This window comes from Antennarius striatus, chromosome 15 (assembly GCF_040054535.1).
Source record: "Antennarius striatus isolate MH-2024 chromosome 15, ASM4005453v1, whole genome shotgun sequence".
In the NCBI taxonomy this organism is placed as follows: Eukaryota; Metazoa; Chordata; class Actinopteri; order Lophiiformes; family Antennariidae; genus Antennarius; species Antennarius striatus.
This window is the reverse complement of record NC_090790.1, coordinates 4,871,874-5,368,878: the sequence shown is the minus strand read 5'-3', so window position 1 is coordinate 5,368,878 and position 497,005 is coordinate 4,871,874. Positions and strand designations below refer to the sequence as shown.

Below are 497,005 nucleotides of genomic sequence, written 5' to 3'. Positions count from 1 at the left end.
ATCAATAACTACATGTACTACTACAGAGAAACAGGAAATTACAATCTCACACTGCAATGTCATTATTTTCAGAAATAAATACCAGCCCACATGTTATTAACTTTATGTGACTTGTAGTCACATAAAGTTAATAACATGTAAACTACTAAAAACTATTAAAACCGTGACTTTAAAAGCTGTCCAATAAAAGCCACCACTGATCACAACAGAAACACGAGTCGTCTACAGAGACCCTGTTTGTTTGCGTGGAATGCTCAGTAATGCTGGACAATGTGATATCAACCAATAAAAACCTCTCCATTTGAATATATCGTTTCATTGTCTTCATGCTGTTCATTTATGATCTAACGTGTTCATATGTAACAACTGTATTATTTTAGGATATTTGTTTTGGTCACAATGACTGAGGCACTATGGGTAGTCGCCAAAAAAAGCTCGTCAGCTGAAGGAGAATGGGCTGATCAAAACCACACAGATGAACAACTGCAAGATCTCCATCAAAACAAAGGGGCTTTATCCGGAGAAGTGTGTTGTGTTGATTTGCTTTTGTTTGTTATGTTTTTCATGCATATGCCTGGTGTATGTGTGTCCAAATGTGCAATATTTAGTCGTGATCAAATAGTTCTGATACCCACCATGACTCTTAACTGCATATCTTACCTGTGCCTGGATGGGATTGTCTTCTGAGATGACGGATGTTTCCCCCACCAACAAACTGTCATTCTCCAGACTGGACAGAATGTCTTCCCCCAGCACCTGCAGCAGATAACTCTCCACACCTTGAGGGTGTTTCATCTGGACAGGGGATACATAGAAAAGTAAATCCAAAAATAAAAATTCTACAATTATTATTATTTTATTATTATTATTTTCTAATTATTTCTTTAACTAAACATCTACACAACAAGAGTCTGGTTACAGACTAACAAATTTATCATCATTTTATAATTTATAACTTATAATTTTATACTGTTTATATTTTTTTAATTTTTATACTGTTTTATATTTTAATTTAATTATATACTGTTTATATTTTAATTTTATACTGTTATATTTTTTAAATTTTATACTGTTTATTTTTATTTTATTTTATAGTGTTTATATTTTAGTTATAGTTTAATATATAAGTCCTGTTAGTGCTGCATGTGTCTGTTAGTGTAGTGTATGTCTTGTGGTATGTCCTGTGATGTCAGTGTTTCTTTTTCTCCTGGTGTTTATCCAGTATTATTCGTTATGTAATGCCTGAGCAGTGGATATATACAATTTCCTCCAGGATTAATAAAGTATCCATCTATCCATCTATTTTTTAAGACACATATTCACGTTAAAACCACACCACAGCTCGTAAGGTCCTGAACCTGTTTCAGCTGGACGTCAGACAGTGTTTAGTGAAGGCTGTTGATGCAGGGACTCTTTGGAGTCAGATTTAAAGACATATATTCACCCAAACAAGTATTTTTGTCATCATTTGATTGACGAAAACAATGGGTTACTTTTTATATCACTTATTAGTAGTTTCTACACAAACATATGACCTCCACTTCATTTCTGGTTATTATTAATTCCATTTCAGATTTTGAGTGCATTTTGAAATAAAAAGGAAAACATGTTTGTGTTTCTATCTTTACTTGTACACAAAGTCCATGCGCCGATCATTAATTTATCACTCATTTTCCAGTTTGAACGAGTCTAAAATACTTTACTCAATAAATACATAGTGACACTGTGACATTATTTGACTAAACTATTATTACATCTACCTCAATAAAACTGTAAACACTTCTTCAGTTTATAATTTAGCAATGAGAGAAGTAATATAAGAGTTTTTAAAGTCGGGTGCATTTAAATTAGCATATTTATCAAATAACTGCCCTGTTAAATACACTAGTCAAATTATTTAAAAGTTATTACTGTTACCTTCTGTTGTCCAATAAAGATGTCAAGTGATGGAGATTGAGGCACCGTTCGATGTAGCTCTTGAACTTTTCTTGCTTTAGACGATGAAAGTTGTTGTGAATTTTTGCAGGTCAAAAACGATGTTTTCTCTCTGAAATCTGCTTCAGAAATGAGCTTCAGGAGTTAAAGGAGTTAAAACGTCTCCTCAGGTGTTTCTAACGGTGGTGCCGGTTTAGAGAGAATCCTGGAAAATCATTGGTTGAATGCCACGTTATGGGCGTGACCAGATTTTCTTTATGACGTCTCCACTTCCGGCTAGCTAGAGCTGTGGTGAAGTTAAAAAGAGTTCAAAATAACAAAAGACAGACGTCATTTTTGAAGCTGGTGATCGTGCTTGGAATTTGTCACCAGTTTAGGCAGATAAATAAAAATCCTTTAAAAAAAAAATCCCTTCGGTGCTCACAGCACTTCCGGTATTGATGGCGGAGTGGAGGTAAACAAACCAGCCGGACTTCCGGTAACATTCGTTGAGGTTCGGGCCTGGTGCGGGGTTGACAGCTAGACATACAAATTTATGGAAACCCAGTTCTGTTAATACATTCCAATTTAAAATTACCAAAAGGCACACGAGTTATTTTAGTTTAACATTATCAGAATAAAATATTTCTAAAAACATTTTCTTATTTAGCCTTAGTTGTAATCTCCAGTATAGAACTACAAATAATGTTCTTTACCTGCAGTTTATTTTGTCTTTGTTAGTTTAATTTTTGTTCATTTATGAGTCAATTGTAATGACGCATAAATTTGGCACCAAGACATAATTGGTAGCTCCGGTCTACCGTGAAGATGATGGAGGATAAGTTGTACTATTTATTATTCATGTTTAGGAGTGGGGGTACAGAAGGAGGAATTAAGGAGACTAAATTAATATCGTCTCCTATTTTAATGCTTGTCTAGACATACAGGGGGTAACAAATTCAAGTATTTCATCTCTCAATTCATTAACAAAATTATACAAAATATCTTTGCAAGTGGGGTTGTTGGACACTGATTATGGGTTTACTATACAAAAGCACTCAGAGGAGAGAGGAGAATCAATGACGGAATCTTTAATGTTAAATTTGTATTATTATTAAATGAGCTGGACTACATGTATTCACTGGTAGAGATCATTTTTGGAACATATTCAAGGAGACTGAAGATTTAAAAAAAAAGAAAAACCCCAGATGAAGACCAATGTATAAGACAAAAAATTTAAAAGCAAGACGATTCTTGGTTCGATTCCACGTGGGGCCTTTCTGCGTGGAAGTGGAAGCCTCCAAAGACATGCAGCTTATGTGAATCACTTTAAATTGTCTGTAGGTGTGATTGGGTGTGTGTTTCTGTGAGACTTGTCCAGGGTGTACCCCACCTCTCACCCACATCAGTTGGGATACACTCCAGTGTAAACCACAGTGACCTGGACATAGATAAGTGAATGTAAGTGTCTCGTCTTCAGAAGATGAATGAATGAACGACGGACTCTAGAGTGTTTTTCTCTCAGGACCAAATGATCCCACTGTCTGTTTCTTTCTGTAAAGCAGCTGAACTCAGATCTCACACCAGTATATAATTTAATCTATTGGATCTGGATAATTATCTTGACCCACACCTCACTATTCTGATTGACACAGAAATATAAAAGTATTTACGTGATTTTAATATTTACGAAAGTTATAAATAAAACAGATGCATCTCTCTGAATTGCCCCAGAGTCAAATGCATTCTCTGCTCACCCGCAGCCCTTAACACCCACATTTTGTGGAAAATTGGTGTAATTCTGCCAGGAAACCAACCACCACCACCAAGGGTTGTAATAATATGACATAATAACTAAATCTCCTACAATCTCATTGTCTTTGTGGGGAAAAAAATATGTCAGTTTGTGTAACGCTTTCCTTTGGTCTCCAGGGGTCTTCAAAGTTACATAGTTTTCACCAGCAGCAGTTTGACAGCAGTCATGCTTCTGATACAGAGCTCTAAAGAAGTTTGTACCTTAACGGTCATCCTGTAAGAGAATAGTTAAATTGTGTTTTAGTCCTACATAAATTTTAATTTGACAAAACATGTACTTAATATTTTGGTGGAATTCTTTGTAGCATTAATTTTCTGTTAAATCCAACCCGTCTACTCTGTTGGTGTTGAGAAGAAAAATATTTTTAAGCATATTGAGCACCGAACTATGCCAGAAAATGTGGAAGCAATTAATTAATTAAAAAATAACTGAATAGGTAATTCAGGAACAGAAGCTGTTTCAGGTTGTTCTTCTGTAAATGAGATTTTTGTTGTTGTTGTAGTGAATTACACCTAAGCACAGAATTTTGTTACAAACTGAAAATAATTTAAACACACATTTTGAACTATGAACCCCAGGATTAGAGTCAAAGTGATGTAATCTCACCAAAACGTCTTTAAGAACCACGAGGAGAACAGTTCTAATCTCTAGGTGGTCAACCTTCACCTCCGAAAACACGAGACTGCTTCTTGGAATCCTGAGGGGAAGGCGTGTTTATAACAGCATGTGCTGCTCATGCTGATGAATGAGTCCTCTTTACACGTGTGTGTGAGTGTGTGTGTAAACAGTTCTCGTGGGGGTACAGGACAACGGGTGTCTTAACGTGAGCAGAGTCCATGCTCGCTGCAGCAGATCCTGTTTCCCCTGCAGACGTGAGTCACATGGTATCGCAGAACTATGGCAGATTAACTGCCGGCAGCTCGAGTCTCTGCTGGAACTGATCTGAACCGCCGTTAGAACCGGAGTCACACCACGTTTCACAATGTTTGTACGTTTTCACAAACTGATCAAGAAGGCATGTTGAAATGTGATTTATCTCACGTGTATTGACGGTGGAAATGTCAGAAAGAAGGGACATACATTTTAATATTACATTTGTGAACATAATTTATTCACGTCATACAATTTTTTATTAATGGAGGGTTATGCACACTGCAGTATATAAATAAAGATGTACAAACTTGCATAACTAAAGGGTAAAAAAAAAACAAAAATGGATTAAGCAGCCGAAACACAAACTGATCTGAATTATCAATAACCTGTGAACCACAGATCTCATCATGTCACACAACCACTTGGCCTCAGACGACGCCCACACACACCCAGCCATCCACATCTACGACGACAAGAGCACAAGGTTGGGTTTCATACACAGGATGCAAACATCTGACACTCTCAATGATCAGAGTTTGTCAGCTCACAGTACAAATGGAGGAAAACATTCCATAATGACATAAAAGACAAGAGTATTAGTGGATCTACACATTTCCAAAGGTAGAAATTAATACAGATTTAGGCTACTTTTCTTACAACACACTGGTTTTCTGGAAAACAAGAAAAAAAAAGGGAAACGATGTAAATGTGACTTTAGTGGATCGGTTTTAGGACCTAAAAAGCAGAATCCACACCTGCCAGTCAGGTCCCAGTAGAGTGGATCACAGCATTCAGCCAAGGTAAACAGGGGGGAAAACAAGTCAACAATCCGACTACATTGTGCTTCTACAGCCATACACACAGTTGGATGGGAAAAAAGCATCAGCTAGAAACAAAATCATTTCTTCAAAGTCTGTTTGCATTGTTTCTGAGTAGCTGTGTGTCAACGGGGGCCCGGAGAGGACGAGATTCCAGAAGCATTTCACATTGATAAAAACTTAAGAGGACTGATGTTTGAGGAAAAAAAGTGAGGGTTAAACTCTGACCAAAAAAAAAAAAAAGGTTCCGTTTTGCTACTCAAGCCAGCAGAGAGCAAGCATAGTTGACATGGCACCATCAGCCAACAGCAGTAACAGTCGGAGTCCAAAACCCGAGTGTCCCAACTCTTTCCCGGCAAAGTTCAAGGGATCTCAGGGACACACAACACAGACCAGCGGTCATCGAAAGCAGTTTCTCAAACAGCAAATCCTTCCCCGTATCCTTCCCGGTCACCGATGGACTCACACCCCCCCCCATCCCTGCATTCACACTCAAACAGCCAAACATTTTAAACACACATAAAGGAGACTGAAAAGCTGAAAATATACGTGAACTTTCATGCACTGAGAGAAAATCTCAACTGTGTAACAAACAATGGCAGAAGGGGGGAAAAAAAAGGTCCTTCAGGAAGAACCCTGGGCTTAAGTCCATTTCTAAAACCATCACTCCAAGTATTCAAGGTCAGGCTGACGGTCCTTTTCATATTCTCTGGATCTTGTCCGCCACAACCACGGGGTTCTCTTTACGGATCTTGTTGGCAGCTTCAGCTTTGTAGTCATACGGACAATTATGCTTATCGGAGTAACGGTGAAGTCCACAGAACAGATTCCCACAGCGGCAGTCAAAACCTGAAACGCCACCGAAGAAGGGAGTCGAATCAGCAACACACGTACAGAACATCCTGACCTGTACTCGTCCTACACTGCGGTGTAGGAAATGTGCTGAAGCACAGATTTCTAACAGTGGAGTCATTTTTAAATCACTAGTAGAGGAATTAGAGCAATATTTTGAAATAATGTTGGGGAATATGCCTTTTCTGTTGAATATTTTAGAAAATAAAAAAGTCTTTAACACCCTGAATAAGTAATGTCAGTCATCCGTGGGCCTAGTTTCAGCCGGAGCTGATAAATACAGTATTTTCTGCACTATAAGGCGCGCGCATATATACATACATATATATATATATATATATATATATATATATATATATATATATATATATATATATATATATATGTACATATATATATACATATATATATATATATATATATATGTACATATATATATGTATATGTATATACACACATACACACACATATTATATATAAATAAAAATATCCAGCACACTGGATAATAAGGCGCACCTTCAATGAATGGCCTATTTTAAAAATGTTTTCATAAATAAGGCACACTGGATTATAAGGCAAATTGTCGGTTTGAGAAAATTAAAAGCTTTTAGGTGCGCCTTAGAGTGCGGAAAATACTGTTCTTGTACCTCCTGTAGTTACCTTCATCAGCGGTAGTGAAGACAAATTCTTTTTTCAGTGTGACGGGGTTTTTGCAACCGTAACTTTTCCTCCAGTTGGAACACACCCCACTTCCCACACACACACAGTTCTAGCCGGGTAGTTTCTTACCTGTGAGGCCAACCTTTTTGCGGCACATGAAGCAACGATTCTTCTTTGGTTTTGGGGGCTCTGGGGCTTTGTAGTCTTCACTGCCAGCAGTGGAGGGATGGGAGGCTGAAGATGTGGGCTGACTCAATACTGGAGACACAAAACAAAACATTCAGTACAACTCAGTAAGGCAGATCTCGTGCTAACGTCTGCAGGTGAAACACTGTCACGGCCTGTCTGGCAGTGATTTACAACTTGGTCAGATACCAAAGAGGAATTAAAAGACAACACAATGATTATCATAGGGTAGCAGCAGCTGCAAGGACACAATCCTGACAGAAATCACAGGAAAAATCAGTTACGGAAACCATCACAGCTGACTGGACCTGTGAAAGGCTAAAAGGGAATTGAGGAGGGTTGGAACCGCTGATCTTTAAACTGTGGATTTAATTTGTTTACGACATCAATTGATCCAATGTTTGTTCAGTCTCATCTTGGACTTGGTCGAAGAATGAATTAAACTGACCAACAATTCAGGCTTCCAACAATGTTCAATTCTTTGAGACGGTATTAAAAACTAATCCTCTATTTTGAAGCTGCTCTCTCACATTTCTGCTAAGAAGGTGAACATGTGAGGATAGAACACCGCCAGAAAAAAATCCTGATAATGCTGTTAAAAAAAATCTAATCTGACTAAGGGAAACATAAATACAACCAGGGATACCATCCTTTAATAAATATGCTTCTGAAATACAATAAAAGCTGTACAATTATTTTTCTCACGTCAGACTGCATCATATGTTCTGCACTTTGGTAAACTGGCTGTTTTTAATAATACAGTAATCCCTCATTACTCGCGGTTAATGCGTTCCAGGACCAGCGGCAAAAAACGAAATTCCGCGATATAACGACAAACTTTAATTATTTACGATAAATTTAAACGTTTATGAACTCTCCGCATACTGATATTAAACCACCTTATATCTCTAAATCCCACAGTCTTATAGATTGTTTAAAGCGCTTTAAAGTGTTTCTTTAACACACGGAAGTGCACTGCATTCCGGGACTCACGGAACGTACTTCCGGATGCCGTCAGCCAATAGAATGCATGTACGGTATCACGTGACTACCTATTAAAAATCTGTGATGTAGTGAAGCTGTGCCTCTTGAAGCGCGAATACGCGAGGGATTACTGTAGACCCTTGTTGTTAGGTACCCACCCGGCTCAGTTAGCTCTACTTTGCTCCCTGTGGCTCCTTTCTCCTCACAGAGGAGACTCAGCTCAGTCATCTGTTGTGTTACAGAAATGGCTGCTGGAACCCCACTGGAAAAAAAAAATCCAAAAAATAAGTTCTAGTATTGTGACGATGACGTATGGTGATGAGAAGTTAAATATTATGGACTCCATATCAAGCACAAAGAAATAAATGAAGTGCTAGTGGATCCCATCACCTGAGCGCCTCGCTGGTCTCAGTTGTAGCGGCGGCCTCTGCTGCCTCCTCTGCAGCAGCTGCGGCGGCGGCTGCGGCATTATTTAAAGTGGCCTCTAACCTCTGGATGGCAGAAGCCTCAGCTGTAGAACTACTGCTGCTGCCTGAGGAAGGGGAAAAAAAATCACCATGTCACAGTCAGACAGTGAGGCTGGAAGCTGAGATCACCTTGCACATTGGGGGAAAACCTGCAGCAAGACTTACCCACAGAAGTCAAAGAACTGACCCCTCCATTGTTCTGCCTTGACAGGTGCTCCTTATGGCATACAGAGCACATACCATTAGTCCTTGGGTTGCCATAGAAACCACAGCCAGTGGGACATAGCATGGGAACTGGGCTCTGATTGGTCTCCTGGGCCATAGTGATGCCTGCCACCTGTGAGCTGACCTGGAGACACAAACAAAAGACACAAGCTGTGAGTGATCACCGCGCAAGTAAACCACAGCACAGTGGAGAAATGGACCTACACACAGTGGCTAGACAAATGCTACACAGGTAGAAAGGAAATTTAAAAAAGCTGTGTGTCATATGTGACATACCATTCTAATGAGATTAGTATGGTATGGTAAACAAACATTCAGTCATCCAGTCTGAACTTGTACAGCTGGATCAGATGAGGATAGCCATGCATTAGAAAATACTTCAAATATATTTTGGAGATTAGACATCATCTGGAATTTGAGGTATTGTTATTTGATTGAAGTTAGCTCCAACAGAACCAACCTAAGCCTGGAGCACAAACACTAAGCTGCTGAGTCAAGAGACGTTTGTCAAACAATTAAAAACAACAGTGGCTTCCATATCTTTTGCATCACTTGCACAACGAGACAATCTGTGATTTAATTATTGACAGGGTTGGTCATCGGGAAGATAGTTGCAAACAAACCCATCTGTAACGCCAGGTTCTCACAAGAACAGCTTAAATGATTTCCATGAAATTTCCCTGAAGGATGGTTCTTGGGACAGAACAAGCTCACTTAAGTCATGGTATGGATCACAAAAAGGGACAGATTCTGAATTCTTCTCTTTGCGTGCTCTTTGACACTGTGGATTTCATCTTAATTTGTTTAATACAATTGACACTAACGCATGGATCCTGATTGAGAAAGTCCAGTAGAGGATGGTATCTACATTAGTGTGTTTGACAGGGACACTCCAGCAGATCCAGACGTCTGGCTGGGATAAACTATGGTGTAAATGTTACGAGGCAAATCTTGGGAACGATTTAATTTAATTAACAGAGACTGCTGTGCATCTATGTTTGTTAATATTTACTATAAGGGAAAAATATATAAAAAGACTTGGGGGGGGGTGGGGTGTTTACAGTCCTGACAAAACAAGACCTTCAAGTTGACTGTGTGCCCCAGGCTCACATGGATCTGTGTGTGGTGGCGTCTGTATGTCAGGAGTGCAATGTGACACTGATATCTCACACACACACACACACACACACACACACACACACACACACACACACACACACACACACACACACACACACACCTCGACACAGTACGGCTATGAACACAGCTATTTATAAAACCACCTCGACAGGAACGCAAACAGCAAACAAAGCTTGACTGGTGTCGTTGTGACGCTTTCAGTGTAGATGTTAGATGTTTAGGGCATAAATAATAATTTTCAATAGATGAGTGTTAAGTTGCTCCCTGATGAACACACTGGGCCACAGCGGTGTCACTGCTACAAATCCACCGAGTCATGCTAGCAAGCTAATAGCTGCTGCTAACGCCTGACTTTAAAAGGCTTTGCTACGCTGTTAGCATGGACACAATCCACTCCGAATTACACATTATTCTAGTTAAAACTGACAAATAAATCACAGTCCTGTGTTGTTCTTTATACAGATTGATGTAATGTGTGATATTTATTCACAAACGTGTGTAGATTCTCGCCATCTCGTTAGCGTTAGCATGCTAGTAGCTAGCCTAAAAAGAACTACTAGCATTGTTGCCTTCATTGTCTGCTCTTTGTTTTTTGTCACCAGCAGACTCGACATGATTACAGCATGTTAACAGTAATTTATAAGGAATATTCAAATGTGAGTTTTAACAGACAATTACAGTAACAGACTATAAGAGTAAAATCCTTAGAAGTCATTGTAAAAGCTAAATATAACCAACGAGATAACTAAGCCCAAGTCTTAATGCTGGGGGTGCTGCGAGGAGAATTCAGTCACGTTCCGGGTTATTTAGAGACAAAGATCAACAAGGAAACCAAACAAGAACATCACAGTGAGTTTATGGACTAGCTGTTATTTCACACAAGTTTTAATAAATCGACAATATCCCACTACAAGTTTACACGAACACGTGCTAAGCAGAGAAAGCATTTTAAATCCCCACTAGTTCAGTAATTCTCATATTCGAGCGAGCTGGGGGGAGGAAAAAAGGTAACTTGGATAAATGTTAATGCTAATGGTAGATAGACTCCACTTCAGACAACTCCCAAAACAACACCAAACACTACCTGGCGACGATTTCACAAGTTAACTTACCTTCCTTGTGTGACAAACGTTGAATTTTTTTGTTGTTAAATTTCTTTTCAGGATACTTTTTTTTTTTACGCTCTGTGGAATAAGGTGAAGTAGGTGTATCTTACTAAATCTAACTAGGGCCGTCTAGATCTGTGGTTGTTAAAGCCGTTCTTCTCATCAGACGGACTCCAGGTCCTGCTCTGTCTCCTTGCTGACGTCCTCTGTCGCTGATTAGTGCAGGAATCTGTTTTGCTTTTACGTGAGGCGTTCGCGTTCCTCTTTTTCCGGTCGACGTCACGGAAATTGTGATTGGAGGGTGAGCGTTGTTGGAGGAAAGCCAGAAAAGATTTCGACATTAAATGTGATGCCTCAGCCAGACAGACAGACAGATCATATCCTTGGACTTGTTATTGCTTAGTTAAACATGTTGACGTAAACAGTAAGGATAAACACCTACGTGTTGTTGGTCAATTCAAGACAAGTTTTCAGATGTTGTGTTGCCTTCAAAGACTACCGTAAAATACGGAACCGTCAGGAAAATTCTGTCTATGTACACGAAGAACTCTTAGAGTGTACAGTACTGTAGTTCCATGACTGACATGTATGTTTCGATGTTTGCTGGTCGTGAACTCGGTGTTCCAGGGATGTCCTTCTTGTTTTTTCTGATAATTTAATCATCACTGGCCTCGTGCTGATAAAGCTACTTTTACATGTTTAGATATGATATAATATGACATAGGCAAAAGTGCCACACATCACAGCATGTACAACACAAGATTATTTATAACATACGCCCCTACACAAACCTTCATAAAAGTAGATTTCCATAGTAATTAAAAAGAGAAACTCAGAGCAATAACATGTTTAGTCAATGATTAATCAGTTCTTTGAGTTACATGATTTGCTTTAGGTGATTTTGATTCCTTTATGTTCTGTGATAGTTTGGTAGATTTAAGCATTATTTTAAGGAAGAACTTGGCTTTCCTCTTTCTTGGGTGTTTTTTTCCCCTTATCACTGCTGATTGGTAAGGATCCATTCATCCCTACTACAAACCAGAGGATGAACACCCATGAATGCGTAACCTGAAACATTATCTGTTTCAGTTGACTCAAAGAGTGAACAGTTGTGAAACTTTATGGGGAAAGATGCTCTGAGTCTGGGTGAGAGGTGGTGGAGTATAGACCCCAACCAGCCTTAGGAGATAATGATCGTAATCTGATATAGGTGACGTTTTAACAGTAGAACTCCCAAGGCAGTCACTTTGACTGCTTTCAAAATTTGAAATGTCATAACTTGGTTTAAAAAAAACCCATGTACCGATAGGACCCTGACTTTTCCTAAATGTGTGTATATTTTGTTATGACATTGTTTGATCTTTAAAATTTCAAAACACAAAAGAGATCTGATCCAAAGCTGTTTAAGTCAATCCAATGGACGTTAAGAAAGTTCTTGAAGACGTTTCATCCAAGAGATTTCTTCAGTTCTTCCTTGTCCCAAGATCTGAACATCGGTATCCTGACACTGACATTCAGATCTTGGACAGGGAAGATAAATGGTTTGAGAAATCAGGGAAAGAAGCCATCCACGTCAGAGTGGAGAAGAAGCCAGTGGAGAAGCCATCTCTGAACATGGTGGGTGGTCTTCGACATCACCTTTCTTCCATTACAATCATGTCCTTTCTAAACTCCCTAAAAGACTGTCTCAGCAGATTAACCCAGGTGATGTGTCTCATGCTAATAACACTCATTAGCATACAAAGGTCAAACTCGCTTTTCAATGACCCCACTTTGACACCCATATCAACAATCGTTGAGGGGCCAGACGGGTGTTGTTGGAATGTGAATAGCACTGACCACACCCCTTTTTCTTCTTTTCTTTCGGCTTTTCCCTTCAGGGGTCGCCACAGCGAATCAATTTCCTCCATCTAGCCCTGTCCTTTGAATCCTCTTCTCTCACACCAACTACCTTCATGTCTTCCCTCATTACATCCATAAACCTCCTCTTTGGTGTTCCTCTAGGCCTCCTGCCTGGCAGTTCAAAACTCAGCATCCTTCTACCAATATATTCACTATCTCTCCTCTGGACATGTCCAAACCATCTCAGTCTGGCCTCTCTGACTTTATCTCCAAAACCTCTAACACGTGCTGTCCCTCTGATGTACTCATTCCTGATCCTATCCTTCCTGGTCACTCCCAGAGAGAACCTCAGCATCTTCATCTCTGCTACCTCCAGCTCTGTCTCCTGTCTTTTCCTCAGTGACACTGTCTCTAGACCAAACAACATCGCTGGTCTCACCACAGTTTTGTACACCTTTCCTTTCATTTTAGCTGAAACTCTTCTATCACACATCACACCTGACACTTTCCTCCACCCGTTCCATCCTGCCTGGACAGGATGGAACGGGTGGGTCCACACTCTCCATTGCTCTGGACTGTTGACTCTAAGTACTTAAAATCCTCCACCTTCTTGATCTCTTCTCCCTGTAACCTCACTCTTCTACTTGGGTCACTCTCATTCACACACATGTACTCTGTCTTATTGTGGCTAACCTTCATTCCTCTCCTTTCCAGGACAAACCTCCACCTCTCTAGCTTCTCCTCCACCTGTTCCCTGCCCTCACTACAGATCACAATGTCATCTGCAAACATCATAGTCCATGGAGATTCCTGTCTAACCTCGTCTGTCAGCCTGTCCATCACCACTGCGAACAAGAAGGGGCTCAGAGCTGATCCCTGATGCAGTCCCACCTCCACCTTGAACTCCTCTGTCACACCTACAGCACACCTCACCACTGTCTTACAGTCCTCATACATGTCCTGCACTTCTCTAACATACTTCTCTGTAGACTTCCTCATACAATACCACAGTTCCTCTCTGGGCACCCTGTCATAAGCTTTCTCCAGATCTACAAAAACACAATGCAGCTCCCTCTGGCCTTCTCTGTACTTCTCTATCAACATCCTCAAAGCAAATACTGTACCTGTAGTACTCTTTTTTGGCATGAAACCATACTGCTGCCCACAAATGCTCACTTCTGCCCTTAGTCTAGCTTCCACTACTCTTTCCCATAACTTCATTGTATGGCTCATCAGCTTTGTTCCTCTGTAGTTGCCAGAACTCTGCACATCTTCCTTGTTCTTAAGCACTGACCACACCCCACAGGGTTAATAAGCTGGGGCATGACCAGCCACCTTCAGAACTGAGGAAGTCTCTTGGATGACTTAAACAGCTTTGGATAACCATGACCTGGATAACTGAGAACCTACACAGAAAAAAGAGATCTGTTTATTACTGCCTAGAACAACCATAGCCAGTCATTTTGACTGCTCGGACATTATGTGTGTATAATTTGGATTATCATTAAAATATCTAAGAATAAATTGGTGGAATAGGTAAAAACACATCAAGACACTAAATTAAAACCGAAATGATTGAATGTTTTATTTATATAATTGACACAACGTAGCTTCTCTGCAATAACACATCCAAATTTGAACTTTGAAATTAAAAACAAATTTATCTCTGTGGGAAAAAGAACAAATGTATCCTGCGGTTGGTCTCATCATTACACCTGAACAATGAAAATGACTGACTATTATGGACTTTCAATAATGCTGTGGTGGCTGCCAGCCAGCTGGAGACACTGCTGTTAAGATGCCAAGATGGTTTGCTTATGGCTCCCAATCGCTCACAGACAACACAGTTAACCTGTACCTTCCTTTTGCAGCTCCAACTACCTTATGACATTTGACACAATTATCCTTTGCTTTATTTTTCTTATACATTTGCTTTAATTTTCTTACACATTCTTCACTTGGCACTGCTTTCTCCTCTCCATATTCTGCTGTTCCAACCGGGGCTCTCGCACCCACCATCATTTTGCTTTCAGTTGTCCTGAGCAAAGTTCCTTTGCTAGTCGCATTATGAGGTTACTCTGTGATATCATCTTATTGGTGCATTTCTCCAACAGGATCAAAGCATTTATGGCAGCCAGGTCAAGAGTATTATGATAGATAGATAGATAGATAGATAGATAGATAGATAGATAGATAGATAGATAGATAGATAGATAGATAGATAGATAGATAGATAGATAGATAGATAGATAGATAGATAGATAGATAGATAGATAGATAGATAGATAGATAGATAGATAGAAACACCACCAATGGCCATAATCATGTAGGAGCTTACACTGAGTATTTCCTCCCTATTTGATCAAGCACATCCATCTACTCCAATCTCGGTTATGTTGTAGAAAGTAACAGTCTCCAGGTTAGCCTCATGGCCACTTGTGATGTTGACAGCTGCGTGGATTGTGATTAGAATGGCGACATTTTTCCTTGGTTAGCACTGATAGACTGTTAGGGTTGCACTGTCACATTTCAGAACCTCTTTAGTGTGCAGGGCCCTTTTCTCCTCTACAGATGGAGGAAGCTCTCATCTATTCTTATTTACTGGGCCTTTAGTGCCTTTGTAAGTTAAAGAGATGTAAAGTTATTACTGGTGATATTTCGGCCCTCGACACAGGTTACCTGTGTTGACTGAGGGTTTGTGAGCCATAAGCAAACCATCTTGGCATCTTAACATCAGTGTCTCCAGCTGGCTGGCAGCCATCACATTACTGAATGTTAATAATAGTTAATGATTTTCATTGGTAAGGTCTAATGATGACACCAACCTATTTTGAAGCAGGATACATCTGTTGTTGTTGTTGTTGTTTTTTACAGTTAAATTTGTTTTTATTTTCCAGTTCCAATTTGGATGTGTGATTGCAGAGAAGCTTTGTTGTGTCAATTAAATAAATAAGACACTCAAACGTTATAGTTTTAATTTAGTGTCCTGGTGTGGTTTTACTTATTCCACCATTTTTTTCTTAAATATTTTTAATGATAATCCAAATTATATACAAATAATGTCCAAGCAGTGAAAATGACTGCCTATGGTACTTCTTGTAGTTGCAGAATCCTGGTACACTGAGTGTTAAATCCTTGCACAAACCATCTGTCTTCTCTGTCTACAGATTAAACTTTGTCATCTTCAGATGACTCCGCTGTGTCCTCTAGATGTAGCTGGTCTGCTGTCCTGATCTGACGAGCAGACTAAAGCTAAAGGCCTCTTCCACTCCTTACTGCCTCAAACACATTTCCAATTTAAAATAAAAATGGCTGTTAAAGTGTGTGTCTCTGTGCATCTACATTGATTTATTGACTGACTGATTGGTTGGTTGATTGATTGTCAGAGTAATCACATTCAGTGATTTCACAGTGCAATGGGCTCCTTTATTTAAAAAAAGTTAATAAAGTTAATAAAATACACAAGCTTCAGACATGCCCCTTCCTGTATAGTTACTAAACAAGACTTCTAGTCTAGTCTAACAAACTATTGTTAGTTGCCTACTCATAACTACAGAACACATCATGAAAACAAAGAAAATCTCTATGTTATGAGTTTCAATACATCAGTGGGTAAATTTACTCATCTGAAACTGGCTCTTTGTCATAGAATTCATTCCCACATCAAATAAAAACCAGACCAGCTCCAAATATTTTAGGAACTCCTCCTTTAGTTACTTGCAGAAATCCATTTTATTTATAGTTTTGCATATTTAATGTATGCGTATGTAGGTGTGTGATTTAAATGTACATTTTAAAAAAATATCCCAAAGGATATTAAAAAAAATAACAATAAATGAATAGCTCAGCGTTGAATAGTACGAAAAACAGGAAAAGGAAACGCGTAGTGAGTCACGTGACGCTGGACGCTCAAGGAACGGCTTTAAACCAGATGCGCTGGACCAATCAGATACTCGACAGCTTCAGGGACCAGCCAATCATCTCAAGGCGTGCGAGGATTTAAACCAGGACGCTAACGCTGGTAACTACGGCGCATCGGCATCCATTGCGATTCTTCATCTTTTTGTGAGAGCAAGACAAACATCAAAATGGCTCTTCGAGTGACCAGAGTAAGATTTTTAAACTTTTATTTCAATTACTTAGTTTCGTATGTCGTAAAAAAATGTTTCTAAACAAATATATTGAATGTTAACTGTTTTAATACCTGCGACATTCAAGTTCTTGGTTCACTGGTGGGTGGGTTGCTGGCATCGATCGTATAACCGCAGTAACAAAACGTATTAATCCCTAACAGGAATGCTGAGAAACAAACACGCCGTTTAAAACTAAGAACATATATTTTCAGAACTGTTAATTATTTCAATATTCCTGCAGAACCGCGTGGCTTCGACCAGGTCTGAGCTCGGAGGGAAGGCCTGCTCCGTGACTGGGCCTACTCTGAAGCCCCGAGCTGCTCTCGGGGAAATAGGAAACATTGCAGGAAATAAGGAAACTCAGAAAAAGGTACGATGTCAGTCTATTCAGTAACTAAACTACTGCAAAGCCTCAATGGGCTCAGGTCTGTCTAATGGGGAACGAACGATGTCTCTTTGGGTTTGCATTTAAAAAAAAAAAAAATCCAATCACATGACTATTTTGATGATCAATTAAACCAGTGGTGTAGCTGTCACTTGATGATGATGCTTCTGAATAATCGTGTATTTTTGGTATCTAATGGAATTATTTAAAAAAATAAAATAAAATAAAAAATATATATATATGCTGGTTTGATCCCCGATGGGGAAATTAGGAAATTCATATTTTGTGCTAGTTTTCTAGCATCTATTTAACAACTATAAGTCCATATGTTAACACAATTAAGAAAATTTAAACCAGAAAATGGTAACCGTTGGCTAAAGACAATATGCACAGTGTATACAGTCAAATGAAGATTAACTTGTTTGCGTTGATTTTAGAATTTGAAGACTGAGGCCACAAAGAAAACCAAAGTCACCAGAAAAGTTGAAAAAGCAGTAGTTGAACAACCGATAGATGTTGTTCCTGTTAAACCTGAGGTGCAGGTGAGTGTTTGGCCCCTAAAGACAGAAAGGTGAATGTGATGGTATTTGATGATCATGTTGTGGGTCATACTATTCCAGGTTCCCCCTGAACCAGCATCCCCCACTCAAATGGAGACCTCAGGCTGTGAACCTGCTGATCTTTGCCAAGCATTTTCAGATGTCTTGCTTGACAACGCTGTCCGTGATGTTGATGCAGATGATTACGAGAATCCGATGCTCTGCAGTGAATACGTGAAGGAAATCTACAAGTACCTCCAACAGCTTGAGGTAAGCACAGTAACGTCTTGTGTTAAAGGTGCCCGCTTTTCTGGTTGTCACGGTTTCCTGTCGTTGTCGTCTCAGGCTGAACAGAACGTCAGACCTGCGTATCTGCAGGGTCAGGAGGTGACTGGAAACATGCGGGGTATTCTACTCGACTGGCTGGTGCAAGTGAACCTAAAGTTCCGTCTGCTGCAGGAGACTATGTACATGACCGTGGGAATCATTGATCGCTTTCTTCAGGTGGGTGGCGTTACTTTGGAATTGACTCAAAATGAGTTTAATCCATGTATCTCGTGAATTTTATTTGGCGACATGTCACCTCCACCAGGACCATCCAGTCCCCAAGAAGCAGTTGCAGCTGGTTGGTGTGACTGCAATGTTTCTTGCTTCCAAATACGAGGAGATGTATCCGCCTGAGATCTCAGACTTTGCCTACGTGACGGACCGGGCGTACACCACAGCCCAAATCCGAGACATGGAGATGACCATACTCCGTGTCCTCAAGTTCCAGATAGGACGCCCTCTTCCCCTGCAGTTTCTCAGAAGGGCCTCAAAGATTTGTGAGGTTTGTCATGTGTTATCAGTCAATAATGATTTGGCTAGAAAATCTCAACTTCTTCTCCTGACAGGTTTTGTAGTTCATGTCTGAATCTCATCACAATAGTTTGCAATTTTCTTGAATGAATAGGTAGTTGGTTGTAGTTCTCATCTGCCCCATGTATCCTCAGGTTACAGCTGAGCAACACACCCTGGCCAAATACCTGCTGGAGCTCACCATGGTCGACTACGAGATGGTTCACTTCCCACCTTCAATGGTGGCCAGTGCTGCTTTGGCACTTACCCTCAAGGTCTTAGATGCTGGTGAATGGGTGAGTCTGACTTCTGGGTACCAACAGCTTCATTAAAGAATAGTTGTATGAGAACTTAAAGATGTTTCTGTCTCCAGGATGTGACACTGCAGCACTACATGAACTATACAGCAGAGAGTTTGATTCCTGTAATGGCACATATTGCCAAGAATGTTGTTAAAGTGAATGATGGTCTGACCAAACACATGGTAAGTGAAGTAAGAGTTTCATCATCATTTGTTCCTTAAACACGTCTGAGCTACAAAGATCTTTCGGCTTTTCCCTTCAGGGGTTTCCACAGCCAATCAGTTTCCTCCATCTAACCCTGTCTTCTGCATCCTCTTCTCTCACACCAACTACCTTCATGTCCTCTTTCACTACATCCATAAACCTCCTCTTTGGTCTTCCTCTAGGCCTCCTGCCTGGCAGTTCAAAACTCTGCATCCTTCTACCAATATGTTCACTATCTCTCCTCTGGACATGTCCAAACCATCTCAGTCTGGCTTCTCTGACTTTATCTCCAGAACCTCTAACATGTGCTGAGCTACAAAGATGATCATTGCATATCTGGAGGTTGGGTCTGGCTTTTTACATCCCGCTTCAAAGCGGTGATGTATTGTAATTGTCAGTGTCCGTCCGTCCGTTAGTCCACCAAATATCTTTGCAACCATTGCAGATGGAAAGATGAAACAAAAAGCACATTACTCGTGCAGCAAAGGGGATGAAAATGAGATGACCTTGAGAAAATTGGGTTAAGGTTAAATTTAAACTTTTGTACACTCGGGAACGGATAAGATGGAAAGACGAGGGAGAAGGCCAGTGTAAGACCGTAGATGAAGCTAGTGCTTTGATCTACCTATGCACTAGCTTTGACCATAGATCAAAGCGAGTGCATGGCTTTGAACTACCCTGAAGCTTTGACCCTGACCTACCCTTATCGTAGCTCTGTGTAAGTTGCGGAATGTTGCAGTCGGACTGCTTTTTCATTTGTTTTCTTTCTTGCAGGCAGTTAAAGGCAAATACTCGACTTCAAAGCAGATGAGGATCGCCACCATCCCACAGCTCAAATCTTCACTTGTGAAAGATTTTGCAAAAAAAGTCACCCAGTGAGTTGACACTGTCAACTGGGTGACATTTTGTACAGTTAACTTAAGCTTTTAACCAGATGGAAGGATAGTGTGCTGTGGACAACATAAGCGGTTTGCATGTTTAACCACCCCTCAATTAGTCCTGACAAGTGTACCACAGGTCAATTGACCTTTTTCTACCCATGAAATGTTAACTTGTGGTGTGCTTTTTAAAATGGTCAGCATATTAGAGGGTTGCTGGAGCGACATGTCCCCGCTGTCTTTTTAAAATAGGGTTTTCTTAACGTGTGGATGGATATGTAAAGTACTATTAAGTGATTTTGCATTTTTATATTGTGTAAAGGCTTCTATTAAATTACTCAAAGGCATTTCCATTTCTTGTCGTTAATTCTAACCGCCACTAGAGGGCGCTCTAGGACCAAGGTTTTATTGGTTTGCGCCCTGAGTTGGCAGCTTTGACCAGTTGAAGTAGACCAGCAGTAGAAGACGTTCATGTGGCTCATTGATAAATTACCTTAGGATTTGGGGAAGGTGATGTGAGCAGTACGTGAATTAGTCATTTCAACACAAACTCTGTACCCTGAACTCATCTGTAATCTTTGCTTCAGGTTATTCTCAGTTGCAATAAACTATTTCAAATGTTCAGATGTCTTGACAATATTCTGCTATGGATTTATTCATCGTTTTAGTTTGTTCATTTTGTGTAATGGGGTGCAACTTTCCCCTGCAAATGTAAATCCTTGTATTAATGTCTGAGAAATTATCTGTTGTGTACCACCAATGGTTCAGAGGCTGAAATCTTCACACTAATTTCAATCAAATGTCATTTAAGAGTTTAACATTGTTAAACCAAGCCTGACCTTGATGCTTTGTTTTAACTGTAATGTTCTAGTTTGGTTATCATGCTCAAGCATTTCTAGCATTTCAAATAATGGAAAATATGTCAGTTGTCTTCTGTCTCGGCAACGTGATCTTGTTCTCAAGATGTGAGAGAACAGAGCATGCTGGTTGGAAATGTGACCACATTCTGTGGGAGATGCTGATATATTGCATTTGGCACTCTTTAGATATTAATTTTCTGGTGCACTAAATGTATTGGGGAGCATGCTTCTCAGTAATTCTCTACTACAATAAAAATCATTTACAAGTTGTCAATATTTCCGGATTGGAACGACTTCTAAAAGTTCTTGAATTACTTAATGTTGTGTGAACACATGTAAATATAGCACAGTATTGTTACATTGGCAGTCTTTATTCTATTTCCCCTCCCCCAAGGGGGTAACTAACATTCTTACAGCTCGGTTCAAGTTGTGACAGTGATCCAGCATGAGCAACAACATGGTTCTCTAGAAGTGAAATGGAATTCAGACATGTCAGTTCTGACACGATCTGTTAGATACTGCTGAGCTATCATTGCTAACATGCAGATGTCAGAATATCTGTAATGTATGAGCGACCCCTTCTAGTCATAAAATCCACGAGAGCCTCCGCTTCTGACATAAGATCTACACGTCGTACAACTTCAATTACATCAAGCGGCAAGTATTTAAAGCTAATGGACAGAGCAGAGTGGGTGCTATTATCACTTCAACCCGTTGGCAGCTGAGACCCTGGAGGAACCATCCATCCTCCCACCCCAGAGGCACCAGGAGAGGCTTCCTGCCATCTGCGTGATGTGACTCAGTCATTTGTATGATGAGGCTATGACTCCCAAAGGCCTGCTGGATAACAGCCTGGTTACATCTGTTGCCGTATAGGTCGAGACCTGACATCATCTGCTTTGTTTGTGTTCAAAATTCAGATGCGCATTTACTATTTCTGGAGGTAGAAATAGTCAAGTCTACCTTAAGTAGATGTAAAATTGTTCAAGGCAGTCCTGATGTACAGTCGGTAATACTGACACCTTAACAGGATGTCCTTTTTACTAAACTACCCAAATACTAATTGTTGTAAAAATGGATTGATGGATATTCTGCAAAGCCGGGCTTTTAAAACCACAGATCATACTGTGGATTCATACTTGGAGGCTGAGGTCATGACTGGGCAGCCGTATCGGTTTACAAGACAGATTCCTCCTGAGTGGTTCTCCAAACTATACACTTGCAGCTGCTTCAAACACTATTTGTCAGTGACATTTCCTACATTGGCATTTTTGAAACGCAGTGGTTTTGACAAGTCGGCTCAACTCGGTTAATCCGAATGGCAAAAACATATTTCATCACTCATCCTATTGATTCAAATAGTTTGGATTTGATATACAGTAATGAGAAAAGCATTACTTTGTGGTAGTCATAACTTTTAACAAATAAGAGCACCAGTCAGAGTGCATTCCTCTGTCAAGCCTGGACAATCCCACAAATGTTTATTTGTCTTGCTCGGTTAATTTCCTAGCCCTACAAAAAGCGTTGTAGAAATTATATTCTTTTTTTTTGTTTTTTTACATAATTAGGAAAAAGCCTTCCAATTTTAAAAAAGTGAAGGAAATATAGTAAGTGGAAAAAAATATTCTTGGATTTTCAGGATCCACACCAAATGTCCTTCATCCTTCTTGGCGTGTACCCCATCCTTCCACCGAGCTTAGTGGAATTCCTTCCAGTGGCTTTTGGAGTAATCCTGTTAACATAAGAGCCAAACTAACAGAAAAATAGACAATACAACCTTCTTGGTGGGGGTAATCATGCCAGGAAAACTGCATATGAGTGTGTCTTTTCATTTTCAAAGATGTGTCACCAAATAATGAACAACTGGATGAAAGAGAAGCAATAAAAGTAAAGGTTAAATTTACCCTCACTTCATGCATCACGTCTGCTTCAGCAAAAACTTTTCCTCTGTGATGAGAGCGACACCAAATAATCAGACTAGATGTGAAGTCCTACTTGATCAACTCCAGTGTTGGACAAGTGGACACAAAAATAACACTACAGGTTTTGTTTTTTGTTTTTTATCTGGCAGAAGCAGCAGGATGAGATCTGTGGTGGAGACAAATACCTCGTCAAAAGGACTGATCAGCGTGTAATATTACGTAGACGTCATTGTTCCCAGATAACACATCTTTCATGATCTGGTCCCCTGATGGTGCCCTGACATTTTTATTAGTGGCACCATGATTCACTTCTTTGTTGGCAATTTAATGGAGTCTGTATCAATAAACCCTTTTCACTTCAAACAGGTTAGTCTTATAATGATCTCAGGTAAAACATTGGTTTTATGACTTTAAACATGCGTCATATTTGCTCATGAGAGGGACGTTGTTAGAATTCTAATGTTAACAATTTGTCGGGTTAATGTAAAGCTTCACACAACACTTTGCTGACATTAATCATGACTCATCAGATCAATTATAATATTGATGAGTGGCCGTTCATACCTATTTATGCTTGTGAAGGAAACAGACTTCGGCTCAGTTGTAGTTTGTGTTTCTATGACTTATACTAGTAGTATATACACTAAATTTGTATTACCACTTTCAAGAGCTGTTGCACTGTTATCTGTGCGTTACATATCGAATCTAAATTAGAGAAGAAAACGATACCGATCACCCATGCATCAGAATTTTAAAAAGAAAAAAAAGGAGTTAATTTTGAAAACTCACAATTTCCCAGTTCTCACTCGTCATGTTTTAATTCATCCTAAACTCCAGATTTGTTCCGCCACGGTTTGAGGCTCGTCAAAAGTCATTATGCTCAATTCTCAGAAAGACCAGTCCACACAAGCCCTCAGCATGACGTTAGTAGCACAACTGACTTAGCAAAATATGTTTTTCATTTGGGCTTTCATGGTCTTTTTATTGAGGATTTAATGGGGGTGTACATGTGTGTCATCAGTGCTCTTATCAATGGTTCGAGGAGTCTCCCATCTGCTCGGTGACAGTCATGACTCAGTTCAGTTTAGTTTGGACATGCAGCATTTTGCATGATAGACCACAGCTACATGCGAGAATAATTCGAGAACTTTCACGAGCATTTCAGTGCCTTTAAAGCCCAGAGGCTCCTCCATATTTATACAAGCTCTATCTATTAGATCGATTTCCAAGTCAGCATAAAAGTCCAGAAAGAATGCAAAGCATGACTTCAGACCTGTCAGACGTTCAGCTGTGGAGACCTTACCCTCAATCTTATTGTCCCAGACCAGACTCCTGGAACCCGTCCCCAGTCTAAACACCATTCAAGATGTCCAGAGACTTAACAAGCTCACCCTCTGAAATAAATCCAGGCCTCTTCTGGCCTCTTGTTCACCAAGTCTGCACGTCTTAGTTCAAAATGACAAAGTCAAACAAACATCCAGCCTGTGGCAGCGCTGTTAGGGTTTCTGTGGGGGTGCTAATAGGTTGGCAGCTGGCAGGCAGAATGAGGTCTGGGGACTTGAGAGCGGAATGAAGAACAAATAAACACAGGGGCATTCATTTTCACAATTTATAGATTTTTAAATAAAAATCATATGCTTCCTGAACTTTGCTGACTTCTGATGATCCATGTCGCATGGAGGAAAGAAAGGCTCCCATTGTGGCCTGACCTGGGGGGGGAGTTGTTTCTGCCAGCTGTGAAAAGGATTTTCTCCAAACCACCTTAACCTCATCGTGTTGGGTTCACATGGTGAACAGGAAGTCATCTTCTTCTTGTGATTAAGGTTATGCTTTGTTGTTGTCACCGACAGGAGAGCAGCGTGTTTTCTCCTCAGAGGCGTGGTATTGTAATAGCATGCTGACAGGGAGAGCTTGTTGAACTACCGTATGTCCATACAAGGATGCAAAGTTCTCAGAAGCCCAAAGATGAAAATAATTGTTCATTTTAAGGCCTATGATGCATCAAATACTGATGTTCATTACAATGAAGTGTGACATCTTTTGTTGTGTTGTGAATAGTTCACCACACAAATTCAACATGGAGGAAAAAAAGGTGCCATAACAACCATTTATTCATTATATCATAAACAACAGCTTGAGTACAAAAAGACAGACGGTAAGTGAAGTTTAAAGAAAAATATTATGTGCATTTTCTGGCTAAAGATATTTGTTTTTGGAGACAAAAAGAAAATAATTTATTAGCTCGTTTCGGGTGTCAGAGGTTGTTTTTGGCTGCCAAGCAGGTCCACCGGATCGGGTCAGAATACTGGAGGGTTGTTGGGACCCAGGGACTGTTGGTTATTCACTTCCCCAGCAGAGACTTTTCCACCAGCCCTCATTATACAGGATCTGAAGATTTATAAGTTACAGGTAATCAATTTTAGGATGGCAGCGGACTTTCTCACTGAAGTGCTGCACATTTAAAGACAGGAGTAGACAGGAGATTGGTTCTGGTTTGCAGGCTGCCAGATAGGTGATTTTGCGTTTTGTATTTGGGATAAATAAAAGTTTATTGATTGATCGATTTATATTTATTTTTTCAATATATACCTATTTTCTTATGGTTTGCATTGGGCATTGCATAAAGTGTACCTTATTTAGTTGTAATGTACCTGTCTTAATATTTATATTTGTTTTTTTGTATTTATTTCTATATGTTGTAACATGAATGGATGGAGGTTACTTGTGGGTGAGTTGTGGGGGTTTTTTTTGTTGTTCTTTAATTATTTTTGTTTTTTCCCTTTTATTTTTTTTTTTCACTTTTACTGGATTGCACAACATAGTTCATGTTTTACACTGTGAATGATTTGTATAATTGTGCAATTCCTGAAGAAAACCTGATTAACAAAGTTAAAAAAAAATAAAAATAAATAAATAAATAAATAAATAAATATATATATATATATATATATATATATATATATATATATATATATATATATATATATATATATATATATATATATATATATATATATATATATATATATATATATATATATATATATATATATATATATATGGTGAGCAGTGACGACCACAAAGACGTTTCCCACGTTGTCTTAGATCCTGTTCAAACCTGGTATTATCTCCCTGAGTGGTGACGTCAGAAGCGCGCAGCTGTATGTTGGTTACTTCACATCTAGCATTGTAATCAGCCATCGCACACCTCTTGTGAACACTTGTGATCAGTCCTCACTTCCTCCACCTGTACGCAAAAAAAATAAATAAAAGGTATTAAGTGCTGGGACAAACGGGACAAAAGACTTTCGTACATATAGTACAGCAGTGGAATCATTAGAGACGGTGTGTTAAATGTCAGTCTCAACTCAGGCGGGGAGCAGGCAGGTCTGGTTCAGCGCTGCTTGTGAACATCCGGCTCTTTCTACAAGGGTAGGAAAAAACCAAAAGTGTTACATCTAATGACAAATTTATAAGAGAGTAGGAGACGTGAATGAACCCACCAGAGCAAACTGGCAACACGTTCCTCTCAGATGATTAATTTAAGAATAAAACAAGTTTCATCTTACCTTAAACATTATTCTCCTTCTTGTTTAGTCTCTCTCTCTCTCTCTCTCTCTCTCTCACACACACACACACACACACACACACACACACACACACACACACACACACACACACACACACACACACACACACACACACACACACACACACACACACACACACACACACACACACACACACACACACACACGTTTACATAACATCATATATTGACTGTAGCACTAATAATTTACATTTAAACCTCAGACTAACATTAGTGTTCAACATTAAGGGTCATTAAGTAAATGTTTTTAGCCAGCCTAGCCACCAGAGATTACATCACAGCGTTGCTTTGAAGGAAATGGACCACTGTGTTTTGATTTTGATTATAATTATGATTAAAGTAGACCATTAACGTAACATTTGGTGGGTGATTGGAGGTTTGCAGTTGACATATCCTATATAAGCTGCTTCATGAGCCCACTAGAATAGAACTTCAACAAAAATGGAAAAGAACCATTTTCACTTCATTTACATAGAGAAACAACAGCAGCCAGAGTGGCCTTGATGGATGGATTGATTGATTGTTCAATGGCTTTTCTTTTCACCACATGAAGTGTCGGTAGCACCATGTTTTTCTGTCATTTTGAAGCAATAAGCAGCCAGAATGTCCGTTTGCTGGCATCTCCAGTCTGCTGTAACCTGACCTGCAATGAGTCAGGCTGTCTGACAGACGTCACCTTTGAGCTGTGTTTGGAGGAGGGGACGGGATGCGCTATGCTCCTGCTGACACACCGTAAATCAACCTCTGGGGCCACTTCCTCATCTTCCCCTCCAATGGACTGACAGAGTCCATCCACCGCTGGACCGCAGCTCCTCCGCTGCTTCCTATGCAAACCTATCAGGTCTGAACAGATGGGTGCACATTGAAACTTTTGTATGCCAAAATCATTTTATATATTGTTTAATTTGCTCATAGAATTGAACCATTTGATTACTGAGGCTGAGATTATGTATCTGTCTGCAGCCTCTTCTATCCTGGCTTAAAAAAAATCAGTATAGAAGATGAATGGAATTATATCACAACCAATAGAAAAGTCCTCATTTGCCAATGCGTGCTACAAAGATGCAAAGATCTCATTAGAATTTAGTAGGTGTCAGCATTAGGTCATGTTCGTGTCTGGACATATTCACTGGGGAAGTCAGTGATCAAAAGTGAGACCATAACAAGAACCAGTCAGTATGTCAGGGTCAGCATTCGGTCCCTGTGGAGGGCCCAGGAGGGCCTGAAGAGCACATCACATGAAAACAGCGGGAATCAGAGGAGAAACTGGAAAAGAGGTAGCATTAAATATCATGAATATTAAATGTCCAATGTCCAACTACAGGTGCTTCTAAACCATATTAATGTTAACGTTTGTTTAATTCAAGTATTTACTTTGTGTAAGGAGATACTGTTTATGTTGGGTTATTTTTTGCTCATCTGTTTGTTTGTTTTTACAACTTTGAACATTTTACATTTCTTTTGAATCAAAGTAACCGAAATATAATAAAGTAATTTAAGTAAATGCAGTGGACCCAGTTTTTTTTTTAAATTACTCTGCAGCACACCAACTTCAGTTTGTCAAGTACAATAAAATTCTGATCATTAAAGTGTAATTCAGACTAGCTTAACATTAAACAGCACAGAAGGGTAAAGAACACTTTGATATGAAATAAACAACGAAAATACAACGTAAGGTCTCTGAATGATCAAGTGTTCAATAATCAATAGCATTGGCAGTGGGGCGTGTCTCCATCGACTGTGTTTATGGCAGCACTCAGTCATGGGCCGTTCAGGCGTCACCTAAACGGACGTCTCAACACTCAACACTCATTCTTTGCGTTGCTTATTGTGAACGGTGTTAGCAACAGCTGGCTCTCTGTGCAAAACGCTGATTCCGCACTTTGGCAAATTAAATTTGAGCCTTTTTTTTTTTCTTCTGTCAGCTTTCACCTCATGAAGGTGAGCTCCGCCTCTGAATGCACATCACCAGGACTCTCATCTGAGCAGAGAAGCTTCGTATAATCACGCCATTTGTCACTCCCCTCTCGTCTCTACGGTGACACTGAATTTACTTGATCATAGAACTTGTTCTTGGTGAAATCAGTAGTCTCACGTTAATATTACCAATTTGCGAAATTGAGATTGGGGTCCTTAATTTTCATTTCATCGCCCTGCCCTGGGGATATTATGTCTCTGAGACTTAGTATTAGAGATGCATCATCACTTAGTATTTCCAAAAAGAATCACTGAATGAATAAAATTGCTCCAATTATTCAGAAAAATAACATCTGCTCCTCTTTTCCCAGGGAATCAGGGACAAGCCAGTTTTTACAACTGTAATTATGTAAGGTTACTTTTTTTTTTGTTGCTTGTCCTGAGAGTTTTTCTGGTAGTTTGGTTCCTCATCATCATCATCATCATCATCACACACACACACACACACACACACACACACACACACATACACACACACACACACATAGAAACCTCCAGGGGCTCAACAACAAACAGAAGCACAGTTATTGATTATGTTAGTCAATAAAGCCCAGTTTCCTCCCTGACTATTATACTAATGCATTCAGGGTGAATGTCCCACCATGCTTTTGCAAGCCAGGTTATAAAGTGCATCTGAGCTCCTAAATTATTCACAGACCAACCTCACCAGCTCTGGCCTCCATTACAGCAAAGGAAGCTTAGAGGGGCGGGTGTGACGATGATGTCACGTGGCCCCATGGGGCCAAAGCAAGTCCGCCTCGGACTGAATGATGGAGACGACTGAGGAAGAGGTTTTCGAAACCGGTTTTGACACCTGCTGTAATGCACAGCTTTGCTGATGGTCTGGTTCTGGTGGAACCACCTGTGACGTCTGCATTGACAGATACTTCATCTGGTGTCCCAGTCGGAACATCTCGTACCCTACCAGGTGTCGTGTTGTGGAGCCCCTGCCTTGCATGCTTTAGATGTTTTCTCCTAAAACTCACTTGATTCAAATAATCCGTTCATCATCGAGCTCTAAAGTAGAATAACGGACTTTTTATTCCAACCAGGTGGGTTGGAGCAGGGCAAGCTCTCACATATGTAGGCCACAGCTCTCCAAGAGAATGGCAGAGACACTCGACTGGAGACACATAAAAACTTTTTTGAAAAGGGATTATTTTTAAAATATTCTGTGGGCTATCGCTGACAGGTCCTCATGTGTTCGTCGTGAAACATGTGCGACGCCACCTCATTATTCCAGGCGGCTCAAAGCGCTGCCCCATCGAGGTCAACGAGAGCGTGGTGTTTTCATCGATGGCAAAGCCTGTGAATATCTGTCTTCTCTCCTCTTCTTCCTCTTCAATGTGTCCAGTCTCCATTCAGTGATCCACAACAGCTAAAATCTGCTTTTTTGATTATGGTGTAGCAGAGTGCCGCCTTCCATCTACACCTCCATATGTGTAGCAACAAAAGGAGCCTCAAAATCTGGTTGTGGGTCTGTAAATATAATAGACGGGGAAAAATTGGCAGATCATGTTTCATTTCCTTGAGCAGATGGTGTCTAAGCACTCTACCATTAGACTGACTCCCATCATGGACTGGGAGGAGATAATCCCAGTTGTTGTATGAAGAAAGCTCAGATTAGATAAGCCTACACTGAAATCCAAAATAAACTCTTACTGTACTTGTCTATTTGATTGGCTGTGCTCCTTAAACCAGTCCGTCTATCATCTTCACATCCAGTAGTGTTTTTTTTTTCAGTCTGGTATTATGAGACTGCCTGATAGTCTAATACAAATCCATGTTCATCAACACAACCATTAATTACATGTCACAGTTCCTGCCAGGCTTCTGCATGTCAACACCAATTACTAACATCTGACTCAGTATGAATTTGAGGAAAGACCGATTTAACAACCTCGATCAAGTGTTCATTTGTCAGACACAAGCAACAAGACCATTATCTAGTCTCTCCAGATAGAGTTAAAGCATCGCTGCTTCTCAGCAACCCCAATATATATATATATATATATATATATATATATATATATATATATATACCGTTTGACTTTCACATGTATTTTCTCTATATGACCCTTGTTGAAAATCCTTCTTATGAAAATAAAAGCAAAAAGAACGTCAATTTAACTTGGCAAAAATGTCAAAGTATAGACAATATCCTGGTGCTAAAATGAAATGTAAAAGCACACGAAAGAGGCCATATGCTTGTTTTCAGCGTAGTGTGAGGTATTTTCACTCTCCTGAGGGTCTGCTTCTGTCTCATTTCTGGGAAGAGTAACTCGGAGGATAACGGAGAAAAAAAACACTGAAACACAGTGGAAAATCAACACAGTCAGCATCAAAGTCAAGAAAGCCAAGAGTTATATTTCCTTGTCTCTCTGTAGCTTTGCGTCTGTAACTCACCGGGCGAAAGGATTCATGAGAGCCTGGAAATGTCATCAAATTGTTGGCACCAACTATCATCTGGAGTGTCATTGCTCTGATATCTGTGGGATATTGAAAAAAGGCTTGGAATATGGACGGAGTCCAGGACCAGCGCAACCAAAGTCCAAGGGCTTCTGGCTCTGGATGAGAAAAGGCAGCTCCTGGTCCTTGAAGAGTGGCGATCCTATGATGTCATGTCATGCCAGGCAAAGAAGTCGGTGTTCTTCAAGATTTACGCACGTCTTTTTGAGCCCTCCAGACTTTATTGTCCCTATCATTTCCTGTTTCTGAGAAAATAAATTTGTAAAGGTTGTAAATCTCCTTCGGCTTTAAGATCTTTGGACCAGCAAAAGAAAAACCATCTGACTGAAGTTGTTACCTGGTGTTTCTTCTCTGTGGTCATTTACTGTATACAGAAATAAACTGTATACATTGTGCTTAGTATGAAGGAAACGTCAGGAGTAATATTGAATCTTTCTTTATGGTAGCATTCTAGTATTTACTCGTAGTTGTTCAGTACAGCTAAGGCTGATGGGAATGCCTAATTGCCCCCAGGAGGTCATGTGTTCTGTCTTGTTGGTTGGCTTGTCAACAGGATTATGTTAAATCTTCAGAGTGGATTTCCATGAAACATGGTGGGAGGATGGTTTTAGACCAGAAGACACCCAATTAAATTAAATTTTATGTGATCTTGACACCAAAAAAAATCTTGCATGTTTAGTAGAATTTGGTGCACGAGAATGTGTGACTTAATGCAGATACACCAGATTTAAATGGTCTCAAATCCATTAAAATTATATATTGATAATTGATCTCAATTAAAGAGGATGCTCTGCACAAAAATCACAAAACTAAACTCATTGGACTCATTTCTCTGGGCATCATGAATATATATATAAAATATGTCATGTCAGCCAGACCTCTAGCTTTAACGTGTTTTAAACATGTTCGCTGTTACTAAATAAAAGGACTGTACTACGTTCTTGAACTTAACATCTTGAATGATGAACCTCATAAAATACAGTGGACATTCAGCCACAACAAACTTATTTTATTAAGATGCAATAATAGAAGTGCAAGACATTAAAGATTATAATGGTGTTCCATGGAATGTCATCAACGGATCGATGTTAGGATTAGTAGACAGCATGTTTAAAGTGTTGATACTGAACGAGGATCATTCTGGTGTATTTGATCTACTGTTATATGACTCATGGTCACTTTAGCTCCTAATTTTTTCAGCGAAATCCGTGTCATTGTTCGACAGTAAAGTAACGAGTCATGGTTTATAAAGTTGGGACGTTGTGATCCTGAAGATAAACAGCTGAAATGTTTGATGCCGATCAACTAGTCCGACGCTAACATCTAGAGCCGATGCAGGGAAGATTTTAAGTGACTGAGAGGAATTTAATTAACAGGGGACATCGGAGAGCCCTTTGGCGCCAGATGTCATGTAACTGATTGACCGAAGTATTAGACTGATCTTATTAGGGAACAAAGAATTGAAATGGAGCAAATTAGATTTCAATATCAGGTTTCATTCACAAAAAGCCGGTTAGTGTTTGCTGCACTTAATGTAATGAATGTGAGATTAAATACGAGGTGCAGGACTCCAGACAGATGGTGGAGCAGATGTTCACCTTATCAATAGTAGAGAATTATTAATGCTTCAATCTCATATTAACACAAACGCTCTATGAACACGTTTTTATTCTTATCTGTATTAAATAGGTGTATAAATAAATGATTGCAAAAGCAAAGATGGATTTTTAAACTGAATGTAGCATGACCTGTGAGGTAGTTCAGGCCATTCCAGTCTCATTCATTATTAAACATCATGATTTGCCTAATTGTATAAATATATCACAAAGACCTGATAGCCTTGATCCTTTGACGCTTCCTTAATTCGACATGAACCTGCCCCAAACACTTTTTAGAAATGGAGATTTTGATGAATTAAAAAAAATAAATTTTTGTTATTAATATCAGAAAGGAACAAAAAATGTACATTTTATTTACAGTACAGTATTTCCTCCTCAAGGATCAATAAAGTGTGGCAGAGGAAAACATCACCATCAGCACAGATTCCCTTCGTGGAGCTGCTGCGTTTTTCAAAGTCTAAAACACCTGACCGAGACACATTTAGAGCTTTGATACATTCAATTCCCAATTAATCTAGAAAATGAACCTAAAGTACATTGAACTTGAGTTCTCTTTTCACAGTTGTGGACCTACGCATACGGACTGGGATGCCTATGTCACCGTCTCTGGATGCATCAGCAGGACGTCCCATTGGTTCCCAAGAGAGTGCGTTCATTAAGGCTTATAGCACCCAGACCTTCACTGTTCTTGTCTGTCTCCTAGCCATTCACCTCCACTATCTTAATAATAAGAAATAATTCTTCTGATAATTCTTGCAGGGGGAGGCACAGTGCCGCAGTGGGTAACGCTGTCTGCAGTAGAGACTGCCCCCCTCTCCCTGGTATATCCATGGTCCGGTATGTTTTAAGTGGTGTTTGACTAAATTTAACAATTTAGCCAGACCAAAAAAGCCACACAAAAAAAACCCCCCCATACCCAAAACCCACAAATCCCCATAATAGAAAGCGTGTTTTATTTGCCTAAACAGTGCCCTGATTTTCATTGTGACAGCACAGACGGAATAATCACTTCCACCAAAAAACTGTTTCCAGATGTTCTGCTATTCCCAGACTGAGGGTGAAAGTCATTTGCTGCACAAAACTGAGTCATAGAGCAAACAAAACGGTGCAGAAAACATTCACAGATGACTTTTCCTGCTATAATTAGCTTCTAAGCGTTCGCCCCTCAGTCACTGCGTCAAATGTTTGTCATCTCAGAAATTCACAGAGTTTGAGAAGTTCCTGCATCAGCAATGCTAACATGCTAAAACCAACCCTGCTCTCATCTTTTACAGTATAAATCCACAAATAATTCCGCTTTGTGCATCAGCATGCCACATGAGCAAATAAAGATTTAAAATATGCAGCAGCCATCCTTAACTATCTACTTCCAAAAATCTAAGCTACATTTTTGACTAGTTAGTATTCACTCTTAAAACAACCATTTAACATTTGTTTTATGTTTTATACGGAACTAATGAAAGATTCTTCATTTATTCCTAATTATCATGTGCATGGGTTATGGATGCATTTACAAAGAATAGTGGGGTTAGCAATACAGAGAAAAATGCACGCCAAACAAACAATTACAGTATTTTCTGCAATATAAAACGCTCTGGATTATAAAACACTGGATTATAAAACACTGGATTATAAAACACTGGATTATAAAACCAATCTGGGAACAGATCTTCAATGAATATTCCATTTTAAAACTTTTTTCACATTGGATTATAAGAAATTGAGAAAATTAAAGGCTTTTAGATGAACCTTGTAGTGCGGAAAATACTGTGCTTGTACTTTTTGTAAATAAACTGATAATAAAAGAAATTTAAAGATGTACTCACACGCAGCATGACCACAATGAATATAAAGTTTGGAGCAAACGATAATGCTATACCTATTTGCATATGCAAATACTATATGTTTTATTTACAAGCATCTCTTGCGTTTGCAGGACGTCTCTTGAAACGAATGAAAGGCTAAATGTGGAAACTGCCTCGCAGACGCTGAGATGCTCGCGGTTAATGGCGAGGGTAAAATGTTCAGGGTTTGATTCCTGTCTGTGGTCGAGTTTAGGCAACCAAACACTTGAGTGAAGGTCAGGAATACATATTTTCAGTTCATCAAACAGTTATGAAATGTAATCTATCAGGCCTACTTTGGTTAGTTTGAAGGAACGATCATCGCCTTTGGAAATGTGTAAAAGAAATCAGTCAAACACTGATGACATTTAATCTTGTTGTCAGGCTCATAGACATGAATTTCTCATTTTTAACTTGAGCCGAGCGTCTTGAAAAAAAAAAAAAGTGCCAATGAAGCCTTTTTATAACATTTCATCGCTGTCTGATAATCTGCAGTTATACAGTAAGCCGTGGAAAATGTTCTGGCTCCATCACGTCAACACTTGAAGTGATTTTCAGTGCAGCGCGACAGTAATATTGATCATAAAAGTTGATTTTATCCTTTGAAATAAATACTGCATTAATTTGACATTGCTGTAACCATGTTGAAATGACTCATTAATGAGTCACTCGTGTTTTAATAAATGTGAGAGTCATAACGATGGGTCGCTATGCATTTATAGGAGATGTTTTCATCGGTGCGACGACACCAGGTCGAAGCGAGGCTGCTCAGTTCTCTGACTCAATGTCTTTGTAACTTTATTGTCGTACAAAACTCTAATCTTTCATTTAAAAACATTCAAGATTGATCACATTCATTAAATCCACATTCATTAAGCTTAACTGTCCAGAGGCAACAAGAGTCTTATCATTTTCAATGGAACGAGACCACAGGAACAGAGAGAGAGTGGGGAGAAGGATTCAGACACCTTTTGATAATTCAGTCCAAAAACAGTTCCAATGGGTAGCTACCCCCCCCCCCCATGCTCCTTTGCTATTAACAGAGATATTCTACCAAAAGAAATGACAGGCAAGGCAAGCAGGATTAAAGTGCCTCCCTGCAGATGACACGAATGCTTTTAAACATCCCTTGATTAACTCTACCACTGCTAAGATGAGCTTTTATTAATGCAAAATTAATCAAAAAAATAAAAATGAGCAGGTTTAATGTGATGTTCAAAAAAAAATAATTTAGTTTAAATAGTTTTGTTATCAGATGCTTCACATCCACCTGCTTCACTAATTCACTACCTTGTTAAATCAAATACCCCCCCCCTACATTGTCCTGGGTTCTTGCATCTAATATTACGATAACGGTTCTGTCTCAATATGAGTTCTTCATCTCCATGGGAACCACAGGTTCTGATGTAGCTTCTAACAAGCTGTGAGTGCATTCAGAGTCTCAGCCCAGAACTCCTGCCACACTCCTGACTCCAATGGTTCTCAGTCGATCCGGTTTCATCTCTCTCCTCAACACCTAATCAATCCAGCAGAAAAGATCCCTCATCCTGTCGCCAAACACATTTCATTATCGTGGTCCTTCACTTTTTGGGAGACCCACAACTTTGGAACAGTGAAACCTGGGAACCTACTATTATACCAAGTTCAGCTGCAAAGTGGTGTGTAATGTGTTTTATAAAGAACCTCGTTTATTCACTTTTCAATGATTGTAATCTGGTATTATGACGACTGTGAATTATATGTGTCGTGAACTAAAGGACTGCTGGGAAACAAAAGGAAGTAGTGTAAAGTTTTCCTCATGACTTAAATCTAAAACCATGTTAAAGCAGCATTTTATTTTTTTAAAAAAAAAAAGTGGCATGACATCTTGTTTAACAGTTTCCAGATGTGACTCCTGGCAGTAATCCGTAAGAGAAAAACACCTTCCCATAAAACATTTATCTGAATTGTGAACAATTATGAGGCCTTTAAATGCCAAATGGCTTTCCTCGTAATCTTACATAATCCTAAAGGGCAAATCTTTTGTATATGAAGCCAAAGTAACCTGATGCATTATGGTAAAGTGGATGTCGAACAGGAAAACATATTTGCGTATTTATTTATTACAGGATGACTCATTAATTTTTCAGTATTATTAAGTTCACATACTAAAACCATTAATCATCACTAAGACAAGAGTCCCCATCCATCCTCCCATTTCTGCGAGGCTGTTGAGCTGAGGATGCTGAATTAGAACTTTGACCCAGCTTATTCAGTTTAATAAATATCTGTTGGACCAAAAAGAAAAATCCAGAGGACGTTATGACACAACCTGTCAGAATAAAATTCCTTGACATCTGGACACTCAAGATAAATGATCAAAATCAAAAGTGTTGCTCAGTGTGTTGAGGGAGTGGATTATGGTATTTTATTTGATGTAACCGCATCTCTCTATTGATTCCAACAGTACTGTCATTCTTATCTGTTGTCATATTGTATTATATCAACTTACAGATGTAAAATCAGTTATTCATTGACTTCTTTATTCAAAACAACATTAAGATAGTTTAATTTATGTACACTTTGTTTAACTTGAAGAAATGAATTCCCTCCTTTAGAAAAAGGAAAAGAAATGAATAAAATTCTATTTTTTTACCTGCTCATGTTGATGAAGTCAACACGGTTCATTCCTGCAAACAGAATCATCTGTCCATCCATTTTCTTGTCTTGTGGGTAGGGTGTGTGTTGGAGCCTACCCCAGCCGGCTAAATGCAAAGACGGGGTACACACCGGATGACGTGCCAGCTCATTGTGGGGGGCCGCAATGAGCTGGAAAACAGACATACATACACACTCAAACCTACGGACAATTTGTGTGACCAATTCACCCAAGCTGCATGTCTTTGGAGGTGGGAGGAAGCCGGAGAACCCGGAGAGAACCCACGCAGACACGGGGAGAACACGCAAACTCCGCTCAGAGCGGAAGCAAAACCAGAACCTTCTTACTGTGAGGCAACAGTACTGCCTGCTCCGAACAGAATCAGTGAAATAAGAATAAGAATAAGAATAAGAATAAGAATAAGAATAAGAATAAGAATAAGAATAAGAATAACAATCAGAATAAGAATAAGAATGCTACATTCTAAAGTACAACTTTTAACATTACGGTACTGTAATACTTGATTTCTAATATTAACCAACTTAGCAATAGGTGTAATTATTTTACAGAAGCAACAATAAAAACCTTTTGTTGAAGACCTTTTTTCCGTGACTGAGATATCTCAGGCACTATTAAACGTTTAACTGTGATTACTTGAATTCTTCTTGCATTATATAAAAAAAATAGACTAAAATCTATCTCACAATAGTAAAAGCTTTACAAACTTATCTTGTTTGTCCACAATAAAGGAACAGATTCCGAGTTTCGGTCTCGTTACGATGTGGTCGCCTAAGAAGATTAAGGATTTTCCCTTTCAATGTGGGTGCTGCCCAGACCACAGACACAAAAAGTCTAGACTAAAATTCTCAGAATTTGTTTCGACCAAAATAAGAATTAAAGGCTAAAGTTTTAGTTAACTAAAATATGATTAAAAAACAGGAAAACATAAAAATAAGATGAAAACTTAAAAGAGGTCCAAAGATCCAAGACTAAGACTAAATTACAAAATACTTGATTACTTAATTGTCTCGTGATGAGACGGTGTCTTATCCAGGGTGTACCCCAGCTTTCCCCTGTAGTCAGCAGACCGATGACCCGCAAGGTGGAAAAGTGGCTGCAGACGAGAAGACTACGATCGTCTTGTCTACAAGAATATGGATGGATGAATGGATGGATGGATGGATGGATGGATGGATGGATGGATGGATGAATGATTATTTGATTATCACAACTTATGGCATCACTTCGATCTGAAAGATTAGCTACAATCTTCAACATCTTCGTGAGACAGATACCAAACATGCACAGGATGTGATTCAGAAATCATGATTTTATTTCTCACATCTGCAGTAAATTAAATATAGACACACAGATTTTTGGATTTTTTTGTCACAGCTCGGTGTAATGCGAGAGGTCTGCTGATCTGGATCCTGGATGAAGTGTTCTAGACTTCCCAGCATGGGCGGTACACCCGTCCCACCATGCACCTCATTGTGTCCCTCCTCAGGATGGGGATGTTCAGGTCCTGGCCACCATGCTCGATGGTCTTGCTGTTATCATCAGCCCTCCGTTTGAGGAAGGACAGTCCGTTGTGCAGCGCCCGCAGGTCCCTCCAGAGGCTGAGGTCGCCAACGACGATGACCTTCTTCCCGCTGGCTTTGCCTACAGCGGACAGGTCTGCGTTGCTGAGGATGTTATCCGTCAGCTCGTCGCCCATGACAGCATCCTGCTCCAATGAGAGGTCTTCGGTGCTTCCAGTGGTAAATGATGCTGAGAGTCCGTAGCACTCAAACAGGAGCGCTGCGGCGAAGATGACGGGCATGAGGGACTGTCTCATGGCGAAGATGTTCCAGGGGGGAGCAAAGCGCTAGCTGCGTGGATGAGAATCTTCTTTCCAGAGCTCTTTACTTCGTTCTTCTGGCTTTTAAAGTGCGAAGCATCCAGTTTTATACCATTTCATCGTGGATTAGCCAACTATTCAACAATTTTTTTTCTTTTCTTTATCACAACATCTCCTGTTGCGTTCAGGAAATTAGCTGCAAGTATTAATAAGTTGTTGGGTAGGACCCTTGCAGAGATAAAGAGAGTTGTTTGTTGAAAAGTTAATTAAAATCATCTCCAATATGGTGGCTGATAATGGATTCTTGACAATTACACTGCGGGAATGGGATTAATCCAAAATAACTTCCATTTAAAACAACAAGGATGGATTACCCACCTGTGTGACTCATTGACGTGTCAGATCCTCAAGTGATAAATCTGTCTGCTCATGGCATTGTTGGAAAGATGCCTCAATCAAGGATTATCCCTTGGATTAGAGCAAAAATAAATAAATTAAAAAAAGCAAACAAGTAATTCCTGGAGTGTTTGTGTGATCGTGGCAGCAGCTTCCTTGTCGTCGTGTCAGAGATAAAGTGAATTTAGCAAATGTTTCATTAAGGAGAATATTCTTTGGATCCCATCTGAAGGTGATGGAGTCTTGCTGGATTGAATAATTACAATCCTGATTAAAAATGCCAGATGGATGCAGCAGGAGCCGTGCACACCTGCGTACATATGTAATATCCATACATAATTAGTTGCCTTAATTTATGCAGGTGGCATTTGCGTCGAATCAAACATTAAGACTTATACACTTTAAAAACGTACCACATAATTGAAAACAACAGATTGACAGAAAATGGAATTAAGACATTATTACTGACATCATTTGCAGCATTAAAACTCTGATGGTTACATAAATAATTCACTGTAATTAAATTGTCGGGATTCTTGTTTTCTTTTTTTCTGTTCAGATGAGAAGTAGTACGGACGATTTCTTCTTCAAAACCATGTCGGTGGTTTTTGGAATCAGTCATCACCCTGTGTTTTTTGTGATTTTTTGGGTTTTTTTACTGCCTGAAAGGCCTCGTGTGGTTTTTTTCTGGAGACAGACAATTTGGTTTAAATCTTATCTGTCATTCCGAGATGTCAGGTTGTCATGCGTGCTGTTGAAGGGGCGGACAGAGCTCTTCTCATAAAGATGGTGTTAATGGCACAATCGCTGATAGCTGATGGAAACCATGTGGATCTGAAAAATAGAGCTGTGAGGAAAATAATACTAGTTATATTCCTACGGATGTTTTAAATCCAAATGGTCAGCCTGGACGTAGCTCCACTTATCAAAAAGATCAGATAACCCCTCTGTTATAACAGCTTGAATTGTTTCTATCTTGTTCAATTTCATGTTAACTACATTTACTTGTTTACAATGTTTACTCCATTGAGGTCTTAACTTTTTTTTTCTTGTTGTGTTCAGGGAAAGGTAGTGCAGTAAGGTTGGGCTAAAATTATGGTTGATTAATAATCCATCCGCCCATCCATCTTCTTGTAGATAAGACAATCCCAATAATCAGTCTATAAGAAGATGGAAGGATGAATAGCAATAAATTATGTAATAATCTAGTGACTGTCAGGGATTAAATCGACTGGTCTAAGTCTGGTTAACAGCACACTGACACACTGAAGGAAGCCCATTTTAGTTGCCTGAAAGAGAAGAATCCTGTTTCCTGCCGTATCTTTCCCATAATGACAAAACAGAAACCAATTAATAGAATCATTGTGATTCCAAATGATCAATGATCAATCGATCGTTGCAAATCAATGGCAAAGTCGCACAACTTTGATGCAAATTGAGCTCCAGACATTACATCTTCACATCACAAATTTTCAGCGATATAAAACATTTAATGGACAGAAGAGAAAAGAATGACAATGATAAAATCAGTCAAAGCATCGGCTATTTGTTTACTTATTTATGTGATTATCGGATTATTGGAAAAGTTATCCAATATTTTTCATTTCAGTTCTGCTTTGAAAAACTTTCAGGAGAGGCAATAAAATAATGATCATTACGGTATTTTCCTGCAAAAAGAAAGAAAGAAGTGAATTATAAAAAACAACTTCCTGTTTTTGTCGAAGATCAGAATAAAACGTCTTGCAGCAGGAGGACAAGATGTTCTGACCAGCTGACTGAATTGATGGGTGCCAACCAAAACACAGCTCCTCAGCTCAGGAGTCTAGGGGGGGGGGGGCAGGCGACCCAACCTTTTACAAGGGAAACACACACATACATAACACCGAGCCATCAGCACAGCGGTGCTCTGCTTTATTACGATGCTGAGCGGTGAACCACGCTGTGTGAGCTCAAGTATTATTCCAGCTAGGTAAATACGGGACACACATTTGACAGCACTGAATATATTAATAGGCACAAATTGAATTATTCTGATGCAGATCCAACATGAAGTGTCCTGCCAGCTCATTCTGAGGTCTGGCAGAATGAAATCTCAATTGTCGTTCCTTCACCCACAAGTTAAGGGTTTCAGTACCACAACACGCGCGGAGGGCCTCCATTTGCAGGATCAGGAAGTCTGGTTGAAATTCACACGATTTTATTCTCAAACAAGCAACTCCACAGTCTGGATTTTTCCACAAGGCAGAAATGGAAACTACTTTATTACTTTTTCTTTACTCCTGCAGTGTATTTAAATAATTCTACTGAACATTTTTATTTTTTGTATATCACCTTTATTTGCTTGTTAAAATGGCTTTACTTGACAGAAATCACCATTTTCTATGTTTCTGGTATAGGTATAGAAAAAAATAAACTTTCCATATCTTAAGATCTCAATGCCTAAATTAATTATATGATATTTTATATTTTTTATTATGACTTTTTTCGGGTTTTTATACATTTTACTTGTCCCTGAGGATGGATGCAACGGTACACGGTGACAAATTCCATCTAGCAGCTGCTGAAACAACAGGTTTATTGTAAATTTAATAATTATTATCATCAGACTTTCACTCCATTCAAATCGCACAAAAACAATTTGATTACTGTTATTGTAAAAATAGCTAGAAACTGATTTTTATAGTTCCTATCTTTCTACATGATGAGAAACAGCCCTGCTGTTTCTTGTTCAGTATTTTTCTCGAATCAGTTCAAGATGTCCAGAGATGAACATGTGAGCTAAAATTGGAATCCCATCAAACCCCTGAGGATTTATGACCAGCATCAATCTAGATGCACCTTGAAGAAAGATGAAAGCCAAATATTGGTTTTAGCTACTCACGATGTAGCCACAGGGTTGGCCTGTGGGTCAGGATGTGACTCCAAGGGAAAAGGAGAGGAAAGAGGTAGAAGCGGATGTTGGATCTGTTGTCATGCTATGATTGGGCTAAAACACTGATCATACAATCCATACAAAGAAGACGTGTTCAAAACGGGCTGTGAGATACAAAATCAGGGTTTCTATTGGAAAAGAAATGGAAGAGTACCCTTTCAACACGTTCAATACCTCAAACACATCTGTAGAGATGATGGTTGTCATGGAGACAGTCGGCAAACATGTAATCACAATGTGATACAAAAATAGCTAAAGCAACAGACTCGGTATGTCGGTAAGGCAGAGAGTCATCTGAAGACGTTCTCACAGCGACATTTGTTTTGTGTGTTTTTTGGGGGGTTTTTTATGTGGGGGGGATGGAATAATGAGCTGCATGGACGGAATTTGGAAAATTGGATCCCCATCCAGCTCCCACTCGCCTCAGTGACCACACATAAGCCCCGATTCTTACGCCGTCTGGAGGAAAGTTGCTTCACGTTTCAGGAGTTTTAGAGCTTTAGAGGTTCTTTATTCTGGCAAGCTCCTTAGAGGAACCACTGTCTGAAGCCAGACTAGCAGTGATTTACAGAAGTATGTGAGGATATCACAAACCGACTTCCTTCATAAGCTACATTAAGTGATGGGATCCCTCCTGAACAGTGAACACTTTTTTTTTTTCTCTTTTGGAGGTGGAATATTTCTGGGAAAAGATGGTTGACATATCGGCTGAAATTAAACTTGAAAAATAAAAATTTTGCCTCATTATTCACAAATATCCATGTCTTTTAAAGTAACATTTGAATTTGATTTCTACTTTAAAGTCTGTTTTAACCTTTGGACCTTTTCTCTCTCTTCTGTCATGATATATGTGTTTCAATCAAGTTTACATCAAGCTCTGAACACTGAATTTGCAAATGTTTCATAGTACACTATGTTATCTAGTATAGCCTTTCAAGATTTCCCTCCATGCATGCCAATATATCAAGTTTCATTGTGTAGAAACTAACTTTCTGAGCCACTTCCTTACTTTTTAGCAGTACAGGACAGCAGAAACCAGGTTTAAATCCAGATTCTGGTCTGCGATTAGATTAGATTTAGGTAACAAGACCACTATGATTGAGATTAGTTACATATTTCTTAAATGTTCTCAACCTGCAACATATATCATTTGAATAACACAATTTTCTTAATACGTTTCACTGCTCTGTACTGCCTGTTTGTAGTGATATTATTTCAAGGAGACAGGATGTTCTTGTCATGTGAGACTGAGATTTTAAATATTTACTGGAATTCCTCTCTAAGTGTAAGAATGGATGACATGTGGCACACACTGTATATTCATGAACCCCTCAGGAAAAATAGTAATAAAGGCACAGCACAGAGGTGCACTGCAGTATTGACACGAAGACACACACACACACACACTCACTCACACACACATGTCACGGCCTGTTCTCCATGAGCACACCCTCCTAATTTGGTGGCCTATTTAGGCTGCAACAGTTTCCCGTCTCTCCTTCTGCCTGTCGCTGCCACTGCTGCTCCTTCAGCCCCACCGCCAAAGCATCCACCTATATACCCCAGTTAGATCACACACCCCAATATATCTATGGCATCATACCTGCACAGAATGTAGAAATAAGGGTCATAATAATAAACACATACTGTAACTAAAGCCACAGTGTGCGTTTCACTTCGGGTCATCCTCGGACTCCATCAGCCTCAGCTCAGCTGTGGTTAGTGCTGGTTAGTAACGCTGACATCCTAAACTCATCTGTTAAACAATACATCATTGTTACTGAGCATCATAGCACGCGGGCGTCTACATCACCACTTTAATGTGCTTCAGGACTGCCTCCCTGGGTGACAGTATGTTCCTGCCGGCTGCTCTGGCAGCATAATGAACTGCTGTACTGTTTAGCTGGATGGTTTACACAGGATTACACAAAAGCTGCTGGAAGGATTTTCAGTATGTTTGATAAGAGGATCGGTTTGGGCCAGAATGGAATATAAAATTTTATACATGTATAAAAAAAAAAAAATGGGGTGGATAAAATTAGGTTGTTTTGTTTGTGTTTTAACGCATTTTCTACATTTTTCTTAATTTCTAAGGGATGAATGGATTTTGAAAAGGAAGAAATAATGTCCTGACTTCCACGACGGTACACACTGACTGTGTACCTCACCCCGCCAGTGACAACACCAACATAACTCTGAGCTTTTTCTGCAACAAGCACTTCAGTGGTATTTACAGCCAACATTAACAAACCAGGTCCTTATAAAATCATGGACGTCTATTGGTTTGTGTGGCCTGACAAGTCACAGTTTGACAGTCCATAAAATATCAGCGTTATTCATTTTCTGACTGTGCTTCAAGTTGGTAGACTGCTCCTAACACCCTGGCTGTCTGACAGCAAGAACTCCTCTGCTGTTTCTCAGCAACAGACTCTTTTTTTTTTTCTTTTTTCTGCTTCTCACAACCACGGTAACAAGTTTTAACTATTAAATTTAGCGCAGTTCGCATTGATGTGAATAAATGCCATGTGGTATTCAGTGTAGATGTGATTCAACAAGGTTACCGATCAAATAAATGAATCCTCAAATGGAGTGTTTTTTTTTTTTCTCTCAAATGATGATGGTTTGGCTTCATTTGGCAGCAAACTCAATTCACCTTCAGGATAACAAGTGAGCTGCAACAGTGAAGATGTTCTCTGAGGCTCCTGACAGATATTTCAGATTGTTTAAGTGAAAAGACAATACTAGAAGTATTAAGGTCTCATCACTGTAAGTGTGGACTGAGTGCACATCTCATAAAGGTTTTATTTATTGATATTAAATAAACTTTGCAGCTAATAGGGGGGGGGGAAATGCAAGATTATTCTGCAAAGCCATCAAAACAGTTAACATACAAATGCAGGTAAATGTAAACACTATTCTTTCTGCAATCAACCTGTGAGCAGGTTGATTACGTTAAATAATCCAGTACATTTCAAAGATTTCAACTGAATTCTGACCACCTTCTAGTGTGAATGAAGTGTATTACACCTTATTTAATGTAATTCTGGGGTGGGGAATGAAGGCAAGAAATGAAATAAATGAAATAAGATCCTGTAGTACTGTAATGTAACTTTATCATCTCTACCTCTGCTGAATGACTTTCATCCTCAGGGGTGTAGAGGCTAAGCCCAGTGAGGTATCCAACCACACTTATGTGAATGATGCGCTGATGCACTTCCTGGTCATCAAAAGTCAGACATGACACTTTGTTTGATTATTAAGTTTCTCCATATTTCATTTTATATGTGTTTTTTGTTGTTTGGCTTTAGAGGCTTTTCACTTATCATCAATCTCTGCCTTTCATCGTGGATGAACAAGAGAAGGCAAAAAACATCTGATTGCACTGGTCCTTCAGCTGCCACCACAACCCTGGATCACTAAAGAGGTTTCAACAATAGGTGATGATTGAACGGGTTAATCAGTGGATGGATGTGGACCATGTGAACAAATGAAAAGAGCTTCATTTATGTTCAATTTAATTGCACCACAGGGAACAATGATTTACCCACAGCTGTCTCCTGGAGAACAGAAGATGTGGTTCCTTGCTCTCATGAAAGAATGTGAGGACGGTATTCTGGGACCTCTCCAGCAGAAGAAACCTTTTACCTCTTTTATTGTGTTATTTAAAACATTAGTTAGACTGTTACTGAAATATTCTAAACAGGACACAACCTGTCCTGGAAAGACCAGCTAGAATCTGCATTTGTGAATCATTTTGAGTATATTAAGATTGGGTCATGAAGTGAAAAGGCAGCTTAATTATTTTTTTCTTAGACGATTTATTGGAAAAGAAAGATAAAGGAAAAACAACAGAAGAAACAGCATTGAGTAAATGAATTAAAGGATATTCATGTAGGAGACTAGCAGAATGCTAACATGACATTTCTCTTTAAGTCATTCATTTGTAGGAGGAAATTAACAGTTTTATTGTTTCTCCACATTTGATTTCTTCTCAGCTACTCACTGGGTCTGTTTCATTCTTGCTATGTTTTTTTTTTTAATTTTTTCTAATACTTACTCTGATTCTATTTCATCTGAAAGCCATGCAAACTTTTCACCAGAGCCAAGTGACTTTTCTTTTTTTTTTAAACTTTATATTATTTAAATTTAAAATGGTGTCATTCAGTTATTTATACACACATTGAAAGTATACACAAAACAAGAAAATTCACATCAGAATTTTCAATTAGGCATTGCTGGGTTTTTAAAAAAAATTAAATCAAAAATAGTACATCTGTTTGGAGATTTCTGAAGAGGAGTCATTAAAGCGCATCAGAATGATTATAAGAAAATGGAAAACTTCTATTTGTTTTTTATGTTCATTGTTTTTTTTGCTACTTAATATAAGTAAATTTACTATCAGAAAGTGAGGGGTTCTTTAAGAAAGATGACTCGTTCTTCAATGCTTTCCGTTGCTATGGAGACACTTCCGTCAACAGACCTCTGTTACTACAGGCACGGGATAGTTTCAGGTACCGCCCGGATCGTTGTAACCCGGTTCAGCTGGTACCGGTGCTGCCATGGCCCGGCAGACCGCCTCTGTGGGGAGGGACGGGGGGACATGTATGTCAGACAGCTGGGTGGAAAAGGTGAGGCCTGTGTGTGTGTGTGTGTGTGTGTGTGTGTGTGTGTGTGTGTGTGTGTGTGTTTTCCTCTCTTATCTCTGATAACTCATAAGCATGTTTATGTGTGTATGTTTTATTTATGCTTATTCTAATACTCTAAATACAGCAGTACTATTCCCTAAGACTTACCAGAAACATAAAAAACAGCACATAAGTGAAGTAAAACACAGGTATACCCTGGCTTAAGTTGTCTCAAGTTCTCGATTATACGTCGATTTTCAAATAAGAAAACAAAAAACTTTTGCTCCTTATAATGTAATCTTTGAGGAGAAGAAGAAAACACCTCAAGAGACTCTCCGCCAGTGTTCCCTCTAAACTTGCGCGCATGCGCAATGGCGCACTGCTCGCACATTCTCAACGCACAAGAAAAATTATGAAGCGCACAAAATAAAATTTGATATGTATTTAGTAATATCTAATATTAGATCTAATTTAATTAATTAGACCAATAATATTGTTTTCTGTACTATTCTGCGTTGTAAATCAGTGAGTGACAGGTGTCCAGCCGATGATGCGATAAGGTTCACTGACGCTACGCAGCCAATCAGAGCGTTGACGGTGCTGAACGTTTTCCCTGCTGTACAGAGGTGAGTAAGTTAATGACTGGAAAGTGGAAATAAACGGGCAAGGACACATCCACTCACCAAGCCAAAGTAAAAAAAAACAAACCCCAAAACGGTTCTTTTGAGGTGGAAATAGAAGAACAAGCGGTGAAAGTGGGTGAGATTTTTTTTCTTGTTGAGAAAGTTCAAAGCAATAAACAGACAAAAATTTAAGTCAGATTTGTGCATATTCGAATGACATTAGGATTTTTTTTTTATTCATGGATATTAATCATTAAATGCTGTTACTCCTAAATAATTTATGGGTCGTAGAAATGCTAATAAAAAATTTGTAATTAGATATTTTACAGACCAAGAGTTACAGGTATTTACACTGTATCACAAGCAACAGCAAAATGTGAATGTTTTAATGTGACAAACTGATGTCTGAAAGGTGTACAGTGCTGCCCTCAGTATGCAGTCACGTGATACCGTACGCGCATTCTATTGGCTGACGGCATCCGGAAGTGCGCTCGGTTCCGTGAGTCTGGACTTTCGTGAGACACAAAAGTGCTTTAAACAGTCTATCAGAGTGTTTTAAAGGTAATACAGATAGAAGGTGGTTCATAAATGTTTAAATTACCGTAAATAATAAGATAAATAGATCTCGATCACGGATTCTTCCAGAACAGGACCCTAAATGACTGAGGGTCGAAGCAGGACCCTCACATATAACATACTACACATGTCAGGAAGAACACAATTTTTGTCTTTTTCTTTTCAAGTGGGCCAAATTACTTATATTAAAAATAAACAAATGAAAATTGCTGCAGTAATCTGATTCTTTTAATAAGCCATGTAAGTTGCTATGATCCAAGGTTTTGAACAAGTGTGATACTGGTGTACCAATATTTGTAAGTGGGATGTTCGTATCTTGAGGACTAGCTGTATTTGTGTTCATATTTTGTTGACCAAACTATCTGTTCATTTACCCAGAGGGCCGTAGCAGCTCTAGGATCAGAGGAGGAGAGGGCACAGATCCAGAGACATGGACACCGGGGGATCATCACGATGGACCAGGAGTCTAAGATGGAGACTGTCACTACATTCAGGGCCGCTTTCCCCCCTCCCAAGAGTTCAGGGGTGAGGACACAGGGTACGTGTGGCTCCATGCTGTTAAAGGGTATAGAGACTAGTCGTAGCTCAAAGGAGCTGAACCCATTTTATTTAGATGGAAGTGTCCTCACTCTCGTGAGAAATCTTTGACCTTTTTTGAATGTTTTTTTTTTTTTTTTTTTTTAAATTTTATAGTCCATTAAGACTTATTTTCAGATGATTCCATATTCATTCATTTCATCCATTTTTCAGGTACCAGAAGTGAGCTCTTGGAAAAACGTCTCACCCAGATGATAAGGTGAAAAAAAATGGGAGTAAAACAAATTAATGTTGGACTTATTTTGTTTCTAGAAATGAAGAATGTCATTTAGAGAGTAAGCAGAAAAGGGGCATTGTCAGAGGAAGGTGTTGCAATTCTTACATGTCTTTGTTTTAGTATTCAATCACAGCTGTAATCCCCTTTAAATCAGACTTCATGGTGTTACTTTACACGGAGCTTTGTCACCCTGATGGAAATAATTCATTCTGTCCACACAGATATGTTTTATTAATATCCTGCACATTTGTTGTCTTTGGAGATGACAACTTGTCCAGCAGCAGAGTGTCTCATCGCTCAGTTTTGAGTCATACTCTAAATGTCCAAACCTTTACGGTACAAACCAACACTGTTTCACTCAAGCTGGTTCCCGTCCAGCCAAGAGAGAAGAAGACTTTTCTAGCGCTGGTGGTCAGATCCCTCTAGGGTTAGGGTTAGAGATAAGAGAGATGAGAGGTTTTAACAACTCTCTTTATTTACAGCACTTGAGAAATGCGTATGTAATGTCCATTGATTGACATTAAATACTATGTGCAACCTCAGTGTTTCAAAAAGGATGGCTCATCCCCTCATCAGAAACACATACTTTTCCTCTTACCTGTGGAGCCACGTGGAGATGGGGACATGGATACAATTCATTTTTAAATACAGCATGTCTGCACATATTGGCATATGGGGACGTTTTCAGAGCAGCCTGACTGTTAGAAAACATTTCAAAGCCAGTTTTCTGATAGTCAGAGCCCAAACCTTCAGCAGGATGGTTTCGTGTGTCTTTGCTGCAGCTGAAAAGTTCTTTACTTATCAGGAATTATAATTAAAAGTCAAATACATCCTTAATATATACCCATATAACCCTGGTTTAGTCCATGAAAATATATTTAAATCTTTTTGAACTAACTGATCCAGTTTACAGAATGTTTCCAGCCTCCTACCTGTCCTTTCTTGAAATGTTAAAGAAAAACGTGAATAAATCCAGAATCCACCCCTCAATCTTGATCAGCATTAATTTTATATATGGAAATCTGTTGAGCTCTTTTTAGATATTCCTACAAACCAAACACAAGTTGGAAACTGGTGAGAACATAACTTCCTGTCTGGTTGTAATTAGAACACCCCAATATACTTTATTTTCAAATAGGCCACTGCAAAATTAGTCATTTCAAATGTGTCCTTCAGGTAACTTCTGATGTGAGTATATACATGTATGTAGATGGGACAATCCCACACTCTCATCTTTTATCTTGTATTGAAGTTAAAGAACATCCTCCTGCGCTGCCAAATAGTGAGATGCATATCTGATGGTTTCCACAGTGAGAAGATTCAGTCCGAACGGAAGCAACCGACTCCTTCAACAGACTTCTGCTCCACAACTCAGAGGGATTTTTGTGTGAAGGGTTTTGTGTCTTCTGCTCCTGAAACAACACCAGTAAGTCTGCATGTATGATGTCTGCTGAGTTCCAGAGGGGCCATGAGATCAGATCTCTTGTATTTACCTTAATCAAATGCAGTTGAGTGATTGTTGTTATGCGGTAGGCGTGTAATGTACTAATGACATAAGAGCATAGATGCTCATTTGCATCACCTGGAAACCTGCTTGTCATTCAAAGAAAGAAACTGAGCTCGGATACTTGTTGTTATTTATTCTGTGTAGCTGCAGATGTTTACTTTTATCTCTGTTGGACAGCACATCCTTTGACCAAATTCATAACAGTTTTACTTATTTTTCTCCTCATGACGTCCTTGAAATGGCCACACATTAACTGTAGAACATAGTTTGTTTCTCAAAGTGCTGCCAACAGGATGAGGGCAGCTCTCAGCAACATTTTTTCAAACGTGGATTCTGGCATAAAATGGTTGAATTTTATTTTATTCATCGGAAGTTTATTTAAACATTTCCACATCTTACATTTAATGAAACGTTGGGCAAACTGTATCAAACGGCACACCCCGATCCAATGAACATTGGACCAGTTAGGAATATGAACTTGTTGCATGGCAACTATGTTACTTTGAGAGATAAAAAGATTCAACTCATCTGCAGAGAGGTGCATTTGCTGTTCAAGGACTTTCACATCAAATGGCGTTATGAGATCATTCTAAAATCCTACGGTGAGTTCATGGGGTTCCTGCGCAGCTCTGTCAAATGATGGATAAATTCATCATCAAAATTTAGAGGTGTACAATCAAAAAAATTCCATCAGCACCAACCATTGCACCATTGCACCAACTTTATATGAAAAATATGAGTCATGATTCTGTTTCTTTTTCACGAGGCCTGAAAATTCTTGATGATCACAACATGTATGGAAATCTTCCTGCAGGGTGTCCTATGCTAGTTTTTGCTGAGTGAAAAACGTGTTAATCCTGCAGGAAATAATTGCCCATGAAATTTAAAACTTTTTATCAAATGAAAATACCAAAGCAGTGATCCAAATATTTATGAATTTTTATTGTACACAACCATTAATCAAAATTCAGGAATATTAACCAGCAAATCAGGGAATCCATACACTTTATGCAAATTATGATAATAAAATATTAGAAAGTAAGACAGGTTTTTAAAACAGAATCGTGTCTGACTCACGGTGACATTTGTTTGACTATGTGGTTTCTTCTCATTTCCAGGTTCATGATTATAAAACTGACCAGGCCATCACATTCTGGAGTGAGAAGTACCAGCAGATACAGGTTTGTCATCACCGTTTGTTCGTAGCTTAGCTTGTAGTCCTGGGACATGAAGGCCGTTTGTCTGTATTGATCAGTCAGCAGCAATATCTTTGTTCAGGATCCTGTCTTTGATATTCTGGGCTGCTTGGGTCTTCATGGTCTCTAATGTTGACCAACTGAATGAGCTTGAGGTGACCGTTATGGAAGGCCGCCCCCCTTACTTTCTGTCAGTCTGAAGGTCCATGAAGGTTACCAGACCTGGGACTCCCCCTTACCACAACTGGAGTGTCTCACTTGAGATAATGATCCAACTCCACCTCACTTTGCACCACCTAATCAAGAATTTACACTAATTTAGATCTGAACAATTAAATTATCTCCTCCATTAAATGTTCATAATGATAACATTAAATTTGGTTAAAGTCACTTTTAGGAGAATTTATAGGATGCACTCACAGACAGGAGCACGGCTGATAACAGCGAAGAAAACGTAATGCTGGAGCAACAAACAGGGTCAGGGTCTCAGCGGGGAGAAACCCTTCTTTGAAAAGGACCTCGGCTGATGGCGCCGTATAATGTTGGCGCGACTCACCATGTTAGCTCGGTAAGGCTCCAGCTTCTCCTGTGACTCTGCACAGGATAGACAGTCACAGAAATTAAAGGGTGTTTTCTAATTTCCTTCTATTATATTTAGTTATTTTCTTGTTTCTGTCCTTGAAGCACAAGTTGAAATACAGTAAGACTGAGGGATTAATTAATTATAATTTAGCATCTTACTGGTGTTTTCTGTCACAGGGTGTGACGGGTGTACGGACCTTGAAAGCGCCATTCAGGAAGTCAGCCACGTTCAGCACACCCATCAGAGAGCAACTGGATGAAATCAGCATCTGATCAATCAGACTGAGATTCCACACATCACTTCATCACCGGACAATGTTAAAGAGTGAACATATTTTATAACATTAATAACATTTTTGTTATCAGGGACGGTGACTCTGTTGATCCTCAGACAAAGTGAGGTCAATGAAAAGGCAGAATTTAACCTATAAAATTATACTCACTGCTAAATGTTAAGATTTCATTAATCTTATCCACACCTACAGTTATCTGGGGCTGCTGCCCAATGCATCATTTCCCCCATGTGCCCTGAGCTAATCCGGCTACAGATTAACAGTCATATGTTTAATGTTTGTTAAAAGTAAGACACTAAATTACATCAATAAGCTCCAAATATATTTTTCTTCCACATAAGAACTTGTGATCATAAGATGAGATGAGGTGAGCTGAGGTAAGATCTCCACATTCTTTGTCGTAAAAGCGACTGCATGTACTACATGCACACTTTGTCTACCATGCATGTAGTTGACACTCTCCTGCTGAGTAAATTATCGTGTCTACAGGTGGGATCAGGGAGGAAAGGGTTAAAGAGATGGATTACTACTAAACTGCAGACACCAATCTGCAGTGGTACTGGTTGAACAATGCAGCATACTGACATAATAAAGCTGCCAAACAAACGTGTGTAAACTTAAGGGATTCTATTATGAAAATCTATTTTTTTCCAGGTCTCTACATACAGATTATGGTCCTCCCTACCCCTCCAGCTCCTACAATCTGGTAAACAAACACTTCCTGCATTAATAAATATTTGGAGTTTAAGGAATTCATGGCCCTGACCCAATCAAAATGATCGGATTTTGCTAGAGCGCAATTTGTGATGTCACAAAGTGCACTCTTTGATTGGACAGAGTGATTGACGATATTGATTGGTTGACATGCCCAAGGGCGTGGTTAACCCCGAGGGGGGAGTTCATTCAGGCTACAGTAGCGTTGTGCGGTAATGTCGTAGCTCAGAGCTACACACTGAAAGTTCCTCACAAACTGTTGAAGTCAGCTGGCATTTGGCTAACTAGTTAGCCCCGCTCCGGTCAGGTGTGTGTGTATGTGTGTGTATGTGTGTGTGTGTGTGTGGGGGGGGGGGGTCGTGGAAGTGACTTTATCAATATTCAATCAAAGGTATTGAGGACCACGGATCACTTTGGGGCAAGACATTTCAAATACAGTGTAGTTGGACATCTGGCAGATGAATGACATGAATTAAAAAAAAAGCATAATATGGGACCGTTAATAAAACACACTGACAGATTTCTGCTGTATGGATCTGGTAAAGAACATTTCCTGCCGCGTTTGGCTTTGTGAAAGTAATTATTTCCTCTGTCAGGCGTGTATGGAACTCCAGTCGATACTCACCCAGAGCGATACTGGTGACGCACTGCGGCCTGTAACCAACAAGTAAAAGAATGAAGATGCTGAGATCGTTACTCATTCTTCTTCTTGTTGCTTCTCTCTGAGCCTTTTTTTTTTTTTCCCGTTCCTATGTGTTCTGTTAAAATTTCTCTTAAGTGCAACATGTCATTTATCTGGTGGGCCAAACCACCATTTCGCTGCTGCTTCTTTATGAACCATTCGTTTACATCCAGTGTCTCAGTGAACTCAAATAGAGGTACAGTGCATCAGCATCAGCTGCTGGTTGCATCAAGTGTCATTCAGCTATATGTATAAATGGGAAATATTAACATCGATGACATAAAACAGATACAAAAACAGTGCAGTTAGTTTGGTGTGAGTCAAAGTACCTACAAATGGAAATCCTTTTTAAATGATGGTGTTATCTGCTGTTTCCTTCGATCTATGATGACCGTCAGGAATGATAACCCAAATGAAGAGCTCTTATAAATCTCACAGAAACTCTAAGAATGATGAAAAACTGTGAAATGGGGTTTTGTTCCGTTATATAGCACAAACAAAGAAGTCATGCAGACACTTTTTTTGTGTTCTCCAGAATCCACAACTTACTTCAATGAAACGCCTAATATCAGTATTTCTCAAAATATTATTCTATTCAATTAATATTTGCTTGTATAGCACCGGATCATTAAAAAAGTTATTTCAAGTTACTTTCGAGGTAGAGTAGGGTTCTGATGGAATTCAACTTGTCTTACATATTTCACAACATGTAGAGGAAGCTGCTGATGAAGCTACTGATTAGAGAGCTGCGTTACATGAAATAAGGAAACTACAGATGCTAATACCAGCAGTGATGATAATTGATTATGATTATATGCAGCAGAGAGCAACAGTCACATGTCCAGGTTCTGCAGGTCCATGACAGAAAAACCTGCAGCCTGGAAGTAGCCAAGGCATTAACTACCTTTTTTTTGCATCTTGTTGCATTAATATGTGCGTGATTTTTTTTTTTAAATATTGTGAAGGGAGAACAATGCAGTCCCTGAAAATTCATTTTATGTGGGGATCAAAAGACAGGTCCCGATCAAAGATAATCCCAGGTTCTAGACAGTGGTGCCGTGGGTAAGGTGACGCCATCTAGATTGACTACTAGAATGAATATTTCTGAGATGTTTTCGACCGAGGACCGTTACTTCAGTTATATTATATCGATAAAATAGTTCCTTTGGTTCAGTAATTCTATAATGTCACAGAAGCATAATTATATAAAATATTATTCATCTCCTTCAAATGTATAACTTAATTTTTTTTTTCATAAATAAATTATAAATTATGTTGCTTCTTTTATTTTAATTGATAAAAATATCAATTAGTCTGGAGTTGAGGCGCTGCCATGTGTTGACATCATTTTCTCCATTAACACCTGAACATGTGTAGGTTTACATGGCTCCAAATATAAAGACAGTGTATTGTAGATAATTGTCCATAGGGTAGAAAATATCAAAGACTGTTCCTTCTCTGAACCAAGTTTAATGTGCAAGTTGGTATGATGATATAGTAAGATTTAAAGAGAGCAATCTTTCAGAATTTCCAAACCTTTTGCTCAACAGACTGTCTAACTGGTTTGTAGTAAACTGCTTTGGGGACCTTTGTTTGTGTCAGGCACAATTCAACCTTTTTTTCTTCTTTGTTGCCTTTTGAAACCTGCAACTGTAGTTGAATGGTGCCGAGGAACAAAGATCCACACTGTCTTCCCACACAAAGCCAACATCTTGCCTTTGTCCTTGAAAAAAACCTATTAGGCTGCCTGAAAGCCATGCAGACAGCCTCTATCCACACCTTGACAAAGATGCTTACAAGCCTACAGCTCACTGATGCAGTGTGGAATCACACATTTCACGCCATAGCATCACATCTGTGCTGTCGATCAGAGGACGACTCCCAGAGCTGCTGATCCTTCCAAAGCTTTCTGTAGACAGGGTAGCTATGGTGACAGGTAATTTAATTTCATGTTTATGCAGCATTTCTCTCTAAATAGTTCATTATCTGATGGGCTGATACAGGAAAACCAGTTTGTTTCTCATTTGGAGCAAGTTTATTTTTTTAAATTTTAGATGAAAAGAGGGTCATTTTCATTTTCTACAATATTTTTTATGTCTTTGCTAGTTAGTTAGAGGGTTAAAATGTCAATACCTTTAAAACGGCAGCAATGAATTCTTGATTTTGACATTACTTTATCCTTCAAAAAAACATAAAGTCTGTGATTTGAATGGGAAATACTAAATACTGAACGCTCGTTTGTCACACTGTTGATGGATGCAAATGTTATACCAGTGATTAAATAACAAATATAATACAGTAATAGGCATGTCACTTAGATGTTTAAAAAGAAAAACCCATCTAACATAGGACGCACAATCATCAGACATGCATCCCTGGGACACAAGCTTTAAAAAGAAATTTAAAAAATTTATGCTACATTTTTCCACGATATAATGTTGGGAAAAATGCCCTATCTTTGTTGGATAGTTGCACTTTATAACCAAGCTTACTTTATCTTTAATGCAGTAACTGGTGGTTAATGTAATAAAACTTTTGCGTACCTGGCTTTAGATATCTAGCAGCATTTCCTGTTTTATTGGATTTTTTTCGGTTACTTTCGACCTGTCAGCATTGATGTGAAGACATATAATTTAAATACTACTTTGGGCTACATGGTTGGTTGGCCCTTTAAGCCAACCATTTTACAGATCTGGTTGGGATTCCCATCTTTATATCTGAGTTCGGTCACATATCGAGGCCTCAGGCTGGGAGACCAGTCATATATTTAAATCAGATTTGCTAATTATTGCTGATACTCGACTGTTGTGCTTCCTTAAAATCAGTTTGCTTTCGCCTACCTAACAGAGAGACATGGGTCGAGACATCACCTCAGCAAACAAATGGAAATTGTTACAGCGTCGACTTGAGACACCTCATCAACAAGCAAATTCAAATGTTCACATTAAAAGTTACACTTGTTTGACTTGTGCACGTTGTTGTTCGGCAGCATACCTGGAACCGTTGCACTTTAACAGGTTGAAAAAGCGGAGAGGACAAAAAAGGCAGCAGCCTGATTGGTTGTGAGGAGTCAGCAGGTCAGCGTGGATTCACAGACACCGGTAGTGTGTCGCCACGAGAAAGTAGGCGGCAATTACAGCCATGCAGGACGGGAAGATGTTCTCCTGCAGAGATGAAAAGCACGGACACACACACACACACACAAACACACACACACTGCCCATGCCTCTGCTCCACAACTGCTAATGAGCATCTAATGAGCGCTGATGTCATTACAACCAACAACCAGCTGCCTGCTGCCAGCGCTCCTCTCACTGTTTCAACCCTTATCTGTCCACAGTTAATTAGACTTCACATGCTTAATGCTCTGTTATGGCACACTTCTTACGTTTGAAACTGTTATTACAGGCCTGCAGCCTCGTGAAATGTAAAACAGCGAGACTAATATTTGTTGTATGAACACTGCTGTCTCCACAGTGGATGGGAAGGTAATAGAAGCTAACAATAAAAATAAAATTAAAAAAAAAAAAAAAAAAGCCTCTCTAAGGAAGGGTCTAATTTCAACGGATCGATCCTAAAGGTGACACCGGGTAGACCGGCCCTCTGCAGCAGCAGCTCCGGCCCTCAGTGAGCACTTTAAATGTGTTATTCTAACGGGACTATTTTGGGGACACTGCAGAAAGTCATTAATATATTCTTTCTAGGTTAAACTTGACGAAAGCATTTTGTGAGTATTGTCAGTAGGACATGGCCCAGATATATTAACGTGAGCAGTGCGATGGTGAACTGAAGGTTGAACCACGTCACTGACTTCTTGTCTGACGTTACATCCTTTGTGAAAGCAAACATCGATAACTGAGAACAAAACAAAAAGCACAACATAAAACAGCATCTGTGTCCATAAGTGGGGAAAAAAAGCCTGTTTTACTCAGTTTATTGAACAAAATATCTTACAGTATCTTGGATATACATATATACACATTATTTTGTACGGTGTAACATGATAAACCCCAGCAGTGACATCAGCTGTAAAGCTCTGCCTCCCAACTTCAACGGACGCTTCAAGGAAACAATACATCATTGACTTCCAAACACACTATATAAATCTTAATATAGAAAGCACAAAAAATAAGAATTTATCAGTGAAAAGTACTCACTCTCAGGACAGAAAGCTTCTTCATACAAAAACAACTTTTACAATGTTTTTTTTTTTTTATTCAGTTACAGTATGCAGGTAATAAATATACCTGGAATTCCCTCTCTTGTCACATGGTGTCTTTCTCCTTTCCTCTGCACGGAAATCACCAATAAGGACTTATTCTAGAACAAATAAAGTGGTGGCTCGGCCAGCGGAGCTCTGCTGTCGTCTCTGCTGCTGCTGCCACATTATCAGAGAGCCTCTCAGATTACATACACATCAGTCTTCTCCCCAAGAAGCCAATACGTTCTCATTTTGCCTTTGCCCTGGAAAAAAAACAACACAAAAAATCAATAGGTTCATCAATGGAGATAAGATGGGTGTGGGGGGGGAGGATGGTATTCTCTGCCCTTCCTTTAAGGGTGACCCTGATGGTAACTGCATCAAGATCAGGATCATCATTATCCACAACATCAGGAATCCAGCTTTCACCACGTTTAGTTTTAACGTCTGTACCAAAGGCAAACGCTGATGACACAAAGGTTTCTTCAGCTGAGATGCCACTGGACTTTATACATAAAATAATAAACTAAATAAAATGTAAAGATTGCATGTCTATTATTGATTAAAAAAACTTATTTATATTTTAAAGGGTTTGGGATTTTTTTTTACAAGGATGGAAAAGCTTAAAATGATTTTATTTTGAATTGTGGAACTTTTGTTTGACTCACAAGCTCAGTCACGGAATTAATTAAACTCTTATTTTGAAGTACAGTAGTACTGTACTTTCTTGTGTGTTTATTTTATTTCCAGTGGTGGTTTTTTTTTTTTTTTTTTTTGCAGTGAACCTGTTTAGCCTTCCTTTACTTCCTTTTGCTTTTTAAAAACACAGTCAGGCTTCTTACCTTCATTTCTACATCTCCTCGTAGCTGGAGGTCAAAGTATCCAAACTCGTCCAGCACTTCTTTGGTGGCCGAGGATACGTGAATCTTTAGGGCTGCAAAACAAATCAAAAGCACAATGGATCAGACTGAGCATTTTCACACAGTAGACTATTTGTGACTATTTGCACTATGAGGCTTTTCGTGGCGTCAGGAGACAGAGCACATCCCCTCAAGTGTAGACGACATTGTTTTGTCCACACAGGGCAGAGATCTGAGACCTGATTCCTGCTCAGGCTGCACAGTTAATCGCTGGCTAAGGGCTCTTAGCACCATCAATTATTTAGCAGTGGAGGCACAACACAGGAAGTGGCTCAGTAGTTAATCAATACATATGAAGATTGGCTCAAGAAATATCCTAACACAGTTTTCATAAGTCTGGTTGCTGTCACTGCAGACAGATCAAGACTCAGCAGGTCAATATCGTGTGGTATTTTTAGCATTAAATGGTATGAGTGAATATTATGTTCAGCTATGAAATCATATACTACCAATGGTTCTTTGGAATATCAGAACAAGACATAACAATTATACTAACAACTAGTCCCCCTGTAGTAAAAAAAGTGACAAATTAGTATTAACCAGAAGCAGAAAATAGTCCCCACCAAATACACTATTTAGTCCTGACTGTGGGAGTTGACTGACCAGTTGTTTCAGTAATTTTTTATGATTGAGTTTCAGGGTTGAGAGTCACAGTGTTGCAGGAACACGGAAAGGTAGAGGCATGATTTAACTCTTTAGAGGCTTTAGGTTGAAATCCTGGAGAACACCTGGATGAGACTGACTCATGCAGCAGAAGTTAACCTGAATGAGAGCAGCAGCAGAGGGGATCCCTGTCCCAGGACACACAGTTTACTGGAAGTCCTTGTAAACCATAAGACATGAATGTGAGCAGTAAAGACATTATCACCAGTAAATGTGCACTGATCAGGGTGAAATGTGTGTGAGTGTAACGCTCACCCTCTCCATTGGACTCCATTCGCGAGGCTGTGTTAACAGTGTCCCCAAACAAACAGTATCTGGGCATTTTCAAACCCACAACTCCGGCACAGACCGGACCTGAAAAACACAACATCATAACGGTCACGTTTAACAATGGAAATAACACACCTGACGTGCTATCAAACACCCACGGAAGTGGATGTGTTTTATGTACGACCACAAGGGTGTAGGTGAAATACAGTTGTACTACTGATGATTTATTCACTCTGACAACACCAAGCACCAGCCTGCAGGCTCCGGCCCCATTTCTGCTTCATGTCAAGTGTGTGAACATGAACATGAACATGAACATGAGCATGAGCGGTGCCGACATGAGCTGGTCCAGACTAAATACTGTGTCACAAGCCTCTTGTGTGTGATGACAGACTGAAAGCTGCAGATAGATCAAGATAATACATCCAGAGTGTTTATGTCCAGTCAGAGTTTTGGCATCCACAAAGTTAACACAGATTAATACAGCAGAGCTGGAATAATCCTGTTTCAAGAGGACTGCAGTGATCAGGTTCTGCCTCTACAGAAGGGGTATCTGAACTTTACGGAGGTTTAACAGGTCACTGCTTTCACATAAACTGGCATTTCTTTGTAATAATTTGTCTGTTACCCCACAATTAAATCCCATGTAGCATCCCTGACACAGCATGGATGTTTCTAGTCCTGATAAAGAGGTTATTGGGAGAAACATGAAGAAGACGTATTGACCAATTTTTTAAAAAGTGGGATTGTAAGATTTTAATGGGAATTATGAAAAATGTGAAGCTGAAGATTATTTTAAAAAAAATCTTAAAAATTTATTCTATCAATAAACTACATTTGTAAATACATATAATTAATTTATGGGATTAACTCCCGCAAATTCGAGATGCTGCACTGAACATTTTGTCCAGAGAGCACGGACTTAGTGAACTTCACTTCCTCATGATGTAGCTATAACTCATTTTGTTCTCATAATGACAATATCCAAGTGCCCTGGATCAGACCTCTGAAGCACTGCCAGCATCTTGGGATTATTCCACACTTCAGACAGGTCCGGTGTTTTGCTCATTACCGGCTATTTTCCAATCAGAACTCAATCAACCGCTGATAGGAACAAGTCTGAATGACAAATTGGAAGGTCATTCTGCTTTGCCAGAGTGAGAAAAATAATTAAACCAATAGAAAAATTGCAAAAGAACAATGACCTTAAGAGTGGGGGCAAGCTTGGTTATGAGTAATGCAGTTATAATGTCGGTGTCACAACAGCAATTACAACCAGGGAGGTCTGGGGGTTTGGACTCCAGAGGACAATATTTTCAGATCAAATGGATCATTTTAATTTAAAAAGAAAACTTTGTTGGTTTAACCACACATTGTATACACATAAATACCAGTTCTATAGAAAGTGAACCAATAACCCCCCAGAGAAAAACTGCATTTTAACAGGCACAGCCCTCGAGTTGATCCCATGCTCGAGGCGGGCGGCCCTCCGCTCTGACCAGTCCAGGTCAAATTGGAATTTGTATTATGAATAAGAAGCAATACATTAACAACAGTGATGATGATAATTTGACTTCCCCAGAATCAAAGGTTTATTAAAAAAAAAAAAAAAAAGTCAAAACAGAAATTCCTAACATCGTAATCCGATCCTCACTGACAGCACTGGGCTGTCATTTTCTCCTTCTCCACAACGTCACCTCACAAACTTTGCTAGTTGGACAGCTAGCCCCCCACGCGAAAAACAAGCTGCTAGCAATCACAGCTAATCTGCAAATAATTAAAAAAATATTTGAACAAAATAATCGCAAAGGGAGCATTACATAAATCTCCATCAACCTGTGTTCACTCATAGGGAGTGTAGGTGTGATTCAGGAAAGTCAGGCTTGGGGAAAGAGAGAGGGTTAGGATTAGGGTTTGAATTAGGGTTAAAGTTAGAGTTAGGGTTAGGATTAGAGTTAGAATTAGGGTTAAGGTTAGAGTTAGGGTTAGGGTTAGGATTAGGGTTAGAGTTAGGGTTAGAATTAGGGTTAAGGTTAGAGTTAGGATTAGCGTTAGAGTTAGAGTCAGAGTTAGAGTTAGGGTTAGGGTTAGGATTATGGTTAGGGTTAGAGTTAGGATTAGCGTTAGAGTTAGAGTCAGAGTTAGAGTTAGGGTTAGGATGAAAGTGTAATCTGTTGTAATAACATGTCTGGAAAGAAGAAAATAAACTGAATAAATAGGATTAGGGTTAGAGTTCGGGTTGGAATTAGGGTTAGGGTTAAAGTTAGGGTTAGGATTAGGGTTAGAATTAGGGTGAGAATTAGGGTTAAGGTTAGAGTCAGGATTAGCATAAGAGTTCGAGTTAGTCAGAGTTAGAATTAGGGTTAGATTTAGGGTTAGGGATAGGGTTAGAGTTAACCCTAACCCTAACTCTAAATTAGGGTTAGGATTAGGGTTAGAGTTAGGGATTAGGGTTAGAGTTAGGGTTAGGATTAGTTAATGACTTTTAACTTGCTCTCTCTCATTTGTAAGGCTGCACTGGAGTCTGTTTTAGTAAGGTTTGATAAATAAACTGTAATCCTTCTGGATTTAAGTTACTTGTGGTCAGAGTTGGTCAGTTTGACTGTTCCTTAATGTTAGCTACGGTGCTGTTACTGAAAGATCCCAATCAGTTTGGCAGCAAACAGCTTCAATGCCACACTGTACTGTACTGCCCCAGAGCTTGACGCCTAATTAATAGGCTGTCACTGAATGACACAGAGTAGCTGTCATCCAGTTATTACACATGAGCAGTGCTGACAGGCTGATGTTGATATGAACTGATGACAGAGAAGTACAATCCCATACTGTGACTTTAAATACAGTTTTTTCCCACTGGAAAAATATAAGCCAGCTACTATTGAGACACATTGAGATGGAAATTTCCTGCATCTACCAGAAAAGAAATGACGGTGTTGATGCACTGATTTGGTGAAGAACAGCTCAGCATTACAACGTCCATTATGACAAGGTGGATCTAGAACCTTGTGGTTCCAGATCATGCTAGTGCAGCATCCCACAGTTGTGCATCAGGCTGAGGGTTGACCCACCTGTGTGTATACCTATCCTGAGTCTCAGCTGGTCATTGGGTCTGTGTCGGATCTTGAACGTTTTGACCTCTTCTAACAAGGCCAGAGACATCCCAGCGATCTCTCTGGCGTGTAGTTTTCCGTTCCGGACTGGGAGTCCTGACACCACCATGTAGGCGTCGCCAATGGTCTCCACCTGCAGGACGAATCACAAGAGTGAAAAGTCGTCTTCCCAGGATTCCTCCAACAGTCTAGAATATATCAATGTGTAGATCACATAGAACATACTGTATATACGCAAACATTTGTGTTAAAATATACAAATTCTTGCATTTTAAGTTCATGAATGATTATTATTCACACCAATAATCCTGGATTACCTTGTATACATCAAAGTTATCAATGATGGCATCAAAACAGGTGTACAGGTCATTGAGCAATGTGACAACCTGCAGAGACAAACAGCCATGTTTTATTTGTATGACTTCCACAAAGCAACAACACAACACCTGGGAATGGAGTTCTGAAACTAGTTTAAATAGAAAATTGGAAACTCTATGTTTGATGTGGATATCCAATAAGTGCTGAAGGTAGGGATTAATAGTAGGTGATTGAGAGGAAGAACCATGGCTGTATCACCTTAGATTACTGTAAAAATCTGCCATTTTCCCCCTTTACTTACAAACTAGATAGATTTATGCAGAAATGGCTTCCCAAAATGCAACAGATGATTTGTGTACCATTCACCGAGCACCCTGTCAGCGAAAACGGTATGCACGTCAAAACACATCTGAAAGCAGCTGAATAATAGCAAATAATGAGGGTAGTAGGTCGAAGTCAGTCATGTATTTTTCATGATGCTTTTTATGAGTTGTAAATGTCCATTATCCAGACAGCCTGTGACTAAAATAATGACCAATTTTTTTTTTAAATGGGTGTTTACGTTAGATTTTAACATTGTACTTGTGTTTCTGGATGGTTGCCCATTGGGGCCCACTGACAAAACACATTTAAAGGCTCATAAATCAAACCCACAGGTGGGAAATGCAAACTTTTATTGACATATTTGATGTTTTGTCAGGTTTCTTTCGTTACAATTGATCAATAGAAATGTATAGAAAGACAAACAGCATTCATATGGTTTGAAGGTCTTTAATTAGCTCTCATTACCAAGAAACTAAACCCACTGAATCCTACTGATAGGGAATGGCATGTTCACAGCTACCTTATTTGACCGGTTAACAGTAATGGATTACCTTTTTATTTTATCGATCTGGAAACATGTTTTTGGTATTCAAGTGAGAAAGAGCTCTGTGGTGACATAATGTGACTCAGCTCTGCGTCAGCAAACTCTTCCATCTAACGAGTGAACTATTGGAGTTGCAGCTCATGTGTGGGAACACTGAAAGCTGTGAGACACGCTGTAGGTAGAGCCGTGAATAATTTTAAGTATGAATACAGAAAACATGGTTTGCAGAGTCAACAGGATTCCCTTTGTGATTCAACGGGATGCTGATGTGTACCTGAAGCGGTGTGCTCTCTGCAGACATGGAGGTGAAACCCACTATGTCGCTGAAGTAAATGGTAACGCTGTCGAAGGCTTCCGCCTGCACCGTCTCACCTCGCTTCAGCTGTTCAGCCACCGAACTGCGTGCAGAGACAAAAGGGAGACGCATCAGGACAAAATGCACACTAATCAACGAGAGGCTAAGAGGAAGCTGACGATCGGATGCTTTGTTTCTGCACTGACTCCTGCGACGGTGCAACTAGTCAGCTCTTGTTTGGGGATGTTTTTCTGCCCCAGCGGTGACAGAAAATGATCGACTGGTTGTTCAGCTAAAGGCAAATGAGAAGACGAGAGGCAGAAGTGAGGAAACTATGTGAATTACTGCAGTGAATCAGGCACACGCACACACACACACACACACACACACACACACACACACACACACACACGCACACACACACACACAGAAGGATCTCCTTATCTTTCGCCAGTCATTCTGATGATTCACAAATATTTTCACAACTACACGGCCATGGAGCGCAGAAACTTAAAACAAGTGATGAGTAAGGGCAGTGTGAAAAAGCTACGCCATGCAGTGTTGTCATAACAACGGCTTGTGTGTCTGTAGTCCTCCTGGTCTCCCTTTTGCAGAGCAGAACAAAGAATGCCGACACTTTCCTGGTGAGGATAGTGATGTGTTTTCTTTCCAGTACAGAGTAAATGTTGTACCTGGTTGTCAGCTGTTATCTTTGTGGTGTGTTCACGTGCAGTGGGTTTTGTTTTGACCCCGTCACCTTTGACCTGAGGCAACGGAACAGTCACTTTTTGTTGCCGCTTTATTTTCTCCGATTAGTTTGGCGTGTCTGGAGCTCAGGAGGCAACGGCAGGGAGATGTTTGCTCTTTATAAAGTTCAACTAGATGTCCTGAAAGATTTGAGGCCCAGTTTCTGCACTCATATGGCAACGCTTCCAAACATGTCCCCAACAAATACGTTTGAATACACTGCATGTATGCATGCTGGGCCTGGAGTTAGCAGTATAGGAGTCAATACCACGTAATAGAGCCAGACAAGGATTTGGAAGCTCAGTAAATCTACATGAACAGAATTAAGATCCTCAAACGACAGAAAAAGAGACCAGACTGTCTGATTTTATTCTGTGTTGACTCTTCATTTCTGCACATCCAGTTGACTTTATTCCAACACACAGATCTAACGTGACCATGACCTGGATGACGCTGAATCTCCAGACGCTCCTGTCTACAGATTTCAGTCAGTGTCAGTGTGTGGAAATGGCCTCAAAAAGCTCATCCACACAAACCCCCTCGCATGATCGGTAACCTTTATATCTTTGCTGATTCTGCTCGCATTAATTGCCTCCTCTCCGATCAAATTACATCAGAGGCAGTAACGGCGTGGAAAAAAGATGGGGATGTTATCTGTCCTTCGTCTCTGCTGGCCAGGAGGACTTTGAAGAAGGTTCTTCAAAGGAAAGATGATAAATAGTTGAGAAAGATGGGAAATCCCAACGCCTCAGCTCACTATCAGGTCCGTTTGTCTGACTGTGTGGTTTTTTTTGTTTAACTTACTGTGGTAAAATTTGATAGAGAAGGTTTTCAGCTTTCCTTTTCTCCTCTAGATAGGCTTGTGTTCGCTCCTCCACCAGATTCTCCAGGTTATTGGCGTACTGCTCCATCCTAGACAGCAGGTTGTTCAGAATACTGGTGCTGCCCTCCCTGTGGAAGTTAACAGTCAAAAGTCAAGTCAGTTTCGTTGAAACTGCAAAAAATCACAACATGCTTTATCAGAGATCCGACACTCCCTCATGAGGAAGATCATTGAGACTGTGGAGAAGAAAAAGGGCCTTTTTGGCTCCTCCATATTTACAATTTTCAGCTCAAGTTTTATCTATCCTTCTGATCTGGAATAGTGACGCTGTAGTCCAGCAAATTACTGAGACGTAGGAATGCAGCAACTTTAAATGGGCAGGAAAAAAATAACCCGTCCACCCCGGGTTAGCCAAACTTGTTCACAGGAGAGAATGAATGTTATCGTACAAAGCGCAATTTGAGACGCATTCATTCATGTCACAAATATTTTCTTCGCATTTATCTAACATCACATCTTATTGTTCGTCTGACATCCTTTTTCTAGTTGATTCATGCTGCTGTTCTAAACATTGATCACCACCAAGTGTTATAATCAGCAATTTCATTGTCATCCGCCACCACCACCACCTTGATGGATTTATCCTGCTGCTCAAATACAATTATCCTATAGTCTAAGCACCAAACTCTCTGACCAACTTATTATCACAACACATGTGCAATAAGAATATCTTTACTTTACATTCACTTCTGGAATCATTCTTTAGAAAAGTGCTGGAAAAAACTCTGCATCCCAAGATCCAAAAAAACAGCTGTTTTTTGTTCAAACTTCCTGCTAAATTCCCAGTTTTCAACAGAGCGTTCTGCTGAAATATTTTGAGTCAGCGAGGTGACACCATCAGGGTTATTTTCTCAGAAGAAACCTCCTCCAGACCCACAGAAGGCTTCACCACAGACGTTCTCACAGGTGAAGCAATACCTGACCGTGAGAAGTGAACAGAACTTTATGTGTGTTGCTTATCGGGGGAGTAGTTGGTTCCACTTTGAGGAATACAGGCCCAGCTTTCTCTGTTTAATAGTTTATGAGTAATAATTACTGCATCGACTCCACAGGTTAAATGGCAGCGTAAAAATGTAATCATTCAAAATGTGACTGCTGTAGCATTCTGTCTATAATTATACTTTACACTAGTAAAACACTGTGGGTTCTCCGGATTCCTCCCACCTCTGAAAACATGCGCTTCAGGTTAACTGGCCGTTCCAAAATGACCGTAGGAACGAGTGTGTGTGTGTGTGCGTGTGTTTGTCTGTGTCTCTTTGTGGCTCTGCGGGAGTTTCCCCCCCGCCTCACGCCCTCAGTCAGCTGGGATAGGCTCCGGCTCCCCGTGACCCGCCACAGCGGACGCAGCGGTTCGAGAAAATTAATGAAATGAAGGAAATTCATGTGAAGGCAATGGGACTCTTATGGTTTATTACCTTTGTTAACGGGGGGCACGTTTCAACCGGCCTTCTGATTGGTCGGTTTATCTGTTTGCATCACCGAAAAACGTTTTGGTCAGGCTGGCTAAACTTCTGTAGCGTCGTACGGCCTCGGCAGGGAGATCAGACTCTACTCAGTGCTAGTTTAATGTTGTATATTATTGTTTGTATAAAGGATCCATCATGTACACAGATCAGATGTTGTTTCCTTTAAACATAAAGACACAAACAGTCTCCAGTCATACTGTTAAAGGTCTCTGTTTATGTGTGCACTGCTGTGATTGGAGAATTACACATGGATTTTGTAATTATATAATACATGTGTTGTATAATGTGTGTGTCCCTGGAGGTTCCTACATTCATATGCTTGCGCACACACACACACACACACACACACACACACACACACACACACACACACACACACACACACACACACACACACACTCATACATGTACAGGCATCGACTCCATCGGAGCAAGACGATGAGTCATTTACACCACCGTAGCGACTGAAAGCATCAGTGTTTGGGGATCCTGACATGTTTCTCCAGGGTCAAGGATCCTACACACACACACACACACACACACACACACACACACACACACACACACACACACACACACACACACACACACACACACACACACACACACACACACACACACACACATGTGTTTAAAGACCAAAAAAAAAACCATCACAAGAACACATGAAAAACATTTACGGCACTGACAATCACACTCGTCCATATTTTTCCATCATTCTAATAGTAACGGTGAAAAGGGATCTGGTCTCCATGGTGACAGTGACGCTTAACACACGAGATAGAATAGATCATTTTCATTAGCGATGTCATTCTGAATGTTACATTTCAGTGTCAACATCAACCCATGAATAAAGCTCTTTACATCTGAGCTCTCTGACCATAAAGGCGCGTTTGGAATCGTGACCAGTCGCCAGCTATAAAACGGGGGGTCAGTGGGATGGAGAGAGGGGGCAGTGACTGCATGTCAGCTTACCATTAACACTTTAGTTCCAGTAAAAGGACTGGAAAGGTTGATGGAATCTGGCACAGTTTAAGGAAAATTAAAATGGTTTTCAGTTGGTAAACTTCCAGCCAATTAATTTGAAGTATTTTCTAGCTCAACAAAGATTGTCCAATTTTAGCCGTAGGTTCACAGACAAGCATACGATCCAAAAAAGTTTCCAGTTTTACATGATTATTTATTTTGGTGTTGAAATGATTGCTGAAGGATATCTCTCTTGACAATCCACAAAGAATCAAAGTACAAGGCCAATGACCTGTGTCACGTGAAGTCTAGGTGATCCAGAAAATTTGGGAGACGGACCCGAGATCAACTTGATGGGTCTGAATCCGTTAAAACAACTTCGCTGTCATAAGTCGTTTTGAGCAAACCCAGACAATCTGGGACTTACATACTTTCAGGAAATCATGGCCGCCATTAGCCAGTCAGCGTGTTTATCTGGCTTTTCTGTTTCCCGATGCCAATCTGGATCCAGACACACACTGGAATATAAACATTATCGACTATTTAAAACACAAATGAGGACGGGTTGTGTAGCCTTGGCTGAGGTATGTGCTCCCTGAGTGCTTTCTTGTTTATAAAGGGCCTAAGCATGCTTGAGGAAGTTACATTCTCCGCAAATCCACGACTGATTTGCCGGTCGGTTTAGAAAAAAAAACAACAAAAAAACAACACAGTTAAGAATAAAATGAAACCACCTTCACACGTAAAACAACATTTCAAAGCTGGAATCTGTGATGTGATTGTCTGCTCCCTGCGACTGCTGCACTGAAAACATTTCAATCTGAACCCTCTTGTCATCGTGTCCTTGAAGCTCACACACACAGACACACACACACACACACAACATAACACCTCATCCGTCACGTCATATCAACAACATGCATTTACCTAATGAAAATAACCGGCCAAACATGCATTAACGTATGGGCCTTGGTGCAGAAACGCGATGAGGCGCTTTGCATGCAGCTGTCAAGAACCTCCTTGAGTGCGTCTGAGGGTGTCAATCATAGGGAGCTCTCCACTCCAAGACGCAGCAAATGGAAAGCTATACATCAACGGGCTCATCGGCACCCACGGTGGCGAGGTCGGACAAAAGAAACAAGACACACCAGACACAGATCTGTTTATAGAATCCTCCAAACCACCTGCTTCCAGTTTACTACACCACCACGCGCGTTTGTGCAGCTGTCCTGCTGAGATAAATCATGTCAACCGAGACAGGCAACCACTTAATGCATAACGTGTCACATCAGCATCCTTTGTGTGTATATTGACTTTCCTAAAAGGTTCTAGGGTCAGTCATCACTGCACACGGCAGATCTGAAGCTTTGGATCTCACAATAAAGTGGTCCATGAATGAAAGAGTTGTTATAATACCGAATCAGAGGTCCCGGCTAGAAAAAGATCAACAATAGTTGTATGATGCAGGACTAGCCTGAGATGGGTATGGATGGATAGGGAAAAGCTAAGAGGCTACATATATAGCTAATATGTGCCACCTGATCAGTAAAGACGGAGGTCACGTGGAGACACCAGCAGGTCAGGCTGCTTGTGGTTCCTCCTTCTTGCTTCCTCTGCCAGTGCAAATAGTTGATAATGAGCACAACATGACGGTGAGGTCAGTCGGCGTTTCTCTCTTTTTTAGCGATAACACACATCAATCCAAGCATGCCTCCCGCTCAGTGTGTGAGCGCCGCACTCCGTTCCAGTAATGAAAGAATGTCAACAAGATTACTCTTGACTATTGATCGCAAAGGAGGCGGTACCCAATCAGCAGAGAGAGGAAGTAAACCTCCCGTTTACTGCTACAGCATCACACAGAGAACACAATAACACAAAAGCAAACGGTGAGGTGTTCAAGTAAAGTATGATAATGTGGGACGTCTTTCAAGTAAGCAACAAAAAGGTAAAAATCACTATCTGACCCTAAAATTTCCTTATTCTAATGGGAAAATACTGTGTTTTCAAAAAAAATTAAAGAGTTATTATCGACACACAGGGGTCTGTTGATCAGGATCATTTGTCTTCAATGAAACATTTACAAATTTCATTTTTACGGATTTGCAGAAAATTTTACGTTTTCTGATGAGGTTGGTACACGTCTGCTTGTTCCAAATTTTTTTTTTTACAGGGTTTTAGCAACAGCTCCACATTTAGACATTTCTACATATGTATTTCTTTTTTTTTTTAGCAATCTTTGATATCTTTAAATAAAAATTTAACCCTCAAACAAATGAGTTATTTTACTCTAGTGACTAAAATAATCAAAATTGTATGTGGAATATTTGTTTTAATGTCACACCTATGATGTTCATTGTCCGTTTCTATCACGTCAGTCGTTTTCATTGTCACTTTTGGCATTAACTACCAGCCTAAAGGCTTTTGCAGCAGTAATTCTTGTTACTCTGAGTCTGTTAGCATGGCTCACTGCACAGCACAACAACGTAATGGTTAGAAGTGGAAAACTGCAATAAAATAAAAACCTATGATGTAAATAACATCTATATCCTTCCAGGTTCATAACTTGCCATTAGGCTTGCCAATTCCTGTAAAAACTATGGAAAGTTGTAGGCGTCGATTGACAAATTCATAGTAGGAAACATTTTTCCAATTTGACAACATCCCAACGGCTCATATAAATATACAGCCGTGGTCATAAATGACCCGAATCCGTCACTTGGAGGTTACCAACCACCTTCTTTCTATGAGTGCTAAGGTCCTATGTGAACACTGTACCTTCTGCCAAAAAAAAGTTCTTTCTGTTCGTTGTTTTTTCTCTGGTTAAAAGTGGGTGGAGCTCAGCTGAAAAAGTCCAGTGTGGACCTAAAACCATTTGAATCAGAATCTCATGACAGTCAGTCAGCAGAATTATTCGACATTCTGTTAATTAAAAAAAAATTTTTTTAAATTTTTTTGGCTAATTTTGTCATCAGAAAGGAAAGACAGCTGGTGGTTTTGTCACACAAACCCATATTTGTCATGAGCGATGTTACGACCTCTCATCATCATAACAAGCACAAATTATGAAACATCATATCCAAATTATAACGTTAAGATATATTTGTAGGCACTCGGCCTGAGTGCCTCTTTCATCGTGGGAGGCGATGATGCTGTAAAAGCATGAGTGAGTGTCTCTCCATCCTCCCTGCGTCCTTTGGGCAGCCTGGACATTAAAATATTTCTAAGACTATAAATTGACATTGTAGTAACTTGTTGGTTTGTATTTACACGTTCATGTATTCAGACACGCTGACCCCTCATTAGTGATTGAGGTGCAAAGTGCTAAAGAGCAATATCCATTTGCCACAGATCACAGATCAGTGCATATTTAACTCTTCATTGAAATATAAAATGCATACACACACACACACACAAACACACACACACACACACATATATATATATATATATGTGTGTGAGAGAGAGAGAGACTAAGCAAGAAGGAACCACTTAAACGAAGCATCAGGCTAATGGAAAGAATAATTAATTAACCCTTTGTAGCACACAAAATTAAAATGAGTGATGCACATCCTCCAAACGGCGACATCCCCCGCTCTCTGTCCGACTATCTGTTCTGTATATTCTGTATAATATATTCTATGCTATTGTTGTATTTTGTGTAGATGTGGATCTTTAGCAGATCCATGTACAGACCCAGGTATAGATCCCAGGATAGAACCAGGAATAGATTCAGGAATAGATTCACGTATAGATTCATGTATAGATTCACGTATTGATCCACGTAACATAAGCTGATTCTTGATCACTCTTGAACTTTATGCAGCAACAGAAGATGGAAACTTGTCAAAACGTTTCAATGTTTTGAAAAATCACAAAAAAATTACACGGTAATGACGAAGCATCTTGGCAGCCAGTAATGTAAATCAGTGTGTACAGTTGAATCCAGATTGAAGGCATAATCCTGATGTACTGTAGAGTTACAGTTGCTAAAACCTCCTCACAGTCACAGTTCAGGGTTTTTCTGTTTTTGTATATCTTTTCGGTGTTGTTTTTTCTCACTTTTCCAACCACATTTCATAAAAAGTGTGTTATGTCTGAACCGAGTGGATACAGGCCATCAAACCCCGCTTGTGGTTTTCTATACTTTCTGAAACAGACCCAACCAGCCACCGGTTCAAATAAGAATCGTACCTCTAAGTGTGTGTGTGTGTGTGTGTGTGTGTGTGTGTTTGTGGCTCTGTGTGTGCTGTGGTGACCCTCAGTATCAGCAGTGATATTTTATACAGTCTACTTTCTGAGGAGCCACCCTGCTGTAGAGAAAACACACACTCAAAAAACCGAGCACCAAAATATATATTTGAATGATTCATGAGATCATAAACACGATACGAGAACACACACACACACACACACACACACACACAGGAAGGGAGCGGCAACACTTCCTGTCTAGAGCTGCTTATTAACAATTATGAACAACCTTTCATTTAAAATGATGTTCCTGATTTCCAGAACTTGTTTCATTTTCTCGTCTGCCTTTTTCTTTCAAAGCTCTTAGGAGAAAGCAACAACGATACTGAGAAATGTAAAAGAGAAAAAGTTGTTGGGGTCTCACTTGTTCAGTTTGGCTACGTAGATTTTGATGTGTCCGAAGTCGGGCCTCTCCGCCGGGTCCTCGGACCAGCAGCCCTCCATCAGGATGGTCAGCTCCTCCGAGTGGCACCTGTTGTCCGTGGTCGGACGAAAGTAAGGCTTCTGGCCGTTCCTCACCTTCTGAACGATCTCTGCAGCGGACACAGACGACTCCAGTGGTTTTATCTTATGTTTTTTGCGTTTGAATTAACTACCATGTGCCTGAGCTTCCCAGATTTTCTTTTTTTAATATCCTAAATGGTGTATTCAAAAACTGCAAATTGAAAGAACCAAACCTGAGTTTAAATAAATTCAGCACTGCTAATCAACACTGAATCATCAATCATACAAATTTAAAACTTATGACAGGCATCCTTCCCCAAAATGATTGCTACACATTCCCTCCTCTGTTATTAGCATCATCACAAAAGACCCATCAGAGTAATTACTACAGTATCCTGATATCCACACACTGAACGTCTGCAGGCCTTCACTGCTCTCACAGGATGTTAATGGATGAGTCTGAGGCGTTCACACAACCAGCATTGAATCTTCTTCTTTTCCTTTCGGCTTTTCCCTTCAGGGGTTTCCACAGCGAATCAGTGTCCTCCATCTAACCCTGTCTTCTGCATCCTGTTCTCTCACACCAACTACCTTCATGTCCTCTTTCACTACATCCATAAACCTCCTCTTTGGTCTTCCTCTAGGCCTCCTGCCTGGCAGTTCAAAACTCAGCATCCTTCTACCAATATATTCACTATCTCTCCTCTGGACATGTCCAAACCATCTCAGTCTGGCCTCTCTGACTTTATCTCCAAAACCTCTAACATGTGCTGTCCCTCTGATGTACTCATTCCTGATCCTATCCTTCCTGGTCACTCCCAGAGAGAACCTCAGCATCTTCATCTCTGCTACCTCCAGCTCTGTCTCCTGTCTTTTCCTCAGTGACACTGTCTCTAGACCAAACAACATCGCTGGTCTCACCACAGTTTTGTACACCTTTCCTTTCATTTTAGCTGAAACTCTTCTATCACACATCACACCTGACACTTTCCTCCACCTGTTCCATCCTGCCTGGACACGCTTCTTCACCTCTTTTCCACACTCTCCATTGATCTGGACTGTTGACAGATCACAATGTCATCTGCAAACATCATAGTCCATGGAGATTCCTATCTAACCTCGTCTGTCAGCCTGTCCATCACCATAGCAACAAGAAGGGGCTCAGAGCTGATCCCTGATGCAGTCCCACCTCCACCTTGAACTCCTCTGTCACACCTACAGCACACCTCACCACTGTCTTACAGTCCTCACACATGTCCTTCTCCGCTCTAACATACTTCTCTGCCACTCCAGACTTCCTCATACAATACCACAGTTCCTCTCTGGGGACCCTGTCATAAGCTTTCTCCAGTTCTACAAAAACACAATGCAGCTCCCTCTGGCCTTCTCTGTACTTCTCTATCAACATCCTCAAAGTAAATACTGCATCGGTAGTACTCTTTTTTGGCATGAAACCATACTGCTGCTCACAAATGTTCACTTCTGCCCTTAGTCTAGCTTCCACTACTCTCTCCCATAACTTCATTGTATGGCTCATCAGCTTTATTCCTCTGTAGTTGCCACAACTCTGCACATCTCCCTTGTTCTTAAAAATGGGCACCAGCACACTTCTCCTCCATTCCTCAGGCATCTTCTCACTATCTAAGATCCTGTTGAACAACCCAGTCAGAAACTCTACTGCCACCTCTCCTAGACACTTCCATACCTCTACAGGTATATATCATCAGGACCGACTGCCTTTCCACTCTTCATCCTCTTCAGTGCCCTCCTCACTTCATCCTGACTAATCTTTGCTACTTCCTGGTCTACAACCGTCAACAACCAGCATTGAATATGACTGTGAATTATGAGCTAATGAAAGTCATCATGGATGGTTTTGGACCTCCACCATGGAAAGTGAACTCCTGATCTTGGACGGTTTGGGAGGTTTGTTTTCCCTTCTATCACTAAAAGAAGGAGCCGTGGGGGTGAAAGTCTAAGCAGGGAAAAAAAAAACCCCGTCCTACCGTAACATTGGTGTCGTCAGCAATTAATAAAAATTTTGTCCAAATTCTATGACATAAGAAAACAATGTGGAATGTGTTTTCCAGTGTTTTCTGTGAAGATCACATCTGTGGAGAATTATGAGTTATTTATGGTGAATTTTAATCCGTTCATCATGCATCATATTTAACGTTCACCACATCGACAGACATTAAGGATGTGACTTCAAATGAAATGTAAGTTCCAGCGTATTATTGATGCTTTCGACTTGTTACAGAGTGAAGGTCAACCGATGGAGCTCATGATTCATCATGACTCACCTCATCATAAGCTGCAGTGAAGACTCCAGTATGTTATAACAGTCCATACAAGGACATAATAATCACTTAGCAGCCGCACAGATTCTTTCAAACGGGCTCCGATCAAACAGAGATGCATTTGTCCACGCCTCAGTGAAGGCGTGTGGGGTAAAGGAGAGCAGAGCACCTGTGGAGCACGAGCAACCAGGGAATCCAATGTAATGGTTGGAAAAATCAGCGTGACCGACACCAATGCCTTGAACTGTAAAGACAGGAATACTCCAACTTCCATTTCTAAAAGCCAATAGAAAATTGAAGACTGACTAGAGTCTGGTCATAATAAGTCTCTACGGCCTTTGAACTTCTAATTTCTTTAGGTGACAGACGTCAAATAGTTGCTGATGAATGTATGCTGTTGGGTTTTTTTTACATTTTGGTCCATTTTCTTTCTCTGCGCTGTGAATTTTTCAGGAAAGTGTCTTTACACTAATAAGGAACTTCACTCTGTGTATGAAACGGAAATATTGTCAATTCATAGTCCATTTTGTAGTAATAAATTATTTCAAATAAAGAAAAAAAAATTGGTATTCTGTACAGAATTATATGCAAAACTGTGTGTAACGTAGTTTCTTTTCTCAGGCACGATCAACCTTTTTCTGCCCCAGACATGTGATGTGTTGGGGTTGTTGTTTTTTTTTGTGGCTCCACCTTGCGTTTGACATCTGGCCAACATGTGTTCTTTGTTTGTGTGCTTAGCAGCAGGGCCACCATCTAGTAGTCTGACCTCACAGAGGTCCACTTTGAAATGTCAGTGAATGAATGAAGTTCCTGTCATGTCAGTGTCGGTCTCCTCTGTCCTCGCTGAAGGAAGCAGAGATGTTAGGAGATGTGCTTCTGTTTATGATCAAAAGTCGATCGATTTGAATTACTTTTTTTTTTTTTTTTTGCGTTTTCCACATCAGTTTGCAGCACATTTACTGATTTAAAGGATGCCAGAAGTATTCGGAAGAAGCCAATATAAGACTCGGTATTTACCCTTGGGGCTGAGGTCCATGCCTTCCACATAGAAGGGCCCATTCCTCAGAGCTATTTCCTGCAGTATGATCCCAAAACTGTACACATCACCCTTCGGGGTCCCCTGAGGAGGATGACGGTCGTAAATGAGCAACTCGGGAGCCGTCCAAAGCTTCTCTAAAAAAAAAAAACAACAATAGTGGTCAGACGCTCATAAAATGCTTTAAATTAAACAGGAGCAGATGTTTTAAGCAAACGATAAGACGTGTATATAACTGGACTTACTCGCGTAGAGTGCGTGCGAATCATCGTTTTCGCAGGAAGAGCGAAAACTGGCCAAACCATAATCTGTGATTTTCAAAACAAATCGACTGTCCACCACACAATTAGATGACTTCAGATTTCCATGGCAGCCGATGTAGCTGTTGTGGAGATAGTTCATTCCCTGGTGGAGAGGAGCGTGAAGTCAAGCATTAAAGGGGTGGTGGGGGTGTGTGTGTGTGTGTGGGGGGGGTGTTCTCTCTTCTCTTTCTCCTCCACAGCAAGTCATTCATGAAAACACACAAATCCAGACATATGGAAATAATAGTCTTTGACAGGAAAAGCATTCGCTGAAAAGTTTTTTGAAAAGAGGCCCGTGTTTCAATGGCGGTACAGTCTCGGTGGAATTTCAAGGGAAATTATCTTTAATTCCCCCCTGGGAAGGGACGACGGTTACTGAATGCGCTCGTGTTCAATATTCTGTGGAAACGATGAGTCAAACATCCCTCAAAAACTTCGCCGGCACCTCTTCTGTGCAGAGCGCTGCTTATCTGTGAGGAGAAATTTGGAGCCGGAGCGTTTTTCGTTATGCATGAAGTTCTACCAAAAAAAAAAAAAAAAAAAAGAATCCATGAGACGGACAAAAAGCCTCTCTGTTAGGATAGATAAAAAATAATCTTCTGAAGTAAGTCCGTGATTAGTTTGGATTAAGCTGGAAAGAAAATTAAGCAAAGTTCACGATCATGTCTCCTTCCTACGTTACTCTATATAACAGAAACTGTAGTTTCATCCTCTGCCCGGCGACAGAAATCGTTTGCACATGTTTCTACATGTTGCTTTCTGCTCTCTCTCTTTTTTTTTTCTGCCTCCATCACTCTGCAACCCTCCGTGTGAAACCATGGCAACTGAGACATTTTTTTTTTTTCCTGTTGCCTCCACGGCACACAAAGCATCCAATAGAAGGTTTAAAAGTGACCTTTATTATCTGTCTTTTAAAAAAAAATGCTGTAAAAACATAGAGGTGACAAAAAAAAAAAAAAAAAAGAATAAAATGACTTTTCTCGCCAACGTTTACATGAAAGCGACGCATTCACTCCCCCCCATCCCACTTTGTCTGCTCCCTACCTTCACTATGTCGTTGATGAGCGAGTAGCGGAACATCCAGTCCAAGTTGATGCTCTCATTCTCCAAAATGTCCTGAAAAAAAAAAAAAAAACAAGTCAGAATGGGGGAATAAAACTTCTACAAGGTCAAAAAAACACAAAAAAACAAAACAAAACACAAAAAAACCAGGGTTTCTGCGCTATCTTCAAAACTTCTTCAGCAGCCAAAGTTTATCTTGGGACTAAATATAGAGAAATCCACAGTCCAGATAAAATACTTTTTCAAATCTTTTTCATCCTCTGAGTCAAAACTTTATCCTTGCAAGAGGTTAACGGATAACCGTAAAGCCTGCCAGTTACTGGAATCTGTGTCCAGGCTTGACATCCAGCCACATCGCATCAGTCGCAGCGATCTGTCTTCTCCTCTACCAGCGTGACTGATGAAGATCATCCTCGTTTCATAACGTTTTGCAAAGGCAAGAGGTCGGAAATTCAGAAGGTGCTGGCACGTTGAGAAGTTTATTTATCCTCGGGATCAAAGAAAAGACAAATCACAAGACTAAAGATAAAAAAAATTTTGTCAGTAGTGATCCAACCACAGACTGTAAGCTCACTGTAGAGTAAATAAAGTGATTCATGGTGTCCCGCGGAGCTCAATGGGCGAAGCTCCGTGCCAGCACTGCCAGGAATAGCAGTTTGACGGAGCTGTTTCCTCTCACGCTCCTGAAGCCAGAGACGGGTCACGGTTTCATCCAGGAATTCATCTGGCCCCGCTTTGTGTATTTAACATATTCAGCTATTAATCATTAGTAAAAACATCTCAACCTGACAGGTTCTTTAACGATTGGGGTAAAGGTTAAAGATAATGAATTTATTCTCAATAGAATTTAAAATAATCTGTAAATGAGGCAACATTTTCTGTCTGAATTATTCATGTTTCTGTCTACATTTTCAGGTATCTGTGAAAGCATTTTCTGTATAACTATATTCTTTATTCTTTCTATATTCTATATTTAAGTGTCACTCTTGTTTGAATATAAAAGTGCATGTAAAGGTATCCGTTTCTCAATTTTACCACTTAATATAATGACGATTGTGAGTAGGAGTAACGTGTTAAAGCGCGGGAGCGGTAAACGTTACCTGCAGGCTGCCTCGAGGACAGTACTCCGTTACGATGCAGATGTTGGGAGGGTCGATGCAGGCCCCGATGAACCTGGTCAGATGGTTGAACTGAACGTCTCTCATCTGAAAATAACCACACAAACACGCCGGGTAAGTCTTTCCAAACATCACATTCCCAAACCCCCATGGAAACAAGAGGACTGACGGTCCATTTATACACAAGGTTTAGAGAATAACGCTGCCAGCAGTTCGTCAAAATAGTCTATTTGTAGTCGTCTTGCTTGGCACCGTGTCTTTTTTCTACGTGTTGAGACGCATTCCTGCTCAGGGCACCCGGTTAAAACGTGCATAAATTCGCCTTGAAGGTCATGAATGAGCCTGTGTTCTAAAGGATGATGAAAAAAAAATAATTTTTTTTTAAAATGGAGGTGTTGAGAGGATGTACGAACAGCAACATCAGAGCGGAGCAGGCAGAACATGTAAAACCGCTCCACACGGAAAAGAAGCGCTCGAAAGGTTTGGCCGTACGACGCGTCCTAAAACACCAACCGTTCGTAACCGAAGCGGAGACGTTTTACGGTCGAGTGATTGAGAGGGAATTTGGGGAAAGTTTTTTTTTTCCTGAAGGTGAGGAAGTGTGACAAAGCCACAGTATTTTACTGAAACAAGCTACATCCTCCATCTTTGAAAAGCGTGAGTGACAGCTACCCTCGCACCAAAACCAGGGAATGAGTCGCTCCCGTTTCACGACTCCAGTGATGTTAGCCTACCCTTTGGCCTACATAATTTCCCCTGGAGGAGGGGGTTGGAGAATCACTGGGGGTGGTGGAGGAGGAGAAGGAGTGCCGGAGGACAAGTGGTTAAGTTTCCACTGGCAGGGTTCTTCCCCTCCATCTGGTTGGCTTTTTTCACGAGCTGAGGTTTGAGAGGTTTGACAGCCGATCACACCCCCCCGCCCCCCGCTCCGGGAAGCTGCCATCTCAGACAGCAAACTCTCCCCCCATGAGTGCCTGCTGATTGACCAACAGGCCCCATCCTCAAACATCCTCAAAAAGACCAACAAAATAGAGAAGAGACGAAGAAAATGTACGAAAATGTTCCTCATGAGCTTCCATCCATGTCCATGATGCAGTTGTCAGAGTTAATGTGTTCCCCTGTTCCATTTTCGTGTTTCCACAATCAAACTAAATAAACGTGTGTGGATTTTATTATTATTTTTTTTAATCCTTTGGCTTCCTTATCACTTGCTCGTAAATACTTTTTCATCAACAGCTGCCGTCAGCGATGCTGAAGAGACGGTTTAATGACGTTAGCTCTTTAACAAGCAACATCCTGCAGTGGCATCGCTTGAAACAGGCTAATAAAAAAAAAAAAAAGGGCCCCCCACTTCCTGCAAACAAAATAAAACAGCCAAACAGTTGAAGAAAAGACAACCTTTACAGTCTTGCCGCTATGGCCAGAAAGTTCCTCTCCCAAGGGAACGCGTTTTGTAAAGCAGGTGAGTGATTGAGAGGGATGGTTTTTCAAAATAAGGTCTATTCATGATTGTTTTATTTTGGTGAATGAATGAAATATTTGTTGAACTCAAGTTCCTTTTTTTAAATTTTTTTTTACAAATTCTCCCTCAAGGTCTCCGTGATCGTCTCTCTCTCCCGTGGCTCCGAGGCCACCGTGAGCTCTCAGTAACAAGCCGGCGGTCTCTTAGATGGCTTTCATGGCCGAACACAAGGATGTGCTTCCAGAGGAAGACAAAAGGATCATGTGTAAGCAGCGCATAGGCTGCATCGCTACGCCTTCTGATATACAAAAGCGTTGGAGGCAACGTTTCTAATAAAACGCTGGAATGGAGGTAAAAACAGAGCCGTCAGAGGAAAGTTCCTGAGGTTCATCTATTGGGGAGAGGAGAGTAGATGTAGTGATATTCTTCACGATAAACACTAATATCTGCTTTTTTTAGTGCTGAAATTAAACTTTTGGCTCAGAAAAAGGCTAAAAAACCTCACAAATCAAACCTCTGGGGAACAAAAATCCAACATGTTTGATATTCTTTCTTGTGAACTGACATCTTGACCTGACAAAACTAACAACATGTTCCTTGAATCTACCTCAAACTGGCAGCAGCAGAAACAAGAGCCCAGGTACACATCCAACAAACATAGCAGTGTTAGTCTCCATTTGGTCTGAGCCACAGGCCTGAGCTTCGTTTTGCTCTTTACTGCTCCTCCAAACTCCTGATCACACACTTAAACCTTGTCAACTAGATGCTGATGTCGTCTAAGTGAGGTTTTGGATGAAGAGCTGGTCTTCATGACAACTACCGTCTCTGTGAGAGAGGAAAAACTAATCCAGAAGAGTTAAGTTGTGAAGACTAATGAAATAAAAATATTGCAAAGTTAAGGAAATGCTTTTATAAAAGTACAGACAGGAGAAACGCGCTATCCTTTATCATCAAATACAATAAACTCCTATTCTGTATTCTGTGAAGACAAAAATGGCTCCATCTCCACTGAGGAGCTGTGAGCCTCAAACGTTTTGCTGACACCATCCTCCACCTTTCCACAGCTTGTGTTTGGTAGGTGTGAAATAAAGCATGGAGACAATCCATTTAATCCCCTATGGAGAACCTACACCAATATTCCCTAAGTACTGTAATTGAAAACGAGCCAGGGGAGAATAAAATTGGGGTTATTTTCTCTTAGTTCCAATTAGAAAAACCTTCCAGCAGCATTTTGGACCTGTTGTAGATAATTTGGTGCCTTTTTTTTTTTAAAAATTTTTTAAACGCTCTTGATATATTAGATGAAAAAAAAACCTGATGTGAAACACAGGTGGTACTCATTACGTTTATAACTACAGATAAACTGTAGAGAAATGATCATTATTGGTCCTTATTTTCTCTTTTTATGACAAATATGTGACTTTTGACTGCATAGAGTAAAAAAAAAAAAAAAGCATTTGAAAAAAACAGCAAGTAGTAAAGTTTAAATAAAAAAAAGTCTACCAGACATCCAAACTTTAATGCTTACATGTTTGAGTTCCAGTAAAACCTGTCTGGTGAGCTCTATCCTCTTCTTGTTGACATGTTTGATGGCCACCAGGTTCCCCTGTGAAGAGCAATAAATCCAGCATGAATGACATGATGCTATTTATGCAGAGTCATAAAAGAGCATAATGAGCAAGGTGGATATCTCAGAGTTTCACCTATAATGACGATCAGTAAAGGAGCTGCAGGATGGTTTAAAACACACACACCAGAGGTTATTTTCCAGTGCTGAGGTCAGCCAGTGGAAAAACAGAGGCTGGTTCATTATTCAGACGGCTCTTAATGCCACATTTCCTCACACCTCTCCCATCTTAAACTGGTAAATTAACCAACAACTTGATGGTTGTGTCCAGACTGTGAGTTAGGAGGGCAGAAACTATATATATATATATATATATATATATATATATATATATATATATATATATATATATATATATATATATATATATATATATATATATATATATATATATATATATATATATATATATATATATATATATATATATATATATATATATATATATATATATATATATATATAAATACAATCAGCACAATCTGTAGCTCACATTAAGACCAACTACCTAAACGCACCCACGTTCGTTCTCCCTTTCTCTCTCTCCTCTCCGGCTTTCTCCTGCTAGTGTGCACATGTGTGGGCGAGAAAAAGGAGAGAGCGCAGGAGTCGAAAATGTCAGAGCTCACTAAAGCCTTACCTTAAAATAGCCTGTTTTTGCAAATAGTTGATATTTTCCATGGGCAGTTATCAAGGAGCCGTAGCTGGAGCCTCTCTGAGAAGGTGGGAACGGAGCAGTGAGAGGACAAAGGTCAGTCAGGTGTGTAGGAATTAGGACAACCAGGACTAAAAATGTTGGTTATTTCAGACAGCATCCAGTTCACGAGAGTTCAACCTTTGACACTGTGATCCAAAAATACATTTCACTGAAAAACACTAAATGGAATTTCTCTTGCATCTAACAATTTTATTTCCAGTATTTATAAGACCGACTTGAGTCCTTGGGCAAATATCTGCAGCGCACAGAGTGAATAAAAATCAGGTGGGCGCTGCATACAACCAGCACATTTGTATAGAATGCAAATACTGGCAACACATGGCATACTGGAAAATACATCGGTCTGGAAAATTGCTGTGTTCCACACACACATTATCCCAGCAATTGGAGCGAAAGCCTGTAATGAAAAAGGTGTGTGCATGTGCTTTTCATGAACGCTTTGCACGTGTGGGACGAAACTCAACCCGAAGGAAGGAGACAAAATTCTCCTTCAGAAATCGTACCTGGAGCTGGAGGAGCAACGACAAGGTATGATGTGCGTGAGGGCCGAGGCCAGATGGAGGATTGTTTCAACAATCGCTCGACATTCGTCTGCCACCGCAAAACCGTCTTAAACAAAAAACCGACGGGAACGCTTTCAGGAATGCGTAAACCAACAAAAGGAGTTGGATTCTCGCAGGGCTGCATATTTGCTTCTCAAACTACGTTTTGATATGTTTTACACGATGTGTTAACAGGATGGGGCTACGTGTTCAAATGCTTGACTCCCAGGGGTCCGGTTTTACGTCTAATAATAATAATCAGTCACATTTGACTGAGAACTTTGAGTCTTTGGAACATAAGGTGACATCAAGTGTATGAATGTGAAGACAAGTTCAGGCTGCCAGCGTTAAGATGAAATCACACGTGTGTAACTTTTAGTTTTTTAACCCTTATGAAGCGTTACGGCGTCATTCGGCCATCTACCTGTGAGAGCGTGAGCCGACTGCCGGCCCGTTTGTGGTATTTATTGGGGCTCTCAAACTGAAGGTCCTCCCACCGAATCCTCCACAACATTCCAGCCAGCTCTTTCTCCAGCTTCAGTTTCCTGCAGGAAGGACAACAAAACAGGTGGTGAAGACAACAAACCTGCAGATGAACTGCTGGTCAGGAAGACGTCACTCAACCAACGAAAAATGTATTCTGGTTTTAGACATTTGATAGATTAAATGGATGTTTTAATCAATGATAATCTCTAGGTGAGAAAAAAATGTTATTTTTTTATCAAATAATAAGGAGGTTAAGTTTTCATTCATCTCCATTTGACAGAACCATCACAGAAAAACTACTGTAGTTATTTTCATGAAAATTGGTGCAGGCCTGTAGCGTTGGCCGAGAAAGAACCCATTTAATTCTGGACCAGATTTAAATCACGGGGCGGATAAACAAATAATTTTTTTATTTATTTTTTTGCTTTCAATGAGTTGGATTCATTTGGAGGTTGGGCGCCTTCTCCTCGGCTCAGGCCAGCGGCTGTGAAGGCTGATCACCGAAACAAAATCTTATTCTTATCATTGATTTATTACAACTGTGTATGAAACCCGGACAAATGTGCGCACAACCATCGTGTTGACCTCACATCACAACGTCACACTGTTTATTGGCTGGTGACCCCAAGTGTGACGCCCAGTGTGAGTTCTCTCCAGACGCCCCTCTAGTGACAGTGTGATGCGTTGGGTCATGACTGGTCACGTGACAAAATGTTATAGGAATGGTTTGGTAGCAATTTGTAGCTAAAAATCTATGTAAAAGTTAGACGTTTAGGTCATTATGCTGTGTTATTTTGTTTATTTACTTTACAAACCCCTAAAACATTTTAATTATTCAGGTTGTTTTCATGGCTGTTATGTTATTTCTGAGCATCAGTCTGCTGGCAAACACTGAGCGCCACAGAGAGTGAGAGGCCTTCCAGTGAATCAACACATCTGTGGCGAGTCTCAGAGGAGCTGCTGTTTCTCCACACGTAATGATTTACAGCCAAAACACGTTCAAAAATAAAACTATTAGTTCAGAGCTAAAAAAAAAAACCAAAAAAAAAACAGAGGTTTTGTTGTTGTTTGGGACAGAAGAGGAAATTGATTATTCACTTTGAAACACAGGAACAAAAAAAAAAAAAAAAATGAGGAGAGGCAATGCATTCCAAATCTAAAAGGTGTTAAACACTTCCAGATGGCTGCAGGAAATTATTGCAGCGTTTGCACATCCCTCTGTTCTTGAACCATCCCAGTTGGCCTCAAAAGCTTCTCCTTTTTTTTTTGGTTCCCCTTTTTTTTTTTTTCCTAACAGGGTAAACTGTGTAATCGGACAGTCCAGAGCCTTTAAGGGGATTCTTGTGCTTGTTTGCGTCCAATTATACAGACTGTGTCTGTAGAAGCATATTGAGGACAGGAAACACCTTTAAACCACTGCTGCCCTGCAGCTAAATCCACTATCAGCAATTTTTTTCTATTTGAGGAGCCTCATTTACGGAGCGCTGGCAGTCTGGAGGGGTAAGGTGTTGGGCTCCACACTGGGCCTATTGTTTTCACCAGTCCCACATGTGAATACTTCTGCTGGACCAACCTCTCCATTAAAAACAACAGAGCGCTGCTGCTCTGCTTTACATCTCCTCACACTGCTGCCGCGCACCCGACTCCAAGATCAACTGTGAGCGGCCAGCCACCTGGTCAGAAAACGCCGAGTTCCACAGCACGATATTCAACAGTCACTCCCGTGAAAAGTAAAAATAAGTGAACCTTATTTCGTTTGGATTTGCACCTGTACACTGCAAAAACATTTCTGTCATAACAAGTCTGGTTTTTAAGTCTTAAAATACTGGATAACCCACATTTTCGTCAAACAGTGCAGCTCCCTCAGTCTGTCAGCGTATTAAGGTCACAACATCATTGAAACAAGACTTTCTTTACATTTTCTTGTGGGAAATTTTAGACATAGTCTGAATATCAGACTAAATATTAAGGCACTGACATGTTAGGTTGATTTGTTGCCAAAGCAAAGCAAAGAAACGGACAAATTAGTAGTTTAAATATGCAAGTTTCCATTTTATTAAATTACATATTCACCAAATGCGACTATTGTGTACATTTTACACAGACAATAGTTGTGTGTTATATCCAACCAACCACCTAATTCTTATGAAAAATACACATTTCAGTTACCACTACTTTGCCTCCTCAATTTATTTGTAGCATTTCCGGCCCCGCAAACTAGATTTGAAATCAAAAGATTTCCATTACCCAAGTAACTATTCATTTATTTACTTATACAAAATCTGTTTGTTAAGTATTAAAACATATAAACAGCATTTATGTATTAAAAGTAGAAAATTGATCATATAGTTTCTATTTAATTTTTCCCATTAAAAATATATAAAATAAATATTAATACACAAGTCTATAAATTGCAAGTCTCTATGCATATGAAGCAACCCCGAGGTTCAGCACTAGGTTACCGATGAACTGATCTGAGAATAATAACAGTGACTAAACTCCAGAGTCTGAAACATTTTAGTGGTGTTTATTGGGTCAAGTGCTGAACATGGAGGCCTCTCAGCAGCTGCGTGATCCGAACGGCGGCTGTAAACAGCTCCAGTCAGCTCCCTGTCCGTCAGCATAGCTCCACTGGTGTCTACAGAAAAAAAACAGGAAACCATTTGTTAGCTTTTTGCTCAAACAGCCGTCACACAAAAACATCAAGTGGCTACCAATGAGGGGTTTGTGCTTTTTTAGTCCGGACGCATATCTTGATTGAAAATCTAATAAAAGAGGTCTTGTGCAGGTCAAAACGGCTGCCTGCGTACAAAGATGAATCTAAAGCTGGTCGACCAGGAGCGGACGGCAAAACTGAGGCTCATGACCAAAAATGTTTCCCATTACTGAAACTTATACGGTATTATCCGCACTATAAGGCGTACCCAGAAGACTTTAATTTTCTCAAAAACTGACAGCGAGTTTTATAATCCAGTGCGCTTTATAATCCAGTGCGCCTTATACATGAAAAGTTTTGGGATAAACTACTAATTGAGAGTGTGCTTTATAATCCAGTGCGTTTTATAATCCAGTGCACTTTATAATCCAATGCGTTTTTTAATCCAGTGCGCTTTATAATCCAGTGCGCTTTATAATCCAGTGCGCTTTATATACGAAAAGTTTTGCGATAAACTATTAATTGAAGGTGCGCCTTATAATCCAGTGCGCTTTATAATCCAGTGGGTTTTATATCTGAATGTTTTTTGGAATGTGCCATTCATTGAATGTGCACTTTATAATCCAGTGCACTTTGTAATCCAATGCGTTTTTTAATCCAGTGCGCTTTATAATCCAGTGCGCCTTATATACGAAAAGTTTTGCGATAAACTATTAATTGAAGGTGCGCCTTATAATCCAGTGCGCCTTATAGTGCAGAAACTACTGTACTTCCATCCACAAATGAATGAATAGATGTTAAAATTAATAAATTAATATGAAGAAAGAATAACATTGATTTAAAACTTACTGGCCAAGAAGTCCAGGTTAACTAGCTAGCTAGTTAGGAAATCCACTGGAAAGCTGGAGCTGGGGAAAAAGAGAGGAGAAGATGTAAATTACGTAACGAGAGCGCGCAAAAACTCTGTGTCTGATTATCTGCTACTTATTTGATCATCTCAGATTCAGGTTCAGTGGATTTACCTCGAGTGGTTGGCTGCTCCTCCGTCTTTCTTCCACCATTCCTCTGATTAAAATCCATTCTGACAGGCTGGTGATTAACACTTGTTTGTGTTAGTCGGTATTAGAAAAGGTTGATCAGATTACCAAGTGTGATTGTTAGTCGACATATAAACCAGCTCCTTTCTACGTAACAAAACGTTGCGTTGACGAGCCGTGAACACGATTAATCGTCTATCCAGAGACATCCTTTGAAGACGAGATGAAAACGGGGGAAAATAGAAAACATTCATTTTCTGTGATTACATGCAGATTTTTTTTTTTTTACCGTGACGCAACCCAGAATGTAGGAATCCTTCCAATGACTTAATTGCTGCGGGGGCATGCATGATTAACTTGTTATGTAATTAAATGAGGCTCAATCTTTAATACTTGGAGTGATTTTCATAAGCATGTAGTTTGTGCCTCTTGGGACACACCGTAAAAAATTTCATTTGAATTTGTTTTTACAGCTGAGCGCCCAGGCAATTATTTCCTCACAAAGACACACAACTGAGCAGACAGCCATTACCACTTATTTAAACATGTAATTACATAAAATCAATTCCATTTGCTGTAAACTAAACAGCATGTCCGGCACGCAGCCTGTCTGAGATGTTAGTGTCATGTTGGAAACTCTTCATGTGACGTGAATTCAATAGAAGAATAAGATATTTTGGAACACACTTCAACACAACTCTTATTTATAATCGCTTTTATGACTTATCATACCACTTATATGTATTATTATGATCTCACAAAGTTATTTCTGTCTGGTTTGACCCCAAAAAATGTTTTTTTTTCCTTAAAATGAGGAGGTAAAAAAAACACACAAAAAAACAGATACTTTTTTTTTGAATGTAACTCCATGTGTTTCCATAACTCACTGCCAAATGCCTCCGGCGTGACCCACCCCCACAGTAAAATGTCTGAGTTCACACAACCAAAACTCAACAAAGGAATTTTCTTTCACAAAATATTGATTGTTTTAACTGTTCGTGAGGCTTCAGGTGAATTTTGATCTCCTCAGATGGAAAATACACACAGAATATAAACATGATGTAAAAAACTTCACAGGAACAAATGACAAAAATGACAATTGGCCTCAGAGGGATTGACAATCTTTAGAGCATATGGCCGCCTCTACAACCCTAGAGCCTTGGTTTGGTTGAGGACACAAACACTTTTGAGTGGGAGAGAGGGAATAAAGCTCTTCCTGTTACAGAATATCTGGAAATGAGACCGTCTGGACCGATCAGGTAACAACTGGATGGGACTACTTTATCCCGAGCACACTCTTCTAAGATCCTCTCAGGCCAAGGACTCGGCTGCAGGCAAGAAATGCTCTGCGTGTGAGGTTGAGATTTTGGAAAACATAAAAGTTTGTTCAAACACATTTTTCAGTGGAAATAAAAAAAAAAACAAAAAAAAATAAAGCCAGAAATCTTTGTGCTCCTGTAATAGGATTTAAAAAGCTAAAAGAATTATCGCAGACTATAAACAAGAACGTAATCCTTTGAGAGAAGAGAAGCAAAAGAAAAACAACCAAAAACTGACATCAGCGGCGTGTGAATTATTGAAATAGGTGGCATTTAGCTTTAATCCGGCTCAGAGAAAACAAACTTAATGAACACACTAATGATCATTAAGTAACCAGCTATAAAGCCTGTTAGGGGCCACTATATGAGCTCATTTGGCAGCTTAAGCACACTTCACCGCTGCTTTAGCACCGTCACCTGCTGAGCTGTTGCCTTGGCAACAATTGTGTAAATACCACAGTGGCACCTAAAGCAGCCAGACTCATAAATCTTGTCTCAAACATCATTCTTTCTTTTGGGGGGGGGGATAGAAACGTGGTCTACAGCAGCACCGGAGCTGAAAGCAGCAGAGACAAGAAGCATCAGCGCGTCGACTTCAGACTCACCTGTAAATGAGGAAACTGGAGATACCGAAGATGATGAGCGCCAAGCCGGATCCCACAGCGACGATACCAAGAACTGGCAGATGACCTGGAAACAGACGGAGGGTTCAGCGTTCAGTTATGTTCAACAGACGTGCCCCCCCCCCCCCCAACTTCACATCTTTGAAAAGAAAAGAACACAGCTGGGACTTCCTGTTACAGCCGGGACATTTGTGGTGAATCTTCTGGTGAATTTTGTAAAATGAAACTAAAATAAGGTGAAAATCATCATCAGGGAAGTGAAATCTGTGAAATCACAACCAGACTTTTTTCATTCTCGGGGAATCAAAATATAATGGAGACTGTTTGCATTCAGGTGTTTTGATAGAATAGGAAAAGACATCTACCTTGTTACCCTTCTGGGCTCGCTAGTTGTAAATGCTAACATGTTGTTCTGCTGTAATGTTTAGTGTGTTCATGTAAATTTTCTGTGATAAAGGCAAGCATTTGGTAATATATTTGGTCATAAACAAAAATGTTAAATGAAGTTTAATTCAAATTCAAGGACAGTTTGATCCAAGGTTTCAGCTTGAATGTGTGTTTTTCCAACTCAGTTGCTCATGAAGACTTCAAGGCAGCAAAATAACACTGGGAGAAAAACAATGTACAAACATACAATAGAATGATCTGTCCATGACCATTCCTCCTATCCCCTATTGCATGTTATTAAAAGTGTCAGACTTGTTTATCTCTGACTGGAGTAATTACACCTTTGAGCTGCTCTGCATATGCTTCTTTATTTTTGAAATTGCAGGGTTTGCTATTAATTGCGGTTCTCCAATGCATAGAATTTCCCTGATGTCATCGTCTTTAAGAGAATGTTGCAGATCTAGATGTTTAGCGGGGGCCATCTGCCAAGCTGATGAGATGCTTTTTTTTTTTTTTTTTTGCTGGGCTTTGATATATTTCATGACATTCCTGAACGATTATTGTCTTTGGTGCTGAAAGTGACACCGGAGAGGGCGACAGCCAAGCCTCTCAACTTTATAAATTATTTGCAGATGGCTCCAGATTCAAAGACAAGTCCCATTTATATGCTGATTATCCTTCCTTCGCACTGAAACACGCCGTTTAATTGCAGCAGTTTTTCTCATCTGTGACATTTCCCTCTTGAACCGTCACTCAGTTCACATAACAAAGCCTGTTTTTTTTTTTCTTTTTTCAGCGCTTAGCTTTTACACTGTTAGTTTGTCAAGTAAATGTTTTGGAATGATGAGGCTCCTTAGAGGTAAATGTAATGAATGGGTGCACTGTAATATCTCCCAATCCTATTCTAAAATCAAGAGGGAATAAAGTATCTCTTGTGAACAGAGGGACAATTTCACTTGACGTCAGCTCCGTCCATGAACTTCAGAATCCTTTTTCAAGCAGTCTTCTGTCAATCAAGTTTGTTTTGGGGTTTTTTTTTTGGGGGGTGGGGGTTTGCTGGAGAAAATACTTCACAAGTAAAAGAATCATTACAAAAACATCAGGCAAGTTTTTTTGTACCGTCGTTGCAGGAGGGGTCGTCTGAGGAAAACACACAGGGGGGGTTGTCCAATGGCGGCTCCCCCTTGGGCCAGTGGATCTTCTCCGTCTGGGACCAAAGGATCTCCTTGGTGGTTCCGTTGTAGTACGCAACAATCTGCAAACACAAGAGAGAGAACGCTGATGTGAACAGATGGAAATACGACTAAACCCTGATTTGCTCCCAGGCTTAAGATGTCTCCTTTGGGAGGGGCCTCATGCAGAAAAAGAATGCCCCCCAAAAAGGACAATAAAAAATAAAATGAAAATAAAATACATAAATAAAATAAAAACAGTAATCTTATTGTGCACAGGGAAACTCGGTACGCTCTCCTCCTCGGTCAATTGTACTTGTTGCGATAGAATATATATATAAATATATATATTAATATATCTTAAACTCATCAGATCCTAAACTGTAAAACTTCACTTCCCAACATCTGGAGGAAAAAGTAAAATGGAAAGACTTGAATTAAGCCATAAAACAACCAAGCGCCATCGTCTACGAATGAGAAACTCTTGTCCGCTAGACCAGCTTGTAAAATATGATCATGTGAATAAAATGACTTTTTAATATTTCCCCTTATAAATCAAATTGATCCCCAAATGTGTCTGAAATGTTGTTAATGAAATGTTTTGATGGGTGTCTGCTGTCTAGAGTATCTAACATATAGGTCTTAGAGACCTTTGTTACGTCCACCAATGGGGTCACATGATTGGTTAGGTCGGTTCGTCTGTTTGTGAGCAGGATTAGACAAAAGATAATAGATGGAAAGGTTGACTCCATCCTAGAGGTGATTCAAGTTTGAATTATATTGCAATATTAAAAATAGGAAAGCAGTAAAGCATCCAAGCTAACTGAAACGTAAAATTCACACACCCTCCGCCATCCGCCCACTTCTACACACAGTTTGTCAAACGTCCTGAGCGGCCTGTGTGTTTACGCCGTTTGCGATGGCAGCATCTGTCGTCCCGCTTTGAAACATGACTCCTGTGTTTCTACCCGGCCGGACGAGCTTTTAACTTCTCCACCCGATGCTCCCGGTGTGTTGTGTCTTCCCCGCTGACACCTTTCAGGTCATCGCCCTTGCAGAGGGTCATCAAAACAATGCAGGACGTGACGGGCGAAGGGTCAGAAAGCAGCACCGTCTGAAATAGATGCGGTATCTCTAAGGCATCCTGCACCGCAAAACCATCTCCTGCGACAGTTCCCTTCACCTTTCAGTCATTTGTTCATGATTTCCAGAGCAGCTAGATAACAGGATGGCAAATACAGCGAGAGACTGGCTTCTACATGTTTGACAATAGGATAGCTATAGATAGCATCAAATCCCACTTCTGTACAATTCATAAATGTACGTATAAGAAAAATGTCAGTCAGCGGAGAGAACCAAGCAGGCCAAGCAGTCCTACGCGTGTTTGTTCACCTCTCATAATAGGAAAATAACAGGAAAAAGGAAGCAGCTTGATAACATGAATGATTTGTCGTAAACCACAGAGAGTCGTAAATGGAAATGATGGAAAATGTTTTTAAAGTAATGTATTTTGCTCTGAGGTACACACACTATTTGTTAAATTACAGACATAAATACGTTAGATTAACACAAATGTTTTAGATGCAATATATCTGGATTATGACACCTTGAAAATCATCCCTCCTGAGACAATAATCTCACAATACAATACAATAATCCAGAATATTCAAACATAGAGGATGACAAACAAGATCACTACACAGTTCTAACGAGGATTACTAGTTGTAACTAGTGCTAACTAGTTTTTGTAACACTTATAATAAATAATAGTTGTTTTATCTGTAATTTTGACAAAAACAAGCTGTTTAGTCATTTTAACATTACATTGAATATAAAGTTCTTTATTACGTTCAGCAGCCTGACAGCAGCCTGAAAGCTGAAACCGACCTGAGATGTTTCCATAAAGGCCTCTGGCGACTCCGGTCCATCGCCATATGAATCGACCAATTAAAAGCCGAGGATTAACGACATCAGGAAATGGCATTGACAGCCTCTGAGGACTGCTATGAAATTCTTACTGAAGTTAAATCTAGCTAACCCAATTCATGCAGCCTCAGAGAAGAAACACACACATTGGAGAGTTCACCGCAGGGTTTGCAGAGCACAACGTGAACCAGTATTTTCATCGGCTTGTGAGGACAAGCTGAGGTTTTATGCATCTTATCATTAGAGGAGTCAAGACCTCCGAATATCTCCCAGATAGCAATATTCTTTATATTCATGGGATAAAAGTCCAGACACAAGCACAGGCTGAGGTTTTAAGCAGGATTATGTTACAGACGCATGAGGTGCACAAGCACAGCCATGTTTTCATGTAAATTAATGTCATGATTTTGTATTAAAAGCTTTACATGGCAAGATTGGAAAATCATGTTACAGCTCAGTCCAGAGTGGACGACAAAAGATTGTTTTGTCGATTTAAAAATATGATTACTTTAATTCAAATTAAATATCCCAGGAGAAAGGTGCAGTAAAATATCACAGATTTGATCACATATGAAGAGCTTTGAGAAAAACAACGTAAGAAAAAGAAAACAGAAAAACAATTATTCCTCATTTCCTCATCAGCCCTGCTCATTTGGTGAAAATGATTTTGTAAATGAGTTAATAATCAAATGAGAGGCTAACAAAAGCAGGTCCTCCACCAAACATCATTATAATGATGATGAATATAATGTCGCTCGGCCATCCGTTAAGGCTGGACCTCCATTCAAGCGGGTTATGACTGTTTACGCTCATATGATGTTTAAAATGAGGCAATTCTGACTTTTGCTGAATGAAAAAAGGGCGTTTTTATTCTGTGTGTTGTTAATTTGGGCCATAATTATTGTTCTAATTATTTTTAATCATATAGCCGGCAGGAGGAAGATGAGAAGAAATGATGTAGAAACATAAAAGTGGAACAGCAGGCAGCAGCATTTAATATTAATTCTCTGTGGTTCATCACGTTCCCTTTGATACAAAAAAAAAAAAAAACAGATCAAAAATATATGATCATTTATCTGAGAAACCAAGAGTGAAAGTGAAATGTAAGCACCTCTGCTGTAACACAAATATAGAAGATCTAGCAGGATTAAAAAGAACGTGGCGTGAGAACTAAAGGTCGCCCGAGTCGCTTTGTTTTATATTCAATGTTTAAACTAATAAAGTGTAATATTTAATGTCAAACTCATTCTGAATTTGATACCTCTGTCGGTATCGCTTAAATCTCACCCAGATTATCTTAATCCTGTATATATTCAAAAACTATTTATCCTCATGAAGTATTTAACTTACTTATTTCTTGCTATACTACAGAATATCACAACACCATGAGTCAAATTTGTATTTTTCAGCGTTTATAAACTGCAGCATTGATGGCATTAAATTCAGAATAAGAACACGCCGACAGAAGCCGGTGAAGGTGAAATAATTAAATATATTGTCTTCGTGCTGCTTTCAACAAGCAAAATCATAAGAATCACAGAGCAACTAAAAACCACCACTTACCCCGTACTCTCCCGTCTCCTGGTTGGTCATCGCCCACAGGTTCACGTCTATATTCCTGGCATTTTTGTGGTCTGTGGTGACAAGTCCCGTCACTCCTGAGAAGACATGAAAGCACTGATCCAGACGGTTTCACGTCATAATAATAAGAACCTTATTAAGAACTCGTGATTGCTCTTTATGTCCCTTTTGCGTTCAATTTTGTTGTTTTCAATTATTTGCATCATAAACTTGTAGTTTATGATGTGTAGTTTGTGTTTTATTCTTTTTTTTTTTTATGCTGAGAAATGTTACGGCATCTAAAATTTTGAAGCTTTATAAATTATTTTGCTGAAAGGGTGTCGTCCCCCCTCCCACACACACACACACATTTTTAGATCAACTGTGTTTTCCAGTAACAGCCAGCTGGATCAGTGACGTGGTCCTGATGCGAGTTGGTGGAAGAGCGCTTGAGAAGGTGGGGACTCACATGTATTTCTGTAAAATTTATTCGGATCGATGAAGATGATCGGATCGACACAAATCACTCACCCCAGAATCTTTGGTTCTGCGTCTTCATCGTGATGCTGATGCCATCGTTTTGGGCTCCGCCCTCCGCCAACGTCTCCTCCAAAGCTTTGGCGTAAAGCACAAAACCATCATAGAAGCTGCCAGCGATGTAATCCATCTGCAGCAGGAGCAAAAAAAACAAACAAATAAAAAATATTACAAGAATTAGTGCAACAAGTTTGTGGCTCAGAACCTTCATGATGGGATAAAAACAGAAGAAAACTTATTAATCGCAAGTATCACCGTCAACATCATTCATCATTAACCGCTGGTAATAACACCACGCTGTGGGGATGCTTCTGCACAGAATATCCTATAAATCTTTAAAGGGGCTGTTACGCTGCTGAGGTTTTCACCGGCCGCAGCTCACCAATGATGGCTCCAAATCCACACCAAAGTCCCTCTGAGCTTTAGCGTGGAGTCTCCTCTGGAAGTCTATGTACTCTGGATTGTCAGGAGGCCGGTACGTTATGATGAAAACAGACTGGAGGGAAACACAGACAGGGAAAAAATGCATATAAGGAATGTCAAAAAGCAAAAAAAAAAAAAAAAAAAGTCAAGTGGATATAGTTTAGGTTAGTTTAAGATATTTTAATGAGGTTTGACACTAAAATAACTTTAAATCCAGCAAAACAAAACAAAACAGGAAAACAATCCTAGTTTTGTGGATGTTTCAACTGTAGTTTAAGTTTTGTCCAAGTTTGACATGAATTGCTAGAATGATTTTAGTATTAGGCCAGATTTATATTCTGTGAAGCGCTGCCCTTCCAAACTTTGTGAACACTGACAAAAGAAAATTGCAGAAAAGCAGTGTGACATTTAAGGAGATAAATTAGCCTGGTAACGCTTCTATATTCGCTTTCTTGTGTGTCGGAGCACTAATTTGTGTGGCTAAATGGCTTCCTGTGAAAACACGTCTCTTCATGCATTAATGTCATGCAAACATTTGTCTCCCTTAAGTGTTAGAACGGGTTTAGGGGGGGTTCTGGGCCAGAAACTGGCAAAAAATGCTGCATCACACCCCTCTATAAGCTTCTCTTCTACATGTCATTATTATAAAAGCTTCTTCTGACTCCGGTTTGCTTTTAGAGACAACACAGAGCAGTGATTTTTAATCGGAAACAGTTCATCCTTAAAGAAAAATGTCACTTTTCCTTAATATTCACTCTATATACAGTACATAAACTAAATCATTCATGTTAAATGTTGCATCCACCTCTTCTTCCCTGACTCCAAATCCTAAATGGTTGAAATTGGAATTCTTTTCTCAGTAGTGGTCCAAACACAGCGCTACACACTCCATCTGCGTTCACTGCACCTTAAAGACGGCGATAGGATCGGCCCAGTCTGCGTCTGCGTTCTCCCACGGCTTGTGATCCGTCAAACTTTCGGCGTACACGTCCAGGTAGAAGATGGCGTAGTTTTCGGGGTCCTGGATCTCACTTTGGAACAGTTTCATGATGTTCAGGAAAGTCTCGAGGGGCCCACAGATATAGACGACTGCAGACAAAGAAGAAAAAAAAGTTTTGCTTGCATCACACTTCTGTTTCGAATATCATTTTTCTTTTTGCAAAAGTCTCCGGGTTCAGGCTTCTCCTGAAAAACTTATTTTGTTTTCTGAAACTGAGTCCTCTGAGAAAAATCACCAAGTTGGAACACGTTGGTCAGTATTTCTTTCTCAGAGTATTAGACAAAAAGTTTAATGGATGGAGTTTTTTTTTTTTCTTTTGTATTGAAACTGCTGGAAACACAACCGGAGGTCATATTGACACCACAGGACTGCAATGCACAGATTTTTTTTTTGTGTGATTTTTTTTGCCTGCATCAGTTGTTTTTAGGGGTGGAGGTGGAGGACGAAGCTGATTGGGTGAAATTTTCCAGCCTCTTTGCTGTTTTTTTTTTTTTTTTTTTTTGCAAACCACCATCAGAAACCAGAGAGGCACCTTCAGTGGCAACGACCATGATGAAAAGTTACCTGTAAGCCAGGAGAGACACTGTGAGGAATTTACACTTGGAATATCTTATATCCATTTAAATATTCCTCATCAGAGCTTTTCTAGCACTAGATCTGAGCATTAAACCCATCACACAGCACACTACACAAGCAGTGGATGCTGCGCTTCGGTAACTGGAACATATTTCTGCTTTTATACTCCCCGTGTCCAACTCAAATCAGGGTCAATGTTTGACATGGGTCTTCTTCAGCGTACACAAAAATGAAGCATCCATCAGAAGCAGCAAAAAAGTGGCCAAAAGTGAGAGGCGATTTGTTCAAAGATAAAGGTCAACGTTGGATACGGAGGACGTCAAATCTGATTGAAGTGATGCCCTTATGGTGATGCAGAAGCGGGGGGCGCCGGGGCAGATACCCGGTGCCGTAAGTTTCCTGTGTTGTTTTAGTGGGCATGAACATCAATTACCTCCACCAAGAATGTTTATTTCACCATGTTTTGTAATTTTTGGTTGTTGTTTGTTGGTTAGAGGGTAGTGGATACTGATAAAGGGGTTTGGGTTTGGAGGGGAAGGCATGAGCCAGCTGAACTCAAGAGATAACTGGAACACGGTTCTGTCTTTGGGGGAGGTATGAGCTCCCACCCATTTTAGGTTTTTTGTTATCATGACCATAAGGAGTTAAACAACACAAAGACTTTAGTCTAATAGTAAAATTGTGAGATTTTGGACCTTTTTTTGGTGCTTGATATTTTTTGGATGTAGTTCACTTGTTCATAGAATGCAATAGAGACTGGAGACCTCGGCCTTTCACCCCTCGACCTTCACCCCTCGACCTTCACCCCTCGACCTACACCCTGCTGCTGCTGAGCCAACACGTCACATTATTTCCATTCCTATGTCAGACTGACAGCTGCCAGCTTGAGGCAGTCGTCCCAGTGAGCAGACGTTGCCTCATCTGCCCGACTGAAGTCTCCTGCCGCTCAGATCCCAGCATGCCAAGCAGTCCTGCTCTGTGCTGGACCACACCCAAAATAAATGAGCCATCCAGCCGAGACAAAAATGTCTTCCCGTGTAGTGGACGTACAGTACCTGGACCTGCTGAGGCTTTACTTTATACAAAAGCAAAATTAATTGTTTAGAACAAGATGTTCCAGCTTACAGTTTCCAGCTAATCGGACCTCCTGCGAAAAAATCTCTGCACTGCAGAAAAGCTCCTTCTTTTATAACTCATCCTACTGCAGGTCATAAAGTCCAACCTTCATTTGTTTGAATTATTTTATAAACCGAAGTCTCATCTTTGTGTTTTTGATTTATCACAATAAACACAAATTTCTATGGGGAGACAAAGAACATCAAGGAGCACAAAGTCAATTTTTTAAACGGAAATTTGAGATTGTCTCAAACGGTGATTGTTTTAACGCTGAGTCTGATCTGAATGTAAATTCAAACTCAGAAACTTTTTGTTTTTTTAATCATTACATTACACATAAAATAAGATAGCTATTGACGAACTCTACGCTTTATTCTCGATAACAATACAGCGGACATGTTTCAGACTAAACCAAACGAACCGCACCACGGATTTAATCTAAACTCCAGAGAATAATATCCTGTGATCCAAACACAGATCATGATTTTTCCAGGGTTCATCCACAATATAGAGTTTATCTTGTGAAAAACATCACTGTGTTGTGAGCTGGATATTGAATCCTGGCTTACAATTTGCAATGTATTCTCCAGCCCTGTATTATACGATATACAATATACAAATATATTAATGCTGAATCTTGAGAATATTACATTTTTACAAGAATCTTTTTTTTCTGATTGACAGAGAGGTAGTTTTCACGTTGTTGTTTTTCTTAGTCGATTGGATGATTGGGGTTGTTTTCAGTTGTCGCCCATATTTATGTGTGTAATAACCTGCCATACTTTTCACTGTGCTGAGGGTCCTTCATTCCCACACAGAATTCAGATTATTTGTTTTTGCAGTAATTTCCTCCGATACTCATATCAGTAAATACTTTTTACTGTTCACCCTCTGTCAGCTGTGCCAGGGCTGGAAATATTTGTTACTGCTGTTGCCTCCACATTACAAGCATCCAACCGATGAAACACCAGAAGGCCTTTATTGTGATGTTCCCACAGGTGATGGGATGTATCTGTTAGTGATTATGGCGTCCCAGAGACTGTTCACAGTCGTTACGTTGGGGTTTTTGGTTGGTTGGTTGGTTGGTTGGTTGGTTGGTTGGTTGGTTGCAGCGTATCTAACACTCTGCTTTGACTTGAAGGCACCCAGCAGTTCTGTCTGGGCTTCATTGTGAAGAGATGCTCTCTCCATTCACTGGATGATACAAAGCACTGATGTATGCACTTTTTAAAAGAGAAATAAATAATAAAAAAACCCCACATAATAGATGCATTCTCCACACACAGCTGAAATATTATATAACGGACTGAAAAGCATCAATGCTGGAGTGTTACAAGGTAGTCAAATAAAACATATTCATCTCTCATCTCACACAATACCCGGAGCTGGAGGAGGGACTCCACAACGGTACTTTGCGGGTCAGAGAGAGGGTCTGGTTCAGTCTGTCTGAGCTTTCAGATCCCCATTTGAGAGATGTTTGCCACCACCCCAATAAAACACAGGTGACTGTAATTTCACTTGTGTAGCTATCAGAATAGAAAGCAGGCACGCAAAGCTGAGCAGACGTGTAGGAGGGATTCTAGTATGCTTTTTATTTTTTATTTTTTTTAAAATCACTCAGGGGAGTGATTTTTCCACTTTTTATTGTGTTACTTTATTGAACTTTTTAAATACATTTTTGAGATCACCAACTTTTTTTCTATTAAATTACTAAAAAAAAAAAACCCCCATAAGAACAACCAATCACATGATGAGGACGGCTGTCACAGGTTCTCAGGACATATTTAAAGTCTGTATTTTTGTACACAGACTGAACTTATGAAGAGTAAAGTCAATGCTTTCCTACCTGACACTTCAACTTTCGGTTGATAAAAATGAACACGACAATACTAACTTAGACTGAAAGCGTGGACATGTGGCCGGGATTTACTAAAAGCGTGTTGGACTGCTTTCACATGTGGGTAAATTCATAGACAGAGCCTCACACATCAAGTGAAGGGCTTCTGGTGCAATTACAATTAATAAAACTATTAAAAAGACAGAGACCAGTGAGTCTGGGGATTAGAGCTGCAGAGGGTTCAGCAAAGGGCAGTACTACCATTTGTCAGTGGATTCACAAATTAAAAAAAATACTCATTAAAGCAAGCAGAACCAAAGGCACCTGATTGTGTGCTACATCTCATCATTTTCCATTAAAAAAATGAAGGATTCTGGGAATTGGAGCTGGTGGTGGTGGAAGTGTCGTATAACCCTAAAAGCCCACAATCATTGGGTCAGCTGTCAAAGCTCTGATGATGTGTGGCTTTGTGTTAAAAGCCGCTATTTTCATTCCTGTCTTGGCTCGGCCACTTGGGAGTTTGAACCGGTTCGGGCGACATTTTGTACCCGGGGGTCACCTTCTGGGAAAGAGTGGAGCTGGAGGCTGATCCGGGACAGGCCCTGACAAAACCATTAGCTCCCCCTGACCCCAGCTGACTGCGACAGCTCCATAATTCATCTGGACAAGGGGGCTATGTTTGGCAGATTGCACTTTTCACCTTTGTTTCTCCTGCAACGCCCTTTAATTATCTTTAAACCCTGTTTATTCCATTGTTTGTTGAAATGGTTACCATAACAATGGATTAAAAGATAGCTTCACTGTGCCAAAATCAGTAGTACAGTAATAATAAAGTTTACTGTTTGGACGCAGACTTAGTTCTGAGATTCGGAGCACGTTCCAAAAGCTATTCCCTTCGAAAGTTCCCAAGACTATTCAGAGATAAATATTTTACAACACGCTCATGAACCTCAGCTGTACGTCAGGATCAGACGTCTGACTGCTCCTTCCAAGGAACACAAACATGGGAAAGAAGCATGCTGACGTCATCCATCCATCTTCTACAAGACGAGATGATCATAATCGTCTAGCCTAGCATAAAGAGGCTGAGTAGGAAAACAGTCCAGCCCAAGATATTGTTGTTTACACATTTAAGATCATTATAAATCAACGTGTCAACAAAGTTTCCACACTTTTTATGCTGTCAGCCTTCATCTAATCATGTGGAAACCCCAGTAAATGATTTCTTTAACATAAATCTCCAGAGTAACCATGAAGGGATCCTGCATTGTTTTGTTTCTGTCACTTTTTATCAGTAACTCAACTTGTTGAAGTCCATTCATCAGATTTATTCCTCAGATTTAATGCTGACTTTGCTCCACCCACACAAACACGTGCAGCTGTGCGCGCGCACGCAAACACACACACACACACACACACACACACACACACACACACACACACACACACACACCAATCCGAATCCTCAAGCTCTGAGTCACACAATTAAGTTTTCACAACACTAATCATTAAGTCAGCCTCACCATGTGCCCAGTTCATTAAACTTTAGGAGAGCAGTGACCACGCATCTAATCACCACCCTGGTGTGTGTTTGACACTGACAAAAAGCCCCCACTTCAATTATTTACCTTTTTTATTTTTACTATCTAAAGTAAATTGAACCATTTAGATTCCGATTACATCTTTTGATTAGTAGTTCTACACTGCTGCCATCAGTCTGAAAAACATTTCTATGATCCATATTTATAGATCCGTCCATCAGGGAGAAAAATTCCCTCCTGAGCATTTTTTTTTTTAAATTCAAAATTAACATGTTGGATATTTTTCCAGTTGTTGGCACCTTGACTGATATACAGAGTTAAAGGTTACAAATAAAAACAGTGGGATGAACGAGCTAGGGCTTCACTGCATGAGTCTTTTTTCATTGCACTAACGATTTGATGACCAGCAGCAACAACAGTGAAACACACACACACACACCAAACACACACACACAAACACACACACGCAGGCGGTGGTCCTCTGCAGGCAGCAGCAAACTGCCCACAGCCTTGACATTCCTCTGCAATGACTTTGGAATGAAGATTCTTTTCCCTGCACCTATTCTAATCCACCTCTGCAGGGAGAACACTTCACTTTGACCTCTTTGAATAATTACAAGAAGTCTCCACAACTCCTTACAATACCCCCACCACCCCCCCCCCATCAAAAATTCCTTGAGGCACATTTCTGCTGATGCCCTCCCTCTTTTTAATAAGAGGAGATAAACGTGTTTCTACTGCGCACCAATTGAACTCAATTGTTAAACATCCAGCTAGAGGAAATTTCCCTCTCCTTCCAGTGACTTTATCTTTATAATAACTAGCTGGTGATCTGCCCCCATTCTAGATGAGGTAATTAACGTATCATGTGGGGAACGACAGTATTTTCCGCACAATCAGCCTTTTAATTTTCTCAAAAACCAACAGTGCGCCTTATACTCCAGTGCGTCTAATTTGTGAAAACAGTTTTCTAATAGGCCATTCATTGAAGGTGCTCCTTATAATCAGATGCACCTTATAATCCAGTGCGCCTTATGTATGAAAAGGGTTTAAAATGGGTCATTCATTGAATGTGTGCCTTATATTCCGGTGCGCCTTATAGTGCGGAAAATACTGTAACTGATTTCTTTGTGCTCACTTTGAGGTGTTTTTGATGTATTTGTGATATTCTTATCTGACCACCACAGGCCTGAATGTGGCCCTGAATAAAAGTGGCAGATGCGCGTCTCCCCAGAACGTGAAAGCACTCACTTCTGCCCCGCTCCTTCATGAAGGTGATCAGCTCTCGGTAGTACTTGTAGTCGTCCTCGTACGGCTGGGCCTCCACCGTGATGTTCATCTCATCCTTCAGTTTCAGGTAGATCCCCTCCGAGAGAAAGTAGTGCGGCCGGTCGTCCTGTCGCAGGTCGTGGAATATGACCACGGCCCGGGACGTCCAGTTGAAGTGTGTGTGCAGGAGGTTGGTGAAGTCCCCCAGTTTGGTGGTGGACGGTCCGCTGCGCACGATCGTCCGGTATTCCTCTCGCTTGTCGAAGCCGTACGCCGGTCCTCCGGCGGTGATCAGCGGGAGTTTCCAGTGGGACGCAAAACGCCCCACGGACGCCAGCGGGTACACGCACCCGGGACCGAAGAACGCGTCCGGGCGGATGTAAAGCTTCGCGTCCACGGCCACCACTTGCGCACGGCTCTCGGCGCAGGAACCCGCCGCTGGATCCTCGGTGCTGTAGTTCAGGATGTTGATGGAGCGGCCGAGCAGCAGCCCGTGTTTCCCGTGGAGGTCCTCATGCGCCATGAGGATGGCGGGGAAGACGCGCGGTAGAGCCCACGGGTACTTGTGGTGGTTGTCCGGGAGCATCACCGCCACGGTGATGTTACCTGTGCAGCCTCCGGGGAGGAGGCAGCAGGACAGAGCCGCCAGCAGGCAGCATCCCAGCGCGCTTCTGCATCCCATGTCGCGTCCCGGACGCGCGTAATTCCCGACGAGGCGAGTGTGGGCGCGGAGAGCGCACCGCTTGGATAGGAGAGACACGGACGGCTGTGGCACCCTGACACCAAACCATAAGTATCCGTCCTCACTCTCTGTCTTCCCTTCACTCTCAAAAGTCACACAAAGTCAGTGAAGGCATCATCCCGTCGTGCCCGCCCGGCTGTTCCATGAGTCCATGCGTCCCTGCTGCCTAAATCCACGTTAAATGAAGTTCTTCTACTCCCCAAAGCGGCTTTCCAGCGCAACGTGGTCCTCAGACTGATCGTCTCTCTGAGTGATCGCATCCATCCGGATGACTCCAACTCAGCTGAACCAGAGGAGCCCTCTGCTCGGCCCCCACACGTCACACACTACAAGAAAAGTCCAGCTCCATTAATCGACTGACCACTGACGTTTAAATTGTTATTATTGTACTTCATTTGTTTGATTTACACTTAACTTCCCATCTAACATATTATTGTGTACATTTTAGCTCTAATTACCTTCTATTTTGAATGACAGTATTAGTTTAGTCAATCTAATAAAACGCCGATGCGTTCAGGGTCCCTCCTGACGGTCATCCTCTTCTCACTATAAACAGACTTAAAGCCAGGCTGCATGATGACAGATGAAGGCCACACGGGGAACAACTTGTTCATATTTGACAGAAGAACCCATTCTGAGAGCAAAGTGCGACAAGTGTTAAAATATTTCAACGTCCCATTTTTTGCAGCGCTTGAATAAACTTCTCAAAGCGGACGTTTGCTGCCCCCTACTGGACACTGTAGAGAATGCAGAATGGCCCCCTGGCGTGTGCAAATACAGTATGTCAGCTGAGACCAGGGACATTATTCTCATTGATTATATACTCTTTTAGTTTTTGTTTCTTTTGACAGAAATCATCACTTAGTTAATTCAACAGGCTTTATTTAGTATTTATTTATTTTATTATTATATATTTATTTATATATTATACAGTTTAAAGAATATTTAAAGAATATTTATCTATATTTATTATTTATATTATATATATACACTGTATATATATATTTCTATATTATATATTTATTCATATTTATTACTTTTTATTCTATTTTGTACTGTTTATACTTAGTTTAGTATATGTCCTGTTAGTGCTGCATGTGTCTGTTAGTGTAGTCTATGTCTTGTGGTATGTCCTGTGGTGTCAGTGTATCTTTTTCTCCTGGTGTTTATCCAGTATTTATTCATTATGTAATGCCTGAGCAGTGGATATGTGCAATTTCCTCCGGGATCAATCAAATATATATATATATATATATATATATATATATATATTTTTTTCATGGATTCATAACAGGAGTTTTGAATTGACTGCATGGACAATTTGAGGAGGAGTCTCTCCCAGGTGGATACAGACAAAAATTCCCATTCACACCCATACACAATTTAGCGTAGGCCAGTTCACCCACGTTACATGTTTTTGGTAAAGGGAGAAAGCCAGAGAACCCAGAGAGAGCCCATACAGACACTGGAAGAACATGCAAAGCCCCTCAATACCTTCTTGCTGTCATAGTTCAAGTTTCATTTAATGTTTTTCACTGATTCATTTTTTCGAATCCATTTATTCAATCTTTTCCTCCACTTTCGTGGTTGACGGGGGTTGCTGGAGCCTAACATGCAGGTTAGACAAGAACACCTCCCAGAAACACGTGCAGTTTTACGTTACTGCCTTGAAGATTATTATAGCTGACCCGCCCCAGATATATATTCAGTTTTAAAGCAAGTTGAATTAAAATTTTATCAGCTAAAATGTGCTGTCCAGTTATCTAAAAATGAGACTGCACTGATACTAGAATCTGTCAATATAAAGCACAAATCCTTCCAGAGAAACGACGTGTGAACAAATGCTTCCTCGCTCTTTTTAAAAGTTGTTAGTTATCATTGAAGTTTTCACAATTAAAGGAACAAATGGAATCGAGCTTCTTAAAAAATATTAAGAAAATAGAAGCTTTAATTTTATTTTTTTTGCATATTTTCCTTTATTTGCTTTGAATTTCAAAAAATATTGTCTGGTCAGGTGCTTTTGTGCGAAATTTGCATTTAAGTGTCAAAATGGTTGTGTTTAGTTTCAGATTTCATAGTTATTTAGAGTGAATGACCACACCTGTGAGTTAAACACTTTCAATGTGTGTGTGTGTGTGTGTGTGAGACTAATTGTGCCTTGATCATAAGATGGTAACAGCATTAATGCTGCTGAGTAACAGACTTGTTAGTGGAGTTTAGAGCTTCTGTCTGGGTCTATTATCAGGAATCACAGCTGTTTGGACTTTGGTTTTTATTTAAACTGATTCCTAGCAGATTTTTCTTAGAACAAAAATTCCTTCTAGAATTTCTGGCAGTAACAGCTTAAACATTTCCTCCGACGCTCTGGTGTTTAAACACACACATACTAAAATGGTTTTAACAAGCTACAGTAATGTGCCATCTAAATAAGATAAAGAGGAATGCAGAGGCTCACTGCTCCACATGCATCAACTTTCATGTACACACCCACACAAATGTATTTCTATAGGAATGATTTATTTATTCTGACCAATAAGAATATGATGAACCAGCCTGTTCATCCAAACACACATTCTGCAATCACATTATTTCATTCTAATCCCAACAACACGTAGAAACAAAATCCAGTCGGAAAACACGACAAAGTCAGGTGTTACATTCTCAGTGTCAAAAGCTTCAACAGAAAAACATAGAAAAAGGAGTTTCTTGAAGAGCAATTACAGCTGAAGATAAATTAGAATTAAAAACTCTTTACTATATATTTGACTGCCTTTAGTTTTGTTTCTTAGCGGGATGATTTGTGTTTGGTTGTGCGGCTCTCCTCCCATCCACCCATCCATCCATCCTCCGGTTCTTCACTCCTTCAGCCAGCTGAGCAGCTGAGGCGTGTAGTAGGTGATGATGATGTCAGCACCTGCATCCCAGAACACAGGAGACTGTCAGCTGTTCACCACATCACAACTAGAGCTGGATTTATGCAGACTTAGAATAACAGACATACTTGATGTATTTAAATATAAGCAATGGAAAAATAGTTCAAATCATTTCCAGCTCACTGAGCCTTTAAGCCAGTGTGTGTCGAAATAATCTCTGTTCTCCAACGTTTCCGTTTTCCCGTCTCACCTGCCCTGCGGAAGGCCGTCATGGCCTCCATCACCGCCGCCTTCAAGTCAAAGGCTCCGGCCTGCGCTCCGTGCCACATCATGGCGAATTCCCCCGACACGTTGTACACGGCCAGGGGGTGAGTGGGGAACTGAAGAGACGAGAGTCGAATCACAACATGGAAATGACATTTATCGAGCCCCGCCTCCGGAATCCCGTCAACGACTGACCTTGTCTTTAACCTCTCTCACGATGTCGAGATACGGCAGACCCGGTTTCACCATCAGCATGTCGGCTCCTTCTCTCACGTCTCGCTCCTGCGCCACAGAACGACAGTGAGATCTCACAGCAACCCAAACCCTAAAATCCACACGCAGGAAGTAACTCACCACAGCTCGGATGGCGAGGCCCCTGGCTCCGGGAGGCAGCTGGTAGCAGCGTCTGTCACCAAACGCAGGTTTGGACTGAGCGGCGTCTCTGTATGCACACACAGAACGTACTGAACAACAGGATGTACATTCATGTCACATATCAGCTGTTGTGGACTTCAGTCAGAGCAGCAACATTAAACTGTGATCACTGTTTGAGGTGTGTTTAACACTGACATTAGTCACTGAATACTGCATCCACTAACCTGAAAGGACCATAATAACAAGACGCAAACTTTGCGCTGTAGCTCAGCACCGTTGCCTGGAGAGGGAAAGAGATTCAATCTTAACATGCTTCACTTTTTAACTGTTAGCTGTCTGAAAAATAAATAAATAAAAACAACAATCAATGTGTGTCAGCTTAATCTCACACACACACTATTCTATTCTAAATATTACAACCACAATTATTAATTTGTCAACAATAAATCCACGGCCTACAGCTATTTACGAAAAGGTGCAGCAAACGGCCGCTTTTTGAGATTCACCTGCCGGTTTTTAAATGACGTTACATGTTTTCCTGTTCAGCAGGAACCAATGAGAGGATCTGATGATTACAAAACTAAAGTGAAGCAAGTATTTTGTAGACACTGATCATTCTCTCTTATGTTTATTCAAACTGCAGACGGTTTTGTGCTTCACCTTGTTTCCCAAACCGTTTGATATCAGGGCTTGTTTTATGGCTCGGACTCGTCCGTCCATCATATCGGAGGGAGCGATGATGTGACAGCCTGCAACAACAACACATGACCAACTCCACTGCATTAGGGATGGAGCGCTTTGGTATCAGTGTTCATAGAATCCACTACAGAATGTCAGAAATGCTTATTTTCCCACACTGATGTCTACCCCCCCTCTCCCACTTCGATCATAAACAATAAACGTGTTACCGGCTCGGACGTAGGCCAGCGCCACCTCTGCCAAGCGAAGACAGCTGGCGTCGTTGTTCAGAGTGCCGTCCTCATTCAGGATACCTAGAGCGAAAATATCAGAATACGTATTTAAAAAAAATAAAATATGCGTTTTGTCATTTTAACGTTGTTCTGGTGAAACGGAACTGACCACAGTGTCCGTGTGATGTGTAGGGACACAAGCAGACGTCACACGCCACCAGCAGGTCTGGGAACAAGGATCGGATCGTCTTCACCGCCAGGACAGCCGGGGTGTCGTCTGTGTCGGCACCCGAACCCCTGTCGTCCTGACAACACCAAAGTCCACATACTTTAGTGAATGACAAAGCTGCTTTTTAACAATCGATCAAAAATATTTTACACATGGAAAGACTAGATATACACATATATGCATTACTACAAGCAAACACAGGATGACAGGCTCACTATCTGCTCCGTTAGTTTTTCACAGCAGTTGACATGTCCTTGTCCATGCTGGAGCTTTTATCTACCTTTTCAATTTTTGCAGGGACGCCAAATATCAGCACACATTTCAAACCGTTCTCAACAAGCGGCCTCAACATGCCCTCCAGCTTGTTCACCCCGTATCTATTGAATGGAACACACAGAACAGGAGATTCACACAAAACTGCCATTCAGAAAAGTGAAGGACAGACTATATATATAAATATATATATAATGATAAATAGACTTATTTGAAACTTCAAGGCTTCAAACGTTGAGAGCAGATCACTCCCAGGATTCTGTAATTCAGATGTTTTCATTTCAAATATTTGTAGCGTGATGAATACGAGTCTAACTGATTCTCTTCTTATCTGCGTCCGGGTCCAGTGTTTGGCTCTGGGTCCACCCTGTCTGACCGCTGCTATCTGAAGGCAACACCCACAGCGGGTTCACCGTGGATGGAAGGGGTGCACAACCCAGTACAATTACAGCACTTTTTTTTTATCACGTCCTGAGTTTACTCTGATGACTTGATGATCATCAATCATGGTGAAACGGTATTTGGACTTATTGATCTTAATGCGGGAAAAGGTTTTTTAAATACAAACTTAAACTCTTTTCAGCTGATGAGAAATGTGTTATCACAGCAATGAATTCCATTCATTACTCACAAGACCTGTGCTTCATTATTCGCTCTTGTCAGTGTGCCGTTTATAGGATGACGATGAATCAGTATTGTGGTTCCTACCTGGCTTGACCCGGCAGGCTGCCGATAGGCTCCACCGCATCTGCGCTGTCTCTGCAGGACAGGAACAAGAAGGCAGACCAGGTGGATTTGAGCTTCACATCAAAAAATAAACGTCCTATATTCCATTTCTCTTGGTGCATGCATTAACCCGAGACCCACTGTGATATCATCAAACCTCCTGAACACGTTGTTCTTCTCCTGTCCTTTCATCTGACTGTTATTTGACACATTGAAAAAGAAGTACAGTATTTACGTGATGAAGATCGGGTAGATGAGATTGTCAGGTCTCACGACAGCAGCGCATGTCTGCCAGTGTCGGAGAGTCGGGTGGAAATAGCCACTGTGGAGAATGGACTCTGCTGGTGTCTGCATCTTTCCCCTGAGACAGAGATGAAGTCAGTGATGAAACACGGGAGTCGCGCTCAGATATTCATCCGAGTTCAGTCCACCGTTAAAACTGACTAAGCATGCGTGAAGCCGCTTCTACAAACAGCAGCATAACTCTACCTCACAGACATTTGTCCTGCATGTTTTCAAAGAATAACAAACATATTTTTTTCTTAAATATGACGCATTTTCATAAAAGACTATTAAGACGGGACACATTTCATTAACATTTAATCATATACAAATAAATCCGATATCATAGCGGTCATGTGGTACGTTTTTATAAATGTTATGGATTCCAAAATACCAATTGATTGGTTCATGTGGTTGTAAGCTGCTCTACCACAGATGAACAGATCAGAATCAGGAACAAGAATGGAGAACTTGGAGGATGAAGACCAGCAAATTGAAGAGCAAGAGATGAAGGTTATGATGATAACATGATCCAGACTTACCTTTGCTGATGCATTTAGAGATGTATTATTTCAATCAACAAACACTGTAGTATATTGCCAATGCTTTTTGCTCACTCATCCAATAAATGAGAATTTGCTGTTCCAATCCCTTCCATGGCAACAGATGTATTAAATCAAACACATATATTGCATGAAGATCGTTTTTTACAAACATTCATAAAGAGCCGGAACCTCGTCTCATTGAACCCAATGGATGACATTCATGAGTCAATGCAGGTGAGAGAAGGCTTTTGGAAATCTCTAAAGCGTTTGCTGCTAACTGGACGACCAATGTTCAAAAAGAGAGATAAAAAGAGGGAGAGGGATTCAAAAGAGAGAATATAATCAAATGTTAGTATGAAGTAACTCAGATCCGTAAACTTACCCGTACCCAACTAATCGTGTGACTCGATCAGGCGGGATGTCCCCTCAAGCAGAGCTGAAGTTTAATGTCTTCCTCGACTTTGACTGACAGCTCAGAGGCGTGGTGACGTGGCGTTACCGCCCCCTGGTGGTGGGAGTTTTCATCGGCTAAAAGATTGCCGTAGCCTGTTATTTTAATGTCAATGGTGGACTGCGTTTCTTAAATGTTGGAATACATTTAAGAAACGCAGTTTCTTCAACACAATTTCTTAAATACATAAAAATTAATTGAATGCTATATGTAAATTATAAAGAGCTGTGTCTTGCTCACAGCAGCTCTCGTCGGCCACCGTACGACCCGCCGGCTCTTCTCGCGATGCTTTAGAGAAAGGAAGCGGAAAAAAGACGGAATCTAAGCGACGGCTCTAGAGCTTTATCCTCCTTCTGTCCTCACATTCTGTCGTCCAGTTCCAAGGAAATGGAAACGGCGTGTGGTTGTTAAGGTAAAGTAGTATGTGGGGACAGCAACACCAGTGTTACATGGCGGTACGACCATGATGTGATGTGTCACGTCTCTGGTCAGCTGACTGAAGGTTCTGTAGTGTCTATTGTAATATTGGATCTACATTAATATTGTGGGTCAGTTTTTCAGCATCAGTAGGGATGTACCTCGGGCTGCCGACCCTAATCCGGACTGACAATCCAATAGAAGTTGTTGTTAGATGGAAATCACTATCATTACCAGCTCCCAAATGAGCTGATTTCAGGGGCCCGTTCCCACAGGGTTGGATGCATGTTAAATTGTGCTTCTGTGCTGACAGGTATCACACAATGCATGATTTCTTTTTGTAACGGGGTATTTTCTTTGTCATTCACATACAAGGCTTTCCAGAGGGGCTGAGATCTCTTGAGATTGGGATCACTTTGTGCAGTCACCTCTCCAGACCATCCTCCTCCTCCTCCTCCTCCTCCTCCTCCTCAAAGTGGATTGAAGATGTAGCCCAGAATGAAGCGGTCTCTGTAACACCTCATTCTCCAGTCCTGCCCCCTCTGACCTCATTGTCTTACTGCGTTGAGTTGTGTTCCCCCTGATCAGGGTTGCCCAGCACGTGACCTGACCATCACTGTCAGTCCATCCCTGGTTGAAGACCCTGGTCTCCTCCGCTATGCTGTTCTCCCTGAGGGAACTCGTCCAATGGCTTGGCTTCGCCACCTTTGAACTCTTCCTCCACCTGCTAGCTCTGCTGATCTTCAGTATGCTGGTCGCTCTGCGAGCTGACATGTTCACCCCAACGCTGAACTGGTGGCTGGTGTTCGTCCCACTTTTTGCTGCTGACGGACTTAGCACTTACTTCACAGCCATCGTGTCCATCCGTCTCTACCAAGAGAATGAGAAGCGTCTCGCGGTGCTGCGACTCCTCTGGGTGCTGACCGTGCTCAGTCTGAAGCTGGTGTGTGAGGTGCTGCTGTGCCAGAAGCTGGCTGAGCAGGAACAAGCCAGAGACCTGTGGTTTGGCCTCATCGTCTCACCGCTGTTCATCCTACTGCAGCTGCTGATGATACGGGCTTGTCGAGTCAACTGAGAAGGGGTTACAGATTGGTCTTGAACATCACTTACAGCCAGAGAAAAGAATGATTTCCATCAGCCAATCGAGATTTAAAACATAACAATGGTGTAATTTTGCTTTTTTTGGCTCATCATCACCTTTGGTGTGGACAGCAGTTGTTTTTCATGCACATGTTCAATGTCTCACAAGAATCCAGTGTCTATCATGTGTTTTCTTATTATAAGTGTAAAATAAACAGACATTTAAAGACTCACTTAAGTAAGAAATCACACAAACAGGACTCTGTGTATTCCTTAGTTCAAAAAGTCACTTAAAGGCATTTCTGGACACACCTGTCGATGTACATTTGCCTTTGTTTCATTTTGGGCTACATGACGTATACGTGTATGTCAGATGTGTCTTTGAAAAAACATTTAAATGTTCCTGAAGTACACAGTATTACTCTTAAGGACTTGTTTAAGGGACACCTTTTTCCTGTTTCAGCACAACCATGTCTCCAGTGCCTAAACTGGTTAGAGAAAATGTTTGTTTTACAGTTTAGGGTTCCTTTTCAGATGTAAATATATTCAATAGGACCTGTTGCTGGATTCTGAAGGCTGAATAGATTGTAACTGAACAGTTATTCGTCCCAGCTCCATTTCCCCCAAACGCTATTACGTTTTTTTATTTGAGTTATTTTAATAGACTATTAAATGTGTAGTTGGGACGAGGTATGCCCTATGCATTGGGCAATAAAGCGTATAGAATGAGCCACAAGGAAATTGTATGCTAGATTCTGTTTTAATGCACATGTGAACACAAATTACAGAGGAAGACATCGCTTGCCAAAACCCTTTTATAAGGTTTTATTATTTTGTGTCTCATGTTGTTGCTTGTTGCAGGAAATGTCCACACATCAGCCCTCATTCCAACATTCACACTGCTCCACCAGTCAGACTAGTGAGGAAGGTGTTGTGATTTCACATCAGTGTACATGTTTTGCTGTTTATTTATACGAGAAGTAATGTATTAAATCACTGTTTTATCAAACCATCTGTGTGGACTGCATCTATGTTTGAATGTGGAGTAATTCCTGATAAATTGTAATATTTTGATTTTGGAAATCATTTGTGGATCATGTTATTTACTTCGAATGTCCTCCACCTGTGAACAATATTCCAGATGGTGGAATGGCTGATGTCAAATTATTTTGAGATCTTTTTTAAATCCCTTACCAGACTCATAAAGAGCCATAGTTGTTTTTTTATTTTATTATTATTTTTAGTCTTTCTAGGTGTTGGTCCTACTCTCTGTGTGCTTTTTCTGTGTGCTTTTGTGTGGTCGCTCTGCTGTGTAGAGTAAGACAGAGAAGTTAAATTCCATGACGGAACCTTCTTCAGGGATCAATAAAGTTCCCATCTACTCTTTCTGCTCTCTCTCTTGTGCAAGTGATATTAACATAATCTGACCCTCCGTCAATACATGGCGTTGGTGGTATAGTGGTGAGCATAGCTGCCTTCCAAGCAGTTGACCCGGGTTCGATTCCCGGCCAACGCAAATGTTTTTCGCCCGACCGTGCGTTCAGTGGCCACAGGGGGGCACCACAATCCAATATTCTCGGGAAAATTGCGTAGGATTCGTACATACTGTAGTCTGGTGGTTATGTTTTTACTTTAATTCTTTTCATTTTAAGTGCAGACTTTAAGTAGGTTTTGATCTGTTTCTTTACCTGTATTGATAAATGTATAATGGCTGTGTACTTTGCAGTTCCTGATTGTGATGAGGTGGTAAATGGGGTGCAGTAATGTCTTGAGGTGGACCTGAATATGCGTTCGGCTGCTTCTCCCATCATGTGTTTACTTCAGCCGGATTATCGACAGGTGGCACCAGGAAATGCTGAATGAAGTCATCAGCCTCCAGCTGGCGTTGGACAGCCCGTTCCCCTCAACCCAGCGATATTACCACACGAAACATTAGACAGTGGGAGTGTTTGGGAAGAAAAATTACGAAAATATCAAAAAGTGACATATGATAAATTATAACATTTTAGTGTTATACATAGCAAAGTAAAAAAAAAAACAGCAACAAGGACGACACTACTTAGACGTCTACATAGATACAATACAGTTAAATTCATATTTAGGTTGATAAACCTAAGTCAAAAAAAGACTAATTTAGACTGTAATCAAAAAAGCATTGCCCCACTAAAAATAAAGTCAGATAAGCAGTAATCTGTATTTATTCATTCAATCACAGATGACTCATTTGGCCGCGTTAAATCGCATTAATGAGAGGGGGCTGAAGTGGACCCTGAACGCAACCATTTTAATTGACAAGCTCACCTTCCGATTCAACGTTACAAACGTTAATGTAGACGTTGAGGGGGCGTATCCCTAGCATGTATCGACCAATCACAGAGCAGAACGGACTGCCAGGGGCTGTGGTTGCGCTGCGTAGAGGCGGACCCGCATTCAGGGGCCAGTGGGGAAGGAGATACCCAGAGGAGAGAGAGGCAGCAGTGGGAGAGGAGAGGGGAAAAACACGGTAGGGATGTGTGTGAGTGTGTGGTGATCGGTGCTGCGGGTGAAGTCGGAGCCGGATATAAGATATTACAGCCGGACCGAGGCACAGCCGCCTCGGAGCCTGCCTCTCTCCTCTTCATCACTTCGAAACAATTCTCCGCAATGTCTAGCGGAGGAGAGGTACGCGTCCTCTGCCAAGAGGCCGGGCAAGAGAGCCCGAGGATGCCGGCCTGGAAGCGAGAGATCCTGGAGAGGAGGAAAGCGAAGGGCGGCGGGTCTGGAGTAGCCGGTGCGGCGGAGACAAGTCCCGGGGGTGTGGGCCCGCAGCGGGCCAACGGGGAGGCGACGGGGAGCCTGAACGGCGGCGGCGGCGGACCGAAGAGTGACGGCGGGGCGAGCGGTGGGTCCGGGCGGAACTACACCATCACCACAGCCTGCTCCTACTTCACGAACAAAGAGCCGCGACCGATGGCCGCAGGGAGGACGGGTTCCAAGGAGGACAGCAGACAGGAGAGTCTGGTGCTCCAGGACAGCCTGGGGCCGCTGGAGGAGAACCCATTCATCAAATTAGAGAAGGAGCGGAGGAGGCGACAGGACCGGGAGAACGCCGCCCGGCCGGTCCAGCACATCCTGGAGCTGTACGGCAGCGTACCCGGAATACGGACTATACGCGCAGAGAATATAATCATAATCGAATCGGATCCGGATTATTTTCCAGAAGGACAAAAAAGCGGATCCAAGTGGCAGCAAAACGGTGTGAGCAGTTACAGCTCCCTGAACGACCTCCTGGACCGGAGGGGCAGTGCTGTCACTGAGATAAGAGCAAAGGAAGTGGTCATTTATGACACCACGTTAAGCAAGAGTGAGGAGAACTTGAGTACCTTGGGTCGCCCGGGTCATGTGTCCTCATATGAGACCAGTGAGGGTCTGGGGAGGGTCAGCCGGATGTTGCAGAAATTTGACAGCAATTACGGGAAGCTGCAGAAGAAGTCCCACAGCACAGAGAACCTGCTGGACCTTGATTGTAGTGCCAGCAGCAGGCCAAGACTCTGGCCCAAGCCACAGCCAGATCTGGTGCCAAAGCCCAGGCCAGGCCCGTCGGTCAGCAGCCAGCCATTATCGCCCGTCTTCCAGAGCCCCTGGTCTTCCAAACCAAAGCTACAGCCTGCCGTCTCAGAGGAGAACAGCCCTCAGCAGCCCGCCGCGCCCCCTCAGCCTGTGTCTTCTTTCCGTCATAGGTTTGAGGAGAACGGAGGACGCGGTGCGGCTGTCGTCCCCAGAGATGAAGTGGACACGGGGCAAAACACTCCCACCAGAGAGAGAAACTGGGAGGGTGCAGAGGTGCCACCCAAACCCAAGGTGCCATGCTCTCCGGAGAACCTCCGTGCACGTCTAGAGTCCCCTTCAAGCCTCGCATCACCTAAGGTGTCATGCTCCTCTCCTGACTTTGAGATCCGCCCGTCCCCAAAGCCAGATCTTGCCCAAATTCCTGACGGCGACTCCCAGGCGCTGGCTCTTGCAAACCTTCGCCTGCAGTCCCGAAACTCTTTCACGGTGATCCCGAAGCGTCGTTTTGCTTCAGCAACCGCAACAGGTAGCCAAACCCCTTCTAGTCTTGACAAGTCTTCCCCCTCCCGCAGGGTGGCAGAGGTCCCCACACCAGGAGTGCCAACCTCCCACACCCCTGTGCTCACTTCGCTTACCTCAAAGAAGAATGAGGAGAAACTGCAGGAGGAGACAGAAGTCAAGACACCAGCAAAGCTGTCCAAGCCTGAAGCTTCTTCTTCTGTTGGTGCTGCACCACCATCACCTCCAGAACCTCTGTCTCCACCTCCTGCTATAACAGCAGCTTCCTCTTCTCCACCTGCCGTTTCTTCACCCCCGACTTCACCGGCCATCCCATCTTCGCCTCCCGTCTCTCCGGTTCCCACACATTCTCCTGCCCCATCTCCCCTCCCGTCTGCTCCCTCCCCAGCCCTAGAACAACCTTCTGTGGATCATCTACCAGTAACTAACATCGATGACATCGATATGGAGCCTCCTCAGCGTGTACCTGCATCCAGCCCCATGGTGCAGAGGAGAAAGGGGACCACCTTCACTGTGGTGCCTAAACGTAGAGCGGAGCTTTCAGCCCAGCCAGGTTCACCTGAGCCTCAGCAGGAACTTTCAGGTACGGCTCCAGCGGGGTCCACGCCGCCGCAGGCCCCGTACGCTCAGCTGGGCTCCCTGCTGAAGAAACGCTACCCAGCTGTGGAGGAGATCGAGGTCATTGGTGGGTACTTCTCCCTCGCAAAGTCCTGCCTCTCCAAGACCGGCTCCACGGGGAAAAAGGTGAGAACAAGGCCGAACTTACCTTTGTGAGTTGACTGACTGGTATTTATACATTATTGTTTCCTAATTTATGAAGCAAAATTGGCAACAAAGAACAAAAAAAAAATTATCTAAATATTTCCAACTAACCGGCAAAAGACGCCACATGAAGACATTTGTAAAGAGCGTTTCGTAATATTTTCTGAAAACTGAAGAATCGAGCAATCAAAAATGCACAAGGCGGATTCACCAGTAATAAAAATAACTGGTTATTTGTAGCCACATTTGCTTTATTACAGCCCTTCAATGAAAACAAACAAGCAGTAAGTAGAGATGTTGATGTGTTTCCAACTTTGTGCGTAACGTGTGCCAAATCCTTCCAGAGGGATCATTAAAGTTTCCTCTGATCTAAATTTAGTCATCGCGTCGGGAGGGCTTTTGTTTTCTTTTTTACGTCTGTGCATCTGTCGTTCCATTGTTCCCCCACGTCACTACAACACAGTCACCTGTCCCAGCTGACCTTTCCCCCCTCAGGTTAATCCGTCAATTATTTCCCTGTACTGTGGGGTGAGTGAATAAGTCCGCTAAATCACATCCCATCGCTTGACCCCCCGGATTAAAAGCATGTGTTTACACAACCACCTGGAATGAAACGCCGTGCTCCATCCTGCAGAACGTAGCCCCCGCAAAGGCATGTTATTTGTCGCAGAGCGCATTATTGGGTTAGGTGGCTGTCCAAGCCTATCGACGGAACAATCTCATCAAGGCTGTATTCAGTTCTCAGGATTTGACCGGGGGATTAGGGCCAGCTCTGTCCTGCTCCAGACTCTAGAAGCACATTTGAAGGTTCTCTTATAGTCGGATTCATCAGGTTCAATATCATTGTGAAATAAGTCTAAATGTTTGCATTTTGAGAGTTATCTTTTACTCATCAGATATCTGGATCTTGCATACTCATGTATCATCTCTATTAGGATTAATTAAATATCACACAGTGTTTCTAGTTAATTGTGCAAGCTGCTGCAGGCGGCTTCCAGATTCTGCTTCAGATCGGCCCAAAGCATTCAGCACGATTTTGTTTAACAATGTAAAAACGCTCCATGGCCAAAAGATTTACCTGCAACTTGAAATTTTACCTACTGTAAACATATCATTTGGAGTGTTGTGATGATGCAGATGCTCAGGGTGTGGAGACATGTGATCACATCCTCTTGAGTTTCATTACAATTAATACACGTCATACATTGACCTTCATCTTCATGTCAATAGTTTTAGGAAGTTTTCAGTTACAAAACAGCTCCAACCTCTGCGATCTAGTACAGTAACTGCCACTGCCACATCGTCCCCAATGCTGAATATTGGGAGTCTTTTGGCACCTACTTAAATCCAGGCCAGCTTCTCAGACGTTGGCCCGCAGTCCTGTTTCCTTGAAATGCCCCGCTGTAATCCTGGACTCTCCAGTTAAACCCAACCACCTCGTTCAATCGGGGCAACATGCCTGGGCTGCTTATGATTTGTCAAGTGGAAACAGTGAATGGAAAAGGCACAGACTTTTCAATCACTTTGCTGAGCTCTATCCCATCTGCACCAATGCTTCATGGCAGTTTGGTCATTTTTCCTTATTTTATCTACATTATCTTTCTTAAGGAAAGAAGGTGAAATGGGTCCATCCATGGCAAAGTGGGGGTATCAAAGAAGTACCAGCTGTCAAATTGACAGATAATTTCAAACAACATCAAGCCTCAATACATAAAACTCAAAGCCAGATTGAACAAAATTGGACACTGAACTATTAGTTTAAATGAAGATTTGTTGAGTTGGAGCATTTTCTCCACACGTCATTTTATTTTAGAATCATTTTTTTGGGGATGTTGACTCAAATTTAAAATAAAATCCTGTGGGTTTGAGCAATGCCCGCCTGGAGATCCTGGCTTTATAATAACCGATCTAGGTTGCTGACTGGGGCAACCAGGCTGCGGTGAATTCATTTGCATGGTGTGTACATCCCCATGTTGACCGCCAGTTACCATGGCCATTAAACATGAACGCGTTCTGTCCTTTGTGTTTGTGGATCACAAGCCAAATGGTCTCTCCTTTTGTTGTCGCTCTGCTGCTCTTCGTCATCATCATCAAGGTCTTTTTTTTTTGTCTGGGCAGGGCAGCGCTGGTAATTACCAAAGCATCAAGGCTTGGCCTGGCCTGTATAATTTGTGTGGAATTTTTGTTCAGAGCCTCTTCTGTGTGAACGCATCCTCTGAGAACGGCCTCAACTTTTTTCCAACAAACCAACTTTTATGAGTTACTTGGCTGAAAAAGAATGTTCCCTTTGCACGGCAGGACTTCAGAACTCAAACTAAGTTGACCATCAATTGTTCCTCTTGGGTTTCCAGTGATATTTAACCGTGTCTACGCATTTTTCGCAGCATGTTCTGATATTTTGAACATGCTGCTCCTCTTAAGGCCAGCATGAGTGATGCCTGCTAGACCTCAACCACCACAATCTTTCCTGTGCTGCTATCGTTATCACTCCACAGGCACCACAGCTCTTTTTCCCTCTACCCACATACGCTACTTTATTCCTGTGTGGTGATAGTTAAATAGGCTTGTCCCCTTGCCTCCAGCTTCCTGTGATCTCCTCTTCTATTAGGGGAGGAATTGTGGAAGAGCTATGTAGGTCAAGTGCAGCTTCTTGTACCGCATCATGGCAGAAATTTGCATAAAATCGACTTCTTCTAACAGTCATTTCTGTCGAATGACTGGACTGGGATCTCACGACTAAACTGACAGACTGTTTTATTTTGTTGTTGGTGATGATGCTCTTTGTTGGGTAAAGGGTTGAAACCTGTATGTCTGTACGCACGACACCCAGAGAAGATTTTTACAATCTTAACCACGTTTTTCCCAGAGCATCCACACAGAGGAGCCACTCCAATAATTAAATTGCTGCAGCAAATTCATATTCATGTGTAATTATGATTAGGTTTGTTCAAGAGCGTTGTGTGTTTTTACTCCAAGTCATGAATATCAAGATGCATGACTGAACATCTAATGAAGCTTGAGATTTGGGTGGATGTCAATCAGTTAAATGCATTTCATCTGGAATCAGTGTGTGGCTTTGCTCACTGATATAAAGATACTTCCACACCCAACCTTTTTGGTGCACATCAAACAAACTGGCTCTGTTCTTACATGATTGTTGGTCAATCTCGGAGGTCAACTGAGGCAGTCTGTCTCAGTGTGGTCCTCGGTTTTCCTTGATGATCATTTGTGGCATGAAAAAAAAATGGGTGAAACCAACCTAAATTTGGATGTACAATATTATAATGCAAAGTAATATGCAGTAGCAGCCCTCATTACAGTATTATAGCAGAGAAAGTTACAGTCCAGCTGCTCCTCAGGGAATAAAATGGTGCTTTATTAAAACGTCTGGCCTCAGTCTCTCTACAGCCGTCATAATAAAGTCATGTTTTTGCAGCAAGGAGTGCTGAATTATCGACGTCGGTGTTTAGAGTACACTCCTGTGCTGGGCATGATTAAAGGCCATGCATGCAGCAAGTTAAAAATACCCACACCTAAATGCTTAAAGGCTCTCAGTATCACAGGAAGGCCAATGAAAGGGCACACTCCTACATTTACATTGTGCTCCTGGGCTACAGGTGTGAAAGTCCATTGTGTTTAATTATTTACCACCCAGCAGACATTCCCCACCTCTCCTCCCTTACGCTTCCTGAGAACCCCCTCGGCTTTATAAAAAGAACCTGAGTGGTTTTTCACTTCATTAACATGCAGCAGTGCGTAAGACCCCGTCCACAGGATGACGGATATTTTAAAAACGCAACTTTTTTGTTGCCTTTACGCCTTCCGTCCACACGACAACACAGATATCCGGAACGAAAACGCAACTTTTTAAAAACGCTGGCTGTGGCGGATTTTTAAAAACGCTGGGTCTGTGTTGAAGTGTGGACGGCCTATCCGCGACTTTTTAAAAACGCTGACGTCTTGCGATAAAAACCTCTGTGACGTCATAATTATGGGCCAATGTGTTTTGACAACAAAACACGGAGGACTCCTATTGGATAAAATTTGACTCAATACTGCCACCACATGGTTTGGCATGCTTATAGCCATCTTCGAAAACGCACTGGTGCGTTTACTTGTGGACGGAGATTTTTTTTAAAACGCTGTCTTGTGGACGCGAATCGTTTTCGATACGTTTTTAAAAAGTTGCATTTTAAAACAAGTCTGTCATCGTGTGGACGGGGCCTAAGCCTAAATCATGATGATGACACCCCAAACTTTTTTAATGTCCTAAAATATATGCACTCTATAACGCTATCCACTGATTCCAGTCCCAGTCTGTTAATAATGATCCATTTTCCACATCCAGTGGTGCAGCCCAGTGGGCAGAAACTGAACATGAAGGATCCTTCATGTTGCTTTAAATTTCTTCAAAGAGACCAATACTGTAGGCTGAAAAGCTCTTGTTTAAGTCAGCTGGTTGTGTTCAAGCTAAACCAGCCAATATTTAACACTGCACCTGTTTTTTTTTATGATTTCTGAAATTAGAAGTTGCCTTTGGCTTATCTGTCTGGAGGCGGCTTCATATTTACATCTTCAGAACTAAGATTATTTTGTGTTTTTGGCTTCCCGATAGATAAAAACCCACTTTGTTCATCAGCTAATCAACAGCTTTGTCCATCAGACGTCTGGTGCTGGACAGAGTCTTTATTGCTTTTATCAAAGTTCTTTTATTGGCAGAAAACAGAGTTGCTAAAAGGTGCTAAAATGAGCTCTTTTACAAACAGCAACCTTTTTTTTTAACAGGGAAAGAAACCATTTTAATGCATTTAATATGATGCTGAAGCAACATCAGCTGTCTTCTATAGCTTTTAAAGCTTCTCAGCTGTCAAACCCGAAACATTTTCGTCATCCTGGGGTTACTGGATCACAGAGGACGTCAGTTCAATCATAATGTCGTCACATATATATGCTGCTAACAATGGAAGCTGTTAATTTGCATTGGATGTCCCAAATGAAAATCAGATGGTGTGTTTAGTCTGGATGAGAGCCTGCTTTGCTTTTTCATTGTGGCTGCGTCTTATCGCTCAGAGGTCGTCAGGTGACGAGACGGTCCTTCAACACGGGCGAGGACACATTCCCAAACCAGAGATTGGAACGTAACCTGGATCAGCCAAAAGATTTATGTTCGCTCCAGGTGTTAACGGGACCCTTGACTCACAATCTCACCAACGACTCAATAAACACACCTCGTGTCTCACCGACTGTCACACGAGGGAGTCGCATGTTCTCTTTATTATACTGATATCACAGGCTGTGCAGACAGACTTAAGAAGCGTGTCACTTCTTCTGAGGCTTCTATGACTGCAGGATATGGAAACACACACACACACACACACACACACACACACACACACACACACACACACACACACACACAAACAACAATTTCTGCTTAATATACACCCACCTCCACAAACACGTGCACGAGGTTTCCCACACAGCCCTCAGGCTCATATGCTACCCTGTAAAGTCAGTGTAATTAGAATTCAGGCAGCAAAGCCCCACTGTGATAGTCATGTTTAATTCAGTGTGTGTGTGTGTGTGTGTGTGTGTGTGTGTGTGTGTGTGTGTGTGTGTGTGTGTGTGTGTGTGTGTGTCTGAGATGGAGATAGAGGGAGAGGGAGAGTGTCTTTAGAGTGCATGAGAAGATGAAAAGGCTGAACAGAAGATGTTAAAAGAAGGGGAAGTTTTTAAAAAGACAAGAGTCGAAAAATGAAAGGAGAAAGTCAAAGCCTCCAACTCTTGTCGTTTTTCGTGGATCAATTTTTTTGTATTGTTTTGATAAAGGAAAGGTGAAATCTTCTTTAAGTATCCTTGAGGAGAATGGAGAACTAGAGAATGTGTCCGCTTACCTCTCCTGACTTGAAGGTAACAAACATCGCTGGGAATCTGGAGTGTTATATACGTGTCATTTTGCGTGTGATGTAAATTTCAGCGATGTCGTCTGTGAATCATTGATTACGTGATCAAAAGCTGTTCGCCTCTACTTCCATGTTTGTCGTTCTCTTCTCTCTCTCTCTCTCTCTCTCTTACTTGCTTGTCTCCTCCTCCACTCTCTCATTTCCCCCTGTCACATATCCATGGCGCCTGTCGCCGGGGCAACATGGGCCGTGGCCATGCTATCCTGTCATTTGGATTTCTGAGTAAGGACTACCTTTCTGTCCGTCGTGTGACACACACACACACACACACACACACACACACACACACACACACACACACACACACACACACACACACACACACACACACACACACACTGTTTCATCTGTGTGGATGTTGCGTCTGTTGTAATTGGTGGATGTGTAATTGTCATGACGGTCATTTCGATGTTTCAAATAATAATGTGTGAATGGTTGTAATCCCCACACCTCAAAGTGTGAGTGTGTGTGTGTGTGTGTGTGTGTGTGTGTGTGTGCGTGCGTGCGTGCGTGCGTGCGTGCGTGCGTGCGTGCGTGTGTGTGCAGGTGGGGACCCAACGAGCTCAGCATCTGATATTTGAGACGACTGGTGTGTTTCCTCAATAAACACTTTGAAGTTATTTTCACTACCACATTGAAAAAGTCTCCAAACATGATTCTATTTTCTTAAATTCACTCGACTGTCTATTCAAGCTCTCGTCGGCCAGAAAAAATAGTTTTGTCTGGAAAAAAGGTTGGGGAAACGAATCAAAATGAATAAACCAAATATTTTTTAGCATCCTTTAAATATGTTCAAATATTTTTACAAATTCCTTCTATTTCTCATCTTTGTGCTAAACTAAAGTTAAACAGATCTGGATTCCTCTCTGTGTGGTCTCAGCCTATTCGTGTTGGAAAGTTCTTCGATTTGTTTTGTCATGATTTACTGCTATATAAATACAACTGACTTGACTTAACCTGAATGCACAGTAATAAAAACAAAAAAAGACATTCAATACCAGAGGAGAAGATGCATGCATTTCACAAAATATCAGTTCATCATTTAAGTTTACAAAAGTTTGATTTAAGTTATCTTTGTCTTTGTTCATCGCTTCATTGTGTTTATCTTTGAATGTGTTGGAAAGTGTGAGAGCGTAACTGTGGCAAATAAATCTGTGGTTGCATTACTTATAAGGATGTATAGTTTATTAACTATTTAGACCAGTCAGGAGGAAATTTGGATAATATTTTATGATTCCTTAAGGTTTATGTTTTATTTGGAGCCTTTTATTCAGTCACTTATTTCCCCGTGTATGTAGTTCTCTACGCGGTAATCAGGGACTATCTAAAGTATACTGGAGTCAAACTTCTTATTTAATCTTAACCTTTTTGTTCTCAGACGTCACAAAATCTAGTTGTGCAACTACATTCTCTTACCCTACTCAGCTAAATGAGACTTAAAGTGTTCATAAATATTATGTCTGCCTCCATCCTCTTGACTAGAGCCTTATGGGTACTGCTCATGTCTGCATCCTCTGAATAGAGTACAACAAAACAATGTCATTTTTATTAACTTTTAAACAACTGAGCAAATGAATCTGTATTTTGCAGCCAGAGTTAGAAGTTGACCCATCCAGTTTGTTCTTTGTTGAGTAATGTTTGTATTTTATCTTTTGTGCTTTTGTACCGCGTGTGGACTCCACCTTCCACTTTTAATTTTTCTTAAAAATAGCCTCACTGTGACCACATTATCCATTTGACCGTTGAACACAGGACCCATCTGTTTGGTTTTTCTTTTACTCTTTGGGTTTAAAACCAGAGGCTGTCTGAATTAAGACACTGATGATCCAATCCATTTTTAGTTCTGAAATATGATTGTATTTCAGAATATAATCATTCATACCTTGAAACTCAACGATTCCTGAATAGATTTATAATTGTGGTGCACCAAATTAGCTGTTTCATTACCGCACATAAAAGCTTGTAGACTATTGTAGAACCAAATGAACCGATTCATTCATTGTCTTGAAGATGAGATGATTGTTTTTAGCTGTTGATTTGAATCTGGGTCACAGATTATGCTGGAGGCAGGGTACACTCTGGACAGGTCGCCAGCTCGTGGCAGGGCTTCAAAGGAAGACAGACACCACTCGTGCTCATACCTATGAATAATTTATAGTGACAAGTTCAATTTGCATGTTTTTGGTGGTGGCTGGAAGCCGAGCTCAGAGAGAAGACAGACACGGGGGAGAACATGCAAACTCAGCAGAAAGGCCTTGGGTGGAATTGAACCCAGAACCTTTTGTCTGTGAGGCAGCAGCACTGCTGACTGCTCAGCCATTCTCTGTCCTCATTACCATTCTTTGACTTCTCTTCCCATAGTGTAAGAAGTATAAATTCGTTCCTGATCAGTCACGTTTCTGGTCCAGTAAATGTTCTTCAGAGAAGATCTTCCATCCTAATCTAGTGTGCTTAATCTAATCCCGTCCTTTGTACTGATTGCGGCTTTTGACACACCTACAGTTCATGTTCAGTCCAGTTGGAGTTCATGTATTAAATTCCCTAAATATTCTCACAATGAGAGTGAATGGATTAGTGACTATTTCTGATCTCCGCCCTGATGGTGTCGCAGTGTGTCCGTTTTTATCAGTGGGTTCCAGCTCATTGTTGGAGCAAATTGTTCTTATATGGGATTAAATATTGAGGCGGCTGCATCGGTCCGAGGTAGATTCTTGTGAGGAACATTGATACAAATAAGTTTTTGTGGTATTTCATCTCCCAGTCTGCTAACCCAGCCTGATAGTACAGGGTCGCCAACACACACTCACACACACCTACAGATTATTTGCTACTACAGCAGTGATTCACGGTGACATGAGACATGGCAGTGCAAACACACTTCGATGCCAGCCGGAGCTGCGAGCACCAACCGCCCACACGCGTCAATGATTGTCCACACTTCAATCAATGCAGTGATACTTGACTACAGATTGTTGCTTCTCTCAACACAGAAGCAGTGATGAATGAAAATCTAACAGCAGCTACACTGGAGCGTGTTCATCACGCCCTCGCTGGGGGGCTGAGATCAACCAGAGGCCTTTCAGTAGGTGCAGTCTGACTTGCCGTTGGACAGATGTTTTCATTTGCAGTCCCTCTTGTAAGGACGTTGAAGGTGATTTGCTGCTAAGGCGTGTCTTATTTGCAAGTGGGTGCTGTTGGCCTGTCACACATTACTCATACTTACTATATGACCTGTACGTCACATTAGGTAACAGCTATACGCCCATTTAAAGGTCCAATTTTATTTATAATTTTATTTATGATCCATATTTAAAAGCGTTGGTGGTTATATTCAAAATACTTAAGACTGGTGTCTGTGAAATTCTCCACTTCAATATAAATTCTTTTAACACAAATGGGATTTCAGCCTCAGACTGAGGCGTTACATTTTAGGGTACTCCATCCATCTGTTTCAGGAGTGGGGCTTTTTTGGCAGCAGAGATTTAGGATTCATTCACCTTGATTTTAAGATAAAATCATCAGAATATGGTGTTTAAAAAAATCAAAGATCGCTTTGATGATGTTCTATACTCAAAAAAGGTGAATGTGACCTCATAAGGTTCAACAAAATCACTTTTGTGACCATAGAAGGTAATTTCCCTCTGGGGATTATTAAACTATTTATTTATTTATATTTTAAGGTAGGAACAGAAGTGTGCTTATGGTTGGGTAGTGCATTTGTGATTTTCATTTTACTATTTCATGCTCTCTAAAAAAACATAACTAGTATATAGGCAAGTCAAATTGATAACCCTTTTTAAACCAGAGCATCAGATTCATTATTTGTTGCCATCAGGATTCATCTCGGATGGAGCTGGTCCCGCAGTTCCTCTTACTAGCACTAAGGCTAAGCTAGGCTAATTGGGTCATGTAAAACTGAATTTTTTTTAGTATATTCTTTAAAAAAAATTTTTTTTTACTGATGCAACCGGAAAAGACTGCAACATTTTCAATTTGCGTCTTCAAATTTAGAACAGAATACCAGCAGACAATAGAAGGAGCGAACACGGGTGAACGTCTCTGTCCAGTCATTACTGATGCATCGTCGTTCCCTGAATGAGGCCCTCTAGTTCACGCCGGCACGGTGCAGACGAGAAGCGCAGGCTTTGTTGGAGCACATGTAGGCTCTGTTCGCTCTCTATTTAGGAGCTGAACTGGTCGGTTGATTGTGGTGCTGTTCCAGTATTATCCACCTGGCTAGGGATTAACTCTAATAAGGCACCTGGACAGTCTCCTCCAGGCCTGGTTGGTCCTTTGAAAGGGTTTAGTGTCTCGTATTATGTCCATGTTTTGCCAGTAAACTTTGATGTAAGTCATGTGTATATAATTCATTCCTTTTATGAGCAGGTGCACATTTGTTACCAACACAACACACACTTGTCTTCTGTTGCCACTGAGATGGACATAGAAAAAGATTAAAAAGTGAAGCATTTCTTGTACGTACAAATGCGCACATGCTGCACCCACAATTGTGAAGAGCTGCTATGTTGTGTGGCAGCAGTGAACTTCAGCCTGATCAGCATTGGAATCACTTCTCCACAAATGAGGACACACCGTGCCGGTTGGCCTGGGAAAAAAAAAAGTCCTGGCGTAGCTCCCAACGTGGCTATTGGCCAACACGTTCATGAGCACATAATCTCATCTGCTGACGCTCTTCTTCCTCTCTCGTCCCTTCCCCTTTTATCCGTCTTCCCCGTGGTCCTTTTTTACGTCACGCACAACATGCAAACAACCAAACACAGCTGATGAAACCCCCGAAAGGAACTTGCAGAATGTGTCTTCGCAGAAATATTACTCCATCGACTTTTGTCTTCCCTCATCTCAGACTGTTGTTGTCAAAGCTGCTCCAGCTCTCTGCAACAACCACAGCTTCAAAACCCAGAATCTATTCAGAGAAAGCAAAGCAAGCGCGTGCCAAAGAGCTGAAGTTACTCGACGAACATCCTGAACATTCTGATTGTGCCACAAAAAATTTATTTTTTCTCTTTTTTTTGAGAAACAAAATGTTGGTTATTTTTGCCAGCCAACCATGTTTTTAATCTACAAACTAGGTTGTTTTTTTTAAAATGTAGGTCAGTAAACAACTTTGCTTGTAATGTACAAATGTCAGTGAACTTAAACTTAGTGGTTATAAATTCAAAGTAACTTAGATTAAGTTGACTACTTATCAAGATTTCTTGGAATTTTAGTGATCTCCCTCCAAAGGCGTTTCATCTTTTCAGACACAAGAATTAATTTATGACAATTTCTGAAAATTATACATAATTACATTGAAACAATAAGCGACATCTTGTGTATGAGACTGTCTGTTTATATAAACATATCTACAGTAAGTTTGCTGTCTTAATTGTAACGCCAACCAAATAACTTAAAATTGCAGTGTAGTGTTTATAGTGTAGTATATAGTCTATAGTGGTGCCCTAAAAATCAAGGAACAAGAATTTCCTGTCAAGTTGCATATCAGAGAGGAACACAGTAATTTTGTTTTAACTTGAAAGAATCGACTTCTCTACTAGTGGAGAAGTTGTTCAGTCCGTGGGTTGGTTATGATGCAGATTCTTGTTTGAGGTCGATGAGGAGGACAGAGGTGCTCAGTCAGAGGCCCCCGTCGGGCCCTTCCACATCCTGAGGACAGAAGGAGAATCACTCCTGTCTGTGTGATGCAAGCGTTTACTGCAGAGATGAAAAAAGGCCCCCGTCTGAAGCTCAAACGGGAGCAGCAGCAGGCTGTGTGAGGCCTGAATACATAAAGAATCTGTTACCACAGTTTTCTTCCTCTCTGTTCTTTCAAGTTGGCGTAAGGCTGCAGTTAAAATGTTAAGTCAGAGAAAGGACGCCGAGGCATCGACTGCAGAGGAGACTGGAGTGAGACGAGCCTCGTGTGAGATGAGCGGCAGTGGAACAGACGTGAAAGATGGTGAAAGAGGAAGAGAGCCCAGTAGCTAGCCTGATTTATTGATGCACTTCTGGCACCCAGAGACTTCCTCTAAGACAGGACGTCTGTTTAGCAAGGAAGTGTGTGTGTGTGTGTGTGTGTGTGTGTGTGTGTGTGTGTGTGTTACAAACTGCAAAAACTGTAAAAAATTTAAAGGACTCGATTTGAACATATGTTGTGACAAACTTCTCCTTAATATACGGTGAATTGGTTGGTTGATTGATGGATTGACTGATGGATTGATTAATTGAAGAACAAAGCTGGTCGCAGATTAATCGGGCCAATATCACAGGCTTCTCCTGGAAAACTCTTGACAAACAATTTTGACAGTGATGTTGTGAATAAACTATTTTCTGTTTTATTAGAAACTTCATCGTTGGCTTTCATGTCTAAATCAAAATGTCTGAAAAAAAATCTAATTAAAATTAAATTAATTTGATTTAAAAAAAATCAAAGTAAGTTATATATAAAAAAACAGAATGATCTACGGTGACGTAATGCTTTATAATCCCTCTCAATCTGTCGTAGCAGTTCTCATGCGGGCTAGTGGATGCTATACATACAATATTGATTGTCCTATTGGCTACGATTAATAAGACAAGCCAAATTACTAAATGAATGAAAGGACCCCTTGTTCCAAAAAGTAATGAATAATGACTGAACATAAACATATGAGCTGTATTTAGTGATTCACAGTGTCGCAGATTTTTTTTTTAACATGATGAACTTTATTCCGTCCTATCTGATGGAAGACACAGTCTTGTGACTTGGAACTTGTTTGAAACAAAAATTATTTCAAAGAAGTATATGTGTCTGAAAGGTTGGTCAAGTAATCACATTCTTTTGTGTTCATGCGTTACATCAGTATTTCGGGGGGAATCGGATCTGTATCTGACAGATCTGTGAATCTTCAACTCTCTCTTCTCTGCTGTCTGGCATGAATATCAATGTGAACCGAAAGAAATGTCCTCCTTACTTCTTTCTCTAGCTCAATGAATGTGAATTCTACAGTTTAGACATTTAATCAGCCCTAACAAGATATTATCAACAATTAAATAATCAAAACTCTAATGGTTTTATGTCTAATAATGATAAAAATTATTATTCTGAACCTCAACGGCCATAAATTCTCAAGAGTTTAATGAGAAGCATTTATGATCAAGGTTGTTGTAAATCCCCATTCCAATCCCAGAACCTTGTACAGGATTTATAGAAACCTCTTTAGAATACATAGAACCTTGTCTGGAATCTATGGAACCTTGTGTACGATCTATGCAACTCCACCAGGAATTTATGGAATCTCAAATAGAATCTATAAAGCCTTGTGTAGGATCTGTGGATTGACTTTCTTTGCAGACTAAAGCAAAGAGAAAGCTAGTTATAGGCCTGCATGCCTAAGCTGACTGTCGCCCTGAGTCTTTAGGCTCTTTTCTTGAACCTATTGACTCATTGTCTTGTCCTAAATTTGTGCACCTTGCTAAAGAATGTAGACCTTATCTTGTTTTGAATTCACTGACCTTTGCCTTTAATCCATAGACCTGTGTATGGACCCTTTGAACAATGAAATTCTGAAACCTGTAACTTTGAATCCACGGAAGAGAATCTGTAGCTGTTTTTGCACCTTCTTAAAGATGTTTATTTCCCATTTTTGAAGCCTCAGTCTTATTCTAAATCCATAAATTCATGTTTGTATCTAGTTTTCCCGGCGAGTAATCTATAGACCTTCAGTACTTTGCCTTTCATCATTGACTAGGGCTGAGTCTATAGATGACTGTCTGGAGTCTTTCTATCAACCTGTTTGTCTATAGTAGCTTTTTTCAATCCATGGTCACTGTCCAGAATCTGTAGACTCTTGTCCTCTTCTGTAGACTCTTGTTAGATCTCAATCAGTGATCTCGAGTTTTATCATTTAACTACGGACAATTGGTCTTTGCCCTGAACTATTAAACCCTTGCCCAGAGTGTATAGGACATTATCCATTACATAGATACCATAAGACTAGACGCTTGACCTGAATCAATAGATCCATTGCCTGCATTTATAGGCTTTCATTCTTTATAAACATTTATATGAACTTTATGGACAATTGTTCTAAATCAGTAGACTGCTTTCCAGGTTGCATATACTTTCTTCTGGATTCTCGACCTACCTGTAGTGTCTTCTATCTAAGTAACAATTTAATGAGGTTCTGAACTTGTTGACTCTTACCCTGAAACTCTAGGTTATCTTGTTTTATCTGTAGACCCATATCCATTGTATTTCAGACTCTTGACTTAATATTCAAACCTTTATTTTATCGCATCCTGAATTTTAAAATGAAATTGAGGTTAAGCATGCAAACTCTGACTGGTCTTAAGTCGGACGTGGTGTTGCTGGCGTAGCCGTGTGATGGATTAGGGCAGATTTAGATCGCAGCCTACAGAGTAGACGGAGCCAGGTACTGTACGTTAAGAGCCATCAGCTGATGGACTAACATTCAGTTGCATGTGTGTGTCATCCCTGGTGGCCAGGATATGTGATCAGTAGTTTGTTCGGAACTGTTTCTTGTAACTGTCAGACTAAACTGTAGCATGAAATGAAATTGTATCAGAGTTTGGTTGCCCAGTCTGGTCGCAGGGTTGCCAAGTTTGACTACAACATGCAGCAATGTTCAAATACTGGTATCACCCCATATATTCATGTTTAGATACCACTGGTAAACATATCTAAGGCCCCGTCCACACGATGCCGGAACTTTTTGAAAACGCAACTTTTTTGTTCCGTTTACGCCTTCCATCCACATGACAACGCAGATATCCGGAACGAAAACACAACTTTTTGGAAACGCTGGCCGTGGTGGATTTTTAAAAAAACGCTGGGTCTGCGTTGTCGTGTGGACGGTGTATCCACAACTTTTTAAAAACGCTGACGTCTTGCCTGCGACGAAAACCTCTGTGACGTCATATTTATGGGCCCGTGTGTTGTGACAACAAAACACGGAGGATTCCTATTGGATAAAATTTGACTCAATACTGCCACCACATGGTTTGGCATTCTTATAGCCGTCTTCTAAAACGCACTGGTGCGTTTACGTGTGGACGGAGATTTTTTTGAAAACGCTGTCGTGTGGACGCGAATCGTTTTCGATGCGTTTTCAAAAAGTTGCGTTTTCAAAAAAATCCATTATCGTGTGGACTGGGCCTAAGCTTTGAGATGATCGATCACAAGTGCTTAGCTATTGCATGAGAACTTTCCCACTTAGATGACAAACAAGCCCAAACAAATGGCAGCAGCCTCTCCAGGATTTGCCAAGTAAGAGGTCTGTTGAATAAGTCATGAGGGTAGTTGGTGTCTGTTAAGCTAAAGTGGCATTACTGCAGTGTTAGCAGAGGGCTGGGACACGTGGAACTGTTCAGTATAGATGGTTTCGTTACACAGCAATAAGGAAGTTATAATATCCTGTTAATGTTCACTGAGTCAGTGTAACTTTATCTTAATCTGCATTTTGGAACGTGAAGATATCTGATCCTCATAAAATCTGGCTAGTAAAGACTTTCTTCCACCGTCGATAGGGTCTGGTTTGTTTACTTGGTAAACACATCTGGCTTGTAAATAATTATGAATTGTCTGCACCATGCTCGACTCCTCCCACTATTAATGTGTGAGGAGTCCCCCACACATTGGTAGTGCGAACTCAGTCACTTTGGAATTAGCTGCACAATAACTTCGCAAGAAAAGAATATTTAATGAAAACAGATATACGGTCTCCATTTTGTAAGTTTCCCGTCAGTACAGTAAAAAAAAATCCTCATTTCAAACCATGAACAGGCACCTGGCCTAGTTTCCCAGCTACAGCTTAGATTTACTGCCATTTAAGTGACTGGTGTTTATGTGGTGCCAGTGGAGGGAAAATAAAATATGTGGGCGAGAAATAAAGTGGTGAGTCTTTTACCCATTGGTACTATATGTATTTGTTGGGGTTTTTTTTACCTTTCAGTGTTGTTCCTGATACTTAATTTTGAAAAACTTAAAGAGGACAAAAAAAATATTCTCATCAAATCAAAGAAGCAGAATGAAATAATAAAATCGTAATGTCTCAGCTCATTGAAAACTTTGTGTGTCTTTTGCAGCTCAAGATCTCTTTCAACGAGGCAAGCCTCCAGAGTACGTACGAGTATCCATCTGAGAGCAGTGTGTGGGACAGCGGAGAGGAGGATGAGGAGGAAAGACCGGATGAGAAGTTGCCGGACGAACAGCCGAGTATGGTGGGACGCATCCACATCCCTCGACCCAGTTTCACCAGCTCGCCCACGCACACGTCCAACAGTAATGGTGAGACCAGAGAAATGTGTAGCAGGGCAGCATTTAAATATCTGTTGCTTTGGTCTGGCTGTGGGCCATGTTCCTGTGGATCCATCTACAGATATGAAAGAATTAGACCTAGTTTTAGTGGCTTTAGAAGCAGCCATTAAGTCGTGTATGTGTCTAACAAAATATCCTGAATATTTCTCTGGATAGTCGTGGTCTCCAGTGGATGAACCCTCTAATATTTTGACTGGCGGGTCATTGAATATTGTCCTGAAGCAACTCCAAGGTCAAAATGTGATTAACATAATGAAGATATTTACTAAGCACATTCATGTTCCTCAAAGGAAGAATCATTTTGGACACCTTAGGTGGAAATAAATACAATATCCTGATTTTCTTCCAACGTCCAGTTTAGACCATGGAAGAAAGAGCTATCATTTCTGGATTTACTTCCAAGAACCAAGTTTCATGAAAATTAATTCAATCATTTTTATATAATCCCGTTTATAATCCTAACCCTAACCAAAACAAATGCCTGTGACAGCATTACCTCCATGACAGAGGAAATAAAGAATTACCATCAGATGCAACAGGAAGGGAAAAACCAGGGCAGTTTTGTGTCGTGTGGTGAATAACCTAAAGCTAATAGAAAGCAGAAACACACCAAAGTCTGCTTGATAGATTTGTTGCATCATGTAATCAACTTTATTTGGACAAGAGTCACAATGATTTTCTGGTGGACATATTATGTGTTCAAGTAATGAATGTATTATTGAACTATGTCCCGTGGTGTTTTTATCCATAATTTAGAAGAAATCTTTTTGATCGGTCATGGAGATGAGATTATACTAGTTATTATTTCTAATTCCTTAAAACCTGCCCTGTCCAGCGGGCAACATTCAGTTAAGTGAAGCCTTTTGGTTTATTTTATGGTTGTTACAGATTTTGCTGCACATTAACGGTTCACCTGTTGTTCCTCTTCCTCACTTTGTAAGAAAAATGCGCATTTAACTCCTTTTCTGCACCACCCTCCTGTGCAGGTTAAAGGGACAAACAATAAATGTGATGACAGAGACCTCTACTGGACCAATCGTGATTTTCACGTTCATGCTACTGGGAAAAGGCTTTTACTTATTGACTGCAATCAAACAGCAAAAACATGTGATCAACAAAATTAAAAAAAGGATAATTTATGTTCCACATGTGACTCACAGAACAATGTCTGTTTCTGTCGCTAGACCTTTCCAGCTATGTTCCCAAACACTCGGTGGACTTCAACGCCTGGCAGGAGCACAAACACGATGATAGCATTTACCAGGACGCCACCGCCGCCTCCCAGCAGACACAGACGACAGAGGAGGTCATGGTGAGACAGGATGTCAGCAGACATCAAAGCTAAAGCGTTTATACACTTTTTGGGGGGTTTGAGTCATGTATAGTGGAGTTTACACCATTTATCTCATGTTTCACTGAAGGTCAGAGGATTCTCATCAAGGTATAGGTTATCCTGTTTTCCAACAGGATAATCCTGACAAGATGGAAGACAGTGTAGCTTGCAGGAAAACAATTGGAAAAATCACAATTATAGCTTCCATGTTTTTAGAGTGAGCTTAGTCTTGTTCATAAGGATCAGTTATAGAGCATTGATAGCAAGAGTACAAATCATGTCAGACTTCATAAACTTCCTCCTCTCTCCTCAGCTCACTCCGGCCGACAGCTCCTCCCTGTCAGATTACAGCAGCGAACCAGCGCTTTACTTCTGACCGGTCGACCAATCAGCTGCCCAGTAGCACCACACCTGTGGGATCAGGCTGCAGCCAGAGTTCTTCACACCTGAGCCTGAACCGCCTCAGCTCCACACTCCAGGGTTTGTTTTTTTATTTTTACTCAACGGTAACACTGCACGACACATCGGCACCCCCGTATCAGAGAAGAACAACTCGTTTCCAGGTGGGTTCTGTTCCCCTCCGGTCCGAAAGCAGCTGGACTGTCTTTGCCCCCTGAATCATGGACAGTTGACAGGTCAACTCCCACGCTTCCTTGCCCCTCACTAAGGAAATAAATGATGGAGTCAGACCTGCCGTCAACACCTGGAGAGATGGCGGTCTCTTCACATCCCACCTGCAAATTTTCTGCTTCAACACTCTGTTTTTGGGAGAAAAGCGAAAAAGCAGAAAGCGCGTGACCAAAATCCTTAGAAGAAGAGGAAGCCACCAGTGCCCACGTGACGCTATCGCCACAGTGACAGAGTTCAGTGTTAGCATGGAAACATGCTGTGAAACATGAAGGACGCATCCGATTGTGTAGATCACCCGGCTAAGTAAAAGCCACAAAACATGGTGTGAGGGTGCCACATGTGTAGTTTTTGTCTTTTTTTTTTTTTTTGTATCTGCATGTTTTGATTTCCGCAAACAGCTTAGTTGGTTGACTGTAAAGCTTCTTTATGCCTTTTTAGTTTTCGTATCTTTTCTTTGCAAAATATGCTGTAATGAAGCTGCTGGACTTTGGGTAGAGGAGTCCTTTAATGGCAAGCAAACTTCAACGCAAGACCCCCTTCTCTGTGACAAGGAGGGGAAAAATGAGCACTCCAGGGAAAATTTCATTCAAAAGATTTCTGACTGAACGCTAGAAAAAAAAAAAGTGACCTTGGCCAATAATGTCTGTATAGCCGGCGACAAAAACGAGAATCTTCACACTGTAGAATATTTGTGTGTATCCTTTATCGATGTGTTTGTGTCACGTTTATCCAACAGCGTCAGACATCCTGACCAGTTTTCAGCTTCTTGTGTATTTATTCCTGCTTAAAGTTGAAGTTTGCATGTCTGAGACCTGCTCATGTAAAAAAAAAAAAAAAAGTTTTTGTAAATTAGCTGATGTGAAAGCCGGGTGGGTGCAGCAGCCCTGCTGGACGTTTTCGGACCTCATGAACTTAGACATTCCACAGAGAAAGAAGATGGTCTGTTGGAGGGATGAGGTGTGTTTGTGAGAGCGAATGAAAGACTGTGTGTTTGAAAAAGTATGTTGTTTTTTTAAATTTTGTTTTATATACATGAAAGCACCAAGTTTCCAGATGCGTTTTTTAAGCTCGTAATGCCAACCAATTCAAGTGTTGCTGTAACAGCCTCATGTTTATTATTTACAACCCTACGGCCAGTATTGTTGTACAGTTTCCACCATATTTTCATGAGATTTAACTCCTGCCATTTTCTTTTATTTCTCTGATCAGATGACGTTTCATCTTTGATGTATTTAGGGGATCGTCCATTTCGTCTGGAGTCTTGGAATTTCAATGCGTTTGCACTGTCTTGCTTTTTAATGTAGTTTTGCACCTCATTGAAGGAGGCGACAGAGGAGATGTGCACTCAGAACAACATGAAGTCTGGTTGGAGAGCTTTTTGTTTCAAAGTGGTAACCACTACTGGTATTTGTTCGAACACAACAGATTGTCACATACAGTTCACACTTAAGCATTTAGAGCCTTCGTTTGACAGACACATCTGTAAATTGCGGGTTTTTTGTTTTTTTTTTTGATCGTCAAAATGAAAGAGTTTTAGTTTAGAGCTCTCCAGCTGTACACAATGAATGCACTGCTTTGTTTTTTTGTAGCGTTTGCCTTGATATCAAATGTCACACGATCGTTGGGCTGGACGCTGTGACAACAAACTGGAGCTCGAGTCTAGTTTTCCCTGAGCAGGTCCGGGACCTCTCCTTCATCCTGAAGATACCCCTGTATTGTTTGTTACCTGCCAGTGGAGCTGAAGTTTCACCCTCTAGCCAACAGTAGCTTTAAAGGACTGGATCAGTCATTTTACATCTTTTAGCCAACATAATCAAACTGAAATTTACTCTGCATTATTGCTATTGTTTTGTTCAAAACCGATCTACTGTGGTTTAATTTAGTTTGAATGTATGTTCTTTCAGTCACTGGTTTCCACTCAGTTCAATATGGCATAAAAAAAATTATGACAAGACTCTTAATATTGGTTTGTATAAAACACTAAAACATGTCCAATCACCATGGCATCATTTAAAATGACTTTTGATACCTTTCCCTTTTTTAGAAAACACTTATCAAGAGACCAAATTGATGCTATAGAGAAATATTAAAGAAGCAGTAAAAGAATTCTTAAACTGGCGAGAGAATGAGCAACCTAAAAGTCTTGAGATTGAGTATCCGATATGCCAACTGTTCATTTTAATTGGCTTTTAATGTACCTGACAAATTAAAGCAGACTTTGTAATGATAAGCAGGGATTACACAAGATCAAGCGCCACACTATTTGTTTTTTATACCATGAGGAAGTGAATGGAAGCTGACCACTGCTTGAAAAAATTCAAATGGCTCAAAAACAGACAGCGAAAATGAAGTGCACGACTTGAATTTGAGGACAAAAAAAGACTTCCAGAACACACATCTTGTGTTTCTGGGATGCCTCGCATTGACCCAGTGTGGGGTTGTAGCCAATGCGCCTGTGGAAGCTGCTGATTCCATAACCTCAGAGGACGTCTGCTCTTGACAAGGTTCTTTAGCCCTCTTCTTTCTGTGACCAAGGCAGAGTGAATTGTGGGAATCTCTACTGATCGTCCTCAATGGCAGCAGCGAGAATTTTTTTGATGACCATTACTGGGACAGAGACAAATGACTTCTGAAGTGTACACTCGGCCTCTGGCTGAGGCGTTGGCCTGTCTGTCCTCTCCTGTGGCAAAGTGAGCAGATTGTGTTGGTCACACTGTAGCGACTCTGTGGTAGAAGCTCCATCCTGTTCCCCTCGTCTGTAAATGTACATCGCAGCAGATGTGCTTACTGTAAAGCTATTGTCAGTGATTTGGGCAAATAAAATAAAAAATAAAAAAATGAAGTGATGTCATAATTACAAATAAATATAAGACTTGAACAAAGGTAAATACTGCATGTGTGTTATTTCCACGCAAAGACAGAATTTTAGTTTGTTTTAACTCGGACATGAAAGGGATAAAATGAGAGATTGCACATGACCAGAAAACAAATTTTTGTTTTTTCTTTATATATACTAACTAAAAGAGAGAAAAGTCCAACATTTATCAAATCTAGCCTGTTTGGAGTCAACTTCCTGAACATATAAAAACCTGCCTGATACTTGGTTAATGTGGACAAGTCATGGCTCTGGAAAGAGGGAGAGAGAGAAGCTTTACTGATTCCAAAGGAAATTTGGATGATGATGGAAACATTTATTATAATAAGGAAAATTACAAGTAAAATGTGTTACAAACATTCAACAAAGGAGTTCAAACTACTAACATATCAGGTGCGCCGTAGTCCAAACCAGTTTAGTGTCTGACCCGTCTTTGCAGTCAGTGCTCCTTCCTGCGGGGCTCTGCGGCTTTACTCAGGTTCCCTGCTTCCTGTTTCAGGACGCTCAGGAGAGACTGGGAACTCTCCAAGATCTATATGAACAAAAACAATACATGTCATTACCCATCCTGTAAGGACCAGGTAGAAGATAAGCTAGATGACATTCAGCTCATAGTGTGACGAGGCGCTGCAGACAGTGCTCTTTTTTGGAATGTTTGTCATTGGTGGGCCGGGGGGGGGGGATTTCAGCATCAGTGAATGTGGCTGTGTAATGTGACATTGCTGTGCAACTGGAGTAAGTATTCTATGACTAAACCAGGCACGAGTAAACTACGGCCGACGGGCCATGTACGGCCTGCTAGGCTTTGGAATCCAGCAAGCCAAACATGTTTAAACTACACTGTATAATTAAATGTAATAATTATCAAATCGCATTCAATTTATATATGGTTTTTATGTGTCATTTGCGTTACTACAAATAAAGACCATCTATTCCTCTGCTGGTGTGCGCCTGTCAAACTTAGTCCACCCCTGGACTAAACAGTCATCCCAGAACAATTACCCTCCCTCACAACAAAGTTTCATGTCTAATAATTCATGTATTCCCATTTTGCCAAAGAACAATACTTTGGACAATGCAGACACATGCCCACCTTGGTGTATGCAGCCTCTGTCTCTGCAATGGTCCGGTCGAAAGTAGCCCGGGCAGTGAGTCTTTGTGCCAGACTCTCATTGACTCTGCTCAGCTTCTCTGACAGGACTCTGATTTCGTGCTGCAGCTGATCCTTCTCCTCTTCCTCCAGCTTGATCTGACGGTTTAACTCGTCCCTTTTGGAGCACAGGTCCTCGATACCTGCCAGAGACAGATATCGAGGACCTGACATAAAGGCTTACGACACCAGAGCATGTCTAGATCAGCTGTGAGCGATCATACTTTGCTCCTGAGATCGGAGGGCTATTGGGGCCACAAGTAATAAATAGCTCAGTAACAGTTGGGACTTTAAAAGTTCAAAGTTGCACCATTGAAAGTGAATCTTATATTTGTGCTTTAAACTATTGCAAAATATTTGTGATACTCAAAACCAGAAAGTCAAAAGGATGGTGGTGTGTAGGATGACTCTGGTAGTGAGGAAGATCAAGAGGGCAAAGGCAGAGCAGAAGACGGAATGGTGGAAGCTGAAAAAGGAAGAGTGTTGTATGACTTTTAGGAAGGAGTTAAGACAGGCTCTGGGTGGTCAGGAGGTGCTTCCAGATGACTGGAAAACTACAGCTAATGTGATCAGGGAGACAGGTAGGAGAGTACTTGGTGTGTCATCTGGAAGGAAAGTAGATAAGGAGACTTGGTGGTGGAAAGAGGAGGTACAGGAGTGTATACAGAGAAAGAGGTTAGCTAAGAAGAAGTGGGACACTGAGAGGACTGAGGAGAGTAGACAGAAGTACAGGGAGATGCAGCGTAAGGTGAAGGTAGAGGTAGCAAAGGCCAAACAAGAAGCTTATGAGGATTTGTATGCTAGGTTGGACAGTAAGGAGGGAGAGACTGATCTATACAGGTTGGCAAGACAGAGAGATAGAGATGGGAAGGATGTGCAGCAGGTTAGCGTGATTAAGGATAGGGATGGAAGTCTATTGACAGGTGCCAGTAGTGTGATGGGAAGATGGAAAGAGTACTTTGAAGAGTTGATGAACGTGGAAAATGAGAGAGAACGAAGACTAGAAGAGGTGACTGTTGTGGACCAGGAAGTAGCAAAGATTAGTCAAGATGAAGTGAGGAGGGCACTAAAGAGGATGAAGAGTGGAAAGGCAGTCGGTCCTGATGATATATACCTGTAGAGGTTTGGAAGTGTCTAGGAGAGGTGGCAGTAGAGTTTCTGACTGGGTTGTTCAACAGGATCTTAGATAGTGAGAAGATGCCTGAGGAATGGAGGAGAAGTGTGCTGGTGCCCATTTTTAAGAACAAGGGAGATGTGCAGAGTTGTGGCAACTACAGAGGAATAAAGCTGATGAGCCATACAATGAAGTTATGGGAGAGAGTAGTGGAAGCTAGACTAAGGGGAGAAGTGAACATTTGTGAGCAGCAGTATGGTTTCATGCCAAAAAAGAGTACTACAGATGCAGTATTTGCTTTGAGGATGTTGATAGAGAAGTACAGAGAAGGCCAGAGGGAGCTGCATTGTGTTTTTGTAGATCTGGAGAAAGCTGATGACAGGGTGTCCAGAGAGGAACTGTGGTATTGTATGAGGAAGTCTGGAGTGGCAGAGAAGTATGTTAGAGCGCTGCAGGACATGTATGAGGACTGTAAGACAGTGGTGAGGTGTGCTGTAGGTGTGACAGAGGAGTTCAAGGTGGAGGTGGGACTGCATCAGGGATCAGCTCTGAGCCCCTTCTTGTTCGCTATGGTGATGGACAGGCTGACAGACGAGGTTAGACAGGAATCTCCATGGACTATGATGTTTGCAGATGACATTGTGATCTGCAGTGAGAGCAGGGAACAGGTGGAGGAGAAGCTAGAGAGGTGGAGGTTTGTCCTGGAAAGGAGAGGAATGAAGGTTAGCCGCAGTAAGACAGAGTACATGTGTGTGAATGAGAGGGACCCAAGTGGAAGAGTGAGGTTACAGGGAGAAGAGATCAAGAAGGTGGAGGATTTTAAGTACTTCGGCTCAACAGTTCAGAGCAATGGAGAGTGTGGAAAAGAGGTGAAGAAGCGTGTACAGGCAGGATGGAACGGGTGTAGGAAAGTGTCAGGTGTGATGTGTGATAGAAGAGTTTCAGCTAAAATGAAAGGAAAGGTGTACAAAACTGTGGTGAGACCAGCGATGTTGTTTGTCCTAGAGACAGTGTCACTGAAGAAAAGACAGGAGACAGAGCTGGAGGTAGCAGAGATGAAGATGCTGAGGTTCTCTCTGGGAGTGACCAGGAAGGATAGGATCAGGAATGAGTACATCAGAGGGACAGCACGTGTTAGAGGTTTTGGAGATAAAGTCAGAGAGGCCAGACTGAGATGGTTTGGACATGTCCAGAGGAGAGATAGTGAATATATTCATAGAAGGATGTTGAGTTTTGAACTGCCAGGCAGGAGGCCTAGAAGAAGACCAAAGAGGAGGTTTATGGATGTAATGAGGGAAGACATGAAGGTAGTTGGTGTGAGAGAAGAGGATTCAAAGGACAGGGCTAGATGGAGGAAATTGATTCGCTGTGGCGACCCCTGAAGGGAAAAGCCGAAAGGAAAAGAAGAAGAAAACCAGAAAGTCACAACTGTAGCACACTGCAGGAGAATTATGTCTGACTATTGGTGCATCACATCTGTCATTGTTGAAGATGTCTGTAGAGGGTGACAGGTTGATTTCCAAGTGAGAGCATAATCTGAAATGCCAGGTTAGTCAGATTGTAGAACGGTTTCCTAGTTACTGTCCATGACTGGTCGAGAGGAGGAGCAAACAGGACCTGTTGTTCACAGGTGTCCATTCTGTTAGGAGTCTGTTTCTCAAATGTAACAGACTGAATGTGAAGGCTTTAGATCAACATGTCTATGTTGCCATAGATCTACTAAATATTTTTGTGCAGTGAGTTAACGCGTCATCAAATCTCTCAGAATACTACTAACTTAAATCGTTTACGGTGAACTACAGTCATTCACTTACATGTGACAAGTTGGTTGTTGTACGTCTGCAGAGCAGCAGCTTGCTGGGTCATGTTGGATGTTGGACCTCTGTCCGATATAACCGCGGCTACACTCTGCTTTAGCGGGTTCTTGTGTTCTAGCGTCCCCCTAGCCCGTCGTCTTTTTGTTGGGCTGACCGAAATAAACCACCCCGACGCTCGTTTCAATCAAAGTTCTCGTATATGGCGCGTTTCCCAGACGCCAATATTCTGTTCCTACCGGGAATTTTACAGACAGCGGCGTTGTTTCTAAACAACGAACCACAGGAAGCGACGGTAAGACTGCTGGCCAATCAGAGGCAAAGGTGGGCGGGTTCTAACCTTTGATGATGCGGAAGCAGTGCTTCTTCGTCTTCTTTATGGAGATGTTTCAGATTTAAAATGTAGATTAGCGCCCTCTTATGGGTAATGATAAATATTACCTTCTTCTTTAAGTATAAAGTACAGGATATTGTTCGTGTAAATTACTCTGTTAAAATAATAATAAAAGCTAGCAGGACCTGTGTAAATTACACGGATTTTGTCTTTTTTTTTCTCATCATGCTTCATGGTGCTTCAGTAGATAATAAAATCCATTTCAGGCAGAGATTAAAGAGCATATAAACGTATACAGTGTTATACGATGCAGAACTCCATATATTTTACACAAATTATACACTCATTTTATCATTTTCTAAAGGCTATGAGTTAAGTTTCTATAAGGCTATAAGACTAATATCCAACTGTTACAGACACGTGAAAAATAATTAGCTGAAATAAAAATAGAATTTGAATTGAGAACTAATTGACAGCTGAGATAGGCTCCGGCTCCCCGTGACCCACTACGGCGGATGAAGTTCATTTTCTGCCGCTTCATCCGCCGTAGCGGGTCACGGGGAGCTGGAGCCTATCTCAGCTGGCATAGGGCTTGAGGCAGGGGAGACTACGGGCACGACGCCAGTGCACTGCGGAGCCACACACAAAGACATACAACCATGCACACTCACACTCACTCCTACGGACAAATTGGAACCTGAAGTGCATGCTTTTTGGAGGTGGGAGGAAGCCGGAGAACCTGGAGAGAACCCATGCAGACACGGGGAGAGCATGCGAACTCCGTACAGAGCAGGACTCGAATCCAGACCCGCTGTGTTGTGAGGCGACAGCGCTACCCACTGCGCCACCGTGCCACCTGTATTGTACATGCATACCCCAAAATATAGAATCTTTACTTTTACTAAAGAAACAAATCCCTACAAATTATGCTTTTTGGTAACTGTATTCCTCTTCTGATGTCTTGTTTGCTCATCTTGATCACCTCAACTCAAAGATCTAATAGTCTCTGAACTCACAAGAAAGCAACATACAGTTGACTATGACTAAATGCAGTTTCAGGTAAATATAGTCCTACTTTTTTAAATGTTTGCCTCTGTGACTTACTGACGTTTATTGTGTACCCTAACCTCATGAAAAACGGTTTTCTTTCAAATGTTAAAAGTAGATTACAGTCACTTGCAGCCAGTTTTCATCTAGGTATGAGAACAATACTGCCTATTGGGTCCTGATGTCTGCAATGATCATAGCAACTACTTCCATCAGTTGGTATTGGACTGTTCAATTTGTATTGACATGTTCCTTAGTAATATAATTATGGTCAATGGTTTGGGGGCATCCAGAGGAGACATTGTGAGTATATTTGTAAAAGGGTGATGAGGATGGTGCTACAAGAGGAAGACTAAAGGGAAGGTGTATGAATGTAGTGAGGAAAGACATGGGGGCAGTTGGTGTTAGAGAGGAGGGTACAGAAGATAGCCTGACATGGAAAAGGACAACACACTGTGGAGACCCCTAACGGGACAAGCCGGAAGGTAAGGATGGATGGATGGATGGATGGATTGATGGATGGATGGACAGATGGATGGACAGATGGATGGACAGATGGATGGAGGGGAGTTGATTCAGCACCCTTCAACAATCAAGTAATCACTATTTTTGGGTGAAAGTATCACACGACCTCTGTGTTCTGCAGGTGTTGTATTCATGAAAAATGATTTTTACCCTCATCTAGATTCAGATCTAGAGAACCTTTCATTCCAATGATAACTACAAAAGTGGCAACTGTGTATTTGAACTATCTAACAGGATGAAGTTAACATTTTTATTCCTAAGAACTGCATCATTTGTTTCATGGGAAAAATAATAAAAAACTGAAGGAGCTGGAGAAAAACACTCTGACCAAGGATCGCCTTGGTTAACCTTCTGACGACAGCGATGTGATCATGATCTTCGATGCCAAGCACGCCGTGGAGGAGACAGAGAGAGGCTTCCTCTCCATCTGCGGCCTGATGGTAATGTGGCTCCTGACGAAAGCAAGATTATTTCTGACACACATCCCAAATGCTGCAGCGTTAGGATGGATTTCTAATGTTTTTTCTGACCCTCTTACCCTCAGGATGAACAACAACTGACCACTGATGTGGCGTATCACCAGTTCATCACCCACAAAAAGATTGCAGGGCCAGTAATGTAGGACACTTTCGCCCACATTGATGTCTCTTTGAGAGATCTGAAAGAATTACAGATTATCATCACTGGGGGAAAAACAGCGGGTGGCTCGAGCTGCTGTTCAAGTCATGAAGATCTTCAAGGACAAGGTTCTAAAGTAATAGTATTAGTTAGTGTTGATAGAGATTAAGGTTGAAATTGATACTGCACTTGTGTTACAGAGGAAAAATATCACCACCATTGCAGTGGTGGTAAAGAAAGCATTACACCAAGCTGTGATCGGCCCCAACGGAACCTTAACAAGTTCCTGGGCAGAACTGTTGTCTCTGATGAGGTGCCAGCTTTGGACAGCAGCTTGGAAACTGGGATTCTTTGTGGAGAGCTTAGCCATCTGGTTCCAGCCCTCACTGAGGTATACAGTACATTCAGCTGTGTAATATACGCACTTTGAACTTTGATGTGGGAAATTGGTGTAAAATGTTTGAGGAGTAACAAAGAATGTGTTTCCCCTTGCAGGCAACCAGCAGTATTGTTTCACCGGTACAGGCTATCCAGGCGGCCAAGGAAGAGCTCACAGTGAGCACAACCAAGACTTCATTGGCAAGATGCTGCAGATTGAATCTTTAACTATAACGTCCCTCTACTAAACTGAGCGTTAACTTTCAGAGTGTCTTCCTTTTTATTTCAGGAGGAAGAGAGTGTCTCAGTTTCAGTTCCCATCCAAAAGGAATTCCACATTAGCATCATCGGACAGGGAGGATAAACCATCAAGAGGGTCCAATGTGTTTGCAAACAAAATAAAGAAGAAGAAGAATCATACTTTATTTATTCCGAAACAGGAAATTCTCGTCTCACTCACCAAATACAGTTAGACATGCACATACTGTATGTTGTATACAGGCCCCTGAACAAACACTCAAGGGGCCTGTAGACATGCAATTAGTACATATAAAGGGAGAGGCAGAGTCGTGTGAGGGATCGCGCCCCAAATGAGCAGCTTGTGGGTGGGGCGGCGCCTTGCTCAAGGGCACCTCAGTAGTGGCTGGGAGGTGAGCTGACGCCTTCCACCGTCAGCTCACACTCTGAAGGAGGTATGAGGAAGCTGGAGAACTCTGAGAGAACCCAAGCAGACATGGGGAGAACATGCAAACTGCGCACAGAGCGGGACTCGAACCCAGAACCGCTGTGTTGTGCAGTAACAGCGCTACCCACTGCAATATTTTCTTCAAAAATGAAAAAAAAAAACAACCAAAAAAAACCGCTAAGTATTATTTTGAATAACTGATTCTGGTCCAGAACTTTAAAAAAAAATTGAAGTTTTTGGTTTCGTTTTCGTTCCTGGCAAATTATAAAAACTTTCTGGTTTTTGCTTTCGTTCCATGACCCAGTTCAAATCCCTGGTAAGAAGTAATCAAAGTTTTTGAAGTTTTTATTCAATCAACCGTTAAACTTTCAGAAATGTTTATGTTTATGTTTTATGTTTTAGAGCAGTGATCCCCAAACTTAGGCCCGCGGGCAGGATGCAGCCCACCTCCACATTTGGCATCATCATTTGGCCCCCTGAACAGTACCAGACAAATGACCCCCAGACAAAATGGTTCCAGAACTGATCGATCCAGAAAGGAAATGGCACCTTGCATGTTTAACAGACGTGGCAGAAATGCTGAACAGCCTTAACTTGCTGTTACAAGGCCAGGGGAAACTCATTTGCGACATGTATTTCCACAAAAAAGCATTTGAGGTGAGACTAGTGCTGGTCTTGGACAAAGTGAAAAAGCACAAGTACATCCATCTCCCTGCTACCCAAAACCTCTCTGCAGAGAACCCAGCGGTCCTGTTCCCAGCTGAAAGGTGTGTGGAAGAACTGGAAATGCTTAAGGCGGAGTTCCTTTTGTGATTCCGTGAGATACATACTAATGCAAAAGAAGTCCGTCTTTTCCAGGACCCCTTTGTTGCTGACATCGATGAAGCCCAGCCTTCTTATCAATCTAAGTTGGCTGAGTTACAGAACTAACCCTCATAACCAGCGGTCCCCAACCTTTTTTGCACCATGGACCGGTCTCATCTAAGACAATATTTTCACAGACCGGCCTTCATTTGCTCGATAATCTTTAATGACGCCAGGACAGCTGTAGTCTAATAATAAATCATCCTAAGTGGTTTTATGTAAAATGTAGACATCAACAGACAATAAACAACATTTTTCTCATAAACTGATAGTCAACATCTCTGTAAAGAAAAATAATTTTAAGAAATAAATATATTAAAAATTCGATTGAAGTGACTGAACTGATGAGGTTTATTTTCAAATATAGCGACTTACAATCAGTGCATTCAAAGCCGAAAGGAGAATTACTGATCTTTTTTCCTTTCGGCTTTTCCCTTCAGAGGTTGCCATGGGGAATCAGTTGCCTCCATCTAACCCTGTCTTCTGCACCCTCTTCTCTCATACCAACTACCTCCATGTCCTCTTTCACTACATCAATAAACCTCCTCTTTGGTCTCCCTCTAGGCCTCCTGCCTGGCAGTTCAGAACTCAGCATTCTTATGTAAGGTTACCTATGAAAGAGGTTACATAGGTAACCTCTTTCTCTGTATACACTCCTGTACCTCCTCATTCCACCACCAAGTCAGCTTATCTAATTTCATTCCAGATGACACACCAGTCATCTGGAAGCACCTCCTGACCACCCAGAGCCTGTCTTAACTCCTTCCTAAAAGTCATGCAACACTCTTCCTTTTTCAGCTTCCACCATTTCGTCTTCTGCTCTGCCTTTGCCCTCTTCATCTTCCTCACCACCAGCGTCATCCTACACACCACCATCCTATGCTGTTTGGCTACACTCTCACCTACCACTACTTTGCAGTCACTGATCTCCTTCAGATTACACTGTCTACACAAGATGTAGTCTACCTGTGTACTCCTACCACCACTCTTATAGGTCACCCTATGTTCCTGCCTCTTCTGGAAGAAAGTATTCACTATAGCCATTTCCATCCTTTTAGCAAAGTCAACCACCATCTGTCCTTCTGCATTCCTCTCCTGGATACCAAACCTGCCCATCACCTCCTCATCACCTCTGTTTCCTGCACCAACATATCCATTGAAGTCTGCACCAATGACAACTCTCTCACTTCTAGGTATGCTCTGTATCACTTCATCAAAGTCCAACCAGAATTTGTCCTTCTCCTCGAGCTCTCATCCTACCTGTGGAGCATACCCACTAACAACTTTGAACATCACACTGTTGATTTCTAGCTTCAGACTCATCACTCTGTCTGACACTCTATTTACCTCCAGGACATTCCTAACAAACTCCTCCTTCAAGATAACTCCTACTCCATTTATCTTCTTATCTACACCATGATAGAACAACTTGAACCCTGCTCCTAAATTTCTTACCTTGCTACCTTTCCACCTGGTCTCCTGGACACACAGTATGTCTACCTTCCTCCTCTGCATCATGTCAACCAACTCTTTACCTTTTCCTCTCATACTTCCAACATTTAACGTCCCTACTCTCAGTCCTAACTTGTTGGTGTTCCTCTTCTCTCTCTTCCTACGAACACACTTTCCTCCTCTCCTTCTTCGACCAACAGTAGTCCATTTTCCACCAGCACCCTGTAGGCAAATGGCACCGATGGCAGTCATTGTTAAACCGGGCTTGGCCGATCCAGTATGGAAGTCATGTTTGATTTGGCAATAGTTTTACATTGCAAGCCCTTCCTGACACAACCCTCTGTATTTATCCGGGCTTGGGACCGGCACAATAAGACACTGGCTTGTGCCCTCTTGCGGCTACATTAGGAGAAATACTGATCATTTCCAATAAAAGGGTGAACAAGTAAATCAAATAATAATAATTGCAACAATGAGAATTAGTGGTTGGGGACCGGTGACCTAGGGGTAACAGGAGACAATGACAACTGAAATGTGTTTCGGACGTCACTTCTACTACGTAGTTTGGTTTTCTTCACGGTCACTGCAGTAAATCCCGCTTCACAAAGACAGGTAGCTAGAAATAGAAGCAGGGTTTTTGATACTTTTTGGCCGATCTCAGGGTAATCTGCCTTGACTTTAATCCAGAACACAGACGCAGTCGTGGATGCTTAATTTAGGGGTCACGGCTGGTCACCTGTCACATGACTGAGACCTGTCAAGTGAGACAGACGCACGCATTCGTCTGTGTGTCGTTCCGCACAGACATCACTTTTCAAAATAAAACATCTTTAGACTGGTAATCAATAAAAAAAAGACAGAAAGTCAAACGTTCTGTGCCGCCTGGTACCTAATGTGCCACGACCAGGTACCGGGTCGCGACTCAGTGGTTGGGGACCACTGACATAGATGGATGTAACAGAGAATCTCTGCTCTTAGTCTGACACTTTCTAACTTCAGTTGAAATTAGTAATTTATATACTGTATAGATATTTTAACTGTTAATATTTTAACTCTCTCTTTCAAGAAAAAGAAGAAAAAAAATTAGAAAGTTGTGTTGAGTATGACAATTCTTGTTCATGCATACTTTGTAGTTCATAATTTCCCATTGCATGTGTTGTATTCATTAATGCACTTCATGTTCTGAGTTCATTTAAAACTTGTTCTATAAATAGTTCCTTTGCTAATTGTGATTAATCACATTGATCTCAATTCTGAGGCTGTTCTGTAAATATTCATTCATAAACTTAAGAATATTTATGTTCTGAGTTCATACAAGACTTGTTCTGTAAATAGTTCTCTTACTTTTGTGATCAAAAGCATTGATTTGAATCTCAATTTTGAGGCTGTTCTGTAAATAGTTTTAAAATAAACAATAAATATAGCAACTTCTGATCAACCCATATCGATTTCACACTTAAAATAATGTACCAATTTAAGCCTCACCCATCTCTGGTCAAACATCACCCACTTCCAGTTTAAGTCCCGCCCATTCTGAGTACAGATACGGATACAGATAATTTAGATGGTTGAACAGATACAGATACAGATACAGATAGTGGTGTACTCGCTCATCCCTAGCTATTAATATTTGGTTCTGGAAGATAATAAATGTTTACATTTACACCGCTGCGATTGTCAAAGTTTTTCTGTTGCAAACTGACCCTGGCCCCCCATCAGAGAAGGGACAAGTTATGTGGCCCTTACAGGAAAAGGTTTGGAGACCCCTGTTTTAGAGTGATATGAGAGTTGTATTGGAGAGGCTCTAGAAACATTCTGAGAACATCTCAGTTATTTACATCCAACTCAAAGATAACCCCCTTTTTTGTCATGCTAGTCAGACGATAACATCTGTGACAGTGTATTCTACTTCATCAACTAGCATCCTTTCTTTATGTCAGTGTCTTATTTTTGTATTGTAGAGAAGCAAACACTTTTTCTCCACAGATAAATTCAGCCGGAATTATTGAACCTTTGTTTCTGATTTCTGATTCTGTAGGACTACCACAGACCATTGTGGAGATATTTGTAGTCCCAAAGCTAGCAAGACTCTTCCCTGGTCATCATGTTTGTCCATTTGTTATGATGTCCTTACAAGACAACTCTTGTCTGATGTCTTGAGAGATTTGTAGTTCATAAAATGATGGGCCTCCAGGATTGTTGGTGGCATTTCGATAAAATGATTTTATGTATGAATGTAACAAGGCCCCTTTGCACAAAGTTTTGCCCATTCATAAGGTAAATCAAGGCAAAGAATGTTAAGTTGGAATGCATATATTTCACAAACCAGATAATTAAAATTACTGGCTAAAAATGCAGTACACAGAACCGGTTTTTCCTGTTTGACATAAAGAAGTCATGTACTGACTTCATGAAGAAGACTGACTGCATGCAACTCCTATGATCCAGACCTTCTTGCCCTCCAATGGTTACCGAGCTCAGTTTCAGGAATCTATATACTGTTGATTAAGTTAAAATATATTATCTTCTGAAAAAAACTATATTGCCTAGTTTTAGAGCTCTGTTCAAAATAATTATGTTAGCATCGGAGAAAAAAAAAGGCCTAGTGGTCAGTTTTTGTGGGGGAATGAAGGATTCCAGTGTCATTTCACATTTGTAGATGAGGTAACAAACATGTTTGTATTTTGATAATAAATTGTACCCTTAAATTTGTAAAACATGACTAGGACATCTCACTGCTAGCATAATTGAACTCAATGTATTTAATGTCAGGGCTGATTACTTTAATCTGGGTGATGACATACGGTATATCGGAAAGTTATCTGAAATCAATGTCCAGGTTTAGTGATATTATCAGTAATGAGACTCGGCCTGCCAGAAATACCCCAGGTATGGTTTACGTCTTCTGTGAATCAATAACTGTGACGTAATCGGGGGTGGGCGGAGTTTACGACCAGGCACCATGGCTTCGGTTGGACCCGAGGTGAGTGTGTGAGCCCTATCTACGCCGAGCTTGTTTTACTTTCACAGTGTTTACCGGGCTTAGTAAAAGATGTTCCTTCCCAGCAGACAGACGCGCCATTATAAGCGGTTGGATTGTCGGTTTCGACGTGTCGTTTTGTCGTAAATTAGCCGCTGCCAGCCTGGAGTCTCTTGCTTTTGTGCTGGACCGGAGGGCAATTGAATATGCAGGAAGATGCTGTGCCCCGGAATCTGAATGTTGTGTCCGAGCGCATTGCGGACTCGGCTCAGAAGTTGTGACATTCATGGTCCAGGCTCACGTCACTGTCCTGCTTCTGTCCAGCTTTAGCGATTCAAAATAAACTGATAGGTAGATATGCATGCCTTTTATTCGTTATCATCTACGGATTTAGCCGTGTTACCTTTCAGGGGTTTATTGGTGATTAATTACTACACTCATGTTTAGCTAGCTGCTAGCAAGCTGCACACTTTCTGAAATCCACACGAAAACTGATTTAAATCAGCTGAGGACATTATCTTCTCTAGACGTGAGGCTGGCGCTAGTAGCTCTGTAATTTGGAGTAATTCGACAAACGCTGTCCGTTCAAGCTGTGAAGACTGTTAGCTACATGGTAATTGATGCAGGCAAATGAAGGCAACACTGGCAAACCTCGTTACAGCCTCCCATTGTAAACATATGGCGCCAGGTCCGAAACCGGCTCATTGCATGGTTATTTAATTCACCTTACGTTTTAAGAATCAATGATTCTTCTGGTCATTGTCTTTGCTGGTTGATTGCTGTTATTTTCACGTCTTCCAGCCGGGCTTGTGTGACTGTAACAAGGAGCATTGCTCGTTAATTAACGTGTTATCATGAAATATGGGTCTGATCGAACGTATCGATTAGCTACAACGACACAGAAGTGTATAAATGAGGCAAATAGTCGGTCTTTGTTTCCTTTTCTTTTTGTGAGAGACAGGATCCGGTGTTGTTCAGCAGAGGTCGCTCAAATAACGTAGAGATGATACCTGCTGATTGTATCCTGAAGGTACCAGACAGGTCTACGACATTGAGTTAGTGTCACCTATAACTCTACCTTGTTTCACATACTTATAGATTTATTACGAGTACGGTGTCCTCAAAGGGTCATTCCAACCTTTCAATTGAAAAATCATGTCTGTGTAGAAAGTGAAATAGTGAATATATTGGTAGAAGGATGCTGAGTTTTGAACTGCCAGGCAGGAGGCCTAGAGGAAGACCAAAGAGGAGGTTTATGGATGTAATGAGGGAGGCCATGAAGGTAGTTGGTTAGAGAGAAGGGGATGCAGAAGACAGGGATAGATGGAAGCAAATTTGATTCTCTGTGGTGACCCCTGAAGGGAAAAGCCAAAAGGATTTTTATTCTTATTTTTGCAAAAACACTTTAATCACATTCAAACATTTTGCAAAGTGCCTCAAAAGAAGATTTTTTTCAAAAAAAAAAAAACTTCAATCACATTTACCATTAAGAACATTTTACAATTTTTCATTAGATGAAATTTCAAAAACACTAAACACTCAAAAACATTAAACACCAAGAAACAAAGGGAAATACAATATAACAATTAGTACATTATAACAAAAGAAAAAGAAGAACGAAGATGTCTGTGTAGAAAGTTTTGGTTTATTAATTAGAATGTTTATAATTTCCCTCTAAACAACACGAGCAGTCAGTGGATTTCCATTGTGATCAAAGTTTAGCATTTAAAAAACAATGCAAATTCCATTCAAAAAGCCATGAGTTTAACATGCATACATATGGCAACGTCATATTTCAGTGTTCCTTATAATCCAGTGCGTCTTATATATGGAAAAACGTTTTAAAATAGGCTGTTCATTGAAGTGCACCTTATAATCAGATGCACTTTATAGTCCGTGCGCCTTATATATGAAAAAAGTTTAAAATATGCCATTCATTAAAGGTGCTCCTTATAGTCCAGTGCGCCTTATAGTGCGGAAAATACTTAAGTGTGAGTGTCTTTTGCATAGTCTGACGATGTCTTTATGAAGAACGTAAGACAGACAGAGAGGATGGGGATGGTGTTATCTATCTATCTATCTATCTATCTATCTATCTATCTATCTATCTATCTATCTATCTATCTATCTATCTATCTATCTATCTATTTGTCTTTCTGTCTGTGTCTGTCTGTCTGTCTGTCTATCTGTCTATCTTCAACCACTTATCTGGGGCCGGGTCACGTGGGCAACAGTCCCAGGAGGGATGCCCATACTTCCTTCTCCCCAGACACCTCCTCCTGCTCCTTGGGGGGATTCCGAGGTGTTCCCAGGCCAGCCGAGAGACATAGTCCCTCCAGCATGTCCTAGGTCTTCCCCGAGGTCTCCTCCCGGTACGACATGCCCGGAACACCTCCCCAGGGAGGCATCCAGGAGGTATCCGAAACAGATACCCGAGCTGGCTCCGCGTGAGGCGGAGAAGCAGCGACTCTACTTCGAGCTCCTCCTTGGTGACTGAGCACCTCACCCTATTTCTAAGGGTTTGCCCAGCCAGTCTACAGAGGAAACTCATTTCATCCACTTGTATCCGGGATTTGTCCTTTCGATCATGACCCAAAGCTCATGACCATAGGTGAGAGTAGGAACATAGATTGACCGGTAAATCAAGAGCTTCGTCTTGTGACTCAGCTCCTTCTTCACCACGACAGACCTACAGCAACCGCATCACTGTGGAAGCTGCACTGGTCCGTCTGTCAATCTCACATTCCATCCTTCCCTCACTCGTGAACAAGACTCAAAGATACTTAAACTCCTCCACTTGGGGCAAAGATTCTCCACCGACCTGAATAGGGTACACCACCCTTCTCTGGTCGAGAACCATGGCCTCAGATTTAGAGGAGCTGATCCTCATCCTACTTGCATCACACTCAGCTGCAAACCGTCCCAGTGCACCCTGAAGGTCCAGGTTTGATGACGCCTACAGGACATCTTCCGCAAAAAGCAGAGATGAAAACCTTTGGTCCCCAAACCGAACTGCCTCCGGATCCTGGCTGCGCCTAAAATTCTGTCCATAAAGATGATGAACAGAACCGGTGATAGAGGGCAGCCCTGCCAAAGTCCAACATGCAGCTTGAACAGGTCTGACTTCCTGCTGGCAATGAAAACCAAGTACTGGCTTTGGTCATACAGGTCTCAGACAGCCCTCAGCAAAGGGCCCCGAACGCCATACTCCTGAAGCATTCCCGCAAGATATCACAAGGGACACGGTCGAATTCCTTCTCCAGATCCACAAAGCACATATAGACTGGTTGGGCAAACTCCCATGAACCCTCGAGCACTGATGGTGAGTAAAGAGCAGGTCCAATGTTCCGTGACTGAGACGAAAACCGCATTGTTTCTACTGAAACCACGGTTCAACTAAGGTCTAATCCTCCTTTCCAGTACCCTGGAGTAGACTTTCCCCGGGAGGCTGAGGAGTGTGATCCTCCTATAGTTGGAACACACCTTCCGGTCCCCCTTTTTGAAAAGAGGGACCACTGCACCGGTCTGCCAATCCAAAGGTACTGTCCCCGACTGCCATGCGATGTTACAGAGAACTGTTAACCATGACAGTCCCTACACATCCAGAGATTTGAGGTACTCAAGGCGAATCTCATCCACCCGTGGTGCTTTGCTCCAAGGAGTTTGGCAACCACCTCGGGGACTGCAGCTTGGGTGATGAACGAGTCCACCTTTGAGACCTCAGCCTCTGCTTCCTCTGTGTTAGACATGGTAGTGAGATTGAGTGATCCCCGAAGTATTCTTTCTACCGCCCGACAAGATCCTAAGTCAGCAGCTCTCCGCCTCTACTGTAAACAGTGTTGGCTGTGCACCGCTTTGCCTTCCTGAGGCGCCGAATGATTTGCCAGAATTTCTTCGAGTTTGACCGAGTCCTCCTCCATGGCATCCTCCATGGCATCCCCGAACTCCTCCCAGACCCGAGTTTTTGCCTCCGCGACTACTCGAGCTGCAGTTCTGCCAGACGTTCCGAACAGACTTTCAAAACATGTTTGGGCCTGCCGAGTCTGTTAGGCCCCCTGCTCTCCCAGCAGATCCAGCTCTCCACCAGGTGGTGATCAGTTGACAGCTCTACCCCTCTCTTCACCCGAGTGTCCAACACACGCGGTCGTAGGTCTGATGATTTGACACAAAGTCGATCATCAACCTCTGGCCTAGGGTGTCCTGGTGCCATGTGCATTTATAGACATCCCTGTGGTTGAACAAAGTGTTCTTTATGGAAAAACAGTGACTAGCACAGAAGTCCAATTACAGAACACCACTCGTGTTCAGATCGGGAAGGCCGTTCATCCCAATCACCTCTTTCCAGGTCTCACTGTTATTACCCACTTGAGCATTGAAGTCCCCAACAAGAACAATGGAGTCCCAAGTCAAAGCACTATTCAGTACGCCTCCCAGGGACTCCAAGAAGGCTGGGTATTCCGCACTGCTGTTTGGCCCGTAGACCGAAACAAAAGTGAGACACCTGTCCCCAACCCAAAGGTGCAGGGACCCTCTTGTTCACCGGTTTGAACTTCAACATACGACCGCTGAGCTGTGGGGCTATAAGCAATCCCACACCAGCCCGCCACCTCTCACCTTGGGCAACAGCAGAAAAGTGGGGAGTCCAGCTCCTCTCAAGGGTTTGGGTTCCAGAGCCCAAGCTGTGGGTGGAGGTGAGCTTGACTATATCTAGTTGGTACCTCTCAACCTCCCTCACAAGCTCTGGATCCTTTCCCCCCAGCGAGATGACATTCCATTTTCCTAGAGCTAGACTGTTTGTTTTGGGATTGGGTTGTCGAGCCCCATGCTGACAACTGCCACCCAATCCACACTCCCCCCGTCCCCTACGGTTTCTCCGGTGGGTGGTGAGTCCACCGGAGGTTGGGCCCACGTTGTCCTTTCGGCCGGGCCCTGTGGGCAGAGGCCCAGCAAATAGGCGCTCACATATGAGCCCCAACCCGGGGGGGGGGGGTTGGGGCCCCGCCCCGCCTTGGCTCCAGGGTGGGGCCTCATGTCCGCCAAAGCGGGCGACATCATGGCCCTTGTTGTTTTTCTTGCCATAGGGGTTTTGTTGCTGCTCTTAGTCTGGCCCGTCACCCAGGACCTATTTGCCAAGGGAGACCCTAGCAAGAGCATAAAGCCCCTGACAACATAGCTCCTGGGATCATTCGGGCTCTCAAACTCCCCCACCACGGTAAGGTGGCAGCTGCTGGGGGAGGGGGATGTTATTCTTTAGTTTAATGGTTGAATTATGCAAAATGCAGCCAGTAACATATAGCAAGTACAAGATAAACAACAGATCTGCAACTCAGGGAGACAATGAGAGATACTTTCCGTCTTTGCAGCGAATAAGATCATGGAGACAGTAATGGATGAACCTCTTTTACACATGTTGGGACTGTTGCGGCTTTATTGCGACTTGCATTCCACATAATCCCTGAGGAAAATTAGGGTGTTGGTTATTGTTATTGTTGCACCTTTAAGATGGCACTAGGGGTAATAATTGACATTTAAATGCCGTGGGCCTGCTAAGCCGTTGGACAAGGATGTGTCATGTTTTGACAGCATATGTCTCTACAAACCACAACTGGGAGATTTAAAAAGAGGCTAGCAGACATGACCAGATAAATTTAAAAAAAAAAAAGAGAATCTAATGAAGATAAATTGAAGATATCTTTTCAAATTTAAAAGCCAGCATAATGTCGTCTTTGAGCCCATAACCCTCTGAAGAGAGAATGAGGACAAACCCATAGAACAGAAGGCAAAGGGTTTTTGTTGCCATGTGATTTTTTTGTTCACAAAGTGTAACCATCTAAAAAGACACTGAAGTATCATCCGTCCATCACTTTTGCCCACAAGTTGCGTTTGCTGGGCAACCATTCAGTGCTTTTAAGCAGGAATGTTGTTAATCAGTTTCCTAAGATACTTTGCTGAGCCCATGAATAATATCGAAAAAGATAACATGTGGAAACCTTAATGCAGACCTGTAGGTTGTCAGAGGTGTGTGCGTGTGTGTGTACACATATATATTTTTTAAGTTAGATTGTCATTGATCTTTATCAATACGACCTGTATTGATAGTCCCAGTGGTTAGTCGTGCAGATATTCTATCACATGAGGATGCAACTAAGGCAAAATAATAATTTGTTGGTTGTTGAGCAGAATGATGCCCTTTCCAACAACAAAACAGGCCCAAACTCCAGCCAGGTTGAGGTATAGTGTTTTTCATAGTTTCACAGTTGGAAGAAACGCTGATTTGCACCACCTATTCTAGTTTTGTGTCCCGACCCTCTTCTACTCTGATGTTTCTTTTTTAATAAGCCAGCTGTTTTATAAAGTAAAAACATAATTTGTGTGGATATTTTTGATGTCATTTCCGTTTTCACAACAGGTGAGCTGTGTGTCGAAGTGGGTTGTTGTGAATGAGAATGATGTAGCTTCATCAAAAACAAGATGGTATTGATTGACATGCAACTTCCAGGTGTTCTTATAATTATGCCTGTATTTATGGAGCGATTGCACCATAATCAAGCATTTGCAAGAATGATTCAATACTAGAGAGCGTTTCTTACTGTTTATCTGTGGAGCGTATGTGGTTGTCTGTAGGTGGCTTGAGAGCAATATGTAACTTTAATGAATTATTTTACTAATAATTTCCCACCTAAGCTGCAGGAAATGTTCAAGCTATCTCCTACCTAGTGTCTCTGGATGAATCCCATCTGGAGTGGAATTTCATTGAACCATCAGCATGACTTTATTTAAGATGTTGTTATGAACAGTATGTTTATATGATAAAGTGCACACAAAAGGAAATGACTATTTTCTCAACTTGCAGTTAATTTAAAATGGTGTGACAGGGTGTTTTTGGTTGCGAACCACACCAGCATCTGATGTGTCATTAGTTACTGTATGTATAATGTAATAAATAAGACATTGTAAAGAAATGAAATGTCAGCAACAATAGTATTTACTTTTGCTGTCACTTGGTGATTAATGTCGTCTGCATGTATTGATGTTTTTCTTTGCTGCGCTAACTGCTCCTAGATGCTTGCTAATCTCCTGGTTGTGGGTCATTGAATAATTTATTGTCATTAAGTTTGGGCATGACATTTAAAACTGGTTCCATCTTTAACCAGTTCTAAACTTCTGATTCTATCAGAATGATTAAAATCATCAAGATATTAATTTTGACTCCACTTGTTGGTTCCTCAACACATTTCACTCATGGTCAGGCGAAGTTTCAGTTTCCATGGTGGTGACACACAGCTTTCATAGTTTCCACAGGCTGTAGGTGTACTTTAAGTGAGGCAGGCTTCACCATGGAGTGCTGCAAACAGTTCAAAAGTGTGACTTTATTTTGCCTTTAATAATGTCAAGGTCACTTGTCTGTGTAGGTTCTCAGTCATCCAGGTCATGGTTATCCAAAAGCTGTTGAGTCGATCCACTGGACGTTAAGAAAGTTCTTGAAGACGTTTCGTCTCTCATCCAAGAGACTTCTTCAGTGAAGTCTCCAATGAAGAAGTCTCTTGGATGAGAACTTTCTTAACGTCCAGTGGATCGACTCAACAGCTTTTGGTCAAGGTCACTTTGTGCGTCATCCATGTCAAACTTGATTATTACAAGGATTGACACTCAACTAACATGACTAAACACTTTTAACTACTTTTAACTACTCAGTCTCTAAAGCAGTGAGTGTGGCTCAATGTGGAATAGTCTCCTCCTTCTGTCATCTCCTTCGTCGAACAGCCAGCAGCCCCTTGTTGCAATCATTGAAGTAAAAATGTCATAACTCTTGTGTCAACGGTGAGAGGGCAAACAAGTTTACTTCACTGACTTGCTCTAAGTTGTGCCCAGTGCAAATACTGAAATTTTCTTCTTGATCAACATCGGCAGATTGCCAACACTAGTAACCAGTTTACCACTGCTGCTCTAATGGCAGCGATCCCGCGATGTGAGACAACTACGTAAATGGATGTGTCTCAAAATAACACAGACAAAGGTTCTTTGACAACAGGCATTAACTGCTTGAATACGCCCATCTTGTATACATCTAAATCTCAACCGAGAATAAATAAGAATTGGGATTGTATGGCTGAATAGGAACCATTAAAATTCAGACGATTCACAACGCTTGTCATCATAAATCCTCATCTGCATCTAGTCGTATAGCATCACAACTGTATTTGTATAAATGTGAATTTTATAAAACATTGAAGCATTACTATCATATGTAAAACTAAGTATTGCATTTTGTCATTCTTAGTACAAATACTTGATTAGATTCAAAATTTTTGGAAATTGTCATTTCACATCTATTGGAGAACAAGAGCAGGTTCCAGGATAGAATTGGCTATGAAACTGATTCCAATCACAACTGTTGACAATTGTTCTACTCTAGAACTTGTGGTAATTTCTGTCTCACAAGTTGGATGGATGCTTTGACCCGGGGCACCATCATGGAACACAACAAATTAGAAGAACCGGAATCACAAATGTGAAAATCCGAACACTGCCTAACTATATTTCAGATAAAGAGCACAAAAAAGTTTACTTGGTAGTTGCTTTTAAAACATGTTTTATATTCATCCTGTGTTTTTTACTTGGCTTTCATTTTGACGAATTCCTGCAGAGCAAAATCCTGATCAATCCACTGCACCTTTAAAATGTCAATCCCTAACCTATCCCTAACTTTAACTGATGAGAAATTAGGATAACATCTCTGGTTCAAGTTTCAGTGTTGAAGCCAAAGTCCACAAAGGGTTTTGCACCAATATAGTTTGCTACCATCATATAAAGGCAAACAAAAAGAAATCCGAAAGGCTGTGCAACAGACTGCGTACGTATTTCTCTGCAATTCTTGCAGTTTTGGTAATATAGTGTCTGTAATGTAGTGACAGCTGAAAATGCTTGTTGAGTTTGTAGTACGCTGAGAGAATCACAGGCAACAATGGCTTACCATCAAGAACAGTATCCTGGAAACTGCTGTGTTTTTGCCAACATTTTTTGCAGACTTTTATTGAGACATTCCAAGTGTCATCTCTTCCCGTGGCAAAGCCTTGATGCCTGCTTGCTTCCAGCAGACTGGGGCTTCTGTGAAAGTCCATAATAAAATAGGTTATCTTGTGAGAAAGTTGGGATTCCCAAGTTGGGATGTGCGTTTCAGACAAAATTAACTCATTAGAGTCCCTTGGGACTGTTTGACTGTCATCGACGGCTTCCAGCTCCCCCTGATGCAACACCAATAGAGACAAGAGCCATTTTTCATTGCTAAATAAATATGTAGGTCATGCCCAACATCATCATTCCATTTTCCCAGTATTGTGTTAACACTTTTTCTCGATGGCAATATAAACTCATACTCAACAAATTCCATCAAACGTAAAACCTTCCCCAACAGAACTGATGGAAACCATGTCCTCAACTAACTTGTTGTTTAGTCTACTAACCAAGCAAACCATTGATTGAACTGTGGATGGAACTTCTACTGTTGCTTTGTTGTCAAATTAGTGTGCATACTTGTGGTGGACTTGGGAAAACATTCTTTCACCAGGCAGAAGTAGTTCTGTGCCTCATTCCTTTTACTCTATATACAGTATTTTCTGCACTATAAGGCGCACTGGACTATAAGGCGCACCCTTAATAATTTGTTTTATAATTTATTCCATATACAAGGCTCACCGGATTATAAGGCGCACACAATGAAAAATAAATAAAATGTATTTGATAAACTGCAGCGACTGTAGTTGCGGAATCCATCCACTAGATAGCGCCGCGCTGCTCAGGCAGTCATGATTGCATTCATCACTGCCTAGTACCTTTGAATGGCTCCTATTGTTACGTCAATAAGCCATTCTGAGCCTCATCAAGGAAACCTGATCACTTGATCACTTTGCCATCTTAGGCCCCGTCCACACGATAATGGATTTTTTAAAAACGCAACTTTTTTGTTGTATTTACGCCTTCCGTCCACACGACAACGCAGATATCCGGAACGAAAACGTAACTTTTTAAAAACGCTGGCCGAGGTGGATTTTTTTAAAAACGCTGGGTCTGCGTTGTAGTGTGGACGGCGTATCCCCGGGACTTTTTAAAAACGCTGACGTCTTGCCTGCGACGAAAACCTCTGTGACGTCATATTTATGGGCCCGTGTGTTGTGACAACAAAACCCGGAGGATTCCTATAGGATAAAATTTGACTCAATACTGCCACCACATGGTTTGGCATTTTTATAGCCGTCTTCGAAAACGCACTGGTGCGTTTACGTGTGGACGGACTTTTTTTAGAAAACGCTGTCGTGTGGACGGGAATCATTTTCGATGCGTTTTTAAAAAGTTGCTTTTTAAAAAAAATCCGTCATCGTGTGGACGTGGCCTTAGAAAGATGTCAACACGCATATTAAAAAACCTGACATTAAAAACTGGTTAAATTCATTACGAGTGCAGTCAGTGCGAACAGAGCGGATCATTTCCTGATCTGAAGTTCAAAGCAGATATTTAAGCTCCGACGTTCGTCTTCATTTATTAATTAAATATTGTTTCGATCGATCGGTAGTCCAGTCGGAGGTGAGGTGCAGCTCTTTGCTGCTGTGTGTCCTAAACAATTTTTAAACTCGTTTTTAATGTCAGGCTGCTAATTTACTGGCAAATGTGACGCTGTTTTACTCCTAGAACTGACTTTAACGTCGGTGTCTCACCGCCGTGAATCTCACCGCACGTCGCTGCAGACAGAATACACAAGCCTGAGTGCGCCCCTCCGCCGCCCCCCTAGAGTTATCAACTACATTTGCAAATCTATGCAGCACAACAGAAACACAGTGACTCTGCTCTTGAAATTTCAGAAAAGGCTGGAAGTTCAGCTTTGAGGGTCTTTCATTCACCTTTATGCCAGCTTCTCCGTGTGTTTCCACAGACTAATAGAATGGACCGTCACTAGAGTCCAGATTATAGGACAATGGCATTTTTAAGACCAATTGAGTTTAAAGTGGGTTATTTCCGGCGCCACAGTAGTTGGGAAATACTGAGATCAGTCAGTCAGTCAAACTTCATTAATAGAGTTGTTAAAAGTTCCTTATGTTTCGCTACGTAATCACTGGTGCTCCCACAGGCTGGTCTGCCGTCTGAGAGCAGCTCAGTCAGAGCCGGGACTTCGGTGACGCCCCTTGACTACCGTTGTTAGGGGGCGTAGGCCCGAGTGCCTTGTGAGTGGGCTCCCCTGGTGGCGGAGTGTGGCATGACTGGCGGCCAGACTGCCGGTATTTTTTCAGCGATCATGTTTTTAACCAATATTAATATGAATATTAATCCATATACAAGGCGCACCGGATTATAAGGATCACTACGGGTTTATGAGAAAATTATAGACTTTTAGGTGCGCCTTTATAGTCCGGAAAATACTGTAATATCTACGCTGAATGTTTTTTACTTCTGCCATTGATTCAGCGCCACATCATTATAATGCTTTGTTTGTCGATAGTGGTTACTGATAGCCTGTAGTTGAATTACCAACATTTTCTGACACTTCTTCTGTTTTACTGTCAATGCAGGTAAAAAATGGAAGAAGAAAATGATGGTCATGTATGCTAATTAATTTTTTGAATTACTCTTCAGATAGCAGTTACTGTTCAATTACTGTTCAGATATTCACATATCAAGGCCCGTTCTTATAACCAATAGCAGTGGGCTTCACAGAATGCTGGGTCATAATCTTCATAAACTATTACCTGTTATATTGATAAATTGTATTATTTTTGATCGATGGAGCATGTCTGTTTAATGGCATGTATTTTCAAAGACTGCTGGACTATAATATCTAATTACCAGAACATATTGCACATTTGCAAGGCCATGGAGAGAAAAGTCATGTCAGTGTTAGCAGCCACTGCCTGATAAATCTTACCCATGTTACTTTTCACACTCTGCCCCATCAGACCCATTTTTTTTCTTGTTCATCAATAATATCTAAATGATCTCTAAAGGAACTTGAGAACTGCTATAGCTGCCATAACCTTGCCCCAGCTAGCTACGTTGCCATATAGGTATGGCCATGTAGTGGCATAGCCTACAGATGTAATACAGTGCACCCTTGTTACTCGCGGTTAATGCGTACCGGGAACCACACTCAAATAATGAATTCCGCGATATAGCGACAAACTATTTTATTATTTACGGTAATTTAAACGTTTATGAACCCTCCCCATACTGATGTTAGGCCCCGTTCAGACTGCAGGCATATCGATTTCCTTCCATATCGGATTTATAGGGATGACTGTTCACACTGTTTTTAGCAAGTGTCCAAATGCGATCTGGCTGTATTCAGACTGGGTCACATTGTGGACCGATCTGACAGGTTGCTGTAGCAACCACGTCGGGGCGGAGTCGTCGTTCAGTGTGTGTAATGTGTGAGGTCATATAATTGTGACGGCGGCAACAACAACAATGATGCAGAACATGAATTTTTGTTACCTTAGCGTATTGGCGATATCACTGTCTGGTTGAGGTGGAGAAAACACACACACACTCCCAACATCGTCAATTTCTTCTTTCGTGTTTTACCGATCCGGAATGCGTGACGCTCTTCCTTCTGGCGTCTTACTCTCGCGTTGCAAATAGGACATTGCGGTCCGCCATATCTGATCGGAGTTGGAGCTATTCAGACGGCAGACCCCTCTGTCCCTCTCCGACATGAAACTACCTCCCAGATGTGGTTTCAATCCGTCCTGCAAAAATCGGGTATAGGCGACTAGTCTGAACAAGGCCTTAAAGCACCTTCCATCTGTATTACCTTCTCTCACACTCTTATCGACTGTTGAAAGTACTTGTGTGTCTCACAAAAGTGCGCTGTTTTCTGAGACTCACAGAACGTAGCGCACTTCCTGATACCGTCAGCCATTAGAATGCGTGTATGGTATCACGTGACTACCTACTAAAAATCCACAATGAGGTAAAGTCGCGCGTGTTGATGTGCGAATGCGCGAGGAATTACTGTTCAGTGCGCCTTTGCTACTCGCGGTTAATGCGTTCCAGTAACCACACGCAAATAACAAATTCCGCGATATAGCGATGAACTATTTATCTTATTATTTACGGTAATTTAAACGTTTATGAACCCTCCCCATACTGATATTAAACCGCCTTCTATCTATATTACCTTTTCCCACACTCTTATCGACTCTTTAAAGCACTTTTGTGTCTCACAGAAGTCCGACACTCACGGAACGTAGCGTACTTCCGGATGCAGTCAACCAGTAGAATCCGCGTACGGTATCACGTGACTGCCTACCAAAAATCCGATAAGAAGTGAAGTCGTGAGCATTAATGCGCGAGGGCGCACTGGTCACATTATACATCTCCTGCTTCATTCAGGGGAAAAGTCATGCCTAAACAATGTCTACTGGCAACTAACATGGGGTGCTGACCGCCGTAAATCCATGTTTGGTAGCATAGCTAAACCTGCTGTCTCCAAACAACACCACTATTTGCATGGCTAGTCAGCACCTATGTTTGCTTTGCTTTGGCATCATCGCTAAGTTTCCAAGAAATAAGATGTGTGATCTTTCTCATCGTGTTGCAAGTTTTAAGGCATTAACTTTTTGTTAGCGTGCATACAAACATGAACTTTGAGTCGGCATAAAGGTTCAAATAGATACTTTTTTTTTTTAACTGCAGTTAAAAAGAATTTCAGTGTTGCAGGAGTGCTATGTTGTTACATACAGGATTAGATGTTTATGTTGAACTGCGTGGGGTCTGCTAAGGTATCTCTTTTATGTCCTGGTGGCCACATTTGGGTTCTGGGGCTTTTGTATAGCTGATATGTAAACTATAAATATCCTCTCACTACTTTCTCACCTACGGCTTCCTGACTTTGTGTATCTTTGGTCAGTCCTGCTGTGGTTAAAGTGATAACATTTTTTGCTCTCAAATTTGGTTAAACCTGAGCCTGCTTTTTTGGACTGGGCTGTCATTGCCTTCTCATGTGAAACATGAGAAGGCACCAACACCTCCATTGCCATATGTTTTAGATGTTCCGTTCGGAGAAAGTCGTTTAAAAAAACTGACATGTTGCTTGTTTTATTGTTATCTACTAGATAAATACAAAAAGTTTTGGTCTCAAATAAGAACCGAAGTGAAAAGTATAGGAGCATTGATCAAATACCAAGAGATACTCCTAAGCCCGAAGACATGACAATGGTTGAAATCCTTTGTAAAGACACGCAAAGCTGGTGTTGCCTTTTCACAACAAAAAGCTTTTGTTCTTCTATTCCACTGCTATTGTGGCTACTTGTCTGCAATAGCTGCTTGGTCTGTCTCTTAATTTCTATGATGTAATATCTGTTACATTGAAATGTTTGCCTCCGGAGGCTCCTTGTCTGACATTTGGCATTTCTTCTGTTTGTGAGGCAGGTTTTCTTTCCGAGCACCAAGATTGTGAATTGAAGCAGGAGATATCCAGACAGTGTTAAAAATATCAAGTGAAAGATTCTAGTCATTTTTTCCTTAAACTAAAGATTTAAGCATTGGTATTAAATGTAGAGTAATCAGGGTGAAGATGGTTTGTGTGGTGCCAGCTCTTTGGGTCGACATTGCCACATATTTTTTGTTAGATATTCATCAAGCAGAGCCGTTCTTTGGTCTTTAGTGAGGTCCTCCAGTTTGAAGAAATGGCGTGGTGTTGTAGTTTGAGCTGACTGAGCATGCTCTGTGGAGACCTTCTGAAGAGGGAGGACCGACAGAGGGAGCCACCAGGTCACATGACCAACGAGGTGAACGTGCATGCAGGGAAGGAAAAGGAAAAGAGGAGCAATCTGTTCGAGACATTCCCTCTCTCCCTCTCTGTCTATCTCTCTCTCTCTCTCTTACACGCACACACAGACACACAAACACACACACTCACTCTCTCTCTCTGACTTCTTCTCAATGGAGGCCATGAGAAGAAAGCAGGTACGATGCTTCCTGTAGATACACATGAAGAAAGACGTTATCTTTGTATTCTTCACCCATGGTTGACTGAATGGTCTGAGGAGACGCAGCCTTGCTTCCCAGCTCTTTTTAGCCATGGTGAAGTTAACAATCCTTTGGCTTGAGCTCTACTTGTCTTCTCTATGAGATGTTTTCTCAGTCTGTATAAGCATGACTTCTCGAGACAGTTGCTGGTGCTTCCTCAGTGACTGATTGCTCTTCATTCCTGAAATCGAAGACATGATCTTGGAGCAATGCTTTTCTATTTTTTTTCCCTGTCTGTTGCTGTGCTGCTTCATCAAATAGAGATTTGAGTGTGCTGGATCCTGTTGTTGGAGAAATCTCCTCACGGATTAGCATCTGTATTTAGAGCAGACACAGCAAGGGGACCTTCATCTTGACGTGAGTCGACACATCAAGATGAAGGTCTGAACTTCTGAAGATCTGGAAACCCACCCTATGAGTTGTTATTTAAATCTCAGATCCAGCTCCCTTTTGTCAAACCTTCTCTTTTATCCCTCCAGTTTGGATCCCTTATGGCCAATATATAATGAGGTCCCTACAGACTGGAAGTGTCATACAGTTTGGGCTGTGATCAAGAATGTACTGGAACATGATGCTTAAGTGACTGCTTGTCAGTCCAGAGAGATAAATGTGACGCTGCATCTTGAGTTGTCATGATAAGCAGCTACAGGAGTTGATTGTCTGACCAGTTGTTTGGTTGAGGCTCAGTGCTTGCACAGCCTGATCAGTCAGTTTGTACAATAAGTTGCACTTGATCTTGGATTGTATTTCTTGAATTTCATGCACAGCTACCTCAATAATTAGCCCATTTATTGGGGATCTTTACTCACAGTCATATTTCAGGTGCAGGCTGGGGTTGTTGCAATTGCAGTCAGGGTGTTGGATCAAAAGACTACCACAAGGCCCCGTGTCTGTGACTGCTGTTTTGAGAATAAGCAAAACCAAGATTTTTTTAAGGTGTCTTTGCATGATTAAAGATAAGGGAAATGATATCCCCTGCAAAAATTAAGCCTTTGAAAGAATATTAAACCAAACTGCATTGGCGGGAGGAAATCAGAGGCAAGTCATTCAGTGCCCAAAAGCGAGGGTCTGCATGCAGATGCTGCTTTATTTAACGGGATCAGAAGGCCAGAACGACTTAGCCATTGTTCTTTCTGTTCAGTCTCATTTGGGTGTTGGTGCCTCGTACTTCTGACAGTGTAACAGCTGATCATGCATTTTTGTGTGCTTTGTATTTTTGTTACTGCTAATTGTTTACAGGCTACGTCTAGCAGATACAGGGTCATATTAGAGTGAATGGTTGTATGTGATGCGTGTAGCAGTAGTAGTGTTCCACATAAGCTGTGTTTCACTTATCTTTTTGCAGTTTCGGATAAAAAAGTCCAATCTAGGATGTTAACTTTGGCCTATTATATTTTTGTTTCAATGTGCTTCTTGATGTTCCTGATCAACAATCAGAGCCCTACCTTTGCCTTTAGACCTGATCTTAGCAGCCCCCATATCCCAATCCACAAGCTTCCAGTCGCCTACATTCTCCATCTAGTGGAAAAACGCTGCAATGGCCACGTCGTGTCAGTAAACAATCTGGTTGCAAAATGGCGGAGATCTGCAGACAGCCTTCTCCACCTCCCCTCCCCCTTCTCCTTTCAATCTCCAGTATGTATGTTCCATTTTCCACCACTAGGTGGAGGGATGAAGCTGGTGTTCTTTTCATCCATGGCAAAAAAAAGGAAATGAAGGAGCCTCTTCACCCTCACACGTGCCCATAAGATTCCTTGAGCTCACGGAGGCCAGAGGATCATTCCAGACTAGATGTTCTCTGGGAAATGCAGGCATTGGGCTCACAGGCTGTCTCTTGACCTTGTTACATTTTGACAGGTTTCTTGTTTGGCTCAGGTGCTTAGGAGCATGTGATCAGAGGACGATTTGGGGAAATCTGTACCTGTGACTCATCTAGTTCGTTTTTTTTGGTGTTGTGTTTGAGGACACAGGCTGTATGTCAAATGTGACAATTTGACAGCCATTGGCGAGGAAGATGTGTTTGTTAAAAGGAAGCTTTCCAGGGGTGTCTGCCTCTTTCAGGTCTTTTGATAGCACTACTGGTATCAGATTTTGCTGCTTTAGACATGTCCCCAACTGCCAGCATCGTTTGTCTATTTTAATTCTGCTCCAGACTTGCATCATTTAGAAAATTCCTAGGTATGCTGCTCTTCAAGGCCAGGCTGACATAAGAGCACTAACTGACATTTGCTCTAGAAAGTTTTGTAAATGTGAGGAGTGTCACGATATTTCTCACCTGAGTCTTTTTTTCTTTGGGTCCATGTTGAACTTAAGGTAGATGGTCTGGTCAGGATCAAAAGAAATAAAAGACAGGTTTACTTTTGTGGGTGTTGCCTTTTCAAATGTTTACTATGGTGAGGTGTAGATGCTGTCTGTCTGGGTTGAGATTTCTTTTGAAACTTGGCCTACTTAACACTGTAGATTTTAGCATAGAAATGGAGAAGGACAATGAGAGCACATTGGCATCTCCCTCATTCTTATAGCTTGTTCTACAGGTTTTGAATATGACAAAGACTTTTTGCTTAAATGTTTTTTTAATGCATCATTCATGTTTGAACTTGGTCTGTTTCACACACCAAAAATGGGGAGTTGGTCACATGTTTGCTTGAAAAGGAATTAACTATTGTTTTTCCCTTTATGTATTTAAGGGAACAGAATTTGTAGTCTGTCAGGTGTGTCTTCTTTAACATGTTTATGCAGATATGGTGTGATAGATCTTCATGGCTAAAATGCTAAATGTTCAGCTTTGTTATTAAATTGATTGAAGTAGAATATCAGCAGTTTGGTAGTCTTAGATTTGTTCGCGATTTAACTTTCAGTCAATGAGACAATCTAAGTAGAGTAATAGTTTCAAAAATCAAAGTAACCACAAAATGGTGATGAAGGTCAAATAACAATTTGTTAGATTCAGTTTCTTCAGATATATGTACTCTGATTTCAACAGCCTGCTGGTCTCGCCAAAGGCAGCGTGGATCAGGGTGCCTGCACAAAGAAAGATCAACTCAGTCCAGAGCACGGTGGCGAGGAGAAGACAGGTATAACTGGAATCAAACTTAAAAGACTCTTATTTCATGAAGGCTGCTTTACAGAGCGTCTCATTCATTTGTTTCCTTCCGTAGATGAAGACAGAGAGGTAGCAGCCAGACTGGCGTCATCCCCTTCTACAGAGACGATGCTAAATGGCACAGAATGTGATGACATCAGGCACAAGAGCCCGTCACATGGATCTGCAACAGGCAACGGGACTTTACTCTTGGTAAATGAAAACGGCACGTCTGACTCAGAGCCCCCACACGGTTCTGTTACTGGAAGCAATGGATTAGTTCTAACGGAGCAGCAGCAGGACAGCAGCTCTGTGGCGACTCCAGGTTTGGGGGGTGTCCCTCACAGGACTAACTGGTTGCCTCTGGGCTCGACATCAGGGGGACATGCAATCAAGCCCTTCCTTGCCTCAGTGTCTGGGAGTGCACAAAGTTCAGATGCACTTAGAACTGACCCCAGCACAGGGACTATATCAGGACAAGGGACCCCGGACATTGAAAATGGCACAGCAACGCCTCCTGTGTCTGCTCCAGCAACCGTCACAATACACAGAGCACGCAAGACCATGTCCAGACCTGCTGTGAGCCCGGCACAAAAGGTAAACCATTAGACAATGGAGAAGTACTCGTAGCTTGGTTTTAAGGACCAGTCACATCATTTCCTGTGAGGAAAATCATGATTATAAAATTAGTAACATTGTTATATGAGGATATACTAAATAGGGCATATATATGGCCAGCAAACCCTAATGTAACAAACCATTTGTGTTCATATGCTGCTGATTTCAGAGAAGGGAATTGTTCCCTTTGCAACAACACTGATGTTGCCTAGTAAGGTCTAGCTCACATTCATATTCCAGTTCATTCCAAAAGTGTTTGATGGGGTTGAGGTCAAGACTCTGCTGGCCAGTCAGCTTCGTCCACATGAGGCCAACATGTTTTTAGCAGACCCAAAATAGCCCCAGTACGCAATCTGTCCGCATACTTTTGGCCACATTGTGTTGCTGAAACACATGTATGCAACATCACAAATAAAAGGGGAAGTTTGTTGCATAAGGGATTGAATCATCACAGCAAAATCGTTAGCACTTTTATTTTGTTAGTTATCAAATTGGACTTAAAACGGTTCAATGGAAGACATCAGAAGAGGGACACACACTCACACACAGTCAGACAGTCAGACACACACACAGCCTACAGTAATATATTTATTCAGTCTTTCAAATCTTTTTGTTCATTTCCAAACCTTATTTAGGAAGTAGAACCCATGAACCACCTGTAAACTCAGTAATGATCAGTAGTGGGTGAATGGAGTTAGTGAACTCCGTTTTACAAACATAAAGGAATGCCAGTACTCTCTTCTTGCTCAACCAGAGGCTACTTGAATAATGACATTGCAGCCACTGTTAAAGGAAATGAATTTAGTCTTTCCAAAAAAACCAAAAACATTGTGTTTTAACTTGGTGCTCAAAGCGCCATTTATTCCGCTGAACCTTATTCAAACTGAGGATTTTCTTTACACTGTTGAGAAGAAACCAATAAGTAATGAATATGTTTGTAAAATTTTAAGAAACAATCAGCGAAAGGTACATTTATCCATAGCTTCACTTGGAAACAGAAAGGTCATTATTGTGTCTTGATTCCTGTCATCTTACAGCTTCTGAACAGGGAATTAAGAGAAGCAAAGAGTGCCAAAATGGAGCAAATGAAGACACATGTTGCACCTGAAACTGAGAAATCCTTGCAGCAGTACTCTACCAAGAACCATCTACCTCAGGGTCCACTGGATACACCAGCTCCAACTGAACCGGCCACACCAGCTCCACCTGCAGCACATGCTACTCCTCCAGCGAGACTGCATCAAGGTCCAGACAGATTCCAGTTAAACCCCAAAAACTGACCCACTGTATAGAAAAGAAACCCACTGGGTTGCAGTTGAAGGACACAAACAGCATAGTCACGTCTCAGAGTTGTTCTGTAAATGTTTGTCTGTGTGTGTGTGTGTCTCTGTCTGTGTGTGCGTGCGCACGCTCTCGTGTCATAGGCACTTTCTCGGGAGGATTGTCATCCCGTAAGAAGAAGAGGAGGATGGGAATGTACAGTCTGGTACCCAAGAAGAAAACCAAAGTGCTTAAACAGAGAAGTGTGCTGGAAATGTTTAAGCAGCTACAGGAGTCTGCCACCAGTTCAGAGGTCTGTCATAGTCACTTTTATTATAACACACATTTTCATCTGTCACGGTATGAAATTACTGAAAATTTGTTGTAAAATCTATTTTCAGTTTAATGTTTACACCTGTGATTTAGTACAAAGTGGCAAAACACTCCCAGACATGGAAGGACAGAATGTTTTCACTTCACAGAAGTTACTAATCACTAGAAGTTAATACCTTATAAAATTATTAAATGAGAGCCGATTAAACTGTGATCAGGGTGGCACCAGGTTTCACCATTACTGTTAATGCTACCATGCTGTGGCAGGAGGTATTGTGTTTTTAGAGTTTGTGACAAAGGTCTTCAGATTTGGTGCTAAAAATATACTGTGGCTCCATAATTTTAGTTGTCAAAGATAGATCAAAATAACAAAATGAAGATACATGCACTAAATGTCAAAGTTCAAGTTAATTGTGTTGTTAAAATATTCTGTAAAGACACCTTTCTGACCACTGTGTGGCGGCTGAGCTGGCCAAAAGATTTGATTTCATACTTGGAACAGATATTTAAATTAAACGCTGCTGGGTAAATGTTCGCCGAGAGTTTGTAGATGTGTGTACAACAGTAAAGTTATCAAAGTAGTAGTTCTTTTGTAGCAGCATACGTCTAATAGTCCACCAGCGTCAGGTGATTGTCACTGCACCATGCAGTGAATCTTTCTGTCCTCTAATCACACTTGACAACATAGTGACAGCCTCCTTTTTGTCAGAAATCACACTTAATATCTTTTTATTGAATGCTTCAAAATCTCCAAAGCATTATGAGATTTAAGTTATGAGTCAATAGCTACCGGAATATTCTTTCTACTTTCCTGACCTCCCAGTTCACTCCAGTTCACAATTGAGTGGGTATGTCTGCTCAAAGATGCTCCGTGATTCACATATCTGCTTCTAATGATTCCTTTTTGACATGCAGTGTCCATCTGTTCTTCATTAAAAACTGTTGTTAATGTCTACCTTTCTTATTTTACACCACACATGTGAGGTTTCCTTTGTCCTACTTCCTCATTTCATTCCTCTTTTATTTCATCCTACCATGTTCTTGTATGTTCATCAGTCTCACTCACTGACTCCAGTCAGAATTTTTATCAGAACAGATACATTAGAATAGCTCGGTAACGTCACATGGGCTTATTGTTTGGGTATGTAAACGTTTTGTGAGTTTCCTAGCTTACTTACGGCGTGAGGTGTTTCACTTTGTTCGGGTCTGACCTTTGGTCCAGCTATTAGCGACCTACGGGAGAGGAGTCAGATGTCGTCCTACGTCATTCCTCCTCAAACCACCGATCTGTATATCATAAAAATATGTAACACCCTGTTTTATGATTGTTAGGATCACCTCTAGTCTTTTCTTATCATACAGACTAAAGAGGGAGCAAACATTAATGGGGAGAAGGTGGAAAACGTATCTGAGGAGGAAGAGTCTGAGGAGATGGAGTCTGAGGAAGAGGACAGACAGCAGCCAACAGAAGAACCTGTCAGCACTATCCAGGAAGCAACATCTGAACCCATCTCTCAGGTTGGTCGATAAAAATGTTTTTTTCTTCTGTCTTTAGTATCCTGGTGGTAGATCTGTGTAGACAGTGGATGGAATCATTTTTATTTTTTTGCAGATTTTAATTGTTTTGGTTGTAGAATCACCACACCAGAGAATCGGTGATGATTCCATCAATGACTGATTTCTCTCAGAAAGTTTCTGTGTTGATATTATGGGTTAATAACTAGTATGTCAGGTGTGGGCATCTTCAGCCCAAAACATTTCAAGAATATGAGAGACAACTCTAGAAACTCCCTTCAAACATCATTGTTTGACATTTTTATGTTCTTGTGTTCTGATGTGTTATCCGTTAAAATCTGCTGATGAACTCTGGTTTCCGGTGAAGGTGGCAGATGAGCAGGAGTCTGAAGAGTCCGGAGAAGATGAGCGCGAAGAGGAAGGCACTGAATCCGACTTGGTAGAGTCTGACCTGGTAGAATCTGACCTGGTAGAGTCTGACTTGGTAACTATTTTTCCACATCTTTTTGTTAATTTTTTATAAAAAATTTTTTGATGATGAATAGATGGGAGATGCTCAGTGTATGTTTGTTCATCCATCCATCACCAGAGTTGACATATAAGCTATGATAAGTCCTGTAATTCTGTCCTTCGGTATTTTTAATTCACTACACAATTAATTTTTGATGTTCCCTTAAAATGTGTTACATTGACTCTGGAGTTTGGTCATCTTCTTTGTAGCTTACGGAGTTCATTTTACCTCAAGAAAGTATGCGTTTGGATGCGCTTCAGGAAAAATTTGTGCATCCCAACATGATGTTTATGCATCCCAAAAGTAGTAACATGTGGTAAAAGCGTTCGCAAGATTTGAGTTTTGCCAATAGTACAATATAAGAACTAAACAAACTTAATTTTAATTGTTTTATTGACAACGACGTCATAACTTTTTTAGTAAAAAGAAAAAAAATGTTTTCATTATATCGAATTGTTAAAGCTTGGTAGTCATTCAAAAACAGTTTTAGGAATAAAGAAAGATGTAATACAGTTTTTTTTTAAACTTCCGTTTTTCTCTCAATAATTGTCTTTGCCTTTAATTCATATACTGTAATTTCCTGTGGACACTGCACCAAGCTGACAAGAGCCCTCTCCACACACATTCCAGCAATAATTGTTAGAAATATCAGTCTCTTTTTCTTCATTAACTTTTGATTGCGTTTATTCAAGAAAGCCCTCATTATCACTTGCTTTTTCTCCAACTTTTGGCATCTTTTTTGGAGGCATGTTGATAATGGATCATCATCCATCCATCCATCTTCCACCGCTTATCCGTAGTCGGGTCGCGGGGGCAGCAGCTTCAACAGGAAACCCCAAACTTCCCTTTCCCCGGCCACATCCACCAGTTCTGACTGGGGGATCCCAAGGCATTCCCAGGCCAGTGTTGAGATATAATCCTTCCACCTGGTCCTGGGTCTGCCCCGAGGTCTCCTCCCAGCTGGACGTACCAGAAACACCTCCCTAGGGAGGCGTCCCGGAGGCATCCGCACCAGATGCCCAAACCACCTCAACTGACTCGTTTCCACGCGAAGGAGCAGCGGCTCTACTCTGAGCCCCTCACGAACAGCAGTGTTTCTCACCTTATCTCTAAGGGAGACACCAGCTATCCGCCTGAGAAAGACCATTTCAGCCGCTTGTATCTGCGATCTCGTTCTTTCGCTCATGACCATAGGTGAGGGTAGGAACGAAGATTGAACGGTAGATGGAGAGCTTTGCCACTCGGCTTAGCTCCCTCTTTGTGACAACAGTGCGGTAAAGCGACTGCAATACCACTCCTGCTGCCCCAATTCTCCGTCCAATCTCATGCTCCATTGTTCCCTCACTCGTGAACAGGACCCCAAGATACTTAAACTCCTTCACTTGTGGAAGGACCTCATTCCCCACTTGGAGAAGGCAGTCCACTGGTTTTCTGCTGAGGACCATGGCCTCAGATTTGGAGGTGCTAATCCTCATCCCCGCTGCTTCACACTCGGCTGCAAACCGGACCAGTGAGCGCTGCAGGTCACAGGCTGATGACGCAAACAGGACCACATCATCTGCAAAAAGCAGCGATGCAATCCTCAGGCCACCAAACTGTAAAGCCTCCTCACCACGACTTCGCCTCGATATCCTGTCCATGAAAATCACAAACAGAATTGGTGATAAAGCGCAGCCCTGGCGAAGGCCAACAACTACTCGGAACAAGTCCGACTTACTGCCGAGAACCCGAACGCAGCTCTCACTTTGGGCGTACAGGGATTGGATGGCCCTGAGGAGAGAACCCCTCACCCCATACTCCCCCCTCACCCCGTACTTCCCACAGTATATTTTTAAGTCCCCAGTCGAGTCCCCAGTATATCCCTGGGGACTCGATCGTACGCCTTCTCCAAGTCTACAAAACACATGTAGACTGGATGGGCATACTCCCAAGCCCCCTCTAGGATCCCTGTGAGAGTAAAAAGCTGGTCCGTTGTTCCACGACCAGGACGGAAACCACATTGTTCCTCCTCAATCTGAGGCTCGACAATCGGCCAGACCCTCCTTTCCAGCACCTTGGAGTAAACTTTCCCAGGGAGGCTGAGGAGTGTGATGCCCCTGTAGTTGGCACACACCCTCTGGTCCCCCTTTTTAAAAAGATGAACCACCACCCCAGTCTGCCACTCTTTTGGCACTGTCCCAGACTTCCATGCAATGTTAAAGGCGTGTCATCCACGACAGCCCCTCAACACCCAGAGCCTTCAGCATTTCCGGGCGAATCTCATCAACACCCGGGGCTTTGCCACCGTGAAGTTGTTTAACTACCTCGGTGACTTTGCCTCGAGAGATTGACTCTGATCCCCCATCATCCTCCAGCTCTGCCTCTGCAACAGAGGACGGATCAGTTGGGGTAGTTGGATTCAGGAGTTCCTCAAAGTTTTCCTTCCACCGACCGACAACCTCGTCAGTCGAAGTCAACAGTGTCCCATCTTTGCTGTATACAGCTTGGATGGTTCCCCGTTTCCCCCTCCTGAGGTGTCGGACAGTCCCCCAGAACAACTTTGGTGCCGTCCGATAGTCCTCCTCCATGGCCTCTCCAAACTCCTCCCACACCCTCTGTTTTGCCTCCATCACAGCTGAGGCTGCAGTCCTTTTGGCCTGTCGGTACCCGGCAACTGCTTCAGGAGTCCCCAGGGACAACATGCCCCTGAAGGCCTCCTCCTTCAGTCGGACGGCTTCCCTGACCACCGGGGTCCACCACGGTGTTCAAGGGTTATCGGCCCTTGAGGCACCCAAGACGTTGAGACCACAGCTCTCAGCTGCAGCTTCAGCAATGGAAGCTTTGAACATCGACCATTCAGGTTCAATGCCCCCAGCCTCCACAGGGATGCACGAGAAGCTCCTTCGGAGGTGGGAGTTGAAGGCCTCGCGGACCGAGTCCTCCTCCAGACGTTCCCAGTTCACCCGCACTACTCGTTTGGGCTTACCAGGTCTATCCAAAGGTTTCGTCCGCCAACGGACCCAACTGAGGTTGGCAGCTCTGCTCCTCTCTTCACCCGAGTGTCCAAAACACACGGTCGAAGGTCAGATGATGATCACAAGATCAATCATTGACCTCCGACCCAGGGTGCTCTGGTACCAGGTACACTTATGAGCATCCTTGTGTTCGAACATGGTGTTAGTTATGAACAATCCGTGACTAGCACAGAAGTCCAACAACATAACACCGCTCGGGTTCAGATCAGGGAGGCCATTCCTCCCAATGACGCCCCTCCAAGTGTCTCCATTATTGCCGACGTGTGCATTGAAGTCCCCCGGGAGAACAATGGAGTCCCCTGCAGGGATTCCTCCAAGGACCCCATTTAGGGACCCCAAGAAGGCCGAATACTCTGAACTGATATTTGGTGCGTATGCACAAATAACAGTCAGAGTTTCCGCCCCCACAGCCTTAAGGCGTAGGGAAGCGACCCTCTCATCCACCGGGGTAAACTCCAACACAGCGGCGCTCAGCCGGGGGCTTGTGAGTATCCCCACACCTGCCCTGCGCCTCACGCCTGACGCAACTCCGGAGTAAAACAAGGTCCATCCCCTACCTAGGAGTTTGGATCCAGAACCGAGGCTATGCGTGGAGGTAAGCCCCACCAGATCCAACTGGTAACGCTCCACCTCCAACACAAGCTCCGGCTCCTTCCCCGCCAGTGAGGTGACATTCCACGTCCCCGAAGCAAGCTTCTGCCGCCCGGGTCTGGTCCGTCGTGACCCCCTGTCGTCACTGCCACCCATATGGCAGCGCACCCGACCCCATCGGTCTGCCCTGCGGGTGGTGGGTCCGCAGGGTTGATCATCAATCAACCTTTATTTGTATAGCACTTAATCACATCAGCAGTCATTTCAAATCGCTCAGACAGAGAAACCCAACAGGACTCTCCAAGCATAAGCTACAGCTTATGCTTGCTCTGGAGGGTCTAACTAACTCCTCCCTCTCACTGCAGCACGTAAAATGATTATGTGTTGCTTTTTGGTCAATTTTAGTAAGGCAGAATCACACAGGTGAGTCTTGTGACTAGAAACTTGTGCAGACAAAAATATAATGGCAATTTCCAGGTTCGAAATTTAAGTGGAAAAATGGAAAAATTGCGAATATTCTTGTCAAATGGAAATGCATTTAAAGCTTGTGTCCCAGGGACGCACGCTGTCTGACGATCGTGTGTCCCAGGGACGCACGCTGTCTTGACGATCGTGTGTCCCAGGGACGCACGCTGTCTGACGATCGTGTGTCCCAGGGACGCACGCTGTCTGACGATCGTGTGTCCCAGGGACGCACGCTGTCTGACGATCATGTGTCCCTGTCAAAAAATGTGCATTAAAGACGCAAGGACACATGCAAACGAGAACACTGAGCATATATCAAAATCAGTGTGCAACACTCCAACCAAGGGAATGTTGTCTACTCACGTGTTGTGCAAACTTCTGTTGGGCTTTTTGTGATAACTTGTGTTTGAATCACCTCTGTGTCTGTCTGATTCAGAGCACAGAGTCCAGTGTGAAGAAGAAGTTGAAAAAGAAGACAAAAGCAGACAGCGCATGGCTCAGGCCGTCAAGGAAACGGAAGAGGAGGACAAAGGCCAAAGGTAATCCTGTCTCACTCGGCATCTATACTGTCCTGTAGATAGACAGATAGATATATAGGTACTTTATTAATCCCGGAGGAAACTACTCACCTAGTGGCCTATAGAGGCAACTTGCATTAATATTATTAAGAATGATATGACTTAACAACAATCGATGGAAATCCAAATAATCAACCCATTTAGGGCTAGATTCAAAATCAGTGGAAATAACAAAAATCACAGACTGGTCGAATTTAAGTAAATTTCATCATGAGAATTCATGATGTGACTCAGTACTGTGTTTTACCCTCATTTGCCTGTACGTTTAATAGCATCTGGGAATGCTGATAAGTCAGCCAATGGTGTTCCAGGGTAATTCCTCCCAGACCTGGATCAGGGCATCAGTGAGCTTCTGGATGTCCTGTAAGTTCTCACTTGGCTTTAGGACAAGGGAACGTGGGGGCAGCTCAATGGCAGTTGATGCTTATGTCACCTAACTGCTATGGGCCCCGTGGTGCCTGTCATTATCTTGCACCAGGAGGAACCCAGGGCACGCTGCCAGAATAACTTTGGATAGCGAACACCACCTTGTACTACCTGTAGTGATAAGGACACTAGCAAAACACAAACCTTCAGATGGAGGAGTCAGGAAAGGTAAAACCGCTCCCATTTAGGATTTTAACGGAAGCAGCTAAAATTAATTCTCAATCATTTGTCTCTTACGAACCGGACAGATTCTTCTTGTTCTTCACCTTTCGGTTTTTCCCTTCAGGGGTTTCCACAGCGAATCAGTTGCCTCCATCTAACCCTGTCGTCTGCATCCTCTTCTCTCACACCAACTACCTTCATGTCCTCTTTCACTACATCCATAAACCTCCTCTTTGGTCTTCCTCTAGGCCTCCTGCCTGGCAGTTCAAAACTCAGTATTCTTCTACCAATATATTCACTATCTCTCCTCTGGACATGTCCAAACCATCTCAGTCTGGCCTCTCTGACTTTATCTCCAAAACCTCTAACATGTGCTGTCCCTCTGATGTACTCATTCCTGAGAGAACCTCAGCATCTTTATCTCTGCTACCTCCAGCTCTGTCTCCTGTCTTTTCCTCAGTGACACTGTCTCTAGACCAAACAACATCGCTGGTCTCACCACAGTTTTGTACACCTTTCCTTTCATTTTAGCTGAAACTCTTCTATCACACATCACACCTGACACTTTCCTCCACCCGTTCCATCCTGCCTGGACATGCTTCTTCACCTCTTTTCCACACTCTCCATTGATCTGGACTGTTGACCCTAAGTACTTAAAATCCTCCACCTTCTTGGGCTCTTCTCCGAACCGGACAGATTGATACCGCTGAACTCTGATGGACTTGGTGTTATATTTCACGTTGATGATGAAGTGTTGCCTCATTTATTTTGAGCAGAGTATTATACTTCATGCAGTAAATGAAATATCATTTTTCATTATATTTTAAAACACACGTGCTTGTTCAAAAACATTGAATTCCTGGAGAGAATCAGACTCTTTGATCAAGGTAAGCAGCATGTTTTCCCGTAAGCCTCCAATCGGTTTCGTAGTTTAATATTGATCCTTCCCTCCTTACCTGTGTTTTTATAACAGTGCAACGCCTGTGTCTGTTTGTGTAAAGCTGAGAATTTGGTTTCTGATATTGTGGCACCTCTACTTCACTGCTTCACCCTAACACTGACTTTGTGTAGTTATCAATATTTTAATAGGAAATAGTCTTTATTAAATATTCACTGTAAGAAGGAGCACCTCTATATGATTTTGGCTCAGACCACACTGTCAGCTAGGGCTGAACCCAACTATCAGGATTTACAGTAAACGCCTGACTTTTCTTCAATTCATTTTTGTTGTACTCTTAAGTTTATCCAGGTTTATCCAATAAGTAGGAACGATGTGTCCTGAGATTTGGTGGGAGGGGGGGTCTGGGGCCACATTACCTGTTGGTGCTCATCTGAAGGGGCAGCGCCAGGATTTTCTTTTGCTTGGTGAAAAATGATGTTTTTCTAGATGTTCTTTGACTGTTCAAGAAATATATCATGAGTGTAGATTGAAAGCATAGGGCGATGATATCTATGAGTGTGGATCTAAATGAAAACTAGAACCAAGGCAGTCAATTAAATTAAAGGGGACATTTAGACCTTGGTGGAGGTTTCCACTGTGAGTGTAAATTTTATACCTGTGTGCAAAATGATTTCGTTTCAATCAATCAGTGGTACAAGGAGTAATGCAACCAGAACAGCAGAAATTATTGTGGACCTGGGAGCAATGAAGAACCATTCAATCGAGGTGTATAGTGGCTTTTAAAGTTGATTTATCATACATCTGACCTAATGTTGATTTTTTTTCCTTCGAGATGAATAGAAAGTGTTTTCATTTACACATACATACATACATTCATCGTTTCTACACAAAGGCTTCTCCTGCCTCTGTAGAACAAACCCAGCGTGATGCGTCATGTGAAATCACTTCTCTGACTCATACAGTACATCAGATTCTGTCTCTCGCCTCACCTCCTTGAGCCGCTCACTCTGAGTTGAGTGAAGCCTTTTAATCCTTTTGCTCTCAGAATACTCTTCACTTGTACAAGATTGCCATGGTGGACAAGCTGTGAGTCTAAATTACACTCAATTCTAATTGTCAGAAACAGACAAAATAACGCATGGAGATTCTGAGATCCTTCTGCAATGCAGTTTTCCTGATTAAGACAAGAAAACTGTTAGATCCTCCTTAAATCAACCCAGATAATCCAGTCATGAAAGTAACTATTTTTCTGTATGCAACTCACTGCATTTTCCTTCCTTCATGCAACATTTTCTTACTGATCACTGTCATTTTTGCTCAGAACCAGAGGCCATGGATCAATGTCAGGCTTCATCTCAAGCTCAGGCAGGTGATGGGAGTGACTACACACAGATTCCTTCACCTGAGTCTGTTACCCTTAACAAGCCACAAGATCTGGAAGCTCCATCACAAAACAAAGGTATGGAAGGAAAGTTTCTATACTACTTTATAATAATCTCCCCCTTGTTTAGTCTTCATCACAGACAGAGCAGAAACTCTATATCAGTTTATGTAGTTCGGTTCAGTGTGGCAGGATTGAGGTATTTCCTGAGGTATTTCACATGGGTGCACCAAATATTACCAACTGTCATGACACAAATAAGAAACCTTGAAAAAGAGGGCTTTGAAAACTCTTAATGACAGCAGACTTAATGTATGAACCTGCAGTATATTAAAGATAAACCTCTCAGTTTGAAAAGCAGAAACAAGTTATTTCAGTTGTGGTGTTTAATTTTTTTCAAGGTGATACTGACAACTTGGAAAATATTATCAGCAATGGTTATAGTGTGAGATACTATAATATGCAGTTGCTGCATTATTCACAAAGCTTGATGTAATCTAATTACCTTTGATATTTCCGGCTAGGAAAACCACAAAAAACTTGTAGAAAGGATACAAGTTTTTTTTTGTATGATTTTTGATTTAAAAATCATGATTTTTGTATGATTTATGTTTTAAAAGGAAAACGTAATATAGCAGAGTAATAATTAATAATTGTTACGTGCCGATTGTAATGTCCTCTACAGGTGATATAAAATATTGTTAAAAGGAATCAACCCGGGAAGGTATGCATCGAATGGTTTCTTCAATTTAACTTTTATGTTTTTATTCATGTCAGTGAATTTTTGCTTCTATTCATGTCTGTTGAGTTTGGATTTCTCTCCTGGAGTTTTCCAGAGACTAGGAATCAAGTTTCCTTCAACACAAATGTTCTTGTTTAAGATAAAGAAAAAGAAACTTTGTTCTATACCCTCTACCACATTTCTCAGCCAGGTTATGTTTTGGTACAAATTTTAATTGATGTATTTATTATATGGCGATTGATTAATTATTGGATTTTGTGTCTTTGTAGACGCGTTGGGTTCAGCCATCGAGGAGGCTCAGGAGCTTCCTCTTTGCAGTTGCCGCATGGAAACGCCCAAGAGTCGAGAGATTCTCACATTGGCAGACAGGAAGTGCATGGCCACAGAGAGCGTGGACGGACAGCTGACCCGCTGCCAGGGTGCCATACTGAAGCATGAAATGATGCGCCCATCCAATTCTGTCCAGCTGCTGGTTCTCTGTGAGGACCACCGCAACGGCATGGTGAAACACCAGTGCTGCCCCGGCTGTGGCTTCTTCTGCAGGGCTGTGAGTAGACACACCAGTTTGAGGCGTTTAGAATGTTGTGGTTGAAATTCATGTACAAACAGAATGAACTGTATGCAAATGTCAAATAAAAATAACCCATATCTGAATTGAAGAAAAAAATTTAGTAGCAATTTATAGCGATTGGTGACATATTTTGATCTCCAGAATGTACAGACACACAATCTGAAAAGAGCATTGAGAATGTCTTTACTTGAGTGTGTTGTGCTTTTGTTTGATGCAGAAAATGTCATTTATAAAGTTGTCATCTTTTCCCCCCCCCCTAACATCTCCAATGCTGAGTCTTTGCTTCTTTACTCTTTAATGTATATCAGAAGATAAAAATACATTGTGGTTTTTAAACACCGTGACAGCCTACAATTTAAATGATCCTCTGTTTACTTGTGGTCTACAGACTTCAGTGCAAATTTTTATAAATCAACATGTCAGTTAATTATTATGTGGATTCTTGTCTAAAATCAAATGTGTCTAATATTCTATGCTCACATAGGGTTCTTATTTTTCTATATCCCAGGGGACCTTCATGGAGTGCCAACCAGATGTCAGCATCTCTCACCGTTTCCATAGCACCTGTGCCTCTGTGCTGAAAGGTCAAAGCTTCTGTCCTCACTGTGGGGAGGAGGCTGCCAAGGCAAAGGAGGTCACCATCGCCAAAGCTGACACCACCTCCACGGTGCCCCCTGTGGTTGCTCATGGACCCGTCACTCTTGGGGGCTTGGAGGGCCGGGCCGACACCACCACTGGCAGGTAAGCTGTGGGTCTGCATATCTCCAGACTGACTCCTCAGTATTTTGTGCTCCTTACAGATGAATTATAGACTTACTTCATCTTTCCAGTTCTTCTCGACTGGCATTGGGCGCTGAAGTCAGCGGCAAGGCCGACAGCTCGCTGCCCGTTCGTTCTGGACACGGACTTGACGCGGCCGCCGTTCCTGGGTCATCAAGGACATCGCTACTGCAGGCAAGGACAGGGACAGCCGACGTCCCTACAGTCGCTCAAGGACCATCCAGAGAGACTCTGGAGGGCATCCTGGCTGCTCTCGACACAGAGAAGTACGTTCCAAAAGTAGTAGAAGAAGTGTGTAATCTGATTTTGTGACAAACATATACAAATGCTCAAACTTCCATACTTGTGTGTTTTGATCAGGCCCAAGAAGTTGCGTTTTCACCCCAAGCAACTTTACTTCTCAGCCAAACAGGGAGAACTCAAGAAGGTCTTGCTCATGTTGGGTATGTGAACCCCTTAATTATAAAAAAAAAAAATCTTTTAAAGTTTTTAATCTAATGTGTACAGGGAATTTATGGACATGTAACTTTAGTTTTAGATCAAATGAATTTGAATGAATGTCTGTCCTTGTCCATTTACTTTCCAGTGGACGGCATCGACCCAAACTTTAAGATGGAATCCCAGAACAAACGCACTCCACTCCACACTGCAGCTGAGGGAGGATACAAAGACATCTGCCACATGCTTGTACAAGTAAGACTGTCACCGTTCAAGTCCTGCTCTGTAGTCGATCCGCCGTGAAGAACGGGACTGTCGTCTCCCGCTGTAACACGGAAAAAGGCAAACTTGCTCTGAAATGCTCAGTCAGTCACAGATTTTGACTTTGACTCTCTGACGCTTCCCTCTTCAGGCTGGTGCCAACTTGGACATGTGTGATGAAGATCACAGGACGCCACTGATGGAGGCCTGTGAGAACAACCACATGGAGACGGTGTTATACCTGCTGAGGGCTGGAGCCAACGCCACGCACAAGGTAAAGCTGCATCAAGTCACACAGGAAGGATTATCACAGCTGTCATAGCTTCTACTGTCACCCCCTTACCTCCACCTACGAGTCATATCAAGTTGAAAATGACCTCTTATATTTGAGGGGGTCTGTCAGTTTCTGGAAATTTAGCTTGAGGCTTGAGAATCTGTCCTTAATTAGACTCTGTGCTGCTCTTAGGACGTTGAAGGGTTCACATGTCTCCACCTTGCGGCCAAGTCTGGGCATTACAAGATTGTTGAGCACCTTTTGTCCACAGGATTGATCAACATTAACTGTCAGGTCAGTACAGCTTCACCTCATCCTGTCTGCCTTTGGTTCTCTCTGGGTTTCTTTGCACATGATTTATATTTTGCTCTCAGAATATTAACAGATTTTCTACAAATAAACTAATAATATTTATACAACCCAGAACAGTCTGTAAAATGAAATCCTTTATGAACTAAATCCAATTCAGCACAAGGACAATATATTGAATGTTGAAGCTGATAAACCTTATTTTTCACAATGGTTTTTCTTCCTGCATGTTTCCAATTCATTGAGAAAAGTTACTGTAATGCTTGTTTTTTTCTTTTAACACTCTGTCTCTTCTTGCTTTATTTACAACTTTATTCGAGCTTTCTTTTATCTCATGTGATGCTTTGTAATGTGACACTTTTTAAGTGTTAGGTGTGGACTCTGTTAGATGGATATAAGTTAGCAGAATGATTCTACTTCCTTCTGGAATGAAGAGCTTTGTTCCTGAAAAAGACATCTGATCTGGCAGCATGTTGTTCCTCTACCTGGATCGACATCTCAGCATTAATGAATCCTTCACATACATGCCAATCATACTCGAGGATGCGCCAACACGTTGTGTCCATCCACCTCTAATGAGCTCAGCTGCAGCCCTTCAGGGCGCCGTTTTAGGATCTCAGATATTTATTTTTTGAGTCTCAATCAACTTTTGTCAATGCAGCGATGAACTGTGTTGACTTAAAATACTTTTCCAAACTCTCCCTGAGCTCCTGTGGTCAAATGCTTCTTAGAATCACGTTGGTTGTTACCGCAGTGCTGCTGGAGGGATTGAAGGTCGCAGTCATGACCTCCCCTCTCCGTCTGTCCTTGTGAATGGCTGATGCCTTTCCAGGATGTCCTTTTCACTCTCAATCATGATGTCATCTGTTACCAGTCAACCTCTTTCCCAGCATTTCGTTGCCTCTGTCAAAACCTTTTTTCATTTGAATAGCAAATGGGTTGGAAAATGATCACATCCTCTTTTATCAAGCATCGGAAATATTTCAGATGCTGGGTTGTAAAACTGTAGCGTTAATGCTCATTGAACATGTGTCGTCTAATGTTGGCTCGTACCTTTTAAAGGTATTTTTATGCTACTAAATTGTAATCTGTGAGCGAAAGCCCTGCTGTTGTTTTCTGTTTGAAAATTAAAGTTTCCATTTAAGAGTGGAAGAAGTGTTTTTCTGTTAATCAGTGACTTGTTACTGAGCTCGAGGGTTTTTCCCTTAACAGGATGATGGAGGCTGGACAGCGATGATCTGGGCCACAGAGTACAAGCATGTGGACCAAGTGCAGCTGCTTCTGTCCAAAGGAGCTGACATCAGCATCAGGGACAAGGTTGGATCAGGAGTCTGTCCAGTCTGTGGTTGACAAACTGTGTATTAACAGCAAAAAATGAAAAAATAAATAAATAAATAAATAATTTGTAAAAATTTTATATATATTTATATATATAAAATATACTGTATATATAAAAACAGGGTTTTTTTTCTGTTTTTCTTTTGTCATAGGAAGAGAATATCTGCCTTCACTGGGCAGCATTTTCGGGCAGTGTTGATATTGCTAAGCTGCTCTTGAATGCCAGCTGTGATCTGCAGGCAGTCAACATCCACGGAGACTCTCCTCTCCACATCGCTGCTCGGGAGAATCGTGTGGACTGTGTCACGTGAGTTTCTGCCTTCAGCAAAAGTTTAATCTTCTTTTAGGAAATACAACTTCCATTCACCTAAGAAAGAAGATTGAAATAAATAAATCTATTCAGAAGTAGGTTTGTTGTTGCTAATCAGAGAAATGTGGTCTCCACAGACTTTTCCTGACCCGAGGAGCAGATGTCTTTCTGAAGAATCGCGAAGGAGAAACTCCTCCAGACTGCTGCAGCCACAACTCCAAGGCCTGGGCGGCGCTGCAGGCCAACAAGAAGGAGAGGGAGGCCAAGAACAGCAGGCTGGCCTCAGAGCAAAAGATCCTGCACAGGTTAAGATAATGTCTGTCTAAAATTCTAAAATAACAAAATGCCTGGCCTTCTCTAGAGTGGGTATGGATATAGGGGGTGATTAAACGATTAAATTTGTTTCTTGATTGAATCATTTGTTATGTATGTGTCCATCCATACCTGCCAGAATCTCTGCAATCTTTTCTTGAAGACTCCGACAGCCCCTAACCATCGTCTGCTCTGTTTACAGCGACATCGCCCTGGGGCAGGAGAGGGTTCCAATTCCTTGTGTCAACTCTGTCGACAGCGAACCTTTTCCAGACGGCTATAAATACATATCCGAAAACTGCATTACCTCCCCCATGAATATCGACAGGAACATAACACACTTGCAGGTCAGTTGGAAACAACAGCAGGTGTTTGTAGAGGAAACGAATGGATTATATTTGTCTCTGTTCGACATTCTGTGACCTGTATTATTCTTTTGTTTTATCCACGACCAACAGTACTGTGTTTGTAAGGAAGACTGTTCAACAAGCATCTGCATGTGTGGACAGCTCAGTTTGCGCTGCTGGTACAACAAGGTGAGTGTGGACGTCTGCAGACGGACAACATAGATACACAAAGTACCATTTCATAGATGGAGCCATGAGAAACAACACAACAAAAATACACAAAAAGAATATGAGCATGTGAATTTTTTATGAAATCTTATCTATAGAGGGTACATTCCTTTGTATTTTTATATTTTGTGTGATTTAGAGTGGTCGTCTTCTCCCTGAATTCTGCCGTGAGGAGCCTCCTCTCATCTTTGAGTGCAACCACGCTTGCTCATGTTGGAGGACCTGTAAGAACCGTGTGGTGCAAAACGGACTCAGGTATGCACTTCATCTAAATGTTAACACAAATTAGAAAACAATTCTGAGACATCGCCAACTGTGGACAGTCGCCGTCTTTCCTGCAGAGGTCAGAATGCGACTTCTAGAAAATCTTTTCATTCTTATCCAGTCTGTGATGGCGGCGCTTGAGCGAGGACGCTCTGGTAAAATGCCTCATCGTGACTCTCTTACATAATACTGGCTGAGAGAGGATAAATTATGCAGCTTTTATTTAACGCGCTGCACCACGAGTTGTGTCAATGTGTTTAAAGCTCAACATCAACATGGAGGAGAAAATGTAAAAATTCAACTAGACATTTGTGGATCTTTCAGGACCAAACTTCAGCTCTTCAGGACCAATAAGAAAGGCTGGGGTGTCCGTGCGCTACAAGACATACCACAGGGGACCTTCGTGTGCGAGTGAGTTCCATCTGCAAAAGCAAACATGGTTGATTTGTCTAGTTGTTGAGTCTTCTTTTCAGTGACTGTTAACTTACAGGCTGTAAAAAATAATCGCACTGCAGACACATTTGCATCCTTGCCGACCTGTCGGTGATTTATTGAATGTAATTATTCTAATTGTAATTACAACATGTTGTGTAACTTCTCCCCCCCCCTACTACAAAAAAAAAAAAAAACCCACGCTGCTCTCTTATAAGGAATGTGTTGATCTGAGCCAGATGGCAGCAGCTCTGTGGGCGCAGCAGAGAGATGCATTTGCCTTCGTTTCCACTGAGGTGCTGCTGATGTCACTGAGCTTTAGGCATCTCTGCACCATTTCAGAAACATGTCTGCAAATCTTATCTTCTGGCGGCTCCCTCAACTAAATGTGTTTATTTGTAGGGGGATGGATTTGTCTTTAAATGAAGACAACATTTTCTTACTGAAAATTACCTGTAATAGGTTTGAATGTTACCCAAACAGACATTAAAAAACGGAAGTCTTGGGTAATAAGGGTTTAAAAACACCAACTTTGCCCTGATATTTAGTGCAGAGCTGAAAGTATAGTGATTTGCAAAAAACAACAACAACAAGACAACCATTGTACTCAACCCATGTCATTTAAATACTCATTTAAACACCCTACACTGTTTTTGAAATTCATTTAAGACTGAATAATTAGGAATAAAATAAAATAAAACCAGTCTCCAGGTTGCGCCTCGCTGTTGGTTCTTACCTAGTAATAAAGACATTAAATTTTGAGCTGAACAACACACACACGCACACACACACACACAAGCTAATGTTCCAGGTGATTTATGTACATCCAAGCAGAATTAAGTAAATTCTTTGAAGCTGGTTATGTCAGAAGTGCCGTCTTCTTGAAGACAACCTTATAATCCCAGCTTTGCGAACCCGCGACCCTGATGTAACCGGCATCAGCATGAAGCCGCTCCAGCTGACGACGGCTCATCTGTCTCTAACAGGTACGTTGGTGAGATCATCTCTGATGCAGAAGCAGAGATGAGGCAGAACGACGCTTACCTGTTCAGCTTGGATGATAAGGTGAATCATTTCGGAAACATTTTAATGTCGTGATGGCAGGTGTGAGTGGAAATTAGAATTTAATTTTTTATTAACTCCTAACTTCTAGTTCTTTATTTTAGCATTCTCTTCCCAAGCAGAATTCTCCTCTCAGTTAAGCATTTTTATGAGTTTGTGTCTTTCATTTATCATCCCTCCCAGCCAGAAGATCTGTACTGCATCGATGCCCGTTTCTATGGAAACATCAGCCGTTTCCTCAATCACATGTGTGAGCCCAATTTGTTTGCCTGTCGAGTGTTCACGACGCACCAGGACCTTCGTTTCCCACACATCGCCTTCTTCTCCAGTGAAAACATCATGGCCGGAGAGGAGCTTGGGTAAGACTTTTGTTTTAATGCTTTAAAGAGACTTTTACTAGTATAGTTCTAGGTTTAGTTCTAAAAGCATTACACACATGAGATCTCACATGTATTTAAATACTAATCTCTCAAACAACTTCAATTTAAACTGAATTTGAAAGAAATGAAAGAAATTTTGGAGCAAACAAATTACCAATAAAAGTTCAAAATACTATCCATAACCCTAACCCCTAACCCTAACCCAGTTCAAATAAATGTATATATACTGTAATCTCTAATCTCAATATTTCCATGCTGTTGACCCCTGTAGTGTTTTGATATGATAAAATCCATATTTCCAGTTTTCATGGGATTACGATGCTCAAAATGCATGGCCTACATGTTGACCATGATGCTTTGCATGCATCTGAATACACACACCTCTGGTGCTGCATCAATGACACGTACTGGACAGATGTTTCAGATATAAGTAATGCAGTGATGTAACCTTTAGAGGCAGACGCTGTGTCCTTTCCTTCGCTGGTGTTAATAGATTGTTTATTACCTGCCAGGGTTTGGATTCTTTGACCTCACAGGAGGTTTTAATTGTGATTCAGGACGGCTCCTCTCAGCTGGTAAAATGATGTCTGATGTCACAGTGGGTTTGCAGAAACTTGCTGGGAGGATGGGTCTTGGGCTCCCGTTTTCTATAATTAGTCAGTGAATAATTCATAGATCTTGATTAAATAGAAAGAACCCAAGATATTCAGACGGTCGGTAACTATGGATGTAGATTAAAAAAAAAACCTGGATGCACTGAGTTCAGAATGTTTTCACAGGGGTCGTCTGTCATGTGACTGATGGTTGAACTCAACGGTACTGTTGGGCCTGGGTGGATGTATTCACCCCACGGAGTCCCATTCCAGCTAATCCATTAATTAACATGAAAGCACCTCGTAGCCACCCGCCTGCATGAGGCTAACTGCACAAGGGGCAGCACAGCTCTCCTTTGTCATTACTGTAATGCTTCTGCAGTGCAGAGGGAGTGGCTTTAGGCCATTAATTCTGCAAGGTGTGTGTGTTGGTCAGTCGGTCTTGATTGTCGCTGCTTCGCTCCGTTAATGTGAAGCTGTGGGTAGTTGATTAAAAGGTAGTTGCAAGCGTGCTTTACATTTGTCTTGTTATTATAATTTGACATAATCATCAGTCCAGATCAGTTGTGATTTCTCCGATGGTCACAGTCGCTTCTGTGATGTCATGTTCAGTTTGCACTCAAAATGAAGGCGGCTTACGGTCGCAACCTGAGAAGTAACTGAAGTGAGTCGCATTCCACCACCCCACTATTAACTTTAGAATTCATGTGTCAAACTAAAAGCCCCGGGGGCCAAATGTGGCCCGCCACATCATTTTATGTGGCCCGTGAGAGCTTAAAAGGTCAGTGCCATCAAATAAATAAATAGGTCAAAAGTGTGCTTTGAGAAAAACTACATTTCCTACATTGCAGTAACTAAGCACATATTAACGGTGACAAAATCATTTTGAACAAAGTTATTGTCATAACGTGTGTTTGATGTTATTTTTCTTTATTCACTTGAATAGTTGGATCCTTGGTTGATGGAGTTTCGTGGGTTTAATAACCTGACAAATTAAAAGGATTTATGTTATAACAGCGCAACAAACATTTTTTTTCCCGACGCAACTGCAATGTTTGTAACTTAAATAAGTAACAAGGCAGTCAGAGACCGCAACATCTCACAACACCCCTGAATTCAACATTTTACCTTGACGTACCCATTTTTGTGCCTCTGGTTTCCTGAAAGTGTTGCTTTTTGTTTTGTGATTATATCTCATCAAGTTTCAGAGGTGTGTACCTAAAAAAAACCGGACGAACGAACAAACGCTGACAATTACAATACATCACCGCTTTGAGGGATGTAATAAATTCAGAGTTATTTAACATTAAGGAGCAGTCATTTCTTAATTTTTATTTTCATCTCAGTCCTTTCTGCTTGGATAAGAGCAGCTTTCCATTTCTGGAGTAAAAGCTTAATACAAAATTAAGCATTGATCAGCTGTGTTACATATTTCTCAGACCTGACTGTATGGTAGAATTGGATACCATATCAATCTGTTCTCTAACCCGTTTCTCTCCATCTCATCCTCCTTTTAGGTTCAACTACGGCGATCACTTCTGGGAAGTCAAAACCAAGCTGTTCAGCTGCGAATGCGGCTCTTCCAAGTGCAAGTACTCATCGGCAGCCATGGCGTCGCTGCAGGCAGACAGCACGCCGGGGGACAAACAGCAGCCCAGCGCATCACCTGACACCAGCTCTTCAAACAGTCCCTCCAGCCCCTCCTAAAAAAAAAAACCCTCACACTAAGTTCAATACAAAGGACACATGACCGACAGACACGAGGATGCCTGACTCCCTCTTGAACTGCTATCAGTGAACTTGTGCTCTGTCTCCACATCTGATTCAAATCACGGACCATCAGCCTTCAGAAAGCGTCCTACAGACCCAGATGCACAATCAGATACTGGAAGAACTCACAGCGCTTTTGTGTGGCATGAACACCAGGGGGCGACAGTGGCACACTGCGAACATCCTGTGAATAATAGGAAGTCTTTTTCATTTCATATATAACGTCACTGGGAAGGAGAACTGCGCATAGCTTTTTTTTTTTTTTTTTTGGTTGATATTGTAAAATGTCTTTTCCTAAAGTGTCATTATCAAGGAATTCTGGGATTGGGGACAAAGGGTATTGTTGTCTTTTGGAAAGACAGCCTCAGCATACAGCTGGGTTTAACTTGTTTGACCTTTTGCGGTCATCTATCATTAACCATTCCAGCAAAAATTAGCTGAAATTGAATTATTTTGCCACTTTTTTCTGTCAATTCACCTTTATTACAGTGTTTGAATGTCCAACACTTTCCACCTTTGTTTATAAATTGAATTGAAACACAGTGAAATGGGGGGGAATCCTTTCCATCCTTTGAATTTGCTACACAAATTTGATGAGTTGTACCATATTTTGTGAAAGGAGTGTGATTAAATTGGATCTTGTTGGATTTTTTTTTTAAATTTGGTGAAGAATTAAACCGAAATGGAGTTCAACAAACATGTAAATGGTGCTGACAAAGGTTTTCACTTTTGTTTTCATTTTTATTACTGAAGTGAACATAGTTTGTAAAATAAGAGAACGCTTTAAGTTTTTTATGTTTCATTTTAACTCCAGTTTTCTAATCGTAGTTACTGTAGTTAGGCTGTTTTTAATTTTGTTTCACAGAAGCCAACCAGTCTTTTTAAATGTTGTTAGTAAAACAGTGACTGTTGTGCAAAGTCTCAAAGAGAAATACATGAAAAAAAAAAAAAAGGCTATAAAAATGCACTTCCATAATGTTCTGTTACATATTTCTGGATCGTGAACCATCCATTTAATTGGTTGTATGTTTTTCAATAAATTTACTACTATTGCATTTATTCTGATACACTCTACCTGTTTGAGTTTCACTTGGCAGGAATTTATTTTTATTTTTTTTTGCGACAATGCTGCAGAGAAATGTAGAAGTCCAGTATCACATGGCTTCTTCCTCCAGCTCCGTCATGTTACACGTGTTTTGAAGTCCGCTTTTAAAGCCCTTATCTCGTCAGCCACAAACACGTTACTGAAAATCTGCAGACTGAAACCTGCAGTCAGATTGACCCAGGACAAACCAAAGCATGGCTCCATTTTGACAGACTGACTCAGACCCCCCCCCCCCCAGCACTGAAATATTTGAGCAGCTGTGGCTTCTGAGCTGATGACTTTTCAAATGCCTGTCATTACTGGTTAGAGAACGGCTGAAGAGCTCATTTCCATCTGATGGAGGCTGCGACTCGGCAGCGGTGGAAGAAGGAATAATATATTCATTGCTCCATCACAGGTGGAGTAATCTGGAATTCAGAAGAGTTTAAATTCAAGGTTATTCACGTTTTGATTTTTAAAAGACATTTGATATTAACGTTAAAGTCAGACTGAATGTATATTACACACTTAACAGCTCTTTATAAGCATGAAATGTGAGCTCATCATGTAAAAGGAAAAAGGAATAATAAGTGCAGCGCTGGGTAGATGTACTCAATTCTTTCCTGCTTCTACAAACTCCAGGTAGAAAGTGGCAAAAACAAATATATGAAGCTGCTTTAGAAGAACATGTTGTAACTTGTGATTCAGAATATCCCCCATAATGCCAATTTAAAAAAAAAAAAAGACCGGTAACTGATTCTGCCGGCCTTTTAGGCCTCATAAACTGGACGCTGATTGTTCCCTTCCTGGTTACAGCAAAAACAGAGTCCATAATTTAATCAGAGAAATCTGTCTTGGAGCGCCGAAGACGGTCGGTCTGGTAGCGGGGTTGTTAACTTGCAGGACAGGAAACAGCCTTTCCGCATTCCAAGGTGGCAGAAACTTGTTGTTGCTGCCCCTGGTGCCCCACTGCCTACTGGGCTGCGTGAGGGCAGAGTTTAATTTCAGTCACCCTGAAGAGCAGCGATGAAGGGAAGGGTTGCTCCAAACTCCAGATGGGCAGAGAGAAGATGCACAGTGGTTTACGGTACGTCCATTCTGCTCCTGGATGCCTTTGTCTGTTTTTTTTTATTGTGTTGGTACCATTACGTTTGGGAACCTCAAATAAAGGCCCTTGGTTTTCTGGGATCAAGGGGCCTCTTCGGGGAAAAGAAACGTCTGACGTGACGGAAAATTTTCAGTTAAACAAAAATTATCTTTCTTTTGTTTTTATTATATTTTTTCAGGTTTTATTCTAAACAAGTGGGAACTACAGGTGTAGATTTTTACATCACTGTCCAGACATTCATCTGTAGGGTTGCATCTGAGCAAAGCAAAAATAGTTACTACTGACTATCAGCAGTGAAAATGAACAGAATCACACTGCTTTAGTCATGTTGTGTTCATGTTTTAAGTTGGACATGTTTCTAGTGTTTGTGTGGCTGGAGCAGTGTGAAGCTTCATCAATAATGTTTCCACCATAATGGAGACTCCTGGTGTGTTAGGCCAGCGTTCACGTCTGTGTGACAGCTCCTGACGCTAAATATAAAGCATCGTGTGCTGCTGATGTCCAAAAGTAAGACTCATACGAGCTTGTCAAATTTTTCTGTTCGAGTTGAAATTTTAAATTTTGTAGAAACAACATGTTAACTGGATGTAGTGAAAGAGGACATGAAGGTAGTTGGTGTGAGAGAAGAGGATGCAGAAGACAGGGTTAGATGGAGGCAACTTATCGCTGTGGCGACCCCTGAAGGGAAAAGCCGAAAGGAGCAGAAATGCAACATTATATTCCTATTTAATATAAACCTATTACTTTTAATTCTATTATATTCCCAATTTATTGTCTTGTTCTTAGTTTTATCCTTCTTATCTTGTTCGTATGTCTTAAATGCTACTGCAACATCTATGCTGAATGAACTCCCCTTCATCCATCTATCCATCCATCCATCTATCATCCACCCATCCATCCATCCATCCATCCATCTAGGAGGGCGTGGCCCCTTTCATGAGGGGCGTGCCCCTGTGTTTCTGTTTAATCAGCATATTTTCAACAATGGCCTTTCCATTGTGTGCATCATTGTCTAAAACATGTCTTCTCTGCATTCAGAGGTGTATTCCCTGTGTATCTTCCACCTGTGAGGACTTTCTCTTTGTTATCTGCTTCATGGGTTATTGAAAGACCTTCAACATTTCCCTGAGCTCAGCATATTCTTTAGCCCAGAGGCTTTTCTACAGCAGAACCAACTGAATAAAGAACTGTTGGACTCCCCTGAACACCTCCCTGTGTCACATTCAGGTGTAATCAGAGTAATCAGATTTGTCAAAAAACAGAACTTTGGATAAAAGTGAGGTTTAGAGAAGGGACATTATGCCTTTCACATTGAAAAAAATACATTTATTTTGTATAGAAATGGATGAAAATTGCAGAGGAAGTTCAGTGAATAAATATTTGTTTCAAATTTACGATCAGATATAACAGAAATAAACACCCCCCCCAGCTTTACGCGCCGCCACCCTGGGCTCCTGGAGGATGCTCACCCTCGGTGTGGAGTACGAGGACACCTGGGCTCCACCGCCTGACAAGATCCGTCAGGCGGTGGAGGGGCCCCCGGGACCCGTGGAGGATCCGGGAGCCGATGCCCCGGACCGGGAGGAGGTGACAGGCGACGCCCGTCTGAAGTACGACACGGTCCTGCCCCTGGGAGGCCTGAGCGGGGCGAGACGGGGGGACGGGGTGCGTCAGGTCGTTAGGAGGCACCAGACCCTGAACGGGACCCCGTGGCCCCACAGGTGAGAAGACCCGTCTTCTGATAAAACGTTGATAATATAACGCGGATTTGGATTTAATGAAATCAGGAACATTTTTATTTCCACAGCAATGGAGTTTTTTTTTTATTTCTGCAGTACAATGCAGCCACAAGAGGACACAAGCCAGTGTCTTATTGTGCCACTCCCAAGCCCGGATAAATACAGAGGGTTGCGTCAAAAGGGCATCCGGCGTAAAACTTTTGCCAAATCAAACATGCAAATCAAACCTATGACTTCCATACCAGATCAGTCGAGGCCCAGGCTAACAACGACCGCCATCGGTGCTGTTGACCTACAGGGCGTCGTTGGAAATTGGACTACTGTTCGTTGAAGAAAGAGAGGAGGAAAGTGTGATCATAGGAAGAAAGAGAAGAGGAACACCAAGAGTATAGGACTGAGAGTAGGGACGCTGAATGTTGGAACTATGAAAGGAAAAGGTAGAGAGTTGGTTGACATGATGCAGAAGAGGAAGGTAGACATACTGTGTGTCCAGGAGACCAGGTGGAAAGGTAGCAAGGCTAGAAGTTTAGGAGCAGGGTTCAAGTTGTTCTATTATGGTGTAGATGGGAAGAGAAATGGAGTAGGAGTTATCTTGAAGGAGGAGTTTGTTAGGAAGGTCCTGGAGGTAAAAAGAGTGTCAGATAGAGTGATGAGTCTGAAGCTAGAAATAGAAGGTGTGATGTTCAACATTGTTAGTGGGTATGCTCCACAGGTAGGATGTGAGCTGGAGGAGAAGGAGAAATTCTGGTTGGGCTTTGATGAAGTGATGCAGAGCACACCGAGAAGTGAGAGAGTTGTCATTGGTGCAGACTTCAATGGACATGTTGGTGCAGGAAACAGAGGTGATGAGGAGGTGATGGGCAGGTTTGGTATCCAGGAGAGGAACGCAGAAGGACAGATGGTGGTTGACTTTGCAAAAAGATGGACATGGCTATAGTGAATACTTTCTTCCAGAAGAGGCAGGAACATAGGGTGACCTATAAGAGTGGTGGTAGGAGCACACAGGTAGACTACATCTTGGGTAGACGGTGTAATCTGAAGGAGATCAGTGACTGCAAAGTAGTGGTAGGTGAGAGTGTAGCCAAACAGCATAGGATGGTGGTGTGTAGGATGACTCTGGTGGTGAGGAAGATGAAGAGGGCAAAGGCAGAGCAGAAGACGAAATGGTGGAAGCTGAAAAAGGAAGAGTGTTGCATGACTTTTAGGAAGGAGTTAAGACAGGCTCTGGGTGGTCAGGAGGTGCTTCCAGATGACTGGAAAACTACGGCTAATGTGATCAGGGAGACAGGTAGGAGAGTACTTGGTGTGTCAAAACTGAAGGAAAGTAGATAAGGAGACTTGGTGGTGGAACGAGGAGGTACAGGAGTGTATACAGAGAAAGAGGTTAGCTGAGAAGAAGTGGGACACTGAGAGGACTGAGGAGAGTAGACAGGACTACAGGGAGATGCAGCGTAAGGTGAAGGTACAGGTAGCAAAGGTCAAACAAGGGACTTATGAGGACTTGTATGCTAGGTTGGACAATAAGGAGGGAGAGACTGATCTATACATGGTTGGCAAGACAGAGAGACAGAGATTGGAAGGACGTGCAGCAGGTTAGGGTGATTAAGGATAGGGATGGAAGTCTATTGACAGGTGCGCAGTTATGACTTTGATGGGAAGGTGGAAAGAGTACTTTGAAGAGTTGATGAAAGTGGAAAATGAGAGAGAACAAAGACTAGAAGAGGTGACGGTTGTAGACCAGGAAGCAGCAAAGATTAGTCAGGATGAAGTGAGGAGGGCATTGAAGAGGATGAAGAGTGGAAAGGCAGTCGGTCCTGATGATATACCTGTAGAGGTATGGAAGTGTCTAGGAGAGGTAGTAGTAGAGTTTCTGACTGGGTTGTTTAACAGGATCTTAGATAGTGAGAAGATGCCTGAGGAATGGAGGAGAAGTGTGCTGGTGCCCATTTTTAAGAACAAGGGAGATGTGCAGAGTTGTGGCAACTACAGAGGAATAAAGCTGATGATCCATACAATGGAGTTATGGGAGAGAGTAGTGGAAGCTAGACTAAGGGCAGAAGTGAGCATTTGTGAGCAGCAGTATGGTTTCATGCCAAAACAGAGTACTACAGATGCAGTATTTGCTTTGAGGATGTTGACAGAGAAGTACAGAGAAGGCCAGAGGGAGCTGCATTGTGTTTTTGTAGATCTAGAGAAAGCTTATGACAGGGTGCCCAGAGAGGAACTGTGATATTGTATGAAGAAGTCTGGAGTGGCAGAGAAGTATGTTAGAGCAGTGCAGGACATGTATGAGGACTGTAAGACAGTGGTGAGGTGTGCTGTAGGTGTGACAGAGGAGGTCAAGGTTAACAGGCTGACAGACGAGGTTAGACAGGAATCTCCATGGACTATGATGTTTGCAGATGACATTGTGATCTGCAGTGAGAGCAGGGAAGAGGTGGAGGAGAAGCTAGAGAGGTGGAGGTTTGTCCTGGAAAGGAGAGGAATGAAGGTTAGCCGCAGTAAGACAGAGTACATGTGTGTGAAAGAGAGGGACCCAAGTGGAAGAGTGAGGTTACAGGGAGAGGAGATCAAGAAGGTGGAGGATTTTAAGTACTTAGGGTCAACAGTCCAGATCAATGGAGAGTGTGGAAAAGAGGGGAAGAAGTGTGTACAGGCAGGATGGAACGGGTGGAGGAAAGTGTCAGGTGTGATGTGTGATCGAAGAGTTTCAACTAAAATGAAAGGAAAGGTGTACAAAACTGTGGTGAGACCAGCGATGTTGTTTGGACAGTGTCACTGAGGAAAAGACAGGAGACAGAGCTGGAGGTAGCAGAGATGAAGATGCTGAGGTTCTCTCTGGGAGTGACCAGGAAGGATAGGATCAGGAATGAGTACATCAGAGGGACAGCACATGTTAGAGGTTTTGGAGATAAAGTCAGAGAGGCCAGACTGAGATGGTTTGGACATGTCCAGAGGAGAGATAGTGAATATATTGGTAGAAGGATGCTGAGTTTTGAACTGCCAGGCAGGAGGCCTAGAGGAAGACCAAAGAGGAGGTTTATGGATGTAGTGAAAGAGGACATGAAGGTAGTTGGTGTGAGAGAAGAGGATGCAGAAGACAGGGTTAGATGGAGGCAACTGATTCACTGTGGAAACCCCTGAAGGGAAAAGCCGAAAGGAAAAGAAGAATTATTTCTGCAGTACACAATTTCTACCACTAGATGGCTCTACAGCTGCACCCAGAGCTGAGGGGCGTTAGACCGGAACCACCGACCACAGCGTTAATTAAATTCAGGTGACGTGAGAAATAATACAGGTGGTCACGAGCTCTACTGTTGATCACACGCGCGTCACACGTGTTCAGGAATAAAAGACAGGATGTGATTTTACCCCAAACGGAAACGTATTCAGTGTCCATTCGTTCTGTCACAGTGTGTGGAGTTTACTGTATGTGGCCAAAAGTATGTAGACACATTATGTTTTGTTTTTTTTAGTGTTTGTCTATCTGTATTCTAATGAACAGGTAATTGATGTAGATCAACAGCAAAAATGCAACAGCGTAGAAAAGCAATATATTATGTTCTAATTGTTAATTTATAAGTGAAAGAAAACATTTATCGACTCTCTGAATACCAACGTCGTCTCTGACAACTTAAGGCTTAAGCTCCACATCTCAGGCAGACAATTTAAAGTTTAATGTATAAATAAATACAAGCTAATAAAAAAAAAGAGTATTACATTTGAATGAATTCCATGAATCTAATTTAAAAGGCAGAACCAACATCTGCAGTAGATGCTGTACAGAAAACACCCCAAACAGTATTTAACACAAATCTGTGACTCCATTCAGCACCATGAACATTAATAAGACAAATACACAACTGCTGACATATACACCAACAGAATAGTTAGTTTATTTAGTTGTTGTGTTTGTTGTTAGTTGATTGAAACATGTGAATATGGATAGTCATTACACTGCACATCATCCTTGTAAGCATGTGGAATAAATCTTTTTATTTATTTTTTAAATATGAAGAGTGGTCCATTAAATGTCCTCTTCGATATAAAGACTTTTTCCTCCTCATCCTGCTCCCAAACGGGCTCTGTGGCCTCCTGATAAGACCAACAGCCACATGACATTTCTGCTTATTTGCAGTCACCATGAATGACACTGTGTGACTGAGCACCTTCAGATTAAAAGTGTGGTGGTTATTTCAAGTCTTTCTAGGAAATAGAAAGGTTTTTTTTACGCATATGTGTATCTAAATTCACAGAGGTCTTAATATATAATATCAAATAGTTTTAATCATGTGCCATAATATCAGTAGAAAAATAAAGGCAAGATAAACCAGCCAACCTGTCTCCCGCCCTATCCCATGAATTATTTTCTGAACTGTTTGCTTCTTTAAATCTAATCTTCAATCATTTTTCTTTGGGTCGCTTGAGGTGCTGAAGGCACATCATGTAAAATCTGCTCTGTCCAGCACAATAAACGGTTTCATAGCTTGTAACTCTAAAAAAAAAAAAATTGATCAATACTCATGTTTGGAGTCACAGGGTTTCTGTGAACTTCACCAGTTTAACAGTCTTTTATAACCAGCCAACAGGCGGTGAGCGCGTCTGCACGCTCCAGTCCCCGATAGGCTGCTTTTGGTCACATGCGCTCTTCCTTATTCCCACGGAGGACTTGCTTTATAGCCCTCAGCCCCCATACAGGGGGCGATCAAACCGGAATCACAGGACAACTGATCACGTTGGCTTCAGCCGGAAAAGAGGAATTTTTAAAAATCATTTTCCGGGGCTCCTGCTTTGTTTCCACTGATGCCCTGAACGCTTCAACTGGTGTTTGGATGCTGACACGATGCGGGCAGGGTGATCTCCGTTTTTTTTTTTTGTTTTTTGTTTTTTTTTATTCAAAGAGCGGCTGATTTGGATGCAACAGCCTCAGTGAAGTGAATAAATGTATAGCTGAAGTGCATTATTGCCTAAAACTTTTTATTTATTAATTTTATTTAACTGAAGATGAATGAATGGAAAGGAGCAGAAGAATATGGTTTTCTTTGAGGCCACCTTTCTCCATTCCAAACGCAGCGCCTCCCGCACATCGCTGTGGTTTGGATTAAAGTGTATTTGTGGTGATGCGTCTCCCTTCCATTTCCACTGACACCAGTTTGGATTTTCCCCTTTTTTGGATCCGTGCGTTTCCAGAATGGCTCGCTTCGCAGAAGATCTCCCCACCCGCTATGGAGGCAGCGCAGGCGGCGGAGGGAGAGGCGGACCGGGCGCTGGGAGAGGGGGAGCCCGGGGTGGTGGCGCTCCGGGTGGCCAGAGGGTGTACAAGCAGTCGATGGCCCAGAGAGCCCGGACAATGGCCATTTACAACCCGAACCCAGTCAAACAAAACTGCTTCACCGTCAACCGCTCCCTCTTCATCTTCCGTGAGGATAACCTCATCAGGAAGTACGCAAAGCGGATAACCGAGTGGCCATATCCTTCCAGACCAGCGGCGCACAGCAGGTGTCTCTGGAGTCTCTAACCTGTCCTGGCAGCCGCACAGATGTTTGAAAAAGCAGAAAACACACCACCGCCCGCAGGCCTGTTTTGGAAAGCTGTTAAGTTTAGGAGCCGATGTGGATGATATTTAGCGCGTCTCAGCCGCGCCGCGTCTCGCCACAGTCTGTATTTCCTCTCCGAGCAACGCTGACCGCACCTGTCGCTCTGCGCGTTATCTCAGTCCAGCATAAGACAAATATGTTCTCTCAGTGGGCAGGGATGCTGAAAAGACCCCACATCCGTCCATTGTTCCCCCCGGTATCAGTCAATAACGATCGAACAGAACGAACGGACGCACCTGGGAGTCAATAAAATAAAATAAAATAAAAAAAAAGCTGCGTGCGTAAAAGGAGAATGCTCCGTTAGAGATGTGGTGACTTACACTCTTCCCGCGGTGCTTCCTCTAGAGAAGCAGCACTGTTTATTCTATGATGTTGGTTTAGGGTTGCAGTTGACGCCTCGTCGTCTTATTTCGGAGCCCTCTCCATGGTGCTGGAGGCGCCCACGCTTCACCGCGCCACGCCACCCCTGGAAACGCTCCAAAATAAATCCCACTCCGATGTTTCGAGTCGCAATCATTCTCCCTTTTTTTCTCTGAAACAAGTGGAAAATCCTGCCAGCTTGGGATTTCTCTTGTTTAGAAAAGTGTTGAAATAAAGATAAAGCTACCCAGGAGCGTAGTGTCAGGTGATATTTACTCACCTTTTTTTTTGGCAAAACAAACTAGATGAGTTAATTCAAATAGACTGGCAGTCCTTCAAACAGAATTATCTCAAAAACCTCCTCAGTGGCAACTATTTATTACTGTAAAGAAATTAAAGCAGCTTGAGAAGCATTTGTGCAATTTAAGTACAATATTTTCCGCACTATAAGGCGCACTGGATTATAAAGTGGACTGAATTATAAGGCGCACTGTCAGTTTTTGAGAAAATTAAAGGCTTTTAGGTGCGCCTTGTAGTGCAGAAAATACTGTACTTAAACATATTCAGAAACAAGCGTGAGAGATGTCTCAATCTCTTTACATTTAATGCACAAACAAGATAAAAAATGAAAATCTTCTGCCGTGAAATGCGTCAGCCAGAAAGCCAAGCGCGTGTGTGACAAACACAAGAAGGCTGCTTCTGTTGCTCAGCAATCTGTGGATGACAGTGAGAACAACATTAGTTCTAGTCGAATAATAATCAGTTATCAACTGTCCATAATTTACGAGATCGAGAGCGTACCCAGTCCACAAAAACGAAAAACCCTCCAAATGACTGGATATCCCAGTCGAGACGGTAAAAGGAGCCGTTACGCCCATCTCCTTTTTAGATCCACTGCTGAGAAAGCAGCTTTGTGGTTGCGTAATCGGGGTAGTTGGGTGTCTTATGGGTAATAATTCTGCATCTTGGCTTTAATGGTCATGAGCTCCATATTCCCCCGCGATTCATAGGCACTCAATAGGCCCATGACCCGCAGGCAATGACCCAGTGAAAATGGATTCCCAAATGAGCCAACCATTGAAAATGGTTGGAAATGGTCAACCATCTGGAAGGATCATGTGTGCATTTATATAGGATGCTTTCTTTGCAGAGAGCCTACAAGCAGAGTATGATGGAAGGTTTGTGCTGTAGTGGACAGAATGAGTCCAGATGTGTGGTTCATGGCATTTTTCACGCTGCACAATGCAGAACAATTAGCTTTTCTGTTCAGGATAATATTGTCTGCCGTTACTGAGTGTCTTTATATTCATAGTATTGATTAGTGAGTTAATTCCCCTTGTTTAGAAAGTAGGACTTTAAGCATTCCGTAAGAAATTATACCTCTTCTGTTGTGAAATGAAATGAATGCAACACCACTTCCAGCTGTTCCTTAACAGTCCCACTCCATTCGAGTACATGATCCTGGCTACCATTATCGCCAACTGCATCGTCCTGGCTCTGGAGCAACATCTTCCTGCTAGCGACAAGACGCCCATGTCGGAACGTCTGGTGAGTGCTTGTCAAGACTTTCCCAGAAAAATCAGCTCAGAATTTTAGATCCTTCTCTTTTATCAGGAGAGTCCCAGAGTTACAAGGTAATGACTGGACTGCATCAGCAGCATCCACTCATTAGGCTGTGGGGCATCCTGCGTGTTCACCCCCATTGTTTCCCCCCACGGCTCCCAGCTTGTAAGTCAGTAGAGCCCCTCAGTGAGCTGTGATCCCTCGCTCCTGCTCCCTGTTCCCACAGCTGCTCTCTTATACACTCAGTTTAAACCAACATTTGAACCCTGAGAGTCACGTCGCACAGCTAACCGCTCTCAGTGAGAAAGCAGAGAGACTGCTGCCCAGGGAGGTCAAGTGGTAGAGCCTAGTGTTTAGCAGGGAACAAAAACGGAACCGTAGCACACAGCTTCATGCTTCAGCTCTTTGCTCTCCGTGCCGGTGAGGGTGTTGTAGCCCGGGGGGCTTTTGTCCTGAAATAGAGGGAGATTATCACAGAGAACGGCATTTTTATTTCCTACGAAAAGTCAGTGACTTCCTTTAAATGTTCATCCATCTGCTTCTGCTGCCAAGCGGATCCAGCCTTAACCACATTATAACCAGGAAAACAAATGGTAGCATTTTTCATCTGAGATAGCGACTTGAATGGCCGCACAAAGCAGAAAACAAGGCCGCCGCTGCCTTCTCCACCTTGAGGATATAATGCAACAAGAAGCCTTTTAATTAGAACAAGGGATCAGCTATTATTTATGAAGCTCTGTCAGCAGAGGAGGAGGCGTACTGCATGTGGAGACGATGATAGGAGCTGTGCATGGAAAAGTATTTTAGATCCACGGTTAGGCTTTAGATCATGATGCTCGGGGATTTCCTCAGCTGTCTTCCACAATTGCTTTTATAATTTAGAAGCATTTTAAATGTACTTATAATAGATGCTAACGATCTCAAGTACAGACATTAATCCAGACAGCTTGCCAGCCCTAGACATTCAGTTACTTTTCCAATTAGTTGTGCTCACACACCACTATCTTTAAATGTTGCAGGCCTTTAGGTAGTCTCTTCTAGACCAGGAACCACTCAGGTGCCTCCAAAAAACAACAGCAATCCCAACAAACGTCATCATTTTAACACGGCAGTCTTCACCCTTGTTCCTCTAAATCTCATCCAACAGATCTATTATCGCTGGTGTTCCCTGGAGTTGAACTGAGCTATAAGAAAGGTCACATTTCATGTAGCGCACAGGCCTGTCACAGTGCTTTTATGTGATTATTTATGTTGAGGCTGGGGGTGATGGGGAGGGGGGACGCTATCTGTTGTAGTATGCTGGGACCGAAAGGGAACGATAGAGGGAGGAGAGGTTAGTGTAGGCGTGAGATATCCTCTGCTCATGCCCTGCACATTGCCCCGGGGTCCTGCAGTTATTAATGGAGGCAAAGGGAAAAGTGTCATGTCATATGTGCCTGATCCAGCTGGCTGGGTGGAAGCACGGCCCAGGGTGAACGCGGCCACGCAGGGCAAATGATCAAACGGAGACGCACTGTTGGTTGTTTGACACTTTTAGGGGAAAAATGTAGCGTGTCAAAATCCATCATGTCCATTCTAGTGTGTTGTTGTGCTCTGAGCGTTAAGGCGCCCTTTCAAACAGGAACGTCTTTGTCCTTTTTGGATTGATATTATGCCTCTGATTTGCCCCGAGGCCACGCTAACGGAGAATTTAGAACAAGACAATCGCTCCTCTTTTCCTGTATTCTATCCTTGTGTTTTGTCTGAATGTCACTTTGGTAAAACAACAGCCTTTCTGGATGGAACACATGTCGATCTAAGTAGTCTTTTGCCTCTTTTATTTGAACATCTGCCCAACCTAACTACTATCACTTTTTATCTGCACCTATTTTTGGTGCACATATTCTCTTGTGACACAATAATTCACCAAAGAGGCACCTGAATGACCCAAGTACCTCTCTGATTGGCCCAAGTACATATTTATTTACCCCGAATTCCTATATTCATTGGCTCAAGTGCTCACGCCAGAGAGACAAATAGACTTCTAACTTTAATTTTATTGGTGTAGACTTTGTTTTGTTGGTCTAAATTCTCATCTAATGGACAAGAACCGTTCTGTTCAACAGGTTTTGCACCATGTACCTTCTGCTTCTCCACTTTAAAATGCACCATTGTCGAGCAGCCGAAGCCCTACTGATCATCTGAAGCATTCATTTTTGTGGGCAATATTCTCTTCTAGTTAGAATCAGTGTTCCTGTGCTCAGTCCAACTTGCCAGGTACTTCACCAGTCGACTCAAATGTCTTTCTTTTGGCCTAAGCACCGCTTTGATCCATCAGAAAGCCCCCCTCTGCTCCATCAGAGTGCCCCCTTGCTCTGGGGGAATGCATTAAACCTACACGCGCAATAAAATAAGCACTGACCATCTTGAAAGTAAAGAGTCTGTATTCCCGATTTCAAATCTAAGCATGTCTGAGTGCATCTGCATAGAACACACAGATTCCAGCAAAAGAACTTCACAAGCATTTCCAGCTTCTGACTGAACAGATTAGTGCACACAAAAAGTGACAGGGAGGAGGCGAGGACCGCACGTTCACAGGCTTCCATCCAGCCCTAATCACTGAACTGGAGATTGAAACCTCAGAGTCGATGCAGCCCCGATTCTTCCAGAGCCTCTTTAGATTCTGACCTCACTGCTCTGTTGCACTGTTCAATGTCAGGAATCTTTTTTTTTTCTGACTTTGGAGAACAAATTATTTTCTAGTAGCAAAAGTGCCCACTTCTCTTTAAATCCCCTGCCCGTCTGAATCTACATACCACTGATCATTTCCAAAGAGGAGTTTAGAGAGAATACAGTTGACAATAATATTATCGCCAACATGTAAGTGTCTGCAATCGCTTGTTAAGCAATTTATATTGTATGTTTAAGCCTCAGTTGTTTCACCGATGTTGTTAATATAATGTCTGTGTCAGTCTTTGCGTTCTCAGTATTAAACCCTTTTTCGTCCACATAGGATTACTTCTCTAGTTGCTCATGTTTGTGCATGAAGGAAAAGCAGTCATCTTTTTTTTCCCCCCCTCTCTTTTACTTACCCTCCTTCTCTTTCACTTAATGCTTCATTAACCACTCTCTTACCTCGAACAAAATGTTCCTCCCCTGCCACTCTCATCCCCCCCTTCTCTGTCTTTCTGTAGGACGACACAGAGCCCTACTTTATTGGAATATTCTGTTTCGAGGCTGCCATTAAGATCATCGCCTTGGGGTTTGCATTTCACAAAGGCTCCTACCTCCGCAACGGCTGGAACGTAATGGACTTTGTAGTGGTCCTCACTGGGTGAGTCCCTTGCCTGCTGGGTGTCGGCCGTAGATGGAAGTCACAAGTGAGAGAGTGCTTTTTTTTGTGTGTATCTGTGAGCGAACGTGTGGTTCTATCACCTTTTTCCAGTGAGAGTGTCTGCCTGCAGCATCCATAGTTATTCAACAAGTAGTGACAATTTGGAAGAAGTTCTTGATTCCAATGCCGTTGCTGAACTACATCGTGTTGACACAACAGGATGATGCTATTATCTCAGCTATGTTTGTGGTAAAAAAAAGAAGAAGATATTTTAATGAGATGAAAGGACATTTTTTGGATGTTTTTGGTAAGACAAAGAGACACTCCAGACCAAAATACGGTCTTCAATAAGCATAGCAAAGTCTAACTGGACTTGAAAACAAAAAAACTTGCGTACTTTACACAGGAAAGCTCCAGGGGCTTACATATGACATTTAGATTTTAAATCTAAGGAAAATAGGTTGAAATGAAGTTTCACCTTTGTTCTGCTTTGAAGATACAATTTATTCTGGCAACAACCACACCACACCTACTGGTGAGCCCTGGAGTCTGCAGGAGAAATGGAAATCCATCCCTCCGTGGTTCATACTCAATAGTATCAAAGCGTTCTGCGACAGATGCTGAAAACAGTCGGAACATGTTGGGCTCTCTTCTTTCTTTATGGGCTCTCAGTGGGACTCAGATGAGAGTGGATTCCTGGCGGGGAAGCTGTCAGACTCGTGAGACGTTGGACGTATTTAATGGCTTGTGTTCCTTATCAGAAAGGAATCGATGACAGGTTAATGATCAGGTTCGTAGTTCTTTGTAATTACTGAAGGGACTTTAGCTGCTTTACGTGTGCTCTGTGTGCATTTGTCTGAAAGGTGATTCCTTCTATTTTCTTTTATAGTTGTTGATGGCAGTCGGAGAGTTGTCAGTATAAACTTGGTGGAGGAGGGATGACAATATTTGTAAAAGAGTGTGTTTATTCTGTTCTCCTTGGATGTAAGACACTATTTCAGGCGTGATCTTCTAGGGCCTTCATGTGGTTTATTTACTCTACCTCTGTTCTTCCTCGTCATAACCTCACTTGTTAGTGAACTGTTTGTGTGTCTCATCCTCCCAGCTTCAGCAGAGACCTTTTATAACTTCCAGAAACAGAAAAACTCAACTTGTAAATGTCTAGCTGATCATTTTCTTCTATGATATAATTTAAAAAAATATTACTTATATATATTTTTCCATATGGGAATCCGGGTGCTCTAATTTATTATCTCCCTGATGAAAATAATTGGGGATAGTTGAACGCATCTCCGTCACAACACATTGTGATCGTCCACCGGTGCTGCTGCTGTCCAATCCCCAGCCAATCCCATTGCTGGATGAACCAATCAGGTTGCTGCTACACATCCAGCACTTCAACAGCAAGAACAGACCTTTTCTTTGACTTACAAATGAAACCTAAGTGGGAGTTTTGTGTTCAGGCATTGTTTGCTTTAATGTTACTTTACCATTCCAACACAGCTGAATAATCCATGTGTGTTGGATGATGAAAGGAGGCGTTCTTTAAATGTAAGGCCGACATCACACAGAGGCACATTGCTTGGAGCAGAATACTTCATTTCCATCATCCTCATGTACAAAGACACCAGCTGCTTTCAGTACCATGTGATGCAGTACACCTAGTGCATCAAGTGCAAAGCAATAACGGCGCTTCTGGTCGCCTGATAGGATCTGGAAAAGAGGCTTGTTCGTGTTTAAAGAATGTAATTCATTGTTGTAAGAAAAAAAAAAGATTGAGGCAGGTGATTAGTTTAACCCTTGGGCACTGTTTGGGCCCAAAAGTGACATTTTTGTTATTTTTATGTGTTTCTCTCCCAATAAATCAGTCAGTTAAAAGGCTAAATATATGAACTTTTGTCAGTAATTTTATGTCATATTTATTTTGTAAATTCCATAATGGCCGTCATTGGAAGTGTATAGAATAGCAGATTTTCACTGTGTACACACAATACCTAAAACGGTCAAAAATGGTCCAATTGACTCCCATTACAACCACATATTTTTCATATACTATAAGCATATATTGTTAATGTGTGTAACCATTTTAATAGGTCCCTGAGGGTTAAAGGGATACGTTCGGATTGCCCTGAACGCCCTTCATGAGGCTGTGGACCTAAAATCAGATTTGTATTTTTTATCTCCTCCAAAACTGAAGCTCAGGTTTTGGATGTTCGTTGCTGACACAGCTGGAAACAAATTAACCATTACCCCATGAATGTGTGTCTTCGTTTGTGGTTGCTAAGCAACCCCAGTAGGTAGTGTGCCTCAAGGGTGTGTGTGTGTGTGTGTGTGTGTGTGTGTGTGTGTGTGTTTGTAGGGTGTGTGTGTCTGTATGTGAGACACTGTTGGGGGTCGTCCACAACATGATCCTGTGGGGCTGAGGTCACATCTCATCACATCAAGAAGGGTTTCACCCGCTGGTTTGTGGGGGGTGGGGTGGGGGGTGGGGGGTGACATGACATTAAGAGGATTAAACTAACTTTATTCCAAGCCAGGATGCTAAAATATGTTACTTCTCTGTCCTGTGTCCACCAAGGGAATAAGAGTGAGTACACCGCACACAGGAATTAGTGATCTAAATTAGAGGAAAGCCTGGTGTAAGTGGAAGCAGCTTATTTTGAGTAGCAACAGGAATATAAATTAGTAAGCAGTGGTGAACCCACGGACTACCTGGTTGCTATCAATCACTGCATAAATGATTGATGCGAGAACATCTCAAAAGTGCTGGTTAATAAATCAGGAGTGACTGCTGAGGGTTTTTATTGACTGCACTGGCAATAAATGTAATTTAGACGATGTGATTGTGACTCTGCTGTGAATCAGGAAATAAATATTTCTGTTTGTGTGGCAACGAAACGCATTCAATTCTGCTCTATTTATCATCTGTATTTCATAATTAATGTAACACGTCCTCCAATTTATGAAGAACCAGTATTAGCGATACCTTTTTTATGAAACCATCCAATCAGAATCAGTGTGTTCAATAATGATGGAGCCCTAGGAAGCTGCAAAACTGTCATCTGTTCTGATCAGGTGTTAGGTGTTCCAAATAGGAGAGAAGATATGCATAAGGCCTAATCAGTCGATCATGGAGGGGGCAGTAACACTGAGCCCTGATGAGGAGTCAGACTTGACCAATCACACTCTGAGCACAACAACATCCACGACATGAACAGAACAGAACGGATGTGAATCCTGCTCCTTCGTTTCTTTTCTGCAGCTTTTCTAACATATACCAGTGAGACGCATTACGCTGTCAGCAACTCAGGGATTATGACTCACTGGCTTAAAAACACACACATTTAAAGGATGCAAGAGGGATGGAATTAAATAACACTTGTTTTAATTTCAGAGGCCAGAATCAGTGAGAGTCTGGTCTCTGAAATCCACAGGTTTGTTCTTCTTTTAGAGGAGGGAGAATCTGTTCACATAAAATCATTGTTCAAAGCCTCTGACAGTGTGCGCTTTGAAATGTGACCATTATCATGAAAGCACAGACAGAGATGTATGTTAGAAGCAGTTTAAGATTCAGCATATTGTCTAAAGAGACCCATGTTGAATCATGGGACATATCTTAAAAAAGAAAGAAGCTTTTTATTTGTCATTATACAATGGACAGCGATAATCAAAGTCAGTTAGAAGAAGTCAAAAATTAATTTTATGGTACTAGCGGGCAGTAGAGATTGATAAATGTGCAAAAGAGCTGAAACAAGACACCAGTCGGAGCATAAAAAGTTAGAAATCCTGTAGGAACTATGAGACAGTAAGCTTTGTTATTCCACCAAAAATAACCAGTCAAGACCCAGCCATTAGAACGTGTGGCTAAGGCGAGGAATTGGACAGTCTAATCACATTACTGTGGCAATGTGCTCCAACTGAGGAAGGCTGGGAAGCTTTTCCTGCCTGAAGTAAGCCACAGTGTAAGCTATGAAAAGATTAAAACCGCAATTTTAAAAGGTTACAAGCTAGCCCTAGCAGCTTACTGGCAAAAAAATTTTTTTTTGGGATTTGGAAACACAAAAATGCAGCATGTGAAGTTTGTGAGGAAGTTAAGAACCCTTTGGAATCAATGCTAAGTAGAGACCTTTCCACATTTGTGTGATTCTTTTGTTGGAGCTCTTTATGTCTCTTCGTGACCACATTGCCACTAACGTCATGGACGACGAGGCAAAGACTGTCTCTGAAGATGAGCGTTCTTTGACTCATGAAGTGCGTGGGAATTGGATTTTCTTGGAGAGAACCGGGCCTTAAAGTGATGAGGAAGGAGGAAGATCAATTATCAATTATTAACATCCAATTATGTCTTGTAAAACAAAATTTCATGCGTGTTTTAGCAGCAGCGTTACACGTTGTATGTATGCTGGGCATCTCTGGACTCTTTCAGGGAGGGGGGAGTGGAAACAGTCAGCTTGAGCTCCAACGACAAAACAGTTTCTGTTCCTGAAGACGTTCATTGAGCGTGTTTCAGTGACTTGTATTATCCACCATGAAGGGCAGTTTTTCCAGCCACTCGGTGTCTTCCATTTCTTCAGATCTTTGCTTTCCAGGAATGTTTTGACGTGTTGTAAACAAGCAACAAAGCGATGCAAAACCCTCCCCCAGATTTTGTTGTGTAGCCACAGAGTCTCATCGGCCATCTTCCTCTTTTTTTCTTTGGGATCCATGACTCGTCACACACCCGCCAACAAACAAACTCCTGCCTGGCTCCGCGTTACTGTAAACACGATTCTTCACTGACAGAAAGAACACGTGTCATCAAAAAGTGTTTTAAAAGTTTTCTCATTTTTGTGATTTATCTCCATGGAGCCACTAGGGCTGCGCTAATGAGCCACATGTGGCTCCAGAGTCGCGAGTTGCCGACCTCTGGACTAGAGCCTCAAATGGCCTTTTACTGACCGTGGAAACTCTATGGCAACGGCAATCTAAGTCACTGAGAACAATGATCCCACTGTCGTCTCCAGGGAAGTGGAAGCCAGGCCGATTGTTTTTATCCGTCTACCTGTATGGGTGGATTCTGAGCCCGGTGAGCCCGGTGCTTGTGTCAACTTCAAAGCTGTGATTCCCTTTCATGGTCCTCTCAGGCAACAGGCCTCAGCGCCACAGGAGTCTTTAAAGCGTTGCTGCAGAGAGGACAGAGGGGACGGGTCAGGTTAGCTCACACTCACACCGGGGAGCACAACTAAATGTTACCTTTGAACGTCTGCCTCAGCGAGGAGGTCTGATGATGTCCTTATGGCCTTGTGTTTATGGGCTTGTTTTTGCTCTGTGTGTATTTATTTGTACGTTACAACGCCTCGTGCAGATTAACCCTTTCTGTTACCGTGTTACAGACACAGGAAAAGACTTTTATTTGTGTTACTTTGCAAAATCAGAAGGGAGAGACTATAAAAATGTTGGACACAGGACTTGCATTGTTCTAGTTCAGGTAGAATTAAGATTTTTATTAAGTTGCTCCTTGAATATTTTAAGAAATCCAATTGAATTTAAAAAAATTTTGGTTTGATTTTTGAGGCCGTCTGCCTCTGATTTTATTGATCCTTCACTCCATATTGGAATATTGTCCGCACCGAAAGCCGTGACTTTGTCATTTTTGTTTGTTTGTGTTTTTGCTGCTTGTGTTCTTGATACAGGCTGTTCTGCTTCATGTCTTCTAGCCAGTTAGCCGTCCCTCCAGTGAGTGAACACAGTGTACTTTGTGAGGTTGAGTGCAGCTGAAGCTGATGTCGTGTTTTTCCAAACTGAGCAGACGCATACCAGCTCTTCAGCATCCGTCGGCTGCAGAACAGCTACTGAACAGTGGGTCAGGACCAGCTTAACTTGTCCTCCACCTCCTGAAGTACAGTTCCAGCCAACAATTCTTAATTATCATTATCTTAAAAATTAGAATCAATTAATCAGTGATTCTATAATAGAAAAGTCAAGATGATTTCTTTAAAATGGTTTATGAGAAGTCAGAGAAATTAGAATTACTTGATCGGTGTCAAAATCAATTGTCAAGATGCTGACAATAAATTTTGTGTCAAATGAAATTAGTATGTATATTAGGAGTACAGGAGGTTGTGGACTGTGAATTAGTTGCTTTATGCATGACAATATCGTCCATCAATATCACTTCATGTTGGCTTACTTTGGTTTGGTTTAGTTTAGTTTAGTTTAGTTTAGTTTAGTTTAGTTTAGTTTAGTTTAGTTTAGTTTAGTTTAGTTTAGTTTAGTTTAGTTTAGTTTAGTTTAGTTTAGTTTAGTTTGGTTTATTTGAAGGGGACAATGAAATTTCATAAAACACATGATTATACATGCTTAAAAAAAGCCAGAATTAGCCAGAAGGCCAGTTTTCATCTGTAGTATATGATGTATAAAAAGCAGCAAAATAGTAAAATCAGTAGAATACATCTACAATATAGTAAAAATATATATATTCAAACACTTACTGTACTATTGAAAGAGAATCACACATATCACAACATAACAGCACAGACTCTGTTAATTAATATGATTTTTTAATGTGCATAAAGTAAATACACAACCTACCAACAATCTGTAGACATGCAGTAGCTGCATCCCCCTCATCCACCCATCATTATGTTGTCTTCTTCTGAGAATTGCCCTGGAAGTTGAAGCGCCTGATGTGACCCCCCCCCCCCACACACACACACAGCCCTCCGATTGGTTCCGGAGACGCTGTCGTCAGTGACAACGCCACCACACCTGCTTTTATCTGTAGATCTCCAGTGCCGACCGTGACCTCTATTATATTGCTTGCCTCATGATTCGCCCACTCTGCTCCACAGATAAAAGTCAGTCAGAAATAAATCAATAATGATCTCATGCCTTTATTACATGGCCTACAGTAAGGCGGTGACAGGAAGTGTCGGGAGAGGGAGATCCGGAATGACACGCCACAAAGGAAGTCATCCTGACCGCGGAGATTCATGGTAGGAGCCTTGACCCCTGGAGGCACCGTAGTACCGAGTCTCATTGTCAGTGCTAACCTTTATTTTGACGAGGATGTGACACAAGTCACATTAGCAATAGCATTTTTGCACGTGATTGACAAACTGTCACAGCTCACACCGAGCAGCAGGCAAGTCTGGGTGTATGAATATTTACCAGGACGGAAAAGTGAACCAAGGTGACTCAGAACGACACTGTCTCTGTTTCAAATCCGTCTCGTGTCTCTTCTTCTCGCCATCATGTCAGTTGTTTGTCTGGTGACTAACATGGCTGCTGCACCAGCTGGGACACGCAGCTCCTGATGGGAGGACTCGCTATGGAAGCCCTCGGTGACTTTGGCTGAGAGAGATGTTGGTGGTCGCAGAATAGATCACAATAATAACACATCTGCACCAATCAATGTGCACCGACACGCGTGAGACAAGACAAGGCACTCACACGTGTTTAAAAGCTTACACACACACACACACACACACATGCACGTGTACACACACACGCACACAGACTCTAATGCACATACACACACACAAACTTTGCGTCACTGTTGATTTGGCTGCCAAGAGTCCAGTCAAGTGTGACTGAAAGTGATGCCTGTCGTTTCCTGCACAGAGGAAGCTGCACACAGCTGAAGCAGCAGACTGGCAGGTTTCCCCTCTTCACACATGATTCAGTCTAGAGCTAATTACTAGCAATGTGTCGCTTCCAAGTAAACATCAGCTAATTTGCAGGTATAGTAGCTCGACTGTGTTTCACAGTCAGGTGAGAGAAGAAAGTGGGAGGGATGGAGTGTTTTTTGGGTTTTTTTAATCCTACAAAAACACACAATCTAATGAAAACCATACATATGAATCTAACCCTGCGGCTGGTGGTTGATTAATCTCTCTCTTTGACTAATTTATTTAAAATGCAAAATATATGTCAAAATGCAAGCAAGAATGTTCTGGGTTCAAGTCCTTTTCTGTGGGGAGTTTGTTTGCTCTCTGCATAGTTTCTCTCCTGACTCTTTGGCTTCCTCAAATATTAATATCTGTATTTGTCCCCACAATGAGCCGGCGCATCATTCGGGGTGTACCCTGCCTCTCGCCCATTGCTGGCTGAGATAGATTCCAGCGGATCCATGACCTGCAATTCGGATAAGTGGCTCTAGACAAGATGGATGGATTCAAAATAATAGACAACATTGCACATTTTGCAGGCTGAATGAATATTTTTGGTGTCTATAGCAACAGTTGCACCAGGTTACTGAACCCAGATGAGAAACCTACAACAGACACGACAATACCTGCTCAATATCAAAGTGTGAGCGCCGCTGCTGTTGCTGCTGACGTGTAAAGCTTTCTGTAAGACTTGGTTCAACAACAACTCAAGTAGCTCCGATCTCAGTGTTGTTTGGGTATTGAGTCACATCATTTTATTTATCAATTTTCCTGTGACCAAAAACTACATTTCCCACAATGCAGTAATAAAGCCCATTTTACAATTTACAAAAATGTTTTGAACAAAATTAATGTCCTAACTTGTGTTTGATATTATTTTCTTTATTCTCGTGGATAGTTTGATCCTTGATTAATGGAGTTCTTTGGGTTTCATAACCTGACAGATTAAAAGGATTTATATTATAACGGAGAAACACATTTTTTTCCCGTGCAACTGTAATGTTTGTAACTTAAATAAGTAACAAATTATTTAACATTGAGGAAATAGTTACATTTATTTTACATTTATTTTAAATTACATCGAGTTACATTTAGTTACATTTGTTAGTTACAGCCATTATGTTGATGTGGCCCTTGGTGAAAGTGAGTTTGACACCCCTGATCCAGAGGGAGTGGAGCATAAACATAATTAGATCCATTTATTAATACAGTTTAGTTGTTTAGGTTAATATTGATGTTAGCTGACGGCGTCCACTAAAACTTGCTGTATTTCCTCCGGTTCTGTTGGCCCACCTGATCTCATAAGAAGGAAACAGACAGTTTCAGTAAACAGTAAAAATCACTTGTTCATTATCGGGCTCTGTACATGAGAAGTAAATATTTGTTTCCTCTCTTTTATCGGAGTAAACTGTCATCGACCAGTCTAGAAATGAATGTGTCCCCCCTCTACCGGTTATTAAAGTTTCATTAAAATCATCTTTGTTGAAGATGTCTGGAATCCAAATGCCATAAAATATAAAACAGTGAATATATAATAATCTGAGTCCCACTCTGGTCGGCCCGTGGGCAGCCCTCTCCTCTCTCCATCCCAGTCCACATGTGGGGGGACATCAACTGACCACGGAATGGCTCTACTTGGTCCTGTTGGTGGTGTAATGGACAGATCGGCCTGGAGAGTGGCTCTTTAGTGTGTTCCCTTCTGTTCCCAAACATCTGTGTAATGGAGTGAATTCCGTCTTGGGGAGCGTCTCCTCTCTCTGTCTGCCGCCTCCAGTTCCGGGTGAAGCCGGGGCCGCGGGGACTTCTGTTTGCTCTGTGTGGTGAGAGCGACGGCATCCCTCCTCCAGGTTTTCTTCTCTTTTCTTCTCATTAGACCAACCGGGAGGATGCTGCTGCTGCCGCTGAATCTGTCGACACCTCCTCCTCCTCCTCCTCCTCCTCGTCTTCTCTCCGTCTCGTCTCAGTGGAGAAGTGACTGTCTTTCACTGAGGAATAACTGATGAAGTCACACAAAGAGGGGAGGTGAAATGAGAGAGATAAGAGAGGCTGAGATCAACGTGTTCAAGTATTAGCTGCTGTAATAAATGTAGTGACAATATCATATTTAACTATCAGCGTGAACTATTTCGACGCTCTTATTTCCCATTTCCTGTCTTTATAAAATCGTCTCGCAGTTTAGAGGACCCACAGCTCATTCAGTGAGAATCTCCCATCCATCACGATCCCGATCTTGCCTTTACCTCTGTTCCAAGAATCATAGGAGATTTTTTTGACCCCACCTTGGTTTGGTAACATGGGAAATCGAATGAAATCACATTTGAATGGAACAAGAAGTTCTAAAGTCCAGTGTTTAAAAATATAAAACCTGACATTATTAAAGCTGGCTGATGTTTAACCACGTCTTTGGAATCTGTCCAGATGTAGTTGAGCTTCTGTACATCCTCCACTCTGTGCTGCCTGTTCTGCTCTTGAGTTATTGATCCCTGGTGGTGGAGTCTATTGATATTATGACCAGCTTGTGCTCCATTCAGGCTACAGACTGACTCTGGGTGTGTGAATGAGTCACAATGACTTTAGTTTCCTTCAACTTCTTTGCTTCTTCTGGATTCCTTAACACTGACCATGCCAAGGATAATGTTTTACCACTTTACATCCCTTCTGTATTAATGTATTAATAATGAATAAATTGTAGTTAAACCCAGTGTAACATAAGAATATAAATCATTTGTCTCCACCACTTTGCTTTAGATACAAATAAAACGGTTACCATAAATAGACATGTATGTCGTTTCAGTCTTTACGAGTGTGAATTATCTTTTCGACTGTACCGTCTTCAGAGTCATTAATTAAATGGGCGTTTCCTGCTTTGTACATGTCATTGCAGATAGAGTGCTAATCTTTTCCTGCTGCTAATTTGATGGTCTGCAGCACCATAATTATCCTCTCTTGTTTAAGCAAATTGAGCAAACAAGGAAATCTGTTATTACTAAAATACAGTCCTTCAGTGCTGCATCCAACACACTGTGTTTTGTCCATTGTGAAATGGTCAGTCTGATAATTGACCTGTTAACTTGCTGATAATAAGTCACTATTAATCGCTGATGGACTGGGAGGCTGTGGTAAGGCAAGCAAGAGGAGAAAGTTAGTGCTATCTCTGGATTTATCTGCTAGCTGAGAGTCTTCTGCTTTTGATCAGACAAGCCTTCAGGTTAAATGTTCACACAGCAGTGTGGGCGACCAAACGTTTTGTAGCAATCTGCTCATTAAAAGTTTCTTGGAGATCTGTTCGGTTGCTTTTACATAATCCTGAAAAAAAAAAAAAGATTAACTAGCCAATAAGCCTTAAATATTGTTTTCTGTTATTGAGTTTGATCCAGTATCCTTCATTTTCCTGCAACATTTTGGAAACATCAAATTGCCAGGCATGTGGGTAATATGCCCGTCTCCTCTCTCCTTCCTGTCCTCTGTCCCTGTTGTCGACTCTACAACCAATAGGGAGCTTCAGGTTGTCCAACTCCAAATCCCAATGCAGTTCTTTTTGTCTTAGTTTGAGCATCCACAAAGTTTCATGGCCCACTAGTTCTTCAGTAATCCTGCTGATAAACAACAAGGCCTGAAATAATTTCCTTGCCGGAGGTAATGTTTGAGTTCAACCAATGATCTCCATGATATGAAGGGATGTCAGAACAGAAGACATCCAAGTATCAAAACGGTGAATAAACTGGCCAGCCACCATGTGAGTCATTGAACATGTGAAAACATCATGATCAGCCACCACCATGCAGATGATAACTGTTATTATCCACATCCCAAAACCTTGCTCTCCAGGTCCCCCCACCATCCCCAGAAATCCCATTAGCTGTTGTGAGCTAATACCGAAGATCCCGAGAGAAGCAGGTGTGCTGCGAGTTGTGTGAAGCTCTTCTCTGGAGAGCCCGGCTGATACTGGAGTGTAAATGGAAAAGGAAATGGCCCATCCTCCTTCAAACAAGACAAAAGCGGACATTTGTCCTCCAAGAGACACAGTCAAGATGTTTCGTCAGGTAACCCTTTGATGGAATACAGATAGGGGGAACTCATAGGGGTTACAGATTATGTTATCCTTACCCAAAATCATTTCAAACAACCTCTGATTGTTTGTAGAGTTGATCAATAATTCTTTTTTTTGGAGGAAGATTGGAGGTTCTTCTCTTCCTTGTTCCCTCCAGACATCTCACATGGAAGCATAAAGCAAATGCAAACGTAAGATAAATGTAAAGATAGGACCAACATTCCATGAAAGGTGGGCAGACAAGCAACCAGGTGTCAGGGCTAGAACACGACTGGGCAGGGAGAACCCAAAAGCACGACAGAGTGGCAGGTGGGCAAAGTCTCAAAAGAGGGTTTAATAATACAGGCTGGGGTCAAGTTCCAAAATAATCAGTCCAATCGGCAGAGGTATCCAATAAACAAAAGGCAAATGGTAGAGTCCAGAATCAGGCTGGGTCAGGCACAAAACAATCTACAAACCAGGCAGACAAATCAGATGAGCAGTCGACGAAAGGCAGGGTCCGGGAAACAGGCTGGGTCTATCACAGGGATCGGAAAAGCAGGCAGGAATCAAAGGCTGGAGAGTCAGGGCGAACACTAAACAATCTGGCAGAGAGCAGATGGCTGAGCTGGCATATGTAGTGAGGAGACAGATTGGGGAGTGGCTGCAGGTGCAGGGAATGAACTGATTGAAGATGAGACAGGATGTGGAATGATATGATGTGTTAACAGAAAGAAAACAAACAGAAACTATTAGACCCGAGTTGAAAACAGGAGTTTCTTGGGGGATGTAATTGACCTGACCGTGGCTGGAAGACGTGGATATGTGGGTGGATTCCATCTTTTAGTGATCTTTTTGTCAAGTCCATAATTGTTGAATCCTCAAGTGTGGTGGTCATAAAATGAAGGCCCAACCCTTCACCTTGACCTCACTATTACACCACGTCATATTGATGTACAGACCTGTAGTGATACACCAAGACCCATCAATCATAAAGGGCTGCTGTCAATGACAAGAAACCTCACAAACAAGTTTTAATTTCAATCTGTAGAGACCCTAAAGATGAAGAATAGATGAGACAATTAAAAAATATAGTTGGTGCTTAGCCTCCACCTGGATCACCAAGTGGATCACCAAGGGAAAGAGTGGGGCATGGTGGCCAGGTAGTGGTGGAGGTGGTGAATCCTGCTGACAGCTGAATAGCGGCAGAGAGAGACAGACACAGAAAGATAGATAGATGGAGAGCTAGATACACTGGATCAGAGCAGAATGAGGTATTTAAGGTTAGAAGAGCAGGAAACAGTGGTTCTAAAGAGGGTGTGTGTAAAACAGTATCTGATCCTTTCTTTGTGATAAATTCACAGCTCTTCACTGTTTTTTGTACCCATAAAAGAATCCTCCGTCTCTGGTCATGTGGCTATTTTAATCTGAGCGAGTCTATCACACCACTGGTTGGTGTTTCACAGCAGGCAGCTCTGGCAGAACCAGCTAAAGTTGTTTGGCCAAGTCAAAGCGTGATGTCATCAGCCCGATATCTAACCAATCACACTCAACATCCCTGATAGACCTGTTGGAATGCCTACAGTGTATTTCTATTACAGTACTACTATTACTACTACTATTACCACTACCACTGCTACTACTACTACTACTACTACTACTACTACTGCTACTATTACTACTACTTCTACTACTATTACTGCTTTTACTACTACTATGAATACTACTTCTACTACTACTACTATTACTACTACTACTGCTGCTGCTACTACTACTTCTACTGCTGCTACTACTACTATTACTACTACTAAGAATACTACTACTGCTATTACTACTACTATCAATACTAATACTACTACAACTAACACTACTATTACTACTACTACTACTGCTACTACTACTACTTATACTACTACTATTACTACTAATACTATTATTATTACTAGTAGCACTGCTTTTAATACTACTATCAATACTGCTACTACTGCTGCTACTACTACTACTACTACCACTACTACTACTGCTACTACTACTACTACTACTACTACTACTACCGCTACTATTACTACTACTACTGCTACTACTACTACTACTACTACTACTACTACTGTTACTTCTACTGCTACTACTACTACCATTTCTACCACTATCATTACTACTACTACTACTACTACCAACACTACTGCTACTAATAGTACTAATACTTCTACTACTATTACTGCTTTTACTACTACTATGAATACTACTTCTACTACTACTACTATTACTACTACTACTACTGCTGCTGCTACTACTACTTCTACTGCTGCTACTACTACTATTACTACTACTATGAATACTACTACTGCTACTACTACTACTACTACTACTACTACTACTATTACTACTACTACTACTATTATTACTAGTAGCACTGCTACTAGTACTACTATCAATACTGCTACTACTGCTGCTACTACTACTATTACTATTATTACTACTACAATTACTACTAGTAGTACTACCATTATTACTATTACTACTGCTAGTACTACTACTACTACTACCACTACTACTACTACTGCTACTACTACTACTACTACTACTACCATTACTACTACTGCTAGTACTACTACTACTATTACTATTACTACTACTACTACAATCATTGTGATGGACAGTTAAACTAATTATGCCTCTTAGAGTTGTACATTTCTGCGTAGCCTTTCACCATCCGGCGTGTAGGTGTATGCAGTCTTTTGAGAGTCAGGAGGTTTTCAAATATTTTAAATTAGAAAACTTTCCTGATGTTATGAAACCCAAGGCCTGTTTCATTTGTTCTGTGACCTGACATAGAGAAATCAAAGAGTATTAACATTTGAATGAAAGGCCTAGCTAAAAAGAGCATGTGTGAGGAGAAGGAAAGAGTGGGTCTGAGATGGATGAAGCAATTCAGCTTGGCATCCTTGAAAACTCTTTAAGCAAGACATCCTGACTGTAGGTATACGACGGCTGAGGTGTGTTTACCTCATCTCCATGCCAATGGGTGTAAACATAAACTTTCTTTTACCTCCTGAGTAAAGTAGATTTTTCGTAAGCAGTCCTACCTGGAATACAAAGACGCTCACGGAGTGTGATGCTGACCACGCTCTGTGTGCCTTTAATCAAGTCTCTTCCCACTCCTCCACCACACTATCTGCTTCCAGCGTGTGAATGCACGGAATCAGGAGTATCATTTGTGATTGTAAGCGGGGCTTTTACTCCATGCAGCTGATTTACTACTGTGGACTCCTGCTGCATTGGAAAAGGCAGTAAAGAGACAGATGGGAGTGGGGTGTGTGTTTGTATGTGTGTCTCTGTGTGTCTGTGTGTGTATGTGTGTGTTGGGGGGGTAATGAGAGTAAGTTATCAAGGCTGAAGGAGTGAGATGTCTAGACGCAGAGAGAGAAAGAAGGGAGAAAGGATTAATGAGGAACCTTTGCATCATTCCTGCTCATGGCAGTGATTAGCAGGAGGAGGAGAATGGTCACTAATGATCTGGAGATGGAGCTGACTGGGTTGTTACATATAGACCAGAATATTACATAAAGGGACGTGAACTGTAGCCAGAACTCAGAGTTACAATATAGCAGCCCTCTATAGAGCTCTATGGTAGCTATAAGGGTTCATATTTACAGCACCGGTGCCAGGACAGCACTACTAAAGTGATACAGATACTATGAAGTACATCATTTAATGTAGACTGTCTCCTCTGACCACCCCGAAAATATTCTCAGTATTTGAATAAATGATGTATTGATTTTATCCTTAAATGATCTATCTGGATCATTTAAGGATAAAAACATTTCTTATGACTTTGATGATATTTTGCTCAAATCAAGAGTTCATTTTGATGCATTTGCTAAATTAAGAATGGATTATTCCTCTTATTGCAACAATGTCTCAGAAAAAAGTTTGTAATATTGATGAGAAAATGTTGTCTGGAAGACTTTTTTTTGGTCATTCTTTAAAATGTGTCCATAAAATTGTTTTATTATGCTCACTCTCTCTTGTTAATAGGGTAATAACTAGCAAATTAAATCAATGAGGTTTAAGGAAAGAATGCATTGTTTTTTCACTTAAATTAGAAGACTTTTATGACAGCATTTGGAATATCTTTTCATCAGAGTCATAAAACCCCTTTTTGATTTTATTTTGTCTTTACTTGACCTCTGCTCATGCATAAACACATTCTAATAGCTAACCTTGTTGTAGATAAAGATCTTTTTGAAGAACATTCTACATGAATGCTACAACATGGTCTCCACATAGTTTTGCAGAAATGTTTCTTTCGAGGACTTGATTGCATTTCTGGGTATAAATCACGGCGCGTTTCAGGAATAGCTCCTGAGGGGAATCAGTCCTTATTGCTTTGTTGCATTGATGTGATCTCCTGTTTCCCTCAGACTGGTGCTTGCAAAATACGGCCTGTCTCTCTTTTCACCAGCTTCTGTCTGTTCTTTTCCCTCCCCAAGAACGGAACAGCTGCGCTATGTTCATGCAGTCATATCAAATCAGAAAAGGCCGGGAGGTCAGAGGGTTCAACGGTTCAGCTCTTCAACTCGAGAGGGTGAAACGTCCAAAAAAGCAGACAGTTCATGTCTCAACTTGGCCTAATTTTCGAATAGAATTAAAGAAAGTTGAAGAAAGAATCTTTGCAGGACTGGACAGTCACACGGTGCGTGTCAAAACCTACCCCAGTAAGCAACATATTTAAAAAAAAACTGCATGACTCAGTTGTTTCTATGTGCACTGGTGTTCTCCGAGACATGGCTGACAGACTTCTTTCCCGATGCGAACGTCGGACTGACCGGCTTTGCCTCCGTACGAGCGGACCGGGGACACGAACACCGCTGGCAAGAAGAAGGGAGGTGGTCTGATCATCTACACCAACAACAGATGGTGTTACCCAGGACATGTGACCGTGAAAACCACGCTGTGCAACAGGGATCTGGAGCTAACAGCTGTTAGCATCAGGCCCTACTACCTGGCGCGTGAATTTTCACACGTCATTGTCCTCGCCGTCGACATCCCCCCACGTGCGGACCCAGAGACGACACGTGAAACCATCTGTACGGCCACCTCTGATCTTCGGACCCGGCACCCGGAGGCGCTTGTCATCATCACAGGGGACTTTAACCACGTCACCCTGGACTCATCCCTCCCCACCATGTCCCAGTGTGTAGACTGCCCCACTCGGAAGAACAGAATCATTGATCTGTTTTACACGAATGCCAAGGAGGCATACACCGCCACCCCCCTCCCCCCACTAGGCAGATCAGATCACAACCTAGTGTACCTACAGCCCATCTACATCCCACTGGTGAAACGGCTGCCAGCAACAACACGGCAGGTCAGGAGGTGGTCCCCGGAAGCAGAGGAGACGCTGAGGGACTGCTTCCAGACCACCAACTGGGATGTCATCGTGGGCTCACATGGGGAGGACGTCGACGGGGCATCCCAGTGTTTAACGGATTATATGAACTTCTGTGTGGACACCGTGGTCCCTGTCAGGACAGTCAGGTGTTACCCAAACAACAAACCCTGGGTAACCAAGGAGGTGAAGGCTGTCCTGAACAGGAAGAAGCGGGCGTTCAGGAGTGGGAATGAGGATGAGATGAGAGAGGCCCAGCAGGCAGTGAGACTCTGCCTGAGGGAGGCATAGGACAACTATAGAAGGAAGCTGGAGAACCAGCTTGGGCGCAACCAGGTGCGGGAGGTCTGGAGTGGCATGAGGGCCATCACCGGCTATGGAGAGGGCCGAGGTACAGGGGAGGGGAACGTGGAGCGAGCTGATGAACTTAACAGCTTTTTTAATCGGTTCAGCTCCCCCACCACTCCATAAGCCTGTCCCCAGATTTCCCCCAGCCCAGCTGATCTGACTCCACCTGCCTCCTTCTCTCCCTCTCCGTCCAGCTCATCTGCCTCCCCCTCTCCCTCTCCGTCCACCTCACCCATCTACCTCAGTCCAAATCCAGATCTTTCCCCCACGTCAACTGCCAGACCCCCCGGCCGGAGGGATCAACGTGCCACGCCCCCACACACGGCCATCACTGTGGAACAGGTGACGTCTGCGTTGAGGAGGCCAGACCAGACCAGGTCCCCCCAAGACTCCTCAAGGCCTGTGCTGCCAAACTGGGTGAACCCCTACACCAGGTCTTCAACCTCAGTCTCCGGCTGGGGAGGGTCCCATCCTTGTGGAAGACATCCTGCATCGTCCTTGTACCCAAGCGGAGATGCCCCACAGAGCTCAATGACTATCGACCAGTCGCTCTCACCTCGCATGTGATGAAGACCCTAGAGCGACTGGTCCTGGAGCTCATGCGTCCCCAGGTGCAGGGCGTGATGGACCCTCTCCAGTTTGCCTACCGGCCACAAGTTGGGGCTGGCGCCGCCGTCCTATACCTCCTCCACCGGGCCCTCTCCTACTTGGATGTCGGGAGCTGTGCAGTGAGGGTGCTCTTTTTTGACTTCTCGAGCGCCTTCAACAACATCCAGCCCCGGCTCCTGTAGGAGAAACTGTCATCCATGGCTGTGGATCCCTATATCGTGAGCTGGATCACGGACTATCTAACAGACAGACCCCAGTACGTCCGTATGGGGAACTGTCTGTCATCAGTGGTGACCAGCAGCACAGGGGTCCCGCAGGGAACGGTACTGTCCCCCCTTCTCTTCACCCTCTACACAACGGACTTCCAACATAACTCAGGTACGTGCCACATGCAGAAGTTCTCTGATGACACTGCAATCGTGGCATGTATCAGGGAGGGTGATGAGAGGGAGTACAGAAGAGGGGTGAAGGACTTTGTGGGGTGGTGTCAGCGGAATGAGCTTCAGCTAAACATCTCCAAAACCAAGGAGATGGCGCTGAATTTCCGGCGGGCATCACCCTCCCCACAGCCAGTAGTCATCGGGGTTAAGGAAGTGGAGGTAGTGGGGACTTATAAGTACCTGGGGCTGCAGCTGGACAGTAGACTGGACTGGTCGCACAACCTGGACTGTGTATATAAAAAGGGTCAGAGTAGGATGTACTTCCTGAGGAGGCTGGCCTCCTTCAACATCAGCTCTGACCTGCTCAGACTGTTTTACCAGTCCATTGTGTCCAGTGTGCTGTCCTACGCCATTGTGTGTTAGGGTGGTGGTGCCAGGAAACGGGACACAGAGAGACTTGACAGGCTCATCCGGAGGGCTGGTTCTGTGATAGGTCAGGATCTGGACTCTATACAGACTGTTCTAGAGAGGAGGACTATGTCCAGGTTTAGATCGATCATGGATAACACCACCCACCCCTTGCACACCACCTTCACCAAGCAGAGGAGCTCCTTCACTGGCAGACTGTTGTCACCAAGCTCCTCCACTGAGAGACTCAGGACCTCCTTTGTGCCTCGTGCCATCAGAGGGCACAACCACTCTCTGAGAAGGAGGGGGGCCGAATCAGCAGGGTCATCAAGGTCGGCTGAAAAGGGATAGACAAGAGGGGCCTGGGACGCACTGTGGATGCACTGTGGGACACTTTGTGGGGGTACTTAGTGTCAGTTGACAGCTCGGTTTATCCACGTGTTTCTGATCATACATCATCTACACCCAATGCTTCTTTCTTCTTCCATGTCCCTATACTTCCTTTTATTCTAGGTTCTTCTGTTTTCTGTTGTTATACACCCACAGTATGTAAATAATGTAATTTATACAACGTCTTTTGGCTGTGCCATTTTTCTCTCTCACTGTTATGTGTATTTATTGTATCTCTTGTGAGCAGATGTCACCTGAATTTCCCTTGGGATCATTAAAAGTATATGTCTGTCTATGTCACTGATCTTTAAATTGGGCGTTATTTTAAGGTGGAATGAAAGACGTTGTTACATCACATATTTAACATTAGCTTCAACCAAACTTCCAATTTCTCCTCAGCTGTTTGTTCACTCACTGTCTAGTTAACATGAATCTGTCTTTGCTGTACCCATGGTGGTCAATGTTTTCCTGCTGCACTTTCTCTTCTGTATTCCTATTTATTTCTCTCCGTCTGTCTCCGTATCTCATTTCAACCACAGCCGACAAATCAACCCATCACAGCGAATGACATTTAAATGTTAATGTCTGTTCCGTTGTCTCCAAAGTCCCACGGTGCTCTGTGTCACGTCCAAACCATCTCCCCTCCAGCTTCTGTCCTATAGTTTGTTTAGGTGTCGACTCTCATACCTAATGCTTCCTGTTGCATCAGCAGACTGCTGAGTTTGGTAGTAACGGTTTCACATCGGTCTCAGTAGGAAATGAAAAACAAGCCAAATATATTCCTTTCTACATTTAAATGTGTGAAATCAAGTTTTATATTAGACTCTTATTAGATGAGTCCACAAACATTAGTGGCGTTCTGTTGTGTAGATCCTCTGCTGCCTCACGGCTGGGATGAAAGAGGAATTCTGCTCTCGACCAGAGAATCTCAGGTCAGCAGTCTGAGAGTTGAATGTGAGAAATGTAACAGTAAGTCCATCACTTAATGGTTCTAAAGGAGAAACACTAAGGTTAAAGTGTCAAAGTCTGGACATGAAACCCTGTTGAGAAGCTGTGATCAGGTCTGAAAAGAGCAGTTCATGTTCACAAACCTTCCATTTAAAGCACACAAGCAGCTCTCCACTGAAGAGTGGGTCAGCGGTCACCACGGTGATGTCAGGCTGATCTCTAGTATCACATGATTTGGATTCCAGTTGTTGCTGCTGAAGGTTTTATTTAATAAAATAATCATTTAAAATGACAATCCAATTGATTTCAATGCTTTAAAACACAAAAAGTAAGAAATCAGGAGTGGTCTGATCATTTTTCAGAGCATTTTCTTGAATTGTTCTACGTCTCCACCTGACATCCTCTCATCCTCGGTTTCTCTCTCTTTCACACTCTTTATTCTTCACCCACTGCTTTTCTTCCCTTTCATTGGAGGATTATCTTTTTCTGCTTCATCGCTGTCAACACCCGGGAATCACCGCAGCGTACACACTTGTGTTTGAGTGAACGTGAGGCATTGTGTGTTTTTACTGGATTATATCACATATAAGGACGTAAACCAGTGAGAAACAGCTTGTTGAGATCCACAAATGTGAAATACTCTTTCTGATATCGTTTGTCAGCATGTGTTTTAGCCCCTTACAGTTATATCATCTATATTTTGTCATGATTGAACCTGCTTTTATATTAAAATAATATTTTTCTTCTACTTGGAAAAAGAATGCAAACACCACTGCAGGCGACACTTTATTTTCACATGTCCTATACTGTAGTTATTAGAGGAATCCATATGTCCACGCGCCACAACAGACCATCGAATTAACAAAACAAACACCAATTTGTGATTCATGCCTCCCTTCCCTTCCCTCCCCTCGCCTCCCCACCCACATCGCTTTCTAACTCTGACTCTTGTACTCGTTCCCCGATGCTGCTTGTGCATCTTCCACAAGCCCAACAGAGCCATTGTCGTGTCGCCTTCCTGTTACTATGGTGACAAGGTGTGATTCGTCGCCAGAGAGTCTCTCGCTTCGCCGCTCCTCACTTGGCCCACTGACTTCAGGCATGTCCACTTTCTCATACATGACAGTCAGACCCAGCTCTGTATGACACTTTTAAAATTTTTTTTAACCTTTTGTTGTTCGCATGTGAACCACTACAGAACTCTAGTACAAAGGAAACCATCAGATTTTGGAGTCGATTTTGATAAAGAGGCATATACTGGATTTTTTTCCCCACTTGCTTCAACACTGTGAGAAGAGCTACTTTAATACCACATATTATGTTGGAATTTAGATTAGAGTTTAATTTGATTAAAACAGTTGTTGGAACCCGCCGGAACTTATCCTAATGATCTCCCTTCTGGTGGATTCTAATTATACACCATGTACCTGAGAAATGTGTCTTTCCCCTGACGAAGCAGAGATCAGTGTGCTGTGCTGTTATTCCTGGAGAACATTAGGTTCTCCTCAGACACAGGGGAGCTGAAGAACCGTTGTTCCTGTTTGTTTTTTGATTGGAAGGTTTCAGTTCGGATTTACTCTGGTCTCTCTCTCTGTCTCTCTGTCTCTCTCTCTCTCTGATGTCATACTGAACCTCATTTCCCAGCTCATGTCTCTTTACCTGGAGGTATGAACCAAACCCACACCTGCACTCGCTTCCATACTGTCACTCCATCAGCTGGTGCTGAGCCTGAGGCGAAGGCGAGCAGACATGATTGGCAGCATCGCATACTTAAATGTCAATATACCAACATACCACCTGCACAAAGCCTCTAACACACGAGCCACACACTCTGATAATTAACATGTGTTGGCGAAGGCGCGGCTGCAGCACAAATACATCATCCACTCTGCCTCCAGGCTGAGTGTCTTTGTAGGAGATTCTGACTTACAGTAAATCTTAAATGGAACATAAGTTCAGTGAATGCACCATGAGTGCAAATTAGAAAGCAAACATCTGTATAAATTTATTCTTTACAATCTGAAATCACAATTTTCTACATAAGCAATGATGTCAGGTGCACTGGATTCCTGTAAATGACACTAGATGGGGATACAGGAATCTTTTTTCACTACTACAAAAACACAGTTTTTTTTTTTTCATCCCGCAGATTTGCCTGACATGTTTCTTGTATTTCGAAAAACGCTTCTGAAACCCCATTTTCATCATAGTCCACATCCATCAGTTTTTGTTGGATTCCTTCTTCATGACGATAAGCTGTGCACCCAGTCTTCAGATATCTTCTAACACTGTTGCACTATGTAAATTCTTTCAGCTTAATCCATTTTTTTGCACTTCTGTGCAGTGCATTCATATTTGATATAAAAGCATCATTTTAAGAAACCAGAAAAAGCTGGTTTAGTCTGTTAAACATTATTCTATCCACAGGCACAATGCTTTCCAGTTTATGATGTTTATGATGTTTTAACTGAATATGCCTTCATGGCCTTCAAGATTCTTCATCTGATCTAGAGCCGTGTACTTTAAAGGTCCCGTATTATGGCTGATTGGAGCCATCCCTGCATTACCTCTGTCCACTAACCTCCGTCTTAGTGAGAAGGAGGAAGAATGGAAGGTTGGTCACTAAAAACTGTACATATCTGTATATACATTTTATTCTCTTCTCTATTCTCTATTTATTAAAATTTCTTTTTAGCTCTCATTCTTAAATTCCCTTTATTCTAACATTCGCTATGTTTTTTTTTCTGGAGCATTGGCCTTTGCCCGGATACAGTGATACTGACTCAAAATAACTTTCTTGTTCCCCTAATGAGGTTGTCTCATTTTTGCCGTCCTCTTCATATTTCACTTTTTATGCTTCTGTGTATTTTTAAGCAGTGTGACAGGAAGCCCCGGCCAATGGATTTCAACTCATATCGACTCTCAGGCATTGTGCCAGCTGGAAAACAGGTCCAGCTGATGGATTGGATTCATTAGAACTCGTCTCATCACTGGTCCTTTCTCTGTTTAGATAGATAGTATTCCTGCCCCAACGTCGAGACGACATTATATACTGTATCTGTGTGTGTGTGTGTGTGTCTGTGTGTGTGTGTGTGGCGGTGGACTCAGGGAGAATGATCCTCGATCCGGGCCGTCTCCACTGATAGAGGGATATTCCCTCTGCAGGGATGTGTGGATGCCTCACGGGACAGTTAACAAAAATTCACAAGTGTGTGATGATTCCACTCAGATTAAATATCTACTGCAAGAAATAATTCAAACAAGGTAAGACACATATCTGACAAAGACAGTTCAGGAATAAGAAAACAAAAAAACAAATCTTCATCCACACATCAAAATGTATTTAGTGGCGTCGCAGACCAGCGGTCAATAGATCACAGCTTCCACGTAGACGTATTTTGTCTTGTAGTTTTATCATCACAACCTCATCCACCTCCTTGTTGTGGTGTGTTTGACTCTTTACTGACACCTAGTGGCCACATCAGTGTCAACAGTGAAGTGTGTGTGTGTTTGTGTATGTGTATCTGTGATAAATAACTCTGTCTAAAATACTTCCATTCACGTTTCTCTACAGATATCCTAAGAAACGTAACTCCACTGGACTCTGGCAGCTGTGTGACATCCAGAGTCGTATTGCGTTATTGTGTTATATATTGGTGTGTTTGTGAGTCCAGGGGGCACCAGACTCTGTGTCAAACGCAGTGCCAGTGCTGTCTGTCCCTCACCACCCCGTGTAGATGTGCTCACGACGTGTTAGCGTAGCTGCTCTGCATTAGCAGCTCTGATGTCGAGGCGTCCCGCTTTCTCTTCAGCTCCAGTTCACCAGCATAATAGCAAGGCATTAAGGGTGTGTGTGTGCGTTTGTGTTTGTGTGTGTGTGTGTGTGTGTGTGTGTGTGTGTGTGTGTGTGTGGGGGGGGGTGTCTTGGCAAAAGGAGATAAAATCAGTCACTGATTTTTTTGCGTGGGTAATGTTCTTCCATGCTTATGCTCATGTAGGCATGTCCTACTCTTTGGCACCTCCTTCACTGTTTTTTATGAAATGAGGCACTCGGGGCGCTCTGAAGATGGATGATGTGTTGCTGCAGGACGACCACTGGTGTGTAAATAATACAGAGGTATTGGATGTAATTAATCATGAAAGCACTCTGTCCGTTTGCGCAGAAAATGTTCTGACACTCGACAGTCACTGTGTGCGTTGGGACGCCGTCTTCAGTCTCCAGGTCTCTAAACTTGGCAGCACCTGTATGTGGAGCACAGAGGTGGCACACATGTGAACTTCCTGAACTCACCTAATAATAATACCTCAATTTTCAACCTCATTGACCAGAATCTCAATCCGCAACCCCCTCTTTGAGCCACCAGGAACCATTTCTTTCATTTAAATTGAGATGTTACAGCAACCGTACTTGGGATTGTTTTCCCCTAACGTGTGGGGAAGGTCATCGTTCTTCTGGGCACAAATTCAACTATTTGAAATGATTCATAGTTCCCTTGAAGAAAAAAAAAACATGCAGCGCAGAAGTCTCCAGAAGATTGAAATCTAAATCAGTTGAATTTTCTCCGACTGCATGTGAATTCATCACACATGAACATGTTACATGTGTAGGCGGTGTCTTACCTTACAGCAGCACATTGGCTCAGTTGTCATGGATATAGTTCATTTCACATGATGCGCAACTTAAAAAAAAAAAATTTTTTGTTCTTGTTTTTCACGAGTCAAGTCGTATTTCTTAGACTTTAACACACGAAAGTATGAATCCATGCTCTTGATGGAGATGATGCGCCCACCTGACAGGCGTCATGAGGATTCTCATTGGACAGGGTAATAATTACACAGGTGCACGTTGGAATTATCGCGATAACAAGACACTCCAAAATGTGGGAGTTTATTACAACACAATGCCACAGATGTTGGGAATCATAAAGGCGGTTGCGTCGCCTCTCTTCAACACAAAGTGACCCTTCAGTCCACCTGACGCGCGGGGCTCATCGAGGTCCCGATTAGGAAGCGTGTTTCAGTCGAACACTTAAAGCGGTCGTTACTCCTGTTCTACTGTTGAAAAGGAGATTCAGATGTAATTATGAGCTCGGCTCCACCACCTCTGTCACTGACTGGAGTTCCTGTTATAATGGGCTCGTTATGAAACAGCCACTGTGTCCATTTATCTTCTGGCTGCTAATAGTTCTCGGTAATGGCCTCAGATAGACAGGGTGATTTATGGGTGATGGAGTTCAGGGCATTACTAAATACACATGCTCATTTTCATCATTGATTTACTATAATCTGCATCCATGAGTTTATTTCTCTCTCTCTCTCTCTGTACATGTGTGTGTGTGTGTGTGTCCATCCCCGATGACCCGTTCTTCACATGGTAGTCTCACCTATCACACTGAGCCGTGTTGACTGACAACAGTTTACCAGCCTGAGCTGGTAAACTGTGAAGAACACAGTCCTTCAGTCGTGTGTTTTGTGGTGAACCTTCTCCTCGTCGTCATTTGGAATGAATGAAATTGTTTTAAAAGCGTCTACAGTCTTTTGCTGCTCGTATCCCAACTTCAAACCAAACTCCGTTTTAATGAAAATTAAATTTGAGGGTAATAATGATGGTGATGAGGCTACTTGAGGGAGAAACAGATGTTTAGTCTTATTTTCCTACTACCAGATGAGGCAAGTTTGAACAGTAACCATCACAACACAATGACCAGAGTCTGTTGGCAGTAACTCATGACCTCCAGAGGGCTTCAGTGGACATCTGCGATCACCTTTACCAACATCTTGTCACATTTACATGCAGTCCAACAATATTAAAGGAACGCTGTGAAAAATCTTTGCGCAACTCTGTCACGGTGTTTTTGTAACCATGGCAGCTAATCCACAGTTAATCATGCAATGCTTTCTGCTCCATGAGTAACTACAGACAGACGCCAGTCATTACAGACAGAGTGACTTTGTCCAGACTTAATGAGATTCAGTACATCACCCAGGTGTAAAACACAAGAGTTTTTGATCCAGAAAAAAGCAGCAGATGCTTCATTTTCTTCCACTCAGTGCTGCTTGAAATGAATTGTTGGAGAAAGCATCAAATTCCCATTACTTCATTATTCCAGAATATTTTCCATTTGGGTTTCATGTTCCTACAGTTGAATATTTGAACTTCACTGAAATGATGTATGTTCAGAATTTTGACACTTTTACATTCATCGAACATGACCTTGTGAATCTTTTTTGCCCATTAGGTGTCTAATTTTATAGGAGACTTGTATTTGGAATCTTTATTGAGTGAATAAATACGTTCCTACCTTAAGTTTTGGAACTGGACCAGTAGGTCACTCTAGCCTGCAGGCTATAGTGCGATCCTCTGAGGCAGTTTTTTTCAGGGGGTTGTATAATCACCGGTTTATTTTTCCATAAGATCTCTCAAAAGTCGTCTATAGGTTTGATGATAATCTGCATGGAGGCTACTGTACGCCGGTGTGGTGGCAGATTCTGTATCCTGTTTGTTGAGGCAGAAATACAAGTCTAGCTCATAGAGGCCTCAATCTGAAATATTATGAGGAGTGTTTTTGCTGGAAGACAACGGTACAAAGAAGTTTGGAGGAATTTTATTCCTGAAAACATGACTGAGCACAAAGCAAAATCTAGAAGAGGCAAGACTTACAACAACTCCCTTTCCCACAGGATGTCAAAACAAGTGTGATGTGGACATAAATGTGGAACACATTTTCTACTGAAAGATGACACATCATGTGTTCATTCAGATGAATTACTTAATTGGAATTGTAGAAAGTAAGGTAAGGTGTTCATATTCAGGGACAACAGAGAGGGTTAGAGACACGGGACAGCCACAGGTTTACAGTCAACATGACACCAATTCAGAGAAATCTAATTCAGCTCGACACACATAGGTCAAAGTTATTGTCAAATACTGTATATAGAACTAGATTTACCTTAATAGAAAAATCTTATTTTCACTATCTCGTGATGATGAACACATGAGCACAGATACTCAGAATGGGTTTCCAGGGTCAAAGCTTAGTGTTAATTTGACAGGAAGCAGATCTGAATGCAGGAAGGTCGTGATGGCAGCATCAGAATAGATCAGAGTGATTCAGTGATATGACTGAGCTCACAAGCGTCTTCCTTCCTTCTTTCAGAGACCTAAAACATTGAGTGAACTTGTCAATACACCGCTGACAAAACTGTATTATAGGGTTTTATTTTTACTTACCCTCGAATCAGCTTTCTGATTTTTCAGGTGAAGATGTAATCATTTTCCATCAGGGTTTTCATCATTTCACCAACAAGAGTCCTTATATACGTATATTCGCTGTGGTAGAACGAGACTATTTTTCTATCCTGTAGAATAGCATGGGCCCAAACAATGGTCCAAATCACCATAAATAAATGCTCCTTAAATGGTGACAAAGGAATAATACAATGACAAAATAATCTGAGCATGGCTCCCATTTAGACAGCGGGCAGAGTTTTTCCTCACCGCTCCCATCCAGCTGTGGATGGAGAAATAATTATCTCCTCCATCCAGAAGGGATTGTTAATAAGCACCAGAGCCAGAACAGAGCCCCTCCATGAAGTCAATAATGACTTTAAATCTCACTTTGCCTTCTGATGGAGCTTTAATGTGAGCAATAAATGGTTGCCACAAAGATTAGCCACACTCAGGTCAGACTCTGCACAAATACAAATAAAAAAAGAAATTTTAAATGTAATATTTCTTGTTTTATTTTTCCTCTTCCTCAAGGTAACAAGCCACACATTAGCTATTTTGTTCCAGAATGATGTTCAGCTCTCTTTAAGATTGCTGGCAGCAATGGTTTAAACGCACTGATCAACGTCTGATGCAGGTAAATAATAATAATAATAATAATAATAATAATAATAATAATAATAATAATAATAATAATAATAATAATAATAATAATAATAATAATAATAATAACAATAATAACAACAATAATAATAATAATAATAACAATAATAATAATAATAATAGTAATAATAATAATAATAATAATAATAATAATAATAATAATAATAATAATAATAATAATAATAATAAATATAATCCTGGCTTTATATGTCCTGCCTCAAAATGTGACTAAATATCATCCACATCTGTTTGACAGAAGGATGCTGAATGACACAAACAGAAGTTTGTGTGAGAAGTAAAGTGGAAGTTAAAGCTATTTATAATCCAAACAGGATAAAGGACTCAAAACGTATGAATTATTTGACCCTATTTATTTTTTTATATCTGCTCTGCCACAACACTCTGATTATTAAGTTGGCTAAATTTTCAGCGGGGTTTAAACTGGATTCATTCCTGTTTAATATAAAACCACCTGCAGCCTGCAACCACGCAGATTTCATTTAGCTTCATCACGTCTCCTTCCTTAATCACAGCTCTTTAATGTTTTTGTTTAATGTCCGGTTGCCAGGAAACATGGATTTCTGATGTCTTCTGGAGACTGTGTACACAGGGCTGATCAGGAGCCCAACCTGCTGGCTGTTGAGAGATGAGGTGTCGTATGAAAACCGACCTGCATGACCTCAGAATTACACTGTAAAACTTAGCAGTGTCAATTTTAATAAACTGCCAGCAGCTTCACTGTAAACTTCTGTCAGTGTACTCACATGTAGTATACTGCATGTGAGTACACTTACTAGTGCAGTGTGTGTATTGTTACTTAAACAGGACGCAGCCACTGTTTACTGACGGCAAACGACAACCACGATCGTCGATGTCCCAATCACTTCATTTGGGAATCGAAACAATTTTAATCCCCAAATTTTTCCTTTTCCTACCCATGATGCTTTGCTGGTTACGAGTTTACACTACATTTTTGTGTATAATAGCAGTCTAGCATTCATGCTGTAGTCGCACAAAATTTTTCCCAGATTGCACTTCAGCTGAAATGACATGACTTGATAGATATTAATGCTGCTAAACACAGGTTTCATTGTGAATATAAATCAGTGTTTTGCAGTGTCAGGTTTCCCCTGGGTAAATCCCCCTCATTAATGAGGTGAGTACTCCACGTCTGTCAGCCTGAAATACAAACGCACACCTTTCAATGAGAACTACAGATTCATTTCACAGATTAAAAATGCTGTTCCCTATTTACACATTTGAAAGTAGAAATGATGACTGACTATGTTAGATTATTGGGATCATGTAGAGTCACGTGATCACACGATTAACCTGTCAGAGAGGAAACATTTTCATTGCTGCTCATACATTAAAATATCTGGACTACCCCTTTCATTAAGGCGCGTTTTATCAATCTTTTAGTTTGGAAACATAACATTAAAAAAAAATTGTTTTGGGGAACAGATGCAGTCAAGGTTTATAATAAAATGTAAACTAATGGTAGGGATGATGTCAGGACAACATAAAGAAGAATGGATCTGTCCTCCACTGGTAGAGTATGAATCATACTTTACAGACTAAATTAGAAGCAGGATGTTAAATGATTTTGCGGTTGTGTGCAGAAGGCTTCACTGTTTCTGTTCCACCCAAACACAGTGTAAATATATACAGTATGTTGGGTGAGTTAAGATAAAATAGATTATGTCACCATGTGAATTCTGCTCCCTCATTTCGGCCCCAGCTCCATTTATTGTTTCAGAGATATTCTTTGCAGTCACTTCTTTAAACAAGAGTCAGAATAAACAGCCAACATTTGCATTGTAACCATGGATCAATGGATTTTCAATTGCTCAAACTCATTTAGTTAAAGGACAAACAGACATATTTAAAGATGTCCAAACACATATATCATTTTATTAGCCATCGTGTTTATTTCAGTTTTACTCCTCTGCTCCAGGGCTGTTCTTTTATACACTGTCTCATTTTAGCCAGGCTTTCATACTTTACAGTTGAGTGATTGTACTCCTACTTCCTCTCATTTTGAAAATAATCATTGCTATCATTTGTGTTTTAATATGCCTGCACCCAGCTGCTAAAGTTATTAACACAGTGTTATTCTAATTAGCATTGTGTTGCTCAGCGTCAGACATTTTTCTCGGTCTGCTGTAAATCGTTGCACAGTTTCCCAGGTGCGTGACTAAAGAGCAGGGACCTTCACCATTCCTTATTCGCATTCTTCAATGATCAATAATTTGACTTTGACTCAATAACATTTATGAACAACAACAATTTTATTTAACTTTCCTATAATAACCCATGTGAATTTTATATTTGTTATGGTTAGAATTAAACACATTTTATGTTGTAGCTTCTTCTAGCACCTCTTCCTCACCTTCATTGCATTACGATTCTGTTAATACACATTTAAATACGCTACACACTTGTGTGTCTTTACTCGCTTCAGTGATGAAGGGAGTACTCAAATCCTTTAGTAAGCAGACTGTACAAATATTTCATTCCCCGCTCTAGTTCTACGTTATTTTACCTAAGCCTGTAAGTAAAAACAGGATAAAGTACTTAATGTATTAAACGTCAAATACAGAAATATGTCCCATCTGAATTTTACACCTTAAACCATTAGGTTATTGATAAATATGATTTAATAATATGATTGTGAACCATACTGTAAGTTGTTTCTATTAATAACTTATTGTTTCATATTGGTTTAGGATGATTCACCTATAAGGAATCATCCTGATTATTTTTCCATTTGTACACTGACGGTTAGATACCAACACAATGTTTGTTTTTGTACAACCAACAGTCTGGACCCCAGACACACATTAAACTGTAATGAGACAGTTACTGAACCAATATTCTGAACAGGCTGTTAAATAAAATCTACTTGAAAGCAAATTTTAATTGCAGAGAGAAAGGTTATGAACAGGAAGTGCTGCCGTACATCTTCTGAGAATGAAGGCTGAGAAAACTCAAACTGTGATGTTCTGATCTAAATGTAACCACAATCCAGTTCTTAACCTTTTTATCTCATGCAATCTTTTCAACATAACATTTTAGATGTTTATCTCTGATCTTAGATCCTCTCCTAACAAACGGCCAATTAAATTATTTCAAAGTGGACCAAAGCCATCCCTTCCATTGGTCTGCTTACTGTTGTCTTCAGATAAAGAGAACCTGACAGCTTTGTGTCTTTTCTGTGGTTTTGTGCAGTAATATCAGAAGCATTTACATCATTCTCCACAATCAATAGCTCAGCTTTATTAACCAAATCATTTTCAATGACTGGATTTTTCAGTATTTGAAGAAACACATGACCACTGATAACAGTATGATTGTAGCTCTACTGGTACATTATGCTTCTCTATTGCTGGATTTTGTTTTAAGTACACAATTCATGCAGATGTTCTTGCGTTAAGAAGTGAGGATGGAGAAGTGTGTTACGTGTGTGTCATTCTCGTAGAGTTAAAGGAGCTCTGATTCTGAGATCTGACCTCTTTTGAGGATTGAAGATAACCGGCAAAGCGAAACAAGGTTTATGATCTATTAATCAGCAGGAAGAACAGGTTTCATTAACCTCTAAAACCCCATCGACCAGCCAGTGACTCAGACCTTACAACTCATGCTGCCCAGTCAAATGTTCTTAGGCTCCAGTGTTTGATCCCAGACATGTCAGGTTTAATTTGGGTGATATTTATGTTCATAATTAATCTTTGCAACTAAAGCTTTGTCTTTGGGGCAGCAGGTGAGGGAGACCAGACACGAACCCTGACGATATTTTTCATCAACTGCAGATCCTGCAACGGATGAGATAAATTCCGTCTATCTTTACTGTCTGGCTTTATATTGATATTAATCTTATTTTTTATTAATACGTGTGTGTTTGTGTCTGCCACGGCCTTCTCTGCTGCTTTTTATTAGCCTGGAGACACGCCGTAAAGCTTAAGCTCTAGTTTCTTTATGGTGCTTATATATACTGTGTGGACAGGAAACGTGATTTTGTATGAAAGCCCAGCTTCAATTACGCTCCTCAGGATACAGCCGCAGCAATATGGATGCACATCATGTATCGGCAAGTCTGTGCAGCATTCCAGGAAGGATTTAGCTGAGGAGGCCAGGGATGATTGCAGCTCCACACATAAATCACAAGCGCATCTTACCCAGATGCCTCCTTCAGGGGAAATGTCCTCTAACAATAATGCTTATACAGTGAAGCTACGCTCCCCTCTTCCACAGTAGTTCTATTTAGAATGTAGATTTTAGTTTAAAATGTCTCTTTAAGTAGTGTTTACCTGACACAGATTGTTTTGCATAGATTCGCTTTAACACAGAAATCAAACGCATCAATTGCGGCACAGATCTGACTTCCAGGTAAGCTCTGCTTCCTGTTTGGATTGTGTGATGATGGGTTACCTGGTCAGCAGCGGTTTTACTGGAGCACCTGGAATCCAAACACAATCTCATCTCCAAACACACCAAAGTAAATGAGGACTACCAGATACAAAAGCGACGTTTACCAAGAGTTGTGTATCAAAGGCAGGGAAGTAGAGATTGCAAAAGATGGATCAAACATTTCAAGATTCATTTCTGTGATGAAAAATATGCTCAATTTCCCAGTTACACCACTGAAAACCTTTTGATGTCAGAGCTTATGAAAGCAAACGTGCTTTTCTGCCTCCCACAGCAAAGGGGTGAGCTAACTCCCCTGACTTTGACTTGTTTTATGAGGCTAATATGGATAAAGCCTGTGCGTGTGTGTTGGTCTGGATGTATGCGCATGCATGCAGCATTAATTTAGAACCGCGACACTACAGCAGCAGCCATATTTGATGGAGAGTGGCTCTGGCAGCCATGATGACTTCATGAGTACCCCCTTCTGTCCTCATGTGCATTGTGGGAAACGCTTCCTCTCCCGACTCTGTCACAGCTGTCCACTCACATCGTATAACATCACGACGATACGACCCACTCGCACACAAACAGCATGTGACACACCAAAACCCATCTCGTGATTATATCCTGTCATATTAAGAGATTGAAATGAGGTCTAATTGGCAAGGAAAATGCTCCGTCTCATTTTTAAAATGAATTAGAATGAAATGGAAGACATCATTTTTAATTTGTTTGATAATTTATTAAAAATCTGCAATAGGTAAGTGATAATATCCATGACCCAGGTATGGCCAAAGCAGTCACTTAGAGCATTTCTAGAAGTACTGAATTTATACTTCATTCCAAATTCTTTATTCTTTTTTTTTACAATTTAAATTTCTCATTCTGAATAATACAATTATTTTCTTTATCTAGTTATGAGCTGACACGTAAAGACTTTCTGCAGTGGCTTTCCCCCACTCTGCTGTTAGCTTACTGTTTCATCAGTTCTGACATCTTCAGGATCAATTTGTGCAAGTAGTAAGTGTTAGATTGGTTCAAGTATATTTCTCACACTGAAATAGCACGCAGGCTGGCAGATCTCTTCTTTGCAAAAGCAGCTTGATGAGCAGAGATTGAATTTAAATATTCACCAGTTGTCTCGGTTCAGGTGTGAGACGACAAACACAGCGTCTGCGGCGGTCTGTTAATGCTTGGGAACAGGGAGGCGGTTCAGCACCTCCATGTTCTCGTGTCTGTCCTCGTGGGGCTCCATCACTTCTTACCGGAATGTGTGAAAAACTCAATCACAGCCCCCCCGGCCCCTGGCCCCCTGGCCCCCTGGCTCCCGGCCCCCAGCTGAGGCGCATTATTTAAAATACGTCGCTCAGCATCATGAGAGGTACATCCATGTAGGTGAAGTTATTTTCATCGTGGCTATTCTTGGTGTTGTGTGTCATTTTTTACGCAGCAACACCCGGATTAGTGGATCTGTAGAGATAATAGTCTTTATGCACCTTTATGGGAGGATATTTGCTGCTCTTCAAAGGTTTTATCCAAAGCCGAGCTCAGTAGCTTCACATCTAACACAGTGACACAAGAGTGGAATAGTGTGTTTGGAAAGCACATTTCATGAATTGTTTAACTATTCTTCAAAAGCTTAATTATAGAGGAAGAGACAACCCATCTTAGAATTTCCTAGTGGGACTATTTTAGATGCCACCGTTTCACAGACGACAGATCGGTCTCCGTCATGCTCAGAGCAGCAGCCGTAAAAACACAAGAAAAAAAAGCAAAGCGTGGATGGAAACAGACTCCCCATCCGATCCCAAGTCAGCCTTAGTAATGACAATTTTATTTCATCTCCTCCAAATACAGTTTAAACAACTCCACTATGTGTTTCACTGACTTTGGTTTCTGAATTTGGAGTTTGTTTTGTAAATGCTCCAGATGCCCTCCAAAGTTGTTGTTTCTAATCTTTTAGCAAAACAAATGTTTACACATTTCCCTACGGGGAACGAATAAAAAAATTTCATTCATAGGTTTCATTTTTCTGTGGCAACACCTGTTGAACACAATTCCAATATTTACTCTGTGTGTAGGATTAGAAATGTTATGTCTTCTCAACACAGGAGATTTATCATAGTTTTATTTTAGTTGTGTGCTAGTAGAAATGAGGACGAAATGAAGACTCTATTATAACGTGATATTTGTAAAAGGGCGGCACACTGGGCAGTGGGTAGCGTTGTTGCCTCACAGGTAGAAGGTTCTGGGTTCAAGTCTTTTCTCTGCAGAGTTTGTGTTCTCCCCGTTTCTGAATGGGTTCTCTCTGCATTCTCTGGCTTCCTCCCACCTCCAAAAAGATGCATTTCAGGTGGACTGATCTAGATATGCACGAGTGGTTATTTGTCTTTCGTGTTGCTTTGTGGTGTACCGGCGTCAAACCTAGAGTGTCCCCCTTTCTCTTGCCCATAGGCCGATGGGTTAGGCTCCAGCAACCCCCATGATAAGTGGCTGATTGAACAAATCATATTTGGATAATATTGAGCTAAAGGAGGCTGAAGCGCTCCTTTTTGACTGATATTGATTGTCTGAGCTAACAAAATGTAAAATGCTGTGTGCAAACATTTGAATTAGATTTTTTTTTTTGTAGGGAACATTTGTGAGAATGATTATTCAATTGTGAGAAGAAAAGTAATTTAGTCGGAATTCACAAGGAGTGAACACAATTACCAGGTAAACAAGTCCTTTTTTTTTTGTATGATGAAGTAAAATAAAAAAAAAAGCTTTATAAAGTTCTTATGAGGCCTGCACAGAATCTGATTGGCAGCATGAGTCACTCTCTCTTCTTCCATTCGTTCCTTGAGGTTCTAGTAGTTCATGTTCTATTTATATTCCAGCTGAGTCACAGGGTCTGGATACATATTTAAAGATCCAGACAGTAAATGGGTACTTCATTGGGATATTTGTATACCATTTGTCTGAATATAGTACTTGTAAACATATTTGTCTACTTTTTTGTGGGGTTTTTTTATCCTGGGTGGACAAACAAGGATGAGCAAAAAATAGCCATTGGAACCTTTCTGGTTGTACCTGTGTGTGAAGCAAACCTGTGAGTGACAGACGATGGAATCGCCATCCATATTTCCTGTGCCGGTGCACGGCGCCCACATTGATATATTGTGGTGACGATAAAGGGATATTAAAACTCACTGTCCAATCTTCGTCCTGCTCCTTACCCAACTGTCTGTCGACACATCAAATCATCCTTTCACAGGCAAAACACACACACTGACATAAGTAGACACACACACCCCGAGACAGAGACACACATTCCTTTTGCTTGTCTTACCGTGATGACGGAGGAACCAGTGCACTCACTGAGTGCTCAGCCTCTGTCACACAAAGTGATGCCACTTCGCCCTGGTTGGGATCAGTCATTACTGGAGGGGATCCAAGCATCTCAGCTACTGCCTGGGCGTTAAAGCAGTGATGTGTGGCCAGTCCTTCCGGCTAAACCCAGGTCCAGGCCCTGCTCCATTCCCCTCGGCCTGGATTCATGGATCTCTGTCAAACGTGTTGAAGGTGGTGTGAAATGCTTTGTCATCCCCTGTCTGACAATTCCAAGTTCCTGACAAGGATAAAGGACATCTTCCTCCTCTAGTGTTTTAGCTGGATGTGCAAAAGTTCATTACTCTGGCATTCACTCCTTTCATTGGTGGCGCCTCCACTGCAGCAGCTTCTGTCTTGAACTGCCCTCACAACCTCCGGCCGAGTCCGTCTGCGTGGTTCTGCCGGTTCTCATCTGGCTTGGTTGCTGCTGATGTTCATATCTGCACTACTGCAAATGTCATGTGTCATATGTCTCCACTACTGGCATATGTCATGTGGCAATACACGGTAGTTAAACCATTTGGTACCATGGTGACCACATAAAGGATGTCATGTCTACAGCCTTGCAGCTAACTCAGACTCCTTCTGTGACAGTACATGCAGCTTTCACTAACACACCACAGAATATACCAGTACCATTTCTTGCTTGTCGTAGGGCGGACAGCCAACATCCTGCAGACAGACCTCCATGGCCATCATATAGACAATCAATCAATCACACTTTACTTATATAGTGCTTAATCACATCAGCAGATATTTCAAAGCACTTTAACAGACAGAGAAACCCAACAGAACCCTCCAGAGCAAACATAAGCGACAGTGGCTGGGAAAAACTCCCTCATTGAGGAAGAAACTCCGGGGAGGCCCCAACTCTGGAGGGTGGTCATCCGCCTTGACCAGTTTGTTGGGAAAGGAAAGATACTGGCAATAGAGACAGGGCAAGGGAAATGGAGAGAGACAGAGTGAGAGAGAGTGGCAGACAGGCCAGATAGAATTTGCAGTCCAAGTTGTGCTGTAGTTGCTGAAGTGGGGGCAGGATTTCCAGACCCTCGGATTTCCTTTCTTCCGTACTTGTTCCCCACCTGTTGAGCAGAAGCATGAAGACAGCAGAAGTATTTTGCAAGCATTTGAAAGGTCTAGAAAGACAAGTAACAGAAGCTCCTAAAGTAATTAAAGTAACTACCTTTAACGGGAGAGAGACAGAAAATACCCTCAGCAGTCTAGGCCTATTGCAGCTTATCTAGTAGAATCTGTGTTGTTTTTAATAGTAGGCTTTATCAAACAGGAGGGGTTTGAGTCTATTCTTAAATTTCCTAAGGGTGTCTGCCCCCTGGACCGAGGCTGGGAGATGGTTCCATAGTAAAGGGGCCCAATAGCTGAAGCTTCTGCCTCCTGACGGGTTACCAGAAATCCTGCATCCTCAGATCGAAAAGCCCTGGGAGGGTGATACAGTTCAATGAAATCCTCAATGTAAGATGGAGTCTTACAGTGAAGAGCTTTATATGTGATCATGAGGATGTTGAATTTTATTTTGGATTTCAATCGGGAGCCAATGTAAGGAAGCCAGGACAGCAGAGTTGTGTTCTCTCCTCCCAGTTCGAGTATGGGAGCAGCTGCATTCTGAACGAGTTGTAGAGTCCTAATGGAGGAGCTTGAACAGCCCGATAATAAGGAATTGCAGTAATCCAATCTAAAAGTAACAAAGGCATGAAGGATTTTTTCTGCATCTTTAAAGGATAAGAAATTCCTAATTTTAGCAATACTTCTTAAATGAAAGAAGGCTGTCCGAGACTCAGACTTAATATGAGAGTCTAAAGACAGATCTTGATCAAAAATCACTCCCAAGTTCCTGACATCATTACTAGAGGATAAAGCAATGTTACCTGGCGTGCATCATTTCCACCACAATGGATTACGATTTGTATAGACCTCTGTTCGTTTTTACTCATTAATTTTAATTTCCCCTCGATGTCGCCAGCTCTGGCCCCAGGGATGCAGCTAACTATGGCCGCTGGCTGTCTTAAATTTACATGTCTCACAATAGAAGATCCAATGACCAGAGTGTGGTTTTCAGTCGGCATGCTCCTGAGGGGGACAAACTTATTCGAGACACTTACAGAGGAAACTGAAGTTGTGTAATGTGGGTGGTGTCCGGTGGACTTCTTCTGCCTACGTTTTCCTCTCACAGTCACCCAACCGCACTGTTGCTCCAGCTGCTCGGGGGCCGCTGGGGAAGAGGGGGCAGCTAGGACTAGTACTAACGTGGTCTACTAGCTGCGATACTATGCTAGAGGGCTTTGCTCCAGCTAAACCAGACCTGGGGGCTATTTGCTATGGGGCTATACCTACAGTATGCTTGATGGAGCGAAGTCGCTGCTCGATCTAACTGAGCCTCGCCTCAGGTATTAAAATGAAGCTACACTTTAAACAGATTCCTGATTTGCTAATGGAAGTCGAGGTATAACTGAACATAAAGCATTTAGAGCAGATGGGGGAAGAGACGGAGGAAAGGCTAGCTGGGGAAGACATAGTTGGCAATGGCAGAGTAGAGTTAGAGAAATAAAAGTTTGAATAAAGTGATATAAATGGAAAAATGTTCCCTCATTGATGTATCGGCTTCAGCTTGTTGACAGCTAGCACCAGCTGTTTTACTTAGGGTTCGTATAGGAGTGCTGTAGTCAGTAACAGTTGTAACGAGAGGGGAATAACAAGTTTTTTGTGCAATGACTTCTTTTATTTTGTGAATATTGTGCTGTTAGCAGCACAGTCAACTCAGCCTACCTGTATTTAGTATCCAAAGCAATGCATAATATTTTGTAGTGTTAAGTCTGTGTTATGCATCGAGTGATGCTGCAATTTGCGTAGTCATGTAATCATCCACAAATTCCTGCCAAAAGCTGTCTCGTCTCCCAGTAACCTCTTTGTGTGATTAGTGAATTGAATTGTGACACACAATGTGAGACACCAAGCTACGCAAACCAACAAATAGAACTTTTGGTACGACTTTACACTCATTTTATCCTGCCAGGTTGCACATACAGCCATGTTTTGCATAGTGTAAGGTACATCATCACTTACACAACTGTGTGGCAGATTCAACCCAACGGCGACCATCTTCTACCTGAACATCTGTAAATAACCATCCACTGCGTAACAGACAACACTGATGAACGTTCCACCGGCTACCAATCCCTTAATGTAACGTGTTAAAACCACAGGAGGAAGCTGGTTTCATTTATACAGTATTTGAGTAACACACTTTTAAACATCAGTGTTGGTAATGACATGTCACCCGCTGCTCCCTTCCTGTGTGACATTCCACGGGGGTCAGTCCTGGGTTCTCTATATCCCTTAACTACTATGCTGAAAACGTAAATCTGCTTCTTTACTAAAACCAACCACAACAATTCACCCTCCATGACTTTTCAGCCACCGTCAGAGTCTGGATGTCATCATCCTTCACCTACACCTAAAAAAAGAGACGTCTTTATAATCAATGATCAATTTCTGTGTTATTTATGCACACACATGTGTTTATTTAGTTCTTCTCTCGTGTGTGTGTGTGTGTGTGTGTGTGCAGCACTTTGTAGCTGTGTTTTAAAGAACGTTATAAATAATATTTCACATTCTCACCTGTGCTCTGCACTTAACATAACAAAGTGAGTAACTGATTGTGGAGGACACAGAAGCAGCACAGAGAGATGATTCATGTTTAGTATGCTGTCTTCATTGTCTTTCAGCACATTTTCTCTTCAGTTCTTTATATATCATGAATACCACATTTTATGTTCAGTATTCTCAGCACATATAAGAACAACTGTATTAATTAGATCCCGCAAGAGTCTAGGGACATGAGTCAGAGTGGACCATGTTCTCCACCTCCATTGTCGTAGCGGCTGCTCGGAGCTGTTGTCGCAAGGTCTCTCGTACCTGTCGCGGCAGTAACCCCCGAACCCGCTGGTGGACACCGGAAGTAAGGGATGCCGTCAAGTGAAAGGAGTCCTATCAAATTTTATTGAATTGTAGGACTCCAGAGGCAGCTGACGGGTACTGGCAGGCCAGGCGTACTGCAGCCCAAGTAGTCGGGGAGGCAAAAACTTTGGTGTGGAAGGAGTTCAGGGAGGCCTTGAAGGAGGACTATCGGTCAGCGTCAAAGAAAGTTTGGCAAACCATTTGACGCCTCAGGAGGAGAAAGCGGTGCACAGCCAACACTGTTTACAGTAGAGGTGAAGAGCTGCTGACCTCGACTGAGGATATTATCGGGCAGTGGAAAGAATACTTCAAGGATCTCCTCAATCCCACTACCATGTCTTACCCAGAAGAAGAAGAGGCTGAGGTCTCAGAGGTGGACTCGTCCAACACCCAAGCAGGAGTCACGGAGGTGGTTGCCAAACTCCTCGGTGACGAAGCACCGGGGTTGGATGAGATTCATCCTGAGTACCTCAAGTCTCTGAATGTGCAGGGACTGTCATGGTTGACACATCTCTGTAACATCGCATGGCAGTCGAGGACAGTACCTCTGGATTGGCAAGTGGTCCCTCTTTTCAGAAAGGGGGAACCGGAGGGTGTGTTCCAACTATAGGGGGATCATACTCCTCAGCCTCTTGGGGAAAGTCTATTCCATGGTAACGGAGAGGAGGATTAGACCTATAGTCGAACCATGGATTCAGGAGGAACAATGTGGTTATCGTCCTGATCGCAGAATTTCTAAGCGCAACCAGGATCCGGAGGGAGTCTGGTTTGGGGACCAAAGGATTTCATCTCTGCTTTTTGCAGATAATGTCTCATCAAACCTGGACTTTCAGCGTGCACTGGGGCGGTTTGCAGCTGAGCGTGACACGAGTGGGATGAGGATCAGCACCTCAAACCCATGGTTCTCAACTGGAAGGGTGGTGTGCCCTCTTCAGAGCTCAGTCACCAGGGAGGAGCTCGGAGTAGAGCCGCTGCTCCTCCACCTCGAGCAGAGCCAGCTGCGGTGGTCTATGGCATCTGTTCCAGATGCCTCCTGTGCGCCTCCCTTATGTTATGTGGCCCTTACAGGAAAAAGTTTGGAGACACTACTTTACATTTTGCACAGTAACAGAACCAGGCCTCCATGGAAACTCCTGCCACTGGGGAGTTTCCATGGAGGCCTTTACCTTCAACATAAAGCCTCTACCTTTATGTTGAAGGTAGAGACTTAGATTCATTAGGTGTTCATGGTAAAAGCATTTTTATACTTTATACTAAGCATTTTTATACTTAAGGATTATAGTGCCGTACAGTAATCACATGCTTATTTGTGCTTCAAGATGCCTGGCTTCACCTCTTCGCGGATTTTTAGTAGATAAGTCACATGATACCGTAAGCACATTCTATTGGCTTAGAGCATCTGGAAGTGTGCTACGTTCTGAGACTCACGGAATGCACCGCTCTTTCATGTATTAAATCAACACTTAAAAGCGCTTTAAACAATCTATAATAGTGTGGGTTACACAGATATAAGGTGGTTTAATATCAGTGCGGGGAGGGTTCATAAACATTTAAATTATCATAAATAATAAAATAAATAGTTTCTTGCAATATCGTGGAATTTTGTTGTTTGCGGGTGGTCCTGGAACGTATTAACCGCGAGTAATGAGAAACTACTGTATATGAAATATACAGTATATGGTTATAATCGGAGTCAATGGAACCAAACTGGACATGAGGGTGCTTACAATGAATATCTTCTACTCTTTATCTCCTTAACAAAAGGGCCAATGACGCACACACACACACACGCACGCACGCACACACACACACACACACACACACATACAAGCAGACTCACAGAGTTGAACACTGCAGCTTCTTGGTAATGAGCCACATTATGTTGTGTCAACAAAAGCAGAACTGATTCATGTTTCCGTCATGAGTAGAGCAGCCGACACACACTCATCTCATGTTCACCAGGGTGGGTGTCAGCAGACCCATGTTGTTCAATGCACACATCTAATCATTAATAGCTTCACAGAATAAATAAATAATAATGTTGTGATGTTATGAATACACACTTATATATTAACTGACAGTAAATCTGTAGATTACTGTTGGTCTGTGTTCATGTTCTCCATTTCAATACTTTAAATTATTTGGTGTCTCAGTTGGTTGAACTTGATGAAACTGCTCTGAGTGCAGTGGGGAAAGGGGTCACCAATTATTTGATGTTATTCTATAATTTATATTTTCATATTGCAGCAGTAAATGATAAATAATATGCAAATTCAGTCCATTATTTACATTTGGAAAAATAATCGGACAGATTGAATCCATCGCTGTCTGAAAATTTGATCATCTGCATGGAGTATGCATAAGATAATACATTTCTTATGAAACTCTTATGAATAAAGTTTGGATTTTGTTTTGTTTTGTTGGAGGAGTGGAATATTTCTTATTCAAAATCAGACGTTATTCTGTGGGAGATTTTAATATTTGCTTGACTTCAGTTTTATTGGATAGTTGATGATAAAATAATTGAATAACTGATTTTTATTCAGCAGATTATTTATCATGTGTCTTTTTTTTAGAAACTGTAATAATAATTTATTTTCCTTTAATTACAAAATAAATAGTTAAATCACCAACACAGGCAGTGTGCAGGAATGAGTTCAGATCAAACTACTATCATCTCTGGTTGTGTTTAACTTTTGATGACTCCTTACAGTGGTTCTTATTTTATATCCCCCCCCTCGCTCTCTCATTTTTCTCCCTCTCTCCCTTCCTCTCTCCCTCCCCATGGCCCAGAGCATGTTTTTTCTGGGTGTTTCAGAGGAGCACTTAAGTTTCCTCCTCTGTGCACAGCCTGTAATGAGGGCTGCCAGCTGTGGCTCAATGGTGTGCACACACACACACACGCACGAACGCAGACACGCACGTACTCACACAAGCACACATGCACGCACGCACACACACACACACACACACACACACACACGCACACACATTGTAATTGTACTTATATTTTATTTATATTTTTATTCATATTTATAAGATAGAGGGCTTTGAGCCTGGCTGTGATGCTGAACTGATCAATCACAAGTCGATCAACATTGATGAAGTTGGTTTGTGTTTGAATCATTTCTCAAACAAACCCCTTTCTACTTTTCTGTTTATGATGACTTGTTTTTAGTCATTGTAATGACAAAAAACATTTAAAACACATAATATAATACAAAAAAGAAATTCTGCCGCATTTGTCTGCAGTATTAGATCGTATCCCTGCTGACGTGAATCATTTTGTGTCCATGCTGACTGGATGTGTGTGTTGTGTGTTACAGAATCCTGGCCACAGTGGGATCAGACTTTGACCTGCGGACGCTGCGAGCAGTGAGAGTCCTGAGGCCCCTGAAACTTGTGTCAGGAATCCCCAGTAAGTCAGGAAGACGTGACAATTTCAGTTTTTTAGATCACAGACTTGTACAGTTTGTAGTGATTCGTACAGAATCCATTGTGACAGTTTGTTCCTGACCTGAGATCAGTTTTAGTTTTTATTTTTCTCTTTGATTCAATGTTTTGACGCATTCTATACATTCTGTCCCTCATATTCTAACATAATTCATCATTTTTCTTCCTTGTATGTTTTTACTAACTTTATGTTTTTTTCAGGACCGCTCTCACCTTTTGATTAAACTTTATTTACAATAATTTGTAAGACAGTTGTATCATTGCTTTTCAGGCAGTTAGGTGATGATTAGATACAGTAAACTAGTCTCTAATCTTTTGCTAAATTTGATCTTTTTTATTGGCTTTAATTGAACCCCAGAATTCAGCAGGTCCTTGAATTGTGTTATTCTTCCATTTAGTAGCTTGGTTGCCTGTTATTTATCCAGGTAATTTAACACTGAATGGATTTAATTGCAGAGTGGTAAAGCCTGATTATCCTCTTAAGGGGATCCTTCCAGTAATAGCCGGGTCCTGCTAACGTCTTTTCCCCTCCCATCTGTTTCCCAGGTCTCCAGGTGGTGCTGAAGTCCATCATGAAAGCCATGGTTCCCCTGCTCCAGATTGGCCTCCTGCTGTTCTTTGCCATCGTAATGTTTGCCATCATTGGAGTGGAGTTTTACATGGGCAAATTCCACACCACCTGCTTCAGAATAGACACTGGTGAGTGTGGTAGCCCGACCACGGAGTTTGTGTGTTCGACTAAATTATCAGCCAAGTTGACAGCTTTCAGCTGTATTCGCGATGGATGAGATCATATACTGCATTGCATACTTGCAGCCATGCATTAATGATTCATAAGTTGTGTATGTGGCTTACGAGCAGCAGCATATCCTCAGCGCCGGCGGGCAATGGACCAACATCTACGTCACACAGTAGAATCAATGATGGCCATTTTTCACATGTTGGTTCTGAGGAATGTTTTTTTCACAGTGTTCAGGTTTTGATTGATAACTTCAGTAGTGAGGCTTATGTACTCCAAGTCGCGATCGAATGCAATTTTGATGGTATTAATGAAGTCTGAATGCACCGGTTCCACCTCTCTCCTCCATCTGAAGTGCGTGGCAGTGCAGCGGTAACGCCCGATAGGCCACCCTACATTAACTCGCTCCAAATGTTATCAATCAAAACCAACACCAAATGTTACACACATTTGACTTCTAAAAGTTTATTAGTGATATTAATCCAATTTCTTCATAATCGGAATCAAACACTTAGAGATCATGATTTAGGGAAAATTATTTATGGAGTGCTTGTATTCCAACCACCAAAATGATCCCAGTTCTGAACAACTTGTAGATATAAATTTAGGATAACATCCATCCATCCGTCCGTCCGTTGTGATGCAACAGCATTAACCACTGCGCCACCATGCTACCCAACACAGCTTATAATTATAAAATAACATTATAATTAAGATTTTAAAAAAATAAACCACATTTTTACCTGGCTATTTTTCAGTTTTTCCAAAATTAACAATATCAGACACTCATCCAGGTATTATTGTTCTGATACTCTACATATTTGGAATATCTTATCTGCTTCTTACTACAAAGCTGTACATTTTTCGTATTTGTATGTAATTTTGTCAAAGTACAGGTAAGGGTTTACCAGCTGACTGTAATCTATGGAGACTAACAAAGGTTAGATTCCCTATAAAGTGTATTGAACTATCTATCAGTTATAGTTACATCTTAGGTTCTGTGCAGTAAATGATAGATCTAATCTTAATGTCGTCCACTATCACTACCGTGCTGGTAGTGATAGAAATGGATTACAACAGATACAACTAACTTATAGGGTCCACAATATGAGGCAGTTCATTTTCATTCATCTCTTCTCCAGTGAAACGATGGTGGATGAAAATGAGAGAATGACAGAAAACGAGGAAAAATGTTGGAGTAAATGTGTAGTGAAAAAGGAACGTACCATAAACCGCCTGAACAACAGGGCATCATTTGAAAATAAAACAATACTTGTTCCCACATTTCAGACACAAATGTCTACAGGTCCGCTGTTAAAGACACCTCCTCTAGCAATACGCAGGAAGGGACCATTTAATTTGGCCGTCGCTGAGGATGAAAATTGTTCATCTGTTTTAACGTACTGTTAGAGAGAGGGCTTGTTTTCATCCACTTCTATATGTAGTGATACAGTACGGCCAACAAATTACAGTACAGTGTTATTATTGTACTACAGCATTATAGTAATTAAACAGAATGGTCAAACTGCTTGGCTTTATTAATCCGTGGAGTCAGTTTGTAACAACATCATGTGGGGTTATATTTGCCCTCTGCTGGTGTCACATAGAGTGTGAAGGCATGACTTGAGGGTTATTGGCTGGACCAGCTGTAACATGTGTTTTCGGTGTGTGTGTGTGTGTGTGTGTGTGTGTGTGTGTGTGTGTGTGTGTGTGTGTGTGTGTGTGTGTGTGTGCGTGTGTGTACACACAGTGTGAGCAATTATGGCAGCTTGTTAATGTATACAGTCTGTGTATTTTTGGCTTATTTTGGTCGCAGAGACACCACAGGGATTGATTAACAGCACAACAGACAACTTTCTGTGTGTGTGTGGTTGTGTGTGTGTGTGCGTGCATGCGTGCGTGTGTATGTGTGTGTGTATGAGGAAATGCCTGATGAAACCAGACATTGTACATGTAAACATGACTACATTTTTTGTTTTTCTTTTTTTCTCTCTCCATAATTTACTTCAAGATATCATCACAGATTATTATTCAAATAACAGGTCCAAAAGTCAAGAAGAAAAAAATAATTAATAGGTTATGTATTCATTGTCTGTTTTCTAAATATTAATTCAAGATACATTTCTTTTTTGTGGCTGGTGGAAAATGTTTTTTTTTTTTTCACCCTTTAATCCTCTCTGCAGAGATTTACCTCTTGATAGGCTGACACCAAAATATTCAGTACTATTCTTATATTTTTGTTGGTGTGCACAAAGCCTGATGGCTATAGCAGCCCACTAGCAGCCCACAGTATAATATTATGTGTTAAATCATTACAATTAGTGAGCTAAGGACAATTTTATTTTTGTTTCATTATTTTGATTGTGTATTTTGAAGTTATTCAAATTATTTAAAACTTTTTTAACAGAAATTTATTGAAGAAAAATTAAATACTATTAAAAGTCAGTCTCAAAGTCTTGATTTTTAACTCTTCCACATTTGAAATCAGAATAAACATTGAGTCATTTCCAGCCCCTACATGCCCTTTAAAAACAAAGCAAAACTTAAATAACTAAGAAGTATTTATATTCTTTTCTAATTTTAATTATTAACTGCACCTTGTTCATAAAAGTCAAATCAAATAAGTTAGATCAAATAGTTGCCCACGATGTTTCCAAATCACACATGCACACTTGTTCTGGCTGACACAGCACCTGTCAGTAGAAAGGAAAGGACACTTTTACTGGAGTGACACCAGAGGGATGTCGGCTGTGCAATCTGGCTCTGCAGATCATCATTAAAACTTGGCTCCACTTGTGATTGCGCGCACAAAAAGCTGGGTACACGAGGCGTCTGTGATACTCAGCACATTTATTCCACATTCTGATCCTCATTTGCTGACATATGTGCAAACACATCCTTAAAGCAAACTCTCAGCGCCCTCCATGCTCTCTATAAATCACTGTCACTCCACAATCCCTGAAACCTCAAGGACAGAAACGAGACACACATGTTGCTTAGTTACCCATCATTCACCAAAACCTGAAAAAACATTCTTTGAAATTCACAGCAGCTAGAAAATATCACATGTAATTTCTGCACGTAAATCATTTTCTATCTGATTTAGATTTATTGATGTGTTCATTGAAGAGTATGACAGAATATCAGCCCAGCCAATCATCAGATTAGACCTCAGCCCTCCATTAATCTGTGCCTTTTTCTCTTTTTGTTTGATTTTAAATTCCATAATAACTGGTTATTTGTCAATGTTATTGTTATTAATGTCATATTTCATATTAACTATCCAAATCTCAAGAATAGGATGTTGTTAGCATGTAAATTTCCTGGTTTGAAAAGTGCACTATTTATCTTGGTATTTGAAAAAAAAAAAAAAAGTATTCTTCTACCAATATATTCACTATCTCTCCTCTGGACATGTCCAAACCATCTCAGTCTGGCCTCTGACTTTATCTCCAGAACCTCTAACAGAACCTCTGATGTACTCATTCCTGATCCTATCCTTCCTGGTCACTCCCAGAGAGAACCTCAGCATCTTCATCTCTGCTACCTCCAGCTCTGTCTCCTGTCTTTTCCTCAGTGACACTGTCTCTAGACCAAACAACATCGCTGGTCTCACCACAGTTTTGTACACCTTTCCTTTCATTTTAGCTGAAACTCTTCTATCACACATCACACCTGACACTTTCCTCCACCCGTTCCATCCTGCCTGTTCACGCTTCTTCACCTCTTTTCCACACTCTCCATTGCTCTGGACTGTTGACCTTAAGTACTTAAAATCCTCCACCTTGATCTCTTCTCCCTGTAACCTCACTCTTCCACTTGGGTCCCTCTCATTCACACACATGTATTCTGTCTTACTGCGGCTAACCTTCATTCCTCTCCTTTCCAGGACAAACCTCCACCTCTCTAGCTTCTCCTCCACCTCTTCCCTGCTCTCACTGCAGATCACAATGTCATCTGCAACCATCATAGTCCATGAAGATTCCTGTCTAACCTCGTCTGTCAGCCTGTCCATCACCATAGTGAACAAGAAGGGGCTCAGAGCTGATCCCTGATGCAGTCCCACCTCCACCTTGACCTCCTCTGTCACACCTACAGCACACCTCACCACTGTCTTACAGTCCTCATACATGTCCTGCACCGCTCTAACATACTTCTCTGCCACTCCAGTCTTCTTTATTCAATACGACAGTTCCTCTCTGGGCACCCTGTCATCAGCTTTCTCCAGATCTACAAAAACACAATGCAGCTCCCTCTGGCCTTCTCTGTACTTCTCTATCAACTTATAAACATTATAAATTACATTTTAAACTGTCATGTTTACCTTCTGTGTATGATTCTCTCTGACGCTGGTGATCTCTGTGTGTATATCCAGTACCAAGAGCAGATTAATGAGCATCACTAGAATCTTTGCTGACTCAGGCCCTTTTAGCTCCTCCAGGTTTCAGAATGCTGACAGCAGGAGATGCAGCCGAGGTGCAGAACTGGCACCAGTATATTCTACTGGTTTTAATGAAATCTGTATGAGAGAGAAGTCACAGCTTATATTAAGAACAAAATGACATAGATGATATTGAACCCTGTTGGTGTGAAGTCCATTAATGACTTGCTCAACTCTCTTCTATTAGTTAAAATTCAAAGTATCTGTATTCCCAACATTTGTTGGGATACGTCAAAGCCGATCTGTGTCTCACTGTTTCGACATGAACTGATGTCATTAAATGCAGCTGATGTACCTTTTATCCAACAGGAGAAATATTACACCACTGACTTCAGACCAGCTTTTTGTTTGGTCCCAATCGCTCTCTGCCTCAGCCCAGCAATCACCCGTAAAACACAAGAATATCTGCTGCTAACATGATATGGGGTGTTGATAATAATAGTGTGGTTTGGACACTAGCAATTACTCTCAGACTGCATCGTGCACCACCACTGGATATAGAGTCCTGAGCTTACTGTAACCTGGAACGGGATCTAAATCAATAGGTCTGAGGCAGAGTTGGTAATTCTCTTACTCTTTTTGTTTTTGTTTTTGTTATTGTTGTTGTGGGGTTTTTTTTTGTAGTTTATCCAGATTTTTGTTAATTGCATGCCAGTACTTGGTTCCTTTTCTTAATTTGTTTCTTCATTTCATGCCTTTATTATCCAATAGTAAATCATGGATGGTGACCCAACGTTCATTATACCCAACATAAGAAAAAACCCATTTGTATTTTGAATATATGGTATTTTCTTAGTTTTCCAGGTCAATGCAAGATGCTAAATTTGCAGATTTGGATAGTTTAGTCTTGCCGATGCAGCACTCAGATGCCCATTGATTTGTGTATGTTGCAGGAGAACTTGTTAATGAACACTATCTTAAAGTGCTAAGAACTTTTAATTATCATCTGCTGAGCAAACAAAAAAATGTTCAGATAATTTCCTTCCTGGTGCACCGAGAACAATAGAAGTCATTTAAGAACCTGGAAAATCAGCTTTTTTTTTTTTTTTTTTGTATCTCTCATTAAATAGCGGCTGAGGAAAAGAGTCAGCTGAAAAATGGGTATGGTAACTTCCAGGTCCCCTGAATGGTTAAAAAATTGGCTTCAATTTTGATGATTGATTGTTCAGTCTTAATATTAATGGTTCCCTTTATTTCTCTTTTTTCCAGGTGACAGAGCAGCAGACTGGCCTTGTGGTCTTGAGCCTCCAGCTAGGATCTGTCCAAATGGAACCCAGTGCAGAGAGTACTGGACCGGGCCTAACTTTGGAATCACCAACTTTGACAACATCCTGTTTGCAGTGCTCACTGTGTTCCAGTGCATCACTATGGAGGGTTGGGTCGACATCCTATACAGCGTGAGTCTTTTGCACTAAATATGTGAAGCACAAACTCCGTTTTTGCTCCTGACTCTTCTTCTTGTTATTCATCAACGTTTTCAGTCTCCAAACAACTAGGAGAATGAATCTTTTTTGTATTTGAGAACTCATTTTCTCTCTCCACTGCCATCTTTAAAATAACTATATATAAAAAAAAATAAAAACTAATAATATTTTCTTATAAAAGAAGAAGTTTGTGCCCTTATAATGATGACAACTGGGGGCGGTCGGACATAATTGCACTGCTTTGCTGTGACTTCCACATCTTGTCATTTCATTCTCTGCAGACCACTACAGGTGTTTAGCATTGTAGTAAAATCATGAATAATTCATCGAAAGGAAGATTCGTTGACGTGTGCTTAATATATGTATAGAGGTGCACACTGACGCCTTGACAACTGTCCTCCTAGGAAGCATTTTGAGGATTGGGTTGTTGCTTAAGGGCAACTTGAAGGCATGTAGTTTGTCAGTAAGAGGAGAGCTGTATTCAATCTGGGTAAGCCAGGGGACAAACATGTTTACATGGTGAGCACATTAACACAGGTCCGCTCCATAGTGCCAATTTATTTTGCAATGATGGTGAGAAAGCAGCAGGACATGGCGCCAGTGTTAATGTACATTCAAAGTATGATTAGAATATGAACGAGTGCATTTGGATGTCAGTTTCTTCTTCTATTGTATAAAAAGACAGATTATGAAATAGGAAGCTGTTTTTCAAACAATATGCATAGATAAAAAAATACTTTTATGAATAACAATGCTATCATTGTTGCTTGATTACAGAGAGTACATCTACAGAGATACGTAATGAACAACATTAAGGCAGTGTAGGAAAGGGGAAGTCAAATTTTCATTTTCCGTGTGTAAAATCTGTGTTTGGTCAGCTGGTCCAGTGAGGAATAATATGATGCAGTATGATGAGAAAGTAAATGGGAAAGTAGAAACAGAAAGTGTTCTGTCATACAGCCACTCAGTGTTTGGAGAGCAGTTGCTATAGTTTCATGGGCATCTTGGTCACTGGAATGTTTTTTTAACACACATTTAGTCACCATCACTACTAGTGTTAAATAGTGTAAAATAATGTTTTGACCTCATCATCTTCGTACATTTAGACATGTAGCAAAGAATGACTTTTTTTTTTGTGCTTAAATTTAGTAAAATAGGCCATTTAGGTCAACAAAGACGTCAGTATTGTTCGTAATTTGTTGATTATGGGATTTTGGAGAACTAAGTGATTATTTTCAAAATACTGTTAATGCTCTAAAACAGTTAAAACATGGCAGCAATATGTTCTGCTCTTCCAGATTGAGTGAAGTGAAATCGGGAATATTCATCGGACAAACATTGTCAATCGTTATCAACAGATGTTATGAGCAGCAACACATTCTCCCTGTTGTTTGTATCGAATGTAAGAACATAGACGTGACAGTCGTGCTCTTGGCCTTAAGTAACACTGATCCTGATTACACTCAAAACACCCTCCTGTTCAGTTACCCTCCTTTCATTTATCTAACTGAGTCTCCCTTCAGCGTCTTCTTCTTTAATTCCCCAGACACTTATTTTTCCTCATCCCGCTCTCATTCCTTTTTCATTCCTCTTCATAATCTCATTTCCGAGTGGATATCCACTAACTGGTCTTAGATTGTGAGCCGCTTACGGAGACATCTCTCCTCCTCTTCTTCTTCTCGTTCTTCCCCCATGTTTCTCTCTAAACATCTTGCTTTTTTTTTTTTTGTGCCTATTATCCTATGTACTACAGGACCATGCTGTTGTGATCCAAAGTCGTTCTTTTTAATCCACCAGTTATTTTGATTACAGAATTTAAGTGAGACTTTTATCATCAATTTCTTCCTGTCCTACTCTACTCAACCATCTGCTCAACTTTCCTACCCACATCTCTCCTTGCATGTTCATTTTGAGATGGAGAGATTTCACATGGACTTGTAGAGACCAGTCACCCATTCCGCTGAAGCGCACAAGGTTCCTACGGGAACTGTTTGATCTGCCTGGTTGCTGCTTTCATGGTTTTACTTCACCACACACAGACAGCACTGAGCTCACTGGAGAGAGTTTTCGACTTTCACTGAATTGTAAAATCTTGTCTCGTCTTATTTTTCTTGACTCCCTTGGAACATCAGTTTGTGTAACAACTGGTGATTGTCCATTATAGGAAACATCAGGAGATAAATACTTTGAATACCTACACACACCTGAAGCAGATTAAAAACCTGACATTGTAAGGACCGCAATGTTTTACCTGTGGAACGAGCGCCCTATTCAAGATGAGAGGAGCACTTGGAATCACTTGAATTGTGACAGAAACATCCCTCATTATAATTTTAAGCCTAACCATAAATATTCATTTAAATTTTTTAAAAAAACACAAAATAGAACATTTGAATCTTTTGTTTGTTGTGCTTTTGCTCGCTGACTGACTGATGTTATGAGTTTGTCAGTGATCTGTAATCCAACACAGACGTTGGTCGACTCCTCGTCCTCTTCTGTTGTCCTTTTAACGGGACAAATGCTTTTTGCGTTTTGACTATTTATTGAATGCGCTATTTGTTCAAATGCTGTTATACTGGGTAGTCGGTCCAACGAACCAATTCAAAACAGTTATTTTTGCATTTGAATTTTGTGTTTTTAGGCAGTAGTGACTCGGTTTTTTTTTCATCTCATCTTGATTGACATCTCTCTGAAGCGCCTCCTGATTGTACTATTATCTGAACTGGGTTGAAATGTTTTTTTCCTGCAGGATGTTTCAAAGAAAGTAAAATAAAAAAGGAGAAACCATGAAATGTAGTGGAGACGAGCTTTAAAGTGCATTTGTGTGAATGCAGCGGAGCATGCAGACCTGACATATATGCATTATTATCCCAAGTCTCCAAAGTATAGATGTGCTGTTGGTGCAGAAAGGGGGAGGGGAAGGGGGGGGGTTATTGCATCATGAAGGCAGAACAGGGGCTCTTTTCTGTGGATCATGTACTTTCCTGTAACCCAGCATCAACCTCACTGATTGGTGGTTATGCTACCTCTGCCCTCTGGGGGGGGGGGTTGCACTATAATAATGGTGCAAAAGAAAATGGAAAGTTTCCATTCCCATCCTCCATGTCATTACCATTCTGCTCCATCATCTTTATTGCCCCAACCCCCCCCCCCCCCAGCTCCCGTGGGGGAGACTGCATCCCTTGAGCCTATGGTGTCCCAGCAGCAGATGTACTGGAATGGAGCGCTGCTGTATGCCTGGAGATTCTTCATTTTTAGAGAGTAGCGATAACAGCATATTCAGATTTAACTGCGTCACTCAGAGGGGGTGCAAACCTGGTTTTAGGGTCCCATTTAAAAGCTGTCATGGAACAAAACTGGGTGGCAGTGCAACGGTGAGCAACATTAATGTAGAATGTAAAAGGAAAGATCCAACCATCCATCAATCCATCCATCCATCCATCCATCCATCCATCCATCCATTCCAATCCACTGGTAAATTCCATGCTGAGGACAGCATCAGGCGTAGGTCTTGGTGCACCTTGAAATCCAAGTCGACACCCAGTGAGAAAACGTGGGGGTCGGGGGTTGGGGGGGTGGTGGTGGTGGATGACAACAAAACTGATCCACTGCTCCACGATGATGTTTAAATCATGAGCAGAGCTGAGGAGAAGGAAAGGCAGCGCAAATTATGAAGAGATTTCGGCTTATGCTAATGATTGTAATGTTGCCAGTCGCAGCGGAGATATGCTTTTGAGTTGAGCATCCCATCAGTGTCTTTAGCGAGTATGTGGCTCGATAATAATCCCAGCATGCAGGAGAATATTCATTCAGAGCTTCAAACCATCCATACAGAGAACAATAGCAAGCTTCCAAACTGTTGTGCCGTCTCCTCCATAAATCCACCGTGTTCATCCTGTTGTGATAAATACAGCCAGTATTCACGTTTAAAACTGGACCTTGTTGTGAAGACCTTATAATTTCACTTCTTAACCTTTAGAAGTAGAACAATGATAATGACTGGAATAATATCTGAGTCTTATCAGTTATCTAACAGTTATCTTTGTCCGGTACAAGCATGTTGTTCATTTTCACCTTTAGATCCCATTTTAGATATCACCGCCGTGTTATCAGTGTTATTTTTGTTAAGTCTGACAATCTCATTACACGGCCCCGTGTGTACTATCCTAGTCAAGGCCAAATACAAATATCGACAATAAACATCAACATCAGACTTTTTCTTCTTCTTCTTCCTCCAATTAAAATCAATCAGATTTGATGACTGTAACTTTAATTCAAACGGATGACTTCTGGAGACGGATGACCGCCCTCCAGAGCCTGGGTCCTGCCCGGAGTTTCTTCCTCAATGAGGGAGTTTTTCCCCGCCACCGTCGCTTATGCTTGCTCTAGAGGGCATTGTTGGCTTTCTATCTGTAAAGCGCTTCGATATGATATGATTAAGCGCTATATAAATAAAAGTTGATTGATTGAAAACCTTCATCCAAATGAAATCCAAGTCCAACAAGCATCAACACCTCCAACCCAAAATCCAGCATTCAATAAACAAACCCAATGATACGACTGAAAGGCTGCTTTGATGAACTTCACAACACAAGATGGCAGCTTTTACACAACAGGTCTCATCTCGACGTGTTTCCACCAGCCCCCCCATCTGTCTCCATCAGACAGTGTTTTCAGCAGAAATACCACAGCAACCAACTAGAAGAGAGAGCAAGGCTTTCTTTGATTCCCACTGTGAGTACAGCTTTAGCTCCCAGCCAGTCAGCGGGGAAGTGACCCAGCAGGATGTGCTGGTGATTTCTTGGCGTTGATAATATGGCAATCTTCATTTAATGCCTCTGTGATTTTATTACATCTCCGTCGTTTCTCCTGGCAACCCAACGACATTCACCGAATTAGAAACGGCCCTAATTACCTCTGTTGTGCCATGTTCAGGCTAAAAGCTGCATGTCATCTACATTACTATTGTGCTTGTTCTTATTTGAAGCTTGTAATGTTTTATTTGATCGCCTGAAGATGTGCTTTTGACACAAGCACCGTATAAATGCACCTTTCTGCCTCTCAGTGAACTTCAGGATGAGAAATGCGATTTTACACAAAATAATAATTTTGGAATTTTATCATTTTGAAAATTTCATGCATTTCTTTTCCCATTTCTTTGTCTGTTATGGAAAAGTGGTGGAAAAAACAAATTTAACCAGGTTTGGGGGGTTTTTTTTTGAAAGGAAACAGAATGAATTTCTTAAGCAGGACCTGAAGGATTTCTCGTTTCTGACGACCAAATGTAGAACCTGCTGATGTAATAGCTGAGATGGTCATTTGATGCTGTAAAGGGGTTTGTGGTGTGTGACATCACAAAAAAGGCATTTTGCGAAAATTCAGGCCACAAAAATTGGACTTTACCAATTATTTTGAAAATGTAATGAAAGTTTGCAGAATTTATAAAAAATAGTTTCCTTTTTAGCTCCAACTTTTGGATTTTTAGAAATGATGCTCTATGTTTCGTTTGAGAGGTTCTGTCAAACGTATCATGGCTGTACCATTTGCTTTGATGATGTGAATCTCTGGATTCAACAAAACTCCATTTTTACCCATCAAAATCCGCAGCTTCCGTAAAAACACGGCGTTATTGTTGCCTTCATTTCTTTTACAATTCGAAGCTAAAACACATTCGTTCGTGTGGATTCCCTTTATCAAGACCTGTTCATGATCTGCTATGCAGTTTGTGTGTGTGTGTGTGTGTGAGTGTGTGCGTGTGTGTGTGTGTGTGTATGTGTGTGTGAAAGATAACAGGGTTCACAGCCACCTTTTCTTCTCCCTTTCATTAGAGCTGTCAGTCACACCGACAGGCGCGCCCTGACTTTGTTCGGCTGACGTCTGGTGCTGTCAGTCCAGTCGGTGTTCGCCAAAGTGTGTGAACGTTCAATCACGGCTGCGTGTAAATCCTATTATACACACACACACACACACACACGGAAGTAACGTAGTTAATGTCAGTCAGGGTAGAGAAAGTGTCATTTACAGTTCCATGTGTGTGTGTGTGTGTGGGTGTGTGTGTGTGGAGGTTTGTGTACTTGATGCATCTAGCTACATTTTTTTTTAGCTATTTGCAATACAAATCTGTTAATAATGAGGTAAAATATTGCTGTTATGGCAAAAATATTTCATCATGAGTGAAATAAACTGCAAATCCAGAAGAGGAGAATGATTTACTGAGAAAAGACTATCCTCAAAGTCGGAGTAAAACAATCCCAGAAAGCTGTTTTGATATTCCTGTGCTTCAAGCAGCTCTCTGAGGACTTCTTTACGCCTGAGCCTCCAGAGCTGGAAACATTCACCAGCGTTCGTCGGGATGATTCAGGACTCAGGAGCTGCAGAATTGATTCAGAGTGGCTCTGTCTTCATCTCAGCAGGCTTCCCATCGCCATCAGAGATGGTGTGTGCGTGTGTGTGGCAGTCCAGCTCAGAGTAGGAGTAGTGGGCTGTCACACTGCAACCGCATGATGCACGGATACAAATTATGGGACGGGTTTTGCGTTTTTTGTCATTGATAATAAAGAACAACCAGCCAGGGGTGACTCAGGGGAATAAGATAGTTGGAATAAAATATGTACTTGTGTAGATCTTAGTTTGTATTTAACCATCAAAAGAATGAAGCAAACGTTTTGAGACATCATTTTATGGACATTCCATTTTGAAAAAAAGTTTTTCCCAGAATATTTTAGAAATAACTCAACAGATTAAAAATGTACGACCCCCATCTCCTTCCATCTGAATAGACTGGCACTTATTTCTTCTTTCTTTTTGGACTGGTCACAAGTTTAGCTTTAGACTTTTTGACAAACATTTCTAAAAAATGCTGGTCTTTTTATCATCATAATGATGACTCTCCAAACTTCACACATTGACCATTGATGCAAGAAAAATCTAGACATGTATTTAAAATACAGAATTATTTGGTAATTTGTGATATTTCTGCCCATAACAATTTTCAATGTTGCCCAAAAAATACATCTTTTGACCATAATACTCAAAAGCACATTTTACTCATCACATGATGCCTAACATATGGGTTCGTTAAAAGTGCGTCGCTAAAGGCAAGATTGTGCATCAGCGGTTTTTCTAATGGGTTACATTAGCATGAGCCAGTGGCCTTGATTGCCATATGTCCTGTATTTGCACTCCTGCTATGCATGGAGTGTGATTTCATCTCTTTTCATGGCTTCATATCACGGCAGTGTGAGCTGATCAGCACATGCATTTGAATAACACAAACATACTGTCATTGAGGAAAAAACACGAATGGACCCAAGCAAGGCTGCAGGCTGTTGGCTTTGGTGACTTTCATTTTTAAAATCCATCTATGCATCTATAATATAATCGTCTTCAGCTCCTTATCGGGCTGAAGATCCCACGCATCTTTGAAATATAGGATTAAAATTTGTAAAATTGTGAGTTTTCTGGGACTGGAACTTACACAGACTTGACAGGAGTGATAATTGACATGGAGTCTTTATTAACTTCACCAAATGCTTGTTGTTTCTTTGATTTCGGAGTTGAACATTTGAAAAGGAGAAGTCATTAAATTCAGGAGTGTGTCTGGATGCACTTTCTTTAACGCGTGAGATGGTTTTTCTCATTATGCATAAACTGCCTGACAGAAACTTAGAATGGTTGGGGAAAACAAAATAACCAGTCTGGGATATTTCTTTCTACTGTTGTGAATAAGATTAGATTTTACCAGCATTTTTACCTAATTGTCATGGAATTGAACGGCAAGGTGGGGCATTGAAGAAATTATTAAATTCTGGAGTGCGTCCGCATAGCTCAGCCAGATTATAAAGGTGTTATATTTTATTTTTTACGATATTTTTCATGCGACATTAGCTTTGTCTGGACTTTACAATACTGTTTAAGTACAAGGAATAAAAAAGTTATAGTGGCAGAATTAAAAGTGGACACTATAATGTTCTGTCACTTCAGGGACTGCGTTGGTGAATGGTACCGTAAATATTAATGGTAAGTATTAATTGTCTGTCATCTGTCAATAAAAAATGCAGAGATAAATATCATAGATTGTTTGATTATGTTGCTTTGCAGAAAAATAATTTTTTTAGATCATTCAATCTTCCGTCATGAATAGTAAAGCTCTGGTCATGTTTACACAGATGTGATCAGTGTGATCAGACCAGTAAAACTCTGTCGAGTTTCTCTGCCTGAGCAGCCATCTGAGGAGTCGAGTCCCTCTCACCAGCCGACTCTGGGACTTAAACCCGATACATCCCAGTGCTTTTCCACATTCGTTTTTCCTCCATGTTGCATATCTCAGCTCCCCAGCGAAGAAAACAGGAAGATATCTATTAATGGCAACAGGAAGGAGATCGGCAGATGGGTTCTGAGAAATTCTGAGAAAGATAGTAAATTAAACGCAAATCATGTTTGCATCAATAATTTAAAGAAATTGCCTTTGAATTCCTCTGGTAAATCAAAATCCAAACCTTTTAGATTTTGTTTGTGCTAATCCTTTGTGTGCAGTACTGAATAGGTCTTCACTACTTTTTAGCTGGATACAGCTTTAAATGATCTGGGTTGAATTTGGATCCACTGTTGCTCAAAAATAGAAGCAGAATTTAAGTTGTTAACTGGTTTGGAAGCAAGCCTGCCTATACCTGGTTACTTAGAAACTTTAGCGGAGGTAGCTCCCAACCCTGTATTTGGGCTGAGATAAGCTAATACCCTCACTAAAGATCTTTTAACGTAACTCATGAAAAGAAATCAAAGCTTTCTAAAAAATTTCCAAGACAAAACAGGATATGGACAGATTATGAAGTGATTTAAATTTCCTTTAACTATCAGCTGAAGATAACCAGGAATGAAGCAGAACTTAAAAAACAAAACAAAACCAAAAACAAGACAGTCCAACAGGAATAAAACCAAAAATAAATGCATTAAGAAAATCTTTATAAATGACCAAAAATGCTCAAACGACAAGGAAATAATGTATTACTGTATGAAACAATGGAGGAACACAGGAAGCGGGGCAGAAAAGAACAACGAAGCAGAGTAGAAACACTCAACCTAAACACACAAACACAGGAAGAGAGAGAAGGGACAAAGGGGAGAACTGAAAACAAAAAAGGAGAAAAGGAATGTACCAACAGGCAGACTCGGTACGCCTTAAGTCCAGTTTGAGGGAATAACAGCCCAAAACAAGTAAGACAGGATGCATGAAGCTCCAGACATGACAGGAAGTACGAAACCTTTAAAAGTTGATTTTTTTTTCATCATAAATCCGTAACCATGGTGCTTTTAAAACTTGGGTTTGACTCCTTTCAAGCTATTCAGAGGCGAATGTGCTCTTATGATTGGGGTCTTTGTCGAGCTGAAAGGTTCCAGTTGTCCAGGATCCTAACTCTCACAGGGACCTGATATTTCCCTTCAGAATTTATGTGATGGAGGGCAGAATTCTTTTTTTCACCCCAGCCCTGATGAAGCAAAGCAGCCCCATAGCAGTAAAGTGCTACCGTCATTTCCTACAAACAGTTCAGCCAGACTCATCACTTCTTGACTATTCTCCCCAAAACTTCTTAGAGTCATCTAGATGCGTTAGAATTCGGACCGGTCTCAGCAGTCTTTCTCCTCACCTCTCTTTCATGGATGACATTTTATCCCAGTGTTTTTGGAACGCTGACCTTTACTGAGGTGAGGGAGGATTGCGCTGCATCAGATGTTTGCTTTGGATCTTTTATGACTTCCTGAATGAACTATCACCGTACTCTTAGGGGAATTTTGGAAGGCGGGTCACTTCTGAGAACTTTCACCATTGTTCCAATCTTCCTGTGTGTGTAGATAATATGTGTCACACTGGGTCTGTGACATCCAAGGCGCCTTAGAAATAGCTCTGTAACCTTTCCTAGACGGATGTATTTCGGTGACTTTCTATCCCATTTCTTCTGAATATCTTTTGATCTTCTCAGCGTGTCTACCGGTGAGATGACTTCATGCGTCTGAACATGGTTGATTTAAGTGATAATCACGAGTGGACGGAACGTTGAGAGACGAGGTGATGAAACGGTCATGAGATGTTGGACAAGCAGAAAATGAATGCATAAAAGAACCAAGTGAAGATACGTCCATTTATCCTGCTGCGTGGGATGGTGTGTCTCTCAGACAGAGGGTGTGTGTGCGTTTGTGTGTGTGTGTGTGTGTGTGTGTGTGTGTTCATCTCACATACTGGGATGCATAATGAAGATCTCCATCCTGCTGATTCAGCTGCCCTGAACCTCCCTACACGATTACAGTGAGTATGAAGCGTGCTCCGACACTGACGTCTGCAAAATGTCACTGTCCCTGACTACGGCCGTCAGTCCACGGGTCTGTGCTCCGCAAACAGGTCGCTGTGTGGGAGGACTCCCAGAAGCAGTACTGATGTAGAGAAGGACTTTTAGACAAGAGGAACAAACCAGTGACACAGAAATGTTCTCACCACACGGAGACAACAAGACCAGCAGAAACGCGTCCATTCACTTTCACTCAATTTATATCCTGATATAAATAAATTGCTGTACAGCTAATTCCCCCAATCATGGTGACATTACAAGGGTAAAGGTTTATGACTTGTTTAAATTATTTTAAGGCTTCAAAATTATCCATAATTAAGAGTGTAGATAATTTCTGCCTTGTGCTCACCTCAGTTTACAGACATCTGAACTTATTCTCTGAGTAAAGCCGAGTGAAGGGAGTGATGCTCAGATTGCGACACTCCCAGCTTCGCTTTTACTCTTCCGCAGCTGTGGGTGTCGTCATGGAGACATAGTCACGTCTTATACAGTCTGTATGAAAAATGTTTTCAGATATCCAGGCATCCACACACTCTGACCGCATTCATATATTTTGTTGTCTCCATTGTGTGCAGCAAACTCACTCACAGAGAGTAAATCTACAAGTATAATTGATCGAGTTGGTGTGTGTGTGTGTGTGTGTGTGTGTGTGTGTGTGTGTGTGTGTGTGTGTGTGTGTGTGTGTGTGTGTGTGTGTGTGTGCGTGTGTGTGTCCTCACAGTGATGGACAAACACAGTCTTCTAATTGCTTTGCACATATTCAGATATTGTCAATGTTTTCTTAGGAGGGAAGTCGATACAGAGTTTTGTTTAGTCAAGGTTAAAAAAGTGCATTTATATTCACAGCTGAGTCTGAGGGTCATATTCGTACACTGTCAACAAGCTCTCTTACTATAATGAATGCAGTTCATAAAATGAGATGTTAAATATATGACTTAATGAAAATAAAACTACAAGAAAATGCCGGATTTTTTGTTTTTGTTTTACATTGTTTTCTAGGAACAAATGGAGATCTCAAACTCTCCCCTCACCTTCTCCCCTCTTGTTTTTGTGTCCAGACCAATGACGTGGCAGGAAACACCTGGAACTGGCTCTACTTCATTCCTCTCATCATCATCGGCTCCTTCTTCATGCTCAACCTGGTGCTGGGCGTCTTGTCAGGGTGAGTCGTCTCTTCATACACACACACACACACACACACACGCACGCACACACACATGCACACACACACACTAACACATCATATGTCCAATGCTGCATTCAGTCAATGCTGATCAGATCTGATTCAATATTTATAATCTGTGATATAATAAAACCATGGTGCATCAGGACTGACAAAAATAATGGCGACAAAAATTTGACTGTACTTGAAACAAATGTTTTACAGCTTTACTTACATTTTGAAGTACTAAACATGAAGATTTGTTTTTAAAATATTCTCTTTTTTTTTTTTTTTTTAAATCCTGTTTTTATGCAGAAAATTGTAAAACAAATGCAAGTTTTTTAAAGGAGCAGTAGATTTGTTGATTAAATTAAAACTGAAGACTGCTTTTTGAATTAAAAGCTGAAACACAACATGTTAGACCCCAACCTGAAGAACTATCTGAAGACATGATGTCTTATGTCATCTTTTACAGTCACAAATAAATCCCTTATATCATCTTTTACAGTCTCTTTTTGTCATATTAAGTTACCTGACAGACTGGTTATAAACATTTAGTCCCATGGGTCATTACTTTTTACCAGTGCTTATGGTTCTCCTTTTTTTCCCCAGTACTGATCCTAATATCTGCTGGCTGTAGCTGTATAACTGACAGACACTGGATGACAATCACATTAATCCTCATTTTATGAAAAGAAAGCTAAGAAAGCACTACTACATGTATTTATGTAAAGCATTTCCTCACAAACAGAATTGTATGTCAGCACAGGTTGTATCCTGTTCTGTGTGTAAAGAATACCTGTGTTTTAACAGAGAGTTTGCCAAGGAGAGAGAGCGAGTGGAAAAGAGGCAGGAGTTCCTGAAGCTCCGGAGGCAGCAGCAAATTGAGAGAGAGCTCACCGGATATTTGGAGTGGATCTGCAAAGCAGGTCAGACTCCTCTCTGGTATCTCATGTGTTTGCTTTGCTCAGTATGAAGATAGAAAGTTCTCCTTTCTGTCTTCTTCTCTCCCTTTACAGAGGAGGTGTTGCTGGAGGAGGAGGATGAGATCGCAGAAGAGAAGTCCCCGCTGGATGGAGCGTGGTACAAGAGGAAACAAAACCTTCCAGGTAAAAAACAGGACAGGATGTGTTGGCTGCTTTTTCATGGTCTGCCACCACACTGTGAACACAACCCTCCGCTTCGTCTCCCCCTAAAGAGAGATGTTTGTTTTGCATTCTGCATATTGTTCATCTTTCTACCCATGAATGGCAAAACATTGAAAGTGATGCAAATAATGTCTAAAGGTTTATAAATCACATTTAACTCTTTACAATAACGAAGCATTTATTCAGTCTATTTAAATTAATCCTGCTATAATTCTATTTAATTCATTCTGAAAAAGTACAATCAACATTTTAAATATCAGGTAGTATCTGGTGGTGTTTTATATTTACATTTTCACATCTCCATTTATCATACAAACCAGACAAACCAGATTTATGTCAGAAGAATCAATTAATCAACACCTAGAACCAGGTCAGCTCCAGTGGGAATCATAGTTTCACACCCAGTGTGAAGACAAGGGTTAATTGGTGAGATTTACAGCTTTACATACACACACACACACACACACACACACACACACACACACACACACACACACACACACACACACACACACACACACACACACACACACACACACACACACACTGGATTCACTCAGATGTCTGACAGACATCAGCAGCAGAGAACCAATCACAGTTCACTACCTTAGCAGAGACATATCAACATACTTTGTTCAGTATTGAAAAGTCTACATCTTTGCAAAGTTAAAAAAATAAATAAAAAATTTGACCAGAAAGAGACATGAGTTTTGGTTTATCTTTAAATCAGTCGGTTACAGATAAGTTCTCTGAGCGGCATCCACTTAGTGTTCTGGTTCTGCCTCTGGAGGCGCGTCGAATCGAAGAACCAACGGTCTAGATGTCGAGGAGGAGTCTGTGAATTTCAGCGTCTTATTATTATTATTATTATTATTATTATTATTATTATTATTATTATTATTATTATTATTATTATTATTATTATTATTATTATTATTATTATTATTATTATTATTATTATTATTATCTTTCTCTTCCTGTTTTGCTGTCATCTGCAGTCATCAAACGATCGAAACCCAAGAAAGGTAAAAACGACCTGATCAACGCCGAGGAAGGGGAGGATCCTTTCGCTGACATTTCCTCTGTTGGTGAGACTTGCGTCTATTTTTATTTATTTTTTGGTTGCTACCATCTGATCGCATCTGACCTTCACCCGCTGAGAACAGAGTTGACCTTTATTGGAAAAAAAAGCAGCATAAAAGCCTGTTTCTGGAGATGGATGGTGAACACATCCATCTCCAGACTCTCTGCGCTCCATTCATTCACGTCAACTGAACATTGTAGAACATTTTGTTTGAGAGCTCTCAGACTTTATGAAACTCACAGCAGACGGAGTGCAATTAACCTTTTAAATTTGTCTGTACTATTAAAATAGCAAGGGAATAACCTGCAGCGTATTAGACGCGTTAATATTAATGGACTTCATGGTCCCACATGAAGACAACATATCAGTGTGTGTGATAACTTCCACCATTCGGGTCGTCTTCATCGTTCCTGCGAGGTTCGCTTTTATTAGATGAGTGTTCCTCTAATTAGAAGCTGCGAGGAAAAAATTTTAAGGAAAGTTCAGGTGATTTTTTGTTTTTTTTTACGCTTTAATTCCCGTCCCTTGGGAAAGTCTTCTTCCTTTAATCATTCCAGTTCAGTCATCGTCTCAGTTGCAAAATGACTTTCACTGCTTGTTAGCAGCAGTGAAGTAGATGGAGCTGCTCCCCGCTACAGGTCTTTGAGCTTTAATTACTGTAACCGGGCACTATTATGAGTTTAATGGAAAAATGTGTCACCGACATTGTTTGCTTTTATTAAAAACAGACCCTAAAAGGTACAAAAAAGGGAAAGAAAAATGAAAGCCTGAAGCCTGGATCCAGGATGGGGAGAAGAAAACATCATCAGGTGGAGTCAGGAAGTCATTTCAGTAAAGAGCAAAGATCTAGAAATGTCAGGATAGGGTGGGCTGGATTAATAATCTGCATTGCAGATTGAACTGCTATGATGGGATTTAAGATGTGACACACATTCCACTTCTCCAGATGGTCATCCAGGCTTTTATTAACTTTATTAACACGGACGTAGAACAATGATGTCACGCTCTCTGGTTCCCCTCCGCCAGCTCCGCCCGGCTCTCCGTTTGGTCGTGCCAGCGTGAAGAGCAGCGGTAAGATGGATAGCTCCACCTACTTCCGGCGTAAAGAGAAGAGGACCCGGTTCTTCATCCGCAGGATGGTGAAGGCTCAGAGCTTCTACTGGATCGTTCTGTGTCTGGTGGGGCTCAACACTCTGTGTGTGGCCATCGTCCACTACGACCAGCCTGAGTGGCTAACCACAGCCCTTTGTAGGTGACACACACACACACACACACACATCCACACAGACCTTGATAACTATTTTATTATTTGCCGTGAAAACAGACGCAGCAGAGTTCGTGTTCCTCGGTTTGTTCCTGACTGAGATGTCGTTGAAGATGTACGGCCTGGGAGTGAGGAACTATTTCCACTCCTCTTTTAACTGCTTCGACTTTGGGGTGAGTGTCCTCCGGATGGGGCACGCAGGTGGTTTAACTAAGACGATGATGACGCCATCGTCTGCTCTCCTCTCCAGGTGATCGTGGGAAGCATTTGCGAGGTGATCTGGGACATGATTAAACCGGGAGCGTCGTTCGGCATCAGCGTGTTGAGAGCCCTGCGTCTTCTCAGGATATTTAAAGTTACCAAGTGAGTTCAGACGATTCACTTCAACTCCATCGCTGTTGACCTTTGAGGAGCACTGCTTCACCTGAAAATAATAAAACAATCCTTATGACATCATCAGAGAAACTTATTTATTTATGCTTTGGATTTGAAAGATCTGTCACTCCTCCTGTTTTCACAAAATCTATCTGTATTCTTCATTCCACTTTTATTTTTTACAGATTTCCTGCTCAGATCATCCACTAACATGACTCTCCCACTGATTTCTCTTTCACGTTGCTAATTTCTATGTAAAAAAAAATGTTTAGGCAGTTACTGAATAAATGCTAAAACACAAGCTAACCCATTGCATTGACATCTTAAAATGTGGATGAAGTCTTTTATATTTCAGAGACGGGCGATCTCAAAAGCTGCGGCAGCCGCAGGCTTCCTTAGCTCTATTCTCTCTGAACTGACAAATCGTGTTAGAGTTTGATGACAATCCTTTTATTGCATTAGATTAGCTGTAATCCTGTGATTCACTTTCACTGGCAGCTGTGGACCGTGACGCATTGATCTGTTTTATACCACCTACAGCTCATATCGCTATTCGTTCCTCGTTCTCCTCTGTTTTTGTCAGACATGTAGCATACAGTACAATTTAAAGCTTTTTCTGTCCCTGTGTTATTGCTGCTTCTTCTCAGGTATTGGAACTCCCTGAGGAACCTGGTGGTCTCCCTCCTCAACTCCATGAAGTCCATCATCAGCTTGCTCTTCCTCCTCTTCCTGTTCATCGTTGTCTTCGCTTTGCTGGGGATGCAGCTCTTCGGAGGACAGTGAGTAATCTCCCGTTACACACCTCCTCCTCCTTCATCCATCGGAGCCCCCACCCAGTGTGTGGTCGTCGGCCTCGCTGGGCTGTGGGGATGGATGTGTGGATAGGGCGGCGGCGTGATGCCGGCCTTTGATAACGCTCCCAGCTGGAGCTCCGTGTCTTCTAAAGACGGGAACTCCTCCTGATTCTGGACAGACTGCACTTCATCAAAAGCCTGCTATCAGCCCTGTCTGGCTCCACACACACATTTCTTAATTTATATCTCCTGTTTGTTTCATCTCACCTTACGCAGGTTTTGCTTTGGCCTCGCCGGTTACGATGTGCTTTAGCATTCCTTAGATGTCTGTGTACCCGTTTGTTGAGCCTTAGTCTCAGAATAGCTGAGGGAGTAGTTTTCCTTTAAATTCCTTGATTTTATAAAACCGAAAAATATAATTTTAAAAAAAATATTTATAAGTTATGAGAATATGTATTTTAAACAGAGAGGATATTGCTGAGATCCAGGAAAGGGGATGGAGAGCAGGTGCTGGAACAATTTGTTATTTCTAATTTTAATTGTAACAGTAGGGCGAGGCGTTATCATGAAGTTCATTCTGACTATTGTGGCTTTTATTTTTAATTTTTATCCTCAAATATACAATTTATATACAGCTTTTACTATTGCCTTGAAAGGTCTTGAAAGCTCAACTATTTTTCCACAAAACTTGACTAACAAATCAATCATATTTAGCATTTGTCCAAGACAAAATCTGCATGTGATAAATCTTTCATATCTTGGGCAGACTGATTAGACTTGTTCTTGAAGTGACCGAATCGCCAAATACAAAATCTCAAAGATGGCAAAAAGGAATTTGAAAACCTGTAGATGTTAGGTTTGATCTGTTGGTGGTAGCTTGATGTCAACCCCTCTGATGGATAAACATCCAGCATGTTATAATGCAGCCATGAAAATAACCATAAAAACAGCCGTCAGAAGAAATGATCCAGTTTGTTTTCAATGAAACTGTGTGAGAGTGAGCACATTATTGGGATGGGAGCAGGTTTGGGAAGTTGGCAAGTGGGAAGTGGGAATTTGGAATTTGTGGTGCTAATTTATTTCAAAAATATAATTTCAGGTTGTCAGGCATTTATTTTGACCATGCATCTTCTTGGCTGCATTTAAGTTACATCGACTGCTCATCTCTTGTCTCTGAGGGCTATTTTTAATTTCTACTGTTGTCTTCTTTCAAATTAACTGTCTCAGAGCTATTTCTGTTAATCTGACAGATTTTTGAGATCGGACCTCTGATGTTTCCCTGTCGCCACTGAAACGTCACTTTCATACAGATTCTCCTCAAACTGACGGCATTAACACATGTCAGCACCCACAAGAGAATAGTTCTGAGACAGCAGGCTGTTGCCTTTGTTATCACAGCATTAGTTTGTGTTTAATGGACAAGTGTGAGATGAGGCTGACGTACACTTGGTGCTCCCAGCCACAAAACATGCCGTTCTTCATCTGTGCAAACATAAACTCTGGTAGGAGGCCTGCAGATTCCCTTGTGGTCTGAAAACAAACGCTTGGTGTTCAGTTTCAGATCGTTCTCTTCTCAGGGATCCATGAATCTTGGCTACATTAAGAGAAGGTTCTTAATGGTGAAATGGTGAGGTTATTAAAAGCAATAAAAACACAACCATACACAAAGCAGATGATGCCAATTCACAAAGAAGCCTTGAAACCCTAAACATAGGATTATAGAGCTCAGGAAGAAGAGAGTCTTTGAGTGTATGTTCCTTTTCTCACAAAACCAAAAGTAATTCACAGTAAAAGGCTGAGAATAGAAAGAGAAAACACTCAAAGCAGAGGTCTGTCTCCCTGCTGAGACTCAGAAGATATCACTGGCTGTTGGGGAAAAAGGAAATGTGATCAGCTCAAAGATATAGATAGATAGATAGATAGATATATACTTTAATGATCCCAAGGGAAATTCAGGAAATATGTGCATCATTTTCTGTGTGATATGTCTCCGAATGTCTTTGTGGATTTCAATTTGAATGGGCCACCTCTCTGAAGTCCCGCCATTTAATTATATTTACAACAAGGTGGCGATTAATGTGTGGTTCAGATGATCAGAGGTCAATTTATCCATGGCTTCATGATCTTACAAACAAAGTACAAATGAACAAATCCCTGTAATGTTTGCAAACCTCACAATCCCTGTAAATCCCAAGCCCCGCACAAATTAAGTCTATAGAAATGGGAAAGCAGCCCTCAATTTCCTCCTAGATGCTGTGTTGGACCTGTATGCAATGTTCCCTCTAATTTTTCATGTGTCTGGGCAAACGCCCAAGCTTCAGCGTACTGCGGACCACTGTGAGCAACATCAGATGTGCTCGCTGTGGCCACACAAAAAAGTATCACACTTGTTCAAGACCTTGGATCATAGCAAGTTACATGGTTTATTAGAAGAATAAATTACAGCAGCAATTTTCATTTGTTTATTTTTAATGTGAGTGATTTGGCCCACTTGAAAAGAAAAAGACAAAAATGTGTAGTATGTTAATGTGAGGGTCCTGCTTTGGCTTAGGTCAGGTCCAGTTGTGGACCTGGTTTAGGGTCCTGTTCTGGAAGAAATGACACATGTACACCTTTTAGACATAACATTTTGTTCATATTAAAACATTCACATTTTGCACAACGACGTGTGCTGTTGTTTGTTATGCAGAATACATTTTTGTAACTCTGGGTCTGTAAAATATCTCATTGCTATTTTTTATCAGCATTTCTACAACCCATAAATTACTGTATCTAGTAGTAACAGCATTTAATGATTAATATCCAGGAATAAAAAATCTTAATAAATGTCATTAGAATATGAACAAATCTGACTTAAATTTTACCTTATTTTTCACGCGGTTGTACACTTTGTGCCTTCAACTGCTTCTCTGATTGGCTGAGTCAGTGAACCTTATCGCATCATTGGCTGGACACCTGTCACTCACTGATTTACAACGCAGAATAGTACAGAAAACAATATTATTGGTCTAATTAATTAGATTAGGTCTAATATTAGATATTACTTCATAGGTTTATGTCAGATTTTATTTTGTGCGCTGCATAAATTTTCTTGTGCGCTGAGAATGCTCCATGGATTTATGGAGAGAGAGAGTGTGTGTGTGTGTGTGGGTGTGTGTGTGTGTGTGTGTGTGTGTGTTAATAGAAGTCCATTCATGAAGAGCAGGCGTAGCACTTGACTTGTTCTGGTTTTTCAGTTCATTAAAGGAGTTGCTATAGCAATTTGCACTCTTACTTAACCTTCAGTCCCAGTAAATTACTGTGGAATACATTAAAATAGAATACATTTAATATCATGATTTTTTATTTTTATTTCTTACCTTGTTGTCATGTTAATCCACACGTGGTAACAGGGAAAAGACTAGTTCAGTTTAGGATTTGATTTCACAAAAAGCCCAAGAACCGCAGACCAAAGCAGGGTTGGGGGGGGGGGGGGGCAGCGGTCCAAACTGATGAGGCTGGGTGTAGGTGGTGCTCCTGGTTTTATGCTCAGTAAATAAACAGAAAGCCTCCTCAGAAGCCCGTGAGACGTAGTGTGTCCTGATCCATCAACTCACGAGACGTGTTTCACCGACAATGCAGTCCTCCTGGTCTCGTCTGAAGAAATGGGTCTGGGTATGGGGAGTTGGGGGGGGGGGGGGGGCAGGGGTGGGGAGGGCAGGCTCATGAAGAGTTGGGCTCCATGGTGGCTGTTGTTTTAAGGATTGATTTAATGAAGTCCCAGCGGATGTCTCTGGGAAGCCAAACATCACGCTCCCAAACCCCGTTATCAAAGTAAACCAAGGTTGGTGTGCACAAACCTGGAACCCCTCCCTGTAACCCTGAGGATGGAAAGGGGGTGAGGGGGGTGGGAGAGAGAAAGAAATGACAAGGCAGGGGGTGGTGAGCATGGAGGTAAAGCAATACAGGAGGGGAGGAGGAAAGAAATGGCAGGATGAGCAATAAGTGGGGAGATGCCGTAATGAGACGGAGAGGGACAAGGGGGGAGGAAGTATGATGGCGTACCGAGGGAGAGGAGGCTTATTGAATTAGCCCCCCCCCATCTACTCCCATCTCTCTCATGCATGTACAGTACATATTAAAGCCAGGCGGATGCGTCCCTGTTAATCTAACTGAGCGCTATTTATTTTTCAGTCATTTTGTTGCCAGAAGTATGTGGACACTATGCCTTCATCTGTTGCTCTTATCAGAGTTGGGAACCTGGCTGCAGATGTTCACTGTCAGTCACCACAAAACCAGTAATGAGGTTGGACTGGTGCTGTCTGATGAGGTCAGGAGGAGGCCGGTGACCCCACCCCCACCCCACCCGACCCTAACTTCCCTTTCAGAGTTACTGCTGTGATCTAATTTCACAGGTACAACGTCAGAAACTTATCCAGACAGAAAATAAATGATTTTTTTGGGAATATTTTTTTCTGGGAATATTTCCTGTCAGTGTGTATTTTCTGTAGCAAAGAGATCTACATTAAAACACATCCAGAAATATGTTTTGGAAGGTTATATTTCCTGTGGATGAGCTGACACGATGCAACACGGTGCCTCATTTCTGTACTGACAGCAGGAGTCACATGGCGTGACCCTCAGCTGCAGAGGTCACGCCTCTGACAGCTGCACGCTTCCATCTCAATGATCAAATTCTATATCAATGACCGTTATCAACATGTGATTATTATCGTTCTTCTCGTCTCGATAGCGACGTCGTTCTATCTCTGGTTGTTCCAGGTTTAACTTTGAAGACGAGACTCCGACAACAAACTTTGATACCTTCCCAGCAGCCATCCTGACTGTGTTCCAGGTGCCCCGCCCCACACACACACACACACACACACACACACACACACACACACACACACACACACACACACACACACACACACACACACACACACACACACACACAATGCAGACAAAGTGCCCTTTTATACCTGAATGTCTTTATACCTGTCTGAATGAAAGAGCAGTCATTTTAATTAAAGACAATGACTGGTCTGTGTACCTTCTGTCCCCTAACTGTTCGGCTGATAATCCTTCACTTAGTCTGCGCTCATAACCCTTCACTCTGCAAAATAATCAAATTCTCTGCGATCAGCATTGCTCTTTGTAACCATTCCCGAGTTTCAGTCTGTTTGTGACGCTTCGCTCTCCCTCAGATTCTGACTGGCGAGGACTGGAACGCCGTCATGTACCACGGGATCGAGTCTCAAGGAGGCGTTCGCCGCGGCATGTTCTCCTCCGTCTACTTCATCGTCCTCACGCTGTTTGGAAACTGTATCCCCACCCCCCCTCTTTTAACTTTACGACTGTGATCTTTTGCTTCGTGCCGAGAGGAAAGCAAGCACGGCATCCCCGTTTAAGTAACAATATCATACAGGATAGCAAATAAACACCAAACACTCACCTTGATTTATTAAACGTGGAGTTTCAATTTTTTTCGTTTTTGCGAGAGAGGAAAGTTCACAGAATCATTTCAAACCTCCTGGGAACATGAAAGTTGTCATGGCAACTGTCCTTTTAGAATGTGAAACGAGAGCGTCTTCAGATGTGCATTAATTTTAGGGTGAAATCAGTGACTCTATTCAACTATTTCAATTTACATGAAAAAGATTTGACCTACAAACCCTGAAGTGTTTGATCATCAGATCCCGATAGACTCAGTGATCACTTTGTAGTTTTTATCTGTTCCGCTGAGGTTGGATGGATTATTGATTATTGATTATTGCCTCACATCTTCATTGGTCCTGAGCTCTGCTCTCATTCAGACACCCTCTTGAACGTATTCTTGGCCATTGCTGTCGATAACCTCGCTAATGCACAGGAGCTGACGAAGGTAGGCTGAATCCAACCATCTGAATGTTGTGTTTAAAGACACCTACAGCATGCTGCAATACAAAGGTAAAGTGCAGTATCTGCAACATAAACCATTTTGCTCTGAATGTGTTGGATCTGTTACGTTTTTTACACCTTGTGTTTCTCTACTGTTTTGTTATGGTCACGAATGTAAAAAAACAACAACCCTGTCTTAGTTTTTCTTTGTCTTTGTAAGGCATATAGACGCTGTAGTAATTTACTTCTGCATGGTAAAATATGTTAAGATCCAACCCTGAGGAAATCCCTGCATGTGCGTCAGACACCACCAGGCTCGTGTGTTTTTTTGTTTCTTGTTTTTTTCACGATGCACAATTTAATATCTGTTCCGTGAAGGATGAAGAGGAGCAGGAGGAGGCAGCCAATAAGAAGCTTGCCCTGCAGAAGGCCTTGGAGGTGAGGGAAGTCAGTCCGATGTCAGCAGCCAACATCTCCATCACTGCGTAAGTTTGCCAGCATCCCTTCTGCCCGGCCGACATGCTGCTTGTTCAGTGTGTCGTCCTTTCGCAGTGTCTGATTTACAGCTTGGACTCCTCCAGATCTACTCCTACTCCTCCTGCTTGTTACCTCCACCCTATTATTCATCTTTTTCCATAGAAGAAGCAATTAGGGCTTTCAGTTATTTATTTATTTATTAATTAACCAAGTCCATGTGTATTTTTCCTCGAGAGCGTAATTCAACAATGTTGAACTGTACAATTTTGATTCTTCCTGTGTGTCACCCTGAATCTCTCAGAGTGCAGCCCTCCTCACTGCATAAGATTGAAATGTGATTGTAATTCAGTTTAATCATGATATGATTTAATTTAATATTTTGTTTAAATTCCTCTATCATCTCCAGATAGATGTCTCATGTAAGGAACAGTTAAAGTCCTGAATAACGTCCCTACCAGATCACTATTACATTATTATAAGGCACAATTAAATTAACAGCCACAAACATGAACTAAATTATACATTTCTTACTTTTGTATGAAGCTCCATTCAGCCGTGTCTCCAGGCTAACAGCTTATATTTTATATTAAAGGTTCCTATGACGTACATGAGGCATGACCGGCATGGATGTTAAAACATGTTAAAACATTTTGTATCGTTAATATAATGCATTTAGCATGTTTATCAGGCATCACGAAGAATACAAGAGGGTTATTTGCTTAAAAAGCTCATTTGAAACTTTATTTAAACCCATTATAGACACACTTTACTGTTATTAAACTGACGTAGCAAAAATAATGAGTCTAAGCATCTATTTAAGATGAAAGATTAAATCCACTTTATTGGTCCCCAGTGGGGGAATTGTCTTTACACTCATCATGTACATGCATATATATGTGTGTTAATCACAGCACACAACGTTGTGTAATTTTTTTCACTCTCTGGACTTATTTTTAAAGGAATAGAGAATATACGAAGGCCAGATGCAACTTAAAGGAAAACTTCTTTTTGTAGTTCCCGTCCTCTCTAATTGCATGATGTCAGGGAAGTCTTAACCAACCAGTTCCTGTCAGAGAACACCCCCCCCCCCTCCACCTCCCATCACCAGCCTGTGATTGGCAGGTCTGGGATCTTCCACCAATGTGGAAATTAATTACACCTCCATATTTGACTATTTTTAGAGCCTGGGTGAGTCTGTCAGGAGAAGGCTGCAGCGATTTCAGGCTCATCACTGGTTAATGGCTGTGGTGTGTAACGCTGCAGACGGAGATGTGCTTCTGTCTGACTCCCATCTGTTCTGTTAATGTGGGAGGGGATGGAGGGGTGGGGGGTGGGGGGTGGACAATACTGCCACTGTCCTTGAATTGATTGTGTTCTGTATAATTTAGTGCATCTGTGTTGTATGACAGCCTTCTTTTCACCCAACAAAAGCGATCGCCTCTTCTTTACTGTCGTCCTCCTCACTTAGAGACAGGTTAATTACACCAGAGGAAAGGATCAGCTGGGAGTGGCTGTTTGCCAACTTTATATGACTTCCTCTTAGCTGTCATTAATGTTATTGTGTGATCTTTTGTGTTGCATTTAGTGTATTTTGCTTTGTTGATCAGTGATGTAGGAAATGCCTTTCATTTTAAATACATGTGTATTTTGTGTGTGTTTACTGAGAAGCCAAAGGTTTCATTTCAAAATATTACAAATATTTCATGAAAAGTTTTTCTAATATTTCTGAAGTACTTTTAAACTTGAATTTAAAAAAAAATTTTTTATTGAGTTGTTCTGATTTTGGAATGAAACTTCAGCTTCCTGTCATGATGAGACGTCTCTGCTAATGAACACACCTTTTGTTGCTGTGGTGTTATTGAAGTAGTTGCACAGATTAGTCCTTCACTGTACGATGGGATGGGGGGGGGGGCAGGTGGAGAGACAGCAGGTCCACCTGCCCCCCAGGACTGTGTCTCATTTTTTTCTTTTGTTTTTGTTCTGCATGTACAGTTTTGTAAAGCAAAATCGAGATGCACTCTCTCGCAGGTCGTCCATCAACAGCATTCAGTCACCGTGAGTTACTCTCCATTACAATATTCTTCATCTCATCTCATCTCCTCTTCCTCTCCTCTCCTCCCCCTCATTATCGCATCCTCTGCTCATCTCTTCTGCTCCTGGTTTTACGTACTTTCATTTGTGGTTATCATCCCTCTCCTCTCCTCTCTCTCCTCTCCTCTCCTCTCCTCTCCTCTCCTCTCCTCTCCTCTCCTCTCCTCTCCTCTCCTCTCCTCTCCTCTCCTCTCCTCTCCTCTCCTCTCCTCTCCTCTCCTCTCCTCTCCTCTCCTCTCCTCTCCTCTCCTCTCCTCTCCTCTCCTCTCCTCTCCTCTCCTCTCCTCTCCTCTCTCTCCTCTCCTCTCCTCTCCTCTCCTCTCCTCAGTAAAATTTTGTTGATATGTAAAAAAAGTCAAAGTTAACTACAAGTTGCCCCTAAGAGCAGAGGAATACAGTTATTAGCACGAAGCTATTTGAAGCTATGAGGTCAGTGTGATTGTACAACATGTTTATGTCTCTCTTTTTGCTCCTACAGTAACTTGTGGCTCTCAGATATAAATAATTTGTGTCTAAAAGTTTAATTTCTCTGAGCGGCGCCGGCACTGCGGGCTGTTTGACCTTTCCAGCCTGTCGATATCTTAAACCCCAAGACATCCCTTTAAAAACAATATAAGCCACAGTTGATATTAAAGGCAGCGGCTGTAGGGTTCCTCCCCTGGCCTGCCGTTAGACTATTTACTGACCGACTGCGGTCTCGCTGCGCATCCTGATGCAAACCTCAGATGAATTTCTCCTCACCACGTCTCATTTTCCTGTCAGCAATTTTTCACCTGCTTGCAGGTGTGTCTGTTGCTCACCTGTCTGTGGATTCCTGTCCTGTCTGTGTCTCCTCGCTGTCTTTTAGGAGTTATACTGTCTACTCCTCCCCTGCCCGACGCATCTTGAGGTACAGGTGACCAGATGGAACAAACTTAACTAACCCATTAAGCCCCCATGTAGATCAACTCATCCCGGACAGAAACAGAAACCGTTTGCAATGTTTCATGCATTCATAGATGAAAGAAAGCGCTTCACTTCTGCCCCAAGTGTCCAAACCCTCATTCCATTTTTTTAATTTTACTTTTTTAGCTCTTGTCATAGCAGCAGATGCATGATGGGATACATCAACAATGGTCATCACTCACAGCACGTTTTCCTTTGCCTGCCGCATTTACACATTTGACCCGACAGAAATACAGATGAAATTCTGATTCGCTTTAACCACACAGAAGATTTAAGGTGAAGCCTTCGTCATCACGAAACGACGCCGCATCAATCGGTTTGACAACAGCTGTATTTTTCATGCTGACTTTATCTGTGCTGCACTCGGCTTTCTGTCAACTCCACCATCCCTAATGAAGAGCTTTACAGATTTCATGTTTGGTTGTTATTTGGGTTTCAGGGCACGGCTAATCTGTCATTGCTTGACCTTGACTTTTTGAGGCAAATAGCATTTCTGTCTGGAATAATAAGATCATTTTAACTGTTTTGCACCATTTGCAGGCAGGCTGTTAAAGGCTCATTTATTCTAGCCTCCTTTTGAATTTAAATTAGTGTTTGCTGTGACCCATAGTCGTTTTCTACTTCAGTCTAATTACTGCATGCTGATGTTGTTAGACTTGAAAAAGCTAACCTAGCTTTAGTCTTGCTAGGATGAAAATTTTCATTGAATTTGGAATTTAATTTGGAAAGAAATAATTAATGTGTTTATTCTGAAATCTCAGGCACCTTTCAGAAATTTAATGTGCATAATTTTACATTTTCCCATTGTTATGAAACAAGAAAACACGCCATGAGGATTGTATTTGTTTGGATGTATGTATTAATGAAGGAAGGAATGCATGAAAACTTCAGAGACAATCAGATTTATTCAGTAAAATTCTACTATTGTTACCTCATCCAGACCAACCCTCTTAATCTTTTGAATTTTTTAATAAGTTTTATGTAGTTTTGTCCCAAATTGGAACTGGACTTCATAGTATTCACAATGAGGTAGTGCCTCCATAGATGAAGTCTTATCAGGTGAACACACTGTGATGATTCCAGGCATTAAACTTAACATTACAGCGGCCGGGAAATTAGAAATGATGATATTTTGTCTTAGAAATCTGAGCCGCCCCTCCATATAACACATGAGCATGGTAAGTGAAAGCTTTACCATGGTGAACATTTGTGCCGATGCATCCATAGATCACAGTAAATTACACAAAGTAATAAAACTACAGACGCGAGTCTGATTCTTTATTACTATTTGTACGATGAAGAACGTAATGATGAGCAGAGAAAGTGTGTCTATGGATGAAAACTTGCTATCAATGTGATTCGTTTTTAAAAAAAACAACTAATAACTGAATGAATGAATGATCGAGTTTGTCATCTTCACTTGACTTTTATCTGTTTGTACAGCAAGGAGCAGCAGCGATCAGCAAAGGCCATGTCAGTGTGGGAGCAGAGGACCAACCAGCTGAGGAAACACAACATGAGAAACAGCTCCGAGGCCTTGTTCAACGAGCTGGACCCGGAGGAGCGGCGCCGGATGTCCTCCGTCCTCCACTTGCATCCTGACATGAAGACGCACCTGGACCGACCGCTTGTGGTGGAGGCCGGGGACGGCGACAAGCTCAGCAGGCCTCCTGAAGGAGCACGGGAGGAGGCGGGGGATCCTCAGCAAACCGGCCACTCCAGGAAACATCACCGGCACCGCGACAGGAACGGGGAGAGCAAGGAGGGGGGGAACGGCCGGGGTGGGAGGCACCATACCCATCACAGCCGAAACAGGGATCAGAACGCCGATGGAGCCCAGACTAAAGAGCGGAGGGGAGAGAGGAGCCACGGGCGCAACGGAGGTCAAAGGCACCACCACCACCAGGCTGGCTCCCCTGAGGAGGAGGCCAATGACGCGCGAGAGGAACGGGGGCGCCGCCCCCATCACTCCCATCGTCCTCCAAAAGAGGAGAATGGGCAGATGGCAAACGGTTCACAGGGAGACTACAAGCGGGAGGGTGGAGGTGGAGGAGGGGAGAGTAATGGAGAGAGGAAGGGACGCTGTTCCCACATGGTCCGAGCTCAGTCGACATTTGCTGGGGAAGACTGCAAGAGAAACAAGAACGGAACCAAAGGTCACTGGTAAGACAGGAGACACGACGTCCGGATGACATGATGATAAATAAAGTCCACTGCCACATTAAACAGTCGAGCTTCCATTCCCTGTTTTCTCCTCCTCTCTATCAGAGTTAACATTTATGTCATTCAATACAGGATAGTTTGAAATGTGCATGACCAACAGCAGCAACATTGATGATAATTTTGTGTTTTATTGGAGCAAAGAATGACACTGTCAGGGCTATAATTCAGTGTCCCTCTGCTCTACTTTAATAGGTGTCATCCACCAGTTCAGCCTCTGAAAATATTTGAGTTCTACATTCGCAAAGTTGTGTCTGAATAGTTGTTTCTTGATTTACAGACCCAACAGCAGCATTTGAGTGACTGGGCTTAATTAATTCTCTGGTGGATTCTCTGGACTTCTTAAAAAAGCCTACGTCTAGTTTGTTGTCATGAGTTGTGGTCTGTTTCCCGGGACAACAGATACATTTTCTCAATTGGATCTCATTTGGCAGAAAAGGCTTAAAGCATCCTGAAAGCAGATTATAAAACTGTCTGTGATAAGATATACTGCTCTTTCCCACCAGGGACTGGAAGCCAGATGCTGAGGAGGACGGTCTAGCCTCCAGTCACCTGAAGGCAATGAGGAGTAGCATGAGTCTTGGAGAAAAACAAGAGGATGCTGACAACCAGAAGAACTCCACCAGGGCCAGCCAGGCCGGCATCAACAGCAACACCATCCAGATCCCTGTCACTATCACTGCCCCACCAAGAGAAACCACCATCATACCCAGTTAGAACATCATGTCATTGTTACATGTGTGTGTGTGTGTGTGTGTGTGTGTGTGTGTGTGTGTGTGTGGGAAAAAAATTTAATTCGAGGGGAGTCAGGTAGGCTGTAACTGGACAAATCAGCTGTGAAGCGCTACCATGTTCAAACTCAATTAGTGTGTTAACCTAGTTAAAGCAATTTGTGTTTTTGTGGGTATTTAATGATCAACCAACTAAACTAAACTTCCTTTCGATTTGTCCCATTAGGGGTCCTCAGAGAACGTTCATATTTGTTTGACATAGTTTTTTATGCTGGATGCCCTTCCTACCACAAACCTACATGTTCGGTTTATGACCGGCCTACTGTTGACACTGGCTTGTGTCCCCCTAGGACTGCAGATGCCCAGGGTTGAACCCAGGGCAGCATACATAAATACATTCATGCATCCACTGAGCTACATCCCCCACCTGACTAATAAAGCATTTTATTCTATACATTAAAAAAAACCTTACTGCTTTCTGATTTTAAATAAAGAACAACAATTTGTTTAATTATAGTACATTATTTTAAACTAACAGAATCTGTGGGGAAAAAAACCCCTCAATATTTAGTAATATTTGTTCTTCAAGCTAAATGATTGTGTCTATTGTTTTTATACCAGTGAACAACATTGACTGTGACAACTTCCAGCTTAGCGAGGAGAAGAAAGATCTTGAGGAGCAAGAAGAGGAGGCTAATAGACCTCGACAGATCCTTCCCTACAGCTCCATGTTCATTTTTGGACAAACTAACCCGTAAGTTATAACTGTTACATGGAGTTAAGATTGATTAATTTAATTTGTAGAATAAGAATTAAAAGGTCATAAAATCCACTTATTCATCGTTTAGGTCGTCCTGAAGCGTCAACATTTTCAGGATGTCTGCTGCATGTCTAGGATGTGTTAGTGTTAGGTTTAGGGTTATCTAATTGTAAGTAACTGTGTTTAGCTGTATCTCTCTTTAAATGGAAAAATGAATTCAAAACAGTTAGAAAGAGTGTAAAGGATATTTTTTGTGGCTGCAAAAAATTTAGAAGCCCAGTCAAGCAGGTATTGTCACTTAAAGGTTAGTTATGATCGTAGCTAAATCATCATGAACAGGTGATGAATGAAAGAATGAACCCACATGTACAGACAATGGTTACTTCATACAGATTACAGTATATAAAAGATATAACATATGGAAAATTCCATGCAACACTGGTTCTTTCAAACTATTACAAACACATGATTTGAGTCACACTGTTTCATTAGTGCATTATTTTGACATGTTGTCATCAGCCTGTTTTTTTTGTTGTTGTTTTTTACATTTGTGTCTGTTTATATGTGTTGTGTGGTCGTTCAGGGTGCGTCGGCTCTGTCACTATGTGGTCAACCTACGCTACTTTGAAATGTGCATCCTGATAGTCATTACCATGAGCAGCATCGCTCTGGCAGCTGAGGACCCCGTTCAAGCCAACGCACCGCGCAACAACGTGAGCCATACTGACATCAAGACTTCATAAATAAACATCTAGAGGGAACAAACACGCTGGTCACACAGACCTGTATTTGAAAATGGAGATGTGGATGTTCACAGGAGCGGATGAGGGTGTATGAACACATCTCATTTTAAGCTGACTGGCTCATTCATTCAGACTGATGCTTCTCTTCAGAGCTTCAAAGTTTCTTGTGTTGAGAAGTAAACTTTTTTTTATATGCTGATTTGAACATATCTGGCTAAATGTTTTTCTGCTGTTTATTTCTCTGCATGAAACATTATCCCATTTAGGAAATAAGGAAGTAATACAAGCACACAGACACGTAGCTTGAGGTTTTTTTTGCATTTTGACAGACAAGCACAACTAATTTGTCTTCCAGTCAGGGACTCAGAGGGAATCTGAGGTGATGTTGTGTTTGTGAGTTTGTGTGTGGCTATTATGTGTGCTGTTATGTGGGTGTGTGTTAGTTAGTGCATGGGAGTGCAAAAGCTGACAGAGACCTCTGACAGAACAGAGGAATATTTTGTTTGTTTAATTTCTTACTGACTTCTAAAATGTTTTTGAAGAAAGAGAGAATCTGTCACTAATATTTTGACTGGATATTTTATTTTCCACTGATTCTGCAGGTTCTCAAGTATCTGGATTACGTCTTTACTGGAGTCTTTACCTTTGAGATGGTGATTAAGGTGAGAAGGCTGCTGAAGTGGAGGTACATAAACTATGCCTGGAGAAACAGTTTGGCTGTTAGAATCAATTTGCAGGTCGATGACTCAATGGTGGACTAGTTTCGTAATTTAGGTTACTTAAACTACAACTTTTTTCATTTCAATGGGACTGCGTTCATTTGCTCTAAGCTGCAACTCATCAAATCTGTTTTCAGTTTGAAGGCTACAGTAGCCCAAAGTGGACAAAATTGTCATGTGACATCGTCACAGGCGTTGCTAATTGGGTTTGTGGTTTTACATTTCTCCCATGTGATAGGACAGAATTGATAATGAAGTCTTTCTTTATGAGTTTAGTAAGTAAGAGCTTCTATAAAAGGTCTTGACTCTTCTGTCTGAAGTGATTTTAAATGCATTTCTGTCTAATTTGTGCCGGAGATGATTGACTTAGGGCTGCTCCTCCACCCTGGCTCTTACTTCCGTGACCTGTGGAACATTCTGGACTTCATTGTGGTCAGCGGTGCCCTGGTGGCCTTCGCCTGCTCGTGAGTCTTTTTTTTTATTTTTAAATGTTACATTTATGCCTGCAGTGCTTCTCTTAATTGTACCATTACAGAATATAATGCAATTCAAGGATAGATGCCACGACATGCTGAAACAACAGTTGAGTTTTGTCACAGTGATTTTAGCTGATGTCTTCGGTACCCATCAGTGGAGAGGAGCTGTTTTATTTGTTTTGCTCTAACTCCAATGTGTTCATCCAATTATTCTTCAAAGTCCTGGGTTTTTGTGCTGCCTGGGGTTATTTAGCTGGCACGGCTATTTAAAACTCATGTTTCATTGTTACAGAAAGCCCCCCTACTCCCTTCTAGTCAACCAGTGGGCCACGCACAAACTGGCTGACATGATAGCTCAACATACTACATTATTGTACTTCAGCACAGCTCCTGTCAAGAATCTTAATCCTATAAGTCTTTTTTTATTTGAGCTATAGCCACATATTCTCTATTTTATGCTTCAATGATAATAATAATTTAAAAATTGAGGTGAATTTGTTTTCTCAAGTTCAGTATGTGGGATCATGGTGTTGATAATGATGATACTGAACTAGGTTGTGCCGCAGACAACTGCAAGTTTTTTTTTTTCCTCCTGTCACAACTGATTTACAGACACATCCAATAATTACCTGCTTTCAGCTGATAACCACTCCACTATGCAATGAGCCCTCAGTTGGGCAGAATCCTCACAACCCAGTACTCGTGATGGGTCTCTGCTGAGCCAGTTCCAGCACCAGTCAGGTCGGTTTGGCAGCAGAGGAGACGGCTGCTGCGACCCGCGATTCATTAAAAATCACGCGTCGATTCAAACGTTAAATTAAATCACGGGTTGTTGTTGTTGTTGTTGTTGTTGTTGTTACCTTTGCCTTTTTCATTGTGCTGCTTTCTTGCCCGTCAGATTTCTCAGCCCTAGAGTGACACTTCTCTCTGCCTTTATCTGTTGCTGACTGTCTGTCTTCTCTCTGTCTCTCTCTCTCAATTTTTATCTGTCATTCTTTGTTTTCTGGCTTGGATTGCTTTCAGGAGCCTCATGGGGTAATGCCTCTGCTCTCTCTGCCTGTGCATCTATCCATGTGCTTGTCTTCCTGTTTGTGTCTGCTGCGTTTCCTCCTGTCCATCTCAGCCAGCGTCAGACGTTCTGCAGCGGCTCTCACAACTCGCTGTTTTGAACAAATGTCACATTTTGTTATTTGCGGATCTTATCGTCTTCTGCCGCTGTCACGGTCCAAAACCGCTGGCATTCACTCTGTTTGTGTTTGCGTTACATAAGCACACTTACCTGCTTTCCATCTATGGGATGTATTGTATGTGTTTTAGTAGGTGAAATATACAAAATGCACGACACGGCAGCATTGCTGAAGCTTTCATACAGATGAACACAAAGAATCTGAGCTCTGCGTGCGAAAACAGAGTGAATGATGGCTAAAATGCATTTATCATCATCATCATTTTTAAAAGGCATATAAAAACATGCAGGATGATGCAAAATCTATCTGTGAATTCACTGTCCTTTGTATAGAAATATCACCTTCTGCTCAGCAGACACAGACCAGCATGCTGTATATCATTATGTATGTGCTCCAACCCCGATGGAGGTGGAAGGGGTGAGAGTTACTCATTCATGGGTCATCAGATTCAACCACCATTTCACCATTTCCTCTCATCATCTCCCTCATGGACTCCCAAGACCCGACCGCATTCACACTGCAAGGCTTTAAGAATCATATAGTTCTCTTTCAGCTCATTTACATTAAATATGAGGGAAAACATTAGGCTTTCTCAGCTGCAGTGTGACATAGGTCGTGTCAGGATGTGTTTGCGTATTCCAAACTGTCCGTAACCTCAAAATCACGCTATTTAAAATCGATTTTCTTACAGGTTCATATAGTTATTGTAATAATAGCTTTGGTCCACAGGCTCATTTGTTTGAGTGCTTTGTTGTATGTCTGCAAACTCATGTATCTTCATGTATGTGTAATTTTCTTTGCTCTGTCTTCACATGCTGTTTTCACTTGTCTTTGTATATTTTGTATGTTTGCGTGTCTTTATTGTGTGCGTGCGTGTGTGTGTGTGCGTGCGTGTTTGTGTAATTATCATTGCTTTTTCTCATCAGATCGCAGCAAAGTGTTGCCAGGTGGGAACTGTCCCTATCTACCTTTACCCTTATTAATCCCTTTGTCCCCCTTTTATCAAAAGTAAAGAATAGAATGTTCCTCTTTCCAACAAAACTACCACCCTGCATCCCAAGATCCTTGGGATACAACGACAGTCCCCCTGCCCCCTTCCTCTCCTGGAATTCCCCTGTTCCAATATTGGGACATCCAGAAAAAAAGACAATATTGGGAACTCTACCTCATAGCTTTCAGAAGACTAACATATAGCTGTATTGTGAAAAAACACAACATCCAGTATCTGTGTCAGAGCTGAAATGAAATCCTTATCCACCTCTTCACCTTCATGTAAATCTCCTGCAATCTTATGGGGTTAATTGTTCAAATTACTGAGATACTGTATTACAGCCTGTAGGTACCCACTTGCCCTTAATCTCTGTCTTTTCCTTTACGCAGTGGGATTAGTGAAATCAATAAAAGATAATAGCTTTCCAGCTGGATCTACCTTAAGTGGTTACTTACGTGAAAAGAAGGGTTAAGGCTTAGAGCTACAACTGAGGGAAAATGGTCCCTCCTTAGAGCAAAAACATAATCATCTTGCAGCACCGCTCAGATCACGCTCTGCCTCATGAGAAACCAGGAGGAAATGGAGTGAAATGTAAATGAGATGCTGATTATTTTCCAGATTAAAAAACTAAATATAATCTTGTTTTGATTTTTGGAGCAATACAAAGACTATAGCTTATCTTAGACTATAGAGTCTTATCTTTTACAACTTAACACAAACATACTGTATATACGTGTTATTAAAATATCCCTTTGTAATTAATATCACACATATCCTGTTTTGCTGAGGAAATGGCGCTTCTGATTGGATGCAAGATCTTGTCTATGAACAGGAAATGATCCTCGCTCTCAGCATGCACCAGAGTCATAACGCATAACGACTGTGGATGACCTCACTGGCGCACACACACACACACACACACACACACACACACACACACACACACACACACACACACACACACACACACACACACACACACACACACACACACACACACACACACACACACACACACACACACACACACACACACCCTTCCCTTCTGAAAGCTATTGGGAGACTGTTTTTTCCTGTCTCAATGTGTTGAGGTCCTTGAATAGTGAGGACTGGCATTGACTTTCCAGATGCATGCCAGGGTAACCGAGTCAACCAAGCATGACAGCTGCATGATGTTTTGGAATCTTACACTGAAAAAGGAAATCCCTTTGAGCATAAAATGTATGGAACCTATACTGTGATTGAGCTCAACACATGCTAAACATACATGATGTCATTCTGCTAGACTGAGGCTAAACTTGTTCATCCAAAGATCAGCATTAGCATCCTCTCCAGCTGAAGTATTTAGAGTGAAGGAGCAACATAATTTCTATATGACATAACCTGTAACCTCACATACATTATATATACATTATATACTGTAGAGCGGTTAAGTGAGGACACTCTAGGATGGAGAACATCCATTGATTATATTACAACAGTCCTCCCATTTGGAACGATGTAGAAGCAAAAAATAGAAGCAACCCTTTATGAGGCTGTTGCTGAGATATGTTTCTGAACGTCCCGTGTGCTCATTAATTAAGGCTGCATGTATTCTTACAGTCTTTGTTGTCGGCCTCCGACTGTGTTAGTTCAGTAGGAGTTACAGGAATAGGTTCCTCAGTGAATCTACCTTGGGGCTTCAGCGTGGCTCAACAGTAATTAGTTTATGTTGTCCTGTTAGCGAGTTTGCACAGACACTTAACTGAGTACAGGCAGAAACAGTTGATGGGTCGACCACTGGTAGCCGTCACCTTTCCAGCTGCACCTTCATATTAACTGGCCCTCTGACCTACATGCATTGGCTGAAGGTTTTTTGGGCCCTATGTGCATAAACATTATTAATTTATCCATCCAGCCATCTTCAACCACTTATCCGGGGCCGGGTTGCAGGGTCAACAGTCTCAGGAGGGATGCCCGTACTTCCCTCTCCCCAGACACCTCCTCCAGCTCCTCCAGGGGGAGCCCTAGGCGTTCCCAGGCCAGGTGAGAGACATAGTCCCTCCAGCATGTCCTAGATCTTCCTCGAGGTCTCCTCCCGGTAGGACATGCCCAGAACACCTCCCCAGGGAGGCGTCCAGGAGGCATCCGGAACAGATACCCGAGCCACCTCAGCTGGCTCCGCTTGAGGCGGAGGAGCAGCGGCTCTAGTCCAAGCTACTCCCTGGTGACTGAGCTCCTCACCCTATCTCTAAGGGTTCGCCCAGCCACTCTACGGCGGAAACTCATTTCATTTGCTTGTATCCGGGATCTTGTCCTTTCGGTCATGACCCAAAGCTCATGAAATAGGTGAGAGTAACAGCTCCTGAGACTCTTGTCCCTGCAATTGACCGGTATATTAAAGGCCGTTGTCTTGCGACTCATCTCTTTCTTCACCACAACAGACCTACAGCGACTGCGTCACTGCGGAAGCTGCACTGATCCGTCTGTCAATCTCACATTCCATCCTTCCCTCACTCGTGAACAAGACCCCAAGATACTTAAACTCCTCCACTTCGGGCAAAGACTCTCCACACTGCTATTCTGCACTGCTGTTTGGCCTGTAGGCCGAAACAACAGTGAGACACCTGTCCCCAACCCAAAGGCGCAGGGACACGACCCTCTCGTTCACCGGGGTGAACTCAAATTATGACGGTTGAGCTGTGGGGCCACAAGCAAGACCACACCAGCCTGCTGCCTCTCACCTTGGGCAACACCAGAAAAAGTGGAGAGTCCAGCCCCTCTCAAGGCTTTGGGTTCCAGAGCCCAAGCTGTGGGTGGAGGTGAACCCGACTATATCTAGTCGGGACCTCTCAACCTCCCCCACAAGCTCTGGATCTTTTCCCCCCCAGCGAGGTGACATTCAATGTTCCTAGAGCTAGACTCTTTGTCTGGGGATTGGGTTGTCGAGCCCCATGCTGACGACTGCCACCCAATCCACACTGCACCCGTACCCTACGGTTTCCTCGGTGGGTGGTGAGTCCAGCGGCGTTCGGGCCCATGTTGTCCTTTCGGGCTGAGCCCGGCCGGGCCCCGTGGGCAGAGGCCAGGCCACCAGGCGCTCGCATACGAGCCCCAACCCCTGTGCCATACCGAGCAATGTCATGGCCCTTGTTGTTTTTCTTACCATAGGGGTTTTGTTACTGCTCTTAGTCTGGCCCGTCATCCAAGATCTGTTTGCCAAGGGAGACCATAGCAGGAGCCTAAAGCCCCTGGAATCATTCGGGCAGTCAAACTCCCCCAACACGATAAGGTGGCAGCTCTTGGGGAGAAAAGGTGGCAGCTCTCAGGGATTATTAATATATACTTATTTAAATTTTTGCTAAGAGAAAAAAAAAAAGAATTATCGTGACTGAAGTGCTCCTCCACTGTCATTGGCCAAGGTCAGCCACAGAGTGATGTCTCAGCTGTACGTTATTAGCCTAACAGCTAGTTAGCATAGAAACCCACACCCACATCCCCCACTGTGACCAACCCTGCAGCTTCTGCTGATTGACAGATATGGTTCCTGCAAAGAGGCTGTCTCCTGAAGCAGGTGGCCGAACCCTTGTGCATTTTATTATTCTGCAGAAACACATTAGCTTATGATCTGTAGTTGTGGGCATTATATGCTGCTTTTTTTTATTTTATGTGTTGAGTTCCACACAAACGTGGCAGGGTTGCAATAAATAATAATACATTTCCTAATAAAGAATTTAAAAGGGTAATAATTAATAAATTCATGGTGCACAGAAGTATACGGTTTAGTTTAACTGTTGTGTGAACATTTTTGACATTGTTTATAGAAAAGATGACATGATAAAAAGTAAATAAAGGAATGAAAAAGGACAAGGTTTGGGACAAAACAAGAGAAGAAATAATAAAAGAAATATAAAAGAGAAGAAAAGAAAGAAGATGTTGCTTGATTTGTATTTTCATTTGAGATAAATATCAAATATCCAACATGCACACATACAGTACTTGAATAAATAGGCTGTAATGATCTTCATCTATAGCTGCATGCTTGTGTAGAATAACATTCTTAGCTCACTTGCATGTTACTAACAGAATACAGGTATATTCATGCAGTATACCTGTTGCACTGCGACTGGCTCCTGTCACCAGAGGATTGGAGGGTCGATTATGATTGGCATTTACACTCTATGTCGTAGACTAACTGTATTTTTCAATCTGCACAGAGGGACAAAAGGAAAGGATATCAACACCATTAAGTCTCTGAGGGTCCTCCGAGTGCTGCGGCCGCTCAAGACCATTAAACGGCTGCCCAAGCTGAAGGTACGGGAATTCGATCTGTCGCCCACACAGTCCATTATACCAGAAACAACACCAGCTGGGGCCACAGCCTGCAACAGTCACACTTACATATCAAGGAGTACAGAAATGTTTAATCTTTCACTGCAGATGAAACCTGACCTTTGGGTTCAGAAAGGAGGAGAAAGCTGAAAAGTGCTTCCAGTATGTTTCACTGAGAAGAAGCTTGTTGATAGCTTCATTTTGTAGAAGAAATGCTCTTCAAAAAAATGTAACATAAGGACAGCCGGTAGGTAGCGCTAATGCCTCATAGCAAGAAGGTCCCTGGTTCGATTCCTTCTTCCATGAAGTTTGTGTTCTCCGAGTGTCTGCATGACTTGCCCTCAAAACAGAATCCAAACCTGATGAGGATGTTATATAAGCTGACTCCATATTGATGAACACATTTTTTACTCCTGATTTGGACACCTTCTAAGAAGATGAAAAACAACTTCATTCACATCCAATCCCCCAATCTGGTTATCCAACCCATGGAGCTGTGTGTCCTCTACCCACAAAATCAAGCAGCATCAATCAGAAAGTAGAGGTACTCATCAACACAGGAACATAACATGTTTTTGTGCCTGTGTTTTGTTTTTGTTTTGTTTTTCATGTTTTGTATTTATAGTTACAGTACTTTATAATTGAACCTCTTGCACAGCTAGTTGTTGAAAAATTTCATTGTACACTTGTGTATAATGACATTAACAGCATTCTATTCTATTCTTCTATTTTGTAATTGGTTCCGAGAGGTTGTTCGTAAGTAAAATTGTTCGTAAATCACTATTTATTAAAATTATACCTATAATCGTCAATCGAGATCATTTAGATTTCATTACTTTGCTTAATATGAAAGTGCTATTCCGTAAGAGTTGTCTGAAACAATTGCAGGACGTAAAACAGCATATAGTAAACTAATTTTCAAGTTAACTTGTTCTCGATTATACGTTGGTTTACAAAACAAATTCATAAAATAATCAAAATAATCTTACGTCATTTCACTTTCTAATAACATGATACTGTACGATAAGTAAGAATAAAATAATATAATATCGTATTAAAATACGTAACTTTACTTCCAATATCTACTGTTAAGCTCGTTTTTTCATATCTCAGAATGTTCGTAAGTCGAATGTTCTTAAGTTGAGGACTACCTATATTTATCAGTTTGAGGTGAGGATAATCTGCAGGCAAAATTGTGAGTTTAGCAGTTTTTATTTGCACCCAATACCAATATTGTAATGATACCAACCTGATTATGAGTTTATCTTAAAGCATTATGTAAGGTGTTATATCATTTGAGTGTAAGACCTTTAACAGCCTCTCTCTGGCCGGTGAGTCCAGATGATCATCCAAACGTAAGAAAATGTGAAAGCTAGGATTTGTAGTAACAGGAGTTTGATGATTGAGAAAGATCAGAACCGGCAGTCAGACGTTCATCCACAACTCCTTTTAAGACGCTTGGACGGAGCGGCTTGATGGACAGGCTGGTAGAGGGGGGTAGAAAAATGTTCTGTCCTTCCTCTGCAGCCTCGATGGCAATCAGTCATGCAGCAGCATATTCATTAGCTAGATTGCATACGTGTCAGCATAGACAAAGTACTTCATCTCAAATAGAGATCATAGCTGACAGACGGAAGCAGCCAAGAGAGAGAGAGAGAGAAATACTCCATGTCAGGTGTGTTCATGTACACAGTAACCATCTGTTTTCCTTCCATGAGTGTAATATGTGTGTTTTATTATCTGTCGTCTCTACTTGAAGGATTGAATATAATCCAAATCAAACTGCTTTGATTTCCCCTTTGTTCAGGGGAAAATCAATGGCATCATTATGAGAAGCTAAATTTTATATTTGAATTTTTTCTAGTCTTAGTGATCGGCTGTACACATCATTTTTGTTATCTCACTTTAATTTATTTCTCTTGAAACATAAATTCAGACATTTTGGATCACCAGAAGAATACAAATAAGAACGATATATTTTAAATACACAGTTCCCAAACAACTGTTGAATTATATGACAAAACGTCCCTTTAAAAAATTCTGCAAGTTATATTCTCAGCCTCTAGATGTCGCACTAGATTCTTTCTCGCAGCACATTATTATTACATTGTGAGCTTGTAATCTGTTACAGCCCATCCAAATGACAGCTGCTGATTTAGTACAGATCTACAGTACTCTGAGGATGAAAACCAAACCAGACCATCATGTTTGTCAAGTATCCCTTAGGTGTTATATCAAAAAGAAGCTCGGGCCACTCAGGCATCACTGGTTTGTAGTTTGTAGTTCTTTTGTTTTTCTTGTGTAAATGATACGGACATTTTTTAACCCATGTCCTAATACCTAGAATTCGACCAAGCCTTTTTTATTTATTTCAATAGAAGTCAATACACAATCCATAAGGCCTTACCTTTCGCAGTATACTTTATACACAGTTCAAATCTATCTGTAATGCTGTTGCAAGTTCACTGCCTGACTTGGGCATCATGGAGGTGAGTCTGGAGGAGGAAGTCAGTAAACACCCAACAACACGAAACACTCTTCCTCAGAGAGTGGTCAAGGTGAAGGTGAACATAAAGAGTGTTCTCAGTTTGTCGAATGCGCCCAGACAAGTTCAGCTCTGAATTTGAACAGATAATTACAATATGAATAATTAATAGAACTTGCCGCTTTAATCCATCCCATAATGGTTCATTTACTTTTGAATAATAAAACAGAAAATAATTAGACTGTTACTATGATGATGATGTATTGATGAATATTTATGTTTGTTTTTAAAAACTTACATCCTGTGTTGACCTCATCTTCAACCATGTTTCCTATGAAGGCAGATAAAATCATTTTAAGTAAACGAGTATTTTTTCTGTCTTTTCTGTATGGAGTTTGCATGTTCTCCCCGTGTCTTAGTTGGTTTTCTCCAGGTTCTCTAACTTCCTCCCACCTCCAGAAACGTGCAGTTTCGGTCAATTGGTAGTAGACGTGTGACCCTCAAGGTGGATAACTGTTTGCTGATGTCTTGTCTACAAGAAAATGGATGGAGGGATAACATGCTCTATATACAACGTCAAAACTATTAGAAAATCTCTCTCTCTCTCTCTGACACTCTCCCTCTCTCTGTCTCTGTTTGTGTCTATGCGTCTTTTCCAGGCGGTGTTCGACTGTGTTGTAAATTCACTGAAGAACGTTCTCAACATCCTCATCGTCTACATCCTTTTCATGTTCATCTTCGCTGTTATCGCTGTGCAGCTCTTTAAAGGAAAGTTCTTCTATTGCACCGATGAGTCCAAAGGTCTGGAGAAAGACTGCAGGTACAGCCTGAACACCAAACTCACTCTTCCTCACACCTGTCTTTCTAAATGCTGGTTGCCATAGGGAGACACGATTTTCTGCTGAGATTCCCCAGCAGGATTTTTCTTCTTGTATCTTGACAGTGTAGTTTGGTCTTTTTCTCCTCTTTTGCTCCTCCTGCTCCTCTCTCAGGGGACATTTTCTGGACTATGACAAGGACGATGTGACAGCTCAGCCCAGAGAATGGAAGAAGTATGAGTTCCACTACGACAACGTTCTTTGGGCCTTCTTGACACTCTTTACTGTCTCAACGGGAGAGGGTTGGCCGATGTAAGTCAGACGTCTCCGTGGAGCTTTTATTCTTTATGCACTAAAAGTTGAAAACTGCTTTTTTGCACTTCTGATTATTTATGTGTACTAGAATTCCCTTCTGTGCCCCTAAACTCACTCGGCACACCTGTAGGCTGACAGTGCAGAGAAGATTAAACCCAACTAATTTCTCCAGGTTTAATTGCTCTGCCTTCTCTAAACACGTAATCAAGGCTCATTGCATATGTGGCTTCAATTTGTATCCAAACTAAATCACCATTAATCATCATCCTCATATCTGTCAAGGGCTGTTTTCTAATTTAATTCATTGCTTACCCAGTGATGAAAAGTAAATTGTAAGACTGACTGAGCTTGTCATGGTCGTGTCAAAACACACACTCTTAACCAAATAGGACAGCACAATGACACTGAGCACAGGGCATCAGCCCGGCGAATTGGGCTTCAAAGGAGAAGTAATTGAATCATTTTACCAATAGAAATAACAAAAAAATTATACAAAAACCCATTTTTTCAGTAGTTGCTCTTGTATAACTAGCAGTGCAAGACTGAAATGAGTGTAATAACACAATGCTGAATGTGTTATTGAATAAAAACCACCCAAAATTATGCAAAGGAACATTTTTTTCCCACTCAGTATTGCAGTAAGGTAATATTACTATTACATAATAATAAAAACACAATGATAAAACTATAATTTATAATCATAATAATAATGATAATAATAATAATAATTATTATTATTATTATTACTAAAATTATTATTATTATTATTACCATCATCATCATTATTATTATTATTACCATTATTATTATTATTATTATTGATCTACTGATGAAGTTCTTTGAACCCTCCTTTGTTTCAGGGTCTTGAAACACTCCGTGGATGCCACCTATGAGGACCAGGGCCCAAACCCGGGCTTCCGTATGGAAACATCAATCTTTTATGTGGTCTACTTTGTGGTGTTTCCCTTCTTCTTCGTCAACATATTTGTGGCTTTGATCATCATCACTTTCCAGGAGCAGGGAGACAAGGCCATGTCGGAGTGTAGCCTAGAGAAGAATGAGGTGATGCTGATTATTTCTACCAAATTGCTCTCTTCTCAAGATGACTCTTGGATCACAAATTGGACAACAAACAGAAAAAGCACTATAATAAGGCAGTTGTCTGCTCTGTGCTTCACAGAGACCTTGCAATCATTTTGTTTTTCTTTAAATAAACTTTAGTTATTGGTCAGACATCCTCAAATTGCAAGGCTTAGAAAGTGCTTTTGTGCCAGATGTCTTTCCGTGACTTTTCTGTAACCTGTTCCTGTATGAGAGGTTTTTTGTTCGTCTTGTCATCAAACAGAGGGCTTGTATTGACTTTGCCATCAACGCCAAGCCGCTGACGAGATACATGCCAGAGAACAAGCAGTCCTACCAGTACAAGATGTGGAAATTTGTCGTTTCACCCCCGTTCGAGTACGCCATCATGACATTAATCGCCCTCAACACAGTCGTGCTCATGATGAAGGTCAGTGTTTCCTCCCACCAATTCTTGGACACTTATCAACAAGAACAACATTATGTTATGTCGTCTCAGTCATTTGGTCCCCTGTGCAAAACAGCACACTATTTCAAAAAATATGTTAAAAAAGTCTGCAGAAGCTGATCCCATAAATCTATACCATTACGTTTGTGTTTCTTAAGACTGAAATGCAATTACAGGGGTGACACTGGTCTGGCCTGCAGACAGGGTCAACATTTAAAAATCAAAAACCATCAGCAGCACCCTGAGATGTAGTTCTACCATGCAACAGAGCGATGTGCTTGTGTGTTTGCAGTTCCTTCACTCATCTCCCCAGAGCAGAAAATCTCTGCTAAACACTCAGATTAAATAATGCAGGATGATGCCAGATTTTTTTCAGTCACATAATCTAAAGCCATAATTAATGTACTTCTGTTTTTCAGATTCTGTCCGTAAAATTGAACATTTTAATTTATCAGAAATAGAAAATAGAAATACATAAAGTTACTGTGTGTAGAATTTAGGGAGCAAATTAATGTAATGTCTCTACAGCAATGTTTTTATGTCCTAAGAGACATTCATAGGTGTGGAGAGACGAGATGTGTTCATTTAGTCTGCAGCAGTTGGATGTGACATTAGTTCTTTAAATTATGATTTGTTTTGTCGTTTAATATTAAACTAACATATGTATGCATGGAATCTTTAATCATATTTATGTTTCCAAAAACCAGGAAAAATAGAATTCTCACAAACCCTTGACAGAAAGTAATGTATCTAAAGCTCTACATCAACTACCAAAAATGACACAAAAAAAACCCCTTATATTTATGGGTTAACAAAAAAACAACCGGCCGGCTGAAGGCTAACTAGCTCTAACCTGTGACTCTGACAAACAAGCCAAGAGTGAATACGACTGTTTGATGTTACAACCTTTGCAAACAACCTCTTCTATTCTAGCAACTCAACACATGAACAAACTGTGATGTCAGCTATTGTTCAGAAAAGTGTCTTATTTACTGTATGTGGACATAGTTTGACCTCTATTGAAGTCAAAACAACATAAGCACTGGTTGAAGAGTTTCTTCTGCACTTGGATCTTGGTTGCTGCTCTCAATCCGTCCTGCAATTCTTTTACAAAATAAATCCAGTCGCACAAATTTTTTCTTTAACTGTCTTCTTAAAATTAAAGACATTTTTCGGAGTAACGTCCAGCAAAGTGTCGTGAGTACGGTGACTAACAATAGCCACAAACAGACCTCGAAAGGTGCTGGTAATTTAACTCTCACAATAACACACGACACATGCTGATTTATTATACTGTATAATTTAAAAACTAGGAATGACACTAGGATTGACATCTGCTAGAGAACAAGTGAGAAATTAAATATAATTACAAGTTTCTTTGATGCATTTACACTCTTAGATTTCAATTACTTAGAAGGATCTGATGTGTGATCAGTGAAAATGGAATAAAAAGTGTAACCCCTATAGCTTTGCTGCTCTTGGTGCTGTGTACTGTACTCAGTGTGTGTCTCTCTGTCCTCAGTTTTACGGTGCTCCTGACTTATACGAGTCAATGCTGAAATACTTGAACATCGTATTCACAGCCCTCTTCACACTGGAGTGCATCCTCAAGATTATTGCCTTTGGTCCATTGGTGAGCTGTCAACACCATATGCCGTGCTGCACTCTGCCAGACAGGAATTTATTGTTATATTGTGTTTATGGACAAAAGAAAGTCTTTGGATTTGCAACTTAACCAGGAAAATCATGTGAAGGAAAATGAACCATTGACTTCGCTGAATTGTTGCAGACAGTGTCGTTCGTTTGGCTGTCAAAAGAATTTTTTTTTTTAGATCTGTGGTTGTTATTTTCTAAACGTCTGCCACATGGCCACATTCAGTGGAAGGATGGTTAAAGGATTTGTTTGTGCGTAAAACCGGTAGTATAGGGACAGCAGTAAAATATGTTAAATGTCAAACGGACAAATGAGTGGGGTTAAAGCGCTAGGTCAAAGAAGAGATGGATGCAGGAGCGCTCAAAACGAATAAATCTCCCTCAACATGGGGCCGTTTCAGCCCGCAGTGAGGCATTTCAAGTCTGGTTCAGTTCCAATTATGTGGCCCATTTATTAAATAGCTTTTCACACACACCACTTGCTTCCACCTGTTTAGCCCAGACGGATGAGACTGCATCTGCTGGTTTAAACACTCTGCTGCAGCATCTCCAGACTGCATCTGCATGACCACATTCCCTAGGACCCGTATGAACAACCGGTCTGGGGGGTTGGTACGTGCAGGAGCACTTCAGCCTTTTTGCATTGATTATGCCCATATAAATACCGTAACTATATCTGCAATATTAGGAAATACAAAAACTATCACTGCACATTAAAAAGTTCCTGCATTTAGTTTGCTTATTTTCATGCCGAGGGTTATAAAAATGCTTCTTTTTGGACTATTTGATTGTATAAGTGCACAGAAAATATATTAAGATATTAAGAATAGGCCACAGTACTTTAGAATTTAAAAATGGTAATAATGTAGTTTGATTAATTGATTAGATTGACAGAAAATTATTTTAATCAGCATTGTTGTATTGATTGTTAAGTGTGGCAGCGGCTAAGTCCACAAGGTCTTGGTTTGGGCACTGGAGAGTTGCAGGTTCAACACCTAACCAAAGTATGGAGTGTGATGTGGGAGCTGCAGAGGAGCCCTTGAGCAAGGCACAAAAGCCCACAAGCTGCTCCTAGAGCATGCTCTGGCATGTATGTGTGTTTACATCGAGTGCAAATTTATAATTAATTTGGAGATTAATAAAGTTGAATATTAATAAGAATTAAACTTAATTATTAATCATGAAGGTGTTATATGTACATCTGAATGTATTTCTGTAATTATTGCTCCGGACTTTGCAAGATTATGTCGAATTCTATAAATCTCAAATCTATTGCAGAGATTATTCAATTGTTAATAAAATAGTTGCTGCTTCTTTTCTTCTAAGACGCAGGCAGAATTCTACCATAGATGTTTATCATTGTAAAGTTTGAGTTGAATCTCTCCCTGCTGTCTTTGTATTGTAGAACTACCTGAAAGCAGCTTGGAATGTGTTTGACTTCGTGACTGTGCTTGGAAGCATCACAGACATCTTGGTCACAGAGATTAAGGTAAGAGGGGTGGCCATCCGGGGCTCATCTTGGGGGCCGTCACCCCAGGCTCCTGGGAGCCACGCTGTATGAGTGTCAGGATTCAGTCCGTACTCATAGATCCTGCAGCCGCAGGAAATAAAAGAAGAATACAGAAGCTGGAATGTGCTTCATACAAAATTGTGTATTTGGAATGCAGTTTATGTGGTGAGCAAGGAATAGTTCTTGAAGAATCGAATTGTTTAGAAATGAAAGAGACTTTAACAACTATTATTGCAGAGCCAAGATGAAAATATTTGCTATTGGCCATCAGCTGACCTTCAGTTTATAACGAAAATATGATCATGTAAGGCTCCGCGGTGGACTGGCGTCGTGCCCGGAGTGTCCCCAGCCTCATGCCCTATGCCAGCTGGGATAGGATCTAGCTCCCTGTGACCCGCTGTGGCGGATACAGCATCTGTACATGAAAATGAATGAATGAATGAATGAATGAATGACTGATCATTTAATAAGACAATTACTGAGAAAAGCAGCAAAACAACGAATCTGAGTAATTGTTCTAGCATTAATTTTCTTGTAATAGTTTTCATTAATGATGTCTTTTTTTTTTTTACACATTTTTCCAAATATTTTCCATCTGTGAAATATTGCGAACAACAAATTTTGAAACATAAAGGAGAGTCCGTTGCTGAATTTCTGCATATCCAACATTAAAGCAATCTGATTGTTGAGATGGAGGAATGTCGCTTTCAGTGTGGCAATGTCAGTCCTTCTCTTTCTGTGACGTTCTTTCTTTCCACGTGATCATTAGTTTTGCTTTCTGTCTCTTCTCTCTCGCTTTCCTCCTGCCATTCTTTCTTTTGTCTCTTTCGCTGTTTCCATCTTCTGCTGTGTCTCTCCTGGCGCCTGTGCCCTCATTCTGCCCCTCTGTCACATCTGACACCTTTAGACGGTAAGTGGCTTTTCTTGTTGCTCGCTGATTTTGTCAGTTCCCCTGATACAGTGTGTTTGTTGTTCCCCCCCCCCCCCAGTCTTAAAATGTCTTTGTACAAAATTGTCAGTGTAACGTGAAAAAACACCACTGAGTAAAAGTAACAATCAAACAATGTGAAGACCCAAAAAAATACAAATTTGTATTATTATTGCTGTTTTCTGCATTGATGTATTTATCACTGTAAAGCTGAGGTTAAAGTTAGTTTTTTAAAATGCCAACACGTTTAAACTAATATTCTGGCAGTAATCAATGAGTCAAATGCTCGGACAATACAAGTGTCTTTATTTGGCCATATTATACGCATTTTCTGAAGCTTTTGATGATATTATTGATGGTTAAAACTTCATATTCCTTGCAGCTGCACACTGAGAAAAATTCAATCTGCTGGATTATTTGTCCACACAGATTTTTTAACACATCCTTCAGAGGATGCTCCTTTCATTCTCAATCCTGATGTTATCTGTTACCAATGAACGAACCTCTTTACATGTGGAATGATCCAGTCACATGTTTAACATCTGTCCCCACCTTTTTTTTATCTAATAATTAATATTTAATTAATAATTTTTTTCATTTCTAAGAAAGATAAATGAATTTGATGAGGAACAGCTTTAGGTATTATTCTCTTTGTGCTGCTACAATTTATATTCCAGAATAGATCAAGATATTAATCATGATTAATAAATGCTACCGTTAGCCACAATCAGCTAACGGTCATATCAGGTGGAATACAGTCATCACGGGGTGTGATTAATGGTTTTAAGTTTTTACATTTTTTACTTTTTACATGATGACTGTACAGTTTCTAGAGTCACATACAGTGACTTTAAGACCCTCCACCCTGGTTTATCTTACTTTTTTATCTGCCTCAGAGCGTCTCTGTTTTCTCTCTCAGGATAAGATGATCAATCTGAGTTTCTTGAGGCTGTTCAGAGCGGCTCGTCTCATCAAGCTGCTGCGGCAGGGCTACACCATCCGCATCCTGCTGTGGACGTTTGTTCAGTCCTTCAAGGCGAGTTTGCACACAGTAACCTAAACACAATATTGCATGAACCCCTGGCTATGTGTGGAAAGACAATTACATATATAGAGCATTTTCAAAACAGAATTTTGAGGGGGATCGAAAAGAAACATATTGATCATAAAATCATATCTGGTGCCATCAGTCTTTAACCTGTACTTGTGTGTGTTTTCAGGCGCTGCCCTATGTCTGCCTGCTCATTGCCATGCTGTTCTTCATCTACGCCATCATTGGAATGCAGGTGAGTCGTGAGAAGTGAGCAAAAGGGAAGAGTCTTTATTAACCCAAACACCTCATGCAGCTCCAGCGGTGACGTGACCTGTTTCAGTTCATTAATCCACCGCTCACATGTATGTGTACAGAGTGTGTTTGGTGACGTCATCCTGTGGGTTTGTTGTATGTGCTATGTTGTGACGGTGAACGCATTAACTGTGGAAGCAGCGATGGTGGTAAACACAGTCACTCCTGTCTGTCACGTACAAAATGTGTTACAAAGCTACTGCCAGGGATTGCATAATATTATGCAACTATTTAAGGGGGTTGTACTATTTTTTTAGAGGAAGCTGAGGTTTGCCTGCTCTCTACTTGTATTAGTTTAGTCCCTGAAAGTCATTTGCTGTTCAGTCATAACGGATGGCTGTCAGACGTCTCCTGGGTCCAGCAGCCACTGCTGATTGGCTGGAGGGACGGAACGGCTGAGGGGCAGATAAATATTTAAAATGAGACCTCCGGGGTTTTTGACTGGATTCACGTCTGACGTTACAGGTTGTGACGGTTTGTTATCTGTCCTCCGTCTGTGTTCATCTAGTGGAAAAACTATTCCATGCATTCATTTTTAGTCAGCTTGATTATAGTAACAGCATCTTTACTGGTCTATCTAAAAAAAATCTGCTCCTCCAATTCTCACTAAGACCAGAAAAGTGGACCACATAAGCCCAGTTCTGAGGTCTTTACAGTGGCTGCCTCTTAAAGTTCTGCTGCTGGTCAATAAAGCTCTGAATGGTTTAGAACGAAAATGCATCAGTGACCTCCTGACCCACTGTGAACCCAGCAAACTCCTCCGGTCATCTGGATCCGTTTTTTTTAATCAGTTCCTGGAGTCAGAACCAGATATGGAGAAGCTGCATTCAGCTTTGGTGCTCCACATGTGTGGAATAAACTCCCAGAAAGCCTCAGGTCAGCTGAAACACTCAGGTTATTTTAATCCGGGTTTACAAACCCACCTGATCTCAGCTGCATTTGAATTTTGTTCAGAAGTCCAAATCCATACGGCATTTTTTGAGACACTTTTTAATGTTCTCTGGTTTTAATCTTAAATCATGGTTTTATTTTTTTATCTTTTTAATGCTTCCTTTTCTTCTAATATAAATACTTTGAAATGTTGTGCACCTGTAATGTACTACAGTATACAAAAATTGGCCTTGTCTTGTGTATCCTCAAATTAATGGTGATTTGCGCATTTAATTTCCCTTCAGGGATTAATATAGTATATAAAAAAAAGTATATTCAAAATAATATATTGGTAGATATACGATTAAAGAGTAGTAGTGCATTTGTTACTTGATGTAGGTGTAAATTACAAATGTAAGTAGATTTTAGTGAGATTTCCATTCATTAAGTGTATGAAAATTCTCTGTAATTTGCATAAATCAAATTTAATTAAGGTCAAAGGCTCCTGAAGGTGATGCCATGAATATTAAAGGTCCTCACCACCTGGCTCACAATTATATTAGATTTTAATGACAAAGCTAGCAATAATAAAATTTACTATGTCCAGACGTAATGTTTAAGTCTTTGTGGGCTGTGTTGGTGTGGACGGATCACAACTACAGGATCAGAAAGAAAAGCAAAGATTTCAGCCTGTCTGTAGTTGAAGGTGTGTGTTGGTCCCAGACAGTGGATCATTAGAACATTGGAGTCCAGGCGTCGCGTTCACCACCTGCTCTCCTGCTGCCTCAGGTGTTCGGAAACATTGAGCTGATTGAGGAGACGGCAATAAATCACCACAACAACTTCCAGACCTTTTTGCAGGCCCTGACCCTCCTATTCAGGTAGCACTGCTTCCATATTCTAAAAATGAATACGAACAGCGTTTGCTTTCCCTGACGTACCCGTGTGGACCTTCACTGCCATTTGTGTGCTTCTCAGGAGTGCGACAGGTGAGGCGTGGCATGAGATCATGCTGGCGTGTCTCAGTAACCGGCCGTGTGATCGCCTCTCAGGAACCGTCGGGAAGGAGTGTGGAAGTGATTTCGCCTACTTCTATTTTGTGTCCTTCATCTTCCTCTGCTCCTTCCTCGTGAGTATCGGCCTCATGCTGTGATGCCGTACACCGGCCTGTTAACTACCACTGACACTTGAATTAACTTTAGGTCATTACAACTAATGTTTAATGATTTCATTTATATCCTGATTTTTAGAAGGCAGCAGAAGGTTTGACATTTATTTTTCACCAAATTGAAACTCAGTGTGCATTTTATCCATAAATGTATATATAGAGAGATTTTTTGTATTAAGCACAGTTAAAAAAAAATCTTCCAGTTGTAAAGAAAAAAGAAGGGAAAACACTGTTACTCATATAAAAAAATAGAACCAGATAACAGTACAAAGCCGTTTTTACATAAAGAAAAAACAAGTGGATTCAGTTTTCGATCAAATACCAATTTAAACAACAGCTGCTTATAAAGATTATGTAAAATGTTCAGCAGTACAATTAAAGAAAGTTACATTTCTAGTTTTCATACTAAAATGATTCAAAGTTCCGAAGTGCCAATATTTAGTCTCAATAATATCTTCAATAATCAATTAAAGGAATTTAAAGAATTTTTATCCTCCATGTTTTCTTTATTATTATTATTTTTTAACTAAGTGTTGATCATATTGTTTTTTCTCTAGATGCTGAATCTATTTGTCGCCGTCATCATGGACAACTTTGAATATTTGACCAGGGATGCTTCCATCCTGGGGCCGCATCACCTCGATGAATTCATCCGCGTGTGGGCGGAGTACGACCCCGCTGCCTGGTGAGCGGTTCCCGATTATAGTCCACAGTGTTGGGGTGTGTGAGTGTGTGGGGGGGTTAATAGGGAGGTGTGAAACGGCAATGGAAGTCTTCCTTCTAAGTTCCGGCAGGATGACTCCTCCACTGTGACGCGAAACTGGAAAAATTCCATCTTGGCATTAAAGCTTGAGCCTGGAGTTATGTGTGGTGGGTGACGAGCACCCCCACCACCACCCCCTCCCATCAGATAAACTGATGAATGTAAATCCACCGTTCCGCCTGGTGTCCGCTCAGCCCTCGGGTGTCGCTGCGTGACGGCGCTCCAAAGCCTGTCCGCCCGTCTCCCTGACGTGAAGAGAAAGCATTCCTGTTTGTTTTAGGGGCTGATCTGCTCCTCACATCCACACTGTTTATCTTGGCTAAAGCACAATAATAGTTCTGACAATGTGAGGCGTAATCTCACACAGATTATGTAAGGCTCATTAAGTTTTAAAGAAGGCTCCTTGTCAGGGACTCCAGGAGAGGTGAAAATATATAAATTTGCCATCTCCTGGCAGACATTACGGGGGAGGCTTCATTATTTATTCCATCCAATATAAATCAGCTGAGAGGCTCAGAGAGGTGCCGACAGTTGCGCTCATTGTATGATAACTGCTTTGACTAATTTACATGCTGCAAGGAATGCACACAAAGCTTGTTCTTTTTGACTGGATTTTTTTGCTTTATATCAAAATTATTCATATATGATTTATTTTAAATTATTTATTAAACACTCAAAGATCGATCCTGTGTGAGTGAAAGGACCTCCGCAGTTTACAAACACTATTTTGTTTGTTGTTTTGACGCTTTTGTGAGAAAAAGGAAAGATGAGAGTTGTCATTTAATACTCATAATGATGAAACTACGGAAGGGGATCTGTGTGTCTGTCTGCCTGTCTGTCTGTCTGTCTGTCTGTCTGTCTGTCTGTCTGTCTGTCTGTCTGTCTGTCTCTGCATGTGTCTGCCTATCTGTCCGCCTGTCTGTCAGCATGTATGTATGTGTCTCTTGTGTCTCTTTTTTTTTTGAAAGTTAACTCAAAAGAATTTCTATTTGTTTGTCTCCATGGTTACAGTTTTAATTTAGGTTCATTTAGTGAGTGAAGAGGATTTCTAGCGTGATAGTATCACATAACTTTATGTACTGGAGAGGAGCCTGTGGATACGTTCAGTATGTTTTCTAAATTAAAAGTTTTTTCAGATGAGCCATTAAATGGAACAACTAACAAGTTTTTTTTTCTGTTTCCTGTGTATTTAAAATGTGGATTCTAGTATTATTACATTTAATATGGTTAACCCTGATAATAGTAACTGAATCGTAAATGAAATTAGATTAGATTACAGATTAAAATGTACAGTAAAAGCAAAAGAAATCAATTTAATTAAATTTCAGAAAATTGTATTTAATTCCTTACATCCCGGAAATTACTTCTAAAATACACAGAAAAATTCAGAAAGCCTGGGGATTTTTGTTATAGATGCAGTGGATGTCATGAAATCACCTGTGAACTAACCTCTTGAACATGTGTTATGTTTTTCAGCGGGAGGATTTGCTATCAGGATATGTACAAATTGTTACGTTTTATCTCGCCTCCTCTGGGCCTGGGGAAGAAGTGCCCTAACAGGGTGGCTTATAAGGTTTGCACTCCCACACAGTCCTTTGGTTTCCAAAGGGACTGTGATGACGTTTGGACTGTGACTGTCCGTTGTCATTCCCTGCGGTGCCAGAGAATGACCTAACAAACATGCATTGATACTCCACTAACCAGCTGGCAGGTAACCATCGTGAGTGAAGGAAACAACGCCACAAGTCAGGCTCCAACATAAAGCACAAAATGTCTGAGAGATGACTATTCTGCTCCCATACACACAAGTGAAAAAACAGTGTGGTAAGGAGAGAGCATTGTGTTCTTTGTTTCCACTTTGGTTACTGATTCTGCTTCTTAGCATGCTGAGAAATGTGGGCATCTTCAAGGAGCAGTCCACAGAAGATCTGTCTTTTGGGTCATAGATAATAACCCCTTTTGAAAGATGGCTCTGAACACTTTGTAGCTGAGGACAGTCACTGAGTCAAAAAGACAAGTCCAGTGATATTCAAAGTCCACTCCTGCTGCATAAACCAACATTGTTATAGCCTGGAAATAAATTTAAAAAAAGTTTAGAGGGAGTTAAAAAATTAAAAGCTGGTCATATCAGCTTGCTTTAAAGTGGAATTTCAGCTGTTGATAATGGTAAATGTATGAAATTTATATATATATATATATATAAAAAGGAGACATCTCTGGTTCTGCTGAATCAGTTGGTGTCACCTTTTCTCAAAATTGCCCAGAGTGAATTCAGCAGGTTTATACAAGAAAAAAAATGTTGGTAGTCTTGTCAATGAATGGGACGTTGTGTTCTTAGATAGTGTTGAATGCATTCCCGTTAAAGCTGCTCGTAGTGAACACTAAATACAGCATGAACCCCATTCTTCAAAATCTTATGTATAAAATCATTTTGTTGGTTTTGAGCTTTAGAGGATTTTATTTTCATTGGTATTTTATATACAGAAGTATTTTTGGGTCAAAGCCAACACAGCTTCTTGTTTTTTGGTATTCAGCTTCCCTAAAATAACTAGAGAAAACACAGCTTTAAAATAACTGTTTTATATTTTTTAAATTTAAAAGAAGGAAGGCTGATTGAGAGACATAACATTGATTATGTGCACACATTTTCATCAGATATTTGGTGGTTTGGGAGGAAGAGGGGGAAGGGTGATGGATATGGGGTAATGGGTGAGGGGTGGGGTTGTGTTGCTTGGAGTGGTTGGAGAATTTCTTTACATCTGAGACTTTGGAGCCATCTTTCATGTGGTGAGCTTGATTTTCAAAAGATGCATTTTCACAGGAGTAATCCTTCAAGATAAAATACTCTCATCGTCCACCAGGATCCCTCCATCCATTATCTCTGCACAGGGAATACTCTGGAGCATCCTTCCATCTTTTCTTTATGGGATGGCATTCCAGATCATGATATCCTAGAAATCTCAATAACAAAAGATTTCTGTGTTTTCCTCTCCTTCCCCTCCCATTCTCTCTTTTTGGATTTTTCTACTTTCTGTGATGATGTAACCCCCCGCCCCCTCCCTACACCTTTTAATCCTAACATCTCCTCACCTGGGAAATCTTCATTCCTCCTCCCATGGGCTCCTACCATCCTTCCCACCGGGAAGCGGGCGCATGAGTTACCGTGACATGTACGAGATGCTTCGCGACATGTCTCCTCCTCTAGGTTTGGGAAAGAAATGTCCCTCCCGAGTCGCCTATAAGGTAGAAATACTCCATCCTGTTCCGACACCCCTTTCTCCTTTGAGTCACTGCTGGTTCCCTGCTTCCGAGTCAAACATCTTCAGGCTTTTGTCGTTGTTCTGCAGTCGGTATCCTCTGGCCTGCTTTTGTCTTGTTTTTTTATTCTTTCTGTCTATCTATTCTGTGTCCTCATCCCACTCTTTGAGAATCTGCTGTTTGCTCTGATCACCTGTTGGAGTGCCATGAAACACAGATACGAAAATAGATCGTAGACATCTCTGAATTGAAATGATTGCACAAGCTGCTGGTTAAAAATCTATATAAAATACTGAAACAGAACCTTTATGTGTGGTTGAAAGCGCTAGAAAAGAATTAAATGTTTTTAATTGCCTTCTATCACTTCTTCTACTTCTAACCTCTCCTGGCTCATAATTTTAGCTTTAATGATTATTTGGAATTTGAATCAGCCTTGCTGAGCCGCATAAAGATAAACCTCTAGACTTTCAGCCTTCTGGATATCGACCAAATGATATCATTCGATTTTTTAACATTACATTTTTGGTCAACATTGTAGGTCCTTAGAGGATGAAGCTCAGTAATGATGGAGATAAATAGTTCCTCAATGAGATTAACAAGTATAGGATGATTATAGTTACTATCTATATCACCGTCAACATATGTGATTTGTGCACTACTTATTTAGGACCTTAGTTTATAACTAAATTTGTCTAAATCCGGAGGTTTGCACCAACACTTACAAATTGTGGAAAAAAAGCATGAAGATAGGAAGTTGCAAGTGACACTCGATGATGAAAAGTATAGATAAAATACTATTGAACAGAATAAAATTTCGGAAAAGAAGCTCGGCTCCAAAAGTAGCTCTGTAAACAGATGACAGAATATTCAAAATCACATTTGAAGAACATTGGTGGCAGGGTTTGGAAAAAATAACACGTTATTATCCTCGGGATGTTGTCCAGATTCATATGCTAATCAGGATTTCACGAGGGATTTCTCGACGTCTCAGACCCCCTTTTACTAAGTTTTCATTCACTGACTTTAATGAAGGAAAAGCTTACATATCTGTCCAGTGATTATGTGCTAGACTTATGCCAGGGTTAAGTGGGAATCGAGTACGTAGTCCCTGCAGCAGCTGCTTTCCTCCTTGCAAACACTTTTATATGTGAGCCATAGACGTCGTAGTGGCTCACATATAAAGCAGCCAGGGTTAAAAATGTTTCTGACTGATGTGGGTGCATCTCCAAATATAACTCGGGTTTTTATGAATCAACAGAGAAATACATGAGCAAAGGCACACAGAGAGCAGCAGTGCGCTTCAGATCAAGGACGACATCGTTTCCCCATCTCTATTTTTTATTTTTTCCCCCCTCCCACTGAATCCACAGGGTTGACTTCTCCTCCTAATGAAAACATCTCTCCCCGACAGTCACAATTGTCCCCGCCACCCTCTAGTTTCCCACTTTTATGCCCCCGTGTTCAGGATGAGCATCTTTCTCTCTTTTGACCCTTATTTCTTTCTCCTCTTGAGGGATTTGTATCCTCTTTTCTCTTTCTTCCACCTTCACTGCGTGTGTTTGTTTGTAGCATGAATAGTCTGTGCCTGCGAGCACACGTCCTCTACATGTGTGCTTTTTGATTTTTAAAAAAAAATTTGTCTGATACTCATGTGGGCAGCTGCCATTCTTATGCTTCCTGAGAATAAAACCCACACATAGATGAAGCATGACATCCAGCCAAGACACTTTCCCTTCTCCCCCTCTTGTTCCTCATCTCTCATCTCTCCATCTGTATTGTTTTTCTCCTGCAGTGAATATATTTTAGTTTATGTCCACCTTGAGAAAAGGGAAACCTTCAGCTAGAATTTTCATTGTCAGAAATGTTTTTGATGTTCTTTTTCTCCATTGATCAAGATTTTATATCTATTGCATGGCTCCACTAATCCCACAAACCTCATTGTGGATGTCATGTATCACATGCATGAACGTATGAATCATTTAGCTGCAGCACCGATCCAAAAGCCTTGCATGCAACACATCTATGCAGATCAGTTTTTACCTCCTGTATACCTGATGGCTTTTAAGTTTAACAATCTACTGTAGAAATACTGATGAATTAATAATGGACACTGTGTGCCATAGAGTAATTATTCTGACTGCATTCAGTTTAGTGTGACCGTAAAGATTGTAACTTATAATCAAACCATTCAAACCAAATACAAATTAAAACATTTTTAGATCATAAAATGACAGAAAATAGTTTTTAAAAAAGCTGAATTGGACATTTTTGTTACTTATTTTGTTCAACAAACAGCCCCAAACCCAAAGATATTTAACCGTTAATGACATGAAACAAAAAAAATGAAGAGTATATCCTCAAATTGGCCAGTCTAAGATCTGCAAATGTTTGATTTACCCATAAACCACCATTCACCTGTACCGTTTCAAGTTTATCTCTTCACCAACATACATAACCCATATACACAGGGATTCATACCCAGCTGATAGATGAACACACACACACACACACGCACGCACGCATGCACGCACACACACACACACACACACACACACAAGCTTACTCACTTGCTTGATAAAGAAGAGGACCTCCTCCTCCTCTTGATAGCCTCTGTCAATCACAGACAGCTGGTAAAGAGCTTCTCCAGCCTTTGGGCTGTACCCCATGATGGGGGGGGGGGGCAGAAGCTACACCCTTCCTTGTGGATGAGATAGATAGAGCCTGACTGCCTCTTCTTGTTGATGATGAAGTGGTTCTCGGAAAATTTAGGTATGCAAGGTCTTCTTGTGTTTGCAAAGCCTCTTTCTGCCCCTCCCAGCAGAGGTTGAGAGAGTTAAAGCTGAGTTTGCTAATAGGATGCCAAGGGAACAGTCTGGACAGATCTGGAACAAGATGAGGGCTCAGCTCCGCTCCTTAGGACTAGGTCTTGGTCTCTGAATGATCAGATCTATTGCTTTCTAGAAATGTGTCTGCTACACTCCTTCCTGGGTGTGCATGGACTCCAACTCCAAGAGCACCACACCGCTATCACTGGAGAGCTACCAGTTCTTCAAACCAATGAATTGGCAAGTCTAAACCTGTCAGGTGGCATTTTACCTGAGGAGTAGCAAAAGATCAGTGAGTACATGAGAAGCTTTGCAGATTGAGCCCAAAATACAGCAGTGTTGGGTCCTGATCAGTGGCAATGTAGGCCGACTGCCCTGTAATGGTGCTTGACCTGCACATCCAGACAAGTCAAGTCTGCTAACTTGTATGTTTTAAGCAAGGATGTCACACACACATCACTGGGGTAATTCTACATGCATATAGGATAGTGATATCTGCTCTGCATGTATATTTACTGGACTTTAATAAGGGCGGCCCGATTGTGCATTGGGCAGCGCTGTTGCCTCATGGGCCGCATTCCATTTCTGTGTGGAGTTTAAATGTTCTCCCTGTGTCTGTGTGGGTTCTTTCTGGGTTCTCCGGATTCCAAGCTGATCTCTTGCCCATAGTCGGCTAGATAGGCTTCAGCTGACCTACAAGGTGGATAAGTAGCTGTGGACGATTACGATCATCTGAGTTACGAGAAAATGGATGGAAGATTCTAATTACTGAAGGGGTTTAGCATCTCTACCACATTCTTTCAAACTAGATGGAGTTTAGCATTAGTGGTCACTTCAGCATGAGTCAGAATAATCCATTTCATCTGTCAATTTGGGATGAATCACTGTACATTTGGAGTGTGTGTAACTGTGGTAAAGGTGTGGTAGCCTTTGAGTAGACAGGGTTTCTGACTATGGTAATAATAGTAAAGTAATAAAGTTCACAGAAATAATCATGTAACAAACAATGTAACAAAAATGGGGGAAAAATACACAAGTTGTCTCAATTCATGTCATTATGTTAATAATCTTTGGGTTTAGGAAATAATTTTGGCTCATATTGATATCGCTAATCCAGCCCTCTTTCAAGGAGCTGTTGACTGTCCTGGTTCATCGCCCCCTCCCGTTTGCTTCTCTTCCTCTCAGCGATTAGTGAAGATGAACATGCCCATCGCCGATGACAACACCGTGCATTTCACCTCCACACTGATGGCCCTGATTCGCACAGCCCTGGAGATCAAACTGGCATCTGGTGAGAGACTGAAACCACAAAATCCAGAATCCCTTGCGGCCGGTCTGACAGCTCTGATTAATGCGAATAGCGGCCGTTGCACTGGTGTATATGGGATGTGACATGTTTGCCTGGCTCATCTCCAGGGGTTCTGGCACAACGTTTGTGCGACGCTGACCTAAAGAGGGAGATAAACCGAGTCTGGCCCAACTTGTCGCAGAAGACTGTTGACCTGCTGGTGACGCCACATAAATGTGAGCTTCAGCTCTGATCAGATGCAGTGAGCTCTACTGAAACACATTTGCACATCAGCTAAGTTCGCATTTGTTTGAAGTTTCAGTTATAAGTTTTTCTCTTTGCTTTCTCGATTATCTACAGTATATCTTGCTTTGTAGTTAAACTTATTATACATACATATGGGTTTGGCTATTGAATCCAAAAATGTAAAATATAGTATGATTTGTTCATTCTAACCAGTAGAAATTTATGACACAATGGTTTGTTTTAGAAACTAGTTAACTGATGATTAACCACTTGTGGACTTGATTTTTTAAGTCTTTTAGGATTAAATTTAAAACTAAACTCTGCCAGGTGGACACATCCTTATTATTTTATCTTAAACTGGGCCCTAAAAGTTATCTTTATTCAAAACAATTCAAAAACTCAAACTAAAAGTTACTCAGACATTCTCAGCTTGGTTTAGTGAATCAGATGCAGCGATGATCTGTGTTCTTTCCAGACATCAACACACACACATAGACACACAACAAACTAGTTGATGAGGCATGGATCCCTCACAGTGTTTGTTTCTGCTCAGCCTCAATGACCAAACCTTTGCACGTTCCTTTCTGTGTATTTTGTTGCTTGTGTGGCGCCATCTACTGTCCACGTGTAGAAACTGTCTCTCACTTTGCTCTCTCCTTCAGACAATGAGCTGACTGTTGGGAAAGTCTATGCAGCGTTTATGATCTTTGACTACTATAAGCAGAACCGGGCCAAGAAACTCCAGCAGCAGCAGTCTTCAGGTGGACCTCAGGTATGTAAAAAAACAAAGACGTACAGCACAGGGGTGGATTGTGAAGGTAATCCTTATGGCAAAAAGACAAATTTGAAATTAGCTGCTTGTTGGGATCCTTAGGTATATACATGATTTTCTGTGGCTAACATAATAAATTACGATCCAGTGATATTTAAGAGACTCAAATGTTCAGCTCTATTTTGTATGAAAACATCAATCATTAATCCAATCCATGAGTAAGCTTTATTCTAAATATCAGATTAAAGATATATAGAATAAGGTTTGTTAATTTTGTTAAATCTAGATTACTTTTTAAAAAAATTTTATCAGAATTTTTCTCATTCAAATTTGTGTCATATAACAATGGCAGTAATCTGCTTCTTTGCCTATCACTGATTTCAAAATATAAACAAAATAAATTCTGAAAGCTGAAAATGAGCAGAAATAAAATGATGAATCATGTGATCAAACCAGAATAGTGACTTTTTCCATTTTTTGGTCCTGCAGAGTAAACTGGGGACGTTGTTTCGTCCTGTGCTGCCCCTGACTTACATACCGGAGGTAGAACTACCGTTCCTCAGCCCCAAGCAGCCCCTTCCTCCACAGACTGAACCAGAGGCCAAAGCGGAGCCACAAGCGAGCATCACCACCTCCACATCCACCTCCATCACCACCCCCACCCCCACTACTACGGCTGCTACACCCACCACTACCAGGGACCTGATGTGAGCGACTCTGTTATTTTACCTACAGCACAGTAGAGACTCAATGAATCCCCATTTACTGACTTTGTAATATTATTTTCAAGTATAAGATAATATTTTTTGGACATTTGAGTGAGTTTGTAATAATTACAGAGTTCATGTATGTGTTCTTTAGAAAGTAAATTTGAATTAAAAAGGTTACACAAATAGAAAATTACATCTATGAATAAAAGTATAATAAATAAAAATATGTAAATAAATATATAAAGAAAAGTTAAATACATGGATGATCAAATAATTACATAAAATTTAAAGTACAATTATCTAAAAATAATAATAATAAATATAAACGTTTTTTTTCATTACTTTACATTATTAGTAACTTGATTATTTAAATTTTCTGCACTATTACATGTATGTTTAAATCTGTGTGTACATCTGGAAAGTTTTGGCACTACTAAAATCTATGTATGACTATGTGAGAATTGTCATCATGTCAGCATCATCATGTTGTGGCCATAGTGGAACATGTACACACAAAACAACAACAACAACAACAAAACCAAACAAACAAAACTAAAACATCAATCTTTTGCTACCATTCAAGCTTCTAAATCACATGTTCCTCCCCTCAGACCCCCAGTACTGAAATCCAAGACTTTTCGCATTATCCTCCTTACAAACACAAAAACACATACAACGATCACATGTCCATGTCTAAGCAGTAATTAGGCACTAAAGTCCACTGAAATCATAATAAAATGGTGTTTCTACACTTTTTCTACGGGTATACCGTACCAGTCAGAGCTTTTTTGTGTGTTTGCACACAGACCAAACCAGAGGAGCGCCATGAGACATTCTCAGTCCGGAGATGTTTCTCAGGCAACGCAGAGACCCAAAGGTCGAAGGAAGCTTCAGAGAGGCCAGTCAGAGGATGTGCCGTATTCCTCCAAACCTCAGGTACGACGGCAACCACCTGAACAATTCCATCATCTTAAGGTTATTCTAAATGTAGACACGACTTCTTCTGCTTCTTTACCTTTCAGGAAGTGGTTGAACTGAAGCCAGTGGAGAACAGTTCAGACCTAGAGGGGTATCCAAGCCTGGAGGGCCACTGCAGAGCAGCTTCTCTGCCTCGACTCAACGCTGAGTACTACGTAAGGCCTCCACTGCTCCACTGCTGGTTGTTGATCCCAATCACTGCTGTGTCCAAACAGACATTCACACAGATCATACAGAAACTGTGGATATTTTAATATTCCAACAGTGGATTCTGTGATGTAAAGAAACAAAATAGAAATACTGAAATTGGTAAATCGGTTAGACAAAACAGACAAATGAGTTTGGAAAAATTGTAAAAATGGAAAGTAAAGCGGATGCAAAGCTTTGGTAGGTCGCTCAGTGTCAGTTCACATCAGTCCAATGTGCTGAACCCAACCTCAACACAGCTTTGTTTTGCAAAAACTAAAATCTCTCCTCCAAGTGGATGATCATAGCATTAATTTCATGCACTGACATGTTTGGTAATACACAGAAGAAGGCAGAACACTTCTGAAGACTGAATGTATGCTTTCGTTTCAGCATGCGTTCTAAAAGTGATCTGACAGTCGTGCTGCTTTGAAGGATTGTTCCTCCAGGTTGATCTTCTCTCAAGGGAATGGATCAGCACTTAAAAAGGCTGAATACCATTTTTGTGTCTCTACAGCAAAGAGTTGCTTTAATTATTAAGTTACCTCATCCCTCCAGTTTTGATGCTATACTGGACTAATCAGCTCCTGGCTCTTACTCTGAACACAACTCCTGCACACACACACAAACACACACACACACACACACACACACACACACACACACACACACACACACACACACACACACACACACACACACACACACACACACACCTAATTTAACTCTGGTTAAGAAACTAACAAGGCATATATGCTTATGTTAAAGTCCAAATACTGACTTACTGAAGACAGTGGTTTCATGATGAGGATGAATGGTGTGAGCTGTTTCTTCATCAAATATTACATCTACATTTGGTTGACCCAACAATAATTCTGTAATAAAGGAAAAACGATCAGATGATGCCAAAATATTGTTTGACAGTATATAATCTGTCTTCATCCACGAGGCTGCAAGTAACCAGATTGGGTAGATACTGTATATATAGATATATCTGTCAACATGCTAATCTGATCCTATTCATTACATTAGCTGAATTACTCAAATTTCATTGGTCAAAATCCAGAGAATGAGTTAAGATGACCTCAGGTAGAGTATAGCTAGAGGTAATGCGTCATCAGTTTAAGTTGCTTACAGTATTCACAGATAGAGGAATAGGACTGAGTCAGGCCAGCAGTAGAATGTCAGTTGTTTTCCTACATGTTTGAATGACCTGTTCTTTATCATACTCCTTTAGACTTTAGTGGCTGCTCCTGACTGCTACATATGGATGTCTCCGTCCACCATCTGTTACCTGAACTGTTCCACCTGTCCGATGGTGTCCGTTCAGCGTCACTCTTTGTGTCGATGTATTTGTGCTTTCCTCATATTTATGTTGCATTTTGAAGTCTGGCTCTGTTTTACTCTCTGTCTCTTAAAGGGATCAGGCTGGTGTTACGTTACGTTTTCATTACTATTAAAAGCCAACTGTGTGTTGGTCTGCTTCTCGATACTTCCTGGTTTCTGATTTCAAAATTGGTTCACTATTACTTTCTATTTTAGATGGAAAAGTAAACTGGGAGAAGAAAATCTTCCCCCAGAATTTGCTGGAGCTGCACCCTGATCTTGATCTGCCTTAAAATCTTTAATTCCTTTAAAATCTTTATAAACTTCTATTGTCGTTGTTAACTAACAAATAAACCACTAGTCTCGGTGGACTTGATGTTTCCTAAAATTGTTGGGGCTGCAATCGTGGTCATTTCCTTTCATGTTTCACAAGCATAAATTAAAAATCATTTAATTTTTAGCTTTTTACACACAACAGCCAAAGACTGGAGTGGTGCCTTTTTTTAATTTTTATTTCCATGTTTATGATTTGAACTCATTTTCTCAATGACAGTTTCCAGTGCTGCTCAGGATTTTGTAACAAAAGGTTGTGCTAACATCTTTCACTCAACAGCACACTGTTGAGATTATTTGATATTCGGGAAATGTTATTCATTTTTTCAATCCCAAGCAATGATTTTTATTGCTAAAGCATTTATGAGTAAACTACCCCTATACATTTCAAATTCACTTTCCTACCATGACAGTTTTTACAGGACTAGGTAATCAGGAAAATCCCTGCTAATCCCTGTTGGGACGCCAACAAGAACAGAACTTTTATCGTATGCACCAATTTCAATTTTGAATCACTTCCATTTCTCAATACTTTTTAAAAGTTTTTTTTACTCCTGTCCCTTTTTAGCTGTATTTGTCTGTCTGTATTTGTTTGTTATACCTCTCTTTTATCTAGTGTACTCTAGTGTGTAGTGTGCCACTTATGGTGTAGTCTGTGGCCTCGTCTTGTCTATTGTATAACTCCTTGCCGTCTGTCTTTGCCACGACTCCCTAGGAGAAGAGTTATCGTGATTAACTGGGACTTTTTCCTGGTTAAATGAAGGTTAAATACAATATACTAAAACAGAATTTTTAAAAGTAGACATTTTCAGCAGATATGCATCAAGAATTTAAATTAAAACAGAACTTCATTAAGGTCTTTCTAACTGCGTTTCTCCAGTGAAATACACCTGTGACCGATCCAGACTACTTCATTCTAGTTTGAGTCAGGGTTGTGTCTTAAAATATGAGTGTGTTCATTAATAAGTGACCTTTGTGCCCCATTGATGAGCTTTAATTAGTTGTTGGCTCTTATGATCATATTAACTTACACTTGGGGAACGCAGAATATCACCAGCCTCATCCCGAGTCTCTCCTCTGCTCTTCTGTTCTCCCGTTCTCCTTCTTGAATGCCCACCGCTAATGTTTTGCCACCTTCCTCTTGTGTGTGCTGTCTGATAGCGGAGCCACCCTCGCCACGCCCCCGGGACCCACCTGGCAGTATGTACCACCTATTGTGCCACCTCTCTTTTCTCCTACTCCTCTTTACACCTTTTCTTATCTTTCTCATGTGTGTGTTGGCCTCCATGCGCTCCTCTTATCTCACTGCAGAGCTCACATCCTCCCATTATCACAGACAAAGTGACCCTCATACATTACACAACACACTGATCACGTTACAACAACACACACATTTTACATTACCTCCCAAGAATAGTATCCCTGACACTATATCCTGCTTTTCAGCCATTAAATACAGCAGTGAATTTGGTAAAATGTGATTGTGCTGTGAGTGTTGTTATGTAGTATGTAGTATTGTAGTAGTAATATAGTAATGTAGTACTGTGTATTTTTTCGTGACTAGGTATGTGATTGTGAAACAAGGCAGGGCCAGTTCTGCTGCCTTCTTGTTTTGAGATAACAATTTTTTTCTCAACTACTCCCCAAAACTCGTACAACCTTTTCCGTCATTTGATCTAATGTTCAGCCTTAAAATCTTATTTTTTAACAAACAACACAAAACAATGGAAGCAAAACAAATCAACAAATCTCCCTTTTATTCATTTATTTGCTTTAATCTGAAAAGACACTCTCATCCCAAGCATATGGCTTTTATCCAAAAAGTAAGATTTTAAGACTGCAAGATGGACAAATGACGATTGGTAATATGAATATTTTCTGCGATGTTGTGATAGTGTTTTCTGGGCTGTAGCTACAGGATCAACTGTGTGATCAGAACAAGAGGAACAGCTCAATCACCCGAAATCTGTCTGGGATGAAGCAACGAATGAAAATAGTATCTGTAATATATCGAGTGTCTTTTAATGAAATGATCAATAGTACTAGATTCCATTTAATCTAGATACATACTGATGGATTTGATTGAAATCTTCAGAAACAACACAATACTTCATAGTCACCAGCAGGTGGGGTGGTAACCAAGCTGCTGTTCTGGTTCTCCATCACAACAGTGTGTGTGACCTGAGCTGCACGGGTCAGTAAGATAAGAATTAGGTGGGGTGACTGTTGATGCTTCAAAGAATTAGAGGATTTAAGATATTATAATACATACTCAAGCCACTAAAATCTATCTTTAGTCATTTAAATATAATAATTCGACAACCTGTCACACGATACAGTAGCTCTGCTCAATGGTTCATAGTGTGATTGTGAATTTCAGTTTGTTCAGCCCAAAATGTTGCTGTTTTGGTTGATGCTCATCGCTCCCTCAGCTCAGTCTGGATGCATCAGGCAGTAGTTTTTCACAAAAATGCTTAAAAAAGAAGTTATATTAGAGTACAGTACATGTTCAGCCCCAGACAGCAGTCAGACACAGTAGACAAACACAGAGGAGTGTCTGACAGCTAAAGAGCCACTTATTAATGTCAGAAATAGCAGTATTTGATTTAATATGCATCACTCGGTCAGAAACAGGACTCCAAATGAATGCTAATGCTGCTCTGTAACCGTTGCTGCATGTTCAAGTCCAAAAAGTTCACCATGTCGTGTTCTCAACTTACTCTTACTTCTACTCCAGAAAGTCCCTCTCCTCCGTCCAGAGGAAATATATCAACCCCAGATAGATGTTCACCAAAACACACTCCTGAATGCATTAGAAAAGTTTTTCTGTTCTTTAAAACCCTGAAAATCAAACAGGACCAACTGGAGGTGCTCTTCAGCTGTTGGCTCACCGCTGCTCAGCTTGAAAAACCTCCTGTTATTCATATGATTCATATAAAATGTAGACCAACAAGCTTGAGCAACTAAAAGGTAGACATTCCCTATGAGTACCATCACGACTAGAAGTAATTCTAATGATATATACCAAAATATACCAGAGTTAGAGTTAGGGCTAAAAACTGTTCAGAGTCATCTCTAAGCCTCCCTCCTGCTGTGTTTTGATTCTTAAAACATTCATCTTTTTTACTAAAAAACTGTCTTCATGAAAAATATAACATTGACGTGAATCAGAACGATGCCTTTTCTTTCCGTGGTTACATGTGGCTTACTAAAAAAAAAAAAAAAGACAAATACCTAGTCCAAAGTCAACACCCCACCTCTTCTTTGTTCCTTATAGCTGACAAAATGTTGTGTAACAGTAAATATTCAAGTTTTGTTACATGTTTGTTTATTCTTTTCAAGCTTTATGATTTTCTACATTTGTGCCTGGACAAGAACGGGTGAATCGTCCAATCTTAAGTTTGAAGGTTGTCGTCCTCTGGTTGTGTCTTTTTTTTGTGTGTTGTGAATATTTTTGGTGGTCCAGTTCACCACGGTCAACCCTCTGTTATGTTTTCCTCACATCACTCCACGGTTTGCCTCTCGCTCTCAGCCAATAGTCGACCTCAGTCCGATCAGACGCTCGGCATCATCAGTGACTCAGCAGTACCGACAGGAGGTCATGCTGAAAGAGTATGACCTGGAGCGGCCCGGTTTGGCCCAGACCTCAATGGGGCCAGAGAAAGTCCAGGTCCAGGACAGAAGCCACCATCATCACCACCACCATCGCTGCCATAGACGCCGGGACAAGGAGAAAGAAAAGAAGCAGAAGTCTTTGGATAGAGCCACGTCAGTACAACCGTCAAGCACTGCTGGTAAGGAAACACGTACTTCCTCCACAGGAAAGATCTTGAACTGGTTGAATTCTTCAAGGCGTTCCTCATGCTGTCAGCAGCAAAATTAGGGTTCAGCGTCCAAGGAAAATAGTTGGAACTTTGTTGAATCGAACAGTATTGGTGTCCAACTGTTTTAATCCCTTCAGAGAAAACAAATTTGCAGTCAAACACTTAACAGATACTGAACACCCAACAGCCTCTATAGATGAACTGGGATCAGATTTTAGTGAAACAAGACGGAACTAATTTTGCTCAACTTCACTTCTAGTTATAAGTGAGATGGAAACAAACAATTAAAGTTTAACTCAAATGAAATGTCTGTTTTTTCCTGCTCTAGAATTATTATTTTTTTAAAAGTGGAGGGAAATGTATGCCCTTAACCCGTACTGTAATTATTTTGTTCCCATAGCGGCTTCTCAGAGGGAAGCAGCTGAAACATTTCCACATGCTTCGCTACTTCCTCCATGATTCATCTACACCACCATCAAGATGTATAACATGTCACTGTAAATGTCGTCTCACAGCACTTAAAACTTCCTTGTGTAATTTAGACTCATTCATTTAGTGCAGCATGCTTAATTAATATATTTCAGGAAGGAGACTATTCAGAGACAGTGACACACAAGACCTCCCCATCAGAAGACCTGGGTGTCTTAGATCGGATGCAGAAATTCTTTGTAGGATTAAAGTTCCATGATCACACACACACACACGCACGCACGCACGCACACACACACGCACGCACACACACACACACACACACACACACACACACAGTTTGTTGCACAGGTTTGGCAGCAGACACCGTTTCCCCATTCAAGACCAATTTTGAGGGTGTCTGGAAAAATGTTTTTAGAAATAAAACAGAATCTACTTCTTCACACTAGTTGCACGATGTCGCTGGAGCATAACAGTTTAGTGTAACTAACTACTTAATTTAACTACCTGGCATAACAATGTTTAGTGACAACATAATGAAATATAATATAAAGACATGTAATCTAGAGTAATGTAGTTTGGCCCGCCGGGAAAGATACAGAAGCAGTGAAAGCTTGGATTTGTGTGTTTTAGATCAGCAAAGACATTTTCTCCAAAAGCTGTTCCCTTCCCAGAGGAATGGTTCAGTTTGGAAAGACTTGTTTTAAACGGGAAATTAGGAACACAATGTTGAAAGGAATGCATGCATCCCTCTTTAAAGATGTCTTTGTGTGTATATGTGTGTGTGTGTGTGTGTGTGCGCGCGTGCGTGCGTGCGTGTGTGTGTCAAACTCAACACTTCACTAAATCATTCTTAAGTAAGAATATGGTGAATACTGACGAAATCCGAGTTATTGATGATCAAACCAGTAGGCAGACAAACCAAGATGGTTTTCATTTTTGTTTTCTTTTGTGATGAGTTGGAACAAAAACTTTTTTAAAAAATTTAATTTAAATTTACTGCTGTTGTAAAAGAGCGTTGTGGCGTCAGCATATGGCTGTTTCTAGCTATGCGTAAACACTTTTTCAAACATCTCTTGTATTTCAGTAAGACACATCAGAAAGCACACAATGTGTTCTTAATGCTGAGAAATCAATTTCCAAACTGAATCACCACAAAGGGAAACTGGAAGTAATAGCAAGATAAGTTTGAAGGAACACGCAGAAGCAGAAATGTGATGGATTATTATTTCACACAACTTGCATCATGGTGATACGTGTTCTCCCCCGTGCTGCTCTGCTTCAACCATCAGTGGAAGTAGAAGCTGCTTTTTGTGTTTACTCTGCTTAAAGACCACAGTGGACAGAGTAAGGATTTATGGGTAACTGACGGTGAGATAGCACACCATCCACCTGCCTCCTTTACAGTAGAAACAGCAAAAGAGTGAAGTTGAGTTTCACTACTCAAAGCTGGTGTTTGTCAGATTCCATCGGAATGATGAATAGGCTTCTGTTTTTTCTGTTATCGCAGTTTTTATCTGAAAACTGGCATCATTCCAGCTCTGGAGAGAGAAAAGACCACAATGCTCAGCTGTTTGCCACACACACACACACACACACACACACACACACCTGCACTTACGCACGCACGCACGCACACACACACATACACAGTGGCCAATGAAACTAGAATATATATCAAAATACACAGATAAGCACATTTATTCTACACTATTTGTGTAAGGGGGTAAGAAATTTATCCAAGCTAAATCTCACCTTTCTCTCCTTATTATTGATAAAACTAGGCAGTCAGAGACTGCAACATCCTGCGACACCCCTGAATTCAACATTTTACCCTGATCTGCACATTTTTGTGACTCTGACTTCCTGAAAATGTTGCTTTTTGTTTTGCAATTATATCTCGTCAAGTTTCATAGATGTGTACCTAAAAAGGTATGCAGTGCGCCGTCATTCCTCGGGGTTAATGCGTTCCAGGAATCGCACACGATTAACAAATTCCATGATAGAGCGATGAACTATTTATGATTTACGGTATTTTAAACGTTTATGAACCCTCCCCATACTGATATTAAATCACCTTCTATCTGTATTACCTTTTCCCACTCTCTTATCGACTGTTTAAAGCACTTTTGTGTCTCACGCAAGTCCGAGACTCACGGAACGGAGCGCACTTCTGTCAGCCAAAAGAATGTGCGTACTGTATCACATGACTGCCTACCAAAAATCGGCGATGAGTACAAAAGTTGTGTATTTATACTATTCAGAAAACACTGAATACTGTGTGAATACACAAACAGAAACACTGTCCCGGACCACCAAAACTGCTCTTGTGATGCGATGGTTCTGTCTCGCAGGTCCGTTCGCCGACCCTTCAGCCGAAAGTTTGTCGAGAGAACGAGCCAGGGAGCGGGAGCGCAGTCGGCCTCACGAGAGGAGGCACCACTCGTCGGCGGGGGAGAAGCAGCGCTACTACTCCTGTGAGCGTTACGGCAGCAGAGAGCAGTGTCACACCAAGTCGGCTGGTCCCAGTCGATCCACGTCGCCCGGAGAGGGACAAGACGCCGGTTTGCTCAAACAGGTGAGTCACCTGCCAGATGTTTGGTCATGAGGGCCAGAAAGTTTGTGGACAGAAACACAACTACTTTTTGTGTCTTTATCTTCAATATTGAAATAATTGCACATAGCTAGTTAAACTAAAAGTGTATATTATTAAATGAATAAAGCAATACTTTCTGGCTCTGTCAGTAATTTCAAGTGAAACTACGTATTTTTCAACAGGCACACAGGCAAAAATGAACTTCCTTCAAAGAACAATCACGTCTTTGTGTTTCTGAGACGTTTGATGGAGTCTCCTTAGATTATATTCTTACATTACAACCAAACTTTCTTCACACAGAAGACACAACGTTTTGCCTTTTACCTCTGTGAACATTTTCTCTGACTCCCACCTGACTTTAAACCCCCTGCTCTCAGCAGCCAACTTTAGTTTAGCCATTTTTGAGGAGGGGAGTAGCTGAAACTTAATCTCTGCTCTGACTGCTGATGAATAATGAAGCCGGGGGCCGCTTGCTGCAGTCACTTTGCTGGCTACCTTTGCATTGTGGGTAATGTAGTGTTGGTGCGTGCAAAAGACCAGCAGGTGGCTGTGGCCTGTGGGCCGGTTCTAAGTAAAAAATTAAATAACATCCAGGTGGGCCATAGATTATTCATTCTAGGGCTGTTTCTGGCCCCCGGGCTTTGACTTTGACATATGTGTGTCAAAGGAAGTTCTTCTCATCAAAGACACAGGGTGTATGTTACATTTTTTTTCCTTCCTGTCCTTTTCTTTCCCAGCATGGCAGCAGCATGGTAAAAGCCGGTCCGGTAGCCCTCCCCTCTGGTTCGAGCACTCTGGGTCGCGGTCGCAGGCAGCTGCCTCAGACGCCACTTACCCCTCGCCCCGCCGTGGCCTACAAGACCGCCAACTCCTCGCCCGTCCCGTCTGGCGCCGGCACCGCTGCGCCTCAGACCCGCTTCAGTCGTGGCCTTTCGGAGCATGACCGTTTAATCGGGAGCCACAACGAGTTTACAATGCCCATTACCCGGATCGGTTCGGACCCGAGTTTAAACTGGCAGCAAGAGGTGGCACCTCAACGGGCCCCCATTGACCAGACGGAGGACTTTGAGGACACTGTGAGCAGCCACGGAGGGGGACGCTCCGCCAGAAACACTACTGTCTCCACTACATCCTCAGCTTCACACGGAACTGCTACTGCGTCAGTTACAGCACAGGGTCGGGTGGGAGTGGTGCCGAACGGGTACCACTTCACGCTCGGGGTCAGTTCTGCCTCGGGGCCCGGGAGCCGAGGAACAGGAAGTCTCAGGGAGAGAGAGGAAGAGGACTGGTGCTAACATGTCAGAAAACTTTTTCTGAGGACAGAGCAGCTTCTCGGTGAAGTCCTGCGCTCGTGTCAGGTCCAGTGAGCCGGAGGCAGCAGATTCACGCAGGAGAACCGAGGAGGGAAGCCAGTAGAGGGTGCTGTACACGTGATCAGAAATCATTCCAGCTTGTCTTGTTACTCTTCTTTTTATACAAGAATCCCTCAAAGGAAAAAAAGACGCTGACTTTTTCTATCCCCTTTACTTGCACTGAAATTATAGCACACGTGAAAACCCATAAGTATTTTGCCTTGGCCAGTAAAACCAGTGTTGGAGCAGAAGAAAAAAGCCAAAATGTCCTCATTGTATGATTCAAACTATGAACTGTGTTTCAGATTGATCTGAATACATAATTTCTCCTTCTAATGACTGCTCACAACACTTTTTTTTTAATTTTTGTATGGGTTTTTTTTGCCATGTAAGAGGTAAAACAATTGTTTTAAACTGTTTGGTTTGATGCTATAACCAAATTATTTTCCTTTCTTTTGATATTTTCTTATTTCATCATCAAATTCTGACTTATAGGAAAGAAAATTGAAATTTGTGCCATTAAAGAATAAAAATTAAACATTTGCATGGTTTAGATTATCTAGAGCCAGTTCAGATCACTTTTTTTTCTAAATTGTGGTAAATGTAAATTTTCGAGTGCACGTAGAATCTAGAGGGGACTTTTTGACCTTGTGTGGCTAAATACTAAGTGCCTCATTTTCCAAGATGTGTTAAATGCAGCCTGGTCACATGGACTTGACCATACTGTGTAACAGGATGGGAGTATGAAGAAAATTTAAATGTGGTTTAATAGACAGAATGCAAAAAAATAGAAACCTTTTTGTATTGAATCTTGTGGTAAATAATTAAAGATCCAAAGTAAGCGTAAGTAAGTAGTGCATGCCAGGGTCTTGATCTTGTTAAAATTAGCATCTGTGCTTTTGCTTAAGGGTGTGTGGTTAGCATTTGCCTTTCTCTTTCAAATATACTGCCAGTCTTTTGGTAGAAATGATCTCTGAATGGAGAAAAGTGCCATGTTTTAATACCGAAGCGACTAAAAAACAAAACAAACAAAACACCTGCCTCCTCCTGCATACAGAATATATCTCATGTGCCATATTCACCCAGTTATCATGGGTTTCCTGTCTTCACATCTCTTTCCGCTGAGAGCAGTAGTGATTGAGTTTTTTGGTGAGGTTACCTGTTCACAGGTACAGTAAAGAGTTGTGTTGTTGCTGCTGACTGTTGACATAAAAATAGGGCTATGCAACAAGATGACACTTCATCCAACCTGTAGCTTTACCCGCTTGAATCTCCAGATTCAGGATTAAGTGTGACTGTGACCAAATTTTAAAATTAAATATAAAAAGTTTTAAACTTTATTACATTATGTACAGTACATTTAACTCACAGAAAGACCTGAGGCATAAATGGTATCTAAGCTGAAACACCGGTCTGCCAGCTGACCGAAAGAGGTTGAACCCAAAACCACTCCAAATCTGAAGCTGTCTTCTCTCCAAAATTGAGTCAAGTCATATTTTTAAATATTTTTTGTGCTTTTTAAACTGTTCTGGAAAAGTCCCTTAAATAGAACAATTTCATTGTTCGGTATTCGGTCCTTAACAATCATCCAAACAGACGTTGTGTCATTACCAGAGCCTCACACACCAGTACCAAGCCTGGAACCAACAATGTGGCTGAACTGATGCTGCCAGATTTGAGGCTCTAATATATTTCCATTCAGTCACCCCCACACTGACATATCACCACTTCCTGCTGGGCGAGATACGTCCACCTGAGGGATAATGCTGGAAATATTCATCAGTTACTGTCAACAGAAAAGCAGAATATCTGCCTCTCAGTAATCTCTCATTTCCCCACCCAGTCTGTTCCTCAGCCTAATCCAAGTTGTTGTTAAGGACACAAATCCTTAAAAATGACTCACATATGTTCATTTTTATTGCATTCCTGTTTTTTTTTTAAACAGGTCTTTAATAAATGGGACTATTTTAGACAGTGGACCTGAATGCCCCCTTCTCCATTAGTACCAGGGTGATGGAGGTGGGATAAATTACAGCGGGTGTTTATGCTAATCGAGTGACATGTCTGTTCAACAGTGTGGCTCATTTGTTTTAAGAGGGTTTAGAAACTCAAGACCACAGAGGTGAGCTTTTCTACCACGTTTCCTTGAAAATACCTTTATCCACCAAAATAATGTCACAAATATTACAAACAGAGCATACAGCAAGGACTGAGCTGTTATTCATTTTAATTCATGTTTCACAAAAAAGGTGGTAAAGGAGGGTGGTGGGTCTATAACCCAGGAGACCATACACTTTTGTTAAAGGATCTGAAAAACAAAATATATTGTCCGTCAGCGATTTCATATTTTCATAGATCAACAATGAGTTATGACGATTTCCTCAATATGTTCTGAAAAATGTCAGCAACAAGGATTCTCTAACAAATGCGTTTGCTGCCACCCCTCAGACTTCCTCTTTAAACACAATGTAAGTTTTTCAGACATCCAACGAGCCCTACATCAACGAGAAACTTAGTTTTTTTCTTCTGAGTTTACTTTGGCTGCCCCCACTGGATTTGTTCTTTTTGCATGTTGAAAATGTGCATGTGCGAAAAGAAGCATTGTTCGACTTCATTCAGTCCATGTTATGTACAATTTGTTTCCTAGTTGTACCTTCTAATTATCTAAACACACTATGTATCTGTTTCAGGTAAAGAAAAAAAAAAAACAAGCTTGAATAACATTTTATCACAGAACCACCAAAGGGAAACACGGCTCTGTTTCAGAAAAGACATTCTGGCTGAATCCTTTGCTGCCTGATCTGTTACTTGACTGTCTCTCCCACAGTCATTTTGACTGTACCCATCAGTTTTGTATGAATATCAGTCCTTAAATAAAGAGGTTATGAAATTGCATGGTGTAGATCCTTGAAATAAATTGGATTAGGTCTTCAGAATCAAACATGATAATCCATGTTGTATTGTTTTAACTGTAGCTTTGTGCTACAGTTTGTTCCTTTATAGGGAAAAATTATCATGCATTGATTTACTTATTAAAACCAGACCAAAAAATTGAGTTTCAAAAGGAAAATTGAAGACAAATTAAGATGAAACGGTGAAATGTCAATTAACAAACTTCAGCCTTACTGAATATTGATATGTCTTTAAAATTTAATCAGCTTGGAACTGGTTAGAGAATATCAAGATATTAAAGGTAACTTTTGAATTTTTAACTGATGAGTAGATGAAGTACAAAATTTTACTGAATTTCACTGATTTTTTTTCGGTGTGTGGTGGTCACTAAGCCTGTGAGAACTGTTTAATTGAATAGGCAGAGGCCCTTCATTTGGGGCCACAGAGGGAGCACCACTGGCCAAGGAATGACAGAAGAACAGGGGAGGGTGACTCCAGTACGACCAGAGAGCGACAGCAGGGATAATACCCCAATGGGTCATATAAGAAAGATTTTAGCAGATCTGTTTTTTTATCGTTATTATTATTATTATTATTATTATTATTATTATTATTATTATTATTATTATTATTATTATTATTATTATTATTATTATTATTATTATTATTATCATTATTATTATCGGTATAGTTTATTCCAGTTGCTTAAAAGCCCTTATCATAGAGTGAACAACATGATATATATAACATAAAGTACAAAGCATGAATTGTAATGATGTGATAATCAAATTATATGACTTCACTAACACAGAATCCACGTGTGTTTGGTGCTGATGTGCTGTCTTACTAGAGTGATGAAGTGTTCAGATATTAATAGACAAGACACTGAATAATTAGCTAAAAAGTTGAAAACAGACTTTAGAATAAAGAGGGCGGGCTATAGAACAATTGTAATTGGTCCACGTCCAAGAAAGGGGCGGGTCTAGTTGTTGGCTCGTGCGGCATCACGGATCGTCTACTGGAGGAGAGAGTCTGCTGTTGGCTGAGGAGGAGGAGGAGGCGGGGGAGGAGAGGTGAGGACGATGAGGAGTTAAATGAGAGCCATCCTGGACAAAGAGAAAAGTGACGTTGGACGTGTCCTTCACTTTTGTCTTTAAAGTTGATTTTACATCCAAACTCTGGGTCTCTCGTTTATATGTATTTAAATCTGAATTGCAAAAAGTGATTAAACCGCGAAGATGTTGTGGTGGTTGGTTTGCCTCTTCGGGCTGGTGGTGACGAGCACCGCCTCACCTGAAGACTCACCGGAGGACCTCGGAGGCGAGTCGGGCTCCGGGATGCTGTTCGCAGGTAAGAGCAGTGATACACCTGTAGCTCCAGGCGAAATTCATTTTATTATTGAATAAAAATGAACATATTTTTGGATAAAGTTTCAAACTTTTAGCCCACTGGTAATATTAAAAGTCGAGTCTTAATTGTCATAATTGTCATAATTAGTTAGCGGATGCAAGCTAGCACCACTTACTTTATCAAAATAATAAAATGTAAAATGTTGTTCGTAGTAGTTCAGTTGAATTCTTTTGTATACCGGAGTTGGTACTTCATTATTAGTAAATCTTCAATTATCTACAATTTACAGATAATGGATACAAATTCACTTAATGCCTGTGAAAATTATACCAAAATTCAAAGTGTTAGCTAATAATGCATTACCAAACGCTATATTACCTTTAGCATAGAGTCAGATATGAGCAGCTGGAATTAATTACATAATTCGTTCAGCCCCAGCCTGTCAAATTTTATGCAATAAAACTTTATAGTTGGCTTTCTTTGTCTTCCACCGTGAGAATGTACTTCAGCCACTTGTAGACAGTTGAGATCAATGGCTCTTCCCTCAGGTGGGGTCACAGCTCCCCAAAGAGAAAAACAAAAATGCCTCTATTTAAAAAAAAAAAATCTTAACTGTTTGTTTGAATAGGAGGGAGTGCTCTGAGTGTCTTGTATATTACTTTTAGAGCAGTATCATTTAGACTGCCACTACTGCAGAGAAAATGTCATAAAGTGCTTTTAAGGATGCAGCACAGTGGAGAAGAAAATGGTCAAGTGCTCTCTAGAGTGTCCTTCTTGTGGACCACAGGTAGTAGAGAGCACTAATGCTGGATGTGCACTTAAAACAGAGGAAGCCAGATACAGTGCCAAAAAGCCCAGCTCTCCACCAGGGGTGACATTACGTAAGTGAGACACAGGTCATAAATTTAAGAGTCAACTTGACTTTAAATTGCTATTTACGTCTTGAGATTTAAAACTTAAGTCTCAAGACTTAAGTTTTAATTTTATTTTAAGATTATTATTTGCAGTTTTCTACACTAATAAGTTTGTATGAAACACAATCCATCGCAGAAAATGTTGTGTGTACGACAATAGGCATGTCTGGTTGATTGTGACATTTCTTCAATTTATTGTGAAACATTTAAACAAAATTTTTTAAACATTTTTTCATTTTTCTACATTTCAGGTAGAGACACTCTTGGGTGAGCCAGTTACATTTAAATGAGAAAAAGACCATTGCCATGTACAGTCAGTTAGTGAGTTTAAACAGTCAAGTGACAGACCTCATGATGATTATGATCTCATGGTGACAATAGTGACAGAGACAAGCAGTGATGATGGACTTTTCATCTCTTTTTCTTGTCTTGTTTTCATTGTTTACTCTGTTCCCTTGTGTGTGTGTAATAAATTAGTATCCACAAAATGAAGTGACTTCATCTGATTGTAACCACTGATACACACATTCTGCACAGCTGGGAACTGACGTGATTCTGAAGACTCTGTTTTAACCCTTATGGCACTTAAAAGTCCATGCATGTTGTCTCATGATAAATAAGTGTAGCTGGAGTCTATAATATGTAAAAGATTTGTCATGCAAGTCTTTAGGACATCATTTCCAGTAGTCCTGTATGCAGATTGACAAGAGTGACTGGACAAGCCAACAGATATTCCTCAGTAGGACTGGTGAAACAACAGTCCTACTGCTTTATGGTTAAAAAATATGGTTTTTAATTTAATGATTAATAATACCAGTAACAAGGGATGACCAGTTTAAGTTTTTTTATGGCTTCATTTAATGTCAGTAATGTTTGCCTTTTGGCTTCACAGGCAGTCCAACATGTTAGTTTGGCTCCTTGTGCCTCAAAATGTTTAAATATTCAATAGTTTCCTGTTTGTTTTTATTACAGATATGTAGTTCATGCAGTTATGTAATAAAACAAATATAATCTTAGCAAGGGTATGTCTCAAATAAATATGCCACCAAACTATATTATGCTTCTCAGGTGATCTTCTGGCTTCTTCTGCCCAAATAATATGAGCACATGTGGAAACGCCTCCAGATGGAATCACATGCAATGCTTTTATTTTTCCAAGAAAGACATGAACCAAAGCAAGGTTTTCTAGCACCTGCTTTGTTGTCTCATAAGTGTTGTCATCGTCTGGTGTCCTTTTGATTTATCAGAACTGCTGCTATTGTGGCTATTGTGCTGTAGAATGTGTTCAGTCTGCAGCTTAACATTGTGTTTGTGAGCTGCATCAGACTTCACTTAATTTCTTCATAAAGATTTTAATCTGACTAGGCAGCTGAGTATGTCATGTCTGGATTTCACAGCATCACACTGTTTATTTTACAGTTTACTTGCTGTTGCTTTGTCCCCATTACTAGCATGTGCATTAGAGACAGGTAGGAGACCCAGAGCAGAACTGCCAGAGAGCTGGGGACCAGCTGAGAGGTTGGGTTACTCAGTTCAGACTAGTCTCCCTCCTTGTTGATCCAACTCTACCTGTTGAATGTTTGCTCTGTGTGTTTTCAGGGTATACCTGTAGGTGGCAGTGAGAACACCTTGTGTAAATGTTCAGTGAAAGATACCTGATTAAAATCTACTGTTGTTTTCTCTCACTGAGCCACATGTAACTGAACTTACTTGGAAATTTATGATATCTGCAAAGGCAACACCTTTAATATAAGATGGTATATAGTGCAGCTGATTGAACATAATCTTTATTCTGAGCCAGATTAATATCTTCCAAAGCAAGCCTGTGCTGTGATGCTCTGCGTTAGGGATACATAGGGTTAATGTATAAGTAATCATGGGTATTTTTGAAAAAAAATTCTTCAGCCAAATAATAACACCAAGATGTTCAGCGCTATGATGTCTAAAACACTGGTGTGCATATAATGGCGAGATGAACCAGGTTTGACTCCATGTTAAAATAAATCCAGATGACTTGGAAAGAAATCCATTCTTCAATATTATGGCACAGCATTGTGAACTGTAATTGCAGTTCACAATCAGTGTCAAACTTACTGCAAGTCGTTCTCATCATCATACATACACCTTTAAACTAAATTTGAAAACACAGTCGTCATATGTACTGATCTACAGACCTGGTGGGCACATTGGATTGTGATGATAATCATGTAAACACAATAATGTTGTTACAGTTTGTGAAGCCTGCCATCAGGTTGCACTCATTGGCATCACATTTCCCCTCAGCCAAGTCTAAAAAATGTTTGAGGTATTTAGTGTGCACATAAATACATAGATGGGGTGCAGTGGTGCGGTGGGTAGTGCTGTTGCCTCTCAGCAAGAAGGTTTCGGGTTTAATTCCTTTCTGTTTATATGCTCTCCCTGTGTCTGCCTGGGTTCTCCTGGTTCTCTGGCTTCCTTCCACCTCCAAAAAACATGCTGCTTAGGTGAATTGGTCACACTAAATTATCCATAGATGTGTGTGAGCGGTTGTTAATCTTTCATGTGAACCTGCATTGAGCTGGTGTCTTATCTGGGGTGTACCCTGCCTTTTTCTTGTTGATACTTCCTAGAGGCATCAATTTCAGACAATATAAGCATTTTCTCTCATATCCTGATCCCCTTATCAAATTTTCAAAATGATCAGATATGAGGCAAGGAAAGTCAAATTTTCAGGAAGGTGACAAATCCCAGTGTTTTTAGGTTCACCTTCAGGACTACCATCACACAAATTTTACACTTTGCCTCAAAACTAAAATCACATCAAATAATTCCAATGAATTCCCCCTCATTTATTCTCTGAAGAGAATGAATACTTTCCACAATGGATATGTTATGTTTTCCTCAGGTATATAAGATATCAAATCCAGATGCTATATAAAAGAAACTACTTTACAAAGTTCTCTTATAGTGAACTCCTGGTGAGTTTTGGGCTCCTCGTTAAATTTAGCATCCATATGTCCATCCATCCATAGCTTTATACATCTCACCTTACTGTGACCTGTCATATGATGAGAAAGGATTCTTTAGACCACCGTATGAGGGTTGGAGGAGTTTTTCATTTATTAAAATGCTCCCCATCAGCACCCCCCACCCTCTCACCTACAAAAAAAATCTTTCTTCAGGAGTGGATGCTTATATCTTATATTAAATCCAGATACATAGCCACAATTGTACATATCATGATCCACCATATTTTCTGCAACTGAATAAAAAATAACTTGACACAAAGTTCACAGACACACAAGCACTCACACGCACACGCACACGCACGCACGCATGCACGCACACTTGCACTCACACATGCACGCATGCACACCCACGTACGCACGCACGCACGAACACACGAGCACACACACACACACACACTCACACACAAATCAAATCAAATGCTCTACCCACATCAACTTGTTCCCCACATCTTTGTCTCTCCGCTTTGTTGAATTTCTTAGTCAGCATTCTGTCCTTTAAAGGCCCCGATGTCATTGATCTGTAAACCAGCATCTGCCACCAATGAAATGAAGGTTCTCATTGGACCACCAATGAAATGTGATCTTTGGCTGTGCTCATTAGATGTGATCTGGATTTCATTAGTCAGCTATAACCAGACTGACGTTCTCTTGCCATTTGTGGTTTAATATTCTCCACAATATTCAAAGGCTATGTCAGTCTGGTGCTGGATGTGGAGCAGGTTACAGCTTGTGGTTAGCTTTATGCGAACAAAAGCGAGTGGAGACACATACTGTAGCTGCAAACCAGAGTCTCATTCTGTAATCTCTTGTGAAGACACCTGGAACCAGGTGGATTTGAGTGTTCTTCAGGTGTTCTTTTATAGATGATGACAGCTCCTTTCATTCACTCACCACAGAGAGTCTACAGACACAATACAGAGGGTTGGACACATCTACAGATTTATGTAGATATAGCCAATTTAATTATCTTCTCTTTTGTCCCAAGTTATAATATTTCTGGCTTAGCTTTGACTCAAGTGTTGACACACATATTGCTTCTCTATTTTCTGTGAAGCGCTACTGAGTTTCTTTTTAGTTAACAAAACACCAAATATTTGACGTGCAGACGATGGAATAAAAGAGCTCTGGTGACAATTTGCACCTGTCCTTGCAGGTAATACCTACTTAAGCTACTGTATCTTTTCATGCATCCTTCTTGCAGAGTGGTGTCTAATAGTTGTTTGATTTGAACATTTTGCCCATTTAAGTTTTGTATTATCATTTTTAATGTAGTAGTAATGGTAGTGGTGCTGCAGGTTAACGTCATTAGGTTGTGATCATTCAGAAAAGAGTTTAATTTTTGTACACACTTACCTTACATCAGTATAGGTGCTAGGAGAAATCTAGATTACTGGTATATTTTGCTGAGATCACTGCAGTGTGGACAATAATGTTTTCTGCTTTCATTTGAATAGACAGTTGTGTATATTGCTATATAATGGTATACAATCTTGTTCTATGCGCCATTTCACCATATGGACAGGCGCACCAACACCACAACAACATGCTATATGTGAGAGAAGCCATGTTTACTCCACATCCAAGAACACTGAAGGAATGAATATAATTTAATGAAAGTAATAAATAAAAATAAAAGTATAATAAAAGTATTATGTCTGTCAATGTTTAGATGACAATTATTAAGTTACAAAATAGAACCCTAATTGAATTTCAACTGGGCCTTTTGCTGAAACCCAAAGCAAACACAGGAAAAGTAAAGACTGTCCTCTGTTATGTTAAATGATGAATGTCAATTTCAATAACATAAAGATGGATAAAACCATATTCAACACATTCGTTTGTTTGAGCTGAAGCAAAACACATATTTTATAATAGCAAAGATGGAAGAATTCAGACCATGGATTATGTCACACTACACCCTGAGAGTGGACCAGAGGAAATCTGATGGCAGGGCAAAAGCAACATTGCTAATGAATGCCGAACCAGGATGTGACTATTGGCAATACTCAAATACTCTTTCAGTGTTGCTTATTCCCAGAAGCATCACTTTTTCAGTAAAATAATAAAATGTAGAGGCCTAAGTCAGATACAAACAACACCACATAACTGTAATATGCCGTCAGTGCTTCTGCAGAGAGGTTACAGGCACTTTGATGTGAATGTGTACATTAAAACTCAGCACTTTTCAAGGTGAAAACCAGTTTTTCTCAATCATTCCAGACAATTATTTCTTGCTTGAGATTCAGTGACAGTACTTGGCATGACATTGTGTTGGTGTCTTCAATTCTGGCAGGCCTGCAGACGCACTGAATGTTTGATGTCTAATGGCTGGGGCCGACATTATTTGGCAACCATTTGCCCTATGGGACACATTTAAGCTATCATATTATTGTAATTTATCATTTTTAAAAAAGTCAAGGTCGAGGTAGGAGGGCAGTTTTAACTGCTGCAGCTGTGGCATGTGTAACCGCCTTAATACGCTTGTGTTCCACAAAATAGATGCCAGGTGATGCAATGTTGTTTCCTGACTGGAAGACATATACACCCACACACTTTATTTCTGCTCCTGCCACACACTTTTCTGTTAAAACTCAAATAAATTAGGAGATTTTTTTCTGGGAAAATACATTGTGAGCATGTTTTGTATAAACTTGTGTGGTGATTGTTCAAACGATGCCTCAACTCACAACAGTAATATTACATCCAGCATTCAACTGTAAAATCTGACCTGTTGTCGACCACAGTACTCTGCTGACACTGTGGGCAGTGTTGCTTTGCAGACCCAATGTACGTCTGATGTTTTGGCTGGCGATATAAGGCATGGTGCCTGCTGTATCTGCTCTCGCTTAACACAGCCATGCATAGATGCATTATCAGCAGACATTATTTTTTGCAAAGATAAAACCACAGAGAAATAGTTAATCCCCGAGGCCAAGCACACTACTGCGGAAGTAGCACGATAGAAAACTACATCCTTACTTTTTTACTAAGAAATTTTTATTTATATCTGTCTTTCCAAACTGAAAACACACACCCAAATTAAAATATAAAGTAAAATCATAACCTCCATGGTAATGATGTGCATTCCAAGCAAAAATGCTATTTGCTAATTATTTGTGCTAATGAACTACTGATAAAGACATGATTAAGTCGTGCATTACCATCATAGCTAATGCTAATGATGATAATGTAGAATCATGTTACAACCATTTCTCTACATGCCTAACAGCTAGGGTTGACTGCCAACTAAAGAGGTCATTGACTGTTAAGCTTCTTCTGCTTGTGGTTTTGTTTGACCTGTATATAATAATAATGTGAGTTTTACCTTGAACTTTGTCCTGGACGTCCTTTGGCTTTACGTCTTCCACACCAGACTTTTCGAAAGCTAACAGACTCCTTCCTTACAGCCAGTTTGTGTTCTTCTTTTATTGATAGTAAAGGCAAAAAGCCTATTGGTCTATTACTACCATCCTCTGGTGGTAACAATGCAGTACACATGTGGTGCAGGAAAAATGTCGGTGTTTTGTGTGGAAGACAAAACATGTTAACCATCTATTTAAAGTAATTGACTATGAAAATATAACAGTGCGATTATTGTATAGCTATGAGACAGCATTACAGTTATGTGATATAGATGAGGTTCTCCTTATAAGGATTTGACATGTGACATTTTCTTTTAGTGTCTTGAAATGATTTGTTGGGATTTCTTTGGCTCATCCATTGTTTTTTGCTTGAGATGAGAATGATTTCAATCAGTAAACTAAACTAAATGGTATCATGTTCTGGTCATGGCATTTGAATTAGTACTGGTCCTTATTTTTAGACCTGGTCTCTAAAGAGAATGAATTGTTAGAATTGAAGTTGAGGTTGGCATGTTCATAAACGTCTTCCACCACGATAAACATATGCAGATGCTTATCGTTATTGGTCCAGCTGAACTTGACCAAAGAAGTTGACAACAGTGTTATGATTAACAGAACTTAAGCAGGTCCTACAAAGACAGCCAGAGGGAAAGTCTTTAAATGAGTTTTTCTTTCCCCTTTCTTTTCTGTATGTGAACCGTGCCGCCACTTCAACGCTTTTAACAGCCTCTGTCTGTCAGGACCTGTTCTACCAGCTAATCTTTAGTTTACTTAAATGTGATTGAAGTGTTGTGAAGTCTGTGCTCAACCAAGTACATTGCCCTTTCCGTTCCTTTTACTCCAGTCTACACAAAGTTTATCAGCCCTGGATGATCTGTTTCTGACTTTCTTTATTCCTTGCCAGGTTGATGGTTCGCCCTTCTAATCAAAACATTTACACCAACAAACGACACATTGACCTTGTTGCTTGTGCTGAAAGACTGAGCTCATGTGTTTGTCAGTGTACAGGTTCATTGGCCACTGCTTTTGTGTTTTGGGCTCATTTAGCTGCTCTGTTAAAATGAAGGGTACTATCAACCACGTATCAGTTTCATAGTTACAAAGAAAGCCTGAAGTACACTGCAAACTGTACATGTTATCAATGCAATTAAGTTCACAAACCAGGTAATCAATCCAAACAGGTGAACCAGTCAAACAAGGGGTAGGCAGCAGACAGAAGCAGGAACACTGGAGAGTAGGAATAAACACGAAAAATCTTGCAGGTAGCTGAGGGCCCTGCAGAGCATATGTAGAATTGGGACTGATTGTGGGATTACCTAAAGTTGGCTGCAGCAACACAGGTGACGGGAAGGAGCTGACTGAGTGCAGGGAGGTACAGTAGGATTCTGAAAAAGACAGGAAACAGTAATGATAACAGAAAAAAACTAAAGATGAATGAAATTGATCCTAAGATTTGGATGCGTCTTGCCACTAACATAAGTGAAAGTTCAGCCTCCTGTCACAGTTGTATAGTATCAAAAAATATTGGCTGCCAATGACGTCTATAGACATCAATTACATTTTTTAACATTGAGGGCTGGGGGACAGTCTAATGAAAATCAGGCTTCCAATCATGGAATTTAGCGTAATAATGACTGATCTAGTTATGGAACAGATGATGTTGAATCAGAGGAAGACATCCACACACTTTATGTCTGTTCCTGCCACACACTTTTCTATTTAAACACATAGTGCAAGATTTTTTTCTGGCAACATACATTGCAAGTTGCTTACGATGCAACAAAGTTTGCGTAAGTCAGAGATCTCCTGCAAGCAAACGAACTGTGATGTTTTCTAAATACAAAAGTCCCGACCAGCTCCTTTATATGATCAGTGTGGCCATCAAAGTAATGATAGGTTGTTGAGGTTCTCAGCTTGAACAGACATTGTGCAAAACAAGGCTTAGTTTTTAAAAGACTTCATTGAGTTCAAGAACATTCCAATTTTGGTCACATGTGGATATTCCAGTAATTCATGTCTTTCTGCTATAATCACAATGCAGCATGCAGTGATTAAACACTGTGATCTTTATCAATTTACTGGAGTTTTGCTTCCTTGCATAACCCAGTAGAGAATTAATATATATCCTCATATACACTACACTTTATGCGCCTGTCTTTATACTCCTGATAGTTTTGAGATACAGAGTAGAACCACTTTTTAATGTTGTGACATCGTTTATTCTATCATCTGTCCTCCAGGTTTCCCAGCTAAAAATAAATGGATGTATCTCAAACAGATGCTTACTTGGAAAAGTGCCTGGGTGGAAAATAAACAGTTGTCATCAGCAACAACATCAGTTTTATGTTTTGTCTATTTTTATCATTCTCTTTGACTCAGTCTTTCTTCGGAGATTGTAACCTGATTCTCACCACTCAGAATTTTGCTCATCTGTGCTGATTTGCTGAGAGCTACATAATTCTGTGCAATCTGTGATGTGGCCATCTTTACAGTGTTGCAGCTGTGTGGCTTATGCTGTAATGATTTTCCTCAGTCATGATGAAACACAGGTCAGTGTAAAGACTGACTGTATTTAAGAACCCCTTATTCTGTATTGGTAAGTCTCCATCTCAGTGATAATGTAGTTCGGGTTATGATGAATTATATCCCCAAGCCAAACAACACCCAGTCCAATTTTTAAAAAATTACAGCAAATAAGATCAATTGCAAGATCAACACAAATGATGATTTTATTCTTTCATTTTCATTATTCAGTGTGACCTGTGATCAATACTCACATGCTCATATGACCTTTCAGTCAGTCCATACTTTATGGAAGACTTGAGGAGTAGCAAACTCAAGTGAACTTGACTGTCAAGGGTCAGGATTCATACAATCACAGGGTCATGTGGCAGCTAAGAGTCTTGTGAAGTTTTTTTTACAAGCAACTAAATGACTTTGTCAGTGTAACTATGGTTTTTTCTTACCCTCTGAAACCCATTTGATAATAATGACTCTAACAAAACACAGTGATGGTTATGAAGACAGTGCAGATTTTTGAGGTCATGGCTCACATGCCTCACAAATTCGTTACATTTATGTGCACTGTAATTCGCACCTTGTTGAGATGCAACAGGGTGGGTGTGATGCAACACAGATCAAAGCCTGGTGATTAAAGTGCAGCTCTGAGAGGGGTGAGTACAGAAATGCAGATGGATTCACATTCAGAAAAGCGGAAGATTATTTTTGAATGCAATACTATTTAACAATATGGCATCTAAATATTTTCCGGAATGTTGTTGGCCTGGTGCCTCGCCAGACCTATAGCATTAAAATGTATTCACAGAATAAAATCCACCTTCTTTACAGCCATTGAGTTACATTCTAGAATCAGCATGCTAACATTCAAACAGTCTCTAAGTTAACATGTTAATGATAAGCTGGTGTGCTAATGATGGCCGCTGTAAACATGAATGACTACATTAAATTTTGTTTTAAGTCATATTGATCCATCATATGAAAACAGTGAATGTCTGTCCACAATTAGATATTATCTTGCAGATGATCAGATAATTCACTTGAGAAATAAAAAAAATGTAAACGACGTGATGTGTTTTTTAAAATAAAAATCCATCCACATTTGTTTAGATTTTTCTGTGTGGACCAAAGTAGTGAACAGATGTTTCAGCTGATTAAGGCCTTATGAAACACGCAGTGTGAAAAAGTTCCACTTTTAAAAGTTAAGGTTAATACTCTTAATTAATAAAAACATTTAGAGATGAGACTTTCACCTGAGAGGGAATGTGAGAGATTGTTAAACTTAATATGAAGTTTTGTCTATGTGATATCAGACAGAGCAGCACATACACTAGAGGAGGAAAGGAGCTTTGCTTCTCTTCTGTTGCTGTTCCCATACAGTGAAAGGTCATGTCCTATGTTGTCAGGACACAAACATATTTTCATGTTCATGCTAGGTAAGACAACACTGAAATTATGTGCATGGATGTATCATGAGCAGATAGTTTTTCAGAGGAAACTACAGTAGTACCATGAGATACAAGCTGCTCATCATACGAGTTATTTGGGATACTAGCTGCCACTGTGTCCATATTTTTGATTGACATACAAGCAAAATGCAAGATACAAGCTGTGTTTTGGGACACCACAGCTAGTTGGCGGATGGTTATGAAATCAACTGACCAGATCTCATTCTTTACCAGTTGGCTGATGGATACAACATCTGAGACTTGATCCCGTTCTCTTTTTGCTGAGTGAAGACATAGCGCAAGTTCCTTTTCATACTTGATCATCGTTTACATAACTTATATATGTTATAATTAATTATGCACAGGCAAAGTGTATGTTCTTTTCATAATTTATTGGTGTTTGGGGCTTTTATAAAAGGCTGGGGAAATGGAGAAATGTTGTTTGATTTACAAGTTGTTTGACTTAGGAAGGGAATAAACTTGTATCTCGAAGTACTACTATATTCAGTTCTTGTACTTTATGGTTAGATGTTTCAAATATTAGAATCATAAAAAAATGTAAAAGCTGTCAGTTAAAAATTAATTTAATTATGTTGACATCCTAATATTACATTTTTCAGGAAACAAGAAAAGAAAAATCTGATTCCCTTTAATTTTAACTGAGTGCTGGAATAATTTGGTTTGCTTCAATCATTTCCACTCCAGTTGAGCCATGCTTCTCAGACTCACCAGTTCTCTGCATCGTGCAGAAGGCTGCTCTCTGTTTTTTCCATCTCATTTAAAATACTAATTTACAGGTTCCACACCCTGTTAAACTTGTATGTAAGACATATGTAGCAGAAAGTCCCCCCATCTGTTGCTTGTTCAGCTGATACATTCCTCATATGGCTGTGTTGTTGTTGGAATTGTAAAAAGGCAGTCAGAACATGACACGGAAGAAACATTTGAATGGTTCTAAATAACACACAGAAGTGCCTTAAATTTTCAGTGTACATTTCAGTGGTTTTGCAGCAGAGGCCTTTGAATAAATATTTCTACATACCTAACTTCGTAAGGTTAAGAATAGATGATGTCGCTTGTAGGACGCAGGCCAGTGGATTACCAGAGGTGCTGTTTATGTGTCTGTTCAGAGTACAGCTTGGGGAGCTGACTCTTCACAAAGACAACTTCTCCAGATGTACTTGGAGCTCATCTGCTAAAGCCCTTTCACCTATATCATCTGTTCTGCAGCTTCTATTGGTGGGGTCCAGGGATGGATCATGTCCCAGAAGCTGTATTCACATTGTGCCTTTCACAATGTGCGAAATGAAACGTCTTTCATGCAAAGCAAACTGTCAGTCTAACATCTGTGAAAACATACACTGACTCGCTTATTGAAGTTTCTGATGATATAAAGGCTGTGGTCTTTAACAGTAAGGTCGCAAACAGTCTTACTGCAGTGCTACTTGAGGTACAACTTGAAAATCGCCATTACTATGCAGCCACTGAAAAAGTTGTCTTTATTGGAGATTAAAGAAAACATTGTATTTATATATAATATATTCACTACCTCACCTCTGGACATGTCCAAACCATCTTAGTCTGGCCTCTCTGACTTTATCTCCAAAACCTCTAACATGTGCTGTCCCTCTGATGTACTCATTCCTGATCCCAAACAGAACCTCAGCATCTTCATCTCTACTACCTCCAGCTCTGTCTCCTGTCTTTTCCTCAGTGACACTGTCTCTAGACCAAACAATATCACTGGTCTCATATTTATTAACTGTTTACATTTGCCAAATATCTGGAGCGTGCCAATTGACATTGCTCAAAATCCATTGTAAGAAGTGGGGTAGAATTGAATATACTTTACTTAAGTGGATTTCTGCTTACGTAATTTCTTCCGGAACCAATTAATTTCGTAAGTAGATGTACCACTGTATTGTGATGAATTTCTAGTTTAGGTCAATGAAAACCACAAAGAACCACCATCTGTAACTACGCTATGCTGCAGCGGATCATATGTAAATTACAGTACATCCTTCACTCTGACTGCGACAGAGCATCTTTGTAAAGCTTGAGGTCAACATGGGAAAAAGTCTCAATCATGACTCAGTTAAGCAAGTGTTAAAAGGGAAGAGCGTCTGAAAAAGAGTGTAACACGTAATTCACATTGCACCAGCAGAGAGGATACAGACTGTGACAGGAGTACAACTCAAAAAAAAAAAAAAAAAAGCTGAAGAAAAGATGTACTTATGTACATACTGTATGTATGACATCCACCAAAATCTGTGAGCAAGTATGAAAAGTAAACAATATTGCTAAATGTTACTCAGACTAGATTTTAGAGGCTTAATTCAATGTCAGCATTTATAATGCACCTATGAGTTGCTCTGATTGGTTGATGGTCTTCCACACCTTCTACTGGGTTTGGTTCAACACCGTGTCATCCATCCATCCATCCATCCATCCATCCATCCATCCATCCATCCATCCATCCATCCACAGCCACTTACTCACCTTGTGTGTCACGGGACTGCTGGATTCTAACCTACGGGTGAAAGGCTGGATAAGACTCCAGCTCATTGTGGGGCCACATGAGGACAAACAAGCAAACATTCACATTCACACCCATGGAGCATTTGGTGTGACCAATTCACCTAAGCTGCATATTTTTGGAGGTGGGAGGAAACTGGATAACCCACAACCTTCTTGCTGTGAGGCAACAGCGCTACTCACTGCGCAAGTGTGTTGCCCACTGTGTGTCATGCTACTGGATATTAACCCTAATGTTTTGGAGATTTGGAAATTCTCTTTGGTTGTCCATTTAGTCACACTAACGTTGACCTTTAACTCAGTGACCTAAGGTTCATTTTGCTCCAGTGGGAGTGATTGTTTGACATTGGTCACATGCGATGCCTGGAAATAGTTTTAATTTTCAGAAGTACACCTATGGTCAGAACAAACAGCAGAGAATTGACCAGAGGTGCTTGCTTATGTTTCCTCTCCCCAACATTGTCCCGAAGCAATACTGACATTGTTTTGGAAAGACTGTTATGTGTTGAAAGCTTTATCAAGTCCAAAGGCATGGCTCCCTTGTGTTGTAAAATGGTATTCAGACATCAACAAAGAATATTTGGATTAGCTGCACTCCTGGGTCATGCTTAAATATTATTCATCCTGAGAGGGGAAATGAGAAAATGTTCAAGGGGTCTCGCTAAAGTAATAATTCAGAATATGAAGTAAGTCAAAATAATGTAGTTCATAATATAGTATTCTGATATTAGTTTCTATTTAAAAACTTCTGATTCTGTCTGCATTGTGTGTGTGTGTGTGTGTGTGTGTGTGTGTGTGTGTGTGTGTGTGTGTGTGTGTGTGTGTGTGTGTGTGTGTGTGTGTGTGTGTGTGTGTGTGTGTGTGTGTGTGTATTGTGCATATAACCATGTGATTGACCTGACACTTGTGATTACCATGGTGTGATACCAGAGCAAAAACCTGTGAAACAGAAACTCATTCAGAAAAAGCATTTTGTGTCTGTTTATTGCATAACTAGACATTGAGTTAGGATTGTCTTGAAACTGAATGTGTATGTATGTATGAATGTACAATATATATGTGTATGTTTGTGTCTATACATGTAATTTTTGTGAATAAAAGCAGAGAGTATAAGCAGACAAAATCTAAATTCAAAATTTTAATTACATAATAACCCTAATCCTAAAAAAATGTTAAAGATTACATGTCATTAACTTTCTACTGCTGCAGCTCGCTCTGTGCAGATCCTCTCCACTCCTTTCACTATAATTCCTCCTCCAGATTGTACACGTTTCCTACTTTTCCAGATGAGGCAGGCTGTTAGCTGTTATTTCCATGCAGTTGCCCTGACTCCATCTGTGTTCTGCTTTACTATAAGACAAGTTAACAAGGCTGTCTTCACACAAATACAGATTTTACATAAGCTGACAATTTCCTCCGTAATTGACACCTGGTGAAATAATATCCTAATGTCAGATGTCTCACTTTCTCATAGTCAGACCTCATAAAGTCAGCAGTTTGTGGCTGCACAGACAAGAGATATTTCCATTATAACAGTGCTGCAACTGTTAGAAATTGACAATACACATAATCTGTTTGTTACAGTAGTTGTATCCATGACTCAAATTGTATTAATGACTGACTGATATGTGTAAAAGAACCCGATTGTTTTGTTTTTTTTCATCTTTTTTTTTTTGCTGTGTTTGGTCATATTCTCCTTATCTGACTTTATGGCTTTCTCCTCATTTTGAACCAGGCCAGGTAGAAATCTTTAATATTCTGGCTCTTGGTGCCAGGCCCTCTCCCAGAGCAGACCCCAGTAATTGGACTTCAGTGACTAAGCTATCTGTTAGTCCATCTAAGATCATTAAAGTAATGTGATTCCACCATAGGATGATGTGACAGCCGACTCTGCTTCCCCTGATTTAAGCTGCTGGAAGTCAGCCAGACCAGAAAGCAGCGGTGGTCTGGAGGATGATTTGATTTAGAGTGGGGGGAAGATGTCCTGTGATGTTCTTTTGGTTATCTTAGTAATTACCTACCACTAAAATTATTGATTCATCACAGAATATTTGCATTTTGGTCATTTTGTATGGAGACAGGATCTATCCCTGGTTGGCTGGTTGCTTGCTCGGGTTAGTTCTTTCGTCTCTGCAAACCTTTTAACCCTGCCACCAGTCATTAATTGTCCATTTATACATCTGAATGACACCGAGCAAGATCATGATTATTTATATAAATTAACAAAAACCTGGCTCGCTATTCAGCTGATCCAGCCCATACTAATATTTTCAGAGACTTCAGTTAAGTAGAGAACAAACAACAAAGTTAATTCTTGATTTCTCCAGTTGTTTTGTCTGGGGAATCACATCATTTTTCGTTCAGGCTCTCTTTTCCCTGCTTACCTATGTTATTGTCCTAATTGTCTGTATTTTTGTAATAATCGTTCTCATTGTCTTCCTTTGCCTACTTTTCTTCATTCATTCATTGTCTACTACTTCATCCGCTGAAACGGGGAGCGGGAGCCTATCCCTGCTCACTGAGGGCGTAAGGTGAGGGAAACTCCGGGCGTGACGCCAAAATCCTATTTAATTTAGGTTTCTTGTAAGTTTATACTGTTTTAGCCATACCTGTTGTCTGAACCTAAGACTGATTTTTATGTATTGTATACAACCCATGTCTATTTGTTCAGTCACTTGAATCCATCTTGCGCAACACGCGTTATAACATTGTCTTAACCAAAGTGGGTACTTTACCAGGTAAAATATGCATATTTACTGAGAGAGATCAAACAATTGATCCACAAGAGTTATGCTCTCCACCTGTGCTCTTTTAACTCATGCATGGTTCTAAATCATCGTCTCTTTACAGCAGCTACAACACTCAACAATATGCAGTCTCAGAGTTTGCAGGAGTCAATATGCCCAGACAGCTCTGCATGCCTTTATAAACTGTAGGCACAAAAAGTACACCTTGAAGTTCAAACTGTAAAAAAGTACCTTCAGTGTCTTTAAAAGGGAAACACAACTGATGAGCTCACAAAATCAATGTGTCATAGAGTGTTGTGAACATAAGGGTCCCACATTAGCGACCTCTACATGCCGAGTCTGACCCCCACTGACTCACACAGCTGCCTCGCTTCCAAAACCGATCGCACTGTCAACGCAGTGAGAGAAATCCCAACAGAATGCTTTGTTATGTACTGTAAGTTTTTACGCTGGTTAACTAATCATTTTAAATTCTCATTCTTTATCCACAAGATGACTGCAATTTTTCAACACTGCGTTTTATTAATTGCATCATTAATAAAACGCAATGTTGACAAATTGCATCAGCAAAAAAATCTTGTTCTGCATAGAGAATTCAAACTCTCCTGAATGTAGCAGAGCTGTTGCTTTCTGCCCTGGCCTGTGACGTGGCCTTACACCACACAGTGCTTTGTTTTCTGCTTCAAACAATGATAATGCTTCTTTAGATGTTTTGATTAAGTGAACTGGAAAGCGCTGAAAGAAGACATGCTTGACATGAGACAACAGCAGAGAGAATATGAGTGAGAGAGGATATAAATGAAATGTTAACAATTATTAACCTGCTTTTGTCCACTGTTGCGGGTTGGGTGGTACTGGAGGCTATCCGAGCTGATTGGGGGCATGAGGCAGGGAACACTCCAGACATGACACCAGTGCATTGCGGTAAATGTTTCCATTAGGGGGAAAAATGTGCTAGAACATCATGAACTCAATTCAAAGTAAAACACAACAGAATTGATATTTTTCCCAGTATAATGCAACCCTATTTGAAATTAATATACAGTATGTGGTTGATGAAAAAGTCGGCAACCAAAATGTAATCCAATCCAACCTGTGTGGTTGACTTTATAAAGCCGTTTTTTGCATGACTTGGAGTATATTATTTTTATGAAATATTGCAGTATTTTCTATTTCAGCAATTTATTCAGTTATACAGTTATTATAACTGACAGCATAACAGCATAAGTCTAAATATCAGATTTCCGACATAAGGAAGACTTCCATGAATATAACTCAAACTTAATCAGTTTTAGACAAATTTAGGCAAAAAGGTTTGTAATGTTATCCTTTCATGAAGTCCGGATGCATTATAAATGGGAATTAAGCCAACCTTCTTACTGGAACTTAAACTAGAACTTCATTTGGCAATACAAACAGTCACTCATTAAAATATCTTTTGGCCAGGTACCTCTGATGCATATTCATTGATTGGATCTTTGCCTTTTGACTTTTTGATTTGAGAAGGTTCTGCATCCTGCAAGCTAATTTCTGCTTGTGAAATTCCTGCAGCTCACTGATTCTGAGCTGGGTATCGGCCAATCCATGTAATTACTCCAATGTTGGAGTTACAAACCCTGAAGAAACACAGGGTGGCCTTTCTGTGGCCTCATTCTTTTGTCAAGTTGTTGTGGAACTATGCTTTGGTACCTACTGTAACAGTCTGGCATGAAATCTGTATGGCCTCATGTCTGGGAGAACTTTGTCCAAGGGTTGATGCTTTGGAATTTATGAATGAATGGGGGAGATCATGGTCCAGTTTTTTTTCTTGGCTGAATTGTGTGCCACACCTCGAAAGTCACCTTCTGTGAAATATTCACACTAAAGCTTTTGTCAGTTTGTCACGGGAACGCCTGAGCGTTTGAGATTTTTTTCCATTCAGGAAAATTTGGATCCAACTACTTACAATGTTTTTCCCCTTCATTACAAAGGACATTTCTGGTGTCAGTTTTCCTCTTTGTCAAAGACATTTTTAGCAATGTGTGACAACATGATGTAAGTCAGTATTATGTTTCATGGGATGAATTAGGTGTCTCTGTTGATGAGTATTATGTTATGGTTACTTATATGTGGTTGGATAGATACTGCTTGTGCTTGTATTGATCATAATTATATTGACTGCAACAACAATAATCAAAATTATTCACTGAATACTACATTAACATACTGTGAGTTACAGTATATGTTAATGTGGTCCAGTGCTGGAAACACATTGCTGTCTTCCTTAAAAGGATTTAATTTGTATTGTTTTCTTTCCTTCTGTTTATACATCAAGTAAGGTGACATTATGGTAAGTTGGTGAATTATGTGTTTTAAAGGAAAGAAATAACGTGAACGCACCATTACATCATCTTTCATTATTCTTCACAATCCTTCAGTCACCTTCAAACCCGTTACTCACTGCGCTACCGTGCCGCCTCACTATTACAGTTACACTACTGTTACTTTTTAAGGTTGAAAGGACTGATAGTGTAGTGATTTAATCATTGTTTCTAGAATCATCTAATAGTTATACTTATGTACGTCACAGGAGAAGCTGAAGATTAGAAAACCATTGTAAATGTAACATTTTTATATATTATGTAGATCATATAAACAAGCCCTGGAAGCTTTTCTATTAGCACTGAAACTAACCATGTATTTCATAATCAACTAAGTAAGCGCCGCTGACTATTTTTTGATCAGTCTTTACATCTAAAGAAGAATGAAAAATGTAATTTTATAAATTATTCAGTAATGAACAGATATTTTAGGACCTCATTTTTCTCAGTTCAGTCAAACCAGGCTCAGGATAAAAATTTAATGCCACCTCCATGACAACCTGAGGCCAGTTTGTTGGTGGACAATGAAGTGGAAGCAGTAAAGACAATGTCCTTATGGACAAGTGACTTTTGTTATCCACTAATGTTACACGGTCGCTACTTGAGTGTTACTATCTGACTCATTACTAAGGTGCCAGGACCCACAACTATTATCTTCGCACGACCCTGTAATTCCTGTTGCCCAAAAGCCTCCACTGGACGTGTACAATTTACTAATTCCAACCATTTTTTTATTTTCATTTTCACAAAAACATCTAAATAAAAGTAATTTTACATTACTGCTTCATTACATTACATGAAGTTTACATTACATTGTGTGTGAGCTTGAAGATGAACCAATGTTCCTGTTCGCAAACGTTACATTTAAACTCCACACAAAATAGAATATGGGACAGTGGGTAAACGAGGCAAACAACAAAATTACCCCCAAACTAAAAAGCTAACCCTGAAAGTCCCTACAGCTCCCACATTTTTTCTGCGTCAGAACTGAAACATCTGTTTTAATTTTGCCAGAAACAGAACAGGCTGGCAGCCCCTCTTGCTCCCTCCTTGCCCCTAAACATCGGAATGGCTTGATCCCTTGATTATGGTGTTGGGGAGAGGCACATGAGTGAGTTCTTAAATTTTCCTTGGGGCCAAAGTGTTAACACATTAAATGTTCTTCATGAATTCCCCCTCAGAAGTGGGTCTTAATGAAGACTATCACAGCATCAGCAGCAGTAATGTCGTGGGGAGATTTTCCACGTTCTCGAGGCTATAAATTACAAATTATTAAGACATCAGCCCCACTCACATCCTGATGTGTATTTTAGAGTTGGTGGATTGCAGGATTGCTGTTAATGTTGACATCATTGTCCACTACAGTTTGTAAATTGTTTTACTACCACAGATAGACAGAGGGGAATGTGGAGATGTGGACTGAACACGAGTGTTTGTTCGATCTCTCTTCCCTCTCATACTACATTAGAGTGCACAGCATTAGTTCAACCAGGACATGTCCATGCTCTGTATTGTCTTTGTGGCAAATATTTTACTCATAATAGGATTGCTACAATCAAAACATGCATCCTAACAATTTATTTGGAGTGGGAGCAAAATAAATTGACCTAAGTAAACACATTTTTTGTGTTTTCAATTGTCTTACTCGCATTGACATTTTTCATCTACCACAAAATTAGCTTAGGTACAGTGCAACTAGCATTTACTAGCATCTAATCATGCCTGTTGAAACTAGTGACATCACAGTTTCTCAATTTGGACACTTATATCGTACAGTATGAACATTTCTTCTTGTGACAATTGAGCATTGTTCCAATATTTTGTCCTGAAAATCAAGTCACCCCAGTATCGAGCAGATCACTATGACCTTTTGCAGTATTTCAGCAAAAACATTGGCAAATGGTTTGAACATATTGGTCTTAAATCAGATTGTGCAGACATTCTGTTTTTCATTTGGATTTATTGTTGCATCAGATATCTGTCCTTCATGAGTTATTTTGGCTCTAAGAGCATCTGTAAAGCTTAGAAACCCAGTTTTTGTTTACCTGCCAATACTCTACGTGGTTCTTGTCCATACAGCCTGTCTGAGCATTCCTGGAGGGCTGGTATGCTTTGCTGGAATTTTTTGTGAGCATGTTTTGGGTTTTGGGGCTGCTGATCTGACATGGATGCTCTTTAGTCAACTTCTTTTTTTTTTGTCAAACTAATTACTTTCAGTAAGCCTCTTACATAATGACACTGACATTTAATTTGGGAATGATCATAGCCTGTTAGCAGCTGAGAGGGTTTTCATGATACAACAATGCTAGTCTTTGTGTGGTGACTCATTTTCTCCAAATATGATCAACGACTTTAATTGAAATCCTGTGGAGAAGTGTTTGATGTGCAAGTAAGTCACTGGGCTAGGCGTGATGCCAGCAGAGTGTACTTTCCACAGCTTCTATCAAAAGGTGTGTAAAAATAAAGCGAGACAAATGTGAGAAGAACGCTTTACAACAATGTTTGGCACCCAAGATTACAAAGAAAAGGATGGAATTTATAGGAACTCTCTGCAGTTTTGAAGACCAATGGCAAACAGTGTGTTACTTTTTTGGGGGGCTTTTCATTACTGCCATTAGTGGTCTGCTCCCAGCATGTTGCGGCTTATCCTAAGTGCCAGCAACAGAATGTTTGGATCACAGACTGGCTCCAGATGATCCAGAAATTTTGTAAAATGTATGCTGAATGGCCAAAAAACATGTAACACCCAAATATTACGCTCTCCTTACCGATTGTTATTCCAATGTTATTCCAAAAGAGCGAACATTAATCTTTTGTTTTCTCCACTCCCCTGGAAAGATTGTTGAAATTTCCTGCAGAAATAGGTTCCCGTTAAGACACAAGAGAATGAATGACGTCAATGAATAATGTCAATGAGGTCACATGTGGCGCTCTAATTCTTCCCAAAGGTGTTGGATGGGGTTGAGGTCAGAAATCCGAGCAGACAAACCTCTCTTTGTGGTGGTGTTGTCTTAATGTACAGAGATGCTCTCATGTTGAAATGTTACTTTCTTTCCTAAACCGCTCTCGCCAAGTTTGAAACATGCCAACATCTCTGTTGTATTATTAAAGTTTACCTTCTGAGTTTTCCTAGCAATTGATGAACGTGGTGTTATGATTTCCTAAACACTATGAGGCTGCTATAAACATTAGTCAGATGAAGGATGAACTTCTCTCTCTATGGAGTTAAAATTGTATTTAAAGTTTTTGTCACTACATTTTTGTGTTGTTATTTTCACATGCATATGCAGCTATTGAACCTTTCTTCTGCTGATTATGTAAAGGAGGAAAATATCGAGTAGAAAACATGATTATCATTATGAATACTGTGTTTTTTTCTCTCCTGAATTGTCACACAGAGGAGGTGAATATTCTGCAGGAGCTTTCTCTTAATCTGCTGAGCAGCAGCAACACATCCATGACTATGGATGATCGCAGGTGTCCGGTGCTGCAGGTGGGACAGTACTCCACCTTGGCTGTCCCTCTTCAACAGCTTTTCAGTGACGGGTATGATGTCATCTAGTTCTGTCTTTAACAATAAGGCTTCAGTACTGCATAATGCTTCACTTGGTGTTTATTATTATGCATTTTCTATTTTCATTTTTCATTTCTATTCCCTGTGTACAGTTGTAATTTCTGTGATTTTAAAGGGAAAATGTGCGTTGTTAGTTTGTGTTACAATGATTTATTTGTTATGCGGAATTGTACTTTGAGCTAAAACCGAATGAATCTATGAATACATTTGAAATACTCTAATGGTACCTGTACACTGTAGCATGAATTGAATTGTGTGTGTTGGTGTGTAGGTTTGCAGAAGAGTTCAGTTTGTTGGTGCAGCTGCAGAGTCTTCAAAGGGATGAACACAGTGTCTTCACCATGCTGAGCCCTGACAGCGATGTTATGATGCAGTTGAGGATCAGTGCTTATGCAGTAACCTTCATAGGAACACAACAAAGACACTATGAGTGAGTGCACCTTTCAAGCTTTTGCGGCTTTTTTTTTTTTACCAAGGTAAGAATTGTATGTCCAGTACCATGGTAACTCTTCCACATATTTTAGAAGCTTTCATTTGTGATTAATTTCCTAAATTTACATGAAATTTACCAGTCAGATTTATTAGAACACACTTTTAGCATTTAGGCATTGCACAATATTTAAAACATGTCAGGTGACATCAGCCTGCATCTCTGGTAATTGAAGACCAGTCATGCCCACCCCTGAGTCTTCGCTGAGGCGTATGACAATGTGTCTTTAACAGAATTGACAGTGCTGTATTTGTTTGCAGCATGTGTGTGTATGTGTGTTTGCGTGTGTGTGTGTGTGTGTGTATGAGTGTGTGTGTGTGTGTGTGTGTGTGTGTTTCATTGACTGAAAATTGTCTTTTGCTGTCTCTTTCATGAAATGATTTATTAGGCGGCTCTCGGCAGTTTCTCCTCTTTTTCGTAACAGCACAAAGCAATTCATCACTGTGAGACAGCTGACAGAACTGGGCCAAAAGATAGACACACATAGATCCTCTGCTTATCTTCTACTACTATTGGAATGTTTAGTTCACCTACACTTTGTTTTGAAAGCAGCATATCTGTCAAGCCTGTTGGTGACCTCTTCAAGGTCCAGCTGGGTCAGGAACCTAGCTCGAACCTCTTGAACATATGTTAAGTCCTTTTTATGTTAAATCACCAAAGTGCTCCCTTACATGTTAGCAAAACGTACTCCACAAGCAGCCTGGGGTCATGTGAAGACACGTCATTGTGTCAGTTGAGGATGAAGATTACAAGATCGTTTAAATTTTGGTGAGTTGTTGAGTTGAGAAGAAATGTGAGGTTCAATATCCTCGATTTCTGTAGCCTATATTTAATTCAATTAATAGCCTGTTTTGTCTAAGCAGTGCTAAACAAATTAAAAAAGAAAGAAAAGAGAAAACAGTCTGAAACAAAATGAGCAGACTCTTACTAGACTGACAGAATTTTGCAGAAATCAGTTGTGTTTCTATGAAACTAACAGATTACAAATGAGATTATATATTTTCCCAGATTCCCAGTCAGCGGTCTTTCTGATGGAAAGTGGCACCATATTGCTGTGAGCATCTCCTCCAAGAGACTTGCTCTGTATGTGGACTGTTCTCTGCTGGAGAGCGTGGATTGGGTGTACCATGGGATGGGGATCAGTACTGATGGGCTGCTCATTGTCGGGGGCAGCGTCGAGGGCTTTGAAACTCCGTTTGAAGTGAGTGGTTCGTTCCTTTATCTCTTTGATCTCCAAGTGTCTGTGAAACCGTACAGTGTTTAGTACATTTTCCAGTTTGTTTAATTCGCAACATATCCCAAAGCTGAATTCATGAAGCTTAATTAAATATTCTTCACATAAAAATTTTCATCTTAGGTAATAATCTTTCGGATCTCTGAATGTTTGAACTATTTTAATATCTTAGAATCCTGTAACATACTGCTATATTTCGTAGGTATATGCAGATGGTCATGTAATGACCATGTTGTTACAGGTGGTTGAGCCATTTCTGTATACTGTAGTCCAGTTTATGTGAATTCAGTCCTAAAAGACATGCGCCACTGTTCATCCTTGACGCTCACACAAACACATAGGAAATAACACGCAAGTACAGATTCCTGCCCTGTGGCTATGTCTCACCACACTCTTTTTTCATCACACACACAAAGACATTTAGCCACTAATGCTTTGAAACTTTATATTTGTTTTCAGGAAGCATACAAGTAACTAGTCTTAATCTCAACCTTAGTTACTTTCAAAAGGCCAGCGTGACACGGGTTTAGACAAAAATAGTGATGAATGATCGAACAAAGGGTGATACCAAAACAAAATCCTCTCACATATGAGAACGTCTCAACTACCTTTACTTCTCACTTGACTAAACCTGACTGTGTGTTTAAACCCACAATTGAAATAAATTCCTGGGTACAAGTAATGCATATTTTGTATTTTTGCTGACAATTTTCAAATATGTTAGATTTTCTACAGCTAGACTTTTCTGTGGTTTGCCAGAGACACAGCATCTTTTTCTTTACCTTTCAGTAAACAAGAGTTCAGTAATTCAGCATATATGCCTGAATTATTGTTAGTCTTACATTATCACTGTGTGGTACCAGAGTTTAAGTGCATATTAATTTGATGGTATGACAATTCTTCATCAATAAACATGTTACCATGGTTACTTGAGGCAGCAGTAAAGGCCTGTTTTAATGTGCAGACATTCCTTACTTGATGTGAAATGGTGTGCAGGAGGTGACAAAAGAAGCCAGAGTGTTGTGAAGTAGGCTGTCTTCTAAAGTTGTGCATTATGTCACATGCCATTGGAACACACCCACTCAGTCAGACTGAGTGGCACAAAATCCAGCAGCATGGCAACCTGGCAAACATGGGAAACAACCAAAGCAAACAAACTATTATCTTCTTAAATTTAAGGCAATTGGACCTGACAGTTTACTCAAAGCTTTCCTGTGGTTGGTTCAACTAACAAATGTCGCACCGTGTTTAGCCTTTTTAACTATGTGAAGATTGTCCACCCCCTCCTGCCTATAGTTGAGCTGATTTTTTTTTTTAAAGAACAAATGCTCCAACTGCAATTTTGATGGCCTTGCTTTGTGGACATACAACAAGGTCTCAGGTAGCCTGAGGATCAGAGGGCAGTGAATTTGAATCACATGGTGCTCCTGGCTTTGTTCTTAGTGTCAGATAGTTGGTGTTGTCCATTGTCTTGTTTCCTGTGCTGACAGCTTTTACAGCACGAGGATGATATGCTCATGTCTCCTGACAGCTCTTTGAATTTTAAACACTAACTTGAGTTCCTTTCTCATTAATTACCGACATCTGTTTCCATCTGTACAGGGTCGTCTTCGACAGCTGACCTTTCTGATGGGCGACCCAGATGCTGCAAAGCAGCACTGCAGCCACCACCCACCCCACTGTGGTGAAGCTGCCACCAAGCCTCATCGCTCCCAAAGTACCAACGACGCCCTGGAGGTGAGGGAAATGGAAAAAAAATTCTCAATTATGTAGATTTGGGATGGGCACTGAAAAAATACTGGTGTGTGCCCTCTCAATAACTGGGTCACATAAAAAAATTTAAATCGTAGTCAGAAAATCTGTTATTACAGATGTGTAATCAAGGAAATTCATGTAAGATGTAAACACTGTTTCTCTGTCTTAGGTAAACAGCGAGCCTGTTAATGATGTGTTTCAGTTCAGGCCATGCATTTTTTGGAGCCCAGAGTCTCCGACTCTTCCTGTTAATAATTTTAAAGCAAAATCTGTTGTGTACTGTGAAGTATCATAAAAGGTTATGTAAGGATTTAAAACAAAACCATGACTGATTTAATTTGTTCCTATCTGGTGAAATTGATACATATATGTATTTGGCTCTTGTTTTTGTGCTTGACTGCTTTTGCTTGTTTTGTTTTTTTTCAAATTCAGAACTGATCCCCTCTGTTTCCACACAGAACATGCTGCTGTCCTCAAATGACCTGGACGACCTGCTGGGGAATCCTGAGGACAAATCATTTTTTAGCTTTGGGAGTGCTGTAAGTGGGATAAGCTACTGAGAATCATTTCAAGTGCCTGCTCCCTTTCATTTTAAAAACAGCCACCCCATCTTGTCTGACTCCACAGCTGCATCCTGGAGTTGTAGCTGTAGACAGGCAGCTACGGTGTATATACCAACCACTGTTCTGCTTTCAATCTTTTTAGGTCTTTCTCTATAAAACCACCAGTTCCAGCATCTGTTATTAATTAGCTGCAGCGCCTGAGGCGTCAGAGACTCCAGCCATCCATCCCACCTCTAGGCTTTAGCTGACAGGTTCACTTTGCTAGTGCCTATGTATATATGTGCTAGTGTGTGTGAGACGCCTGTGTGCCCGACCGGTCTGTATAGTGCTTTATCATTTTGCTTCTGCTCGTTAGTCTTTGCTGTTGCCTGAAATATTGAAAGTGATTGGTACACTTGATCTGGTTTACGTTCGGAAATGTGTTTTGTTATGACTGCACAAACTGACCAGACAAAAACTTATTTATAGTGGCACATACAGAATAAAGCGTGCATCTGGAATCTGTACTTTTAAAACTCTGCTATAATGAAGTCCTTTTGCTTGGCAATTGATTACAATTCAAATGGTTTGAATTAACATTTTAGTTTCATACAAAGTAGCTCAAAAATGAGCAGTGATCTGGCAAAATACCACGGTGCAGACTAGATGCAGAAGGAAGAGCCAGAAGGAAGAAGGAATAAATCACACTAGACCATACCATGCAGTGCTGGGCCCATCAGGATCAGACTTTCTCCTTGCTAACAGCGTTTTTGGATGCCTTTGTCATGATGCAGAGGACAAAGATCTCTTCTGCTGTTTTTTGTTGTAGAAATGTTTGCAGGAACAGGCCTCACCAAATTTCTGTCAGCATGCTGCATCTCGTTCTCATTATCTGTGTCTTCTTTCATCTGTTTCTGCTTTTCCGTTCTGGATGCCCTTGCCAATGGGGCCACGTAGGGTTACCCTGGTCCGTATGTTCAAATGTGTGTAACCAGACTGGATCTAATCACATCCCCTCAAAAACCAATAGAGAATTCAGTGAAATCTCTCATATGCTTTTGTTGGAACCATAAATCTGTGCATCTCATTTGTTTGGGTAGCATATTTTTACATTTTTAGGCATGTTGGAACTTTGCAGATCTTCAAATAATTTGCTCATATTCACTCATGTTAGGAAGTTAGGAGTGATCCATCGCTGTGTCCTTGTATTTTCTATTGATGAATTTATATCTTTATTTCCTTTAGTGCGTCTATGTGAGTCTAACTGTATGTTACTCTAACTGTATGTCTGACTCTTTACATCTGAATGGCTGCTGGTCACTGCATCTTTGTCTCACTTACCAGCCATCCTACTCTATGCTCCCTGGCACTGTGTGAACGTCAACAATAATCAAACTAATGTGCCCCACGCATCAGCTAGTGAAATAAATACAAATTAAAATACTTTTGCAATTCTTGGATATTAGAGCTTTGCAACTAATTTGTACAAAATGTACAAAATATTTTAAAGCAACTGTATATTAAGGTTATTGGCAAAATGTACGGTTTATCAGGCGTTTACAGAAAACAAATCTTACTGTACTTGCACAATTTAAATTGTTTAGTACAACAAATACTACACACACAGTTTGTTGTACAGGTTTGGCAGCAGACACCGTTTCTCTATTAAAGCTTGAGGGTGTCTGGAAAATATTTTAGAAATAAAACTGAATCTGCTTCTTCACACTAGTTGTACGATGTCACTGGAGTATAACATTTTAGTGTAACTACGTAGTTTAACTACCTGGCATAACAATGTTTCGTGACAACATAATGGAATATAATAGAAAGTGCTGTTCTGTACTCATTTTCAGTATTTATTCACTGGTGTTTCACACGCCAATATTGATATTTGTACAAGAGTAATTCAGACTAAGTAGTGAAGCTAATATTGAGCTCAGTAAGTAAAACTTACAAGTAAACATTGAGTAATATTTTGTATGACCTTATCTTCACATAGTGAATGCAAGTTTTCAATTGTTGAATCTCACATTTATCCCTGCATAAAATACAGATAGTTAAGCTTGAACTGTTTTGCCCTCAGAATGCAGGAAAACAACCCCATTTTCTAAAAAGTTTCCCGGGGGGGCCCCCGGACCCCCCCCCCCACACCCTATGACGAGCGTGGATTTGCACCCCCCAACAATTTAAAACTTGCATTCACTATGTGAAGATACAATCATACAAATATATTACTCAATGTTTACTTGTAAGTTTTACTTGGACTACAAGACATTTTAACTTTGACTTAGACACTTTGATTTTAATAAATTGGATTCTTGATATTACTCAGTGTTTACTTGTAAGTTTAACTTGCTATTACAGCAAGCCGCTGTCTTTGACACAGAATGTGGCCTTTTGTGGCTTACTCAATTCTTTTACACTGACCCACAGTGGCTTAGTCATACTACCTCCTAGTGCAAGCCCAGAGCTGTCCTCTAGTAATACCTGGAAAAAGGTCATTACATTGCTTTCTGGCTCGCCAAAGAAATTTTACAATGAGAGTCTTGCATTGCGCTTCGCGAATTCAGGAGAGACCGCATTTTTAACTGTTGTTTGTGAGCTTCAGTGGCAGTTGATAGTTTAATTTAAAAAATAATGTGTCAGCACATTAATCTTATTAGTATTAGTTTGTGTCTCAAATTGAGTCCTTAATAATGCAGGAAATTACAGAAACAGCCTAATTTGATGAAGATATGGAACCCCTGACATCAGCCTATCAAAAAGTACATAGTGAGTGAGGAAATGTTTTTGGACACTTTCTGTGTTTTCCTGCAGCCTGTTTTTATTAAATCGACACAGAGCAGACCTGTGGAGGTAGACAAGTTCTTTCTCTGGCTCACCTTACCTCTGTAATAGAATAACACATTACGTTAACAAGAACTATTTCTGTTACGCTAAGGTCTGCTGCTGTCCTCTTTGAAGCATAACATTTCTGACTGTGGGGCCATATTGTTGGTGTTTCCTGGCTTAAGAGCATATCAGGCATGAGCAGCCCCCCTCTTGACAGGTGTTCAGTGACAGCGCCTGCAAAAAGATTTCAAATTAATCTAAACCACATCTGAACATGTAATCCCAAAACTATATCAGCCAACTCCAGAGTAGCTTGCTGGCAGTCAGTGACTTGGATTTCAACTACGACTTCTGATATTTAAAATAGTTTTTCTGGAGAATTACTGCTTCCCAAATGAATTTACTGCTTTGCTTTTCATGAAGTACTAGTCAAAATTTATGGCTATGATTGATCATAACATAAACACATCAGGCGTCTGTTAACTTTGGACATTTTATAGACTTGTGTGCTTGAAAGTGATGAGTGTTATCATTATGGAGTGAAGTTTGTAGTCTTTTAAATGACACAGTATGTGTACAGCTGTGTAGAAGGGTTGTCTTGCATATGGAATTTGCATGTGGGTGAGACGTAGCATGAAAAGCTTATTTTTGATTATTACTGAAGTTAAACGTTACCACAGAAGTGAATCTAGTTTGTTAAAGAGGTTGCAATTAAAGAATAAAAATCTGCTTACACTCAGCAGACGTATGCAGGCCTGTGGTAGTCATTTGTTCTGTTCTACATTCTGTCACAACCAGGTGTTTGGTGTCCCCAGAGAGACCTCGGTCATGAAACTTGTCAAACAAGTGTTTTTTAATTGCAAACAGAAAAAAAAAAATCATCACTGTGCAGGTTAACTCGATACTCTCCAGGTCCTTCGTGTGTCTGACACAATGTTTGGCAAGTTTAATTTACTAACCAGATCTTCATACCCTGTCAAGGATTCCTTTAGGCATCAAGCAAACCTACAAGGCAGCCACAAACCTTAATGGCTTCCCAAAGATTGAGTTCTGGCATGTTAAGCGAGAGGAGCTGGCAGAACAAAAAGGAACTCGTTATCACCTTCTTCTTCACCAGAACTGAAGAAGCCTCTGGGATGAGAGGCGAAACGTCTTCAAGAAACTTTTTTAAAGTCCAGTGGATTGATTAAAAACAGCTTTGGTTTTTATCTTTGCTGCTCCCAATCACGCAAGACACCAGATTACTGATGATTATATGCATTTTGTACATTGCCAGAAGTCTCCACTGAAATGAATGTCAGTGCTTTTGTCAGTGATTCCAAGACTTCTGGTCTCAAGTGTTTGGGATGGACATTGTCACACATCTCCAGTGTTTTTACTATGTGTAACTTAGTGCAGAGGTCTTTGTATGGCAGTGTGGTTTTTCTTAGCAGCGGATAGAGGGGGCAGGGGGGTGGTTCAGGGAATGTTGCCAAAGAGGTAATGATTCCTGGTGTTTTCAGTTGAACTGATAGCCCTTTCTCCCTCATGTTGCCGTGTGAAAGACCTGGATGCCGGCACATCTGCTTGCTTCTGCCTCCGGATAAGATGAATGAGGGGTGTGACTGTACTGACACTGGAAAGCATTTGTTAAATTTGAAGATGGAAAGTTTTATGTTCATAAAGACAGTTATTAAGCATCATAATTGTAGTCTTCAGTGAGAGAGAGCTCATCTAGCCCTGTGTTGGGTCTAAATCTCGAACACTCACTCAAAAACTGTTCTAAACTAGACCAGGGTCATCAGACAAAGGCACCCAGAGAGGTTTTAAAGTTTTACCAGCTGCAGCAGGGAGAGACACAGAAGAGATGCACTTGACTTGGTGCAATTCAAAGTAGCCTCTGACTCTGTCCCACCCGGCTGCTTTCTTTTATTAAAAAATGGATAGAGCAGGGTTAGATAAAGACGCGCGCAGGCGTCGTAACAGTTTAGATCACACACAAGGTCGAGAACAATAAGACGTTTTTCTACATGTTGGGAGTTAACTTGTGGTTATCTATGTTGGAACATTCTAATCGTCATCAAGGTTGTAGCTGTCTCCAGTAGGTGATTAACTGGAACAGGATGTGTTTGTTAGTACATTCGGGTGCAGCGCTTCTAAGGTAGATTATGACACTTTAGAAACACACATATACTTCATTTAAATTTTAGCTTATCTTACACCCTGCTAATAGCCCTCTGAACAAAAATAACTTTGGACTCAAACCGAAGATGTAAAATATAATGGGAGAAAATGTCTGAATGCAGAAATAAACTAGAGGAAGAAATCAACCACCATTGCAACCATCCAAAAATGTTCAAGATCCACAGGAAAATGTTTATTAATCCCCCATAGGGGAAATAATTTGTCCACTCTAGTACACTGGTAGTTACTCACATGTGGGCAAAGGCCACATAACACACACATGGGGAGGTAGAGCAATGGGCAGCTCCTTCATTGTGTGCCCCAGTGAGAAACCTATAAGGGGGACAAGACCCGACTGTAAGATTCTTTTGCCAGTGTATAATGTCTGATAATTATTAAACAGTATGTAACTTATCTCCTGATGATATGACGAATGGTGTCCCATTTCCTAGATATACACTTTCTACCACTACTATAATTCCTTTGAGAGCTGTGAGTAAAGAACCGAGTGGCACTTAAAAATTAGGTGGCACAATGGAAGAGGTGATTTAGGACTGGACCTATTTCTACACATTTCTTCCTGGTTATAGCAAATCAATCTTTTCCTTCAGCTTTTTGTGGAAATGTGAGATGTGGTTTCAAAATTGATTATATGTTTTGTTTGACCTGTAATCACCCGTATCCAGTGGCTCTTACCAAGATGCCTTTTATCTGTACAAAAGCCAAAATACTGCCTCTCATTTTTGCAGCAGGAGATGGTTGGAGCTCTCTGCTGGATCTTCGTTCTGTCCTTACCCGCAGTGCTCAGGTTGCGCTGCTGCAATAGTTGGGTTCTGCCCTTCTTTTTCATCATTATGTTATTACCAAACATTCAGAATATCAACATTTGATATTTGTGATTGGTTTGATAATCTCCAAGGCCATGTGGACACAAAACCTTTAATGGTGCCTTGTTGAGGAACGAGGCCACTCCACACTGACCGATTTTCCTATTATCAAAAAGAAATGGGTGTAGAGTGAGGTGTTGGCAGAATCCCAGTACCTGTAAGTGTCTGCTGTGCTGTGAGTGACTCATGCTGACTCACAAAGTTTTATTTTTGACATTGTTACGCCAGCATCTGCCCTGTTCTTCTCAGGTGACTCAAATCACATGGATTGTTTGTGTTCTTCTTCCATGGTTCTGAGTGACTACTGAGTGTCATTAGTGATTACATCTAAACAAACTAAATAAGTGAAGGAGTGTTGATGATATTGATATATAATGCATTGTTCACCTAATTATAGTCCTGATAGATGGTAAGATGTTATATGGTACTGTTGGGTCTATTTGTAGACCAATTCCAACTATTTTTGTCACTCTCCATGCAGAAACTCTCCATGGGGCAAATGAAATAAGAATGTTCCATTTGTATTTATTAATATTTATTATATTATATAATATTTTACCTACAAAAACCAATTATTGAAGCTGTACCTTGATGATAATACTGTACTGTATATAGAAATATTTTGCTTTCTTTATTTCTATGGTTACAAGTTGACTTAAAGTTATTTCTGTTTGGAACTGATGGGAAGAAGGGGCATTGGGGAGGCTTCCATATTTCCTTTCAATTTGTTTCTTGCTTTTGATTTGTAACAGTCATATTGGAAAACCTTGACTCACATAAATGTGTTGGTGAAATGCAACATAAATCAGATCGCCTGTTTTGACAAGGAGCAATGTTGACTGGCAGCCAGGATCCAGAGTGAGAAGAGGTCAACGTGTGTGAGCTGAAGTTTCAGGCTGCTGTCTGCTGATTGTTGCATCAGTTAATTGGATCTCTGCCCACTGTTTGAGAATAGCTGATTTGTAGATGTGAAATGTGCCTTCAGACAAAAGATTAGAGACAGATGTTCCTGATGTAGTTTATCAGCTCTGTGTGGACTTACATGAGTCTACACAGTCATTATATGTCTCATGACATTGGCATGGTAGAAGGATGATACACTGCAACATATCAGCGGGATACGGAGCTCTTGTACCTTCAGGCAGTATGTATGAACAGATGATCCTGCTGGAAAGTATCCAGCTAAAACAAGGGTTTTTGTTTTTTGAGGTAGAGGGGGGTCTCTGAGTTTCTTGAAAATTCAGACGAACAAGCACAGAATGTAGCAGAAAATGATTTGCTAAATTAAAACACATGGACTGGCACTTGTGCTTTTGAATTTGAAATTTAGTTTTCCTTTGTCTTCAGATAAAGAAGACAATGCAGCACACTGTCAAGACTGTGTTTCCTGCCTCCCATTGAGCAAGTTAACTTTTTTCGATATAAAATAAAGTGACTTTGGAAAAGAAGCCCTCCAACTCATAGTGAGGAAACGTATTGTTAAAAGACAGAATGGTCAGAAGAAAATGATGGGGAGTGTTGGGGGTGTCAAAAACTCATGAAGTAGAAGAGATGGAGATGGGAGTTCTTGCCACAGTTGTTTATTTGTGTCACTTCAAGGCATGGAAAAATGTTCTCAGTGTGAGATGCCCCAACATGCCCAAGCTAATAATTGTTCTCTTCAAAACTGTAATTTTGTGCAGGATGTCTATGTGGTAATGTTCTTACAAGAGTGCTTCATCAGCAAAATGTGCTTGTTCCTGTTTCCTTCTATGAGCATTTCTACCCCTACACTATGTCACACACAGAGCATGCAAGCATTAAGTTTTTAGCACAGACAGCCGTGATCTTTAGAAGCAATTATAAGAGGAAAAATGTATGTCTGAAGTTTGTTTAGAATCCTGTTTTTGTCATCCCCGTCAGTAGGGGCATTCCTTTCTCAGAAACCGTAATAGAAGAATCACAGGCATCCTTTATCTTAACAAGTTGTTTTCATTTGTATTGTCATTTAAATAAGGCCACCTCCACATTCGTGCCAAATTGATATACCTTCAAGTGACAAGGAGCAGCCCAGCTGTAATTTTCCTCCCCAGGTGGTCTCCTCCCTGTACATAGTCAGGTCAGCCATGGAGAATTAGTTGTGAATAAGTCCCCTCAAATTTTTTTCTCAACTATGATGATTTCCCTTAATAAAAGATAGATAAATCTATATGGCAGAAGGTAATATACTCTCAAAAAACAGTTCCACATTTGGCTTTTCTCACTCTTTTCACAGAGACCATCATAGGGGCTAATGGGCTGAGCTGCTGTCACATACAAATGCCAGATGAAATTCATTGTTTATTCAAGATGAATAGTCGGCACTAGCTGAAGGGCGTGTACCCAGTAGGTGTCTGAGTGTGTCAGTCGGGAGCTGATCAGCCTCCAGTGCAGAGTTCTGCCTGTGAGTACAGTGTGAATAGAGTTGTGCTGAAAGACCTGCAGTCTCCTGCAGCCATGTTTTACTATGTTGGATTGAACTTGTTGATGGGATTCTTGCTGCTGGATTTAGATGGATTGCAGGTGCAAGGACAAGGGCAACAGGCAAAAAACCAGGTACTTCCTGGTGGATTCTCATTTTCTCGTGTTCTTTTGACATAAATCAGGATGAATATGGATTTGCAGATTGTTTTAATGCTTTTTTCTCAACCTCGTAGCACTCTGATTTTGCAAGAACAAATTGTTTCATAATGGATGTTTGTTTTATTAACATTTGATGTTTGCATCTCTTTAGGATTGATTTTTGAATTGTAAAGGTCAAGGTTGCACTTACAATAACTAACTTTGGTCAGGAGTGTCAAAATAACTGGTTAATCTTAAGTTATTATTTTGCTGTCAATTTTGTTTAGCAGTCAATTGAATGAGACTTTTGTTTGAAAAAGAAACCTTCTTTCTACTTCTGTGTTCTTATATTGAAGCAAGAATGAAATGTTGTTCACTGTGAATCATGTTTGTACAGCATTAGAGATTGTTGAACACAGATGAAGGTTTGTGGACCGAAATATCAATAACGGTAAAACAATGTGCAGGATTATTTTCTTACCTTTTACTCTGTTGTTTGAGTCAAGATTCTTTACAGTTTTAAAGCGCATAAAGGAAAGAAAGAGGCAGCAATCTATTACATAAATATTTAACAACATACAGTAAAACTACTGTATTTCTGCATGCAGACAATCTAGAGTTAATGTGGAGTCTGGAATCGAGTCGTTTTTGACCTTTTGTCCCTACAGCATACTTTGTGTTCTTATATCCCAGGACCACCTATAGCGTATGGTGGTCACTTTAAAGGTTCGCATGGGTGGTCGTACAGGGAATAAAATCCCCAACAATGATGATGTTAATACTGAGCTCAACCTGCTGAGCTACTGAACCACAAAGCATCAGTCACAGTAGAGAGTCACATGCTCATTTGTCTGCATATGACAGCTTTGATCAATATAAAATCCATAAAGCACAGCTCTTTGTGTTCACGTTATGGTTTGGGGTTTATTCGTGTTAATACTTATGAATAAAGATCTGCTTTTCTTAATAGCTCTTTCTTATACTTTGCCATGTAAAGTGTTGTCCTTATATAGTACACATAATATCTTTGACATTGTGCTGTTCTTCAGGCCAGCTTACTTACTGCCGCTTGCAAGACCAAGCCAGTTTGAGAACGTGTGCTTACTTGAGTCGTTGTTAGATTTACAGACCTTTCATTGATCGTAGGACCAAGCGTTTATTGTCTGTTCCTGCACAGTTCATGACTTCAGCCTGCAGCACTTGAGTCAGGCATTGAGGAATCACAGGTTTCTCATTACTCATAGCAGAAAATCTGTCAAGTACACATGCAGACAGGCAGACAGACTCTTGAGGAGTTGAGGACAGAGCAGTCTCAGTGCAGGTGAGACCCATCAACATGGGCCCTGCCTCTGAAAAGCAATGTTTTCCCCCACATAAATGGTGAACTCAGCACTGGTTGACAGTGCTCATAGGTAGGTAGATACTATACAATGTCTTTGTTCAAATTCTTACAGTTTCAGGGTCCTTTGAAGGTGTGATCTGTGAAGGCGTGGGCTGTTAGGACAAGTCACTATCGCTGCCCATCTTTAACCTTGTGTCACAAAGTGCTCCCATTGCTTAACAACATTGACAGCTTAGGTTGATTAGTAGTTGCAGTTAAAGTTATTGTTTTAAAAGCTGTGTAGTACAAGTTATAAAAAGAAGTAATAGCCCTAAAGTAAAAGCTGTAGACGTAGTAGGAATAACACAGTAGTGAAATGAGTTGCAGTTATGACAATTGTTGTAGTACTAGCTCCCATTGCAAATTCCCTTCCCAAAGAAATCCTAGCTTTTGAAATCATAAAACTTTCATTGCATTTATTTTAAAAAGGACTGAAGAGCACATAGTTGCTTGGTGTTTTTGATAAAGAACACTTGAAATATGAAACTACTGTCATTTAATTTACTTTTTGAGGAATATATATTTTCCACACGTTCAATGATAAAAAAAAATTTCAAAGCATTTTGCTTCAGAACTGCAGTATATTGGAGAAAAATGAAAAACGACACTCTGCATGAACTTTCTATCCAAGCTGTAAGGAAGAGTTAGTACAACATGATTGAAGTTTCATACTGATGCATCCTCACCATGACTCACTCCACTCGGGGTCTTCTGAACCAAATTGGGAAATTGTGGTTGCCTTTGAAGTTTTCCATTCATTGCAACCAAGAAACCTTGAACAGTCAGCCCAAGATCAAAATGTGCTGAAGTATATGGATATAATATTTGCAATAATGATGACATGAAGGAATCATAATTTTTTTTTTTACCACTTGCAGGAAAGCACCTCAATTCAAGCAAGAAAAAACTCATGTGTTCATGTGATAGGACCATTAAAGAAACATTATCAAAACCTGTAAAACATTTCTTTCTACATGCAGCAGAATGTACTGACACTGAGTCGTAATATCCTGACTGACATTTTCTCATGTATAGGTTAGGGTGAGCCAGAGTTACACACTCAGGTAATGCCTCTGCATGGAGAGGGTATTGTTAGAACACAAGGGCATGAACAAACACAGAATGTTGCGCAATGTCCACACTTGTTTTATCATGCACTGACAGAACTAATTGAGATTAAAGTTACTTATAAACAAGATAAGTGCTCAGCTGCATGCAATGCAGGATCTGCTGTTTGGAGTCTCTTCTTGTGGAATTGTAAATAGTGTCAGTGTAAATTGCGCACTTTGATGAATCTTTACAAAGATTCTTACTTTGATATGATGATGAAAACTCATGCAGTTGCTCCCTTTTACCATTTATCTGCTTAAAAAGAGTTGAAACATTTTAAGTAATTTAAAGGTAAATAAAGAATGTTGCTTACTCAGGAAAAAAAGGCTTGTATAAATACAGTCCATTAGGTAAAGATTTAACAGGATTTTATGACAAGCACTTTTTGGTCTGTCGGTAGAGTGTGTGCTTCATGTATGAGGGTTACAGTCCTGTACATGTTCCATTAAACTCGTAGCTTTTTACTGAATGTCTTTCCCCTACTGTTCCTCTAGGATTTTTGTCTACTTTTTAGCAGTCTTTATCCTTTTTTTTCTTTTTCTTCTTTTACAGCTGTTGACTTCTGATTTGCTCTCATATTACATGGTGTCATAATAGTCCAACGTTTTCATACTGTGGACTGACATTCATAGAGATATCTCACAGACTGGTAGGAGATAAGCTGTGGGACAGTATCGACCAGAGGAGCTCTGGTGTCAGCTTATCTAGGCCTGGCTGGCAGACTGGGATAAGTGCAAGAGAAAGAGGCTTTGTTTCCTGTTGTGGCACTGTGTTTGGCTCATTGGCCACCTGATCCGTTCCCTGGCCCTCAGAATGCGAAGCCAGCCTTCTTTCAAGTGCTTATTTTTCCTTTTATCATATTAAAACTGACTTCAAATTTTTCAGATCTGATGATTTAAATTCAAGTTTTACTGCTGAACTGTGAATAATGTTTTGCCATTTCATTCTGCCTGACAATGCATTAAAAGTATGCTCAAAATGAATTTTACCATAACAAACACTGTGACCAAAAGGGAAACTTAATTTCCCCTTCTGTAATAATTGTACTAATTCATAAAATGCATATGCTACCATGTTACATTATAACATGATATTTAATATCAACACCTCCTTCAAGCTCTCTGGGAATAAAAGGAATGTGCCAGTGCAAATGTCCTTTTGTCCGAACCACAGCCTGTTGTTGGTGTAATGCTAAAGTAGGTCACTTTTCAAAATAACATTTTAATTTTCGGAATTTATTTGACCTTCATAAGTTTGTCATATTTGTCGGTGTAGATTTCTTGATGAGCAGTTGAGGAGGTAAAGGGAATGGCATCATTTTTACAAATTGTAATTACAAACTATTTGATCCAGGGATACCTGTAAATACATCTGCAGATTATTTGTTCATCCAATTAACTCTTAACCATAAAGGTCAATCTTTTGGTGATACTAGAGGATAAATCAGAGAATCTCCCAATCAGTATTCAAAGTCATGGATAGCTGCAACTAATAGAAACTCGTCAGAAATATGATCGTGTCTTGACAGCTCTGGTTTGTAAATATTTTGATTTACCATAATGTACAATGCTTTTATTACCTCCCCAGCTTGTAATGCAGGGAATCACCTCTGAAACCATGTAGAAATGTAAACAAATCATAGGAATATGTGATGAATGTAAACACAAGGGAATATGTCATTAAATAATTGAATCATGCCCTTTAGAAATATTGCTATTTAGGTGTTTTTGCTGACTATTCTCAAGCATCAAGAAGAGCAAAAAAGAATCAGTTAGACTGGTTTCAAATTGTCCGTTGATGTGAGAGTGCTCATGAGGGGTTGGCTGTCTACATGTGGCTCCGTGGTGCACTGGCATCATGCCCGGAGTATACCCTGCCTCACACCCTCAGTCAGCTGGGATAGGCTCCAGCGACCCACGACGGCGGAAGACACGGGTATAGAAAATGAATGGATGCATGGATTGATAGACTTGCCTAAGGTATCAACCTACCTAAAGCAAGTCCAGTTTTTTGTTTTTTGTTTTGCTCTTCTTGATTTACTTTGTCCTGCATGACTGAGAACCTACACAGACATAATTTTAGGCATTACTTAGTTTAAAAATGTAGTTTTTGCATGTTGTTTTTGCTGCGTTCACCTTTACTTTTATTCTGTTCTGTAAATGAGGTCAGATTTTTCACAAGTTATTAATGGTAGCAGCAACAGGCTTGTATGAAACTAGAATACCTTAATGGTCTCATAGAACACCTGAGCAAACCAGGCATCTAATCCCATAATTCAACAGAAAAGGAATCTGCTGCCAAAAGTCTGTGGCATTGAGAGACCTGAATGTAGGATTCTTTTTTTCTGAGTACATGAAAAATGAAAGTGCTAATACTCCATTTATCTGGTAGAAAGTACAGGGTGCAAGGATGGTCCTCATTAACGTGGTATTTTGTGAGTAAATAGTGTTGTCCCTTTGAACGTCTCTCCCAAATAATCCATGATCAATATACTTGTAGTTACAGACATCAAAACCATGCAAAAACTTCTGTTTGTCTTTTCTTGGATCCCAACAAGTTGTGATTTTTTTCTCAACAGAATGTCTTTCCAAGACGAGGGAGACCTCGAGGGGATGGGACAGTGCCTTCTGGATCCAATCGGTCCAAAATTTCTCTCGGTCGAGGGGATGTCTTTGTGGTAGACGAAGACACAGACTTGTTGGACCCAGATTTTCAAAATGGTGGAAAAGGTAATTTTCAGTGGAGGCCTTCCAGAAATGAAAACCAGAAGGGGAAGCCTGAGCTGTCATCAAAATTATTGGAGGATAACATTACGACAGACAAAAAGACAGACCCCGAAGTGAAGACCTATTCACTCTTCTCTGGAAAACCATCTGATGACATCATTGACACGGACAGTGCCGCCAAAAAGCTGCCAGTACCTCGAAGGATGTCCTCAGACCCGAGAACATCCACAGATTCCAACAAATTGAGCAAAGAGACAGACAAAAATTCCCGGCCTGTCTCACCTGCCCCTCATGTCACCGTCACTGGTCTGTCTAGAGCAGAAGTAGTAAGGGAGAAGAGACCCTTCACCACTGATTCTAGAGCTGAACTCAGCGGTGGCCTACACAGTAAGGAGCAACCTGGCATTCGGACAATTGCATATCGAGACGGAGACGTGGTCAAGGGATCAGATGGCAAAAAGTACCGCCTCCACGGTGGGCCGCCAGGCCGAATGGGTCCCCCAGGGGAAGAGGTGAGTATGTTTTTGCTTAATCATCTTAATGCACTACATGTATCCCACTGTAATCAGTACTATTTTTACAACAACAGAAAGAAAGTTACTTTATTGACAAAATTTCACTCTTTTTAACATATAAAACACACATGCAGGCTTTAAGGCCCACACACACACACACACACACACACACACACACACACACACACACACACACACACACACACACACACACACACACACACAAACACACACACACACACACACACACACACACACACCCACACACACACAACACACACACACACACACACACACACACAAAGGAACTGTAAGTCTGCAAATTAGGAAGACAGGCGGTCGAAAGATGAGCAGCCACACAGTGCCCTAAGTGCAGCTTGTGGTGTTCTGTGCCTTGTTCAAGGACACCTCAGCAGTGCTCAGGAGGTGAACTGACAACTGTCCACTTTCCAGTTCACATTCCATACCTTGCCTTGGTTCACGCTGGTCCTGAGCTGGCCACCCTTCGGTCCCCAAGCCAAGGCCTATTGGACTGACTTACTGACTTAACAAAAAGCAAAGACATTGTCTTTAGTTTGTGATGTTTAAATTGCTCAGTAAGATATACATTTTTGAACTTTATATTAATGCACATTATATTGTTTGTCCATCCATTATTCACTCACTCACTCACTCACTCACTCACTCACTCACTCACTCACTCACTCACTCACTCACTCACTCACTCACTCACCCACTCATTCATTCATTTTCTGTACTGCTTCCCCTGCGTTTTTGGGTCACGAGTATTATTGGGGTGTATCCCAGCGGATGTATGGGCATGAGGTGGAGAAATGCTCCGGACATGTTGCTAGGGCATTGTGGAACCACACAAAAGATGAACAACCACAAACACACTGTCACCTATGGATAATTTTGTTTCAATTCACCTGAATTACATGTTTTTGGAGGACACCAGAGTACCCGGAGAGAACCTACACAGACATGTTTTAGTGTTTGTTTCCTTATGGATTGAACGCTACATTTAAATGATAATATCAGTTATCTGTTTTTGGATGAGATGTAAAAACAGCGAAAGAAAGTACTGGAAGCCTTATGTTTACAAAAAAATAGTTTCCACCAAACAATAGCTGTTCTTAAATAGCTAACATCTGAATCTGATCTGGGAAGCTCACACTGCTCAAAGGTATGTAAGTCCTTATGTCTTTCCAGATGAGGGAACCGATGAGGGATGATACTATGGGAGTCTCTTGGTCAATAAGTCTCAACAGTTCATCAAAGTATTATGTAATGGTACAATCAGGACCAATGGCTCCTAACTATCTGTCAGTTCACATTATCCAGTGAGAAGGTACATGGTATTAGATGTAGGTCATCAAAGACTACTCGACTGACAGAACCAGAAACAGACTGCACATCTGGTCATGTCTGGGTCAGTCTCTGGAGTCATTCTGCCATAAAATCCACAGAATCACTCAAATACGTTTACCAGGATTGAAGGCAGCTGTAGAGAACATGAAGGAAGACATCCTGTTGTCTTGAAATACTTACCTTCTCTTTTCTCTTTGGCGGCATTCATTATCTTGCTTGGATTTTTTTTAAACTGTAGCATTAGCTGACATTTATCATGCAAGTTAAGGTTCTAATGAAAAGCATTTACTTTAGTAAATTACACATTCTCTGTCCAGCAGGTACATTAAAGTTGTAAAAAAAAACACCAGACATTACTTGTACTTTATGAAACTGACCTTTGAAAAGTAATGCTAATATAGAAAATGGTGGACTAAGCACGATGATCCTTTTGATTTTTGATTTTATTTGTCAGCATACCTATTTTCTTTTTCTCTTTTTTTTTTGGTCGCCATTTCACTTCCAACATATAAGAACAACTGTGATATGAAAGCTGTATTTTCAAATCTAATTTAAAAACATTGACATTGTCACACTCCAGGAGACCTTAAATTCTATATAATATATTCTGTAGGCTGCACAGTGGAGCAGTGGGTAGTGCTGTCACCACACAACAAGGCGGTTCTGGGTTCGCATCCCACTCTGTGTGGAGTTTGCATGTTCTCCCCGTGTCTGCGTGGGTTCTGTCCAGGTTCTCCGGCTTCCTCCATCCTCCAAAAACTTGCACTTTAGGGTAATTGGCCGGTCCCAAATTGCCAGTAGTTGTGAGTGTGTGCATGAGTGTTTGTCTTTTTCTGCGTGGCTCCGCGGTGCACTGTTTCATGTATAGTTTCCCCAGCCTCACGCTCTCAGGAGTTAAACAGAGAGGTTTTACTCCTGCTTCGCTTGTCTCTGATGTCAAAGTTATTTTAAGACCAAGAATGAAGTCTTTACCAATTTATGAAACACATTGTGAAAGATATCCCAAATCCATAGGTTTTCAACTGTTTAGTTGGTTTTTAGGTAGGTGATGAAATCATTTTTGCATCGCTGCTTTTTCCTTTGTGGGTTTTGAGCGTGTTTATAGACGTTACTTTTATTGTTTTCAAAGGGCGTCAGGGGTGAGCCTGGCCCGCCTGGATTTAAAGGTAATCAGGTAAGAGGTTGTTTTTTTTTAACAACATAATAGTCTCAGATGATGTGTGTTCAGGATTTAAGACATTTCTGTTCTCTATGTCTAGTTTTAAAGCTATAATTCACTCGAAACATTATAATGCCTCCTACTATAAATTCCTGTCTCCTTCCCCAGTAATTCCATAAGCTCAAATGTTACATCAAGTCTCCTTGGTAATGTTAATAAATAAGGCTATGCTATGATTCTATGCATTTCACAAATTACTACCTTTTCAATCTCCATAGATGGACAGTAGCACTTTGTTTCACTCTGTCACAGGGTAAGAGGGGCCCTGTTGGAAAGGAAGGCAGGAAAGGGGAGGGAGGACTTCCAGGACCAGCAGGTTTACCGACCTTCTACCTGTGGAAGAACACGGTAGAGGAATGGACTGCCTTTCAAGTAAGCATAATGTGCTTCAATTAGAGAAAATATTTAATGAAATAATAGCCTAAAGTCCTTCCAGTTTTTCTCATATATCCTAGTTTAGAAAAAAAAAGTTTTATTAGTTTAAGTAAAGTTTTAGGTAATCTGATGAATACTTTGTGCTATAGTTTGAATTAAAATAATTCCAGAGAGATAGGGGAAGTAAAAATATTTAATGTAAATTATTTCTTTAAAGAAATTATGTTTGTGTATTTCACATGTGACAATATTTGTACAGAGACAGTCTGGTTTCACATCACAGACCAATAAAGAACTTTTTTGGAAAAATCTTTTTTTATATTTTATCATTTCTTGTACATGAAAGATACAAATGGAGGTATTATGATGGAGTTTGCAGAGTTGTAAATCTGGCCAACAATAAGTAGCACTGGGAGCAAAAATGCATAAATACTGTATGTATTATATAATGCTCTGTAATGCTTATATAAAGGGAGTTTCTCATGTCAATCTTGGTGAACTAGCATGTTCCTTCATGTTCCTTTAAAGAAACTATTTCCAGCTGACTTCCTGAGACAAGATAACTTTCTGTTACTTTTCTGTCCGTAAGCTCTTTAATAATTTATTGTTAGTTACTTCAAACAATGAATGTGAAATGTCCCAGAAGTTTCACAAGCTCCTCTGACTATCTGTTCAACCTTTAATCCTAGAGTAATGATCTTTGGAGGCCAATCAGTCCTCATCTGTTTCATCTTTCTACAATGGCCACGGCTGCATTTTGTAGAACAGATCCATCAGTATGTCAGTATGACGGAGAATTGCGTGTTTGCTGTTGTACAAATACGACAGAAATCTGTTTGTCTTTTGTGAAGGAATTTATTGTATGCACTTTAAAGATAACATGAACAGCTCTCAGAGGTCAGTCACATATCTCAGGTCAGAGTAAATGAGGATCAGTGATACGACAATGATAGATTGTACTGTATGTTCTCATTTCCTCTCATTGTGTAACATAACCAGAGTTTTTTTATTTCTCTTGTAGCAAACCAATTTCTACCAGTTACTTCGTAGTGGTTGGCCTGTAAGTATGACGTGACACTAGATCAACTTTATCGTTGGGGATTTAGCTGTTTTGTCAGTTCTTCTGACCTTAAGCTGGGTTCCTCTTTGTGATCTTACAGAGTGAAGATGGCCCTGCTGGACCACCTGGAGAGATGGGCAGACCTGGCATACCGGTCAGAGAAGAGAACACCCTTTACCATTATGAATACAGTAATTCCTCATTGAAAACCATGAAAAACAAAATTCTGCGATATAGCGACAAACTATATTATTATTTATTGGAATTTAAACGTTTATAAACCCTCCCCATACTGATATTAAACCGCCTATACCTGTATTACCTTTTCCCTCACTCTTATAGACTGTCTAAAACACTTTTGTATTAAAGAGAAGTGTTTCTTTAATACACGGAAGTGTGCTGCGTTCTGTGAGTCTCGGAATGCAGTGCGCTTCTGGATGCTGTCAGCCAATAGAAAGTGTTTACGGTATCACGTCACCCACTTAAAATCTGCGATGAAGTGAAGCTGGCCATCTTGAAACTCGAATAAACGAGGGATTACTGTAGTTGAAACGCCTGGACAATTTTGAATGATTCTCTCAATGTTCATTTATTCTAAAGTAGAGTGGTATGATTTTTCTTTCCTATTTAGGGACCACCAGGTGAACATGGGGATCGAGGACAACCTGGGATCCCAGGAGAGATGGTAAGAACCTAAACCAGTATCTCATGGTTCAAGACTGAGTTTCTGAATATACTTTATTTCAAAGATATTGTAAAATTCAGCTAACACATCTGCCAAAGTTAGGGTTTGGGTTGCCATCGAAGGATTTGTGGTTGTCAAAATGTGATCCTTTCATTTAATAATCCAGTTGAATTGAAATATTCTTTTTGTGTAGGTTTAGTTTTGAAGAACTGGAATTATTACATTTGCTATAATAGTTTTCTTCAAAGACAATACATTTTTATGTTTATCTTCATTGATATTTGTAAATTTATACTTGCTCATAAGTCAGAACAAGGTTGACCTGAAGTTTTGGAAAGGTGATAGAATGATGATTGGGTATGAAGTATGACTGACAATAAACCAAAAATAGCTGAACAAGTATATTTCAAAGATCTCACTGAATCCACCTCATGTTCATCTTAGCTCATGTGAGTGTTTAGTAAAAATGAGAAACACCCAAAGCTCTGTCTTCATCATTGTTAGTCACAAACCCCCACCCTCCCAAATAGTATTAATTTGTGTCAACTCAAAAAAAAGGTGCACGCAAAGTGGCATGGATGACACACAAGAACAAACACTGAGCCAAGAATAGATGCAGTTCTATGATGCCTCTCAGTGTGATGCATGTTTATCCTGGCTATGTCCATGACCAAGCTGCTCTGAGGGCCAGACGATCAGGGGTGACACATCCATGTTCCCCCACATCTACAGGATGGCCTCAAAGCCTTCACTGCTCACTCACAGCTGCTGAGGTTTTATAGTGGTTGTTGGTATAACTTCAACAGAAGAGCCAGAGTTGTTTGAAATTGTTGTCATGGTTGTTCCAGTTTTTGATGTGAGGCGTGTTTTATGAAGGAAAATGTATTACGTTAATTAAAATTTGCGATCTTTTAAAGTTGTATGTATCATCTATGAAACGGAAACATAAGCAGTAGGAGTGGCGGGCCATGCATTTCACACCTAGGCCTTCAGTGATGTCGTACTTAGTAAAACTTGCATAAATACATCCCACAACACTGTAAGTGGTTCCCACCGCTGCCAATAATGTAGCTTTCATACTGATTACTTCTGAAGAGGCGTCAGCTGTACTCCTTTTATTGTCACTGGTACAGAAGAACCCACGGCCACACTTTTATAGACGTATCACAACTACGTCACAGAAACATAACCCACTGAAATGACCATCATTTATGACACCACAGCTCGAAAAACGGTTAATGCGTTCCAGGAACCACCCGCAAAAACAAAATTCCTCGATATAGCGACAAACTATTTATTTTACTATGTATGGTAATTTAAACGTTTATGAACCCTCCCCATACTGATATTAAACCACTTTCTATCTGTATTACCTTTTTCCACAATCAAATTGACTGTTTAAAGTACTTTTGTGTCTCATGGTAGTGCAGAACGCAGCGCACTTCTGGGTGCTGTCAGCCAATAGAATGCGCGTACGGTATCATGTGACTACCTACTAAAAATCTGCGATGTCGTGAAGCTGCGCGTATTGATGCGCAATTGCGCAGGTAATTACTGTACAGAAATATACTAATACACTACTAGAAATTGCATCTCCTCTCTAATATATAAAACAGGTTATTTGGCAGCAGTCATGGCATTATAATGAAACAAGTCTCTTTTAAATATGAAAGATTAAATAAATAAAATTCTCGCATTTAATAAAAGCAGCTGTTCAAATGGCTTACTAAAACACAAAATCCATTCTCCTTTCTTTGTTTCTGCAACACCCTCTTCCCTCTAATTACTGAGTCCCTAATTTAACTTGAATCAAAATTACTTTTAGTGAAAAACAGAATTTGTTTTGTCCTTCTTGGTACAATTGAATCATAAAATCTAGGTTTTAAAAAAAAGTAAAATATCAGTTGCTAGTAGCGACTGTTGTCTGAGTTGATGCAGTGGTGGGGAGAGATAACTTATATACATTATTCTAACAGGGAGAGTCCCAGAGGAAACTGTGAGACCAGCACTTTCATAAAAAAAAAGAAATGCACAGTATTTAGGCAAATTTGGGTATTGCAAAAGAAATCATATGAAATAAATAATCATTTCTAATGTATTAATTGGTTTATGTTTAAGTTTAAACTGAAGTGACATAACTTGGCTCTTTTAGAAAAGAAATCCTTCTAAGATCCTCGACCAGCAGACACAGGCTGTATGATCACTACACCTGTCTCTTTTTAATGATCGACAATGATTGTAAAATAATTTCATACAGAGTCCCTGCTGCCTAAAATGTACTCTTATAAATTCTGATGCTTCAATCAAGTTAAATGAGGCTGGTAGTCAAAATAAATAAATCAGTTCAAATGGATCATTCAAGATATTTGGACATCATTTCATGTTCATTTTCCAATAATGGAATATGACTGAGTCAGTTTCACTGGAAATTTTGGATCTTGATCAAAATCAAAAATTAGTTTCTGAGCTATTTAATTTAATGACTGCCCATACATGATGAGTTTGTAAAAATAAACCCACCCTTGGATCCAGCATTTGACTGTCAAGTTAAATGAAGTGTAACATAGATGTTGGAGCAAAGTGTGTGTGGTTAAAGGGAGTGGGAAACTCCCTATGAAGTAATCATTCTCATATTGAGGGAATAAGCAATGAAAGTATTTTATTACCGAATTAAGAAATTCAATATTTGAGTCTAAATTTGATTACCCAGAGCTTTAGTTGTCCTAGTTGTTTTAATACAACTTGCGCTATGTCATAGATTTCTAATTCTCTCCCTTCTTGCCATGTTGTGATGGTTCACATTCATATTTGAAAATCTTTGATGTAATTTGTTTGGATAAAAAGCTTGTCATGGTAATTTAGCTAAATTTAAAAGCCGTTTGAAATCATAGAAACATGTGTCCTGGAGGTTCTCTGTGATGCTGTGGAAATTGTGAGGCTGTCATCACTTACTGTGTGAAGTCTCATCTGAGAAATGAGTTGTTAATGACGTTCTAACAGTGTGGTTTTGGATAGTTGGAATCCCCTGTTCACCCATTCAAAAGCCTTTGTAGTTGCTATGCCTATGTAGTTTTTTATATAGCTTAGAATACAGACGTTGTGATTTTGTTCATCTAAGTATGTAGCCTGCATTAAAATAACAAGGGAAAAATTTCAAAACTAGTAAATGACTATGAAGCAAGGTAATAAAATCTCATATTTCAAGATTTAAGATTTGAAATCTTGAGAACAATTTACACTTTCAGGGTAAGAGAACTACTTCCACAAACAGCAATGAATGGCTGCACAATAACAGCAGTCACATATGTCATATGACCATGCTCCACTGAATTTCAGATTCACCAATTAGATATGCAAGAAGATAGATTTGGGTGAGAAAAGTGAATGAAAAATCATCAACTGAGCGGTAATAAAAACTATACTGTATTTTATACAGCCAATTTGCAGATGATGAAATTGTCAGTCTGTTTTTGTGATTTTGTGAAATCAAGCAGAAACACCATACCGTTTATGTACAGCTTTTCAAATGTTTGCTCAGTTTTTCCTTTATAGATGGACAATATCTAGAGGTTTTTACTCTGGCATTAATTTGTAATTTCACTCAGTTCGTTTTCCACTTGGTACAGTTTTACTTTGTAAGTTTTGAATTTATGAGGTTGCAAAAATAAAGTGTCACTGATACGCTGGTTAAAAAAGTAGGACAGTTTTTTTTTTTAAACTATTTGTCTTTCTCAATAGGGAGAGTGGGGTCCCAGGGGCCATCCAGGAAGAGCTGGGGCCCCGGGGAGAGATGGAGAAAATGGTGAAGATGGTACGCCGGGGCCACGTGGTCCTCCTGGTTTGCAGGTAGGAATGTTTTGTACAACTCGTTTGAACTCAAATATTACGTAATAATTAATTAATTTTAAAAAATTTCATTACTTCAGGGTCCATGGGGTTACCGGGGAGAGCGAGGGGCCACTGGGGAACAAGGTGATGAGGTGAGGAAAGAAATGACATGATTGCTGCTGTAAGAATTATGGCCTAAAAAGGTAAATTCACCGGACGCCCCAAAGTTCCTTACCTGTGTGTGTGTGTGCATGTGTATGTTTGTGTGTGTGTGTTAGCACATTCAGAGAAATCTGAATGTGCCAGGAGATGCAAAGCTTACTATGACATCATAGTTGGTTAGTTGGCTCTGAATCTAAATATCACAGCAAGTCCTTCCTTAAAGGTGAAACAAGAAAACAGTCTTGAGCATCTGCAGGATCCAGTTACACAGGTTTTTATTGAACAATCAAGTAGACCTGCATTTTGCATAATGAAGTCATGACCACTTCCCAAATGTAATGGTAATTACTCTCATCTCTTTTTTGCTGAAGGGAAAAAGCCGGCATTTTTATTGGTTATGTAATTTACTATCTGCTTCAAGTAATACTTAAACTCTTGTAAGCAGAATATAATGAGAGTAACATTATCTTAACACTCTTGTTAATGATATTTTTCTCTACTGCTGCAGGGTTTCATTGGTCCCAAGGGTCCAGGCGGAGAAATGGGTGAACCTGGTGAGAAGGTACTGAACTGTACAATTTACGTCAACACCACTCTGTACATTCATGTTAAACTTTTTAAACGTTTAGATTTCTTTTTTTTTATACGAGCAACCCGAACGGTTGTTTTGAGATCAGTACAGTATAAAGTGGATTGCTTTGGAACAAGAAGCCTATACTGTCTGTAGCTCTGACGACATGTCTTTTCTAATGATTGTGTAATAATTTTGTGTTTTTTGTGTTCGAGGGCTCAACTGGTGAACCAGGCCCGCCTGGACTTGTCGGACCGCGAGTGAGTGTCCTGTTCCCTCCTTTAGTTCCTTTCTGTAAATACAACACAGTCAGAGTTTGTGTTTTACTTTATCTTCTATTTATCAGCTTCTGTGTGACACATTTCTTACACATACAGGTGGTAGTACAATGAGTTTGTCAGACAACACTCAATTCTGTAGCCTTTTTAATCCCTCATCCAGTCTCTGTGAACTTTGACTTTAAGAAAATTAAGATGAAAGTCAGGTTTATTGTTCCCCTATGGGGAAATTACCTTTACACTGGTATATGCATATATATGTTGACCCATGTATACAATGTTGTACAGGCCCCTGAACAAACACAACCCACTAGGGGCCTGTAGGCATGCAATTAGTACAACAATAGTTGGTACATGTGGAGGCAGAGTGAAGGGTTGCGACTTCGGGGTGCACCCCAAATGAGCAGCTTGTAGCAGGTACGGCGCCTTACTCAAGTGTGCCTCAGCAGGGGATGAAAATGTGATGATGACCTTGACCTTGAGAAAAAACAAGTTCAAGGTCAAATATCAACTTTTGTACACTAAGGAACCGGATAAGATAGAAAGACGAGGGAGAAGGCCAGTGTGAGTAAGCCCATAGATCAAAGCTAGTGCTTTGATGAGATATCTTCTATCCTGAGATATTTTTGCATATCTCAGAAACTGGATAAGATAGAAAGACGAAACAAAAGGCATTATATTCAGGGAGGCAAGGGGGTGAAAGTTAGATCACAATCTTGACCTTGAAAAACTAGGTCAAGGTCACATTTTCACTTTTATACCGTTTTAAGTACACATCTCGGAAACCTCATAACAAATAGAATGCACAAGTTGCATGTTGGATCATGGGTCTTTTATTAAATGACCCTCAGGGTAAAACTTTGAATTCAGGGTTGTCGCGGGACTGACTAGTTGTACTTGGCTTCAAAGCAGAATCTGTGCCCTTGATATTATTAGCACATGCACTCTGAGCAGTAGGAAGTCATCTGATTGACTAAGCTGCTCTTATAATATTGTATGTTCTAGTTATTTTAATGTATTGTTATTACTTTGACATTGAATACATGAATGTTCTCAACAGGGGCCTCAGGGGATCCGAGGCGGATGTGGACCAGAGGGTCCCATTGGCCCTGATGTGAGTGACGTGCCTGAGAAGTTCCTTTATTACTTAAACCATGTGGTAATCTTTACATTCAAGGAGCTGTGCATTAAACAGTAACATTTTAGTCCTCAAAAATGTGCAGTACAACACATGCTCTATGGTCATACCTAATTTATGCCTGCCGTAACACTTTGTGCATGTCTTTGTGCTTTTTCACTTCCCTGTTTCCCATTATTGACTTTATATGAAGATGGAAAACACAACTGTGGTCATCATCCCCTGATGGCATGACAGGTCACTCGCTCTTCCCCCAAAGAGGTTACTCGTGTGACATAGGCCAAACTAAAAATTCAAATCACATTTCATACCAATGCATCTGGGTTTGCATATAATTTTATTTTTTAAAAAGCTAGTTTTAATCGGTTAATTTTAGGGAATGTAGCTGCAGGAGGGCACTAGCCAGTGTCTTAATGTGCCGGCCCCAAGCCCGGATAAATACAGAGGGTTGTGTCAGGAAGGGCATCCAGCATAAAACTTTGGCCAAATCAAACATGCAAATCAAATATATGATTTCCATACCGGATCGGTCGAGGCCTGGATTAACAACGACCACCATTGGTGCTGTTCACCTACAGATTGCCGGCGGAAATTGTAGTACTGTTGGTCAAAGAAGGAGAGGAGGAAAGTGTGTTCGTAGGAAGAGAGAGAAGAGGAACACCAAGAGTATAGGACCAAGAGTAGGGACATTGAATGTTGGAACTATGAGAGGAAAAGGTAGAGAGTTGGTTGACATGATGCAGAGGAGGAAGGTAGACATACTGTGTGTCCAGGAGACCAGGTGGAAAGGTAGCAAGGCTAGAAGTTTAGGAGCAGGGTTCAAGTTGTTCTATCATGGTGTAGATAGGAAGAGAAATGGAGAAGGAGTTATCTTGAAGGAGGAGTTTGTTAGGAATGTCCTGGAGGTAAAAAGAATGTCAGAGTGTTTCAAGTTTCAAGTTTATTTATTCTTATATAGCCCAGATTTACAAACAATGTCTCAAAGGGCTTTACAATCTGCACATGGACGATATCCCTCTGACCTTTGTGCACTGCGAGCAGTATGACCCTCACATCGGATAAGGAACAACTCCCCCAAGAACCCTTTTAACAGGGAAAAAATGGATGGGAGAAACCTCAGGAAGACTGCAGAGGAGGGACCCCTCTTCCAGGAGTGGACAGAAAAAGCAATAGATATCGCATGTACAGATTAACAACACAATAATAATAACAATGACAATAACAATAACAATAATAAATGTATGACAAAGGCATGCTAATCCATCCAGTAGAGCGAGTCACCACCAGCCGATTAAGCACACAGAGGTCACCAATTTCTGAGGATCCACCACTCTGAGGACAGACCAAACAGTGCCTAAGTCATTGTTCTCAAAAAAGTTACAGTGTAAGATTACCCTGCCAAAACCCAAAAACCACAGCAGAACCAAATGAGACGAAACCAGACTCCCCTAGTGTATGGTGAAATAGGACCATTGTGCAGCTTTTGATATCGCCAGCCACGGAAGCCGACAGAGGTAGCCGATTGCCGATGATCCACCACACAAAGGCCTGAGAGAGAGAACAGGAGAAGGAGGGTCAGAGATGGTGCTAGACGGACCAGAATGGCAGAGGATTAATGGGTGGCAGGGGCCTAACTAAGAAATCCTACGGCTTGTCGGCAGGACTAGGCTAAACCTAAACATTGAAACTGCCACCCCCGATATTACTTATATGTTAGGTAGAACAGATGTGTTTTGAGTCTAGATTTAAAGATATCTACGGATTCAGACTGTCTAATACCTATAGGGAGATTATTCCACAGGAAAGGGGCACCTTCGATTTGAGCCTGAAGCTAGAAATCGAAGGTGTGACGTTCAATGTTGTTAGTGGGTATGCTCCACAGGTAGGATGTGAGCTGGAGGAGAAGAAGAAATTCTGTTTGGACTTTGATGAAGTGATGCAGAGCATAGCTAGAAGTCAGAGATTTGTCATTGGTGCAGACTTCAATGGACATGTTGGTGCAGGAAACAGAGGTGATGAGGAGGTGATGAGCAGGTTTGGTATTCAGGAGAGGAATGCCGAAGGACAGATGGTGGTTGACTTTGCAAAAAGGATGGAAACGGCTATAATGAATACTTAGGGTGAACATAGGGTGACCTATAAGAGTGGAGGTAGGCGCACACAGGTAGACTACATCTTGTGGAGACGGTGTAATCTGAAGGAGATCAGTGACTGCAAAGCAGTGGAAGGCGAGAGTGTAGCTAAACAGCATAGGAAGGTGGTGTGTAGGATGACTCTGGTGGTGAGGAAGATGAAGAGGGCAAAGGCAGAGCAGGAGACGAAATGGTGGAAGCTAAAAAAGGAAGAGGGTTTCATAACTTTTAGGAAGGAGTTAAGACAGGCTCTGGGTGGTCAGGAGGTGCTTCCAGATGACTGGAAAACTACAGCTAATGTGATCAGGGAGACAGGTAGGAGAGTACTTGGTGTGGTGTGTCATCTGGAAGGAAAGTAGATAAGGAGACTTGGAGGTGGAATGAGGAGGTACAGGAGTGTATACAGAGAAAGAGGTTAGCTGAGAAGACGTGGGACACTTAGAAGACTGAGGAGAGTAGACAGGAGTACAGGGAGATGCAGCGTAAGGTCAAGGTAGATGTAGCAAAGGCCAAACAGGGGACTTATGATGACTTGTATGCTAAGTTGGACAGTAAGGGGGGGAGACTGATCTATACATGGTTGGCAAGATTTTGACAAACTGAGATTGTTTGGACATGTCCAGAGGAGAGATAGTGAATATATTGGTAGAAGGATGCTGAGTTCTGAACTGCCAGGCAGGAGACCTAGAGGAAGACCAAAGAAGAGGTTTATGGATGCAGTGAAAAAGGACATGAAGGTAGTTGGTGTGAGAGAAGAGGATGCAGAAGACAGGGTAAGATGTAGGCAACTGATTCATAGTGGTGACCCCTAAAGGGAAAGCCAAAGGAGAAGTAGAATTGGTTAATTTAAGAGTATGAAATGTTTCATAGTTGGTAATGATTGTGGAGGAGCATAACCTAGATACAGCTGTTCCACTGCCTGATTGCTGCACAGCCTGCCAATGGCACCTGAAGCATCACATGACAAGTTAACTAGATGCTGCTGCTTGCATTTGCAGTGTCGCTAAGCGGTAGCAGACTCGATTTAGTTCACTTTTGCCCTTCATTTAAACCCCGTTTGTATTTTCATTATCTGCTACGTAAATATTTTTAATCCAGAGGGGGATAAATTGAAATTAAATGTATCATTGATACTATTATACTTATCATTTTAGGGAGAAAGTGGACTGGATGGCCCCCCAGGTTCGCCAGGGTTACCGGTAAGCAGACTGCCAGATGTTTGTGTTACAGTCAACAAATGATTGACAATATTTAGGTATGTTTGTATGTGTGACAGGGTCCTGCAGGTTCCACTGGACAAGTTGGTGCTCAAGGATTTAATGGCTCAAGGGTAAGATTACACAACAACATATAGTTACTATAACCCTTACAGCTGATACAGCATTCATTAAATGGGATTGGCGACATGGTAAATATGACTTTTAAATTCAGTATCAGTGTTAATATAAAAGTCATTGAGTTCAAAAACCAATAGCATAAAAACTGAAACTATAACAAACATTGAGATGTGTATCTTGTGAAGATGACTTGATGCGTCCTCTCTGTGGCTGAACGATGGCACATTTGTAGATGGTGGTTTTATGTTGATAGAGGAAATATAATGAATGAACCTTTTTATATTTAGAAATCTCAAACGTGGCCTTCAGATCAGATGCTCTGGTGTTATCGTCATAGTAATCAGTCAATCAGTACCACTGCACAAGTGTTCAACGAGTTTAACATGAACTTGTCAAAAAATGTAGCCAACAAGAAATAACCAAAACAGTACTTTACTACAGTTGTCTTTTTCAGTCAAATGTTTTCAATTTTTACATTTAAGAAAAAATAGGCTCCCGACCCGCTACAGCAGATGAAGCGGTGTGAGAATGAATGAATGAATGAAAATATGTAAATTAAAATTGAAGTAAATGTGGCTGTATTAATATGCCAAGAACGTTTTATTCTCGAGCTGTGGGGCCCGCTAAATAGTTATTATGTATTAGCAGTTTATTGTTTCTTTCAGGGAGAACTGGGCCCTCCTGGCAGCATCGGCCCCAAAGGCCCACAGGTATACATTGTGTTAAGTTATATTTGCTACAGCTGTTTGATGTATGTGAAATGTTTAGGCACTTTTGATTTAAAATGTGTTACTTTCTTTTTCTTTTTTTTGACTAGGGGCCTCCAGGTTTAGAGGGACAGATCGGACCCCCAGGGCTCAGAGGAACTCAAGTGAGTACAGGATTAGTGTTGAGGTTGGGGTTAGGCCAGACAAGGTCAAGGCCAGACTATTAACGGGGACGACTTGAGTTGTGGAAGTGCTGCTTCATTGACTTTGCCGCCATTGAAGTGCAGGTGGGTAAAGTTGATTTGTGATTCTTCACAGGGTAACCCTGGGCTGATCGGTGTTCCTGGACCTAAAGGTGATCCCGTAAGTTTCTTTGGACATACTTCAACTGCACAGGAGTTTAATGAAAAATCTTTAAAATCAAAACCTGTTCAAAATATTTTCACCAAAAAAATTTTGAAATTACGAAAACTTTGGTGCATCGTAAGCTGCCGCAACCCTCTGTCTTCCTCTGATTTGCCATCCTCTTTTCAGTAACTGGATCAGTCGTCATGACACTAAATTCCATGATTAGATGTCTAATCGATGTCTATCGATATCATTCGTAGCCAGTGAGTTAAGAAATAATGTAGACAACTGGTATTTGGTTGTTCAAACATTTTATTTTCAAAGTCTGAAAGTTAAACTTTTCGTCGGATATGCAATTCAAAAAAACTGATATATCAAGATATTTTGATTCCACATCAAGTCTGAAAACTTCACATTATTTTTATATAATATAAAATTAATATTTAAGTGAGTTTCTTTATATGAGAACATAGCTACTTCACTCAGTTGTTTTCAATTCGGCAATACAATGTGGTTTGTGTTCAATTCGACATTCATGCATAGGTTTTTTGTAATTTGTGCTTGTTTTTCTGTTTTGTTTTAAAGCTGCATGATCTTAAAAACTGAACTACAGCCAGTGCTCTCACGCAGATCAAATGAATCAACTTGTCTGTTTTTATGTTGCAACAATGGAGGCATGTAGGGTAAAACGTGTTCATCCATCTATGTCAAGAATCTGGACCAGAATCTGAGTTCAAATTTCTATAAAAGGTTTAGGTTCCTTGACGAGGAATCATAACAACAGAAAACCGTAGACCGGGGTATGTAGGAACCATTTTCAATGGATGATCTCAGTTTTTATGTCATGAGTATTTTACTTATGGCGCTGATTATTGCTGTCAGTATGTTCTAGCCTTAAGAAATATGCTGTTGATTTATACTGGAGGTGCAGCTTGATGTGTACTGTAATGAAGGGAGCAATGTTGAACCAAAGCGCAGGATACCTCAGGTGATAAATGTGCATTCTTTCTAGAAAACCTGCAGGTTAACAGGGATTTATTCTGACAGCAAAAACAAATGTGAAAGATTTTTGACAGGTAAAAGAGAAACATAATCTCTGGTAGTTACTCAGGATTTCTGTCTGAAAATGACTGACAACAGCAGGTTTAGGCTTTGTTGTATCTATTTACACAGGCAAGGTGAGGATGATGGAGATGGTACATGTTGGACCATGAAGGACACAGGACACGTCATGTTACCATTGCTTATCCCTCTATATTCTTTTTTTTATTTTTATCAGGGGCCTATGGGTCCTATGGGTGTTCGGGGAGATCCCGGCTTTGAGGGGCCCATGGTGAGTTGCACTAAGAAGCATTCTCATGGTTCTTACATCATTACATCATATTACAGTCAGACATACAGTTTGTACATGAACAGACCATATGTGCTGTAAGAACATACCAGACACATGTCAGGCTGCTGTGAGAAAATATCTACCGGGTTTCCACATCTTTATTCACCATAGGAGAGTGTTGACACTTTGACACACTGTTGATATTCACTCATTGATCTTTGCAAGCACTTTGTTGATCTGTCTCAGAGCGCCATCTACTGGTTGGAGTGTATCTCTGACTCGTGATGTGACACTGTCTGAACTTGGAGCTAGAGTTGCTCCTGGCAAGTTTCACTAAAGTGTTTCTTCATTCCACAGAGTTTTTCTTCCTTTTGTAGAATTTTTTTTTTTTAGAATCTTCTGTTTATCTAATCAATTTAATATAAAACGTGATAACTTCTATTGGCCCACTTTGAATCATGTGATTTAACACATATTTACTGTCCTCCTGTATTTAATCCATCTGTGTCCTTGTTTGGGATGATTCTAGGGAGCACCAGGGGATCGGGGTCCTCTGGGTTTCCCCGGCGTATTGGTATGTGCTTATCATACTGCAGATAACAATATTACACGTGTATGGCGAAACGTGATTGGTCTTACATCTTGTGGGACATTTGCTTATTTACAGGGTGACATCGGACCACATGGTGACAAGGGCGATCCAGGGCCTAAAGGCGATAAAGTAGGAGCCAGTTACAACCTATGTAATAACACTGAGAGAAGAAAGTTGTACATCATCATAAAGATACTCTCATGTGTACTGTATATGTGTGTGTATGTACAGTATATAACACACATAGACACACTCATTTCCTTATTATGTAAGGCTTTCTTTATCAGGCTCTGTGGTTTTACATTGCAGGGCCGTTTGGCGTTTCATTGAACCCTACTTTCACAGAGACAGTGTAGTTTAACCATTATGCCTGATAATCACACTCACATTGTTCTCTGGTCTAATATACTGTATGAAACACAGATATAAGCTTTTTGCCAAGTCACAGTGAAAACATATTATTGCACTACTAGAACATAAACTAAACAATTCACTAATCAGTGTTTCTGAAGGAGACCAGAATCTGCAGCAGCTTGTGTTAAATGTTCCGGTGACAAAGATAAGATCAGTCAAAGAAGCATAATTTAGTAATGTCAGTTGAATGGTGTACTGACCAGAGAGAAAAACTCATTTTCTTTGTCTTTTTTTTTTCTCTCTTTTTGTTAAGTCAGATTAGTTGTCAGTGACTGGTGTGACAGGGTTGGACCTCTTGTGTAATTTAGTCCTTCCTCATAAATATCTGATTCTTTTCATTGGAAATAAATTAATTCCTATTACTTAATTTGGTCTTACAGTGGTTGTGTTTAGTATTATTTCTTGACAGTTATGGTTTTGAGTCTGATGAGAGTAATAATTGGAATACCCATAATACAGTAAAGGCTTCACTCTAATTTGTCCGGAAGTAAAGATTCCAGGTACTAAAATTTTTTTCCCCTTGATATTTTCTCAGGGTCCTCAGGGGGCAGCAGGTATTACGGGTCCTCAGGGAGAGAGGGGCCCCAATGGCTCCCAAGGTTTCCCAGGCTCCAAGGGCCCACCTGGGCCAACAGGAACAGAGGTACCCTCAACTTTACTTTTTTTTTTTGTCCGACTGATTTACTTTAGCAGCTCTGGCTGGTTGTTGATTGATAGTTGTTTTCTGTTCAAGACCAGACCTGCTGCATCTCAGTTCATGAATGAACAGTGACGTGAATGCAAGACATAAACTCTCCTGCAGCTCATGTTTGTTAACAAATGTGTTGGTATTTTATTGATTTACACCGACAATAAATGAGCCAATCTGATAGCAGCTCATTTTACTTTTGCTGAAGGGAAAGATGGTGTGATCGAAAAATGAGATGAGATTTTCTTACTTTTTTTATTCAGGGCATGCTTGGAGAAACTGGCCCTCAGGGAAATCAGGGCAACCGTGGGTTAAAGGTCAGTAATTATTTGTGCTTCTGAACCCTAAGAAGTATCAGATGACTTCATATGTTGATCCATGCATCATATTAAACTGCGAAACTTTATAACTCTTTGTGTAATTTAATAACCTAATGCTGACATGACCGACTGGAGTAACATGGTTTTAACACACTCCTAACTGCCTCTGGGAATAGTTAGCAAAACCCTGTTCCTACAGCATATTATTCAAAGTGAGTGTGCTTCTGTTTGACATTCATGTTTTAATTAAAAAAATTATCATAAATGAAATTAGAAATGCTATAAAGGTTTTGATCAATTGATGAAGAACTAAAACTTTCAGACAAACCATAAATAAAGGTAAATGACGTTGGAAGAATGATTCCACCTTGAGGTAGCCTAAAAATATTTTCTTCTAAAATATGAATATGAAAAGGGAATTCCTAAGTCTTCGGTTATTGATGTTTTGAATGCACAGGACGCTGAACCATTTGTTCAACCATCATCAGCTGCTCACAGACTCTTGTGTAAATCAAAGGAGCCTCCTGTTGATGGAGGGCAGTGGCAGCAAAATGTGTTGATTTCTGGTTGTATGACAAAAGAAGAATCTGTGTTATTATCGTTATTTTTGTATAAATAGTAATGTTGAATTATGTAACTTGATTACGCTGCTTATTCACAACTTTTCTGCCACGTTAAGAACAAAGATCAGGTGAGTACATGAGGTAAAACTGTGAAGTGCTGTTCCTGGGAACATTGATATTCATCCATTAACATATCAACATTTCTGAAGGGGAACAGGGGACCAGTTGGACGAAATGGCAAACCAGGACACAGAGGGAACAAGGTATTAATGGAAATAATAAACGACAACAGTGATACAAAATAAATAGATAACAAAATTACATATTTGTATTTATTTAATATTTTAGAAAAAGCTATTTTCTAGATCTTTTGCATTTTGTTGACACACACCTGTAGATGTGTGCTGCGAGCTACTCTATACTGATTTCACCTGATTTGTCTCCAGGGCCGGACTGGACAGAGGGGCCACACTGGCCCCCAGGGCCCACTGGTAATCTTTTTAGCTTTGCTAAATCTTAGTATAAGAATATTGACATGGAGACTGAATATATGAGGACGTTTACAGATCTTATTGTCTTTATTTTATTTAATCATCATTAAATTAATTTATTAGGACTATTCAGATGATTTTAAAGCCTCCTCTTTAATCAGATGTAAATATAAAAACAAGGCATAAAAGCTGTGTTTTCATATAGATTTTGTAACACGGCAGCCAGCCCACCTCTGTCAGATGAACTGTTTGAATAGGTGTGTTTTTGGTTGGTCCCTCACAGGGTTTGCCTGGGACACCTGGACCAGAGGGAGCTGAAGGAAAGCCTGGTACACAGGTTCCCATTCTCTATCATATTTCAATTCAATCACCCATGAATATTCTGTGTCTGTCTCGTGTCCTCTCTGCACTACTTTTTCATTATTTGGTCTTATTTTACACACATCACATTCCCTGTTTTGGTTTTAGTCTCAAGTTCATGTTTTTTGGGGGTAAAACTGGTGATAGGGGTTAGAAGGAAGGAACACTTTACTTTATCATCAACTAACTCTTCTCTGAATACATTTTTTAAATGTTACATGCAGGAAGAAATGCACCAAACTGGCAAACTGTTGAGATATAAACACGCTGAAACAGATGAAACTGGCTCAGTTTGAGGGGAGGATGTAGTGGTGTTTGCTACAAATGGAGTACCCTGGTTCTGTTGTGAGCAGATGGTGGAGCAGAATTCACTCTGTCTCGTTGTCTCATTGTGTTTTTATACAGCACTGAAAGAAATGGGTGTCATTATGTCTAATGGACAGCGTAGACTAAGTATTGATCTTCACAACAAATAAAAACTGTGGCGTCTACTTCCCTTTGTTTTGAATCATTTTGTATCATTGGTTAATTTGAGCACTTTAAAGACGTTTGTTTTTAAGAGCTTTTAATGAAATATGACATTTTATATAAAGAAAATCAATCAACAGAGTAGTCGGTAGTTGAAATAGAGTTTATTTGCAGTCGGGGTGGGTTAACATGCTAAATATGACTTTACAACCAGGAGACAGTATGAAGGTCAGTTTGTCTACAGGTAACAAACCCTCCATCCAGCACCTATAGCAGTCAGTAATTCACACAATGTCTGATTTGTAATTGAGAACATCTTGTTTTACTGTGAAACTTCTCAGTTCTTCTTATTACAGTAAGAATACTGTCAAATATGTATGAAGGAAGCAGAACACCAGAGTTCATGTGGTCACCTCACACTGGGAGTTATTCAATATTTTTTCTTAATACAGTCACGTGACCTTCACTCTTCACTTGATATTCTCAACTTTTTTTTAAATATATGGATGTTATTGATGGTCCATACTTTATACTTTGACTATCATTAAATTAAATTGGCCTCAGTCCTCTCATCTGTCGTTGAGAATGTAAACGAGTGTGTATTTAAACTGTTAAATTTGAACTTCAATGTTGAATCTCGTACATTCTGTGTCCATAATTGAATTCATTATAGTGATACATTTTTATTTGCACTCTGAATGACCTTTGCCATTGTGAAAAATTGCATTGTCTTTTTTTTTTTTTCTCATTCTGTTTCAGGGCGCCCTGGGTGCTGCTGGGAGTGCTGGCAATGAAGGGCTGATGGTGAGTCTGACTTAAAATGACCTCAATTTTCAGCTCATGACATCATCCTTCCAGCTTGGCTTTGTGAGCTCTTTGCCACAAGCTACCAGGTTCAACTGAATAAAAACACATCATTAGACTTTTACTAGACAGACCAGCAGAAAGTGTGGAGGATTTAATTGATTCACGCGCAAAACCCACACAAAAACTGAACAGCCGATTCTTCCGGGTGAGAAGTTGACAGCAATGCAGGTTGACCATCCTATCGTGTCCTGGATTGTTGACTTTCTCACCACCAGTATGTACACCTACATTAATCTATGTCTAACAAGTGTGGTCAGAAAGGCTGGGGCCGCACGAGGGGATGGTCTTTCTCCATTTCTGTTGACCCTTTACTCCACAGACTTCAACTACCACACAGAGACGTGTCATCTCCAAAGATTTTGTGATGACACAGCAGTTGTTGTATGTATCAGTAAGGGTGGTGAGACGGAATACAGGGCTGTTGTGGACAACCTTGTCATGTAGAGTGAGGAAAAACACTTCCTACTCAACGTGACAAAGATGAAGTAACTGGTGGTGGACTTGAGAATGAAGGAACAGGAAAACCCAGTCTCCATTCAGGCATCAGTGTAGATATTATACAGGACTGCAAGTACTTGTGAGTCCATATTGACAACAAACTGGAGCGGGGGAAGCAAATGGATGTGTCTCTTACCCTGATGAGGCTGAGATGTTTCAGCATCTGCAACACCACGCTTATGATGTTCTACCAGTCTGTGCTGGTCAGCTAACATTGTTGGACCAAAGTTAGACTCACTGTACAGTAGTGTTGGAGAGGAGGACATTGTCCAAGTTGAGAATCATCTTGGACCACCCACTATACAGACTACTGATGGGACAAAGGAGTTCATTCAGTCATAGGATGGCCCGTCCTACATACACTCCTCAGTGCTACAGGAAAAATTCTTCCTGTACCAAACTGTACAACTCCTCGCTCATACAGTCAGATGGTGAGGACGAGGAGGACCAGTTAACATTATTGCATGTATATTACCTTTAAAAATTTTTTAAATTTAGTCTGTTATTTATTCTGAAATACAGGTAGTACGTGGTAAGGAGTCTTTTATTCTTGATTTTGGGAACCTTTCTCTTGCACTTTTTGGAGCAATGCAACTGTACAAAAATCAGTTTCCCCCTCAAGAATCAATAAAGCATTCAGTTTCTGATTTTGATTCTGAAAGCATTCATTAAACTAAGGGCAAACATTTCTTAATCCTAATTTTTGACAATTAGTTAATTAATGAATTGTTTTGTACAAAGGTATTTGTTGTTATAGTTTGCAGTGTGGACCAAAATGCAAACAGACTGTGGCTGCAAATGGTATGAAGTGGTAATGAAGGGGATGGTAGCAGGCTGGTGAGTGGACTGGAATATGAGCCGTGATCCTGGGGCAGAAGGAAAAGCAGGTTGCTAATGTGACATAACTAGACCCTAGGAATACCAGAGACGCCCGTAACATCAGCTGACATTATAGCTCAATGTGAAAGGAGTGACGGAACAGATGCAAACACACACTGAAGCCAAAACCCGGGACACCAAGAAGGAGGAAAGTCAGGAATTGTCTAAGAAGTTTTACTTCAAATCTCTTAATTTTCTTCAATAACTATTATAAAAGACTTATTTTAAATTCTTAATCACTAATAGCTCACTAAATACTCACAGTTAAGCTGTGGCCTCATGAGTCAAATCTGTTGAAATGGCCCATAAACAATTAAATGGAAAATTAATCAACTACTAGTGAAAATTTTTGAATCACCTCATTTAAACCAGCAGTTTAATAGTTCAGTGCCCGTCTGCTCATTAAAATCTGTAAGAAATAGATTAGATGACAGTCACCACCCCATTTGCACTTTTATTTTTCTCTTGAATGCTTTTTATATTGGTTTCTCCAATCATATTCACATCGAATTCTCATACATTTGTTGCATATTGTTTTCCGTCTGTTGCTTTTGCAGGGACCTCAGGGAACAGCTGGAGAACGGGGAGCAGACGGTCCACTGGGTTCTCCGGTACACATTTCTTATTGTTCTTTTTTTATTGTGTTATTTAGAAGACAGAGCCTTTAAGAGAAGAGACAGTCAGTAGATGAACAGAAGCCGAGAGCAGCTAGGTTTCCTCTAAAGCCCTTCTGTCTGAAACATATTTTAAATCAACAGGGGTTTTTTAACTTGTGGATTCTACCTGATATTATAAGACAAAGATTTCCCAAATGGTATCAGGGATTCTAAAAAATGGGCTCTTCAATTCATTGTCAGTTTTGATGTTTCGGTTGCGGTCGTATGAATCTGAGTAGCTGAACAGATGAACTGACGGTTGTTGTTTGTGTTCTGGATCTTTGATGACACAGTTGTTGTCTTACAGGGGCCACCAGGGAAACCAGGACCTACAGGACCACCAGGACCCCCAGGAGAAAGGGTTAGTCCACAGACAGGCAGTGGTCATGACGTCCATTACATCACACAACATAACTGATGTATCGGATGTAACGTGAGTTGTGCGATCGTGTTTTTGTGTGTACTTTCTCAGGGTTTCACTGGGAAGTCAGGCGTGGAGGGACCTCAGGGCCCAGTAGGCATGTATGTAAGTGATTCTTCAGAAGGATACATACAAGAAATACACCTGTACTACCTCTGTAATAATACAGTTTATATTATATTGTATCATATGAATATATATTATAGATGATGATGATGATGTAATGTTCACGATTGCGTGCATCCTTACGTCTTAGACGCACATTTTTTTGACGGGGACACACGATCATCAGACAGCGTGCGTCCCTGGGATGCAAGCTTTAAATGTACTTCCATTCAACAAAAATATTCACAATGTTTCCATCTCTCCACTTAAATTTTGAACCCGGAAATCATCATTATCTTTTGATCTCGCGCAACTTTCTTATGCAACTTTCTCGTCACAAGACTCATCCGCGTGATTCTGCCTTATTAAAATTGACCAAACAGCAACACGATGTCAGCTCGTTTCACACGCTGAGGTGAGAGCGAAGAGTTGGTTAGACCATCCAGAGAAATCATTAGCAGGATCCTGTTGGGTTTCTCTGTCTGTTAAAGTGCTTTGAAATGTCTGCTGATGTGATTAAGTGCTATACAAATAAAGGTTGATTGATTGATTTATTATCACCATACCTCCGAAAAAGATGCAAAAGTTGGAGAAAAAGCAAATGATAATGAGTGCTTTCTTACATAAAAAACAATCAAAGGTTAATGAAGAAAAAGAGACAGATATTACTGCCAGATATTACTGGAATGTGTGTAGAGAAGGCTCTGTCAGCTTGGTGCAGTGTCCACAGAAGAATACAGTTTATGAATCAAAGGCAAAGAAAACTATTGAGTGAAAAGCAAAAGTGAAGAAAGAAAATGTAGTACGTCTTTCTTTATTTTTGTTTTTTTTAACTACCAGGCTTTAACAATTTGATAAAAGTAATATATATATATATATATATAATTTTACTTTTTTTTAAAATAAACAGTTATGATTAATTTTAACAGTTATGAAAAATTAAAATTAACAATTTAGTTTTTATATTGTATTGCCTACAGCTTTTACTGTACTGTATATTCTGTTATTACCTTTGGGATGCATAGACATCATGTTGGGATGCACAATTTTCTCTTAGCGTGCATCCGAGGGATGCACTACTTTCTTGAGGTAAAATGAACTCTGATGATGCAGAATCCACAGCAGACATTTGTGGTCAGAAGCATTTTCACCTGAAACTTTCACAGTTTAACTTTGCTGTGATTATTTAGATTTTAGGATTATAGAAGATTCTAGCAAGAACACAATGGAGCGGGAACATTCAAACATGCTTCATGTTTAGTCAGCTAGAGATCAATTATGTGTGACACAACAGACTAATTATTCCAACTCAGCACAAAGTCATGAAAATAACAGATAGCTTGTTGTTTACTACCATGATTGGTTTGATGTCCTCTCTCACAAATGTTTTATTTGTCTTGCTGAGAATTATTTAGAGTTCAGATGAAATGTCCTGTTTCTCCACAGTGAATTTGTGCTACGGAAAGCTTCTATTTCTCACACCAACTGACTCTGGGATTAATCAGCATGAAGAGAGAATAATTAGCCTGAAGCCTGGAAGGTTTCTGCATCATTAACTGATGATTAATGAAATGCCTCCATCTGTTGTTCCTTCTCCCATCAGGGCATCCAGGGGAGCGTGGGCATGCGTGGGTCTCCAGGGTTTGGGGGAGAAAGGGTAAAGTCATCTTTCTCTCACTTAATTTAACATACTCACACATTAGCTCCTTGAAAAGGGGAGATGAAAAAGTTACAGGAAAGGAGCTTCAGCCAGGCTGCAAATGAGACCAGTAGAGGATATCAAGGTTCAAAGAAGGAAAAGCCATTTATAGAAGTTACGTTAATGAGAAGAAGAAAATTCACGCTCAGATAAGGTTGAAATTGTAGATTAAAATTTTACATGTACTTTTAAAATTAGCAAGAATGTAAAAGTTTTAACTCTTACATTTTAACTTTAAACTCTACTTTTAAGTTAAACTACTTTTAAAGTTTTAACTACTCTGAAGGTAGTTGGTGTGAGCGAAGACGATGCAGAAGACAGGGTTAGATGGAGGCCACTGATTCGCTGTGGCAACCCCTAAAGGGAAAAGCCGAAAGGAGGAGAAGAAGAAGAAAAAATATGAGTTTTAACTCTGATGAAAAATAATCTGATGAATTTTCTTCTTATTTTTTGCCAGGGTGAACAAGGTTTGCGAGGTTTACCTGGGCCTGTTGGGAAGACAGGGCCTCCAGTAAGTGTTTGGGTTTATTTTATTTTGAACTTCTGGTTAAAGTTAGAATAAAATAGAATAGAATTGAATTGAATTGAATTGAATTGAATTGAATTGAATTAAACAGAATAGAATTCCTTTAATGTCATCATAAACAAGTGTACAAACAAATTTTTTTGGTACAAACTCTCGGTGGAAAAAAAGGACTCGGGTGCATAACAATTATAAAACAGAATAAAGGTGCAAGAAACAAGCAATTATGGAAATTTATTTACAAAGAGCCGTCAAGAGTGTATGAATGTTCTGTGCAGCAGAGGCCTCAATAGCAGCAATTGCAACAGATACATTGCACGGAGATATACGAGGATGATGTTCAGTGGATTTGATTATGAGAAGCTGTGTGAAAGTCACAACCACGAAGGTTTGTAAAATTAAAGTAAACCAGTCAAGTGCTCAATTTATGTGGAAGAACTGCTTGTTTATAGTGGCCATCAGGTCACACTGATTGTTTCGGGGCCACTGGAGGCAATCTAATGGAATCTAATGTCATAGTGAGATGGCAAGTCTGACAAGAAAATTGTCCTAATCCTAGCCTCCAGCTTCTCTGCTGAGCGTTAGCTCATCCACAGCCCCGTTAAACGCTGCAGTTTTTAGCAATTAAGTAGAAGACTTTGTGCTGAATCACAAACACATGACAGTTGTGTCAACAGCTTACATTAACTTTAAACTTAATTGTTTATTAGATGGATTCAAGAACCTTTAATAGGTCAAGGCAAGAACAGTCAAACAGCTGTGATTTTATGATTTGTTTTTCTGTTGTATAAGAGAAAATGTTCAAGTTATTCAAGAAGTCAAAGTTTAAACTTTGATGCATTTATAAAGAATTCCCTGCTTGGTTGGCCGGATTGGAGAAGAAAGCCTCTCTTGCGTGGAGAGTTCCTTTTAAAAAATAAAAGTTGGGCTTTTCTCTGAAGTTCACACGTTGCCCAAAGTTCTGCTGTGTCAATGGACACACTCTTTACTCACACACTCTCATGGTTGCAGAGACATCCATCAACCTGTCAAGAGTTGGACAGATACACACAGTGGAAAGGAGGTGGATTCATGGTTAATAAAAACAGCGGTCTTCTGAATCAAACATGAGTGAAAGCGTTGAAGGACTCACTCCTAATAGATGTAGGCACCCCTGTTAACAAAGGGGACAATCTGAGGGAGTTCCTGTCAGCACATCTGTAATTCACTCCCAGAAGAATAAAACTGTGAGCGAGAATGGATGGAACACAGAACCCGTGGACACTGATTGTCAACGGTGAAGCATTTCTTTCGCATTTACTTGTAATAAGATTTTTTTCATGAAAAAATAATAAACTAAATAATTCAAGAATAAAAGTGTATTTGTGCCCACTGGACAAACCCCTTGTTGGAATAGGTCAAAACCAAAACAAATCCCCATGTCTGGATGGAAACAGACTCTTTAATAAACACAATACACAAACCCACAAGCTTACAACAACACATAAACACAGAGTATACAAATAAAGGCATACAGAGGCTCTAAGTTATACACAACTTGAGACCAAGATGCTTCCATCTTCTCATTCTGGCATTAAAACAATCTGATGCAATTGTTTTTTCAGGGTCTTTCTGGTCCCCCTGGAGAGAAGGGACCCAGAGGACATCAGGTAAAAAACTTTTACCGAGCACGCTAGATATTTTCCTTTCTAACCATGTTGTTGAAGGACCTGAACTGCAATACCAGTGTTTTTTATTATTTACAATTACTCATTAATATGCAGCATCACATAATAGTCATAAAGAAATACAATTTCTAAAACCAACACGGAGTATAACCAACACTTCACACAGGCTAATAACGTTGACAGATTATCCTCCTTTTCTAATCGTGCTCAAATAAATTCTCCATCAGTGGGGGTTTACAGATTTACGGTTTTGTCAAAGGAGAGAATTAAAAGTCAATATATATGAAGACTAGCAGAATTTACAGTAAGTATGAATGGAACTGTTACTACAAACTTGGTCTACTAGGTCATGTTTTTTCAGCTTACAGTATTACACATATCACTCATCACGATCTGTGGATCAGTCACAGAGTCTATGCATTGTTAATGTCCACAGTGGTAGTTTTGAAATAACCCTGCAACAGTACTGCAAGAATTTCTTGTTGTGTTTAGACTGTTTACAGATTTAACTTTTTCAGAATATGCTTTTTCCCAATCAAACAATGATGAAATGATTGATCGTTTCTAACAGGGTCGCCCTGGAGATGAAGGACCCAAAGGGATACAGGGACTTCAGGTAAGTTACTCTTCATAATAAAGTGAAGCAGTTTGTATTCAGAGAACTAAACTTAACAATGTCACATTACTGTGGATTATATGTCGATATTATGTATTTTAAACTGCACAGTGTTTTTCTGGTCTATTTGCATTGAGAAGACAAGACAATGGACACAGAGGGGGCTTCATTGAGCAGTTTTTTTGGCTGACATCAATAGGTTTGAAGTCAGCTACTGCTCTGTTGAACAAAGTTCTACATATTTGTTGAAGTAGTCAGATTTCAATTCTTTTCAGTTGATCAGCAATGCTGTACTTTATGGAACGAAGTCTCTGATTGATTTAATTTGTGTATTCCCTTCAAAGAATTACCCTTTAGATTAAAGCAGATATAATCATGGGCTCAGTCTAAGACAGGAAAACAAAACCCTATCACAGGATAAATAGAACTTAGAAGATTTGTTAACCTTAACGGATGCACCTGTTTTGATGAGGAATTAATTCAATATTGAAGTGCTGGCTGTCATTAAATTAAAAGAAAAAGATGCAATTGATTAGTTATCAGTAATGTCTCTCAAGGACCTGCCAATAATTTACCACACATTAAGCATTTAAGTAGGAAAAGGGTTGCTGTCATTCTCTTTTTACATCTTAACAAAATGACTGATTTATTGAAAGAAATTTTCTGGTGTCTGAGTCCGGCTGTTTATAAATCCATTTGTCCAGACTCTCTCTCAATGGCCTCTTAAAATGAAAATCAACTCAAGAATCACAGTTGATTGAATGGCTATTGGAATGTCACTGATTGACTGTACATAGCACTTTGCTATGTACAGTTAATCAGTGACATTCTTATTCATAATGTGCAGAAAGGCACAAGAAGAAATCACTATACTAGTTTTCAAGTTTCATTCAGACCAACCATGTGCAACCCTTTGGGACTTTTAGGGCCTTCAAGGTTTTCAAGGTGCTGCTGGGGGAACTGGCAAACTTGGACCCAGAGGCAGCCCAGGACCTCCAGGACCCAAAGGATCACAGGGTCTAGTAGGAATACCAGTGAGTGGGTGCCCACCATTGTCTGCTGCTTCGATTCATACAGACTTCTGAGTGTCCAGAAGGATTGATCAATGTTTAAATTTAATTAGTTTCTGGGTAATACCTTCTCTCATGTAAAAACTTACTTGATTCTGTGGGTGGTCCTCTCAGGGCCCGCATGGTGCTGATGGATCATCAGGAACGGCGGGGGAAAGAGGACCCAAGGTAAACATAGATTTCCTGTAAGAATCAACTAGTAAGTGTTCATGGTGGACTTCTGAACTGATTCTGTACCCCTCAGGGTTTACCAGGCCTGCCTGGTGATACCGGCCCCACAGGACAAGATGGGCACCAGGTTGGTTTTATTTTACAGTAAAGCAGAAAAAAAGTATTCCATTCTTTCTATTTAAAAGTGAACATGTCTTTTAAATATAGTGCTTTAAAATCTCCCATCATTTCAAACTCGCATTTAAAATATTTTATTTTTAACATCTAGTCTTATCGAGTCCAAATGTGATTTCAAAATTGTGATAGAATCAATTGAATCTTTAAATATTTTCTCCACTTTTACTACACTTTTATCCAAATCTGATGCTCTAATATTTTAAATAAAAAATGTTTAGAGATGAAAATTATGACTAAAATAAGACAAGTGCATAAATAAGATGAACAAAACGGTTCAACCATCACAACTGTTCCTGTAAACGACTTGTGTAGAGCCACAGCTGATGATTCTGACTTCTTACACATCAGGGTCTCCATGGTCAGACAGGACCAGAAGGACCAGCTGGACCGAAAGGAGATCAGGTGCTTACTGCAGAATCTTATTCTTCTTGTCACTATCTGGCCCCCACAAACAGTTTAAGAAATGACCTTGCTTGCTTTCATTCACGGTGAGGCCAAGGACATTTTGTTTAACTTTGTGGAGCAGTGTGAGGGATTAAAACTGTCTGACAGCATTGATAAGCCTGCAGTCCCCATCCATATCTGATTCCTGTCCTCTCTTGTTGACGTGATTGACAGGGGGACAAGGGTTCCCATGGTAATCCTGGTCCTCCTGGGATACTAGGAGAGAGAGGACTTGAGGGTACTAAAGGCTTACCAGGCCCATCTGGGCCAGAGGGGAAAGAGGTGAGTGAATCCATAGAATATTTATACAGAACTGTTTGCAGACGCTCTCTGTGAGTTATACTTTTGTGTCATAGATAGTAGAGCAGCTCCACAAGCAGTGATTTTACAATTCAGTGAAGAATTTCAACATCATCTCCATCCTATTTGCTTCATAGCTTCACAAAAACGGTTTTTCAGTCATTGCATATGCTTTTTTTTGTGTGTGCAGCTGTGGTTAATACCTAACTAAAAGAACTAATGAATTCATGTTTTCCATTACCTTTCAAGCAAAAGCTAATATATTTGTTTGAATCAGGATCTTCAATGCTCGAAAATGTTAAATGTTTGCTAAAAGTTTTGTTTCTTCTCTTTGTCATCCGTGTGAGTCTTCTGGATGGCTGAAAATATAATGATGATGATGATGATGATGATGATGATTTTGATTCTGAAAAACTATTTTGCGAATTTTTCAGGATTCTTTGTCTCATTGTCAGTAAAAGAACTATTGATCACAGCCCTAATGTATTTTTAGAGTTGCAAGTTTTCGTCAGCACTAACTCATCACAAGCGCACAGAAATGAAAAGACACATTTGCATAAACGCCTTTTGAAGAAAATCAATAAATCATCATCACATATTAACCGTCAAATCAAGGTGTCCTTAATGATGTGAAGGTGGACGTGCTTCACTCAGATTCATGTCCAGGTCTTCAGATTGAGTTGAGATTGATTTATATTACAAGAAGGTGAACTGGCCTGACTTGTCATTTCTCACTCTTTCAACACAGCTGTCTACCCTCTCCACAGCTCAGCAGAGTTAATAGACTTTGTGATTGCCTTTGTAAATGTGAGGAAAAAACAAAATCAGTCAGATAAGAACGATAATTGTCATCCATCCAGAATTCAGGGTTGATTAAAAAATGAGCAAATAAAAGTGAAAAAAACAGCAAAAAGTAAAAAAAACCTAACCAGAAATAAGTAAGGATATTTCCCAAACTGCAGATCCCTTTTTTCCAGTGTGCTATATGACAGTTTTTTAGCTCCTAATTATTTCACTTCTTCTTCTGCAGGGTGATATCGGGCATCCTGGGGATCCTGGAGATCCTGGACCAAAGGGGGATAAGGTCAACATAAATTCCTTCTAAACTTTAAAAAGAAAATTTTAATTCACAGATGTGGAAAGTGATTGTTTTGGTTTGACTCAGTGATATTTTTATTTTTGTAATGATTGTTATTTTTGTCAGGGAGAGGTGGGACGTCTTGGTCCGTCGGGTCAAGAAGGCCCTTGGGGACGCATAGGTGAAAATGGTGAAAGAGGTGCAAAGGGGGAGAAGGGCCACATTGGACTAAGGGTGAGCTAGCTCCGTTTGAGTAATGTTTCTAAACAGCCCAGGTTAATTTGCAGATCCTTTTTTAAAATGAAACTAAATTATGTATAATCATAACCTCGACCAAAAATGAGTGGAAACTGCTGATGTCACGTTTTTCCTCTTCAACAGGGTGAGCCGGGCCTTATGGGAGAAGTGGGGCCATCTGGTCTGGCCGGGTTAAAGGTGAACTTTTGCTGTCAATGTCAGGCTCTCAGCAGCCTTTAAGTCAACCTTTATTTGAACTGTTCATGTTCTGAGATAATGTTTATCCATCTTACAGACGTTGATGTGTTTTTCTGATTATTTTAGGGAATCCCAGGCCGGCCGGGACGCCCAGGGTTAGATGGACCTCCGGGACAGAAGGTAATACTTTCTTTCAGGACTTTCTTATGTTGCGTGTTCACACAAAAAATTTTCAGATATTTTTTTTCATGCTAGCACTCCACCACTTGGAGGGAAGCGATGAAAGCCGACTACTGCTGTAAAAGTTTACTCGGTGGCTTCATTCAGTTTGCAGTTTGTTGTTTGTTGAGTCAGTCTGTGTTTTCTTCGTCTCTTTTCAATTTGAGTAAAAACTTTTCTTACTTACTTTGATTGGTAGCCCATGTTCACTAAAATTTATCACACCAGCAACTTCAAAATAACCAGATTTAATGTAGAGGTAGTATGACAACACTTTGGATATAAGATTTCCTTGGTCAGACAGAATTCCAGAAATCCAGCTGTTTTGATAGTAGATAGTAATACATGCCTGCACAACACCCATACCATCTGCCTGTTTTAATTCACTCACATCCTCTGAAAGGAATTATGTTCTCCAATTTAGAGACGGACTCCCCACTGGACATTTCACTCCCGTGGTGCATCAGGATTCATCAGGACAGCTGCTACTAAAAATTTGTCTGAATCTGCACTGTGTGCTGTAATTTGCTTGAATGTTTAAAGGAAGAAGTTTAATTAACACTAGATCCTGTCTGCATGCCAGAAGTTTAAAAATTAATGAAGTTAAGCTGCTGTGCTCCATCGTGTACTTATCATTTCTGCTGCGAGGAAATCGCTGCAGGTAATGTAGTAATGAATATTTTCCTCATTAATGATGCATTATTTCCCCCACACACATCACATGCCTGGTTAATCAAAGGGATCAAGGCCTGTTAACACACACGGGGATGAAGAGCGACACTGCTCCTCCTTGGTTAAATATTGGTGCATTTTCCAAATGCATCCAAATATAAAGACAAAGCAGAGGGTCATGATACGATGGAGGAAAAGAGTCTCCAGCCAATGATCACATACTCTGGGTGTTCCGACATTGTTCTGAAAGAACAGGACATGAAAATCAGTAATCGTTGATCAGTAATATGTCCATATCACACTGATGATCAGTTAGGAGACTGATTGCTTCCCCTTTTCTATTTGCTTTAATTACTTTACATTACTTTAAACCCAGATTTGATGTAATCAGCTAAGAAATTCTACCCCTTGAGGTAAGACATGCCCCAAATACATTTCCCCCTTGGACATAAGACCACATGCAACAGATCTTTTGTATACAGAAGCTTATTTTTATGGTTAAATGTTTTAGCCTGAGAGTGGAAATAATTTTTGTTAAAAGCTGTGGTTTCTGCACACGGTGCGATTCAATTTTCATTCTAATTTTAAAGAGATCTGGGGGTCCTCTGTCGGACATATCAACAACTCAGTACAGTAAATAATTGGACTGGATTGGATAGAACTGTCTTGATTTGACGAGGTTCAGTTTTCTGAGCTTTTTGGACCATCTTTGGTGTCAGGTGTTTGGATACTTATTATCTGCTGTGTTATTAAAAAGGAAAAAAATTATTATTATATTGTATTCCTGTCATTTTGCTGTTTTTCATTGTTCTCATGATGTCAGACTCAAACAAACCATCTTCATCTCTCTGGATCTATTTCTTATTTCATGGTGTCATGAGCATCGTTTTGCTTGTGACTGTTGGGTGTAAGCAGTGAACCAAAACCCTCAAAGCCAGATTGATCTAGGAGTACTTTTATATTCCAGGGAGCATAATTGCGTTTAATTACCATTATTTTCTACGTCAGTGTCTGTCACTCATGTAAATTAGAAAAAAAGTTGAAACAATCGCATAAGTATTCTAACCAAAGACAAAATCAACTCAGAATAACTTCATGCTCATAGTAAGATCAAAGCTGTATCAATAAAGTATTTATCTTTCTGTATCATCATCTCCTGACTGAAAGGACACCTACCTCGCCACTAGATACAGTGAATTCTTTTTCAGGTTAAGAGAGGTAAAGAAATTTTCATCTGTGTCTCCAGGGGGAGTATGGGCCTGCGGGGCTTCCTGGACCTCCAGGGGTGGCGGGCCAGGAGGTAATTTCCTTTAATTTTAACAACACTTTGTTTTTCAATGTCAGCTTCAGATTATGACAACAGCTATAGATTTGATCTCTTCGTTCCCGTCACACAGGGATTAACAGGTGCACGTGGCGTCAGAGGAGACACCGGGGGAATGGGACCGCCTGTAAGTATCCTGAATAAGCGTCGTTCCCTGGATTTGTTTGCCTGTGATAATTCTTGTGTATTGGCAGTGGTGTTCATGGAGGCAAAAATGTAATTAGATGTTCTGCCATCTGTTTTAAGGACTATCCATAAACTACTAAAAAAAAACTAAACTCAAAAGTTCTTTACAATGTAATCTAGGCAAGGCATATTGAATGTTGATCCTTTCATCCTCCAAAAAAACAATTTATGGCAGAACAAACCAAAGTGATGCATTTCACCTTGAAGAATTTGGTACATATGTGAATCATGTCAAGTAGCTGATTAGTTGTTGGGGCTTGAAGTCGGTTGTCGTTGACTGAATTACAAGTAAGATATTTTTATAGCTATAGATTGGATTTTATTTTTTAGTGCTTGTCCTCTTCTGGTTAGTCTGTCATCCAGACACAATCTGGGTTTTTGTGTGTGTAGCTTCTGTTATCAGCCTGATGTCTGTGGAACAGAGCACGCTGCTGTTGACTAGAAATCTGACAAGGACCCCAATTAGAATGCACAGCTTGTGAGCTGAAAGGCCACATTATGATTTATAGGAAGAACCTTCCTGGAAGAACCTTCCTGATAAAAACCAGCCCAAATAAGAGTCACATTCATATGGCATCAACATATGCAGTGTATACCACCTGTTCATAAAGACAGTCAGCCTTGGGTTTGACATATCACAGTTTTACATAGTGTGATGTTGTTTGTTTTTTTGTTGACCATGAGGAATCAGACCATAATAAATAGTTCCCTGACGCCGCTATGCATCAGTCCACTTTTCTTTACACAACTTATTTATAGATGTTTTTAGGGAGATGGGAGAAGTTTAAATAACTATGTTTGAAGTCGCAGTTGAATCAAAACACAGCTCATTCTGAAGCTGATGGACAATTAAATCAAATAATGAACAAGTTACCATTAACTTATTAAGGTAATGTATATTACCTTAATGTCTGCTGACAGGGTGCGATTGGAGTCGTTGGACCACGGGGGGAAACAGGACATGGAGGCGAACTTGGTCCACAAGGACTGAAGGGAGAGCCAGGAGCTCCAGGTCCAATAGGGGAACAGGTTTGTGATGTTTTCTCATTAGTCTCGTGGTATTTAGAAATCCACTGAGCCATATTTAAACCTTTAGGATAAACGTGTCTATCACATGTACAGGGTGATGAAGGTCTGCCAGGAATACAAGGTCCTCCAGCTTTGCCAGGGATTGAGGTGAAACCTGGAGCCGTCTTGAATCAGCTCTTGCCTCTTAGCAAGTCTAACTTTCACTCATTGAATGTTTTTTTACTTCCCAGGGGCCCGCTGGAGAGATGGGACCCCCGGGTCTCCCTGGTCCCATAGGGACTCCTGTAAGTGTGAGGACATGTACAACACAGGAGCACTGTGGATGATTAAGTCTTGTTTTTATACCTGTTGTTGGTACTAATTCATTATTGATTACAGTACAGTTAAATTGCTGTGTATCTGTGTATTTTGTGTGTGTGGTGGCCGGCCATCTGAACAACACCTTAACAGCTGACACATTGCTACTCTGTAGGGAGTTCCTGGAAGTCCAGGACCAGAAGGGAAGCATGGAATGAAGGGAGAGAAGGTGAGATCCACATGCTGTGGTGTGATATTCATTCAGTCCTTCGAGATGACCACAATCGTCTCGTCTTCAGCCGCTTATCCGCCTTGCGGGTCACGTGTCTGCTGGAGCCTATTCCAGCTGACTTCAATCGAGAAACAGGGTACACCATGGATTAATAAACCAAATACATTTGGAAATAAACCTGTTGTTCAAACACTAACATTGTGCTGATGAAGGAGATGGTGGCGTTGTAATTTACCCAAAAATAAGAAGAAGCGATGTTCTCATCAGTGATCTGCGAGGCCGTACTTAGACAGCAACACGTGGATCAACCCCTTCCTTCTTATGATGGGTCAGGGCTTACTTCAGTAACAAAGCAAAGTATCTGCTAACACTATACACTATAAAATGTAAATCTTAGTCTGCCTTCCATTGTAGTAGAGGTAATTAATGATAACTATATAATTATCCAGATATAGCCATTACATAAATACTGTATGTTAATTACAAATATTATTACATTATACACGGCTTCATTTGTTAAATGTTATTGTCCACAGTTGGTATTGTCCTTTTTCGCTTCCTCACAGTGTCTGTTTTCCCCCATAGGGAGACGACGGCATGACTGGATCACAGGGGAAGGAAGGTCAGGCTGGACGGAAGGTAAGAGAATTCTGTTTGTCATTCTGCTGTTATTACCTTTTGACAACTTGGTGACAGAAATTTTATTTAGTGTTGGAAGAAATGAATAAAAATACCCATTAATTTGGTAAGAACCTAATGTAGAGATTCATTCATGAAATCCTTGATTCTTTTCTGTCCTCCCTTTCTGTTACCATGAAAAATTGCTAACTTTGTCTGCAGGGAAAACGAGGTAAGGCAGGAGCCAGAGGACCCAGAGGAGAGAGAGGACCAAAGGTGCGATAGATGGCCACGGGGTTTGTGCACATCTTGATTATTTTTTATGAGTCTATAAAACATTGTGTTGTGTTGTTCAGGGGGAAAAGGGAGACACAGGAGAGATTGGCCTCCCCGGGTGGCCAGGGATGATTGTAAGAAAACTCTTTCTTTTTTTTCACTTGAGATCTTTGGATCAGGTTTTTTCTTTTTAAAAAAAAATAATTTAGTGGCTTAATGGCCACTTAAAAATGATTTCATTTTTGTTCCCAAGGGAATCCAGGGCTTGCGTGGGGAGGAGGGAGATCAAGGTGACAAGGGAAGCAAGGTGAGAATTAATCAACGTGTTACAAGTCCAAACCCTGTCTATAAATAAATAAGTAAAAAAAATAAATTCTGCCACTAAATTTATTTATTTTCTGTGTCAGGTCGTGTTGCTCATTACATTGATACGGCTGTATGCAATATTTAAGCTTTCTGTTTATTCTTTACCGTCCTTGCAACTCATAACTGTAACGATGCTCAGTTCAGACTCATGTTTCACTTTTTTTGTCTTGAGGGGGAGAAAGGTGAGAAAGGACTCCGGGGGCCAGCTGGAGCTGATGGCGTGAAGGTATGGCGGCAAACACATGAACACACACAGTGATTATTAAAGTAACTTTTGGTTACAAGCGTCACAGTTTTGTTCTGCAGTTTCTTCCAAATACAGCAGATACTTGCACAACACAAGTTAAGATACAAATGAGAAGACCAAATAGTTTAAAAGAATAACATGTATAAAGTAGAGATAGAGTAGAGTTACCTCTACTGTACCAACGCTCTCAAGTTTCAGGTGAATCTCACATCTTCATGTATAATGCTGATCATGCAGTATGTGGTTCCAGAAGTTTATCAAAGTTATCCAGTTTACCGTTGACAATGTTCAATCGTCTTTCTAATCTTTCAGATCTGAAGCATTCCATTATCCACAGTTCCAATGAAGGGAATACTCCTCCACCAAAGTGGAGGAGTAGGAGAGGAAGTCCAGTTGTGTTCTGTATGACAGTAGCAGCAGTAGTAGTCGGTGTCGATGTGTGAAAAGTTTGGGTTTGTTGTTTTTGTGAAAGCAAAAAAAACAAGCATCATTCCAGTCTGACTCATCAGTATCTTCTTTTACATTTATTTTACAAGCATTTTGTTTATCTTCATTGAGTGACTAAAATATTATAATATTTAGAGACACAGTCCTTTCTCACAAAGTTTCCAAATGTTATTTCTTCAAGTTTTGACAAGGGTGATGGTAACGTTATCTGTTTATGTTTTGAGGATAATTAAGGTGTTTTTTTCACTGTAAATTACTGACACAGTTGGTCGTAGAAAACAAAACTTCATCTACATACAGAGCTTGTATTTTTTGGATACTTATATTCTGTAGCCAATAGCTCCTATTCTTTACATCAAAAATAAATTGTTTAGGGTGTGAATTGAAATCATTCAGGTATATCACCTATACCTGAGTTGCCAGCAGCACACTGCAGCAGCCTCGAGCATGTTTATATCAAACTAGAGCAAGCTGAGGGGGTCAGCAGTAGACTGTGATTAATGTCCATGAGCCTGAGTCACAGCAGCCCAGGAGCAAAGAGGTGATACAAAACAGCAAGCTCAAGACGGATAATGAGACTTAGCAGATCTGTTCAACTTACACAGCATCATGGCTATGCCCTGTGATGACACGGAGGCTTCTACCCACCAGGCAGCCATTTTTTGTTTCTGATCTCGTGCTACAGCTCCTCAGAAAATGAAAGACAGGACAAGACCAAGGACCTGGAGCTTCAGCTTTTTGAAAAGGCAGCTACTGAAAATGATGCTCTTGATAAAGCATAAACTTGAGAGCTTTAACATCCACCAGACCCTGCAGAAGAGATACAAAGAGACACGATGAGGCAGGGTTAGGAAAGGAATTAGCAATGTTTACGCAATGTTCAAGAAACTGACAAAAGGTTATCTATAAGAAAACTACTGTATTCCTGTAGTTACCAAAGTGAACTAGAAGATAACTGACCTTCTTTTTTATCCTTCAAGCCGACTCCCATCTTCCTCCATCACGTGTTGCACTCCCAGAGGGGTCTCTAAGTGATCTCAAAAATATTCAATCGGAGGCTGTCTTGAATCCAAAGACAATCTTATTCTGTACGGGTATTAAAGAAAGTTTTTCAGCATGTGTAGCCAGGGATTTTACAGGATTGGAAAATATTCCTTCTTTGGAATGCTGCCAGAAGCTGGTGTCTGGTTGTGCATAATGTTAACAGATGAATGGAACGGAGATGTATTTGGTAAAACTCTTGTACAATCTGTTGAATTCAAAAACTAAAACTCTTTATTAGCTGTATATTTTGAAAATATAACTATATTGTTCAGCATTGAATTTTTTCATGCTAAATTCCCACCGTACCCACAGTGGAGTCCAACCTGGGCCCACTCTACACATGATTACTGTCATGCTGTGGTTGCTTCTGTCACAGGAGCAGTGATCCCTTATTACTTGTGGTTAATGCGTTCCACCCGCAAATGACGCAATTCCGCAATATTGCAATGAACTATTTATTTTATTATTTACGGTAATTTAAACGTTTATGAATCCTTCCATGCTAATATTAAACCACCTTCTATCTGTAGTACCTTTTCCCACACTCATAGATTGTTTAAAACGATTTTAAGTGTTTCTTTAATACACGGAAGTGCGCTGCGCTCCGTGAGTCTCGGAACACAGCACACTTCCAGATGCTGTCAGCCAATAGAATGCAGGTACGGTATCACGTGACTACCTACTAAAAATCCGCAATGAGGTGAAGCCGAATGCGTGAGAGATTACTGTATCTATATTCTCAGTTTATGCTCACCTAGGTGAGAGATGCAATCTGAAACAATCCAGCAATAAATCCTGTGTTGTGTTCACATTGTTGCTCTGTGGTCATTTTGGAGGGTTTAATATATTTTTTATGCAAAAATAGTCATTTGGCCAACTCGTATGAGCTCGTGGAGGAAGAATTAGTTAGAAAGAGCTCATTTATGGCAGATTACACCCAAAATAGGCAAATGTAGCTCAATGTGATAATAAACCTGGAAATGTTTTAAAACGTCAATTTCTGATTTTTATCGGTAAATTTATTGCAAAATGATCAACAAATCGAGGCGTGCTTCAGGCCCCCAATGGGTCCAGGCTCGGTTATTTATTTGTTAGCACTTTGATGCCTTCAGGACCTCATTTATACTGAGAATAATGAAGAATGCTGAAGTCAGTAAATAATTCATGCTATACATTCTAATTGTCTGAATTTCTCATGTGTCACAGGAAACATTATGATTTCTGATTTTTTTTTGTAATGTTTTTTCAGGGTGTTCGAGGTAATACTGGGTTACCAGGACCCCCGGGTCCAAAGGGAGAGCAGGTGAATAAATCAAGATTGCAGTTTGTGTTCTTATTTTCCCTTCTGAGTTTTGAAACTTTGCATTTTCCATTCAGTTGAATCGATCAACATGATGTCTAACTTTAACAAATGTGTCCCCACCCTCATCCTAGGGAAACATTGGTCTACCAGGACCAATGGGAGTATCAGGGATGCCAGGATTGCCTGTACGTTTTTAGAAGTTATTAAAGATATTTTATTATTGCACTTTTTTATTGCTGGCTATGTGAACTCAGTTGTTTGATCTTTATTATGTTCTATTTTTGCACACATTCTCTTCTGTGAATTGTAATCTTAGTACAGTCAACAAGAAATTGTGATAATCTCAGTTGTTTAAATACTGAAGAAAAAAAAAGAGACATTTGATTTGATTTATAACATCACTTTTATTCATAAAAGTCAAGTGACAAAATCCAAAACAGATTCACGTAAAGAGGATTTTCAATAGTACTGTGCGTTTACTGAACAAAAAAACATCTAACCTTAACATTTATCAAGCTAAAAAAACTTTTTTTCAAAAAAAGACACAATTAAGAAAAAAAAAAAAAGCAATTATCCGTTCTCCGCAATCATCTTTTCTACAATCAAGAGAGAGAAAGAGAGATACTGGATTTGCAGCTGACTCAAGTGAACGGGTTCAGCCTGAGTTAAACATGCATGAACAGGTCCAGAAATAGACATCTTGTTTTTCTTGTTTTTAAAAAAAAAAAAGCTTAAACATCATTGCGCTTCATTTTGACTCCGGCTATGCATTTTTGTCTATGATTTTTCATATTTTCAATTTATGCAGGTTCATCTGTCACTCAGATACAACACAAAGGTGGAATGTTTGGTGGAAATGTTCTTTTGTTTTATAATAACTCAATAACTTATTCCTGCAAAATGCATACTGTTATCACACAGCCAACCAATCTGCTGCTGAGTCATTCACAGTTCAGCAGCACGTAATGATTGTGTTCAACCTACTGTGTCCTAGGATAAAAAAATCCATTGACTGCGATTATAAAATTTGCAAGACCTTAACTGATGAGTTCTTAATGAAGCAGCTGAAGCCTGATGATGAATTCACTTCATACTGAAAAATTATGCTAATACCCCTTTCTCCTCCTGCCCCCCCCCCCCCCCCCCCGTTTCAGGGTCCATTTGGAATAGAGGTATGATATGATCAGCTTCAGCTCTCTTCTGACAGATCAAGCTGTCCTCAGCTCTTACTCACCGTTATCTGACGCAAACTCCCTGCAGAACTCTCACCGTCTGCATCGCTATGGGTTATGTTAATGACGCTAACAGTCATAAAGGTGTCACACTTTAAGTTGGGGTTGAAGATGATGAGATTTTGTGGCTGTCTATTTTCATATCAATGGGTTTTTATGATTAATGATGTCATATTGACCTGTGTGTTGTTCTTCATGTATCATTCTCCCTGCAGGGTTTGAAAGGCCATCAAGGTTTGCCTGGTACGCCTGGGAGGAAGGGAATTCCAGTAAGTCAGCCCACATCAGAGGAAAAAGCTAATTGGGGCCTGTACACACTAGTATACATGCATGAGCGGCAAAAATGAGTGTGCCTTCTCAATTTCCCATCGGGGATCATAATAGTACAATATATAAAATAAAATTAAAAAAACACTGTCTTACTTGATTTGAGAAAAACATCATCACCCCTTCACTGAACAGTTCTACGGATCATCTGCATTTTGACCGCACTTTCTCAATGTGACGCATTTAGCTTTTTATTTTGTTTTTTTTATTACTGGAGTATGGAAAATAAACTCCCAGCTCATGAGAGGGCTGTGCTCAATTCACTCTTCCTACCCATTTATTTGTATGGCGTTGGTGGTATAGTGGTTAGCATAGCTGCCTTCCAAGCAGTTGACCGGGGTTCGATTCCCGGCCAACGCATCACTTTTGCTTGGATCACACAACTCTCTGGTGTGCTGTAAATCCCAGTGGGTCCAGCCACAGGAAGTCCCCAGTGGGTTTGTTTTTGACAAAAGAGATTACCACACTCTAAAGAGGAGATCCTCAAGTTCCTGAATGCTGCTGTTTCACAATAGTTTTTCTTTTTCTCGCAGTGTGGATACAATAAAAAGGGAGATTCTTTGATGAATGAAGATTCCTCTGGTCAAAGATACAGTTATCACAGTGTATTACTGTATGTGTACCCAATTTGTGCATGTCTTTTTTTATTCAAGGGTCCTCCTGGACTTCCTGGACCCCCAGGACCGTCACTGAACATGACACTGACTGAACTTAAGGCAAGTAAAGCGCCTTATATTCCTAAGATCTTTTTTTTCATGCACACACCTATACAAACAGCCATGAATGAAGAATACGTCAAGTTCATCCATTAAATTAATTCTTTTTTTTCTCTTTCCTGTTACGTTTGCCCGTCTTTTTCCTCTTCTGTCTGCAGGGTCTGATGTACATGTCCGATAAGTCCAGCTACCCTGTGCTCCAGAGTCTGCTGGATTCTCTGCAGCAGGATCTTCGTCTGCTGGTAGACCCTCCTGATGGCAGCAAGCAGCATCCTGCCACCACCTGTCTGGAGCTCTGGCTCTGCCATCCTGAATACAGCAATGGTCAGTTCACATGAAAGGATTCTGGGATGCTGGACGCTGTCCTGTCTGCTCCTGTCCTGCATAATCATTTAACATACATTCAATATCAACTGCTGCTCTCAGTGCTTTCAGTCAACTTGCCTCTTCAGCCTAACTCATTATACTTTTGTTAAAACAAACAACTTTCAGAATTTCATTCATTTCACTTTTACAAGTAAAATTTTTCAATCAGCTGATTTCACTTTTAGGAATTAATCAAGAATAGTTTGTTAGTTAAACAAATCTAATAGTTAATTTTTCTGTTACTCATAGCTCTGCTTTAAATTAACTTCTTGGAATGAGACAGTATGCCATTTGTTTAGCCTAATTTGATGTAGACTATAATTACTCACAGAACAACCTTAGAATTTGTCATCAAGGATGGAAATATTGTCAGATTTTACTTGAACTTGATATTATATTCATAAAAGGTACATTCTGCTGACTGGATACTGGTTTACTCACTAAACACTTATAATTACAGCAAGAATGCATAAATATTCTTTTTTCTTTTTTTAGGTCCAGGACATATTTTTAAATTATTAAATAGGTATACAGTATATTGAAAAACTACATCATGCTTCCATTTCTATTGCAGAGTCACCCATGTTTTGAATCTTCAGGGCTGCCTGTAGGTGTGGAGTACAACATTTTGCTGTCCTCAGAAATCACTGAACTCTCACAAACCTTTTTGTGCAGGATTGTATTACATCGACCCCAACCAGGGGAGTCCAGCCGATGCTCTGCTGGCCTACTGCAACTTCTCCTCTACATCAAAACAGACCTGCATTCATCCCCAGGACTCACAGGTAAAAGACATCACCAGAGAAAGTCCACTGGGAATGGTATTGTCTGGATCAATGGCATACCCATTAACTTCCCTTACTGGTCTTGCATGACTGGAATCTAAATGATGACTTGTCAGTTCACTCACACTTTCTGTCCGACCTGAACTTGAACTTGTGAAGGAGATTTTTTTTTTGTTATACAAAAAGGGACAAAGTGAACCTTAAAATAAAAAATGATGCTTCCTGCAGGGAGTAGTTGAACGATCTGAGGCTAAATGAGACACATTTATTCAAATAAGCTCTGAGATGATCAGAAGACAAATGTTATTTAGGAGTGATCATCAACTTTCACCTTCCCTCTAATGCAGTCAAAACAACATTGACTGCTTTCGAGGGAATGCAGTCAACTCACTCAACCTAAGAATAACAAGGTTGGTGGATGCATGTCACACTAAGGTAGCCAATATATTTCTCCTTCATACTTGGACTGCATGTTGATCCAGACTTCACCAGCAGCTATCGGAACATTTATTCTCTCACATGACAGCAGGACGCCTATTTAGATTTGCAAATGTGTGACTCTTTCTGTCTGCAGTTGATCATCAGAGCCTGGATGGAAGAATTCTCTGAAGAAGGATCCTTTCATTGGCTCAGCAAGCTGGAGCAGGGATTCCAGGTGAGTGAATCCTTCTAATGGGAACAAAGTAGAATCATATTCACTGATGTGGTTAGATGCTGGGAGACAAGACAAATTACAACATTTTGAAGCACACAAACCTAAAACATTAAATGAAAGAGGATAAATGGTGGTGCTTAAATTGAAAAGTTGCATTCTTATTCCTTTCCTGTCAGTTCTACTACCCAGGTGCTAATGTGGTCCAGATGCGTTTTCTGAGGCTGCACAGCAGCACTGCCATCCAGAACATAACGTACTCCTGCCATCCAGGAGATTCACTGGGTCAGACAGACAGAAACGTCAAATTCCTTACGGACGTAGGAACGCAGAGTTTCCTCGGTGCTCTTAAAGATTGTGTGGTATGTAATAGGCTTGCTTTCTCCCTCAGTGCATGGTATTAGTGAGCTTCCTGTTTCCTTATCATTTATATTCATTTGAATACTTTAGAAATTAAATGAAGTATAAATGATGCATTTAAGTATATAGAAAACAAATATTTTGTTTCTGTGTGTCAGGCTGCAGAGGAGTCTGCTTCTGGACCTCAGGAGTCTGTGTTTGAGTTTGAGGACCTGCACCTGCTTCCTTTGAGAGATGTCGCAGTGATGGGAGGTGCAAATGTCTCTCATCCGTTTGGCTTCACCGTGGGGCCTGTGTGTTTCAGCTAGAGGACCCTGAGGTCCAGGATGAGTCAGAAGTCCAGGACACAAACCTCAATTCAGAGGTCTAGTGAGGAGAACTGGAGCAGCTCTAGCAATTTCTGAGGAAGTCTCTTTGTTTTCCTCTTCATTGGGATTTGATCTCTCAAGTCAAGTGATTTCATTCTCCTGAGAGAACACAAGCATCCCCAGGCATGGAGAAGTCAGCTTTGTTTACAGAGACGTTTACCTTGTATTGAATAATTTAAAATGTCTGTTTTATCCTTTATACTCAGTGTTTTTTCTCCCTCTGATTTGTGTTATGTACTTGGAGCTTCCAAATATCTTGTCTGTTGTTCATTTAAAGCCAGATTGTCTTGAACAACCTCAGAACAATATATTCTGTTTGGAAACACATCTGCTGTCATTCCCTGACAGTCCGATTCAACTGGCTGCTGGTCCTCTACTTAAATACTGTTAGTGAGCTCAGATGGGTCACTTCTGCCAAGGTGCTGATAAGGTTTTTGTTTATTTCATCTCCAAAACACAGATGGCGGCAGTCATGTTGTCTCAACTACAATAACATGTTTCAAAGTAAACCGTGTCTTTGATTTACAATTTCATTCTATTGTGTGTTTGTACGTCTCAGGAATGATTCATTACAGGTATACACACGGGCACTGAAGCTGATGTCATACAGGATATCAGTCGGTTTCGGATTTTATCATTAAAACGTGACTTTTGGAATTTTCAGAAAATGCTTGTGAATAATGACACTGGTTGCCATTAAGTGAGCTGCAGTCAGCGTCCTGCAAGCATCATCCTTGTCTGATTTTTGTTATGTCTATACAAACACCTTTGACATCGGCTAGTGACATACACGAGACTGCACGTTTCAATGAACACTGAATGCTGGAAAATAAATTACAATCATATTTAAAGTTCTGTTACTGTGTGCAGTTATTTGGATCATTGGTTTGAACGTTCATATATTATATTTTTGTAGAAGGAGAATATGGCATGTTTAGGTGATGGTCTGGATCTTGAAGCAGAATGTGTTTCTCATGAGAGGTCGGGAGGTTATCCGAAAAGTATAGAAAACATGTCCGCCACAAAGTTGTAGGAAACGCTATTTAAAAGACGCCCGTGTAAAGCTGTTTAAATGTATTGGCTTTCAGGGGGAAGCATTGTGAGGTGTTTGTGTGTCTGTCCGTCCGTCCACCAAATATCTTCGCAACCGTTGCAGATAGAAAGATGAAACAAAAAACACATTACTGAGGCAGCAAAGGGGATGAAAAGGAGATGATGACCTTGACCTTGAGAAACCTAGGTCAAGGTCAAAGTTCAACTTTTGTACATTGTTTGCACATATCTCAGGAACCAGATAAAATAGAAAGATGAAACAAAAGGTGATATACTCAATGAGGCAAGGGGATGAAAATTAGATCACAACCACGACCTTAAAAAACTAGGTCAAGGTCAATTTTTTTTCAATTATATACCGATTTAGGTACACATCTCGGAATCCTGATGAGATATAATCACAAAACAAAAAACAACATTTTCAGGAACCCAGAGGCCCAAAAATGTGATTAAGACCTTCACCTTTGGAAAACTAGGTCAATGTCATACTTGACAGTACAATGTAGAATTCATTGCTGCGACCATTATGAAAGTAGGTCAGGGTAAAATGTTGAATTCATTGTTGTCACGGGATGTTGCAGTCTCTGACTGCCTTGTTACATCCCGCTTCATAGTGGTGATGTATTGTAACTGTCAGTGGCAAAGGGGATGAAAATGAGATGACCTTGACCTTGAGAAAAGTAGGCCAAGGTCAAATTTCAACTTTTTTACACTCAGGAACCGGATCACATAGAAACACAAGGGAGAAGGCCGATATGAGTGACACTGTAGATCAAAGCTACTGCTTTGATCTACAGTGATCTACTTCTTGTTGCCGTCTTGGTGCAGGTCCCTCTTGAAAAAGATATTCTTAATCTCAATGAGGCTAACCTGGATAAATAAAGGTTAAATAAAATAAAAAATAAAAATTTGACCTATGCAAGTAGGTCAAGGATGAAATTTTGAATTCAGAGGAAAGCAGACTTCAGGATTCTGTTTGCCATGTCGTGGGATGTTGCGGTCTGTGACTGCTTTGTGTTCATTCAATTTTTGGCCTTTAAAGTGGGGGGTTTAAAGGATAAGGCCCCACTTTTAAAGCATTATCCTTTAAAGTGGGGCCTCCTGTGTCAGTGCCATCAATAAAAAGAAAGGTGAAGACATTTCACTGAGGTCTTTATTGGGGGTATTAACAACAATACCACACCCAGCATCATAATGAAGTCTCCACTGGCTCATCAAGACATCCGATCAATCGGACTCAACAATGAAAAACAGGCATATACTGACTTATTAAAAAAGAAAAACCAATCTGGAGTACAAGTGGAAAGGAGTGATCAGAAGTAACACAAGATATAAGTTAATATCCAGTCATACAGTTTGTGCTGTTGAAAGGAACTATGGACGGTCTTAACCCCTGATGAAACATGGAATGATCAGATTGAACTGTTATGGTCGGTCTTTTTAATTAAATTCCCTCTAAACTAATTTCATATTGTTATTAGCTCTCTTTTTATATCATTACTAGTGGCTGTGGAAATTCCAAAATAAAACAATAATATCAGACTTTGTTTTATTTTTCTTCGCCGTCACAAGAAAACGAACCGCTGTGTCCAACGAAGCCGTAATGGCTCCATGTGTGTGGGACGGACGAACACCACGACGAAGGCCACTACGGCGTTACGCCATCCGGGTAGATGCTGACAACGTGAGGTCAACGTGAGGTCCGTCAAAACAAAGAATATAAACTGCTATGTTTGATGAAGCCAAAACAGCTCCGTAAGTGAGAGACATGGACAAATATGAAAAGTGGAGCTCAAAGGGGCGGCAGTGGCTCAGTGGTAAAGCGGGCGGTAGAGCGGGTCGTCCTATGATTTAAGATCGGCGGTTCGATTCCCGCTCCCGCCCCCCCAAAAATACCCGGAGGTGAGCTAACAGTGGGAGGTGTCAGCTCATCTCCGGAGCACTGCCGAGGCACCCTTGAGCAAGGTGCCGTCCCCTTTACAAATTGCTCATTTGAGGCGCACCAAGAAGGAGCTGCCTGCCACTCTACCTCCCCTGCATGCCTACAGGCCCCTTTGTGTGTGTGTGTGATACAGGGGCCTGTACTCACATATATGTATGCATGCGTTTGTAATCAGTGTAATCTTAATTTCCCTTCGGGGATCAAACCAGTATATAAAATTAAAAAAAAAAAAAAAAAATCGGCTAGTGGCCCAAACGTCAAGATAGACGCCGGAAGGTCTATTGGTCGTGAGGTTTTCAAGTGAGCTTATTCAAATATATAGGTGGGGATTATTATTATTATTATTATTATTATTATTATCATTATTATTATTATCATTATTATTATTATTATTATTATTATTATTATTATTATTATTATTATTATTATTATTATCATTATTATTATTATTATTATTATTATTATTATTATTATTATTATTATTATACATCCCTCTGCTAAGTGGTGATGGATTGTGATCGTCAGCGTTTGTGTGTTTGTTCGTTCTTCCGTTAGTATGTCCACAAAATATCTTCGCAACCATTGCAGATAGAAAGATGAAACAAAAAGCACATTACTCGGGCAGCAAAGGGGATGAAAATGAGATGATGACCTTCACCTTGAGATAACTAGGTCAAGGTCAAACTTCAATTTTTGTACACTCAGGAACCGGGTAAGATAGAATGAAGGGAGAAGTAGGTCAGTAGGTCAGAGGACTAGCTTTGATCTTTGACCTTTGCAAAAAGGTCAGGGTAAAATTTTGAATTCAGGGGTGTCGCGGGATGTTGTTGCAAGTTCAAGTTATTATTATTGGTGGTGGTGGTAGTAACACTAGTAGTAGTATAGGATGTTCAAATTGTCTTTATTAAAAATACTTTTTCTTTCATTAGTTTCGGAAAAGCCACCATCGCCATAAAGGGTGATTTCTGTGTATCTGGCAACCCGCAGTCTGGACCGTCACGTGTTAACAACCCGTCAAAGACGCGCTGACGTCACGTGACGCACACCGTAGCCCTCGTCAGCTCTTACTTTTCTCCATCTCTCTGCTCGTTCGGTCGCAAACTTTAGCCATGTTTCCTCCGGTTTAGTTCATTCCGCGTTCCGCCCAGCAGCGGGTCGGGGGTTGTGGTGTCAGACGGGCCGCTGCCGTTCATGTTGCTCCGTGTGTCAGCCCCGCTACTGTCGCCTCCATTTACGGACAGCAGAAGAACTAAGCTAGCGTCCGGAGCTAGCTAACAGCTGACGAGCTCAGCGGAATCGGGGCGGTGAGGAGCCGACCAGCGCTAAGCTAAGGTGAGGAGGAGGCACCTGGGTGTCCGTCTGTCGGGGCTTTACGGGGGGGTTCAACGACATGTATCCCCTGGTCCTGTGTCGGTGTTCTCGGTGTAGCTTTTGCCGTGGCTGACCCTCATGAGGAGCATCACAGCGTTTCTTTTTAATTCACTGAACTTCAACTAGCAGCTCTACAGATGTGACCCTCTGTAGAGCTGGAGGGTCACACTGGTGGTCACTGGTATGACAAAGCACATGTATGATAAAATACTGGGTTATAAAGAAAAAAATAGCAAAATTTCACATATTTATATCGCATTAAAACTTGCATACATTCATCGTGCTATCTGGTAAAGCAGTAGTTCGCATTCATACTTATCATCTCCTCCTGGAGATGATCTTCACCCCCAAATCGCCTCCTTATATAACAGAGTCCTTCTGTGAGGATTTCTCCCAAAATAAGTTGATCTCAGGCCAGAAGGAGAGCTGCTGGAAGACCCAGAATATCTGTTAAAGAAGGGATGATCACACATGGCTAGAGAGGCTTCTCTCTGGAGCTAGACACAGGAGGGGAGAAGTTACAGACTGTGTGGCATTACAATTAAAAAATTAAAAAATCTCATCAAAATTAACATCATCCCAAGATTATTCCAACAATTTAAGGATTTCTGGAAGGAAATCAATATGAAAACGGACATGTTTGCAAGAATTAAGTAATGATTTTACGGGAAACACAAACATATTTTTCTGTGATGGTTCTGTAATCCACAAAATATCTGGGGCAAATGTAAATCAATCAAAGGATGCAAGATGTGTGACTGGTTGCAAATGAACAGTTTGTTCTCTCTCTTTGTTTACAGATTTATTATAATTGGGTGTTACATTCCCCTTTGAAATTCAAGCGTGTAAATCCATGTCAGTTACACGCTTATAAAATTACCATAATCTGTTTAAAAATGCGTTGGAATGATTTTAACCCATCAGCAAATGCAGCCTGCTTTTCCTGTAGATACTCTGAAACATTAATGTCTGGTGGTTACGTAGACATCCGTCCAGGTTTTGACTGTGCAGGCCTACAGCGAGCCACTTACACTAAGAGTACTTTGTTGGGTATGAGTCACTGCCTGCCTTTGTATCTGAACTTTATTCAAGGTGTGGTAGATTTGTTTTGTTAGAATAATGCGAGCATATAGATGAACTGGATCCCGCTTCCACATTAGACTCCAGTTAACTTCGGTTTGTTCCTCTTCTGTTTCAGCTTCTATGAGCCAAAGACCCTTTGCCTTCATCAGAGGATGTACCCTGCCTCCAGAAAGGACTTCATCTCTTTGACTCTCGGTGATCCTTACTCCTACAACAACGGCAAACATCGGAGGAAGTCCTGCTGGAGGGTGAGCGGCCCCTGTGTGTAGCCTGTAGACGGAGTCTAAGACCAGGACACATAAATCGGTGTTTAACGCAAGGTTATGAGCTCATGTTAAACTTGTTTGTGAAATACAGTCCAGACTAAGCACCATGGGAGATTCAGGAATCACACATCCCACAGCGCTGCCCACCATCTTTATCATGCTGTAGAAACACTTAACTGCCCAGACGCCTGCTAAACCTCCGTTCTTGCTCCTTTCATTTATCGTCTCCAACTGATGCTGCCTTCATCACAGTAAAAAGCTATTTATTGATCCGCAACACGACTGACTGATCCATAACGTAGATATCAAAGGATGCCCCAGCTGGATATGAACGGTGGAGAGAACAGTCTGCTTGTTGACTGTTGATCTGCCGTGGTCGTGTGGCCCAGCCTCAGTGGATGTGTTAATCGGCTCTGACTGAGACCGTGCTGAAAAGATTCAGCTGTCAGCATCCAGCCGCTCAATAATATTTGATCGCTTCATTGAGATGAGGCAGCCCTGTTTTTAAGTCTTTTTTGTGATCAATTGATTTTTTTGTTTTCAAACGTTCTTCCTTTCACCTCTAATGCTGTGAAGCAGTCTGACTGTGTCTAAACACCACAGTGGGATAAAATGAGTTTTGTTCTTCTTACTTACCATCTCTCTCTCCTGTCTTCTCATTTTTCCGTCTCTTCGTCTTGAAGATTTTCAAAAACTAGTCTTAACTCATGTTCATTGTGCTTTCCTCCCTGAGAAAATATTTGTACATTTTTTGCCTCAGATGACCTCTTTCAACCGGTACGACTGATCTTGTTGATTTCTGATTTGTATTTATCGCATTTATATTCATGTTATTGGAATCAAATGGTTCACATGTCTCCCTTAATTCATAAAAAGTCACTAATTGTTCAAAGTTATTTAAATTTAGCTTTAATCATAGAAAATATTCTTCCTGATTGATCTTTTCAGCAGCTCACAGTTGTTTTCCTAGAGAAAACACAATCTGTTCTTCAAGGAAACTTGTGTTTTTATTCACTGGACTGGCAAACAGGCAGTGTGGCCCTCTGATCTGCAATGTTTATTCCTGCAGTATATCAACACACATTTCTGCTATAAAGCCTGTTTTATAGGGCGTCCCTGTGCCTGGGGCAGTCAAATTTGATAGCCGTCCTCTGACTCGTCTTCTTTGGCTTGTTGGGACAACAATGAAAAAGGGTTTTGGTTGCTGTTTAACACTCCCCTCCATGTTTAACAATCAGATGGTAGTCAGGCTGGGAATCTCTTCCACCCAATGAGACAATTCCTTCTTCTAATGTCTTGGGGTGAACGTCCCAGAGCTTTCATTTCATGGCTTTGTTGAACACATGACATTGAGTAAAGAATATTTTTTCTGCGCATGAATCCAAGCGTAATAAATGCCTGCAGTGTGCCCATGTAAATTCGGCACACTGCAGTTCAGAATAAGGAAAATAAAGTCCATGCACAGTTTGTGACGGCTTGTTATTAATAACGTGTTTCTGTTCAGTTACATGAGCTGCAGCCCATAATATAAACATCCTCTTAAATAAATTTTGTTGTGTTCCTTCAGCGCTCACAGGCGATGGCTCAACGGTTTCACGGTGTTGCTCAGGTGTTAATGAGTCCAGGTAACGCGGCGGTAGTGAGTCTCCTGTCCTGAGGGACCGCGATCGCGTCTCTCTCTCTCCACTGCTGGGTTTAGCTGTTGGCAATGTGTGTTGATTTGTGTCCCTGTGCTTAAAGCTTCAGATGGAGACTCGGATATCCGACGTTTACTCAGGGTAAGCCTGGTAAAGAAGGCCATCAAGCCTGTGCTGTTTGTACAGCGAGAACGACCTGATTTGTTGTGTTAAACTGAGAGTGTGTTGTCTGGTTTGCATCCAGAGCAGTCAGACGTGTTCCAGCGTAGCGAGATCCCTCTTTGTTTATTTGCTCTGTTTATCTACAGAAATGGAAGCAGCTGTCTCGACTCCAGCGCAGCCTCATCCTGATGCTGCTGGGTGTTCTGCTCTTATTTGGACTGCTGTGCCTGCCCAGCATCACAGAGCAGTGGTCAGGTAATACACACACACACACACACACACACACACACAGTCATAGATAAACGTCTCTGAGTGTACTTGATTTAAGTTTTGTGTACAAGTGGATTAACTAATGAATTACAAAAAAAGCCTTGTTTAGTCTCTGTTCTTTGCGTCTATGCTAAGCTTGGGACCAACCCCATGTCTGCTTGGGCCGCAGTCGTACCGAACTTGTTTTCCTGTTTGTGTGTGTGTGTGTGTGTGTGTGTGTGTGTGTAGGGATGGTTAGGGAAGACTGGCTGGAGCGGAATGACAGAGTCCTGAGGACCGTTCACCCGGATGAGAAGCCTGTGGTTGGTCAAGCTGTGGCTCCTGTGGCGGGACCTCATGTGGGGCCGGCTCTGAGCATAGATGCAGCTCCAGAAGCGGAGGCCGAGCCCAGAGGACCAGACTTCCCCATTCTGGCTAAACCTCCCATAAAGGTGAGATCATTCACGACTGGACTGACGTCCAGATTGTTGTAGTTGTTTCCTGTTATCTGTTCATGTTTTCCCTCCTATTTGTAGTCCTAGCTGTTCTTTTATCCGCAGAAAAATATATTCACAAACAAAAGAGGTCCGCCTCGACTGCAGAATGATGTGGACGCAGCAGGCAGGGAAAAGCCACAGGTGGCTGAGGAAGAGGAGGATAAAGGCAAGAAGATTGTCAGGTGATCCTTTTCTTCATCTCCTCCTTCTTATTTTAATGTGAGTCTTAAATCTTGTTCATGTTGTTAGCCCTATCCCCCCCCCACACACACACACACACACGCACCAGTTTATAGTCCATTATTAGCGTTCACCCTTGTCCGTTAGCTGCTTTTCAATAGAGTAAACAGAATTACTTGGTAAAAAAATACTTTTTCGTCATATTTTGTTTGTTTGTTGTTGTTTGTTCACTTTTTTTGTCAACGATAGCCAAGAAACATGTTTAAGTTAACAGGTTTTCCAAAATATTGCAGGAGCGATCACATCTTATTGCCTCGTTACAATAAACCAAGTTCAAGACGTGTTTTTGTCCTCGCGCAGCTGGAGAGGAGCCATAATCGAAGCCGACCAGGACACAGAAGCCTTACCTTTACCTGCAGAGAAGGACACTGCAGCTGCCGCCCCCAAAACTGCTGACACAGTCCTGCAGGGAGGTCAGTACTGATCTGAGTCAGGGATCAACTGGAAACGTTACCTAGATTGAACGACCAATTCTCTAGCAGTGTCTCCTGTTGTTGTTTTTTCCTGATAACCAACTAAATATTTAGTTTTTAAATGCTTTAATCTTATTTATTTAAGTCTGACACTTTATTGTTGGAAAGTTGGGACGTTTTCCCACAGCAACAATATCCAGGGGCAGAAACTATTCTTCACTGACTCCTCAAATGAGATGTGAACTGCTGAGAGACCTTCCACAGATGCAATAACTTCCAGATGAACGTCTTTTTTTTATTTATTCATGTGTTTGTTGGTTCCAGTTGAAGCGGTGGACCGACTGGAGGCGGTACGTGACGCCTTCAGACACGCGTGGAAAGGATATAAGACCTACGCCTGGGGTCACGATGAACTCAAGCCTATCTCCAAATCTTTCGGCGAGTGGTTTGGACTCGGGCTGACAATTATTGATTCTCTGGACACCATGTGGATCATGGGCCTTAAAGAAGGTAGCGTCCTCATCAGTGATTGGATCGATGTCAGATCTTTGCTTGAGCTGTGTATCCTGAGGCGATTGTGTTTCCATCCCAACTTTTTGCGCTCATCGTCGTCTCTTAGAAATATTTTCATTCCATCCAAATGAATGTTGCAGGAGATCTGCTTGAAATCAGGCCTGAAGTTTTTGTTGGTGTTGAGGAGCACTACTGCTCACATGAACGTTATTCCGTTAAGCTTTTTGAGTGATGCGAATGTTGCCGAGACTATTTGATTATTATACATTTTAATTAATGCCGCTGCGTGTCCTCACTCACTCACCTCAGAGTTTTTAGAGGCGAAGAAGTGGGTGGAGGAGGAGCTCTCCTTCGACAAGAACGTGGATGTGAATCTTTTTGAGACAACCATCCGTGTCCTTGGTGGCCTGCTGAGCACCTACCATCTGACAGGGGACCAGCTCTTCTTAGAGAAAGCTGTGAGTCAGTCCAGTCCTGTCTTTCTTTTGTTGCTTTCAGTCTGAACAGAATAAGAATCAGACGTTTTTTTTCTCTACTTTTAGACGGACCTTGGGTCCAGGTTGATGCCCGCTTTCAAAACCCCGTCAAAGATCCCGTTCTCAGACGTTAACATTGGGAAGGGAACCGCCCACCCGCCTCGATGGACTTCTGACAGCACTCTGGCCGAGGTCACCAGCATCCAGCTGGAATTCAGAGAGCTCAGCCGCCTCACCCAGGACCCACAGTACCAGGTCAGGAGCAGACGGAATGAGAGACGGCTGAAGGCAGCAGAAATAGTGTCAAATGTGCGACTGATGTGACAAGCGTGAAGTCCGTCATCGTCAGCAGAGTCTGATTAAATCGGAACAGCCCGAGCCAGCGAAGCCCCGACACGCAGTGTAAAGAGAACGTTTTAAGATGATTAAGATGTCGCTGACGTGAAGCCCTGCTGTTTTTTTATTCATTACAGGAGGCTGTAAATGAGGTAACCAAGCAGGTCCACAATCTGCCAGGAAAACACGATGGCCTGGTGCCCATGTTCATCAACACCAACAGCGGACAGTTCACCCACAAGGGGGTGTTCACGCTGGGAGCCAGGGCGGACAGCTACTACGAGTACCTGCTGAAGCAGTGGATCCAGGGAGCCAAGACCGAAGACGAGTAAATCCCACGTCTTTGAGTTTCAAAAAGGCTTTTCCTCTGTGATTGTAACTGATAGTGAAGGATTTTGTAATCCTTCAAAAGTAAATGTGGTCTTATTTCCCTCTGAGCTTCGGTTGATGTGTGACGTGTCGGATCTGCTGCGGCCTCTCTTGTGTTTGGTCCAGACTGGTGGAGGACTACATCCAGGCCATCGAAGGCGTCAAGAAGCACCTTGTGAAGCAGACGGGGCCCAGCGGCCTGACCTTTGTGGGAGAGTTGTCCAATAACCGTTTCAACCCCAAGATGGTGAGGACGCTCATCTGAAGTTGTTTTCCAGATGTAAGGGGGGGGGGGGGGGTTCAGGAGGTAACAGGTTCCTTCTTTAACCGATGGAACTGATGGAAACCCCAGAATCCACGCAGAAAGCCTTCTTTGTTACATCGATCCGCTTTTGTTGTTCTGTTAGCATCTCTCATCAATACATCCTGTCGTTCATCAGCCTCCTCCCTCCTGCAGGATCACCTCGTGTGCTTCCTGCCTGGAACCTTGGCGCTGGGGTTCCACAACGATCTCCCGAGGGACCACATGGATCTGGCAGAGAAGCTCATGGAGACGTGTCACCAGATGTACAAACAGATGGAGACCGGCCTGAGCCCGGAGATCGCACACTTCAACCTGCAGCCGAGTGACGGCCGTGACGTCATGGTCAAGGTGAGGCTGAACGCTGACGTCTGACATAAACGTTGGGTTTTATGTCCCCATAATGAGCTGTTGTAGAGATTTTTCTTTATTTCACAGTTTTGTATTCTTTCTTCTAAATGCGTATTTTCAGTTGAATTAATGAAGTTGAATTAATCAGCCTCACTCTAATCTTATCATGGGGTTGTGACCACATTCTGCTGCTGCCATGTTAATTTTTATTAACCTGTCTCCACTGCTGCTTCCATTAACCTCCAGTGTAAATATAAAACAGGAGCTCTTTGTAATTCTAGGATTAGAGATCACAATAAAAAGAATCACTTGAACCCCTCCCCCGATCAGCCTTAATGCAGCACCAAATGCTCTCAGCGTGTTTATTAAAATAATACGTTATTTGTGAACTCCTGATGAATTTTGATGTTTTGCTGACACATTTCACCCCCAGCCTGCAGACAGACACAACCTGTTGAGACCAGAAACAGTAGAAAGTCTGTTCTACATGTACCGACTGACGAAGGACACCAAGTACAGAGACTGGGGGTGGGACATCCTGCAGAGCTTCAACAACTACACGAAGGTACGCAGCTGCTAACGGCTAAGCTACGACGCTCAGGCGTCGACGTCTTGTGTTCACGTACAGACACAGAGAGCACGAGCGGTGCGACGCACCACTGTTGATCTGTCTGAGGATACGGATCAGACTTCCCTCCAGGGATCGGGTCGGGTGTGATCCCTGGATCGCTCTCAGAGGTCAGACAGTGTTGGTCTGGAAGCAGGTTTACAGCAGCCTCTGCCTTTTTTACGGAAGCATGGTTGATAGGTGTTTTTAAGACCTTTAGCAACGGAGACGTGGTCCAAACGTCAGCTAATGCTATCAAAGAGGAAGACGCATCCCATGAGGAAGCAATAACGTGCCCAGAGGTTACCATGGTAACCTCCTAAGAGAGGCTGTGGGGCCACAGTGACTGCAGGGGAGGTCTACAATGTTGGTATTCTCATCTTTAAAAACAATCTTTGGGCTATTTGGCTTTATTTCTATTATTTGTTTCTTCTTTTAATGATGTCCTTGTGTTATTTTGGTATTTTTCAATTAATGTTTCTGTAATTCTAAGAGAAACGAGACATCATCTGACTGAAACTGATCCGACTGAAACTGATCTGTGATCTGTGGCGCCTCTACGGAGCCCCGTCACCACAGAACCGAACCTGTTGTGGAAGCACGCAGTAGTTTAGAATGTATTCGTACATCTGACACTAACGCCAAGCCCTCTGCAGGTGGCGGATGGCGGCTACACGTCCATCAACAACGTCCGTGACCCCGCCAACCTCGGGCCCCGGGACAAGATGGAGAGCTTCTTCCTGGGGGAGACGCTGAAGTACTTGTACCTGCTGTTCTCTGACGACATGGAGCTGCTGAGTCTGGACAAGTTCATCTTCAACACGGAGGCCCATCCTTTCCCCATATGGCCCACCCCTCCCAAGTGATGTCCCACTAGGGGGGGGGATTGGTGGAGTTTGAGTCCAAGACTGTTGTCGCTGCTCAGTCAGGCGTCTCTTAAGCAACCGTCCACACTGGACCGCTGGGCTGAGCAGGAAACCGGATCTGTGCCGTCCACCTGCATGTCAACACGTTTCCATGCGGAGGAACTAACTCTGTCTCCTTTATTTCCTTTTTATTTGTCCCATTAGAGCTGGTCTCTAAAATCAAAAAGAAAATCAGACTGGACATGAGACGGGGGCTTTATAACTTGTTCTGGAGTGTTTGTCTGTGCTTCTCTGGGAGGAGGTCAAGGAGGCCTTCCGTGGTCGGGAGAAGTTCTCTGAAGGCCAGTATGACTGAGTGACGCTAACAGTTAGCACATCGCTAATGCGATAAATCACTGAAGCAGCAAAAACGATCAAAGTGTTTTCATTCAGTGTTTTCAAGTCGCCAGGATAAAACTGGCTTTAAGATGATCTCATCAGGGTGGGACTGTTCAAAACATCAAATCCCACAATGCATTGCACTTCCAGGAGAAAGGCTAACCGGTCATTATTGGTTTAGTCCCTTTTGATCCAGAGTGGTGGCCTTGAGGTTTAGGTGTTCATGAAGGGAAACCTGTCCGTTCATCTCAAGGGAAGATGTTTGTTGGGTCGGACGAGTGGAGCGATCCGGCCTTCACGCTTCGTCACGTCTTATTTTACTGATGAATGTAAACATTAATGTGACTTTCTACAAATGTAATTCCTTTCTTTTTGTGTCTGATTCTGTGGGGTTGGATTGAAGCTGTTACTGTTTTCCGTTCGATGACGGGATTCGAGCTGCCATGCAGCTCCCGATTTGAACAAACGTGACAGCTGGTTAGCGTCTTTGAGACTTTGTGCTTTTCACCGAAGATGAAGAATTTTTTTTTTTCAAACTCACTGCTGTTTAGTGATCGATCTCTGCGGGTGCGCTTGTTTTTTCGGTAGCGTCGCATCGACCAATCAATTTGGGGGGGACCTCTGCTGCGTGCTGACGGTGCTTTGGGGATAGTGATCCCACACACTGCTCCTCTGCAGCATCACCTCACACTAATGAACGTATGTCTAACCGAGAGCCATATAACGAGCCACATCATCGAATATGCACTACGTTTAGCCAACGCTCTGCTGTGCCTGGATGTATATTATGGTATGGTTCTGTTCTGTTTAACTGCTGCTGTATCAGTGGTGTTTATTTCTGTGCTCTTAATGAAAGATTTTACAGCTTTTCATTTGGTTTCAGAGGGATGGATGACAAATCGCTGTAAATATTTAGCGTAAATTTGAACCTTGATGTCTGACGATGATGACTGAGTCTTTTCTGGTCCTCACTTTTTATGTAATCACGTTAAAAACGAAGCTTTCGTGTGTTTATATTCCTCTTTTTTTACTCAAATTGAACAGGGGTCGGTCTGGCGGACCGACAGAGCCGTTCTGTCGGCGTGGAGACCACGGGATTTAAGATCCATTTGCTCACATGCTGTTATGAGTTAAATCCCATAAAGCAGCCAGAATAAATGTTTGTGTAGCATTCATTCATTCGTTGATGCTGATGTCTGATCATCTCTTTTTTGGCCCAAGGGCAGAAATTGAAAACATTTTAATTAAAAAGCCACGAAACAGGTTCAGTGTCTGTGAAGCAGAACCACGCCTGGAACTGGATTCGGAGTTCATCATTGATTAAACCAGTTTAGCGTCTGTTGTGTTTAGAACAGTGATCAGAATCCAGATCAGATGCCCAGTGAGGTCAAAAGTCAAACGGTTTCGTGAGGAGGAGCAGATTTGTTCCTACCTGCTCCTGATTCACTTGATGCAGCGACTCTGTATCCACAGGTTCCTGCTGATAAGCCCTCTGCTCTGTGTAATTGCCTCTCTTATCTCCGTCAGAACGCAGCCTTCATGTCAGGTATCGATGATCACCCGTTTGCGTCTGAGACCGACGCTGCAGAGAAAATAAAAAGAATCCACAAGTGACCCGTTTACATCAGCGTTGAGCTCCTGAGGCCAATCCTTCACACAGATTTCAGTTTCACTGTTTAAATTTGGAGCACTGCTGATTCTTTTTTTTAATATATATGTATATAAAAGTGAGACCGTCTGGTATCATCAGATTAGTGAAATTTATACAGGAAGTTGTACTTCAAAGATTCGAATTTTTTTAAACAATGGTGATGGTTTTAAATCGATGCTTGTTTTGGTACAAAATCTTTTTGTCCTGATCAACTCTGGCTTTTATCAGCTGATTGGCCAATTGTTCCAGTTGTGGTGACAATAATAATAATGATGATGATTGTTAATATGACGAATGAATCCAAGCCATAGCAGAATGACAGCTCTACTATTTTTACACCGATGTGGACAACACGTCTCGGTGGGTTTTTCGTACCTGCAGAGGTTTCTGCCTCAGCGACTGTGACCTCGTGTCAGGGACCAACGACATGGATCAATACTGTTTTACTGGTTCAATCGCTCGACTGAGCCGAGTAAGAAAAAAACAACAACAACAACTAGACACAGCGAGTCACACGTCAATGATCATCTGCTTGTTTTGTTGTTTTGAAACTTATACTTTGGTAATTTTATTTTTTTAATCTGTCAATCATCAAACCTGTAGACGTGACTGATTCAGCCCTTTGTAAATGAACTTGTGGCTTCCTGTAATGTTTGACTAAACTCTCTTCCTGCCAATTAAAGTTTTTGATTTAAGCTTTTCATCAAAGGTTTTATCATTTATCTTAACAAGCCTGAAGGAGACCTCAAATTTTTGATTCCTTTGGAATGATCCTCCTGCATTCCTACGTCTCTCTGACGATAACTTTCTGATCTGGAGGCGGTGATTCATTCCAACCCTGATTGTCCTCCTTGAGGATGTTTGCAGTGTCTCGCTCGTCTACGCAAAGTCAAAAAAATCTCTCCTGTGTCTATTTATCTTGGTAATACAAAAAAAAAAAAAAGAATGAATAATGTTATAGAATGCTTTATCTTTCATCACAAATTTTTGTATTTTATTTGAACCCTTCCTGTTTCAAAATGAAATGTTTTTCCCCTCCACAAAACCAAGTCCAGAAAACATGTATCCAGTTAAAAATGGAATAAGCCGACTCCATCTGTCATGTTTTCGATGCACTGGTTTCCTTTCATAACGAACTGAATTTATCCTTTTAATTGGAGCAAACATGGGAAAATATTTGCATGCATTCAAATCCAATGCAAATTCAAATTGTTAGCAGGAGCCTTCAGAGGGTTTTGTGGCGCGGTGGCGGATTAAAGCTCAGGCTTCAACATGACATCAGCTCCTGTTGTTGGTTTAGTGAGGCGTCAGAGGGCAGCAGCGGCCATCCATCAGTGTGTCTGAACCAGAAACATCCCATAATGAGCCTAATGACTGTCATGACTTACATCTGATGATGAACGCGCCGCAAAACTCCATCAGGAAATGTTCACCCTGTAATATTAAAGTCGAGGCGATGCCGAGTCACAACAGGAGCGAAAAGCGTGACTCATCCCTCTGAAGGATCGTCCTCCTTGTTCCTTTCTCTCATCTCTTTTCTTCCCACTGAGGATCGGCTTCCTTTATGATTTAACTAATTACTCTGACTCCTTCTTTCTTTGGCTGACATTCATTAGCAGCGAACAGGCATCACAGTCTGCTGACTGACATGACTTAAAGATGAAATTACTGCTGTTGACATGAGTCGTTTGTCAGTCATGAGTATTTATAGATGCCCTGCTTGTTTACAGACTTTATTTACCACCTTTAATCCGGTATTAGTGATTAATTAGGTGCAGTAAAGGTTATTTCACTGTTTTATACTAAAAGTTTATCTGGAAGTTTAATTTACTTTTCGTCGAGAAAAAAATATGATGCATTATCGTGACGACAGTCGCACAGAGTTGATGCTGTCAGTCTTCAAATCACAGGCGTGAGCCTAGCTGGGATTTTACAATTTAGGATTAAAAATGTTTTTTCATGAAAATGTAATTCCTCACATTATATGTATTTTCCGTTAGTCTTATAATATTATCCATTGTTTCTCAGTCTGGCCTGTTCGACTCCAGTGGGTCTCTTCTTGTGACCATTTCCTCAGGGGAAATAAACGACTAGTTAGACTTTAACAAATTAAATCGTAGTAAACATTTAAGTATTGTAAAGAAATAGAGTAGAAGGTGTGTCTCTAGTGTGACATCAGAGTTGGTCGACCACACCTTCGTCTCTACTTGAAGCTGCTGTGTTGGACGTCATCCTCACAAACTTGACTCATCAGTCCTGTTGCATTGTGGGTGTCGGGATTTGACATGGAAAAAATTATATGAAAATTTACAAAAAGGAGGATTATCTACTGAAGAGGATTAGGGCCACGCACATTTTTTTTTCTTTTTAATAAACATCAAGACTTTAAAGTCATAAAGCTGTGAATTCCACGCCATCTAATCCTCTTCTATAATTACCTCTGCCTCTGCTTTATCTCCATTGATGGTTACAGTAGATGTGTGATGCTAAATTTAATTGAACGTATCCCAGCTGACACAGGGGAGGTCATCAGGTCAGCACATAGAGGGACAATGAACTATTTACGCTCACATTCTCCTGTACTGTGTAGCTGTGCATTGTCGATGGATTTGACGGAAGAACAAGAAGCGTCTCTAGAAACACTGGGAATAGTTTCACATGGATCCCGTCAGCTGTTCGCTGCTGCCACAGCCAGATGTTTCACACTAAAAAAAAATACAACTTCAGGGATTGTGTGTTTACTGCTGCCGTCTGTGGTTTGGCTTGGAAAAGCCACGCTTGAAGCCGAATCTCTCCCCCAAAAGACCATGGAGAATAAGTATTTACAAACTAATTGCTGCCTGAGGAGGAATTCTGGGAGATTTTCGTCCTGCGGTTACCAGCTGTCGGGGAGCTTTTTTGCCAACAAATTGGGTCGTACAAGTTTTAGAAGAGCTTTGCTTTCCCTGCAATGAATAGAAATTCGTGGATTTATAATGGGATATCCACAGTGAATGAATGAAGGTTGGACTGGAAGATAAGGGAAAACTTTTTTTTTTTTTTTGTATTGCTAAGAAATCCAAAAGATTTGTTTATGATCTTATTTATGCGACTAAGACACTTATTTATGCGACTAAGACATACTTTAATGCTATTAAACCAGGCTTCAGTGAATTTAAGATCTTCGTGGCTGTCTTCATGTCATTCTGTTTTAGAAGACTGAGTATGAAGGTCACACCTCATATCCCAGGTAACGGATGGATGCTGAGAACCAATAAATGTGTTATCATGCATTTCTAAAAATGTAGATGTTCAGTCTTATTGTTGCTTCTTTTATTTTCAGTAGTGAAATTTTCATCAATATTGTTTTTAATATTGTAGGTTTATATATTTTCATGTAAAATATTAATCTCCAAGCTTTTAGCTAAGTTTAGAGGCTACCAGGAAAGATTCATTTCAGGTTGTTTGAGCTTGTTTTCTCACAATCTGAAACAAGTCTTCATCTTTGTCATCTGTGCAGAAAGAAAACGATTTCTGGAGCTACTGTTAGGAAGCTCCAGAAATACGTCACCGTTGAATAAACTTCTTAAACATGAGGATGAGTAGATTACGATTGAACTTTGGGATGAAACGAGTCCGGCTTTGCAAATGCTAAGCTCCTTTTTGAAGGTTTCTACTGGAAGTTTGCCTTAAATGTCAGCATTTTTTTTTTTGTGGGGTTTAAATATCTTCTACTTCATACTTGAGAATCACTCTTTTTTTCTGTTTTTTGACATTATTGTTAGTAGCTTCAATGATGTATTTTTCATAAATGATTATTATAAACGTTTTCTATGCAACACCTTTCAAAACAGGGTTACAAAATACTTCTCAGTGTCAAAACATGAGATGATTTATGATTGAAATTATGCAATTTTAATCTGGAAATACTGCCGAGACAAATATCCCCAATTAGTAAGAAACAATTAACATTACAGATACAATTTAAATTATCGATTTAAAAAGCTGACAGGAAGAATAGATATATGATATAACACAGTGGGACGTAACATCCATCCTCTCCAGGAGCCGAGTACTGGACCCGGATTGGCTCCCAGATGATTTGTGATGTCACAAATCACGCTTGTGGGCCGGCCTGTTTAAATCATTGCGCACCGGGACAGTTACTGTGATGAATGTGAACAGAGCCCCCATCGCGTCAGCATCGGCTCATCCATCATCCTCCAGGGTGGGGCCGAAGCATTCTCACAGAAACGATAAGAAAGCCCCGCTCTGACCGGAGGAGGCTTTAGGGGCCCGACCTGGATGTCATCATGTAGTGTGTGGATGCCCAGTGGGAATTAGTGGGAAAGTTTGTAATGGTCCACTCTGCATGGAGAGTCTTTCAGTTGACCTTATGAAATAATTTGTTTCCTATCCAACTTTATTTACTTTCAGATGAGCACCATACGGCTCATAGATGCACGTGTTTCTGTGTTCACTACTGCAGACGTCTGGGTGTTTTCTCACAAGGCCGGGTCACCCAGTGCGGCTCCATCATGCTCAACAACAAGCACTTACACTTTAAAACACACTCTGGACGCTGCTGCAGCTCATGATGGATGACGGCTCATCCCAGGAAGCTAAGTGATGGTCCTGAACGCCACCTCTGGCTTTGGATCAGCGTCACCCGTCCATCCAGAGCTGCCACTCATGCAGCAGCAGCTCGGCTAACTGTGATTAGATCAACGGATCAATGAAACACACAGTGGGGATATTTTTAGACGTGGATCAATGGGCTGTTGTGGAGCCTGATGGGTGAGTAAAAGGATTAGAAATAGCTGGTTGCTCTGTGGCGGATTGACATACAGTGAATGTTCTAAAAGTTTTAGAGAGGCTGCTTGCAGGACAGATTCTGTTGCAGGCTGTGGTTGTCCTTGAAGCCTTTTGAGGCTATTTCTTAAAAATAAAAGATTCTACAGAAGTGGAGCTACCCTTTAATCTTCCAAATCCTTTCATGGACAATTAGAATCATTTAAATTCAAGAAAATCAGAATATTCATTCAACTGTCTACATCTTAATTTTCAAAGGATGTTGCTTCAGTAGTTGTCATGGAGAAATGTTTCATTCCCATCAGGTTATTGTCGGCACAGGAAGCTCGTGTTTCTCCCTTTAGGAGCAGGAAGAAGACGGAGGGAAGGTTTCACTTTAGAACCACTGCCAGAAAGAATTCATTGCTTCTATCTGTACTTTAGTTGTTCAAGTATACACAAACGAAGAGCTTCCTGTCTAAATGTAGGATCTACAGTCCAGCAAGGGATCCAAGAGTTTTAGAAATCACTTTTCATGTATGATTTATTTCAAATGTAGGACTGTTACTGTTTGATGTGTGAATTACACAGTAATTTAAACTAGAAAAGATGATGAAAAACGTTTTTGAAAACTCTCGACTTTAAGCGTGACTTTTGCCCTGAGGGTGGTGCCAGAGGAGAGGTCATGTTCATCAAGCGCTTCATGTTATGGACGGCATATTTAAGCAGCGGCTTCAGCTCCTGTCAGAGTTAAGTCTACTGTAGTGTGAGTTTGTCTAATTTACAGGTGTGGTGGAAAGTTTTTAATACAATAAAATAATACAATAATATAATAAAATAATATCATTTAATTGAACCAAAGATCTGGATTGTTGTGTGTGTCAAATTATTCAGCGCTCGTGAAGGTGGCCCCAGGATGTCTCGAGGTCATGAAGACGCTGCATGAAAATAATTCCTGTTGGACCATATTTGGAAATGCTTGCATGACTGTCGGTATCCTTGGAAGAAGTTAGACACTGACAGAAGCAGCTGGCCAGATCATTTCATACACTATACTTGAAATTAGAATGTATGTTTCTGCACAGGGTCATCTAACGAATGTCTGCAGCAGACAAACCAGGATGTAGACCACCGTGGACACCTCAATAACCCCTAAAACCTGAAGCTGAAGCGGGAATTGAGGGAACTATTCAAGGTTTGTTGGAGGCTGGAGTACTGTTGGTTGAGCCGAACCCATGCAGCAATACACCGATCTTGCCAGTGTTAAAAGCAAATACAAAGAAGTACCGTTTAGTACATGACTTTGAATGGTTGAATGAAGTAATTGAGGACTTCCCTGCTGAGGTTCCTAATCCTCACACTTTGCTGTCAAATGTCCCACCAGATGCTAAGTGGTTCACTGGCATTGATTTGTGCTCTGCATTTTTTAGTGTACCTCTAAGTCCTGTCAGCAGGCATCTTTTTGCATCTACGTACAGAAACCAATCCTATACGTACACGCGCATGCCACAAGGCTTCAAACATAGCCCTCATGTATTTAACAAAGTATTGAAAGAAGACATGGCTGACTTGGCTGGTACAATTAACAGTACAGTTATCCAATATGTGGATGACATCATTTTGTGTGCATCAGACTTGGAAACCTGCCATAAGGACTCCATGATCCTGTTAACTATGCTGGCTAAAAAAGGCCACAAGGCCTCACAAGAGAGATTACAGTACTGCATGGAACAGGTAGAGTACCTGGGTAGGTCGATCAAACAAGGGACAGGATCAGTTTCTCCCTCCCAGTTGGAGGCGGTGTCAAAAGCTCCCAAACCAACCACTGTTAAAGAAATGATGATGTTTCTGGGAATGGCGGGGTACACTTCAGAATGGGTTGATGGATATTCTGCTATTGTCCAGCCTCTGAGAAACATGATTAAAGAAAATGGAGCTGGAAATTTGCGAAGCAGATTAGTTTGGACATCAGAGGGACACACTGCTTTTGAAACTGTTAAAACTTTGCTACAGCGGTCGCCGGCTTTGACTCTTCCAGACTATGAGAAACAGTTCCAGTTGTTTGTGTCGTGTCGTCAGGGACATGCAGTAGGGATGTTAGGCCAGAAAACAGGTATAGGTACACATGCTTAACCAATTGCCTATTATTCTGTTGCACTAACGCCGGTAGAACTAGGTTTGCCAGAATGCTATCAGCACCTGGCTGCCGCTCATTTGTTGTATGAGAAAGCATCAGCCCTTACTATGGGCTATTCGATAGAGATTTTATCACATCATAAGTTGATAAACTTAATTGAAAGAGGAAAATTTGTGTTAACCGCACAACGGTTGACTGACTATCACCGACTTCTTGAATACCCGGATGTGACATTACATGTCTGCAGGGTTAAGAACCCAGAAGACTCCATTCCACTCCCGTTTGAGGGAGAACCACATGACTGTGTGGCTGAGGCAGAGAGAGATGCTAAACTAAGGTCTGACCTGAGTGCTATCCCTTTGGAGTCAGCCGACATGACTCTGTTGGTGGACGGCTCCTGCTACAGAGATGGGGAAGCACTCAGAGCAGGTTGTGCAGTTATTGAGTTAATACATGGCAAAACTGAGACTGTTCGATGGAAGAGTGTGTGCAGCCGTGTTCCAGCCAGTTGGCAGAACTAAAGGCTTTGACGTATGCATGTGAGTATGCAGAAGGTAAAAACGCTAACATCTACACAGATTCTGCCTATGCACATGGGGTGTGTCATTTGTTTGGTGCAGCGTGGAAGGGGAGAGGTTTCAGAAAAACTGACGGCTCTCCCATTCAGCACCGTGATCAGATCATGAAATTATTAATGGCAATGATGAAACCAAGATCCTCAGCCATAATAAAGTGTGCTGCACATTAGAAGAATGATTCATGGGTTGCCAAAGGAAATGCAGCAGCAGATGAAGCAGCTAAAAGTGCAGCTTCAGTGAACAATAAAGCTATAATGGTAACTCATGCTGTGGACCTTGAGGAACAAATAACTTTTAAAGATTTGATATTGTTACAGGACGAGGCTCCAGAAGCAGAATGCCATTTATGGCTTCAGAGAGGAGCTTCTAAAGATGCTGAAGGATTGTGGAGAAACCACGAGGGGCTATTTGTTGCTCCTAGTGGACTCCTACCTTTACTGATCCATGAGGCTCATGGGGTAGGCCATGAGTCTAGAGGCGAAGTGATGAGAAAAATTCGGGAATGGAATTTTTGGGCTCCTAAACTACAACAACATGTTGATGGAGTGATTGGTCGATTTGAAACATGCTTAAAAAAGTAACATTGCTGAACATATTCCAGCACCTGAAGGACCTTTTCTACACCTGGACATGGACTATGTTGATATGGTGAGACCAGTGCAAGGGAAGAGGTATCTGTTGGTGGTGACTGATAGATTCAGCAGGTGGGTTGAAGCGACACCGTCCAAACACAAAAATGCAGAAACTGTTGCAAAGTTTCTGTGCCATGAAATCGTTCCAAGGTTTGGGATTCCACTAAGAATAAGTTCAGACAATGGAAAGGAGTTTGTGGATAAAACCGTGAAATGCATGTTGCAGAAGTTAGGAATCAAGCAGAGATTTGGATGTGTGTACAATCCTCAGAGTCGAGGTATTGTGGAGAGAGTGAATGGGATTTTGAAAAACAAACTTTTGAAAATTTGCATGTGCACGGGGTTAAATTGGGTAGATGCACTGCCACTTGCGCTCATGGCATATAGATCAAGTGTTCATAGAGACCTGAAAATAACACCACATGAAGCTTTAACCGGCAGGTCAATGCCTTCTCCAATTTACAAAACAGCTAAGGGACCTTCTCTTGGTATTTTGTCAAATGACATGAAATCGTATGTCAGACAAATGACTAATATCCACAGGAGCATCTCTGCTCTGTTATCTCCTTACAGGCAAAAGCTGACCGTGAGGAGGATCCACCTTCTGTGACACCAGGAGACTTGGAGTACATAAAGGTGTTCAGACGGAAGTGGAACATCCCCCTGCGGGAGGGTCCGTTCGAGGTGCTGAGGGCCACTTCCACTGCAGTGCAGGTCAAAGGATCCCCTACGTGGTATCATTTAAAGCATTGCTTAAAGGCACCCATTGACATTCTCAGTGACAAAGATGGAGGCCAGGGTAAGGATTCCCTGGAAGGGGGGAATGCTCCTTCTCCTCCTGGCTATGATGGGGATGATGATACAGCACAGTTTCCCTTTATTCAATTCCCCAAAGAGAAGTGATACCAATAATGATGTTAATAATCTAAGGAGCAGACTTAGAAGGGAGATAAGGAGTGGTCCTGGACGTCACTGAACTCTTCCACAGGCTGGATTCACACTAACAGACCTTTTCCAGCTCCTACAGCTCCATTGACAGTCAAAGGTGCTGAAGGCCCACCAGGCCTGAGACAACTAACTATCACTTTCTCCCATCTCACAGAAAAACAGGTGGATATCTCCAGAGAAATGGGTGTGTGTGAAAGTGTGTGTGGCTGAAAGTAAGAAAACAAAAATGTTCTGAACCTAGGTGGACAGGTCCCTTCCAAGTGACTGAGCGAACGTGAACTGCAGTCCGTTTGCTGGGAAAGGGGGACACGTGGTTCCACGTCTCATCTACCAGACCAGCCAGAGCCGACCAAGGATCTGCTCTCCCTCCACCGGCTGGTGAAGGTGCCACTCCAGACCCTGATCTGGAAACAGAGGTTGCAGCTCTTTTAACCCCATAGAGATCCTCGGCTAAGGAACCAACAAAGGCAACGGCCTCAACTGAGGACATCGTGTGTTGTCGTTGAGGACGTCGGTTGCTTTGGTGTGAGAGGAAAAGATCCAGACAACTCATCCCAGAGGAAAAGATCCAGACAACTCATCCCAGAGGAAAAGATGAGTGAGGCGTCCCTCTACAACGCCCACAGCAGAGGTGGGGACTCCTGCCAGAACTCACCCACCGGTGTGAGGGGAAGTCTGACTGCAAAGGGGGGTGGATGTATAGATTCCACTGGTCTCGATGTCAGTGAAGCAGGAGAGCCTCACACCATTAGGGGTTGGGCTCTGGGGGAATGTCCTTATTGCCGTACGGCCAAGTACGGGACGAGAACACTGTGAAGGACTGATAACTTTGTGTCACCAAGAAGTTTTTCAGTGATAATTCATAAACTCACTACTACATATTGTTCAGTTTTTCAGCAATCTTTGTTTTTTAGTAATCAGAATGTCATAATTCATATAAGAAGTGTGTTTACTTGACTGATCAGTAGTTTAAGATCATTTTAAAAATCTTTTTTTAATAATGAAATAAAATGAGTAATGAATTATTTTAAAATTTAGCAATGATGCATCTATAGATGAAAAGGTCATGTTCAAATGTTTTGGAGGCTACTAAGTTTGGATTGTCTTCTCTGCAGGCTAAGAAAGCGATCGCTCAGTGAGGGTCACGGAGAAATTGTTCCCCAAGAATGTAATCATTGGGGTTTTCGCCGCCGTCTGTAGTGAAGAATAGTGAGACAGTAGCCATTGATCTGCGCCATCTTTGTTTAAAATTGGATTGTTGCATTTTATTAAATTTCCCAGTTTTGGTCCATGGCTTAAAAGCCATGGAAGGGGGGAATGTGGTGGAAAGTTTTTTATACAATAAAATAATACAATAATATAATAAAATAATATCATTTAATTGAACCAAAGATCTGGATTGTTGTGTGTGTCAAATTATTCAGCGCTCGTGAAGGTGGCCCCAGGATGTCTCCAGGTCATGAAGACGCTGCATGAAAATAATTCCTGTTGGACCATATTTGGAAATGCTTGCATAACTGTGGGTATCCTTGAAGAAGTTAGACACTGACAGAAGCAGCTGGCCAGATCATTTCATATACTGTACATGAAATTAGAATGTATGTTTCTGCACAGGGTCATCCAGAGAATGTCTGCTGCAGATCCTCACAGGGTTCACGTGACTGATTATATTATGTCATCAAATAGTTTAGTGAAACTGTCGACTTGATATTTTTGGTAACGTCTGGAGGTCATGACGTACCAACTGAAAGCCGGTAAAGAACTGGTTGAAAGCAGATGGGCCGAGGTCAATACCTCCCCCTAGTCACGCCTTTAGGGTATATAAAGAGATGTGATCCATTTCCTAGTTTGTACTTGAAGTTTTCTTTCCTGTACCCAGAATATTCTGCAAAAACACACCGGAGGACTTCTTCATCTTCTCCAGAGCGCTCATCATGCTTAGATAAGTATTTGTTGAACTTGTCTGTTTGTTGATCCCGTCTGTCTGTCAATATCATCGATGATATTATTGGACTCATACTCAACCTATTGATGGTATTATTGTACTGCTACTCAACCTATACATGATTTTAATTGACAAATAAATATCTTGTATTTTACACTGTCTCCTGTCCTTAAGAAAAACGAAACCCCCACCACACAGGATTGTAATTAAAGATGAAGCTACCTCTGGTGGGGGGACGGCTGTCAGAGGAGGGAGGAGGCCGGACGCCTCCGGTGGATTTCCTGAGTTTCATGCTGTTGACTTCAGCAGCGTACGCGTTCCTTTTTAACTGAGTTCACATTCACAAGCAGGTGTTTTTGCACCTGGATTTTGTCACTCAATATTCAGATTATACATGTTAAATTCTGCTAACGAAACAAAATGAACTGAATAGTGTCCCAACATTAATGGTGATATACCAAACCTACCGTGGTGTTGGTCTCAGGCTGTAACCGCAATGTTTCTGGTTTATGACATCTAAATTTTCTAAACAGTGATGATCAATTGGGTCTGGGCTTTTGTCTGGGAATGGAACAGTTCATCGAAGAAGTCACATCACTTTGGACAAAGATCCACCAATCAGATCACAGAAAAACAGAACGCAATTATTTTGATGATTGCCCACTGGTTTCAAAGCCATCCTGTTCCAGCCTAAGGAAACAGTGCAGTCAACTCGTTAATCAAGATGGTCCTAATTTAAAGCACGTCCTACTTCATTGTCTATTTTATCCTACAAGTCACGGTTGTCTACAAACTGAACTTTTCCCAAAGACGGCTTGAAACTAAAGACTGAGAACCCAGAAGTCAATGGGAGTCACTTCCAGTCGAAGCCTTTGAGTCGTCCCCTGCTGGATTCATGCAGCAACAACAGACTGCAGAAGTACAGTTCATATTCAAATCAATATTTTATTACTATAATAATAACAACAACAACAACAACAACAATAATAATAATAATAATAATAATAATAATAATAATAATAATAATAATAATTATTATTATTATTATTATTATTATTATTATTATTATTATTATTATAAAAATTATTATTATTATTATTATTAATTATTAATTATTATTAATTATTAGTATTATTATTATTGTTATTGTTATTGTTATTATTATTATTATTATTATTATTATTACTACTACTACTACTACTACTATAATAATAGTAATAATAAAAATAAAAGAACTGCATTTCCCACAATGTCCTAACTTGTGTTTTGATGTCATTTTTCTTCATTCTCTTGGATAGTTTGATCCAGTTCATGGTTTCATAAACTGACAAATTGAAAGAATTTATGTTATAGAAATGTTATACAAATGTTTGTAACTTGAATAACTAATAAATTAATACATTATTTAGCATTATGGAGTAGTTACATTTATTTTGCATTATACTGAGTTAAATTTAGGTACATTTACAGTATGTGTTACATGTGGCCCTTTGAGGAGAGCCATTGTGCTGATGTGACCCTCTGTGAAAAAGAGTTTGACACCCCTGCTCTAGCACGTATTCTGAACAGGTTTTGTCTGCTGCTGTGATGGAGATCATGACAATGGGTTTGAAGACTAATGCTGTAAACAAACATTTGTGCCTTTAAAAGGTACCTTTGAATTTGGATTAAATAAATGCAAAAGAAAGTATTAAATAACACATTCAGATAAAATAACTAGCCATATGAGTTCCATCTGTAACGTGCCCCCTCCCCCCATGGTAACATCTTCACCTCGAACACACACACTGACCTCACTGACCTCACACACACACACACACACACACACACACACACACACACACACACACACACACACACACACACACACACACACACACACACACACACACACACACACACACACACTATAGATATTTTATTCTTTGCTAATACAGTTTTGTGCAGCTTTGAACGCCTCAGCACTAATTGGGTTTCTGTTTGATGCCCACCTGTTTAGAGACCATTTATCTCCCATTTAATGAAAACCGATGACTCTGTTAAGCCTTTAGTCATATGCAGTTAAGCCTATTAAGTATTTAAGCCTTGTTAAACCGTAAAATGATTACAGTTTGCCATGAAATGTGGTAATTTAATTGTGAGTAGGTAGTCTCTTTTATTTTAGGAAATCTTCTCCTGGGACGACGCATCCTGGTCATACTGATCAGCTGAAGGGAGTAGCCGCTGCTGCAGCTGCATCTAGATGTGTCTGGCATACACACACGCACACACATACACATGCACACACACCCTTTTACACACTGCTGTTATGATATTGCGGTAGTTCTTCTCACAGCGGTCATCTCTTCATTAACACATCTTTTGTTCTGCCACCATGACAGAAGCGATCTCAGCGCCGCGTGTTCATCAGAGAGTCTCTGTGGTTAAAAGTGGATGTCATGATAACCAGGATCATCAGCTCCGAGGGGCTCCTCCTAGAAGTCATCACGTCCATCACCTCTCTGTTCTCACACACACACACACACACACACACACACACACACACACACACACACACACACACACACACACACACACACACACACACACACACACACACACACACACACACACACACACACACACACTGAACTGTACAGCTCGCCTCTCTGTCCACTGTCATCCTGTTCAGCCTCTCCTGCTGGTGAACTTTCTCTAATTACTATCATCTATCAACTTCTCAAGACGCAGAGTTCACCATCAAGGTGTTCATTAACTCCTAATAAAGTAGAATCCAGTTACTCAGCTTTTATACATCTCTGAATATACATCAACTTTCTTTTCTTTTGATTTGTTGTTTTCACGGCTTCTCATCCACGTATGGCGGCTTAGAGGGAAGATCAGCAGCAGCTCCATCCACACAGTGTTGTGTGTTGTTGTTGACCCTCGTGAAGAACGTTCAGTTTCGAGGTTCAAGATGAATTCTATTTGGACTATTGTTCTGATATAAATAATAAAAAAATTTGCTCAAATACAGCAGTATTAAAAGTAGCAGTGTGACCTGGATGCTGGAGGGACTGCTGATGGAGCAGATGCTGAAATTATCCACCACTGTGACGAGATTAGATTTTTTAAAAAATATACACCACTGTGTTTATTTGCATATATGCACGGGAAGATTGTGTTGTACTGAAAATAACAATTCATATATTGTTCCTTTTAGTTAATTTATCCAAAACAAAAACAAACAAATGCAACAATTAAATCAATTTATCAGGTGACACAACAGGAATATGGAACGTTGTACACAATCAGAAATCAGTGTGTGTGTGTGTGTGTGTGTGTGTGTGTGTGTGTGTGTGTGTGTGTGTGTGTGTGTGTGTGTGTGTGTGTGTGTGTGTGTGTGTGTGTGTGTGCCCTGATTACAGTAATCCTCCTCCTCATGAACTGCTCTGTGACGATGATGATGATGTCACGGTGGGGGTCCAAGTCAGCGGTGGAGGATGTTCACTGTCTTTTCTGGGGATGAACCGACCCTACTAATGCAGTAAGTGGTCATTTGATACAAACACCCATCAGAGCAGTGTGAGATTAATATAATTTTGTTGTGAAGACTAAAATGACTATTTTCCAAAGTGTCAGCATAATGGAGCAAGGAAAACTGTCTCCATGATTATTACCTTTACTCGTGTGCGACTCTGAAAACTGTAATTCTGAACACTCTGACAGGTTTATTGATCAAAAAAAAGACAACACTTTTTCAGTCTTGTAGGTCGTTTCATCCTCGGTGGACGAGCCGTGACACCAGTTGGAGCCTCTGCAGATCTGTTCTGGTTTGTGGCGTGATTTATTACCCCAAAGACAAAAGATGAATAGCCTTTTTTCACGTTGGTACGAATTAACCTTGTGCAGGTTGTCATGCTTTGTGTGTCATTTCGCAATTAGGAGTGGTTCTCGACCAAATGATTGAAATCATGGCTCATTTGATGCTAATAAATCATCCCTGTATCAGTAACAATGTGATCAGTAAGAAGAAGGGTCTCCCTCTGAGAGCTCTGTTCTAAAATCTCAAATCTAGAAGGTTTGAAGCCTTTCTTTATTTTATATCATCTTAATTTGCAGTTTTTGTTGTTGTCATCTTGCAGACATCATCCAGGGCTCTGTCCTTCTGATGTGCAGCCAGGATGATCCATCCATTAACCCTAGAAAAGATTAACAGCGTAATTGATGATGAGAATAATATATTGTTGCACCCCCCCCCCCCAGCCTCAGGTATCATATATCTTTTCTTGTAAAATGGAACAGGAACAATTAATGAGAAGTAATTTGAGTGTAACAGCTTTGTTATAGAAATCATTACCTGATATTACCAGATGATTATTTCCTTATGTGCTTTTATCTTAGCTGCCAGTTTTCAATCTTGCTAATGACTTTGACTTCACTGATTCAATCACCCGACACACAATCGGTTGCAGCTTCAAATGACGACGACGACTGAGGCTCCTTTTTCTCAGAGCAGACACTCCTCAGGTCGTGCAGAACAGACTTGGAGCTCAAGCGCTTCATTTTCAGGTGATATTATTGCCGTGTTGCATCTGAGATTTAGCGCTCCGGCAACTGAGTTCAGCTCAAGGACTCGGGCATCAGATTGGATTGTAGACAGGTGTCTGTTGAGGGAATGAAATAAATACTCAGAGTAATGTGTAAAATCAAACCTACATGCCGCATTTTCTCACTACAACTTATAAATGAACTTATCAGTGCGGAGAATCTCATTACAAAGTTAAGTACTGACCTACTGAGTAGAATCTTTAATTTAAACCTCAACATATTTCCGTTTATACTCATCCTTTCTGTATTTATTGCTCCCATCAGTTTAATCTTTCTTTAAATGTCCTAGTTTCTTCTCCAGTTTGAAAGCTCGTGTTCATTTTGTGTTTTTAAATCTTTTTTGTTGCCAACCTGCTTCTCCTCAACCTTCTTTCTTTTGCCTGCCCCCCTGCAGAATAGTTTGTCTGTTGCATTGTTTTACCATCTGAGTCAGCCTCTCCTTTTCCTTTGTGTTCTTCATAAACTCAAAAACAAATGCGACAGTAATAATATCTGTCAAATAGTAGGAATATTTGAACATGAGTACTTTTCAGTTTTCTGGGGATATGGTCTCTCTGCATCAGCACTTATTGCATTTTGCGTCCACACAAACAAACTGGTTGAGCATTAATCATTCTTGTCATATATATGGTCCTATTATTGTAGGAGAGTTAAGAACAAGGGGCGGCACGGTGGCGCAGTGGTTAGCGCTGCTGCCTCGCAACACGGCGGACCCGGGTTCGAGTCCCGCTCTGTGCGGAGTTCGCATGCTCTCCCCGTGTCTGCATGGGTTCTCTCCGGGTTCTCCGGCTTCCTCCCACCTCCAAAAGCATGCGCTTCGGGTTGATTGGCCGGTCCCAAATTGACCATAGGAGTGAGTGTGTGAGTGAATGATTTGTTTGTTTCTATGTGGCTCCGCGGTGCACTGGCGTCGTGCCCGGAGTGTCCCCCGCCTCACGCCCTGAGACTGCCAGGATAGGCACTGGCTACCCCGCGACCTGCGTTAGCGGATTAAGCGGGTTGGAAAATGAATGAATGAATGAATGAATGAGTTAAGAACAAGGTGGGTAACATCCCCCTGAGAGAAAACATACATAGTAAGTTCCACGGTGCCATCATGGTTGTGCTTCCAATGACATGAACTAAAGGTGAAATGAATAACTAAAAATGATCATTTTTTTGTATTTGTATTTTGTGTATTTATTCCACTGACTGTATTCTAGAAGATATCTGAGATTAACTCTACAGAGACATAAAAAAAGGTTTGGGATTTGGTTAACATGGAGTGGAAATACTAGAAATTTAATTGACGTAAATTTAAACCGAGTTCATAAGGACAAGGTTGCAGAAGATCAATGTAATATAAATCAAATCTAAATTGTGAAATTGTTCAAGCTGTAACACATTTGAAAACTACCCTTCATGTGTGACCTTTATGAAAAAAAATGATTTCATTTTTCATGCTGGAACATAAGCGTGAATGACCTTTAAAGTTAAAAATAGAAGAAAACACTCCATTCCCTGTTTATTCTTTTTATTTCTTTTTTTTAATCAGAACAGCAGAACGAGTCGGTGCGTATTTTATTGGCTCCACCGAGCTGCGTCATTTCCTGACGGCGCGTCAGGAGGCTGGAGCGCGGCCGCTCTCCTCCACCTCCCTCTCTGCGTCCTCGTCTGGAAGCGGAGACACCGAGCAGGAGGTCACCTCACCGCCGGACGGATTAACAACATAAAAACAAACAAAAAAACCCCTTAAGGACCCCCCCCCCCCCTTCCGAGACGAGCGGCCGGAGTATGCAGCTCTCTCTGTCCGCGTCACGCCGTTGGATGTCACCGTCCGCGGGCGTCCTTTGGAAGTAAAAGCGACTCAGTTAAACTCACCGTGACGCTGGTAGAGCACAAATAGAAGTTGAAATATTCTTTTTCATCATCGGGAAATATAATTTCCTTCCGGATTTGGACCAAAGTCGTTTCAAGTTCGCGTTTTATTCGGCATGTGGAGGAGCTGGCGGTGACGCGGACACCGGAGACGCGGCGGCTCGGCGGCCACCTGACCTCCTGGAACATAAGAGCCGGATGACACCGGCCGGGATCCTCCAGCAGCCCAGGACTAAGTTCTCCAGCGGAGCAGCCCGACTTCTCCTGCGCGGCTGTTGCGCGTCCAGGTCTTGACGCACCGATACACACGAGCGGTTTGCAAAAAAAAAATCCAATTACTTATTTTTGAATCATGGTAAGTGCTAATTAATTTACCAACCGTGGAATCGCATTAGTGGGGGCTTAATTGCCTTTTTTTTTTTTTTTTTTTTTTTTTAAAAGTCGCCTCTTACTAGAAAACATCGCGGGTAAAAGCATTTTAAAGTGGATCATCCGTCAGAGCCGGGCAGCATGGATGCAGCAGGAGTGCGCGTCCTCCCCCCGCGGTCGTGATGCCGAGCGCCGGTCCGATCCCGTGCCCCCTCCCCAAGCCCGTCATGCCTGCCGTGTGAGGTCGCACCAGCCGCGGCGCCGTGTCCCGGCCGCACCGCCGGGATGAGCAGCACCGACCTGGAGCGCATGTCGCTCAGCTCCTCGGCCAACTCGGTCGCCTCCAGCGCGCGGACTCTGTCGGCCAACGTGAGGAAGTTGCACAGCGCCCTCAACCTCCTGCTCAACGACCTGGAGAGAGAGCAGTTCATCCACTGCTTGAACGTTTACCACTCCAAACGCAACGTGTACGACCTGGTGCAGACCCTCAACGTCATCCTCAACGCGCCCAGCAAGAGGCAACTTCTGCCCATGTTGCGTCTGGTCATCCCGCGCTCCGACCAGCTCCTCTTCGAGCAGTACACATCGGAGGGCCTCTACTTAAAATCGGATTTAGTTGCCAGCAATGGCAACTCCGAAGGCCTGCAGGGTGAATTCCCCAGCGCCAGCCCGACTCCATCTGGGCACCTTTCCCCCAACACCCCGTCGGAGCTCCAGGTGGCGTTGCGCGGCTCTCCGGACAGCTTCAGCACCAGCAGCGACGGGACAGCTCCGCTGGTGCCGCTGCTCGGGCGGAATTTCGTCCACGAACCGCCGGGGGAGCTCCGACAGGTCACCATGAAGCGCCACAAGAGCAACGAGGGTCTGGGCTTCAGCATCCGAGGCGGGTCGGAGCACGGGGTCGGGATCTACGTGTCCCTGGTGGAGCCCGGGAGTCTGGCGGAGAAGCAGGGGCTGCGCGTCGGCGACCAGATCATGAAAGTCAACGATAAAGTGTTCGAGAAGGTCACTCATGCTGACGCGGTGAAGGTAGGGGGATTTTTTTTTTTTTTTTTTACTTTTACCACCTGTCAGCTCTTACAGAATCCAGATTCACGGTTTGAGACAGAGAATGAATTATTATTATGAGTCCAGGCGATGGAGGTGGAGCTGCTTGCTGGCCTTGTCTTCCTGCCTGAAGTATGAGTCTGGCCCCGGGGCCCAGTGCTGACCCCTTGATGCTGGTAAAGCCTCGTTTATGGGGGGGTGGAGGGAGGGTCAATTTGGAAATGATTTCTTTTTCATCTTTTTTTCATACCGCTGGTGTGACAGTGGTATAAAAAGAGAGGAGAGTAACGTGAACCGGTCACTACTTCTAGGAAGCATGTTTGTAACAAGACTCCACCAAAGCAGGTGGTAACCATAGAGGATGAGTGTGTGTGTGTGTGTGTGTGTGTGTGTGTGTGTGTGTGTGTGTGTGTGTGTGTGTGTGTGTGTGTGTGTGTGTGTGTGTGTGTGTGTGTGTGTGTGTGTGTGTGTGAGAGAGAGAGAGAGAGAGAGAGAGAGAGAGGGGATGGGGGAACTCAGGTGCCATAAACTGACAATAAAGACGGGCCTCCTTTAGCCTCCATTGTTAATAACACAGAGTGTAAAGAGAGCCAATCAGCTGATGAGGTGAGGGAGGACCAGCTATGATTTATCCAGCAGGAAACCTTGTGAAGTCCTTGCTTTACGCCCCGTCAGCTGTCGGGTCCTGGGCGGTTTTCTTGCTGATCTCCTGCTGTATTTATTCATCTGTCCTCCAAACATATTTTTCCACATTCATTCGGATCCAGTTGTTCAGTAATGACACAGGGATGTTGTTATATGTTATAAAGCATCTGTAAAGTCACACGCTGATGTTGAGTTTACTTAATCTTCTGAAGTTTTTTGGACACTTTTAGATGAGTCCACTGATGCCTATTTTTTGTCGTTTTAAACTTTTTTTTTAATCTCCGTACCCTACGACGGCCATCCTCACGCCACTCCTCTTGTTTCTTTTGAAAAATGTGCTTTCAAACTTAGTGAGGCTTTCACTCTGGCGAGTAAAGAAATATAAAAGCTCCTTTCTTTGATTTTCCATCCACTCAGACAGCCCCTGCCTTCGCTTCTCCATCGATAGACGACTCATAGAAAGGCGGCAATAAGCAGCTTTTTATGACACTGATTGTATGCCTGTTGTTGGAAAGGTCAGCAATTTGTTCCTCCCGTCAGCCGGGGGGATTATGGCTCGAATTAAGTCCTTTCTAACCTTCACTGATCTAGAAAAGTCACCCCATGCTTTATCGCCTCTCCTTTCATGGACTTTTTTTTTTTTAATTCACTTGATGCAGATCCCCATCAAATCCAGATTTCCACCTGTAGGTTTTTTTTTTTTTTTTTTTACCAGCGATCGTTTTTACCCCAGATTGTGCTTCTGTTCATCGTTTGCATTCATTTTAATGTAATATTTTAGGTTTTATATGTTCAGGCTTCCTGCAGACATTCATATTTATCTCAGATTCCAGGTTGACGTTGAGCAATTTATTTGAAGAACACTAATAACCATCATGTTTGTGCACGGATCTCTGCAGACTAATGAGGCCGTTGGCCCAATTTTATCTATTGGACTTCCTCTAAATCAGCTTTTGAGGCTAAATTCTTCCACACATCTGCAGCAGCAGCGCTCTCATATCGAACGTGAGCTCAGACCCTCAGATCGAATCCTAGCGGCGGCGTTCACCGCCCGTGTCTCTCCTGTCAATGTTCCCCACATTTTAACAATGCCACTTGTCTGTGGAGTGGAGGCTGAGGATCGCTGTCACTATAGATGAACAGCTAGAGCCCCCCCCCCTTCTCAGGGAGGGGGAAGAACATTCTAATGTGAATGAATGCTGGCTGTTCTTTAGAATAAGAGGAATGAAATGTGATTGGGTATCTGGAAGCTCTTCTGCTTCTTCCTCCACTGGGTTCTCCTGGTACTACCACTACTATTACTACTACTATTACTAATACTATTACTACTACTGGTACTGCTTTCCTCCACTGATGAGGCGGGCACCCGTCTAAGATCAGATCCCCCCCCAGAAGTCATTAATTTATTCTCGCTCCTTCTCGGTTTAGTCTAAAATGTTATTACATTTGAACTTTTTTAAACTCTACCGGCCTGCTGGTGAGCTCGCCCCCGCAGACCCCCGTGCCTTTTAGCCAAATATCGTACAAACCCACACAATTATGTTTAATATTCTGGTGAAGAAAGCGTACGACTCGTGTGATGTAAGCGTTAGTGTGTCATCACACACACATACACACACACCGGCAGTGATACGCCTCAACAAGCAAGAATGTGTGATGCCGGCTGTGATGTGAAATTTCACCATATTCAGATTTTTTCCACATGAAACATCCTCTTCATTACAAGGAATTTAAATCAGTGGACAGCCTGAGGTATTGATTGACTAATCAAAAATCGCATATTATGGAATAAATTCGGTGTATATAATATCAGAGCATCCGTGTAGTTCGTCAATCCTTTTCCTCGTGATAGTCTACCGTTCGTATATACAGCGGGGGTTTGGAGAGCAGCTCTGCGTTCAGCTCCAGGCGCCTCTGACGGATGAAATGTCACCTTGTAATAAAGCTGCTGTCTGGACGCTTGTGATGAATCCAGTTGTGACATCTGTCATATATGATGCCGTCTCCTCGCCTCCGGGTCAACTCTGCTCCTACTGAGTCACAGGTCCCGGTCCCGGCATCTCTATCATTAAGGTCAGATCAGACGTGTCGCCAACCCACCGCCATCGCCGTGAAGATTCACTCATTCCTGCAGTTCTTCACCCGACAGGCTGTTTTAAATCCACAATGCTGTTCAGACAACATCAGCTGAGAAGCAGCAGCGTCTACATCTCTTTTATCTCTCTGATCTGTCAAAGGTTCAAACTGTGATCTTAACACTGAAGCATCACGTTTGTTTTTCAAACTTCAAATGTCGTTAGATGGTCAGAGGTGTGTGTTCATCACAAACTCGGTGATTAATCAGCTTTTTAAAGATGCTGTGCAGCTCAGTCTGAGCCTTTTTTTATGTCTGTTCTTCCTGTTATCGCTCATTTGCTCATCCTGTGTGTCCTGCATACACACAAAAAAAAAAAAAATCGTCAGTTCCACACAGAATACGAACTCGGCTCCGACTAAGTCTGTGCATCTTATTTTGTTTCCACCATGAGTGATTCTCACTGTTTTTTCCTGCCTGTGCTGAACCTCCATTTAGACTTCATCTGTTCCACTTTAACGAACCTGCGCCGCCTGATGAGTTCAGGGTCGGTCTCTGAAAGCACTAGATTGCTGTTTTGGCCTAAGAGGATGCATCGAGGGGCCTGCAGCTGTATTTCTTTCTGCTCCTCCGCCTTAAAATGCCTTGATTTGGCCTCGACTCCCAGACTCAGTGCCAAGGTTACATACCCAGTCAGCAGTTTGGCTTAACTTGATCGTTTCTCTGCGCTGTGCTGGACAGTCAGCAGATGTGATGGGATGGCATTAGCGTGAATTGTGTTGTGTTCAAACCACAGACGCCACATCTCCAAGACGAACGATCACGGGTTTTTGTGACATTTTTATTGTGGTGACTCAACATTAATGAGGATGATGATGTTGGTTGACCTGTTAGAATCTTTTCCATTTGTCTTTATTATGTTAGATGCTCTCATAATGCCGCTGTTGCACGTCTTCTGGTAGTTTATTCCACAAATGACCTGCTAATGATGTATATAAGAGAATATAAGAGTTGACTGGTGTGAATGGACCGGGTCAACACCTTGACTCCTACGAGACGTATTGACACGCGTTCTTTTTTTGCTGCAGGCTGGAGAAGCGGCTGCTGATTGGCCGGGGAGAAGCACTGCAGACTGCTAATGGGTGGTGTGTTGATGAGGGGATTGGGGGTGTGGGGGTGTGTGGGAGGGCAGGCAGGTCTGTGTTTCAGATTGAGGGCAGAATTAATTGATTCGTAGCCTGGAGCTGATTCAGCGCTTGTGACAGAAGTTCTACATGCTTGATGTTGTAAACAGTTGCGGAAAGTTTTTGATTCTTTTTTTTTTTTTTTCCTTTTGCGTATCTTAGTTAGTTTTTTCCTTTAATCTCATTTCATCCATTCATCTGAATGCCTCTTTAACACCATCTCACGACTAAAACCTTTGCCTAATGTTTGCCTGAGGTTTCCCGTGTGACAAATGGTTGTTTTTCTGGTGAAGACAAGCGCCGGGAGGAGACATTAAACTTCAGTGTTAATGTGTGTATTTTATCTTTTGCTGTTTGTCCAGAAAAGCTACTGACCAAGAAGCAGAAACACATTGTCTGAGTTCTAACACACACATTATGATTTAACCTGAATTTTCTGCATATATTATTTGAAGAATCAGAATGGTCTTATATATTCCAGGATGTGTTAGTTGGCCTAGTTTAACCTGACAGCTCGTGTAACATCGGTACGTCTGAGGGAATGAACTTCGGCGTGTGAAGATGATTCAGGAGCATCTCCTGACGTCGTTACTGCGGCGGCGGACTGAATCATCCATCAGGAAACACGCTCATTTCTGAGGACATCATGATAAGGAAATAAGCTGAAATCTGCCAACAGGAGAGTGTGAGTACCTCACGTCACGGAAGGGCTGCCGTAATGAAATTATAATTTTTTTTTTCTTTTCACTTTTACAAGAGAAAATGATGCTCACTTTTTCCTAAGGAAACTTTCTGGCTCATAAATCAGATTCATACCTTTAAAAAATATCATCAGAATTTTGTTTTTGGGCCAATGTGGGAGCGTAATGAAATATGTAAAATTGGTACGTGTGCTGGCTGTTCTTGCGCATTAAGAAGTCGTTCGTTCAGTGGTGTTGAGGTGATGTTGTATTCTGCATCCAGTGCGGCGGCGCTTCCAGCTGGCGGCCTCAGAGCGGCGATCGGAGTGACTTGGCAGCGCTGTAGCTGATTAAGCACTGTGGTGAGCGGCGTGGAATAAATGAGGTACATTGCCTTTAGGCCTGGCCTCCAGGCTTGTGTTCATATACTGGTGTTGGTTTGGATCCGACAGCGCCGAGCTGCAGATTCATCTTGCGAGTTCACAAAAGAGTTTGGGAGTGCATCTCTCTGTAAACACGGGGCTGATTGTTGCCTAAAGGCGCCTCGAAGGTTAGACGGATCCACAGTAAAAGGGACAAATGTCACGCTGCTGGAATCATTACTCTTTGTTCCCGACTGCAGCAGCTCAAACTTGCCCCCGGAGTAAAACACTTAACCCTTTGCAGTGTTTGTCCTGGAATATGTATCATGCATGCATCTCTAATGCAAAGAACCTTAAACATCTAAAAACAAACCGTTCTGAATGTCTTTCCATGCTGTGCAACAAAGCTGGTTTTGATGAGTTGCTGATCCGCTCTAAGATCATCGAAAACAGTCGATATATTTCATGTTTCACCTCATTAACTTCACTTTTTGAAAATAGGCTTATTCTGAAATTGATGCCAGAGGAATAAAACGAGCTGAAACCGATAGAACAAGCGACTGGGAGACAACTGGGAACAATACAAGCATCATCAGGCGAACTGGTAACAGGTGATGGTTTCTTGACTGGCGTAAAGGGATCTGCTGTACCCCCTGAGGTTTAGTGCTTGACATGTCATTTTATATTACTGGATGTGACTGCGTGGACTCAGAAAATGATTAGCAGCATGATTGATGATGTTTAAAACATTTTAACCACGAGGAAACCTGTTTCTTTTCTTCTTTCTGTCTCTTATCAGTCTCTTTTGTTCCCTTTCTTTGGTTTCCGGTGGCTTTTAAAAAAAAAAAAAAGATCACATGAAGCTCATTTATTTGTGAACGTGTTCATTCATGGAGATAATTTATTTGTGTATACGGGACGTGAGTGGTTTCAGGTAATTCAGTGGGTAGCCTCTGTCTCCTTGAGGTTTTGGATACAGGATCAGTCCGTGTTGATCCCGTCTGGATAGAAGACAGAAGAACCTTCTTTGGGGTTAAAATTGTCGTCTGTTCTCGTCCTTTTCAGCTCCCAGAGTTTATTATTACGTTTGAATTTTTCCAGATACTGGCTGTATTAGTTCGATGTTTGCTGCTGTGACGCCTGGCTGACTCAACTGTAGCTGTTAAGGTGATGATGTGACGCACTCAGTTATTTTTCATGAATGTAATACTTGTATGTTGTTACTGGTGGGATCCCACAATCTAAACTGGTATAAATCTGTTTCATCTTTCTTTCTTTTTTTTACCGGTCGTGTATCTTTGGGCGGCCGCAGCTCAGGAGGTTTGAGGCTGCCCTGCAGACTTCCTGTTGAGAGATTCAAACCTTCAACCGCTGTGTGACGGTCCCCTCTTGAATAGCATACGGTGTGTGGCCTCTGCCACCACAGTTTGAATGTGTGTGACGGGTGAACGCTGCCCTGTGTTGTAAAACACTCTGAGTGGTTGTTCAGAAGTAAAGGTCTGGATGTTGTGAACGTTTGTCATAGTTTCCCAGAGACAGAACGAATGTGTGCTTCGTTTTATGGTTACTGCTAAGTCCTCCCAGCCAACTAATTCTCACCCCTGGATGGGGGTATAAAACACTTGGAGTCTCTGCTTTGGCCCTCTGCAGGGACCTCTGAGGCCTTAATGTTCTTAATGTGGCTGAATTTAATGACTGCTTTATTCAGATGATCACATTAATGTAAAAATTTACGAGTAAACCGTAGCTTTTGTTTCGTAAAGTCCAGCAAAATTGACTCCATTTTAATTAGTTAAAAACCCCCGGCTGCCCATATATGCCCACCTTTTGTGCCATTTAATCTAATGCAGAAATCTATTAAAAATAGAATGTGTTGCATTTTTTATGTGAGAACCTGAGGTGGAAAATGCTGACTGGTTGATTTGGACAACAGCAGTCTATAACAGAGGGAGCAGATGGAGTTTTTTTGGACCGGCTTGGAAACTCTGATTACACAAAGTGACTGGGTGTTACTTTAAAAATACCCTATTGCCCTTGAGCAAGAGCCACTTAGCACCTTTATGCTCCTCTGGCTAACGTTATTTGGCCATCGGATTCAACTGGCGAGCTTCCAGTTGTCACTCTGTGGCTGTACGAGTATTAAACCACTCATGATTGAACTTTGGAGGGTCAAGGCTCATTCCTCTTAAATTTTTGGCAGCTTGTGTTTTTTTTTTTTTGTTTTTTTTTGTGGCTCAAGGACATCAACTGTACAGAATCGTTCAGGCTCCTTCATGCATTTAATCACCGCAGATTGAATGATTCTGCAACGTTTGGCAGACAAAGGGAACAGTTTGTGTGGAGGGATTCTACAATGGATTCCATCTATAATGCACGACAGCAAAGTTAACTTGTGCTTCTTACATTGATCCTCATGCTGATAAATATCAATACTGACAAAGAGTTTAAACATTAGTGCGGCACCACATTTCTCCTGGGGCTGCTCTGATGTCTCATGCTCTTTGTTGGAGAAGCGATTGGTGGTCGATGTGAAGTTAGATACAGACGGGAGCGCAAATCAGGAAGTTGCATCATTGGAAGCAGTTCTTTTCCTAATTTTGGATGTTTTAATCAGTTTTTAATCAGTCATTGTTTGTGTTCGTGGGTATAAATCCCAGCAGAAGATCATGGCTCACACAGGCCCCCATCGACACCCGTCTACAGCTGAACCAGCTTCATCTCTCCTGTTTCAGATCTCTTTCTGCTATTCTTTTTATCCCCCGTGTTCGACCACCTGTGCCCCCCCCCTCCCCGAAAGTCGTGCTGCTTCAGTTTACTATGGCCTTCTAATAGCTTTACAATGGAAGTGCCAAACGCCTGACAGCAAAGGTGTCCCCCATCCATTACACACTCCCCACAGCACTAAATCAATTGAAGTGGCGATTAATATCTGATCAGTGGGTTGAATTTTTTTTGGTCACTGTGGACCGACCCCAGACGGGATGACTGATCCTACCGGGGGGGGGGGGGGTGAGTTTTACAGGCAGCAGAGGCTGATGTTTTATATCTGTGGTTAGAATTGCCATTTCAACCCTCTTTATGTGTCGGAATAAAAGTGATTTGATTTTTTTTTCTTTCTGTCAGGTAAACTGAAGTACCCTTTACTTGTCAGTTTAATAGTTTCCTGATCTAAAGCTAGTGCAGTCCTGGTTCCACCTACATTCATGAAGGCTGTTCAAGTAGAGAGAAGTTGATTCAACTTAATGGAAGTACTTTGTGGTGTTGTTGTTGGATTTAGTGTCATTCACATGCATTAGTGTAACGGTTTCCCATACACAGTTCTATTTGTACTGCCTGCTCACGCCGATAAAATCACTAGTCCATTTTCCAAAATTGCTTTGAGTAGTTGTGTGTTTTTGTAACCTGGATCAGAAAGGATTTAACAACAGAAAAACAAACGCGTTTGCCCGTCCGAGTTTGGTTCCTGGTTATGTTCTGGGTGACACTTACAGGGAGCTGAATTATAAAATAGTAGTGTAGATAAGACTATAAAAAACACAGTGAAGTTGTGAAATGAGACAAAAATAACAAAAAAATTAAAAAAGTTCTGTGCTCATTGAGGGGTCATCCTATGTGTATCCTGATTTTTAAAGGTAAAATTAAAAAATATATATACATAAATGTAATCAAGAAGTTTTAACTGAGCTTTTTTGACATTGCAGAGGTTTTCTCAGAACTGACCTGAGAACAGTTTTATGATTTAATGGAACTTTGTGGATACTTTTCTGTGATTCCAGCTCTGAAACACAGCGATAGCCAGGAGACTCCCAGACGTCTGCTTTGAATTTCAATGAGGCTTCCGTTTTACTTCGGTGCTGGTTGCTCCTTGATGGCTGGGATTATGAGCCGAGGGAGAGGCGTATATTTAACTGCTGTGCAGCTTCACACACACACACACACACAGACATGCGCACATGCACGCAGTGATTAAATCCTGGTCAGTGGAGACAAGAGAAACAGAATGAAACCTCGTGTGTTTTCAGATGATTGGATTGTTGCTTTTACTGTTTAGAGATGAAAACTAAAGAAGAAAACTACCTAATAATAATTATTATTATTATAATTAAATGAGTGACATTAATCATTAATAATACACAGAATGCATGTATTTTTCTCCTTTTTCTGAGTCCACAGGACCATTAGTTAGATTTCACTCCTGGTCTGGTAACATTACTAGCTGAAACTAGCATTTAGCTTGTCGGATGAATTCTGTTCTATTTTTTGAGTTGCATCACAACTGGTTAGGGTCATAACGACCTCACCACCAAAATAAAATCAAAACAAAACACTTTACGAATGGAGAGATGATGGATCCATGAGAACACCTCCACTCTGAAGCTCTCAGCACCGGAGCTGCATGTTAAGGAAATTATTGAAACTACTTTCTTCATCTCCTCTTCCTCCTCTTCCTCCTTCTCTTCTTGTTCATCTTCTTTACAGACCAAACTCACGAAAAAAAAATAAAAATCGGTCTTGGTTCTTATACATGTGACTTATACCACGACGTGCGAAGTAGACCTTGAATAAAATATTAATCTAAAGCTAAATAAATTCAGAGATTCTGATCATTTATAAAACTGAAAGAATCAATCATTTTTGCAGGAACAGCCTTCCATCATACATGAAGAAGATTCCAGAGGCCTGATTGTGACTGGAGGAGACATTCATCTCCCTACTTTGTTCAGTGATGATCGCTCATTGTCGTTGCCTGAGCTGATTTCATCTTCACTTCTATTCTGACTAAATCACAGACTAAGCAGTAACGTCACGCGTGCAACACACCCTTAAGGTTACTCTTCCCGTTTAGTATATCATCGGTTTTCTGATGTGAGTGAGGCTGGAACAGCGCTGTGATGCGGCGCTTCATCCCCGACCACCTTTCAAACTGGTCTCATCTTTCAAAAATGAGTCCAGTAGTGATCCTGATCCCGAGCCCGAGCGTTTTGTAAATCAATCAGAGCTATTAAAATGTCACACATCTCACTTGTTAAAGCTGTGGTGATGGTGTGATGTAATCTCATCCATCCATGCACAGCTGCTATATTTAAATGGGAGTTATTTATCATAAGACGGAGTCTTTTCCTGTGATTGAGACGTTGTGGTCCCCCCCCCGGATTAGTCGTAGAGACGACGCCCAATAATCACACACATTCAGGTAACGTCTCCTTAATTGCATTGATTCAGACAGCCGTTCAATGATCGCAGAACAAAAGGGGATTCAATAGTTACGTAAACAAGAGATGAGAAGATTTCATTAAAACCCCCCAAAAGAGGAGAGACGCTGGTGAAGTCCTCTGATGTGTGAGCAGAGCAGAAAAACTTGATTCATGATGGGATGTGGAAAACGATCTTTATAATTGTCTGCTTTGAATCGCTAACGTGTTGGAATACATCCACCAATGAGAAGCTAAGTCTTCTTTTGTGTGTCTGTCAGATTACATCATGTCCTTCAGCGTACACACTGAGGGCCGGCGAGGGGAGATCCGTTATCCGGCCCAGATGTCTCTTTTATGTTTGGGACAAGAGAAGAGGAGAGGAGGCTCACCGGTTATCTGATACGTGGAGCTGGCTTACCCATCTGTAGCCCACACACACACACACACACACACACGCACACACACACACACAAGCCTCCTTCATCCACACCATCTGCTGTCTGCCTCAGTGACAACACCTTAAAGAGCTGCACCAACCAAAGGAATCATGAAGCAAGTGGATTTGAATAAAAGTTGGCATTTCAACCGGGTTTGTTCAACAAACACATTATGAACAGTTTAGGCTTACAAGAAACTATGATAATGTAAGCCTGACAGAACTGCGCTGTTATGCAGAGTCGTGAGCTCAACATAGAAGCGAATTTGATTTCAAACATACAGTAATGTAATGGCTCAGTTTGATTATATTTAGTAAAAAAAAGAGCTTAAAAAGCCGAAACAGCCGAAACAGGAGACTGAAGAAAAGCTGAAAATAATAGCAGTGAATACTATGAGCTACAACGTACACATCCAGACTTGTTACAAAAAAGAAAGTCTGACATATTACTGGTTTATAAAATAAAAATAACATCACAATTTTTTTGTTCGTATGGATATCTGTGAAGCCTTATACTGGACTGATTTAAACTTTACGCTACAACAGCACCCAGCATGTTGGTTAGCCTTGTAACATCACCATAGCAACACAACAGCAGCACAGATGGATTCATTGATTGATTTCAAATCAGAATTGGATAAACTGCTTTTAAATAATTTTATATATTATTGAAACATCCATCCATCCATCCATCCATTCTCTTCCGCTTATCCGGGGTCGGGTCGCGGGGGCAGCAGCTTAAGCAGGGAAGCCCAGACTTCCCTCTCCCTAGCCACTTCATCCAGCTCCTCCGGGAGAATCCCAAGGCGTTCCCAGGCCAGCCGGGAGACATAGTCTCTCCAGCGTGTCCTGGGTCGTCCCCGGGGCCTCCTCCCGGTAGGACGTGCCCGGAACACCTCACCAGGGAGGCGTCCAGGAGGCATCCTAACCAGATGCCCGAGCCACCTCATCTGGCTCCTCTCGATGCGGAGGAGCAGCGGCTCGACTCTGAGTCCCTCCCGGATGGCCGAACTCCTCACCCTATCTCTAAGGGAGAGTCCGGACACCCTACGGAGGAAACTCATTTCGGCCGCTTGTATCCGGGATCTCGTTCTTTCGGTCACGACCCATAGCTCGTGACCATAGGTGAGGGTAGGAACGTAGATCGACCGGTAAATCGAGAGCTTTGCCTTTCGGCTCAGCTCCTTCTTCACCACGACAGACCGATACAGAGTCCGCATCACTGCAGACGCTGCACCGATCCGCCTGTCGATCTCCCGTTCCATTGTACCCTCACTCGTGAACGAGACCCCAAGATACTTGAACTCCTCCACTTGGGGCAGGATCTCATCCCCAACCTGGAGAGGGCACTCCACCCTTTTCCGACTGAGGACCATGGTCTCAGATTTGGAGGTGCTGATTCTCATCCCAACCGCTTCACACTCGGCTGCGAACCGTTCCAGTGAGAGTTGGAGATCACGGCTTGATGAAGCCAACAGCACCACGTCGTCTGCAAAAAGCAGAGACGCGATACTGAGGCCACCAAACCGGACACCCTCAACGCCTTGGCTGCGCCTAGAAATTCTGTCCATAAAAGTTATGAACAGAATCGGTGACAAAGGGCAGCCTTGGCGGAGTCCAACCCTCACTGGAAACAAATCCGACTTACTGCCGGCAACGCGGACCAAACTCTGACATTGGTCGTACAGGGACCGAACAGCCCTTATCAAGGGGTCCGGTACCCCATACTCCCGAAGCACCCCCCACAGAACCCCCCGAGGAACACGGTCGAACGCCTTCTCCAAGTCCACAAAACACATGTAGACTGGTTGGGCGAACTCCCATGCCCCCTCAAGGACCCTGCGGAGGGTGTAGAGCTGGTCCACTGTTCCACGGCCAGGACGAAAACCACACTGCTCCTCCTGAATCCGAGATTCGACTTCCCGACGGACCCTCCTCTCCAGAACCCCTGAATAGACCTTACCAGGGAGGCTGAGGAGTGTGATGCCCCTGTAGTTGGAGCACACCCTCCTGTCCCCCTTCTTAAAAAGGGGGACCACCACCCCAGTCTGCCAATCCAGAGGCACTGTCCCCGAAGTCCACGCGATGTTGCAGAGCCGTGTCAACCAGGACAGCCCCACAACATCCAGAGCCTTTAGGAACTCCGGGCGGATCTCATCCACCCCCGGGGCCCTGCCACCGAGGAGCTTTTTAACTACCTCGGTGACCTCAACCCCAGAGATAGGAGAGCCCGCCTCAGAGAACCCCGACTCTGCTTCCTCATGGGAAGGCGTGTCTGCGGGATTGAGGAGGTCTTCGAAGTATTCTCCCCACCGAGTCACAACGTCCCGAGTTGAGGTCAGCAGCTCCCCATCCCCACTATATACAGTGTGGATGCTGCACTGCTTCCCCCTCCCGAGACGCCTGATGGTGGACCAGAATCTCTTCGAAGCCGTCTTGAAGTCGTCCTCCAAGGCCTCACCGAACTCCTCCCACGCCCGGGTTTTTGCCTCAGCAACCACCAAAGCCGCATTCTGCTTGGCCTGCCGGTACCTATCAGCTGCTTCAGGAGTCCCACAGGCCAAAAAGGCCCGATAGGACTCCTTCTTCAGCTTGACGGCATCCCTTACCGCTGATGTCCACCAACGGGTTCTGGGGTTGCCGCCACGACAGGCACCGACCACCTTACGGCCGCAGCTGCGGTCGGCCGCCTCGACAATGGAGGCGCGGAACATGGTCCACTCAGACTCAATGTCCCCCGCCTCCCCCGGAACGTGAGTGAAGTTCTGCCGGAGGTGGGAGTTGAAACTCCTTCTGACAGGGGATTCCGCCAGGCGTTCCCAGCAGACCCTCACAATACGTTTGGGTCTGCCAGGTCGGACCGGCATCTTCCCCCACCATCGGAGCCAACACACCACCAGGTGGTGATCAGTTGACAGCTCCGCCCCTCTCTTCACCCGAGTGTCCAAGACATGCGGCCGCAAGTCCGATGACACGACCACAAAGTCGATCATCGAACTGCGGCCTAGGGTGTCCTGGTGCCAAGTGCACATATGGACACCCTTATGTCTGAACATGGTGTTCGTTATGGACAGTCCGTGACAAGCACAGAAGTCCAACAACTGAACACCGCTCGGGTTCTGATCGGGGGGGCCGTTCCTCCCAATCACACCCTTCCAGGTCTCACTGTCATTGCCCACGTGAGCATTGAAGTCCCCCAGCAGAACGATGGAGTCCCCAGTGGGAGCGCTCTCCAGCACCCCCTCCAAGGACTCCAAAAAGGGTGGATACTCTGAACTGCCGTTTGGTGCATACGCACAAACAACAGTCAGGACCCGGCCCCCCACCCGAAGGCGGAGGGAGGCTACCCTCTCGTCCACCGGGGTGAACCCCAATGTATAGGCACCAAGCCGGGGGGCTACAAGTATACCCACACCTGCTCGGCGTCTCTCACCATGGGCAACTCCAGAGTGGAAGAGAGTCCAACCCCTCTGGAGAGGACTGGTACCAGAGCCCAAACTGTGTGTGGAGGTGAGCCCGACTATATCTAGTCGGAACTTCTCAACCTCACACACCAGCTCAGGCTCCTTCCCTGCCAGAGAGGTGACATTCCACGTCCCAAGAGCCAGCTTCTGTAGCCGGGGATCGGATCGCCAAGGTCCCTGCCTTCGGCCACCGCCCAGCTCACAATGCACCCGACCCCTATGGCCCCTCCCACAGGTGGTGAGCCCATGGGAAGATTATTGAAACATAATGATATAAATAAAAATGTTACATTTGGCTTAATTGGAACCTAATATGGAAGTGCTGCTTCACCACGTTAGAGAATATTCCAATATTCCAGATTATGAATTATCTAAACATCCACAATAGAAACAACCAGTAAAATTGTTTTTAATGCCTTGTTGTGTTGTTAAAGGATTCAGTTTGACTCAAGTGCTAAACTGTTCCTTTGAAACAAAACAACAACAACAAAAACAGATACCAGAACTTAAACCCTCAGCTTCACTCAGTGGGCAGAAATCCATAAACGCTGGAGTTGTAGAAAATGATGGAAGGAACGATGGAGAGGAGGCAGAACCTTTTGTACGCTGGCTGTACTTTACTTCCCCATTTTCATCAATTCTCTGCTGTCATTATAATAAATTGCTTTCTTCCCTTCTCTGGCTGGGGCTCAGTTTGCTCAGTTTCTTTCCGCCCGTTGGTCATCACCTCTGATCTAAACACACACACACGCACACCTGCCCGTTAGCCTACGTAACACAACCTGACGGATGCCAGGGGCACGGTGATGCTGCACACTCTTAGAACACGCGCTAGATGTGTGGAGAACACTCTGCAGACAGCGTGGAGGCTTTTGATCGCTAAAGGTTGATGCATTCAATATGAAGATCCATAAGTGTGTGGGCTGCTGGCTGGTAAATGTGTCTTTGTTCTCTCTGTGGCTGCGTCGTTGTTATCAGCACTGCTGGAGCCGATCCAAAGCCAGCTTTGCGTATGGGTGTGTGTGTGTGTGTGTGTGAACATTTTGTGGTTAGATCAGACACTTACCACATCAGTCATCTCAAATATCTCTAGTGGATGTCCAATCAGAGATACAGTACTTCCCAACTCATTGCAGTGGCAGTAATAACAACATAGAAATATTGTATGTTATGAACAGATTCAGCTAGCTGATATATTTGTAAGTCTTAATCTTGTGTTTCAACTCATTCACTGCATTTTCAAGAAATACAATTCTATATGTACAATTCCATATGAAAATAAATTGATAGCACGCACGTAAACATTTTTTAGACTCCTATGCGTCCTCTTTTTATTTCTCACAGTATGAACACATCGGCAGCATACCCCTGAGATTCACTCTTACGTAATTCAGTGGCTTATTTTGGATTTTGAGTAAATGGAAGCCAATTATAAAAAGTTATATAGCAATATGTAAGCTGTATTTCATGGAGTTATTTCTCCCAAACCCATATGCTTTCTTGTTTTTTACTCCTCGGAGATCGCTGCCTCTCTCTGTGAAGCAGAGGCAATTACCTGGAGCGAATGAGGATGACTGCAGGTCTTAGGAAGATTGAAGACTGAAGGACAACACTGGATGCTATCACATAATTCGCCCCGTATGCTGTTTCACCAGCTGGGATGAAGCTCCAACTAATATCTCTAACGTGTCCTCTATCAAGACGATCAGACATCAGATGCTCCTTTCTGATTGGTTCACAGCAGCGGCAGGAAAACGAAGGGGCATTAATTCTGATCCCCTTGGGTCAAACTCTGCTGCTGTGGTCATGGGCACAGATTATGATTCCTGGCAAGGTGACATGTTTAAAGATTTAAAGCAGTCTGGGGGTGGATAATTGACTCCGTGTTCAGGCGGGATGAGGACGTCATCTCTGGATTGTTCCTGACGGGAACACGTTGGAATTAACGGAGTCAAAAAAGTTGAGGCCAGACAGGAGGGGAGGGTGGCGAGGGAGGAGAGGCAGCATCAGATTAAGTTGGATGGTTTCATCAGTCTGCAGCTGGCGTGTTGGGTCAGAATTCAATACACAATTATCACCGGTGTTTCTGTTCGGTCCCCCGTGTGTCCTCTGCTGAAGTGATCCATGAGATCTTTGAAGACGACACAATAAGGACAATAAATAGGGAAGACAGCCGCGTGTTACCGAGCACGTGTCGCTGCTCAGGGCTGTTCGTTAGACTGATATTTACTATAAATGAATGGTTTTTATCGTTTGTTGCTGTCAATTTTTCTGTTATTCAGTAAAATAATCAAAACCAACATAAACAGATTGAAGTAAAGGATCATGATGAGCCGGCACTCGTCTGCCCCCACCTAGAGCAGACGGGTATCGACTCCACCCTCAGAAAATCTCACACTATTTCAGTCTGTTCCCGCTCTAATGAGTTTCCTGACATTATGTCAAAATACAGAAAAGTATTTATTTTCAGAATCCAAACAGTTGTTGAACTGCCCCCCCCGCCCCCCACCCTCTTCATACTCAGCTGAGTTCTTCCTCTGCTGGTTTGTTGTTATTGCCTGTTTTGCATTTCTGTGTTATTTTTTACATCTGAATCCTACAGCCGAAAATCATGAATCCCAATAAATTATTGTTGATTCTAGATTTTTGAGATTTCACATCTCACAATGGATTGATCCATCAAATCCCAAAGTGGACCTTTATTTTAAAATCATGTAGCTCATCTTGCTAGCCGCTGGTAGGTAATGAAGAGTACAGTAGTTAAAAAAAAAGAAGAAGTGATTTTACTCGTCTATCATGAATAAAAAAGTTGGATTTCAGAGAAAAAATGGTCAGTAGAGAAACACATCATGTTCCATGTTGTATGAAATCAATCCAGTGGACTTGAGGAACTGAAGACACCTCTTGGATGAGAGGTGAAACGTCTTCAAGGAATGTTTTAAAGTCCAGTCGATTTTATTTTAACAACTTTTAAAAAATTTTTTTAAAATCCTGGCTTGGGTATCAGTGAAGAAACAGACCAACGGCTTTATCTGACTGCTGCACGTAGCCTGTATCTACTAATGACCACATTTATATCATCTGATATTCCTTCTGATGGAGGGGCCGATTCATCTCTGCTTTTCCCTCTTTCCATAGAGAGGAGGTTGTTTAACGTCAGGAACCCCGTCCGCCCTGAGGTTATGTAGTCGTGTTGTTTTCTGTTTCCCATTCTATGTGGCAAATGTCAGCCGTCTCTGAGAATGAGCTGTAGCCAGCTCTCTAGGTGCCCGGGGGCCAAACTGGTTGGAACATCTGAACCTTTTGACATGGTGACTGAAGGGGACGGGCATCGAACTACCAACCTGCCCTTAAATAGACAACCTCCTCCTCCCCACCCTCTGAGCTGCAGGAAACACTCAGACATTGTCCTCTCCTACAGAATAACTAGTGGTGTGTGTGTCTGTGTGTGTGTGTGTTTGTGTGTGTGTGTGTGTGTGTGTGTGTGTGTGTGTGTGTGTGTGTGTGTGTGTGTGTGTGTGTGCGTGTGTGTGTGTGCCAGAGTTTTAATGCAGACCTCGCCCTCTGCTCTTCACCCCATTAACCTCTACTGCGTCGGCACCTCTTCGTCAGCAAGCTGGCCCGTCCCCGTGTTCCTGTATGTGTGTGTGTGTGTGTGTGTGTGTGTGTGTGTGTGTGTGTGTGTGTGTGTGTGTGTGTGTGAGGATGAGGTTCTGGCTCAGGACGGGTCATGTGACGTAACGCCCTCTGCAGTGCCGCTGTTGGAATTGGACTCCTCTGCTTTATTGCCTTCATTTCTATGGAGTTATTACACCCCAGCCAGGCAAACACACATTTATATACACACACAGGATGAAGCATCACACTCATCACACTCACCATACACCCCCCCCCCCCCATGTGTGAGAGCGAAATGAGATGCTCCTCATAAGTGGTCGTTCAGTTTGAGTTTTGTCTTGTGTGTCTCTGAAAGCAGCTGGTCGTCTCCGGCCCCCAGCCTTCCATCAGCCCCCGGCGGTCTGGAGAGCCCATCACGCCGCTAGGGGGGCTTCTGTCAGCTCTGGTTCTCTCTGGTTCTCACACAGGATCTTAATGGCTCACCGGACCCTCAATCATTGGTCCCCCCCTCCCTCTCCCCCCCAGTGGAGCAATTACAACAATGGCTGCCCTTTAATCCCCTTCTGCTGCAACCGTGGACAAGTTGAAGTCACACACACACACACACACACACACACACACACACACACACACACACACACACACACACACACACACACACACACATGGCATCCACTCAGATGTCTGTCAGAAAGCTCATCCATCACTCGTCTGTCAGCCAAAAATATCTCCTGTTTTTTTTTTTTTCTTTAATGCTTTATTTCTTTATTGTTGGTGTTGTTGGAGGGAATAAATCTCACACCGCCTCTGGGAGTGTGAACACGACTCACCAGAGTTTAAATGATGCTGGCGACGCCGTGGAGATCATCTCAGGATGACTTGAAATTCCTATGTATAGAGATCATTGGTGTGTTTAACATGTAAATCTGCTTCAGTATGAAGGCATCCACCTTGTTTCTTGTGTTAACACTCATTTTGAGGCAAAATTTAAAAATTCTGGCAAGCGTCATTTTTTGCTCTGGAGTCTAGTCCTTGATATCCTCACGAGTCTTTGAGTCATAGATCGGAGTGAATCACAGAATGATAATAAAAAGCTCCATTAATTGAAAACCAAAGCCGAAAATCATGAAAGCCTGGTTTTTCTTGTCACCTTGGTGTTTGTGTTCAGTTTTCATTCATTTCACTATTGTGTGCATCAGAGATGACACGTGAATGAACTCTACGAATAAGAAATTGCGGAAATATTTTTGATTTCTCATCATGAACCTTATAATTATTTTTTACGACAATGACACAGCTGGTGCCGTCCGGAGGCGCTGGAGGTTTGTGTCGTGTTGCTGTCAGGAAAGTCTTTCCTTTTTGGGGTCAGGAGGGAAGAGACAGCTGGAGCAGTGAAGGGCAGGAGTCGTACACACACACACACACACACACACACACATGCACACGTACACACACGCACACGTACACACACCTGCTTTTAAAAGCTGCCATGTAGCTTTTGAGCATCTAATGGATGGGTGGATGGATGAGGAACCATTTAGTCCGTGACAGCTACTACTACCACCCCCCCCCCCCTACACACACACACACACACACACACACACACACACACCTCCATGATCCTATGTGGGTAACAGCACACGTTCCTCCTGACAGCTTTGGATTCATTTCCCCTCAGTGTTTCCAGATAGAATGAATGAGACTAGATTCTCATCATCTGATATGTTTCCACATTTCTAATTTCAGATGATGTGATTTTTATCAATGCGCTGAAACAGTGACTCGTGGTTTTATGACTCTTGTTGTCCATTTTCATTTTATGGCTTCAGGATTAAGGGGAAATTAGAGGCCTAGTCTTTTGTTTTTGGTGAAAGATTCTAAAAAGGAGGAGACACAAAACACTGACAGATGACGACGTTGAAGAAGATGTGAGGGAAACAGATTTTTTTTTCGTTACTTGCAGGATTACAGATGTCTTGATCTTTGGGTTCATCGGTGATGAATTCACTTAAAATGTTTGACATCTGACACATTAAAGCACTTTGAAATCAAACACACAACCAGAATGAGAAGTTACACCCCACACTGTTCAGGTCGGAGCTCACACCGACATGTATGGAATCCTATAATGAATGCAAATTGCAGCAGTCGTCAGGTTTATTAAACCGTAGACGCTCCTCGCTGCCACTCGGCGCCGTCACCCACTCTGTGCTGACTCACGCTGTCTGCCCCCCCCCCCCCCCACAGTCACCAGAAGATTTAACTGTTGAATACGTTCATGTCATTTGCTTTCTTTTTCACCAATCGTTACAGATGCTATAACTTTGTTTTATTGTTTAGATTTTCTGCAAATAATTTTGCGGTTGCTCAGGTTACCGATCACAGTGCTCACCATGGGGCAGGCGGATGCGTTTTCCTACTAGTTTGCCTAACTATAGTCCTGTTAGAGGAGGCATCTGGTGCAGAACGAGGAAAGAGGAGCTCCACGGGATGTCAAATCAGAATCCAATTGTTTTTAGAACGTTCAATAAAAGCTCCCGTACGTCTCATTTTATGACGAGATATAAGTTGAATGGGTGTGTGATTTAATGGAGGTAATGTTTCCTCAAGGGCTCTCTCTGTGTGGTCCAGCAGAGGAGAAGCTGCTCCGTGTAGTTTTATGTGTGCGTTTGGTTTTTAGTGCTCGTGGGTAAAGATCCACTCACAGGTAAGTGGTGTAATGTGAAAAGACCTGCGGGCGTGACTGTGACATACCTCTCCATCTTCCTCTTGGTCGATTTGAAGGACCTGAAAAGATGCTTAAACGGTTTATTCAAGGCAAAGGAAGGAAAAAGCCTCTTGAAACGGAGAAAATGATGAAATGCTTTCCGTTAACGTTAAGAACAGAATGATCGACAAACCCAAAGACGTGTCTCCACTTCTTTCTATCCACCTTTGAGTTTTTTTCTTCTTCTACACTTTATATGACACGATGCTGTTGCTCCTCAAGCTGCTGGATGCTGAGGAATCTTTTTGGTGCGCTGTTCCTCCAGTAGATTAATTCCTTCATCTCTTCTCTCTGCGATTTGTAATCTATAATTATATCTTATTACATGAGAGTGCCCCACGTTTTGACTGTATAGACTTTAATTCTGACAATAAGGGCTGTTCAGAGTTGTGGGCGGGGATACTAATCAGTGATAAGATCCATTGACATACACACACTCATACAGCACTAACTCCCAGCAGCTAATCAGCTTAAATCTTACAAGAGTGGCTAAAAGTAGCTTTGTCTGGAACAGTATTCAACCAAGTGGAAGGATTGTCTCTGAGATGTGTGATTTTTAATTTACAACAATTATCTTTATTGCCATGAGAATTACATTTCTGACTGTGATGCGTTTTACATCTCTATTTCTTGCTGGTCTTTGTGATATTCTGCAGCGTGTAAGATTATGGATTGAGGGATTAGGAAGGTGAGTCTTAAACGCTCCATATGCTTCAAGCCTCATGTTAAGAAGAATTCCCAGAAGGTGCAGCGTCATCTGACGTAATCTAGTTTAAGACATAAAAGCCAAACACACATCATTCTTCACTGTTACTATGACACCTTTTCATACTACTTTTGTATCATAACAGCTAACAGCTAATCCTTTTTACATTAAGAATAGATGACAAAACACTTTACATGTAGATAAAAGAAGTTTGTTGCAATCATCTGATCTGTTTGGATGCATCTTCACGCCTGATGAACGAATGCAGGGAAGAGGTTCTATCTAAACAAGCCTCCGTGTCCTGTTTTTATACCTCGTACTGACTGCCCCCAAGTGGCCAAAGGATCTTTTTTTACTGGGTTAATGTGACACAAGGTTCTGACCTGCTGATGTTTGGGGATTGAGCATAGACAGATTAATACTTAGATTAATTTAGTGATCCAAGTTTGGGAAATTCTTCTTGTTACAGAAGAAAATCCAACAGAAGTTAATCACACACACGCAAAAAATAAAAAATAAGATTTAGATTTAGAAGATATACGGAGAATAAGAGATGTCACAGTCCTTATTATTGGTAATTCCTCCAGTATTCTCGATGATTCATTCTTTACACTGATGTTCAGTGTCAAATCCAGACATGATTCCTAATATCTTGTATGCAAACTTACATTCATGAGACTCGGTAGGGGACTGTGAGTCTTGACTAGTCGTACAGTTGTCTAACGTGTCTCCTACAACACAGAGCTATGCAGCCGCTGTAATTACATCACATTTGTCTTCTTTGTACTGCTTCTATTCCCCTGTCCAATTTCTTCAGAGTACCACTTAATTCATGGCCACACACACACTCACTCACACACACACACACACACACACACACACACACACACACACACACACACACACACACACACACACACACACACACACACACACACACACACACACACACACACACACACACACACACACACACACACACACACACACATTTCATTGTCTTCTTGACAAATGTGGAGGATGTTGAACATGTCTAAAAGCGTGCTTCATCCTGAATAGAAGTGACTGAGCGTGTCTGTGCCGCGGTGAATAAACCCTGGCATGCATTGAGGAGGTAACACATGGTGGCAGACCGGATTTGTTTGGAGCAGCTCAATTAAAAAAGCACTACATCAGTGGATATTAATCAAGAAAAACGAGCTTAACATCAACTCCTAAATGCACACTCTATTGTCTGTTTATTCCTTTACGTCTTATTCTTCTGGAATAAGAACTATTGAAATATTCTGGCTAAATCTACTTCATATTAAACTAATTATATCATGTCGATCCACATGTGCCTGCGTGCTGATCCGACTCAGTCACATGTTGGTTAGTATCGTATCTTCCTGCCCTTTGAGCTGAGCGATGCCTCTAAATGCACCCAGGAGAAAGTAGGCCAGGCTGTCAGGCCACCGTTTGTCGATAAAGTCGATACGTGTGGCCGGCAACAGAACTGCCCCTCTGTACCAGCAGCCCCACGTCGGGCTATTACTGATCCACCGGCGTGGTGAGGGCCGTAAAATCATCCTCACTTAACCACAGGGGGGGGGGGGTTGTCAATACGGACAAAAAGTCACACAAGGTTCGTGAAAAAGAAGCTGTCTAGTAAGTGTGTGTGTGTATTTGTGTGTGTGTGTGTGTGTGTGTGTGTGTGTTGGTGTTTCTGCTTGTGTTTGTTTTTTCTTTTGGCACTAATCCCTCCTTACATTCCTTCAATTTATTTATTTGTAAATGAAAATACATCCTTTATTTTCTCCAGGTCTTTGAATCAGTTCTGCTGTAACTGAAATCACTGAATCACTGACTGAATCGGGTACCGGTGGATCCAGGTGGTATCAGTTCAACTGTGAACGACGTATTGAGTTAGTGGTGTACTTTCAAGTATTTTTTGAAAATGAATGTCCTCTAGTCTTCCTGCTGTGAATCGGTTTCCCTCCGTGTTCAGAGGAGCTGATGCTGTGCAGAACATAAAAACACGTGAAAATCAGTTCTAGTATGTTTTTCACCGCTGTTTCCCCTGGGAGGAGGTGGATCTTCCTTTACCTGTTGTCTCCTCTGTGATGCTGTCTGGAGGTGAAGCTCCCCTAAAAACAGTCGAGTGTAACAACTTGAACATCACACACTAACATACCTAGACATGAATCCAGGTATTTGTATATAAAAGAAGGACGAGACGTGGAGCGTGGGTAAGATGTGCTGCCAGTCAGGATGCTGCTTATCTGGGTTGTAAATTGGTTTACATGTAAGGTGAGACTTTAATTTCCTGTTTGCATCCGACTGCTAAGGAAATATTACGACATTCCCGGTCGATTATCTAAAGGTCTTAGAAGCGTGTGTTTGTGTTATTCTTCAGCTCTTTTATGTAATATAGAATTTTAATCATCCACCTTTGCTTCAATAACGAGGGACCTGTTTTGCCGACATGTAATCGGCAACATCGGCACAATAAGACAGACGATCACGCAGAGGTTTTCCTGGTGATGAGAACGATCTGCAGTATTTAAATTATATCACAATACGCAGGATAATAGATTCATTCTTATTGATGGTGTGGTGTGATGAGTGCTGGAGCATGTTAATGAGATACGTGTTCAGAGAGCTCGGTTTGTCCTTGGTTTGGAGAAAGCTGGATAATCGAACAAGAAATATGAAGACGATGCACGACATCCTTCATCTTTAGACCCGTAACTGAAGTAAAAACGCACTCCCATAGCAACACCTTGAACTGGGAAACAAAACAGGCATGGAGAAGCATAGAGATGGGTCCTTCAAAATATCAAAGCATGTGGATTCCAATAAGGACATATCTGATACTCGAGGATAAAAGAAGATATGTGAATACAAAAAGATTGAGCCGCATGAGGTGAGATAACTACATTGTAGTGAATGTAGAAATGTAAACATGAGTTTACTCAAATTCCAATATTACAATATTACTGCAAAAAATGCATATGTACTTTTGCTGGTGAAGCTGCTTCCGGTATGTTAAAGTCCACAATGTGGCTTGAAAAAAGTGCCATTAATACTCTATTATGGAAGACATAATTTTTGATAATTTTATTTTCTGCAGAATATTAACATTTTTGGAACATGTCACAAAAGAAATAAAGTTTTATTATGTTCTCTTGAGTTTGAATTTTTGAATTTCACAATTTAAAAGTGAGTGCCTGACAAAGGGTTCCTGGCATGTGGTTTCAGGCCTCACCTCTGTCCCCCTGCGTCTGTTCTGTGATCTAAAAACCCACCATATGCTGACTTACTGCAGTCAAACCCACCGTGTTGCAGGATGACATCGGACCCAACCATTCATTTATGTGAAAACCACGACACGAGTTGTCCTACATTCACCAAGGGGGGGTGGGGTGGGGTCACATGACCAGGATTAGATTTTCAGGAGGGGTTTATGATACTAGAAAAGAAATCTGTGAGAAAATCTCATAAAAAAATATTGAAATGCAATACAAATACAGTACAAATGTACGATGTGTGACAGTCAATAAATGAATGTTAAACCCAGTTTCTACAGCCTGATTCTGATGATAGAGGTATTTAAATTTTGTTTGTTCATTATTAGTGGTTCATTGTTTACTGTTTTTTCTGAATAGAAATGGTGAACAATGATGACAAAGACGAACGTTAAACAGAAAAATCAGATAGCAGAATCCTTTTCCTTTTCCTTTTTATGTAGATATGGACACATTTTCTACTTCACTTTTCTAAACTCAAAGCCGGTTGAGATTTGATTTGTTGTATTTCACCTACAAACATTTCAGTTGAATTTCCGGAAAAGGCAGAAAATAACCTCCATAGATATTCCAATTGAAGGACTGGATTTAACCAGACTACCTATACTCTCATGTGTACGTCGCCCAGTTGAAAATCAGACGGCCAAAACTGAAATAACCAAATTTAAAGGCAGCTTGAGGTGTGCAGACAACCATATCTGGGGCTAATTTCAGCCCATATTTCAAATAAAACAGATGTGTTCTGGGGCTTCACACAGGATTCTCCACCACCTAGTTAGTTAGAAAGTGAAGCCGTGTGTCTCCAATTCCCCCCTTTTGAAAGGAGGCTCGAACTGGTCTCATTAGAAACACTGTCAGGACCATTTTGGGCTAGACACGCTCTAATATTACCACAACTGAAAATCAAAGTGACACATTCACACACCGACTTTCCACATCATCACTCGACTTTGCCGGTTATTTAGGACGCCCATTTTTCTGGCTCCGGTGATCTAATGCTCAAATAAGCATTTCAGGAGATGTCAAGAATGAAATTAAAATGTCTGAAAGCGTCATTCAGGCCTCACATAGAGTGTGAAAAGCAGACTTGAACTGGCGTTGTGCTCTGTGTTCTATATTTACCTTTCATTGTTTTTTGATGAATAGTCTGCTGTCAATTTCTTGATTTCCTATTTTCTCATTCTTCCTTTGTGTGAAATTTAAATTTAAATTTCTAGAGAAACACTTTCTATTATTCCACGACATTTACCCAGAACTCCTATTGTATGCCATTCTAGGCGTACAATAGGATGTAAATACCTGACTGGATAATCAATGTGTGGTAATGCTACAGTAACACACACATTCTTTTAAACTCATCCATGATTTTTCATGACTGCCATGAAGCTGTTGAAACTAAAGCAAACATGAACCGCCGGTTTGCTCATGTGAGTCATTTCTGTGAAAGACCCGAAGGACATCCAGTCCTTGGTTCAGGCTGGACTACTTTGAATGCTTGCTTGCGCGTTGTAAAGTTGATAATAACTATGTTAATGTCACAGTGTGTCGCTGCTCTTAATGGACTGTGACTAATATTTAGCAGATTAAGTTTTGCGGAGGTGTTATTGGATTGGCTGTGATCATCCTGCAGTAAGTCACACTGGATGACGTGTGCTGTTGGGTCACGTCTGTGGATGCAGACTCTAACCTGATTTCAAAAAGGTCACGGCTGACATTTACACAGTTATGATGATAGAGTCACAGTTTTGGTTTCTTTCTCAAAAAAACTGGGAGCATTTGGTTTCTACAGATATCGATTCTCAGGAACTACACAGAAATGTATTATTAGATCTCATAGGCGAAAGCTTCAGCATTTTAGCAACTGGTGTTTTACAGTGGCTTTATTTGCAGGAATTTTTAAGATTGTTCTGAAAATTGTCTGATATTGTGTTGAAGAAGAGCACATATTATTATTTTATCATGTTACGTAGAGTCTGTATCTGTTAAGTACGTTTTTTCAACTTCAGACGCGACATTTGCAGTCAGACTTGTGGATGGATGGACGGACGGGTGGATGGATGTCTAAATCTGTGGTGTTGAGCAAAATTGACCACAAAAAATTTCAATAAATTTTAAATAAAAAAAAAATAAAAAAATAAAAACCTGGAAGGAAAGTTAGATGAGTAGATAACCTACAGAAAAATTATTACCTAATGATTACCTATGATCAATTGTTACAAACCCCTAAAAACACAGTGTAAACATTATCCTGTTTCATCCCATTAAAACAAGGAGAGAAGCCCTTATCTCTTTTAAATTGCATTTAAATACATTTACTTCATTATCCAAGCCATTTTCTCTTTCTGACGCCCCCTCAAACACCATTTTCTCTCTGTAAGGAAAAATAGCTGTTAGCAATGCTTTGTGAGCAATGATATGCTTCAACAGTGCCTTTAATTGGATGTTGGTTAATTCAGTGTCCTCGCTGGATTGAATCCTTTGAGCTACTGAAGTGTGTGAGGGTTGCTCATCACACTTGTTGTATTTTTATTATTTGTTGACAATTAATAAAATATGTACGTGTCATTTTTATCCGACTTTGTCTTTGGAAAGCTTTTTTGCATGAATATAATGTACAGTACTTTTCTGCTTTCAAATCTCTGATTTTTCTGTTCCTGTTAGAATGAACACAGCAGAAGTCTGTAAGATGTAATTTTAATGCGAATGTTTCTGTTTTGCAGAAAAAAAACACAAAGTGTTTCTCCTAGTCGGCAATCTTTGAGGTTTTTTTGGCGATTTTTACTTGATTGCTTGAGTGTTTCTATGCAGAAGCAGTGGAGGGTTGAAATGCACTAACTGAGGAACAGAAGAGACGTTTGGCCTCACAATGACAATAAATACAACCAGATCAGTCTTTAATTAGCTGGGTCTTTTTACCTTTGGACAGTAAATTAAAAATAATGGAAAGAAATCAAAAAGTTAAAAAAGAATGCTGAAAATCATATACTGTAACTTTTATACCATAGTTCTGAGAAACAAATTAAATCAAGAACACCCATGGAAAATGGAAGGTTATAATACACCATGCATGAGGTTTAATAACACGTTTGGTCCCGTAGCCGAGGTCCTGACTCCTCATCAAACCAGATCCATCCAGCAGTCAGTGTTTCTGCAACAGAGCTTTTTTGTTGCTCTTCTCTAAATGTGTGTTTTGAAACTGGTTCTGGGCCTTCTTTGCTCTCTTAAGGCCCATTAGTGTCACAATCTGGGTTTTCAGATGGAGCCAGCACCCATCTGTTTCTACACCCCCTGTCCTCCCACGTCCTTTTAGAACTGCCACTGCCAGAGTGTGTGAAAGGAGCTCAGAGTAACAGAGGTAGCTGACACAGAATGAAATAACCCGCGTGTGTGTGTGTGTGTGTGTATGTGTGTGTGCGTGCGTGCGTGTGTGTGTTGAAACGCCTTCCTGGCAGCGCTCTCGCTGCTGAGGTGAAATGTTTCAGAGATGATGTTCAGCAGTTGAGTGGATGCTGGGGCCGTGCCACTGCTGGAGTTCCTCCAAGCTGAATGGGATTTGATGTGTCAGTGGTTTACGTCTTTTCTTTGACATTGTCTATTAATGAAGATCAACAACTTTTTCGGGTGGAGACCTGGTGAATGTTGAGTGGATTAAAACTACAACATAGCCTGTGAGATATGATGATGTCCAATGAGGTGCGGAGGAACTAACGCAGTGATGGCGGAGGTGTAGAGAGGTTACTGACTGTTAGATGTCTTCATCGTGTGTCCGGGACTGAGTGAATGGAGGGAAATAAATAGATTTGGCAGTGTGGAGGCGCTGTAGCCGCTGGAGTTAATTTTCTGCATAGCTGAGCACTGAAAGCATGAGAAACGGCTCTGTATGGCGTTGTGTTCACAAGACAGAGAGCACTGCGGGACGCTGGAGGGTTTGTTTGACAGGATCTGGACGCCCTGAGAAGGTTACCGCGGTGCCGACTTCTCTGAACCTTTGAAATCCACGGACACAGAATGTCAAACGAGACCATCAGTCAGACGCTGATGTTCTTGATACAGTCATCAAATGTCAGTGACAGTGGAGTTCAGGACATCCTACTCCCTGGTCCTGATGTTGATGCTGCTGTCTCTAAATTGAATCAAGATATTGGGGAGGCATGTTTTCATCTTCAACTTTCCCATCATTCATTTAAAGGAGTTAATTCAGTTTAATTCACTTTAATCCAGGCTCTTTGTAATGAAGCATATTACTAGGTGTAAGAAGCCAAGTTTAATACCTTCAGAAGGAGCTTTGCAGTCATGTAGAAACATCTCAGCCTCCCCCTCATGAATGCACCCCAGCTCAGTCAAAAGGACGGGGGTTCACAGTGACATCCGGGGTTAGGTAGTCATCACAGTTTGGACACTCTGCTTCAGTCGGGTCTCTTCTGGAGCTTAAATTCAGTGCAGTGAATGTACATGCTGTATATTAAACTGAGCACATCTTTTACACTGTGAAGCATATTTTGATGACGTTATTTCATGCTTTTATCAAGCACTTGCTTAATAGAGAGAGAGAAGCTTCAGATGGTTTGCCTTGTATCTTAGCGCTGATTTGCTGCTCAGATTCTGCTAACTTTTGCTTCTTGAGTTTGACTCAAGTGTTTTGGACCAAAAACGTCTCTATAAACATGAATAGAAATATCCAAGTGACAAAACAAGCCCTTGATTGCGAATAAATGCAAAAAAAAAAAAAAGGAAACAGCAATCATAGAAGGCCTTCAACACAGTCATTAAATTGATGAAAACAATTGATTGACGCTCGGACTCCATCATCATGGGGTCGTGGGGCTTTGAGGGTTGGGGTAGCAGGTCATTTAAATAGACCAAAGCTACCATTTATGTCAAATGTGAAAATCAGGGCTTTTTTTGCCGTGATGATGAACACAACTGGGAGGAAAAAGATGTGTTCATGTGAAGAGTGGTGCATGGGATGGATGGACGATGGATGGATGATAATCTTTATTTTTCCCTTCATTAAAAAAAACTGAAAAATAGACACATTAGAATATGTATTTAAACCATGCATCTTTTCCCCATCAGTAAACAACGCATGATTTGAAGAAAACAATGACGAATACACAGCTACGACGTTGTGTAGTCATGTTGTTTTTGCATCCTTTCTCCCTTTTATGGACTTAGTTTGGCTTATTCCAGCACTCTTTTCTGTGGTCCAAACTGGCATGTTGGCAGACGGTACCCATCCATCCATCCATCCATCGTATTTGGAGGAAACCACAGAAGCTGCACGCCACTGACTCATCAACTGATCTTAATTTGAGTGTGGGTGAAAATTTAAGTTAAAATATTTTACAGATTCCAATAGAAATGACGTATTTAACAGCAATGTCTTGCTTCTCTCATTATTTGTACCTTCATTAGAGACAGTCATTAAATTTACATCAGTAGTCCTCTAGAAAATGTGACTGGGAGAGTGATAATGAGCATTCAGCTTCTGTCTTGCAGCCAACCTTCTTTTGTTTGTGCTGTGATGATGTTACAGACTCTCCTCTGGTGTCATTTTAGTTGTGTTTCAGCCTCATGCAGCTGCTCAGTCAATACAGAAGGACATAGGTGGAAAACCTGTTTAGAGTCTCTCAGAAATGTACAGATTTGTGCAGCATTATTCATGACCACCTGTCACACTCTGTATATTTTAATTGCTTTTGACCCTTAAGTGTCCTTAAACCTCAGTGGCAGCACTGAGCAGTGATTATTCATAAGTGCTGATTGCAAGATTTTGACTCCTTGCCCAGTCTAACACTGACCCCATTAGAACCATCAGTTTATGTCGATAAACTTACGTTCAACTAGAGCTCGATTTTTTAAAACTCAAAGTAAGTAGTTCTTCTTTGTTATGTTGATCTACCGTCACACACGTCGTCATGCATCAGGAAGAATTCTCTGAGATCGCTCATCCGAGGGTGGATGAGGTAGACCTTGATGGATTTGTTGGCAGATGATGATCAGGCTAGTTTCCTACACAGAAGTACCTCAGAGGAGGAAACAAAGCCATGAAAATACAGTGACTGGTTACCAAAAGGCTCCTGGTCATTAGTTTTGATTACTCTGTAGCATGACCGATTAGGTTTCATATGTTTGCGGTGGAAATACCTGCCACACATGGTTGGTTTCATTTAAAAGAATAACTCAATATCCCGTTGAAAAAAATGTGTAATCTATTTACGGCTGCTTTATGTCATCAGTGCGTTGAAGCAAGGAACGTTGGCTGCTGCGCGCTTGTTCTCCTTCAGCAACGAAGGGGTTTGTAAATGATGCATGCTAATGCAAGATAACACAGGGGGTTATAGTTTACTGCTGCGAGCGCTCCGCCAATTCGTCTACAACAAATGCATGATAGAATTTGGACGAGTGAAAAATGAGTCACCCTCCTCTCCGCTCTTTGAGTTATTTTGATCTGCTTCCATCTTTTGTCTCTTCTCAGCTTTCTGCTGGAAAGATCAAAATCATGCATAATGAAGCAGAACTGGAAATCCAAAAGGCTTTGTGAGGCAGTGGTTCACCATATGCGTACATTTTGATGTGTACAGTGGAAAATCATATAACATGTAACAATAAATGTTCTATTTTAGCATAAATCTAGAAATATGCATTAGTATCTTAAACAAGCTGTTTCAGCAGGTTTTATGTCTCCATGAATCCATTATTTGTTGTTTTTTTTACAAGGTAAATGGGATGTTTGTGTATGGATGAGAAAATGAAGATGGAAAACCAAATAAAAAAAGAATTAAAAACAAACTCCACGACAGCGCCGTCGCTGATTCACCATACCTGCTTTGTGTTTACTGCACGGAGATAAAGCGATGAAAGTTAAGCGTTGTTGTTGCAAGACGTTCTCACGCTGATGTTTGCGTTCAGCACCCAACACTTCTGGATCCATCGATCTTTCAGCTTCACAGAGCTGTAAGAAGAACCTGTTGAAGGGGTTTAAATTGGTTTGCTCACTCATTTGGTTTAAAATCCATTTGCTTTCCCTTTTGTTTGGTGGCTGGGGGGGGGGGGGGGGGCAAACACAATGCGATGTGAGAAAACACACGCAAATAGAATAAAGATAGAATACATATAGAAGTGTTTCCAGAGTATACTTGTTTAAGTGCATGTTTAATCTATATAATTGTAATTATCTTATTGAAGGATTATGTAATTATTTTTCATTTATTGCTATTGGTTTAATTCATTTATTAATTCACTTTTTATTTCTAAATAATAACAGATTATGTCAGAGACGATACATGCCATCGGACTTTTGAAGGAATAATCACCGCAATTTGATAAATAAGGTGCTCTTTGCCCATCACAAATTGTATTCCACAATTTGATATGTTATTTCTTGTCTAAATAAAGAAATAAATTCAAACTGTAACTGGTGATTCAAAACATATGAAAGTGTTTTTAACATGCCAAACAAACACAGCATGCCCTCTTTAAAAGTTTCAAAGGCTTCATTTCATTTTTAAAATCACCCACTCTTCACCAATCCTGCTTTCGGTATGTACTTAATGTCCCTCTACACACAAGACTCTGGTTATTTCATTGTTCACCGGCCTGCATTATTGTGTTTTAGCTGATTTCTATTGTGCTCATTGTTTTTTTCAGCATCACAACACAACACAGAGAAATGCTGCAAGTTTGTTTAATATATTGTATTTAAATGTTTAAATGACAAATAGTCACATGTTCATATATTTTGGATGTCTTTGCTGGAGAATTCAGCTTTTATTAATGAACTCTGCAGAGAGGTTTGATGATTAAATTAGATATTACCTGATTAACATGAAACCACACTTTTGACCTTTTGGTAACCTTCTCCGTAATCCTGCTTTGAGATGCTCCCAGATTTTGTACACAGCATGCTTATTACCTCATTAATTTGAAATTAATTAGATTTGTGGTGCTTAAACCCACATTAATCATTAAGAAGAACACTGACAATGCCGGATTCGTTCATTCATTTTGCCACAGGAAATGTAATTTAAGTGTAAATATTGCAAGAAGTTCAGTGAAATGGTCCATGCATTCTCATGGATGGCGTGCTTGTGTGTTTATGTGATGCATAATGTGACTATTTACACCCATTAGTCATGAGGAAGCTCTTCAGGCATGAATAAAGTTCTTCATCATCGTTCTTCATTCAGGTATCAGTCAAAACTTTTCTGCCTTAAAGTCTTTTGATCCTCCCACGCACAAACCTTCCTTAAAACAAAGGGAAAAACTATGCTATGCAGGCAAACACAAACAGACATAAATACTAACTTGCACTTTGTAGACACTCACTCAATTTAGCAGTGCATAATGAGACCGTCTTATGTACTATTCACAAACAGAACTTGCTTCTGCCTAGGTGCTGTGGTTTCTGTTTTCCATTATTCATGTCTGTTGCCTGCAGGAGTGTCTCATAAGCAAATGAAGCCCGATGAGTAAAGCCTTCAGATGGAGAAGCTGCTGGTACATCTGTGGGCAGTGTGGTGTTTTACATGGTGAGAAAGGCCGCCCACAAGTCATTTGATGTTGATGTGAAAGGCCGCCCACAAATCATTTGATGTGGGTTTGGCAGCTGTGGACGGACACGCTCTGTTCGTCAACGTCAGACTGTAGCTCCACTTCTTCAGTGTCTGTATACTGTGAACAACTAAACACCTCTAAAGTTCAGCACTCAAAGCAGCCAGCCAGTGTGTATTCAGTATTCAGTGTGTTTGTGTGTGTGTGTGTGTGTGTGTGTGTGTGTGTGTGTGTGTGTGTGTGTGTGTGTGTGTGTGTGTGTGTGTGTGTGTGTGTGTGTGTGTGTGTGTGTAAATCTATTTTTTCTCCTTTTCTAGCCACAAATGTCATGGTGAAAAAGAATGGTTCCTGTGTTACAAGTCATAACGGAAAGGGCTTTATAAAGGGAGATACTGGTCACATCTAAATCTAACCAGCTTGGCCCGTATCTGAATCTCCCACCAGATCTCTTCAGCTTTTGAGATGCTTGTTTCAAACAGACTGAAAGAATGAAAGAAGAATGAAGAAATATTATTGTTGTTATTATTATTATTATTATTATTATTATTATTATTATTATTATATCATCATCATTATTATTATTATTTTATTATTATCATCATCATTATTATTATAATTATTATTATTAATATTAATAATAATATAACAATAATACTAATAGTAATAATAATAATAATAATAATAATAATAATAATAGGTAAATGAAAACAAGTTTAATGCCCACCTTCCGATTGTACTTTCATGTCCACTGTGTCATTATGTTAATCCCAAACATCTTCCTTTATTTTCTTGATGATGAAATATGTGGATTATTCCCACGGCAGCAGCGTCATCTCACTGCAACCAGTTTCCTTGTAGTTCTCAATCAAAGCCAGTCAACAAACCTGCTGTCACAACTTTGTCAAATGTTCATATTATATATGAAAAGAAACCTGATTTTAATGAACTAAATCTACCTCCATGTAAAGTTTATGGCTTTTCAGTCACCTGGTCTGCTTTACAGAATGAAAATGGAATGCTACTAGCAAAACATCACATAAAATGTAATCTTCAACCTCCAACTTTAAAATTATAGAATTAACCGTGCGTGGCTCAAATAAAGGAGGTCTTTTGGTGTCACACGTTTATTTAAAGTAGACCACTTCCATGTCTTAAGCCTCTAAATTTACACTTAACTGCCTTAACGCAGTTTGTCCTGGCTTAACTTTAAGATAGCACCCGAAGCGGGGATCATTATCTTAAATCTCCTCGTTTGATATCTCACATTTTTTTCTCTGTGACTCAAAGGGGGAGTTTAGTTTCAAAGCAGAGGTCTTTTCAATTTGTCTGAAAGTATTTTAATTGATTTAGTGTTTAGAGGGAAGGAAAGCTTGAAGTGACTGTAAGTCACCTGCAAAGTTACACCTTTTGTGTAGTTTCCAAAAAGAAACATTAATACTATATATAATATAGTATTGATATAATCCGCAAAAAAAACACCAAACATTTGCACAAGTGGATGGTGACTCAGTCGAGTGTTTCTGTGCCCGATGTGAACCAGAAAACAAAGTGGGGCAGTGTTGTCATCCTGTTCAGGTAGATTTGTGCTCCGTCCATTTACGGGACACAGAGGCATGGTGTTTTCACTCTAGAGCCTGTTGTCAGAGAAAACAGATTTTGTCTCAGTAAATGCAGTTTTTTTGGAAAAACTGATCAAAACACAACAAAGATTTTACTTTTTAAATCTCCATAAAACATAAGATACAAAAAAAAAGAATGTAAGTGCTGTCCATGTTTGGAACACATCTCTGCTTGTCTTACATAACATTATTTACCCTGATATATTGTTCTTGTGTATATGCTCTGTGTCCAAGCTGCAACAACCAGTCATTTTCATGCAAAAACCTCAAGCATTTGCTATTTAAACATTTTTAAACACAAGGATTTCTTTTTAAAGTTCATAATTCTTTGAGTTTTGGACTATTCGATAAAAAGGAGATTCAGATTTGACTAAATTCATCAACTTGTTCTCTAGAAAGAAAGGTGGGGCCTTTTATACACATACTAAAAGTGATTTCGTGTTAGAATCATCAGTTATCGTCAACATTGGCAGCTCTGCTCAGTCAGTGCTGCCAGTGCTTCTTGGTCAGTGGAGGACAGATGCCAATGATGGCTGGTTGTGATTGTTCAGTCTGTGTCCCAGGAGCTTCCTCATGTGAGTGTTTCCCAGTCGGTCCGGTCTTGGCAGTGCCGTTTCGGGACTTTTGATTTGAACTGAACTGTTGTTTGGACTGTGTGGGTTTTTTTTCTTGTTTTTTTTTTTTTTGGTTGTTTTTTTTGCTGTTCGGTGTAGTGGAACTATTTTATCATTGTCATTTATTTCCTGTGAGTTGCCATCCTTCATCGGTCAATGCTGGAAAAAAAAACAAACTTTAAAAAGTTTCATCAGGGGAAAGAAGAAGAGACACAAAATAATCACAATTTTCATGTTTGTAGTGTCGTTCACCCTCTACGACACCTGCTTAAGAGTCAGTGTTACTTCATGTGTTGGTTGGCGTAACCAGTCCCACAAATAGTAGAAGACATGAACCTTACATTAGCATACCGTGTATGGATAAGAAATGCCTTTGTGCTTCGGTACAGAATCAAATGTTGGTTCTGGTGTTTTCTGGTCCTCCTCTCATTAAATATCAGACAGATATATCTCTATAATGTGTCTCTGTATGTCCCTATAAAGGAGCTGCTGGATGATTCACCAGTCAATGCAGGTGAAATGCAAAGGAGGAGATACAGTTTAGTTAATTAGAAGGTGTCAAGGAATGTGTGGGGTCGCATAAATCCATAGCACAGCTGGTCACCCACCTTCTCTTCATCTTGCAGAAAACCTTCAAACATCATGTTGATCTCTGTAATGTGATCTGATCCAACAGAATCTGCAAAGAGGAATCGCTGTTGCACGTAAGACCCCGGCTCAACGAGAACAGCCTTTCCTCAGACGCCCTCATGCATAGAGGACGTTGTGGGCGGAACACATGAGTGCAAAAGGTTTTAGCAAAGCATTCTGTACATGTCCAATACTAAAACCAATAGAACTTCAATAGAAATAGTGTGTCCTTTAGGCAATTTTCTCCTCAGAGGATGAAAAACATTGAAAGAAATTCACCTCATTTAAACAGCAGTTCAACCTCCAAGCATCAGTAGATTAATAAGAGCATCATGACAATTTTAGAATGCTGCATTATAGGGGACCTGCTATGAAAATCACAAACAGCTTCAACCTTTATTTACAGCCTAATAGATGTTCACTGTCACCAGTCCAGGGTTACGTTCAACTGACATGAACCCTACATGTGAAATAATCCAGGCTTACCTGTCCCATGTTTCATTTAGCCTGCGATAGTGTCGCTCCCTGCGATCTCTCATTGTCCGCGACGATTGTCGATGAACAGTGTACGTCCTGTCTGTAAACACTCTGTTGCAAACGCTCCCATTTGCAAACACTGTGCGTTTTAAGTTCTTTGCGATTTTTACTGATCAATAGGATCAGCCCATGCAGTGTTTACATAATGAACAACGGAGTCACGTTCGGTTGAGAAATCAGCTGAACACTCAGCACAGAGAAATCAACAGTTATTAACAAGAGAGACAAACACGAGAAAAATAAGAACGAAATACGTAGTAACAAAGTTACTGAAAGAAATGTTTCAGACTGACGACCACTCCGACACTGGATCAAAACAAAACGCCTGTGAACGCGTGGGGAGAGGGAGTTGTTGATAGAGGAGGCTCAGAGCGGGTAGGGCGGTGGAGATAGGGAGCTGAGAGTCACGCCCCATAACACAGAGTGTCTGGGGGCGGAAGGGATTTTATCAGTGTTCAATCAAAGATATTGATGACCACGGATCACTTTGGGGCAAGACATTTCAAATACAGTGTAGTTGGACATCTGGCAGCTGAATGACATGAATTTAAAAAAGCATAATTTGGGACCTTTAAGTCAGTGGCTCTGTTTAAAAACTGTTAACACATGGCAGCAGGAAGAAGCGGAAACCAACCAAGTGGGTAAGAAAGGGAAGAAATGGCAGAGGAATAAAAGCAGAACCCGAAGATCATCGTCTTATTGTTGTCCTTATTGTGTGTTTGTATCACAAACACGGGCTAAAATATTCTGTAACAGCAAAAAGTCCTGTTGTTTCACTATTACTATTATGAGTCATATTTCTGTACTTGTTTCTGGTATTTCTCAGTTTCTAAGGCTTTCTTTCAATTGCTTTTGTCTGACCACCAGTGATCACACATTTAAGTGATCACAAATCACCAAATGGCATTTTATCCTTCAATCCCTGAGTCCTCAGTATATCGTCCAGCATTACTGCTTCATTGTCAACTTGCTGCTTGACTCATTAGTGCATGGAAAGTGCGACTGTATCGTAAAAGAAGCTGAGCTACACGTTTGCCTTCCTCATTAGATGAAACTGTCTGCCTCCGCTCTACAGCAGACATGAAAACTGCTGCTTTGTATCCACCCCGACATTGTTAGTAGGCTGGCATAAATATTTGTTTATGTTCTCCTTAAAATGACAAATAGCGGCATTAAAGTGTAGCTGAGGCCTTGTAGCATTATTGTCACGTGATGGTACCATGTGACATCACCAATGTCCTCAATCAGGAAGTACCAAGAAGACAGAGGAAGTGCAGAGTCGTCACCGTGTTTATTCTGATCTGTTCCTATAAAATGTTAAGCATTCGTATGTGTGTGTGTGTGTGTGTGTGTGTGTGTGTGTGTGTGTGTGTGTGTGTGTGTGTGTGTGTGAACTAACTTATATTACCTTAGGGTGATTTCAGACCTGGATTAGACCAACGTTGAGGGGCCCAAAGACCTTAGGCACCCCAAAATGGTGGGCCCCACAAGGTTTTTCATTGCAAAAGGCTCAGGGGACACTCCTGATATGCCCCCTGCCTTTTTTTTGACATGTCCCATAAGGTAGCAAAAGTTGGGTACAGGTGTGTGTGCATCTTCACCCTGGTGGTAGGAAATGGTACTGCATCGCACACACACTCCAGGAAGTGTGTATCCCAACTTCCTGCCAGAGCAGGAAAAGCAGGAAGTGCTGCTGAGCTGCATATATGGACATATTTTTTCAATGCCATTGTGTTTAATCCAACTCTACAGCAAATGTTAATGTTAGATAATGTTAGCTAATGCCAACATTAATGCTAGCGCTAGCTAACGAGCGTTAGCTAGCGTTAGCGTTAAATAGCGTTAGCTAGCGTTAGCGTTAGCTAGCGTTAGCGTTAGCTAGAAATAGCTAACATTAGTATTAGCTTTTATTGCTAACTGCTGGTCATAATGATGATAGTTAAATGACATAAAAATAAACAGATGGATGGATGGACATTTCAATAGAACGCTCATGCAAATGTTTTAACCACAATACATGGATCTCTTGTTTATGCTTTATGTTAGCTAGCTACAAGCTAGTGTTAGCACTCTATTGTTAACTGCTGGTCTTGATGATCATTGAATGGATGGATGAATGGATGGATGGATTGATAGATGGATGGATGATAGATAAACAGAAGATGGATGAATGGATGGATGACATTTGTACATTGATAGTTTTTCTATGCCATTGTGTTTAATCCAACTCTGAAGCAAATGTTAATGTTAGCTAATGTTAACTAATGTTAGCTAGCGTTAGCATTAGCTTGTATTGCTAACTGCTGGTCATGCTGATGATTGTTAAATGACAATGATAGACAGATGGATGGATGGATATTTCAATAAACCTCTGCAGCACATGTTTAACCACAACTTCAAATGGATCTATTGCCTGTGCTTCAGAGCTTTTTAGCTAGCTACAAGCTAAGGTTGGCCCGCTTTCTTTTGTTAACTGCCGGGCATGATGATCATGATTTTTAAAACACAAATACATGGATGGATGAATGGATTATAGGTAAATGGGCAGATGATAGATAGATGGGTGGATAGCTGGTTGAATGTTTCATTAGAACTCTCATGCAAAGGTTTTCATTTTAATTTAAAAAAAAAAGTTTTTATTAAGTGTATTAATCCCCAAAGGGAAATTAAGACTCCACTCTACACACAGGTTAGTATTTACATGCATCTAAATAGTGTGTACAGGCCTGTAACACACACAAGGGGCCTTTGGGCATGCAGGTGAGAGGGAGGTAGAGTGGCGGCCAGCTCCGTCGGGGTGCGCATCCAATGCGCAACTTCTAAGATGATGGCGCCTTGCTCAAAGGCACCTCAGCAGTGCTCCAGACGTGAGCTAACACCTCCCACCATCAGCTCACACTTTGGGTGTTTTTGGGCACGAGCGGGAATCTGAACCCCCATCTCAGAACATTGGACGACCCGCTCTACCGCCTGCTTTACCACTGAGCAACTGCCGCCCCAAAACCACAATACATGGATCTCTTGCTTATGCTTTAGAGCAGCGGTCCCCAACCTTTTTTGCGCCACTGACCGGTTTCATCTAAGACAATATTTTCACAGACCGGTCTTCATTTGCTCGATAATTGTTAATGTTGCCAGGACAACTGTTGTCTAATAATAAATCCTCCGCAGTGGTTTTATATAAAATGCAGACATTGTTGAAACAGACACAGACCAATGGATGGATAGATGGATGGATAGATGATAAATAAACAAAAATGTTGAAATGCTAGTTTCACCGAGCCTTTGTATGCTATTGAGGGTCATTAGCATGAGACACATCACCTGGGTTAATCTGCTGAGACAATCTTTTGGAGTTTCGAAAGGACCTGATTATAAATAGGTGCACAGCCTATCTGTGAACCGCGCGCAGCCTATCTGTCTCCCTAAAGTGGTGTTACAGGAAGTCAGTCGGGTAACGCGAGAGGGGACATGGGGAGACAGACAAACGCTGCAGGTACATTAATGGTTAGAAGTTATAATTTTTCTGTTTCAATATTTAAAACTTTCTTAACTTGTTAAACTAGTGTCAACTTATAAGAGCTCACAACCAGCGCCAGAAAATGAAAGTTATTAAAGGACAGTAAAGTTAATTTTAAATGACATATATGCTATTCATCATAATGAAAAATAGAAGAAAAAATAAATTTTAAATGTGTAGCATCATCAGTTTGGTCAAAAAAGCTTAAAATCTGCACCGCAGCAGCTTCCGCATTCAGTGGTCACGTGGGCGTCACTGGGGCCGAACATAGCTTAGCGGCCATAAGAAACAATACAATCCACGTCGCGGTTAACTCCAAAATATCATGATTACCTGCGCAGTGAACAGTTGTGTCAACAGAACAGCAAAAAGACGCAAAGACAAGGACCTGTCGTTCTTTAGAATACCTTCTGGGAAGGTATCGCGCTAAAAATGCTAATGCGCTAGCCCGTCAATGGGATTGTACATATTATGATAGCATTGAGCTAACTGCATTTATTACTATTGGACTGTGTGGAATGAATAACAACTCTAGTTGTTATTCATTCCACAGTGAATTTATTCGAAAGTCGCGTCTGTTGTGTCAAGTCTGTTGACACAACCATTCACCATGCAGGTAACCATGATATTTTTTGAGTTAATCGCGATGTGGATTGCATTGTTTCTTATGGCTGCTAAGCTATGTTTGGCCCCAGTGACGTATGACGCCCACGTGACCACTGAATGCGGAAGCTGCTGCAGTGCAGATTTTAAGCTTTTTTTGACCAAACGGATGATGATACAGATATAAAAAATGTTCTTCTATTTTTCATAATGATGAATAACATATATGTCACTTAAAATTAACTTTACTGTCCCTTTAAGTGATGGGAATTCCAGCTCTTTTTTTTGTTGCTTTTCATCAATATATTATACCAATAATATAAAATTATAATGTAAAATTATGTACAAATGAATTAATAATGTAAAAATCTCGTTATACTTTTTATTTATATATGTTTATTATATAAGTATGCCTTTATTTTTTCACTCTACAGTGCACTTTAAATGAATTTAAACTTAAAACTTATTTTATATAAAACAAATCGACAGTCAAACAACACAGAATCCCTTAAAAACTCGCAACACAACAAAATATAAATGAAAATATGTAAAACAAAAGAAAAAGATCAGCATCCAAATAATGTGTTTAGTAAAGATTGGCATTCAGAAACACCATGTGTGTCCGCTTTGAGGGACTGATTCGGCTTCTTCTGTCAGTCATGATCTGCCCGGTTTTGGAGAAAATTCTCTGGGAGGGAAATGACGTTGCACCAATGCACAGTCTCCATGTCATCACGTGTGTGAGGTGTGGGCAAAGTGAAGCCTTGTTTTCCCACCAGTTTAGTGGATCTGCACGTAACTGGCAAAGGGGCTCCTCAAGGTAGGGTCTCACTTCCAGTATTGCATCTGCTGAAGGCTTCCTTCTTGTAGTGTCTTCACTTGCTCTTTCTTCAAAGATTCTCCAAACAGCAGATGCTTGTGGCCCCTCTTGCTCATCCTCTGCTCCATCTTGGCCCCCTGGAAGTGGAGTTGGCTGGTTGAACCTTGCTGCTGCTGCAGTTATTCTCTGAATAGCTTCATCAACTGCTTTAGTGTCATTGAAGGTCAGCTTCTTGAATCTTGGATAAAGAATGTTGGTTTCTGACAGAACAGTGTTATATTCCATTCTATGGAACTTTCTGTCCATGGATGCACAGGGAGCCTCTACTAGCTCTTTCACATGCTGTGGTTACGCTGGTCTGGTTCTGAGCTGTCACTCTCTGCAGAACCCTGCGCAGGATTAACATTTTGGAGGCTGTAGCATAGCTGAAAAAGAATAAACAATGGGTGTTAATATTACGCTTTGTTTTATGTGCAGGTGTATTAAAATTATTTCATGTCTACTCAGCCTTTTATTCCAGTAATGCAACAACAATTACTACTACTAGTAATAATACTAATAATAATGTAACAACATTTGTATACTGCACCTGTCTGCACTGATCTCCACAGCGACCTCCTCAAATTGCTCCAGAACAGTGCATGCCTCCTGCAGTACCTCCCATTCCTCTTGGCTCGGAGGATCGACCGGTACATTGATAACAGCTAGGTTAGAGATGACTGCATCCTTGGACTCCAGAATCCGTTTTATCATATGAAAGGTGGAGTTCCACCTTAACATACAATCTTCTCTGAGCTTCAGCTCAGGCATGTCCATCTGTCGTTGTGTTATTTTGAGCCTGTGTGTGGCTGTTGTGCTCCTGTGGAAATATTCCACTATTGACTTTCTCCACAGCAGGCTTCATCACCTTCAGAGCATCTCTCACAATCAGGTTAATTGTGTGTGCAAGACATTTCATAATTGTGCTGGGTTCATTTCAGGGTTTTAACTGCTTTGGTTATGTTCGCTGCATTGTCAATAACACAACCACCTACTTTGTTTATAACATTCCACTCTTTTGCCACTCTGAGCAGTTCCCCTGCTAAGTTCTCAGATGTGTGTCTGTCACTGAAGTCAAAACAATTCAGAAGGCAGGACACCATTTTATCGTCTTCAATAAAATGACAGGTAACTGACGAGAAGGATGTGGGGGTTCAGGATGTCCAGCTGTTGGTTGTTAGAGAGGGCTTTATTAACCCTCTCTTGCAGGGATGATTTTTTTGAGAGAGGGTTTTCATGCTTGGAATGTTGTACACGTGATCTCTTCTTGGTGTATTCTATTGATTAGTCATGCGCTACAATTTTGTAATGTCCTAGAATTCAAATTCTTTATTTGGGGGCCTTTAGCAGGTATGAGATTAAATGTGATTAATTAGATTAATTACAAATCCTAGTTTTAATGAGATTATTTTTGTAATCGCCTGACAGCACTACTTTTTACCGTGTTTAGGAATATCCTTGTCCCTCCCTGTTGCTCCTCTGTCTGGCCTCCCCTGACTCTGCTGTCCTGACCTGCTGTGTGGAGCTGCCGCCGCCCCTCCCCCACCCCCGCTCCCCCCCCTCCGCTGTGAGAGACTGGCGGTCACTTCTGAGTGTGAGCTGACAGCGGGAGATGTCACTGAATGCAGGAAGGCCCCTTGTGTGTCTCTGAGTGTTACGGGCCTGTATGCATAACACCAGAACTAATAGTGGGGTCTATACTGTGCTACTAATAATTTTCCTACAGGGATTAATAAAGTATATAAATTTACTTTATTAATCCTGGGCAGAAATTATCTACTATCTGCTGTCATACAATCACAGAATTTACAATATTACACAGACCACAAGACCGCGTTTAATTTGTGAGCATACATTCAGAGGTCATGTAGCTGTTGGGCTACCAGACCTGGTTTCCCTCCTGAACTCCTTCATGTATTCAAGGCGTCAGTGTGGCTGCAGGGAGCCGGTCCGCTGTCACGTGATCAGTGTGGCTGCAGGGAGCCAGTCCGCTGTCACGTGATCAGTGTGGCTGCAGGGAGCCGGTCCGCTGTCACGTGATCAGTGTGGCTGCAGGGAGCCGGTCCGCTGTCACGTGATCAGTGTGGCTGCAGGGAGCCAGTCCGCTGTCACGTGATCAGTGTGGCTGCAGGGAGCCATTCCGCTGACAGGTGACAGGCACGTGACGCTCAGACGCGCGCGACTGCCGGCGCTGCCAGTCAACTCCTCAGACGTCCGCATCTCATTAGAGTCACGGAGAGAAGTTGGATGAAGAGCAGCGGACACGGAAGTTCTGTTTCTGTTGTGGCTGAAAGCACATTCCTGTGGTGAAATCCGAGGTAAGTGTGTTAATACGTCACGAATCTAACATGGCTTTAACAGAAAGTTGTCAGACAGGCGATGCGTCACTGCACGGTTTTTGACAGCAAGAATAATAACCAGTACTGATGCTAGTTTTTGTGCGCGATGAGTGTATGTACCCGTGTGCGTAAATCACGTTTTAAAAGTTTTTGTGTGTGGTATTTGGTCGGATATGTGTGTAATTACACATTATTTTTGACTGATAGCCAGAATAATACAAATATTAATGCTATTTTTATATATTTAACCTGCGTGCACGTGTCGTGCACGTGTGTTGCATGCATGTAACGCTCGTTTTGGAAGGCGTGTTAACGTAGTTCACACTCATCCAGAGTCTGAGGCTGATGTTCAGGTGACTGATCCTACTGGATACATCTGTAGTTTCTTGGAGATATGCAGAAAGTGATTGTAGAAATTTAATTTACTGACTTGAGGCCGTATGCAATGTTAGTGATGCATTCAGGGTGTTTGGATACTGTCCATTTGTGTGTGATACAGCCCATCATACAAACTGCAGAAATGTAAATTTGAGTTTGTGGTGATTTCAGAATGGTTGATTCAGCAACCCTTCTACATGCATGTTTTTACCCCAAAGGAGCACTTCTCAACTTACGAATGCTTTTTGAATGACATCATTTGATTATATATATAGCTGATTTTTCTCTAACTGTACTTTGAGTTACAGTGCAGTTTTGGAAAAAAAGGAGAAAATATTCATTTTGCTTTAAATTGTGGTTTTGGGTGAATACAGATTCTCTGGTGACAACAATAGAATTTGTAGATGATGTGGCATTTTGCTTGTGAGAAGCATTGAGGTGGAAATTCCTATAAATGTATATTGATCTTTGCTTGACAAAATGGATATGAGCAATCAACAAGAACATGTATTGCCTTCTCTTTTGGGGGATAAGTAGAAATGTTTATCAGGGAATGTACTATATCTGGTTATGGGTTGAGTGAATCCAGTTCTGAATATTGATCTATTGAAGCTGGAATGTGTTTACATTTGTGTCTCCCTATGTCTGCACCTTGACAAAACAGATATTTAACCATTATAAAGGACAGTGCCTGTAAAGTTCTTTTGATGAGGGCCAGGTATACTTTGGTATACCTGTAACATAATAAAAATTGGGACAAACTGAAAAAAATTAATACATAACTGGCCTAGCAGCATCAAATGTTCAGGGTGTGCCATGGGGAGCAAACAAATGTTTGGTGAGGTGCTGACCATGTGGAGCAACCTACTGAAATAATTAGGACTTAAATTGGATGTTGTAGTGTACGCATTGTAATACAAGGTCATGTTGATATAAAAAATGTTCAAATGAATTAGAATACACTAAACTAATAGTAATGAATGTAGGAGATTGGAAAAAATTGTGGTAAGGACAGGCTGGCTCTATCACAGTGCCTTAAAATTTGTGCAACTTCCAAGTATACATCAACATGACTATTCCAGATGATTATGAACTATGATTATGAATATGTCTTTGAAATCAGTTATTAGTTTGGAAGGATGTTGTTTGTGTTGTTGGATACATTTGAAACAATTTAACAATATTTTCACAGAGGCCTAATGTCAACAAGGAGAACCAGGATACGGCCTGCAGATGATGCAAAATCATACATTCTGTCTGCGAGGGACAAACCAGCATTTATTGAATGACATATTGACGCCAATAAAGGTACAGGGCATTATTTGGGTGCACAATACACTGTTATTAAGTTGATATTTAGGATGCATAGCACAAACATATCTTTGGGAACAAACTTCATTTCAACTGCTAATTATTCAATGTAAAATAATTAAGTTCTTTACCTTACAGTCATATTTCTAGTTCTGTCTACATTCACCTCTATGCATTTACACACTCATGTGTCCCTGGTCTTGTCCTTGTGGGGTCTTGAAATCCTGGACACACAGTTTTCTCTTTTGTTGCAGCCAGTTAACTTTACACACTCCGTTTCTAGTCTTATCCTTGTGGGGCCCTTCCGTCTGTAACTTATAATATATTACTTTATAAACAATTGGTAACACCTGTCAACAACCAAGTGAAGTCATTACTGTCATAAAATAGCACTTTATTAAGTATTAGAGGTTTGACATGGCTATGTTGAATGTAACCCATGTTACTCTTTCATTTGTTGTCTTATTTCCTTGTTCCTCTAGTATAGACTGAACAATGCTGTTATTTTTGAGTTCACATGTCATTTCAGAAGCTGCTTTCACTTGAACTAGTGCTTTTAACACAGAAATATCTACAAATAGCAGGTTTTATCTTTACCAGCTTGCAAACGATTGTTTTGATCTGAATTCACAGGTGATAAACAAGCAGCCTCCCATTCCAACATCTGCACCAGAGATGGTACCCTTGGATCTACAATCTCAGACTGATTACATCAGCGCCTGTGACAGCATACAGGTAAAGTAGCAATGCTGAAGCCATCATTCTCAGTTATTTTAACTTGTACATTAACCAGAATAAGAAGGGCTAGTGCTGCTTGTGTTTCACTAATGGCTACTGCCTGGATTTGTGTCCTATTTGAAGTAGCAGACTTGACCTTACAGTCATATTTCTAGTT

At 41.1% G+C, this 497,005-nt stretch overlaps 15 protein-coding genes and 2 non-coding genes across 25 annotated transcripts in view; 12 read left to right on the top strand and 5 right to left on the bottom strand.

The window, feature by feature from the left end:
• Positions 1-4,819: 4,819 nt before the first annotated feature.
• On the bottom strand, positions 4,820-11,254 carry LOC137608555 (AN1-type zinc finger protein 5-like). Its single transcript, XM_068335028.1, has 6 exons — positions 11,048-11,254; positions 8,736-8,919; positions 8,494-8,635; positions 8,262-8,365; positions 7,063-7,191; positions 4,820-6,270 (listed from the first exon to the last, which is right to left on the bottom strand). Exons 2-6 carry the CDS (start codon positions 8,890-8,892, stop codon positions 6,122-6,124), a joined length of 681 nt encoding a protein of 226 aa, XP_068191129.1. The 5' UTR covers positions 8,893-8,919; positions 11,048-11,254; the 3' UTR covers positions 4,820-6,121.
• A 5,641-nt stretch (positions 11,255-16,895) lies between these two features.
• Positions 16,896-21,252, top strand: ccnb1 (cyclin B1). Its single transcript, XM_068334855.1, has 9 exons — positions 16,896-16,992; positions 17,258-17,386; positions 17,839-17,943; positions 18,022-18,210; positions 18,286-18,444; positions 18,533-18,769; positions 18,933-19,073; positions 19,151-19,261; positions 20,058-21,252. The coding sequence occupies exons 1-9, from the start codon at positions 16,972-16,974 to the stop codon at positions 20,160-20,162; spliced, it is 1,197 nt and encodes a 398-aa protein (XP_068190956.1). The 5' UTR covers positions 16,896-16,971; the 3' UTR covers positions 20,163-21,252.
• Positions 21,253-38,544: 17,292 nt separating this feature from the next.
• On the bottom strand, positions 38,545-38,937 carry pmchl (pro-melanin-concentrating hormone, like). Its single transcript, XM_068335347.1, has one exon. It carries the CDS (start codon positions 38,935-38,937, stop codon positions 38,545-38,547), a length of 393 nt encoding a protein of 130 aa, XP_068191448.1.
• Positions 38,938-46,701: 7,764 nt separating this feature from the next.
• spag8 (sperm associated antigen 8) lies at positions 46,702-55,017 on the top strand. The gene is made up of 6 exons (XM_068335103.1): positions 46,702-46,896; positions 48,471-48,630; positions 48,843-48,888; positions 50,218-50,332; positions 51,532-51,594; positions 52,369-55,017. Exons 1-6 carry the CDS (start codon positions 46,828-46,830, stop codon positions 52,462-52,464), a joined length of 549 nt encoding a protein of 182 aa, XP_068191204.1. The 5' UTR covers positions 46,702-46,827; the 3' UTR covers positions 52,465-55,017.
• Positions 55,018-57,798: 2,781 nt separating this feature from the next.
• On the bottom strand, positions 57,799-103,945 carry npr2 (natriuretic peptide receptor 2). Of its 2 annotated transcripts, XM_068334031.1 has the most exons (22): positions 102,897-103,936; positions 96,483-96,664; positions 95,535-95,648; positions 95,147-95,282; positions 94,619-94,713; positions 91,077-91,212; positions 89,553-89,637; positions 83,874-83,994; positions 82,830-82,904; positions 82,091-82,168; positions 79,083-79,187; positions 77,965-78,036; positions 76,864-77,023; positions 76,600-76,755; positions 73,203-73,371; positions 66,077-66,223; positions 64,505-64,628; positions 63,362-63,430; positions 63,003-63,177; positions 59,920-60,018; positions 58,924-59,015; positions 57,799-58,344 (listed from the first exon to the last, which is right to left on the bottom strand). In XM_068334031.1, exons 1-22 carry the CDS (start codon positions 103,594-103,596, stop codon positions 58,282-58,284), a joined length of 3,153 nt encoding a protein of 1,050 aa, XP_068190132.1. In that variant the 5' UTR covers positions 103,597-103,936; the 3' UTR covers positions 57,799-58,281. The 2 variants fall into 2 exon arrangements, with proteins under 2 accessions (XP_068190132.1, XP_068190133.1); XM_068334032.1 differs by lacking the exons at positions 57,799-58,344; positions 58,924-59,015; positions 59,920-60,018; ... (1 more) ...; positions 63,362-63,430; positions 64,505-64,628 and adding an exon at positions 64,635-64,817 and having other exon boundaries at positions 102,897-103,945.
• Positions 103,946-106,020: 2,075 nt separating this feature from the next.
• alad (aminolevulinate dehydratase) lies at positions 106,021-110,600 on the bottom strand. 2 transcript variants are annotated; one of them, XM_068334745.1, is made up of 12 exons: positions 110,523-110,598; positions 109,543-109,668; positions 109,290-109,340; positions 108,589-108,685; positions 108,249-108,384; positions 108,077-108,160; positions 107,829-107,917; positions 107,393-107,448; positions 107,148-107,235; positions 106,989-107,075; positions 106,780-106,909; positions 106,021-106,570 (listed from the first exon to the last, which is right to left on the bottom strand). In XM_068334745.1, exons 2-12 carry the CDS (start codon positions 109,659-109,661, stop codon positions 106,512-106,514), a joined length of 996 nt encoding a protein of 331 aa, XP_068190846.1. In that variant the 5' UTR covers positions 109,662-109,668; positions 110,523-110,598; the 3' UTR covers positions 106,021-106,511. The 2 variants fall into 2 exon arrangements, with proteins under 2 accessions (XP_068190846.1, XP_068190845.1); XM_068334744.1 differs by having other exon boundaries at positions 106,023-106,570; positions 110,517-110,600.
• Positions 110,601-110,859: 259 nt separating this feature from the next.
• Positions 110,860-113,091, top strand: tmem203 (transmembrane protein 203). Its single transcript, XM_068335193.1, has 2 exons — positions 110,860-110,997; positions 111,378-113,091. Exon 2 carries the CDS (start codon positions 111,661-111,663, stop codon positions 112,075-112,077), a length of 417 nt encoding a protein of 138 aa, XP_068191294.1. The 5' UTR covers positions 110,860-110,997; positions 111,378-111,660; the 3' UTR covers positions 112,078-113,091.
• A 435-nt stretch (positions 113,092-113,526) lies between these two features.
• Positions 113,527-113,598, top strand: trnag-ucc (transfer RNA glycine (anticodon UCC)). The gene has a single exon. It is a non-coding gene; the product is annotated as a tRNA-Gly (tRNA).
• Positions 113,599-114,529: 931 nt separating this feature from the next.
• Positions 114,530-138,129, top strand: tprn (taperin). Of its 2 annotated transcripts, XM_068335392.1 has the most exons (4): positions 114,530-116,894; positions 132,959-133,160; positions 134,375-134,502; positions 134,837-138,129. In XM_068335392.1, the coding sequence occupies exons 1-4, from the start codon at positions 114,726-114,728 to the stop codon at positions 134,897-134,899; spliced, it is 2,562 nt and encodes an 853-aa protein (XP_068191493.1). In that variant the 5' UTR covers positions 114,530-114,725; the 3' UTR covers positions 134,900-138,129. The 2 variants fall into 2 exon arrangements, 1 of the variants encoding a protein (XP_068191493.1); XR_011038242.1 differs by lacking the exons at positions 134,375-134,502; positions 134,837-138,129 and adding an exon at positions 128,707-128,831 and having other exon boundaries at positions 132,959-133,051.
• A 190-nt stretch (positions 138,130-138,319) lies between these two features.
• ssna1 (Sjogren syndrome nuclear autoantigen 1) lies at positions 138,320-142,495 on the bottom strand. The gene is made up of 3 exons (XM_068335116.1): positions 142,107-142,495; positions 139,122-139,321; positions 138,320-138,560 (listed from the first exon to the last, which is right to left on the bottom strand). Exons 1-3 carry the CDS (start codon positions 142,156-142,158, stop codon positions 138,468-138,470), a joined length of 345 nt encoding a protein of 114 aa, XP_068191217.1. The 5' UTR covers positions 142,159-142,495; the 3' UTR covers positions 138,320-138,467.
• An 8,460-nt stretch (positions 142,496-150,955) lies between these two features.
• ehmt1b (euchromatic histone-lysine N-methyltransferase 1b) lies at positions 150,956-192,314 on the top strand. 2 transcript variants are annotated; one of them, XM_068335195.1, is made up of 26 exons: positions 150,956-150,992; positions 168,991-169,081; positions 169,166-169,686; positions 170,745-170,952; positions 171,132-171,280; positions 172,663-172,818; positions 173,183-173,299; positions 177,833-177,935; positions 180,785-180,922; positions 181,856-182,133; positions 182,666-182,898; positions 182,988-183,203; positions 183,298-183,380; positions 183,524-183,630; positions 183,788-183,910; positions 184,103-184,204; positions 185,432-185,536; positions 185,710-185,864; positions 186,005-186,172; positions 186,382-186,526; positions 186,638-186,715; positions 186,894-187,009; positions 187,343-187,429; positions 188,437-188,515; positions 188,696-188,871; positions 191,003-192,314. In XM_068335195.1, the coding sequence occupies exons 1-26, from the start codon at positions 150,972-150,974 to the stop codon at positions 191,190-191,192; spliced, it is 3,945 nt and encodes a 1,314-aa protein (XP_068191296.1). In that variant the 5' UTR covers positions 150,956-150,971; the 3' UTR covers positions 191,193-192,314. The 2 variants fall into 2 exon arrangements, with proteins under 2 accessions (XP_068191296.1, XP_068191295.1); XM_068335194.1 differs by lacking the exon at positions 150,956-150,992 and adding an exon at positions 165,906-165,944.
• Positions 192,315-193,324: 1,010 nt separating this feature from the next.
• LOC137608826 (uncharacterized) lies at positions 193,325-200,704 on the top strand. The gene is made up of 3 exons (XM_068335414.1): positions 193,325-193,426; positions 194,877-195,168; positions 200,377-200,704. The coding sequence occupies exons 1-3, from the start codon at positions 193,366-193,368 to the stop codon at positions 200,702-200,704; spliced, it is 681 nt and encodes a 226-aa protein (XP_068191515.1). The 5' UTR covers positions 193,325-193,365.
• Positions 200,705-202,593: 1,889 nt separating this feature from the next.
• Positions 202,594-329,954, top strand: LOC137608134 (voltage-dependent N-type calcium channel subunit alpha-1B-like). Of its 3 annotated transcripts, XM_068334211.1 has the most exons (49): positions 202,594-202,691; positions 205,880-206,019; positions 249,145-249,236; positions 249,818-249,970; positions 255,661-255,848; positions 267,274-267,377; positions 268,191-268,306; positions 268,397-268,486; positions 269,524-269,613; positions 270,636-270,857; positions 270,934-271,046; positions 271,124-271,236; positions 271,896-272,027; positions 276,804-276,876; positions 277,232-277,349; positions 277,841-277,908; positions 278,283-278,389; positions 280,374-280,436; positions 281,320-281,361; positions 282,861-283,580; positions 284,144-284,349; positions 284,990-285,122; positions 285,712-285,841; positions 286,474-286,533; positions 286,948-287,054; positions 289,180-289,200; positions 293,441-293,537; positions 296,700-296,860; positions 297,033-297,170; positions 298,034-298,235; positions 298,519-298,683; positions 300,224-300,334; positions 301,760-301,843; positions 303,712-303,828; positions 304,013-304,078; positions 305,797-305,888; positions 305,986-306,136; positions 306,733-306,860; positions 308,415-308,511; positions 314,207-314,312; positions 314,438-314,545; positions 315,218-315,327; positions 315,817-316,034; positions 316,844-316,973; positions 317,060-317,170; positions 320,022-320,060; positions 322,393-322,654; positions 325,468-325,691; positions 326,447-329,954. In XM_068334211.1, exons 1-49 carry the CDS (start codon positions 202,599-202,601, stop codon positions 327,002-327,004), a joined length of 6,969 nt encoding a protein of 2,322 aa, XP_068190312.1. In that variant the 5' UTR covers positions 202,594-202,598; the 3' UTR covers positions 327,005-329,954. The 3 variants fall into 3 exon arrangements, with proteins under 3 accessions (XP_068190312.1, XP_068190313.1, XP_068190314.1); XM_068334212.1 differs by lacking the exon at positions 281,320-281,361; XM_068334213.1 differs by lacking the exons at positions 281,320-281,361; positions 289,180-289,200; positions 308,415-308,511 and adding an exon at positions 310,085-310,181.
• A 1,084-nt stretch (positions 329,955-331,038) lies between these two features.
• Positions 331,039-417,940, top strand: si:ch211-196i2.1 (collagen alpha-2(I) chain). Its single transcript, XM_068334214.1, has 68 exons — positions 331,039-331,303; positions 353,593-353,740; positions 354,040-354,198; positions 355,267-355,459; positions 357,095-357,229; positions 357,706-357,786; positions 371,321-371,980; positions 374,484-374,528; positions 374,826-374,945; positions 375,970-376,008; positions 376,109-376,162; positions 376,640-376,693; positions 380,432-380,539; positions 380,620-380,673; positions 381,192-381,245; positions 381,470-381,514; positions 382,593-382,646; positions 385,957-386,001; positions 386,079-386,132; positions 386,805-386,849; positions 386,957-387,010; positions 387,165-387,209; positions 388,474-388,527; positions 389,057-389,101; positions 389,195-389,248; positions 390,069-390,176; positions 390,485-390,538; positions 391,314-391,367; positions 391,551-391,595; positions 391,879-391,932; positions 393,183-393,227; positions 395,225-395,278; positions 395,631-395,684; positions 395,796-395,849; positions 397,453-397,506; positions 398,006-398,059; positions 399,676-399,720; positions 400,310-400,354; positions 401,281-401,388; positions 401,539-401,592; positions 401,669-401,722; positions 402,121-402,174; positions 402,391-402,498; positions 403,547-403,600; positions 403,721-403,828; positions 403,976-404,029; positions 404,156-404,209; positions 406,167-406,220; positions 406,318-406,371; positions 407,352-407,459; positions 407,553-407,606; positions 407,690-407,743; positions 407,932-407,985; positions 408,574-408,627; positions 408,829-408,882; positions 408,963-409,016; positions 409,136-409,189; positions 409,421-409,474; positions 412,236-412,289; positions 412,421-412,474; positions 413,444-413,461; positions 413,737-413,790; positions 414,502-414,564; positions 414,723-414,888; positions 415,606-415,715; positions 416,290-416,370; positions 416,547-416,729; positions 416,886-417,940. Exons 1-68 carry the CDS (start codon positions 331,192-331,194, stop codon positions 417,033-417,035), a joined length of 5,460 nt encoding a protein of 1,819 aa, XP_068190315.1. The 5' UTR covers positions 331,039-331,191; the 3' UTR covers positions 417,036-417,940.
• trnag-ucc (transfer RNA glycine (anticodon UCC)) lies at positions 414,137-414,208 on the top strand. The gene has a single exon. It is a non-coding gene; the product is annotated as a tRNA-Gly (tRNA).
• A 3,025-nt stretch (positions 417,941-420,965) lies between the features above and the next one.
• Positions 420,966-432,551, top strand: man1b1a (mannosidase, alpha, class 1B, member 1a). Of its 2 annotated transcripts, XM_068334339.1 has the most exons (14): positions 420,995-421,422; positions 422,660-422,792; positions 424,756-424,864; positions 425,108-425,310; positions 425,419-425,537; positions 425,896-426,008; positions 426,333-426,518; positions 426,831-426,979; positions 427,064-427,252; positions 427,471-427,661; positions 427,829-427,949; positions 428,160-428,354; positions 428,788-428,919; positions 429,618-432,551. In XM_068334339.1, exons 2-14 carry the CDS (start codon positions 422,697-422,699, stop codon positions 429,825-429,827), a joined length of 2,013 nt encoding a protein of 670 aa, XP_068190440.1. In that variant the 5' UTR covers positions 420,995-421,422; positions 422,660-422,696; the 3' UTR covers positions 429,828-432,551. The 2 variants fall into 2 exon arrangements, 1 of the variants encoding a protein (XP_068190440.1); XR_011038164.1 differs by lacking the exon at positions 429,618-432,551 and having other exon boundaries at positions 420,966-421,422; positions 428,143-428,354.
• A 16,718-nt stretch (positions 432,552-449,269) lies between these two features.
• Positions 449,270-497,005, top strand: part of whrna (whirlin a) — a 112,761-nt gene continuing 65,025 nt past the window's right edge. For both annotated transcript variants that reach the window (XM_068333971.1, XM_068333973.1), the window contains exon 1: positions 449,270-450,711. In XM_068333971.1, coding sequence (XP_068190072.1) covers positions 449,968-450,711 — 744 coding nt within the window. In that variant the 5' untranslated portion in view covers positions 449,270-449,967. The remainder of the gene's footprint in view (positions 450,712-497,005) is intronic.

What these genes read in the sequence shown, in the direction of transcription:
- spag8 (XM_068335103.1), top strand. Translation starts at nt 46,828, where the DNA reads ATGGCCCGGCAGACCGCCTCTGTGGGGAGGGACGGGGGGACATGTATG. An exon ending in CAGACAGCTGGGTGGAAAAG is followed by an intron (nt 46,897 to 48,470) that starts GTGAGGCCTGTG and finishes TCATTTACCCAG; the next exon opens with AGGGCCGTAGCAGCTCTAGG. An exon ending in CGTCTCACCCAGATGATAAG is followed by an intron (nt 48,889 to 50,217) that starts GTGAAAAAAAAT and finishes TGGTTTCCACAG; the next exon opens with TGAGAAGATTCAGTCCGAAC.
- LOC137608826 (XM_068335414.1), top strand. Translation starts at nt 193,366, where the DNA reads ATGAAGGGAAGGGTTGCTCCAAACTCCAGATGGGCAGAGAGAAGATGC. An exon ending in AAGATGCACAGTGGTTTACG is followed by an intron (nt 193,427 to 194,876) that starts GTACGTCCATTC and finishes CACCCCCCCCAG; the next exon opens with CTTTACGCGCCGCCACCCTG. An exon ending in GGGACCCCGTGGCCCCACAG is followed by an intron (nt 195,169 to 200,376) that starts GTGAGAAGACCC and finishes GTGCGTTTCCAG; the next exon opens with AATGGCTCGCTTCGCAGAAG.
- tprn (XM_068335392.1), top strand. Translation starts at nt 114,726, where the DNA reads ATGTCTAGCGGAGGAGAGGTACGCGTCCTCTGCCAAGAGGCCGGGCAA. An exon ending in CCGGCTCCACGGGGAAAAAG is followed by an intron (nt 116,895 to 132,958) that starts GTGAGAACAAGG and finishes TGTCTTTTGCAG; the next exon opens with CTCAAGATCTCTTTCAACGA. An exon ending in AGACGACAGAGGAGGTCATG is followed by an intron (nt 134,503 to 134,836) that starts GTGAGACAGGAT and finishes CTCTCTCCTCAG; the next exon opens with CTCACTCCGGCCGACAGCTC.
- tmem203 (XM_068335193.1), top strand. Translation starts at nt 111,661, where the DNA reads ATGCTGTTCTCCCTGAGGGAACTCGTCCAATGGCTTGGCTTCGCCACC.
- pmchl (XM_068335347.1), bottom strand. Translation starts at nt 38,937, where the DNA reads ATGAGACAGTCCCTCATGCCCGTCATCTTCGCCGCAGCGCTCCTGTTT.
- ehmt1b (XM_068335194.1), top strand. Translation starts at nt 165,921, where the DNA reads ATGGAGGCCATGAGAAGAAAGCAG. An exon ending in CTGTGAGCCCGGCACAAAAG is followed by an intron (nt 169,687 to 170,744) that starts GTAAACCATTAG and finishes GTCATCTTACAG; the next exon opens with CTTCTGAACAGGGAATTAAG. An exon ending in TGCGCTGCTGGTACAACAAG is followed by an intron (nt 186,716 to 186,893) that starts GTGAGTGTGGAC and finishes TGTGTGATTTAG; the next exon opens with AGTGGTCGTCTTCTCCCTGA.
- si:ch211-196i2.1 (XM_068334214.1), top strand. Translation starts at nt 331,192, where the DNA reads ATGTTGTGGTGGTTGGTTTGCCTCTTCGGGCTGGTGGTGACGAGCACC. An exon ending in CAGGGCCTAAAGGCGATAAA is followed by an intron (nt 389,249 to 390,068) that starts GTAGGAGCCAGT and finishes ATATTTTCTCAG; the next exon opens with GGTCCTCAGGGGGCAGCAGG. An exon ending in AAGGTGACAAGGGAAGCAAG is followed by an intron (nt 409,190 to 409,420) that starts GTGAGAATTAAT and finishes TTTTGTCTTGAG; the next exon opens with GGGGAGAAAGGTGAGAAAGG.
- ssna1 (XM_068335116.1), bottom strand. Translation starts at nt 142,158, where the DNA reads ATGACCCAGCAAGCTGCTGCTCTGCAGACGTACAACAACCAACTTGTC. An exon ending in CAACAACCAACTTGTCACAT is followed by an intron (nt 139,322 to 142,106) that starts GTAAGTGAATGA and finishes TGTCTCTGGCAG; the next exon opens with GTATCGAGGACCTGTGCTCC. An exon ending in CAGAGGCTGCATACACCAAG is followed by an intron (nt 138,561 to 139,121) that starts GTGGGCATGTGT and finishes TTGTTCATATAG; the next exon opens with ATCTTGGAGAGTTCCCAGTC.
- alad (XM_068334744.1), bottom strand. Translation starts at nt 109,661, where the DNA reads ATGCAGACACCAGCAGAGTCCATTCTCCACAGTGGCTATTTCCACCCG. An exon ending in TCCCTGCAAAAATTGAAAAG is followed by an intron (nt 108,385 to 108,588) that starts GTAGATAAAAGC and finishes TGGTGTTGTCAG; the next exon opens with GACGACAGGGGTTCGGGTGC. An exon ending in CAAACGGTTTGGGAAACAAG is followed by an intron (nt 107,449 to 107,828) that starts GTGAAGCACAAA and finishes TTCCCTCTCCAG; the next exon opens with GCAACGGTGCTGAGCTACAG.
- man1b1a (XM_068334339.1), top strand. Translation starts at nt 422,697, where the DNA reads ATGTACCCTGCCTCCAGAAAGGACTTCATCTCTTTGACTCTCGGTGAT. An exon ending in GGAGCCAAGACCGAAGACGA is followed by an intron (nt 427,662 to 427,828) that starts GTAAATCCCACG and finishes TGTTTGGTCCAG; the next exon opens with ACTGGTGGAGGACTACATCC. An exon ending in ACCGTTTCAACCCCAAGATG is followed by an intron (nt 427,950 to 428,159) that starts GTGAGGACGCTC and finishes TCCCTCCTGCAG; the next exon opens with GATCACCTCGTGTGCTTCCT.
- LOC137608134 (XM_068334211.1), top strand. Translation starts at nt 202,599, where the DNA reads ATGATCCTGGCTACCATTATCGCCAACTGCATCGTCCTGGCTCTGGAG. An exon ending in GTGCTGGGCGTCTTGTCAGG is followed by an intron (nt 267,378 to 268,190) that starts GTGAGTCGTCTC and finishes GTGTTTTAACAG; the next exon opens with AGAGTTTGCCAAGGAGAGAG. An exon ending in ACCACTACCAGGGACCTGAT is followed by an intron (nt 316,035 to 316,843) that starts GTGAGCGACTCT and finishes GTTTGCACACAG; the next exon opens with ACCAAACCAGAGGAGCGCCA.
- ccnb1 (XM_068334855.1), top strand. Translation starts at nt 16,972, where the DNA reads ATGGCTCTTCGAGTGACCAGA. An exon ending in GGGCCTCAAAGATTTGTGAG is followed by an intron (nt 18,770 to 18,932) that starts GTTTGTCATGTG and finishes ATGTATCCTCAG; the next exon opens with GTTACAGCTGAGCAACACAC. An exon ending in TCTTAGATGCTGGTGAATGG is followed by an intron (nt 19,074 to 19,150) that starts GTGAGTCTGACT and finishes TTCTGTCTCCAG; the next exon opens with GATGTGACACTGCAGCACTA.
- LOC137608555 (XM_068335028.1), bottom strand. Translation starts at nt 8,892, where the DNA reads ATGGCCCAGGAGACCAATCAGAGCCCAGTTCCCATGCTATGTCCCACT. An exon ending in GAGACCAGCGAGGCGCTCAG is followed by an intron (nt 8,366 to 8,493) that starts GTGATGGGATCC and finishes TTTTTTTTCCAG; the next exon opens with TGGGGTTCCAGCAGCCATTT. An exon ending in CAAAAAGGTTGGCCTCACAG is followed by an intron (nt 6,271 to 7,062) that starts GTAAGAAACTAC and finishes GTGGCGTTTCAG; the next exon opens with GTTTTGACTGCCGCTGTGGG.
- npr2 (XM_068334031.1), bottom strand. Translation starts at nt 103,596, where the DNA reads ATGGGATGCAGAAGCGCGCTGGGATGCTGCCTGCTGGCGGCTCTGTCC. An exon ending in TGGATTTGGAGCCATCATTG is followed by an intron (nt 95,283 to 95,534) that starts GTGAGCTGCGGC and finishes CTCCTGCTGCAG; the next exon opens with ATGGATTACATCGCTGGCAG. An exon ending in ATAACTTTGATGTATACAAG is followed by an intron (nt 63,178 to 63,361) that starts GTAATCCAGGAT and finishes TTCGTCCTGCAG; the next exon opens with GTGGAGACCATTGGCGACGC.